The sequence below is a fragment of the Pezoporus occidentalis genome, unplaced genomic scaffold (assembly GCF_034315485.1).
Source record: "Pezoporus occidentalis ecotype Australia unplaced genomic scaffold, CSIRO_AGI_Poc_V1 ctg160, whole genome shotgun sequence".
Lineage (NCBI taxonomy): Eukaryota > Metazoa > Chordata > Aves > Psittaciformes > Psittacidae > Pezoporus > Pezoporus occidentalis.
This window is the reverse complement of record NW_026913426.1, coordinates 689,569-1,264,891: the sequence shown is the minus strand read 5'-3', so window position 1 is coordinate 1,264,891 and position 575,323 is coordinate 689,569. Positions and strand designations below refer to the sequence as shown.

The 575,323-nt window shown below is 41.5% G+C and overlaps 16 protein-coding genes, 8 long non-coding RNA genes and 1 other non-coding gene across 62 annotated transcripts; 11 read left to right on the top strand and 14 right to left on the bottom strand.

Annotated features, from left to right (window-relative positions):
- Nucleotides 1–20,807: 20,807 nt before the first annotated feature.
- LOC134160541 (uncharacterized) lies at nt 20,808–22,892 on the top strand. Its single transcript, XR_009963592.1, has 2 exons — nt 20,808–21,215; nt 21,744–22,892. It is a non-coding gene; the product is annotated as an uncharacterized LOC134160541 (long non-coding RNA).
- Nucleotides 22,893–29,027: 6,135 nt separating this feature from the next.
- On the top strand, nt 29,028–44,673 carry LOC134160540 (uncharacterized). The gene is made up of 2 exons (XR_009963591.1): nt 29,028–29,382; nt 43,024–44,673. It is a non-coding gene; the product is annotated as an uncharacterized LOC134160540 (long non-coding RNA).
- Nucleotides 32,632–61,626, bottom strand: PECAM1 (platelet and endothelial cell adhesion molecule 1). Of its 6 annotated transcripts, none has more exons than XM_062612634.1 (15): nt 61,418–61,625; nt 60,788–60,814; nt 59,098–59,391; nt 57,861–58,160; nt 57,505–57,774; nt 56,966–57,226; nt 55,710–55,991; nt 54,663–54,944; nt 54,147–54,254; nt 53,213–53,240; nt 51,805–51,875; nt 50,643–50,711; nt 45,648–45,704; nt 43,767–43,857; nt 32,632–34,157 (listed from the first exon to the last, which is right to left on the bottom strand). In XM_062612634.1, the coding sequence occupies exons 1-14, from the start codon at nt 61,509–61,511 to the stop codon at nt 43,808–43,810; spliced, it is 2,193 nt and encodes a 730-aa protein (XP_062468618.1). In that variant the 5' UTR covers nt 61,512–61,625; the 3' UTR covers nt 32,632–34,157; nt 43,767–43,807. The 6 variants fall into 6 exon arrangements, 5 of the variants coding, with proteins under 5 accessions (XP_062468618.1, XP_062468621.1, XP_062468619.1 ...); XM_062612637.1 differs by lacking the exon at nt 61,418–61,625 and adding an exon at nt 60,959–61,302; XM_062612635.1 differs by lacking the exon at nt 43,767–43,857 and having other exon boundaries at nt 61,418–61,626.
- Nucleotides 61,627–70,232: 8,606 nt separating this feature from the next.
- On the top strand, nt 70,233–77,511 carry MILR1 (mast cell immunoglobulin like receptor 1). 5 transcript variants are annotated; one of them, XM_062612640.1, is made up of 9 exons: nt 70,233–70,480; nt 70,571–70,615; nt 71,353–71,640; nt 71,962–72,243; nt 72,713–72,826; nt 73,270–73,359; nt 74,406–74,468; nt 74,780–74,836; nt 76,590–77,511. In XM_062612640.1, the coding sequence occupies exons 1-8, from the start codon at nt 70,447–70,449 to the stop codon at nt 74,827–74,829; spliced, it is 966 nt and encodes a 321-aa protein (XP_062468624.1). In that variant the 5' UTR covers nt 70,233–70,446; the 3' UTR covers nt 74,830–74,836; nt 76,590–77,511. The 5 variants fall into 5 exon arrangements, with proteins under 5 accessions (XP_062468624.1, XP_062468623.1, XP_062468627.1 ...); XM_062612639.1 differs by having other exon boundaries at nt 74,777–74,836; XM_062612643.1 differs by lacking the exon at nt 70,571–70,615 and having other exon boundaries at nt 74,777–74,836.
- On the bottom strand, nt 71,181–72,671 carry LOC134160539 (uncharacterized). Of its 2 annotated transcripts, none has more exons than XR_009963589.1 (4): nt 72,480–72,671; nt 71,996–72,169; nt 71,332–71,454; nt 71,181–71,233 (listed from the first exon to the last, which is right to left on the bottom strand). It is a non-coding gene; the product is annotated as an uncharacterized LOC134160539 (long non-coding RNA). The 2 variants fall into 2 exon arrangements; XR_009963590.1 differs by having other exon boundaries at nt 71,181–71,208.
- POLG2 (DNA polymerase gamma 2, accessory subunit) lies at nt 76,460–82,418 on the bottom strand. Its single transcript, XM_062612731.1, has 9 exons — nt 82,292–82,418; nt 80,929–81,399; nt 80,433–80,559; nt 80,177–80,282; nt 79,722–79,895; nt 79,079–79,219; nt 78,206–78,286; nt 77,511–77,611; nt 76,460–76,659 (listed from the first exon to the last, which is right to left on the bottom strand). Exons 1-9 carry the CDS (start codon nt 82,416–82,418, stop codon nt 76,494–76,496), a joined length of 1,494 nt encoding a protein of 497 aa, XP_062468715.1. The 3' UTR covers nt 76,460–76,493.
- Nucleotides 82,419–82,896: 478 nt separating this feature from the next.
- DDX5 (DEAD-box helicase 5) lies at nt 82,897–90,369 on the bottom strand. The gene is made up of 13 exons (XM_062612632.1): nt 90,212–90,369; nt 88,586–88,751; nt 88,339–88,435; nt 88,119–88,252; nt 87,930–87,995; nt 87,391–87,532; nt 87,151–87,311; nt 86,809–86,981; nt 86,512–86,622; nt 86,276–86,337; nt 86,130–86,189; nt 84,659–84,883; nt 82,897–84,102 (listed from the first exon to the last, which is right to left on the bottom strand). The coding sequence occupies exons 1-13, from the start codon at nt 90,241–90,243 to the stop codon at nt 83,720–83,722; spliced, it is 1,812 nt and encodes a 603-aa protein (XP_062468616.1). The 5' UTR covers nt 90,244–90,369; the 3' UTR covers nt 82,897–83,719.
- Nucleotides 90,370–93,101: 2,732 nt separating this feature from the next.
- Nucleotides 93,102–110,297, top strand: CEP95 (centrosomal protein 95). Its single transcript, XM_062612631.1, has 22 exons — nt 93,102–93,241; nt 95,316–95,444; nt 96,396–96,503; nt 97,233–97,343; nt 98,521–98,629; nt 99,145–99,254; nt 99,984–100,118; nt 100,882–101,096; nt 101,534–101,603; nt 102,253–102,299; nt 103,511–103,626; nt 103,938–104,070; nt 104,252–104,366; nt 104,959–105,128; nt 105,401–105,493; nt 105,987–106,137; nt 107,091–107,251; nt 107,736–107,810; nt 108,315–108,467; nt 109,555–109,701; nt 109,790–109,861; nt 109,934–110,297. Exons 1-22 carry the CDS (start codon nt 93,220–93,222, stop codon nt 110,108–110,110), a joined length of 2,619 nt encoding a protein of 872 aa, XP_062468615.1. The 5' UTR covers nt 93,102–93,219; the 3' UTR covers nt 110,111–110,297.
- Nucleotides 110,298–111,572: 1,275 nt separating this feature from the next.
- On the bottom strand, nt 111,573–171,001 carry SMURF2 (SMAD specific E3 ubiquitin protein ligase 2). The gene is made up of 19 exons (XM_062612628.1): nt 170,424–171,001; nt 143,643–143,681; nt 141,922–142,030; nt 136,281–136,414; nt 135,444–135,509; nt 131,845–131,929; nt 130,499–130,582; nt 129,147–129,349; nt 128,889–128,973; nt 126,352–126,510; nt 121,959–122,169; nt 120,418–120,521; nt 120,048–120,162; nt 119,421–119,599; nt 118,846–118,983; nt 118,511–118,631; nt 116,915–117,116; nt 115,406–115,481; nt 111,573–115,141 (listed from the first exon to the last, which is right to left on the bottom strand). Exons 1-19 carry the CDS (start codon nt 170,473–170,475, stop codon nt 115,042–115,044), a joined length of 2,262 nt encoding a protein of 753 aa, XP_062468612.1. The 5' UTR covers nt 170,476–171,001; the 3' UTR covers nt 111,573–115,041.
- A 13,420-nt stretch (nt 171,002–184,421) lies between these two features.
- KPNA2 (karyopherin subunit alpha 2) lies at nt 184,422–191,545 on the bottom strand. 3 transcript variants are annotated; one of them, XM_062612617.1, is made up of 11 exons: nt 191,275–191,545; nt 189,464–189,579; nt 189,229–189,366; nt 189,060–189,148; nt 187,984–188,252; nt 186,758–186,852; nt 186,395–186,658; nt 185,549–185,782; nt 185,280–185,462; nt 185,024–185,173; nt 184,422–184,925 (listed from the first exon to the last, which is right to left on the bottom strand). In XM_062612617.1, exons 1-11 carry the CDS (start codon nt 191,453–191,455, stop codon nt 184,833–184,835), a joined length of 1,812 nt encoding a protein of 603 aa, XP_062468601.1. In that variant the 5' UTR covers nt 191,456–191,545; the 3' UTR covers nt 184,422–184,832. The 3 variants fall into 3 exon arrangements, with proteins under 3 accessions (XP_062468601.1, XP_062468603.1, XP_062468602.1); XM_062612619.1 differs by lacking the exon at nt 191,275–191,545 and adding an exon at nt 190,330–190,400; XM_062612618.1 differs by lacking the exon at nt 191,275–191,545 and adding an exon at nt 190,324–190,395.
- A 431-nt stretch (nt 191,546–191,976) lies between these two features.
- TRNAR-CCG (transfer RNA arginine (anticodon CCG)) lies at nt 191,977–192,049 on the top strand. Its single transcript has one exon. It is a non-coding gene; the product is annotated as a tRNA-Arg (tRNA).
- Nucleotides 192,050–192,127: 78 nt separating this feature from the next.
- On the top strand, nt 192,128–199,502 carry CUNH17orf58 (chromosome unknown C17orf58 homolog). Of its 2 annotated transcripts, none has more exons than XM_062612616.1 (5): nt 192,128–192,401; nt 196,163–196,786; nt 196,893–196,973; nt 198,524–198,715; nt 199,233–199,502. In XM_062612616.1, the coding sequence occupies exons 2-5, from the start codon at nt 196,582–196,584 to the stop codon at nt 199,418–199,420; spliced, it is 666 nt and encodes a 221-aa protein (XP_062468600.1). In that variant the 5' UTR covers nt 192,128–192,401; nt 196,163–196,581; the 3' UTR covers nt 199,421–199,502. The 2 variants fall into 2 exon arrangements, with proteins under 2 accessions (XP_062468600.1, XP_062468599.1); XM_062612615.1 differs by lacking the exon at nt 192,128–192,401 and adding an exon at nt 193,994–194,215.
- A 5,890-nt stretch (nt 199,503–205,392) lies between these two features.
- BPTF (bromodomain PHD finger transcription factor) lies at nt 205,393–258,272 on the bottom strand. Of its 12 annotated transcripts, none has more exons than XM_062612604.1 (32): nt 257,394–258,272; nt 245,128–245,950; nt 238,700–238,923; nt 237,740–237,934; nt 237,014–237,202; nt 234,522–234,695; nt 234,228–234,403; nt 232,992–233,347; nt 232,571–232,702; nt 231,887–232,016; nt 231,121–231,256; nt 229,851–230,072; nt 227,181–229,551; nt 226,872–226,996; nt 226,511–226,639; nt 226,076–226,226; nt 225,165–225,288; nt 223,540–223,792; nt 222,958–223,119; nt 221,824–221,972; nt 221,363–221,486; nt 220,765–220,988; nt 219,912–220,134; nt 218,771–219,657; nt 217,975–218,057; nt 216,249–216,474; nt 215,495–215,841; nt 212,170–212,343; nt 211,127–211,319; nt 210,085–210,169; nt 208,118–208,304; nt 205,393–207,049 (listed from the first exon to the last, which is right to left on the bottom strand). In XM_062612604.1, exons 1-32 carry the CDS (start codon nt 258,031–258,033, stop codon nt 207,043–207,045), a joined length of 9,621 nt encoding a protein of 3,206 aa, XP_062468588.1. In that variant the 5' UTR covers nt 258,034–258,272; the 3' UTR covers nt 205,393–207,042. The 12 variants fall into 12 exon arrangements, with proteins under 12 accessions (XP_062468588.1, XP_062468586.1, XP_062468597.1 ...); XM_062612602.1 differs by having other exon boundaries at nt 205,393–206,305; XM_062612613.1 differs by having other exon boundaries at nt 205,393–206,305; nt 219,287–219,657.
- A 4,260-nt stretch (nt 258,273–262,532) lies between these two features.
- On the bottom strand, nt 262,533–274,950 carry NOL11 (nucleolar protein 11). 2 transcript variants are annotated; one of them, XM_062612600.1, is made up of 18 exons: nt 274,760–274,949; nt 273,422–273,535; nt 272,507–272,563; nt 271,772–271,917; nt 271,445–271,502; nt 270,768–270,906; nt 270,174–270,371; nt 269,627–269,703; nt 268,865–268,988; nt 268,081–268,184; nt 267,714–267,791; nt 266,773–266,957; nt 266,391–266,516; nt 265,250–265,471; nt 264,663–264,741; nt 263,516–263,608; nt 263,112–263,219; nt 262,533–262,825 (listed from the first exon to the last, which is right to left on the bottom strand). In XM_062612600.1, the coding sequence occupies exons 1-18, from the start codon at nt 274,937–274,939 to the stop codon at nt 262,712–262,714; spliced, it is 2,202 nt and encodes a 733-aa protein (XP_062468584.1). In that variant the 5' UTR covers nt 274,940–274,949; the 3' UTR covers nt 262,533–262,711. The 2 variants fall into 2 exon arrangements, with proteins under 2 accessions (XP_062468584.1, XP_062468585.1); XM_062612601.1 differs by lacking the exon at nt 267,714–267,791 and having other exon boundaries at nt 274,760–274,950.
- Nucleotides 274,951–278,229: 3,279 nt separating this feature from the next.
- On the top strand, nt 278,230–325,734 carry LOC134160523 (uncharacterized). Of its 4 annotated transcripts, none has more exons than XR_009963584.1 (4): nt 278,230–278,369; nt 282,270–282,344; nt 286,057–286,174; nt 325,621–325,734. It is a non-coding gene; the product is annotated as an uncharacterized LOC134160523 (long non-coding RNA). The 4 variants fall into 4 exon arrangements; XR_009963582.1 differs by lacking the exon at nt 325,621–325,734 and adding an exon at nt 290,020–290,153; XR_009963583.1 differs by lacking the exon at nt 325,621–325,734 and adding an exon at nt 287,117–289,506.
- PITPNC1 (phosphatidylinositol transfer protein cytoplasmic 1) lies at nt 280,800–360,568 on the bottom strand. Its single transcript, XM_062612597.1, has 10 exons — nt 360,496–360,568; nt 319,632–319,780; nt 315,911–315,999; nt 315,545–315,552; nt 305,944–306,015; nt 296,435–296,530; nt 287,747–287,902; nt 286,944–287,007; nt 283,774–283,892; nt 280,800–280,942 (listed from the first exon to the last, which is right to left on the bottom strand). The coding sequence occupies exons 1-10, from the start codon at nt 360,550–360,552 to the stop codon at nt 280,937–280,939; spliced, it is 816 nt and encodes a 271-aa protein (XP_062468581.1). The 5' UTR covers nt 360,553–360,568; the 3' UTR covers nt 280,800–280,936.
- A 1,796-nt stretch (nt 360,569–362,364) lies between these two features.
- Nucleotides 362,365–371,186, top strand: PSMD12 (proteasome 26S subunit, non-ATPase 12). 2 transcript variants are annotated; one of them, XM_062612629.1, is made up of 11 exons: nt 362,365–362,514; nt 364,224–364,283; nt 364,504–364,632; nt 365,996–366,103; nt 367,012–367,116; nt 367,491–367,640; nt 367,798–367,932; nt 368,241–368,353; nt 368,725–368,899; nt 369,403–369,480; nt 370,748–371,186. In XM_062612629.1, the coding sequence occupies exons 1-11, from the start codon at nt 362,407–362,409 to the stop codon at nt 370,955–370,957; spliced, it is 1,371 nt and encodes a 456-aa protein (XP_062468613.1). In that variant the 5' UTR covers nt 362,365–362,406; the 3' UTR covers nt 370,958–371,186. The 2 variants fall into 2 exon arrangements, with proteins under 2 accessions (XP_062468613.1, XP_062468614.1); XM_062612630.1 differs by lacking the exon at nt 370,748–371,186 and having other exon boundaries at nt 369,348–369,472.
- A 1,000-nt stretch (nt 371,187–372,186) lies between these two features.
- LOC134160531 (uncharacterized) lies at nt 372,187–377,146 on the top strand. The gene is made up of 2 exons (XR_009963586.1): nt 372,187–374,329; nt 376,620–377,146. It is a non-coding gene; the product is annotated as an uncharacterized LOC134160531 (long non-coding RNA).
- LOC134160530 (uncharacterized) lies at nt 375,810–378,480 on the bottom strand. The gene is made up of 3 exons (XR_009963585.1): nt 377,221–378,480; nt 376,485–376,858; nt 375,810–376,426 (listed from the first exon to the last, which is right to left on the bottom strand). It is a non-coding gene; the product is annotated as an uncharacterized LOC134160530 (long non-coding RNA).
- On the top strand, nt 378,057–465,833 carry HELZ (helicase with zinc finger). 7 transcript variants are annotated; one of them, XM_062612623.1, is made up of 31 exons: nt 378,057–378,192; nt 394,936–395,163; nt 396,930–396,966; nt 400,324–400,448; nt 402,861–402,917; nt 403,740–403,788; nt 404,211–404,286; nt 407,147–407,345; nt 408,438–408,545; nt 409,046–409,343; nt 412,635–412,902; nt 418,248–418,581; nt 423,019–423,149; nt 425,540–425,719; nt 426,232–426,333; nt 433,100–433,278; nt 434,786–434,904; nt 435,622–435,767; nt 437,275–437,422; nt 440,289–440,472; nt 441,442–441,670; nt 445,398–445,602; nt 449,800–449,851; nt 450,626–450,819; nt 452,846–453,056; nt 453,531–453,607; nt 453,753–454,320; nt 454,687–454,927; nt 456,056–456,569; nt 459,362–459,614; nt 462,939–465,833. In XM_062612623.1, the coding sequence occupies exons 2-31, from the start codon at nt 394,954–394,956 to the stop codon at nt 463,268–463,270; spliced, it is 5,826 nt and encodes a 1,941-aa protein (XP_062468607.1). In that variant the 5' UTR covers nt 378,057–378,192; nt 394,936–394,953; the 3' UTR covers nt 463,271–465,833. The 7 variants fall into 7 exon arrangements, with proteins under 7 accessions (XP_062468607.1, XP_062468604.1, XP_062468608.1 ...); XM_062612620.1 differs by having other exon boundaries at nt 426,229–426,333; XM_062612622.1 differs by lacking the exon at nt 378,057–378,192 and adding an exon at nt 382,122–382,246 and having other exon boundaries at nt 426,229–426,333.
- Nucleotides 465,834–471,198: 5,365 nt separating this feature from the next.
- Nucleotides 471,199–480,046, bottom strand: CACNG1 (calcium voltage-gated channel auxiliary subunit gamma 1). The gene is made up of 4 exons (XM_062612596.1): nt 479,557–480,046; nt 474,483–474,557; nt 472,288–472,425; nt 471,199–471,556 (listed from the first exon to the last, which is right to left on the bottom strand). The coding sequence occupies exons 1-4, from the start codon at nt 479,795–479,797 to the stop codon at nt 471,330–471,332; spliced, it is 681 nt and encodes a 226-aa protein (XP_062468580.1). The 5' UTR covers nt 479,798–480,046; the 3' UTR covers nt 471,199–471,329.
- Nucleotides 480,047–484,401: 4,355 nt separating this feature from the next.
- On the bottom strand, nt 484,402–527,220 carry CACNG4 (calcium voltage-gated channel auxiliary subunit gamma 4). The gene is made up of 4 exons (XM_062612595.1): nt 526,861–527,220; nt 494,586–494,669; nt 489,601–489,741; nt 484,402–488,767 (listed from the first exon to the last, which is right to left on the bottom strand). The coding sequence occupies exons 1-4, from the start codon at nt 527,081–527,083 to the stop codon at nt 488,229–488,231; spliced, it is 987 nt and encodes a 328-aa protein (XP_062468579.1). The 5' UTR covers nt 527,084–527,220; the 3' UTR covers nt 484,402–488,228.
- On the top strand, nt 502,233–517,500 carry LOC134160495 (uncharacterized). Its single transcript, XR_009963564.1, has 4 exons — nt 502,233–502,591; nt 507,051–507,300; nt 516,333–516,447; nt 516,729–517,500. It is a non-coding gene; the product is annotated as an uncharacterized LOC134160495 (long non-coding RNA).
- A 9,086-nt stretch (nt 527,221–536,306) lies between the features above and the next one.
- LOC134160518 (uncharacterized) lies at nt 536,307–545,402 on the bottom strand. Of its 2 annotated transcripts, none has more exons than XR_009963579.1 (3): nt 545,340–545,402; nt 539,678–542,509; nt 536,307–539,352 (listed from the first exon to the last, which is right to left on the bottom strand). It is a non-coding gene; the product is annotated as an uncharacterized LOC134160518 (long non-coding RNA). The 2 variants fall into 2 exon arrangements; XR_009963580.1 differs by having other exon boundaries at nt 536,307–539,327.
- Nucleotides 545,403–558,359: 12,957 nt separating this feature from the next.
- CACNG5 (calcium voltage-gated channel auxiliary subunit gamma 5) lies at nt 558,360–574,342 on the bottom strand. Of its 2 annotated transcripts, XM_062612593.1 has the most exons (7): nt 574,327–574,342; nt 569,354–569,580; nt 562,521–562,854; nt 561,826–561,912; nt 560,961–561,101; nt 560,392–560,537; nt 558,360–559,933 (listed from the first exon to the last, which is right to left on the bottom strand). In XM_062612593.1, the coding sequence occupies exons 3-7, from the start codon at nt 562,726–562,728 to the stop codon at nt 559,676–559,678; spliced, it is 840 nt and encodes a 279-aa protein (XP_062468577.1). In that variant the 5' UTR covers nt 562,729–562,854; nt 569,354–569,580; nt 574,327–574,342; the 3' UTR covers nt 558,360–559,675. The 2 variants fall into 2 exon arrangements, with proteins under 2 accessions (XP_062468577.1, XP_062468578.1); XM_062612594.1 differs by lacking the exon at nt 574,327–574,342 and having other exon boundaries at nt 569,354–569,616.
- Between the last annotated feature and the right edge of the window lie 981 nt (nt 574,343–575,323).

Here is a 575,323-nt window from a genome sequence, read left to right as displayed (position 1 = left end):
TACCTATATTTTAGTTAATACCCACTTCTCATCTGCTTAACTACCTCATTCTTAGTATCACTGAATGCAAGAACAGGTTCAAAGAAACCCCATCCCACCCCAGCAGACTGAAATTCTTCACTCCTAACTCTCAGCTCCTTCTACACACAATAATTAATGTTTTCTATTTCTTTTAAATAAATAAAGTCAGAAAGATGTAAGTCTTCATGTGTGGGGTCAGTACCATCTCTTGTATACATGTTTGAACTGAACTGTAGGAAGTAGACATTTAAAATGCATTTTATCATATGTGTTATAGTTTATGCTTGGACTCGATCATAAGGGGCTTTTCCAACCTAAATTATTCTATGATTCCATGTTTCTTGAACAGTTTTGCTGTAAGAATGTGTAAGGACACTTCAATAGAAGAAACTGCTCTCACTGATACAGCAACACTATGTTTGAAAATACTAATCCCTGATCAGATCAGTGCACACACACCGCTTACGCAATAGATACACTCACACACCTGCCTTCTACATCAACTACGCATTATTTCAAGCATTCTATGGGCCCATCAAAGTGGGCTTAACATATATTTACATGGAGAGAAAATACCTCATGTTTAAAGCAAGGTACCCAGGATCATACACAAAGATGGATCACGAATTACAAGATTAGCTCTGCCTTTCCGGCTGCAAGGCAGCACTCCATCTTCATTGCCAGGACAGCAAGTTTACCACTTCAGTAACTGAATTATTTTTCAGAAGCTGTTAAAATGCTGTAATCAAACTGCCAGGCTGAATTAATGAGAGGCCTTTGCTGACGTTTAAAGAGCAGTTCAGAGGAACGGTTGTGTGGTGGTGAAGAAATGTGCACTTCACAAACAGTTGTGATATCCAGCAAGCCAGTACCACCTGCTTGTCGTCGTCTCCCTACTAAAGGTTGTAGCCCTTCATACTTGCTGATAGAGCTGTTCATATAAACATTTTTTTAACTTGTCAATAAAATGATCTGGGTTAAACATTTTAAAGTAGCAGGTCTTTGCTACCCGGCTCATCAGTAGCTGGGTAAAGCTGGAACAGAAACTAGTATCTATCCACAGCTTCCTACTCACTATAGTTGTCCATTTTATGGCTCCCAAATTGTTGAGTAGTTTATTCCTCGCTTTTTCTAGCATTTGTGTGATTCCTAATCAGTCATATCTGTATATATAACTTGGTGAGAGCTATCATTGGTAAGAAACTTGGTCTCTCAATTCCCTGTTGGATTAGCACACTTGGGAAACCACCAGCATAGAGAATCTGTTTTCTCCAAACACAGCTCCATTTCACAGTTGAAACTGGAAATTTCCCTATTTTTTAGACAAATGCACCCAAATATATTTTGGAGAGGGAGAATACTACTACTAGATATGCATCCAACCCTAGTCCTGGACCATCAGCCATAACGCACCTCTACCATTTTGTGCCAGTTGTGAAACTGCAAGACTAGCACACCCAAACTTGAAAGTACAAAGAAAAACCTCCTATCTTTCAGGTCAACGAGCCTTTAAAACACTATATACACAAAGGAAGGAAAAACCCACACAAGAGCTACACTTGCACACGATGCTGCTGGCATCCGCTTGAAACATCTGACCCCTTCCCTTCTGCCTAACCAGCACTAAGGGTGTATCAATAATCCAGCAACACAAGAGGAAAACATTAACTACTCCTTCCACCCCCTAATAACATTTCCAATGTGCTATTCTCCATCTAGAAATTCATAGGCTGAGTTAGCTCTTTAGCACACTATTAGCACAAGTTAATTACCCTGTGTTTCAACACCAGTTGCCATGTTGTGCTAATGCAGTGCTAATTACCTGAAACAGAGGAACTTTACTTGCACACACTAAATGTACTGAAAAAAGATTTTACTGCTCACTGAACAAGCAACATTTGGAGTTTTTTTACATCAGGACTAAGCAGATAACACAGAAAGGAAGGAAATTCTTCATAAACCAGTATCTGCCTACCCTTAAACATACCATGAATTATGTTTTACAGAAGTGCATTCGTAATTCCACACTATCAACAGAGCAGCAGCGGAACATCAACATAATCCAGCTGCTTGCACTTGCATCCTCAGCCCATGACTTATGAGATAACTAAGAGTATCCAAAGCCCACAACATCTGGCCCAAGTGATATTTCAGTTGAGGGGACTGGTTTCCAGGAATAACTATTTTTATTGGGGCAATAACCACTTTTAGTCTTTCATCTTGCTGAAAGTTTCTAAATCAACCCTGTTTATAGGCTGGTTTTGCTACAAGGCTTCTCCCAAACATAGTTTCACAGAGCTGCATCTTGTATCAAATTTTCAAGCAACTGGTATGTAAAAAACAGAAGAAATACATGTAATGCTATTTACTTAACAGAGCATATGTGTTTCGGTCAACGGCAGATATTTCATTACAGACATTCTGAATATCAATTTGGATTACAACAATATCATGCCTTCTAGATTATTCCAAACTTTTAACAACTCTAACCCCTCTCAATACACCAGGTACCCTACTGAGAAGAATTTCTCCCTACAAACCACAGGATAGGGGATTTTTCCCTTCTCTGGGCAGGCCCATGTTTCCAATCCGTTCCTGAGAACAATTCCTCTTTTTTTGTTGCAAAGGATTTGGTTGGGGAGGTTTTTGTTTTGTTTTCAAAGTAGGTGTTGGGAAGCTTTTCCACAGTGAATACAACAATAAAATTCCAGATTCCTCCCCTGCTCCCACTACTGACAGCTCTCCCATTAGGTGTTCAGTTTTGATAAAGATATTTCTTCAGGTTCTTGAACCATACATTTCTACCCCTTAAATCATTCTAACAGATTGACTTCTTACTGATTCCCAGCTATCTTTTTCCTCATTTCCCCAACTTTTTCCTACCCCTCAACTCCTCTTCCAGATTACATCAATACGTGCAGAGATGTAGGTGTCTTTACATAGGACCCTTCTTTTGAAAGCCACATTGTCCTCACCTTCGCTGGCTGCCTGATTAGTTTGTTAGTGTTGCTGATTCTGAAGACGTGAGGTATCAGTTTTATTTATGTGGCTGGCAGGCCTGAATAATAATTAGATCTTCAGGCTTCAAATGATTCAAAACATTAACTTTTACCTGGAAGGGAAGGAGGCTGCTCAGAAAACAACTGCTTTCCCCCAAAGGTTTGAACTTTGGTTACTTCTGTAGGGCGGAATGAGAAAGCTGCCAACCAACTTCCACTTTTTATGTTAAGGCATGGCACCCCCATTACCCACATAACAGCAGTTTCTAATCCTCACCTACAGGCACTGCTTTTAAAGTGCTATAACAGGAAACAGCAAGCCAGGCAAATATTCCTTGCCCAGCCCTTCACCACTGAGCAGTGAGGAAGCACGGTCAGGAGCTGAGGATGTGCCATTATGGAGGTGACAATACACCACCATGCATTGCATGTGTATGCCATGATGCACTCGTTCATGAACAGGGACACCCAGGGAGAGACCAGGTGTTGGGCAGCACTGGGTCACGTTTGGCCACGGCACCTTCCATAAGCGTTGCTACAGGAACACGTGCTCTTACCTACACCAGGAATGACTAATGGGGAGTGTTTACAGGAACCGCCAAGCACTCCATCCTTCTGCCCAACAGCACAAACAGCCTTCTCCAGTACTGACAAACCCTCTTCCTTTTCCCTGCAGCAAACACCCCACCCTTCCTACTGAGCCCCAGAAACCACCTACTTCACAGCACTGAGAAAACACAAGGTGCACTCAAGTGCCTGGTTTAGACAATTACACTATCAACAGTATAGAGAAACCAACATTTTCACATTAACAATTTAGAAAGTGCTTCAGCCAATCGACAAAGCACCAAAGTAGGAATTAACTTAAAAGAACAGGTCAAAGTGGCATACACCCCCCTTATTTCATCCACACAGTTCAACTTAGCCACATTTGCTAATTAAATAAGGGATACTCAGTAGACCAATTCAGTGCTTTTCGTAATCAGTCAGCTGGAGGAGCAGGACAGATTGGGTAGCTAAACTGCAGCAGCCAACTACTCCAGTCATGCTGCTGTCACTTAATGCAACATCTACACAAGGGGGAAAGGGTATGCCATAAAATGCTTTCACAAGAATCAGCAGCAAGGTTCAAAACTTGTCAAGAGTAGTTTCCCTGCTCGTTGCTACTAAACACAGACCTAAACAAATGTTTTCCACAAAACAAAAACTCCTTTCCTGCGAAGTACAGAAAAAGTCTTACATGTTATTAAAAGCACTGTAATACTTTCCCCTTCACCTGCCAGTTGCATCAGAAGAACAAGCCCTAACTGCTATTCAGGAAGCCACTGATTTGATTGTTGATAATGCCACAACTTGACTTCATGAGGATTGATATCACTGTTCAAATGGAAAGATGTTTCTAACTGGTTACATTTCCGCTTTCCCCAGTGACCCTTCTGTCCTGTCACCCTTTTCAACAGGAACCTTCTGCTTTGGCAAAGCCACCACCAGGACGAGGAAAGAGGTAGTTGTACTTTCAGACTGGTGGGACACATTTTTACTATTTTGGGTTACTCAGTAGTCATTTCCAAGTCTCAGACTGAAGATAGATATATGTGTAGTACTCTAAATCTATGCCCTATTTGGTAGGAGGGAGAAGCAACATATTTGGTTTTAGACCGTCTTTGCAACGTCTACATGATGTGACAAGAGCTACAGACGATCTTACGTTACCACAGACAGGACCACCCTAACGCATTCAGCCCCTCTTTTCAGACCAGGTTAGAAGTATGCTAAATCCTTCCCACTTTGGGAAAACCTGCACAAGCCAATGTGATCTGAAACAGCTATTTGCTCTCGGAACACATAGAGTCCGCTTGATATGCTAGAGACCCAGCCAGTATCTTCCTTTCAACACCAAGAAATACAGGACTGTTGCTATTCTTGATATTTATTTAAAACAAGTAACAGAGGTCTCAGCAGACAAAACTCCTTCTGCTAAGAGCTAGAAGTCTTCATTTCAGGGCCTTCAAAACAAAGCACAGTACTAGTGATCCTTACTGGATACAGACTTTATTTAAGCAACATTTTAAATCATCAGAAATTTACATCTCCCATAATCCATTACCACTACTCTGCCACAAAAGTAGTCAAGAAAGCCAGGTCCCATTTAGCCCAGAATGACCTCACTGAAGAGAGATCACAGCTGCTGGGACATTGTCTGTCACACAAATATAATCTCATTCAGATTTATTCCGTAGAAGACAAAATAAGGATACAACCCCCAAATTTCAACATCCTTTCCCATCCCATTGAAATACCTAATTAGGACAAATTCCCCTGACATGTGCACGAGTTAATGTATTCCATGGTTAACATCCATTATTCCTTTTACATCCACTAGTCATTACTTTTAAATGAACTACATAGGAAGCATTGGTATCATCACACAATAGCCCTGTGAAAGCTTTGTGTCAGAGATCTAGTTACCCAGCCTGAAGACAATACTTTAAAACTCACTTTCCAAAAGGAGTAAGATGGAAGTTTTGCTTCACCTTTCAAGTTCACACAACTGGACTTGAGATACAGAGGAGGGAAAAAGAGGAAAAAACTGAATAAAACCTGTTTTAAATCTAAGCACAGAAATGAAATCTTCTATGTCGAGTACTATTAAGAGAATGTAGTCCAGTGTGCTCAACAGAAGTCAACACTGGGATCACAGCCAAATTAGATGATGCCACCCACTATGGACTATAAAACACACACAGATATCCAACAGCATATACCTCAAACAGAGGTCAACCAGGTTATCACAACTAAGCTGGTGAAGGGCTAAAATACCTTCACCAGGACTTTTCTGAACCTCATTAAAAATCAATAAATTATTTTTTGTTTATTTGTTTTGTTTATTATTTGTTTTGCAAATGCTTTTAAGGCAAGACCAATCCAGTTAAATAACCACTGTTCAGGGATGCTTAGGGATACTTAAATGGAAGATCCTAAGCAAGATTTCAAAGTGCTGCCAATAAGACTATACTTTTAATGAAAACTATGAACCTATCAGAGGCAAATAAGGGGGGTTGTTTAGTGAAGTCTAAGAAAGAAAGGTCAAATAAAATTGCAATGGCAAATAAGGAATCTTCAAAGTTACTGGAATTCTTTTCTTTCAAAGACAGGCGCTGCTAAGCACATCCTCAATACAAGCTTGTATTTACAGTGCTTCAAAAACAACCAAATACAAATTGTTTAACATTAGCTAAGCGAGTCTATTCTACATTAATATTTTCCCCACAGACCTAAGAAAGGTCAGCTACCACATTAGTTTCTCTGCCTTTGCTGATAAAAGATTCATTAGTATTCTTTTCTCTTTTCCTTCCACGACACATCACTTCCACCAAAAACTTCATAAAGCTACACTACAGATTGATTCTGACAACCACAAAAAGCAAAGCAAAGGATGTCCAGAAACTCAGAAAAACTTAACTTCTTCCTATTTCGTGCTGTTCTGAAGCCTGAAGTGAAGCAATATTTGTGAGAAATTGAACATTCCCCTCAGAGAAAAAAATAAAAGAAGTTAAATCAAAGCTTAAAACAAAACATGCAATAACTCATGGAAGAACAGCAAACATTGGGTAGAGAAGAGCCACTTCATTTTGCTACATACTGTGACATTTACTCCTTTAAAAACAAGAACATACACACAAACAGAAACAAGAGTCTCTGCAAAGGGAACGAATCGCAGCTGCAGGACACACTCCTCATCCCTGTGGCCTGTAACCTGAAGGCTACCTTCACGAAATGATGCATAACATTCCTCTGCTCTTTGCAGAGATTCACTAAAGAATATTTACTCCCATTTGCACAACGAAAACAGAAATTCTAGCACATTATACTTCTCTATTCTTCTCCTCCTCTGACCTATTTATTCTTGTTTATTATTCATAACTGCAAGCAGCAGGTAGCATCTTTTCCTTCCAAAACACTCAGCATTAAACACTTCAAAGGGACTGTTCACTACTTCCCCGATTCCCACAACAGAACAAAACAAAGTAAGAACAAAACAACCACCAAATCCCCCCTCTCTGCCTCCATCATGGATTTGGGAGATTTAGTAATTTCCTGTATCACATATTGCTGTCTCTTGAAAATACATTCAATACTTATTTTTCCAGGTAACTAGCTGCTGGCACCAAAATTACCCAAAAAACTAATTCGGTCATGAGTGAGAATAGAAAGCTCCAGAAAAACAAAGGTTTCCAGACCTAGATCTGAAACTCCTGCACAAAGGGATTTAGAAATAAACACATTAAAACCAGAGCATACACACAGAGAGGCAAACTGTCACAGTCTAAAGCCAGCTTTTTCCACTTTTCTAAATCTGCTGCATTACCTGGCTGAAGCACTCTCTTAGGTCATCCTGTAAGTCAAAAGAGAGTTAAAAAACCACTGGTCTTGAGCAATAAATACTTAACTGCTGCATTTGTTCTCTTCCAAAAGGGAGGAGAGACTAAATCGGAATTTGCTGGTGCTGCAAAAATCCTGCATCTTGACAAAAGTTGCTTTATTATTACAGAAATCAAAAGCTTATGCATAAAAAGTTACATCCTATTGAGAGGGTAAATGGTGAGGTAGAATATAAAACTTTGCAGCATTGGAACTCCCTCTTATCTCAGTGGAAACGAAAAAATAATCAACTTCTCATTAATCTGATGACAGATTATCTAAAACCTCTGCAGATTAGGCCATAGCTGAAAATGCTGCCCACATCACTGATTAAATTACAGGTCACTGTAAAATCTTGAGGTGAAATTTGGACTCATTCACAGAGAAGCACGTTTCCAAAATAAGTACAATAAGCTGCCTTAAATCCTGAATGAAAAATGGCTTGCTGGAATTGCGCCACAGGCTCATTTTCCCCCCACAATTCAAATGCGCAGCAAAACAACAAGCCATGTTATTTTGAGTTTCAGTATTTTGGAGGATGAGAAAAATGTTACTTTTCAGTGAGGTGAGTCAAAGCAGTGTTCACACAGCCCTTTGAGCAAGTAAGATCATCCAGAATCATTAACTTCTTAAAACAACAACAAAGAGCCAAGTTGCAGCATCTGAAGAATCATATAACCATGCGAGAAGCATGCAGAGATCATAAACTACTAACAGCAGCTTCTATGCTTTAAATTCCTTTCAATTCCTTCTAATTCATAGAAGGACCCATTGAAGGTTAACAAAACGTAAAGTCAATTCTGAAGAAGCGTGTCCTAAGGATAGCAGGAAAACAAAATGCCAAACTCTCAGCTGACAAGTACCAGACATCTCTCTCTGCTTACGGCAACATTCATCTCATTTCAGTCAGATTTTTGTTCAACTGAAATACCTAGAAACTAAAATGCAGAAGTTCAGCAGCATTGAAGCTTCCCAGCTGGAGGATGCAGCAGAGTAATGAGGACAGAAGAACATTCAAGATACTGAAATTTTACCCAAGAGTGAAATGGAACCAAGCTGGTCCCTGACAATTCTCCCCATGCTAAAGACAATGGTTTTACTTATTAAAAAGCAAACCAAACCAACGAACAAAAACCCCACCATACAAACACTGTCAAACCCCAATGAGCAAAGATATGAAGTGAGGCTCAATCAAAAACATTTTGACAGACACCCCAGCCTTTCCCAGCTTCCCAACTATCAATACATAAGGGGCCTTGGGGTTTTCTCAGCTTGTCAAAAAGCTTCTCAAGCCTCGCAACTGTCATATACAATTCAGTATAATATCTCAAAGACTAATTTTGCATTAGAGTGGTTTAAGCATTTAATGATTAAAAAATACTGGACTATGAAAAACAGCCAAAAAAAAACACAAAAAAAAAAACCATAAAATTCCCAGTCATTCTATTACTGTACATAGAAATATTTTACAAAATCCACAAAGTATTAAGGCAAAATTAGTAGAAATATGTGACAAAAAGCATCCATATGTGCGTTCTCATTTAAATATGGGGTTTCTTATTTTTTCCACGTAGTATTTATAACTCAATGTTTCAAGGTGTAAACTTATTAATTGACAGATGTTGGCAAGAATCTTCCCTGCACTCGGTTATCCAGAACATGAAAGAGGTCTACTAAAAAAATCAAAGCCACTAGCTTGATTTGCATTCCTCTCCATCCCTTGCATTAGACACGGAAGGCAGCAATAGTTAATGAATTAGTTTAATGCATTAAACCCTTCTGGTGGTTTGGGGGTTTTCTTTTGGGTTGGAGGTTTTTTTGGTGTGTAGCTTGTTCTCTTTTTCCCCTGAGAGCAATAGAGGCAACTCCTACTTCTAGCAGCTGTGATACATTTTAATTACAACATATGATAGGTCAATTACAGATTGCCTGACCTTAGCAGCTGCTTTACAGGCTTGACTCCTATTGAAACCAACTGAGTCAGAAAATGATGAGCACCTCCCACAACATATTTTTCAGTCCTAATTGCTAAGAAACTATGGCAGGTCGATACACAAAAGAAAAACAACTTTGCTGGCAATGTGAATTAGCAGAATCATTTCACATAGAAGTAGATAGAAACACCGTATTTCTCATAAGGAGAAAGAAAATCAGTATACTGTGATGACAAAGTGGGGTCCTTACACATCTTAAAGCCCTTCTATAAACAGCCCTGAGCAATGAGAGAATCCCTCTTAGTCTGTTTTTCTTTCTCACAAGGTGGGTACTGTTAACACGCTTAGAAAGGTAATCTGTCATGCGAATACGTCCAAAAACATAAGCAAGATTGGGAAGAATGCAAACAGTGCTCCCCTCTCTTTGTTTGCAGCAGCATGGATCTACCCCAACATGGTCTTTCACTGCATGAATCAGGCCACAGATGTAAAAGAAAATGTAAAGCAAAAAAGTACCTCTCAAAGGCTTAAGTTACTGAACAGTTTTCTGAACTTCTCAGCACTCCTTCAAAAGTGTCCTCACTGCCTCTGGTGAGAACTAGTTCCCAAAGATCAATAATGCACGAAGCAACACAGAGCACCAGAATTACTCATTCTCTCTGCTCAGAGAGCAATTACTTGTTCCTATATGGTATAATTTACACTCACAGCATGCAGACACAGACATACAGACCTTATCTTAGTGGAAAGTAGATCTCAGGTAGAAGAGTAAGATGGGGCAACATCTGTAAATGAAGTCATTCCTCCAGGCCTGCTTATTTCAGAGATGCACATACTAAACTCTGAGCAGCTACACATGGAGCTGTAAAACACATCTCCCTTTTGCAAATGTTGATCAATGCAGTTGTCTCCAGGAATTTCATATGACAAACTCCACAGGCCGGAAATTAAAAGGTCATAAAGTGGTGCCTTGTGGCAATACATACCCCAATTCCCCAGCTGCCTGTTGAATTCATAGCACAACAGAATCATAGAATAATTCTGGTTGGAAGGGACCCCCCCCAAAGGCCACTTAGTCCAACCCCAAATATGAAGAACTTAAATTTGTTTTCAAATTAATTAAGAACCCCAGTTCTACTTTAAATTCAAGTAGTATCCATGCAATCTCTCTACTGTCATTCTTTGCAGTTACTTCCCTGTAAAAGAGGGTTAACATCTTTTCTTTCTCATCCTGTGATATTTGCTATTCAATAACCAGGTATCATCAGGTTTATGTTTGCCCAGCAAATGCCTTCAGTGCTGTAAAAGTTTCTACTGATGTAGGCAGAAATAATATCTATAGCCTCAACTACTCGATAAAACACGCAAGAACAAATGCACTCCACTGTATGTGGGTTACATTTCGTGCACACACATGCACAGAAAGAGAAGTGTCATTAGAGTAGCTTCAAGGAAATAGATTTTAGGTCATCAATTTTCAGGTCTTGATTTGCTGGGAGATAAAAGAACAGCAAAAGCCACCAGATGGATTCAAAAGGGCAATGGGAAATAGGCATCTTTGAGCCATATCCTGCCTTGTTCAATTACAGCAGTACACAGGCGATTCTCATTTCAGGCATATGGTAATGTTCTTATACACATGCTTAATAAATCCACCACGCATTTGTTTATCAAACAATCAAGCAGCTACACAAGCCCTGAGTTACATACACTACGCTTGTGAGTACTTCCTCATCCATCACCACACATCAGGGGTGTGACTGTTTCAGCAAGGCTTTTAATTGCAGAGAGGTCAAGTCAGAGAAGCCAAGCATGGGTGGCAGCTACAGCTGTCTTCCAAGGTGACAAAACAGTGATGACTGAAGCGTGAGGAAGCTGCACACATCCCTGAGGAGCTCTCTCTGCCGTGATACCTGTAATGAAGGCTTTAGAGACAAGATTGGTTCACCTTCGGGGAAACTATAAAAAAAAAACCCTCCAGTACATGTGGAAAACTAGACATGGGATGGAAATCTCATCATCTCGCGTTCACCACCACGCTGCGAGACACATTCCTCTGTTACACCATGGAACAGCCTCTACAACCTCTCAGATTTCTCCTGAGCAACATGAAGGAGTCAGAACTCTGATCATAACAGACAAGGATTCTTAAACAGTGCGAGATCTGAACGGATCACACAGCATTTATCTGGCTTGGGGTAGTGGAGGAGGAGGCCTGAAAAGCCACTGTTCACACCATATCTATTTTGTGACTAGAAAGAAGTTTGCAGGACAGTGAAGCCATAGAATTTTCATTGCTGAATACACCATTGGGCATCTGGATGCAAGAAACAGAATTTTTAAAAGAGATCCTGAGAAAGTAAAGTACTGAAACACCACTCATGGTGCAGCACAGTGACTTGTTACCATTTTAATTGTGAAGCCTTAGCTTGGTAGAAAAAATAAATATCTAGCTAGAATCGGTAAGACCTGGCCAATAAAAACGGAATGGAAAAGTTGTCCCAGCCCATTAGAAAAGCAAGGGTTCATAAAACCTGTTCAATAATCAAAACCAGTTACCCATCCACACCTCACAGCCGCGTGACAAAAGAAGTGGAGATGCACACAACCAAATATTTATGTTCTTAAATACAACACGCCTCCAAATTCATCTTTTCAGACACTCGAGAGTTTTCTAGGGCTGTTAAGCACAGATCTTCAGCTTGCCTGTAACCTCTAGACAGTGTTAAGACATCCTGGAAAACCCAGCCTGTTATTATAAAGGGAATAATAACTGGAATTAGAAAGCAAGAGACAGTTTGCATCCACAGCTGGTCCCTTCTCTATCCACATCTCTTGTTATTCACAAGAATAACATATAAATAGAATAACAGCAATTATTTCTCCCCCAACCCCTCATAAAAATACTTTTGTAATGTTGTCACGTATTTGCTCAGAAGGTTCATTAAAGACCTGGCAAAGCCTTTATTAACTGGTACATTTCTGAGCTGACAGACATTCAGGACTATCTCTCCCTTCTCTTCTCCCAGTTCATATGTTTAATACTTCAACTCAAGTTGAAAAGGAAGACGTGTGAAAGTGATTAGACAAAAAGAACTACTACTGAGAAAGTCTTACAAAGATAAGCCTTATCAAACTTCACAGCAGCTACAAACAAGAGAATAAACATATGGATCACTTTCATTTACCACCAAAGTACATTTATTTATGTGTGCAACACTAAACATTACACAAGAGTATTTGGAACGAAAGTGAAGCCCCTCCAGGCAACAGAAATGATAGATATGTATTAAACAAGCAGAATGGAAATACCCAGCTTGGAAGGCACCCAGAGCATTGGCCACTTTGGGGCAGGGAGAGAGGAACAAGAGGTGGGAGGTGGGAATGCTCTGCAATACTCAGCTATTGTGAGATTACCATTCCTGGCCTCAGCCAGAGGATGTTCTCGGAAACCTGGCAGAGCTCCGTGCAGGCAGGTTCTCCGTGCCCCGGAGTTTCAGAGAAGGTAACGCAACACACTGCAGCTAGAAGCCAAGAGACAGACAGCTCCAAACTTAGACAACTTCCACTGTCTGCTTTCAGCATCACATGTTAAGCAGTATTTCCAATCACAAGTGCGTGAGCATGACTATCTCCCTGCCTCACAAAGAAGCCTTATTCTTTGAGCCTGTCTGAACTCATAAACCAGACATTTTTATTTCCTCAGGCTTAATCCTGACTTCCAGTGAAACAAAATTATTTCTGCAGCTCTCTATTTGATTTCAGATCAGAACTTCATTGCAGCTCATGACAGGTTTCAGTCCTGTCACCTGGTTTGACATTACCAGGATCAAAGGATATAGTGGCTTGGTTTGTGCTTACATTTTTGCAGGTCTGTTTTACAACTGAAGTTAATTTAAACAAAACACATGAAATTCAGGGTAAGATCTAGAGTCTTACAGCTCTCAGACCTCTGCATAAGCTACTAAAACCCAATATAGCAATTTTTCAGACTCAAGCAGAGCCTTTAGAAGAGCATCCCAATTCCTGAATTTTCACTCTCTTTTAAGAGATCCTTTTTTAAGCTTGACCATTCCATCTCCTCACAGCTTCAGGATAACAATTCTGTACTGATAGGGTAAGTGGTCCATGACGTGCCATATGTTCACCAGCACTAAGGGACATTCTTCTGCAATGTTCCTGTCATCCAACACCAGTAGGGTCAGAGAGCATAACAGTTTATAAACCACAGAGACATAAGATAATGACTATTAAAGCCCAGTTCATATGACAATTCATTTGCACTACCCTCCTGGCCTTTACGGGAAAACACTGCTATTTACTAGGTCTTATTGATCTTCTCTTATCTTTTGTCCATCAGTTGTCTTGTCTTTTAGAACACCAACTTAACTGCTGCACTATGTATCGATTAGGACTTTGCACAGCAGAATAACACACCTTGCTGATCATAAAGGAGCAAGTTAAACAGGAGAGAGAAAAACAATAAGGTAGGAATTTTGAAAAGCAGGAAGGAAAGACAGGCAAGATCAGAGAATAAACCCTTTTTTGCCATTATGTTCTCATGTCTCTCCAAAGACACCAACGATCAGCTTCAGAGACAAGAGCTCTGAGCACCCAGAGAATAAAGATGATTGGTAAATAACCTGACACCTCAGAACTCTGAAGAAGGAAGAAAAATACCTGTATGGATGACTGAACACTGCAGATATTTCAGCCACTCTGTTGTGAAAACTTGCTCCTCTGCTTCCTATCTCCCAGGATTTCCAATGGGTGCAGGACTGGTCTTGGCTAACACAACAGGAAGTTTTTAAGCAACTCCGATGCCTTATTCGAGTAATTACAACTTAAGGCACTCACCTTCTATTTTACAAAGATATTGTCATCAAGGACCCCATTAAATGGTGATGCAGGCAAATACTGCACTACAGAACTGGTCTGATTGGAAGTCTTACACTACTTGCCAAAGAGAGGGGATTTGCTCAAAACTCATGAAACAAAGTTAGCACGTGGCAGCCTCCAGTGCAAAATTACTCCGATAAAGGACTTGTGTGAAAGAACCTGAATATCACTTTAAAAGCCTTAAAATTTCATTTGCCAAGCAAGGTAGGTACTTTTGGACCTACAATATGCAAAGCTGGTCCCAGATCCAAGCAACTCCATTCACTTCCAGTTCTTCTGAAGAAAACCATACTAACTCTGCAGGTGGTTACACCTCAGCCCTCCCAGTGCTCCTGCCTGAAGAGACATACAGAGGCTAAGGCTGCTGGGTGAAGCTCCTAACCAACATGCAATCTTCACGTTTTGTTGGCTCAGGCTGTTAACAGGGTCTTGGGCAGTAACTATTAACCTTCTGCCTTCAAACTTCTGCGCTTGCCACGTTAACAGAAGCTTAAAAATTTAAGCTGTCTAAGAACAGATAATTCACAATTCTGACAAAAATAGCTCATAAATTTTTATAACATGGTATTCGGGATTCTGTCCCACACATCCAGAAAACAAGCTGAATTCAACCACCCGTAGTACAAAAAAAATCTCACAAACTCTTTACTTTGTGGATCTCAACCATTTCCTCTACAATAACGAGACAAGTAGTACACTTCTTGGTTTTTAAACCAGCAATCAACAACAGCTTTACACATACCATAATGATATGCACTGGAGGAATAAAGTCAGAATGGGGAATACTAACTAATAATCCTAAAGCTTTCACTATTTACCATGGTGCCTCTGGAGGTCTTAAATCTTGCTCTTACGCTAGAGTGAGATGTCTGAGGGACAGACACCACTGTATTTTGCAGTTTTGCCTTTGCTCCATAGCTGCTAAATGCTGCTCTTCCTCAAGGTACCCATGATGGTGTTACTCAGCTCAATTTAGAAAAACAGTTCCCAATCTTTCATCAGATCTTCACATTTTCTGTTTCCATTCCAGTCTGCAACAAGAAAGAGGCTTTGCAAACACAAGCCTGTCTTTGTATTCCATGTCCTTTTCCAGGAAGCCTAATGAAGATGCTGCCTTCCCTACAGACCTGCACAATAGAAACAGAGCAACAAAAGAAAACACTTAGAACTAGTGAGGCAACAATAGGAAATATTTTGACAACAGTCTCTGTGTTACAAATTTTACCAATTTCCAAATAATACAACACCCAGACAGGAAACAGCATATCTGAGACACCAAGAAACAGCAGTGAGAAGATCCCAAGCATGAAAATGCCTGGCAGACCTGCAGCTTGTGCATTGTTTCCCACCAGCTGAGTCTCAGCAGAGTTTTCCAGAGAATCTCTTTAAAAAATAATAATTACAAAAGCCTCCCGCCTACCCTAGTTAAGCAATCACATTTCTCCTCCTATCTCTCCTTCATATCCCTTCCTTCCCTCAACACTAATGCTTACGTCCACAGTATATGCAGTTCCTTGCTTACTTCTCAGCACACTGACCTAGTCTTGCACTAGGAATAAATAGTGCAAGATGTCGAAGCCTTCACATCAGGATGGCTCAAGAACTATGAACATGCACCACTCTGCTTGCTCCATCACTTTGCTGCAGTCCTTTCTCCCACCACACTGAGCAATTTATTCCCGTAAACTCCAGCACGAAAGGACTTTACACAGCATACTAACTGACAATTCTCTATCAGAAAACAAAAGGGAGATGAAGATGGAACTGAGGTAATTAAAGCACTTATCTGGTACACTGAACACGCAGCATTTTCTGTCTTCAAAGTACACTGCTAAAAATAAAATCTAAAAGCCCATATATGATATTTCTTTACAGAATACATATTCCTCTTGAAGAGCTGATTAACTGGTTTCTGCAAATCCACAGGCGGGGTGCTTGAGCAGATAACTAGAGATAACATCTATGTCAAGGTCCCACACATATGTAATGAAAGTAAATGCTACTTTACAAACAACATACTTCAACAGAATTAGTTCACATAGTACTACGTTTTTCATATGAAGACTTCTTCTGCACTACATCACATTGTGAATGTGGTAATTTACTTCTAAAACTGCAAACTGCATTTTCTTAACAAGACTGGTGAGTTACACAAAGCTATGAGCTATAGCTGGACGGCCTTGGATGATGTTCAGTGTGAGGTGTCCCTGCCCATGGCAGGGGGGTTGGAATTTGATGATCTTAAGGTCCTTTCCAATGCTAGCTATTCTATGATTCTATAGCCATAAGAGCTGCAGATGTTGCCACAGGGCAAGAAAGAAGAGACTGCTCAGTGAGAGCAAGCCTTCACATTAAATTGACTTGGTAAAATTCAGGAAGAGGTTAAAATAGCTGAAAACCACTAATAATCAAAAGGGCACTTGGAATAAAAGGTTTTTCTGGACATGAAAAGTAGTGGAGAATAAAATTAGACTGTAGGAATCTAGTCTAATAAAAATCAATAAAGCTACTAAACTGCTCTCTGTCAAATTCTCTTTTAAGTATCTCTTTTGTCACGATGCCTTAAAAAAAGCTTAATAATCATACTAGTAATGTACTGAAATCACTGCCTGCTTGTATTGTCTCACTGTTTGCTTAATTTAGTTATCTGTTGTCTCCTGAAATACAAGCACTTTAGAGAAGAGAACATATTTTCCCATCATTGTACACCACCTTGGAAAACAACAAGTGTTCCATGAATAGGGTTTCTAGATGTCACGTGCCAGTGCAGATAGGTTGTTTTTCCCAGAAACATAAGTGAAAATTTAAAATACATTAACCAATTTATTTGCTTATTATCTGGAATTTCAAAATCTGACAACTACATTGCCCTACAAGCAGCTCAGGAGTTACTGTTACGCTTGTCATTTCTCCTCTGTAACCGTTGTGGAATCACAATGTAAGTTTAGGTTGAAGGGAGACCTTTGGAGCTAGTCTGGTCCAACATCTTGCTCAACACAGGGTCAACTTCTTGCTTTATACCAAGGAGAGGACATCAGGACTAAGGTCAGATGTACGTAGTATTGCAAGTCTTGTTCTGAGCATCAGAGATCTTGGGCCATCAACACGAGGCAGCCTATCACAGCTTAGACAACTCTGTATGAAGGCTTTTCCCTGAACAGGTCTCTCATGACCCAGCAGACACAAAGCCAACACTGCCTTACTTAACTTGCTCATTTGCCCCTCAAGTGCTGCATTCTTCATCAGTCCTGACACACAGGCTAAGTTCTCTCATTATTTCACTGTTCTACCATCCTCCCCCTTGAAATTACAGCACATCCTTTCCAGTGTCCGCTTTACATCAGCTACAGTAAGAAAAGTTATTCATCTTCCCCTTTATTGGGTACATGTGGCAACCTTATGCATTTCTAGAGTTGATTTCTACTTTGAATACATTAAATCTCTTCTAATACCAAGTACACACTCACAAAGACTCACAGTACTAACACTTATCTTTATTTCTCTAATCTCTAAGCCTACACTACACTCTTATTTTCCAACATACATTGTCATCTGATTGTTTCATTTAGGGCAGCAAAGGCTTCTAGAATATGATGCCTTCATTCAAGGGTAAGTCACCTGGACACATTCCTGTGTAACATTATCTAGGTGTTCCTGCTCCGGCAGGAGGATTGGACTAGATGATCTTTTGAGGTCCCTTCCAATCTCTAGCATACTGTGATACTGTGAAGTGCTTTAGAGCACACAATTAACACTACTACTTACTATGGACATCTGATACCACAGTTTCTAGCTTACCAAAGGACAAGAATAAAAATCCAGAGGTTGGAGGGACGTTTTCAAGGTCCAAGATTGTGTTTAAGGCCAGAATTTAATTACCATGCTCTTCACTCTTTTGAAACCTACAATTTATCCTAATAAACAGCCTTAATTTCTCTTTAGCTTCTGGGCAGGTATCAGCTACACTCTGTGCGCCCAGCACCACAATCTACTCATTTTGTGGGCTATAACAAGCTGAAGCTCAGAACAGGACAGGGGAAGAACAGCACATGAAACATACCCTTACCTATGTTCACTGCCATGCTCGCAACTCGTCACCTGCACACTCACACAACATAAGGCTGGCAGCCTTTCTGACATGCTACAAGAGAAACTTTCTGATTTCATCTAATGGATTTGGTCCAGTTTGCACTGGATGAATGGCAAGGCAAGAGCAGCACAATCCCCAAATCTATCAACTAAGAAGCTGTTAGAACATACCTTCGGTACTCTAGCTACATCATTTTAAATTTCAGCTACATTAACCTTTTATTTACTAGGTAAATTTCCCTATCTCCCACTGCTTTGTTTTACACAACAAGGAAATTGCTGGCATTATACATTCTCTAGCTGTCCTGCTCCTCATCCTTTACTTTGTAAAACAGTTGTATTAGAAGTTCTTTAGTTAGAAACAACTAAGCATTTGCTATTAAGATTTCAAACTACTAAGTGTTCTTCTCATGCAAAAAGAAGTATGTGATTACCATATGTGCTTTACTGAGCCATGTGCTTCAAGTTTTTACTTTGGATTTCATTAACTTACTTTCTTTTCTGAAATAAAAGCAATGGAGGTCATTTAAGGAAGTTCCTTGCATGGATCAAAGTAAAGTTCACTAGATAAGTACTTGGCTTACCCACACAATTCACAGAGGATACCATATGCTGGGAGAGTCCAGTATAACATATCTTTGAATACAAAACTACCTTCTTGGTCTTTTGCTCAAGCACCTTTCCCTGCCCTGCCTTAGAAATGCTGCCTCAAACCTCAGCACCTACCTGGAGTCTTATTAATATGTCACCCACATCAGAGCAGCTTGCTAGATCAGCTTTGAAGTCAATCAGAACAGTAACTGCTCATATATCATAAAAAAACATGATGTCAGTCTTTAAAAGTCTATTCTAACATCAAACACATTAGCTTACTTTCTTTTGCTTAAGTTAAAGCGCTTTTACATCTAATTTAGCACATTTTCAATTAAGAGAATATTGAAACGGTGCCTAAATTCTATTCAGTTTAGGAATATGAAGTTATTTTAAAATTAAAGGAAAAAAAAAGACTACACCTTCTTGTAAACAGAATACACCCGAGACTGTGAGCCTGCCTTGTTTTCCCAGTTATGCAGGCAAGATCATCTTGAAAGAGTTGTGTGAAGACAGAGGAGTATGACAAAGCATCTTAACAGAAGATAATCTTAGAGCACTGAAGTCTTACACAGATCTATCTTGGAGTTACAACATGAAAGTTACACACACGAAAGTTACAACATGAAAGTTTAACTTAAACTCAGCTGTACACTTAACTCCTCTAAATTACGGGCAGGAGTTCCGTCAGATATCTGCTGACAAACAGAGATGATCAAGAAGCTGAGCACACACGTTTAGAAGGAAGTTTAGCACATGCTGAAGAAACAGTTAAACGCGTTTAGATATTGAACTGCAACAGAGGTAAATTACTAACGATACTGAGCATGAAGGGAAACACACGCTGAAGAGCTAAGCAGATACAGAAAGCGAATTGGAAATCCTCTCCCCGGTTCCACCGAGAATAAACGTTATCGCTGCTCCTGCTGCTTGTGTTTAAGGCATCGCTTCTACTCCAGCAGCGCTCCTGCCAGACCGCATACCCCCTCAGCCAGCCCTCCAGCTCAGTTACCCTGATGGCAGGGGGAAGTAACTCCATCCCGCCGGACCTTACACAGAGTAAGAACAACCCCGCACCCAGCCGCGCCAGCCCCGGCCCGGGCACGGCTCCGCACCGCCGGCGGCCCCGCCGTACCACAACCCGCCCGGGTCCCCGCGGCCGGACCGACAGCAGCGCCCGCCGGCCCCTCACGGCCGCCATCAGACCCTACCGGACCAGCCGCCCCCCGGGGCGCCCCGGCCGCCCTAGGCCCAGCCCGGCCCGGCCCGGCCCGCTTCCCTTCGCCGCCACACACCCGTTCCTTCTCTCCTGCCGCCAGCGCCGCGGAGCCCGCCAGGCTCCCGCGCCTCACGCCGGGCGCTGCTGCAGCAGCGCTTCCCGCCCCGCCGGGTGCGGCACGGAGCGCGGGCGCTGGCCGGAGCGGGCCAAGGCGGCGCGGCGGGGCCCGCCCTGCCTCACTTACCTTACCCGCAGCTCATGGCACTGCCCGGCGCGGCCCCGGCGTCCCCCGGCCCGCGCCACCAGCGCCGCGCCGGGCGGCGGCAGGGGGAGGAGAAGCGGCGGGGCTGCCCGGCGCCGCCAATCCGGGCCCCGCGGTGGGCCGGGCCTGCCGGAGCCGCCGCAGCGCCGGACGGAGGGGAGGGCGGGGCCCGTGGCGGGCGGGAGGTGTGAGGCGGGCGCGGCCTGGCCGGGCTGGGCAGGGGGAGCTCTGTGAGGGGGGGACTCGCCCGTTCCGTCCGGCGGCCTCTCGCTGCCGAAGTTTCAGGCAGCGGTGACACAAGGAAACGCTCCCCAAAACGCGGAGCCGCTCGAGGAAACGGTAGCGGTCCGGTACGGAGCCGTGCTGTAACACGTACAGCCCCCGAGCCTTGAGAACGGCCGCGGGTAACGAGGGCCCCGGTGGAACGGCGGCGGTGTTCAACCTCCCCATTCCCCGCGTCTGCTCTGACCGCCTTCGGGAGCAGCCGGTTCCAGGAAGCGCTGCCTTTGGCTGGGTTGGTCTCGCCAAGGCAAACGTTGACGGCTGTCATCCCTGACTACATCGTGTGGTGGAAGGAGCTGCTGCCTGCAGGTGTATGTGCGAGCACACAAAATACAGCTGTTTGGTAGCTAAACGTTATACAAATAGCCAAAAATCACCTGTTACCCAACCAGCGAGGCCATGCTCCTAGGAAACACAGTGCCAGAGGAACTCTTATTTTCTCCTCATTTCCCAATTTGCAGCAGACTGAGAAAGAAAAGAAATATCTCTGTCAAAAGGTTGTTTCCCCCAGTAATGGTCTGTGCAATAAATTACAGCCTTACCACTGCTTTTACCCTTCACTTAATTGCTCTTGCTTCCTAAGACAGTTAATAATGAGATTACAACATTTGCACTGGGTTAGATGGATGTTGGCCTTAGCTAGCCGGGTTTCTTTAGCCATCCCATGGATTAATTTGGCAATGTCACTTTGTTCCTCTTTAACAATTTCAGTTCAAATTAAAACATGACGAATTCCTCAAAACCTTTCAGACTCCCTTCATTTTGCACCAGTGTTCAGATTTATGATACTTCATGCAGTGATGAGGCAAAAAATAATTTATTTACTAGCTGACATTTAGTGGGATATGTGCACAGCATTCAAATGGCTCCAAATTAGCTAATGTTAAAAGTTAAATATAGAGCTACAGCTCAGGCAGGGGCCCTGTTACACTAAGCATTGTATGGGTGGTAGGTAGTAGGTTTTGCTGTCTAGTTCAAAAGCAGGTGCAAGTAGCACTCATCCTGCTTTTCCCTTTACGTTTCAGGGACAATTCATTGCTGTTTTATCACCCGGCATCTTGGAGTTCTTCAAGGCCCCTAGCTGGCTGGTTTTAAAACCAGGATTCCTGCATGTGGCTATAAAACCAGAGGTACTGACAGTGGCCAGCACCCACCACAACCTGCTCCAGCAAGGAGAGGTCTGAGCTCACCAAATGGAGTGCCAGAACCTTCAAGCTGTTGGATGTCCAAGCCGCAAACTTAGAAATCTTGAGTCTCTACAACCTGAAGGAACCCAACAAGAAGTTGCACTGTGTGAGCATCACTGCATCACCTTTATTTATCCTGCAATCTTTTAATTAAAAAGACAACATATTTAAAATATATGTGAAAGTGCATTCAATCATCTAGCATAGGCTTCTTTTCACAGCTGTCACTGTATATAGGCAGACCTTTGAATCATTACACAAAACTGATGTTAATGTTTCCAAAGGCTGAAGATAACGGTTGGTTTCTTAACAACAGGTTTTCCCCACAGGAACAGGGACTGTGGCTGAAACTGTGGCTGACGGTTTGGTTTTAGCTGTGTTAAACCATAAACAATTCACTAGAATTTCTGAAGCTCTTCCTGCCCTGCATTTGCACCTGACTTGGGCAACATGTGGCCTTAAAGGCTTGACCTCAAGAGGAGTATTTTTGCACCTAAATGTAGGTGTTCAGCAGAGGCTTCTTCCATAGAGGGGTATGTGCTGAGCAGGGGCTGGAGCCAGCCACTGGGAAAAACTGGGCACAAGCTGTGACTGACCAGGTTACCTGCCTCTGAGCTTTGTGGCACATATGGGAATCCTCTTCTAAAGGCATGTCCCAGTCAGATGGAAGAGGGAAAAAGGAAGAATCTCTGCATTTTTGAATCATTCAGTGCTGTATGAGTAAATCGTTTGTTGGCTAATTTATCTTCCACCCATCCTACAAAAAGAGAATAAAGTAATGCATATTTATTTTTAACATTTCAGGATCCGACGTATAAATATGCAGTCATTCTGAGGAACAACAGGCCTGCAGGTTCTAGAAATAGGTATCTGTAGTCAGGAGCTGCTTTTGAAAAAAATTACTTTAATCACTTGGAATATGTGAGGCAGACATTTAAATGCCTTTTAAAAGCACGCTGTAAAATAAAAAGAAATATTTCTCTCCCAGAGCTGCTGTGAGGCTCAGTTCATTTCTCTCTAATGCCCCCATCAGAATTTCACAGCTCAGGACAGTTTAAAGCTTGTACTTTTGTGGGTAGAGAATATTACAGAAGATTTGGGTTTCCAAATGGTTTTCACAAACCTCTCGTTGCCATCAGATCTCCTGGGGAAGACCCGAGAACTGCAGGACAGACCTGCTTGCAATTTAATGCTGAGAAGATTTAGAATGAATGAGGCAGCAGCTGTGCCTGAACACATGAATCTTGGCATACGTGGTCCTGTGTGCATGTCTGAGAACAGCTTTACAGTTGTTTGTTTGTTATCTGTACAATATTAAATGCAATGGAAGGATGCTTACCATGGAAAAAAAAACAAGTCCCCCAGGCCACTCAATGTGTGCAGCAACCCAGCAAGCACTTGCATGGCCAACGTTTCCCAGTGGGCTCCAGCTGGTTCTGACTATGGGTACCAAGGAGAGAATGAGCTTCCTGAATGCCACACTCCTTCCTGTGCTTGTGTGCCTACCTTCTGCTTATCAGATACTGAAGCAATAGCGTCCCCAGCACCTCCCAGTTCTTTCCCTGCCAATAGTTCACCGTTGCCTTTGGACCTGAGTTCAGTAAGTTGCCAATCTGTCCATCTTGGCCTCCAACCCATCATTTCTCCCCACCAGCTGATCCCAGCCGCTGATCAGCAGTGCTTCTGCCTGGCTTCTCACTGGCATAAAGGAGCACAGCCAGGTCATATTCTCCTTGGGTATGTGGGCCTAGCTTCAGCTTGACTTCTAAAAGCCCCTGGGACCTTCAGAAGCTCTGAGCATTTGTTGCTTCCTGTGCTAAAGCACATGATTCTGTGGGTTTGTTGTTGTTTTTTTTTTTTTGTATTGCTGCTTCATTTTTAAAGCTGGGCTGAAGATAGATCCTCTCCTCCTCATTTGTCCTTCTGATCTTCCTCTTTCCCTCTGTCCTTTAATTTACTAAAGGTTTCTAGATTGCCAAGTACCTGTGGAGAAACAGCTACATGCTACTCCTCACATCAAGAAATGTGTCTCAGAAAAGACATTTCTAGAGCTGGGGAGGTTCTAACTCCCACCTATCTCCCTGCAGCTGTGGGCTGAGGTGCTGGGCAGCAGCACAGCCTCTCTTGTGGCTGCCCAAGTGGCTGTCAAGTGGCTTCACAGAACAGGCTAAAGCAAGGTCAGCAGGGCATGCAGAGCTAGAGCCGTGCTGCTGAGGTGTCACCCACAGGCAGACCTGTTCCCAGGGAAGGTGCTTTGCAATGCAGCCTAGGTCAGACACTCTGAATGCTCCGAATTCACACTGGTTTCCCCAGACCTGCAAAAAACCTTCATGATGCTTCTCACACAGGCCAGTCTCCCCCCCCAGCACTGAACCCACATAGGGAAAATGGCTGGTGCATACCTACAGCAGCAATGCCATCTATCCCTGGGGAAGAGGTGAGTCTGCCCTGCAGAACAGCCACGCGCGCGCTGCCAAAGTCACATGAAGGTTGTGAGAGCTGGTATCTGTATTTCAGTGTACCTGGCAAAGGCACAAAACTCTAAAAGCCTGAAATTTGATCTGCACATGATGGAGAAGTCAATACCCCTCCCTCCACAGAGACCTCTGTGAGTCAGAATATGTGCTAGCTGAGTGCTGGAGTACTTCAGACCACAACTGTGACAAAATACAAAGCTGGGGGAAGGTACTGGGGATACACTGGCACTAGTCTACATTTTGTCTCCACAGGCGTTACACCAGAAGTCCTTGACAATAACATCAGATGCTACAGACAACTTTCTATTAATCAGGAAAAGCAAAGCACAAAATAAACAACACATCCTGACCCTTCAGCTGCGAACTCATTCACCTATTTTAAATCTACAAGTAAATTTAGTACTCCTGATACAGAACAGCTGAAGCTACGTATTTAAACCAGGCACATACACTGCAACTTTTCCACATGCACAGCTCTGCCACAGGAGCATTAACACCAGCCAGCAGTACCCATCTGCTCTTTCCTGGACAGATGCTAAGGTTCCACACTGATGTTCCTAATTTAATGGGTTAGTAAGGGGAAAAGAGCATTGACTATAGACTAGAAACAAACAGCAACCTTCAGATACAGAACTCCAACTGTCCAACATTCAGGAGGAGCTAGGTCCATAAAGTTTTTCTGGGGGGAGAAGCAGAATGTATTGTCAAGTCATCTATAATGATTTTATTTTCCCTTCACAGGGGAAGTCAGAAATATTAATCTGAATGAATGACAAGTGTGACTTGAGAGTGGTTAGTGAAGTTACACTGGAGTCCTGCATGAGTGCTGTTACTCAGAATTAAAGTGGTCTTCATTTGATTTAGCTTTCTTCAGTTTCAGGGTGAAGTACTCTAAACGCAATTAACGACACTTAATTCTGAATATGAATATCTGCATGGGGTTTAACAGGATTTAACTAATCTATTTTAAGAGATAATTCAGGTAGGGTTTCCTGAATGTCCCCCTTTGAGGAAAGACTCACATCAATAGATTTAATGGGAATTGTTCCTGGATCATGCTGGCATGAGGTCTAAACATCACTACCATAAAAATAGCAAATCTTGCTCGGGTGTCCTTGTTCTGAGAGGATTAATATTTGATCCAGAGCTGAATGTATACCTGGTAAAACAGAATCAGAAATTGCAGCATGAAGTGAGCTCTTAGTTACAAAAGAGGGATAGGACACTGAAGAGACTTTGCTTTCTCAACTGAGATGGAGAACTGGCATAGATGGATGCCTGTCAGGGCATTTCCCATGTTCTGAAGGTGCAACATGCATTGTTTTCATAAGGCTGATCCCATTTAAGCTGTTGTGCAGATATAGACAGCGTAATTTAAAATCTGAACTTTGCTAAAACCTTCATTTACATTAACTTTGCCATGGTGTCAGGAACTGCAATCTCTGTAACAGTAATCAGTAACCTTTAACTGAGCAGCAGCATCATTGTGGCCCATATGTCATAGAATAAACCCAAGTGTCTATGCCAGTCAGTCCAACATTTTGGAATAAAACAAGGGGCAATATCTTCTTTTAAACAGGGCAAGTCAGGCACTGAGCTTTGCTGAGGAGACCAGGCTTAAACAATGGGAACACAAAGGTGCAGTTACACCCCGGAACAAACAAGAGCACAACTCTGAAAGCAAACACAGGACTGACATTTTCCCCTCTGACAGAGCATTAACTGCTTGTCTATTCACACAGCACAATCACAGCCAAGATTCAACCCTGCCTTCCTCTCCCTACAACCAACCAAACACCAGTGGCAGCTCCATGCTGGCCCATTTCTGTAACAGATTTGGACCCAGCCTCCAAAGCCAAATGTTCTCAGTGCCCCCCCCAGCTGAATTTTTGTTCTGGACTTCATAATTTCCTTCCCTCCAATAAGATTAACTGTATATTGGTCTAGGATAAGGACCTCAGCTCAGAGATGTATTAAATACAATCTCACTGTGACAATCATTCAGGTGGCTAAATAAGGTATCTGTGCTCCTTAGACTACGTATTATGGGTAGTGAAAAAGACCAGGCAGCTCCAAAGGGCAGTTCCTAATGGGACTCTCAGTACTAGAGAGCAGAGTAGCCTCTTAGCTCAGACATCCAAGGCAGATGTCTAACATCAGGCACTGAGAATACTCTGCTCAGCCTCGCTTTGTGATTTTAGTGACCAGGTGCATAATTCAGTCTCCAAATCTGCCCTGACCCTTCTGCTCAGCTTCCAGAGTCATCTTACATTGCTACCTACTGCAGATAGAATCACACTGTGCAGGGCAACATCTGTCTTCATATGACCTTGGTTTCCTTCATACAGAGGAGCTGTTCCCTGTTGTTTTAAGAATGAGTCATGTCCTGTTCAGAGTATCATTAAATCTTTCAATTAAACATTGCTCAGTAATCTTTCACACCAGAATCCCCGAGTCAAAATTCCAAGGACTGATAGATAACATAATATATTTTTCACATAAATCCAGTGAGATACAGTAAGGAATCTGATAAGTACATGCACAGTCTGCTCTGGGAAAAAAAGTAAACTAAACACAGTCTTAAGGTTTTAGAACATCAAATCCAGATTCCAGACAATATTAAAACCTTCCAGATCTGAGTGCGACTCACCAGTCACTGCTGCCTTCTACTGCATTGAGACAGAGAATTCATCTGGATATTCGAAGCCTTCCAAAACTTGCATGTTTTAAAATAGCAAAATTTACTTCTTTTGAAGTATGGGCTTGCTGCAGCTATTTAGGAACCTCTTACTGAACTCAGATGGATCCTGAATCTCCCCTGAGGATGGTTTAGATGTCAGTGTTCATTCATTAAGAGACTGGAAACTATCCAGGAAAATATTGCAAGAAAACACACCACCTCCAGGATTTCTGTTTCTTCCTTTCTTAAACAGGACTTTCTGTGCAGTTCTCTACAAATAAATCCAAGGTTAAATATGATAAGTAGGGCAAGGAACACAGAGAAATTCAACCCAGTATTAGCAATGTGTACTGCTTATTGATCAACAGGGTATTTTGCAGAGTGTAAACATCCAGCCCTTGCTCCCACACCTGAGGTGCCAGGACAGAAAGCTGGTGCTGGGCATCACCTACACACAGTGAGCTCCAGAACAGTGCCACCAACATGGCAATTCACCCTTACTTTGCCACCTAAAACTCCATCTGTGAAAGCGCCCAACAGAGAGGCAGGGGCAGGCACTCTGGAATTTGGGCAGTGAGAATCTCATTGGGCCCCAATTCCATCACATATTGCTGTTCCTCACAGACAATTAGTGTGCAAAGTCTTATTTTTCATCAGCACAGGGACACATGCGGAGTATCCAACCCTAATGCCATCCAGACAGTGTTCAGACAAAAGCTTATGACCCCAACAGGTTTAATGTTGGCTTTCACTGGATATTCTTTTGTATAAGAAACAAACACGCTCTCGTGCAGAAGCAGGCAGCTGAAACAGGCAAAAGGGCAAACCTGGAGAAGCTGATGCATTCAAGGTTTCCTCCTGCTGAAAAATGTTGAGCTTTGAAGATGTGGGGGGGAGGGCAGTGCTCGGAGCAACTGTGTGCTCCTGTGGTCTGACAGGAGCAGCCTGCTCTCAAAACCAGGCAGAACCAAGTAAACTCTACAAGAATGACCTTGAGAATAAAGGCTGGTGGAGCGCTTCTGGGGAAAGTGCTGGCTGAAAGGCCTGAAATTGCACGCAAAGTGTCTCCTATTGTCTGATTCCTCCTCACTTCAAGGAAACAGAATTTTGTACTTTCTTTGTAAATAAAAGGGCTGCATCAAAGCACCTGAGTTATCAATTTGCCTGCTATTACAAACCATCTACTGGGCCTAAAACCACCTAAGTGCTTTGGTCAAAGACAGGGTATAAAAGCTCCATTCATTTCCTCATGGAAAGGGAACAAATTCATCCTTTTGCAATGGCACAGCACTTGAAAAGTCAAGGATGCATGAAGTGTGATTGCTCTGATTTAGGGTGCATGTCCACAGCACAGGGAACATGTGCTGTGGATGTGATGGCTGCTCACACCCCTTTGCCCTCAAGCTTGTCTTTCACAGACACGAGTACAAAGTAGGCATGAAGCAGCCACCAAGTAAAACCAGTGATTTTTGTGCTGGTGGAAATGGCTCCAGAAGACACAGCAATTAGGAGAATCACTTGGTGTGAGCATACAGCCCTATCCATGTTTGTATGTGATGAAGAAAACACAGATGTGACCTTTGCCAGCCACTCAGTGCACTAATTAGTGTCAGAGATAATAACCGTTAAACATTAAAATCTGACTTATATATGCTACAGATGAGGAAAAGGCAGCAATTTACTTAAGTCTCTATTACACTGCTCATGATTACAAGCTGAAAAACTAGACCATATGCAGGAAACTTGTAATTAAAAAGCATCAATCCTCATTCTCTGCTTGCAGGGGACATCAGGTCTGCTTTCCACAGTCCCATTCAGAATAGATGTGGGACAGTGTGATTCATCGTGGAGCAGTCAGGAAGAAATCAAGTCAATGGGAAAGGATCAGCTTCAGAAAAAAAAAATGGAAAAGAAAGAAAAAGAAGGGGAAAGGAAGTAAAGCTAGTTAAAGAAAACCCTTCCAGTATTCTTGTTTGACAAAGCACAGGTGTGTGTCAGGGTTGTTTTCCAGCAGGGCAGCCTTGCTTCCCTCCAGCAATGACTAAACTGGATTTAAGCAGTGTACACAATGTTCTGAGGCTCCAGGGCTGAGCCAGCTAATACTTTCAGTCATGCTGAACATACCATCCTTGTGTAGAGATCAGCTAGTCCCCAGGGTCCCTGGGAGGAACGTGAATCTCTCTTCGTAAGCCTGCACATTTCCCGTCTCTGCTCCCTTAAGGTCTCTGACTTCCAGCCAAGGAGGACAGATTGTCTAGAGGCTGTTACAGGCACAGCACCCACAGGTGGAACCAGTTTTTCAAGAGTGCCAACACATGCTGTAAGTACATTCAGATTTGTTCTTCCAGTCCTGAGGAATGCCCTGAGTCAGGCTGAGCTCTGCTCACCAAATTTGTCTGGAAATTGCAGACAGGGAGTTAGCTCATTGCTGCTCCTTTGGTCTATACACAGGCACTGCCAGGAGTCCAGGGCAGTGCAAAATGCTAAATGCTTACCTAGAGGCCACTTGGTGACAGTTACAGAAGTATCAGGCACAGCAGGTCCAGTTTGCTTGTGACAAGTAGTGGCCTAAGTAATTGAAGCAATTCAGGCTGTCTACTGCTGATCACCTGACAGTGTGACAGGGACACAACCGGTGGCTGGAAAATTTGATCTGTCATTTTGCATGCAAGGACTGCGTTTAGACACTCTTGGCTTACCTGACTTCAGCCCTGCCATGGATCACACTGCAGAATCACAGCTCATCTCCAGCCACCTCTGAGCTTTTGCCTCATCCCAGCTTTTGGCATTCCTAAATAAGAATGTCTTGCTCCCTAAAGCTCCTGTTCCTTTAATGATCACGAAGTTGAAACAAAAATATAAAATACCAACTGAAACAGTAGTAAAATCAAAACCAAGTTTTGAATTAATGGAGACTGTGACATTTGCACTATTGCCATGCTTTAAATAATTTAAAATGATTCCAAAGCAATCTATATTTCTTATTGACAATCTCATGTTAGTTTAATAACCTGGTGGCTGTAATTATCATTAACTGACTTACACTCTGACCGCATCTTAATATACTTGACAATTTTTTCTTCCATTAGCTCTCACAGCCCATCATCAAGCAAAGTTCACCCCTTCCAGTAATACCATGACTCAGCCCACTTAAGACAAAGCCTTCACCTCTGCCCCACTGATGTCAACCTCCCTGTCCCCACCACCTCTGAGGACTGACTAGCAGCTCTCATTTTCACTGCCTTGGAAGCACTTACCCCAGACAGAGCAGAGAGTTCCCTAAGGAAAAGCCAGGGCTGGGAAGTGGTGACTGCACTTGGGAGAGAACATTTCCACAAATTACTGCTGTCTGGATCCTGAACTACCACAGAAGGTCCCTCTAGGGAACAGCCTGGGTGGGTGGTGAGAGCCACAGGTTAAGTTCCACGAGGACCACAGTCAGTCAGGGCCATCAGTTTGGCTGCTCTGAACAACATGAAGTTCACAGGTGAGGCTTTTCTGCCCTTGTAGCACTGTCTCATCGATTCACAAAGTGAAAATGTGTCAGTTGCGGTAGACTTGGCTCTGCATGTAGTTAAAAAATGAATAAACAAAAAGCCAGTGCAGAGGATTTGAACCTGAGCTCTCCCTGTGTGAGTGTTGATAAGTGCTTTGTGGAAACAGGCTATTTCAGCAGCCACAGCTCCTCTGCAAACACTGAACAGGGCTTGGATTATGCCAACAGCTTAATATGATGTTTTTTTTGGGAGATGCACATTCCCAGTGTCAGTATCACAGTCTGTTAGACTAGGTGGGTATCAAACAGGCTCCTCAGTGCCTCATGACTACATGTCCCTGTGCAGGATGGATGCACTGGCAGCAGCACTTGAAATTAACTGACTGTCTTCTTGGACAGTTCAGTGCTACTGCAGACCCCAGGTCAACTGGAGCGTATTCTGAGTGCCTTCGCAGTGGCTGTTTAGACCTTTGCTGATTTGGGCTAAATCTTTCATTTCAGCTCCATGCTGCTCTTCTGTTTGCCTGTCATCAGACTTCGCAGGTGACTCCCTCCCCGAGGAAACTGTGATTTCTTTTGCTATTAAATTTAAAATTTAACTACAGTGATTATTTCCTGCAGTGGTGAGAATTCTTTCAGCCTTCCCACTCAGCAGGTCTGTGGCTGCTGAGAAAACAAATTACCTGTATAAATATAAATGCATTTAATTGAAGCCTCCCAGGCAATCCGCCTTCTCCTGATTGCTAGACTCTAAGCTTTTTTTAATGGGAGCACCTGTGATTTAAAGCGGAGATTTCAAAAGCAATAAGCCCCATTCTTTGTCATTCTTCAGACATGACAACTTGCTTATTACCTCCCAAATAACAGTAAAAGTGATGCTTTTTCTACTTTCACCAGCCTATTCAGAAAGACTTTCAAATACCAAATAACAAAATGTGCTAGCATTTTAACTCTGTGCTGATACTTTATTAATCTGTTTGATTTCTAGTTTGATTGGTGGGGGGGGGTTTCAATCAATACCTCAGTTTTTCTCAAACTATGTTTCTGTTCCCTGTAGCTGACCTCTCCCTCTCAACAGATCGGCTGTAGCCAGTCTGACAGCATTATTACCCCTGCCCCCAAAAGCTGGGGGTTTATGATGCAAGACAGCTTAGTGATGAATTGCAACATTAAGAACTTGAACTGAACCACGCTTACAAAGCAGCAGTTAGAACAAGCACATAACACCCCAGAAAAGTAAATAATCTCTAAGGTTTATTCACTGACCGATGAGCAGGATATTTACTCTGCACAGAAGTAGTCCCCCAGCATTTATAAACTATTCACTAACCTACGAGGGAAGGAAGCCAAGGTCAGTTGCCAGCAGGGGTCAGCACCGGATCAGCGCCTGGTGCTGCCGGAGCAGCGGCAGTAAGGATGGACTCCGGGCGGGGTCCCTCTCGCCTGGTGACACCAAAGCAGGAGCAGACAGACGGCCGCGCTGCTCAGTACCCTCAGGTAGTTTACAGCAGGAACCAGACAGTACATCATCATCATTGATATTTCCACGAAAGGGCACACAGAGATAAGTTAGACAAGAAAATAAGCAACTGTTAGTTTGCTGGGAATGAAAAACAAACCAAAATTAACAGTGGCAAGGAGGAAGAGTCTGCTGATTTACAGCATTTCTGTATCTCATCCCTAAAACCTCTGTTCTGCAACAGTAAAGGTAGTGTGAAGTTAAGCAAGCAAGGCTGCGGGGTGAGTAAGCTTCTTCCTGAACCTGCTTAGTGTGAGCAAGCGCTTCCCTGAGCTGTGGAAAGGTTTGTGGAAGAACTTTAGCCTTTGTAATTTAGCACACTTACATGAACACAAGCACTCCCACGCTCAGCTCTTAAACCAAGTGAGTGCATTTACCTGCTGCTAAACTGGTTCCTGACACCAGAGCTAAGTGCCTGGAATCAGTTGTTGCAGAGATGACATCTTCCATGTGTTAATTTACACAGCATATCTATACAGTTCATCACTCAAAAATTTCACAGGCACTCATTTGCAAGTGGTCACCAACACGAACATGCCACATCCAGTGCAAAGTTCAATTCAAAGTTTTCTTTATTAAAATACCTTTTCACATTCCTTATACTAATGCATTTTGTATGGACACTCATGGGATGCTGGAAAGAACATCTGTCAACAGAAGAGTCAGTCATTTGTCAAAGGCTTATGATACAAACAACATTTGCATAGGAACAATAAATTAGAGATATTAGCCAGTAACTGGAGCTTGAAAATTTAAACGTTTGAAATGAGGATATAAAACCCTTTTGTATTTCTTGCTGGTTCTGCGCCTTTGATGCAATGCTGAAAGCAGTAACTACGTAAGTATACACAAATCCACATCCTCTCTTTCACTATTTTCTAATTAAAATGAGAACCTTCTTACCTGTGGCCCAGACCTTGTGATTTAATCAGCAGTAAGAAAAGGAGAGCAATTGTAGTGTAAAAGACCAGCTGGTTAAGGGGTTGGGGACAGTACTTTTTCTGTTTTGTTCTGTATTCTTTTTGTAAACTAAAGGAACTGAGATAAACATGGCCTGCAAAGATTAGATCAGGTCCAAACTGGATCGATCCATGTTAGTGGTTTATCATACCATACAGAAAAAGGATAGGTATGGAGTTCCATACTGGACAAACTGGACACAAATGTGACTTCAAATCTCTCCTAAAATCAAAGGAATAAGGATTACACGTAACAGGATTTTCAGGTACAAACTCACTGACCTGGGTGCAGCACATCCACCCATCTGAAGACTGATATTTTGCATCATCCAAAATAACTGTGATGGGCAATCATTCCTCGAAGGCCCATCACACAAACTAACCAACAAGCATCAGAACATCTAAAGGGGAAAAGCAATTTAGTGAAGAATGAAGAATATTTGTGCCTCTACTGAGAGAAACACTTGGTAAAGTACTGAACTTCTGAAGTTATTCAAGTTTTCAAGAGAGCCCAGAGCTTGCTCTTCCATTAGGCCCTCATGGCAGTGTTACATCCAAGACTGGTCCAGCAGTCCAGCTGCTGCAGCACAGGGAGTTCAGCGCAAGCTGCAGGATCATGTCAAAGCACATACATGGTTGGGCAAGCTGTGCTGAGCTCTGTTCTGCCACAGTAGGGTGTTACTGATAACCAAGTTAGCTAGTTTAAAGCAAGTTTAAACATTTCTACATCCTACTGGCATCACAGTAGTTACTGCACTGTAAAGGTACTTCCTCAGATGTAGCTTCCCCTTTTATTTCCTCAGAGCATGATGAATTGGAGGCTAGAAAGGAAAAATCGCATTAGCAGGAGAAATTAAAGATGAGAACCTAGGTCAGTGGTTCCTAGAGCCACTTTCCTGTTAGAATTTTTATTTGTCATTTTTTCCATTAAATGCTTTAGGGACATCTCTATTGTTCCCTCTAAGGAAATCAACTCTGAAAAGAAGAGCCTGGTAAACTCATAAATAAGTGCTGCAGAGCTTTTGAAACATTCACAACATTTTCCATCTTGGCTTGTTTTCTTCTCCCAGCTGATCTTTGAGATGACAGTTCTAAGTAGCATCACGATGCCCTGGTATTCTCTGTTGGCAACAAGACCAAAAAAAGAAAGAAAAAATATGAGTATAAATGTCCCCCTGCCCTCTCCTGTCCTTTTTGATCAATACAAAAACATTAAATATAGTAACATATTCCTTAGAGCACTGTACAATGAACTAATAAATACTCTCAGTTCCCTGGGGAGATATTAGTATTATCTTCATCTGATAAAAAAGGAAATAAGACAGTGGGAGATTCAGGTTAACAATTACAGGCTACAATGCAATACTGTTAATCACCAACATCTGCAACTGGGCACTTACTGATAAAAGTTGGATTCTTAAGGGAATTGCTGGCACCCAACAAATCTGAAAGTCAGATCCCCTATTTACTAACAGATGCTCAACTTCAGTCCCACAAGAACGAAAACCTTTTCCAAAGAAGCACTTGGGTATCTCAACAGTGAGCAATGCAGTGTTCATCTTTAAGACACCATGTTTCTTCAAGAGACTGCTCCTTCGAGTAGGTTATTTTCAGTACACAGCAGGGACATAGAAAGCTGGCACTGAGAACCACAAAAGGCAGTGTGCAGACAGAGGAGTCCTCTACGCTAGCCAATGGGAAGGGCAAAGAGAGATCCCAAACTTCCTTGTCTTTCCATTATGTGACAGAAATAATTCTGTCCACTGAGGATTCACAACTGTCAAGTCTTTCCTGACATCAGTTGTCAAAGCAAGTCTTCCCTCAACAAATATCTGCTAAGGGTACACGGTGGCCTCTAACCTAATAGTTTAGACTGTCAGCACCAAGGCGCCTCATTCCTTTTGTGGACTTACCCCCAAAGGATTTGCCCCATGAGTCAGAGGCAGGAATTCCTGGTTTATAATTCAGTGTTTATTTCACCTTGTTTTTTCATATCCTGACTGCCTGAAATCCCCCCCCCCCCAATTTTAAATGGACACATCCTTCATCTTCATTTCCTGTCTGAAACTATTGTGCCATGGTGCTGTGCACAGTTAAACACATGCCAGGTCCCCCTTCAGAACTGGCTATGTTGTACTGGCAATCTGAAATAACACCACTGAGAACTTATAAAATACTTCTGAGGTCAATTGAGTAGGATGAAAAAGTAGCTGAAAAAAACCCAGAAATTTCTCCAAATAGATTTAAATTGTACAGGTTTCTGTCTCAGAGGGTGCATTCTCAGGCTGAACAAATAGACAGCTAAGAGTACGCTGTGTTCTGACTGAGGCTGCCAGCCTTCCGTGTACCCCTAAAACAGAATCAAACAAACAAACAAACACCCATCTGAGAGGTAACAGGAGAGGAGGAGATATGAAGTCAGAACATACTGCTGAGGTAAATCTGACACACCACCAATTAGTATTTGGCGAAGGGGCTATCTCATTGTTAAGATATTTCCTTCAATATGTTTTCAGAAACTGGGACCATTAAATAACTTAGAAAGATTGCCAGCTCTGATTTCAGGAAGGAAACCTCCTCCCAGTTCCTCTCTAAGCAATTCATTTCTTTTTGCAAATACTTCCTATGGATGGCATTTGAGATACAGATTTCTGAAACAGAGGAGAAAGAAGGAAGCAACCCCCAACCTCAAAACTTTAGGCTCCTTATTAAATGACCTAAAAGACATTCAGGTTCAAGGTGCCCTGGACTGCAAATCAGTCAGAACCTATACTGCTATTGGGTCTTTATACAATTCAAGTAATTCAAACTTGAACTGATTGTTTTTCTAATGCACCACCTTTCTTGACACAATACAAACACTTTCAATGCCTCTGTGTAACACAACGTTTATTGTCAGTACACAGTGTTACAAAGCCCTGAGCCCAATTTTGTAATGGTGTCTTAGTGAAGATGAAGGGAAGTTCCTAGATTTCCATGCTGGATTGTTTTTATTCTGACAGAATTTATGCAGGTGCAAATGCACAGGAGCAGTGCTAGCACTCACTAAAATTTCTTCATCTTTCTCCACAGCATAGTACTCGGTTTTGCCTGACTTCTGGAAGATCAATGCAGAATTCAGAGAGCAAAAAGGACATCAGGATCTGACGTCAAGCCTCCACCATCATTACTGAAACAGTTGTAAAGGTTGCATGTCCTCCTGTCTCTAAAAACATAGGTCTTAGCCAAACGCTCCTCTCTGCTGTGGTACCCTTTGTTCCACACTTCTGGAATACCTATTACTTCCCAGAATCAGATTCTGTGAATTTTTTGACAGGTCACTATAGCTAAGTGATCCATCTGGCATTTCATGTGATTAAGATGCCAGCTGACCAGCCTGGCTCCTGAAGGCCTTTTCCTCACAAATTAAGGGAGTAGCAGATCAAAAGCAATTTCACCTGTGAGCCAAATCTTTCATTTGGCTATAAAGAAGCAGAACAGCTGGGAGGAAGCTTAAACCTCTTGATCACTTTATAAGGAGCATTTTCCTTTCCATGAGTAGGATCAACAACTCCTTACTTGGACTAAGCCTCTGAGATACATCACAGTTAAGCACTGTGTCAAAATGAGCTGCAGAAAAAACAGTTGCAAGAAAATGATAGAAAGCACCTTAGTAGCTCCCTGTATCTTCTGAACTCATCTATGATGCCTGAAAAGAGCTGAGAGACAAATAGGGGGTATAGAAAACCTCTAAAGAACTTTATCTGTCCAGTCCAACTTTAGGTCACTTCTCTGGAACGTTCAAAAAAGGGATCTTTTTGTCACAGGCTTTATTGGGAATAGAAGGGAGGATTTAAAAAGCAGAAGATGGGCATCTGGGTTTGGTTTTTTTGCTATGTCCTTTAAAGCAGTAATAATTCTGAAAAAGGAATAGTTACTACATGAAGAACAGCATCTAACGAGGGGTCAATGTCAGGGATGTGAACTGAATAACGCTAATTCTAGGAAAACTCAAGTAAGAAGTGCAAGTGTTATAAAGGTGACTTCTCTTTGGGGTGGTTCTGCAAATGGGATTAGTTTTACAGAATAACGGTTTATTACTCTCCTACTGTTAACACTGCCCTCAGCTGACACTTTTCTCCCTTGAATCTAACAGGATTACTTCATAGATTGTCTGGTTTATAAGCTTTAATAGCCCAATTAATTACGATGAAAGTGATCCACATGGGGCAGTCAGTGTGTTTTCACTCAAGCAGCCTCATTATACTTCCATGGAGAGATTTCTTTTCTCGTTTTTGGCAACAGGAAAAGAAAACAACAAAATCTTCATAAAATTTTAGTCTTAACCAATGTCCATTATAAAGTACATAGGGTGTGGGGGAAAAAAAGGACAAAACCTTCTCCCTGAGCATACACCAGATGTCTACCACAGCCACTCTCGACCATTTTCCCCTTTGTGCTGGGCAGGGACACATTTTCTTCTCTGGGACTCCCCAAGGAATGCCTGGTGCAACCCACAAGAGGGTCCAGCTCCAATTACATTTAGAAAACTGAGAGCAAAGACTAAAAACAAACCTTTAAACTAAGAGAGACAATGACACCATAAACCTGACTGGCCTGTTAATATACGTCTGTTTATTGTAACAGAATCTGTGACCTTCAGTGCACTGCCAGTGTCTGTAAATAATACAATGGGCTGCCTTTTTATCCCATGGGGATGTGAGTGTTGATGGAGCCTTTCAAAACTCAAATGGATGCCATAAGCTGACGTAGACTGTGCTATTGTGATTCTTATTTATGAGTCTGTCTTTTTCTTTTTAAGTACAAGTTCCAAAGTCACAAAGTGGATGGCAGAAAAACACCCTGTCTGCATGGTTTGAGGTTGGGTTAGACATCTAACATTCATAGAAGTACTCCTGAATTGTAATTTCCCTGCCTCTTAGATCTCTTGAGAGAAGAGTAACAGCTCATTCAGGACATTTATTCTTTTTTTTTCTTTAAATCCATCTTTTTTTCACTGGCTTCTTAGCTCTATAAAGCTGGTCACCACCTACAGAACCCTCACAAAACTCGTCATTGTTTAGCTGAGATCCTCCACGGATGGATGGTTCTATTCTCACCTCTTGGTTACAGCAGTACAACTGACATAGCTACATACCCCAAGGTAAAAACTTCATTTCACATCTTAGGAAGGATCTCACTTCTCTGGATATTCCCATCATAGAATGTGTGTGTGTGCAAGAGAGCAGGCACATCCCAAGGAGATTCAGTGCAGACTTTACAGATGGGACTGGAACACAGCTCTGTCCCCAGTGATACATTAATCAGCTTAACAGGTTTTTCTATGCAAATCTTGACTGCCCTGGGTCCATCAGGACCTGCAGCAAGCAGCAGCCATCCCCAGCCTTGTGCGTTCCATCAGCATGATCATCTGTGGCATGTGTCCAGAGCTGTGCAGGTGTTCAACACAAATGCTTGAAGATTGTTATTTGTCATCTGCCTCCTGTACCAGCACTACCAAATACCAGTCATTCCATGGACTTTTCAAGCTGATCATTCTGTAAATGTCATACTGAAAGCCTGATCAGTAAGAACATATATGAAGGGATTGCCCAGTAGCTGTCCAGTAAAGGTACTCAACAACAAATAAACCATTAAAAGGTAGCAACAGTTGAACATTATCTCACTAGATTCACAATAACCTTGATCCAATTTCCCTATATTTGACTGCTTGCAAAATAAAATACAATGTATAAATTATGAAATGGCCCACTGCAGAGTCATCGGTTCTATGGTCCAGAAAATAAACTTTTATGTTTAACGTTTTTGATGTAAAATTGATGCCTACAACTAAGGTTCAAGCTCTGGTCCTAAGAAGTATCTAAGCACTAGCTTAATTCCAGTACATGGGTGGACCAGTGTCCTTGCAATGACCGCATAGAACAGCACATGTTCGACAGCTTTCCTGATTATGGTTTAGAGCGAAGTCTCTACAGAGAGGACAAGCTGTTACTGGACAAGAAAAGAGTCTTCCTTTTAGAGGCAAGTTCTCATGAGCATTATATTTCCCCTTCCAATTCCTTGCCAGGAAAATAACATACTGCAGAAATCCGGTATAGGATACAATTTTCAGAGCCAAGAGCCTGCAAAGACACCTGAAGTTTTATTACTAAAGAAATGCTTGTTCCCAGTGAAAGCCTGAGAGCTACTGGGCTCTTTCCACTTAGGATCAGTGAACCTTAAGATTAGATCTTAATATTTTGGGAGGGGGGGTTAAGTGATTTATCTATTCAGAAGTTTCACAGAATACTAAAACGTAACTATTTCTTTGCCCTCTGAAAGTAAGGCAATCTAGAGGCATGAGGAAAGTAACTCTGCTTTTAGAAGAGGACTTCAAGTCTTGTTTAAAGTGCTCTTTGTCCGGTCTGTTAAGATATTTCATATGTGACACAAGCAAGTGCTGATTCTTGAAGGAAGAGTATATCAAATTCAGTGCAGAGAGGCTGTGTCGAGGAAATTCATCTAATGCTCAATGCAGAGCATTTGGATTAGGACACTGGGTTAATTTGCTAGCATTTTTTCCTATAAATGTGGGATATTTTCTGAATCTCTTTTTTCTTAGTATGTGTTTTTAAACAGCAGGTAACAACATCGATCCTCCCCTAGGCACAACACCTGTGTGTGTTCAAAAGTTCTCTGAAATCATTAAGTGAAGGATATCATAAAAAGTACTTCTACCATAAATAGATGCTAATAAAGGTCTTTTATAAACCCCTTTGCCATCCAGCAGAAGTAATGAGAAGCTGGACAGAGGTGAATGTAACTTTGAAGAGGATAATGCCAAAGTCTGTTTCTCTCCTTCCACTATGATTAAAGCACCTTATACCAGTGCCTAAACTTCAGTATAAAATTGATCTCACCGTTTGGCAAAATCAGCCAGTTTGATAAGAAACAAAATAAAAAACTACATGGGAAACATGTAAAAGCTTTGTGAGTCCTGAAAGCTGACAGGAGTGAACAAAAACCCCTGCTGACCCAATGCTACATCAAAGCTTGACTTTAAGTGGGCAAAACTCTGTGTAAGGTTTATGAAGTGAGGTATTAATGAGCTGTAGTTAAGTCCTCTGTCACAATGTATTGTGCTTACAGGAAGGAGGAAATGAGGAATTCTGTATAAATTCCAAACTTCAAACAACGGGATGTTTGCTACCCCAAAGCCACTAGGTCACAATAACAGATATCCCACCTCCTTGTTATCTGTCACCCAGATCCAAACTAGTGTGGCTTTCTAGCTAAGTGTCAGAGCTCTACCAGGAGAATGTCATAATCTGTGTCCTTTGAAAGTGCTGCTGAAAGGCTGTATGACTTCTAAAAGGAACCAATCAAGTAAGCCAGCACACAAACCCCGATGAAAGCACAGTGTATGGTGCTTTTGCTCGTTCTTTGCTATGTCAATCTTTTCTCAACCTTTTTAGTTCGTTCCTGTTAAAAATATGAGGTGTTTTTTACCTGAAACACACTGGTTTTCTTGTGATGAAAGAGAACAGAGAGACTTTCATATAATACCTGGCCTTCCCTTTCAAAACCAGGTAAATGGGATATTCTGGATTCTAGTCATATGCAGAAAAATCGGTCAGGCTTTCATGGCAGGGCAACTGAGAAGCTGCAGGTTTCATGAAAGGAATTAGAGATGAAAGTTTTGTGCTGATGATTTCTAAAAGGTCCCCAAGTCTTCTAATGGTAGGTGTTTTTTTGTATCCCTGATGCATTGAAACTCTTGCTATTGCTTTTAGTTGGTGAGGGTTTAAGTTCAAGGAACATATTTTTACAAAAGACTATATTAATGGAAGGAATTTAAGACACTGTCATCCCCACCTGCTCTGCCCCTTCTTGTTGCTGGAGGTTATAGAGGAAAGAGTATGTGCCTAAAACCACTTGCAAGACATAATCCACCTCAAACCCAACTCCAGCACTGGTGAAAGGTGAGATGCTAGATCATCAGCTGAAGATGCTGAACTACAAACACATACTGCATTCTGCCAAGCCTTTGACTGGAGCCGTAACTTTTAACAGAGAATCTTGGCAGGCAGCTTGGGAACAGATCTTACACAGAGGCATGCACGCAATTCAGCTTTGAATCTGAGGTTCAGGCAAGGTCAGAGGATCCCTGCATATTTGTGTCTTACTGAAGCCATCTGGTTTTGCCTAATTTTTGGCTGAGGCTATTTTAAGCATTTTGGTCTGTAGTCAATGTCTCACAGATCCAGGCTTTGGTCGAGAATATGTCTTGAAACCTAAAGATCCAAAGAGGTTTTATTTTGGAGAAGGAACAGGTTATTGGTATGACTTCAGACTGCTTGCAATTAGCATGTGCTTATAAGCCCTGAGTTTTGAATAACGTAACGAATCCTCAGACCCTGTGAGTTTTCTTTATGCTGGAAAAGGCTTTCAGTGGGAAACTCTGGCTCAGTACAGAGGTGCTAAGCCTGAGGCTCAGCAGCAGGAAAGTATTTGAGCAGATTTCCTGATTGCTAGAGCTGATTTCTGATAGTTTGTTCCAAACCACTGAATGCAATGGGGATTTCTCATGCCTCTTTCCACTGGGATATATTTATTTTTCCATAATACATTGTTGGTTGCAATTGGATTCTTACAATTTCCTGTCTCACCACTGCAGTTGCTTGCAAGTGACCAATTAATTTTTCCAGACTTAGCAGCATAGAGGCTGGCTCTGCATTTTGCTCACTAGATTTCCATTTTCCTAATAAGAAATTAGGAGTAGCTATCTTGCAATAAGCCACTGAGTTCAATTCAGTGCACATCAAGATCAGTGCAAAGCCTGTCACTGGCTTCTGTGAGCTCTGGATCTGATACAGACCAAAGGCAGACTTCACTGAAGGAGCAAGAATGTACTAATACATTGTCCTCCACAAGGACTGCCCTGAGAAAAAGGCAGGGAAATCTGTGAATTGGAGGTGTCTCTAGTCTTCTCAGCAATATCAACAGAAATGTGGTACCCCAAGAACTCACATCAATGCTGAGGGAAGGGATGGAATTAAGATAAAGAACCAGTATGGAGATGCTTGGTCCTCCTGCCCCTACTGCCTCTTGGGAAGACGAAAGATGTGATGGAAGTAAATCATGCATCTAAAAGAGCCTCCACCCATGCAGCTGAACTTAGTATCTGACACATCCTGACCCTTCCCTCAGGAAGAGCATCAGCTGCCAGCCTGGCCTGTTGGGACTCGAGCACAGGCAAAGTAGGCAGTGGGGCCACAGACATTTTATCATTCTTGGCAGTGTGTTGATTTAGACAATTGCCTGTTTTGCTTAAGTTTTGGACTGTCTCAGTTCCTTCTGAACAAAAAGCAACAACTCTGGGACTGGCTGGATATTCCTGAACTCCAGTATACTCTGGCCTTTTCATAGAGCAACCAGAGAAAGCAGTATTTTAAGGAAACTGGTTCATCCTGGTAGGTGCGAAGGACATTTAGGTAAAGGTGTTACAGACCTTACCAGTACCAACGGAAACCATCCCCCGAATTGCCATTTGGATGTAAGGTTTGAGTTAAAGCTGAGGCTTGAAGCTTTAGGTATTTTATGTAAACTACTGAAGTACCAGCCTATTGGTCAAGAAAAGGTTTTAAATCAGTACGTGGGTGAGCTTCCCAAACACTAAACCTTTCTCTGAATTCAACTAACCTTCCAGTAACAATGCAAGGACAGCTTCATGTCCTTGATTTGCTTCCAGAGACAATGCTAGTGACCAGCATCCTCCTTAAACCTCTCATTGTATCAGAGGAAATCTAGTGTCCAAATAAAGAGGCTGATATTCTCTCTATTTTATTTGCAACCAAAATACACCTGTCTAGACTTGAATGTTGCAAATATCCTGCTTTTTCTACTGTTAACAGGTTAACTGTAGTTAACCACATGCAGGTCTTCTGGGGTTTGAAATGTGCATTTGACAGTTTGGTTTTGTCTGTCTTTACTGGAACAACTCGTTAGATCTGGTGCTCAGAATAAGGAAAGTGGCACAGCAGATAGGATGGAAAGTCTTACCACAGTGGGATGGAGAGACTGAAATGACAGTGACAGGAGATAACGTACCAGGAAAATAAGAAGAAAAGGAGTAACAGCAGATTCTCAGCACACTGCCAAAGGCCTGGAGCTTGGGAAAGGTCAGAGCATTATCTGCGCTATGGGTTCATGATTTGGGATAAGGACAAGCAATTGCTGTAGAACTCAAAATACAAGAGCAGCTGGTTACTGACATGGCATCTGCCTTCATGGGGACAGCAGTGAGACCCATCAGAAAATGAAGAGGAAAAGTATTCTAGCTCAGTCACAAAGAAGTGCATCAGATATAACAACTACTGAGAGAGAGCTTTTCAGCTTCCTCCCTAATGGACACAGCTTCTGGAATGCACAGACAAAATTGCTCATGAGGCACTCAATTCTAGTTAACAAACCCAAACCACAGCAGTTAGCCACAAATCATAATAAAATGTTACATAGGTCTTAGGTGTTAACTCTGTCAAACCGTAGCTGACATCAATTCCCAAATTCAGGCAATTACCCCAGAGGACACATTTGTCTGAACCATTAACTTCCCGAAACAGATTCTCTTGGGCATTTGCTCAAAAACCTTAAAGAATATTCAAACACAGCAAAGATCATAATGGTAAACCAGCTTCTGCACCCACTAGTAATGTTCAACATCTTTCACAACAGGCCTTTGGTATACTTACATTAATATATATGAAAGTACTGGAGAAGTTAGATCTATTTCCTAGGGATTCTCCACTGCATTTATACTTTCCCACCTTGCAATCACACAGCCTATCAAAAATCAAAGTAAATGTTACATTTAAATAGCCTGCGATGTAGCTATCCAAAGCAACTGCACAGCTATGTGATGCACTGCTTATCTAATTGAAACACTTTTCCTGTGTATCAGTCAGGAAAAACAGACGTGATTAAAACAATAAACTGTTACCATGTTTCCAAGAATAACTGAAATGGTAGAACTTTATGCATAAAAGAGCAGGTGGACTGCAAGATTAAGGGGTGTTTGCATATCATTTGGCTAATTGACCTCACTCTTTCAATCATATCTCATTTTATTGCAGCTCCCACTTTAGGCAAGTACTCTTGTAAGTGCTTTGAATTCTATCTCTGCTGTACCAACCCTGAGTTTACACTACAACTCACAAAACATGCTTCTGGTGTATAGCACTTTCCATCATGTCAAAAATAGGAGTGGTGAAAGGTGTAATAACCAGCTTCACACCCTGGCAGAAAGCAAGGGAGGGTTATACAGCTAGATTCTGCCACTTGTTGTAGGTGCAATTCACACTCACTGGGAAATGTTTCAGAACACTGGTGACCTTTGGGCTCAGCCCTAACATGAGCTGGATTTTCCTCATGATGCTGCCAGGTTACCCTGCATGAAGCGCCGTGTCCTATTCTTTACTGTAAAGGGTATTCTGCTTTTGGGTGCAAGGCTGTTACAAATGAGCCCAAGGCACAGGCTCAGCACCGAGCCAGGAGTCGGGATTCTGAATTTCTGTTCCCAGTGTTGTCACATTCTAAACACATTGCCTTAACTGAATGACCTAATCTGTTTATTCAGCTGCAAAATTGAGATAAAAACTGCTTTATAAGTCCCCACAGGGGAAAATTAAGTAATGTTTTCTGAAGTAGTTGGAGACCCTCACATGGAAGATTCCCTAGAAACTGTGTCAGAGCAGGTGGGAAATCCCTTAGAAAAGTAGCAAATTAAAACACAATGATCCTAAATTAAAAATGGCACACAATAAAGCCACTTGGTAACGTTGATGGGGACAAAACCTGAACAGTTTGCAGACCTAATATTTACAAATCTAGACTTCCTAACACAATGAGAGGAAAGGAAATCCTTTCTGATGTAGTCTCTGTCAAACTACGAAGAAATGCTTTTAACCTACTGTCTCTGAACTCATTAGTGCCAGAACATTTATAGGCAGTAATTGCCAGTAAGCTGCTAATGCCCTTAAACAAAGTCTGTGTTACAGGAGGTGGAAGGGCAGAGTAGCTGGCACATAGAGCTCAGACAATTTTTCGTGGTTCTTAAAACAAACAATCCACCCTGCTGAAGCAATCAGATTGCTTTAAAGGGTTTTAGAGTTTGTTGTGAGAGGCTTTATAGATATTTGCTGGGGTTATACCAAAACCAGTGTAATATTTTATAACTCATGGCAAATATGCTCAGCTAAGAGGGGAAGTGTTGTTCTTGAGCAGTTTGAGTAACACAGCATAGCATCCTATTCCCTAAGAGGGCATGTTCAGCTCTGGATTCAGACCAGATGTATGGCCTAACTACATGTCACATACAGTACAGATGGGGTGCTGAAGTAGATGTTACAAATATTAATCTCACTGCATTAAATATGATTGGTTTATGAGAAAGCATGAAAGTGGTGTACAATTTATCAGCACCTGTGGTTTTGTAGCTGCATTTCAGATGTTCCTGTGTGACCTGCATCTCTGTTTTATGGCACATATCTTCTAAACTAGTCAGTCACAATTTTACCCCTAATCTCTATACAAACACTTCCTTTATGTGTTTAATTTTTCACTAGCTTACTTACCATTATTAGCTTTTCTGATTTCACTATAAACTGTTTCAGTCCCCTTCTGTACAGGAGCTGGAAAATGTATTGGCACAGAATCAATTTATTTTCCTTTTTTTATCCTTTTTTAACTTTCTTTTTTTGTTTGCCTTATGAAAATCTCCTTACACAAACAGAACAAACTGGTTTACTTTCAGAGGAAGTAGTTACACAAGCAGCAACAAGCCTGTGGAGTCTGTATTAAAAAGCAACCACACCCCCTCCCCAAACCCAGCCTGTAAGGTTCTGAGAGGGAGATGTCTCTCCCTCTGCATAAAAATGATGATGAAAATTGGCTTCCTTTTCTACATTTGGCTTTAACATTCTAATAATCTTCTCAAATTGATACTACCTTAATTTTACTGAGGCATCTGCCACTAGAGAAGAGCTCCTCTGGATCACTTGGAAGACCTTTGTTTTGATCTAGGGATTTAGGGACCCTATACCTGAGGAGATCTATCATTTGAAAGACTAACTGTATACACTTTTGACAACTAGCCTGGGCACACACACACACAAAAGTCTAATTTGCTGTTCTCTGTGAAGTGTGTCAGAAGAATGTTTGCAGATTTCAGACTGCACAGCTTCTGTTTAGGTGCTATCTGGGAAAGGTCTCCTCTCAGTTCCTCAGTGTGGTGGACTATTCCTTTAGTGCACAGGGATCAAGTGGACATAGCAAGACTGAAGGCTAAGAAGGCTTTTGGAAAAACAGAAAGATAGAAAATAAGGAGAAAAAGCAGACAGGGAGGATTTGTACCTCCAAGGACACAGCTGAGATACAAATGTAATGTTAGTGCCAGACACTCCTTTTCAGTCCCTTAGGTTTACAAATAGACCCCTGTAAACCTCCGCTTTTGTATGAGACAGAAAGCCAAAAGCTCTTCCCTTTTTGCTAAGTTTTAATTTCAAACTGCAGGCACTTACCCCAGCAGGGAAGGCACAGAGCTGTTTCTAAAGGCCTGGAAATAGCAAGAACTCAGTTTATCTATGTCAGTGTAAACACAGTCTGGCTAGTATGAGATTAAAACAATTTCCTTGATTTCTTGCATGTTTCCAGATACAGAATCCCTGGGCAACCATTGCAAAGCAAAGTGCTATAGAACTCTGTGCATTTAAAATCATTTTCTCCATTTGGTATAAAGCCTGTGCAGGCAGGGTCTAGGAGCTTGCTGTTCAAGGATCTCAAAGCAGTTTAGCAATATTCACTCATTTCAGTTAAACTGAGTATCTTAGACAACCTCAGAATTCTATCAACATCACCTCCAATTTCCGTGGCTCTTCAATAAACCAAGAGGTGAGATTTTTCTAGTTAAACGTGAGAACTAGAAAAACTGCAAGAAACTGGAAAGAAAATTCACATTTCTGGAGACAGAGCCCTGTACTTTAGCTATTAAAAAAAACATTTAAACAATTCAGACAAACTGATCTGCAGCCAGTCCCAGAATCAGGACTGTTACTGCTCTGCATCTCGCTGAAGAACCCAACATTCTGATTTCCCAAAGCTAATTCCGTTTGTTTTAATTCCGTTAAGCATCCTTTAAATGCTGGGAGCTCACACATCAGAATTGAGTTGCAAACCTGTGATTAATTTCAGTGACAGCAGCAGTTACACTTCACTGAGTGCCTAATCACAGCTCCCAAACTCACAGTTTTGGCGCTTTCTTTGCAGATTAGTCTGAAGAACTTGCAGCACGTTTCATGTGCTTATGGGCTATTCCTTAAGTCATCAATTCACTTCCCAGTGAAGTAAGAAGAAATCTTCTGAGAATGTTAACAGCTCCTTTTGTTTGGAATACATTTGTTAGCAGATGACAGTCCTAAATCTGCTCCTATTGGCTCTGTGGGAAGCAGTAGGAGGCATTTCCCCTCAGCTTGCCTGTTTGTTTTTTTCCAGACCATTTCATTAAGTTGTGATAAAATGCCATTGCCCACCGTATTTTCTTTGTTAATTTTCCACAGGGTGTCTCAGCACCGAAAAAAATGTGCTTGGAGAAATTACTTGGATGATTTGACATTTTGTTTCCACTAACTTTACAGTGTTGCCACCCTGCAGATAAGTAACCAGCCATAAAAGTAAAAGAAGGAGCATGTTCTTACTCAACCCCGATTAGCAGTTTCTCCCTTCTCACTTCAGGGATATTTCCTGATCTTACTTTAGCACTGGCCTTTGGTTTTGCTTGGATTAACAATAAAGGGTCTAAATCACTTTTTGCACAGCTACGTTTTAGAAAAGATAAGCATTATGTTTTTGGCTAGCATATAATCTCCTGAAGTATTCAATTGAACCATTCTCTAGAATTGCCACTCTTCTAAATATCAAGCTAACATTCCACTATGACTACCCTAAATAAGAGTGGCCCTGGCCTGAGTGGCCCAGATCTACCTTGGATTTGTGTGGCATCTTCACCCATACTTCGAACAATAGGTATCAAGTTATTCCCAGTGAAACAGTGAAACTTTGCTTCTATCAAGCTTACCACTCACTATCAATACCACTGTAAGGAGCCCAGACAGTGAAGAAGCATAGTATATATAAAGTTCTTGATGCAATAACCTATTCACCATTACACTGTCTTAAAAAGTACTTCAGAAATGAGCAGGTAATGCAGACACGGCTGGAAAATCAGGGTGAAAACACTGTTTTCAAATGTAAGTAGTTCTTTACTGTCAAAATCAAGATGTTCACCCTTCTGCAATTATCGCAAACTTGTTTTGAGGTGACATTCAATTATTCCTGATTCCCAAAAGTGACATAAAGGCTACGGTAATAGCTTAGATACTGCAGCATTTATTGCAGGAGTCTTTCACAACACACAAAATAGGACTCCTGAGATGAACATTTGTATTAACATTGACAACAGTGGCAGGAGGAGCAAATGATTGGGAAGATAAATTAAGTTAGTCCTGAGAAATCAAAGGAATCTGGAGTTCCTCAAAAGGCAGAAGGAATCAGAATGTACGTGCAGCCTGCTAGGGGAGAGATGAATGCTTAGAGAAAAGGTAAGCATGATATAATTCGTCTTCATTCAGAAAATAAGTGCAATCTAAAGAGGTGTGAGAGGGTGACGATCTGAAAGGCCTGTTCCCTAAGAAGGGTTGGTCATAACCCACAGACAGACATGAAAGATTATGATTATTCTAAACAAAGCTTGTACAGTCACATCAATGTGGCAGCAGGACTGGTGGCAGTCCTATGGCTGAATTATTTTTCTGGGTACACACGATTATTACACAGGTATATAAAGGAACTTGGCTTTGCTTCTCTTTTCTCAAGACTAAATCTCATCCTGTTCTCATTGTGATAGGCAGGGCAGAGCTGAAAGAATTAATCTTGTAAATTGGTCTCATACAACTCCTGTCATTTAAACAGCACCCTCAAGATGCTCTGAGAGATTAACACATGCAGTTGCTATTTACATATCCAAAGCATGCATCTGCCAAGCATTCACTTGTGTCCTGGGTGCCACAAAGGAATAGATTAGGGAGCTATCATATCTCAATATACTTGAGTCTTACAGAATCAATTAATGTTCTGTGTCAGACATAGGTCTGTAACATGAGGCAGCATTCAGTTAAAATAAACTGATCTCATTTACACACTGTCTAATAAACATTATTTTGCATCTTAATGGGGCTCAATCTACATAGCATGGATACTACCTTATTAGGCTGGTATAGTGGAATGGTGTTACATATCAGCGATGGGATGAAAAGGCTATTTTTAGAGATGCTGATCTTGTATTTTATAGGGCTTTTAATTTAAATAATCATGGAGTAGCGTATCTTTACCGTTCTACACCACTGTATTGTATAGTGCCTCCTCAGAAACAGCTGGAACAATTCAGTATTAGCCCTGTTCTGAAAAAGAGTACGACAACTATAGCATCTCAGTGCAGAATTTAGCAGAGGTGGAAAAATAGCATGCTCAGAACACAAGGAAAACTCTGTGATGAATGATAGCAGCGAGTAAAAACAGAGAAAGAATAGGACTGGCAGTTTCGCAGAGCTTTGCTGCCAAGCAAGAGTGAGCGCTTCTGCCCGAACATCTCTATTACTAACTGAACAGTCACGCCTTTGGTCTCTGAAATAAGTGAGTGGTCTCCTTCCTACCAGGAAAAAGCTAATTTTTCTATTTCTTCCTCAGTCTGCTTCTCATTTGGTTAAAGCAAAAAAGCCAGAGCACAGCATAAATCCCCCTCATGGGTTTTAGTCACTCACGGCTACTTGAAACCTTTCCTAAGTTTTGGAAATATTTAACAGCTTTCAACACAAGGGCATATAACACAGGATGACTGAAGTGTGCATTTGGGTGTTGAGAATAAATGTCAGTGGACATCCCTCCATCAAGGTTGCAGAGACACATACCTTAGCCTCATGCTATGAGGTCTGGTTACTGTTACCAAAGAACTACAGGTAAGATCCAAAGTTATCTGGACATCAGTATTCTCATTTCTGTGTTTTATGTGCCACAAAATCCAGGCCTCTCCAAATGGAGGGACTAAATCTACACTGGTCTATCTTCCTTCTCTATCACAAGTGAATTACAGCTTTGACCCTTCAACCAGTTCCTTTATAAAGGAGGAAATTCCACTGCTTTCTGTTCTCTCCATTATCCTACCCCGTAGCTAACTTCAAATGGCTCCCAGTGAATTTGGGTTCTATAACATGAAGATTCACAGCAGGCTGCCTTCTGCTAGGAGTTCTAGCTGGGAGCCCTGCTCTGCACAACCTCATGTGGGTGGAAAGGGCAAGTTCACAAGAGGATCCCAGGGGAAGAAGGGCTGCAGTGAGGAATAGCTTGGTTGCCACAGCATCGTCTAGATTGAGGAGCACTACTTACATGAAACTGTCATGCACAGAAAACACAACCTGCTTTTACATTCACTGGTGCCAGTATCAGACCAGAGTCAGAGAATAACAGTATGCCCATAGTTGCTCCCAAAACATAACCATAGAGGCCAAAACGGTTATTACCTTTGTGAGGATCAAGTGTTGATACTTCAACTTCAGTGTACTCCACCTCAGCACTCTCAAGGTCAGGTCCTGCCCCAAAAATATCAAGAAGATGTTTCTTTGCAGGACTGCATACTTCATTTGAGCTGTGGGCCTGATCCTGCTGCCTCTGAAATTAATGGACAAGTCCTCATTGACTTCGATAGGTGCAGGATCAGGCCCTACTTATGGCAAATGTAAGTTACTCTGCTAAGAGTTGTAAGACCAACCCATTCCTAGGTCATTCCAATCCCAAGACCAACTCAAGCCAGATTTCTGAAACTGTGGGACATGCAAATTGTGCCTAAAACTCTTACTTTCAATTTAACACCTTCAAAAGTGGTGCAACATAAATGGAGCAGGGAATTATCTGAGATTCTCCCACAGTCCTGCTCCAGCTCCTCTCTTCTATTTTCTCTTTAAGTATAAAATTAGCTTTACTCTCATCTGTTGATTTCATGTAATTTTCACCATCTTAGTGTAACCTGAATTTAAAATAGTCAATCAAAAGTTGAGCTGACAAAACATTTACTGTAGCCAGTCAAATGAATGAGTTACACAGCTGCAATTCCTATTGTCATTATGGTTATTTATATATGAGAAATTCTACTTTTAGATTCACACCCAAGATATTCATAAACACAGGTGAGAAGAATGGGGGGTTTTAAACAATCAGCTAAAAAACACCCCAGGGTAGCTGTGTTTCTATCAGGTGCTCTGAACAACATGTCCACCCATTTTTGTGAAGTGCACTGTAATGAAAGTTGCTCAGTCATGGCAAGTTAATATCGCTGTACCGTGGCCACATCACAGGTCCATGTGGCACAACTTAGATTTCCTCTCTGAAATCATTTTCTTGCAGCTGTGTTAAAACTGTTGACAACAGAACCATGAGTTCTCCATCTGAAATACTGTGAACTGACTGCCTGCTAGAAGTGCCTGAGCAGACTTACAAACCAATCTTGTATAAGACATGCTCATAAAAAACTGAACAAAGACAAAATACAGAGGAATGCCAATAACTTTCTGCCAGGTAATCCCAAAACACTGGGTCCTATCCAAACAGCAACCATGTAAGTCCAAAACTTTAAATAAATCTTTAATTAAGCCAAATCACTCATAGTCTTACAGCAAAATATCTCACCTGAATAGTAGTCTCCATCATTGTGCTGTCTTGTCAGTTTTTCACTTGTCGAGTTAGTAGCCAAGGCAGGACTGAAAAGCAAATGAAAGTTGATGGAATTATCCAACAGCAGTCAACAAAAACACGACGCTATGCAAAGATCAGTCATTGTCTATGCTAACTACCACATAGTCTTAACTATTAAATCCAGTTAAAATTTTGCCTTTCTCTTTAAGAGAAACCCAAACAAATTTTAAGGCCAAAAATGTTCCCTCTTCCATTACTCTTAAGAGCTCTGCATTTTTAATTCCATACCTAAGTGCATTCAAATGCAAGCCTGATATTCTTCTATTTCTCTAAGCTGTTTTGGGATTTTTTTTCACCTATTTTTAGAGTATTTCCTCATCCCGTTGTTGTGTTAGCAGGTAGTACATGAAGCACAACCATCTATTGTCTGCAGGTGTGTGCCATAATAATCTATATTCATATGGCGGAAGGCCTCCAGCCCTTTAAACAGAAATATTTCATCATTACTATATAGCAAGTGGTGTGGCTTAACTAAGTACCACATAGACACTCACTCGCTTCTCCCACCTTCCCCAGGTGGGTGTGGGGAGGAGAATCAGGAAAGGGTAAAACCCATGGGTTGAAATAAGACCAGTTTAATACTTGAAGTAAAATAAAATATAATAACAACAACAGTAATGAAAAAATGAGAGAAAGGGAGAGAGAGAGATATAAAGCCCAAGCAAAACAAGTGATGCTCCATACAATTGTTCACCACCCCCTGACTGATGCCCAGCCCATCCTTGAGCAGTGATTGGCACCTCCTGGCCACCCCCCACGTTTCTATACTGGGCATGATGCTCTATGTTATGGAATGTCCCTGTGGCTAGTTCAGGTCACTGTCCTGGCTCTGCTCCCTCCTTGGCTTCTTGTGCCCCTCCTCACTGACAGACCACAAGCAACTGAAAAGTATTTGACTCAGAGTAAGCGCTACTGAGCAGCAATTAAACCAGCAGTGTGTTATCGACATGATTCTAGTACTAAATTCAAAACACAGCAGCGTACCAGCACTAGGAAGAAAACTAAGTCTATCCCAGCCAAAACCAGGGGGGTATGCACCATTTACGTGCTCAGGTTCCACACTTTCAATATATCCCAGTTAACCAGCATCACCTTTCTGGTCAGTTTCTATCCCTGTGGCCCTGACTCTGCTCCCTCCCAGCCTTTTGTACACCTCCTCACTGACAGATGACGAGCAATTGTAAAGTACTTGACTCAGAGTAAGCACTACTTAACACACTGATAGTTTAGTTGTTGCTATCAACATTATTCTCATACTAAATCCAAAACACAGCACTGTACCAGCTACTAGGAAGAAAATTAAGTCTATCCCAGCTGAAACCAGGACAGCAAGCCGTCTTACCCAGACATCTCCATGGATGGTCCTTTAGCTTGACAAGAGAAAAATAAAAGCTCCTATTAATAGACTGCACAACTAAAATAATCTAAAAGTAAAAATCAAAAGTATAGTGATTATTTACCCAAGTCAGAATCATTTCTCTTGACTATCACAGAATTAATTACCCAGTGGCTTACAACCTGTTTATCACCCCGTCCCTTAAATGTCTCTTGCAAAGAGAACCTGAGATCTCAAACCTGAGACTTTAGCCTGGCCAGTTTAAGCAGTCTGGGAGATCCAGATACCCCAAATTTTCCCCAATATTTTGCAATGTACTGTGTATCACAGGATAAACAAGATTTACTTGTTTTTTGACAAACAAGATCTGAAAGAACACCTTAATGATAAAAGACAAATCCCTATGTGAGAATGTATTACAGTTGTAAGGAGAAAAAAAAAAACAAAACAACAAGCAAACAAAACCCCAACCAAAAAATGACTCCACAACCCAATATTCTCAAATTTGGTTCCTGAGGATTAGAGAAGCACTGCAGTAACACCTGAGCTGGGACCCCAAATCAAATTGCCACAGCTCTGTAAGGGATCTAAACCCAAAAACCCCTCAGGCCCCTTCTGCTTCTACATTGCACAGGACTGAATTCCAGACCTAGAACTGCATCAGAACAATGCAATTCTGGCCTGTCTCGAATAACCTTTGCTTTACTTGTGACTTCCCAGCACCATTAGTTAGACGCTCCCATTTTGCCCAATACACTTGGAAAGCTCCAGCACGCTTGTAGCTGAACTCAGGCAACCGCACACTTTGAAACAGATTCTAAGTTAAGTGAAAATTGTATTTAGTCATCTCCAAAGCCTCACCCCACAGCCTTTGCTTCTGAAACAAATGCAAGTTTAGCTGTAATACATTTGTCACAAACAGAAGGGAACCATTCATTACCCTTTTTCTTCTTACACAAAAACCACCATAAAGCGAGAGTCACGGCTCCTGCGATGAGTATCAGGACAAACGCAACAATGACTCCTTTCTGCCAAGATGCTAAGATGACTGGAAATAAGAAAGATATGTTGAAGAGAGTATGTACAGTGACAGGTCACCATGGCCAGCTTCTGCAGTTCCTGACCTTTCATTTTCCTACAAATTGGCCTTCTTACACACTGGGGAAGAACTTTACAGAGATCTGCATGCAAAGTTCACTAGCGAGCCACTCCTTTGTGACTGAAACCTCAGTACAACGGGTTGCTTTCAGCTTGTATCTGTCTCCTTCAACTTCTGAGCTTCCTTTAAACTTTCATATGCAAGTTAGGCAACCTCTGTTTATAAACAGATCTCTCTGTTTAACTTCTGACAACCGTGGAACAAAAGTAAGGGAGTTACACTTAGTAACACACCAGACAACATAACCTCAACAGTTATGATGACATAGCATGCAGCTTACCATAAAAGTTAGCTTACCATTGATGGTTATTGGATGGCTTTTCACATCCACATTAGCTCGATTAGAAGCCATGCAGTAGTATGTCCCAGTGTCCTGCCTGCTCATCGTGCTCTTGCGCCACATGACTCTGTCAGCGTGTTCACTTTGCTCAAATACAAGAACATCACGATCAGCTTTTCTAAAAATCCTGAAGTGGATTGGCCAAGATCCTTCTTTCACAGAGCAGAGGAAAGCGGTCTCACTGCCTTCCTCCACTTCTCCATACGGAATACTGCCCAGGCTGGCATTCTTGATTGGCACTACAGAGGAAGGCACAAAGAAAACAAATATTAGCACTATTAGAAATAACTTTGATGATAAAATGAAGTATTGTAGAAATAGTTGCTTTAATGCTTGCAAGTGTTATATGCTTTAACTGTCACATGAAACCTCACTACCATCTTCTTTTTAAAGCTTCAACTACCAACTTCCCTCATAGAGGAATTTTCCCTTTCTGCTTCACACATATTTGTAGATCAGACACCTTGCTCACATATAGTAACTCCTAGCTACTAATAGGCACAGTAATAAACTGACTTTCAGAGCTACTTTGCCACTGCAGTTTCTGGTGTCAAACACATGCTCGGTGCCTCTGAAAACAGCAGCTATTAACAGAGGCATTTAGGGATTTACATCAGTTATTTCAGTGATTGAAATCATAGACTATCTCTAATATCATTAGGCATACATTTAATCCAGTCCTATGAGAATCAAACATGAGGAAAACATCTGCTCTGAAATTCTGAATCATTAATTTTACTAAAACAGCTTCTGTAAGATTTCAAGTCAGAGCTGGTTTTAACATTAACATAACCTCACTTGTAGTTAACTCGATTCAGACCCCTATCGAGGTTTTTACTCCAGCAACAAATGGTCGGAGATACCAAACTCCAACTATTTTTAATTCAAGTAAGCAAAAATTTGTAAACATTTCACATCCATTATGTTTAGTCCCTCATTTTCTGCTACAGTTTCAAAACTCAAAAAATGGCATTAGACAGAGTAAGAATTAAACAGACTTTTACCTACTACTGTGACATTTAGAATATTGCTGGTTTTCACACCACTGGAGTGATTATTTCTAGCATCACATTTGTATCCCTTTTTGTCATTTTGTCCAACATTTTCATCCAAGAACGTAGCATATGTATCATTAATGACTGTTTCTTTAATTACATTTCCTTTGTAGAATTTGAATGTTATTGGTGGTGTTCCCCTGGCTGAACGACAGATTAACTGCAGAGGCTTCCCTAATACCACTTCTGGTAAACCACTGACAACAGAAAGAGTTGGCTTGGAGACTGGAGCTAAAAGAGGAATAACAGAAAAAATGGTTGCAAATTACACTGCATAAAGCTGAAAGATACAACATTATTTTATAGAAAACATAAACACACAATATTTAGCTAGTCTGCATGCACAGTTTATATTGGGAAGCTCTTCTTCATTGCTAGAATGGAAGCAGGGGGTAACTTGACCAAAACAAGAATATAGATAATAGAACATATGTAATAGAATAAAATAGCATACGAGGAGAACATAAAGGAAGACAAAAGGATCAGTGACACAGCTATGGATCATCCAAACTCCAGAACTAGCTCTGACCCAAGGAGTAAGTCTGTAGAGCAAAAATACATGCAAGTACCAGTTCATATATTACCTGAGATGGATCCTGCAGCACCTAATCACGGACCTCTGCTTCTGCAGCACAGTAAATCACAACCCAACAGGGGAATTAAATCCCCTTTAGATCTGAGAACTAACTGTGCTTGTTCCATGAGAGGGAAGGAAACTAGGGTGTTTGTAATTAGTGTGCTGGAGAGGGGGTTGTATTGATAGCAAAACCCTTGGCTTTTCTGGAGTAGAACGCTCCAGATGACCTCTGGCTCTCATGGCTTTCTACCTGGAGGGCCAGGGGGAGGGATTCAAGGCAGACACTGACAGAGTTTCAGATCAAACTGATGAGTGAAAGATTTGCAGAACATTCCCAGCTCCTGCAAATGGTAATGAATGACAGCTTATTTGGCACCTAGCAGAATCAAGGGAAGAGAAGGAAGATCGGCCCTGGAAAAGTCTGACTTGATTAGATCATGATAGGCCAAATCCTCTACAGTTACAGATGACAAGCACATCTCACAGAAATTAATACTTCCAGAACAAATAGACACCCTGCTGGTTCGTGGATTAGAGACTGATTCTGTCAATTGATGTGCTTATAAATAAGCTTACAGTTTCGATTTCCCCCCATACCATTGGGTTCTAAACCTCTGTATCAACTCACCATAAACATTTATCCTTACAGGTTTGCTCTCCTTGACTATTCCTTTTACTTCAGCTTTACAGATGTAGGATCCAGTATCATTCACACTAACTCTCATTGTTAAGTTTCTAGAAGTTTCCAACAAGACATCTCCGTTTGAATTTCTCCGCAGCACAGAGAAGTTGGCTTTCTGAAAGCCACTAATGCTGCAGCTCAGAGTTAACTCTCTGTTTTCATCCAGCTTATTCATAGAAGCAGCCAGTGTTGGCTTGGGGAATAACTCTGCAAGACAGAAAAAAATAATTTATTCATTCAAATTGAGCCTAAAAGAATATGACTACCTACATCAAAGTATACAGAATGAAGGACATAGTGAAAGTTTACAATTAGGGAAAAAATAATCATATTATTTTAATATAATAATATTTTCAGGGAAAACATAACTTAGCAATCACTTGAAACCGCTTTTTGTATGTGTTATTTGAGAGTATTATTTCAGTTCTTGAGTTCTACTGAATTTAAACTTAAATGTTAATCCACTGAGTGAACAGAGGTGTTACCTGACACAACAACATTCACTTTGGTGGACTTAGATGCTCTCCCTTGCTCCACCTTACACAGGTATTCACCACTGTCCTCTAGAGTAGCTACTGCAGAGTACTTCAAAACTTTCTCATCTCGTACACTGTTCAGTATCGTTTTGTTTTTCTGGAGTATGATTTCAATGTCGCGCATTCGGGCTACCACAGTTGAGCATTCAAGCTGTATTCTGTCTCCTTCTGTAATATTACGTGAGGGCCTGACACTCAGAGTAGGCTTTATAAATGGTTCTGCAAGAGAATACATAGAAACTCATAACCCAACTTTTAAGTTATAGCAAGAAAAGAATTGTAAAAAGAAAAGCTCAGCAACTTACCCCTGACTGTAACAAGTGTTTTGTTGCTGTGTTCTGAGCTGTCAAATTCACGCTGTACATGTCTCTTACCAAAGCAATCAAATTGTAAAATATTATCTCCTTCTTCAACAGAAAATTCCACCTCAGAATAATTTTTGTATGCTTCAAAGACGTATTTTTCTTTAGGTGTTGAATTCATTTTTATCTTTCGGAAATAGAAGTATAAAGGAGGAACTTCTTCTGGCAGCTCACAACGTAATTTCACAACCTCACCCTCTAAAACTTCTTTTTTCTCAGCAGTGAGGATTGGCTTGGTCATTCCTTAGAAGAGAAAACAAGAAAAACGAAACAGAACATTGCATAATCCTGACATAAACACTATGTCTGACGACTCTGGTAGGGATCTATGCTAATGAAGAGGTGCAAATAATTTGTAAGAACTGAGCTTTTGAAGACAGTTCCTTTGATGTGTGTGTATATGCTAAGGCACCTTCAGAAGAATAAAATGTCCCTTCGAGAGGGCAATACAATCTCTATACAATGCATGAAGTATGAAAGTTAGTGTTTTGAAGGTAAGACCACTTCCTCAGTGTTTCCTATTGCTACTATGAAATGAGCAAGCAAAGAAACTAAATGCCATCCCAGCTCCTGTACCTAAAAGTACAGGCCTCTGAAAAAAAAGTTACAAGCCCTCCACAACCCTGTAACTAATGCTGAACGAGCTCTTTCTGTGTTGCTTTTCCAAGGGGAAAAATGTCACTTGCAGTCAAGAACACATGGCTGGAAAGAGTAGAGATGGAGCTGACCCCTGTTTTCGTAAGAGATGAAAGGACAAGACTGATATAACATTATCTACAACAGTAGTCCACAGTTGATAATAGCTTTGGCAATAGCTGTCACAAGGTGAGAATCTCAATGCATCTCAATACATTTCCAGCTTTTCCAGCAAACTACCCACCCCCCATCATGCTCATGATCTGTGGGCATAAGCTTTCACACATAACACTTTCTCTAGTTTAATAACAGGCTCGGGGAAGAGCGCACAGGTTGCATTCCTGACTATCACTGATCTGCCAGGTAGCCTTGGGATCGTTATTTCATTTCTGTGCCTTACCATGAGGATTTAGTACTAAAGTCTTGTAAAGTACTATAGATAAAAACCACTTTCCAAGATATCCTATTGAGCACTATTATTAATTTCCAGGTTCTCTTTTTGTATCTTAAGACAACTGCCATGTTTGAAGGAATACTCACTCACCTGTTACCCAGACATGTAAGGAGTTACTTGATTTTGTCTTCCCACCTGCTTCCACAGTACATTCATACTCTCCTGTATCTGAAGATCTAGCCAGAGGTACTTCATATCGAGCATCATCTTTGTCTGATACAGTCATGAACACAAGCTTGCCATCCTTAAAAATTGTAAAGTTATGCTTCAGCTGGAAATCAGCACTTTTGCTAATATCAGCATGGCAGATAATTGACATGGGAGCTCCATTCTTGACTTTGACAGACGGCTGAACATTGATTTCAACTGTGTTGAAAGTAAAAACTTGATGGAAAATAAAAAAAGAAACAAGATTTATATTTATTTTCAATTAATCCAACATAATACTGCTATCTCAAACTGCTGCATTTTAATAACGAACTGCTTAGAGCTGTATTAAACCAGAAGCCAATTCATCCCCAATTAGCAGAAATCCCTGGAATTATCTCAGTATTTTTTCCTTGAAAATATGGTTAGGGGTATGTCATGAAGCAAATTTCACTTTAAATATAGCTCACGGGCTTGGGATAATCTTAAATCTCTAGTTTAGGATAACTACAGCACAACAGAAGATATTTGGGCTCAAGTGCTGCAAAAGCAAACATGTACATGCCTAACTTGTTGTGTTGGAAGTCCAGCAATCATTCTCCCAAGAGTCCTTAGAAATACCCTGATTAATTCAAATCCAGAGTCATAGCCAGAAGGAATGCTTTCAATTAATTCAGAATTTAGACATGTTAGTCCCTGAAAAAAATATACTGAATACAGCATTCCTATTCAAAAAATAGTAACATGGATAAGCACCTTATGAAGTAAAGTTTAGAATAGCATTTATATATATATATATATAAATTTGTAGCTTCAATTTTTATAGTTATTAGAATCCTGGTATAATTAATATTTTTATTCACACAACAAGAACAACAAATATAGAGAGAGAACCCACAGCTTTTGGGTATGCCCATTTTAGTCAGGATTTGTATTGGAAATTTGCTTCTAAAACAGGAAAACTCCTGCATCTAGAGGAGTCCCTTGCCATGTACCAGCTATTTATAAACTGTCCTTGTTAGAGAGAGTTTTGGGCATAAAACCAATGCAAAAATAGTATATTTTTTTTTGCATGTGAATAGACTACATGACAACAAGAACCAGCTTTTCTCTCTAGTGATGGAAAAAGGAAGTATGCAGAATGTACATGCTGGAAGTCAGCAAGATGATAAAGTATAAAGTCAAGTCATTCCTTTCAGAACACAAGTTCTCTACTCTGCTCACACACAACCTTTTCTTTTGCAAGAAAAAGGAGCAAGAGAGAGTGCTCTTAACTTATAGTCTGTAATTTTATCCTAGCTCCTTGCCTGTGGGCATGAGAGGGGTTTTTTAAAGACCAAACCAAAATGCTAGTAATTAAATATCCTCTCCCATCTCTCCTCAGTAAAGCAAGTTACTCCAGGAAAAATTTCACAAAGCGCATTTTTAAAGTACCAGCAGTGCATCTCTCATTTAAACACTACACCAGGAACATACCCAGTTAACACCTTGTTCAGGTTTTCACATGGCCAAGTTTTGTACTGAGCTACAGTACCACAAATCCAGATCAACTCTGCTATGGATACACACCAACAACTGAACCATTAGTTAAATTACTTATTTACATTTTGTAGGAGGAAAACTCATGACCTACCTCTGTCCTGAGTGTAAAGTTCTGAACCTGGGGAAAAAAAAAAGGAGAGACATGGTATTTTCAAAGCTTACAGATAGAGAGACAGTAATGGGAAACAGTAAAAAGCCCCAAGAAACCCCCAACAAACTACAAACACAAGTACCCACCCAGATATTTCGTTATCAAACTTACACTGCAAGAAAATCACCAGAAGAGCAAGATACATCTCGTTCCTGAAGAACACACACGCTTAATTCCAAAATAAAACAATATTCATCATCAGAGGTGATGCCTCCAGGTACCAAAAACAGGTTATGGGTTTTTCTGTGGTTGTTTTATGGAAACTGATAAGATTTTGCCATTAAAATGCATAAGTTTTCCCAGATCTTCAAAAACTGGCTGGATCAAGTAATCGTTCCCATTACTGGAAACTGGAAATGGCAAACAATGAGAATCTATCTGCTGCTCACAGGCAGATTACTGTTCAGGAAGTGACTGGACTTTTCCTGAGGGCGCCACCAAATGCATTTGCTTTGTTTAATTTCTTAAGGTGTATTAAAAAAACAAGAAGTTCCAATGACATCTATCCTGCAGTTCCTGTCAATATGGGGGCTTTTAAGTCACAATTAACCATTTACAAACACAAATTACCTTTGCTATTTAACCTCAGTGGATCCTTGAGTAAATATTTCCCTTCATCCTGACACAGAGAACTCTTAGAGAACAGATGTACAGAATTACTCATTTTTCCTCTTTACCTCCGTTTCCAGGTCTCTCATTTTTGCTATGGCAAAGAACAGCTTTACTATAAGGTGCACAATAAATTCAAATTATATCAGAAACCACAGCTACTGTTGTATTAGACTAGAATATTGACGGGCAGACTTTCACGAGACCAGTATATACCAAAAACATGGAACTGCACAAGTTTACTAAACTGTTCTTATCTCAACCCGTGGGACTTGCATTCTTTTCGACTCTCCTCTCCGTCCCTCCGGGAGTAGGGGGAGGGAAAGAAGGGGGGGGAGTGAGTGAACGAGTTACCTGACTGGGTTTAAACCACGACATGTAGTTAGTTAGAACAGTGTAAAACACACACAAGAAAAGAACCAGTTGGAGTTTTATCCTTCAGCAGAAATCTGCAGCAACAGTGGCACAATCTGAAATAGAGAATACTCTGGAGCAAGAATTAAATCTGCTGGCAGGCATTGCTGAGGGATCTTCTGACCTTTTCTGTGTTAATTCTTTTGCAATGGGGCAAAATATGAGAGCCAGCCTGAAATCAGGGATGATTAATTCCACATCCAGAACACTGAAAACAGAAATTGAGCAAATGTGATCAGAGGAGGAAGAAAAGTTGCAAAACATTCTACCTCAGCATCCAGCCCTCAGTTTCCACTGAGGTTTATCAGCTCACTGTCAAATCAGACTTAAAGTCATTCCACTTAACCCCTAATACTGACTCAGTTTACACTCTTGATAGAGTGATTTGAAATCATGCCCCTTCAAAAACTGCTTCTCAAGTTGTGTGTCCAGAACTCCCTAAATAGTGACTTAGTTATTCTTGAAAATTGAGTGCTCAGCACTTAATCCCTTAGTTTCTTTCCTTTGTAGACACGCTCAATGCTTTCCTTTACTTGCAGCAGCATTTTCCAAGCTTGTTAAAACACTGCTGAAAACAATACTAAATACATTCACAGAAGCCTATAAATGAGACTTACAGTTCTCATAAGCTTCTGTGTCTCTCCCTTTTTTTTCTTCTGAGGTCAATGAAAACTGTATTTTTTTCCCCCAAAACAATAGTTTAAAGCTGCATGTGTATCTTAACACTTGTATTACACACAAGCAGGGTGTTTTGCAAAAGGAAACAGAAGGGAAACACTCATCTGTTTAACAATGTATAGGCAATATGAACAAGCATCTACGTAGCTGTAACTAATGACCAAGAAGTAAGCTGTTTAACTAGCAGTAGTATTTGTTCTGCTTAATCCAGTTTGTTTGAAATACACCCCCAACAAAAGACTGGTGGCCTGGCTGGTTTCCAGCAATGGTCTCCAGAGCCAGGTAAAGGAAAAGAGAAGGAGGACATATGGCAGGTGGAGAACAAAGGTAGACCAACTTTTGCTATTGATAACAAAAAATAGGAAGGAAGGCGATTTCCCCCTTCCCCTCTCCCCCATAAAAGAATTCAGCAGGACACACAAAGCTCAGCAAAGCCACACCAGTCTTTCCCACAGGGGACAAAGGTTCTGCTCTGAGCCACTGCAAGGGAAGGGGAAAGTGAGTGTGGGTCAGTATCCTTCAGAGCGAGCCAATACGGAACCCAGGCTTGTTTCAGACTGAGGTGGAAAGGCCAGCTTTTAGGATGAACTAGGTCAGGAGTAAGGTTTAATGGTGCCAAAAACCTGAGGCTGCTGTGAGATGTCACTCCAAGGAAAGTATGTGCCATAAGATGTCACAGGCCAATTATACTGGCATGTTCTTGATAAGCCCTCAACGTTGCCCTGGAGAAGAAAATCTAGCTAGTATCAACCAAATTTCAAGAAATAAATTCAACTGCAGGAATTTTTCTGAAATATGCAAGACCAAAGTTATTCTGATATACAGTGTATAGAAAATCCCTTCTATTTGTGGGAAAAGTAGGGTTGACTTCAAAAACACAACACACTTTCTGAAGCAGACAGAATAGTCATTATAGTGTGACACAATGCCCTTGGAGACCTATGGGAATAATTACATTTAATCAACTGCCCCTTGAGTCAGACCCTTGAACATTAAAGCTGTGCTCATCTGGGAATTCACAATCCTCTTCCTACCAGCTGTGTCCCCTGCTACTTGCTCACATATGACATTTCCTAAAACCCACCCATCTGAACAGAGCTTTGCCTACATCCAGAGGCCTATTCTTGTAATTAAGGGCAAAATGCTGAATAAGATTTTCAGCTTTTTTCCTCTGCAAATACAGTGTTTCCAGCCAGTCCCTTATGGCAGGGGAGGAAGCTGGGAGTTCACAGCATGCTTGAGCTGTTTGTTTTCATTTGCTCTCCAGCTGGCTGGCAGGACAGTAAAAAGCACAGCACAGAGGCAGTCTCTAGGACTGTCATCTTACTTCCTCACAGAGCACACGCTGATTCCAGCAAATCTAGACTTTGTCTCCTGATCTCAAATGCCCATTCCTGATGGGAGTTTCACTTTCTTCAGAAAAGATGAAGTCTCTGCATGCGTCGCCTTCAAGTTCTATCATGCTGATCTACTGACAAAACATTTAACGTGACGTTCTGGGGTGATCAAATCTTGGTCCTTAGAATAGAGACTCCACATAACTTCTTGTATAAACTCACTGATTTTAATGGCTATACAGGTGGATCTACAAATGCTTGGGATTTCCTACATTTCATTTTAAAAGTGATAAAAATTCAGAGCTCTGTGTTCATGTACACTGAACTCAACACGAGCTTCCCAGTAACTAGAGCAAGGATAGAAAAGCAGTTCTGATTTCTAATTTCCCAGTCCCCAAAATATTTTGCTTAATTATCACTTCCCGTTTCAGCATACTCATAGATAATGGAACTGCCGGAAGCACTGCTGCTTTCACAAGTCTAGCCAAATCCCTGGTGAACTAGGAATGAACTGACTTTTTACTACATACGTTTTCAGGCTATATTGTCTTCTCTGGAACGTGGGACATTTGTATCATTTGCCTGTATTTTGGAAGTGTGTCTTTATGCCTCCCCAGAGAAGAATGAAAATGAATTTTATCCCTGGATTTGAGTATTTATAAAGAACATCAAAGAAATGAACATTGAGGGGGGTTTAGAAGTCTAGAAATTCTACAATTAACAGAAGCGCTACACTGCAGAAAGTTTGCTCGTATCGGAATAAACTGCATTTCACAATGGCACCATCTACTGGGAGATGAGCGCTGGAGCAAAGCATATGTGCTTCCCGCACTTTCGTATGATTCCTGCTCCTCAACACCTCCTCTAATTGGTAATATAAACAAGGTCTGGAAAAGTAACTGCAAGAACCAAGAAGCTGATAATGAAAGATCATCACCAAGGCTTTCACACGGACATTTTTCTTTTGAATACAACAGGAGTTGATTGTTGCTATTTGGCTTTACGCTTCCTTACTGAAATGGTGCAGGATTGAGAACACCAGGAATCTGAAGTCTTGGCTTGTATTTTATGTAGCACACGTACCCGTGTGTGTTAACTCATTAACATTAACATTAACTCACAAGTCATAAATTCCTTCTTTCAGAGGTGTGAAATCTGTTTGTTGGTTTACACTAGGATCGTGGTTTCAGATACCACCTCTCAAGCTTTCTCTACTTCAATAGTGGGCATAAGTGACTGCTTCTACACACTGAGGACATTTTTAACTGCTTTCATTTCCTGGGTTAACAAGTTCCTCAAGTTAGAAACAGACATCACAGACTGTCACTATCACACAGCAATTATCTAGCAATACATCAGAATCTGCACTCATTTTGCTTAGCATCCAACATTTCTGCATGCAGCAGAAAAACAGCCTCAAGCTCTGCAACAATATTCATTGCAGAGTATGGCCTGTGCCAGAGAAAAGGTCAGAACCTTCTGGCTCGAGAGGGAATCAATTCCTGAAATGTTTTTCCTTCTCTGTACATTCCCATTGTTTTTGTACTGCTCGATGATTCTCCAAGCACTATCCCATACCAGTTTCATAAGTAAAATTCAGTTGGTAGTAACTCAACAAGCTGATCCAAATTGACAGAATATCTTTCGGCAGACTTTACACAAACCAAGAAGAATTTATCTGCTTCCTGATCTGCAGCTGGTGTCCACACACGGACATCACTGCTGTAACTTCTGCGCAGGATGCACAAAGGGGCAGATACTTCTCAGAGTACACAAACAGCAGTTTGAAAAGGGCTAAAACCCAGACATAATCCTGACAGGTGTATTTTTTAAACACTTTCCATTCAGTATCTTAAATATTCAAAATTAAAACCAGAAATATTAATTTTTATCAGAGGTTAAGAAGCATAAAAAGTGAAAATTACATCAATTTTTAAAGGCTGATTAAGAGAGTACTTTGTATTTTTCAACCTATGGTATTCTTATAGCAATTCTTGAACACATTTGTCTGGAGCACTTTTCAGACAGTGGTGTCAGAATTTGTCCCAAGAGAAATGCATCAGTAACCCCAGTCTTTGGGGTCTCACAAGATTTTTTTCTTTTTCCTTTTTTTTTTGAGGAGGGCAAGAGGAGTCAAAGGGAATACAGAACATTTAAAACATTCCATCCTTGGGGTTTAGGAGCTGCTAAATTACTCTAATTGGGTACCTAAAACCTCCTTTCACCTGCTGACATGTCCTGGCAATTTGCAGTTCATTGAAAAGCACCCATTATAATCAAATTCTCATTCAGGATCTGAGGATCATTGTCAGAAATGTAAAGATATCTTAAATGTGCCTATAGAAGAGATCCTTTCCTCTTGTACTGTTACTTATCCTCCAGAAAAAACAACCTTCTCACAAACACCAAGTAGATGAAACAAAGAGCAGACTTGCCACCACAGCCATTTTGAGTAGCAGTGTTAAGATCTGGTGTTCAGTGATGATCTAGCTATATCAGCAAAAGCTTTTTGCAGACAAAACACAAGTGCTTAATTTAATTCATCACCAGACATAACTGTCAGTATATGGTGATTTCTAGCAAACCTTCTGCAGACACTTACTATAGCAGACAGTCTTCCAGAAAGAAGGACCTCTGGGATGAGAAACAGGGACTGGGAATAACTTGTAATCCTGCTGAACCATGCAAATTTCCCTGGAAGCCTCTGGCAGGGCAGATACAGTGTGAAGCCTTCACAGCCTTCCTTCCGAATGCTATCCCACACTATTTTCATTCTCAAGTCAAAGAATTAACCTTGTGAAGGAAAGCTCAGCTTGGTTTTTATTGTCTTCCACTGCTTGCTTGAGGCAGAATATCATCAGAGCACCAAGAGATATACATCTCCCTTTCAGACTTTTTAACTTACTTGTTTGGCTGGAGGCCTTCTGTTCGTTAAATTTATTCTGTTCTTTTTCCATGTACAACCACATTAATTCTAGCAGCACATTTGTAAATCTAATCAAAAGAGAACTCCAGGCTTGCACAGTATCTTACTGATGCTACAAAACTGTAGGTATACATGGTGAACAAATCAACATCAGCTTAGTCCAAAGTCAATAGCCAGCTTTGCCAGCAAAAACAATCATCACGGAAGTAAACTTCATTTACTACTACTACTCAGGACACTCTTGAAGAGTCTAATGAACTACTCAGCATTCAAAGCTAAAGTCAGTATTCAAAACCTCACAGAAAGGTAGTGCCAAGGGCTAATGTTGCCTTTTTTCCCTGTTTCACACTGACAATATGGCCAACTGGATGCCATATGGACAATATGGATGCTGATCTCCTTGCTGAAGGGCAAAATAAGACAGTAACATTTTTTTCTCAGAGCAATACAACAGAATTTAATGACGCTCACTCTCATAATTTGGAATTACTTCCAGCACACGTAGAAATATACTGCCCTAAAGCCTATTACAAAGCTGCCATAAGGATGCTGTCCACCTTCAGATCTGTTGAATACTCATCACAATGATATCCACATAAACCAGCAGAAAGTAAAAGTGTTATTCCAAGACTAGTGCTTGAGAATAATAATGCACCATTGGCACATACAGCTCCCATGAGTACACAGAGTCCATTGGATTATGGTTTGACCAAATTCTAGTACATCATAGAATCATAGAATCATTAGGGTTGGAAAGGACCTTAAGACCATCCAGTTCCAACCCCCCTGCCATGGGCAGGGACACCTCACACTAAACCATCTCACCCAAGGCTTCGTCCAACCTGGCCTTGAACACTGCCAGGGATGGAGCATTCACAACCTCCCTGGGCAACCCATTCCCGTGCCTCACCACCCTCACAGGAAAGAATTTCTTCCTTATATCCAACCTAAACTTCCCCTGTTTTAAGTTTTAACCCGTTACCCCTTGTCCTATCACTACAGTCCCTAATGAAGAGTCCCTCCAAAGCATCCCTGCAGCCCCCCTTCAGATACTGGAAGGCTGCTATGAGGTCTCCACGCAGCCTTCTCTTCTCCAGGCTGAACAGCTCCAACTTCCTCAGCCTGTCTTCATACAGGAGGTGCTCCAGTCCACTGATCATCCTCGTGGCCCTCCTCTGGACTTGTTCCAACAGTTCCATGTCCTTCTTATGTTGAGGACACCAGAACTGCACACCATACTCCAGGTGAGGTCTCACAAGAGCAGAGTAGAGGGGCAGGATCACCTCCTTCAACCTGCTGGTCCAGCCCTTTCTTGCCATATAGGAACAAGCAGTCAATAATTTTTTCCAGAAGCTTCTTTATATCAACCTAACTGAATCATTTAAATGACGAGCGCCATCTAAGTGATGATCTAACCACCACGTTACTACTCCCCTCATGGTTATGTAGCAATTGCAGGCCAGCTTTTATGCAAACTTCATCACCCAGCTACCAAATCCTATCATAACAGTTAAAGAAAATCTTTCCACATGGGAAGTGTCTCTCTATTAATGCTCTGCAAAGCAATTGTAGAAGTGGGAAAGTAAGTAGATATGTGAGCAGATGGAAGTATGGGACAGTTGAAAGAAACACTGCTCTTCTCGGTAATCTACATGTAGAATTGAGATGGATGGAACATGTCAGAGAAAACATGTTCCCTATTGCAGACACTAAAGTCAGATTTCAGTGAAAACAAAACAAGCAAAGCAGAACCCAAACCCCTGAGGACACAGATGCACTGAACTACAGGACCTCCACCCAGGGGAAGAGACAGAGCAGGGTTGCTTAGGAGAGTCCAAAACAAGACAGCCAAGAGCCAAGAAAGGCACAAACAGTTCTGGAAAAGCTCTCTTCACTTCCCAAATAGGAACCAGTGCTCTGAACCAGCACTTTTGTTCCCTAGATACCCCTTAGGCCACATGGCCTGAGGGAAGCAAGCAAGCTCTCTGCACACAGGCCATTTAAAGCTGTAAAGGAGGGCTCCTGGTGACAACTGACCTCTTCTTTTTTACAGGGTACGTACAAATGCACAGCTCACAGCAACAATTCACCAATCCCCACACACAACATGAACCAGCTCATCGGCAACAGAAAAGCGCTCGCTTGTGGTGAGCAACATCGACCTGTCCCTCAGGGTCTCCACAGGGCAGGAGCGACAGACTGCAAGCGGTTCAATGGCTCCGTGCACTCTCCACAGCCAGTTACCCACAGCCCTGCCGCCTTCACTGCCCTAGGAGCGGGCTCCGTGTGCCGGGCTAGCCGCCCAGGCCTGCTCCCGCCTGCCCGCACAACAACCTGGGTGCTGCTGAGGCACCGGAGCCACCGGCGGCTCGGGCCCGGCCGTGGGGACCCGGCCGTGCTGCCATCACCGGCCTGCGAGGGAGGGCCAGGTCTGTGCGTTTGTTTGTTTCTCACCACAGGATGTGGCGCAAATGCTCCCGGTTCTGCTCCTCATGTGCACCTCTACACGTGCTTCCTGCCAGCTGCACAGCAGCTCTGTCCCGCTCCTGCGGTTCGTCAGCGGCGTTTCGACATCGGACACGGCTGCGAGGGGAGGGTGGAGGCTGTCTTACACTGAACAAGAATAAACTTGAGGGGGGAAAGAAAGGAGGAAAGTTGTGCGTGGAATTCTGTGAGGAAACGGCAGTGGTGTGACAGGACACGCTTTGGGAGGGATTTTGTGTGACACAGCAGCACAGACCATGTACAGCCTTGCCACGTTCATAAACTGCGAAGAAGTAAGATCAAGATCACAACACTTTCAAGCCATTCTCTGTATAGGGAGCTACTGTCTCAAGCAGAGCAGGCCCTGGAGTTCTTCAAAACACACTGGCCATGTATAGCTAAAGATTACGTTTACTTTGCCCAGAGGATGACAAGTAAAGAATATCTACTTGTACTTATGTGTCTGTGTTACTGATTAGCTCATCAAATTAGCCATCAAATTTGCTCCTGCAGGGGTGTTGACCTCAAGTTCATGATGAAATTTGTACCTTCAAGTACAAGGTCTTCCTCACAGCTTCAGTATTTGAAGTTTGGCCAAAACATGTCCTTAATGAGCTGGCTAGCTCTAAATAATTATTAGCGTCTGAAAATGTCTCCAGATTTCATACTCTCTTTTTTGGACATTTTTTCTTAATTATATTGCTGCTAAAATAAACCCAGTACCACAGACCCCCTCGGTCTCAGCCGTATGATCACTTGCATTATCTCTAGCAAACGTAGCTGTTTGATAGGAATCAGTGATCTCACTCCCTTATAGAACAGTGCTAGAAAAACAATATAGTTTTGTATAGTGCATAGCTGCACGGTTCTGTCACACATCTCTCACTCTGGAAAACTGCTCATTATGCCAGCTACAACACCACTATGCAACATTTAATTCTATCCCAAACTGCTGTTTCTCCCTCCACAGCTTTTTCTTCTACCGCTACTCTGCCTCCCATCAGCTAAACGTAAGTGGAATATGACAAGTGTTTACACAATCAGCACAAATCAGACCATTTCCGTATTGAGGACTTCCTCAACCCCTAGAGCCACTTGGCAAAGACCTCACTCCTGTAACTCCACCAGCCAGCTTGCTCAGGATCAAGAACATGGTTTTTCTCATGATTCTGCTGTTTTCCTACCGTAAGCCAAGGACATACTTCTTACATATTACAAATCTTTCTGAACAAGAACAAGCATTTCTTGACTGAAAGCTTTCTTCCCTTCTCTTAGTTCAAATGTCTCAGCAGATTCAGAAAACTATGGTAAACGGCAAAGGTAGGTTTTCTTTTTTTGGGGTTGAGATATGGGCTGAAATTAACTTAAAAAATACAGGGAGCAGGGGATTTTAAAATGTCCAAAACCTTCATGTAAAACATATTTTTCCCCTCTAGAAATGTCATAATTTATCTTATTCATGACTAGTTTATTATATTTTGTAATGAAAATACAACTTTTTATTACAAATTTATTTAATATCATAAAAGCAAACTAATTTGACAGACTGTCAAGGCTCTTGCTGCTACTATCCAAAAGTTCAATCTACTTACACAACGTTAATTCTGCCTGATACAGCCACATATAAAATACTGCTTTTACTTGTGGGTTCACATGCTACCTGTCAACTACCTCATAGGGTTACTTTCTCCTACAATTAACATCCCATAAAATTTATATTTATCTTTTATACTTGTATTACTTTAATTCCTTCTGTAGTTTGAAAGTATTTTTGTTGTTTCATCTGGATACATCTGTTGGCTTTGTATGCATATGCTCTCTCTTGCATGAAGACATGCACTTGTCATTATTTCTATTAGTCATCAAGTGTTTGAAGCTCTATATTGGTTTTGAAACATACAAAGCTGTGTTGCCTGCAATCAGAAGATGAAAAAGACCCTATAACCCCCTATTTCAACAGAAATTAGTATAGAGTGGTCTTCAACATATTTTGGGAAAAATCTGGGTTTCTTGGATGAATGGTGCAGTGAACTCACTCAGCAGTTTCTTCTTTCCAGAGATGCTGTCCAATCCCAGGCTCAAACCTCTTCAGGGGACTTTGAATGTAGAGATGAACCAGAACGTGACCCTCTCCTGCAACTCAGATTCTGGATCTCCACCTGTCAGATACACATTGTTTAAACGTAATCAGAAGGTATCCACCTTAAACAGGCCAGACCTGACCCCCAGTTTGTTTAACTTGACTATCAACTCTGCCAGTGATCTGGGTGAATACAAATGCAAAGCTGAGAATAACAACACCAGTGGCGGAAAATACAGCAACAGTCTCAGCTTCACCCTTCTAGGTATGTCTTGCTGTACTCCTTCTCAGCACATTTCATTTTAGGGGCACAGAGACATGGATGTGCAGCAGCAGGAGTCAGGGGTTTGCTTGCAACAGGTACTGTTTTAGACTGCAACGTGCGCCTGCCTTGACTGTAGAGCTGAACTTTACTGTAGATCGCTGTTACTGTCTTAGGAGTTGGCAGTGCTCTTCTCATCTGGCTCACCAAGATCCCCATCCTTCATACTCATCTAATTTGCCAATGTTGCTGCTTAACTCCAAGCCTTGCTTTGGAGCTTGTCCTATACTCAATGATGCAGCCTTTTCAGTTTTCTTTTTACAGAGCCCATTTCCAAACCAGTGCTGAGCTCACCCACCTCTCAAGCAAAGAAAGGCCAGAATGTGACCCTGTCTTGTCTCTCGGAGAATGGCTCTCTTCCTATCACGTACATATTCTTCAAAGGAACACAAAGCATCTCTTCCCAGGTGATGATGCACAAGGAAGCAGCTGAGATTGTTCTATTCATCAATTCCTCTAGTGACTTTGGAACCTATAAATGCAGAGCTGAAAATGGTTTTCGCAGAAATGCAAAATACAGCAATGGTTTCAACTTCACATTAGCAGGTAAGCCCGTGTGAAACCGTTTCCCACTGTCGGTAAACAGGGGCCACACAAAACTCAATGTTATAACACCGCAAGTTTATAGCCAGAAATTTTGTTCCTGCAATTTAGTGTTCAAAATACAGTTTTTTACATTTAAAAAGAAGTTTTTAAAGTGAATGCAAAAAGACAGAATTCCATGCAGCTGAGATAGCAGCAGAAGTTGAAGTGACCATTATGGATGACTGTAAAAGATTCACCTTTACAAGAACCTGCTGGCCTGCCCTGTGTAGAGTCCAGTTTCATTTTCTCTCTGGTCTTATGAAGAGTCCACTGGCACCAGCAAGGTCCTTTCCTTCTGCTATGGCAGTGTGCACTTGGGACTCTCCTGAGGATTAACCACAGTTAAATCCAAAAGCTGAAAGAAATGCAAAGTGTTGATTTTAATTTACAGAAAGCATAAACACCTTTTTATTTCTTTCTTTTTTGGCAGAAGAGAGAAGACTTTCTCAGCCCCTGATAATTTCTCTTGGGTTGATCGTGCTACTATTCGCAATAGGACTTGCTCTGGCAATTCCGTTTTTCATAATTCCTTCATATAAAGCAAGTGAGTTATTTAAATGTCTGTTTCATTTTCCAGAGGTGCTCGTTTATGTTGTCTATACATTTTAGTGTGTAACTATCATGTTACACGTGGAGTTAAGCTCTTGGTATTTTAAGATGTTGTCTTAACCAGCACAGGCAATGTAACAAGACACTGATAAGGCAAAACCTCTGAGCTATGTTCTAGATGGCAAGTCTGGGATGGGGGAAGCAAAACGACATCTAATTTAATACACATAAACTCATAAATTCACTGGAAGGAATTGACCTCATTGTTCTTAGTAGAAGAAGGAAATACTATTAAAATGCCCTTGGTTAAGGAGTAATTTTTATCACGAAAATAGCATTATCAGGAACCAAAAAATATCATGAGGCTGTTTATTTCCCCCCGAGAAACTCTGATATACATATATAGGCATGTGTTTGTTTTTCTTCTCCAATTTGCAGAAAAATTTAAGCCTACTAGACCCTCAACTGGCTTTACTTCAACACCAAATGTAGAAGAGCCTGAAGACGAGGTCATATACTCAGAGATCAGTAAGTTCATGTCACTCCCCAGCGGTCATGAAACTTGATTGTTGGAGTTCGGTAGAAGAATGCTGTTATGCTGTTTGTAGCTAGTATGAGCAAATTTCTTCAGATACTGCAAAAGCAGTGGAAGGAGACAACTACTACCACTTAGGGAGTGAGATAACTTTGCTGCTGACCCTGCCTGGCAGAGGCACAATTTGAAGTCACGAAGGATACGTATTGGCACTTCCTGTGTGTCAGCAATGCAGCCAAAACCACAACTGCTTAAACGAACTGAAGTTTTATATAAAAATCTACCATAAATAGAAGTAAAATGAAGAATTGCATTTGGCAACTCATGGTGAGGGTTCAAACAGCCATTACAGAGGAAAAGCAAACTAAAAGTAAGTAGGTCAGAGGTGCAGCGCCCATTTACTGAGATGACAGTGGCCTGTATGCAAGTTCTAGCAAAATAATATGTCTCCTGCATTCTGTTCAAAATTGCTCAGTGCACAATAATTCCCCATTCCATGTTTCTTAACTTTGACATGAGTCAGAGTTAGTTCAAACTGAAATGATGTAATGCCAGACAAAAAATCAACTGACTAATGTTAAGAGATTGTACTTCTTCAGTTGCAGAAAATACACAATAATGAAGACATTACATGAAAGCCACAATGGTATTAACTTACAGTTTTCTACACTTGAGTTCTATGTGAATGTCAGTATTTTCAAGGGAAAAAGAACCCCCCAAAAAACAGCAAAGGTATCATGCTTCCTGCTTCTAAGTATCAGAAAGGAAATCATTCTCACCAAAGAAATCTGCCTTCCTGTTCATGAGTAGATAGGTAGAACTCCAGCTGCTCTGCTGTGCTAGCTGAGTGCAACGCAAGACACCCATCAGCATAGCCTGCAAGGACGGTGACAGGAGCTCTGATAAGGCCCACGAACACTGCAGAAATCACGGCAGAGTTACACTCAATACAGAATCTCACTGCTTTATTTCAAGATTATTTAAAAAACCAAAGTCTGGTCAATCTCGAGTTAACTGCTGTTCATCCTCTCTAATCCAGTGCCTGTTAAACCAGAAGAAGAATACATCAACTTTCCTGTTTTAAGAAGAGAAGATGAAAAAGGTGAAAACCTCATGCTATAATACTGGTGTTTTGTTGGGGGAGGCAGGGTTTACCCAGCAGCAGTTACAATACTGGAATTGCTTACTTCTTGTGGAGAAATTAAAAGTAACCGAGATTCTTCTGAAAGGGTTAAAAAGCAAAATAAATAGCTTATCACCATTCTAATAGTAAAAATTCACCAGCCCGTTATGAAACCATGCAGGGGATGTTAGTAGTGACCAAGCTGCTGATGGCATGAATATTAATTCTTCTGCTGTGTATCTGTACCCAAAAAAAGCCATTAAGAATTCTGCTATTCTGCCTTTCAGGAGACAAGAGGGTGTGTGCCACCGTCTATTCAAAGGTGTTGAGCAGAGACTGAGTATAAGGTAAGATCTCTTTTGTGATTAACTTAATTGTGTATTTTGAAATAATCTTTCAGTCCCTGGGTGCGATAAGTATCACCAAGTCTACACAGAAAGAGATGGTATTGAGATACTAGTTTCCTGGCCTGATCATTTGGTACAGACAATATAGCTTGCTCTTTACCAACAACCCCAAAGTCATCACCTCTAAGGACTTCAACTTAAAAGAACAAGCAGAAAACAAACAGATAAAACCTGGAATTTAACAGAGACAAGTAACAACCCCATTAGACAAACAGTAGCTTATTGCCCAAATAACACCATAAACACAAACCGACTCAATGCAATCAGTCAGGTAAGATCCTACTGGACACAAGATATAGCCTGGCATTATGTGCATCTGCTGAATAACCAGAAAGGAATAAATGATATAAATTGTTCACCCAGACCCAAGTTCTGTATATTTAACAACCGTCCTGCAGTAGAAACTGAATTGTATAAAAATGTAAGATAATCAAAAGGCTCTAGTTAAGTATTTAATATATATATATATATATACATATATATCTCCAAAGTGTGCTGTCCTCTTAGGCACACACTAGAACATCCGTATGTGGCCTCTACCTGCTGTCACCTAGCAGCAAGGATGGCAATTTCTCAGTTCAACGTTACTTCAGCTCTCGGTGTAGGGAAAGGATGCTAAAATTAACTTTTGCGGATAGCTAATTCCAAAACAAATTCTGCATCCTGCAACAGGCTGTTTCATAGATGTTTCTGGGTTGTTTTCATGTTGTTCTATAGCCATTTACATTGAACTCCATGAGTTCAGTAAGGCACAGATCCATGCGATGCTAATCTTGCTTTACATCTGGCATTGTTACAAATAACCCGTTTATACTTAAATGAGCACCATGTCAATAGAAGAAACTTTTAAGGCAAAATCTTTTGTTTCATGGCATTGATGACCACCAGGGGCCACATGCATTGTTGCATACACCTTAAAGCACTTTATTAAAGTGACTTAAGCTATACACGCATTGGAAATTACTGAAGATCAGAATAGTTTCATATCTATGCAAACCTTCATATCTAACTACAACACTTCAGCATAGATAAATATGATCACAGATTAATCTTTTTCCACCATTTTCTAGGTACAGACATTTCTGTCCAAAAAAAGTGCTTGTCAAAAACTGTTTACAGTCTATTTCCTCTCTTACTCTTGATAACGTATTCTTGATTTTGATGTTTATTAAGGGCAAGATGAAGTACCTTAAATGCTGAGGAACTGATGCCATGTGATTAAAATACACCTCTACAAACAGATATTACAAAGACACTTGCTGATGTTATTGAAACATTCAGGATTTGGAGGTCTTTTTTATAAAACACCATTTTCCAGCAGAGACCATAACTGTGATGGCAACACATGAATTAAAGATTTTTAGGTTAAGACGGAGTATTTTCAATAAGATAGTAAAACTGGAGACATGACAGAGAATACAGTTAGCCCTGCTAATGAGGGACAAGTTTGTCTCTTCTCAAGGTAAGCTTGAAGACCCAGATGGTCTGGAGTCGATAGAAAAGAGATGCACTGCCAAATTTTACAGGTCCATGACACTGCAGAAGCCAGTTCAGGCACAGATGTTTAAGAAATTCCTTTTATTCAACACATATAAATTCACACATTTTTGGCTGATGTTACATACTTAGTTAAAAAGTCCGTCAGCCTAGAAATATGCATCATTTCCTTCATGGTTGTATCTCTGCTTCTCAGCTGGACCACTCCATTCTCTAGAGTGGCATCTGTTATCAAGATCATGAAGAGAACACCCATCTCGTCATACCTGCAGAGAAAAGAGCACTCCTGTTACTGCTTCTGGTGTATGAGAAATTCAGATAAGTTATGTACAAATGACCATCATCTAAGTATTTATTCCTGCAATACTGCACGAAGTCCAGGATGAAGACACCAGTCTCCTGTTGCCCTTCCTTGCTTTCCTGACTATGGTTCTTTAAATTATTTACTTTAGTACATAAAATATGTTATTTAGTGACCTACTACAAGAGTATTTTTGTAAAAGCAGAATATATCTTTCGGTCTTGCTTTGAAGACTACTGCACATGAACAAATAGTTGTATTAATTTTGTCTCAGCATAAGATATTCATCAATATGCTCAAAGTTCACTCCTGATCAACAAATCGCATATGATGCCCTGAAATGGAATAGCAGATTTATCTCCACAAATAATTCCATCACATACACTAATGGTTCCAGACTTGGAAGAATTTTTAAGCTCAAGGCTAGACACACAGTGCCATTTGAAATAGTACTTAAGAATGAAATGCAGAACCAGCCCAGATGCAAAAGTGGGGGTTGAGGGTAGGAAACTTTCTCGAGCTTGTAACTCATCTCAAGAAGTTTATTTTCAACTGGAGAGTCTCTAAAGGGCATTTCACAGTTCCAGAGAAATGACAACAACACGTGAAGGCTCAAACTTAATTTTAGAAATGAACTGACATTGCTTTCTGTAATAAAACTCATTGATTCCAGGTTCATGGTTTGGATACATGCCTTCAGCCACTTGGTTACTGCACTCAATGACTTCTTAATGAAAACAAGCTTATTTTCTCTAGTGCACAGAAAGTCATCTGTCACCTTCATAGTTTAACTTACAAAACACTGTTTCTCCTTACTTTGTATAAAGTTGTTCCAGAGATACCTGCATGGTTTCAAGGTAGCCCGGCCATACAGAAATTCTGTTTTCTGACAGTTCATTGAACAATCCTTGACAAACCTGTGTTTATTGAAAAACAGGAGTTAAAAGACAGATTTGAGGGCTTGAAGCTCTAAACAAACAAACCCATTAAAGCTCTAGTATGTGAGGTATTAGCATTCCCAGCTGGTGTTAATTCTCTGGATAAAATAACCTCAAATCAGAAAGCAGCCCAGCAAATACATCTCTGTTTCTATCTGAAAACATGCCAGTGCAAGGTCCCTCCCTTCTGTAGGGACCAGCTTAATGACTGACTGAAATAAAGACCTTTAGAAACCCCTTCTGAAGATGTGACCTGCATGTTAAGATAATCCTGAAAGATCAGGAAGCTGAGAGGGATTGTGTTATTTATTTTGCTTAATTTTTCATGGAGCAAGTATCAACTCTGTAACAGCAGTAAAAGCAACGTGTTAATGTACGGAAGGCATCTGCTACCCACTGTCTGCAGTACCCTCCAGCTACAACTCACAACCTGCTCTGTGAATGCTGTACAACCACAAACCTCCACGAACCAAAGCAGCAGCATGATTTTCCCCAGTGTAAAGAGGGTCTGAATGGTAACAGAATGTTATGTGGAGTCAGTGTTCAGAATTAAAATACTTTCTTACAACGTACCTGTCTCAGCTCTGTTGTTGGACCTTTTCCTACATCCAAGGCCACTTTAAGAGGTGCTAAACAAGGATGAAGCTTAAGTACCTAATAATATTACAAAAAGCAACAGATTACTATGTGTTTAGTGTGACATTCTGAACAGAATGAGGAAATAGTACTATTTTTTTCACTGAAATTAAGGTTCTAAACATGACTGAATTTTGTCACAGCACAAAATCCCGATTAGAAGCATGCTGTACGTTACATCTAAAATAGCACACAGGCCAGCTAGGTGAGCATGGCAGAAATTACTCCATTTTCTCTGAGCCATGGAAAAGACATAAAGCTTTCTTAGCGGAGCTCAGTCATCTTTAATGGAGGCAATGATCAGAAAGCCCAGCAGACAGTTATCATCCCACCTAACAGATCAGACTGATTTCTGGCTGTGTAAAAGCCAGAAAACCAGAGTAAAAGTGGGAAAAATGATGGTCCTCGGGGAATGCCCCACTACCACCTGGCACCCACTTTTCTGCTCTCCTCAGCAACCTTCAAATGCTGCTGGAAGAGATAAACTCCTCTCTCCGACCACAGCAGCATCATTCCAATCCCTCTTATCACCATCACATGCATGACAAGGGCCTATCTACTCATCAGAGGAAAAGAACGTGAAACAGGAAAGGTGACCTCAGAGAAAAGTTGCTTATGTGGGTGAGAAGGATGGCAGAGGTAGTCCCATGGGGCCAGCTTATTGATACCAGTGAGGAGTGTTCTGACTGTGCCTGTTTGGGAAGGGAGGATGTGATGTGGAAAAGGGAAGTATGCCCCCATCCTTGAATTTACTACACCGTCTGTGGGGTTTGTACTTAACCTTCCCTTACACTTTCTATAGAAAGTTACCTTTCTCTGTGCAATTTTCTTTTTTGTTAAAGGATTCTCAGCTAGCTGGAGCGAATCAAAGAGATATGCTAACACTCCTCGGTCCAGGTTTCCACTCATAGACAGAACATGGGGAATAACATTCTTCCTTCCATCTCGACCCTGAAGAGAAAAAACCCACAAAGCGATACCTCAAAGACTGTCCAAAAAAGCCTTTTGCTTACTTTAATGTCTAAGGAGGCACTGAGCTTGAGCACCTTTGCTACATGTAAAATACACTCAGAAGTGTTACCAGCCATCTTAAAAGCGTAACAGCAACCAGGTAAGACTGTAACACCAGGGGAAGCAGGAGATGGAGGAGGATGGGATTATGTCCTTGCCCTGCTGCCCTGATTGTAAATTTAAATCTAGGGCAAATGCACTTGAAACTGCATTTTCTTTTGCAGGTTTGTGGATTACTTCTGAGTGACCACAAGGATGTGTCCCCACATTAAGAAATCCCTATGTAACCATTTCTGCATAGAAATAGACTGCAAAACCAGGAGAGACAGGCAGAGTATCAACTGCGCTGCTGTTACATGCTAAGCAACTGGACCAGCAAAGAAACCATTTCTCTCACACAGTCATCTTTATCAGAAATAATTTTTAATAGAATAAAGCTTACAAGTAATTTTGAACTATCTCCTGGATACATCTGTAACAGTTCAGTATCTCCAAGGTTCTTCAATGTTTCTATTGTTTCTGTCCCCCAAGGAAATCTGTAATGCAAATTAAATCCTTTTCTTCCTCTTTCATCCTGAAAGTCGCTGCTGCTGAAGTTAGATGGGGCTACAGCAAACTGAGAAGACAGAAGAGGGGATCACTGCCAAATCGCTTTGCCATTTCACAGCGTCTTGATCTCAAATCATGTACAAACACAAAACATTTGCCTTTCTGCAAGTCAAGTTATAAACTACTTCACAGGTTTGTCATCAACTTAAGCAGTTTTGCAGTTTCCCAAGAAATACATGTATGTCAGACACAAAACCAGGCTAGCAACATAACGCTGAGCAGGGTGTTTATTCTCTCCCTCTTTAAGATACGGAGGAGCCAACCAAGATTCCCCCCTGCTACTGTTACCTTTCTCCACCACTGAAGCCTCTGGCGTAACCAGTAATCCAGCCACTGTCCTGTAGTTCTGGGAGAACTAAACCATGCAAGCAAAGACGTGGTCCTTTCGCCTATTCTTTAAACAATAGCAAGGTCAGCAAGTTAACTCCTTCAAAAATAACAGGGGAAAAAGCAAGAAACAGTATTCAAAAATAATTCAAGAGTGAAACAAGTACAAAATAGTTGGTTTAAAGCTGGAAAAGGATTAATCTCGTTCATACTCTACCTTACATGATTTTTGCTGTGTTGTTCGCTCTCTGGAACAGAGTGAAAGCACACTCCAGTTTGCGCAAGGCCACAAGGCAGTCTTCTGTTCACCAGCTCTAAGCAGCTAGCGTATTGTGCCAAGGCACCTGTCAAAGGACAAACCACCAAGTTTAGCAGCCGCAGGAAAAGCGTTTATTTTTTAATTCTTCTAAGAGTGAATGCAGCGCACACAACACACGCTGCTCACGTGTGCAGCCCCACTAGAGGCCGTTTCGCTGAGGCGAGCTGAGCAGTCTGCAGCCCAGTTCCTCCAAGTACCTTCACAACTGTGATTCTAACATGCCTTTTTCCCTAATTACAAGGGAAAGCACCCGATGTGCACCCCGCCATTCACACCGCTGAGCTCCTTGGAAAGAACCATGCCCAGCGCACTGACACAACTGTAAACTCCCCTTAAAAACAGCTGCATCGCTCGCTGCAAGAACCACGCGTGCGGTGACAGATAAAGCACCTACCGGGGAGCAGGCTCTCACGGAGCATCCCCGCTGCTCCCAGCACTTCTTCCAGCGACAGGCCGCCCTGCTCCTGGCTACAGCCCCTGCCCTGGAGGGCTTCGTGCAGGGTTTCAGAGCGCAGCAGCCGCAGGCCCTGCGAAGCGGCGGCGGCGGGCGGGCCGTGCAGCGGGGCATCCACCGCCAGCACCTGCTCGCGGAAGGGCAGCGCCGCTTCCCACCACTGGGACACGAGGTTTCCGCGCAGCGCCGCGCCCAGCGGCCCGAAGCCCCGGTGACAGCCGCTGAGGTAATCGCGCCATGGCAAACCCCGTGCAGAGCTCACGGGGACGGCTCGGTGGTGCTCTGGGGGGGCCGGAAGCAGCGTAGAGGGTGTCCGAGAGGAGCTCGGGTGAGCGCGGTACAGCCGTACCGCCCGCAGCAGCAGTGGAAATTTCCATGCGCGCTTCACCGCAGCGGTGCCGGGAGGTGGAGCTGCAGAGGAGCCATCCTGAGAGAGAGAGAGCTGATACAAAGCCCTGCGAGCCGGGATGATCCCAGCGGGAGCTCAGGACTGCACAACCCCGGCCCCAGCCTGGGCGGCCAGCGAGAGCTGAGACCCACGCCTTAGCAGGGCACTGGGTCAGCTGGAGGGGCTGCTGCTCCTTGGTAAGAGTTCACTGCTAAGGCAGATTCGCCATGATCTGCCAAGAGAATCCTGTCCAAGCTGTTCAGTAGAGCTTTTATCATTTTACGTGCAGATGTTGAGCACGCGCCTTACACTGAGGGAACACCTCTCTCAGGCGATGGATAGAAACACCCTTGGGCAAAAAAAAACAACGTCAAAACTTGGGCCTGTTTGAAGCTCAGGGCTGTGCCTTACTGGGTTAACAACCGGAGCAACAGCACTCCTGTCACATGCATCCCCTTCCTAGAAACAACTGTGGAGCCCAAGTTTAAACTCACTCCGGATTTTAAAGGTAACAGATCTGGCCATGTAATTACACTAAAGTGTAACAACAATCCACAACCTTGAGAAACCTCAAGAGTCACAAGATAAACCTTCTCCCCTGATCAAGCTTCTGAAGCGTTTTCAACTAGTTTTAACTCACAAGCATCTGCCTGGGTTTCACTTTAACAAACCTGGCTGCTGCTATTCCCCCTGTAAAGGGAGAAAAAGGCTATTAGGCAAGGCCATTTGCCTTTCCTTCACTATTAAAGACCTCCACCCTGTCTTAGTTCAAAAGCTAGTTTTCTACATGCACCCTTTCTATACTAAATCCCCTTTATACTCAAGGTTTTAGAACTAAGTTTTCAATGCATTTTGTTTCAGGAAACTCACCTGAAAACACTGCAGTTAACATGTCAAAGTTAAAACTTTAATTACCATCTACTTCCTCATCGTCCACACTGGGAATGCTGCAATGCAAATTAAAAATACCTTCCCCATAACCAACTGCACCTTTTGGACTCCAGAGCTGCAGGATTTCAGGCCTCCAAGGTGAAGCTCTCATAGCACTAGTGAATGCTCACCCAAGTACTGTCAGCTGATGGAACTTCAGAGAAGGCAGAAAGACCTGAGAGTAGACTGTGGTTAAGAACATCACAAGCTGAGCCTCAAAGGAAACTAAGTCACCAAAGACCTAAGCACAGAAGTCATCTGACTTAGGTTCAAAATAACCCAGACAGAATATAGCCTTGATTCTTGCAGTAAACTCTAGTTAGGCATTGTTAAACTTGAAACTGATAAACAAGTGAGAGGAAGGAACAGAGTATTCTAATACACTGTACTTGGAAGGATCATGTACTTTAACCCCAGGATCAAGTGCTGTTCCAATTATGCTCCTTGTCAAGGAAATCTGTTGCTTCACTTCAAGGTTTCAGAGCCATTTGCATGTACTCCAAGTCCTGAATAACTCCATGCAGGGTGTGTCCACGCAACAGCCCACTTCCCTCCCCCCCTTCCATAAAGAAATCACTGCTCAATACCAGTTTAAGTATAATTTGAAATTTTAATACTAAGATCTTCCCATTTCTCTGAAGCTCATAGTAAGCCTGCATGCTAACTCACAAGGCCCGACAGCTGTAGATACATCACACTCAAGCCTAGTCTGCACATATGCTCATGTGAAGGCGACAGTTACGGTGCTGCAATAGCTTCCTACGCTTGTAGCAGCTCATCAGCAACACCACAGCAAAGACTTTTAGCTATACCATTACTCCAGTGGATCTTCTCCAAAAACTGGCCCTACGCTAGCGAGATGAGGAAGAGCGCTGCTGTTTCCAAGGGATACTTAGAAGCCAGCTTTAGTTGTCTTCCCCATCAGAGCAGAGCCTGCCGTGCTAAGCAATCTAGCCCAATCAAGGCAAGGCTGGTTTTTGTATAAGCTTAAATGTTTTAATCAGACACAGTTGAGAAACCTTTCTAGAATTTCATATAAAAACATTTGACATTCCATTAATGTAAAGTTGTGCACATGTTGAGAAAATTGCCATCTGAAAGAAAATTCGGTCTTCAAATATCTTTATTGGAAGGCCATGCACTGCCTCCTGGTACTGTATTTCAAATCACTGTACATTGACTTGGAAAACACTGTCTGCATTTTCTAGTACAAAAAACTAAAAATTGTTTCAGGAATGTAGAGAAATATTCAACTTAAATAGCGAAAAAGTGCACCATAATTACTGCTGCACTGCAGTCATTTCTGCATTTCCCATTTCTTAAATAACTATCCTGGTTCTGATAACACACAATATAAAGAGCAATTATGAAAAAAAAAACAAAAAAAAATCTGAGACATTTAAATACACTAAGTTATTGAGAATAACTTGTGGGCATCGGGTAACCTATCATTGGAGCAGCACCAGTGGCGGGGTACGCGTACTGCTGCTGGTTCATGCCATTGTGCATATTTGCAATGTTACTCCCATACTGCTGCTCATAGCCATTCTGGTAAGCTCCTGCCGGGTTCCCAGCCCTGAAGCTGGCCTGCATGCCTGCAGCTGCAAAGCCATTCCCAAAAGGAGTTCCATTACTGAAACTCTGGGCGCTGTAGGCCCCATTTTGGGCTTTTGCTCCAAAGTCTCTCTTGCCTAGAGCACCATAGGTTCTCTCAAAGTTCTCCCTCTCTCTAAAACTACTAAATCCACCCCTTTTGCCCGCAGAATATCTGTCACGTCGATCACCTCGGGAACGACCTATTGAAAAAGACAAGACATAGTTATGTATCATAAAGGCTGCATTTTACCTACCACCACATGAGCTCACCTAGTAAGAGAAAATTCTTTCCCTGACCCAGCAAGGCAAACTTATTCTTCCCTGTTGCTAACTGGAGTCTTGGTTAGATGAAGAGTGTTTTCAAGTCTAACCTACAAGGAGAGTCATCTACTCTCTCCTGTAACACAAGTGGCATCAAGGCAAAGTCACCTTCATCTTGCCAAGAGGACACTTACATCCACCTTCCTCAGCTGTCAAGAGGCCACAAAACAAAGCCCTATTTTGCATTCTGTTTCAGAGCAAGAAGTGCATCACTGGCAGCATTAACCACAGGTGTGTCACAGGACATGTGGGGAGCATTCCATTGAGGGGACTGTTGGGTTTTGTTACTGGTGTTAATAAATACCTTTTCAGGTCACCATAACTGGTAGCTAAACCACCTTTCATATCCATTTTGGAGAAGCTGGATGTGGAATTTAGGCTTCCACTTTGTTCTGAGAGAAAAAGCTATGCACTTTGGTCAAGAACAGTACTTACCTGAACCTCTGTCTTCAATGAGCTGAAGCAATTTGGGGTTGATGGCTTGATTAGCCTCCCGAAGCACAGAGATGAGGTCATTTACTTGCTTAATATTGTTAGGAGTAAAGAATGTGTATGCTGTGCCTGTTTTGGTACTGCGGGCAGTTCGTCCAATTCGGTGGATATAGTCCTCTGAGGAGTTAGGGTAGTCATAATTGATGACAAATTTCACATCTTCCACATCTGTAAAGTGTTGCAGTGTGGCAAAAAGCAAGGTACGAGGTTTTGCACACCACAACAGCCAAATCGAAGATAAACATTAGACAATTGTACTTTAAAGGAAATAATGGCTGCAAAGAACAGTGTTAGAGTCATCCATTTCTGCATGAGTATTGTGGAAGAGAAAGTTATGCACACTCCGTCTGTTCCCGGCTTATCACCCACCCTGTGATCCAAAACCTTACCATAAGGAGTATGCATTTGCTTGTCATTCCCAACTCAAGAGTCCCCTTTACAAATCATCAAGTGACATCTGAATGCTTCTTGCAGTAGGGCCACTAAAGCTCACAGCAGCCTCTTCATGTGCTCATTTGAGGACCTTAGAGTAAAAACATACAAGGTCCTTCACATACACACTCATTAGAAGCTCAAAAAAAAGGGGCCACAGTGCTCGTCTTGCCAAGACCTTTGAACCGCAGCTGCAAGAAAAACATACCTGTCCCCCCAAAGTCACCAAGTTGTTTTTATGCACTGTGTCTCGTCTAGGCAAGCGCTGCCAAGAAGCCAGGGTTCACTTGAGAATGTGTCTCTCTCTGGCAGGTCTCGACATGACGACTATGTATAGGTGGAGGAACTCCAACTTTGGAAGGCATCTGAAAAGCCTTCGCTTTCCTGCCCCACTTGCTAAAGTGAGAGGTGGGCTTTTTCTCAGATTTCATGTGCCAGTACTCACCAATTTGTACAAGGCTTTAGTGCATTTTAAAGCTGCTCTCTCCATTTCATGGTTGAAAAAAAAAATTTTCATTGAAGTTTGAAATTATTTTCTTCGACATTTCAGCAAACTCACTGAAATTCAAAGACCCACAGATCACAGCAGACACTATGCACAAAACTAACAGTACTGCACCATGGCAAATCATGCAAAGCATGGAGAGAAGAGAAATACCAGGGCAAAGTGAACTGTGAATGAAACTGCTTATTTCATGAGAGAACAGTTTATGGGGTAGTACTTTAAAGGATGGTCTTTGCCTTTTGAAGATTACTGGCACACAATGCTCTCAGCTTTCACCTCTCTATTTGACTGGAAGCAGCCAGCCGATCACTTCCACTAGTCCTCCATCCCCCTCGAGTCCTCCGATTGTCATGCCTAGGCCTTGCCACAAAGACTGCACCTTTATGTGAAGAAAACTTAGAAAAATGCAGAGGTTAAAGAAAGCAATAGACTTTCTTTAAATAGCTTTGGGCAACTGGCATTACGAGTTGTACTAACCTAGACCTCTGGATGCAACATCTGTAGCAATCAGGATTGGTGCCTTTCCATGTTTGAATTCTGTAACACAAGCAACATGAGCTACTCAGTTTCTTCACGAGGTAACACAGGCCACACACCCTTCCAGTAACTGCTGAAGCACTCACCATTTAGAACCCAGTCCCGCTCCTGCTGACTTTTATCACCATGAATACCCATTGCTGGCCACCTGCAAGTGAGAACTTTATTGACACAACCCGATTCCTCTAGTGGCTTTATTAGGCAAAAGACAGGGTTACATGGTGTCACCGATTTGACAGTTCTGACACCACAGTTAAGTGGTCGCCCATGAAGAATCAAGAGCAGACCCTGGGGTGGCCCTCAAGTTCCAGCTGTTACTCACCCATCTCTCCTCATTTTCCTGGTAAGATCATCACACCGTCTTTTGGTTTCCACAAAGACAATTGTTTTGTTTTCCTTCTCGCTCATTATTTCTTCCATCAAACGAATAAGCCTGTTGTAAAGACATGCTGGTAAGAGCTGGGATTGATTTGTAGCACACCATTTTAGCAGTCCCATTTTCTACTACTTTTAGTGGTCTCAGACTGCTGTCAAAAATCCACGTAATCAAATTAATTTCATAATTCATGAACTAAACCCAGTAAAACCACCACCAAACGCTTTGCCTCCAGTGACTTACTTGTCATCTTTCTCCACATCGTGACACACATCCACAATCTGAAGAATGTTGTGGTTTGCACTAAGCTCTAATGCACCAATGTTGATGTGTACATATTCTTTCAAGAAGTCTTCAGCCAGCTGCCGCACCTCCTTTGGCCATGTGGCACTCCACATCAGAGTCTGCCTGTCAGGCTGCGGGAGGAGATTACATCAGTACAACATCAACAGATATACTCAAATGCCCAACCAAACAATACTGACCCAGGCAAGCCTGAAAGTTAATTGCACAGTCCTCACTTTGACGAGGGCTGTGGCATTTTTGTCTGCAGCAGTGAGAAATGAATGAGCCATTTATACTCACTCTTATCTGATCCACAATTTTTCTGATCTGAGGTTCAAATCCCATGTCAAGCATCCTGTCAGCTTCATCAAGGACAAGGTAAGTACACCTCCTGAGATTGGTCTTTCCAGCTTCTAAGAAGTCTATAAGTCTTCCAGGTGTTGCAATGCATATTTCCACACCTAAAAACCAAGCAATCAAGTCAGCTCAAGTAGTTTTCATTTCAGCCTCATGCAGAGATGCATCAAGGCTCATCCATACCTCTTTCCAAGTCACGAATTTGTGGTCCCTTTGGAGCACCGCCATAAATGCATGTAGACTTCAAGCGGCATGCTCTGCTGTATTCAGCAGCTACCTGCTGCACTTGCTGAGCCAGTTCACGAGTTGGTGCCAGCACAAGACACTAGAAAGAAAAATGCCCAGCTTTTATTTCAATACCTATTTGAAGCTTCTAGTCTGACACTAATTTTAAGTGCCAGAATGACTAAAACCGATTTTAAGTAACCCAAACCATCAAACTAAATTAAACTAAACCTAACACAGGCCTATGCTCTGCAGTAACGGAACCAAAAGCCACTGGCTTTCATGGTATAGCAATAATCCCAAATGGGACATCAAGCCCTGCTCTGTACAATCCAGTCAGAGCTTACGGAATGTTCTTCAAACACTACCAAAACATGAAACCACTTTACTCAGAGAGAAATACAACAGAGCCATGCACTCTTGGGAGCATGGACAATTGGACTCTAAAGCAAAACACTTTAGAAATTAAGATCCCCTTTCCTTTAAAGAATACTCACAATAGGTCCATCTCCTCGCTCCAGGAATGGCTGGTGATTTATATGCACAATGGCAGGCAGTAAGTACTGTTTGGAAGAAAGAAAAATCTTATTATAACCTCTACTCAGAAGTGCTCAGCCTGTATCAAGCCAGGCAGTTCCTTCAACTGCTAAAATGTAGCCCTATTCCAGGCGACAATTGCAACTTACAGACAGCGTTTTCCCTGATCCAGTCTGTGCCACTCCGACCATATCCAATCCACTCAATGCAACAGGCCAACCTTGTGCTTGAATGGCAGTTGGTTCAGTGAAGTTCTGCCTCTGAATTACCTCCATAACATTTGCTTGAAGAGAAAATTGAAACTTATTAACTTGGACTTTGTCTTACTCAAGACTGGGAGAAGAGCCAATATGCCAAGTCTTTACTTACCAGGGAAGTTAGCTTCATAGAAATTAATGATTGGTTTTGGACAGTTATGGCCCCTGACTGTGACTTCTTTGCTTGCTCTGTACTGTTCAACTTCTTGCTGTAAGACACAACCCCCCCATTATTAGAAATTAACTCTGATACCAAAGCCACCCTTTAAGTTACCCCATCCATGTGTGCTGGGCCCCATGACCCTCAGCATGTTTGCACTTATATATTTGCTTTCCCGGGAGTTAAACAGGGTACATACCACAGTACGTCTAACTACATCAGGATGTTCTTGATAAAAGTTCTTCTCAAATTTGGGCAATTCATCTAAATTCCATTTCTTTTTTGTGAGTTTTTCCCCAGGGTTTCCGAATTTCTTCCCAGAGAGAGGTCCACCTCTACTTCCTCCAAAACGCGGGGCTCCAAACCTAGAGAAGACGATGGTAACATAGAATCCCAAAGAAACATTTTTGTCCTCCTCTTACATAACTGAATCATTATGTTTGAGGATCCACCCTGTAACTTTACAATTCAAGTGTATAAACCCCACCTACAGGATACAGAGACTTCAAAAACCATACTCAAGTTGCAGATGCCACAATCCACCGAGCTACAGGTAGTCTGCAGAAGCTAAGCTAACATGCCTTTGGAACTGTTGGAATTTGCTCTTAGCAAATTACAACAAAGTAAGGCATTAACACCTTTGTATTGCCCCACGATCAAAATGGTTTCCCACCCAAGAGACACTCCCATTGTGTATCAGCCTACAGAAAGTGAGCAGGGGAGGTTATGAAACCTTGGGGTAACTTTCCCATAAGCCGCTTTTTTGTATCCTATAAAACAGGCTTTTCTAAATAAGGAGATTTTAGAAGGCCACGCATTTTACGTGACCGCTTTAGGTTCGGTACCTCCGTTCAGAAAAGGCTTATCTCGACAGCCTTCACGGGCCGCCCTGAGGCGCAGCTCGAAGCGCCGCCAAGCCTCGCTCCAAGGACCGCTAAACTGGATCCGGGCGCAGGGCTCCCTCCCCCGCCCCGACTGCTTCCCAGTTTTGGCCGGGCGCTGGGAGCGATCCTCCCCGTACAACACAGCGCGCCCAGAGTGGCCGCTGCTTCCTGCCAGCGCTGTTTCCTTTGTCTCTCATTTCTGTCTACGCCACATTTTCCAGCCGCTGCCATTTTAGAGCTTGAGCTGGGCGGGGGGAGGAGGAGGAGGAACAAAGGCAGCAGCAGCAGCCGGCATTTTGATTTCCCCTCAGTCACCGCATGGCGGGGCCGGCCATTAACATCCGCTTACACAACACAAAGCGGGAGCCGGCCGGCTTCTGCCAGCAGCAGCTAGAGCCGCCGACCCTTGTGAGGGGGAAGGGACGAAGAGGGAACCGCCCTACCGAGAGCTCCCCGACGCTTCGCCATCGACGAAGCACCCGGCCAACCCACTGACCCACAAACCTCCACCAGCCCGCCACTCCCAGCCCACCCCCGAAGAGGGAGAGGGGAGAACCAAGCTCTGCGGGAGCCATCCGCTCCTGAGGGTACGTTCCCGGAGGATTAGGGAACGAGTCCTTTTCTCCCCCGAAATAAAAACCCATCCGCGCCCCTCTTTAAGCGATCCAACGCAAGCGGGGGCTGCACCGAGGCGGATGGATCCAGCCCCGTCCCGCACTGCACGGGCAGTGACCGCCTCCGCCGCTGCTCAGAGTTCCTGAAGCCAGGTCCCCTCCCCCGGTTTCCCCTCACCAAGCCCCACACGGCAGGAGCTGAGGAGAAGGGCTCAAGCCCGGAGACTCGCCGCCATTTTAGGTGCTGAAAAACAACCACAACCCCACGGTCGGTCTGAAGAGTCCGGACGCTGGCGGCGCTAGCGCCAGCCGGGCCCCCGGACTCACCCTCTATCCCTGTCGCTGGAATACCCTGGCATAGCGATGGTGGCGGTGGGCGAGACGATCCCGGTCACTTAAAAAGGGGTGGCGAAAGGTAGCGCAGGCTCCGGCGCGGATGATGGGGGCCACTGACTGTGGGGCGCGCGGCCCCCCGGATGCCGGTTATATAGGGGAGCCGCGGGGGCTGCTGGGAGCCGGCCGTGACGCAAGCGCAACGCCCGCCCATCGCGTTATGTAACGGCCTGAGCCGCCCCTAGGCCCCGCCCACATGCTCGTGGGCGCGACCACGCTGAGGCACACACTGCCCTGGCATGCTGCAGGGACCGGAGGAGCTGAGCGGTGCGAACCCTCATGCTCACAGCTGTCGGACGCAGTCACAACAGACCGTTAAATGTCACCAGTGCCTTCAAACGGCTATCCAATGCTTTTTATTGGAAACAGTTGCTGCTGCTGGCTTTCCAAATTGCACCGCAGGGCCAGTTCAGCAATGCAAAGGTCACAGCAGTGCAGGGAAGGCCAGGGCTGTTCGGAAAGCACAGTTATAATAAACATCAAATACCTGCAGTGGGTACTGCGTTGCCCTGCTTTGCTGGTGTGAGAGTAACCTGAATGTGCTGCTACACAACAGGAAAGGTGAAGCTGGGAGCACAAATCCACGCAGCCATATTGCCACACCACCTGTTTCAAGCAGTGGTGAACGCAAATGAAAACAACATAAGGAAGAGGAAATGCCATAACAACACTCTCTGCTTATATCCTCCCACCTCCCAGCAATCTCAGCTTTAAGGCTTTTCTGAGACAAAAATAACTATTTGATGGCCATTTCTTCCCAATTTTGTTCTATTTATGCTCATAGCTTCTAAAATACCATAGTGATGTGTTTTGCAGTTTAATTGTATGCTACCTGAGCAACATTTCCTTTCACTTTCCACACACTGCCTGGTGAGAACAAGGGGCACAGAAAGAGCTATTAGAAATGGTAATAACCATGTTTATTTATACCCTTTTACAGACATGAGCATCTTGTAAGTCACCTCCTTTGTAAACCAAAGCTGCAGTCTGTGTCATTCTTTCTGGTTTAAAAGCAGTTCCACACTTCTGATTATCCGTTCTATTTTCTCTCTATTGACAAGAAATGCACAGTATTCCTGAGCTGGGCCCCACACAGACTCACATATGGAAGGCACAAAGCTGGTTGTGATCTGTTGTGCATTATTTCCTACTGATTCCTACCCCCTGGAATGCAGCCAGGGTTTCAAAGACTATTACTACATGTTTCTATGGTCTCTTCCTCAAAAATAATACCTCAGTCAGCATTATCTGTGTTTATGAGTCACCACAGCTGTTCCCCCCTCAGAAACTTGGAAGAGCACCTCCATCAGTCACCTTTTCTTAGTATTAATCTGTTGGTTTAGTAGCACTTCAATCTGACCACCTTTGTTAATACAGTCCCTGCAAGTTTCTGATAGAGGATCCTCTTCAGGTTTCTTAGTATGGGGTTAGTGGTTTAATACAGCTTGTTAAAGATATTTTTCTCCCAAAATACTCCTTTTAATGCTCTATATAAAGTGACCTGATCAACCTCCTGCTTCTGATGAGTCTGAGAAAGGTGTCTGCAAAGGCTGTGAAAAGAGCAAGTCGATCTTCCCTTGCTCTTGCCTGTTACACTGAGCTTAAAACAGCTTGATTTTATTGTTTGCGCATAACTTAGCACTTCCTCTTTCTGGGTTTACCATTGTTGTGAAGAACTCAAAAGACTGAACAAACCCCTCAGTCTCACCAGCACACATTTAATCTGCAAGTAACTCCTTTTATTTCCTGAGACAAGCTTCCGTGTTTTTACGTTCCACCCTTTTAAGTTAAACATCGATGTCTTCCTGTTTTCTTACTTTGAGCCAACAAATGTGAAGCAAATCTACAGAGCTTTGCAGAGCTGCGTTATCTGCAACTGAAACCCATGCTCTTTTATCAGTCTCGATAGTACTGATGTGTGCTTGCTTATACGCACAAAAACTCATTTAACGAGTATTGTGTGCGCATTTGGATTATGTATCCACAAACTGTGTCTGCAGGCTGTTAGCGCCAACATCGCGGCTGTTTACTTGCTGCCAGCATTGTTCTTACAGTAATAACCGGGATCCCAGCTGCTCCAGAGGTTCAAGGATAAGAGGCACCGTTTTTTTTTCTAGTTTTGTGTAACTTGGTATTACATGGGAATTCCAGAATTCCTGAAGACCATGAGTACTGTTTGTGGCTCTGTAAGGCAGAGGATTCACTTTCACCATCCAGTGTCTCCAGAACCCTCTTCACTAGCACCTAATCAATCAGTAAGCTTCACTAAACAAAACCTTTTAAGTCCCACTCTTAATAAAGGCTCCCGCCCTGTTACCCGCACAAAGCCATCACGTTACCCGCCAATCTGACCTACCCCGCCCTCCCGTTTAGCTCGCACCCTCCACCCCGCTGACACAAACGCCGTTTCCAGCAGACACCCCCGGGCCGGCCCGCAAGGTCAAGTGCTAGAACATTCCCGCTCCGCCCTCCCGCCGGAGGCCTGCCCTCCGCCCGCTAACCCTGCCTGAGGAACCGTGACCCGCCTCCTTCAGGTGACGAAGGCGGAACCACCCCAGCAGCACCGCCGCCATTTTTTCCGCCAGCAGCCGTGCTCCACAGCTCACACACTGCCCGGCGGAGCTCGGGATGAGGTGGGGCGGGCCCGGCCCCTCACGGCGGTACTGAGGCGATCCCTGAGGGGCCTACCCGGGAGGGGAAACCATCACATGACGGGAAGCGAGAAACACCACGTGATCCACGCTGTGGCGTGGCTTTGAGGCACAGGCTCTTTTCTCCCGCCCCCTGCCCGTTTCCATGGCGACCGGCGGCGGATGGCGGAAGCCACCTGTCCCCGGCGGGACAGCCCCGCCCGTTCCGGCGCAGGTGCCCAATCAGCGCGCAGGACGCCGCGAGGGGATGTTTAAATCTCCCGGGTCCGTTGCCGCCTGAGGCGCCGCGCCATGGGCACCGCTGAGGACAGAGGTAGGGGCGGTGTGGCGGGGGGCGAGGGCCCCTCTTCCTCCTGAGAGCGTGCCCTGCCCTTCCCGGCGCAGTGCTGGTGGGGCCGTGCGAGCCCCGGAGCAGCCGCAGCCTTCGTGCGGTGCAGGGCGGAGGAGGCGAGGTGCGGAGGGCTGCTTTTGCTCTCCCGGCCTTGTCATCCGCTTGCTGCTCTCATCGCTGACACCGTCCATCTGCTTCAGGCGTGCTTCTCCTTAGAGCTGTTCCTCGTGTTGTGGCTTTCTAAGCTCTTTATGTTAATCTCCTCCCTCTGCACACCCCCCTCCCGTGACACTTTTATGTTGATAAAGCTGGAGATAAATGCGAACTTAAGTTTTCTAAGGCATGAGTCTGAAATATAGGAGATGCTCCTTTTAGCTTCTCGTGCATGTGAAGCTATTAAAACACAGTGATTTCTAGAACGAAGTGAATAATGATGGAAAAGTAATACTGCCTCTGTAACGAAGTGTAAAACCTGCACAAATTGCTTTCTGTTGTAGCAATTATATACTCTGTTCCTTCTAAAGATGGTTAATTCGTTCTATAGAAACTTTAAGCCCTTGATAATAATTGTTAAAATGCTGCTTTGTTTGCAAAAGCAACGTGTAGGGGGGAAATCCAACCTTCAAGAGTGTAACAAAGATGAAGGCGTTTGCTTTTCCTAATTCGAAAATTGGGTAACCAGGAAGACCAGAAATAGGTGTACTTCAAAGCACTTTGAATTTGGGACTCAAAGTTTTGGGAGAATCTGGCTGTTTATAGATCCATCTCGCTGTGCTCAATGTGGAGAGAAGCTGATGGGACCAGCTGCATATTCTTGTGTTCCATAAACAGCAAATTAGTGAAAGTAGTCCTTAAATTTCACTTTCATGAAGGCTGTTCAGCCTGGAGAAGAGAAGGCTGCGTGGAGACCTCATAGCAGCCTTCCAGTATCTGAAGGGGGGCTACAGGGATGCTGGGGAGGGACCCTTCATTAGGGACTGTAGTGACAGGACAAGGGGTAAGGGGTTCAAACTTAAACAGGGGAAGTTTAGATTGGATCTAAGGATGGAAGTTATTTACTGTAAGGGCGGTGAGGCACTGGAATGGGTTGCTCAGGGAGGCTGTGAATGCTCCATCCCTGGCAGTGTTAAAGGCCAGGTTGGACGAAGCCTTGGGTGACATGGTTTAGTGTGAGGTGTCCCTGCCTATGGCAGGGGTTTGGAACTGGATGATCTTAAGGTCCTTTCCAACCCTAACTATTCTATGATTCTGTGCTTACATTAGCAGTGTTGTGATTGCGTAAGAGTGTAAGAGAAATGGGGTTTGTGAAGAGAGGAGCTCATCTTTTTAAAAAAGTATATGTCATTTCTGTTTCTTGATAGAAAGATGTATCAGAGCTTATTTTATAAGTCTATTAAAGTTTGGAATTCCTGGCTATGCAGCCAGACCAAATTTGCTTTCCATTATGTGGAAGAAAAACCAGTAATCTGCCCAGTGTGTGGTACGTTGGTATCCTTCAACTCTTATGTCCAACTCTGCAAGATGCTTGAATGTATTATTCCTCACTCTTTGTCCATGTTTCCATCTGAAAGAAAGGTTTCCTGAAAGGAGATTGCAGTGAGGTGGGGGTCAGTCTCTTTGCCCAAGTAGCAAGTGATAGGACAAGAGGAAATGGCCTCTAGGTGGGCCAGGGGAGGTTTAGATTGAATATTAGGATAAAATTTTTTCACCAAAAAGGTTTTCAAGCACTGGAAGAGCTGCCCAAGGGGGTGGTTGACTCACCACCCCTGCAGGTGTTTAAAAGCTGTGTAAATGCGGTACTTAGCGACATGGTTTAGGGGGAGTTGACAGTGCTTGGTTAAGGCAGGTCTCTTCCAACCTCAACCTAAATTCTACCTGAAGTAAACATGGCACAGAGCAGGAAGCATACAACATGTTCAGTATTTTGGACAGTTGGGAATGACCACCTGTGGTGGCATCAAAGACATTTAAACAGGTTCCATCTTTCACTATAACCGACCATGTCTTTGTTCTGTCTCTTTCAGTTCTGACATTATTATGTTTTACTTCTTAATAGATTGGGTCAGTGTTGCCAATGATCTTCTGAGGAGCTGTCAGATAAACCAGCACATAAAGCATCTCTCAGAATGTGGTGCTGATGTGTTTGTTCATCTTTATGAGTCCATCTTGAGAGAAAAAGTACCAGGTGGGACCAATAATCAGGCATTTCTAACCCTGCTTTTCTTCCCTTTTTTTTTTTTTTGTCCCTTTATATTTTACAAATCCAAGTTTGCAAAACCCTGCCACAGATGAGGCTTCTAAAGACAAATGCATAAGACTGTCATTGTGTAAGAAGGTTTAAGTACTCTAGGCTTATTTTTGTTGCTTTTTTATCTGGTAGGAATGGCAGCTGTGAGGGGAGTTCACTGGCATAGCTACAGCAATACTTTTTCTAGTGTAAATTAGGCCTTGAAAGCCATACATAGGCACAATGCCTTGGAAGGGTGGGGGTTGGCTCATTATTAACACTTCAGTGTTAACACTGAAGTCTGTGCTTATACTTAGTACTTACAGTCTGCTGAGAGCTATGACTTAACTGTGATTTAATCCAACTCCACTGCACTTCAGTGACAATGGTTAAGCAAGGGCTATACAATTATCTGTGTTTGCTTTATGGCAAACTATTTTGTTTGGGAAGTGTCAAGACTCCTACTTGCAGAAGATTTTAATAGCACTGAGGTAACTGGCAGCTACTGGAGGTAGTAGTCCTGTTAAATATAAGCTCGGAACTAAAAATAATGCTGCTCCCAATTAAGTAGAATACATTGCAGTCCAGCTAGTCTCTGACAGGGGAAGAAGTGACCTTAACACAAACTGCAGTTCAAGTGTAATGATCTGAACTGACGTGTGTGCTGGAAGTGAAGGAAGAAAAATGCTGTGGTGGTCTCTATTCTTGAATCCAGTACTTCAGCTGATAAAATCCTCACATCTCACAGGAGTGTTCTAAGTTTGTACTCGGTATTTATAAAAATTCATACAACTGCATGATATTTGGGCTTGCCACCAAGTAGACAAGGTATTGAGAAAGTAGTTTAGTAGTTAAACATCTGCAATAAGCTATCCACTTAGCCTAAAACCTATTACTTATTTTAAATAGATCTCATAGCTACTCCTAGAAGCCAAGAGGATGATGCACATAATGTGCAAGCAGTAATAGATTCCCTGGCATTGGACTATTTGCAGGTCAGCTTGTCACACATCACTGGTAAGTACATATTTTAATGTAGACAAACACCAGCTGAGTATCTCTGTGGTTTGATGTTAACAACTTATAAGAACCATGTTATAAAGCATACTTTCAGACTTACATGAAAGGTCTTTTTCCTGTAGTGAATGTCATCAAAACACTGAACCCTTGTGTTGGATATCAGGTGATAAGTTTGAACAGCAAGCAAAGAATAAATAGGACCTGTCTTGTATGAGACAGACCTGCAAGAAATGTTGAAGTTAATAATCAGTCATACTTCACTCATCTGCTAAAGTGTTACCTGAAGTCTGTTACTGACTGGCTCAGTGTTTTTCTGTGTTCAGTTAAAGTTTGGAGGCTGGGTTTGACATGAGCCTTGAGTTCTGAACTTGTTACTGCACTTTAAAAAGCTGGTGAGTTAAGACTTGACCCATGTTGTGTCTGTCCTTTGTACACAGATAAAAGCTTTCACTGAGTGTTCACAGGTACAGCCTCACATAACATAGCCCGCAAAGAATGAAAACTGCTTGCTTGATACCAAGTATCTCTTTCTAATTTGGTACCTGCGCAGCATGGCTAGTGTTTGTAATCCTGCCTGTCAGCCCATAGACTTAGTTCATGCTGTAGCTCATTTGTATAAGAAAGTACACAAGGATTTCCAAACATTCTTTTCTGGAACACTCCTGCTTTTGAGAATTTTTCTTCTGTGAAGTACTAATTATTAATGTGGCAATACCTTCTCTTAAGGTGAGAACGTTGTGAAAGGAGAAAAGGAATCTATCAGAAACCTCCTGGAAATATTTGATGGCTTGTTAGAGTATCTTACAGAAGAAGACAGTGAATCTTCTCAAGATGAAGGTGAGTAGAAGAATATCATAGTTATATTCTGCTACCCCTGTATTATGGACAGCTTACTTTTTCTGTTTGTCTGCTATCAAGTTATCTTGCTGAGAGCTTAGGTTCTCATGACCTTGATATTCATGGCTGGAAAAGAGCTCCCATAACAGGCAGAAACTGTTTCTGTGCTGTTCTCCTCCCTCGTAGTTCTAAGGAATGATATCTGTTGGAAGATGTAAGCTATGTGAAAACTTTTATTGGGATACCCAAAGTATTTCCAATGTAGCAAAGATTTAATTGGTGTGGTTGCCTTATTTGTAACCTTGACAGTGCAGAAGAGAGAGACTGAAACTGGCTGGGGCGGGGGGGTGAGGAGGGAACTTCAGTGACCAAACTGGTTATTAACATTCCTTATTTTCATAAACAATATTCATAAAATAGATAATTTATTTTCCCCAACACTTGTTAAAGGGGAACAATTGTGGAATGTAATCTTTCTGCTTCATTCTTGTGGCAGAAGCCTCCAGACATCCTCCTTAGTATGTTGCTTTTTGACTTGTCAGATGACATATAGTTAGGATTCAGGGAGGGGAATACTGACCTTAATTAGAACAATGAGCAAATGTGCCTTTTACTTACTAGGAGACAAACGGGGGGGGGGGGTGTGTGACTTAAGATTTCCTATGAAGTGGGTCTTGAGCAGATCCATAGCAGGGGCTATTTTGAGAAAATGCTAAACAGAAGAGAATTTACTCAGCCCTTCAGAGACATCATCATTAGTGCAGACTGAGTACTCCTCTTACTATCTTAAAGCTGATAAGAACTGTCATCACTGGCTATTGCACCCTGTGAGTAAAGGGGAGAGGTGGCAGAGACAATGGCCTCCTGTCCTGTTTTGCTGTGAATGGCAAAAAAATCAGTAGCAATTTTCAGTGCTTTTTTCTTCTGTTGGACTGCTGCTGCTAACCCAGTAGGTGTCAGTGGCTCCAATTTTCTAGTTAGAAGTACAGGATTTAATTATTTGGAGCAAGAAAGAGCTATTTATAATTGAAACAGAATATATGATAGTTGTAGCGCTTTGAAAACCTACCATAAAAGTTTCCCCCTCCAAGTGTTCTATTCCACTTAAACTGTTTTGATGATATTGGCAATAATACCATTAATAAGTAGAAATAATTTTCCTCTTGATTATTAACAGAAGAGGCCAATGTGCTATCCAGTCATGAAATTCAAACCGTACCTCAGGAGCGGCTGGGAAGCAACACTGGTCAACTCATACCACCTTCAATATTCTCATCAGATGAAGGGTAAGAACAATTCTGAGTGTTTACATAGACACAAAGATAGTCAATGACTGTGGCAATGTGTAGAGAAACTAACAGGTTTTTAACAGTATGCAAGTAGGAAACATACTGATTACGTGTGTCAAATGGAATGTGAGGTGACTTTCTCCTATAGTAAAGCAGCAAGAGGGCTAAAATTAGATCCAGTACTTCTTTGCTCTTGAGGAGTGCTGATGACATTTTGTTTCCCTTAAATTTACTTTGCATGTGGAATGAAACAAGCTGAAAACTGTGTCTTTGTTCTAAATGATTGTGTTTTAGTTAAATGGCATTTGATTTATCTTGGTGACTTCTACATCGGTTTTTTGGAAGCTGGTCTTTCATGCCCTATGCTGTTGTAATAGCCAGCTCTCTGAAGTAGAGTTGCCGCTCTTCTGCAGCTCCATCTTGTGGACTGAAGTGGCAAAGCGTTTTAAAGTAAATCCTAGAATGGTTCGGGTTGGAAAAGACGAGTATTTCACACTTTATGTTCCTCTTAGGTCCCAGTCAGAATGTTCTGTTCCATCTTGTGATGCAGATGGATCAGAATCTACCAGTGAATTAATTAGACTTGGAGATACAGCTTATTCGTTTTCCAAGAGAGAGGAAGGTGAGTGTTTTGGGGAGGAAGGAATTCAGACTACCCTGGAGTAACATTTCCAGGCTGGTTTTGTTGTTGTTTCTTTTTTAAAAAGAAGTTATTTCAGACAAATACTTCTAAACTTTTTTTTATAAAATAACTGATACCCCTTCCCCCCCCCCCCCCCCCCCAACGAGCAAATGTACCTGTAGCTGATCTTGCTGAGGTTCACATTTCTGAAAGTAACTATTCCAGATGTTGTTTTTCATGACTCCTGATCTCTGTCATTTGGATACAAGTTTGTTGTTTGACTTCTGATTCGGTTCTCCCTACAAAAGCATGTTATTCTGTCCAATAGAATATGAGAATTTGGGAGAGTTTAATTTATTTCACTTACTGCAGTGTAAAATGTATCATTTAAGGCTGTAAAAAGACTACTAAGGTCATTCTTACAAAAGACTTGTTAGGAGCCTGTGCCACTTAAAACCATTATGGGTAGCTCTGGAACAAGAAATGAGCAGATTACTTAAATGGAGTCCATTCTTATTTTCCTATGAAAATATTCCATCTCTCCAAGTAGAGGCATAAAGTTATGAATTACGAAATTTATGATTAAGAATTCCAGACCTATTTTGATCATAGTATGGATTGTTAATGCAAGGTTAATAATATACGAAACATGAAAATTGTCCATCTAAACAGTTCATAGCAAGATGCTTTATAAGTCTTAATTTGGTCTTTTTCAAACCCCACTTCTAGAATTCAAGTGGCCTGAATTGTTACCAGCAGGAAAGGACAAAGGGGTGGAAGCATCTAAACACTCAGAGGCTTTTACAACCTTTCCTAGGCAGTTCTCTGAAACTGAAAGGGTGACTGTAAAGGAAAAGGAAGATGGTGAGTATTAGAAGTGGAAGATGGTGATATTTAACTATCATCTGATAGTTAAAATCAGGTAGATGAGCTAAGAGGTGCAGGGTACTAAGGTAGTGTGAAGAACCTTATCACAGAAGGAAATACTTCAGCTATGTTTTCAAATGAAAAAATCCTTTTCAGAAACTTGGTGTTTCAGAGCATGCAGACCCCATTTCTGGGGTATTTCTGCTTAGCCAGGATTCAGTTTCAGCTAGGTTTTTTCCTTTTGTAGTTCAGTAAACAAAATACAAGGAATCATGTTCTCAAGAGGGTTTTCATGCTGTTCTTGTGGCCAGATTGTGTACTGGGTGAATCATTCTGACAACCGGCAGTAATCTTCAGTTGTCCCTGGCCTCTGCTGGCTGTGGCTCTGTCACTCCTTAGAATTCTTGCACATGAGCAAGCATTCCCAGCATGTGGCTAAAATGACTATGGGGAAAATAACAGCTAACTGAAAGCTATTTACTGTGTATGCACCATGCAATATATTCATATACATATATAGCATACATATATACAGCCATGAAAAATGTGGCGCTCTTAGAGAAGTAGTGAGACAGGGAGGGGCTGCAGGATGTATCTCTGTAAGCAGAGATAACATCAGGCATAAAAATGTTACAGTGGTCTTCTAAGCAAACCAACAGATGATGGCTAACAGGAGATACTTAAATATTGCCCTTTAACATATATGGACAATGTAAAAAACCAACATTACCTGCTAAGTTCTTCCTATTTGTCTCTCAAGGATCAATGGAGTCTGTTCATGCTACTGAACCTCAAACAGAGATTTTGAGTGTCAGTGCTACAAAACTTGGGGAGCCGATACAACAAGCTATTCCTCTGCTACCACCATTTCAGCCTTCAGAAGGCAGACCTCTTTATCCTGGATGGAGAGATTTTCACAGCTCAGCCAGCCAGTCAGCTGCTTTGGCTGAGAGTCAAGGAGTGACAGCTTCTACTGTAAGTAAAAACCCAACATTTGATTTATATATATGTATTTTTATATACATATGTATTTTAGTAATCAATACTGCTTTCATTTTAAAACTTTCTACTATATTTGCTGAGTGGGAGCAGCTGAACACTTGAACACAATGAACACTTCTGAGTGTGTCAGATTTTATGTTCAGTACAAAGAGTTTTGGATTGTGGATATATTCCTCACTGAATGACCAGAGAGGAAGTTAATTTGTGGCGTGTGTTTCCTTTACAGCTGTACATACACACCACCATCATCAGTGTAACAGCTACATGCACAGTTTACAATATAGTAAACAAAATACTTGTAGCAATTCTTATTTATATGTCATATATCCTATGGAGACAAACCTAATGTATGACCTTTCATGTCACCACTCTCCTGTGAATTTATAGAAAAAATCTGCTTTTTATTTCAGCTTGAAAAGTCACTTACAGAAAAAGCTGACGATGTTTCTGGTAGTCCTTCTCTGTCAAGGAAGATCCCTGGTGAGAGAGAATTTCGCTTTCTATAGGGTAACTGTTAAGTGTCAAATGTTGCATTATTTTTATTGGCACTACAAGGGCCATGGGTTTGAAACTATGGGTGCATTTTTTCGAATACGGCCACCAGTTAATATTTCTATCTGTCATATGGAGAAATAAAAAGGAGTTACTTTTGAGCTGTTCATTGTGCTGCAGAGAAATAATCTGTGTTCCCAGTTCAGCTCCTGTCTTAATCCATTTAAGATGGGCCTGTGCTTCAGAAATCTCTTTTGACAGGTAACTCCCATGGCTGAGCTTATTCTGAGCAGAGAAATGCAGACCGAACCAGCCAGCTTCATCTCTAGGAAAAAGCCATTAACTGCTTCTGTAGAAAAGGTTTACAAACCAGTTTTCAGTACTGAGTGTTCCTGTTGCCAGGGCAACCCTGCTTACCTTGCTAGTTTCCATAGCATTCCCATGGCACATTCAAACCTTGAGAAACTACCAAAATGAATGTCACAACTGTGTAACCACAGCTGCTTTGTCATTCTGTTCTCTTGGAATAATTTGGCTTCAACAGCCATGGATCACATCTTTTTTTCAATTGTTCTCCCCATTAGTAGGCATGGTGCAGTCTGTACCATCCACTAACACCTGTCATCCGCTTCTGCAGTGCCAGAAGAAGTGGTACCAAGTGGTGCTGAGGACAATGTGGCAAAGGTAGAAGTTCCCTCTTTACTTTCTCTGTGCAAGTTAAGTCAATATTTTTGGATTTCTGTTTAATTCTCCTGATGCCTTGTGGCACTTCTGGGCTTTGTTCCAAACCTGCCTTTGGCTTGCTTTGGTCAATATAAAATCAGTGATGGAATGTTAGACTGTATACAGTTTATAATTCATGCCATTTATTTCTGGAAGTGCTTACTCCAAGAAGTGTAAGTGCCAGTAGCTATGGAGTTCTGATTCATTATAACCAAGCAGTTACTAGTTACCCTGCTTTAAATCAAACCAGGATACATTTAATCAAACACAAGAGCACAGTCATGTACCTTCTCTGAAATGTATCAATATTCTAAGTTAGGAAGAATTTTGGGTTTCTGGGGTTGTTCAGACTCCAATAAAATTCAGGTTTTGCTCCTTCCTAAAGATCATGGAGCTGCTTGGCTACATTATTTGATTTTATTTCCTTTCACTGCCCTTGGCTTTTCAAAAACTGAATAATGCAAACCCCAGGAACTGATCAGCAGATGCCATTCTGCACTTGTAGAAACAAGTCTGAAGGGGAAGTTCTTCACTCTAGAAAACACTTTTTTCCCTTCTGCAACCACAAGAGGTACTCACAGGCTTCCTTTGTTCCAAGTTTCAACAGCCTTTACTTCTACGTTGTCTTTTTAAAACATTGCTTAAAGCTCATTTTCCATTGGTGTATTTGCAAGTATGTGCATGCCAACCCTGAATTATTGCTCTTTGAACAGACACATTACCAGGCAGTAGGAAAGAAACATAACTAAATGGCATAGGGACATTAGTGTTTTGTTTTTGTTTGCTGTGAATTGCAGCTTAGTCCATATTCAGTGAGGTTCAGCTTACTTGCATTACTTGGCATTAGTCCCAGGCTAATGAGGTAGTATTTATACTACTGCTATATGTAGTCATATAACTTAACCTAGATCTTGTTCTTCTGATTCTGTGGCTTAGCTGCAGACGATTCTTGCAAACTGATTATATTTTTGCTAGCTTATTTCTTTAAGCATCTAATTCTCTTAAAGCACACTATCTTCAGTCAGGGATCTGGAGCTATAACTACTTTTATATCTATATAATCATAGGGGTTTAAATTGCTCTATAAAAGCTCTTGTAGGATCTCTCTACTTACATGATTTTTGAGCTTTACTGTGAAGATCTTAAATCTTAATTTACTCTTATTTTCTTAGGGTCCTCACACATATGAGACTTCTGCATCTGTTTCCTCTTCACATCAAAAACTCTCACTATGTGCTGAACAAGTAGAGCACGCTCCTGAACCTTGGTACCTGCCTAGAAGCAAAAGGCAAGTGTGTTTTTCAGTACTGAGCTAAACAAGAACTTTTGTCTATGTGGCCACTCAGGCCCCCCATCTGCCACCCTTAAATAAGATCTCTTCTTCCTTCACTGAATGTCAGTGTAAGATTAATCTTGGCAGAGATTTCCTGTTTCTCCTGGCATGGATGCATTTTCTTAAATACAGGTATTTATACATTCAGTTTCTACTTAATCCTATAAAAATGTGCTCACACAAAAAGTGACCTGGGATTGTTTGTATGAGGTAATGCTTATCTTCAAGGCTTTTAGAATAGAAACAAAATCTGTTTTCTGTTTTAGCAGACATGAAAATTCTGCTACAGATTCCCTTGAAGAGTCTCTTTCCCACAGAACAACAAAGGCAAAGCTATCTGAGCAAGGGCTTCATGAAGCGTCAGAAAACATCTCCCACAGGCTAAATGAACTAGATCTAGTAAGTGAAAGCCATTCTTTGTTGTATCTAAGCAATTTGGCCTCAGTTATGGGAGTGGAGGGAACAAGAATATAAACGTAATATTGATGGAAAGGAAATCGCCAGCCAACACCTGACTTTACACATTTCTTAACTTTGACTGAATTATTGAAGCTGACCTCCCAAAAAACCTGTCCAACAGATGTTAAAGAGAGCTTTGGGTGGGCACACCAGGGAAGAAGAGTTCACAGATGAAGACAACCTATCTCAGCACAGTGACGGTGTCATGGATTATCGCTGGAGGAAAGCTGAGCGAGGTAATAATGATTCTTAGGCCAACTGAGTATTGGGATGAAAAAATATATATAAGAAATTCCTTCTCATGTAAAGCTGCTACACTGAACTACTCATAGTCACCAAGTTATGTCTTAGATCTAAACCTAAGCAACAGTAACAATTACAATTAAGTTCTCATTTAATACTTAAATACCCATGGTAAAACTTTGCTAAAAACACAAGGCAAACACAGCTACAGTAAACCGTACAGGAAGTGGCAGAGGGAAGAATACCAGCTCATGGGCAGGATTGTGACTCCGAAATGAGGGCTGAACACAGCATGTACGTCTAGGTGACTTACAAACATGGTGCAGCCACCATATACATACACCAGGCTATAAGGCTATCATGTAGCTTGATCTAATTCACATGCACAACATTACATTGCAAGACGAAGCTGTTTGAGGCTGTGGCATATAGAGAGTCTCTCACCTTTAGACTTTATGATTAATTGGTGCTAAACTTTTTGACTCTTATGCTGTGGAAAGATTTGACTGTTCCATGGGTGTGTTGGGGGATGTCTGGCTTTTCTTGTTTCAAGTTAGATACTCAATAAATCACCTTTCCTTACAGACACACCACACTTAAGCAGGCCACGATCGCTTTCTCCAGCCTCACCCTCATCTCAGCACCAACTCTTTTCTGATTTGGGAGGTAAACCTTCCATCAAGGGAACAAGCCCAATAAGGAAAATACGCAGCCAGCTGCAAAAGGAATGGGATGAAAGAACAAAAAATGCAAAGGTAATTTCTCAGTCAGGCATTTTGGTCATTCTTACCAACAGTTATACTGGAAACATTAAAACTGAATGCTTGCTCTTAATGGGGGTACCTGGCCTGCTTTAGTAGCTTTGTACTGTTACAGCTGTTGACTACTGAGGAAAAGACTTAAACCCCAGATTTTGCAAAGAAGAGAATTTGAAGTGCAAGAAGCTACTTTGACCCAAACAAGCAAATGAGGTGGTCATATGGACTGATTATTTTATCTGTAAAGTCCTCTTATTTCTATTTTCTAGACGGTTGCTAAAGCTTATGAAGATGAACTAAGAATTTACAAAGCCAGGGAGAGGCTCAGACTTTCCAAGCTCAGAGAAGTCACCAAGAAAATGGTATGGGATACACTCTGCTCATTGTGACGTGTCTAGATGATCTGACCCAGGTAGTTTTGGGTACAAAAACTCCTTGGGTTTGTGCAAGGATGATTCTCTAATGCTGTGAATAACACAGAGGGGTTTTTGCTACTCTCTTACATGCTACTGGATCAGGAAAGAACCTAAACTGAAAAGCTTTGTCACACCAATGTCACAACAATGTAGGCTGTACTGGCCCTTTCCAAAGCCTTTGCAGAAGCAGTCCATAGGCTGCTGCAGGAGTGTTAAGTGCTGCAAAAGAGCTGAGGTTATGCAATAGTAAGATTTAACCTTTCTTTGAACCCTGACCTGCATTGGGTGAATTCTGGCCTTCTGGAGAATCCAGTGCAATATGTCCAAATTCTCTTCCTGAAGTTTCAAAGACCTTTAACTTCTGATAGCCACGCTCTGTGATCTGCCAGTCTTTCCCTTCTCATACCTGTTCTCCATCTGTTTTACATCTGCTCCTAAGGAACAAGAATACAAAGAAAACATCTTTAAAGAACCTCCAAAAATGCCTCAGCCAGTGAAAGTTTATTCTAGAAAAACCACACCTCGAAATCCCAAATACAGCCAGTGGATTCCAAAGCGAGGGACTGTGAAGCCAAAGAAAGCAGCTCCAAGTAAGAACTGCAAAACTATACTTGGTGGAAAACTGGCATCTTTTGAAAGCATGTGTTGAACTCCAAGAATAGAGGCATCAGTCCAACATATACCAGTCAGCTGTTGCATTTTCCCCTTCTTATGACCTCTATATGTCTGGATTTTTGTTAGGGAAGATAATGCTTTAAGTAAATGTAAATCACCACTGCACAATCGAAATGTGACCCACTTGCTGCTACCTTAAAATCCCCTGGGATATTTTCAGTGCTTGTTTCCATTACTGCTACTCCTCTGTCTGCTTCAGTATAGTCTGAGCTCAGGTTCTTTGGTGGTGGTTATTTTTTCCTGAGCATGTACCAGACTTAAAATTGGGCCTTTAGTGGGAGTGGGCGGGTGGAGAGGCATGTACAGGTCATAGAGCAGAATATGTCAATGGCCTTTCAAAACCCTGCCATTAGGGTATTAACACTGACACTGGTTTTGCTGAGCAAGTGATGAGATCAGAGATGTAGAGGTAATGAGGTGGTTGCAAACCAGTTTTACACCTGTTTGTTTAGTAACAGCCTGAATGTGTCATTGCTACTGCTGTATTATCTTAAACTGCTGCAACCAGTGAGAGAGAGGTAAGAAAAGTTGCTGGTTACCGATAGTCAGAAGCATTTGAGGGAAGAAGGGGATACCCATCTTCATGGGATGTGGTGGAGGGAAGGAAATAATGCCGGGGCTATAAAAGCAATTTTCAGCAGGGGAAATAAAACCCCACCAATAAAACCATGGGATTTCTCTGCCACTGTACTGACAGAGTCATCTTGTGTCCTGCTGGGTTTAGCTTGACGTCATAGCAACGGCATGGTAGTTTTATACACTGTTCAATTGAGAATGTTTTGTAATTTAGGCTGACACTGTCTGGAAGAGTTTACCACTAAATGTATTTTCCAGGAATTTATTGCTTACATCTGCCTTTACCTTGTAGTAAAAGGAAGGGGTGATGACCTCCTACATCAGCTACTGGAAGAGTTTCCCCACCTGCATATTTCCCACCATACTATGAATAAAATGTGGCAGCAGCAGCTTGCACATACTGGACAACTTAAGGCAGCTTCTGACAGAAACAGAGCAACACTCCAAAATGAAGTGAGCATTCTTATTCTTACCTCGAAGTGTGAGCAGAACAGTTAGCAGTCATCAGTGTGTGCTGCATAATAAAACAATAATAAAATCATCCTGACTCTTTGTATGCAGCATAGATGGGGATGCATGCACATTCAAAGCACAGTATGAAAAGATGTATATCTGAGCTTAGCTAATTAAATAGGGATGTACATATCTAGAATTGCGAGCAGAACTTTTTATCAGCCACTTGAATATAAAGTTCTTTTATATACTAGATTGTCTAGTACTACCTGGGATTGCTATTGCTTTTTATGTAAGCATTCTGTAGTTTTGAGAGCTATTTCTGAACAGTCTTTTAGTTTAAAATAGTTGTAAGATACAAAACTTGATTAACTTATGCATGGTAATTAAACATAAAAACCAAATCACAGCAATGTTTAGAACTCCTACGCACAATGCCTGTCCTGCAGAGGGATGAGGCAATGAACTTTTTTTAAACCTCCAGGTTCAACAAGCCCTGAAGAAGTATGAGCTTCTTGTTGCAATTATTAAAAAAGATCAAGACCATAACAAGAGACTGGTATGTTCTTTGAAGTGTATTTGTTACACAAGAATCTCATGTTGTGCTGGGTACTGCCTATTTTCTTGTCCAAGAAAATGGCTTTTTACCTTATGACAATTTTATGCCTCTTGAGTAGCTGTGGTCTCAAAAGCCATGTAATGTGTTTGCTGTGAGGCTGCTGAGGTCATGGGAATGGAATATTATTATGATTACACTGTGCTGTCGCTTTAAAAGCGCAAACAAATCCTAAGAATGTGCAAGGAGAAACCTGAGGCTTGTGGTGTTGCTGGTGACACCACCAGCTACCATGGCAATGCTGACTCCTTAATTACATAGTGCTCTTGATACACTCTGCTAAATCAGCAGTGACTAAAGCTTTAAAACATAAATGCAGTGTAAGATTTGGGGTAGGGAGAAAGTCATTAGTAAAGGCCCCTATTTATTTATCAGTTATTAACAGCTTTGCCTGCAGCAGTATCTATTGGAAGCTTGGTGGTCTTACAGCTACTGTTCTCCATTTAGCAAGAACTTAGGCAACGTATCTGCAGACAGAAGTGGGCTCAGAATAAAGTGAGGGAGAAACGCCAGCAAGTTGCTCGAGCCAGGAAATACTATGAAGATTACCGGGTTCAGCTGCGTGCCAAGATGATGCGGGCTAGGACACGGGAAGAAAGGGTAAGTACAAGATGTCTTGCTCTGCTAGTGTAGAATTGTTTTTGTTCAACTTCCCGTGCTGAGGACCTATAGTCTTGGTAGTTCACATAATTGTATAAGTAGGTGGAGAGCCAGTGAAGTGAACCAGGATTAAACGGTTGGTCAGTTAAGGCCACAGAGGAAAAGGCTCCTTTTCTGGAAACACTGGTACAGTTTAGGGCTAACCACTGTAAAACAAGAGAGGATGCTTTAGGGGTTAAGAGAAGGAGAGAAAGGGTGAAGTATGGAAAAACAGGGCTGGTAACATGAGAAATTAGGGAAATGAGTTTTCAGAAACAGTAGGATTAAGAAGTTGTTCCTACAGTTACTATCCAAAGAAAACAACCTAAATCTTCTTTTAAGAAAACTGATCAAAAAAACCCTTTGTTATCCAGTTATGTTCTTTAAATGAAGTGAACTTTGACAGATATGATCTCTAATTAGGGTTTGACATCAGAGCTAAGGAAAGCCAGTAAAGTTATTAGACTGTGCAAGAGCAGATACACAATTCTTGCCTTTTAAAAACAGAAGGCCAGAAGTTTAGTGCATAATCCACTATTAGTGATTTGAGAACTATTTGCCTCAAGTTGCACTGTAGCTGGTAAGTGTTCTTGTGTATAAATGGAAAGCCTGAGTACAGGCTGGATTTTTTGCTGTTGGAAATCTGGATGAAGATCGTGATGTGAGATAATATAATGGAGGGTGGGCTGGAAATCACAGTGCCTGTTCAAAGATCCTGGCTTGCATTGCTGGGTTGTCTGAAATGATTTTATAAATGTAACGTACATTTGCTGTTCTATCCCCCTTCTTAGTCATATGACTATAAACTGTCATGAAAAAACTATTTTATCTATCAATTTCAGCTAAGTGAGTTATACAAATAGAGCTGAGCTGTATCTGTCTGACCATTACTAGGTATGTAACTGTACTTCATGGGCAGTGACCTATCTTCATGTAACCACCCTTCTGTCAGGAGATAAAGCAGCTATAAATGTATATAATGTATATAAATGTATACATTTACAGTTTCTGGTAAAGTCTTAGGTTTTCTTTTTTAAATTGCTGACAGATATTTAAAAACTTATTTGAAGAAGGCTTAGAAATTCAGAGGCAAAGGCTGAAGGACCTGAGAGCGTACGCTAAAGAGAAGCGTGCTGAGCAAAGGCAAGAGCATCAAAATGAATTGGAGTCTATGGAGAACTATTACAAGGATCAGGTAAAGCTTGACCTGCCTCAAAGACAGTATTTTTTACACTAAAAGTCTTTCCCTTAATTGCTTCAACTCAAACACATGTTATGTTTAGTTCTCCATGCTAGCAGAAGCTTTATCTCAAGAACGCCAAGAAATCCAAACCAGAGAGAAAGCACAAGCACAAGTAAGTATATGGAATTTTCTATAATGATCTGTTCTTTTCACATGCTGTAGCTAATGTCTGTATTTTCTTTAGATGCTACAGAAAACAAAAAGAGAACTGAGATCAAAGATGGAAAAGGAAATACAGCAGCTGCAAGCAGCAATAATGCAAAGTGATGATGACACCTTTTTTCAAGAACTAGAAGCAGACAGACTGAAATCTAGACTTCAGATGGCTTCCTTTCAGTACAGCAAAAGCCATTTCTTGTAAAACTTCTGGAAACTATCACTGCAGTTCTCTCTGGTGAAGGGGATATGAATCTGAGAGCTGCTGTAACAGGAAGATGGTGTGTTATTCTCTAAAGTACCTGCTCTGTCATTTTGGCATGTCAGAGATGTAGCTGCTGATGTCTACAGCACTTCTATGATCACAAATAAAGTTTTTTAACTACTTTCTACCTTCTTAGCAAGGCTGAACTAATGTTGGGCTCTACACAAAGGAAGTGGAATGAAGTCAGTGTGCTTTAGTGAAATTATCCTAGTGGAACAGTTGAATGCTATGTCTCCTCTAGGCTTGTGCTGGTTCTATTGTGCCGGAGTTAAAAAGCCACATTAATTCCATTAGCCACAAATTACTGAATTGGAAAGAACAAGGAGATCCTTAAAAGAACATCAGTGGTTCAAGTATCCCATGCCAGGACAATTTAGTGAATGTCTGCCATAAATCTGCTCTAAACATCAGTAATTTAAATACAGGGCCATTCAGTCTACACAAAATTATGCCTGCAGTTTTGGTGTTGCTGGCTTGTTAATGGTAAAGCACATGAGGTACTATGTGTATGCTCCACATGTATTGAAAAAGTTTGAACCAGAAAACAATGAAAATTCTTCTAAAGCGGTAAAATACAAGTGTCTGTGAGAACTGAACCCTGGGACCAACCTGTGGACAGCATTCCTAATTAGTTTCAGCAGGGATATACAAGTAGGGGTAGGCTCTGTAGGCTTTTCAATTGTTGGCTTTCACAGAGGGTTTGCAAAACTACATCAACGCATGTGTAAACAAGTGAAGTTTCGTTTCAAATGATCTCTTTCAGAATGGAGCGAAGAGTTCTTGCTTAAAATTGCAGGTGCGAGAAGTGATATAGAAAGACTGGAATTAATTGCCTCCTATATATAATATTTAAAGCTTACCATGAGATGGTGGCTCTTATGAATTAATAAGATATGTGGTGCATTAAGACTCATGCATTGGAAGAAAAAATGCTAAGCAGGAAAAAAAGCCCCCAGCAGCTGGAGGTGCTTCCTTTACAGATTAAATAAAACAGGCAGCAGTTAAAAACCACACCCTGACTTTCCTAACAACCATTTCCAGGGAGCTGCTCTAAGCTGAGTTGAAGTCTTTATCTAAGAGACAATGTTTATCAGCTAAGTTAATCAAATTTAACAAGTATTTACAAAATGTATTTACCTTTTTTCTTCCCTTAAGGAAGATGGTTTAGCTTTGCTGAGGAGACATCTATTCACCAAAGCTGAGATCAAGTCCTTGCTACTACATAAAAGCCAAAAGTAAGATCTTCTTGCTTGACTAGAATGCTCAGTACAATCCTTACTGCAGGTAGCAGCACACAGCAAGACACCAAGTTTTAAGTATTTTCTTCTGAAATAAATACCGAGTTATTTAAAAATGTGATGTTGTTACATTTTAAAGCAAATAATTAAGAAAAACTTAAAACTTTTAAAACCATTTATGCTGTGACAGTGCAAACAGCATACAATTTATTGCTCAACTTCTGCATGGGTACATACATTAAGTACTTAAAAACCATTTTATACAGATTGTTTTTTGTTAAAGCTCATGTAACAGCTGGGTGAAAATACAATGATACCAATGCTAAAACACTCTGTAATAAATACAATGGAAATGATAAACTAAGAACTGTCAGTTTGTGGAGGAGTAATTACACTTGTATAAACTAATTACAACTACAGACAAAGCTCTGAGGATGAGGCAGAGCCAGAAACCTACTATATAGTGTAAAGTACAACAAATGGCACCTGTTAACTATATGGTGCTGTTTAAAATCTGAAGCAGTCAGAGCATGCTACATTTAGCTGTATGATGCATACTTATGATATAGAAGCAAAGCTTTACTTCCATCAATGCAGCCAGTTTAAACGCACCAGAAGTTGAATACAGATGTAGTGTTGTAGAACAAGGATTTAAAAACAGGTTGTGTGCTCTGGACTTTAGTACAACACAAAAATTTGGTACAAATAAAATCAGTTCAGGGAAACTGAAACTATGTGCAAAAAAAAAAAAAAAGATTAGAATACATACTGTACAAAGCACCATTACAAAACTCTTTACACCGAGAAATTAAATCCTCTGAAACTCACCTGTGTAACTGTATATTTGAAATCTACAAAAGTCACTGTTCATAATTAAACATTCATCATGAAAAGCAACAGCATAAAACCATGATGTGACATCTCTCTAAAACAACTAAAGACTGGATAAAGTAAAACCCAGTAAGAGGGACACACTGAAATAAATATTCACATTAATCATGGGGTGAAAGTCCAAGGTTAAAATGCTGTATTAGGCTTAGCACCTTTTTGAGGGGAAAGTAGCTGACATGACCTTAAAATAAATTTTGCAAAGGATGTTCAACCCTTGAACGTTTTCAGATAAACATCTGACTAGGTGATGAGGTGCTTTAGTTAAAGCTCTCAAGTTATTATGAAGGTAGAAAGGCACTCAAAATACTTGGTATGTTCATCCTCATCTGTCAGCTATGGAAGTCAAATGTAGATTTATCTAGTTTTGCCTGTAATATATTAAATTTACAATATTTATCTGTGGCAGTTAAAAATAATTCCCTACACCAAACCAAAATGTTTGGTAGAACAGACAGATGTACTGCTAAGGCTGCTGTGAAAGTGAATGGTGTCCATCAGCTGATCTAGAGTCCATATTCTGCAGAGCTCATCTCCTCCCTCCTCACAAATGCTTTTATGATATAAGGGTGGCCATAACCAGTCATTCAATACATTTACCAGCCTAAGCAGGCTGACAGGGAGCAGATTCCTGGGAGGTGGGTAAAGATGATGGGAGCGTCTAAAGCAGTGGTCCCCAACCACCAGCAGCAGTTCCAAGTAAGGAATACGCTGCACAAGAACCTCCTTTGCTCTCCCAGGCAACCCTGAAGATGTAGTTACAGCTTCTCTGGTGACAGCGTTACCTGAAGGGACCCCAGCTGTAGATGCCAAAGTACCAGCCATTTTACATGAGTGCAGGAGTCCCTTGAAGATAAAAAGGGGTCTGATGTATTTCAAACTGGCTGTCAAAATAAGTTTCTTGGCTTTACGTCTGCATCCCTAAGTAGCCTCATCTCTGCAGCCAGCCCCAAATGGGAAGCAAGTCTCTTAGAACAAACCTTCCAGCAACAGCTGTATAAAACAAAATATAAAATAATCAAATGAACATGTGGATTTGGCTCTTACCACAATTCTACAAAAGCAGTCCATTGCCTGCTATTCCAACACACAACATCCAGTAGTAGTTTACTCACTGTGGCAGTCAGATTTGGCAGAACAAAATTAAGTTCAAGCTCCATAGAACAGACAGAAAATTAGCCAGTTCACTGTGTGACTTCCACTGCAAAAATGGAACAGCTGTTTACGTCCCATTCTTTCAGCATTTTCAATACCCTCGACTTTCTTCTCATTGGCAATGTAAAAATAGTGCAGGTCTGATGATTAATTGTAACCTAAGTTACAAAAACACAACACTGATTGGGAAAAAAAACATGCTACTTACTCCAGATATTCGCACCGCTGAGAGGAGAATGCCACCATCTCTTAAGCAGACTGATTTATCTACACACCATGAGCAGATCATACACATCTTAACTGAGAATTTCCACACTAACTTCAAAGTTCAGTTCCCTCTACTGGTAGTGCATTTTATTCCCCTTTGAAGAGATCAACCCATGTTATAATTCATATATATACTTACTTCCATCCCTACAATCAATAAATTATGTGCTTTTAAAACCTCATTTTCTGAAGCACATTACATATATTTCAGTTAAAACACCATTTTTCCTTAGTTGTAACTTAAACCCACGTGTCATGAGCAGCTGGACAAAGATTACAACATGTTTTACCTGATAAATCTTTAGCATCAACAAATATATAATGTGATTTGGCTGCATTCAAACAAACTTTGGTTGACTGGACAGGATGGGTTCTGAAGCGAACTGCTGACAGGCTTCTGCTGTCAAATACCACCTCATCAGCATGCTTTAAAGGTTGAAAAACGCAGTGTTTAAAGTCAAAAGCAACAAAAAAATCCTCAACAGACTTGTTAGAAAAATGCTGGTTTAAAAAAATCAAAACATCTACTGTTCATTAAAAAAGTCTATCCCACATGGCAACACAAGGGCTGTACCAGATCCAGCATGTGTCACTCACACTAGAAACTTTGTTTAAGGAATCTGACAACTGATATAAATAGGACTCCAAAACATCATATTTGTAATTCATGCTTGAAAAATATAAAAAAGCCCCCTGTGGCAACATTTACGTTGAATTTACATTGCAGAATATAATGGTTTTACTATAAGAAAATGCAGTTAACATGTAAGTGGCTTTAATTAAAAAGAGTAATGATTCTTTCAGCCAATTTTATGCAAAGTTAGAATAATCCAAAATAGTTTTTTTTTCTCCAAAAATAGCAGGTATAGATGCTGTTCAGTATCATACATTTAAAACAGGCTGAAACGTGACTTGTACCGACTGCTGAAGTTGTGTCTTGGTATCTGAGAATAGGAATCAGGTAGGCAAATATAATAGATTACCTTTTACAAAAATAGTAGTAGTCTTTAAGTATAGAATACTGCTTAACTGTTGAAATGTAGGAAAAGTCAGCATTCTGTATGTTCAAGATATTAGTTTTTAATAGCAGCTGAATGATCCTATGGCAGGAACCACAGAACCTATTTTCTTGAATAAAAAAAAACAACACCCAAAAATTAAAAATAGAAACAAAAATTCCAAAGTTGTCCTTTCCCTCCCAGTGTCCGAGTGTAGAAAAGGGAAAGTTTTCCTGTATTTCAAGCATTTCTTGAGTCTTGGCTGAGGGAAGGGCTTTCCGGCTGACAGGAGTATAAATAGAGTCTCAGGTAAGGCTGGGAAGGGTCATTCCACAGCGAACCCACATGTTTCTTCAATGGCAGTTAGCAGCTTCTCATACAGCTTGTCGTAGCTTTCGTAAGGAGGAATGTCTATTCGGTTAAAGCTGTGGAGAGACAGCAGGAAAGGTTCAGCTGCTGACAACTTAAAGCATCACCTAGAAAGTTCTGTTACACTGGAAGTGATGGCAAAGCAACACTTAGCAAGGCCAGCAGAGCTTCATCTAAATAAAAGCAATCTCTACTTTTCACGTCTTTACTACTCCAATGGAGAGCATTTATGTCAGAAAAGGAGGGGAGGAAAGAAATTTATGGAGACAGCAAATTGGCCTTAATCTACAGATCACAAGAGAGCCTTGAAAAAGTCTTACCAGGTGTGAGCTTTCGGCAAATTGTTAGTGCTGGCATCAATCTGGTGTATTGTGAACAGTCGTGGGCCTGCAGCACCTGAAAATCCAGAAAAGAGCTCTACTGCTACTGTGTTGCAGAATATGCAATGTCTTTGCTGCAGGGCAGCATCAAAGTAACTAAAACCACAAAAAAAAACAAAAACAAAAAGAAGCTACAAACTGAAATCATAAACAGGCAGGAAAACCCCTTAAACTCGTCATGTTTATCAGAGATTCCTCCCCTCCACCCACCCACGGTAACCATGCAGCTACTGCAACCACTGAAAGATAAACAACAACAAAGCACTGATAAGAATAAAACACCCGGTTTACTCAGTGCACTATGTAATTCTAACAGTTTTCCATTTAGCTTCTCCCACCCTTCCTTGAGAACAAAATGTATGCAGCTATATCTGTCCCCATTTTACAACAGGTCTTGAGAAGTGGCCAATTCCATTCAAATTCCATAAAGGAATCACAATACCAACTTTGACAACTTTTGTGTTCAGGCTTTGTTTGCCCACAGAAACATGTTATACTAGAAAAGCCATATCCAAACTTACAGGTCAGATGATGTTAAACTGGTATTACTTCAATTACCCTTTTCCAAAGAGCTCACATCAATAGTAGGGTTAATATTACTTGTAACTGTTCTGACAAGGGTAAACAGGTACACAGCTGGACACAAGTCCAAACAGTTATCACTTCAAGTACCATGCTTTGCTTAAAAACCTCAACATTCCTCAGCTTCCAATTCTCCTGAACATTTTAGAGCTCAGGACAGAGGAGATAGAAAATGAGGGCTTCTATCTGATAATGAAGGCATTATTAAGAGGAAACAGATTTCTAGAGCAACTGGTTTTTGTACGTTGCAGGTGTTACCATAGTATTTGTGTTCTGCTGGACTCTTCTGGGTTATGATCAATGTTTCCCCTGGCCCATTTTCTCTCATCTTGTGAAAGGGTGAAACAGGGTAACTATGGCGTTAACAGAGCAGCATGGGTTACAGACAGAGCTGCTACAACAGAGACCCAGAGGAAGTTCAGAAGCCAGGTAAGTAATTAAGGTGACTGTTATGTCTCTTACAACAAAAGCAGTCAGCATTGAAGCGCCTCTGCTGCCAGAATCACAAGAACTCTGCATGTTGGTGTGTTCTGGTCCCAGAGCTGTACAGGTGACAAGGACTTGTAAAAGACTGAAATTAAAAACCAGGCTTCTAGAAAAAACAGAAGGAGAACAGCACCAAGATCTCCAAGATCAGAATTTCCTGCCAGAGAAGGAAGTGCATAATTGAAATAAAAGAGCCATTAGCAGCTAAATGACAAGGTGACAACAAACACACAAACCCCACTATTTGTGATTGTTATTCACCAGACCATTAAAAATCGTGCTTAAAAAGCCAACCAGCCTCTTTTGCAGCTGATGTTTCTGGGATGTGTCCTACTGCTCCCTCCAAGTACAGGCATTTGCAGTTGCTTCCGGAGCAGTTACCTTGTAGAGCCTTGAAGCCTTGCAGAGGCACTCGGGATGAGCCAGTCACAAACTGGAGCAGTCGCGCTCTCCTCTCTTCATCAAAGAACTCCACAGCTTTCCAGAACCATTTCACGATGTTGCTGTCTGGGGTACAGTGTTTTAACCTGGTATTTGCCTTCCAGTCATTAACATCGATTTTCCCCAGTCCACAAATGATGAGCTGGAAGTTTAAAATATAATCAAATATTTATTTCATCATTGATCAATGTAAAACTGGGTTTGGAGTTTGCCAAATGATGCATTTTGAAACATCAACAGATTTTATACCAAAGGCAAATTATAATCTCTCACTAATCTTAAGCAATGCTGGAATATAACTTTTTTACTTTAATCTTACCTTTGTACAAAATGATTTTTCAAATGGCCTCAATTAAAATTTAACAATCAATTTCATAAGCTTTATATGAAAATGTCTTGACCTGTCAATTAAACAAGAAGCACAGATCCTACTCAGGTGTGAAAGTACATGCATAATTCCCATTTGAACTCAGTAGTTCTTTCTGGAGCATAGCTAAGGGCATAGTTTGGCTGGTCCAACCCCAAAGTAATCTTGTTCTTGTCATACCATACACTTAATACAAATCACTTCTTTCCTGATGAAGAGCTGTCAGCACTTCTAAAATGGAAATCCACAATGGATTAGTTAAAGCTCAAACAGGGATGTGATTATGAAGACATTTTCTCATGACTAAGAACACTGGACCTTCCCCTTTCTTATTCTGTGTCTGCAAAATGATTCTGGGTTAACAGTATGGCTGGTTCACTGTATTTGAATGAGAATATCAAGGATAAAAGAAGAGCAATCACCGACATTCTAGTGCAGAAGAAAGCCTGAATAATTTATTTTGTGGACATTTTATACGGCAAATGCCTCAGCCCCACAGCTAACAGACTATATGTCAGATTTCCATTTTAACAAGTTTAGGATTTGCCTTCAGAGGATATTGTTTGGATGCTTTGGATGTTGACATGGTGTAGCACATTTGTCAGTGACAGCACCAGACAGCACCTTTCCTCTTGCTGTATTTACAGGGCAAATTTAGTCTGGCATAACCCAGCTCTGCAAAAACCACAGAGCTGCCTGACAGCAGAGGCAGTGCAGTGCTGGAAGGGCTGGGAGCGAGCAGTGGGAGGTGGAAGGCACTGACAGATTATTTTCCCGGCAGCACTGAATTTAGTGTCGTGAAACTGCACTGTGAGAAACACATCCACCACCTCTGCTGGAGCAGCACTCCCGCAGGTCACTGCAGACACTTCTCTGCAGGTTCAGCTGGGTTTCCAGGGACTGGAGAGGGTCTCCTCTCCTATCACTTCTGCAGTTGCTATGAAATGTCACCTTGAGAAACACCCTCACAGCTTGCAGTGGAAGGCACACTCGGGCTCAGTGATGGCCTGACCTGGTAACCTCTTATGCTAACTGTATGTCTTGCAACAGCGCACCTGCAGCCCCCTAAAGCACTGGGGACACAACTCTGCATGTTACTCAGTCTCTGAAGAATGCCTCAGGCTTTTAGTGTTACACTTGATGACATAACGTAACATTAGTGGACTGACCTCTAACTCCTTCTCATCAAATGTCTTCAGCAGATGTTGTGGGATTACTTCATTAAATCCCTTCTGTAGAGCCAGAAACTGAGCTTCAATTCCTCGTAAAAACCGCCAGTTTACATAAAGCCTGCAAGCAAGTGCAAAGTGGTTTTGTGAGAAATGTGTTCAAATACAATAAACCCAACAATTTACCCAGCCCCCAAAAATGGCCTTGCTGACAGGAATAAACCAACCACCACCCCTGCACCACTTAGAAAACAGCCAACCAGAAACTGTCCATTACTTCAAATAAGTTAAAAATAGATAAAACATAAAAAACTTTGGGAAAGGCATGTATGTACCTGACATATTCCTTTTTGTTGTCCTCTGTCACAGGGATGCTTTTGCCATTGGGTTTCAGTTCATGCTGAATAATTTCCCCATATGCATTGTGTTCTACACAAAACGTATGGTCCAAGACTCCTGTGATATCATTCTCACTGGTGGATAGAAGTAAGTAAGTGACTCAGTGAACATATTCTGCAAACATACTACAGCCATAATTTATCTGTCAGACTTAGTTTTTTCAATAGCATTTCAAATTACTGCTTGGAAGCAAAAGGTAAATGTACATTTTCACTATGGTATATTCTTTAAAACAGTATCAAAGTTTCAAATTTGTATTTTAATAACGTTTTATGGTTAATAATAGGCAAAATTAATAAAATAAAATTTATTAACTCCCCTCTGTGCCCCCAAAAGCCTTGAGCATGTTAAGCCTTAAAGAAGCTGAATTGTGCAAGAAATACGTTTCTTAAATCTGCCTGAGCAGGAGATGACAAAACACTCAATTTCTTTTCAAGTAGATTTAGGAACATTATCACATATTAACCAAGACACAACTCTAACACTGTAGGACACAACAGATAGTACATACAGTATCCAGACTAAGCTGTTATGAAGATCAGGGTCAACCAATTCCATGTCATCCAAAGTAATTGGCTTCCCTAGCAACTGTTTATAGAAAGGCAACGTGAAGCCCCCATCAATATAGTGTCCATGAAACACAGCCATCCCCATGATCCGTCCAACAAAATGGAAATAGGATAAGTGTTCCTAGAACAGAAAGAACAGACTGAGCCATTCAGCTAAATAAGACCTCCAGGTTACAGCTGCTGAATATGAAATATAATTTCAATACAAAGACAAGACAAAAAAGAACTAAAAACCAACCAACCAAGAAAACATAGCCAGAGCTTTTTGGTTTGTCTGGTTTTATGCACCCACTGAAGATGTTGCTTCCAGTCCAGAATCAAAGAAGAAGAATCAAAATAAGCTTAATTTCTCCCAAAGGAAACATAAACTGACATCTTACAGAAAATTAATGACACATTTCAGAAGTTTCTTTGATCAGTATTAAATAGAAATTATCGTATTATTGCACAAATTCAGTCTCTAGCGATACTAATGTGAGAACTGGGTTCCTAAGCCTAGAACACTCTCCAGATGTACTGAATTTCTAGTCATAAAATGATCATTACAGAACTCATGTCACCAGTCGTACCGGGTTGACTGCAGAGTCTGGGTTGATTTGCAGCGTATAGATATCATCTCGGGAGTATTGGAAGAGACCATAGTATGGATTCAACATTTCATGTGACAATAGGTAGAGCCACTCCCTGAAGAAAATAAAACAATATATTGTTCATTTTCTGCAAAAACATTCTTACACTGAGTCTTTTCAAAACCACATGATTTTTCTAATCCTACTGTTAAACATAAACGTGGAGGAAGTTCTCTCTGAACATGCTGAGATAAGACTGAAACCTGAATTATTTTTACTTGCTCATACAAGGCTGGTTTAGGATTCAAAGCATGGGGTGCAGTTGGAGAGGTTGGGGTGCAGGGGAAGAGACAGGGGACTGACTGTTTACCTGGCAACACCTCCATAATCAAGGCCTTCCTCCCCACGAAACTTTATCATTAATCGTTTCCACAGGTCTTTTGGCCTCATCTTCATGACTTGCCTGTAGGATTCCTGTGAACACATAACACTTCATTTTATTAACTTCTATTTACAGACAAGAAACTACTGTTGTTTATTAGAAATGGAGTCTCAGACTCTGAATCTGATACTGTCAAAGAGGATACTGTTTTCCAAGACACTAACCAGTTTCTCAGATCACAGACTGCTACTTAGATTTCTACAACCGTGATAAAACTTGTCAAATAAAACTGATGAGTACATGAGCAGAAGCACCTCCTGTTAAATCTCCAGAGGTGCACAGTGATCAGAACATGCTCCTTCATTCCCACGTAACTTCCAAAAAGTTAAAATCTGAGTCAGTAAACTTTTGTTTTGCCATCAGAAAAGCCAACAGTGGAGCTTCTGTTCTGGGTATAACCCATGTGCAAACCTTCAAGAAGCATCTTTAGAACAGAGGCATTAATGCCATCCCAGTAAGTCTACAGAATTATTCCTCCATCGGTCAACTTCACCAAAACACAAAGAGAAAGCTGAAAGAGGCAAAACAAATGCTAATTTTTAAAATGGAATTAAACAAAACATGTTACTTTTCATTTATGTTTAATGTTGGTGCCCCAGTCTCTGGCTTTGTAGAACAGAAGAGGTAGGTGTGCTGGGGGCCCAATGTACTCAATTCAGTTTCCAGAACTGTGATTTTCCACACAGTGATTTTCACTGCTGTAGAGCAGCCTTTCCTCTCTTTCTTTAGCCGATTATGACTTGATTTGACTGCCTCCAAAGAGAAGACCAACACAAATCTTTCTTGGCTGGAAAAAGGGTGACAACACAGCGGGACTATCCGGTTTGTGGGTGGGGTGAAAATTCAACAGGGATGGGTGGGATGGGTGATAAAGTTCTCAGGAGGACAAACTGTTCTCCAGAAAGAGCCAATGTATTATAACTGTGTTCAATCAATTCAGCAGAATTATTCTGCTGAATAATGACACCAAATAAAATGCAGATATCCCACTGTGGACATCCCTGGCATTCAGTAGCCTAGGAAATGTGTAAAATTGGTCTGATTTGGGGGGATTAATTTAAAACAATCAAGAAGAATTGAGACAGATGCCAAGTAATCCAAACTCCAAAGATGACTGCTATTCAACAGTAATTTTACTTAAATTACAATAGATCAAAGATCATTAATAATTGTTTGGTTTTCCATTTGTAACAGCCCCTCTGTAACAGACATTAGTGTTCTTCTATTCTAGGAAGAAGTGAGACAGTATCTTCAAACACATTAAGTGCTTGAACTCATTCCTCAGTCCTGACACAGTCGCATTTCCAGCCACAGGGAAAGCTTTTCCTCTTCCCGTTCGTCACTGGTAAAACTCCAGCGTTAACTCCAGACTTCAAGATTTCATCTAACCGAATGACTTCTTTAGATGGTTATGAACAACCCCCTCCCCTTCCCTCAAAGTTAAGAAATGGGTCGAGTTCTCAAATTACCTCAAAGATCTCTTCCCTAGAGACCTCAATACGACAATGGCCAGCTTGAGGTTGCTGCTGTGACAGCTCTTGCCTCAGGATCTTGAGCTTCTGCACTAGGTCTCGCTTGTACTTCGGCACAGTCAGACACTCTGCCTCATCTGGAAGCTGACAAAGGGACACTACCTGCTGCTGCTGCTGGTGCTGCTGATCTTTAAGTTGATTCTGGCGGCTAGAAACAAACACAGCTGTTTGCAGATATTCAAGTCAAACATCCCCTATTTTCTTCAGATGTTTCTTAGAGGCTAAGTCTTTGTAACTAAACTACTTTCAATTTACTATGATTATTACTGCGATTACACTAAAAAAATCTGGGCCCACTAAAAAATAAATTTAGAGAGATTTTACCCTGACCAAAGACATACGCTTCTGTCTTTCTTGGCAACTATCAAGTTGCTTTTAGGGTTTGTTATTTCTATTAGTACTACTCTACAAAGTATGTAAAAGGTTACAGCACTGTATAATAAGGTATTATCCATACAATTTTACTACTAAGCTGCTGACTCTGAATTTCTCAGATACCATTTCCATATTTCCTTTGCGTGTTTTGCCTTCCTCCATTTTAAAATCCAGGGATCTGCCAAACACCATGCCTCTAATCTACAGTCAATACCATAGTCTGTTTGAAATGGCTTGTCTGAAAAAGAGTAAGCTTACAAAAAGATGTTTGTACTGGCAGCTTGGCAAGGACCTTGTCCCTTGTACCTGGCCTAGTCTGGACCACAGGAATGTGGGAGTTCACATGTAACTAATTGGCACAGATAAACAAGTATTTTTACTAGCAAGTCTTAGAGATTTTGTAAATCTAGCTTCTGACCAGGAAAAGTAAATGAACAGTGTTGCAGAGATGTCCTCTTGTGTTGTTGCTTGTGGATATTTTTATAGCTTTTTAGTATGGCATTTCCAAACACCGCAGGATAAAAGCTGTATTTTACCTAAACCACGAGAAGAATATCTCCCTGTGGAACACACGAGAATACCCTGAATTTACTGGATAAATAAGAAAGGTTACAATTCAGAATGTTTTCCAGTGGGATGTTAATAAATTGGTTTTTCTACAAAGACCAAAAATATGGAAGCAAATACAGTTTTAATGTATTTTAACATTTCAGGCTATTGTCTGCTTTGAAACAAGGTCTACCAGAAAGCATTCCTGGCCAAGCAAAACTCACCTCCAGCACGCTTTCCCCACAGGGGCATTCAGAATTGGCAATTAAAAGGGGTGGGGGTGTTCCCAGTTTGCCTGTGGCTCTGAACAGCTATTCCTTTATTTGCAAACCTTCTATTTAAAGCAATTTTGCACAAACCACCCTGAAAGGAAACTAAACCAGGTGACGGGGAAATCTTTATCAGTATTCTTGCAAGCTTAATATTTAGAAACCCCTGCAATGGCACACACTGTACATCACTTCAGCAACAACTCAAAGCTGAAGATTAATAATACCTCTTTACTCCTGGTCTTTAAAGAAGAAATAATGTATAGAAATCCTATTTGATTACTATGTCCTAGGATGCAGAACTTCAGAAGTTAGCTTAAACAATGTTGTTAGTTTCATAGTGTCTTATTTGCTTCTGTTACTTAAAAAATAACTAAAAGAAAGCCCAAAACAAGGACACCTTAACATTAGTTGCAAGCTGACCACATTGGTCTTACAATAAACTAGTTATTTTAAGTCATTCCTGAGAAACGAAGTCATTTTAATAATTCAGACACACACACTCGATGTGGTTCCAGAATAGGGCTCTATGTCATTTGTGCTATGTGCACGTTAATTTCTTTCCACTTGTGATTAGGTTTAAATATAAAACTCGCTTAAGTATTTACTTGATATACAAATTAAAGCAAAATTAATTGTTTTATCTTCTGAACTTTCAAATTCCACAACAACGAGCATGTGAAAATAGTCCCTGTATATGCCTACCAGGGAAGGTCAGAACTATATACTGAAGTGTGCACACGTTCATATTACCTTTAAGGGTAAAAAAGGCACAGTCCCCAAAACACAAAGCTCAGGCTTAAAGAAAGTGTAATCCCTGAAAGGAGGATGAATTTAAGATCTATGCATCAAATGAAACCAATCTAAACAGGGCAGTACTAGAAGGACAAAAAAAAATGCCTTCCTCCATATTAGACTAAAAATAGTGCAGCATTAGCAAAATTATCTGCAGTGCTTAAGAGTGATTAAATCTAATTTCTTAGTTTGTTTTCACAGCTGAATAATTCCACTCCACTCTGTACAGTACTTTAAGGAAGTAGCTAAGTACTTTTCAGGTGCCATAACCATCAAAACCTATCACAAACTCTTGGCTAATATTTTAAACAGAACTGGGTAACAATTTGACTGTTTTCATAACCTATAATGTCATCACTGGAGAAACAAACTGCTTTACCCAGCTCTATAGAAAAGCCAGTAACACCGAGAGTGAACTTTTTATTATGCCTTTGAACCTCAACCACTATCCCACCCAAACACTAAATTTATTTATCTGATAATTTATAAAATGAGGGGCCTAAATCAAACTGTTTTTCTCTGTCTGAAAGAACAAATAAAGAGGTGGGTTTAAGGGGGTGGTGGGTGAAGCTTTCACATATCCTGTTTGGTGCAGTAAAAGAATAGATACCAGAAAAGATTTATCAGGAAGCAGGCTTCGCTGATGACACTGTTGGTTGGATTTCTGAAATCCTTCCCTAATGAAAGACAGATGTACAAATCTTCAGCACACTGTACCAGTACTTTAAGGAAATGCAGGAATGGTTCTGTGATTCTGGAACTTGAAAGTCCAATTGGATTTTACAGATAACAAAGCTAGATATGGATTTGTCCCCCACAATAAATGTAGAACTAGCCACTATGACCCGACTGCCATTTAAGAAGAAACCTATCTGTGAAGGACAGTTATTCAAATATAGTCAAATTAACTCAATTTTCTACAGTTTAGGAATTGCACCGTTGTAGCTAAGAAGGTCTAAAGTTTTCCTTTGGGTAAAATATCTAAATCTGAATTAATTTAATGAACTTTCTTGTGTTTCAAACATGAACATGCTCCTCCGCTGGCAAGGTTTTTTTTCCACGATCATGTTCACTTGAAACTACCAATCTAAATGCAGCTAAAATTAGCAGTGATTTCTTTATTTAAAATTAAAAATATTATTATTATTTCTAATAATAAATAAAAGAACTAGTAGTGTCTGGACAAGGGGAGCTTACTTAAGTCCTGTAATATACACAGTTTATAACTAATGATTTATCTAAACAAAATACATATTTGTCAATATTCAGCCTCTCCTCTTGGGGTGTTAAGTTCAAATGTATATTGGGCAGACAAAGGCTAGCCAGCTTACATATTACACAAAAGATACGTCGACCTCCTGGATATTGCTTTCCATTCCACGGTTTTGTCTTTTCAGTGCTTGTTCCCATTATTTCCTTCAGCTTTTCTTCCCAATGACTCACTTCCTTAAAAGGACTATTGCTCCTACTTACTCCTTGCCCAGGGCTGCATGGCTTTCTACCTAAGCAACTCTTCATTGTTTCTCCCACTTAACACCTACTCAATACTTTACAGGTGTTTCCCAAGAGTATTAAAAGGTGTTAGTAGGAGAAACAATGGAGTCAAACTCCCAAACAGCCTGGACAAAGCGATAGCCAGGTCTAGGCAAAAAGAAATGTTTGTTTGCTTTTTGGTTTCCATTTTTAGTAGAAAATCTCCCAGTGTGAAATGAGTGCCAAGGGAATAAAAACAAGAGCCAGATTTTTTTTCAGTTTCCTCTTTTTAGAAATGCAGTATAAAAAAGTGGCATAAAAAAGCAAAGTATTTTATTCATTTTGTTAAATATCAGAGTTAAATTATTGGAGTCTTATTCTGAGAACATCTCAACTGGTCTTACTCTAAAACTGCAGGTAGGAGCTGAATTATTTCTCCTTTATTCCAGGAGAACAGTTGGGTACTTGCGCACCCTTGCCTAACTTGTCGGTATTTCATACCACTGGCTAATGAATGCAACCTCATATTGTAAAACAAGTTCCCCATAACTAAAAGTAATATGAAGTATAAAGAACAGAAAAGAAATTGCCTCTCTTGCACTTGCTGTCCCCAACTCCAGCATCACAATAGCCACATTCCTGCCTAAATGCTGCTAGAGATTTGTTCCCCCCACTTCCAAGAACAATCAAGCCTGTCTTCTTTGTTATGTAACAGAGTAAGGTGATAGTTTGTTAAAGAACACCGACACTGTACTTTAAATACTACTTATTTAAAGGCAGCATATGTCTTGATATAAAATCCAGCAGCCCTCAAGAGTCACTCTCTTTCCTCTATTACACTCAACATGCACTGGAGACTTTAAACTTACTTTAAGACTAAATGCAAGTTAGCAGATAGCCGTGGATCTGTAAACTGCGTTGTCCTGTTGTTATGGTCAACAAAATAAACTCTCCCTGTTGCTGTATTTCGGATCTCCCATCCAGGAGGCAGTGGACCAAGCTCTTCACAATTGATGTTGCTAAGATCCCTATGAAAACAAATATAAAATGAAAAATACCTCAGCATTTGGCCTCGGAGCCAAACAAGCATAAATGTAACAGAACAATTCCATGAAGTCTGAGAAAACGTATTGTTTCAGAAACTTGATCTGTTCAGCTGGAATCTCTACTCTCAAGGTGCAAGCCCACCAAAGAAAAAAAACACACAGCCCAGAACACATGCCGTGGGGGGAAAAGTTCTTATCAAAGAACCTTCCTTTTTACAGACTAACTTCAGATGTTAAATTAATACAGGCTTAAAACAAAAATAAAGGCCCTTGCCATTATTTGCCAGAATGGAATTGCAGTTCTACACCAGTTCTGACAGAAAACATTTTAAAAACAACATTAGTCATGTAAGGAACTCTGAATCACACTTTATAAACTCCTACAAAACAAAACTATACTTCTGAGGAGTTATACTTTCCATGAAGAATTACGCATGGGATATGTGTGTATGGCACAGGCGGGTTTGCCCCAAAACCCCAAGTGCTGGTGGGAAGCAAACAGCTCTCTAACAAAATATTTCAACTGAAATAGATGAAGGATGACTCAAGCTCTGCACTGAGCAATGCGGGGATAGTGGGTCTCAAGAAAATTGAGTTGATATTAGAAGATGCAGATTCATTCCAGAGGTTCACTGAAAGCAAACACTGGTCTTTAAAAATGTTCTTTTTGTGTACATGATTTTTCACATATACGATTCACACCTGAGATACTTCACTCTGTCAAGTGCAGTTCTCTTTACCAGTGTTAAGTCTCCAGATCTCACAGTATCGTTAGAGTCGAGGGGAGGAAAGAGCTGAGGGACAGAATGGCTTTAAAAGACACATCTGCAGAGACTCAAAAGGCGGAGAAGCTACTAATGGAAATACCAGGCTCTGGGACTGAACTTGTGCTGCTATTACCCATACACACACTGTTGTTGAACTGGAGGGCTTACTTTTATTAAATTACTGTGGTGTATTAGCATAAAAATACAATTTCCTTAGAAATGACATAAACTTCATCCTCATGCAAAGAGCCAGATTTTGTTCTGAGACACAGTTGTGCAAGTTTCTGCTGCCACACCTAAGAGCAGTGAGTGCTAACTTAGGTTTCATACAACACCACTACACCACAAACTTAAGGATTAGATCTTAAAGTAAATAAATGTATGTTTTAGAGAAATATAGTTTCTAGCTTTGTATAATAGAAAAGTCTTAGGCTTCCTAACACACAACGGCCAGCTGGATCACACTCTAATGTATACAGATAATGCAGCAAAGCAAAGTATATTCTTGTAACACAAAAGTGATTAAAGCAAACAAATCATTTGAAAATGCAGTGAAGTGCATAAAGCACTTTATCTTTCCTTGGAAAACCATTATCAGTTGCTGATGCTAATTCCCATGGAAAAGTTGCTACAGTTTTCATAAATGCCAATTTCAAACTCCACACACTATTTTACAATGTCATCTGCAGACTTTAGGAGGCAATCATTTTCAATAGGATTTCATGAGTTTCTTTAAAGAACAATCATAAGCTAACAATAATTTTCATTATGCTTCTATAAATACATTAGAAATAATCATGTGTACAATCACGTACAATAAGTACACATGTGCACTGCGTAAATAGAATTGTATTGTTGAATCATAGACTGGTTTGGGTTGCAAAGGATCTTAAAGCTCATCCAGTTCCAACCGCCTGCCACAGGCAGGGACACCTTCCACTAGAGCAGGCTGCTCCAAGCCCCATCCAACCTAGCCTTGAACACTTTGTTTGGTAGTCTGAACATGGGACAGTAATTCTCACAAACAAGTAAATTCAAGCTAATTCAATGATGAGGCTGTAGTTCACTACAAACAGCATGTCTACGCATACAAGGGGCATCAGCAAGATTTTCCAGGTTTCTCCTTTGTCTGCTCCTCCAAAAAAGATCACGTATGTCTAGTCTATTTGTCACCAAGTTTGTTCTTCATAAATACATGCTGCCGATTTCCCAGGTCTTGTTATCTTCCAAAGCCTGAATTAAAAACCAAAACCAATCCAGTTTTCACTGAAGCAGTTGGATAAATCTAAGTTTTTGGAAGTGTTCAGATCCTGCTTTTTCTGTTTCATTATTTTGCACAGTATTAAAAGCTGAACTTGGTTATAACTCATATGCAGGATCTTGAATCAGTTAACTATACCTGTTTTCCGTCTTTGCATTAAAATAACATCTTGAAGAACTGAGGAAGAGACTAATTTATTTTGATAACTTTTTAAAGTAATGTATTAGGGACCAAGAGTCAGCTATATAATATTAGGCAGAGAAAACTCTGAGGAAAGTACTACTTAAACTCTTTTCTTTTGACACTTTAAGGATACTTCCATTATTCCTTACCTAGGTACTCTTGGATCGTGCCACGTGCTAACACCAGTCTGAGTATGCAGAAAATAGACCTGACCTTGCTGAGTCGTCCTTTGCTCTGTGAAATCAAGATAAATTAATAAGAACAAAAAAAAAAGGCAATACAAAACCTCACAAAGACTGTTTTTCCCAAACTAAGGGATCGAAAGGATCTTACATACAAGAAGACACAACCCATTTTCCCAGTTTATTGGGAAACTCCCAACTAAAAAACTACATTCATTTGCATACCATATCCTTCAGGTAAATCGGGAGGAGTGTGCAAGTGTGTCCTGCTCATGTAGTTTCTGTGCCTCTGTGACCTGACTCTCCTCTCTGCCAGCCGGGGATCTGACGACTGCCCGCAGGTCGCACCATTCGTTCCTGTAATTGGAGTGTTCTCATCCGCAAAACAGCTCAGAGGTCTGCCCGGGCTGGAGTATTCACAAGCTGGCCTGTGGGGAAAAATGTGAACAATGTATTGCTGACTAGACATGGGGTTACATGAGAGACACTCTGTAGTAGCTTCACCTTAGGGCTCTTGGGATGTCTGTGGATGGCAGAACTGAGCAGCTGACTTGTCAAGCAGGATAACTCAACAATGGACCCAAAGCTTCTGCTTGTGTCCTGTGCTCACTGGTTCATCCCAGAGCAACTAGTAAACCCGTCATTCCTTCTAATTTTTAAGGAAGGTTATTATGCAAGATAAAAACAGTTGCTCTTGAGAGCTCCACTGCAAGAGGAAATACTGAATTATGTGGTTTCGTGTTCTCAATGCTGTTTTCAAAAGGATTTAAAAAGGGGCTAAAGGGGGACTGACAAGGACAAAGGAAACCCCTGAAACAAATTATATATTTTGTATTTGTTTCTCTACTGTAAACATGCCTAGAGCTTAGAACAGGTATTTTAACACACCACAAAACATATGGATAAAGAAGTTACAAAGCTGTTCAGTACCTTTGCTCACTTGAAAAAACGTATCAGAGCTGGCAGTGTTAATGGTACACATTAAGTCAAATACATCCTTACAGAGACTGGAATAATATTTACTGAGGATGGAAGAGACAGTCTGCAGGCACAGACAGTCTGCAGAAGACTGAAAAATATGCCATGACAGTGTCTACAATTCAGGTAATAGCAAAGCTGGTTTAAGGAACAGCTTCACAATACAGTTATTACAGTTATTAGAAAAGGTGACTGTAAAGATTTCAAAACATGCTCTGTAACAATTAGCTTTAAAAGTTCTGGATTACACAGTCATCGCATGTACGTAGACAATGCCTGTCAGCTGCTCTTGATCTCCTCATCCCTTTCAATGCCAGTACTTAGAGAGTTCTACCATAGCAGCTCAACAAGAAAACAAAGATGCTAGTATTTGGGGTGGAAAAAATTCTAATCAGAACAATTCTTTCAAGTTTAATATCAGGCAGACTGAAAGAGTAGAATGTTAAGACAAGAAAAGCATACTGCATTTGTGGAGTGACTCAGAGGAACACTGAATACCCCTGTGCTAAAGCCACGTAGAACGGCTTGTGCTCGGTGCTCCTGCTCAGCATACAAATTTATATGCACTCATATGCACAGCCTCCTAAACAATTTCTTACCGCGTTGGTCGCTCCCACTGAGTTGTTCGTGTAATATGATTTAAATACTGGATCCTTCCAGAAGCAGTCCTCCGTTCCTCCCACCTAGAATTCAGACACGGAGAGATAAGGCAGTGAGTGGTATTTCCAGGAAACCAGGGCACAAAATGTTTCCAACATAAATGCCAACTCAGGAAGACTTACACTATTATGAATCGTGTTAGCTGAACGAGGTAACAGGAAACAACTGAAAGTTAACTCGGAGCTGATTTTACACACTCTTCCCTTGGAACTACGCATATCATTAACAATATCACACCTTTGTGTTTAATACCTATTAGAATTCTAATTAAATCCCAACAGCCACATAAAGAAACTTCTTGAAAACATCATATTTAATAATGCATTTAACCTCTTTTGGCCACCAATCTAATAAGTGCTTTCAGAGCATCTTCACGCACTACTGGCTTTCATTAAAAAGTCACCAAATAACATGACTTTTTAATTATTATTACTTTTACACTCCAAATTACATCAGGCTACTCAGCTAGTTTTGCAGTTACACAAATAAGTAAGCAATATTTATACAAGGAACGTTCTGAAGTGAAAACTTAAAAGCACTGTCAAAAGTGTTTCTGACTTCTTCAGACTCCCAATTAACAGAAGAATGCTATTTAGGACTTCAGATGGTAATCTGTATTTTGAAATTCATAATCTGAAAGATCAGTTTCTCCTGTCTTTACCTGCCAAGAATCACACTCAGAAGGTCTGTGTTTGCTCTGAAAAAGTTGATGACAGCACTAGAACCTAAACCAGAACATTTTTCTGTATACACAAAACTGGTTTAGGTGTTAATGATGTCATTAACTCTCACAGGGACAAACCAAAATCCTAAACCCAGCATCTGGCAGGTAAATACAGCAAGAACTCAGGCTCCACTGCCTTTTCCAACCATGTCTGCTTCACTATAATTTGCACAGAAGAAAAAGTGGCACTGTAGAAGGCAACCAAGCTCCTACCTTGCTACAAAACTACTGCATGGAGGAAGTCAGTTTGCTGTGACTTAACACTATATTAGTTTAGCAGTTCTATAATTTGACATATCTTTTCTTAGAGAAGTATCTTTTTAATGAATTTACTCATATATGCCACCTCCCATTTTCCAAGAAGAGACAACGCAAGGGTTGTATTATTAACTACTCCTGTGTATCCCAGCTGGCTTATCTCCTGCTCCTAAATCCAAAACTGCAGAACTCTGAGTACAAGAATCAAAGTAAATTAACCTATTTGTACACTGACTTCTCACTACTGCAGCAGTCTGTTGCATGAGCTGTGTCTGTATTTACATCACAGTGATGTCAGCTTACCCATCCGGTAAATCATTGTCAAATAACCGGCTGCAATCCACCACTTGTCCTCCTGTGCCTATTCGGTCTCTGGACTGAAGACTTACTATTAAGATAATAAAAGAATTATTAATTATATGGCATATGAATGCAAATTGCAGTTATATTTGAAAGAGAAATGGTACATCTTGGAGGACAAAGCTGAGCCATGTTCTGGGTATTTTATCCTTCCCACAAATCAAAGAGTTACACAGACACGGTGTATGTTTTCATACATGTAATTCTCTACATCTTACTTCAAGAATACGAACACAAGTTAAGGCAGAAAAAGGAAGTTCTCTCTGATGCTGTCATTAACTTTTCTCTACTTGAGATAGAGTGTGACACTCATCTGGCGTGACTGGGACAGCGCTACTGCCACTGCTAACGGGAAAACTGCTAATAGAAAGAGCTAAACAAAGAAATTCCTGTCTGGTTTTGACTCCTCTTTACATATTTTCTGTGAACATGGGATTCAACACACACATGTACACACATAAAACCAGGCAAAATGTAACTGCTAGAAGCATTACACATCTGATTTATTGACTACTTTGAAACACTGGTGGTAAGAAGTCAAATGCAACTCTCACACAAAGCAGTTCTTAGCACCCTGAAAAGCCTTTACTGCCCTCAGCAAAACTGTATTACTGTTTTTTAAATTTCATTTTTATTTTTTACATGTTTCATTGGAAAGGATATTCATGCCTGAAGATGTTGTACTACAATTATGAAATAAAAGATTTTATTTTAGGCAGCTTTTGTTCCCAGTATCATAATTTGCAAGTGTCCAATCTGATAGTTTATGACACTTGTGTCCCTGTGGGCTTGTTGGGGTTTTTTTGATGTTCTGTTTTGCCTTTAACAATAAAACAATTGCTTAAAAAGCTAAATACGTGCTGTGGCACACATTTCTTGGGGTGGCATTTCTGCACCTCTGGACAACTTGTCTTCAAGTCCTATTTATGTATGCAGTGAAATAAACCTACAGACCTTAACCTAGACACAATCACAACTTTTGCCAAGATCACAGTTTAAAAGCTGTAATAGTACTGGCAGTTTTTGCCAGTGTCCAAATGTTCAACAACAACATGTTTTGAAGCTTTGGATTTTGGGTCTTCAACAGAGCAACCCAGGAAGTCCTGCAGTACCTGTGTGCCTTATTCCTTATCAGTATTAACTCCTGGTCTTCCATAAAGATTAACATTACAAAGCTATGTAAGGACCAAAATTTGTGTATGGCTTCATTCTGTAATGAGTAAGGGCTCATTCTTTTCTGCACTGCCACATCAGAAATAAAATGGTGGCACAGAAGAGAGCTCCAAGATTAAGACACTGTTCAGGTGCCCTCTGCATCTACTACTCACAAGCATCCCCTTTTCTTCCCCTCTTTGAAGAGAACCCCAGGTATTTAAGATGAAGCTCCCCTTGCTCCCTGGCCCAAGTTAAAAAGGCATGCCCACTGTGCACTTGAGCTGTAAGGTTATCATCTGCTGAAGGTATCAATTACATTTTAATATTGTTTTCCAATCTTCCACTGCCTCTTAATTTAAGCCAGTTTATCATTAGAAGGACTGAGAGTATATTTCTAACTTATTCTATCTTCTTGCTTACTTTTCATCAAGATTTCTCTGCTACGTAACTACTGCAGTAGAATTATCTAGTTTTATTCAGGCTCATTCACCCATTCAACAACACTGCACTAGTGAAGAAAGATTAAAATATAAAGAGATTAATAGCAACAATCTAAACAAAAAGAGACAGGAGTCTCCAGAATCTTACCAAGGATACACTAAATTAAATCAAGGCCATGACTGAGGAAACTGACCTTTCTAATAGTAACCCCAGAAAGCAGAACATACAGATTTGTTTTCAGCCTCTACTGTAAGATAGGTACAACACACAATCCAGCAGCTCCTGCTAATGAGGGACAGCCCCAGCAGCATGCCAACAGAGCTGACGCTGCTGTGGCTACACCACTTTTCAGGATCACATCAGGTTAAGCCAGCTGGTCAGTCTAGTTTATGCCCACACTGCTGACTAGTTATCTCTGACAACCTGAAGTGTATCTGCCATGTCCACAGAGCTCTGTATTTGCCCCAGCCTTCCTATCTGACATACCAATAGCTTGGAGACCTTTCTGCTCTGGGGTGTTTCTGGGGTTTCTTTTGCTTGTTTAATTAACACCAGCATTCTCAAGCCATGATGACAAGGATGCATGTTGCATACTCTGGAGGGCAGCATGAGAGCATGTCATGGTGTGAAGGTACAGTCCCTGCAGTGTCATGTCTGAAGGGCTGCTGTGGGCAGTGGATCTCTGCTGCTGGAGCAGACCTTAAACAAGCTCCTCTTAAAAGGGACTCCACAAACAAGATTGTACGATGAGCAGGGGACTGGTATACTGGAGAAAAACCAAAAAGCAAACCAAACCTACAACATATGCACCCTAGAAAAATTACTGTTTTATCCTTTACTCTTCTGTGCAAGCTCACATGGAAAATTTAATACTCAAGAACAGTCTGAAGTGTCAGTAATGCACTTAGGATTCCACATTTTTACCATCATTTGACTCTCATGTGCCTCCTAACATCTTAATATAACACTTGAAGATCAGATGCTAGACAGATGGTTAAAGCAACATAAAGAGGTGAAGTCCTAGGTATTATTCAACAGAACATATTGAGGACAGCAAACAAATGCACCGAAGCCCTTATTTGCTGACTTGTATTTCAACAGTTTCCCTGGCTGACAAAGCAAGAATGATGCTTGGATATTATTTGAACTAGGAACTGACTATAAAGCTGAGCATACAAATTGACTTTTCTTCCCCTCCCCAAGTCCAAATATTCTCATTAACATCTTGTCATAAAAATAAAGACCTCCTCATCCTGATCAGCTATATTTGTTTTTTCTTTTACTTCCTAAGCTGCCTTCTGAAACAACTCACAATGCACCAAAAAGAGAGTGCTTATGAAGCTGTTTGTGGATACTTGTTTTTCAATTTGCCAGCTTCTTTTAAATTCTTAAGTTATTTAAGGTTTATGAGTTTGCAGAATGACAAAGAACAGCCACTGAAGCTGGTGACAGACTTGTTAATAACCCGTGAAAACACAAAATAAATTGAGCAAGTCATCCCAGACAGCAATTCACTCCTGTTGCAGCAAGATGTTTCATCCTTTCGCAAAACCTACAGGAAGCACAGCTTTGCTGGAACTCTCCATGGCCAAGAATGTGTAGTCACTTTTTCACAAGGAGTTCAGGCTCAAACTCTCACCATTCGTTACAGTGAAACTAAAACTTTCTAAATAAATTTCACATTATCTATGGTCTTATCTGTCTCAACACTTATGATATGGGGGGGGGGGGAGTGGGTTGTTTGGTTTTTTTTAGTGGTTTGGGGTGTTTTGTTGTTTGTTTTCATTCTCTACATACACACTTCTAGCCTGAGGTCCAAACGGCCCTGGCACTAGACACTGAACTTAGAGGGGGGAAATCCAGTACACAAAATTGACATCTAGGAAGGGTATCTCTATAGCTACTAGTAAGCTGCAAGAGAACAAAAAGATAAACCCCTTACTCACCTACTATCTGTCCTCTAACAGTATCATTGTCATTTGGCCCAAGCTTGCACAGATCCAATCTCTGATCTAGGGAACAAGGACACACAGAGTAAATCACACAGCCTTTTGCTGCCTTTGAAAGGCTCACTGAAGTACCATCAGAACAAAATTCAGCCTGGTGTAAGATAGTTAAGAACCTGTTACAGAAGGTAAAAATCACAATGCTTCTCTACCAGCATGTCACTTTCTTCTGTTTTGATTATCTAGATAGCCAAGCACTACGTTTCCACCACAGTGCACCAAATCTTGTTGAGAAGTAAATGGCACCCATTCGGATAATGAGAAAACAGCATCTTGCATGTTAATTAACTTTTGAAAAGTAGATACAAAGTGCTCAAAGTATTATACACTTAATATGATAAAATTTACTAATTAATTTTGAAGGCCCATTAATTTTTAAACTACAAATGTGGCTTTAATATAAATTTGTCCTTTTGTTTATCTCTTAAGACTTGCATTTTTGAAGGTAATAAAAAAAAGATAATTTGAAGGCAATTAGAATCTGTCTTCCTTTGGAATTCCAACACACTAAGTTCAGTGTTGACAATCCACAACCAGACTGTGGCACTGACGTTACCACTGTCTATGGTAACAGGGCAAAGGCACTGAAAAGCCAGTAGTAATTTACATTCTCTATCCTACTTGTATTATCCTTGGACACAAAACACCATTACAAACTACCAAACCCATCAGAATATACAAGCTTTACAAAAAAACCAAATAAGTGTCAGTCTTCAAAAGCCTGTGCATGAAAGTCTGGGCTGAAAGGGAACAAACTCTAGTCTTCAGCTTACTTACAACCAGTGTCTTTAAGGCGGTTGATTGCGTTTGAAAGAAGTCTCACACAACCCAGAAAACCAGCTCCCTGCTTTTTATGAATTTTCTTGTGATTCCACACGCTGATTGTTATTGAGTCTGACTTCCCAATGTATCTGAAAAACGTGGAAAAACAGAACTGTGAATGGTACTTACTGAATACTTTGAAGATGCTCCAGAAATCACCTTAGGGGGAAAAAAGATAATCCACCATGACATTAAAATTTAACACACACTGTATTGGCAGAGAGAGTAAGTCATCTTCAGATACGATGTACACACTACACTTGAATGAAAGCATGTCTTATGAAGGAGTTTACTTGAATACAAGCTAATCTAAAACCCTGATTCTGGAAGAAGGCATTCACGTGAATCCAAAGTCTACTTAAATCTGTTTCAAACAGTAACACGAACAGACGGTGAGCTGGCCCAGTGACCGTATCTCTTCAAGCAGCTAAAAACATGCTTAGATTCATGCCTATGCTCAGCCTAACCACAGAGAACAGCAATGCTCATGGCAGCATGTTTGTGAGCAGCGCTAGCAGGCAGAGCAGCTCAAATGCCAGGACAGAAACTATCAGTTCAGGGTTCATGTGCAGCACTTCATCTGCTGCTGCTTTTCAGGCTACTCTTCCAACCACTAGCAATGCAAGTCAGTCTCTTTTAGAGCTATTCTGAGCACTCAGGGAAAATATAAGGCAAACCTAGTTACACATCTGCAGTTAACGAATCTTCGGGAAGTTAATTTGCTATTAAGAAAGCCTCAGAAAGGCCCTGTTTGTAACATACGTTATATATTAAGAATGTGACCCATAACAACAAGTTCATACAGTATTTTAAGTGAGATGTGCCACATTCCCCTCCGGCCCCCTGCTCACATGTGGGTTGCCTCCTTGCAGCATCACTATGGGAAGGCTTTGCAAAGCCTAGATGTGCCTTGCATGGACCTGGGGACACCTGGACACTGCAGGCTATTTTATCTTTGCTTTTTTGTTTGAAGCTCTGCTCTTCACAAACAATTACCGTGTGAGATAGTTTTTGTTTTCAACACTTCCAGAGGACAGTTTCAAAACACACAAAATAAAGGAGCTATTGTCAATACTGAATTATCAGTTATTTCAAACCGAGGAAAATTAATTTGTAACTATGGATTAGATCCCAAGAAATGCTTTTAGTTCTCCCTTCCCAGATCACAAATTTTGACATTCTGCAGTATAGTTCCAAGTGGGTTTTCTTGGTTTTTAAGGAAAAACTGATCAAACTCACTCAACCAACATCTAAAAACAACTCCCCAGCTGACTGAGACTTCATTGGCTTTAAGACATCTTAATAGTTTCATAAAGATAGAAATGATACTGTCAAGGTTGGCAAACCAAACAATTGAACTAACTCTCATGGTTTAAAATTGCAGTGTGATGAGGTGAGTTCTCAATTAACACTTCTCCCCTTTTTTTCTGTTTCAAAAAGCAGAACTTAGACAGCTTCTTTTTCCCACCTGCAGACAGGGACTGACCCAAGAAGACAGAAAAGCCTAACTGTAGGCACATACCCATGAGCGTAGTTTAAAATAACCAGTGCACATGTAAAACAAACCCAAGCAAACCACAAACATCACGCAACACCACCACCACCCCCCCCCCCCCAAGTTTTGTAATAGTAGACTGATTGCATTATATAGGTCAGATTTTTGGCCTTACAACCTTGACAATGCCAGTTTTGCATAAAGAAACAAAAGATGAAGATGGGAATTCACGTGCACAGTTGCAGTCTACAATGTTTCATGTAATTAAAATAAATTCTTATGAGAACAAGTTAGGTGCACTTAAAAATAAAGACTTATGACCTGTCTTGAATTTTCCAGTTTTCCTTGTTGCTTTAAAAAAGTCAAAGGTATATGGTTAAACACAATTTCATAACAGAACAGTCTGAATAATATGCAGAACAGCTGAATATACAACACAGTTTCCACGAATTACTGTAACATTTCAGGGTGAGGTTCTCATGGTTGAGATGCAGACAGTAAGCCATCCATACCAAACAGGTGAGGACTTCTATGTGACTGCTATAACCTGCTATGATTTTTGCACCAGAAAACCTGACTGGTTCATGCATTTAAAAGAAATAAGGAAGACAAACTGCATTTTCCAAATAAAGATGTCTTGGTGTTTTTTTTCCAAAGGAAGAAAAGAAATAGCTCAGTAACTGCTGGTTGGCTTTATAGCAACATGTTTCATCTGCATAATTTCAGGCATGAAAATACATGGTTGCATTTCAAGAGTGACGGTAGGACAAGCTGTCATTTCCAATCCATTCGCTGGAGAAGTTACATTTGTTTTACATCATCTGGCAATAAAGTTCCAACATAAAAGCCTGCACTAGGAATTGTATTTGTTATTAAAAAAGAATGTTCCAAAAAATAAAATGAGTTTAGAAAAAAGAAACCAAACAGAAACAAAAGTCACATCCCCCTCATTTTGATGGATGCTCTCTCATAATTCCTCCTCACAATTAAAGTTCTTCGAGCTTTTTCTTTTACTCAACCCTATCAGCAATGTCTATTTCACAGCTTTGTTACTTCAGAGATAACAGGAACTGGATTAATGGAATGGAAACCTGGAAATTCCATTTCCATATGTATTTTTGAACTCACATATATCCTGAATCTATAATATTCGACTTTGAATAAGAACTGTGTGTTTGGAAAGCTTAGGGAAAAATAGCACTTCTAAACAAGAACCAAGTACATGCCACACTGGAACCCCCTAAAATTTCAAGCAAAATTTAAAGCATAGAGACAACTGCTACTTTGTCTAACTAAAATTATCTTTGCCAAGGTGGTATTTCCTCCTGAGCCAATGTACCACTCAGGAAGGTTTGATATCAAGTGACTTTTCATCCCCATGGCATTATACATGCATTATAGACAAGAAAAGTGGAATGAAGAAAGTGGAAAAAAAATATTCCTGAAAAAACACACCTCTTCCTGATCCCAAGCCAGATGTACTCCCTCCAGAAAGAGAGAAAAATGCAACATCAAGAGGTATGAACTCCGGCTTGGATGCCAGGAATTCCCTATTTCTAATCCATGCTGTCACACAGACTCTCTTTACAACCTGGGCAAATTACTTCATTTGTTTCTACATATTCCCGTTTCTGAAGTTTTTCTAATATAATGGTTATGCTTTGAGAGATGAGCTCTTCAGTTTGGAGGGGAAGAGGGTGTGAAGAGACAACAAAAAATGCCACCCCAATTTTTTTCTCTTCTTTCTCCCTTCACACTGCCATTGCTCTCATCTCTGGTAGCAACTGAAGAGGGCTGGAGCCTTTGGACAGTCACAAGAGAATCAGCCAGAGGCTGTGGCTTAGACAGGAACACAGCATAGACGTGTGGCACTGACTGGCTGCTCCTTTCTCCTCTCCAGTGCTACACAGTCCAATGCTGAGCTGAGCCTACAAGACACTGTAAAACAGCTGCATCAAGCAAACGGCAAGCAAAGCAGGCTTCTACTCCAGATGTTCCTAAAAGACCCACCAAAGAAGTTCAGGATGTCTTGTATATCTGATGTGCTTGAGCTGGCATGGCCAGATCTACAAACACGACCCAGAAATGCTTTCAACCTAAACACAAAGGGCATCATCAAACTGGTCTAAACAACCATGTCAACAAGGCAAAGCTGTTGCAAAGAGCTGCCTGACAGCAATTTAAGAGTCAAATCTAGGATGGGATTGTCTAAACCAGCACTAAGCAGAGCTGTTGCCTTCTCTCCCTGAGAAAAATCCAGGATCATTAGCAAAAACTAGGCAAAGTAGAGCTGGAAGGTTAGGGGAGAAAGGTGATTCTGCCAGGGCAGCACAGGGACTTGAGAATGTGAAGGTACCAAGCAGCACTAGAACCTGCAGGGAGATTCTGGGAAGAGGAGGAGTTATAGGAGTTGTGCAAGATTACATTTGAGAGGTATAACCCAGCAGGAAATGCCAGAGCCTGGGGTGCAGATCTGAAGGGCACAGAGTCAAGACAGGACCAGGACCAGGTTTTGGTGGAGCTCATGGTACAAACATCTTTTAAAAATAAATAGACCAAATGACTTGCTATGCCTTAAAGGCAGAGGGTGCTGGGGAGGACTGGAGTAGGCTTGAGGGCACAGATAAGCCTGGGAAGGCTGAAGCAGATCTAGGATATCAGAACAAAGGGAAAGAAGAGAAAAAGGGTACCTATTAAGTTTCAGAACTGATGGTTAGGTAGTGTTTAAATGCTCTGAACATGAGCAAGTCTGTAAATGTGTTAAGTCTGGTTATTAAGAGCTTTGAGGAAAAGCCTGAACAATAGGGAAAACACAAACAAGACTGAAAATAAGGAAGGGGAATACATCCAGGGCAAGCATGGTATTCTACTGACATTAAACTGCATCCAGACGGCAACTATTTGGCAATTTCTTTCTGGAAAGCCTCCCAGATTCCCACCCCCTTCACACACCCATCTAGGCTGAAGAATCTGAGCAACTAATTCAACTGCTGCATTTCACACTACGATCTGAACTCAGAACCACGTAAGCCAAAGGTAAAACCTTTTTTTGTTGTTTGTAACTGCAGAAGTCTTTAAAAAATCTTATACAACAGAGTGTATTATGCTGAATCAAGTCAGTAAGCCACAAAATTCCTTTGGAATTAGCAACTTCATTCAGACATCATTGCATAAATACATCACAACAGATCCACCATGCTGTACCATTTGCATATGTTATCACATGATACATGAGATACTTAATTAGCAGCTGTGTTAATGTGCTGTACAAATTCCAGGCTGGGGGACATTTCAAGCAGCCCAACACAACCAAGCGGCAGTTTTACTGCACACAGGCCTGTCAGTTATTTAAAAGCTGACAGAAATCTTCATGGTAGGAAAAAACCAAGCAGGATTTTTCTTTTAATAAAATTCACATAACTGCACCTTCCTCTGGTTGCTTTCCTACGCTGTGTGGTGGCAGGAGCAGGCACACTGCCACTGAGACTCCATCTGTCATGCCTGGTGTGCAAAGCATTTCCTGTAACGGTGGAAGCGTCATAAGGAGAGACCAGAGTTCCCATGCAATGGTGTGTTGTTAGGGTAAACATTAGGAACTTTAAAACCCTAGTGTTTCCTAGGTTTGATGAGAAGAAAGACCAAGTTGTGTAATCTACAAGGTTTGCCATCAGGTGCTTATTTTATTCCTGTTCCCCCCAGAAAAGTTGATTATCTTAATATCTGGCGCAGATGAAAACCTGAGACCTGACATCAGGTATACTACAGTAAAAAGCTACCTTAAAAGGCAGGCCATGAGTTGTTGTATCAAAGAGATCTAATATTTTACTGCTGTTTTAAATAGGAACTGAAGACTAAGTGACTGATGTTTATCAATGGAAATACATTTTCACAGAGTAATGAATAACACACAAGACAATAAAAAGGGTTAAATTATTACAAAGAAAATTTTGAGAGGGAAAAGATTATTTTTAATAAATAATTTTTAATAAACTCTGGGATATTTTCCTAGCTGTAAATAGGACATTATTATGAGTATCTGACAATTTTGTGTACTTTAGAGGATTTCACTTCAAACCTTTGGTTATCACTGTTACCACCTACAGGTCATAATGCTGATTCCATTTTGGATCAAGTGTATTCTTCACAGTATCTGTAGAATGGCATTGGCCAGATCCGTCCACCACAACCTTAGCAAATGGATCAGGAAGTCCTAAGAGGAGGAAAACAAGAAAATTATCAAATGGATCAGGATGCTTTAAAGTCTCTTATCACTGCGCTACTTTAAAAAAAGTAAAATACTTTATTTGAAATTGCCTTTATTCCTAAATGAGGGCCATGTTTAATGAATGGGAATAATGTAACATATTAACACAGGAAATTACTAAATTAGCAACTTATTTTGCTGATACAGAGTAAGCTGTGCAAGTCAAGCATGAAGGAAAAAATAGTCTGAACACCTTAATCTTTGTGATTTAGGACTGAGTAAACTCTCGGCATACAAAGTATTCAGCAAAAGGCAGAGAAAACAGATTTATGCTCTTCTTGTTTCTAGGATGAATTAAGATCATGATTTTTGGTTGTTACTGGTACTACAGAAAATCACCTATAACAGGTTATTCTTGCTTTTGAGGTCCACTTTGCTTTCTACTTCTTTTCCTGCCACCTTAGTACCTTGGAAACACAGAACACAGGTTCAACAAAAATTAGTGTAGAGATGGTGACAAACTGGGCAGCTGAGGCAGGGAAAGAAGCAGGACCAGAACAGCCTACAATTAGCTTGACTGCAACTGCTATTCTAACCGACCCATTAACTGACACCAAAAGGGATGGTCCCACCACTAATGCCCCTAAGTCATGTGGTCCTATCCTTTTTTCCCCTCATACTAATTCCTCACCCGAGTGCCCAGTGAGTCAGCTGAAAGAACTAAGGTGGTGAAACATTATTCATATTTTCTGCAGCACAAGTTTTGCACCAGCTCCGCTTCCTCAGGTGACTCAGATGGAGTCAGTCAAGCAGCAGTGGCTCAAGACAAGTGTCAGACAAAGCATGTGGGGATGAAGACAAAGCATGTGGGGAAGGGGAAGAATAGGACCTTGTGATTTCTGCTTCAGCACAGAAGTGCATCACAGGTTTCAAATCTTGAGAGCGTTTTTTAGGTATTATTAAACTGTTAAACACCTGGAAACTTACACCAATACAAAAATCCAGATATAAAGCAAGTTTTAGAAGTTTCACAAACTCCAATATAAATCTGTATCATCCATCCCTTCTTCAAGTTCTTTTCCATATTCTGGTCTGATGTTTTGAATTTTGCCCAGTCCCAAGTGGGAGGCAGCAGGCAGGTGATGTGTGTGTGCATGCTTACACAGCCAATAACATTCCTTTCTGCCTCCTTCATCCACCTCTTAGCACTTCTTTCAAAACATTATTAAAATTAATTAAAACATAATGTCAGAGGAGGCAAGTATTATGACATAATAACTAAGATGTACCTCTGTCTGCTGGACAAAAAGTTCTTGTATGAAAAACATTTTAATAAATATGTGTAACTGAAAAACATGTAATTTGCCTGAGAGAGCAAATTTGTTTCCCACTCCCACCAAAACCAGAGAGAGTGTGTCAGGGTTTTAATTGTTATTATGAATCTGTGACAATTGTCACCTAAGAAAAAATTAGAAGCCCTGAAATAAAATGATGTGAAAACTTGAAAGCTCCCACCCCCTTAATGCAAATATCTTAATACAATGATCACGTGCAAACACTGATGTACAGAACCTGCAGAATATATATCCTGTATATAAAAACTTTAACAGCTACTTACTGAAAAAATCCTTTTTCACCAAGTTTTTTGCACACAGTACTGCAAGAAAAACAGAAATACAAGATAAAGTCACTGATCCCCAACTTTAAAAAATTACTTTACCTGTCCAGCATTCCAGAAAATCCTGTCCAAAATGAGTGAACATGACGAATTGTGCTCCTACATCACTTACATTGTCATGTAAAATAAATCCTAGAAGCTGAGCCAGAAGTGTCATCTTTTGGCAGTTCACCTTCAGGCAGATTACAATACAAGTGATATGGTGGTGCTATCGTCAGGCAATAGTTTCACAAGCAATTTTTTTCCCCCTCAATTCTTTTGCCAACTCTGTGTTTACACCAAGTGAGGGAACTGGACCATGTCTAACCAGCCCAGCAAACAGTGGCACAAAACATTGTGCTAGAAAAATTAATGGCATTACACAAGCAGGATATTATGTTCAGATCTACAGACCAGCAAAAAGCTCCCTTGACCATAAGAAACAGTGCATCAGGCAGTTCAGGCTTTTCTGTTCCCCTGAGTGCTAACTAAATAAACATTTTTACCTGAAAAACATTTGGGTGGAGTAGACTAACTTCCAATGCGAGAGGTTTGATGGCTCTGAAGATAATGTTTTATTTGTAGAAGCTAGTAACTATTTCAGTCTTTTTTGTTTAAAATAAAAAGGGAGGAACATTTGTATCTGTCAACTAAAAATACCAAGGGGAAAACCATCTCTATGAGAACACAGTAAGTAATAAAGAAATAAAATAAATCAATAAATAAGAGGTCAAAAGGACAACTTTGATACAAGGATGCCAAGGTACACATTGAAGACTTCTCACAAAACACACCACTGTTCGACTACATATGCTTATCTATTGTCACAGGTTTAGTAAGTAGGAAATACCAGACTCCCCTGTGAAACATTAAAATATTTACTGATAACACACAAGGATTCTTACGTATTGAGTGAAGCATGAATTCCCACAGCTAGCACAAAAAGGAAAAGAAAGGAAGGAGGAAAAGGTATCTGGTTGGGATCAATGCTGCAAAAGACTCCTCACTGTAGGATCCCTGTGGATATTTCTTCTATGAGATTGCCAGTATTAATTACTACCAGGAAATGCAAAGACAGAAAAGTGCATCCAATAACCGCATCCCACAGACACCGCCTCAAACCAGACAAAACTGCTCATGCTTTCTCCACAGAACATCCTCACAGTGATCCTGCAGTGTTGCACATTCTCCAGTTTCTTTTACAGCATCTGCCCAAATAAGAAGTAGAGCAGAGGTTGTCCGTGAGCACTCTGATGGAGATTTCCAGGATCAGGGCAGAAGGAGTCGTTCTGCATGCTAGCACAAAGCTGCATATTGTCCTAAAAATCCAGGGAATTATTTTCCCCCTTTTTACGTTCATAAAGATGTTGATTTTAGTGAAACTGCTTTCCACGGGAATGCAGCACTGTAAAACCTATTTAAAACTCTAATGAGTTTTAGTCCTCTGTAAAACAGAACGGGACACCTATTAATGACTTACAGAGAGCCAAACATCTCGGGTATTTCTGATACCTGGAGTTCAAGCATGCACAGGAAACAGACTGTCACATCACTGCCTGCTCCACAAAACATTCAAATAAGGTCCTTAGAATGGTGTAATAAAAATCCACAGCTACTGAGCACTTCCATGTGCCCAACAGTTGAAAGTCTACCCATACAATTGATACCAGCTTAGAAGACATTACAGAAACAGATAATAAGATAAACTTAGAAAAATGCTTCTGCAGTTTTTATTATACCAAGAATATGCTCAGCCTGGGCTGTCAACATGCACCACTCAGCCCAAGAACTGAAACTCATCAGCCAACTTTCATCTAGTGGTGAGAAACTTAGAGTAAAATAGATGCTTACATAGATGGCCACTGTTTTAAAGATCCCCAAAGATATAATTATTTGCACAATTTCACCCATTATAAGAAACAGGAAGTGTCAAGTGAAGCTGAAGGCTTTAAATCCAATAGTTAAGTCAAAATTCATACAGCATGTTTTGAAACTGTATCATGTCCAAAATAAAGGTTTGACTAATCTTTTGAGAGACAAATTGCAAGGTTAACTAATTATAAACACTTATTTTCAAAATAGAAAGCAAGCCTGCCAGTGGGATTTAGCCAAAGTCTCATTTTTATAAGACTGGGCACACACACAGCATACAGACTAATAACCGTTTCCCCAACAATTAGCCACGAGTGAACAAACTAGTATTTTTGGCTCAAGATTTCTTCTCTAGTAACCACATTTAAGGGAAGTCAGATGTCAACCCACTCTGGCTTTGTCAGGTTAACAAAACAGGAGAGATGCTGAAAAATCTTCCATTAACATCACCCTCTCTGCCAGGTATTTCTAGGTGAAAAAGCCTAGGTCCCAGAGGCATCAACTCTGTTCTAAGGGAAACAATCTTGCCCATGCACAGAACTCTGATCTATCTCAGGACTCTTTTTTTGGACAAAACTTTTCCCACTGGTGCAAAAAGTACCAGAGTTTATGCTCCACTTTTCTAACAGTTTCAACACTGTATTATAACCTATCCTGAATATTCTGATAACCAACTGATTAATAGTTCCTTGAGAATAAAAACTAAGGAAGTTTGGTTTCCTATGGATTTATGTTTTATGGTTGACTGAAAGCTACAGCTGAGGCTTTTCCCACTGGTAGGGCCTTTAGACAGACACTCGCCAACGCAGACACTCCAGTGCTCTTGCAACATGGGATCTCTTGCTGCAGCTTTTTCCTCCCATTTCAGGTCACTGCTAGGGGTCTCCTCTCTATCCAGGCAATGATTCTCAGAAAACTCACAGGACCTAATTATCTTTGAGGCCTCTTATCCTATGTCAAATTTGAGCTAAAGAGTCAAAAACCAGGAAGAACCATAGCAAGATTTATTTCCCTTGACAAAACCAAGTTAAAACATTAATGGTTCTGGACCCAAACCCACATCATTATCAGATCTACACAGCTGCACCATTAATAGATCTTCTAGAGGCACAAGGGCACTGACAAAAGTTATTTGTTATTTGTATGTGCTTGCTTTAAAACTTTGATTTAAATTGTTTTGAAAACAAAAACTCTTCAGCTGAATTTGCACAAAAGGTTTTCAGAAACAAGAATACAAACCAGTGCCTGCATATATCAACACTAGTTTGGAACAAAAAAGGGGTGGGGAGCATTGTACCATAAGTGCATTATCAAAAGACATCAATGGCTTCTAGTACAGATATGTAGATTAAGTATTTGTTACAAAGTATCACTGAGTCAGTGGATAGCTATGTTTTGTATTTGTTACAGACTTCCTGGGTAGTCTACACAGAAGAGAACATTAATATTCCAATATGAAAGAACAATATATACATGCCAAGACAAACACGCACATCACTTTTACATACTATACGTTCATTAAATCTCTTTGCCGTGCCTCATGATCTCATTCAAACATATGCTACTCAAGTCAGGCCACAGAAACATAATATTATAAAGCTTCCTAGTCTCCTTCCTTGACAGCTTTGCTCACATAGTTCTCAAATACTCAAAAATAGGAATGAAGTGAACCACGTTTGCCAAGTTCCTTTTTCTGATTTACTACTCCAGTGACTGACACAGAATGAAAAATAATTTGACCATTGCAAGTAAATGCAAAATATTTACTATCCTCCAACTCCTGTAATCTAATTTATGTGTTAGCTATTGAAATTTACATGCAATTAGAGAGAGGTATGAAATAATCAGTTGAATCCATAAAGTGAAGGGAATGTGATTATTGCAAATGTGAATTTTATAAGAAGATAAATATTTCTCTCATTTTCTGAACTTTTCCGACTCTCTTTGCTGGCTACTGAAGAACTCATTACAACTGCTTCTTACTTTGGAATCATTTTTTACAGAAAAATCAAACTTTTTAGGACATCAGACTGTTGTCATTGAAGGTACCCCAGGTTACACATTGCCACTATTTATGTAAGTGTTAAAGAGTATGTTTAGTTCAGACTAACAAGTATGTCTATAACACAAGGTCTGCATTCTAAAGGGAAGAACACAAAGAATGTGAAATAAAGCAGAACGTAATTGTAGGAGGCCTACGATGAAAACAAGTAAAAAGTGATAAAGATACATGAGATTTCACAGAATCACCACATCTTAAGTCTGCCTAAGAGATTTCAGTGATTCACCTTCAACTGTTGGATAACAGACCTAGAGTGAATGTTGAGGAAGGCAACTTTAAAAGAGAAAATGTTACCTCAATTTAAAGAACGTGGCCATTTAAGGGTAGTGATCTTGTATTTCCAACCTATATCAAACTGTTTATTCAATCTATATCAAACACATAACCAACACACTAAAAATTAGTAAGTGACTTAAGAAAACACCCCCCCATCTCATGTCAGACATCCATAAGCAACCAGTACTGAATCAACAGACAGCCCTGAGTTTATAGAGGGGGAAAAGAGGACCGGTCCAAAGCTAAGATTATGGTTTCTAATCTTCTAGGTTTTCATGTGTCATCACCATAGAACTAGCTCAGCTTTCTGCATCCAACCAACAGTTTGAACATTATAATTCTTGTTGTTCTTTTCTTTCCCCAAGGGGTTCTCTCCAGAAAGAGTGCTTGTTCCAGAACATATGTAGCACATGGGATAGCGAGGAGAAAAACAGGCTGCCTATCAATTTTTACCACAACAGTTCATTTTGAAGACAAGTCTTTCTTCCCCCTACAGAAACACCATCTTTTAATGAAAGCCATTAGCATTGCTTTTTGTGATCAGATCCCAGTTGTTTGCATGTAACACACAGTGCAATACAATCACTAAAATAAGTCCCAGCTGTAGAAACACAATGCTATGCTGTTGCTAATGTGTGTTGTACTGATAATGAATGGTCGTCTATGCTTTAATCTGAATAAAGCTCCCAACTGCTCTGCCTCTCCTTGCCAAAAATTCCCCTTCCTCCTCCAGACTGTGGTTGCATTCCAATTACACTGCTGATTGGAATGAGCCTGCTTGGGGGAGGGAGAGGGAGGGAGACAAATGAACCCACACACACGCCCCTCCTCGCCTTCGGATGGCTGCCCCTGGGACCCAGAAATCATTTGGGGTGTTTGAACCCAGCGCTGACATGACGTACTTTTCTCCACCTTGTATAAAACTCTTCCTGAATTTATTTATTTGGTCGAGAAAAACATTTACGACAGGCAAACAGCACACCATGCACAGGTTCCAGCAGGAGAGCTCAGTACTTTAAACCTTTCTAACAAATTCCTACTGTTTTCTTCCATTGTTGGCACGCTACAGAGAAACGTGTATTTTTCTGCTTGCATTCCCTCCTTGGACCTGCCTAATTCCCACATGGAAAGATATAAAACAGGAGGTCCTCAACTATTCATCGAACAAAAAGCCGTAAATAACACCATGCACATTTGCAGATACAGCTGTTGAGGTAATAACTTCCTCAATCAAGGGTTTGGAATAAATTTTTTTATCCCAACTACTCATGTTAAATTTTACTTTACAATTAATCTCTCTCAGGATTTTTTTTTTAAAGCTTTCATTTCCTTCCAATTTTCATTTCCTCTGAAGGTGTTTTTTCTGCACATAAACAAAGTGACAGAACATGATCATAAACTAAGAATTTACTTTCAGTTAATGAAATTTATACATTCTAGAACACTGCAATCGATTATCGTCAAGAAGGGACACACAAAGGCAGGTAAACCCAACAAACGTATGTTTTACAGGTGTGCAGGGTTTTGAGTGAGAAGGTATTGAAACATGAAATGGAGAAGAAAGCAGCAGCACCATTATACACCACGGTCACTGATCAATGTGAGCTGGAAGGTTTCATATTGCACCTAAGAATAAGAGGCCTGCAGCTGTTCCTCTCTCAAATCAGGTCTAGCAATCAGATGGATGCGAGGTAGATCAGGAAGCTCAACTGGCTTAACAGAAAATTAACCTTCTGGGGACACGGATTAGTTTGCCACTGGCTCCAAGAGCTGCACTGACTTATCCTGCAGTCACACCATCCATAGATGTAATGAAAAGTGGCAGAAGCACATGGCTGCAAAGAAGGGAGCATAAGCCAGACTCCTGTTCCGATGGCAACTTGCAGCTGCACTGGAAAAGTACACCCCACACCTGGGAGTTTTTCAGCTCTAAAAACAAAGACACCACACACCCCAGTATTTAATTTGAATGCAGAAAGGTAGTTTTCCTTCTGTTTTGTAGTTCCAGATATTTAGTTTATTAAAACTAAAAATTTTCCATATATATATATAATACATATGAAAATAAAAGCAGATTTTGCCATCAGGACACAAAAGTAACTAGCTAACACCCTTCAGGTTTTCAGAGTCTTAACCCTTAAACATTTGGATGGAGATTTTATTTCCTATTTCCCAAAGCATACTCGGAAGCACAGAATAAAAACACTGAAAAGAGAATCTCTCTTGGAAGTATACACAACTGCTTTCAGGCTGCTCTGTTACTGACAGCTGCTCTGAGTCTCACCAAGCACAAGAAATTTGGAGTAACCTACTGAGCTCTAAACTAGAGTTAGTACCAAACGCACACACACACAGAGGCTGCCATGCCCTTCTTTAAAAGGTTCAATAATTTCCCCCAGTTCTTCACTGTGAAATTCAGTGCTACCCAAAATTGAAAGTCCAAACACCATCCTCTTCCGGGACCAGTATATTTGCAGCACACACAGAGATGCAGGTGCCATATGACATACAAAAGCAAGCTTAGTTCACCCAAGGACATGGGACAAACTGATGCTGATTTCAGACATACTCTGCTCGATTAGATTAAACATAAACACTCTTCACCATCCCCTGCATCCATGGCTCTGCCACAGGAGAGAGCTGCAGCATAAGCACTGCCCTCTGGAGCGGCCAGAATTTTTTTAAGTGCTCTTGAAGTGCTGTTAAATACTAAATTCCTGTCAGGTTGGAAAAAAGAAAAACAATGTTCAGCACTAGTTCTAAGTGACATATAAAAGCATTATTGCTAAGGCTGCCATCCAAACACAAGGCCGACAGCTTTAAAATAAACTTTTTTAAAGTATTAGGATAACCTCAGCACTAGGAAAGCACTTTTAACAAGAATTTCCTTTAATAATAGTTAAAATCCTAAATTGTCCCATAAACACATTTCTCCAAGTTTAACTTCCAACACAAGCCAGATGCTAAATCCTTAATACACTGCATGTAAAATGAAACCCATTTCTAAGGGTCATGTGCACCTGCTTGTAACCATTGTCAGTTAGAAATCTGTGTCTCAACAAATCACAACTACTCCTCTGGGACTAAACAAACCAAACCACAGTAACCTGTGTTCAAACACCAAACAGCAATATGGATTACCCAGAAATGAAAAATGTTCTAATAATGCAATATACTTTAAACCACTACAAAATACGCCAGAAACTAACACAGTAACAACACATTTTTCTTTCCGACAGATTCAATGTATTAAATTCTGCCTATAAGAGGAGGTTGTGCTTTGACTGGATTTAGAATCCTAGACTCATATTATCTGTATGTAATATAACTCACAGAGATTAACATTCAAAATGAAAACATCACACATTTATCAAGGAAGAAATGTTAATGAAGATGCCCTGCATCACTGAATAGCAGTCAAGGCACTAAGTCATTCATCTCATGCAACAGTGAAATTCTGGGACAGAGCCTCCAAGGGTATTCTGAATTCCTGTAAGGGGAGGACAACACGACAGTGACTCAAGCCTCCAGCAGCCTGTGCTGGGGATGTCTGATCTGAACAACTTGCGGACACGGCCAGATGGAGTCTGCCTAGATTTGCCATGTTTAGACTCCTGTTTAACATCATGATGTCTACTTCACAGTATTGTTTTACTGTAAACAAAAGGCTTCCTTTTCCACTTCTCCTCCCTTACTCCACTCTAAGCCAAAAGTAAAACAAAACACAAAACCCTCCACACCACTGAATTCTTCCTTCAAGCAACCAATGCATTCACATTTCCTAGATTCATTCAGCAATGGGCTTACTGCCACACACGTCACCAGCTCTATTCATGTGTCCAGTTTATTTGATATGCCTGTCAAGGTAAAGGAAAGAAATTGCTCCCCAAGCATTTCACATCTTACCATGAAAGTTTACAAGTGTCTTTTAATGTAGATTCCTGTTGGAACCACTGAAGTTGAATATGTAGATGCAAAAGCTTCAGGTGTTTTTTGCTTTGCCTTTATTTTATCTATCTACCAAATATGCAAGTGAAGCCTGAATGATACAGGATGAAACCATCCCCACCAGGGCTCTGTGTAAGCTAGGGCATCACTCACAGCTCAAACAGTGTGAAAGAAGCAGAAGTAACACACGGGAAACTTTAAGAAAACAAAGGCTATTGCGAATATTTGCATTTCCTGGTTTAGTGTGGATGGAGCCTCTCAGACCAGCCAGGATGTTTCTAATGCATAACTTTCATACACTAGAAATTCCACTTCACTTCTTCACCCTACTCCAAAAAGGCCTAACCCTAACATCTTGTCCCTTTTCCAGCAACTGAAAAACCACTATTGTACCATGAAGTCATCATACATACACCACTTACAAAGACTATTGAATACTATGCTGGTCAGTTGGGGCGGGGAGAAACAACATAGCTGTAAATTAACAGCTACTAGAATGCTTAAAGGTCAGCAGTCAAAGATCAATTTCCAGGCCAATTTCAAAGTTCTCACTTCTGTTTCTCACACTTGGAGTAAGCATAAAATTGTATTTCAGTAAACAAAATCAGGGTGGGAAACGGAACTCTATTAAAGAGAAATGAACCCACCACCTTCGCTGTTATCTTTGCTGTACAATGCTATTTTTTTAATCTTCCTGCAATATTAAAAACATAATTACAATTTTAAAAGTTGACATTTAAAGTAGCATTACCAGGATTAACTAATTTCAAACCTACAGAGGTGGTTATTATATGCAAGCGTGAGGGACGTAGACTCTATTATGACCATTAACTCAATTATCTTAGAGACATTGGAATAATATAGTATTTAAGAGCTCAGGCAAAGAAAAGAGGGTGCTCTTATCTCAAACTCTGAAATCACAGCAGGTAGTCTTTAACCAAGATCCAATTTACACAGAAGTGATTAGTTCAACTTTATCAACTTGCAATATACTAAGAGAGCACAGGATTTTTCCTGTGCGGATGGGTAAATAAAACAAGGTAACATGGAAATTTACCCATGTATTTCTCAGCTTGTTTTGACAGGAACAGTGGAGAGGAAAAAAGCTAACACAAGAAATAAATTACAGCTCTGTTCTGCCTGGTGTATTTGATGCACTTCTGAAAATGCTCTGGGGGAAAACACACTAACAAGAAGCAGAGCCCTCAGACTTGTTTCACTGCAGTGAACCTCTTCACCCTTTGAATGATCCAGAGTAGGTGAAACAACAAAAGAAATTCATGATCTAATTACCAACAAAAATGCCCTGAATTTTAAAAAGGGCTCCAGACAAGAGGCACCTGCAACTAACCCAGACTCCTGCATGTCAGGAACCGTAGATACCAGCAGCTTTCCAGCCTGCAGGACCGCTGCTATCTCTGTCAGGCCACAGCCACACACTTGATTTAAACAGGAAGTCTTCAAAATTCTGTCTCCACTGCAGACATGATCCTCGGGGGACACTGCTATTGCTGGGGCTGCTCTGGGACGAGGTGGAAGGGAAAGAAACGCACACACATAAAGAGCAAAAGCATGCACATCATTTACCCTTCATGGGTGACTCTCATGCCACTCTCCAGCCAAATGCTGTAAATATTAATTTGATCATCACTGCCAAAAGGATTGTCAGGTGCTTTAAAAAAAAACAGTTCCTAAACCCCAACTGCTAAGGTGGCAACTTTTGTTGGGGGGGGGGGGGGGGGGGGGGGGGAAGTAAATCCTAGCATTTCAAATGTGTAACTGAAATATTTGAGTAATTTTACACAGAGTATTCCCTAGTTAATAAAACTTTAAGAGTTTATAAGGATCATGATTTTGATACTATCACCAGCAAAAATCACTAATTAAGCATCCTCCACCCTTAACCTAAATGCTTAGTTCAGCACGAATCTGCTTTAGTACTCCACCTGATGTACTGAAATCACATTATACGGGGGAACACGGATGAGTGATGCACCCTTTATACACTTCTGCATCATCATCGATATCTGCAACTTCAGACATGGATTCTGATCTGTCTCCCTGATAACATGTGGATCCTGCCTCTTCCTCCTTTAATGTAGTTGAAATACTTCAGCACAATGTTCCTACACTGATTTTTTGGGGGGAAATTGTTTTTTGTGGAATGCTTTCAGCTCTGGAAACTGCCTCTCTCTGGAACTTAGCAGTTGGGCTTTTGCCAAAAAAAACAGGGTCAGCAGAAAGATGTGTGGTCTCTATACACACCTTCACCTGGTTACTACGCTTATGCCTCTGATGATGCCTCTACCTGCAGAAATGCAATACCATAGAAATGGGGAAAATGCCAGCTGTTAAAGAGAGTACATACGGAAACCAAGACAACGTCACCATTTACACATTATTACATTTCTCATGTACCTCAGTCCAGTCTTTTTTCCCCCATCAGACAACCACAAAGCCTCATCTGCAGGAGGTAAGTATATCAATAGACTATACAATTTATAAACTAATTTAGTTAAATTACTGCAGTCCTTTAAGATGAACAGATTCAGTTTAGTTTCTCTGTATAAACAGATGTGCTCTACGGAACAAATCCAAACAGTTTAAGAAGCTGCTGCTGTTAAACAGAGATGAGCTAATTGCATGAGCAATCCTATTTATTTCCACAGAAGGAAAGCAAATTATATTAAAGCCTCATTTTTCTCATTCTGCTTTATTTTTACACAAGTTGCTTAAATTATTTAGTCCAATCAGTATGACTTATATACTACTGAAAGAACTAATATAAAAGAGGTTTTAAAGAAACAAAACATCAAGAGATTCCAATGAAACAGCTTGCAAATATGTGAAAATAAAAAATCTTGCCAAAAAAAAGCAGCTTACCATGCAACTTAAAATACTACATCAGAAATGCTTCGGGAAGATGAAACATTCAAGCAGTGAAAAGACAAGGTTTTTCCTACAAAGAGGAGCACATGGCAGAAGACAATAAGCAACAGAGACTGAAGACTAAGATAGATAACGGGAAGCAGGTGAGGCTGAAAGGAGGAGTATAAAGCTGATTATATTAATGTAAAAAGTATAACACTGTGAATCAACACCCCCAGCAATATAGCAGAGGAGTAAAAAAATCAGGAAGGTATTTCCAAGAACTTAAGAGGATATTTTGTTACCAGGCGCCTACAAAGGCAGAACAACTTTCAAGCATCATGAGCACGCAAGTATTTCCATTGATCTCAAATACCAAGTTATGAGCTTCAGAAAGTCTGAGTGGACACGACAGGGATTTTGAGGGGACACAGAAATGAAAAGCCCCCGTTTACACTGGTGCCTTTCACTCTGGAAACTCTCAGCCTCTTGCAATTATGCTCACAAAGCATTATACAAAATATCACTTCTCCAGATTTCTACCATTTCTTACACAGCTACACATACAAGGTAAGAGCAGACCCAGCTTTCCAGAGGAATCTTTATATTCATTTCCTATGCACACTATTCCCTGGATATCTCAAATGTTGAGTACCACCCCAGCTCCCGCCCAATACAATTATTTGCTAAACAACATACCAGCTTACCAAGTAAAATAGCATTTTCCTCTCACAACTATCCTCTTGCACCTGAGTTATTTAATATTAAACACTTTCCTATGAACTAATTCCTTTAGTTTCTCTATCATCTATGTATCCTAAAGCCAATACAACAACTTACATTAAAACTAGACCAGAGACACGCTAAAACTCTTGTCAGCTCTACAAACAGTGACAGAACAAGGACACAAGCCTTTTTCCCCCCCTTGCATTCCTTCAATGAGCTTTGTAAGCTGTATCTCTCTTTTAGGCATTGATTATTAACTAAATTTAAGAAGTTACAAATGCATTTCCCATTTATGTCTGTGCGTTACAGACTCTGAATGCCATTGTCAAGGATAAAAGTATACAAGTTTTAAAAACACTGAAAGTCAAACCATAATGATTGCCTTGGAACTGGCATGCTACATTCAACTACATCTTCAGCTGATCATGTATTTTCACTAAATACAAGAAAATGAACTACACTGAGTCAGTTCACCAGGTTCTGCCAGCATCACTCGTGTTAGGCTTGCATTCCAGGCACGTGACTGGTCTCACTAAAAGGTGATACTGCCAAAGGGCCAGAAGACAGGAGTGATTTTAGGATGCAAGCAAGCATTTTAGGACTTAGCTAAAAGTCATAAAAGTGCCTAAGCACATTTAAACTTGCAGAAGAGAAATTAGAACAAAGAAGCGAGTCTCACAGATTCTGATCCTAAATCTAGACTGCTGTTCAGGAGACAACAAAAAACACGGGATTGGAGAAGATAAAGTGTTAATCACATATTTGGTGGTTTATGAGCCAAAGCAGTCTGAGGTTTAAACTGCTTCTGCTCAGTGCTCATCCCATTCAGAGACGATGAATCATTTCCCATTTGGCAACACTTCTGCCTACAAGGCTGTCTTCTGTGAGATTTCTCCTGTATCCCTGTAATAGATTTGCTAATTTAGTACACCTGACTTTGAGCAAAAGCTATTGTTGCCAGCTGTCAGACTAGACCTCGTCCTGTTTATCAGACACATCTAAACCATCCCGTTCTGCCCCAGTCATAGAAACAGAACACTCTTCACTAATCCCAGTGCAGTAAATTACTTTCTAATATCCTTGTTTTTCTTACTCTGCCAAAATACCAACACATCACAGATTTAAAGCAACAGCAAAATCAATTTATCCACAGCAGCTGGGCTCATACCAGTTTATCCAATAACCACATTTTTTTTTTGAAGTCATATTTGCTGTTCTAGTCGTTCTGTCCATGAATTCCTGAGTTTCAGCAGTAGAGGTCTGACTATTTTAAACAAAGGTAATACAAGCTCACAGGGAGTGTATTCTAGCTTTTTCGGCAGGCCTCCACAGCTCTTTGAAAGATAAATCGGAGCAAAACAAAGTATTAAATGCCTCACACACACTAAAACATTTCCTCATTTTCCCCAGGGCTTTGTGCATGCAAAAGAAACTGCTTTACTTTCTGTTTATAAATATTTGTCTGGATAGCAGCTTAAAAGGGTAGGGGCAACAAAGAAAATATGTGGGCTTTTTTTAGTTTGGTGTAGGTTTTTGGTTAGGTTTGGGGTTTTTTTTTTACCTACTTACAGAGAATCTGGGAAACATATGGAAAAAACGATTTCTGTATGACATTTTTACTCCTAAACAAAACTACCAGAACTTAATTTCTTATATTTCAGATTACAGAAATCAGTTATATGGATGCAAAAAAGCAGACTTGCTGTTCCTTGGTTTTATACACTGTCCAGAACTCCTACTGCACTTCAAAAAGCCCACTGTATTCACAAAAGCACATACTTGCACGAGATGCTCTTTTGATAACTTTTACTCTTCCACATATTTTAAAACTCAGTATAATCAACATAAAGCACATCCACCCCGCTAACAAAAACTATGGAATACGTATATTCCTCTCTTCCTTTCTGCCATTTCTGGGGGGCTGTGGAGCTGCTTACTCACCTCTAGCATTCAAACCCGGCTTTAATTCATGCTGAGCAGTCAAGGCAGCACACCTGGGCTCTTTCACTTGAGACTGACTTGGAAGGACAGTCAGAAACTGTGATTCAACATGCAAAGACCATTCACTGTGAGCAGGCTCTACACCACCCTATGGTTATCTTCTGCTATATCTTTTGCCAAAATTGAGTTTAACTGTATCTGCCTACTTGTAGATGAGCAGAGGATTCCTGTCTTTCTTCCTGACAATATCCATATAATATTCCAAACAGGCTGATGCCTTGACTGGCTTCAGATAGGAATAAAAATTAAGTAACTGTACAATAAGTAAATCAAGAGCACAAACTCCTCATAGGAAGAAGCTGGAGATAGTTTATGCAATAGGTAGCACAGACTGCTTTGAGAATTTAGATATAGGGAGGACTGCACGAAAGGTACAAACAGCATTGCTGAACATGGTATGAATGAGAAAGTTGTAGCAAGTTCCTAAAACAAGAGGAAGTGAAACACAATAAATTTATGGGTGCAGCAAAAAGAACAACTTAAAGCAGTTGATAGTGACACAGCAAACCTCCGTGAGAACAGTGCTATGGTGTAGTTACACAGAGGCGACCAGAGCAACTCTCTGGGGCTTTGCAGAGCATCCTTTCCTCACCCCAGTAACTGCTCATCTACTGCAACCACCCTGCCCTTGCAAAGGGAGCACTGAATGTGGAGCTGCCTGCTGCAACCTCAGCTACAGAACCAGTACCTTTTCTTCCAGGTGGGACAGAGGAAAGGAACCTGGGAAATGGAACAAGATCTTGGGAAATGGAACAAGAACAAGTAAGAGAACTGAGATGCAGTATTATTTCATTGCCCTACAACAGCTACAGAGCCAGCCTACACCTTTTAGTTGTTATTGCAACTAACAGACCTATGTGTGTATATATATATATACACACACACACACACACACACACAAGGTTTTTCATTGTATCATTTGAAATGAAGAATCAGATACTTTATTTCAATTATTATTCATCTGCACAATTCAAGCTAGCCCTGAGTAATCATTAAAGACAAATATTTGCCAGGAAAAATGATTCATTCACAATCCACTTCTGAAACAATAAAATGGTTCACTATAACAAAAATAACTGTACTGTACATGCCTCAATTTAAAAGTTAAAAACCAGCCAACTATAATGAAGAATGTATGCCCTTAAAAAAAAAACAAAACAACCAACATGCCTGCATGTGCAAATAACAAAAACATCTTGCTAGGAATATGTAATTCCATGAAATACAGTTAACACCATATCTGATGGAAATTGTACTCTATTCTTTAGCTATTTAATAGTCTTAAAACAACAAACATACAGCTCACCTCCCAAACTTTGACAGCTCACTATAAAGCTGATAAACAGATCTTTATTTCAGCACAAAGCTGATGCATTTAAGTGTACATCTGAAACAGCAGCATACTGCTGGCTCCGGAAAGTTCAGGTCAGGAACATCACAGGGACTCCCTAACAACTCCCTTGGATATTGCCAGGGCTTTCACACACCTTAAATCACAAACAAGGTGATCAACTGAAAAAAAAATAAATCAGGCATTTAATAGCTTTATAATGGCCCAAAGCTCAAGAAGGTGTGAAAATGAGCAGGTTTTTTGGAAAAGTCTTCATAGAAGCAGACTTTGTTTCAGCCTTGTATCAAATATGGAGGGAAGAGAGAAGCACTGCGAAGCATCAACAAGTAACACTATACAAATATGAAAACAGTTTTAAAAGTTCAGTTTTCCTCCTGGTTAAACAATATTAAGTGTAAGCTTACTTAAAATGAAACCCTGCAGTTTCACACTGCATCAGTTTGCTTACTTTTAGTTCACAAATTAAATCGTACATCTGACAGCACTCATAACTTCTGCTCTGTCTATAGAGAGCCATTTGCTGAAGGGGACTCTAAAAGAAACTTCCAATAGAACATGATGCCTTTCTCTCGCTGGAGATACACCTGCAACCACATGTGATTTCTGATTTGTTTTTTCCCTGGTTAAACTCCTCTGCAGACTCGTGTGTGTGTGTTTAATAAGTAGAGTGAAAAATCAAAGCTTTTCACAGCACAGGCAATTCAGTATAAGCTAAGCATAGTACATCATATCACTCCACTAACCCAGTGAACTGTTCCTGCACAAATCCAGTGGTGACAAACTGTGTGAAATTAGGGACTCCCCTCTTCTATAAGGAAATCTTTACATACAATGAAAGATCAGAGCACACAAATGATGACTGCCAATGCTTTCTCTGTCCATTTCTATTTAACATATTTGTATCGATCCTACCTAAAACCAATCAAATCTTTCATGCAACTAACTCATCAGTAGCCAATAATACTTATCTGAAACAAGTATTAACTCCAAAACCTTTGTGAACAGATGGCATGTGAATTAGCCAAGGAAACATTTAAAACTATGCAATTCAATTATTACCACATATTACTTAACAGAAAGTCTTCTGACCCCTTTAAAGCAAGAAAATATTAGCATTGACGATGTCACCACAGCATCACATCATTTCTTAGAATAAAAGACTTAAAAAAAATAAAAATAATTTCAAGTTTGTTAAAAGCTGAAGAGCTCCTTTTGTTCTACATGTAAGGAGTAATCCCGATCTTATCTACAAGCTTTTCTTAGAATTCTGTTATGAATTACAGCCACTTAGAAGCCAGCCCTTAATTCCCTATTCCTTCTACTTAGGATCAAAATGGGCCAAAGGAACAGACGGGAGAAATTCTGGGGTGAGTGGTTTTTCCTGTTTGTTTTTAAACTTCTGTTCTTTATCCAACAGTAACCACTTACACTCTTTGCATTTGTTCTACATCTTATAAAACACCTCTGCTGTAGATGACGACTTCTTCCAAGTAACATACTCAACTCACAGACAGTAACGTAACACATGCAGCAACAGCATTCCCCAGTTTACAAAGCCAAGTGTTAGAAAGTTTGGAAACAGGAGAATCCGGGCTGCCTGTGTGACCCTGTGTAACGTTCATTGCTACACCACCACAGTCTGGCCACTGAAAGATCTGCAGTGCGTTGTCCTGCCAAAATTCAGCCTCCACCACCCACCAATTCGTCCTGGAGAGTTCCTTGTTCCAGGTCACTCCCTTCTTCTCCACCCTCATCCAACTGTTGAGCCCTCTGCATTCTAGTCAACGCCTCTCTTCACGCCAGGAGCGCACAGCCCAATCAGCACCTACAGGACGAGATCAACTCTTGTCCCCAGCCATTTGTTAAACCATGCACTAATTCTTACCCAGCTGATACAGAGGCACCTGCCTATTGCCATGGCCCTGCTCGCTTCTGCCCAAGAATGAAAGGATTCACAAGAACAAAGGATTTTCAATCTCCTTCTTGAAACTGGTTGAATTTTAACAGAATCTCCCCAAAATAAATTCAGCCCGATTTAGCTACTCAGCATGAAAAATTTCCGTGTTAACAGGCTGCTTAACAGCAACTGAAAAGACAGTCTTATAACGGGAAGCACTAACTATAGCTGCTTTACCAGCTCCAACTTGGTATTTCAAGTTCAACTATAAATTCCACTGACAGAGAATAAAAAGCAAAGGTGTTCAGACAGACAAAGTAATAGTGTTCAAATTACATGAAGTAGAAGCAACTGCAGGAATGAGTGCTCCTACTCACCATGCTGCTGATGTGTGAATGCAACACTTAAAAGGGTCAGGTTGACAACAGACAATACTTTTCATTTACCACTACTCCACCACAGTGATGGAGAGTGCATGCAAAACAAGTGCATTACAGACCTGGACGGCACTAGGAAGAGCTGTTTAAAACGTGGAGAGTGAAGTTTCTAAGTTTCAATAAACTTACAAAAAAAAAAAAATAAAGCTTTTGAATAGGTCCCAAGTATTACCCAGTGTAGGTTAAGTTACATTATGCTGATACACAGGAAATAGCTGACTTATTCTACAGGATGAACAATTCACCAGAGGAAAGGAACTTTCAGGAAAAATGATAAATATTGTAATGAGGAAATCCGAGGCACGTATTCACAATGCAACATTCACAGTTCACAAATGAACACTAATTTCTTCATGATCTCTTGGCCACAGAAGCGAGACACAGACAAATATATAGGACTTCCCCAGGCAGAACAACCGCTTGCTGTTAACTGGGGAACCAAAACTTTATTGTCTGCCCTTGTCCTACAAAAATCTGGACCTCCTTTTACCACCTCCTTGTAAGAAAGGTATTGAGAGAACATTACGAATTGTGGGAACTGCATAAGGAAGGGAGGGAAGACTACACAAATATTTTTACTCTATGCCAAGCGAGGCACAACACATGTACTGCTGAAAATTACTCTAAGTCACTTTTTCCTTAAAGGCTCTCTCTTCTCCTGTTGCAGAAGAAAGCAGAAACCAACAACATTTTAAATCATTCTTCAGCCCAGTTCTTAAGGAGAAATCCCAAATATGAAAGATGTTCACAAAAGGGATAAAATGTTTCAGGACATCACAATTTCAGGATACATCTTGGCCACCCCTGCATTAGTACCAGCACAAAGATTTAACTTTTCACAAAGAACACATACCCAGCTAGTTCAGGCAAACCAGAATTACTACATGGCATCTCGAATTTACAGACAGCATTTCCTTCTGGGAAGAGCACAGGGGCTGCCCCTAGGCAGCATTAATTAGCTTCAACAGAGGTCAACAGCAAGTTTTCCCCATTCCATACTTGAACAACAGTTTATTACAACAGTGTTATATAGGCATCTCAAGATTCTGCTCACCAACACCTGGTGCTTTACCAAACATCCAAAATTGATAGCTAGACGTTCTGAAATGCCACATACACAATTTATTTGAAATTATGAAAGATGGCACTTAAAATTACTGTTATTCACAGGCTTCAATCACCAAAAGCTTCCACAATCGCAGTATAAAACATTCTTGAACTTTCTCCTAGAATCCTCTAGATAAGCGTCCTAGAAAAATTCTACCTTCAGTTGCATTATACCCTTTCTTTAAAGTCTGGTCCATTAATGTGTCATATACTGTGAACCCAGGCTTAAAGAAACCAGTCATTTTTAATTTCATAATTAGTAATGCTGAGCAACTGCTCTCCAGCATACATGAGGATGAGGTCCTTCATGTCCATTTAAGAGCTTAGCAACACATATTTTATGTCTCTTAAAATATATGTACTAATATTAGCACAAGGAAGAAAAATGCTCAGTATCCTCCTATTTTCACATTGAAAATGCAATCATTACTTCTTGGCTAAGGACAGCATTGTGATCAGCAGGATGAAGTGCAGGGGATTTCTGTATCTTTCAGCCCAAATACAGGAACCCATGTTCATTTTCTGCTTCCACTATGAAGTGACACAAAACCTCATATACTCCTAGTCCCTTCACATCCCTGTGTCAGCTCTGCTCCTTGTATAGGAGACTGCATACAGTCTCCTATACAGAGCTATACACCATTATTTTAATAAATCCATCAGGGAAAACAGTGAGCAAGAGCTTCTTTTTTTTTTTTTTCCCTGAAAGTAAATATTTAACACATAAATGAATCATTTCAGAAGAATATAAGGTGAAACTTTTCTGTTAAGAGTTAAATTGCATAATTGTTTGTCATAAGGATACCTAAATCCTCAGCACAATTAATGTTATGAATTTCTATCCAGGCAGTTAAGCATGAATGTAATTTATGCATTTTATCTGGACATGTTTAGTTCCTTTGCATGGTTAAGGACTTCTATTTTTTAATCAGCCATGTTTGTAAGTACTCTAACGTAGATACATCTTTCTGCCATCACTAAGAATTAAAGAGGATTCATTTTAGTACATTTACATATTTTACATGAAAAATACCTGCATATAGTAGACTACCTTTTACTAAAATGAAACAGCAATCTTACTAAGTACAGTCCACATACTGCCCTCATGTCTTACAACATGCACAGAGCAGCAGTTTTACCATTTGCATTTTCAGAAGTTCACAGCCTGGTCTTTATTTGTATTATAAAGAAATCACCAAGTTGGCTCAAGTTGTCCGAAAATGCCTCTAGGATTACCAATGCAGATTCCCACCTTCAATTAAATAGCAGCACAACTGCATCTATAATTGAATTTATGTATGTATCTATATATAAACTCCAAATCAGGTAGTTAGGTATGCTAAAAAGGAGTACCATTACAGATATAATTAGTTATGACTCCATTTAACTCCATCGGTAATACTAAAATGTGGGTCAAGGCAGAATGAAAATGAGCGTATGTCACTTATGGTTAAAACTATTTCGTATGATCAGCCAAGATACACCCCTGCAAACACATGGCTGACTTAAGCCACCACTACAACCACTAGCACACACAGAGCCCAACCTACACCGGTCCTACTCTACACCCAGTTAAAAAGAAAAAGAGGAATGAGAGGAAGAGGTTGATTTAAACTTGGATATATTGCTCAGTCCACCCATCTGACAGCACAGGAAGGAGCAGAGGGATGCATGCATCTCAAAAAAACAGTGCTGTGGGCTGGAAAGCTTCACTATGGCAGCGTCACTCTTAAGGTTTGTGGCAAAATGGCATCACCCAGGCCAATTTAAGCATGAATGGTAGAATCTGGGTACGTATTTTTACTGTGACCTGTAAATTACATAGTCTGTACACGCTCTGCATATCTGAAACAAGTTGAATGGATTCATTACAGAAAGGACGCATTGAACCAGTTTACACTAACAATACCAAAGCCATGGTTGCAGTGACTCTCCCTTTCTGCAAGAAAACAATCCCTGAAAGTTGTGTTAAAGAAGTACCGGCCAAGAGTCATTCCACAAAATTAACAGGATACAGCCACATAAACTTACATAATGCTACTTTTCTTTCACTTTCAGAATTTTGACAATATGACTAACACTTCATGTAAGCAATACTTTTTACTCACTTTGGGCAGTATCAGTCCCCCTGATTTGCCTGAGCAACAGCAAAAAAGTATTCTGGAGTAGAAAAACTCTGATTGCCAAGAATCTGCAGGATCCTAAAATACAGCTGATAGTGCAACACAAACATGGTATATAAGAGAGAACTGAACCCAAATCACTCCATGCTGTCTCAGACGGCCCAAAACAGAACCATGTTTTCTGTGGATTTAAAATCAGGAGAAACAATGGCCATGTGCAGGAAATCAAAAGATAGTGGCTCTAAATCCCAGCTTCCCCTGGTTTATCCTTTTTATGATCTTGAGCATCTCTATTCTCTATTCTGTATCAGTCTCTCCATTTAAACTCGGATGATAAAGTTTAGCCAATTTTGTCCCGAGCTTTGTTATCTACAGATTAAGATCTCTTTAGAGTTACAAGCATTCTTATCTATGCCTTCATTTAATGCATTTAAAGTTTAAGTAGCAACACAGTAAACAGTTTGTTTCCTTGATATGCTATTAGCAAATGTCCCTCAAGATCCTGATCCTCTTTCCCAGATAGGAAGCGTGCTTTGCTAATAGCAGCCACACACAGTAGCTACTTTTATATGCATTGTCTAACATTACTGAGATTAATCCTTACCGGCCTCTCCAAAGTCACAAGAATGATCTCAGACAGTGCACGTGTTGTGAGCGTTTACCTTTTATATATTAAAACATGCATGTAATAGCCTGAGTAGCAACGCACTCATGCCACTAAACTAAGTCAGAATCAGGCCATCTCATTATTATGATGAGAGGAGGGAAGACACCCAAAGAAACCTTTTTAAACACCCGCGTGAAAGGTCTGGCCCAATGGTGAGGTGTCATTCTAAGTAAGATAGCAAAGCAAGGATACAGTTCAAAGGCCGTGAGATAAAACAGAACAAAACATTCAAAGCCGCCTTCTTTTAGGGATCAACACATTCACCTTAAGGACATTAAGACAAAATGTCTTCATCTGGGGCCTGATCAGGTTTGCAGTGTGATTAGCAAACAAAAAAGGAAAAAGAAAATAGAAAGTAATGTCACTACTAGCTGAGTTACTCAGCTAAGTTCAGCTACACGGAGAGACACTATGGAACAGCTTAAATGCTTTAAATGTAACCAAAAAGTGCAATCCTAAAAATTAATCATCATTTTTCCACCCCCAAGATTTATCTTCTATTCCCCCCCCCCAACAGCTTTATTTTTTTAAACATTAACATTAGGACTGTCAGCAGATTTCCCAGACATCTCCTACATATGTCCCATATGTTACCTACACACATAAATCCTGTACTCGATGCTTTACTGATTCTGCAACCACAGATGAATGTTGGGCCTTTTTGCTCATTTAATAGAACTGTCTTCCTACTATGATTCCCTCTTCCAAATCCTTTCTGATCTTTGTTTTCCTTACCATGATAACCCATTACATATCCTTGAACACAAACACTTAATTTTATACTCAGATGAATAAAACTTTGTCACAGAAGCTGATCTCATTAAAACAAGCTCCATACAGCTCCTCAGTTGTTTATTACCATTCTCTGGCATCTGTGCAATCCACAACTGATTTATATGTATGTAACTATATACTGTATATATAAAAAACATACATATATAGGAACACTTCATACTTTGATGGAAATATTGAGGGCCAAGCATCCATCAATCTCTGTACAATCTGATTAGACACATGCCTATTGACTTTGTTATGACTGCACCAGTTTAATCCACCTACTATGTAATTTATTGAATCTGATTTCTTAGGTACTAATTTTTGGTAGGTCATGTCTCATTAAGTCAAATACACCTTGCATGAAGGAACCCCATTGTTTTATTGTTGATGAAAGCCTATCTAACTACAGGCTGCTGCTAAAAGAGGCAGTCCTGCCTTCTTTTGGGCTTCTTGTGTGCACCCTCTCCTTCAACGCAAAACCCCGTTTTTTTCTTGGTAGGATTAACTTTCAGCTCATCACAGCTACTCAGTTGCTGTAGTCAGCATAAGGGAGGACCCAGAAAAGTGAAGCCAGGGACTACAAACAGAAAAGAGAAACAGCACTCCAATTTTAAACTGAGCTAAAATTGCACCGTGATTTAAGTCGCCTATGAAACCGTAGCCTTGCTACTTAACAATGGAGGTAGCTACTTCATCAATCAATCATTAATGCTGTTCACGCAATGAGGTTCTGCTATCCAGACATTTCAGTCCTGCTTCCAACAGCACTAATGAGAAATTAGGATTTCAGTTAACCACTGGTTTTAATTGTAATAATTTAACTGTTACGCTTACCCACTGCAAAAACCAGGTGTGAAGATTCCACATTGTTTTGCAAAACTCAAGAACATTCTCCCTTTTTCTACATAATATGTATCTTCCTTGAGAAACAGTAGCATCACAGCAAGAGTTTCTATGAACCGATTAGAAAGAGTAGCATTGTCTTCCTTCAACACTCTAACCTTATAGTACAGTACCACCTTTGTACTGTAAGGAGTGACTAGACAGTAAAATCAGCAAGAGAGTGGGCAGGACAGATGAGATGCTGTCCACCTTCTGCAATACAGGACCCAGTGCTTTCATTTCCCTGATTAGCAAACCCTGCAGTAAACCTGAAAGCCTACAGTAAGGAGGAGGAAAACCAGATCTAACAACTCCTCAGGCCTACCTCTGAATCTTTACCAACAAAACTCTTCCAGCTCATTCCAGTTTTATATTTATTACCACCTTTCACAGTACAGTGTAACTGTGCTTTGGGGCTACCAAAGTGTCTTTACTCATTAATACTCTGACACAAACACTCACTGTAACACATGCACTAAAACTGATGTGCTAACCTGTATTCAACTCCATATATTCTAGTGCTCATGTAGCTTTGCAGACTTCAAACCATTTTAAAAAGTATCTTTCTCATTGATAAAAACAGCTTTATGACTTCACTCAGATAACTGACACTGATCTCATACATGAAAGCATCAAATGTAACCATCTTAACGTTAGAAAATCCACAGATTAAGACATAAAATATTGACTGAGCAACTGAAAGCAATGGTAATTTTTTTTTTTAAGACTATAAGATCAATGCAATTCAGAATGGGGGTGTAAGAACAGCTCATTCTGTCACAGTATATAGTACATACAAATCCACAAATTCAACAAAACACTGAGGAAACTCACAGTGAGAACAGAAGGGGATGACTGCACTTACAGCCTCTGTAGAACTCAGGTGTACCCAGCATACGACTAGATGAAATAGTGGTAAAAATGTTGGAGTTGAAGGAACTTTCCTTATGTTAGAGCTTCCTTGGATAACGTTATTCCAAGCTGCTAAGATCAATTTTGAAGACTAGTGCAATTCTAGACTTTAGCAAGTTTAAAGTACACTCCCTGTATTAATCAGAGACAAGCATACTTGAAGTGAGGTATCATCAGAAGGCATAACCTCTGCATGTGAACAATTATCCAGTGGTTTTCTAATTCAATATTGTGAAAAATGCATTGACATACATATCACTAAAGATCCAAGTGATATTTACTTCAGACAACTAAACTCAGGAGCAAAAGAATAACATTTTGTAAGAAATTTATAACACAGATGCACGGTAAGCTAAATAAAAACTTATTAGAAGTATGCCACCGCTGTGGTTTTTCTCTGTTATGGAACCCAGACCTAAATAAACTGTTAAACACTTAGTGTAAAGGTATGCCAAACATTTCTCAGAACTTTCTTAAGGTCCCAACAAAGAATCAACCTTTTTTGCAAAATGAGGCCTAGGTTAAATATTTTATTTGGCTCCTCAAGATGGACTGAGAAGTTGGGCACCAGCTCCAGATCAGTTCTTGGACTCACATCAAACATTACCCTGTCATTTATCCAGTCAGTCAAAACAATGTTTTCCATCTAAACCTTTAATGTTTACGTCCTGAAAAACTGCAAACTGAATCCAGTTCTTGATATGCATTTTTAATCTATATCAGCTAATTTAGAGATAATGAACAGCAAAGATAAGCGTTATACAATGATTGCAGAATTAATCCTATAAATATTAAAGCCAAAACAGAAGACTGCTGGTTTCATACAGCCAAAGAAAATTAAGATTAAACTGCATTTGTCAGTTCGAGAATAAACTTTGAAAAACACTGGATATACAGATTCTTTTAATTCCAAACAGTTCTAGAATTCAAGAGCCCTCAAACTGCTTTTCCAATCAAAAAGGGTAATCAAAACCACGTAGAACACTTAAAACTATTCCTAGGCAAGAACTAACAATATATCAGCTGAATGAGCAAAATTCAACGTTTCTCTTTAACATACAAAGATTCCTTACAACAAATGATCTTAATGAAACAACTCACAATTAGCTAAAGCATAAAATACCTCAAGCATTTTTAACTCGAGAAATAGGACGTTGTTTCACATCAACTTCCAAGTACCAGAACCAGCAGGTACTTAGCAAGCACTGCTAATCCTGGAAGGGTCCCTAGAAAGACAACTTTGCCTGTGTCCTGTGCTCTGCATGCTCCCTTCCTAAAATATAAGGTGACAGAAAAACTTAGAAACATTCATCAAGATTGTACCTGCTTCTTTTGGTGTTTAGATCGCACAGCTAAAACTTAGTATGTAAAACTACTGCCTACTTCTTGCTCACAGTAACACTCCCCTTAGCATATTTATATTGTCAGACAGTTTCTTTATGTGCTTAATCCTCATTAAAAGTAAAATAAATATGGAACAAAATAGAACACAAAATCCAAAGGTGAGAAAGACAACTCCCTAAACAGCACTTTCCATGTTTTTACACAGGGCTAGAGACCGTTTCGGAGATAAGCATGTCTGAGCACTCACTGCTCAGGAAAAGAAGTATTAAAGTACTGCATCCATAAAACGATAACCTGAAAAGAAAGCTACAAAACACTGTGTAAAAACAAGGCAGCACTGTTCCAAGCTACACTTAGAGAGTTTTATTTCTAAGTGTAATATACAGACACAAAGCTCCATGAAAACTAGATTACAAATGTAGTCTATTTCCAAAGTAAAACATAAGTAGACACATTTCACTTTCCTTGTAAAAATAACACACTTTGAAAAAGAAATATGAAAACACCTCTCTTTACTAGCCATCATGCACTTACAGTAAACGTATCAACTCTTTCCGTATTTTTAAAACCATTTGTTTTGCAACCTGGTTAAACACACCGCATGCAGAGAAGAGTATTTACAGTGTTATCTATTTATTATTTTCTAATCTCTTACCTGCATGCACTGATACAAAATACCGTTTATCTGTGGAAGGGCTTATACCACTTTGAACCCTTTTTCTTTAGTGTCTCCCGTATTTTGTTAAGAAAGCTCTAGCAGAACTTGCAAGGTTTTTTTCTCTATTTACCTGGCTCTTATACGGAAAAGAACATACTTTTAAGTATTTAAAAGCAACTTATTTTCCTTCCCAGCATGCAGGTGAACAATTTTTACGATATTTTAAAATATTAGAGGTCAAGTGGTCTTCTGAAAGAAGGCAGCACAAGGCACTTTATCAAACCAACCGTGCACAAACCCAACTGAGGAAGTTGGTTTCAAAGAGAAAAGAAAAAGCCCAAACAAAGAGATCAAAACAAAGAGGGTGACAGTTTATTTCGAGTTGGGATGCGGCGGGGCAAGGGAAGCTGCCCAGTGCCTGAGACTCACACCGGCCCCAGCCCCGGGACTCCAGCGGCTGCGGGGCCCGGCCCGGCCGGCACCACCGCCCCGCAGCGCCGCGTTGTTCGGAGGCGCGGAGCCCGCGGCGGGGCAAGGAGCGAGAAGGAAGAGCTCTCCGTCTCCCTTCTCTCCTTGACCCCGCGCTCCTCCCGAGGCCACAGGGACTCCCCCAGCCCCAGGTTCAACCTCAAAGACACATGGAGGGAGCCCGCGCCCACCCCTCCGGCCGGGCTCCGCTCTCCCCGCTCCCGCGCCCCCCAAGACCCCGGCGCTCCTCGCTTCCGCCGTCCCTTCCCTCCCTTCCTCCTCCCTGCCCGGCCGGCTCCCGAGCAGCCCCGCCGGCGGCGGGCGGGCGGCGGCAGGCCCCGTCGGAGCCTACCCGCTCAGCCTCACCTGTCAGTCGCAGCTTGACGGGCCCGTTCCGCCGGGCCCCTTGGTTGGACATGTCCCCGGCCGCTCCGCGGGCTCGGCGCTGCCTTGCCCGGGGCTCCCCCTGCCTCTGGGTCCGGGAAGGGAGACGAGGGGGAGGGGAGGCGCTAATGGAGTCGGGCCGGGCGCTCAGGGCAGCGGCTGCCGCCGGAGGAGGAGGAGAAGCCCGGATGTGCCCAGCGTCGCCATGAGCGGGGCCGGGTCCGCGGAGGAGGAGACACGGCCGCCTTCCCCGCTTCCCTTCCCTCCGCTTCCCCGCCCCCTCGCCCGGAGCCCGGGCGGCGAGCACAACAAAGCCGGGGACGGAGCCACACGGCGGGCGGACAGACAGACAGACAGACGGCCGCCGCGCCTCCCCTCCCCTTCCCCCGGCCCGGCCTGCCCTCGGGGGGGCCCGCCCCACCTCGGGGTCCGCCCGGGGATGCTGAGGGGGAACCGCATCAGGTGGCGCCGATGCTTGGGGTCCTCCTCGGGAGAGCTGGGGCCGGGAGCGCCGGGGTGAGGGGAGGGACGCGGGGGAAGGTGACAGTGAAATTGTGGGGCAGGAGAATTAAAGGTACAAATGGGAACGAACCCAAGACTGCGCGGGTGAGAACGTGAAGGCAGGCTCAGATGTGTGTAGTCACACGGAGGAGTGCTGCTGATCCGGGGCAGTATTTTGCATGGGAAGGGTGTGACAGACGGGGTCATAGAAACTCTTAAACTTTGGACCAATTCACTCCTTATCTGCAGTTTATGGAAAACATCGGCCCAGTTCTGTGGGCTGCCATTGTCAAAATTTGAAAGAATAAAATAATAAAAGCCTTGCCTCGATGCTGTGTGGCCTAATTTAACAGCCATCCCAAAGAAAAGGTGACCCTTTCCAGAGTTTTCCCATGAGGGGAGCTCCATGAGTCAGGGCAGCTTTCTGCAGGGTCAAAGGGGCTTCTAGAGGGTGGGAGAAGCTCCCACAAAAGCTATGAAGGTTGCCACAGTAAAGTTGACTTTGGATGATCGAGCTAATAAACTGCACACCTATGCTTACTAACAACCTTACTAATATTCTGTACTCATTTGGTCATGTCACTGGCTTCTTCCTGTTGAGGCAACCTGTAAAGTGTTATCATATGGGTAGTCATAGATCAGGATCTGGCCAGTGGATTAGGATCCAAATAAGTGATGAAAAGATGACCTGTGCTTCACAGAGTTTATGATGTAGCTTCAGCACAGCCCAGGAGGTTGACTGTCTGAAGTTACACACAGAACGGAGTGATAAGTGTGTCTAGAGTTCCCATACTGGCAGAGCTCAGAGCTTGGGCCTCATTAAATTATATCTCGGGCAAGGAACTGATGTTTTCCCCACTGAAGGCCTTGGAAGTGGGATGTGGCTCTTCAAGCTTTCCTCCCTTAAAATGAGACCTCTCCCCACTGCGGGTTCGTGTGCACTCACATCTCCTTCCTCCCAAAGTGTCTCTTCTTCCAGGTGGAAATTTTCAGTGCTTCCTGCTGTGGTGGCACTGCTGTTCCAAATGTCACTTCACCTGGGAGCAGGTGAGCGGTGGGATCAAGACCTGGGATCCCATCCTCGCACAGGACTACACTGCCTGTGCAATTCCCTGTTTAACACAAAACCACCAAGGGTTAGAAATGACCCTTTCCTTACAGGATAGACAGAGCACAAGAAAAAAAAATGCTGATCCATGGCTTAGTCACTATTTCAAGCAAAGAGAATTTGAAACAAGTCTAAATTTCATTTACTACAAAACAAAGACACTATACACCTGCTGATTTTATGTCTTATAGATAGCACCAAAACAGTTAAAAAGTTACTTTATAATGGTTACATAAATTCACACGTACCTCAAAGGCATTCCATGTGTCCTGATTCCTGCATTAAAAAAAAAAAAAAGGAAGAAAAATCAGCCTTCATAAGTGAAGGTCATACTATTAAAGTTTCAAATTCACATAGGAAAGTCATTAGCCTTTTCTAAAACAAACTACATAAAGCAAATGGCTGATGCTGTGCAAATATTGCAACATTCAAGCCACTGCTGAACTGAAGAGAAAATCAAAATATGAAGCTACTTCTCACATACATAACAGATCTCTAAGTTACTTTAGATTTTTCCTGACATGATGGTGCTTTGTTTCTGGGGCCCTGCAGTGCACTCTGGACCCAGTGTTCAATAAATCTGATACAATTTAGTATTTAATGTTATGTTAAACATAGTGCTCTTGCTACACAATCTGTTTTCTAATGGGTAACAAGTGTGTCAGACATTAATTGCATTGCTAGTATTTAAAACAAAACCTATTGGGATTAAATATGGTAACTCATTGCTCAGTAGGTATATGAACATTTTCATGCCTTCATTACAAGATTCTCCTAAGATCATGAAGTGTAAGTAGTTTCATGCTGCTTTGCAGCTTTAAGGTCTGCTGAGATTTTTGGACAGGCTGCTCACCTTTCAGTGGAAATACTGCAATAGATTGCAAGTGTTAGAGCATTCACTGACAGTTTGCACATTTGGGTCACTGCATAAAATGCACTGTCTGCAGGATTGTTGCTGCTGCTGCACATTTTATTTTTAATAGGTGCAATATTTGATTTTATTTACTGTTTTTTAAATAACCTATATGGCTTACTAATACATCCAGAATGCATCTGTGACATGTAAGAAAGTCCTATATGGTAGGAATGTATTTAACAGAGTGAAAGAAGAGAGGCTTTAGCTCTCGTTATCACCTGCAGGCATGGTACGTGTCCCATTTAGGTGAGGACTATGTCCTCCCTTGACTAACATAGGTAGAAATGACCTAGATCAGGTTGCACTTGGATAGACAAATGCACCAGCTGCAAACTGCTCGCTTCTGCCTTTTTGGCTTTGTATAAGCATTATGATGACTGCACCTTGGATGTCCTACAGATGTTTCTGTCCCATCGTATCTCCCAGTTCTGTAAGGAAATCGGGAATTTTATTTATTGCTCTCCTTCACAGAGTAGAACTGCCAAGCAGAATTTAAGAAAAGCTCCTCCATGAGGGATCTGTGCAAGATCTGCAGTGAGCAGAGGTCAGGATGCCTTGCAAAGCGCCAAGAACTGCAGCGAATGCAAGACACTAAAGATACTGACAGTGCCTGATGATTGAAAGTACTATTTTGCCAACAGAAGAATTCCACACAGATGTTACGATCCAGAGTTTCTGGTGCCAGTGCTATCCCCCAAATTCTCAAAATATTCTCAGATTAATGGAACAGATAGCTCGTGGATTGTGCTTGAGGTTTGGAAGCCAACAGTTTACAGTAAATGTTTTTATGCAGTTCCACTTCAAGGGTGAGAAGAGGTTTCATGCTTTAGTGCTGATCTTGTGAGATAAGCAAGCAAATATCATCATTAACTGCTGACAAGTGATCCATGTTTCACTCTAGGCTGATATCATTAAGCAACAAATCCTTTCAAGATGAGGTAGCTAGCTCAGATCCGGAGGGAAGGGAGTGCCTTGCATCACCCCGCAGCTCACTTTTGGATGACAGCCTTGCTGCTGGACTCAGGAGGGAGTCCCATCCAGTTGTCTTCAGCCAGAAGTTTGCAGCTGAGGCAGAGTCTCAAGGGTTGGAGGAAATATATAGAGAAGGGGTAAGCTCAGCCACCTTTAGGACACTGACAGGGTTGTAGAGGAGTCCATAAGGACAAAATAATTCAATAGTTGGTATCATATTAGTGAAACTTTTGAAGAAGAATTTGTAAATACAAGAACTTCCTTTGTTGTATGGCTGCATAAAAAAGGGCTTTGATTGCTTGAATTTCCCAATGGGAAGAGAAAGAAAACTTTGCATTCAGAGACATTTCTCAAAGGATTTTGTGGGTTTTGACACTGGGAAATGTGAACAAAAGTTTTTAGCCAAATAGTATTCATTTTCAGAAGAGGACAGTTTAGTTAATTTGTTTTTGGAGGTGAGGTCCTCTCCATCTTTAGAACAGAGGAGCACACTGGAAACTCCTTCCTCAGCATGTGGTATGTGCTCAAAGCAAATCGACATTTAAAAGTTACATTCCATTTTTTTCTTTATAGAGGTTTAATCACACCATTCTTTCAGCAGTAATGAGAGCTGGCTGGTGTGATACCACATTCTTCCCCAGCTTTTGTGGTGATCTCAAGAGAGCAAGACAGTTCAGCCCCTATTATTAAGCTTTTGTGAGTAAATTAAGAGGTTAAAGCTATTTTCCTGACTTTTTTTTTTTTAATAAAGATATTTTAAATTATCTGGATTGTATTTCTTTCTACTCGTCATTTACTAAATTTCCTAGAGCCTGTCATGGTTGAATTGTAGACACCACCCACAGAGATCATGGAGTTAAAGACAGAGTTGATCAGAAGAGAATTACACATCCATTTCCTTTTTCTCTATGATGTAGTGCCATTGTATGTGCAACTGTTGAAATAAAATGCCTGTTTTTTGCCACCTAATGGTGTAGTATTGAGAATACTTTTACAGCAGTAGACACCTAGGCAATAATTACACCACTAGTGCTCCCTGCCTCTTTCTTAATTTGCCTGATAACTCATCCCCTTTCAAAGCATTCCCATTGTCACTTGGTAAAACATCACTCTAAAGAAGCCTTAGCTCTCTTGCCTGACGTGTACTTTTCATTAGACTGTACTGTCTGTCCCAAGCTGATTTCTACCATCAACAGCAAGGGGCTTCAAAGAAAGAACTTCCTCTTACCGTGTTAAAACAGCGCATTGTAACAAGTAGGCCTCACCTAAGCTGATGTCCCAACACAAAACTCAGTAAAATCTAGTCATTAGACAGGATTAGCAGCCTTGACCTGTTCCATCATCTTCCCTTGCAATGGGCATCATTCTCCTAGTCTGCCTCTTTGGCACAGGTTTTTCTTCTAATCCTTCTGTAAGCCAATCATTACTTCTTACTGTAGCAAAAGCACTTTCTAAATTCATTGCAGCTCCATCACATTTTTGTCCTGTTCCTGCATGGAATTGTGTCCTCCATGAGGCTTTCTGTTACTGTCCCTGCCACTCTTCTGTATAGAAGGATCAAACTCCACTGAAGGTACGTATAAAGTTCTGCATTTCAGGAGGAAACATTAGAAGTGAATAGTTTCATTTTATAAAAGATTCCTAATTTCCCTTTGCAGAGTATGAAAATTACCAGACCGAAGCATTGTTTGCATTGCTGTGAATGGAACAGACTACATTAAAGTATTCAGATGCACACGTTGGTTTAAAGGTGGCGGTGTTACTACTCAAAGAGTAGTAGCAATAGAAGACATACCTATCAGAGTTATATGATGAAGAAACATGTCAGTGGCTCTGGTTCTCATGAGACAACCTTTGGCATGGAGAGACAAAGTATATGCAAGAGGTCAAGATTCAATCCATTTCTCATGCTGGAGCTTGAAATGGAGCTTTTCAGGAGAAAAAAACTAGGAAGGAAATCTCCACCCATATGCTGGCTACTGAGAAGGGGGACAGAAGCCTGGAGCAGCAGACACCATAGCCCTCTGAGACAGGATGTGTCTTGGGGAAATGATGTGTCTCTGAAGGGAAATGACTGCAGCTGTGGCTACAGAAAAATGCATAAGCTCCCATATCACAGGATTTTCCAGTGGTTAGTCACTAAGATAACTTCTAAATCCATCCATCCAGAACAGATTAGTAACTGATGCACAGATATTCCATAATTCTTTAGCCACGCTGTTTCCTCATCATGTCCTGCAGGACAGCACTATCCTAATGTGACTTTAGAAGAAAAAGGGAAAAAAAGGCAGATTTTAAAGAGACAGGCATTGAACACAGATCAATAGATGCATTGCATTTTATCACTAGCTATCAGAGGCTAAAACTTACTTTCTGGAAGAGTTAAATCTGTCATGAAAAGCCATGTCCTGACACTTGGGTAAAAAATGGAGATTACACCCCTGTTCCAGCACCAGCACAGATATTTAATGTCTAGCATATTCCGTTGTCTAGCTCAAGTCAACACTGTTCCCTCTTGTTGGATGTACAGTGTCTCACAAGCCATAACCCAAGGACAGACTTTGCAGAGCGTTTTTAACAGCCCAGCACAAAGGGCAGAGCTGAGCTTTGGTCTTCAAGCATAAAGAAGTAGCTTAGGCTGCTGACTCAAAGTACAAACTAGGTCGTCAAAAGTCCTGGACCAAAAAGGTGTCTTTCTGAAAAATATTTCCTTTATTCTTCCATGATTTCTGCTTATTTATCCATAAAATATTATTGATGATACAATTTCTTTACCAGACTCTTGGAGAACTGGCTTTGTCGAGTGCTTTGAGAGCTACATACTAAGTAATCCAATTGAAATTACAAAGGTTTCCTGAAGAACTACATGTTCCCTTGTGCAACTGCTCTGCAGGACTTTCTGACGTTACTTTGTGAATGAAGAAACTCATCCTTAATTTATTTGGTTGCTATAAATAGTTTATAAAAGACCTTACAGAATCAGACAGTTAGAAACAGTCTCCTCTGAGTGACATGTTTCAGGAATTTACTGCTGTACTACAACATCTGTCTCCAGATATTGTCTGATTCGACTTGACAGAGTGTATTTGTCCCAGCGGTATTCAGCTTAGACAAATGAAGTGTTAATAGGAAGACTGTCAGCCCAAACAAGTATTTAAAAGAGTTGACGTACAGCACTAGTTTTGGCCATATCATATTATTTAGCCACTAAAGAAAAACCAAACTTTCTCTATTTTTTTTATCCCCTGTGGCCCAGCATCAGTCTCAAATAAGCATTTTGTTGTCTGCAAAAGATGAGCTGCAAAATACATATTTTAACTCTGAGTCTTAATTATGCTGATGCTGAGAGCAGGGTGCCACTGACAATGATGCTAAAAGCTGACTCAGTCCTGCTGCTATAAATTCACCCCTTAGATACTTAAACCAGCCCTCACTGGATAGTTCTGATTTTCTGTTTCTTCAAGCAGGTGGAAGTTTTTTCCATGTATCTTAAACATATCACTTCCAAAGATTGTAATTCAAGAGATGAAATTAATTCCAGGAGATTTATCAAATTCTAACAGTTATTGTGTATTTTTACAGTAATTCAGCCTGTGAGCTTCAGAGACAAAAATAGCTAAAAAGCCTTAACCCCATGAGATTATTATTTTCTGCCATGGGGAAATAATGACTGATTCAGAATGAGCTGTTGCAAGATGTGCATAGCACATACTCACAGTTTTGTGGATTACTAAAGAGAACCCTGGCTAACTGGCTTTAGAAGCTCTCTGCTGTGTCTTGCATTAATAAGCCTGTGGAGATTTATAAACATGCCCCATGAAAACTAAATCTATAAATAAGATAAATCATGACACAAAAGCATTTGTAGGTTCAATAAAAACAATAATCCTTTTTTTAATAATCCAGTTCCTAACACTTTTTGAACTGCGGAAATACCCATCCACAATCTGCACTTGCTTTTTCATGCTTTAACAGAATCACCCGCAAGTCCACTGTGAAATCAATTTGAGAGGATTTAAGAGAAAGTTATCTCTAAAATTATTTCATCCCAAAAATTCTATAGCAAGGTTGCATGCCAGACAAGAACAGCACAGATATTTAAGTAGGTTAGTGGGTCTAGTGAAATGCTGAAAGTAACCTGAAGCAAAATCTGTCACCATGTGTCTTGAATCATTCCTCTATTCCACTCTTGAAATCCTTTAAAAATAGAACCATAGGAAAGGTGATGGTTTTTCTTTCTTTTCTTTTTAGCAGTAGAATTCAGGGGCAATATAGCTAATAAAAGATGCCATCAGAGGTAATCATCCTGCAAGCAGATACATCCAGCCCCTATTTACATATGTACTGATTCAACAACTGCAAAATTATGGTTTTTTTTCAGCAAATGTCACATCTCATTTGTTCTGCAAAGTGCCTTGTGCAGTTTGGATTACACTGCTAGAGAGACATTATGTTCCAGTTTGAGTCTAATATGCAGTTGTTAGCTACGAGGAAGAAAGCTTTCCCTTTAGTTAAAATGTTCTTTGGTTTTTTTTTGTCTTGTTTATTTATTTTTTTGGAACTGGAGCACACTGGATTCTGCTGACAGCTGCAAATCCACTGTGCAATACAGTAGATCAAATGTTGTACATCACAGCAGTGTAAGATATTTGCATATACTATAGCTTATACTGAACAGAAAGTTTTTAAAGGTAGTCTGGACAAAAGCTGGTTGCAGGAGGGGATTAATCTATTTTTTCTTAAGTAATTTCTAGGATTATATGCTATTAAAATTGGTTTTATTAGATCCCCATTGTGAGTCTTCCTCAGTCACCTCTGTTTTTCCTTTCTAACCCAATTTAAATCTTGCACAGTTGTTACTATTCCTCCTCTACTTATGCTCTCCTTTGCTAATCCATGTCTGGCCACAGAATGCAGGTGTTGATCTACACTGGAGTACAGATGGGGGAATAACTTCAATTTTAGGAACTATACAAGAAGAAATAGTTCTGCTTAATCCAAGTCAAATTTTGCCAAGCAGTTATTCAGCAATGGAATGTGGATGTCCTGTCTGTCCCATCCCCCCTGCCTTTATTTTCATAGATTGGTAATGTTCTCCCTATTGTAAGCTATATGATTGCAGTAATGGGCTTTTTTTCTTTTAGCCATTAGGGGAAAGGAAATGACATATGGAGAGAATTCAAGTCCCTCCTCATTCCTAGAGAGTCTATCCAGAAAGTTAGTATGCAGAGCTCTGTCCAAGTGTCGTTTCCTGCTCACAATTGGGAAGGGGGAGCCGGGGATGGGAGGAGAAATGGATACGTAACATTAAATTGCTGCTTCTGATTAACAGCAACATTCTGCAAATGATTTCACAGCATTGCTTTGAACAGAATTGAATGTCTGCAGCCCAAGTATGTGTAGCAATCCACTGATGAAAGAGCTATTTTTACATCTGTTTCATATAGTGGGTAAAATGAAGTGATTTGGGTGGTGGAAATGTGCCTTGGAGATTATTCAAGATTTTCTGATAATTCTGTACCTCAATTCTTCCACATGCCCACAGAGCAGTATTACATACTCTTGATATTATAGCTGTTTGACTACTCTGAACCTGTATACAAAGCAATCTGCTGCAGCTGAGGCAGCTTTCCACTATTTTTCATATCAAATCACTCCTTCAGAAGATGATCCCATTGCAATGCAAATTAAATTATGAAGTAAAGTAGAATGCTTCCTCATTATACTGTCTCTTCTGTTGAGCGCATAAGTATAATCCAACCTCTTCCACAGTGAAATTGGTGCCATTGATTTCGCTTTTAATATGTCAGGCAGTTGAAACTCTCTTCCTGATGTATGTATGATTTATACATCACTTCTGGATTAGTCCTATTGTTTTATTTAGATGATTAGCACAACATTTTAATATTGTCAAGCAAGTTCTGCTTAATAAGAATTAAAAGGATTCTTTTCCACCCTGCTTTAATTTTTCTCTCCTGTCCTCATCCCTTTAAATCTCAACTCCACTTCCCTCCCACTAATGACACTCCCTAGGGCAGTGGGTGAACTGCAACCTGGAAACAGGCCATGGCTCTTCCACGAAATCTTCTGGCTTCTGCGGAAGAGCATCCATTTCCTGGAGCCAGTCTGAGACAGACAGTACTCTGCAGTCAGAAACAGGACTGGAATCCAGTGACCCTTAGTCCATATGAAATGCTACGAAACTCAGAGCAAATCAATTCTTTCTTAGCTGTCTACATGCTGAGGTCCTGCCCGACTCTTATCAGTGCCATGCTGTGGATCAATGAGGAAGTGTTTTCTGAACACAATGAACAACATTGTAGCTTGAGTGTTCTTGTGAATGCTTTTTCCCCCTGAAATTTGCAATTGCATTCGGGACACACCTCCCAGTCTCAGGAGGGGTCACCCAGTTCCCTCTTAAGACTCTTAGCACAGACGGCACACTTGCCCTGAAGACGAGTCAAGAATAAGCTTTTAACTCAGACCAAAGGGTTAATGTATTTCCTAATCAGGTTTTAAGTGAAAGTCACAACATTTTTCTCTATAGGCCAAGTATCACCAGTCAATGAACCTTCCTCAATTACTTCTGTTTTGAATAACAGTGTTTTCAACAAACTGTACATACTCCCAACATTTAGACTCGTGCTTAAATGTTATGTCATACCTTATCACAAAAGAGATTCAATAATCCTGAGATTATCCTTTCGCTGAATATATGGTTATCATGACCAGAGGTGCCATAGGCTAACTACAGGAATGGAGATCAGGATTCCCAGGCTCCAAGCTAATTGTGCCAGCTACGTTTTGAACATCTATGGATAACATTCTTGTATCCCAGTTAGCTTTGCTGTAAAATAGATTTAGAAACATAAGAGATCAGTAAAATATCATTGGCTAGAGAGTTTCTTTTCCTGTACACTTACAGCTGTTCTTTTTTGTTCATATACCACTGTAGTTGTGTGCAATTTAAATTATTCTGTATAGAGCAGCAGGAAGCAGCTTCACTTAAAAGAATATTTCAACCTAAATCACAGGGAAATAAAGAGTAGGTTTCTCTTAATCTAACCATTTCTAGCTTTTCTAAAGTTCTTTCTGTAGAAGAAAGTCAGCAGACATGCTATTGAACAGGACTGCAAAGCCTCTACTCTTTTTACAGCATATTTGGGAAGAGCAGGTGGAAGCAATCACACAGGCAGCATCTGCTAGCAGCAGAATTGCAGAGGTGGTTATGTTTGCTGAGATCTTATACTGAAATCTTGCCATCACTCTACAGATAAAATTGCATTAGCAACAACTGCATTCCAAGCCAGTTGATGTCAGCAGGGGTCTGTTATTGTTGCTCTCAGCATAGAGGAGTTGGCAGACTGACACATAGGCCACCAGACATTTATTCCAGCCCTTGTACTGAATTAGGCATTTGCCAAATAACAAAGGCTAGTTCTTAAATCAGGCTGGGAAACACACACAAAAACCTAAAACAAAACCCCAAACAACAAACCAAGAGCAACAACAATTCTCCTCTCCCTTTTTGCTTCTACCCCTTTTTTAAAGCTAGAGATGCAGCCCAATGGGTGACTGTGATCCTAACCTCAGAAATAGTTTGCATTTTCTTAGAATAAGGAGTGACTCACTCCAGTCACTTACTCATAATCGCTGTAGATTGTTGCTTGTGGAAATACGTGCTGCCAAGAACACGGCTCATTGGTGGATAGGCTGAACACATTTTTCTTGGATAAAAACAAAGTCTTAGTCCCCAGAAAGTTAATTATTAAGCCACTGAGCTGTCAGGCATCTGCAGAAGAATGTGCAGTGTTCTATTGTTAACTCTAAGGTATTAAATTCTGAAACAGCTACTTCAGAACAAAAGAAAAAAAAGGTAGAAATAACACTATTATACAAGTGTTATGCATTCTTATCCCTACAGAAAGTCAAATTAACTGCAGATATGCCAAAAAGCAATTAAAGCAAGTTTAAGGTAATAGTACCCTGGCATATCACTTTAATATATTGTCATATACCTTATATTCAGTATTTAATCAGAAATTATCACATATATGCCTTATATTGAATATTTAATCAGGAATTAGCATATAGATGTTTCCTGTAAGTATAAGAGGTGCCCCAATAGATTTTATCTCAATATTTGTTTAACAGGAAAATTAAGTACATCATACCTGAGCAGTCCAGGCTGGCTGAAACCCTGCATCAACCACCTAGAAGCAAGAGAGACCGTGAGGCTGCCTGCAGCACCCTCTATCGGAAAATACCATATTTTACAGAGTGAAGAAACGACTCAAGAATTGAGTTGTTTCACAAATCTTTCTTTACCCCTATAGACCCACAAACAAAGTATGTGGAATCAGCGGTTTCATTTGTGAAAGCTGAATTTACATATTTGCATTTGTATAGGTTAATTCTTTCAGTTCTTTACTGACACCAAAAAAATCATTATGTTAGAGCTGATGCTTTGACGTTAAAGTAAATCTAACAACAAAGCAAAGGGCACACGCAACCTCACTGCAGATGGCTAAAAGCCCTATATGGTTGTTGTTTTTTTTTTGCCCCAGAACATCAATCAAATGCTTTGGCAATGCAAGGCAGATGGTTCTTTCCACTTTGCAGAGGTAGTGCTAATATCAGAATGTGGTCCCAAGGGTGTTGAAGAGACTGTGGTGCCAGACTTGAGGTCTGCTTCTCAGTCTGGCACTGTCTACAGCTTCTTCTGCAGGTGCTGATGCCACCTGCAATCTCTCCCATTAAAACAGAGGGCAGGCATGGCTGGGAACATGCCACAGCCACAGTTCAGTCTCACCCTTCATTTGGCAGCACAGGCACAAAGACATAAGGTTAGTCTCACTGATGCCAACTTCTCAACCAGAAGATGCAGCAGAGTTACAACAGCTAATGGTCTGATTATCTTTAGACATTCCTACAGTAAAACTTATTACTTACTGCAGCTTAGTTAAAATAGTACAGTCAAAAGTATAAAGTCATCACTAATCAGTGACTGTTGCAAGACACTATCTTTAGTGGCAGGTACCACACTATTAAAAGCAACATGAGCATCTCCAAGGCCATTTTCCAACCTGGACAGAGGAACTCATACAGCTTAAGGAGCTCAGCAGAAATGTACTCGTGCTAGTGCTTTCACAAGTGATTGCTCTGCAGGAAGCATTATTGCTGCTAACCTAAAGAAGAGATCAGAATATACATGCAGACAAGTTATCTGCTACCTTTTGTGACATTACCATCACCTAGCAGCACCTAAGACCCAAGCAAGTTGCTTGCACAGAGAAGTTATGGGTGCACATGTAATTAACAACCTCCGGTGAGGGAAGGCACCATTTTTGCCAACAAGTGTAGTAGACTTACACCATGATAATGGAGGCAAGAGCAACATCTTTGACACTAGCAATAACTTCTTTAAAGAAGTCTTTGGTAACAGTACAGGAGAAGGGTGTAAATTTAAATTCTTCATTAAGAATACCTGACCTTAAAAAGGACACCAAAATCCACTTACTATATGCACTTTAAAATAGACTTGAAAGCACACAATAAGCAGATTAATGCACAACACCAGATGCCTTCATCTGATTCACTAAGCAGAATATAAGGGTGGTTTGTTTTTTTTTTCTTTTAAATTCCCCCTCTATAAAAGCAGGAACAAAGCCTGAGGGAACTCTGGGAGAATTACCTACTCCATAGGTTTATGCCCTACCTTCAATTTTATAAAGGTGACATGCTCTATTTCAAATGTCATGCTTAAAAAAAAAAAAATAAAGAATCTAGCCATGACATTGACTTCTCCTGCACCACCATAACAGCTAGAGCACCTCAACAAGCTGAGTCAATATAGCTAGACACATGGACTTTGGGGAGGTTCCAGTTAACAAGATCTCTATCCAAGGTTTCCCAAAAAGCTGGAAACAGGACTACTACAGTCCTTCCTCTCCCTGCGCTACCTTCCTCCCTCCCAAACCCCACTATGCACAACCATGTTTAAAGTCCGGGTAAGTTACTGCAATTAAAGATTTTAGAAGTAATAGGACAATAGATTCCAAGACAAAGCCTTAATTTTTGCCCCCTAGAACAGGCAACTGCTTCAAAGCATTTACTATGCTCTATGCTAAGATGATCTGAGCATACTTACAGTTGGATAACTGCTGTACTTACCTCTCCTCCACACTAGTACTTACAGTTTAGTATTACTACAGTCTTTAAAAGGCAGAAAATAGTTTAGCTCAGTTATGAACATGGTAGAACAAATCAGAGTTCTGTAAGAGATATCTGGAGAGAAGCAGCAGTTTGTTTGTTCTGCAGTAATAGATGACTGCTATATACAGAAGTGGGAGCATGGAGTGACCAAGGTTAAAACCAGTCTTGAGAGCTGAATGGTTCAGATCTGCATTTTTGCCATTCTAAATTTTTGATGAAGAATACTTACCCCGTAAGTCACCTTCTGAGAAAGCAATTGACAGTTAAATTTAACGTTTTGATATCACTTTATTGAACTTCAAATATAAACCCTCTTTAAAAGCCTACTCAGTGTATTGATTACAATAATGGGTTATGTAAAACATAACAGAAGGTTTGCAGAGTAGTGGCTTGTGCTTTGCGAGAAGCCTGTATTGCCCACTCACTTGCATTCTTCTCCCCAACAGGAACAGTAAGAGCCAAAAAGAGAACAAGTATTTACAAGTATATATCAGAAAGAATGAAGTTTACAGTTAGAAATTCACATATGTACAGTTTTGAACTGTTCAAGTATGTTTCAGTTGGACAAAGTGCTACAGGTCACAAAAAAACCACAGTAAAAAGAGGAACTATTAAGACAAAGAGGCGGCAGTCACTTGTGTGCCAAACAAGTTTGAGGTGGTTGCAACATACACAGAATCTAGAAGTTGAAATTATCTGGAGCATTGCCCTGAACTTGGAAAGTGTAGCTAGCAGCAGTAGACTCTGGTACAACATTTTGGTCTTCCTCCTCCTAGAAGGAAGGGAAAAGAGTTTTGAAATAGCAGTAGCATATTAACCTAGTAATCATTGCAACAATGGAAAAGAAAAAAAAGTCCTGCAGATACTTACCTCTGCTGAGAAATATTTCTCAATCAGGGTGGACGAGGCTTTGTACACTTGTTCATTTTCATGTGACTGGAGAGCTTCAATTTTGTCTAGACCTCCACACTCCTCAATCATAAGGCAAAGTTTTTCAGTCTCATTAATCTTCTCAGCAGCCTGCAAGACAAACATGGAATAACCTCAGGAAAGAAGTATGGCACCAGCTACTGGAGAACTATTAGCAACAGCTTGAACAGTGATTGAGTATACTGCATCCACATACCAAGAAGATGTTAGAAATGGCATCCAGGATAACCAGCACAATTTTGCTGTCTTTAGCTGAGAGGAGATTCAGTAGTGGTTCAACAACACCAGCCTGAACAAGGTACACAATCTGCTCAATTGTTCCACCACTTGTGTAGTTCGCCACAGCCCACACAGCTTCTTTTTGAGATTTGAAATCCCCCTGTGAAGATAAATGCAGGGTATTTGAACACAGATAGTAGTAGCAACAGCAAAAGCTTCAGAGTAATAAATACAGTGTTTGTTTACCTTCCTCAGAATACCAATGAGATAAGGCACAAGACCATGGTCTATAACTCGCTGAATCTGATCCTGGCGCCCAGCAGTGATGTTGGACATCGTCCATGCTGCTTCTTTCTGAATGTTGTTTTTATGATGAGAGAGGAGACTTGGGAAGACAGACAGTGCTCCCGAGTCAATAACAATCTGTGTCTGCTCATCAGTACCAGTGACAATATTTCCTATGGCTCTTAATGAAGGAGTCTGAAACAAACATGAAAACAGGAAAATTGGGATCATCAAATCTGTGTTTGAATACAGCCATACTTGATGTCCCTATGCTCAAGCCTGTCGAGTTAACAGCATGATATGTTATTACTGATGAGTTTTAACTTCCTTTAGCATACCATAGGCAGACATTAAGCATACTAGAACTGCAAACCTTCCAAGGCCAATCTACAAACTACTAATTACAGAGCTTAGGAAAATTATCTTCCAAGTATTAATGCAGCTTTATTATATGGCAATTTTAGTGTTCACAGAACCCACTTCCAAATACAGTCCCTAGAATCTGGATTTGTAACAGCAGTTTAGAGTTAAAAGCAAGCTTTAAAGGATGGCAATTGTTGTGCTGACTTGTGTGTTAAATCCAATGATTATGTAAAGAAGCTCAATAGGCATCAACATCAGTAGTTTATCTCATGCAGGGCAGTCTCCAGGAAAGATAAAAGTTCAAGTTTTACCTACACAAAGCCTAGAACCAAGCATCTGATTTATGTATAAAAAGCAGCATTCAGTTACATGAATGCTAGTCTAACTGCAGCTTTATCCATTACTCAAATCAAGCAAGAGCAATCTGCATGTCTGATAGCTTACCATTATTGGCAGTTCACTACATCCCAGGAGCTTCACAAGTTGTGGCACCAACCCAGTTTTCACTACAACTTCTATCCTGTCATTGGAACCATCTGTTAGATAGGAAAGCGCCCAGCAAGTGTCTGCTAACACCTCATGGTCATCATGGTGCAAGAGCCGAACAAGAGTTGGGAGAATCTGCTCAATAGCTTCTATGGGTGGTGCAGGGTTCTTATTACGACACAGGTTTGAGAGGGTCCAGGTAACATTGCGTAAATATCCAGACTGCCAAGGGTTGAAATAAATGGTTAGCAACTGTTCAGTTACCTGAGCTCTTTTACCCACTTATTAGTAATTGTAACTTGGATCATACTGCACACTTACAGCTAAGGAAGAGAGATCAGGAACAGCAAGTAGACTCAGCAGTGGCTCTATTGCACCAAATTTAATAACTAGATCTCTATAGGCAGAACCATCCCCTAGGAAAAATAGAAAAAGAGACAGATGAAGACCAAAATAGAGGGACACATGCACATGGTTGTGTGTTAGAGAATGAATTCTTCTACTGCTTTAAGAAGGGCTAGATAAGAAGAAATAGGAGGGAAAAATGACAATTGCCATGGTTAAGTCATATGCCAAGCATATGTTTTTCTAGCCTCAGTGGCTTGACTTTTTTCTCTGTTGGAAAAAGATGTAGTTTAGCATATGTTTTCTATACAGCTTTTCTTGGAGTTCATAACTAAGCAGGGATTTATGTGTTACTTTGAAAACATATCTAAGTCCTACCACTAGAACAGAGCTTTTCCCATAATATGGGACTTCCAATGCATGATAATCATTGGTTGCATGATTGGGGTTTATAACATAACGCACATGGAATGCCGAAGTTTGACTGAACTCTTCTATTGCAAGGTACAAAAAAGTACCTTGTAATTAAGTTTAAGAACTCTAAGGAGAAACTTTAAAGCTCCAATCAAACAGGACTCCTATGAGCTCATTTCCTCTGTGCTGAAGATTCACTATTCTCTTTAAGGCACAGATGTTGGAAAACATCATAATACAGCAAACATATTTAACTATATTATTGACTTTTTAAAAAAAAGGCTGGGATCCAACACTGGCAGATGAAGTAATCCTGAAAGGTGTATGAGAAACTTTAAGATTAATACTTTCACATCAGTAAGTAGCCGTTTCAAAGCGTGGTATATCGGCCATCATATACACAGTTATGTGTGCCATCTGCTTCCTCCCTTCCCTCTTCTAGTCAACACAGACCAGAGCTGACTGGCAAGTCACAAAGCCAACAAGATATGTGACAAAGCCCTATGCTGTAGCATGCCTACATAGCTCTATCATAACTGGACTGAAGTGTGGAAGCAGCCCACATAGTACACCCCATAGGTTGCCAGGCATTGCCTGAGACATCTTATACCAGGTCTGAAGATAAAGTACTGTCTGTAGAGCATACTCCACATTGCAGAGCATGTCTTGAACACCATTAAGGCAGTTTCTCAGACACTCAGCGTGCTGCATGACATTCAGTAGTAATGTCCTACTATTTTAAATAAGGGAACATACCTGAAATACAGTTGTGTAGCATATTGACATACCTGCAATATTTCCCAGTGCCCACACAGCCTGTTCACTGATGTGAGTATGAGGAGAGGCCAGCAGCGAGATAAAGGCTGGAATAGCCCCTCCATCTACTACTGCCTTTGTTTGTTCTGATGTGCCAGAAGCAATGTTGGTAAGCGCCCAGGCAGATTCAAACTGAATAGGAATACAGTCTGCTCTACCCAAGAAGGAGACCAACTTTGGAATCAAACCAGCCCGAATTATGCTGTCAATTGGCGGTTGCTGCTCTCTTGAGAGGAGTTTCCTAAGGAGGAAAGCAAAGCATTATTTTTGCTGCAAAGATCTGAATAACAGATTAAACAGTATAAAGATCTGTATTTTATAAAGGAAAAGGTTTAACATGGCCCTAACATTCAGGAAGGCAACACAGCATGATATGAAGAAATACAGACAAGCTGAGCGCTAGGTTCCTAAACCTGTGTTAACATTGGTTTTGGCATGTCCTCACTATACGAGAGGTTCTGCTCAGACTCTGAAATAAAGCAGACTTACAAGTCATAATACATCTGAATTGCTAGAGGTTTCACAGCAGAAAACTTAATGACTGCCAGAAGCAGCATATAAACCTGCTAAAGCAGGTTTTAGATTTGGAAAGAGAAAGAAAATTTTGCAGTCTTCAAACCTCTGTCATCATCCTGTTCACGTAATTCTAAGGTGTATCACTGCACTCAAATATCGTAGTCAGGTGTTAAGACAGTTTAAAGGTATCTTTGTTATAACAAAGGATTTCTTATTGTAACTCCTATAACTCCAAGATGGACTACTATTTATTTTGACACTTCAAAACCACTAGAAAGAATTTCTACTTCCTAGTAAAATATTCAGGCAGTTTTACCTCTCAAAAGAGCCATATGGTTTCAATAAGACTACAACTAAGGTAAGCATACCTATACATTGTATATAAGGCTGACTCAGGTATTTGTTGAATTACTGTCTGATAAGAGCAGCCATAGCTGCTACCATGTGCAGACACTACAGCTCATAAGCCAATTCTTTTATGTTGCTCAAAACTGGCTTGTGCAGCTGAATAGCTTACCTCTAAATTCCTTACCTGGCAGCTTGAGTAGCCTGTAGCTGAATCTCTGTATTATTATTATTAACTCCTTTGACTATTTCTTCAACTGACCAGTGTGCTGAAACCTGTACAATAAAAAGATACATGAATACTTTGTTGGGAGAGGCATGTGTCTTAAGCATACCTGTTCGACATACCCACTTACCTGATTGCTCCTATTTTCCTGAAGGGGAGAAGTAGCATCGTCTGGAAAAGTGCTAACATTTCTCCTTTTAAGCATCTGGTCATCTTTTTTAGCTTTCCTCAGCTCTACATTAACTTCAATACGCCGCCTTCTCATTTCCTGGAGGACATACATTCATAATAAGTTCTCAGCTTTTACAACTCATGCTTAAAGAGATAATGGCTAGCTGAAGTATTAATTGCATCAAAATACTCACTGTAGCATCCTTTCCTTTGTTCTTGAATCTGTTCAGTCGAGCTGATGGCGTATTGGCATTCTCATTAGTAGACATCTTGCTTATTAGATTTTTGAGAGAAACAAGTAAAACCAAGCCTTGAAACACAGCAAATAAACAGCAAGTTTACTTCATGAGAAGTCAATTTAAAAACCAGGATCAGTACTTGATAAGACACTTTTCCATGTTAGATACAATAGCAGCCTCTGACTTGAATCAAGATCAAGTAACATAGCAGCTGTTTCTTTAAACACCTAGATGTCACAATAAGCTCTAGCATTAACAAAAAAGCAGTAGACCTACATACATTGTTTGAAGACACAGCCACAAACACTAACAGAATCATTGTTAGAAGCAAGATTGCTGTTGCCTCCCGCAGACAGCACACGTACTTTTAAGTACTATTTTCACTGTGTCGTATATCTACAGTGTACGGGCACCCCATCCAGTCCCATCTCGAGCCTTTTTTATAGCAACTGCAAGATCTCGCACTAAGCAAGTTCCCGCCAGGAAGGGCTTGCAGCCAGCAGCATGTAGCACCAGCTACGCCGGTAACGACGTAGGTCCGTGCACCATGGGCCGGTTCCACGGTGACCCACTGCATAAAGACCTAGCTTCGCTTCAGTCACAACTTAGACGGCACACACAACCCGCTCTGAAAGGCACTACCAGGTGGCTGTCTGCGACCACGAAGACCTGAAAAAGTCCGTAGGGACCACCGGCCTGCCCTACCGGCAACAGAGCTCAGTCCCTTCCGACAGATCAGCGTACGGCCTGCACCCCCGTCGCCCCACCCGGCTTCTCGCTCCCGTCCCGTCCCGTCCCGTCCCGTCCCGTGGCACCTCCACCGCAGAGTCGGCACACAGTCCACTACCGCACAGCACCGCTCCCCGCCTGCGAGCACGCTGCACTGCCCACGACCTCGCCAGGCGGGATTTAAATTTCCCGCGCCCTCGCGCTACCATTGGCCAGTTCGAGCCATAGCAACCTCTCGATTGGCCAGTTTGAAATGAAGCTCATAACGCACGGCATGCTGGGAGTTGTAGTTACACAGGGCCCGGTGCTGAGGGAGTACCGGGGACCTACGGCCGGGAGTCCGGGGGGCACCGAGGACCGAGAACCGGGCGGGCGGGGGTGCTGCACCGCTGGATGGGTGCGAACAGGGAAGTTTTCACGCTCTTGAGGGGTTTATGGCGTTAGCGTGCCGTTTCCTCACATACAGCCCAATTTCTACCTCAGCAACCATCAGGTCACCTCAGGCTTTTCTTGAGCTCCCCCCGCCCTTGAACAAGAAAAAAGCCCTATACCCGCCTTGGGTCATGCCCAGAAAATCAGCAGATCTGGGATTGTTTCCCAATTCCAAGGGATGTAACACAAAAGAACACCCTGTCTCACAGATAAAATGCAAACCATAAAACCTGGGGGAAAACATGACTCTGTCAGGAACCGTCATTTCAACATCCGTCATGGACAATTCAGAGAAGTGTCAGAGATGCACATTGACACTGGTGTGTGGTAAAACACTACATTAAACCGTTTATGCTGATCTGCAGATGCACGCAGAGGCTGACAAAGATGTATGCAGAGGAGGAGGAATTGTCAATGTCTTTTTACATTGCTGTTTTGGGGCCTTACAGTTCTGAGTTTTGTAAAAATGAAATAAAGATCACAAAAATATTTAAGCAAGAGCAGGGAAGTCAAGAGAGGAGAAAGTACGTCAGAAGTGGAGATGTTGAAAAGGCCTAGTTTGAAAGGAAAAAGGCAGCTCAAAAGTAGAAACTGAGGTAAAACACCTGCTGTACAGAAGGATCGAAGGGCCGCTGTGAAGGAAGTCCATAAATGTCTGGAAAATCTGCGGTCCGGAGCAGCGAACCTGGGCGAAGCAGGACTCTGGGATGGGTGTTCCTGGGCAGGAAGAGAGCTGTCTCCGACCTGGAAACTCGAGGTGTCTGTGAGCCGATGTGGGGTGCACATGGTTTGGGATGGGAGGTGCCACAGCTTGAAAGGCTGTTATCAATGCAGGAAAGCGATAACAAGGCGGAGGAAATGGGTGCGAACAGCCCCACCGAGACTAAGCTGCTGCTGAGGCGAGGCGGACCCCACGCCGCTCTCCTCAGGCGAGCACGCGCGCAGGACACCGCCCTCGCGCCGCGCTGAGGCAGCCAACGGCCGCCGCGCGTGACGGGACCCGCGAGAGCGAGCGCGTGAGGCGGGGCGGGGCGGGGCTGACAGCATGAGCCGGCTGGCGCCGCTCTAACAGGCTCGTGGCGGAAGGGTAGCTCCCTGACCAATGGGCTGCAAGGAGGCGTGGCGAAAGGATCGCCCTGTCCAATGGGCTGTAAGACGGGAGGGTCTGGGGCGGGGCTTTGGTGAAAGAGTGGGTGGGCGGGGCCTCTCTGTCACGAGCAGGTGGAACATGGAAGCCCAGCGAGGGGCGGAGCCAGCGCCGGCCGGGCGGGGCTCTTACCATGCAGCGCTGGGAGCTTTTGCTGGGTGACCCAGTGGCCTAATGGATAAGGCATCAGCCTCCGGAGCTGGGGATTGTGGGTTCGAGTCCCATCTGGGTCGTGCCGTAGATGTTTTGCGGTGCTGCGGTAGATTCAGCGCAGAGGACGTGCGGGCGCGCTATGAGCGGCTCCCCTAACACTTTTACCCGAGGCCGGTGGGGAAGCCTCGGAGCGGAGCCAGGATCCCTGGCGCTGCCTCAGATTCCCTCAGCCGCGCCCTCCTGCGGCCGCCGCAACCGCCGCCCTGTCAGCGGGGCGCCTGCCCTGCCCGCCGGCACCGCTGCCGTTCCCCGGCGCCACCGAGCCTGGTGGTGCCGCCGCCGCCTTCCTCCTTCCCGCGGGGGTACTGCGGCCGTGGAGCGCGTACGCCCGGCTGCGGCGGGAGGATGAGGCGTCAGGCGATCGGAGCAGAGGTGAGGATGAGTGTCCGCGGCGGGCGGGCCTGAGGGCGGGCTGGGCCCTGTCCCGCCGCGGGCCCTCCACAGCCGTTGTGGTAAAAGCGCGGGGGAACCGGAGCCTGGAGAGCTCCGGCTGCCAGCAGAGCTGCCCACAGCCTCCTGGACACGGCCATTGTGCCGCCGGTCCCGGTTTTCCTCACGCAAGGAATCCTGTCTGCAAAACTTCCGCCTCTCCCCTGCTGCCGGCGGACCTGTAGCTTCTGGAGAAGGAGAAATACCCCAAACACCACTGCTGTCACTTTGAACAGGATCCTGTCCAAGTGCGGCCTGGAGAAACTCATTAACAGGCACAGCCATACATGAATATATTCGATTACACTACCAGCTAAGTTAAACAGAATACTCCCTGGAGCACAGGCTGTCAGGACGTTGAGGTGTCCGTCCGTCTATCCATCCTCAGCACAGCCCTCAGCAGCGAGCCTGCCACACTCCTGACAGCTCTCCCTTGCTGCAGGTACACAGGTACGCAGACTGGTTGTGCGGGAGATGAGGAACAGCAGGAACATACGAGCTCACCTCTCCCTCATCCTTACTTTAAATTCCTATTTCCATTATAGCTGTCTTGGGATACTTCTGGAATGAACATGTTCAAAATAACAGGAAATAAGGACCAATAAATGCTGCAATAGAATCATAACACACCGAGTAACAGATGTGTTAAAATTTCACTTATTTTGCACACCATTCTGGCTAATTTTCTCTATTCCCCCCCCCCCCCCCCATAGCTTGAGGAAAAGCCCTGAACTTTTAAGAATTCTATTAAACTGCTTAATTAAAGCAGCACAAAACAAACAGTGTTTAAGCAGTAGCAGGGCCACATGATGCAGGCATTAGTGAGGGGTAAGTTTTCTGTTGGTGGCTTTCAGAGCTGGGATATAGTGCTTTTACGTGGGTTTTAAATTGTTCACTGCACCTTAAAGGCATGAATGACTTCACAACTTTCATGACATCCAGTAGCAGCTAGTGAGATAAACTGTCAGAATAGACACCTTTTCCAGCAATAAGGTCACCCATTTCAACTGGGAGCACAGAAATAAGCCTACTTAGTTCAGTAATCCAAATCAGGGGTGGCTTGGAGTGTGAAAATTTGCCAAATTCTTTATGTTAGCAAATACGGATTTAAAAATAAAGCTGTACCTGGGGTCAGCAGAGCTTTCCCTTGGACTGGACAGTAACTAATACATTTTCCAGGCTGAAGGGAATCACTGAAACTGGGTCCTTAAACTAAAAGACATTACCAGCTGCATAATTGGAGGTGGCCAGAAATTCCTGAATCGGTTCCATTGTAATGAACACCTTTTGCATACACTGAAGCGCAGAGGCGATGCACATTCCAGCATCTCTTAATTCCACTTCATAATGTAGTTCTCCATATCCAATAAAACTGTATTTGTTTTGTATGATTCCCTTTACAAAATGCGAAAGAAAGCAGATAAAAATCTGCTGCTAAAAACATCCATCCATATGTTATTCCTGGAGATACAGGTGACTGCAGGCAGTATGGAGCGGTGTGTCTATGAGAAAGGGGATGTCCTAGGCAGGGGCAGTGGGAGGCTAGCGGGGAGGCAGCAGCTTGGTTTTGCTCCAGTGGGTTGTCCAGTGAGTGATTCCTGTTTCCCCTAAGGCTGCCTCTCATTAGCATGAATCGGGGGAAGGGCATAAAAGACTCCAGTTCATTTGGAGTCTGGAAAATCTTTACTTCAAAATGACAACCAAAGTGTTGTGGCTCCTCTGCTTTGCCATCAGATCATCTTCCAGCTCCGTGGCCGGTAAGTCTGTTAACATTCGAAGCAGGGCTGGGGCATATTTGCCTTTGGGATCAGGGAAGGCTGAACACATTACTACATTTCTTGCCCGAGCAGCCGTCTATAGCTGTGGTCTTTTCAGCAAGTGGTAGAAGTAATCAGGTAAGGGCTCAAGAGAGAAACACTTCAACATGTTTGTGGGGTGGGAATGTAAATTGCAATGTTTGATTTGTGTTTGAAAGAATTAAGAGCACCTGCCAAAAGCAGGCAGGCAGCCAGTTCCATGAAGCCTGCTAGCCATCAGTCAGCAGCTGGAGTTTGACTTGCTTCTGCTTCTGGGATTTTTATGTGTATTTGACTTTTCCCTTTTAAGCCTCCCTCTCCTCACCTGTAAACTCCAGGTTTCTAATTTATTTCTACATGCTCTGTGCTTATGTATGTCTGCAGCAAGCTGTCCTAAAGAGATTATTTAAGTACCTGTCCTAAAGAGATTATTTAAGTACCACATTGGCAGAATAGAAATATCCATCTATTCCAGTGGGAAAGAGCTGATTATGTTGCAGTTGTATTGCTTAGGTTGCAAGAACTAGACAGGAGTATGCTGGTGTAGGAGAATGATCCTCAACGTTCTGAGTAGATTGAGTAGAGAAAAATGAACTATTTCTTGTTACACTCTATGGCAGGAGGGTTGGAACTCAATGATCTTAAGGTCCTTTCCAACCCTAACTATTCTATGATCATACGAGAAGGCATGATAAACTGGTAGAGAAGTATACTGATAACACTAAATCCAAAACACCTGTTCAGAGATCACAGCTTCATATTGAACCATCTCCAAAACACCCTTGCCTATTGCTTTCTTTAGCTTGGACTTCTTCCACCCTGTTCTTCATGAGCATTCTTTTGACTTTATGTGTGGCCAGCCCAGATATCAGAGAATCTTTCCCATGACAGCAGCTGGTGAGAGCAAAGGGGGAGAAGTGGCAAGGTCAGCAGTTGAGTCAGTTATAGAAGATAAACCAGGACGTTGTTCATCTGTGTATGTCAAATATCTCTTTTCACATAAGGAGTTAGGATCAGCCTCCCACATGATGTTAACCACAGACAGTGAACACCCAGACAGCGGCTGTGTGTGGGTGAATGGTTTTAAAACTCTCTGGCTAACTAAAGGCATGCAGTGGAGGACTGAAGTAAAAGGAAAATGTACTGCAAGAGGGAATTTCTCTCTTCCCAGGCTAGGTGGAAGGTCATTTTCCTTTGTGAGATCCAAGTGATCAAGGTGAAGGTATAGATGAAGGCCTAGGTGACTGCCCAGCTTGTGTGAACAGTGTCATTAAGCCTTTCCATCTTTCACTAGATTCACAGACACTTCCTCTCTTTCTCAACCTTTGTCCTCTCAACTTAAGAAAAGCCTTGCAATAATGGTTACTCAGCAGCAATAGCCTAGCTACCAGTACTGCTACTGCACAGCTCCGTAGTGGAAAAGTCAGAGATACAAAACTGTGGATAAAGATCTTTTCAATAGTGTTCAAAGCTGCTGAAGAGACCAGATGACATTGTCAATAAGGCATCCCATGGATGGGAAAACCAAATAGTTCTGTTGTCATGGTCTTTTAAACAAGCATCCCAAATGGCAATGTGAACCTTGTTTCCTCAGATGCTCCCTGGAGATTCAGGCTTTTGAGAAAAGGGTTTGTTTTTAATTTGCAACAATAATAAAGTAAAAATGCAAATCTGTGTTTTGCTCATGCAGCTGCATTCTCTGTGCTGGGCCTTCCATTTCTGAGCACAGAACAACAAGGAGCTCTACTATATTTTATCTGTTGAACTATTTATCAGTTATATTGCCTTATTGTTGAAGGTCTCACTTACTGACTAGAGCCTCCAATCTGCCAGGCACTTCCCATTCAGAAGCACATGGAACAGAAAATTTGAAGTGCTAATTCTCTGTCTCCATTTTTTCATGTGTAGGATCCCTGCCCTACGCTGAGAAACAACATCAGACTCTCAGCAAAGATGCTTATAGCTCAGCAGGCACTGCACCAGGCCACGTCAAACTGCCAGCCTGGGGCAGCAGCAGCAGCACCAGAGAGAACCACACAGAACACTGGCTCCTGCCTCCCGCTGATCTGCAGCAGCCAAAACCTCCTGAAATCACCTTCCTCTCCTCAAAGAAACGCACCAAACCTGCTCTAGAGAACAGCACGGGGCTGAGGAAACACCTCCTGCAGTATGGAGGGGCCCTGCCCCTGGAGAGCACGACTGAGGGGCCTGCTCCTGCCTCCTTTGACTCCAACCACGCCAACAGAAAGCACACGGACAGGCGGCTGGCTGAGGCTGCCAACAGTGTCTCGGCTCACTTCCACCACGCAGCGTCTTCCTATCACAAGATGACATCCTTAGTGGAGGCTCATCTCCTTCCAGACTCTGGAGCACTGGAAGCAGGTGATCCTAATGCACTGGATCACTTCAACCGACCAGGCAAGATTGTCCCCTACAAACATACCGATCCCTTCCAAAAGATCACCAAACCCTCCTGGGTCACCAACCGCCAGTCATCCAGCTTGCTGTACCACCTCAGTTTGCTAAAGAAAGGTAAGAGGATAGAGTGCTTTGGCAAGGGATATTGTGAACTTTATGAAGGTTGGGGGGCATAACTTGGATGAAATACCCTGTCCCTCAGCCTGTGTGCCTATTCTAGATGGTGATAAGGAGAAGGCATGTCTGACTGAGTGCAGGAAAGAGAGAGATGAAGTGGAGGCCTACTGCACGAGTGAATTTGGTAAGTTGTGTCCACCATGAACCACACAGAACAAAACACAGGCCACCTTTGTTCATCTATTGCTGACATTTCACTTCTGCTTTTAAGACACTGTTTGACTGACTGTTAAATAATGACCAAGTACACTAAAAGGACCCATCACAGCTCTCTGCAGATGTACTAAGACAAATGCAGTTTTACATTGCCCTTTCCCCACCTTAGACTAGTATTGCTCTTTTTAGTGTTTCCTCCCTTTCCATTCCCAGGAGGAAGACGGTGCTCTTGCTGCTGGTCAACAGAACTAAAAAGATCAATTGCTTTACATACTCTAAGATTAAGCATTGTAGCCATGTTACTTACCTCTTACTATTGAGAATGTGTTTGTGATTTGGGGGAGGCTGAAGTTTCAAATGACAATAAAACGGTAAACCAAACAAAAATAAAACTGTGATCCTCTCTGTATAAAGGATCTGCCTTAAAGTTCCTTAGGATTCCATGTCTTTAGTCCTTGTGTCCAAGTTGATGTAGCTGAAGATGGTAGAAAATAGCCTGGCATTGCTGTACTGTATAAGAAACAGTGTTTTCTGACTGAAATCTTGCCTTGTGCTTCCGAAGTTGTGAAAGAGATACCAACTTTTTTCTCACAGCATTTTAAGAGATAAGCAAAATACATGCCTAGGGGTAACAGATGTTTCCATTTGTAGAATATAAACACGTTATGGGACATCTGTTTTCCCTAAATGGAGAAGTCAGGAAGTGCTTTCTACAACTGCTACATTCTGTATTTTTACCACTCTCATGCATTCCTGTCAAACGTAGGTCTGACAGTGACCTGGCCTGTGTGCATTTAGCCTTTAACACACGGCTGTCTCGTGTCTCTTAAACTGAGAAGGACAGGTAGGAAAAATACAGGTCAGCCACGATGTCCCTGGAGTGACTGGAAGGAGCTTTTCATTTCCTTACATTTACAGCGCAGATTAAAGAGTAAATATGGCTGAAGTTCCTGCTCAGAGAGGCAGGTGTAACACCAGAAGCCCTGTGTGCCTTACCTGCCTAACACGTTTATTGTTTTCTGACTCCTGTACTCAGCTCAGCACTTGTCAAAACCAGAAACTGGGCGGAGAGCGTGATGTGATTGAAGGTAGAACATGGCCTCTTGGTGTGCTGGCCTCCTGGTATGACAAGGGCCTGTTCTTTCAAAAGCTAAAGTGTTTCATTAGCAGGTTGTTGAGTTTTAAATTTGAATATTTTGCTTTGTTAGGTAAATACATCCAATTTTTGTTTGGAAAACAGCACTAAAACATCACTTCCTTTGAAACATCTTATAAACGCCACTAAGAAACATCTCAGACCTGTAAAGCACAAGGTTAGTAACTCACCAAGAACTAAGGTGATGATCTCACCAAATGTGCTGATTTGAAGCAACTCCTATTTTCAAGACTGCCCACTACTGAGCCAGAGAATTCCTGACACTTCACAGTGTTTTAAATGACAGCCTTCACATGTGCCCTGAGTTACCACCAGGATACATAACCTGATGCTTCCTTTTTTTTTCCACTTCCTCAAACCAGCAGTGAACGGGATTGTTTATAACATGGAAAAACTGGGGAACGGCATCCACCTGATCACACTTTTGGTAAACAACGATGGACTGTACAAGATGAGTCGCCTCTATACTACTCCTGATGCCTTCTTCTTTCGAGTTCACATTCTAGTTGTGGATACTTTCAACTGCAGTAAACCGTGCCTGGACTTGAAAATTGGTAAATAATTTCAGCTAAATCCATTGCACTATTCCTCCTGCATGCAGGGCAGTTTGAGCCTGCTCTAGTTTAATAGGCTTAACCTGGCTTGTTCTGAAAATTTGGGAGGAAAAAGTATTTACTCTTAAACTGGAGGTCATTTTCCCTTCTAAACTTTCAGAAGAGAAGCAGCTGTCTGAAGAAGTCAGGTTAACAGCAGAGTCCTTTCTTAGCTTTATCCAGTTGCAAAATGATTGCAAGAGATTTCAGGATTGACATTAAGTAGCCCAGTTTTCCTCCTAAATGCAAATTTACCAAATACCAGTATTTTCCCAAAAATAGCTTCTAGTTGCAGTACAAGACATCATTTCCATGCAAGCACAAACCCACAAGCCATGCTGATGTTCAGGGTGCCGCTGTCCTAAGCCACACATCCAGGGTACAACTTCACATCTGTTCCTAAACCTGCTGCCCTTAGCACCAGTCCAGTGAATGAATCCATGCTTTCTCCAGGGCACAGAAGTCTCTTGTTTTGCAGGCAGCAGGTACATTGTGATGGGTCAGATCTACCACAAGAGACGACAGATCTCTGCAGACCTGCTGCCTTTCCTGCGAGGGCGCCTGAGCCCGGGGGATGGTTTGCTTCGGAGCGGCAGCAGCTACGTCAAGAGATTCAACAGGAAGAGGAACCGCAAGGTGCTGGCGGCTCACACCAAGTGCAGATAAGGCTTCAGGAACATCCCTCTGACAGGCAGCAGCAGAATTCACCAACCAGAATACACCAGGCCGTGGTTTAGCAACAGCAGAAGGTAGTTATGTACGAAGCTGGTTGTGCTGGGACACTTGCTCTTGTGCTTTAGCAGACACTAATGGAATATCTTGACTAGGTACCCACATATTGTGAAGTTTAGCACAAAACTCCATTTAGGGAACATTCATTTGCTCCATCTGTTTTCAGAGCCACAGGTTGTTACTGCCTCCCCCACTCTAATGTACCCCTAAATAATCTGTAGTAACTGTAAAGTAAAATTCTGGAGGTATACCAGAAGTAACTGCACTTTGAAACCCTTAACCTTGAAGAAATGTTAGATGATACCACACCTTTAGCTGTAGAGGATGTCCATAGTGTTTTCACACAACTCTGCCTAAAGTATTACAAGCATTTGAGCCAGAAGAAACCAACAAAACCAAGTACCACTTGTACTGTTTTGGTATCCCTAAAGATGTCCATGCTACTTGTAAACCCCACACTAGTTCTTCAAACAGAGCTGGATTTTCACATGAAGCATACAAAATAGCTATGTAACTGTATGAATACACTAACTGAAAGCAAATCAAGTAACTGCCCAACACAAATGCCCAATTAGGCTTACAATTAACAGCGCTAGTTCACGCCAAGGAAAGCAAAATGAGCCCAACTGCACGCCTGGTTACGCTGTCAGTTCCTTAAAATCTCAGCCCTAGAGCCATGAACTGAATGTCCTTTTCCCATGAGAAGTATTGCTGAGTTTGTACTTTCATGTCAGTAAAGTTATGTTTTGAATCAAAGATACAATCTTTTAGGGCCTTTAACATGGAGGGATGTTAGAACCTGTGACACCGCTGTAAAGGGGATCGTGACGTTTGCTGTCCCAAGAGTCAGTATTCACAAATAGTGAAGTCTTTAAAAAGAAACTAATAAGATGTTCTTGGGGTTCTGGAAGATCCAAAAAGTTTATGTAATGATATTAAACAAAGGCATCTCCTCACTTTGCGAGTTGGCTGGAGATTCTGAGATATGTATTTATATATAAAAATGGGAAAACGCAGCCTAGCTAAAACAAACCCTAACCATATAGTGCTATATATGATGTGACCTGGAAGAGGAAGCATTTTCTTCTACAAGCATTTTGTTTCGAAGCAAAGTTAGCTCTAACAATTCTACCTGCTAATACACATCTGCATCTTGATTTAACATCGCTGCAAAGCTATGGAGCACTGCATGTGCGACAAGTCACACTGTGTGTTTCTATACTAGCCACATACCAAGAGCAAGCACTATAGATTTTGGGACCCAAAAAGCTGTTACTATAGGACAGAAATTTACTTGTAGCTTGTGTCTATCAAAAAAATACACTCTCACTTTTGTTACATGAAAGATTTTGCATGGTGTGCAGCGTACGTGGATGGAATTTTCCTGAGAGACTTTGAGGGGGCTCTGTTTGGCAGAACAACTGTCCCTGGCAGTGAATCAAAGCGCTGGAGTGAACTGGGAGGGTGTCGTGGTTTAAACCCAGTCAGGTAACTCGTTCACTCACTTCCCCCCCTTCTTGCCCTCCCCCTGCTCTCGGAGGGACGGAGAGGAGAATCAAAAAGAATGCAACTCCCACGGGTTGAGATAAGAACAGTTTAGTAACTAAGGTATAACACAAATCACTACTGCTACCACCAATGATAATAATGATAAAGGAAATAACAAGGGAAGAGAATACATCATCTCACCACCAGCCAACCGATAACTCGCCCCCCCAGCCTGACCAAGCTCTGACCGATACCTCCTCCAACCCTGCAGTCTCCCAGCCCTTCCGGCTAACTCCCAGTTACATCCTGGGCATGACGTGCTGTGGTATGGAATACCTCTTTGGTCAGTTTGGGTCAGGTGTCCTGTCTCTGCTTCCTCCTGGCTTCCCCTCCTCCCTGGCAGAGCATGAGGCTCACAAAGTCCTTGGCCAAACCTAAACATCACTATCAGCTCTGTTCCCAAGCTGAAAGTCAAAACACTGCACTGCACCAGCTACCAAGAAGGAGAAAAATGAGTGCTACTGCTGCACCCAGGACATTATCCACCCCTTATTCCATACCATTCACGTCATGCTCAGATCCCACATTTTCAATATACCATCACTCTTATCTCAGTGCACTCTTATCTTAGTGCATGGACCAGTCCCTATAAAGCTGCTGAGTCCATCTGGTCCATGATGTCAGGCTCCATCTCTTGTAACAGTCTTCCAGAGCAGGAGAGACTGTGTGCAGTGTTCACACTCGTGAATAACCTGGGCAATAGTGTCCATTGCTAAGTCCACCCCTCGATCATGAGTCAATCTCTGTGTTGCATCTCTGCTCTGATGGCTTGAAGTGCCATGGGCCCACCAGGCTTAAAATAATTCACTGTCCCCTTAAGCAGTTTGTGCAGCTTGTTGCTGGGGACTCCATACAGATGCCTTCCATCTCCGATGCTTCCAAAGCACTGGAGGGGCCCAGTGAACTAGATACTTGCCCATACTGTCCCACACACCCTGCCACTCATCACTGTCCAGCCTTGTAGAAAACCTTTTGGTCCCCCTATATCGTCGTCTAACCCCAGACAAGACCCAAACCTGACTCTGCTTAACTTCTGAGATCAGACAAAATGGTGGTGGGTAGCACACAGTCTGTGTGTGTGCCAACATGCTGATCCCCATCACAATCAGCAGGCAGGTACCAAGGACACCCAAAGGCCATTCAAAACCTTCAGAACTCTCAACTGATGCTGCTGTACTTGTCACTGGGGCTGGTGTAGCTGCTGTGCTTGCCGGCTCTCCCACCACCGGCTTCTCTTTTCCTGAGTCCAGCTCTTCCTCCTCTGCCTTGCTGGGAAATGCTGCGGGGTCTCCTGCATCCTCCTGGGGCTCGGCAGGCGGCTTCCGGGAAACGCTCTCGGCCGTCGCGGGGCTGGGCTCGGCCGCGGGGCTCGGCTCCTCCGCCGCCTTCTCCCGCTGCTCGGCAGCCGCCTCCTTCCTCTCCTCGACGGCCCCGACCTCCTCCACCGGCAGCCATCCCCTCGCGGCCTCCGGCCCCGCTCCCGCCGCCGCTGGGTCCCCAGGGCCGCTCTCCCGGGCCGGTTCGGCTGCCGCCGGCTCCCGGGGCCGCTCCCCCTCGGCTCCCCGCAGCCTCACGAAGATGGAGAGTAGGGTGAGGGCCAGGCCGGTGAAGAGCAGCCGGAGGGCCAGGTACAAGTCCACGGCCACGTCCGTCCCCCCCTGCTGCTGGAGCCCGCCCGTGTTACAAGCCATTGCCATAAAGCACAGTGAGACAAGAACCTTAGCCCAAGCCCCATACTTGATAAACACTATCACAGCAAATACCGGCTCTACGTAAGTTACAACATTCTGAAGCTGTGAGATCAAGCAAAACAACTCTGAGACCCAATAAATCAGCATTGTGACGAGTGACTATTAATCCAGTCAAATCTGTCGTTATCTCAACCCTTCGCGCCCCACGTTGGGCGCCAAAAAGAACTGTCGTGGTTTAAACCCAGTCAGGTAACTCGTTCACTCACTTCCCCCCCTTCTTGCCCTCCCCCTGCTCTCGGAGGGACGGAGAGGAGAATCAAAAAGAATGCAACTCCCACGGGTTGAGATAAGAACAGTTTAGTAACTAAGGTATAACACAAATCACTACTGCTACCACCAATGATAATAATGATAAAGGAAATAACAAGGGAAGAGAATACATCATCTCACCACCAGCCAACCGATAACTCGCCCCCCCAGCCTGACCAAGCTCTGACCGATACCTCCTCCAACCCTGCAGTCTCCCAGCCCTTCCGGCTAACTCCCAGTTACATCCTGGGCATGACGTGCTGTGGTATGGAATACCTCTTTGGTCAGTTTGGGTCAGGTGTCCTGTCTCTGCTTCCTCCTGGCTTCCCCTCCTCCCTGGCAGAGCATGAGGCTCACAAAGTCCTTGGCCAAACCTAAACATCACTATCAGCTCTGTTCCCAAGCTGAAAGTCAAAACACTGCACTGCACCAGCTACCAAGAAGGAGAAAAATGAGTGCTACTGCTGCACCCAGGACAGAGGGACAGGAGAAGGAAGGAGGAAGGGTTACGTGCGCATCTCAAGTTTCTCTGTTTCTGTTTTCCACTGAAGTCCAGGGACTAACCAGTGAGTCCTACACACATCCCTTTGCCCTGAAGAGCCATTAAGCACCACTCCCCACCCCTGAGACATTGTTGTAATCTAAAACAGGCAAAGCGTGGGTACAAGAATAACATCCATGGCTGTATCTCATTTTGATTGTCTCTTGGAAGAGATAAATAGGAGATCAGGGATAATGACATCCAAAGCCTCAGTAAAATGCCAGTAACTGACACACAATGTCTGCAACACTATCCAATAAGCAAAAAACCAAACTGGGATAGTTCATATTATCACAGTCTGTGTTATATATGTGACCATTTTGAAACGACTGTTGCAGTAATTCATAACAATACAAAGAGGAGCATTACAGAACAGAGATGACAAAACTTTGGAACTTACCATGCTTTTAGGGAAGTGGCTATTAATGACAAACGATGTATCTTCAGTGACACCATCACCAAAGATCATCATTAATAAATCAAGAAATGTACCTCCACACACTGGCAGTTGAAAACACTAAAACCAGGCTCTTGGCACAATTACATTGTATGCATTGATTATTTCCCTAATCAACCTGATTCACTGGAAGCTATACATCATCCGGCAAAGGCAAGACCTATATACGGTATCATTATCAAATGTTTCATTAGAAACGCCACCAAATCCATGTCAAACACATCACTTTATTTGTCTAGGATGACGTGTCCTATAAGGTACAAAAAAGTAGCCTTCAGTTTGCCACAATTTGTTAAAAACAGCCATTTAATGCCTACAGGTAGGAAAGTTTCAAATCATGTCATAGAGATTTATAGGTGAATAAATAGTACAGAAATACTGTGACGTTCTGATGAGATGCAGGGTTAATGTTCAAATGCTGTTCAAAGTGGAGAATTCCCCGTGTTGCATTAAACCCACAATGCGTACAATATGCAGCATTTCTGTTAAAACGCCAAAGGACAACAGAGCCTAAATGCAACTACTCTTCTTTAACTCCAGGAAGCATAAATGGATTCTTGTTTTCACATTGAACAGTTAGTTTTCATTTCCACACAGAGGTTAAATGACAACATTTGTATGTACAAAAACACACGGGTTTTTACTAGATAAAATTACCCAGAAGAACCTGTACACCTGAGCCTGGAAGTGTAAGAAAGTGTGGTCAGTAGCAATGTCTTTTTAAGAAAGATAACAGAAGAGGTTCTTGCATAGCAAGGTGTGAGGTTAAACCCAAAAGGAGCTTATCCATAAACGAGGCAAATCCCAGGTCACTGTAGAGCAGAAGTCAGCTGTGAATTAGTGCAAAAGCTAGTCGAATGGTCCAAGAGCCTCATACAAACCGTGGCTGGTAACGACAGACAGGTCAAACGCGCAGGTCAGCGACAGACGCAGCGTGAAAGCAATAGATGGGAAGGAAAAAGCAACATCGGTAGGAGTCTGCATCTTGTGCTGCCCTCCCTCTGCCCCTCTCGGCAGCACAGGAAGCGGTGGAGCAGCCCCGAAGGAGATACAATTACACGCGGTGCTTCACCTTCCTACAGCGCTTGGCAAAGCACCACCAGTGCAGCGGTGGGCAGTGGCATTTCACAAAGCACTTCCTACCATGTGATGTGTTACAGGAATTTCGGCACCACTAGAGGTCTGCTAGCGGGATAACAGCTGCTTTGGAATGCGACGCAGTAAACGCTCCTCTTGGAGCGGAATAAAGTCAAGATCTCCCTGGTCACCCCCACCCCTACCACTTCGCAGAGTCTACGCTTCCAAACAGATCCCCGAAGCGTTACAACCACATCAGTGCACACGCAAAGACACCTACGTCTGTGGGGAGAACAACGATCTCCATTTATTTTGTTTCATATACATCCATATTTTGAATTTTAATACAAAAGAAAAAAAAATTAGAATCTGACAAATGTTTACAAACAAGATACCTTCAAATAGATTTTATTCATTTCAGTCTGGTGCAGAGTAAATGACAAATTGTACTGTTATATTCAAGGCAACAGAGTCCGTAGTCCATGACCACTTAGCCCAACTTTTATGCAAGCTTAATTGTTTTTATCTACCATGAACGATAAACTCCTTGTTGATTCCCAGTTCTGTGTGTGTGCACATGTGTACATAGCAGCTCCTTTCATAGAAAGAAAAGACATCTAGAGGTCTTCTTGTACTTTTACCTACAGGAATCATGTTAAGATACAGAATGGATTACATGTAACCGGGGCTGGATTTTATAAGAAAAAATAATTAGCTGACAAATGAGGGCAGCAATAAAAAAGCGTCTTTTTTGCAACAATAAATAAATACAGTCAAAGTTTTCTGTGTGGACTTTAAACCAGCTTCTTCACTGAAGAACAGACGTGGCATTTCCATGGAGTTAAACGTGACCCCATTTACTGTATCTTTTTTTTCTTGCTCTCTTTCTCTCTCTCCTTCAACAAAACCAAGTTTTCCTGCTTCTGCCACAATAGTACAACAATTTGATCTTGACAAGAAAGTGGTGCTGCTGATTTTTATCTCTTTGTCCTTTGGACAAAATAAGCCGAGAATATAATCTGACTGTGGTGACCAATAAAAACGCAGTTTACATCAAGTCTCGTCAGGATAACCTGACTAAAAACATCTGGCTTCTTAATTAAAACCTTTCAGACAACCAGATTCTTGCTCGGGTGTGTTAGGTTAAACACGCTGAACTCTAAGAAGCTGTAGACTGCAGTTTGTTGTTATGGGACCTGCAGAATGCAGAAGAAAGTGAAGAATTAAGCACCCTTCGGTTTGGAGAACACAGCTACTGCAAGGTGTCACCATGGGCAAAGCACAATGAGGGAATTACCACCGTGCTGCTTCCATTTAGTTTTTTTCCCCTTCAGAAAAAAGGGAACACTGCAAATAATTCTCTCTGAATTTTAAGCACAATTTCTCCTCCAGTATACAACTATTTCAGTACTTGTAAAATGCAGCTTTGGAATACTCCAAAATGCCTGAAATCAGTTTTCCTCTCATATTTACATAACAGTAGTTCATCAAAAGGGAAAGCAAAAAGCCCATTGCTAATTGGGAATATTTATAATAATGTCTTGTTTAAATTTATTCAGGAAGTCTTTGGATTAATAGAAAGAACTGAAGAGGCCTGGTAAAAATCACATCTTTGCTAATCAGAGCTCAGCAAAACTCCTCTTGGACATTCACAGTTTTATTAGTGACTGAAAATAAACAATGAAATACATGTTTTCAAGATGAATTTTCCACTTTTCTCAATACAGTATTTGAGGAATGGGACATTAGTTTTTGTTAATACAGTTCTGCTCACCAGTATGACTGCTGGTAACAAAAACCCAACAGCATTTACTTTTTTAGACAAATGACCTGGATTTTTAGGGCAGTTTTAATGTCATTGAATTGGACAAGGAAAGAAAGTGACCCCAGCATCCAGTTCTGATTCCAGTTAAAAAGTTCAGACTAAAAGATATCACAATCTGCAAGAAAAGAAAGAACATGGATGGTATAAATGAAAAACAGTAACAAATCAGATGCAGCAATGAAGGTAGTGGATGCTGGGTAACCAGCTAAAACAAGGTGACAGAAACATGAGGTGAAAGCTACCTGATAAAACCATTAATGCAGTAATAAACAGGAAAGAACAATGGTGGAGTGACAGATTTGAACTCATTGCTTCTTAACCAACCCTGCCTTCATTGTGCAGAGCAAACCAGACAGCTTCACAACAAGGGGTGTAGAAGTGAAGCTTTCAACTTCGTTAATTACAGACGGACGTAATCCTGTATTAGTACCTTAGACTAGCACTCTGCCGTGGTTTTGACTGCTACAGCTGGATGGACAAAGTTAACTACCACATATACAGTTTCCAAGTAATGCTGAAAGGCATCCAACATTTGTGACTCAGTCACAGCTGCCTTGTGCTGGAATACAGCAGTGATCCAGGGGAAATCTGCGGATTCCGTTAGTGTTTGGAGTAAGCCGGGTTTAGGAACAGCTGTAGTAAATACCACATTAGAATTTGACTAGTGCTGTACAACTCCCATGTACGTGCCACTAGACAGAACATGCAAGCAACAGGAAAGCGTGTAGTGGAGTTGCATGTTCTTTTCCAGGCATGTCTATGTTAGGGAAAAATCTACATCCATCCTTCCATAGAAAAATGTTAAAAAAAGGAAGTTTCATTTTAAATAGCAATTTTGAACTGTGCTTTGGTTTCCATATCCTACTTTAAACCTTACTTCTTCCATCCATTTCAAGCAAGTCATTAAAAGGTGAGAGAAGTAGTAAAAACTAAAGTATTTTAATTTCTTTCATTGGATTATAAATTTCATGGAAGGATTGTCTCTTTTTAGCAATGAAAACTATTTACTGCACAGCAGAACATTATCACAACTCAGGACTGGTCCTGAGCAGAAATTATCCCCATTCAGTTTTCTGTGTGTGGAGATGCAAATCCCTGCATGAATGCAAGGTAAGCTTATAAAAGCACTGAGGAGATTGCACGGGACAACCGGACATTTGCGAATAGGAACATGTCATCTTACCTGCTTGCCTTAAATCCTTTTAGTTTCTGTACAAAGAATGATTCAAGAACTTCTGCACATTGGTAAAAAGGGGAGTCACTTGGATTGTAGTAACGACAGTTATCAAAAATTTTGGTCATATCTGCCACAAACTCCGTGACTTTCTTGTAGTAACGCTTCAGGATCCTCTCCTCCATGGTGGCAAGGTCTTGGAAGAAAGCACAGATGGTTAAAATGGCACACTGTCATCCTCAACACACGTTTACATCGTCAAGCGTGGGCGAAACAAAACCTAGCGGGGTTAGCTGCTTTTCCAGGAATGCTGCTTGTGACGTGGTGACACTATGAGGTCTCCTTCAGGATAAACTTACACACGAGTACGTTAAGTGCAGCTGAATTGAAATGCAAGTATCAAAATGACCTTGGAAAACTGGCGTCTTCTTGCTATTTCTGAAGAAATTAATGGAGGAGGGGGGGAAAGGTCAGGCAATCTGGATTCAGTCACTTGTACTTCATTGACAGCCCTCACTGAGACCAAGAGGCGTATGTGTGCATGTAAGAGCTCTCTAAACCTTCTGATCATGACTTGTTTTGAATGAATTATCAATTTTCAAGGGCATATGCACATTATCATGTCCCAGATGAAGGAGATTCAAATGCAGGATCATACAAAACGCTAGTGCTCTCATTCTTACTAACCAGACACATTAGCAGGACCAGAACGGTGAAGTAAGCAGTAATTGTCCTATTTTAATGCAAATGAGGGAGAGGAACAAGATCTGCCAGTTATAAATATAGCTGTCTAAATGTATAGTGGCACTTTTAGCTGGAAAAACAATGACCTGCCCTTGGAAAATGCCCTTAAAGTGCTTATTTTGAAACGCCAGTAATGCCATAATGCGCGAAAACAAATGTAGATGGGCCTGGACCACCAAGTGTATTTTACAGATATTTACTTGCATACTTACAAGTCTATTTTCCCTCTGGTTAAGCCAGAAAGGACTCAATGCACTTTTGTTTACTTCATTCAAACATCATATGCTTCATTACATTATTATTTGAACTTTCCTTATAAATGATGCAATAGGAGCTGTTCAGCATTTTCATAACAGCCCAACCCAAAACTTTGGAAGGGAGAAGGACACAATTTCTAAGCAAAACATTCTTTTCAGTCAACACACTCTGACTTTGCCAGGATACTAAATTTAACTTTCCTATTTCTTGGCTCAGTAAGGAGTAGGTGGGAAAGCCCAAATGATACAGCTCTCATTCAGACATATGTGAAGGTATTGGTTCTGTAAGTGTAAAGGAATAATATTTAGCAACACCATTTCTGGCAGGAGGTAGATATTCCCAAGAGGTTTCACATTTAAGTGTTTATCTAGCTTATTCCTAGCTAACTGGTAAGGCCTGGTAAGATCAGAGTTAAACACTGTAAAGCTGCATCATCTCCTCTTCCACTTTCCCCCAAATACACATAATCTGAATCAATTCTTGTTCATACAGCCTTAAAGACAAATTACATACAATATGAAATTTAACATGCTATCAAGTTAGATGAAGATAGTTTTAAACTCCATCACTTAACTGTATTTGCATCACGTCTTCCTCAAACTCCAGAGCAAATTCTCCGCAAATTATAGGAGGAACCAATGCACAAAGACAGAAGAACCCCAAGCAAAGAAAACCACAGCAAAATTGTCTTCTTGAAATAAAGTAATTTAAACCCAAGAATTCAACCCTACTGCGCCCCTCAATTTCACGTTATTATGTTAGACTGGCAGTATTTAGGGTTAAGGAGTCAGCCTAGATACAGGTATCAACCCTCATGAACTTCTAAATAAATCAGTGATAAATCACATTGTTTCATGTGCAAGAACTGTCTGTTATTCTGCAAAACATGTCTGTAAGATCCTTGGCTGGAACTGGTCAGCAGGTTACTCATTTGATATTCAAACCCCACTGTCCACTCACTCAGAAACACTTACCCATTGGTTCTTTAATAACACCATAATAATCTGGTGCATCATTGGGATCTACTGGTTCTAGGAATGGCCATGCCATCTTGTGAGCCTGTCAGCAAAACAAAATACAACTGTGTAAAATATTAAGTTAAATGAGCACTATTTAGTAGCTAAATATTTTCATTATACCTTTATCTGTTGGGATCTAGAGTTGGATTTCAGGAACTAGTGCAGCATTATATGAAAAGCTAGCTAGTGCTCATCTGATGACTGAGTAAAGTCTTAAAGCTCAATGTCAATGGGAGTAGTTGGTCTTCAGAACAGGAAACAGTGTGAAATTCAGACAGAACAGGACACTGTGCTGGCCTGGCTGCACAGAAAAGTGGGTACTGAATTTACCGAGTGTGCCTGGTGCTTCACACCTAGGAATCAGCCACTGCTGTCACTTCCAAGTGCTCTAAAATTGCTTTGTTTTCATGAATATTTGCAAAATACAAGGTAATGTAAAACACTGAGGATTTCTGTTACCACACAGCTCTTTTACCAAAATTCTTCATAGTTACAGCAGAAAAGGCATATGTGGGGGTGACAGATAAATGAGAAATGTTGTAATTGATGTAATTCTTACTATCAGGATGCCATCATTTACTTTCCATGAGAACACACCACTGCAATCTGATACCTCAGAGATTAAAGCACAGATGTGTAGATTAGAAATCATAGAAAACGAATGTGAGAACTGAACATTGCACCTTCTACATCCTGCGCAGCTGGGCTTCCACTCTGCCTCTTTTGGTATCCTAAGTAAACCCACTTCCTCTAAGAGCCTTCCACTGAAGAGACGGTTCAGTTTCATTAACTCAGGAGCAGTGCTATGTAAGATGTTGTAAATATTCCCCAGCACAATAATGCCCATCAAGTTTGCAGCTGACACAGGGACGTTTCTCACAAAAAATATCCCTTTTTACAAAGTCTCAAAGCTATGAGAAACCCAAACTGACTCCAAGGCTCACAGAGCTGTCCTGTACCCCAAAGCATTCCTCTTTGCTGCAGTCCGCATTCTCACCTGTAAGGAACGCAGTACTCTTCTTAAACCTTCATAATCTTTATCGGTTAGTGGACTGAGGACAGTCATGGCATCTTCTGTGGACTGACATTGAGGACACACATATTCATCAATGAGATCTGCCTCACTTTGTAAGATGCCAACACAGCGCCCGTGATACCAGTTCTGACATCGGTCGCAGCCAATGTAAAATCTGTGAGATCAAAACCGATGTTAGTGACTTGATCCGCTGAATTTAAAGGTTACATTTAAATACATAAACCTGCAATCCCTGCTCACAAGCAAGATACTTGGCACGATTAAACACAAGAGTGTAAAATGATCTTTCAGACAGACAAATCCTCATTACGCTATTCGAACCGCTCTTGTATTTACAAACAGGCTAAAGCACGGACCACGTCAAAATCAGTTCCTACATTTTACGCTAGGCACTTTCGAGCAATCAAGACATCAAAAGTCATTCCTCTGCTTTGGAGCTGGAAGGAACAGGGTAATGCCAGAACTCTCACCCAACCACTATCCAAACCGATTCAAGATAGGCTTTGCACAAACTGGACTATAGCAAGGGCTCGTTTCACTCTGTACAAACATTTTGCATATGGAAGCTTCAGTCTTGTAGCTGCACACAGAAGGAGTATTCTGTGCCACAGAGCCTTACAATAAAGGATACCAACCATATACCCCCATACGAAAATGATGCTTTCATCCAGATCAGATTAAAGCACAACAAAATCCACCAAATACATTTGTCTTTTAATCTTTCTAACCATCCCTTGTTAAAGAAATAAAGAAAAACCAGATCAACCCCCATTTAAAGCACTTATTTAAAACCCAACACATTGTGACCACCCTGAACACTTCCCTTTCCCTCGACATTTACTGTACACAAACATTCTGGAGAGGAAGACAGTTACTGAAAAGCAATTTGTATTACAAACGGATACAACATATGCAGAATAACTTCTGTGTTTTTTCTTTGCAAAGAACAGGTAACCACAGTTTGCTACCTAAACATTAAATAAGAGGTTCTTATCAGAACTCACTGTGACTCATCATAAGGTGTTCTGCAGATACAGTACAATTCCTCACTGCTGCCCTCTTGTGCCCGTTTACAATCATTACAGATGTACACATCCATTTTCTTAGCCTCCTTTTCTGTGATGCCAACACATTCTCCATGATACCAGTTAGTACAAAGATCACAGCCAATATAGAACCTAAAAGTATTCACAATGAAAATGACAATGTAATTGTCATTTCAAATGGCATGGCACTTTTCCCTGCATTTCCCTCTGATGCACTGTCTTTGCTGGGCTACTTTCTTCAATTGTCACAGATTTCCCTGCTTCCTAGCATTCTATCCTTACAGACTAACATCTCAGGCTGCAGCTACACTGTCAGTAAGGTCGCATGGGTCAATTTTAAATTGACAGTTCATTTAAACGCACAGCAATTTGTAACCGGATTTTTGAGCAAAACTGGGCTAAAAAGGTCTGTCTCCAATCTGCGTGTGGAAAACTGTAAAAGGCACAAAAAGACAAGGCCAAAGGAAAAGATTGACATTTTCAAAACCGCAGCTCAAAAGCCACTGCAGCGTTTCCTTAAGATTTGAAAATGTAGCTCTCAGTTAATTTAAAAAACAAAAGCAAAGCGCAAACACCAACTAGGAGTTACAAGTACGCTACAAAGAACATGCATACCAGCCATGTGTAGGATACGTATTGGTATAACATGGTATGAAAGAAAATGGGGTCAGGATATGGGCACAATTGAATTCGTTTTTGGGGATGGGGAACTTGCTGAAAAACAGATCTTAAACTGCTCACAATTGCCACAAATTGGAATGGGGACCACTCTTCAGAGAATAACGCCTACTACTCTCAGACACAGCTATGTGACGGAACCAGATGTGGTATGACACGAAGTGAAGGGAACCAGGGACACAATCATGTGAATGGGACCTTGCACAGAATGATGTGACAAAACTGTAAAATATTATGCAAGGATGTTTGTCATTTTGTGTATGGAGAGCTCAAAACACACCTGTGACTAGTGACAACCAACCAGATGGGCGAAGTTACACATCCATTCTCTCTGCCTAAGCAAAAGCAAGCTGACTCAGAACCTTCATCTTCCTGACCACCTGCCATGTGCTGCTGTAGGAATTACTGCTGTCCTAGTCCATCACTCTGCAAGCACCACCAACCAACACTGCGTCCTAGCAACAGGACTGTAGCTAGCACATACCCCACAAAACAAGCACCTTTAATTTCTTGGCCTTCCGCATACACCCCAGATACTCAGATCCTGCCTTTTCTCTTAATTTGCAGTCAGACAAATCCTTAAAAGAAAAGAAAAACAATCACAGAACCCAACCTTCCATAAAGAACAGACAGATACAGCTCCTTCTGACAGCCACCAACAGTGATTCACCCTGCCTCCTCTTCCCAAAAGGGACAGTGTCTGTTTGCTCCCAGTGACATGGAAGCACATTTATGTTTAGGTGTAGATGCTAAACCCTGCCACTAGAATGTGTGACAGCTGTCACATTATGCTTTAACTTAGATTCTAATGCATTAGTTAGAGTCTAAGTCAGATTAGTAAGAATCTAATCTAACTGACCATCCTTAAAAACCACCTGAGCAAATCCCTATAACCCTGGAGTACCGCAAATGAGAACGAAACACGTGTTACTGCACATCTCCCACAGCACAGAGCGGCTTCTGAGGATTTATTACACCCTAAAAAATCCGGAGGGTATTCATAAAATACCACCAATCAGCACATTTCTCTTTTCTGAAGTAGAAAAGAGACACCAGCACAAAGAAGATGCCTATATATGTGTGTATATACATATATATAAAAATAAGATTTAAAAAAGTCTACCAGAAAACTGTGTTAGAACTTGACTATTCCCCTTCCAAACAGTGAAAGGCCAATGGAGCTCAACAGCACACTCATCATTAGTAAGAACATAAAACCTTGGAATTCACAAAAAGCAAGCAGCAGAACTCAATCACATTGCTGAGGATGCTACTAAGTTATTAACATCCCATTTTCTTCAAGTTTTAGTCTGAGCATTTAAGCACAGTTTTCTATTCATGCTACCAAAATTCACTCTATGACCACATGTCATCAGCTAACTCAAATGCCCACTAGAGTCAACAGAACTGTCAATCAAACCCTTTTTGCTCCCAAAATTTGCTCATCTCGTCTTATGTTTGTGACAGTTCTTTCACTTAAATAACAGTGAATTAACAACCAGGGCATCAAACTCTGCTGTTTCTATAGGAGTGGTAGCAAAGGGAGCAGTCCAGTATCCCACACTGGGGTAATGCTCAGGCCTACTGAGCAATCCAGGTAAAAAAAAACCCACCAAAGACCTCAACCTCCTTAAAAACAATAAATTAACACCCAAAAAAGGCTAGAAGGAACCTCAAGAGATCCTCTAGTCCTGGCCCTAATTTTGGAATAAAGAACCATTACTGGAGTGAAAGCACTACTCCACTTCTATGGTTATCAGCACTTAAACCACCACCAAATGGCACCAGTTAATACTTTTTGCTATCACCACTTGTTAAGCAGATACATACTCACTTGGAATTGGTCTGAAGTCAAATTTGACTTACATGCACCTCTACACAGCTAACAGAAGTCAACTACTGATGTTAGTCACTTCCACCTAAAGCAATCCACCGAGTCTTCCACTCCACCACTGACTGTCTTCACTGATTTTCTACGTAGCATAAGCTTTATTCCTCTTTCACAGTCAGAATTAAAACACTCGGAGCTGCAGTTTTCACTTTGTCAAATGCTACATATTCACTTTTAAAATCAACTTTGGGATGTAAATTACAACACATGGAAACTGTTTCTTCCTGAAACATTGTCCAAAGTGAACTGCAGTAACTCGGAACCCCCTTTACTGGCTACTGACTCACAAAAAGAGGTCATTTATTAAAAGGCGGCACCAAAGGTACTTCTAAAGAACATCAGCTACTTGTCCATGAGAAACTGCTCAAACCAAATTGTCACTTGCTTCTGAGGCAGAGGCAAAACGGCAAAAGAAAGAAGAACAGAGCGGAGGAAAAAAGAAAAGAGTATGTGCATGTGAGACAGAAAGGTCATACAATGGAAACATGCAAACAAGTGGAAATATAAATCACATACATTGAGAGTATCAATCAAGTATGTTAATAGCTTTGTAACTGCTAGTGGAAACAGAGACTTGATCCTTTATACCTTAGTGATCTCTGCAATAACACCTGATACTCTATCTCCAATTCTAGAACTACCTTGCACTAACAGCTAAACGCTAAACCTACAGCTAAGAATTCAGAGTAAAAGGCTGTGGTGATTACTACTCACTTAGACTCGTCATAAGGCGTTTTGCAGATGCAGTAAAGCTTCGTGTCCTTCTTTGTTTCCTTTGAGGTAGTAGAAATCATTTTCTTTTTCTTGGACTTGGACACTGATGAATCTCTCTCCTCCTCTCGCTTTCTCTTCTGGGAGGATACTGGCATTGGGACTGTGGTGGAGGAGGAGGAGGTGACGCTGGCTGTGTGGTGGTGCGGTGGCGGTGGTGGCAGTGGTGGTGGCGGTGGTGCCGCGGCGGCGGCAGCGGCTGCAGCAGCGGCGGCGGCTGCAGCAGCAGCAGCTGCTTGGGCTCTTTCCTTTTCTCTCTTAATTTTAGATAAGTCTCTCTTTAGCTCCTCCTGAAGTGTATTAAATAGAGAGGGAGGCACTTCATATGATTATTCCAGGACAGCATCAAAATCTAGACATAAATCCCCATGTTCACCAAAAGAAAATAACTAACGGCACTTAAACACACAGATTTTTAATGTGCTTCACCTACAACTCACAGAACAGTAAGGGATGACACTCCTGGCCTAGTATGACACACTGGCTGCAATTTATCAGAAGCTCTTTCAGGAAACAAGGTAATTCCAGTCCAGGTGAAAATCAAGAAGCATAGAAAAGGACATGTACCAGTTTCACAGAGACCTGTGCATCTACAGCCACATCCTTCTTTCCGTGTTCCCTTAAACTCTCACTGAGCAGAGATAAAACACAGCAACATTCTCCCCAGCTTACAACCTTTGAGGATAACAGCCCTTACCTGCACTTCAATTTGCAGTTCTTTGTCCAGAAGTGCTCTTTTCTTCAATATTTCAGCTTTCAGCTGTTCTTTATGCTTGAAAAGCAGAGCTGAGAGCTTAGAAGCGTTCTGTTTACTACGCTTCTGTTCCACACTCTCTTCTCGCTTTCGTTTCTTAGCTGCCTGTTTTTCTTCTTTGTCTATCTTATCCAGAATATATTTCATCACTTGGTTGCACACAATCATCCTGGGGAAGAAAGAGAGAACAAGGACTTTGTGCTGAGCTGCCCATTTGTCCCCAGCTGAGAATGCAGAAACATGAAATTCTCCAGTCTGCAAGTTAAATCATTACATTTCTCAAGACGTGCAAGGTGAATTTAGTAACACACATTACTCCCACTCACATTTAGTTACTAGAACACCACTGGGAGGGATCAAGTCCCTAGTTAGGCTCAAGAGGGCCAGTCCTATTTTCATTTAACTGATCTGTGTACTGATCATTCCTTCCCTTTCCCTATAAAACTCCTAACAAAGCTGAAGCTTTAGTATGATGAGAGATATTTTCATTCAGTTCAGTTTCCACAAGTGTGTTTGAAAGAGCTGGATTTGTTTATTCCAATGGAGGATGAAAGCAAGTCAGAAGCCTATTAACTTCTGAAACATACATTTCTATGCTCCAGCGACCACTACATATCACTGAGCTTTTGTGTTTGGGCATAAGGGCTGACAAATACATTTCATTTTATAGAAATCGCTATAAACCAGTTCCAGTTTCTTCACTAATGACAACTCAGCATTTATTTTTCAGCTGTTTGTTGGACACTCAGCTACAAATCTCTTTTCCTGCTCACTTATTCTGTAATTTTCATGTATTTTACGTTTCAATTAGACAATGAATGCATTTTAGTTCTTCTGAATTTCCTTTTCTGTTCCTGTTCTATGTCAAACCCACTAGAAAACTAAATGCTTCTTGTTGCCAGAGTGACCATGGGAAAGAACTCCCATTGACAAATGAGCTGAAAGCAAACAACAAACCAGCAATGGCTGGGACAAGTAGCTGCTTCAACTCGCACTTGGACTCAGACATACTGTCTTTTGATACACATTTGTATTTTGGTGACATATGTAATACACTAGCAAGTAGCACCTAGTGTTACTGCTGTAATCAGCTGAGCTTGTACTCTGATTTGATGATCAAAATGTTATAGAAAACACTTATTTTTCCTGCTGACAACACACACACTTGTGATTATCTAATTGAAGCAACTGCATGAGTGAAAAGGAGTCAAAATAACCCCCCACACTCCAAATTTGTGTTCAGCAGCTTCAAGTGTTTGTCCAATAGCACTGTCTTCCACCTCCTACATTCCTTCTGTAGAGTGGACAAGAATGGAAATACACGGCTATGATAAAGGACAAATAAAAATCAGGCTCCTTTTTTTTTTGCATCAGAACCACTAATTCTCCACTCTGTGCTCCTTTAAGGATGGTTTTTATCTTGAATTTAAAACCGGTGGCCAGCTCCAAACACATGGAATACACTTAAAACCACATAATTAAAATTGAGAATATATAGGATTCAATTACTTAAAGAACATTGTTATGAAAGTTACTTCTGAGTGTTACTTTAACTGATTTTAAAATAGCAAACTTCCTTTAAGCTGGGTTTTACAAGCCAGTGTCTTATTATGCCACCATTTAAAGACATTATAAATGTAAAACTGTCACATCTAAAGCGCACATTCACCTCTGGTTTTCCTCCCTCTCAGCTGGAGTCAGTGTCTTCTTCTGTTTCAAGTGCTCTATGACAGCATTCTGTTTCATAACCACCTGCAGAATGATCGAGAACCCAAAACAAAACATCAAAGCTTTAGCCAGTATTTCATGTCATCGCTGGGAGAAGCAGGACATTTCTGAGGTTCAGTAAGTGCCAAAAGAAAACTGATTTTATCAGGGGGGTAGCGCTTGTTGAAAGTCAGTACTTGAAAACTAAATTGAAAGCTAACATCACCTCCCCCCGCCCCCCCCCGAGTTGGGTATTCTGTTTATGTCAAGTTTAAACCTAGGGACTAAATGTAAATTGACAGTATTCCTTCAGTGACTGGTTGTTTCATTTAAAAAATGGTAAGAACCTATTACATATGTATATTTTTAAAGCCCTGCAGCCATCCAACAGCATTACATTTCAGATACCTCTTTGAAACCTCAGTTTTCTACAGCAGGCAATGAGAGTTTTGTACATGTGTTCTGAACATCAGTTCTCCTCTCTACACCCTGTCTTTCCTGAACTGAGAATAGATTGTCCCAGCAGCTAGTGGTAGGTTGAATCCAGGTGCCAGAAGACTGCAAACATGGTATAACTGAATTGATGTGCTGAATTAAGCTAGAATATTTAATTAAGTTGCCAAAAGCAATTGTGCACCAACTTTGACAGAATCAAATTAACTGCCTATCAAATGTATTAACATGGTTAACAAGAACAGGCATTTAAAATGAGATTGGTTTTCATTCATTAAGTTTTAATTTCCTTCTGTTAACTTTACCTGTTTCTGGATAATGTCACTTTGATTAGAAGCCTGAAGGGTGTGCTCACGTTTAAATTCTATCTGTTGCTGCTTTTTCTTCTGTTGCTGCTCCCTGAGCTGCTGAACTCTCTGCAGCTGCTCCTGAACACTAGCTGCTTGAACTGTCACCACATTCTGAATCTGGTGAGCCTGCACTGGGCTAGTTTGTTGGATCTGAATAGGTAACTGAAGCTTGATCTGCTGGGGCACACTGCCTTGTTGGGCTTGTATCTGAGCCACAACATGTGACTGAAGCTGAGAGAGAACTTGGACTTGTTGCTGAAGCTGAGGCACTGTAATAAGTTTTGTTGGAGGCTGCTGAAGTTGCAGCTGAGGACGAGCTGGGGATTGCACAGGAACCTGATTTAAACTTTGAGTAGTTGCAAGGGTTGAGACTGAAGTCTGAACCTGAGGTTGTGATTGCTGCAGCTGCGCTTGAATTTGTATGGGAGCATGGGGCTGCATCTGAATCTGTTGTTGGGTTGTAGTCTGCACCTGAGCTGGTTGCTGAGGCTGGACTTGGGACTGGCCTTGTGGAAGGATTGCAGTCTGCGGCTGACTCTGGACTTGCACTGGAGACTGCCCTTGAGCCTGGGTCTGTGCTGGAGACTGAGCAGGAGATTTAGACGACTGTGCTTCAGGTGTGACTGGAGAGTCAGCGGATGCTGGAGTCTGAGCTTCAGGCTGAGGCTGGGCTTCAGGCTGGAGTGCTGGCTGAGCTGCTTGTGGCTGGGCCGGCAGCACAGGCTGAGTACTCTGATTTTGCACTTGAGGCTGGGCTTGCTGCTGACTCTGAGGCTGTGGCTGAGCTGGTGGCGGCGCCGATGTTGGCTGTGCCTGTGGAGCTTGCTTCTGCTCCCCTGCAGCTGTGATGGATAAAACCACACATTCCATTAATTTCAAATGACACATCTATGAGCCTTACTAATTTGAACCTTTCAGAACTACCATAAAGCTCTCTGCAGAAATTCAACAGATTTCTAGGATTATAACACATTTCCAGGATTATAACACATTTCCAACCAATTTACTGTACTAACAGACCATCTCCAACCGCATAAAAAACTCCCATGCAAGCAATACCGAGGCTTTTTCTATTGTGGAATAGAACAATGGTTACCTGAGGTTGAAGTAGAAACTGTTGTTGTAGTTGTGCTAGCTGTAGTAGCAGCTGCTGGTAGTGGGGTGAAAAGAAATCTCTGAATTGTACCATTTGGCATAGCTGCTTGCATAAGCTGTTGTCCTGGACCAGGTATTACAGTCACACCCTGAGGGATTAACTGTAATTGACCAGTAGTTTGACCTTGTCCCTGAATTACCACAGTTAATCCTTGACTGCCACCCTAAAAGAAGAGTTAAGATTGATGTGTTAGTGATTAATTCTTAGACAGATTTTTGCTGAAAATCAGAAGAATTAGGGTTTGAGTTTCAGAATTCAGTACTTCTACCAATGCACTGAAAACAATTCCTAACCAAGCATCAGATCTGTAACTCACAGGAGTCTGTTTTTCCCCTATGCTTGATTCTAAGCTTATTTTTGCCAACAGATCTTCAGGATCTGAACAGAAGCTGCAAGAACCTTTTCCTCTTCCAGTTCCAGATACTGTGATTTTTCCCCTGAGACTGTGGATAACATGAATGAAAACTAAATCTTCACACAAAGTCAAACAGACAAGCAACAAGCATTACGTTCTGAAGGCCATACAAAATAATTACACCCCTTACTGCTATTAATGAAAAAGACTTTTTTCCATACTGCTAAACTTCCCTGATGCAGTTACATTACTGGGGAAAACAACAGGAAGGAATATTTAAAACTTTAAATATTTAAGCTCCTTTCAGGCTGTAAATACGCTATTAGTCCATCCTAAGGCCAAACCATACAGATAGAGCGGATACACCACACTGCTGAAACCCAAAGGCTTGGTAAGTATTAGCACACTTCCATGCCTAGAGGCTGTAAAACATTTTACCTGTCCTTGTGTTAGCTGTGTGAGCTGGGCCATAGTAAGCTTCACTTGTCCCTGCTGAGGGCGAGTGGGCTGTGGTGTGGTTTGTGACTGTGTTTGTTGAGGTGGTGCTCCAGAACTTGTGATTGTTTTCTGGCCAGCACTGGAAGAAGCTGTGCTGGTGCTAGAAACTGCTGTTGAGACAGGCTGACCCCTGATTATCTGAGTCACCACTTGCTGTGTCTGACCTGTAAGGGAACGATTTGGGATAAGAAACACATTTCCAATATTGTAACCATCAGGCATTCCAATCACAGTAACGCGCAATTATCAGACATGTGAAGCAAGCACCGCAGTTAGCACACAGATGTTCTTTACAAACCATTTGTCTGTGTGGTTGACTGAAAAATGTCTGCAAAATGTTTTCTATTTTAATTTAATCCATGCACTTAATGAACAATTATTCTAATCTCTTTTTTTTGGCTTTTTTTTTAATGAATGGACTGATGGACTTAAAAGCATCAAAATGAGGGATGTTTGTATTGGGCCATATGACACAGAAAGCACGAAGAGACAAACCATGGATTTCACACTGGAAATTAAAATATTAAAGTGAACCTACTGGCTGGAAGGATACCTTGTTGCACCACCACAGGCGTTCGAATGATGGTCTTCCCAAGTGTTGACTGTTGCAGTGGTGTCCGTATCACTGTCATACCAGGGCGTAGGGGTGTCCCTTGCACTACCTGCGTGCACCAAAACGGACATGTGAGACAAGCCACTGGGATGTGTCCTCCGGTCTGGTGGTGGTTTTGTTTCTTTGATTGTTTTAATACAGTAAGAAATGACAACATGCAAGCAGATCCAACATTTTGTCATATATACCCATACCATTAACCTTACCAAGCTCTAAACTATTAGTTTTTCTAATTGGCGAGAATTGTACCTCCCTGGAATAGAGAATTGCTGAGATGAGCCAAAAACATTGAAAAGTAACAAGACAGAACTTTCAATATCTGCAAACAATTTAAAATACATGCTCTATATTTTTTTTTGCATTACATCATCAGAAAAACATCTTACTTGTGAAGTGCTTGTTGTTCCTAAGGTCCCTGTGGTATTTGGCCTAATTGTTACAGTTGCTGTCCTTGGCTGGAATGAAGTAAATGTTTGACTTGCACCTGTAGTTGATGGAATGATACCCAATACCTTTTGCTGAACTTGAACAACACCTAATTAAAGAAAAACGGAGAGTTCATTAATGATGTGATTGCAGCAAAAGAAGTAAATGCAGCTCCAGGATGGCATTTAGAAATCGGTCTCCAGGTTTCTAGAATACCTTTGAGCCTTTCAACGTTTCTTGGGAGAGCCTTTGTCATATTGCAAAAAGCAGCAGCATTATACTCTGTTGACAGTCCATCTACATTTTAAGTTAAGAAATGGGTGTTTTAGAAAAGATTAAGGAAAGAGTGAATCTTCACAAAGCTCAGTTTGATGGTAACTGCGAATAAGTCCTTGCATTGTCACGGTGCCACAAATTAATATTATACAACCATTAAGAGCTATAATCTCATTAATTTAAAATGTAGAAGACCACTTTAAACACCTGTCACCTAGAAGCTTGTGGTGCTGAAGAAACTGGGTAATGCTTTTCCTCTCACCTAAGAGGTTTCAATACAAAACTAGTAGCCTTCACGATTTGCTAAGGTGCTAAGTATAACAGAGACAGAGAATTCAGCTTTTCTGTCCAATATACATTCACAAATCTCAAAATATTAAGTCCTCTTCTTGAGGCAAGAAGAAAAACCCTGATCTTAGTTTGGAGCTAAACTCTCGTTCATCACCGAAGAGTGGATGCAGGTATTAATCACTCAGAACAGCAGCCTTTTTTTCCTTTCATGAAGAAAGTGGTTTTGCTGATGTATGTTTCAGGTTAACAAAAAAGCATGCTTCATTCCACATAATTAAAAATAAAACTCCGAATTTTGCACTATGAAATGCAGAATAATTTACAGGCAAAAAAACCCCTTGCATTTTCCCCTTACAGACACAAATATGCAACACTGGGGGAACAAGTTCTAGAAACTTGTGTATATATATATACATAGGTATTTTTTCCCCCTTCAAGTCACAGTTTACTTCACTGGGAAAATTGTGTCAATGGAGAATGAATGAGCAAGCTGGAACACATGTTTAATTCAGTTCCCTTTCCCCTACCTCCTTGAGTTGATGGCACATTGACGGCAACAATCTTGCTGTTTGCAGGGAGTGGCAGCTTAGTTATCACTTTCCCTGCCATCGTTACTGGACTGCCTGAGATCTGGAAGGTCTGCCCTGTGCTGGCAATGGTTGTGGCTGAAGTGGCAGCTGTGCTAGTGGCTATTGAGGCACACAGAACAGTCAGTTTTAGAGCAGAATAATCAAGTCAATGAAATGACTTTTTCAAGTATGAAACAGCAAACTATTTTTACAACCATTTTTGAATGCATCATACTTTCTTTGGTAAAGAGTCTTTTTTTGGATACAGTACATTACAGTATAGAATGCTTTCATTATCAATGATTACTAGTACAACGACTGTGAGTAATAAATGAGGCAGGTCAGAAATAAGACTACCTAGCAAGTCTGAACAAAGGAAAATTAGACAGGTAATATCTCAGAAGTGTCCTGCTGACTTAGCAAGAGATTAAAGAGCAAAGATAACAAGAAATGTAATAATGATACATATTCTGAAGATGTAAGCACTATATATAGGATGAACTCTGGCATGTGTTCTTTCCATGACAAATGGCTACTTACCTGTTGAAGATTGGCCTTGTTTAACCCAAGTAGCAAAAGTCTGATGGAAATTCTTGTTCTGCTGGAATGTTACTGTAGCTGGAGAACCCACTTTTGTAGTAAGTACTACTTTGGTTCCAGTGGGGACTGGGCCCGTTAAAGGGCCTACCACAACTTTCTGTGGTGTTGAGACAGTAGTCGCAGTGCTGCTGGATGTAGTGACTGCAGGGGACACGCCTACCATAGGTATCTGCTTCTGCTGTTCCAGCCGTTTCTATGGAATTCAGAAGAAAAATGAACAAAGACATAATTAGCATTTCCAGGGTTTGGAAAATTAATGCTGTCTTTCCCAGTATTGGAAAATAAAGAACTCTGGCAGGATTTCAGTTCAGGTTGTAAAGGGCTGAAGAATAAGCTGTTTGCACACACTACAGCACGAGACTCCTTGACACAGCCAGAAATTTTGCTTTATAGCATCTTTAAAATCCTCAGTTTATGTTAATTTCAGTGCGTATTTTACGTTAAACAAACCAGTAGTCTCAGATTAATCTGAAAGGTTAAAAAACTTTGACAAATATTCATCTATTTGGCTTTGACCGTGTGCACGCAGCCTGCATCTCTGCCAGTAAGCAGTACATCATTGTTAACATAGTTTATTACTAGCATTCCTAGGTTCAGAGCTGCCTGCACTGAGATCCTGCCAGTTACAGAAAGAAGATTGTATCATTCTACTTCATTATTAAGACTGATTTTAAAAATCAGTCTTTTAACTGTAAATCCACTTTGCAGCCTGCTTAAGAAAATTAGGTTCAAAATCCTTACCCACCAACCTTCTGGGCTGTAACTGTCAAGAAGGAACATGTAATACAGAGAGCCACTTTGTGAAGGGATACTATCAGTAGGCTCTTTTAAAATTCCAACACATCTAGCATTCTTCCCCATGCTACTGGAATCATCTCAGTATTCATTAAATTAAATTCCAGTGATTGATTAGCATTACATTGTGGTAATGCCCACCTATCAGAAGTACTTATTGACTAATAATATAGTCTCGTCAGGGAAGATGAAATGAAAAAGGACTAAGTTGGAAGAAAGCAAAATTCTTCATAACGTATGTGAAACACCAAAATGGTATTTGGTTTCCTAATTCCAATTTTGCATCCATTAATACATACATACACACATCTATATACAGTGATATTAAAATTATCAATAGGCTTCATTCATTCAACCAACTTAAGATAGGATAAAAATCAAAAGATTCAATTTGAAGCATGAAAAGCAAATGCAGTTGTATTCCCAAGTCAGCTATAAACCAAGGCAGCTTTCCATTACACCACAGCAACACCTTACCTGGAGATGGGTTCTTCTCAGCCTTCTTTTAAAATGAAGCAAGCTAAATCTTTTTAAGGTGTAATGAATTAGATGGGGGAAAAAAAAACCCGCAAAGGCAACCCCAAAGCAAATCTTCACCTTAACCCCATTTCAAAATAATGGATGGACACAGTGTGAGCAGCATTGTTTGATGATTTAGTTTGCACAGGAAGCAAAATCTCTTGAAAAATGGTGCAAGATAAGGGATAAACTGTGTTTGCCATATTTTAATGCATGCTGCTGACAGGTGGGACTACCAAGAGCTCCCCCACCTGCTGGGCAGCCAATCGTTGGTGTTTTAGTTGAGCCTCCAACTGGGCCTTGAATTCCTCTGCCTTCTTCTGTTCACTAACCTTAGCCTGTTGTTCAACTGCCTGTGCCTTTTCCTTCTCCACCCTGCCAAAGACACAACCGAAAGTAAGTTATACCACCACGTAAAATCCAACCCTCAAACTGGATTTCATTTTATCCAGTTTAATCGTTCCTATAAGAACAAACACCGAGATGGAAAATCACTCAAAAACTGGCCATGGCTATACAAGTATTTTGTAATAGATTAATGAAGTTGCATGCAACATCTCTTAAATATTCGGATGCTGAACTACTGTGTCACCTTATAGGAAACTATTAATCAAAACTGGAATTTGTAATTACACCTGAGATTGCAAACAATCTATGCAATACCTTTAATCTAAAACAATTCTTTCCAAGTGACTCCAAAATGTTGTTCAACTCTAAGCATGTAATACTGAAAATATTCATTTATGACTTGAATATTCTCAGGCTGAATTTACCTTTACTTTACTTGTACACATTCATTTTCTTTGTATTATAAAAGTATTTAAACACCTAGTGTTTTAAGTCATGCTAAAAGTAGCCTAAAGCCTTTCCATGCATTACCATAATAGCCTTTTAGCATATGACAGTAACTGGTTCATAACCATGCTAAATTAATATTAGTTGTAACAAATCTGTAAGATCTGCATAAAATAGCTTTGGTACCAGCAAACAGTTTAGCTTTACAGCTTTGAGGTTCACTACCATTACCAAAGGCACAGTGAAAATGCAACACAGATACGCTTCCACTGATTGTAGCTACCACGTTCGTGTTCTCCAGCAGGAACCGATTTAACATACACAAATTCAAACTGCTTTCTTTAAAAGCTCATTTGAGTTCATTTACCTTTCAGCAAATGCCCTGATCTCCCATAGTTCCAATTCCTCCTCTGCCACCCAACTTTCGATTATAACAGGGCCCGTTTGCTTGGGTGTTTCCGGCCTTTTTGGCCTTAGTGCACTTGATCGCAGTCCCTTCCTCTGGGGTGTTGGAGTTTCTTTAGAGAACAGTCAAAACACACACATTAAGCTTGACAGTAAAACAAAATGAAAGTGTAAGCCAAGATTTAGTGTCTTTTTCAGTCTCATTTTATACACAGGAAGGCTTTTCAGCTTGAGAGATATCAGTTTGTTAAATGCATCACTTGTTTCCCATAGGCGAATGAATAGTTCATGTCAAGCTGTATTTGCTTCCTTGATGGTCTGAATTAACATAAAGATCCAGTTACCTTCATTTCTGTAGGAGCTTATGGGAAGGAGAAAAATGTATAAACAAACATACCTTTTGGAGCCTCTGGTACACCAATGGGACAAATAATTTTTCTTATACAGTACTCTGACCGGATTCCATACGGACCAACATCTCTTCGCTTGATTATTTCTGTTGTCGTGATTTCAGTTTCAGATGTTTCTACAACAAATTAGTCCCAATGCATTAATAAGAGTAAACAAATAAAGCTAAATCTCCAATCAACCCAATATAATCAAGGTAAAGATACAGCAACTAGTACAAACTGTTGACTACAACATTTGGATGCTAACATCAAGACTTTACAGAAAGGCTTGCAATGTGTTTGATATTAAAAACTAACAGCAAGAGTTTCTGCATTAAGGAAGTAGTCATAAATTTGAGGAAATAATACCTGTACGTGTAGTTCCTCCCCCAGGTGGAGCTTTTGCTGCCATATCATCCCATTTGAGACATGCCCACAGCAACCGCAGCATGAGGCTCACTCCAGCCAGTGATTTCACTGTTTGAAGTCGGTACCTAACAACAGACCATGAATTGTATTTTCAAATCAAAATCTATTCAAAACATCCAACCAAACCCAAGGGACAAAGATTCTTCCATTCTACCATTACTGAACAATGTAGATAACTATTGAATAATAAATAGCAAAACTTAATTTCATCACATCCTAAACTCTTCCTCAAAAATATAAAGCATGTACCTCCAAGTAATCCCAAAAGTTGGCCTTGGGGATGGATATGGCCAGATATCCAAGGCAGGCTTTGCATTGTAATTGAAATAGGGAACTTCTCTGATCCCTCCTTTCCTGGCCAGCTTTTTCAAGTCATCATTGGGTAAAACAAAGATGCTTTTTTTACTGCTTTTGGTAACGAATTTTCTGTAAGATGGTAAGGCAGTTCCAGAACGGGTTTTTTTGGGTCTTGCAAATTTCATTAACTTCACTTTGTCTTTTGTAGAATATTCTTTGCTGACAGTCATGGAAGTCACCAATGTGCCTTCTGGGGTAGTCAGTGAGTCAGTTACTGTTGTTGTAACCACTGTTTTACTATGCTCTTGCACAGAAACGACATCAACATTGCTGTCTGTAGCTGGAGTGGTGAGCTTGGTCACAGTAGTGGTGGTAGTTACAGTGGATATGGCACAGTTTTCTGTAGATGACACTACTGTTGTTTTCTCATCATTAGAAGCTACACTCTCTGCAACTTTATACACAGTTTTGGATTCTGTAGACACAGTCGATGTTGTGGTTGTCACTTCAGTAATAACAGTTTTTGTTTTACTTTCTCCATTAATATTCTCCATTTTGTATGTCTGTACACCATTCTGACCAGCAAAGTGGCTACTCAAGCTAGATTCCTCACATGAGGTTACAGGCGACGGAGTAACTTTTTTCTCCTCAATTACATCAGTTTCCATGGATTCCGTTTCACTATTCAGGTTATTTTCTTTACAGACAGTGCCAAAAGCAGATCTCTCCGGAGAAAGACGTTTTTCTTCAGTTTTCTGCACATACTTGGGAACTTCATCTGGTGGCTGATGACTCTCCCCAGATTCCAACCCAGGTGAACTCTGCAGACGTGACTTAGCATCCACGTTGTTTTTGTCCTTTGAGTCCTCTACCGTGATGTCACCATTCATGAAGGGTTTTACTGAAGATTCCTTAAAAGTCAATGGTTTTATTTCATGTTCTTGAATGGATTTACTAATATTATTAACTTTTGGTTCAGCATCACCCCCTGCCTTTGCTTCACAAGTACCTTTAACTGAGCAGCCATCATTTGGCAATGCTTTAACATCGCTATCTTTTCCATTCATTTGAAATGCTGATTTTTCTTTTCCTGTCTCAGTTTCTTCATCTTTATTATTCTTTTTGTCAGTAACACTATTTAGATTTGTCTGATCAAGGTATTTGGTTATGGTCCTTGTCTCCATTTTCTTTTGACCATTAGCCTCAGTTAGTTTAGAGCTCAGTAAATCCTCACCAGCTTCTACCCCATCCATGTGTTCCAGCATTTGACTTTCAAGGTTTCTTTCAGAAATTAGCTCTGTTTTAAATGGTTCTTTACTAACTGATTTTTGGTGTAACGCGGTCTTTTCAGATTTACTTCCACTTTTTACTGAAGTCATTTCTTCCCCCATTTCACTTTCTTGAGAAGATGCTGGTTCAGTATGGCTTTTTAGCATACAATTGTTTTCTGGGTCTTTGCTCTGCTGCTCAGAATTTCCCTCTGAATCTCTCTTTTCAGGGGTGGCCAGAGCATCCTTTCTACATCTGCTTTCAGTTACCACTGGCTCCAAGTCTCCATGTTCACACTGAGTCACTCTGGTAATAGACAGGTTTTGTTTCAAAGGTTTTTTGCTGGTTTCTGAAATATCCCATTTAATTCTACCTTCTGCATTTGGTTGTTTCAAGCCATCCACAAAGGAACTCTCAGATTCTCTAAGAGCCTCTTGTCCTTGATGCTTATCAGCAGTCACAGGTTCAGGGTTTTCTTTACTATCATTCTGAATGGAGCTTTCACCTTCAGAGGATTGACGTGAGTCTTCATCCAGTAGCTGGCCTTCTCTTTTTGACAGCCTGTTTGTCAAAGGCAAAGACGGTTCATCCAGCTCACCAGTTTTGGAACAAGAGATGCTGCTGATTGGCAAGCAGTCCTGTTCTGCATCTTCAGTTCGGGTCTTCTCTGAAATACAGGTTTGATTTTGGGAAGACATGTTAAACTGGCTTCCTTCTTTTACTTTTCTCATTTGTAGCTCATCTGTGTTTTTCTGGGGGCTTACAGATCGAATGCCTCCAGTTTTAGCACTAGCCTCCAGTTTCATCCTTTCTAGTCGTTGTTTTTCTTCCAGTGTAAACTGTTTTATTCGCCTCTCAAGCAGTCCATCTAATTTTGATGATTTTACTTTCCTTTTGTAGCAAGTCCTTAAATGAAATCCCTCACTGACGTTGATTATATCCAGCTTACAATGACTATCCTCATCTTTTATGGGGGATTCAATTTTCACATCATCTACATCCATAGGTTCTTCCTTGATGACTTTATCGTTTTCACCATCGATTTCTTTTTCCACTGTGAAGAAGAACAAACTCTGCATCAGTAAGCTCCCTTAACAACGAATACCAACCTATACTTTTAGGTTAACAACTAAGAAATAAATGGACCTTTTAGCATATTAATAGAGTTCAAGAAAAAGGGAACAAAAGCTTCAGACATTACTACAAGGAACAATCAGCAATCATTTAACTGAAACATTTTAAATGTCTTGACAAAACATGTTACAGCTTTTCAATAGTTACTTATGAGGCCCTATGCTTTTACACACGCAGTGCTGTAATGAATAGTTTTACATAATTTCAATATAGCATTACCTTTATCTTTTGCACCATCCAGGCTTTCAGAAATCGTATCAACTTCTACTTTTTCTTGACGTGACTTCTCTTCTTTCACTTGTACCTTCCCTGACGTTTCTGAAACGTCTGCTTTGTCTCTTGCTTGCGGATCATGCGAATCCTTTGTTCTGTCTTTTTCTAGTTTTACCTTAATTGGACCTTTTCGTTTATCCAAACTGCATTTTTCCTCTTCACTCTTTGCTATTAATAAATGAATTAAATGGTGTCAATTATTCAGAATATCTTTCCTACTCTGCTACATTTTAATGTATATTATAGTTTACCTCTCAAATCATCCATCATTAGCGAAATTGAGAAATAGGTATAATGTTAAGTATACAATGGTAATACTATTAAGCTTAGTGCACTACTGAATTAAAACCCCATAAAATCTAAAAGCCCACCAGAGGTAAAACTGTGTCATTTACCTTAGTTTTTGGGGAGTCTATGCTCAGCTTTTCTTACAAAAACATACCCCAAACCCACCCATGTTTTAGGAAACTAAATACCACTTTCTGAACCCCCAGTCTACTGACAGTGTATTAATTCAGGCTCTGAAAAGTCACAATTATCATAATTTTCATTTCACAGTGAAACGAGAATGGACATTAGTATTCAAATGAATTTGTGCTTAGCACAGTAGTGGCTATTTACTGCAATACAGAAAGCAAAATAAATCCAATTTATCAATCATACAGAAAACACTAAAAACAGCAGCATCCATTTTGTGTTTGAGCCAGTCAAAAGCAACAGGGAAAGTATTACATCAATATGTGGGGAAAGAAATCATTTTAATGTGTAACACAGGGTGGGCCACCATTTTCTAAATTTTAAAAGGAAACTCATGGTTAAATTCATTATAAATAAGACTTGCACAGTTCAGGATGCATTCTAAAAGTCAACTGTATAAAACTTGCCTTTTTAAATATAAATCTGGAACAAAAAAGTGAGAAGATGCATTTTAAATTTCCTAGAGAAATTCCTTTCCCCTTAGGAAACTACTGTTGCCAGATAAAATTGCTTAACAGTTTTCTGTCAACATGGGGTGTAGATAAGTGTACATATATAATGTACACACCCCAATATTTTAGATGTTACTTTTTGCTTGTGATTATCTACATAGTTTTATCTAACTTTAATTTACACAAGGCTGTATAAAGCTGTATAAATATTACACACAACTTTGTAATTCAAACAATTTAATGTAGCTTAAAAAAGAAGAGTCTATGAAAGCAATACAGACACTTACTTGGTAGCAACCTTCTGTAGTCTGCATTAGTATTTCCAGGCAGTTTGGGCAGAAACCTGTGGACATGTGTTTTACTAATCCAGCTCCAGCCACCATACCCTGTTACTCTATATTCCTCTCCTTTTTGCTTCCAAACCTGTGAAATATTTTTAAAATAGTAGTTTTAATTTTGCTATTCGCTGCATTATTAACAACCTTCTATTGGCAGACTTTTTAAAGCAAGTTGAAGTATATTTGTGAAATACACTATCTAAAATTAAGTATCTGATAATTACATTGATTCCACCATAGTAACATCTAAAAGCATATTTATTTCCTCCGAGAGAATCTATTTACCTAAAAGCTAAAAGATTATACAAGTTTTTGAATGAACCCATCCAACAGAAGTGTCTAATATCTACTGTAGAAGAATACAAAGAGGCTACTATAGTGGCTCCCATCAGACTATATAACTTGCCAAAGTAAAGGTTGCACTGGACAAAGACAGACATACAAAGATGCCAGTAACCATCTAGAACCCCTCCACTAGAAAAGGCTGCATTTGGCAGACAAACATCTGTCAACTGAGGCGGTGTCACTAAGAGCATAATACATAACAGATTTGGTTCAGATGAAGATTATGTGCTTGAACACATGGGCTTGGTTCCTATCCTAATGGCAGGGAGTAATGCAATTATAACAAACTAAGTTTCAAATGAAAGCAGAAAGAATAAGTAATCAACAATGCCTGTATTTTGTTTGTTCCTCACACAAAAGAAAACCTCACCTGATGCTTGACAGGAAATGTGTATTTCACCCACGTAGCTTGCTGCATTGTTTCTTCTTCTTCTTGTTTTCTCTCTTTTTTTTTCACTTTCTCCTTTTCTTCTCTTTCTATTGCTGTCATTCTGCGTAATCTAATACATATAGATTGAAGTGCATTGAAGGACAGGATCTTATAAGCAAATAAAAGAAATCAAACAGCAGCATATACTACCTCTTTGAATAATTGTAAACATCTGAAGTTAAGAGGAATGCCCAGTATCAGGTTATATGTATTACTTGCACCAGAAACACTACTTTTTTTTGGCTATTCCAGTAAGGCAAACACAGCTGCCTGCAACCAAGTCTGACATCAGACATATCTTGTTTCTGCTGCTATGACACAACGAGAGACAAAAGACAGACTCCACTGAACTGGGTGTGTTGAAATTTGCTCTTGTAGGCTCCCAGAGCTTTATCACTTTGGGACTGTGGCTCAGGTAAAGAGAACAAACTTGCTTTGCAGGAGCAATGAGGCTATAAAAATCTCGTCATGTATTTTCAGTATCTGGTTGAGAAAAAAACACTTCCAAGTGCTGAATGACTGACTAAACTTAAACGTAACTCTTAGAGGCTTAGAGGAACCAGTAACTGTAAAACAAAGGCAAGTTCTCAGAGTCAAAAATACTGTGATGTTCATTTATTTTACCTAGTGTGCCCCAAGGACTCCCGCCAGATTGGCAGCATGACAACCGGTTTAATTGCACACTCCAATATAGCCAGTGCTAGTGCAAATTCTCTAGGTTTGCTGCACATCTGAACAGCCTTAATCCAGTTAGACCTAAATTGGAAACAAAGATTAAAAACCAGAAACATACACATGCACTAATACAGCATGCTCTGTTAATAAGATTTAATGGTAGGAGAAAACCTCTTGTATTGTAATACTTCACTCAAATGTGCAATCCTTTCAGCCATCCATCGCAACACACACACGTTAGCTTATGTTTTAACATACGGAAGCATGGTGCTTTGAAATCACTGATTTGATAAAGACCATTGCTCATTAATTCTGTTAGCCAAAATACAAGTAAAACAGGAGAATATATATTTTTCATTTAATAATTTACCTGTGGGAAGCCCAGTTAGGGTGAAGGAATGATGCCGGGATGTTGTTTTCTAGCTGAATGATAGTTAGCCTCAAAGTGGAAATGGTAAGAACTTTGGACCCATGTACAGACCCATTCCATTTGAACTCTCCAGCAGGAGTCAGACAGAATTTATGCGAGAGATGTCGTCTCTTGTCATGGTCCTCCCTGTGCTGGTGCTTGTTCAATGCGAATGAATTAGTGGCATATTGATTATGATACACACGATACTTCCCCTCTTGCCCTAATTTGAAGTAATTGTTGATATTTCCTTTCATCACAACTTCCTTCTTTGTGTTCACTCGTGAGATTTCACCTTGAGAGTTGACCACTATAACCTTGTGAAAGAAAGAATAATTTTAAGGGTTAAGTTTCAAGTATTTCTATTTATTTATTTATGATTTAGGCTTCAACTGTCTATATATAAAACAATAAAAGCCCCCTTGCATCAGCCTGTGGAAGCAAATAACTGTTTATCTGATATACTACATATGTGTACTTCATTGCTGATGGACAGAGTTCGGATATTCCCAGAGATCAACTTTAACATTAAAAAAGCACCATCCAGGCTCCTCAGGAAGTCAACCAGGAACTCAAGTTGTTGCCCTGAATTACGCCTATTGTGGAGGCACCTTTGGGAAAACTGCTTCACTGACTAAGGAAGCTTTCTGTGAAACCCCTCGTTGGCAAAGCACAGAATTCATACAGGCAGCTAAGCAAACAAGTGTCTTTGACTTTGAGAACATGGCATGGATAACATCACTGGTGTAATTATTCATTAACTGAGTTCCAAATTTGAGAACTCTGTGAATAAATATGCCAAGTACTAACTTACAAGGAAAACCAGCTAGCAAAAACAAAGTGAGTACACCAACTAATATGCAGAAAAACCAAGTGCAGTGAATTCCTGGCATTCAAACACTTCTTTCCTGGAGAAACTACTTAAAAAAATAAATCAAACCAAACCATCAAAACCCAAACAACCTACAGCCACACAAAAAACATTTACCACTGCACTGAGTCACTATCACACCTCTGTAGATAGTAACTAAGAACAAAGGAGGAGGAGAAATGCTTCCTATGATTAAACAATTTGCTATTATTATACATTTTTTTAAGCATCTTCATAGTCTGCCAAATTCACTTTTTTTAGTTTTAAAATATTATCAGTTTTCTACAACATTTTCATACTTCAAGTTTTCCAAGATGTGCACAAACCTCTCTGCCTTCTTTATGCAACTTATTTGCTTCGTGTGCTGCAGCAGCAACCTGCTGGCTTTTCATCTGGCTCAGCTTGCTATCTGGATTCCGTGATCTCGTGAGCATTCGCGTTGAGCCTGGTGTGCCTTTTCCTGCGCCTGGAGAATCGCTTCTTTCACCATTAGATTTCTCTCCTGCCCAAGGGAAAAAAGGTTTTTAAAAACAAAACCTGGAAGTCTTCTATTTGTGTATGGGAATTACAAAGTAAAAAGATGCATAAAAAGAAAGTTACAGATCAATTATTATTATTACCTATGTCCTCTGAAGCCTGGGATCCCCTCTCTGCATTTTCAGCATCATCAGGCGTCCTAATGGAGTCATTCTGCCCAGAGCCCAGCTCACTGCCGTTGCTGTTTTCAACATCTGACTGTAGAGGTGCAGCAGACACACTGCTGCTGTTGCTAGGGATCATCTGACCAGTTTCTTCTACAAGAGAACAACTTCATTTTTAGTTCTTCTTTTAAATTAGATCAAGGTAATCTTTTTGTGTTTTGAATTTTTTATCAAATAAAGGCCAGATGAACATGTTTTGCTGGACTGGAGGGAAACACCTATAAAATATTAATTCCCTCCAGAGCACTGTATCCATGAAAATATCTTCAAGCAGTTTCAACTTCTATGGCTCTGAAGGGCTGAAATTCATATTTACAGAAAGCATGAATATGTTTTAACTAGGAGACAATTTTTTTCCTATAGATGCACACACAGAGAACTCTCTGCTGAGACTCAGCTTTGCTTTCAGAATGCAGATTTCATGAAATATATTTTTCCTGCAGCTTTAACTTATTTTATTCTCATGCTCTTTAGCCTTCACCTTTCAGCTGACCTCCAGTTTTCCACCAGATCTTTGACTGTCTCTTCTTTAGCACAGTAATTCTGAGGAATCCTACAGATTTCAGGTCAATTGGCACTACCCTGCACCTAAACTCCTCTGCAAACTTCAAATCAGCCTCTTTCTTACAATCTGATGCATCTAAGTGTTGCTTCAAGCTCAGTAAAACAAATGGGTTCTTGGTCCTCAGTTGTCCTTGTTACTGTCTGCCTTGACAGCTATGGACACCATTGCCACATCACACTGTTGATTTTAAGAAAGGTGACAGAACAAAACTTCCCTTTTGTGAAACGCTCACTCCTAGCAGAAAGACCACACGGTAAAGTATGCTGGGGTTCTTAGAAGATCCCAAACCTGCACGCACCACTGTTCAATCCATTTCCCTTTCGACTAAGAGGAAAAGCGGAACCATTTGTGGTGCATGTTGTCTGGAAGAGAGCGGAAGCACCCAATCCAGACTTTTAGTAAAAGACTAATACCCAAACTACATTTAATAAGGTGGTGACAGACAAGTGACAAACATTCTCTTCTAGCTTTGCATTTTACTTCAGTTTTCCCCCTCTGGGGGTAGCTGCCTCACTGATACTGGTTCAGTATCCCTCCCTGCCTCTGAAACGACAGTCTCAAATGGAAATTTCATCACAGGAACAGAATTATCACTATGAATATAGCAAATTAGATATAAATAAGAACCTTCTCCACACACATACACTTTCCTACAAAACCAAAAGCCCATTCATTTTAAAATAAGCTAGAAGCTTTGGAATGAGAAAAGTACTTGTGGAAGTATAATAAAGAAATAATGATAAATATACAAGTGAAACTTTAAAACAAAATACTAACCCATAAACGTGTCTGGAACAAAGCTATAGGATATGTAACTTTTCCATTAAACCTTTACGGAGTTATTTTAACTTTAAAATAGAACAAAAACCATATGAGAACAGATATATTTGGTCAAGGATCTAAAACGCATGCTTGTTGTCCCATGTGCTAGGAATCGATTGAAAAAGTGTAGTATGAAGCTTCCAGATTGTGGATTAATCTTAATGTTCACTATCTCCTCCTTTGAACAAAGCTAATGACAAGGTTTGGATGCATTTACATTTGCAAGTTCAAGAGCTGCGATCTGTATATGAATGGAGATTTCTGTAGGAGAGAAAACCTTTACTGCTGTGTTCTGAAACATAACACACTGAACATCACTACATCACAGATATTATAGAATGATATTATTTTAGAATTATAATGTATTTGTTATAATTCTAAAATAGTACATTGCTATCTTATGCAATTAAGTCCCATTTATTTCTAAGCCAAAAGTTTGGTGTTTTTTAGAATATTACTAAATAGTGTATATTACTATTTTTGAATCACTGACATGGTAGAACAAGACACATTAAAACACAAGAGCCCCTATGCTTATGATTCTGACATCTGTTTAAAATTCCTAGCATGACAATTTCGACCTTGACATTTCTGTGTACTGCTTTATTCACTTGAATGAAAATGCTTTGTTTGTTAGTAATTCATACAGTAAATGAGAGGTTAAAATAATAAACAAGCCAGCAGCAAATTAGAATTTGAAATCAACTTGATAGGATGCTAAAAATCATTATGGATCAATATGGAAAAATAAAATCTACAGAAAACAAACATAAAAAGCTTAGCCATACTCATCTTTGGAAGGCATGGAAACAAATGCTAATGTCACAGAGGACCACAAATTTCAAGCACTAGTTGCAAGAAAATTAACTTTGAAATGTTAATGACAACGTAGCAGTAAAGGATGGCACTGCAAGCAAACAGCATGAGTGATATACGCTGTGAATGGTTTTAGTGGACAAATCAGAGAGAAAAACTTAACAGATTCCCCAAATTACAGAGGCATTGGTAACAGTGCCTTCTGTACCTGAGAGTTCCTGAGGGAGCTCTGATGCCACCTTCTTCTCTGCCACGTTGTTGCTCTCAAGGGTTTCTGACTGACACCCCATTGCGTTCTTCCCTTCAGAGCAACTAGTCTCTCCTGCAGAAGGATTTGTGTTGTTGTCATCAGTGCTTGATGTCACAGAGTTACTTTTATCCCCAACGACTGTTGCCTCTATAGTAAAATGCACAACAAAACTTTAGGGATATTCTTTAGTATGTCTTAGGATGTCATTTGGCATCATCCATAGAAAGCAACTTCAGCAGCTTGGTTTATCTGTTTGATAAAGCTGAAAAACATTGAGCTTTTTCCTTCTTTTTTTTTTCTCCCTTCTTCTATGAGACAGTATTGTCTCAAAATCAAAGAACAAGCCAGTTCTGATGAGGAAAACAATGTTAAAAATGATGTAATATTGCCTACTACAAACATGCTGATCACAACCTGCAAGTGTCACCTGTACCTCAAGCTTCCTGTATCTACAAGCTAGCAGTATCTTGAGAAGTAGGAAAACTGGTGAAATTACTTAACAAGAAAACCAATTACAATACGCAACCCAAGAGAACTGACAAACAACAATCTATTACTTACAAAGTACCTTACAGAACCATTCCCCTCGTCCCCCAGATCACATTAATACTTAAAGAAATGTGAGGGTCTCAACTAAAGATTCACTTCAATGAAGTTGTTAAAGCACAGGCAGAGTTTCTTTACCTTCTGTTTTCACTTTTTCTGCATCTTGCTCAGTGGGAGCCTCCTCATTTTTCTCTTGTTCTCCAGATTCTTCCTTGCTTCTCTCAGCATCTGTCTGGTCATTATCAACATCACTTCTGGCCTTTTCTGCTTCATCATCTGCTTTATCTTCCACTATTTCTCCTTTTCTTGCTCTGATAATGTCCAAAATTTCATCTACAATAGAAAGTATGTTGTCATCAATAAACAAAGCAACCACCACCTACAGAGCCACAAGCAGAAATAACATGACATAAATGCTGCTTCTTTTCAATGAGGCAAAAGATAACATCCATCTTCTTGCCACTTTTTTTCCCCACACTTAGAAGAAACAATTCCACAGATTTAATAATTCATTCCTCAGAGTTAATGCATTTATATAGTGATGACTTATATCCAATTTTAAACCTGAACATCTAATCTTCATGTCTTCCCTAAAAACAAAGTTCAGACCTTCGCAAATTTATATTGCTATTTATTTATTGCCTCAAGGTAGATAAATTAAGTTAGTGAAGAAGTGCAGAGGAGATATACATTCTTCCACACTTTCCATAATATTGTAGTAAATACTGGAGCTCTAACACTGTTGCTACTCCAACTCCCATAGGATTGTAAAGTATTTATGAAGAGATAATACACACACACACACACACACACACACACACACACACACACATCAGGAAACATGACAGCTAACACAGCTCCACCTCAACACCTGGAGCAATCACAGTCTGGCACACCCTAGCCATATCAAGAATCCAAATCATTCAGGACATCCTGGAATACATGATACATAATCTACAAGAAGTCAGCACTAAATAGCCATGCTGGTACACCTGCATGATCCTTCTCCATCAGTTTCTATAGGCTTCTTGTAATAAAAGAAATATGAACTACCATTTGATTCAAAGTGCAACATCTACTGCCATAAAATACTCTTACCATTTGCTGCAGAAAGGAAAGACTTGTTGTTGCCCCTTGCTTTATTCGTGAGGTCTTCCGTCACATCCATGTGCCGATGAATTTCCTCACGCATTTCTTCCAGAGTTTTGCATAGGTCAGCTTCCCAGTAATCTTTGTCCAGGCATTCAATCAACTCTGCCAGCTGGATCTTTGTGCTAAAGTACCAGATTTTCTTATCTTTCTCACTTTCTGAATCTTCCTCTCTGTAAGAGTATTGAAAAAATATGAATTTTCATATATCTAGAGAAATGACACAAATTAATATCAGCCTACTTTCAGCAGAGAACTCTTAAATGCCAGCACCCGAGTGTGAATAACAACAAACATGAGGACACTCACATGCACCCAGTTTAGTACACAAATGCCCCTTTCTCATTACCATCCCCTCAGAATTTCTCATTACAACATGCTCAGGAAAGCTTTTGAAGGGTCTCCTTAAAACTTGTTTGTCCAATCTGCAACAAAGTTTATTCTCTTTATATTTACCATTACTGTAACCAGTAATCTACTACCGAGTCTCAAACAATTTGCAACAAAGGAGGTATGGCTGCAGAATCCATAAAGGGGAGTGTTTCTGATGCACCTTCAGGAAACAGCATTCACCTGTGAAACAACTGTTGTACTTGCAACTCAATCAGAACACTACTAAAATAAAGTGGTTATGAAGTTAATAATTACAATATGACTCAAAATTCAACTACTAACTTGTCACAACCATTACTGCAAACCAGACTTTTGGTTTTTTGATGACAAAACCTGGTGTACTGCAATGAAATACAATTTCTTCCACATTTTCTTCCATAAAGGCCTTTGCTCATGAAAAGCAAGTAATTCTACCTTACCCATTTACTCCTCTAGGCTACCAGTAACTTCCCATTAGTTTTAACAGGTTAGCATGGTTAAGTTCAACAAGTTCTCTCAGAAAACAGTCATTTCAGGAAGACATCCCATATACTACACATCAAAAAGTAACAGCTCAACACTGACAACCATTGGACTCTACAGAATATTCCATGCCTGTAGAATTCCATGTTCAAGACAAATTGTTTAAACCATGTTTTCTGTAAACCAAGGAAGTTACCTACTAACAATAACAGGAACGGCAGCACCTCTATTTATGATTGTGAACAAAAGCCATTAAAAAAAATATAGGAAAATGCCTAAAGCATAAGTCAGAAGGGGAGATGAGAATGCAAGAATTCAGCTTTACACAGCAAGAGGAAAGAACAGGGTGAAACAAAATGCTTAACTAGAAAGGGCAGGGCCTACTGAATTTTTCCCTGGCAAATATCCAGTAGAAGCAGGAAGAGGAAGACACTGGCAGAGCAGTAATTGTAGAGACGCTCTACTCCTTACAAACACAACTGCACAATATGATGCTGTTGCTAAGTTTATACTGTAATATAAATATACAAGCAACTCAGGCATAGAGCCTTGTACACCTTGCTTAACTTTTGACAGTGATCATCCAAGTATGTTCTTTTGCCACATTCTCCCCCCTTTTAGCAAACCTGAAACCACTGCAGCTATGCTAATACCTCCAGGATACTTATGTATGTATGTCACCTGAAAATCCCAAGCAGCATCTCCCTTTTCCTTTCCCATCAGTTCTTTCTATTCTTGTGTTACAAGGTTCCATTGGACTGTAAAGCAACTAGCTGTTATCTTCAATTTCCCTATATAATCAAAGAAAAGCCTGCAGTACCAGGAAAGGTCTGCTGTATTACAGGCTAAGGAACCCCAGAGCCACCCTGTGAAGAATCAAAACACTAGACCGCAAAGACTGTATTCCACAGAACACACCTAGAGCTAATCTATGTGCAATTCAAGTCCTACCCATTAAAGAATTGCTCAGATAATATTCTAGAAATGGACAATGAAGCTATCCAAGAGTATTTTATTTCCTTCCTGCTTCATTTATATAGGGTTTTGAGCACAGAATTCCTCTTGAACTGAGGGCTATCACAACCTTAGTAACCAAAGTTCAGGGATTAGTGTTTTCTGTCAACAAAAGCACAGACAGAAAATGAAAAGGCAGAAGCTTGCTGTTAGCCTTACACAAAACTCATCCTTGCTCAGACTTCTCCCCAAGATTCAGTTGTGTGCCAGTGGAAGCCCTGGCATGCAATAAACTTGCTAACAGTCAAAGAGCTACAGCAGAAATCGTTCTATGCAATCCATTTGGCAAAGCTGGTTAAGATTTAAACTAATGATTAAAATATTTAGGCTAACTTCCCCTGAACACCTTCTTCCATTGGCTAAAGGGACACTACTTTCATTCTCTGAGAGGCTATCACAAAAACAAGATGGAAAGATGCAAGTTTACACAAGGACTGATTCCCAGTGTTTTTCTCTGAGGAGGCAGACTTGATGCCCGACAGGTCTACTCTGTCTCCAGGGGACAACTGAGTCACATACATCAAGCGAGGCCAAGCAAGGGAGAGAAGAATCACATCAGCATTTCCTACCTCTTTCAGCCTCCTGCACTGCCAGGAACTATTCACTGGCAGGCTTTCGAGGCAAGTTTTAAGACTGATAAAACTGACAACACAGAACATGCTAGAAACTTTCAAGTAAAGTAATAACAAAGCAGATACACCCCTTCCTGAATTCCATGCTGATACAATTAGACACAAGCATTCAGTCACCTGCTTAAAGTAACCTACGCAAGCAAAGATCCAAACCCTTTTTTAATTAACAGGTGAAAATCGAGCAGGACGCATTGAGAACAACCCTTGCAGACAAAAAGCTGAAATTGGTTCTCCTGACCATCAAGGAAGATGTATGTAACTCAGCAATAACAATTTGCGTCTTACTTCTGCTATCAAAATGAAAACCAAACAATGTTTCATCTGCTTTCATAAACATCTGACAAATGCAAAGCGTCTCAGTATGTCTAGAAAGAGAACCTGTTAGAACATTGCAGCAGTTTTACAAGGAGAATGCAAATCAAAGTCCTAAATTCCCTGACTTCACTTGCAGAAATAACCTTTACAAGCAAAACAAAGGCACAGACCCAGAGACATCATCCTAAGTTTGTTAACAGCTTGAAACTAAAAACTCAGGAATTCTTTTTCTCTTGACCACAAGATTTTCTTAAACCTCATTGCTATTTGCTCCTGGGGATGTATGGGAGGAGACCTCCTCAGTGACCACTTTTCTTTGTAAAACAGAAGAGGTGGAAAAGAGAAACAACCACAACGATGGGCTTAAACAAGGCTTACGGCCCTCAGCAGGTGATCAGTATGGAAATAAAAGTATTGGTGATCAAGAAGAGATCTACAAAACCCTTTCAAAGATGGGAAAAACAGTGGTATGAGGGATTTATAACATTTATAAGGAGAAAAGTAGTAAAAAGCCCTAAAACCCCTCTGAAAAACAGAAAAATCCAAGAATTTAGGATTTCAGTCCTCCAATCCCCCATGGCAAGGATTCAAATCAGTGTTTGTGCAGATCAGTTTTAGATCTATCAGTTTCCTCTGATATATTTGATCCCATGGTATTGGTGAATATACTCTATTTATTTTAATAAAGTTGATATGATAATATTAATTAATTAATCTCAACTTTTAGCATTTGGCAGATCTCCTTTAAATTAACCTGTTATCCAAACAGGTGTAGTTTAAACTTGTTATATATATATATATATATACACACAGATATATGTGGGAAATGGTTGGGTTTGCAATACAGCATGCTTACTGAACCTAAAGGACATTAAAACCTGAAAGTACAGAGTTTAATATCTTTGTGAATTATTAGTTATATTTCCCTGGAATTTAGTTATGCAGTAAATACTTTTGTGCCCTTATGAAGTGGCTTTGGCAAGAAGATTCAAGGCACATTATGCATAATTAAATGCATCAAAGTTCTGTGAAAAGTCCAGTAGAATTGCTTGGTTCTGTACATCCCACACTGCTGTTGAAGAGAGCTGCTGCTGCTGCTGCAGAACCACCAGCACAACTGACCATCTGTTTTCTCTTCCAATTCCATCAGGAGGATTTGAAATATTTTTAATCCAAACCACATACTTCATGAAGAACTTGTTTTGGAAGCAAGCACAGGCACATCGATACTAGAAGAAGGCATGATATCTAATGACAGCAAGGACAGGGACGAGCAGGGGAAGAGTATTCCAACCTTGATGAGCAACATAAGAATACAAAAATAAGTCAGGGAACAATGGCTGCACTGCATTTCTTGCCTTCGTAAACATCAAAATACTTTTCTATTTACATTTTGAACTATTTTGGTCACTAACAAAACCTCAGTAAAATGGAAAATCCAATAAAAATTTTCCTTTTGCTGTATTGTTTACAATTCTCATCTATTTTGATTTGAAATGGAATATTGATGTCTGTCTCTTTGAATAAATCCCAAGTGAGATATAAAACTTAAATTCATAAAACTTGCAGCAAGTATTTTGTCCACTGAATTCCTAGCAGGAATGCAAAACCACTGGAAAAAAAAAAATTCATTCAACCTCTGAAGGTATCTTTTCTAGTGCAGTTAAAATTACTACCAACATGCCAAAGAACTTTCACACATGCAGATTTCAAAGGAACAAGAAGCACCCGCATGGTTTAGTTTAGTTTAAACTATACTGAAGTACTGCCTGTATCAAAACCTCCTCAGCATCAAATATTACTCTTCATTAGGAAGAAAAACATTGTTTCCTAGATCAAGTTTGGTCAACAATAATTACCAAACTGTCTACATACTGGGGGCCTATTCATCTTAAAATAAGCTCCTGAATGACACTGGGTTTTTTAATGCTGCTTCCTAGACCTCTAATGGCAGGCAGAATATAATTGTTCGGCCAGTACAGTAGAGCAGTGAGGAAAACCCCTTCTTTAGAACAACCTTTTCCTCAAGAGTTCAAAAGAGAGAAAAATCATGCCCTGTAAGTCATTAAAACCCAGGTAACTAGAACAAAAAGGGTATCAGTTACATGTCCTTTACAGCCAAGCTTTTTGCAAAAAGCAAACTTCCAACTCATTTTCTGGAAACTGAGGTAGAAAATTAGATATGAGGGAATGGAAGAATTAGGATTTCAACAGCTTCAGGCTGACCATCACATCCTGCTGAACCATAAATGATACACCACACATTGTAGAGCATGTGATTGCATATAAAACAAAGGTAAGAGTGGAAAAGATTCCCTGCACCTTTTAAAAGACTGCTTGATACTACTGTGGCATTTATAACCCAGAGAAACTAAAAACAATCCAACACGGAGTCTTTCTTTACAAGTGTAAAAGAACACACAGGAAACAAAAAGTGGCGATAATGAATACTTCAAGCATCATTAGAGAAATTCACCATTAAAGAAAGAGCACTATATTTTAAAAGACTAAAAGGAGTCCTTAGAAGTGTCTTGTTTGTAAGATGTAATACTATCAACAGCCATCACAACCCCTTTTAAAGACATTGGTTAGTATCTTAACATTCACCATGAAACATTTTGTGTGCATTCCTGTCAAGGTACTCAGCAGTGGCTTATATTCTCCATAATGCTGAATGGAAAACTGTATTTCAAGAAATCCAGCGAAATACCTTTATCTTTCCAAAATTACAACACTACTGATTTCACTTAAATACACTTTCTCTGCCACTACAAGAACAATTACATAAGAACAGTCTTTTATATGAAAAAAAAACAGTCTTTAGCTATTTTCCTGCGACAAATGTAGAAGTATTTTTATAATTTTAGATTCAACTTTTCAGGTGAAACCAGGGCACAACACCCTCACTAACAAGGGTCTGATTATTATTAATGTTTTGAAATACATTAGTATCTCAAGGCCAACCAGTAACAGGAAAGTGTTAAACGTATAAAGGAGATGACTTAAAGACAGGCATTTCTTAATGTTTTGACTTTATCTTTACAGAAGTGTTCGCATACAATATTTGCTGCATTTCTATTTAATATGCTGAACACATTCAAGTGCTCTGAAAGTCTTACCTGCAAAGGCAGACCATCAAACCAGTACCAGTAGCTAACAGCCAAGTACTATTTAAGCAGGTGAAAGTATACAAAACTAGCATCCTATACATGTGATCACCAAGAGAGTTAGACTGCTTTTCAGTAACTTTCACAAAAAAATGGAGTGTTCTTATTAAAACTCCCTCTCTTTTCCTCACATTCATGTGTTTTAGGCATATTAATATTAAGCCAGAGACCCTGGGGTTTTTCCCCTTTTTATATACAGATTATGAGAATACTTATTTTGGAGCAAATCGATGGATTAATTACATGGTCCTTAGAAATTTCCTTGCAAAACAGCAAGCAATGGTCTTATCTAACAAAAGAACAACTTTAAGATGGCAACAGCAACTTACAGGATATACTAAAAATGCATTCAATGTGGTATTATTTAGAAAATACTGATTCCCGTTATACTTACATAATGATTCTTCTGTTCAGGAACCAATATTTTCGCCTATGCCTGTCATATCCAATAGGTTCATGTCGAATGTATGGTTTGTTTTTTTGGATTTCAGCAACACAGTCAGTTACTCCAGGCACCTTATGTGCTACGCAGACCTCACACTGCCATTCGTCTTCTGGTACCTCTTCAAGAGGTGGTTTCACGCACTCCAAATGGTACACAGCTGAACAAGTTTCACAGCAAAGCAAATCCCCAAGTTTGTGACAAACCCTACAATGATCATCATACTGAATAACACCTTCTGACATTAACTCTTCACGTGCAATGTTTGTTGTAAGAAACTGATCCACTAAGAACTGCAGAACTTTGATTTTATTCTCTACTGGTCCATAAGGATAGTCCTCTGTCTCTTGGTAAGGAAGAACATGATGGTATTCCTTGTCACTCTCACAATATACCCGCAGAACCTCTGGCCACGTCATTCCATCTATGAAATACAAAGTGGAATTAACGCTATCTTTGAGGTCAGCAGGTCCAAAGGTAGTATTTGAAGTGTCTTCTTCACGTAAAACTGCTTTTAAAAGCACTATATGCATCTCTGCCATAAGTGTGCACTGCTCTTGACTTACCAGAGCAGCACAGAAGTCCTCAAAACGAAAAGGAGAGAGGCGTAAAACAGTGCCAAAGTTCCTTAGTACCTCATAGATGGCAATAACATTCATTATATGCTCACTAGGCACCATTAAGTCCTCTGAGGATTTAGGAAACTCCAAGGGTGGGATATCTTTTTCTTCCAATATTGGAGAACGAGGACGATGCACTCTTGGTCTTCTCCTACCTGGAATAAAAAGCAACAGTAAGAATTTTGCCATTCACTGGTCAACTTGTTTAAACATCCATGAACAATGACTGCGTCAAACTTTCTAAACCACTGTCAATTAAGGATTTACATCTTCAGTTACACAACGTGATAATTCACCTAATAATCTTATACTTTAACAGTATAAAAAATAAAACACACAAGCTAGCTGAAGTTTTGCTTTAGACACTGAGAGCAGTTGCATTTCCCGTGTAATCTGATGAAGCTTTAAAATGACAACTAGAATTTTAATTGTTCAAATTACTTAAAAGAGATGTTTTCCTCAGCCAAAATATTTAGATTTTTTTCCTCATTTTTACTCAGCATGACTTGTTTATCATTCCTTCCTGGAAATTTAATTTTAAACTTAAAGCATCCAGCTTCAAACAATAGACGTTTTGCATTTAAATCCTGCAAGCTATTCTCCTGTCCAGCCATAGCACACAGAAAGATCATTTCAAGCAGATATCATAGGACATCAATTTCAACCAAATTAGAACACAAAACAGAACCTAAATCACATTCTCCACTGCCTTTTAACTGGAATATTTAGCCTGGATACTTACAAGCCAGAAACAAAAGTTAAATGTGATATTATATGAAAATGCTTCAGGAACTCCCAATCTTTCAAAACAAAACACACAAAAAACCTCCCCCCACATGCTTCAATGAGCCAGGAGATATCTCCACAGAATGAGGAGGCGGCAGATTTAGGGAAGGACAAAGCCTAACACAAAAAGCTTGTCTGAAGACCTGTTTCACTACCTAAAAGAATAGATACTGAGTATAATTAATTCAGACTCAGATGCTAATTCAGATGAGATGCTGCACCTTCTTCCATTTAATTCCACTATCCTTGATGCCAAGCAGAAGGGAAAACAAAAGAGGAAGGCCCCTGTACACAGCACTAACTACCAGAGAGATGAAATATTTCCATCTTCTATCAAAGTATCCAGCTACATGCAACAACTGTCTTGCAGCTATCAGTTGAAGTATTAATATGCACTCATTAAACCTACTTCCTTTATAAAAAAAAAAAACAACAAAATCAAGTTTAGACAATCTCATAAACTTATCATAAAACCAGCTTCTTGTTTTAAAACCAAGTTTCAAGTCATCTTGGATGTTGCCATGAACAGGAAATGGTTCTCTGTGGCATTTGTTCAACCCATCCAACTCCCTCCAATACTCCCACAGATACAGGAAATAAGTCTAATAGGGAGCAAGACCTGCTAAAGCAGGCAGATACCCAAAGACAGATCCTGCTGAATCTAAATACACCATCACTGAAACTTTAATGCACTGAAAAGGAAAGGAAAAGGATACCAAAAAGAGAAGCTACCTTTCAGAAACACCTTGACACATAACAGACAGTTTGCCAAACGATTCCATAAGATAAATAAATCAATCATTGAGTTAGATGGGCAAGATGACATCAGATACATCTCTGCCTCTCAAACTTTAAAGAATGAAATCTTCCACAACAAATTAGACACTCTAAAGCAATATAAAGATGATCTGCCAGATGTTTCCATTACAGAAGTAATGGGTCAACATCATCTGCATACAAAAATAAATTTCCAAGTTTAGTGAAGTTTGAGTTCTGCCTGTGGAAAGCGAAGGAATGTCTGTATGACTGTCTTCCAAGATGCTCTTACACAAATAAGTGGAAAATGTTTAATCATGGCAAACACACAAAACCACAGGAGTTTCACAGCCAGACACAAAGCAAGAAACATCTAGATTAAACTCAACTTTCCTATCTCCACGATCCAATGCTATCACCATGATGCATGCATAAACCAGAGCTGGTTTAATTAAAAGACCCCAAAGCAAAGCACACACTTGCACACTCTGATTAAACTATGTTAGGGGCCTGAAGCTTCCTTCAGTATTGCAGGATGGTGTAGGACCAGCCCTAGTAGGTGATCATACAATATAACTGGAGCACAAAACAGATATTCTGACACTACTGATGGTCTTCACAGAGTCCAAGTATCACAGAAAGTGGCAGGGCTACAAACTAGAATTTCCTGCAGTGTTTGCCATCGCAGCAGCAGAAAAACATGTTTGTCACACAGTAAAGCCATGAAAGAAACAGCCTTTCAAGAAAGTATGCAGCAAGAATGATAACCCTGGTTTACCTAAATTAATCAGAATTTACAAACCCCCTCAGTAAAGATAAGCTAGAATAAAGGAACACTGCTCAAAGAAGCAAAGACTCCTTATTTCTTCTCATTTGTTAAGATTTCCTACTCCAAGAACAAAATTACTATTGTCTTTTTCATTGCTTTTATCCTCCATTGAAAGAAATCCCAAACAAAAACCTGACTTACCCTACACCATCTTTGTTGATGTCTCTTTCACAAGAGAGAAACACTGGTATATTTCTTACATCAAATTAACAGGAGAAGCACATAAAGGAACCTTAAAATGGGCATTCCTAATGTTTTCTGAAAAAGTTTAAGCCCTCTAACATCTCACCTTACAGAGGAAGCATATTGGTACAGTTAGAGGTCTAGAATAAATGTGTTATTGGGACACAAAGATTGTCACACTACCACAATTCTTCATAAAGAATTGATTTTTGGTGCAAGTACAGTGCAACAGTGTGGTTGCATTATTCACACCACCCTTCATCTTCAATTTAAATCAAGTCACATATTTTCATGTTTGCTTTAGTATACAGCACAGAAATTTCTGAAGTAATTGTAAAGGTAGTTTAGACAATAAGGAAAAACATACTGCATAATAAAACGTATGCTCCTTTGCCCACTGCCTTGTGAACATGGTAAGCGACCTCATGGTACGCAGCCCAGTTACTGTATCATACCACTCAACACTGCCAACCCACTGTAAATCTGTAAATTTACAGTACTGTGTACTGTAAATCACACACCACATTTCAAGAGCTCATATAATTTCTCTTTTTGGACACTGAACTGCTTTGAACAATCCTGCACTGCATATAATCCATTTTCCAGAGCTAAACAAAGAAAGTATTCAAAGATGTAAGAAATGGTACCCAGACATATTTCCTTGAGTGGCTCTGTGGCATGGTATTGAAAATCCTTCCATGTTTATTTCAAATTTCACTTTCAATTTGTTATTGATTTTTGCTGTATCCAGCCTGAACAGAACTTGAAGCCAAGAAGGGAATCACAAAGTCTGATTCGGAAATTCACAAGTTCCAAGCCGATTTGCGCTTAAACATATCCCTGTTCAATGCATCAAGTGCAATCTCAAGAAACACTCCAACCAACTTTAAAAAACAACCCCAAAACCCCAAACCAACAAAACTAACAGTCTAATCTCCAGTGAAAAATATGAACATCCTCTGCCAAGGTGCTCATAAAATTGGAAGTACTCTAAGTGGCTGTTGAACTTAAATTACAAGTGTGGACCAATGGAATACGATATAACAATGACAAAGTCCTATGGCCTCTGTTTCGGGCTGAAATGTTTGTATTCTGCTGATTGGGTGGATAACCCTCTCCCTCACAGCTAGCCCAGACAGCTGAAGAAAGGCAGTTTGGAATTCCAAACAAGGACTCCAGGCTTCCTTGTGATTCTGATAATAACAATTTCCTCATTGCCAGTTATCTGCAGCATGCTGACAACCTGCACAGCTCACACTATTTAGAAGCAGTCTGAACTTCTGTGAAGGTTTTTGAAGCTCACAGTTCATGTTTACCCAACTGCTCTTCATACATACCCTCAAATTCTGAAAACCAGTCTTCCTACAGTAAACGTATCCAACTTTGCAAGCTTTTCACTTTCAAAGAAAATCTCCTCTCCCCAAGGCAACACATCCAGGGCTTGAATTTGGTATTCGCTGTCAGACACACCCACCCTCCAAACCAAAACCATACCCCAGTACCTTAATATGCACTTAAAATAACATACAGAATTGAAATAGCTTAACAAATGAGTGCAATGACCACACTGAGGAGGCAAGAGTACACTGCTGCTCTTTTCCTAACTTTGTATTACTACATCACCTACTGCATTAATTTCTCTTGTTATAGTTAAATAACTTTGGATAAATCATTTTTATGATGTGCCCTGGGTAATTTCCCATTTGTAGAAATCTCATAGCAGCAGGGTTTTTTTAAGTAAAAAATGAAACTTACTTCTGTACTACTTTGTCTAAACCAAAAGAACATGAAGAGGATTCCAGAGCAAGTGTTCAAACAGCAGGTACGTCACCTTTAAGCACCTGACTAGACTTCAAACTGAATCTAGATGTACCTACTGTCAATTAACGAAAGTCAATTTACACACTGAAGATTCCCCAAATGGACTCCAGCTTTATTACATGTGAATTGTATACTTCTAAGATCCTTTCTGCATATTAACCAAATCCCTGAATCAAACTCCACCTTCAGGTTTGAGCCATTACAAAGAAAGAAAAAGTCCACCTCTACACCATTCAAATTCCATAGCTTTATTTGGCAGGAGAAACTGATCTACCAAGGGCCTCCTGCTGCCATGATTGGACTATTTACAGGATCCAGATCATCTTGAGCATCTCAGCGTTATACTTCTATCTAGCATAAACTTCTTTTAATCACATTCCCTCACTAGTTGTCTCCAAAAGTGATGAAGTCTGCAATGGATGCCTGTCCCTATTTTGAATTCTCTAACGGAAGAGCTGCCTGTAATTAAGATTAAAGAGTAAACAATTTTATTCACATGGCACATTTAATTATAGATATTGATAATTACAGCCTACACTTACTATAATCTATTAAAATAATTTATATTACAAATATTTAAGAAACACACTAATGATGTTTGCAATAAAATAAAATTACTGAAGTAACAGGCCGAGCACCGAAACCCAGAATTTAGTGAAGCACTTCAAAAAAAACCAAACCCTTGCTTTTTTTCCTTTTTAATTTCCATCTATTCAACCTATTCAGTCCCTACGCTGACCCTCTCAAAATTCAGAAATAGAGTATAAAAGGACCAAAAACCTTGTCTCCGTTTTCACTGACAGACTGAAAGAAGAAAGGGGAAAGTCACATCCATTCTTTAACTCTTTAGCACAGGAGAATATGGAACTTAAAAACATTTTAACCATCTTTAATATCTTCTTGTTTATGTAGTTTTAATTTTAAAACTACACATTTACGTGGTTTAGTTTTAAAACAGAGTATCTAAACCAACTATTTACATAAGTGTCCAGAATACAGAAAAGGCTATACCATGACTAAGTATGAATTCCATGCTTTGTGCTTTAGTTGTATTCCCATTACCATACACACATAGCCAAACAGAAAGGACAAAAATCCCGTTTTGCCTTGTTTCACTTGTTACGTATCCCTTTACTCCAGATGTACAGTGCTAGTAAACACAGCCTTTCAGCCCAATATATTTCAGGTGATGGACTGGTGGATGAAGGCCTTACATAATAAATACTCTGCCAGAACCACTGTCTTGTTTAAACAGGGAGACAGTGGTAGCTGTACTGGTATGACCTGAAAAATAAGCACTGGTTCCAGTATTTCTTGATTAGAAAGCTCACAACTGGTCTCATTTCTCTGCTCTAAAAACTTTCCCTTCCTCTTGATTTCTCAGCATTTGGGCTCTAAGACTCCAGCTTAGAGTTCCTGTTCACAGCTACAATGGAGAAGATACATTTGGTAGAGTATAGGGGAGGGAAAAGACAGACGGAGGAGTTTCAGCTATTTTGGTTATCTGTCACAGGAGGGGGGAAATAATGATAGCACAAACCCCCAGCTGGCAAACTCCACAAAACTGACCCCAGCAAGTGAAAAAACTTCACATTTCCCCCCAGTAAGAGATAAGTTTTTTGGTTTCAAGTTCATCAAGTCAAATCACACTAACACTGAGGTCCACCATTAGTACAACAGAAGTGGGTTGGTTTTGTTCTCCAGATCATGAGTCACTACTAAAACTTCTCAAGGTAAAGACCAACTGGCAATTATATGACGTCCTGGAAGCATGAGTACTCCTTACAGAGGACCCTCTCCTAGGTTTTCCTTCCTCCTGGAAATCTGGCTTTTAACTACCCTCCTAAACTCACTAAGACTCTCCTTTTTTTGTGTGGTTTTAATAAACGTACAAGAATCAGACATTTGCTGTCCCAAATTGCTACACTTCACCAGGCAAGATTCAAATAGACTGTACAGCAACACACAAGGTCGTGTCAAATATCACTGATAAAACTGAAACCAGTTGATGAAAACGCATTAGAGAACTTTTTCTGTGCGTTTTTCTTTTCTTTTTCCCCTCACAGCAGAATGCATGAACTGGATATAGCTACTTGTTTGCCACAGCAATACCCAAACTGGTTCCTTAATTAAAAGCCAACCTCTCGGGAGAACATTTGTTCAGCTTATGCCAAAGAAGAAAAAGCAGTAAAATGAATCAGTTTAACATGAAATAAGAATATATTATGAAAAACAGTACCAAACCTGTAAAATTTAAATCTTTTTCTTGAGATAGGACAAAATTAAAGGGCTTGACTTATACAAAACACCTTTTTTGCCTTTTAAAAAAGCCAACATGACAATCAACATGTTTCTAATATTTACAAGTTTAAATCTCTTAGAAATTTCCTGAAATAATAAGATGCATTAGTAGCTATTTGTAAGTGCAGCTCCAAACAGAGTTTTGCTCTGCAATACCCATACCTAGCCCAAATCGATTTATTTTGCCTGGAAAAGTAAAAACCACTGTAAACCAAATAACCTGATAAAAAACTTAAAACCTAACCTGACATAAAAAATGAGACTTTCCAAGCACCAAAAAAGGTTTGGAAGTTGAAGTGAAAATGAAAAAATAACCGGTTACTAGACTAGATCCTGAGGGCACCCACACCACAGAAACTCTCAACACATGCTCCTAAGTTTAACTAGCGCTTTGCACTGTACAAAACCAGACCTTCATGCTCTTTAACCACTGTCTGAAAACCTTAAAACTTCTGGCTGTGTTTCACTTTGTACATCTACTGTACTACACTTCTAAATCAATTTTACATTAACAGTTTAATTTCTCAGCATCATGGCCATCAGTACACTCTCTGTAGGAGCCAAGAATACAAACCCCCTATATTCTAAGGCATCATTTTAACATTTGGATAACCAGTGCGAGACAAGCAGATGAGATCCCACACTGGCATTCCAAGAAGTACCTGGAGGAACAACTTTTCTGTGCCTAGAGCCCAGGAGGCAAAAAGGTAGCACTAACATAACAATCTTCAGGAACATTCTGACAGATAATTTCTTAGCTGGCACACACTCGGGATAAGTTGCAACTAATTTCAGAAGTTAGTAAGTTCTGAGAGACAGCCCCGGTCTACTAAAATCCACATCAATTCACCTTACACCAGTTCTATTCAATACAACGGTCAGCTATGGAATTTTACTGCAGCCCTACAAAGTTTGCACAATAAACGCAGCAAAATATTCTACCTTTCACAACATACAAACTTTGATAACGGCACGGTAATTGCTGCACAGAGCTTCTCAGAAAGATGACTGAAGTGACAAAAGCTCTTAGATAAACCGGAAATTCGCATGTCAATGCAACAGAATCAGCCAGCAATTTACTCCTTCTACACCATTTCTTTGCTAGGACTCTTCTGTTTTTCATGACTGGCATGATGAACTAGTGACAGTTCCTCTGGAGTAAAATCTAAATTCAGATTACTAAATGGTAAAATAAGAGCTTGACAGATTTAGAGAACAGGGTACCCTGGGTAAGATGGTTGGAAGGCTGGTAAATCTTCTCACATGACAGACAAAAGAGGCTGCGTATCTTACTGTTCTATCTCACTTAAACTATTCTTCAAGAGCATGAAAACAGGTTAAGAGATATAAAATTACTACAGACACACAAAACACAGCACCTCGTTTCCAGTTAAATACATTCACAATGAAAATGAAAGCACACTAGTGAAGTAACTGGTTAAGAGAAGTGATGGACAATCAGTGCAAATGCTCAGACTAGCAAAAGCCATCTAAAAAAATTCATATATTTAAAGACAAATATTTTGGCTCACAACTCCACTGCTGTGCGTTTGCTTGTTAGAGAGTCTGATAATTATCTCAGCCAAAATCTAGATGTACAGCTCTTCCTAAAACTAGTTTTCCTGATTTTTGACAAAGAAAATCAAGAAGCGGAAAATGAAGGACTTGTAGACATGTTGATTAAGTCCTCCTTTTAAAATGCTACAGCATATGGACAATACTTGATACACGTAATTGTGGCAAGCCTAAAGTAGAACTTGCAGTGGACAGGTAATGGCAAAAATGTTTAGTGATACAAGACATATACAATAGCTATTCTAAAAGTACATCTACCTTCTGGGGATACAAATGGATAAGAGGAGGGACATTACACACATGCAGTCCCTCTACCAAAACTCTGTCCAGCAGAAGAAAAAGCAATGATAAATGTCATATGCATTCACACAATAAGCTTTTACTGTACCATTATTAAGCATTATATCAAAGGTGTTTTACCATTCCTAGGATTTTGTTTCTTTAAATACTTTAATAATACAGTAAAAAAAGCACTCCTGGATTCCAGTTCAAGATATATCATAAACTCTCCAGCAAAGCACAAAAATTGAGCCTTTCTTGGCTACAGACATTGCACTGTGATCTTTTAATTCATTATTCAATGTAAGCTTGAAAAAGTTGTAAAAATCTGTCACTCATTTAAGTGGACGTGATTTATGTGTAAAATCTTGTTTGGTAGAAGAGTTTGATTGGAACTGCAATTTTTCAATACTCTGCTCTCAAAAAATAATCTCTTCAGCTGCACATGGTTAGGGAAGCTAAGTAGAGAATAATCATTCATCATCATCTCAAGTAGAAAAAACCTAGCGGGCACTGCATGACTCTGTTTGGGGCCAGCTTGGAGAAGGTAATCCTTCAAGCTCTCCAGTTACTCACAGGAACTTTGCCACTGTGTATTACAACTTGTCTGGTTTGATGATAAATATATGAAAGAAAAACCCCTGTATCTAAACATAGCTAAAGACTAGTTCTGGCTCAGCATGCACCTGAATCAAAGAGCAGAGCCCACAGAAAACTCTGAAGACAGATCACTGCATGCGTGCCCTACTCATAGCACTCTTCTCAGCACTGGCCACAGTAAGATAAAGACATGCTGAGGTTAGGTGAATCTTTTCCCCACCTGTTAATGCTGTTCTAATTCAAGTATCTCTTCCTGAATAAGACTAGGATTTCAATTAGTGCCACAACTGTGTAGCACCACTCACAATTTAGGTATTTGTTCAGCAGAAACAAAACAGGCTGAGCTGCTTGAATGAAAAAGTTTTGCACTTTCTTTGCAATAGGGCAACAGCATTTCTGGGAGAGAGGGAAGGAGGAGGAAGACCTTTAGGCAAATACTGAGCTAATGAGAACTGGCAGTAAATTGCCAAAATAACAACATAGATGTTTTAACTATCAAACACCCAATGTAACAACCCAAAAAAGCACATAAGGATGAAAATGCTTACTTAAGCTTTATCTCATAAAAGTTAACTGAAGTTACCCTGACCATGTAAGAAGTAAACACATAAATTATCAAAATGGTTTCTGATACACCTCAATACCACACAAAACCTGTCTATGCTTGTACAACAATGCTCACAGAAGTATCTTATTTGCCAAAACTCTTGAGTACATTTCAAAAATTGAATACACCCATACTCTGCAGAACTCATTTTAAACCTGGATGCTCATGTAAGAAGTACTTTCCGGACCAGGCCAATTAAAGTAATAAAAATATTCTTTCCCTGACAAAAGCATTCCCCAAAAAAGTACTAAAAATTGAAGTTAGTATAAGTAAGAAGAAAATAAAGAGTTAAAAGTCAAGAGAGTACTGGAAAGGTTTTTCTCCTTCTGTGAAGCCAGACCTCAATCTTTAAGGTAATAAATATTCACAAAAAAAAAATTTGATGGCAGTTCATCCCTGCAACAGGTAAACTAACACCTTCAAAATGAAATCAAACTCGTTTAGTATTGATTGTACTTGTTTTGATTCATTTAGGTTCCTGAGCATATGGATATAAATACATATATATTAGACAGATACCCAGAGGTCTTTAAGGACTATGATGAAGTCACATAATGAGCTGATACCATTAACTCACCAAAATAAAAACAAATGACACACTAACCAGTACTTCCCCCTTTTATAAAGTCAGCTAACTACTCTGAACTACACTCCTTATTTAATTAAGACGCAGTGCATTTACACCAACAACCTGTTCCTCCCTCCCTCCAAATCGGTCAAATACTTGTACAACAGCAGCGCCTCTGACCCTGTAGCCCAATTCAGAAACACTCCTGGGTTATCCCTGAGTTTAACTACTCTCCTGGTTCAAAGACTTTAAAAAGAACCAAACAAACTTAAATAATTCCTAAGCTTGTACTCCATTCTGGAATGAATTCAAATAAATCTAAAGTGTTTACGTTTAGATAAAAGAATATTTGAAGCTTGAAATGCACATGGTTAAGAACTAATTACGCACAAACAGAAGCACAGGCCTGAAAAATCCGAGCCCAAATTTGCCATTAGAGATAAAAAAAAAAAATTAAATAAAAGAATCAAAATGATGTTTAAGGAGTTTTAACACCAACATGAGTTTTAAAGGTTGCCATATTTTAAGACAAATGCAGTATTTAACACCAAGGCTTCTGACCCAACCTCCACCTTTCAATCTTTGTGTTTAACTAAAAGTAGGTTTACACCCTTGCAAGGAGGCCCTATGCACTTTTCCCCAAACTATAACAATGCAATCTCCATTTTGAACAATGCACCTCATTTCCCTCCTTGGAAAGCGAGTTTTGTCTTAATGCCAGTAAATGCTGGATCCAGTTAGACCTCTGACTTCAAGAGCCTGAAAATTTTCAGTGTTTTATGGTTTTTGGCTTTTTTTCTTTTTAAGACCACTTCAAGTTGCATGTGCTTCCTCTCCTTTTAACATCAAGTTATATTTGCAAGCACAAGCCATCCTTTCCTGTATATATTTGAAGGGACCTCTTTGCAAGGCATACATCTCCTTCCCCTTGATTCTAAATGAATCCTCCATACACTTTTGACACTGTTTGCAACACGTCCTGGTGTATCATGCATTTCTGCCGTCACCAGAATCTCCATGCATATTTGCAAAGCATCCCCTTGTTGCAGCATTCCCTTGTTACAGCATGCCCTCCCTCCTCCCAGTGCATGTGTTTGTAAGCATCTTCTAGTGCTCCCTGCATCCGTGGGGTTGCCAGTCGTTAATTTGCATACCCCTCTCCCTGTGAGTGCTTGCAGGCATCCCTTACATACACGCATGGGAGGAAGAATGCGTGCGGACTGTATTTGCAAACCTAGGGGGAGCATGTGGGGTGCCCTCGACTTGTTTTAGTTCAACCCACTGACTCTCTACCTGGGGTGCTGCTGTAGGTGCTGTGGCTCCTGAAGCTGCTCTCAGTGCAATAACTGGCATCGTCTTCATCCTCCATCTCTTCAGGGTAGTCAGAGTCGTCGTCGTCCTCTTCCTCCATTATCTCCTCCTCCTCTTCCTCCTCAGAGTCCTGGTTATCCTCGGGGTCTGCCTCCTCTTCCTCCTCGGACACCATGCTCTCCTCCTCCTCTTCGCTCTCATGATCATCGTACACCACTTTGCTGATGCTCCTCCTGGACGAGGCAGCCCTGCCTTGGCTGTTGCAGCTGCCTCCTCCGCCTCCTCCCCCTGCTCCTCCAGCCCCAGCCCTGCCCCTACCCTTACCGCTGCTGCCTCCCCCACCAGGGGTGCTGCTGCTGCCGCTGCCTCCCTTCCTCTTGCTGCCCCCCCTGGGGGAGGCGGTGGCGGGGGAAGAGGCCTGGGCAGCCGCGGCTCCCTTCTGCTTGGGCCCCGCCGTCTCCGCCTGGGCCGAGGTCGCCCACCTGCCACGGCTGCTGCCCCGCTGCCGGGACCTCAGCCCCCCGATGGGGCCCGCCGGGGCGGGCGGAGCCGGGGAGCTCGCCTGAGCGGTGGCCGCCGCCGGCTGCTGCTGCTTGGGCGGCCTGCCTCGCCGGCCCCGCATCTCTGGGCGCTGGCCGAGAGGGGGAAGGGAGGGGAAAGGAAGGCTCGGGAGGGCGCTCGGAGTCCGGACAGGCGGCTACAGGGAAGCTCCCCCCCCTGCGAGGGATCCGGGCCGGGGAGGGGGGCCGCCGAGCTGTGAGGGCCGAGGGCTCAATCCGAATTGCCGGCGTCCCGCTCCGGATCGCCACCGGCCGCCATCTTGTTTCTTCGTCTCTGCCTCGGCTCGCTCCGCTCTGACTGGGGGAAGCGGCGGCGGCGGCAGCAGGCCCCGAGCGCCTCACGTGACCGGCAGCGCCCGACAGCCGCCGCCAGGGGGAGCCGCCGCCCTCAGCCACCAGAGCCATGTTGGAGCCGGCGCTCTGAGGCGGCTCCGCTCTCCCCCGGGCCGCCCCCGCCGCTCTCCTCTCGCTGCCTTCCCTTCACCGGCGCACAGCGAGCCCCCCGCCCGCCCCACCGACACCTGGCACCAAGCGCTGCCCCGGCGCCACCGCCTCCCACGAGGCTCCCTCCAGCCCCGCCGACGGCTGGAGCTGTCCCGTGTCCCCCCTCAGGATCTCCCCACACCCGAAGAGTGACTCCCGTCACCGGTTCTCTCTCCCAGAGCTCGACCTGCGCCCTAATGGGAGCCCCCACCGGCTGCCACCCCTCGGCTTCAGCCGGCAGCGTACCCCTCAGGGGGGAGCTGAGAGCGCAGGTAGGCGCCGGGCTCTGCCCGTCCCTCCGCCCCGGGCAGCGGCTCTCACAGGAGCCCGCCAAAACCAGGTCTCCCCTCAGGAGAGGCGCCCTCCTTCCATGCGCTCAGGGCCCCCTTCACCACTGCACCTATTTCGGCTGTAAACCTTCACCCACCTGCAGAAAGTAAAACCCTCTCACAGGTCACTATTATCGATCCAGGGTCGGTATAAAGCAAGGTAAGTGAGGAGACCCACCACGTGCAGTTCTGTCCATCTTTCTCCAGCCTGCTGTGTGCTTGCAGTTCACTGGAGCACTATGAAAAAGAGATAGGCTTCATATATTTCATATTCCCTCTTGTTTTCCCATTTGCCAGAGCCCCCAAAGGGCTAAAAATCTACATAAAGCAATCGCACTGTTGGGTTTCTAATGGCACCACTTGAATTCGGGTATCGGTTGCCTGAGCAAAAGCAGTACAAATTGAAAGCCAGCCCAAGGCGCGCAAAGATCTTGCGTTTCTTACAACCAACCTTCTTTTCACTGCTAAATCTACACAGCTTTAGGATCCCAGAGCGTCTTACCATTAACAAATAAGTGTGATTGCATTTTCATTTTCTCTCAGTCTCTTGCTTATGCTTCCATGTGATGTAAACCCCAATGCTGGTCATGGCATAAGCATGCTAGCTCTATGTCCAATATGTAATTTAATTTGCATTCTTCTACAGTCATTTTTGAAGCGCCTTTTGTTCATTAACTTGTTGCTCAGGCTGAGCATCTCATTAAAGCCACAAACCTGCTGCAGTGTCAAGCATGCAACAATGTCACAATGTCACCAGGCAGCAGGGTTTACCCAATTTGCACTCATATCCAGCTTTTTATCTGCATCTCTTTTATATTCAGTTGCACCCTTTTTACATTCAGTGTTGCAGCTGCAGAGGCGCAGGGCTGCGGTCTAGACACAGCACGATACAGACACAGCATCATCAGCAGACAATATTGCCTAACCCCATTCACACCTTTATCCTCCATTTGCATTCTGAATTGTTCAAAGTTACCTTTAGATTGCTTATGTCAGGCTAATTTTTGCAACCTCTTACAAGGTTGCAAAGAACTGTGATAACTCTTTAAACACATAAATACACAGATCTGTGGTTGGAGGTAGGTTATTTCACTATCTTCCTTTGTGATGTTAGGAAAAACACTTGTAAATTCTACCATCTACATGATGAGAATCTAGCAAAAGTATCTAGTGTATCTACCGCACTAATATTCATGCAGCCTGTAGCATTATGAGAGCATTAACATCTCTAAAATATTGTGGATTTTGTATATTTTTAGTAAACCAAAGGTAGTAAGAGCAATTTGCATTTGAGTACTATGAACCAGAATACCTTGTCTCTTAATCCTATCTCTTATTTACCAGTTGATGTGAAAGTGCTTACTGGATAGGACACAAAGAATTTTAATTTTATAGGTGAAGAAACAGATGCATAGAGAGCTATATTAACTTTCAAAATCAGGACTATAAATTAACTCTTTCCACCACACAGCTCAGTACAGAGAAGTCAACTGTAACCCCTTAACCTACTTGCCTACCCCATGTCTACTCCCAAGAACAAAACCTATCTACATGAAGTTGTGAGTCTGCTCATATAGTAAATGAGCATATTTATAAGTGACTTGAATACAGCAGGAATTTTTGCTAGGAGGCCCTATACTGCCTCCATACTCAAGACAGATGGAGAGAAAGATTCCTTTCAAAGGGCATTTTGGATAAAATGAATAGCCTAGTTGTTCCAAGCTGTTGTCTGGATGGGTTCCTTTCTCCAAGGGTGAGAGAAAGAACTTAAGAGCCTAGAGCTGGATGGCATTCGTAACACGTGAACATGTGCTCGTTTAAATTACTGAGCTGCTTTTGTCCAGCTCATCCCTCCAAATTATTTCATAACATGTATTAGGCATTGAATTTAGGTATTCAGCTCTAGAATCAGTTACATGTACGTTTATAAGACACCAAGGTGTTGCTGAGTAATGTTAAGACTAGAGCTCAACTATAGACTAAATAGTCAGTCTTAGGAAGCAAGGGCTTGCATGACTTCTGCTGATGTAATTCAGTATATTACCAATTACCATTTTATTTAGTATGATGAAACCAAAAGTTTATCAACATACTGATATACTGAATTATATTAATATTCAATCACATTATTAGGAAAAATAAGTTAACAACTTATTTGCATTGTCATCAATCTATCTTCTCTGAAGGCTTGTCCCCAACCATCCATTTTATACTAGACTTCAAATACTCCAGCATTATGCTTATCTGCCTCTTTCTCCCCTATTCCATCATTTAGCTGAATATTCAGTCCCACAAACAGCTTATAACATGTCAGTTTTAAGTGAATTGGAAGTGCAATTCAATAGATACCTATATCTGTAACACCTTCAAAGAATGGTGCTTTCATACAACTTCAGATCACTACTTGTTTTTAAAGACAGTCAAATTGAATCTAAAGCTAACACATCATTTGAAATGCTAGACTTGAAGCTGTATTGAGCAAGCACTCTACAGCAGGTTAACCTGAGGTGTTCAGTGCTTGAAAAGTACTTGGAAAAAACAGTACTTCTTAAAAACAGGTGATGTAGGTAAGAATGTTCTTATTTTAAACTGGAGATTCATTTTCTTGTTCAGAAAATAAAAAGCAACTACTGCCAGTGCCAGAAGTACCCCTACATGATTCTTCAGCTGTCCATTGTAGTGGTTTAAATTTACTTCTACAAACATTTGGTACTGACCTCCAATAACTCCATATACAACTAGAACATATCAACTTCCAGAGGGTTTTCAGTTATCAGTTGCATGTCACTCTGTTAAATTTTACCTGAATATTTTTATGCTTCCTTTCCCCCAAAACTTCATTTCAAGAGATGAATATTTAAAGAGCAGAAACCATCTTGGATACAATCTTTCAACATCAGAAAGCTTCAGAAATTTCTAAAGCACAAGTCTTGAAGTACAGCTGATTATGCTGAAATCCAGGAACTTCATTCTGCAAGTCTGTGCAGGAGAGCATGCTCCAGAGGACCAGCCTCTGCTTGAGAAAACAGTTGTCTTCAGCTGATGGCAATCTTTGAGACAGAGTGTAACAAGACATCTTATTAAATAGCTGCACTTTCATTTGAGAGAGGAGTCTAGATCCTGCTGTGTACCTCTTCCTCCTCCCTAGCTGCAGGCAGCTTCTGGATGCAGGTGGTCTTATCAGACATGAGATGTGTCAAATCAGCCTTGGATTATTGTCATTCAAGACTAACAACTGACTGTCACACAACTCCCTCCATTCTGTTTTTTAAAAAGCAGCATAAGAGGAGATGGTTGACTGGAAAGGAGAGCACGGAAGAGTACACTACCACACTGTGGTACCATGACACACAGGAGAGAGAAAGCAAGGTTAGATAACAACCCTATACCTACACTTAAGCTCCCTTCCCTGTTTAAGCTAAGTCTGTAAATGTCAAAGTCATCTCTGGACAAAGTAAAAACCAACTTTAAAATAGAAAAGTCAAAGAAGCAAACTCAAGTTCATCTGTACTTCAACCCAAGTGGAGATAAGAGAACTCCAAAGAATCTAATCAGACTTAAATATTAAGTAAAAAAGAAGCATGTAAAATAAAAATGTCAATTCACTTGATGAAACATCTGTTGAAGTCTTACTGCAAATATCCTACTAATTCTTTGCCAGACGTTACGTGGTATTTTAGGATGTTCTTATCACTACGCAGAAGTATAAAAATTATACATGAAAATATAAACAAGCATCCAGCTTCTCATCCAGTTAAAAAGAGAGCTTTTAATACATGAGTTTCAAACTTAAAACTCCTACGAAGCTACAGAGTAACTGTGCTCCTCCTATGTAGAAAACAACTTTTCACATCCCCAATATGGAGTGCTAATACATCCTCATCATAAAAGGAATCAATAAAAAATGTGCTAATAATTCATTTCAAATTCAAATAAGTTCCAGCACTTCAACAGAATATGTATGAGGGTCCTTCTGGTGGTTAAGTCTTTGTAATTCTTGCAAACTTCCTTCAATCTTGTTTAGTTCAGAGTAGAACCGTACCTAAAAAGGAAGAAAAACCAGATACTTACAGTAAAAGAAATTTTCATTCTTTTCATACATCATTACACTGTGGAACTAGGTGTGGTTCTGCACAGTTTCAGATATTTCACCCTAGCAAATATAACAGCTTTTGAAATCAAAAAGAGAGAAAGGCAATTTCATGCTCAGGAAGGAATATACAGAGCAGAACAGTCATTTGATTCACTATATAATTTGTTGTTGTCTGCCCCCCTCCTTAACACCCACATTCAAAGTCTATACTAAAATGAAGCAAGATGCAACTTACTTGGGCTCTTACAAACTTATGCAGCTTTGAAAGTAACTCTTTTGCTTCTGGTAGCATCACCATAACTGAGAAGTGAGCATCAAGTAATAGGCACAGCCAATCCATAATCTGAAGACAAACCAGGAAAGGACACTTACACTTTATGATACGCAAATGACAGAGATTTTGCTTTAAAAGCTGAACTCTACAACAGTAATTTTCAATGCAAAATGCATGGTTTCATATTCTAAGACAGTATATTTATTTTTTGACAGTAAAAAGTGTGTTACATCTGACTTCATAAAGGTTACACTAATAGATAATACTTTGTAGAATGAATGTAGATCTCAGTTACATATTCACTACTCACCAAGTTACACACCACAGAAACCAAGGAAATACAAGTCTTAGAAGTAGCTTCTCACCTGATTTACAGTTGGAGGGCATGTTCCAGGAAGAGTGGTGGTAATTTTTTCACTGCATTTCACATACAGGTAGTATAAATACCTGAGAAACAGCTAAAAGTAGAAAAGCCAGAACATTCTTAAAGGACAAATAGCTAATAGGCTAGGGAGTTTAGTCCTGCACACAGTAATATTCATGAGGATTTCTTTTTAGTTTATTTTTTAAAGCAACACAGATGCCTGTATACTACACATTACAAATAAATTTTCTGGTTCTCTTACATCATCTATAGCCAGATGTCTGAAAATTCTCAGTAACAGTACATTCAGGGTTAACCACTGTTCCACTGATTGTTTCAGTGCAATTTAATTTAGACATGGACTTTTCTAGGAACTCTGCTAAAAACTGTATCAACTTTAGTAATTTTAGTCCCAGCTTCACTTTCAGTAGCCAGCAATAAATTGGTAACGGTCAGAATCAGGTCAACATCATCTTGTGCTGAGCACAAGTCAAAGATTTCTTTCTCTTTCTGAAAAGAGAAATCAAGGAGACAGGTCAGTGCTAAGATCAGCTTTCTTCTGATTGTATGGTTTTTCTGAATCCCTGGAAAACCACATATACGCTCAGGTACTATGGTACAAGCAGTTCTGGAAGTTATATTTCAGGTCCTGAGGGATCGGGGAGATGAGTTTTTTTATATTGAAACTGAACAGGTCCGAGATCATGGAGTGTGATGTGTTTTGCAACTGTTTTTTTTTTACAGAGTGTACAGTTTGTTTCTCAGATTTTCTAAACTTCTGTTTCTGATGTATCTGACTAAATTAGGATTGATCCTTTCTTAAAGAGCATCCAAATCAATAAAGGGTACTCTACTTGCTAAATATTGCTAAAACCACATTTTCCAAGTGGACTGGGTCATAAAGAGGGTTTCATTCTTACAGTTTCTAAAGTAAGCGTGGACTAAAAAGATTAGAAGTTCCACATGCATGCGGAAAAACATGACATTTATTAACATTAAATCTTATTAGCCATCTTGATTTCATTTTCATGTCTTAGTTTGTGATTCAGACTCCAGTAAGAGTGTCAAGTTTCTGATATGCAATTGAAAAACTTTCTTCCCTTTCCTCCCCCAAAATAAAGGTTCTAAAACTTTTTAAACATACTTACAACAGCTTGCTGAGCTGGAAGGTTTTTCAGATGAGGCAAAAGGAATGTCTCACTGTAAGACGAATGGAGGATAGCATTTCTGTGCAGGACTATTAAGAAAACATAATAGCAGGAAAAAAATACCACTTTCTGCAAAGCAAACTGAATTCTAACTAAAAATATTTCTCTAAGTTCCTTAAGACATGTCCTATTTGAGCCTTTTGAATCTCCCTTATTTCTATCATGAAATACATACAGCAACTGAATCATCACAGTGCAGTTAGCTTGAGCAGTTTTGTTTACTACAAGTACGTAACTGGCTGATCTGTTTCAACAAACATCAAAATCAGTGATGCTGTTTTCTCTTGAATAGATAAAAGTTTCTGAGAAGTTCTCATAAAATAAGTTCCTACTCAGTAGAAAAATTGTTTAGGCTGTAAATAGAAACAACTTGTAGAAATCACCTATACCAAGTTAAACTATTATTATTACAAAAGTGTAATAAAACTTCTAACAACAGCAGAAGATATGTCTTTCAGTAATACTAAGCCTAAACATCTGTGTCACATATAACACGCTGACTTTCCTTCATTAAACACAGAGGATACAGTAACGCTGCCTTCTGTGGTCCAACAGGGCAGGATTCGCTATCACCCGTCACATGGAGTTTCTTGGTGATTTTAGTTTCCCAGATGTCTTGTTCCAGCTCCGTACTGAAACCATTTTCTACAATTTCAGTCTTAACTTCTTTATTGTTGAGTTCAATATCAAGGTAACAGATAACAGATTCTAGATTCAGATCTATTCTTTGAAGATAGGCATCACTAATGCTGTAAAAGAAAATTCCAGATGTTTAATACTTTTAATTATGCACTTTAAAATCAGCAATGCCATCAACTCATTAGGACACACTCTCTGAAGTTTACTATAAAAGTAAAAAAAAAATACTAAAATATAGTCTTGTGGAATGAATAAAGACCATGAGAGAACAGTTAATATTTTGTAATTATTAACCCTGAACAATACATGTACTGTTCTTTTATTTCAACAATGTTAGTTACTGCATTATTAGACATTATGCCATGGGCTGATTTAAAGGTTATACATCATTTGAGACTGTTGTGTTCAGACTGCTTCAACGCATCAGTTACGATTTTCCCATTTAGTAATAAAATATTTGACAATACCAAGGTATGAAATTAACAAGACCTGATGTTTCTAATAGAAAAACAATCCTTTTTGCTCTGGAAGCCTAGAGCAACAGTTACAACAGTAACCAAAATTGCTGTAACCAAAGTCTTCTCTTTTGATTACAGTGCATGCCTAAGACTTCATCCTTTGGGGATATGAAAGCTGGTTTTGTCGCGAACTTACAACAGCTGTACCTTTTTGTGGGCTTCTTACCCCAGGTAAGTTCCCAATTAAGTCTGGTGCACAGTAAACAGATCACTCTAACAACATAGGTAAAACAATGCAAATGCCATTCAAGCCATCAGTGCCTTACCAAAAGGCATGTTCTTTTAATTACCATTTACATACTTTCTAGAATTAATATATGCAACAGGCATCTTGTAAAAAGTCTGTCAGTCTGCAAGATTCCAACATGAACTGTTCTCAGAATTATGAATTTAATGTACAGTGTTCACTGCTCATCTATAAAATCAAAGCCATTCTTGGTGACACACAGCTTTTAGTAAGGAGTTGGTTTGGTGCAGAAGGAGGAAAAAAAATAGACTGATTCCAACTTACCTTAAAAATGCTTTCAAGCAAGCATAAGTAATTTCTTCGGGAATATCTGGAAACCGTTGTAAGCAGATTTGTAAGAGATGCAGATCTTTTTTCTCCAAAGCAACAACCATTAAATCTGGACATAAGCTGTAAAAATATGAAAAGAATATGCTGCATAGTTCATACCCACTGAAAGCTTCATCAACAACTAATGCTAAAATACTAAACTTGGTTTACACAAAAATCCATCTGGGAAGTGTCAGCTTCATCAGAAAATAAGGATAAGAAACTGGGATAGTAAATTCTGGTAATTCAAAAATGCTTTATAAAGAACTGGATTTCTACTAAAAATTATTATTATTGGCTATTTCTTGCAATAAAGAAAATTGAGAATCATCATCACCTGTAAGACAAGTCTTGGTTTTCGACTATCTGTAACAAGAAATTTCGAGGGTAGTACTTTGGATTTGCTTTACATCTGTTTATAATGGCAGTTACTACACATCCAATAGTGGCTTGGAAATCTGGCATCTGTCCTTTTGACATCACTTGTCTCAATTCATTTTCAAATACAGTTGTAGAAGCATCCTGAAAACGACAAATTGAGGTTGACAAATAGGTTTGAACACTGTACTGGTATTAATTATACCAAGTAGAACCAGACTGACTCTGGGATTCAAGCTAAAAATGATTTACAAAATATCCTTAGCACTCTGTGTTTTGGTATCTCTCTCTCAAGCATGAAAGAGCCAAACAGGGTAATTTCTCACTCTGAACTCAGGCTCATGGATTATTCACCTGTTACTTCAGTAACATTACCAAGACGTCCAGCCCCAGCTGAACTATAGGTACATTCACATAGGAAAGGCTGCAACTTCAAGCATCACAACATTTGCAGCAGATTTTAGAAAGGAACATACCTGTATTTGCAGTCGAATTCCTAGCAATTCCACTTTCTAGATCCAAATTATCTTTAACAAAATTAAAGCCATAAATAAGAATCTAAAAAAAATCCCCCCCCCCCACGTTCAGGTGAAATATCCTCCCACCTTATCTACTGCAAGAAAAGACTGTCATTTCAAATGAACAAATTTGTGCAAGTTTTCAGAACTCAGTTATATCAGCCCTGTATAGTACAGTTCTCAAACATACTCCTATGACAAAACTTCAATTTCATCATGCTCAAATACTGGTTTTGCACAATATCCACCAACTCACCTGTTCAAGGCAGCTTTGCCAACCTGATATTTGCAAGAGGACATGGAAAAAGATAATAGCTTCAGAGACAACTAGAATATTCTGAGAATGTCTAAACCACTACTTTAGGATATCTGCTTTACTTACTTTCAGATTTAGTAAGAGCTGCCCAACTGATAAGGTATCTGGCTGTACTTTAGCAACAGTGTTCTTTTTTGATCTTAACTATTACAAAGAAAAAGGAAACAAAAAATGTTATTATTCAGCTCAAAAAAGTTCATATATATTTAAGGATTTCAATCAAGGTAACTAGGAACTTTGTGTATCAACTTGCTGCACAGATTATGATCAGTAACTGGGTAGTTCAATTCCAGACATAGTGTTAGAAATAATAAGTAACAAATACAAAGTGAAAATGTTTTCTGCTACAAGCCCTAAAACTAAAAGGAGCAGCACTGGGGAAGAGACAAGAGAATGAAAACAAAAACCCTGCATGCTCCTAATGCTAACTTACAGTCATTCCGGACTCAGGTTTTAGAGCTACAGACTGCTGGGACTGAAAGGAAATCACGAGCTCTTCATCTCCAAGGTTATTCCAGTCTACAAACGAAGACACATCTGTGAACACAGAACAAAACTATATGAAGGTAGCACTTAAAGCACATTTATTCAAGTTGAAATGCTACTCAACTTCTTATACTAACAAGTATTTTCTGAAGTATAATCCACGTCACTTTATGACAGGAGAGTTTCCAGGTTTATCTCAGCAGGAAGTAATTTTGTGGGCCTTTTTACATACTGTTTCTCCATTCAGCCTCCCAGAGGAAGATAAGTAAATTATTACATAATCTACTGTGAGCATTACTTGCAACAGCATTTTACCAGTGCAGTGCTAAATTAAAGACACTATGACAGTGCAATTTAAAACTAAAGTCTACAAACTATGGTTTTACGTTGCTCAATCTAATCAATTATTTTCAACTCTTTGAAAAAAATTTATAGCAGACAGCACTTCATTTTGCTTTCAGTATTCAAAGCTGGCATTCCAGCATTTTCAGTAATTCCAGTTATTTGAATGACAACCAAGGCTAAGTGAAGCCACAAGAAATTCAGACATTTGCGTACTTTGGTGCTTTCACCAACAGTAAATTTAACAGTGAGGAACACAGGGCAGTGTTACGTTACTGCAAGCTGTTTAGATTCAACAGATTTTATGGGCGTGTACTGAAATAATTTCTATACAATTCCAGAAGCTTTCCTTTTACGAGGTCTTTTCACGTAATTAGAAAGATTCTTACCAGGGGCTTGACTGTCCTTGAGCTTTCCCACAGCGGCTGCCAAGGATGATGTTTCACACTTGTATATAACCACTGTGAGCACTTTCCCATGAGTAAAAAAGAATTTTTTCTCATAACACCATATCTACAAAATAGGAAAATATATTTTTATGAGATGAGCAGAGAAGCCAACGTGTAACTCCTTACTACAGAGTTCAACTACAAGTCACTGGTAAGATGACATTGTTTTAGGTAGCTTTAACACTTGTTAGCAGACCTTCCTTAACTGCTGATTTTAAATGCACAAATAAGAAGCAGCTGCTCCAAGACATTAATTTCCTCGTGTGAAATTGTAAGATAAAAACCAGCCAACAGCTCTATTGCACTAGTAAGTTTGTTACTTAGGTGTCAGTTGACTTACCATTAACAGACAGCTGAACATCTTGAAATGCTATATAGGGAGATGCAGGCATCATTTAGACCCATCAATTACAGATTGTCTGAACAGAATAGAAACTGCTGGGTTTTCTGGTTAATTTGCTGTTTAATTCTCAACAAATAATCAAGTCCATCAGAAGTGAGAAGGTACTGAATTATCAAAGAGATTGCCACAGGGCAGCATTCTGACAAAAACAGCTCAACTGTCAGTATTAATTTTGTCTCAGAACCTGGTATTCTCTGCTCTTCCAGACAGAAGCAGAACTCTGAAAGACAGCCTCTTCATTGCTATCATGCCAAATGCACAAAGCTTACAGACCACAGATTGAAGACTTGTCCACCTACTTGTCCACTGGTTCCCAGGGGCAGCTCCTTTGAAGTTTGCAATGTCTGAAATTTTGTATTCCATATGGTTAGGCACTCTAGGGAAAGTAGGAGGTGGATGTTACAAAGCCAAAGTGCAACAAAAATGCTACATTTACCTTTGCTACTTTCAGCTACAAACACTTGAAAGAAGAATAATTGTTTCAAAATAGCTCAGTCAGTAACCACTCAACATTCTGGTTAGAGCTCAAGTCAAGTATTTAAAGTGGGTTAGTTTTCCAGGGAATAGCTTGAAACAAGAAGCTGTGGCAAAACGGGCAACAGCCACTGCGGCTTCCAGTCAGAAAGAACACTCTTATAAAATGTTCAGTGGCCTAAATTTCAGTGATCCCATGTTCCAAACGTTTAGGCATGGGACTGAAGTGTTTTGTTTCACTTACTGCAGACACTGATTCCTTAGAGGACATCAGAGCTATTTCCCTGCATAGGTCCTTTTACATATGTCCAGGCCCCTTTAACTCCCCTCCATCCATAAGTTCTCTTCCTGCATCTTCTCAACTCTTGTTACCTTTGGATTCTTCACCAGCTGTAGCTAGACTTCCTAACACTGCAATGTGGTCTTTATCAAGAACAACGAAAGAAGTTCCTTTTAGAACACTTCCAGATACCGAAAGGTTCAGGAGTAGTGACCTGGGCAAAATTTGCTCTTCCTCTTCCATGTTTTGCTGCAGAGGTATCAGAAACTTGTACACACAGTCATTGGAAGCTGCCAAAAAAAAGAAAGAAGAATCATTACTCTTTTATGATCTGTTATTGTGGAAAAACTGTTTGATACAATACGGCAAAAGGACATCCAAAGAGAACAAAATCCAGTGAATGCTGGAAGAAATAACACAGGATGTTTCTAGGATATGTTATGATGCAAAGCAACAAAACAAAAGGACAGCTAGCACGAGGTCTGCAAGATACAAGTCATAACATGTATGAACTTATGCAGCCATTAAAGCATCAGGAAGGTTGAATTACTACTTCTACCACTGTCTGTTTTAGAAAGTTTGAAGAGCTGAAAATATTAAACAATAATTCATAAGTATCAACATTTTATGTCCTTCCACACAATTCTCTGCTTTATTATCACACCCCATTAGAAAACATAACTTACACAAACACAGAAGTGTGATGATTTGATTTTTTATATATGCTGTGAAACTCAGTGCCTTAGATAATTCCTGTTGTTCAAGCTTATATTTATGTAGATTATTCATCTTAAGTTTCTGTACGTAGACAAAGGAATCTCCATTCTAAAACAAAAAAGAAAATAAAGTTTTCCTTTAATTTGCACAAAGAAGAAATAACAAATTCAGGTATTAGAACTGCTTGACTTGAGATGTTATGCAAAGTTAGGAATTTGGCTTTTCTACATACAGCCTAATTGAGAAAAGTTTGCAGACTCAAGCATGAAAATTCTAATTTTATGCAACAAATGGCCTCACAGAAAGAAGAATATGAATAAAGACAGATCCATCTGTAATTCTTTTATTAAAACAGAAATCATATTTAATAACTTATTCACAATGAGAAAGTATTTGAAGGCAACGAAGAGTAATACAATGTCTCCTATACTTAATCTTACTTGTTCTCTTAAGTTCTAAGAGCCACATTCCTCAGCCCTGAAAGCAACACAACTGCAATTTAATTGTTGTATAGGGATACTGATTAAATCAGGATAATGATTTCACTAAAAGCTCTTAAAATCCAATGAAACAGGTGACGGATGTCAGAAAAAGCACTTAAGATTTGCTGCTAGTAAAGTTATTTTAAAATAAGTATTCAACTCACTTTCTCAGTAGCGAAAATCAAGACGGGTTGTTGACGTTCCATAAAGGCTTCACTCCACCTAAAAGCAGGAACTGTATGAACATCTTCCATATTCTAGGCCTACATCTAAAGTCATATCACCCACCATTCCTTAGGCAGCCTCTAAATTTTTTGATATTTATATAAAAGAGTGCTAAGATTTTAACAAGAATGTGTTAGAAAAAACAAGCCACCCCCATGACCTGTGTCTTCAGATCTCTCCCCTATCCCTTCAAAAAAAGGGAACAACTTTCATCACCGTCCATTCCTCTGAGCAAGAAAAAAGCTTCATAAAGTTGTATCACTTACTTGATGACTTCATCTGAGATAATGTTTTCAATCTCTTGTTGAGGGGCTTCCAAAAGGACATCTAAAGTTCGAACACCCCCTCCTTTGAATAGTACCACTGGCCCTCCTTTGGGTAGTGAATGTATTCTGTACACATCAGCTGAAAGCTGCAGAGAAAATACAAAGAATTCTATGTTCTTTGGTACATTACCTTGAAGTGTTTTACCCATCCTTTTTTTTTTTTTTTAAGTTCTTTCAATAAATAACAGACAAATGATGACCCTGCAAGATGCTTGATAATATACCTAGTAGCTGAAATAGTAGTTGCAATTTGCCAAAATGCTATAAACAATGCAAATCTCCAGCCAACAAAAAGCCACGAAAAGCATCCCAAAGAGCATCACACTTCTGAATCTCATCAGAAGAACCGTAACTGAGGGTAAGGAGTTCAAACACCTGCTATACAGCAGAACAGAAAAATCTGTATCTGAACATACATATGACTCTATTTGGACATCATCTTTAAAGAAAGTCCTCTGAAACTTTGAATTTGGGATACCAATCATTTTAAGATAAACACCTGATGATCAGGTCTCTCAGCCCAAAGGGATTCCTCACAATACTCCAGAATATCATGAAGCACAAGACCATGGTCAGCTAAACTGTAATATTACCAATACTATGAAAATGAGCATCTCTTCCCTCCCCCAGGATTCAAATTGTTAACATAAAAGTAAACACATATGAGAGACTTACTGTTGCTTTAAACGCTTTGTCCAAGTTAACGTCTGTGTTCTTCCATATTCTTAAAACCTTTAAGAAAAGCATCATTTTTTAAGCACTGTAAAACAGTAATATACACACATCTCAGGATGCACAATACTAGAAATTGCATGTCCCTGAAACATAGGAGGAAAATATACAGAACGTATTCACAGTAACCTTAATGTGGAAACAGAGACCAGGAAGTTTGCACGGAAAGAAGCTGAAGCAGAAACATGAGGAATATAAACTAAGCTCATACATCCTAGATTGGAAAGGAAGGGAAGGGAAGAGTGAGGTTAAGGAAAAAAGATACAGCAGAATTCTAATAGATCAAAGTGATGGAGACAGATTAACATACATGCAACCTGATCTGGAAGAGAATCCTTCAAGAAGAACAATGAAAGGTCAGGAAAAAATATTTCATCAACAATAACAAAAAAGCCAAAAGTTCAGCATGTGCTGAGCAATTACTACACACACAAACAGGAAATGTTTAACTGTACAACATGAGACAAGGACACAGGTATGAACCATTACAACCATTTCAGTACAGTAGTCATGCAATTGTAATTGCCATCCAGTCTGCAAGAACAGAAATAACCTATCCTTGGGGAACACATGCATGAGAATCTCTTCCTGAGAATGAGGCAGTTTTCAGGAGGCCACTGCACAACCTGTGCTCAGCAGAGGTGATCTTCATGTTGCACAACACATATTGTGCAGCTGCAGAACTGCCCACCCCATCCCCTCAAAGAAAAGAGGGAACCTGAACTGCAAGAGAGTGGCAAGAGCTCCATGCATTTATGTTGAACCAAAAATGCAGCACCCCTGACTTCTCCCCATCTACATTCCCACAGAAGACTAGCCCCATCCTTTTTCCCCTTTAGAAAATAATAAGGATCTCACCTTGTCATCATGAACTGCTATATATTCATGAGTCTCAAAGTTGCATACAACTGGACAGGTGATAATCTGCCCGTGTTTAGCAGACCAACAGCCCAGTGGCTTCTGATCGGAGACCTGGCAGAGTCAGAACAAAGACACTATGATTAAAATTTATTGTGGTACACCCTGGGGATTCTCCTCACAACAGCAAGAAAATGCAAGGCAGCCACACCTGAACTGAACGAGCATATTAAAGCACAGAACTGCTATACTCAGAACACCTGCTTGAGCATCCCTGTTCTTGATTTTGATACCAAAAATCTCAGAATAACATGAAAGAACTCTACATTAATTTGAACTATTTCTTTTCACATAAGAAATCCGTTTGAGCTGTAACAGTCACATGGGTTTACGCCATGAAACACAGGTATGAGGCACAGCTTTTCAAAAGTGAAAACACTACTCTTTATCACTTAAGTCAGTTACTTTTACTCACTAATACAATCAAGCACAGAACCACACTTTTTCCTCTTCCAATTTCAATATAAGACCAAGAGCAATGAATTTCACTGTCTAAACTTACGTTAAATATGACTTACATCTTGCTGCTAGAGGGTACTCAATCCACTCTCCTCCACCTGCAGCCACACTGGGCAAGTTTACCAACTTATTTATGTTCTCAGTATGGTCTTGCCAGTGGGACTGAACAACCGATAAGGAGACTGTATCATGAAACCACTAAGATACAGTCCCTAGTGACCTGAATGTGAAAGCCAAATGTTTTGCTTAAGTGTTATTATGGTCTACTGAAATAAATGTTAAAAGACACCAGAGCATACTTCTGGTTTCAAATTGCAAACTAAAATCTTTCATCCTCCGACCAACAGGAAGGTGGCTGACAGAAATCTGACAGCCGGACAAAACGCATGTTACCCTGGCTACTGGGGAACAACGTCACGTACCCTGCTGCTTCGGGACGGGAGCATTTCTTGGAGTCGAGAGAGAGAATCGGCAAAAGGAGAAATGCACGAGCAACAGCCCAGGCTGACACCTGCTCCACTGGCGGACAGGCCGGGGAACAGCAGAGGTGAGCTGAGCAGGGCATAGCAGGGAGAGATGGACAGAAGTGGGACAGGGCCCGGCCCGGCCCCGCTCCCCGACCCCAGGGCGCAAGCTGAAGCCGCGCACCAAGTCCCCGCTGCTTCGGCTGCGGGATAGCGGGGAGCGGGCGCCCGGTGACAGGCCGGCCGGGGCAGGAGAGAAAGCGGCTCCGAGGCCCAGCCCGGAGACCCTCCAACAGGCCGGGGCTGCCCGGCAGCGGCAGCAACACCTCCCGAGCGGCCGGGGCCGGGCGGTTACCTTGAACAGCGTGGCCGTCCTGCCGCGGTCGGTGAGCAGGACGTGGTCGCGGTCGGGGCCCGGCTCCAGCGCCAGGAGACCGCCATCGAGGCCGACACCGCTGCTGGGACCCAAACCGCACAGCGTGAAGCTCTCGCATAAGGCCGCCATGTTCGCGAGCCTCCACCTCTCGCGACACATGGCATGGCGCATGCGCCGCTGCCCGAGGTGGCGAGTGGTGGCGGAAACGGGCGAGGCCGTTCGGGGGTTTCCGGATGCTGAGCCCGCGTGAGGGTCTGTTGGCGTCGGCGACGGGAGAACTTTGGGTCGCGGCTTGGTTCACTGTTGTGCGGCCGTGCTCGGCCAGATCGCGACTGAGAGTCGTGCCACTTACTCTGAGGGTGTCGGGAGGCTTTGCCAGCTGATACTTGCAAAGGACGTACAGACACAGTGCGGTCTCATTGCTTTTTTGTTAAATCATAGAGTCACAGAACGGCTTGGGTTGGAAAGGACCTTAAAGCTCATCCAGCTCCAACCCCTGCCACGGGCAGGGACACCTTCCACTAGAGCACCTTGCTCCAAGCCCCGTCCAGCCTGGCCTTGAGCACTGCCAGGGATGGGGCAGCCACAGTTTGATTAAGAGGCATTCATTTTAGAACACCCCCAACAGCAGTTTGGATTTCCCCTGTTCAGTTGTTTCCAGGGCATTTTATGCATGGCCATTTCCATTTCCCTACAGTGTAAAGGTGTCATTTATAGGCAGATTAGCATGAGGACATCAGATGCAAGGCTTCTGTAGGTTTGCATCCACACAGTAAAACACTGGTGGTTTTGAGACTAATTATGTGTATTCTTGCCCCATGAGAGGCCTCATGTATGAAAAGAATACAGGGTGGCGTTTTTCTCCCTGCAACAGTGTAACCCAACTCCACCAATTTTAACAGCAGCAGGTTCAGGTTTTTAACCAATTTGTAATGTATATTCATGCATTCATATTTCTTTGTGCTCAAATTTTAATGAAGCTGTAGCAAGAAAAGCCTGAAGTGTAAAAAACATCAAGTCAAACCAAAAGAACAACAGAACAGGTTGTGCCCCACCATTAGATGCATTACTGGGAACACCTCTTGCCAGCACTGTGACTCTGGGGTCTTGTGGAGGATTCAGCCACAGTTTTTCCTCATGGATTCAGTCACAGCCTCTCATTGGTGGCAAAGGCTTGGGCAGAGTCCAATGACAACAGGGCAGAGCCCTGCACCCTCACCTCAAAAGGGTCTCCATGCACTTAAGCCATCTGAGAAGCTGTTACTGCAGGCTCAAAGCCACAGAGGACTGAGTGGTTTCTACCTTAAAACACTTTCTGTGCCCATATTTGTTCCTTGTGCCTCGCCCTACACTGTTGTGGAGCATTTCTGTACTGAATATGCGAGTACCGTTCCTCTGGTGCAGAGAAAGCTTCGTTTCTATGGAGTAAGCCTTTAATTAACAGCTTGAAGAATCCTTGAACATGCAAAATTGCTGTTGACTAAAATTAAATGACTTGTCTACAAGTCTGAGAGGTTTTGAATGTTCTCTGTTCCAGTATGTATGGCAACACTGGGCTGCCAAATCCTGCATAGAGAAATAGATTCCCTACTGAAAAACTTCCTGGTCGGCCAAATGTTCATTTAAAAATGAATGGGTGACACCAGAGTGACAGGACACCTGGCCAGATAACATCTTTAAAAAGCTGAGGCACAACAAAACCTACTTAAAGTGGTTTAAATTTTCCTTACAAATCCAGTTCTTTGTGCTGTTTGATTTTGAGGAACTGACTTGCAGAGCTGGGGGTAGAAATGTTACTGGATATGTTCCTTGCTAGAGGAGACCTAAAGAAAGAAAATAGCCGCAACTGTAAAGAATAACTGTTGGTAGTTTATTTACAACAAAATGCAAGGAAAAAATACAATATTAAAAATAATAAATAACTTGGAAAAATCAGAAACTAAATGATATGAGTGAGAAATATGACAATCAAATTCTCCTGCTGAGCCTTGCATTATTTAACATGCAGAGCGTTTCAAAACTTGGTCCTTCTTTGATGGTGGCAATGTATTGACTAATGCAGCCACCATAGCTCTAAATAAAAGAAATTCATTACTAGACATTGAATCTCAGGTGGAATTATCACAGAAACGAAATAAACCAATGAAACCTGTTTCAGTGACAGCACAAAACTACTGGAGATTGTAAGTCAATGACCATGCTGTTCCTATAAAGAAAACATTGTTAGACTTATTTAGCAATTTCAAGTTACACATATAAACCCAAGACCAAACAATAGAAACAGAAAAGCTCCTATTGACAAGATCATGAATTCTCTCTTACTGCACTCACTAATTCATAAAAAGCATATACATTTGCCTTGTTTCAAAGGATAGCAGGTTGGTTTAAAGTTACAGTGCAGCAAGCTTCAAAGCAGTTTTAACAAAATACAGCGGTCTGGTTACAAACTGAAACTCAAGGAACAAATATTTCCATTTCAAAATCTCTACAGCAGCAATTACTGCAAACTGGCTACTAGATGGTCACAAAATCACCTTCCAGAATAATAAAAAAAGCTAAAGAATAAGGTCAAATAGTTTCTTTCCCTAGGGTTTATCCAGGCATTTACAAAATTAACCATTACATTCATAAGAAATCCTCATAAGTAGGTGCTTCAGGAATGTGCTGCTCCTCATAGCCTTCATGGATACCTCCCTTTTTTTGGATCTACCCCTCTAAAGACAGGAATGAATTGTCAGTTATTTTGTAATGATTGTTCCATATGAAATACATAAAAACAAAGCTGGGAGGAGGTTTTAACAGAAACTCAAACAAACTCATCTTGTTATTTGCTCCAAAATGCATTCTCCTGAATTCCCCTCAAGCCCTAGCAGAGCTGCATCATGTAAGTCTTCCATCACTGTGGTAGAGAACAGGAACAGGCTATTGTGCCTATTCAGCTTTGCCCTAGAGCTCCATACTCTAAGGATGGACTCACTAAATAATCACATAATTTACTTTCACAAAACAAGTGATGAACACCTGCAAAATGCTATTTTTCTCCTAATAAACATGCTTGAAAATACAACAGAAAAAATCAGTAATGAAAACCATCCCTTTGCCTGAAGATAAACACTTTAGTATTCAGACCTTTCTTTTTGCTTAGTTTTGTGTGGGTTTGAGTGTTTGCTGGGAATATTCTAGAAAAAGTTGTCCTACCTTAAGAAAGAAAGAAAGAACAACCAAACAGAAAAGGATATTTAAAGATCCTATGGACCAAACAGGTCATGACTGGCAAGGAAAGCAAAGCAGAACACAGCAGAGGGTACTTACACAGGCAGTGAAAAGCCTGGAGTGTTTCTTATCCAGGGCAACAGAACATTAGAGATCCTTTTATTTGCCTTCATTAGGAAGCCCAAAGGAGGCAAAGTGGCTGATCGTGATCCTCGTGGTGGCCAACAGTGAATTCAGGCTATTGGGTCAGTGAAGTCTCCTCAACAGCAGCGCTGCAGGAAGAAGGGCTGCAGCAGCAGCACAGAGACATAGCACTGAGCATCCTGTCGTTCTCCTACATCTGTGTCATACAGCTCTTAAGATGTGTCCTATACAGGTATGTTCAGAATTTTCATACATGCCCTATCCCCAAACCAAATTAATGTGATAATCGATATATCCACAAGGGATTGGAAATCAATCTGTTAAATATGAGTAAAGGTACGACTGCTTTTGTCTAATCATCTCTGTAAAACTCAAATGCCAAAACTTACATAGAAACATTTATCTGTAAGCACAGGGACATTATGGCTTTCTTTGACAAAGAAAAAAAATCACTGAAAACCAGACTTTCTGGCGGAGCAGACCTAAGGTATTTCTATATAGGTCAAATTCAGGAAATAAAACCCCAACCAAACAATGCTTGATGTTTTCAAAGGTCTCCTTTCTCTGCCAATGTTCCAATCTTGCTACTAAATAAATAATAATGAGATTAGACCAATTATAATCATGAATATATAATCTGTACACTCTTGAAGCTGAAATCATAAACTAATGTAGGAAAGTTTTGCTTGCATTATTACAGCAGCTTCTTTTTAAGCAAAAAAAGCATCACTCATTAGTTTACTAATCACACAGAATTAGTAGCTCTGAGAAGTGAAGCAGAACATGGACAGTAAGTGGGAGAATGCAGGTAGTCAGACCACAGCTAACCTATGAAGGGCTCTCGGATTTTGCTACCTACAGGATTTTAACTATCAAACAAATATACACTTGTCAGTGCAGGTTGGCAGTGGAATTCTGCTGCTACTAAAACTACGCTATAAATATCACACACTCAACATAACTTTGTAGATTGACAGCCATTGAGAAGTTCAGTGCATTTAAGCCAGTCAAATCACTGCCTTGTGCTGAGAAAACAGCACAAAGGTCCTGCCTGGGTAAAAGGCCATCCCCAGCCAACACTCAGTGATAGTTCAGCTCTGGAGGACTCTCTTTTTTCTAACCCATGTCCCATGTCATTGGTAGCACAAAGTATCACCCACTTTGATTGTATGATTCAGGCAATGGCTGTCATTCACTGGAATTGAACAGAGCCTTACTTAACTTCTGCTACAGCTAACCAGAATGATGGGTACTGGCAGCATTCATTAAACAGCAACTTGGATGAAAGGGACCAAAGTACCCCAAATGGGGGCCAGAAAGGAAGGTCTCTCACTGAGCCTAGGAGAAGACCATTTATTTTTCTCCTTCCACAGTCTTCTCCACTGGAAACATCTTTTCTACATTTTAATTCCTGAGACTTGAAGACCAGGAAGGGTACTTCTGTTTCCTTAATGTCACCCTACACAGAAGTGAGCAGCCCCACAATTCATTTGCTTTTCAAAGACTGATGTTCACCCCTCCCCCTGGATGATGACAAAGCCTGGGAACAGCTTTCTGTTGGCTGTTTAGGAAAGATGGGAGGCAGAAAAGAAAAAGGAGTCTCATGTTTTCTTTCCTTTACATTCAAGGTCTTAACAGCGTAACTACCACTTATCTTCCAGTGAGGAAAAGACAGAATTCATTGGGTTTGCTTCTCAACTGGCTCAATTTAGCTGCTTTTTTTGCAATCTTACACATGGAACACAACTGATGAATGCCAAGAGGGGTTTAAAAGATCACAAAAGGACAGGGGAGAGCTATTAAAATACATTATCTACAAGAAATAGGTGGTTTCTTTTACAAATTATGTGCAAGATAGAAATAGTTCAATGGCCTCAAAGTCAGTATAATTAATTACAATTGGGGCTTCAATACAGTGATATTTTAGGTTTGAAAAATTTTCTTTGTTAACTAGGCCCCAAATCCTGAGTCATATTAAGCAAAATGTGAATCTTGAGTGATTGGTGTTGGTGTTCAAGTGCAATGAGTTACAGGTCAAAGGTTTATGAATACACCAAAGCCTGAGAGCAGGAAGGATTTTAAAATCAGCTATCAAAGAAGAAAATGGGAGGGTTTTTTTTCCTGCTAACCCTGCATTCGAGTTGGCACTAATTTGCCACAGAAGTCCTTGGCAGCTTTACTAAATATCTACTCCTAATTGTAAATGCTATGACCTAGATGAGGATTTGCAGGTAGAATACTGCTACAGAAAGATTTCTTTTAGTTTACAGCGTTCCCCTCAGACTATGTCACTGTATGTCAGGACGATGCACCAGATGGCTTGAAGCACTACTTTAGGAATATATAGACTACGTTCTCGTGCATGCACTTCTCTGAAGGTTTTAAGGATCAAGTCTGAGGAAAGAAGTAATCTTTCCACACCAGAAAGATTATTTTAAGCAAAAAAAAAAGAAACAACAAACCACCATGACCTTTGTAGAAACTGAGTTACATCACTCTTGCTGTGGTAGACATGGCTTATCAGAAGGAAACATGCTAGGTGAATTTAAAGGTTCTTTTTCGCTGGGTCTGGAAGAGTGAGTGTTTCTGGAGCAGACTTTTTCCGAGGCCGCTCTCTGGAAACTGTTAGGAATTCAGGAGCATCTGTGGAGAGAGGAGTTGATGGAGCACTAGATGGAGCACTGCGGGTTGAAGAAGGCATGGAAGTGTTAGAGATAGATATTGCAGGTGGGAAAATCCCAATCTTCTTGTTGGTGGCTTCCTGAGTTGCTCGTTCAAACTCTCGGACTTCATCCATTGTCATGTCTTCAACAAGAAGGAAAGAAAAACAAAGACATATTAGAATAATCTCAAATGATTGTTTCATTAACTCAGTTAAATTACTGCCATCCAAACTGTCATCAGGGAATGACTGCTTATCATGCATATAATTACACGATTCTCCACATGAATCCTTCCTATGGTAACACATTGATCAGAGCACAATCAGTGGCAAATGTAAAGGAAACAAAGTTAAGTGCATTAATCACATACTAATGGCTCTCCTTCTACCTGGGTCTGAACTGAATAAAGATTGCTACCTCTGTAATTGCTGGAAAACTCAAGCTATTTCACAGGCAGTTAGAGAATCCATTTAGATACACAGTCAGCAAGTAGAATTTTTCAGAACTTCCAACAAAATAAAACTGATCAGGGTTTTGTTCTTTTCATTTAAATGATGAGCATGAATGGGTAAAGGGTTGTCATCGGGGTGTTCATCTGCTGTACTTCCCAAGGGAGGAAAACTTCTCTCTCCCCCCATGCGCAGGTTCCACTGACTTCCAGCTGCATGCATATAGCTGAGGCTTGTTTGCTTTTCTACTAACAAAACCTAAATAATTCCCTCACACTTGATAAAGCCAAAACATGCTTGCCAACTTTTCCATCCAGAACCTGTACTTAAACATATATGGCCAACTAACAAATCCACCGCTTAACTGCCTGCAAGATAGAGGCAAGATGAGATATGAGGTTAAAGCCACTTTGCAAGAGGAAGTCTTGTCATTGATACCGAGAAAACTCCAGGAACAAACTGTCACGCAGGTGACAAAGGTGTCACAGTGCTGTGGAAACCCACAAGAGGGCAGAGCGCTCCCAGCATGGATGGGCTCTGAGCTGAGCCCTGCAAAACTTCGGGAAAATCCCAGACGAATGACATCTGGTATAAACCTGAAACCTGCTGCTTCACGTCTACCCTGCCTGCAAGGTGTCCACTGAGCCAACTGAAATTAATTTGAGGTTTTTCACTGACCATCATATTAAATTTGTACATTTGAAGTATTTCATTAAATCATTTTAGAGATTTTTTTTTTCTTGTTTATTTTTTACCTCTGAAAGCTCCAAAACCCAGAAACAACCCCATTAGCATTTCAATCAGTTAAAAGTTCTAAGCCACAGGCCTGGCAATGGTGCTTAACATATATATGCCAAAATCCTATACTTTCCATACATCCACACTTTAATATTAGCCAGCTGCATGCATCTGTAGCCTTGGCTGCAAATGTTCTATAGAAACAGCTTTATGTTGCATTATAAGATCATACTAATCAATAAAAGCACGCATACTGCCAGTTGCCTTCTCTCTTCCCTGCAGACAACATTCCAGGGACCTTTCCAGCCTACGTTGCCAGTTATTAGGTGGGAGGATGAAGCTATTTTCAAATCTGAGGTAAGCGGTTGAAATAAACAGATGGTCTCAAGAGTATCTGTACCTACTTGTGTTGGAGATAGATTTCAACCTGTTTGCCTGATACACATTTTGTTTCACACCCTGTACCAATGTGTGTAGTGTTTCTGAACTCAAAGGGTTTTAAAGCACCCTCACATCAAAGGGAGCCCATCCATTCATTTCAGCTGTTTTCGATCCAGGACTTCTGTACAGCCTGAAATAAAAGCTGTCTTGGACAAGTGAACAAGGTAAGGAAGATTTCTCAGTCTACCTGCCATTTAAGTGAAGCCTGATTAAAGTCTTGCTAAGTGGCAGCCTGCAAGACTGTTCACTGTAAATTCAGACATGAAATACTGTCCCTTCAGCTGGCATTTGCTTTTTAGCGTATACTTGCTTTAAATTCCCTTCTGTTCTGACATCCAGTCAAGGAAAACAAGACTTTACCATGAGCTAAGAAGGCTCAGACTTTCTTTTTCTTTTCATTAACGACAAACTCTGTTCTGACCTCAATGGCACCTTTCCCACATGGGAACTAAGGATGAACGTCAGACTTCATTCAACGCCAAATTCTGAAGTGTAGAGCCAAAGGCAGAACCGATTCTCAATTTACTGCTCAGCTAAGGAGTTAACTTGATGTTCACAGAACTGCAGCATTTCAAACACAAAAATTACCTTCTGGTTTCCACTTGGACAACATTTTCTCCAGCTGGTGAGCATTTTTACTGAGCAAAAACAAAGGAAAGACTTTAAGCCCTTCAGGCCTTGCCCCACACTTGTAACATGAGTAAAACCATCACTGAGTTCTACAGCGCAGTTAGTAGAAATGAAGGAATAATAACATTTCAAAAGCAAGTATCACTCATGTCACTTATTTTTTCTATTTGTAATAGCAATAATTTCTGATTCTAGGCTGCTGCTTGAGGTGCCCAAATTATGAATTTCAATACTTAATGAATTTTCCAGAATCTGAATCAAAGAACCTACATAGAAACCGGCCCTTCTCCACAAACTGCTGTTACATACTGCTGAAAAAGATCTTAATCAATGACAACTTTAAAAGTAGTTTGACAACAGAGAAAAATTCATTAGCTTTTTTTTCCCTAGTAAAGCAAATCATTTTGTCAGTTCCATAGAAATTTTCCACTCCCCATGTTCCTGGCTTTTTGACTGAAGCAATCTGAACTCCTGCATTTTATAACTATTCAAATAGTAGAAAATAAAACTTGTCTTTAACTTCCTCTTCGTGCATCCAATGGAAATTTAAGCATTGTGTTTTCCTGGAAATCCACTTCATGGAGAAAGATTCTCTTCCTACTGAAGCAAAACCTCCCCCAGATTCCACTGACTGGTCAGCAAGATCAGACGGTTGCTCTGATCTGTGCAGGTGTATTAGCTGAGGATGGGCAATATGTTTTAAAAACGGACATACTCTTGCTTTGGCATGGCTCTCTATTTCATCCACAGTAGATGAATGTTGGTTGCAAACTTTAATGTTGGTTTTTTCATGCATGTTTTTCTCGTATTCTCGAACATCATCCATAGTCATATCTGTAAAAAGTTCAAAATTGTTGGCATTTTCCATTGATTCAGTGCAAACTTCATTTTTTTTTCTTAAGGAGAAGGTTCTAGGAATAGTCTTTGAGCAGAAGCCAAAAACGGATTAAAAAAAAAGAGCATGGAGCAACTAGCTTTATGAAAATTGACTCATAAAGGTAGTTATATCAGCCAAGGAAGGTATAAGAAGGTTAAGTCAAAGGGAGTCAGAGAACAGGAAGGAGTGGAAACTGTTTAGGAGTATCCGTGTAACACAAAGTAGGCAGAAAGTATTGATGTGCAGGCCCTGGCAAAGGCCAAGATCTTCTAAAAAGATTTTAGAAGATCCCTTGGAATAAAGGATAGGGACAGAAATATTGTAAATATTTACTTACCTTTCCAGGCACTTTCAGAAAGATTTTGTTATTTTTGCATAGTACATCTCATAACCAGCAAACATTCTTACAGTTAGAGCACATGTCAGCTTAGATTCCAGAAACTAACAATTATGCAGGTAAGTGAATGAATAGTGAATATGTGAATAGTTTTGTAGTCTCAAGCAATTGAATAAACTAAAAAAATTAGAAATATTCTACAAATCAGGCTGATTCTAGGGGTAGGATCATTTATCACTGTCTAGGCATGCCTGGCATTGTCAAAGTAGCACATAACCTGTTAGGTGCCTGCTATGTAACTCCAGGCAAGCATTACAGGTTTTAGAAGATTTATCATAAACCACACTTCCAGTAAACCAATGAAGAAACCAGTTCATTGACTTGTGACCTTACTCTGATGAGTATTCCCATGCTTTCAATAAATCTACCTGAGAGTAAGGTGTAAGTGAACATGAAGGCTGTAAGGATTTTGGTCTGTTCTTTACAACAGTTTGATAACTTCAGAGCTTCATGAAAATAGCCATCAACTTTTTACTCACAAAGCCTAACTGGCATTTTATTAGCATGAGAAACTTGCAAATGTGCTCCCCTTTTGGTAATGTACATGGTGGTTTTGTTCTTGAGGCTGTAATTTTTCTCAAGTTTATTATGTGCCACTTGGATTTGTGAATTCTTGTATCACACCACTCCTTGTTATGTGAGATGAGGCTCTTGCTGCATTTTATGAGACAGCTTTTAAGCAAAGATATAACTTCTGCTGTTACATTAGTAGTGCAATGCAGTACTTCATCAGTGAAAATGAAATGCAGTCTAGAATTGTGATCAAAAGTAAACATAGAATAACTCAAAATCCTACTCCTTTAGTCTTTCACTGTTATCTGGAATGAAAAACAAGCTCATGAGCCATGCTAAGCATGCACTTTGCCAAGCAGAGAACATGCTCTTCATTTGTAAATAATGCTGTGAAAAGAAATATTCTTAATAATAAAGCTAAGTACAGTTTAGTAAATGTAACGACATGACACATTCATACTTACAGTATCAGTAATCAGTCAGTAATATCCATAACATAACATTTTCTTTAATAACTGATTTTATGACACGATAATTCGATTCTGCTTTACTGACTATCATCATCTTCAAGTCTTTCTCAAACTTTTCTTTTAAAAGCTGATAACAGACACACTGATGACATACAGATGCTTTAAAAATTCTGTGTTTTTAAAACCTCTCCCTACGCACACAAACCACAAGAGCTGTTAAACTGAACTGGGTGGATACAACTTGGATCTCACTCATTTTGGATAATGAAATACTCACTTTCTAGTCAGCAAGTCTTACCAAGTGCTATACTTCAGAGGAATGCAGTGGCAGAAGGGCTGCACACAGCAGAGTTACTTAAACTGACTTCCTGCACTTTCTATTATAAATCTTGCTATGTTCTTAAGCCTTTATTCATATTTTTTTTAGTTAGACCAGATTTTTTAGGTTTTGCACTTAGCCTGACAATTAAGTTCCAAAAGTACACTACATTATTTAGGAAAAAGACTCACCATTACAGAAATCCGTGACATAATTGTGTATCATAACATTCCATTTGGGGAAAGAGTATTTTTGTCAGGGTGCATTCAGATTTAAGATGGGAAAATCTGTGGTTAATGGTTTTGTGGCTAAAGCTGTTCCATATGTTTAACTTCATGATTACTCACTTGTTATCATCAGCAACTCTGCTAAAGTACAGATGACTCTTTGCTTCCCATTAACATTTCTTTATATCTTGCTAGACTCTGATGCAAAACTGTGCAGATTTCTGAATACACTGGAGATGTGTGTGTTTGCACCAGCCCATGGAATGCCCACGAGGGTGTTTCCTGAAGCTTAAGGAGGGTCTGAATAAATGTTGTAAATATATTCCCCAGTTGTAAAGTATGTTACAAGAGTATCTTAGAAATGGTTCTACAAGTATCTATGGTTATGGACACATCTTACTGACAATACATGGAAAAAGTACAAACCCTTTGAGCTTATTTTCTGCAGAGTAATTGGCTCTTTGATATTCAGATTACTCTGTACTATTGGAAGGGCCTGTTCCTACAGCTGGGGCATGGACTTAACACAGTTTTTGCATGCAGCTGCTGCTGAACCAGACCCAGGAGGCTACACAATGTTTATATCCCTTTTTCAGAAAGGACTTTGAGCTCCATCTTTTCTTTACTGCAATCCACATTAACAGGTTAAAACTTTCCTAAAAAGCTGAAACTGTGTTGGATGAGAGGCCTCAGGAGCTTGCTGCATGGAAATGACTGCAGGTTAATGCAGTCTTAATAAGAAGCTTTATTCCAACCTGCATGTGATTCTCCATGTAGATGACTCTTGGTGGGGGCAGCTTCTACCTGCCTCCAACACAGGGTGATGAGCCTGATGTCTGTCTGGTGAGCGATGTAATGGTGTCCCTGTGTGCTGCCTGCCTACCATGCAGCCTACTTTTGTTAGAAAAACCTGCTGTGAATGAGCTCTCTGTGTTCCACAGAAGCTGCACATAGTTCTCTCTCTTTCACGAACAACTTATATTAGAACCTGATGATCCACGAAAGTAAACAGAAATCTTTTGTGAGCTGACATTAGCTTTGCATCAGGCCTTTTAAATGGGCTGGTTTTGGAGCATACTTACCGTACCACTCATCAACCCAGGCAAATGCCTGCCGGTGACCAATCAATAGTATATCTCTGACGACCTGTGGAACAAGGGAAAGGTTAAATACCTCTGCAGCAACTACACAGAAAAGTGTTAGAGAAGTAACACTTGTCCTTCAACATGACTGAAAGTGAAAAATATTCTGTCAGTTTTATGTCTAAGGAGACGTGTCCTAGAGAGTCAGACATACTGCCTCTGAAGGTCTTTGGCCCAACCTCCCACCTCAAGTGGATCTATTGCCCACACTGGATCACATCAGTGTGGCTGTGACCTGCATGGGAGACCATTTGGGAATGTGTTCAGCATTTATTAATCTTTGGACAATTAGACCTTCTGGGACTCTTCCTTTTTCCTTGTTAGTTTTTTAAACGAGGATAAAACACATTTATCTGTGGATAAACAGAATAGTTCTAATACTCTGACAAATACTATCATTTGGCTGTTATGCCATTCATCCATTAGTTTTTTTAGTGGATTGATTGGAAAACTTTCCCACTACCTGTTTGTAAGAAATTCTGCACATCACTGCTACATGTACTCACATGTATTCACAAATGCTTCAGCTCATACATTTACTACAGTATTGAATATATTGATAGTTTTTGTCAACGTTAGAACTCTCTGGCTCTGCTCCAGATCTTCCAGCCCCTGGAGAGAGTTCTGAGTGCAGATTCAGCTGAGCTCCCCAGCTTCTACACAGTCATAGTTACATTCCTGTGCAGGGCAGTACTCAAGTTCTGCTTATGTGAAGGATAAGAAACAGCTTGTGTTTCACTGACCTTGTGTACAAATTGCTCTACTCTGGTTTGAAGCCCCCAGACTTCAAATTTCACAGTCACAAGCTTGTAGGAACACATGATGGGCTGATGTGTCTCTCTCCAGCCTTCTTTTAACTGGCCTCTCCCAGTCTTCTGTGACTTGAAATATTTAGGATCCTGCAAAACAAAGAAAACACACTGGGAAATGCAGGAGAGGAAGTCCTGTTTGTTAATGCGTGAAAGTAAATGTTTTGATAAGACATAAGATATTACAACGTGCTAATAAACATCATGAAAAAGTAACATGAAACTGACTTAAATAAGTACCAGAATACACTAAAATCCAATCTGTCTTTTAGTCCAGCAGCCAGTGAATCGATGGCAGCATATTCTTGGAGATGCCTTAACAATCCTATCATCTAGGGCATTTTCTGCTATAGGAAAATAGATTATTGCAAGTAATTACAACACAGTGCACTCCAAATGTTATTTATGGCCTTTGGAAAAGAACCAAACCCATGGCTTCTTCAGAGCTGCTTTCCCACTGCTCCCTCAGGATGACTTACTAGTACTGTCTACCCATGTCCTTCTTGCTGAAATCATGTCCAATTGGTCACACAGACACTGATGTGACCCTCACAATGCCATTTTCAATGTTAAGTATTTTGTATATCCAGGTGGGCAGTATTAAACTCCTTCAATTCAGCCGCCCCTGGTTACAAGTGAGTTACAGACAAAACACTAAAGAATTGAACTCTGTCTCTCTTCTAAAAAATGCAAAATCAAATAAATTGGTGTGGAAATTACAAAAGCAAGACCAAAAAACCAATAATGGTATTAGTTAATCATACAGTTTTATCTGTCAAAGAGTAATTTTCCGTATTGGTATAATTCCATTTCACTTTATGTCCAATCCTGACAATTACATCTTGTAAATAGAAATAATTTACAGTTAAGCATTGATTTTCAAAGCTTAAAAATAATGTACTTCTAGTAAATTCATAGTGGAGCTTCTAAAAATCTCTCTTCAAGAGTAACCACCCATGCTTGCCTGTGCTGTCTTCCCCAAAGCTGAGATTTGGGAAGATCTTTTGAATCCATCCTTTGTTATAAAAGCAAAACATTAAACATGTATTTACACATGTGCTTAAATTATGAATTAAATGGAAAACAATCAGGAGAAAAACTAACAAAAAATTGATACAACTATTCCGATCTTAATTTTCTTTCATTCATTGTGAGCTTATATATCATTCAGCATTCCTTTTTCTAATGTTCAGCTATCTCCTGACTCAGCTTCTGATTTTATCCATAAACTGAAGCTCTGTTATTAAAGCCTCTCTACAAAGCTCTAATGAGGTGATAGTCTTGCTGCTCTGTGAAAGTCATTGCATTTATTGCTGACATACCCTTTTCTAAATAGAAACTTGAAGCTTGCAGCATAATAAGGTTCCAATGTTAAATCACAATGAGAAACAATTCAGTGTCATCATTTATCAGAGCAATATACCACCGTACATCACAGCTCATAGTCTCATGCTGTTGCCAATCTTCTCACTCAATACAACTTGACCTCAGATTGATCTAGATGTTTTTTGCTTGAATTCATCAATGTAATAAAAATAAGAAAAGCAAAAAAGAGAAGAACTAAGATGTAATATTCAGCAAGATGTAAAATTCTAGTAGATTGTTCTGTAAATAAAGAAATAACTACAGGAAATATGATTTCAAATATTCCTGCAAAATATTCCAGTGTTAAATAAGCATTTCTAGAAAGGAAACCAGTTTAATGTAAGGAAGGGTCTGCTGTTTCTGACATACACATACGGTGCTAGTGTGATGGAGCCAGTGTCTTGATGAAGCCTTTCGGATATGCACATCAGTAATACTGAGTGTTACACTTCACAGCCCTTCAGTGATAACCACATCTGTAATGGAATAACTTCAGTGCAGTCCAAAGGGATTTACTGCAATGATTTTGAATCAGTATCAACTATTCAGAAGTCACAAATAAAAATCAACTAACAAAAGCTACGCTGCATGACTGCCCAGTCCTGCATGGAACTTGTGTCTCAAACTGCCAGAACCCCCTGGATGCTGTGAAAGTGTTTTGCTTTGGTTTGGCTTTGCGATGTCCAGCCCAGTGGACAAGAGGGTTCTTAAATTGGTGTCCCACAAATAATCCACCTACTGCATACAATTTATCCACCACACCACTCCTAGCTGCAGATTCCTTTAATGGCACCCAGGGATGGCACCTTTGTTTCCCTTAATCACATCCCTTTCTCTTGGAGGACATGATGTTTAGTCACAAATTGGCTGGACAGTTCCAAGCAGAGAGCCAGGCAATGATGGACAGCATGGGCAACTTGTATCCAATAGCTTTTATGGAAATTCCTGCCTTTTTGAAAACATTAACTGATGAATGGAAGCCAGGAAACAGAAAGAATTCAGAGGAATGGATGAAGATGTTAAAGATTTTACTGAGTGCTTGATCAGGCAAGCTAAAACTCGAAGACTGTGTATAAGCTCAGTCAGATTTAGGATACAAGTAGTAGGTCATAAGATACACAGCAACATTAAACAAAGTGAATTTGAGAACCGAATCCCTGGGCCATCAATTCAAAGGGTGTCGAAGGTGAGAACTTTGGCATGAAAGCCACAACCCAGACCAATTCATGTGCCTGACTCACGACTTCAAATTGCCAGGTTCAGACTCCCAGCCTGGAGTCCTTCCTGCAATCAGTATGTAAGGTCCTTCTAAAAAATGTAATTAATTAGGAGGATAATTTTCTATTAAATACAAGTAGAAATAGCTCTGGTACACAGCACTGCTGCTCCTCCTGACTCTCATGCTGTAGCTCACTGATTAGGTCAGTCAGAACAAATTAGACTCATGGGCCACGCTCGCATCTCTGCAAGTCCCAGGAGGAAGTGCTGAGCACCTGCCTGTACCAGACCACGGCCATTCCTTGTTCCTCCTTTGAAAGGCATGGCAATTTCCCAAACAGATACCAGAGGCATGAGGCTGCAGTGAAGCAGCAAGTTCTACAGGCAGGAATTGTGGCACATGTGCTTGAAACACTTCTGTCCGTGACTAGAAACTGGGAGAGCTAATCTTTGCTCTGACCCCCTTTTTATATTGTTATTTACATCATTAATTGTGTGTGCCTTATTTTTGCTTCAGCCACCCATGCCTTCCTTTCTAGAGGAGCCATCAGCCAAAGAATACTGCCTCTATTCACTGTTCCCCCTTAATTTATCTACTGGCAGAATCCTCAATCCATTTTAAATGTAATGGCATAGCTAAAATCTTTTTGTTTAAATAACCTTCTCGTCCTTTTATCAGACACAATTTATTAGGAAAGCCCATCTGGCAAATCCTTTTGCAGAGGAGCAAAACCTACTCTGTATTTGCAATACATTATTGCCAGGTGCAGAGTGATTTAAAAATAGCTCTTCTGCTAACAAAGCAGAAACAACATGACCCGTGAGCTGGGCTTATTTGAGAGTAAAATGTAAAATTATAATGAAATAAAACAAAAGCCCTGCTGTGATGGATAGGGTTTTAAACACAGCACTCTCCCAGTGTTTCTTAGGCCATGTATGGTTGGTCCTGGCTCAACAGCTTATTATTTAGCATTTATTTACTTAACTTTCCCCATGGACCACAGACGTTACAGGCATCGGTGTGGAACTGCAACCTCCTTTCCAGGAGGGAACACCACTGTATTGACAATATAGCACTGGGCTGTTGCAATGCCTTTTCAGATTTTATTCTGAAATATTATGTTTAACTTAAAGTTAAATAATAAGATACATTTGTGGTTTACAGAAACCTGCCAAATCTGAATAGGCATCCTTTCCCTGAGCTTCACCATGGGATCAGCAGGAGTTACAAATGCCATACTCTTGTGCAGCTGTCAACACCTACTTTGTCTGTGTGCTGGAAGCCAGCGTGGAACATGTTGTTACCTTGTCACTGATCTGTCTCAAAAATTTCTTACTGTTTGTACAGCCATTATAGCATGGAAAGAGATCCCTACGGTGAATGTGCTCTCCAGAGGTGAAGGTGCAATATGCGTATGCCATGCATGCTGTTCTCTTACTGGAGGCACTCAGATCTAAAGCAGATTCTTCCTCTCTTCCTTCCTTTTAATGCATGGATTAGTTTTTTCAGCCCCTACTGCAATATGTTCCACCACTGTGCTTATGTCAATACTTACATGTGGTCTGGCCTTTCACCATCAGCTGTAGCTGCTAGGGCTTGGATTTCAGCTTAGCGAGGGCTCTGGAAAGATTTGTTGATGTAAAAATGCTACTACTATAGACATATACGTGGAGCCGTTTTTAAAAGACTTTCTTTCCCCCCCTCTTCTTGAATTTCCAATAGAATGTATTTTCTGGAAGAGACAGCTAAATACTTCAGAACTGTAAATACTGGGACAGTCCTGAGGTGTTAAGATATGATAATGCAGCCAGGCTTTACATAAGCTCACAAATGAAGTTAGTCAGAAGGAAAGGGAAATTTTAATCTCTTTTTGCCATGCCCTGTTCTGATCCTCTGTACCAACATGTTGTACACGTTCACTGGGGGGCCGAGGCAGCTGTGTTATCTCAAACATAATTCTCTGGCTCTGTAATGTGATAGAGGTTTTGTTATTCTGAAAGCACCTGGACAGTAGTAAGCTGGACCTATTACAGTGCAGCTGTGTTAAAGTAAAAGCAGCCAGAAGAAGAAAAACTGCAGCAGCTGCATGAAGTCTTTCTGTGTGGAGGTAACTTAAAAAGTTTATTCCATTTGTCCAACTCTCAACTGCTTTGTTATAAACAGGAAATGAAACACTGTTAATTTTGACAACTTGAGTATGTTGGCAAAGAACATTTTGCTCAGTAGCTCCCATCTACAGTAGATGTTTCATTTCAGTGAATGATTCACTTGAGGCCCTCACTCTTCAGCATAGCTCAGTTTTATTCTTTTCTATAACTCAGATAAATATGTATGTCTATATGGGGAATACATGATGGCTGGTGATACATATTCATTGAGGGTAAAGTCGCAAGGAAATGAATTTACAAAATGTGCAACTACTCTTACCTGTAGGCTTGCACATTCTTTATATAGATACAGAAAATTCTGTATTTGATGTAATACACACATTCAGATTTGGACACATATGTGAGTCCTTACAGAAAAACAGGCAAACTTGTTAGCCTAGATTCAAGCTTTCTCCATTTGGGAACTCACATTTTAAACTTCTGAAGTTTAAGGATTTTTAGGCCTATGCTAGTAAAAAACCCCTGCTTTATTTAGGATATGGCAGCACTGTGGGGTGTTCTGGTGGCTACTGCACAATGAAGGTTGTAGATGGTCATTAAGTCAAAATTCAGTCATCTGCTTTGGGAGGCCCAAGACTGCTGCAGTTACATCCCCTCCAGGCTTCTGCAAGGACAACTTTTTGGATACCAGAAACCCGTACACCTCCATGGAGGACAGACTTGGACTCGGTGTATGTTTGTAATAGCTACAAATTGTCTCTGATTCACTGTTTACTTGGTGATTTAAGTCCTTCTCTGCACACACTGACAGATAAGCTCTCCATTCTGAAGGGAATTCAAATCACTTGCAGGCCTCTGGACAAGAGATCACCCAGCATTATTGGCAGAGGTCCCTCCTCAGTGAAACAACAGCTCTCCTGAAGCCTCCAGCTAACTATATTTTTCCTTTTCCATTTTAGTTAATACTTAGAAGGAGAGAAAAAGCAGATATGCACAAATCTGAATTCAGTCATTTTCCCTTCAACCACCATGACATTTTCGTGGAACACTTCTCCTTTCTCATCAGCACCAGCTCAAGTCAAAATGAGCTGTGCAATTCAAATGGAGTATACATTTATGTATGATGTTTTATACATGTTGCCTTTTTATGCATGAATCATTATTACGTAAGTTACAATGGAAGGTAGAACATAGATATGTTTATAGGATTCATGTCAGGGCAAGTGAAAAGCCATGTTTTAGATCCCAGGTGCTAGGAAGAAGAGATGGGTTGCTTCACTTTGTATGGAGTTTGTTGCTGTGGGTCCCTTGGGTATCTCCTGAACCCTCCCGTGGTTGCTGCACTATTATCACCTCTATTGATGATACTGATATCGCACAATCGCATCTTCCATTTATAGAAATGAGAAAAACAACACTAAAGCTGCCCAAGCTCATTCTGGTACAATCAATGTTATTTGATACAGTAGCCCAAAGAAAGGTCACAGCCAAATTGTAGGAAGGGGCTGAAAAACTTAGGTTTTTGGCCCAAACAGCCTGTGAAGGGTAACTGAGCACTTCAAAGTTCAAAATAATGGAAATCACAAATACTAGCTTAACTGCAACTATGCAATTAGTGCTGTCTGATCATATCAGCAATCACCCATCTACAAGCAGTTGAAGTAGTGTGTGAAAGGTTTAAATTATTTAAGTTACCCCTTTAATATACAGTAATGAAACTAAATAAGGAAATTTGCTGTTAAAAATGACGTATATTTTTAATTGAAGAGGGATGCACTTTCATCAGGATATAAAAGAAATTTAAAGCTCATGTCTAGAAGCTGCCACATATGCTGACCCTGATCCAGAACTCACTTAACTGTAATCATGTAGAAGCTCCACTGAGCTGAAGAGATTACTAACATGCCTGAAGTTAAAATCATTCTCAGTGGTCTTTCCAGATGGGAGTCAGAACACTACCCTGAGGGATCTAATTCTTAAATCACTTTTAATCTTTAATCTTAGTATCACTTCAGCTAAATGAACTAAAAGCAGCCAAATTATTATTAGAACTAAAATGCCTTTCAAAAGCTTTCAGTAAATGGGTTTTAGTTATCTCTAAAACTGCTATTTGGAAAACACAGACCGTTCCTCATTTACACAAACTTACTTTTTATCCTGTTCTGATTGAAGACAGACAGAAATTACATTTACAACATTAAAAATCTTTTTATAGTCCCTAAATGATGTATGAGGCTTCATGAGAAATGGGAATTTGGCTTCACATTCATCATATGGTAGCATAAAACCCCATAGCTGGTAAATTTTGGAAGATACTTAATTCAACTATTTTTAATTCAGTGTCAGTTACAGTATGTGCACAGTTAAATGCTAAGGTGTTCTTACTATTTTGTACGAATTCTGAAACAGAATTTGGTAGGCACATACACATCATCCATCAGTACAGAAAAAAACAACAGATGCTGGGCTATTTTTGTTGTTTAAACCCATGTAAAATTCCATTTTGCTTGGAATCAGGTCTCTAGTGTCTGAAATAACAACACAAAGACTGAAATTCTTTCTTGCTTAACATGAGGTTGGTTTCCTCTATCATAAGAGTAACCATGTGGAAATTATACTTAATAGTTGGCTATTAAAAATGGGAAGGAAAGCTGAAAAGGTGTTAAACCTCCATGTTTACCATTTCTGGAAGTGCACACATTGACATGGAAAATCTGACATGATTTCTTTAAAGCCCAGTGAAATGCTGACCCATTCAATAGCAGCAGTCATTCCTAAATGGAACCAGGAGACTATGGAGTTCAGATAAGATGATGGGACCAATAAGCTGTTTCATGAGGTGTTATACAATTTTAGTACTAACCAGATGGGTTTCATTATCTAAGGGAACTAATAAAATTACTTTTCATTCTACTGTAGACCCAATTTGGTTTTATGACCCATACATAAAATTTGAAATAGGATCTATAAATGGAAGATAACAAGTACCCGACTTTTTTAGTCTGAAAATCATGTCTCCTATGGTATAGAAATAAATTCATTGGCAAGTCTTCATTTTCTGCCCTAAAAATGATTATGTAGTCTCGTTTTGTATAGTCAAACAGCTGCCATACTCATTGCCAGCTATGAATATATACTTGGCTCCAGAGGAAAATCATATCTCCAGAATTAAATGCAAGCAGAGATCTGATCTTTCCTCTCTAGCTACTTGTTGTGAACCATCATTTTTCAAGTCTGAGGTTACTGAGGCCTCATCTTCATTTGCATGATGGCTGCTGATTTCAAACCAGTGAATTGCACTGACCTAAAAGAAGGGTGCTCTTTAGAGATGTGAGCCATCAAATATACATGGAGTGATTTCCAAGGGAATTCTAAGGGAACAAATGTGTCTGCTGCCATTGATGCTTCCTGGCAGATTCACTGCAGCATGTAGTCTACTTCAGTCCCTCTTGGTCTTGTGTCATGGTCACCAATGAGTTACCTCGTGCATCAACCCTGTCCTCATCTGTCCTTTGCCTGGGCTCAGACACTTCACACGACTTGTTCATCATGGCGGGATGCAAGTAAGGATGACAGGAACATTTAATACCCCTCAGACCTGCAAACACTTAACTGAGCTTCATGATTCAAAGAAAAGTCTTTTTCTACTTTGAATGAATTCAGATGAACATCAAAGATCTGGTACAGGATATGTTCCGATAAGGGTATGAAAGCATTTCAAAAGGCTGGAGGAACCATCTGCAAAAGGAAGTGTCAGGCAATTTAGATAAGGAGGTTGCTATTGGCTTCCCCTCAAATTGAAAGCTTCTTAAATACTACTGACCAGCAAGATTTCATACAAAAAAAACCTTTGATTTGATTACTATCGAGGCTTTCCTGCAGCCTCTTACATTCCCTTCTTCACCAATTCACAACCAAGTTGTCTCTTACCTCTGATTCCTTGTAATAGCGCTCGGGAATTTCATCACTGGCAATATCAATAAAGCAGACTTCTCTCTCCAGGTCTTTAGCTTCTTTGTCAAAAATCTGCAAGAGTTAAAGAGACTCAGCACTGTTCAGAACATCACCCTTACAAAATCCACCTGGAATAACCGTTACAAGCAATTTCAATGACTTGTGCAACATAATGTATTTTTGGCTTGCATCTGAACATCTTCTGATGTAAGATACCGAAGTTTTTGCAGGGACACAGTCACGTTCTCTAGCAGATGTCAAAGGGAAGAAAATCGGTGTTCTCAAGATCATACATAAACAAGGTGTTCCTAAGCAAAATTTATGACAGTTCGAATGAATTATCCCACAGACTTTTTCAGGAACAATCCACTATGTCAGATCAACAGAGGACTGTTAGACGTTAACACATCGTGTTCAGCACTTACTGCTCACACTGCAGGTCTTCCTTGTACTTTTTGGAAGGGAGACTTTGGTCACAAATAGTAAAGTCAACATCTAGGATGGGGTTTATTGTGTTCTCTACTGTTTGAGCTGGATTCCATTACTGTGTAAAAAACTTAAGTTTCTGGACTCTGGCTGTTTCTAACCTTTTCACTCTAGGGACAAGAATGAAATGCAGGTATTTTGTGTGAACAACTCAGGCTAAGGTGCTGTTATACTGAGAATCAAAAGTCTGGTTGAACTGTCCTCAGTGGAAGCTGGAAACTTCCATCCATTTGAGCACACTCAGAGCTTATTTTCATCTCAGTCCTTTAGGAGCTGGTTTTGAACCTCAAGTCTCTTGTTTTTGCAAGGCAAACAATGGCTATATTTGAAATGCAGGTCATTTGCATCTGTGCCTGTGCCCAGAATTTAACGATTGAGGCATCTTGGTGACCCATGTGACTGATCCTATCCCTGCAATATAATTCTACTTGTGATTCTGGGACTTGGAAATAGTGGCTAGCTAAAAGGCTATCATGAACCATCAAATTCAGGGAAGCTCTGCAGACACTGTCAAGATCAGTAACAAGCCAAGGATGTGTTTTTCCCTTTGGGGCACAGTGTTCTATAGCGAATGTTTCCAGGAAGCATAAATACTGTTTTCTTTTTTTGTTGTTGTTAAATAAATGCAGTGAACGCTCTGTTAATTTCACTTCATCCTAAAGGAACAGTTAAAAAAACAAAATGCCAGCGACTATTCAGTAACAAGAATGCTACTTTAGTGGTTCTGGAAGATGCGGCTACCCATTTAAAGCATTCAAAGTGAGCAATGAACTATGATGAACCAGTTTACCAGCTGGTAAGGAGAACGTTGCTCAGGAAATATACGAAAAGCTGAAGTTTGACTCTACCATTTTAACTTGTCTTGGTCATTAACAGCACTGGAATAAAATAAGCAATGCTGAATGCTTTGTGAACTGGATATAAAATGTTAATGTGTCTGAAACTGCAGAAGAACGAAACAAAGGGAAACTCCAGTCTGCTTTTATCTGTGTACTTATTTTCCTTCTCCAGTCCTTGTTTTGCAAAACATGGTGATTATTTGAACAAATGTGAGCTGAGGGGGCCTTTCCCCATCATGCCCTTTCTTGGAATACATTTTTTAAATAGCTGTTGTGTTTGATATGTATAATACAGGTCGCTTTTTACAAGCTTCCCTGCTTGCTTTTCTCCTAAGCAAATTCAGATATACAGAGCAGTCCCTTGATGAAATCAGCTGAGCTATTTCTGGAACAAGATGCTTTCACTATAATCTCTGAGCTTTAAATAAAATAATGGAGAATTCTCTTAAATGGCCATTACCAGGTCAACTGAGGCCCTGAATCAGTCAGTGTATGGTTTAAGTACAAACCTCATGAATTTAAGCACACACAAATCTGCACATTTGCAAGGACCTAAATTGGAACTATTACCCAATATCTTATCTGAAAAAAATGTGCCCTGCTCTGTCACAGGCTTGATCCACATATTGCACCTCTAAGTAATATAGTTTTACATTCTTTTTCTCTTTCAGATGCTTTGCTAGAAGTGGGGATGACAGATGCCTTTGCCAATCTGTCAAAAACAGGAGGAATTTTTCAAGCATTTCAACTGTGCCTTATTTGCTGCTTCAGCTACCTCTGACCATTTCCTCCATTCCAGAAGTTTGCTGAATGACATTGTTGCTTCCCTTTACTGGCACAAGTTGCTGTCTAATCATTTATGCTTTTCCCCTTCTTAGATTGTCCTCACAGCATTTGCAGATAGGGATTTAATCTTCTCATTCTATCAGCAGCAGAAAGTAAGAAGTCATTAGAGAACAAGACTGATTTCTTTCCTAGCTCTAATTCTCTTATTTCCTCTCCTAACCCCATAATCTGCGATTGCCTCAAAACCTGTAGGAAGGATGGGTTTATTGTGTTTGTGATCAAAGAGACTAAAATTTAGAAGTTTTAAAGGAAGAGATTAAAGGCCACAAAAAGAAGCATAAGGCTCCCAATCTGTGCAACTGTATTCACAAATGTGCAGAAAATGAATGGTGAGAACAATCTGTATCCTTAAGAAGATGATGTAGAAAGGCAGAATATTAAATATTATTTTGGAAAGAGCTGGACAGGCTTTACAGTTGGAAGCCAAGTAATTAATTGATACTGAAATACACAATCAAATGGAAAACAAAGAGTAATATTCAGGCTGGAGAGTCCTTTCTGCATCAGAGTTTGGCTTTTCTTAGGGGTGGGGTTTGTGACAGCTTTTTTACAACAGACAAACATTTATACACTTTCCAAGAGGACTGAAACCTCATCATTATGTAGACTAACTCACCCACAGGAAAAGTGGAAAAAAGATTTCAGTTGGGTCATCATTACGATTGTCAGTAGTGTCTTTTGGGGAAAATTTTCAGACTCTGGCAGATGATTCCAGTGCCTCAGAAAAGGAAGATCACAGAGGATACTGCAGCAATCCAAGTGCTGCTGTATTTAGAATTCTTTCCTTCATTTTCCTCATGACCTACAATGACATATCCTAGCACATTGTTAGAGACTTGACTTTTCTTCGTAGCCACAGCCAGAATGGAAAGTCAGATTATGAGATGACAGTAAGTCAACAACAAATTTAGTATCTTTTTCTACAAGCTCCTTTCCCATTTTTCTTCTTTTATCTTCAGGCTAAATTGCTGGCTTCACCCTCGTTCAGATGTAGCTAATCCCAAATGTAACTTTTATGGCAAATCCCCATAGCCAGCCTGGTTTGGATAGAAATGGGTATAAAGTCAGACCCTGCTGAGTCCATTCTCCTATGCTAGTAGGACTCTGAGGGTCAGATCAGTGCTTGTTTGCCTTGGCTTTGTTTCATAATATATGAATGTATCTTGTGATATTTCTTTCCTGTCATCAAGAGCAGAATATATATGGATTCATCATTTGTAGGATGGTTTAAATCTAGATTTAATAGTATGAAAAATTTAGAGGTGTAATTGCAGTAAGGTCTGCAAGAATAGTTTTTTTTTCCCTATTAAAAAGGTACAAAACCTGCTCTCCACCTTGAAATTCTAATCCCCTTAAATTGCCTTCGTCAGAACTACTGGCTAGTCTCCAGTTTTGTATTACAGCATCCTTTAGCAGGTTGTGTCATCTGCTCCACTTTAACTCTCATTTTCCTGGAGGAAAATTTGGTCTAGAATAAAAGGCCACCTCCTCAGAAATTGAACTCTGGAGTTTTATTCAGTGTGTAACTTTTCACTAAGTCATGTTCCAACCTCCTTACCCCCAAAGTCCATTAATTTGCTTTGGAGATTTACTTGGGCAAAGATTACAGGAATTGCCCAATTTCAAACCTGTTCACTGGCTAAAACTATTCATGTGGACATACATAACGGGGAGCAGTTTGATAGAAAGAGACTGAATCCCTCCCTGGGAGCAGTAAACGTGGCTCACTGATCAGCATCCGAATATCACTGCTGCAGAGAGGAAGAGCAGCCACATCTTTATCAGCAGCCTTGTTGCCTGCTCTCTTTTTTCTCTATGTCACGACTCCTCTATTATTCTATCTCTCACAAAATATCTCGCTTAGATTTGTACTTTCTGAAGAGAGAACTGTATTTTCATGTAATTACGTCAAAGTAGCTCCAAGGCCATAACAGACTGGGAATATTAACTGGGATTAGGTTTTTTAAAGCCGCATTCATTTCAAGTGTTACAGTTACTAATTCACTTCAGTCGTTCAGTTAGAAAAATCAAATAGGAGAGGCACAACCATATTACTTGCTCACATTCTGTCAGTATGGGCCTTATCTTAGTTTTGCAGTAGCCATATGTGTTAGGGACTCACTATTTGTAATGATATTCACCAAAAGGAGAGCTCTTGGCACAGAAGGAACTTACAGCTAACCTCACCATTTATTTGTCTGTACCCTTTGAAACTTCTTAGAGGGGGAAAAGCCTCACAAAATCAAGATTTTTCATTGCAAATCATGAAGCAAACAGATACTGAACAGCATCATACAGAAAAAGTCCAGGTGCAAATAAAATCATCCCTAAAACTGAACCTTGATTTTGACATATTTGCAGTGGTGCCTGGCAGTCCTTTAGCCAATTTACACCATGATATCCTGTAGCGCGATGAGGCCAAGCCAGGGCACAGCTGACTCCATTGCAGCTGACAATAGTTTTTTTATGGCAATTTCCTTAAATAGGGAATTTACATTTAATTTACATGTTCTATATTAAGTTCATTACACCCTAGCTCTGTGTTACCAAGATAGGAGACAAAAGTAGGGGGATAAACCACCCTAAAACCAGCAGCACTAAAAATGGCTTTTCTTCTTAGCTGGCCGTATCTAAAATTGATCTCACTTTTGTCAAATATTTCCCAATCAGAATACACACTTCAGAAATACAGATTAAGGATGAAGCACGATGAGCAATCACTACTGTGTACATGGTCACTTGTGGGGCTGCAGAATGAGAACTCCCTGGCAAGAAAGGATTTTCTAACTTTAACTGATGGCATTGCAATTTACTTAGGTTGTGTATTAAATAGCATCTGCTATCAGCTTTGGTGTGCTCAAGCTATTAATGTGTCAGATGATACTGGTGTTAATTTATAACTATAGGGAATACAGAACTACCTCCTGGTTTCATTTGACAGTGGTCATTCAAGACTATATTACCTTTGAAAGGCAATAAACATGCTGATAATCTATTTTTCTCTTGATGGAGGAAGAATTAGTGCTGCAGCTCTGATGACTCTATCAGCATTACTGCGACATACTCTTACGAGAACTTGCCCAATGAGACTCGGAATTTGTCATCTTGAAATGTAACTTTGCCTCAGAATCCTTACATTGCCCTTAAGAATAATGTTATTCTTGCTAATAAATATCATGGTCCTTTAGGAAAAAGAAAGAGTAGGTTACTGTAAGGTCTTGCATGTTATTCCTTAATACTCAAGATCTAACCATTGAGTTTTCCAGAGCAAAATGTTACGCTGCAAAGAACAAGGCACTGTTTTGCACACACTGAATTTCCATTATTGACAACTACTGGATTATTTTTACAAGCTGTACTTTACTTTCCCCAGATGGTATCAGATGGCAAAAATTCACTGCCCAAATATCAGCAGAAATTAATTCTGTGACTAAAAAAACAAACAACAAAAAAACCCCCAACAAACCCCAGTCAAACATAATGATCCTTCTGCAACAAACAGCAAAACTGACACGTGTCTGAAAGCCAGGGATTTGCTTGAACCTTGACAGCATGTCTGCCTTCACCAGGCAGTAACGTTCACAGGACTAGACTGTGGCATGCAAGAACAGACACGGAGCTGCAGCACGTGAGATCACTGTGCATTGATTACAGCATCTAGAGCCATGTGGTGGATCCTCTGTAATCAACAAAGCCCAAGCTGGTGCATTCCCCATTAAAATTAAAAACAAAATGTATGTCTGTAGTTTGTCTGTGTATGCTGAAACGGTAAGAGAGATGCGAGAAAAGTGAGAGCAATACACCGTTATGATGAAATTATACATAAATACTGACCATTCAAGAAATTGTTAAATCATATCTGTCCAAATAGAATAAAAAAAGGGGGTTTTATGTGCTCATGAAAACCACAGACTAACCATTTCTTCACAACCAACCAGTAACTTACACCACTCCTGCCTGTCACTTCTAACCATTTCATTATTATACCTTAAGAACTCTTTTCTATTTAACTTACGGTTTTAACATTCAAAATACAGACTTTGTGCATCTAGATTCAAATTCCCTATTTGCTCATTTTCCTTCCGGGCAAAAAAGTGTGCACTGAGTGATTAATGGGCACTCTTCTAGCTTGTCTGTGCTCACTGCTGCTGGCTGTTGTAGGACCCACACTTCCCTCTTCCAGGAGGTTCTGCTGCCACCCTGCCTTACATAAGCAGCTGAAGATGCAGGAGGGAAGCAGCATTTTCACGTACTCCACAGATACCACCTACAGTGTCATTTACATTTTACAAATCATTCTAAGTTTTAGAAAGTCCATTCTGTAATTTAAAATAAAAGTAAAATAAAAATAAAATTTCTCTTTAAAATAAGAAGTTTACTTTTAAAAAGACCATTTAGAGGAAACCCTGAATGACCCCAACTCACTGGTCTGGTTTCTAGCACTACTAATGAAGCTATAAAGCTTCAAGGTAGCAGTGACAATATTTGATGTACTAACACGTTCACCCAACAATGACTCTGTTTGTCTAAGGAAAGACCTGCCACGTGAGCTTCTAGATATGATACAGCAACATCAGCTGTGCTGGAGCACTACAAATCACAACTGGATGGATTTATGGTGCTGCACTATCACCATCTACACAATGTTTTATCTAAATACAGGGGTTTATTTTCCGTTTTTCTTTCTGGCAAGGTTTACATTTGTGCAAATCAAATGCAAACTTGAACAGATTGGAACAACAGTGCTTTAAGCACATTTAAAATAGGTTAAAATGATGACAAAGCTGGAGACATGGAAAAATGAAGTTCCAAAGCAGGTACCATTATCTTGCACTAGTTCCTTCTATGATGACAACTGGCAAGAAAAATCAGGAGGACTTTTGCATCAAGATATATTGCAGTAATTAGGTAGAATTTTACCAGACAGTGCAACATGTTAAATAAAATAATTCTAATGGCACAGCAGCCTGCTAAATGACAACAGGAACCCAAGAGCATTTATATTGCTTTCTTCCACTAAGCAATCGAATTAGTTTTAGTATACTTAGATCTAATTATTGCTTTTCACAATCAGTATCTAATCTATTACCTAGGATGGAAATGAAGAACAGACCAAGGATTTCAAAAAAACCTGTACGATCTCAAAAATGTATCTAGAAATAGCTGAGAAATACAGAAATGTAGAAATCTCTAGGAATGAATGCTGTGATTCCTGTTGTTTTCTGACCACGAAAACACAGTGAAATTTAATCTAAACTTGTATGATACAAAGGTGAAATACTCTGCATTTTCTTAAGTGAGATTTAAGCTTACACACTGAGAAACAGAAACCAGACCAACTGAGTCCTAGGTGTTTGGTTTAATAGAAATCTCTCCACAGGCTCAATCACATCCCTCCATATTTAGCAACCTTCCAGCATTTTGGGGCTGTATCAGCCACATCACTGGATCAACAGCAAAAAATGTCTATCTTCCACTGGTTTATTGTGTTCATACTAGTGAATAGCCCAGCTCTCAGAAGGACATGGAAATCAGGGCTGGAGTGCAGCCCTCTTCTCTTTTTCCTTCTTAGTTCAAGTAAGGGTCAAATTAAATCTGTTAATCTTAGTAAATACTTGCCTAGTCTCTGTGACTCAGGTACTGCAATGTAAAGGTAATACAGTATTACCCCACTGACACTGGTAAAAATTACATTTGAAGAGCTGGATTCAAGCAGAGTAGAGATTCTTTGATTTACATCATCTGGGTATCCTACCTCTGTGTTACGTTCATTTTAAATTCACTGGCAGGGTACTTGAGTACTAATCGGGGCTTGAGTCATAATATTTTAGCCACAAAATAAGTACCCTCAGTTCTTCCTCTGTTAGGCATCAGTACAGAATGTGTCTTCTCACTGCTGGTATTATAATGTACCAGAAAACTAGTCTGTACCTCCCAAAAGCAAAGGTGTGGGCTTGCTCTAAATTAAAGTGCTGCCAAAACCCAAAAGTGAACATTAACAAGTGCACAAATTACATAATGCTCATCTAGTTGGTAATGTAATGCCCTCCTTTCCTCCCCCCCCCCCCCCCCCCCCCCTCCCCTCTGGCTTAGACTAGCAGTGACTGAAAGTTGTTGGTATCTGGTGGCTAATACCTGATCTCTGTCATGTTCCCATTGGGAAAGTAGCTGTATGCCAAAAGCATTATTCAAAATTATACCTTGTTCTTTTACATGTAATTATTCTGCCATAAGCAGTGCACAGCTGTCAGCCCCATTAGTACACCAGCCCAGGGCGGGTGGGGAAGCGCACCTCCCATACAGAGAGCAGCACACTTCCACCTCTGCAAGGCTGCTGGAGGGACACCCCTGGAAACCGAACAGCTCAGTGTTGCGCATCCCTTAAGATATGCTTTTCTGCCTTCTTCTTTCTCCAGAATGAGTTCAAAGACTCCTTCTTTAGGTCTCTGGGTTACATTTTAACCTGCATTTCATACCTGTGAGAAACTTCTTCAGTCTGCAGCAAACAACTGTTTAAAGCATACCACAATGAAACATGTAGAAATGTATTTGTGTATTAATCTGAGGGCTGAATCTCTACATGCCTGGCTTTACTGAATGTTACTCTTTTCTTGCAAGTTGTACGACTTTGCTTTGCTCCCTGTCAAAGCCACAAAGTCAGAGTGATCTCCTGCCTTCTATCCCTGCGCATCTCCCCATCAGCAGCTGCTGGCTACTCACTCCCACCCTTCCTCTAGAGAGGATTCTGCATGGTTAATTACCCTTTCCATCTCTAAGCTCTAACTCTGAGGACATCTTAACTTTTGGTAAGTGGCTGCCAAAAGCATCACTTCAGTAGTCTAGCCATTGTTCCCTTGAAGTTGTTTACTGAGGTCTCTCATCTCTATTGTTTAGCTTCCTGTTTGCTCTTCCTAACAGCCTTTGAATTCAACCCCCTTTACTCAGAGAGAATAATGTGAACAGATAATGTGAAATGCAACTGCACCCCCAAAAAGAGTAATCTTTTTTTTACTCTCCGTAAATGTTCATCAGGACTAAATCCACATACGTAAATTACATTGTGTTTAGAGAAGTAACAAGTAGAATACAGAGGCAGAAGGGAAGTCGTGTACCTGAATCTTTTATCTCCTCAGATAAAGGTGTCAGAGGACACCCAGCTGAGGAGCTGCTCATGGACAGGACACCCTGGTGGGTGCAAAGGTACAAACCTGGTGAGGCCTTTCTCCCATACTGAAAGACCTGTGGCCCCCACATACAGCCATGCTTAACTACATGGATTACATCAAATTTTGCAAAAGCCATCATCATACTTACACTGTCATTGCTTCCTTTGTTGTCCTCGTATTTTGTCTCTATGTGAATGGAGAATTTAGGCAAAAATGAACACTGCAACAAAAGAGAAAATATGTTTGACATAAAAATTGAGCTTTGTTTCAACCACTGACTGCTCAGTACATCCTGTTTGGTATCAGCTTTCTCATTTTACTCACATAACTTCAAGAAAAAGCATACTGCTTAAGTTGGCTTACCAAGACTAGAATTTCTAATATCAGGCAACATGGTTCCAGTGGAAAAAATACTTCAAATATCTTTTCTTTAGCATTTCACAGTTCTTTCAACTCAACTTTTCACATAGGCATTGTAGCTGCTTCAGACTCTGAAGGGTACTAGTTCAGCATCTTTACTGCCAGTCAGCAAGTCTTTTCTTGCATCAATCGCCAGTGAAACAGAAGTGCCAGCTCTTTGCGTGATGCATCACTAATACCCTGTGGCAAAGTATCTTTGTAAAGACCATGACTATTGAATGTGCTGTACGTACAGCTTATACAACAAGGATGTTGATGCCTCAGAGTTCACATTGCTGTTGGTACAAGTTTGGACTTGATCAAATTTGAAGAGTTTGTCTAAGGGAGGGGCTGGTGACTAAGAACAGAGGTGAATTAGAAGGCCAGCTGTGGTGCAACAGAATGGAAATGAGAAGCCATCTCCTTTGAGACAGCAGAAAACGTATTCCTATTTCCATGGATATCACCCAACAAGTCATCATTCAGTCTTCTGCTCACAGGAAATTCAGTATTCAACAAGCACATCTAGAATCAATCCCTGTTGAAAAAAGGAGTGAGTTTTCCAGCATAGGGTTCTGGTGCCACAGAAGGTGTCTGGTCAAACTGTCTTCCCATTAACATAATGAAATCCTCCCTGTGACATGTTGGTGCTGCAGATGCCCAGACCCCACAGGCTTCTCTTCAGATCTCACAAAGGTTTTGCCTTTTCTTAGACGTCTGTGGAGTAGCACATTTACGAGTTTCAGTCCAATCTCAGCTGTGACAAGCTCTCAGCTATGGAACTTGTTCACTGAGAGACTATGTGAGAGGAAAAATACAGTAAAATATCAGCAGTTACGTGGAGTGCAGGATGGGGCAAGTTCAGTGACAGATCTGCTCCTATGACCTGTCTGTTGTGGGCAGTTAAACATTTCCTATGCATGTATATCAGACAGTGCCAGCTGATAATATACAATATTTATAAGCGATCTGTCAGAACTGGGGATCTTGTAACACCAAAACCCCATCCAGATATTCTCTCAGTTCAGGTTTCATTGTGTACCCTCAGCATGTTGCTCCTATTCTGGCAGACATCACAGGCATCTGCAAACAAAAGCCTTGGCACACAACAGGCACTACAGGGAAAGAAGTTGGGGGAAAAGAATAAAGAAAACCAGCACCAAGGTTTGTCATAAGGCTCTGATTTGGGTCTCAAAAATGAACCAAAAGGTGGAATGAACATCTCTGAACTATCTTGATACTAGCTGGAAGAAGAGATGGATTAAAGAATTCTATGATCAAATGTTCCTAAAGTAAGAAAATGTGGTTACAAAAAAATGGGGAATGACCCAGGAGACACAGGGATGCAGCAGGAGCACATTTTTCAACACTTAAAACCATTTTTCTTGATCAAAATATTTGCTTTTAGGTTCCAGTTCCAGGTACAGTGGAGGATAAGAACGGAAATAAGAAAAACTTGTGTATTTAAAGCATGGCTGCAGTTTCAGAGGAAATTCGGAATAAAGCCAAATGCCAGATTTCCTTTTCACCTTGCTATTAAAAATCTCTACTATTTTCAGTCACAGTCTAGAGTTTACCAGCAATGAGTCAAGATCGTGATACTTTGAAATGCAGCCATTTCATCGATTGAACTCAAACTGCATTAGGCTGCCTGTAGCAGTTCATCAAGCCCCTGCTTGAATCTGGTTGTTGTTTCCTGTGACCCAGAAACTACACTCTAATTAAAAAAGAGATCTTCTAACCTTGTATTTAAGAGAAAAGAAACGTTAAGAAAAGACCAAGGATCTTCAGAGTATTATAGAAGAATTGTAAGTGCCATGTACTTCAAGCCACCTCATTAGAGAGCAGAGAGTAATTTTCTGCACATAGCTATCAAAAGCCAACTTCTCGTGTATTCAGTATGAAGGCCAGGACCATAACCATCTAATTTGAGATTCTAAATGGAAACATGAATTTACCCAAACTAAAATCCACCAAAAAGTATTCCATTGCAAGTATCTCTCTCAGAAACTCGACTGACTGGCAACCACTGCTCCAGCAGCTGTGGGGGGTCTCACTGGCTTTCAGGAACATGGAGCCGGGTCCAGATTTCTGAACATTTCACAGAATGTGTCTCATGATTCATCAGCTGCACTCTGACTAATTGGCAGAGGGCTCTGGCAGCACCAGAAAACTGTTTATGCATCATTCAAAAGACTTGATTATTCATCATGCAAAAAGTTGTCGGGTTTTTCCCCCCCTCCTTAAGTGCCTGTGTATTTACTTAGCTGGGGATTAGAAGTCTTATGCAAGAGCCAGAGTCAAACTTGAGAGTGAATGGCAGGTAATAAACCTTTCCTCCCAGAGCACCACTCCCTTTCTGCTCTGCCTCCTGGGGTGTGCATTCTTCCAGCCCAAGCCTGGCGGTGATCGATGCGCTGAGCACATGCACTGGGCACCATTTCCAATTTCCCATTTCAGTGTCTCTACAGCCCAAAAGGTTCCTCTTGGAGAAAACAGTGGCAAACTGAAACTTGAATGTGAAATTAGGTTTAAATTCTACATTACAGGGCAAAATCTTCAGAGTCCTCGTGCCTTCAGTAAAACACATTCCTTTGTGAGAAGCTCTAAAAGGAGGAGTCTTTTATATTGCCACTGCCAGGATTTTTAGATGTATTATAAACTCCCTAAAAATCTGTTATAATCCAGTATGTCGGTGACACTCAAAAGCAAGTAAGAGACTATCCTGGGGTTTTTGTTTGTTTGCTTTCTTAAACTTTCTATATTTGGCATCCCTTTTGGAAGAGGTTTAAGGCTCAGGAGAGTAACCAGTGAGATAACTGGAGTCTGTAATAGTAATTACCACAAGGGTATTTCCAGATCAAAATAAAGTGAAATGAAAGCAGCATACGGAAAACACAGACTGCACTTGCATTTTCAATTCACTACAGATAACCTCTTGAAAAATGAAAGGCCTATTTTTAGCATGATGATTGATTAGTGTTGCCATAGCAATAAGCAACACTTAGAAGAACCTAAGTATGCCAAAACACTTGCAAAGTCTTAAAGAGACAGTCAAACACATACAGTGTTTAAAACTGCTTTATGGAAAGGACTGTAAAATAGCCTTTGCATAGCAGCTACACCTGAGGTGGCTGCAGGAATTATTATAGATGCCAGTAAGTAAGTTGGATAAAGGGTAACTGAGGCAGGTTTCTTCACCCTCCATAACCTGCTATTTCCTCAGTACAGCTTCAGCTGCCTTCATTTTCCATTGGGCTTCTTTCTGCAGTGTTCAAAGAACTGCCAGAGACCTCATCATTGCCCTTCTCTGAATATTAATCCACAGTCTCTCTGAATATTAATCCACAATCCTTGGGAGTTATTTCTGTACAGTAAAAATTAATCCCACTTTTTCTTTAAGCAGCAGAAGCATATCCCCCTAAATCTTAACATAAATGCCAGGAGAGGCAGACATTTCATGTAACTGTGCTCTCATCTCCTGCCACTTTGCAGATTGATGATTTCTTATTTAATATGATCACATATACATTATTTTGTCAACACAGGTGGAATCAGAGCCTTTATAGAGCAATCACCATGGAGCCTAGAGGTAAAGAACACAGTAACTGCTACAATGGGCTGAGTCTGGCCAAGCAAAACTAGAGTTTTTTAATAAGGTAACTTACAGATACCACATCCTTTGAACTCAGAATTTTGGGGCACTGTTTGGGTAGCCAGTGGGACAAAACAGCAATTCTTCATTGAAGATAAAAAACCTGGGAAAGACAAATGGAGTACCTGCTTCTCCTTAATAGGCACCCCAGTCTGTGATTCAGACCTGGATGGAAGGTCCCCAGACTTACTGAGGCAGGAGAAATGCCTGGCACAGCAAGGGGCACAGGGGGAAAACAGGCAGACACATGCACAGCAGCCCCAAAGCAACAGAGGGCATTTATAAACAAGGATAGATGGAGTGGAAGGAGGGTGTAACATGGCAGATTGGCAATGCCAGTGGATGATGGTGAGGACAGAACAGAGAGCTGGATGAAAGAGAAAGAATCAAAACCACACCTGGTTATGGATAAACAAGACATCGTCTCTACAGTCTACATGCAAGAAGATACGTGAAGAGTGATGGCTCTACAGCATATTCCAAACTACAATATTTCCTTCAGCTGTTTGCAGAAAGAATAAAGACAGTTTCTTTAACTGAATATTCAAAATGTTTTGGAAACTGGTCATCATGTTATTAACTGTCTTCAGAATACTCAGGGCAGCACTGCACAGAGCTCAGAGCTGCTGTGTGATGCGGGTTACTTACTGCACAAGCTAGCATCCATCAGGATGACAAAGTCGGAAGAGAATAGACGGAAAGGGCTGGCTAGGGCAATGGCAGCATTTGGAAGGTGTGACTCAACGTGAGGGAGGAGAATTTGGAAAGCAGTATAAGCACAGGAAGGTGGTAAAGAGCAGAAAAAGTGCTCTTGGGTGGAAAGAGTCAGAACAATGTAAAAAAGGGGCTTGAAAATAAGCAAGGGAGTTAAACTCTCACAAACAAGCTCAGAAAGGAAAACACTATTTGTTTATGTTACATACAATAAGATGAAACAGTCAACTATCAACTTGCCTCCAACCACAGTGAAACTCAGCACTTATCCCTGGTTTTCCCTTCCCTTAGGGTCTCTTGCTTTCATGGGAACAGTAACTGTTTCTTGAGGAAGAAGGGAAGGGAAGCAAGAAGCAGCGTGCACAATTGGAAATGACAGTCCCATGAATCAGAGAGGGGTTTGGATTGTTTTATAGTAAGCCAGTGGTGGAAAAAGGGAGTTTTCCCAAGCAGTTTGATTTGCTGTTTCAATGGGATGAAGTGATTAAATGAGAACACACGTTTGCAGCTTTCTAAAAATACATTATTTGTTTCTTATAAATATTACAGAGGTCTTTCCTTTTGCTAGGATCTCTAAGAGAGCAAAACGTGTGTTCTACTACAGCAATGTCCCCAGTTAGCCCACTTTCCACATTGGGGAGTGAAAGAGGTGGAAGTGGTAGTAACTGTGCATTAGACTCTAATCCTGCAATACAGATTCCATTGCATTTTTGATGCAGACTCTTCATATACTCAAGCTGAAGAAAAGCTTGTGCACTGAAGACTGATAGGTCACATCCAGATTTGAAGCGCTGATAATCAGATAAAGAGAACACAGGAAAAAGCTCTACAGATTCCTCACAGTGTTTATCTGAAACAAGTTTTTGTCCTTCTCAAGTCGTCTCATCATGAAAATAACAACTACAAAAACATTCCTTCCAGATAATTTAGTTCATGGATAAACTGGCAACGAAGTGAAGTATAAAACATGCTTGTTCTCAAAAGTAATCAGGAACCAGCAGGTCAGTAACCAACATTTACCAACTACCACTCTGGGGCCTTGACACATACCAGATGAAATCATTTTATTTGCCTCAGTCATTTGCTGTAGAAGAATTACTGTCACTGGGAGACATCATTAAAGGAATCATTATCTCCTGCTTTGTGTTCCATAACTGTTTTTCATAAATATTCTGAATTTATGTCCTATTCCTAAGTTAATTGGAGACATCAGCAGGTTGAAAGAATGCTTTTCCTTCTTGCAGAGAGTAAAACACATCAGTTCTAGTGTTTATTTTGCTTTATATACTTATAATTGTGGAACTAACAATTGGCCATAAATGATCCATAACAAAACATTACCCAGCTTTTAAATTTCAACCCCAGAACTGAAATACTGTTACAACACTGAAGCTGTTTGGATCCGACAGCAAAACAATCTGAAATTATCCCTGGTAAACACCTCAACTGCACCTTCAAACTCAGCAGAGTTTGTTTCCATTCTCTTTAGATTTCTCCTAACCTCTCTGTACTCCAATTCAATAGCTGAACTTCGTTAGGCTCATCTTTGGTGTACTTGAATCATGTTTTTTTTTGTACCATAGTTTTGTCCCCATACATTTGTGATCTGATTATTTGCTTGCTCGAGGCTCCTCTCTTTTTGCCCAGAATTTTAGCTGTCACTTGAAGAGGTCAAATAGATATTTGCTCTGTGATGCTTATTGTCTAACAATAACCTGAGACAGGTAAAGAAAGTTCTATGCATCCTTTTTCTGTTTGGTTTGCAATACAACAGGTTTGCTTTCTAGTTAATTATTCCTAATCCAGCTGGACAAAGAAAGAAAAACAAGAAAGCCTCCTGAAAGTTCACTCATTCTTGTCCACATTAGCTAAGAATAGCATAAATATTATACACTAAGAAGACGTATTTGCAAATGCAGTGATATGTGGGCACATAAGGGCTGTTGAGAGCTGCTTTCCTCCATCCTCCAAGTGAGAAAGGCTTCAGCCTGTGACTAGCAGAGGAATGCTTTCCAAAAGCTAGTAGCTAGCAACTAAAAGCTAGTAGCTAGCAACACCCATTTCCCAATTGCATGTGTAGCTTGACAGGAGGCACTCACCAGCACCCACGTCCTGTAATCACTCACAGAGCAGAATCCCTAAGAATTAGGTCTATATAGACTGACTTTCAGCTGTATCTCAGATACAGTATCCCAAATTTAAGAGCTTAACATCAATCTAATCACTATATTAAATGAACTGATAAATAAAAAGAAGCAATTATTTTAGCATGATATCTTGTCAGGTTTCTGATTACAAGATCAAAACCAAAGCAACTCTTGTTAAGAGACTTGCTCACACACAGTTCTTCAGTAATGCCCCAGCCCTTAAACCAAGGGTTGGAACTTGATAGAAGTACCCTGTTCTTTAAATAATACCCCCGGATGTGGATTACTTCCTTTGGCATCAACTTTGGAAGTATTTTTTCTACTTCCTCCTCCCTTTCAATGTCAGCAGGAAGACATCACCCACGTCTCTTCCTCCTGACAGGAAGTCTTTTGTACTGCAGTTTTAATGAGGCCCTCCTCCACAACCACTGTAGCGTACACTTGAAAATGCTCTCCTGACATTACAGTATTTCACATTATTACCACAAAAGCGTCACTTGTGCAATAGTTCTCTTAAACTCATTATCTTAAGTGTGTTATTTGCTTTATAAATTAATACGGTTGCTGAGAGTTGATAGTTGACCTGCTGTTTGCTGTGTATCAAATACCATTCCTTAAAGCAGATACCATCATAACTGGACCCAGTACTAACCTCAGGACAATCTAATTTCCATCCCTGTTTTCATGCAGCTAGTCACTCTTGGCTTTTTATACAACCATTGCACGGAGCAATATTCAGGAAATTATTTTCTATGCCTGCTGAGCCTTTTTTCTTCAAAGATGTCCTAACTTCATGTCCTTAAGAAGGTCATATTTATGAAATACATAATATTTCACAGGAAAACCAGAGTGATGATATGATTATTCTGCATTGAATCTCTCCATGTTAGTGGATGTGCTTGAATGCAATTTCCCAAAAGCCTTCATATTTTATAACTGAAAAACCTGAAGACTATAAGTAAGATTCAGCCTGTTGTTCACCAACAGACACTGAAACAACACTACTGAGCCTTTAAGTCCTTGCTCTTTGCTTAGAGTGGAATTCAGGAGGTTAACTAAAGCATGAACATACTACATAGCAGTATGTACTTGATAAGATTATGCTTTATTTATCCAATTATTGGCCTCCCTTTAGAATGAGTTTTCCTTGAAATGAGGCTCAATTTAATGCTTAGAATGTCTCACAGACCCTTTGAAGGGATTTTACTGTCTTTAAGAAGAGGGTTTCCAAGCTACCTTATGTATTTTGGGCAATGCCTGTGGGTTTACTCTTTCTCCCAGAATTCTCTAATGAATACAGAAGATCAAAATTTAGCAAAATATTCCAGATAAGGATAAGGACAGGATTTATTCCCAGTGGTGTCTTTAACATTTCTGTCCTAGATTAAACAGTTTGAGGCAAAGGCACTTTCTCTATTTCCCTTTAACATAATTTCATAGTCTATCAGCTCCATTAAAATACATTTTAGCTTTCTGTCTGAAGTAGCTTCCCTAATCTCAACCCAGTGTTTCTAGTTGTGTTTCCTTGCACCATGGTGAGTAATTAGTCCCCAGCTCCCACAGGCAGTTATACTGTCAGTGACTGTTTTGCCTACCTTCTACATCTGTAGACCCATTTTTTCTTTACAAGTCTCTTCACCCCTGCAATCTCTGTAGCCGTACCCCTTGCACAGGCCTTCACCAAATCGTGTTCCAGGTGTTGTTTCCTCAGATTAAATAAAGATCACCTCCTGATTCAAATCCTATCAGTGCAGCACTGCTGTTTGCTTTTGATAATGTATTGCATGTCAAATCCAGACATTTCTGTCTGTCTGCTGCCACCCCGTTAATCATTCTGACTTGTCTCTTCCAGTTGAAGAAAAAAAATCACATCAAAATTCTGACTTTCAGTTAAAGAAAAATTATGCAACAGAGCAGAAGTAAAAGCCACCGACCCAACAGAGCACGTGTCATCTTCCCAGCCTAAGATTAAACCTGCTATCAAAGGGTAAACCCTTAATGAATGTAAACTCTGATAGGCCCTACTGAAGATATCTTCTGACAGAGAATCTGTCCCCTCATTACTACTGCCCATTATGGGTTTGACAATCAAATGAAATTTAAACAAAGCAGAATATGTAATCAGTATCTACAGTGCACATTGAAAAGCCTCCAGCTTTCAGTTCCGAGCATTTAAATCTCTATTTTTTTCTCATTCATCACATTAAAACCTTTTTCCCCCGTGCGTGCTCCACAACAGTTTGAGCATTGCAGAGTTAAGAAAAACCAAGGCAGGAGTTTCTGACAGGTCTCTTTACCTGGAACTTCCTCATCTTCCAAAAGTTGCTGCAAACCTACTGTGTATTATTGAGGCCAGCACATTTAAAACAATTTTTCTCATGATTTAATTGCTATATTTTGCTTTAGCTCTGCTAGAGGGAATAGCTGATTCTTCTGGGCACTGTGCCCAGATTATGTTTAATTTTGTCTACAGATTGTACAGTTTCCCAGATACTATACCAGAGATGAGCATTTTATAAGTTAATGAAACAATAAATAAAATAAAATCTGTTCTTATGCCTCCACGTAATAACTGGAACCTTAAAAGCCTTGCCCTGTTTTATAGAAGCTTCTCTTTAGTACAGACAGTCACTAAAAATATCTCAAATTAAAGTGATGAAACCCCTAAAGGTAAATAATCCTACAGCAACACTTCAAATTGAACCTTAAACTTCTTAAGCAAATAGCTAAAATGAAGTTGCATTATGCATTCCTTACAATAAGAAGGGATCGGCTTGGATTCTACTCTTACATTTCACTCTATTTTTAGAACAAAAAGAGGAAGAAGAACTTACTGTGTATTCTGGTTCCCAATTGTCCAGTTGTAAATAAAAGCATGATGAGGGGGAAGAAAAAAAAGAAATATGAAAACTATGATATAAACAATGATACATGATCCCTACAGTCAACAGACATTAATATTAAAAAAGCCTCTGGGGTTTTCTTTTCCAGGAAGAAACAGCACAGATACAACACTCCAGTTTTTATCTACCCATATTCTATGATCTTTATTTCCGGGTATCAGTCAATATAAAATGGAAAATTATACACACTTCAACAGGAATTATTAAAGAAACTTAATACCTGTGGCTCAATATGGAACTTGGAGCTTCTGCAGATGAGCTAAAGCACAAGTCAGTAATCACTTCTTTAGTCCTTACCTGTGATTGTATAAGGATAATAATTCCAAGCTTTCTCTGTAACATAAAATATTTTGGGAACAACGGCTCTAGCCCAGCTAGGCAGTTTGCTGAAAATAGAAAGAAAATAGAAAATTAGAGAATGTGATGAGTTATGAGTCCTGCAGCAAAGCAGATAGGTGCAAACATGCTCATGTTGGAGAGGTGTTTCACAGGACACAGCAATACTGAGACTTCTCAGGATTTTCATCTCATGACTGTGCATTCTGTGTCAGCTTTCCCCACATGCACATATGAAACTCAGTCTGTTCCCCTCTCAAAGTGAGTGACACGGTGCCAGAGCAATAATATCTGATCACATTAAACTTTACATGTGCAGATGTCAAGAATCTGTGGCTTCAGCCCTTTGGTCATGGATGAACTCAGCAGGTTTGCCCATACAAGGTGTAACTGCGTCACAGCATCCCTAACCACAGGGAGGCACTCTCTAACAAGAGGTCATGAGTAAACATGGGATTGTAATCCACTTCAATCCCGGTTCCATTATTTCTTCTTCGAGACTGTTTCTTCTTCCTCCATATTCTTTGCCGCCACACAAACCCTTACGTTCATCTCACCTAGCATGCAGTTCTTCCCACATTACCAACACCAACTCTGAGTAGGAAGCTTTTGCATCAAAATTAAGAAGTCACTCAACCCCCCCCCCCCCCTTTGAGGCTGGTAGGTTTAGTCCCATTTTGCTGATGGGAAAAGCAAATCACAAAAGTGAAGAGAATTAATGGAACTGATTTCAGAGCTCAGAGCTCAATCTGACAGGAGAACTTGCCAGTGCAGTGGTACAACAACAGTAGAATAAGAAATGAAAGACATTGATACAGCACATGCAAAGATCATTAAAGAGAATTAAATAATACCATGGAAGAGGAGGAGCATTTGCTTTACCATGGATATCTGATCTCTCATTTCCAGAACTCTGGTCACAGAGTACAAAAGAAATGATGAACATACACATGTTTTAAGAAGGCAAGTTCATGATAATTCATCTTTCAACACTTCCTAATGACACCAATTATAATCACTGAAGCTGCTAGGAAAAGAGACGCAGAAGTAGTTCCCCAGAGGAAGGCAGAGCTTTGGAGACCACAATTATCACTGTATTTCAGATTAAAACCCTGTTCGTCTGGTGATGTGTCAGCCTAAAACTGAATCTTCACTGAACTAAAGTAAATGCCTCCACACTGCGATTTTTAAGCATCAATGTTTGAAACAGTTGTTCAGATAACTGTGCACAGGAAGTACGTTAACTTTCCCTGTTAGCAAATTTCTCAGAAAATAGAGTTTGGATCGTTGAGGTTTATTTAACCATGATTTAGCTACACATAAATATTTCATTTATTCCAGAGGCAAAATGCAGACGTTAGTACATTATCTAAAGATTCAAAGTCAAGTGCATTGACTTTTGCTCTTTGACGACACTGCTCAAAACCAGATTCTTTCCTTTATATAAGCCTTTCTTGTGTAGAGTCTCCCAAGCAGCATTTTACATACTGCATAATAGACTTCACTGTATCACTTCTTTTATTTAGGTTGTCAGCCTGTCAAGTGTCTCTTTCTGACTCTGCTGCCTCCCTTGCCCCTGCTACACTTCACTCTGATGCCTCAGTAATAAATACCAGAGGATGCAGACTTTCAGCTTCTGAAAACAATGCTCCAGCAGAGAGAAGAGGCAGTAAACAATTCTAAATATAACTCCAGCTCACACTGACACTAGAAAATTTCACTGGCAATGTCTTTGTTAACATACAGCTGCTCATTTGGCATTTTCTTTGGTTATTGTTTTTACTGTATTTGCCTGTCTACCTATCTTCACCGGTACAGCACATCTCCAAAACAAATAATTTTATGAGCAAAACACACATTATACTCAGAGTTGCCAGGAAGTCACAGCCACAAGATACACACAAATTGTTCCAAGAGCTCACTCAGAGAAAGAAAATATAATACTTCTATTTTAGCAGCACCGGTATCTGTGGATCACATTATCTTTTATTATTATTATTATATCCTCCTTCCCAGATGAAATTCAGTCTTTCAGCATATAGAGAGGAAGTGTTGAACAAGAAGCCCCTCTGCAAAAATTGAAGCATTAGCAGGCAAGAAAAGATAAGTTAAAATCATGCACAAATTCTTCCAAAAACCATCACTGAAATATATAAACTCAAATTTCTCCAGAATAGATCAATTCAGGGCAAAATAAAGCGACGCAAAGCTAGCAAGTTTATTACAGCAGTGACCCCTGGAAGAAGAAGAATAAGGGAGAGAACAGTGCTGCTCTAGGGAGTCCTGCTGCTCAAGGAAGACAGGCAGAGAAGTTTTCAGCACATCTTGTATGGCAGCATGTCTTCTTGAGTGAAGTCTTCCAGAGAGATCCTGGCTTCCCAGCAAAATCCATAGTTGCCTGGAAACCTGCTGATCCTTCCTACAAAGCTTTAACAGTACTGCAATATCTGGTGGTGTCAAGGAGTATTCATAGTCATCATGAAACCCAGGGAGCCTGACTTCAAACATCCACCACAGCTTTAGGTAAACTTCCTAAGCTGTTGTAGCCACACAGATCGGTGTCAGTGTTGGTACCTGTCTTTGGGTAAGAGATCCTTTGTTCCATTGCCTGCCAGAAACTTCAGGCTTCCTCAGCACGTCCTGTACATGCAGTCTAGGACACAGTCCTCCAGTTACTGTGAATTACCTCAAAGTGTAATTCTGACCATGCTCTTCAGTGCTTAAACCCTGCTCTCTAACATGAAGGAAAGAAATATCCAGAAACATCCAAAAACTCCTACAATTTCTGTGAGCTCTACAACACGAACACATTGATTGATTTTTCCCAAGTCCTTTATCTAGCCTGTGAGAGAACAGATTAAATGTTGGCAAGATGCACATTACTGGACATGTGTGTGTGCATACAACATTAGTGGTGATTCAGTCTAGCCCGTTAGATATGTCAGGTTTGCAGTGGAGAAGTAACTTATAATACAGAAGCAATAGCTGTAGTGTTTCCCTGCTCACTATGAAATGCTGCTGAGCATAAGTTTAATAAAACAAAACAGGCCCAGAGGGAAAGAAGAACTTCAGAAAAGCAGAGATATTCAATTTGATCAGCAGTAGCACAACCAGGAACAGATTGAGCAATATATTTCATAGGACACAAATATATATATATATTTTCATATATATGTAAAAATAAAAAATCTCTGGCCTGTGAGTGTGGCATTGATCCTCAGCAGTATAACTCAGCAGTATAATTTCACCATAGGAAGAGACACATTTCACTTTAAGAAATGATGGAACTTTGGGGAAACAAAAGTGCGTTCTTCCATCATGTCTTCAACCCTATTATTTTGGTACAGAAGACCGTCATGGTACCGGCCTAATGGTCATTCATGAGCTCAAATAACTCTGCTGAGGCAAATCTCTGGTCACCAAAAAAATGGGATACTGACTTTGTGACATTACTGTAAGGATAGAAACCCTTAAACCATTTTAATGGCTGGGTTTTGTTGGTTTTTTTTTGAGGGGTAGGGTGTTCATTGGTTTTGGTTTCAGGTTTTTTCCCCCAGTTTTGGGAAACAAAATGACAGACAGTTAAGTGTAAAAGAAACAGGAAGGCTGTTGCCTGGAAGGGGTATCCCTTGCTAATTTTTATTACAGCTCATGCCAAGAGAAACAGCTTTATTGCACTTGCCTGTTGAGATAGACACGTTTTTCTGTTAGCTGACCATTGCCATGGTTTGGATCTTCATAGGGTTCATTGTGCACCACTTCCACACCTTCACCTCGGTCGCTCTGCTCATGGCTATGCTTGCTTATCATGTACAGCTGGCCAATTCTGTACTGTAAATCAAAAACAAGAACAATGTATTGGCTTTATGTAATAGACGTGTATTCAAAAGCCAATGTCATACAATGACACAGCGGTATGTGCAAATAAAAGCTCAAGGGCAAAACCCAGCATTTTGCAGCTCCATTTAGACCTATATAGGAGTTCCCCCATTGGCTTATTAAGTTCAAGATGTCACTTGGAAAAAATAACAAACCCCACGTATATACAGACGTAAAGAGTCAGGACAGTCCTTTATTTTAGACTGCATTTGTAAGTATTCATCTGCTGCTTCCACGTGCCGACATGTCAGCGGATTTTAACCAGTGGGTGAACTCTAATAGGTCTGTGGGACACGGGATTCTCCTGTCATGCCAACAGGATGCTAAATAATGAAGCCCTGTAAAAACATATGTGATAACTACTGCTAGTTCACAGAAACAGGAGTGCTAGAAAAAAACCCACATAGACTCCAGGCTGTTAGAAAAAACCCACATAGACTCCAGGCTGTTAGAAAAAACCCACATAGACTCCAGGCTGTTAGAAAAAGAAGTTGGAGATGAGTGATTTGGCAATATTATTAAGATTAATTTAAGCACTTAAATGATCCTTTTTCTATAGACTCTCCAGTTACTCAGGAAGCCAAACCCTAGGAGAGTTGACCGAATGCTGCTATCATAAGAAAATAAACTTATATGGGCAATTGATTTTTCTCTCAGTATATCTGCATCTACAGCAGGGCTTTGGCCTTCAGAGAAATATACAGAAAGTACATCCTTGAACCTTTATTAGCAAAGATTTCAGAGTAAAACTGTACCTTTCCCATACATGTTCTTTGCAGATATTTAGTGCTTAAGTCCCTTCTACATTCTTGAATGTACCACAGTTCTTACAACTGCCCTTGGACCTATCTAATCTCTCCATTTGGATCTTTCTCTCTCCCAGAGTAATTTATTTCCGCATATATGTATAGTATATGTATGCTGATCACTTCAATCACATCAATCACATCAAATACAAAGAGCAACCTGTTAATCTAGAAAATGGCTGAGCTACTGCTCAAGCTGCCAAGTACTAGCTCAGCATAAGCAAACAAAAGCATAGTAACAGTCTGACCTCAGAAAATGAGGAGATTCTTGTGGTTATTCCATGTTGTAAACAGCAATCCTATCACGTACTTTAAAAAGCCCAAAAAGCTCAAATCAAAAGAGCAATTAGCTGGGAAAAGACCCCCAAACCATACAGACCTTATTAACAACTGCCAACAAGGCAGTTTGACTAAACAAAATGATAAGGATGGGCTCCCTACCGAAGTTCTGGAATTCCACATAACTCCATTTCATTCCCCTGCTGCAGGCAGGCCACAACAAGGACCATTCTACCTGGACAGGGATTTCCCTTCTCCTAGCACTGAATGGACACCTCCTTCCTCACCAGCCACACACTGGGACAGAGAAGCAAATGATTTGCATCAAAAAAGTCTCTTTCAGCTGACAATTCCAAAGTACTAAGAATGCCTCAAGTTTATATAAAGGTTCTTTAAGGGCAAAAGGTTGCTCTAGGGGAAGGGTGATGTAGCTTGGATCTATTTTCTTTTCCTCTTATCTAATAAGGTAATTTCAGCGGGTTTCTTTGCATTATTTTTCCTCCAACATCTCCTCACAGTGAAGAACAAAACCCACTCTGAAAACTTGTTTGAACTAGTGAAAAAGAGGACTAGAGGGAAAAATGAGGAAAGATACAGTTGTCCTAAAGCTGTCAAATGTCATTCGGGTCAGGCCAATTAATTGTGTGACCCCTGTAACATTTGCAAAAGACCAGTAAATCTCTACATCTACGCACATTGGAAGTGCCTGGAAATTTCAGTGTTACTTATGCTCAGAGTGTTTCTTCCTCTGCTTTCTTCTCATGAGAGAGAATTGATTTATTTTTTTTTAATTAGAATGATCATTCTTTCTCTTTATATCCTATGTAACTTTGGAGAATCTACTCTTTCACTACCAGAAACGTTCCTAAGATATTCAGTAAAATGGTAAGTGGAATAATGCTATTTAAACCATTTGCTGCTGGCACAATCTCCTGTCTACATATTCAGCTTTCTCATCCCTGGTACCTCTTTCACACAAAATGCCCTCAGTTAAGTGATAAATCCTAAAACTCTTTTTCTTGCTAATCCAGTTATCTACCTTAGTCTCTACTGAATCCTTTACTTCTCCATCTCATCGTATTTGAGTATTTTGTCTTAGACTTCGAGGCTCTGAAGAGCACAAGTCCTCACACACACCTTTTAACTAGTTCCATGAGAATTCATCGTCTCTTTTTCCCTAACAATAAATGAATGCATTGGTACACAGGCAAAGTTTGTGGACAAAAGGTAGTGTATTTTATTTGATCAACTAGTACAGTTGAGAAAAGGATAACTTTCAGGCCCATAAAGCTGTTCTTCAGGTCTGAAATCAAAGCAACGTACTTCAAAGCTCAATGCAAGCTGAGAAAACATGCTTTGCCTTTAATTAGATATGTATCAATTAGACCTGACAGTAAAGATACTGCCTGTGGAGTGATAAGGATGTTAGAAAAGAGGAAAGGTGATAAGGTGCTTATCTGCTAATGGAAAGAAAGAAATCAGTAATTTATAGCCTGTGGAATATGAAAAAAGTAGGTGAGGAGAGGGGAGAGGAACTACAATTTGCCATAAAGCCAGTATTTCGAGATACCTATTGAGATTTTTGCTGTGCCATGAAGTTATGACTTCTAGTTGCCATGGACATCTCTGGGAATCACTTCATAACTGCACATATCACTGCATGTTTTGATTTCTTACTTCTGTGTAGTCCTTTGCAATTTTGCTCTCAGTTTTAATGGCCAAATACAGACATCTTAGTTTCTGCTGGAAATGCTGGCTCAGAAGACTCAAGATGAGTGTACGGTCACGCTGACACCTAATAAGGGGGCTTTACTAAAGCATTCATTTGCTCCAGCACTATGAATCAGAGATATCCACCTATAACAACATCATGTTTTGCTAACACAGATTGTTGTTCTTTCACGGACGCACACTACCATAAAATCACAAAGGCTGTAAATCCACCTGAGCACCTGGTTAAGAGTGGGTAGCTGCACACCCACCGCACTCCTCAGATGATGATCAGCGCTGTCAAATAGAAATTGCTTTACAGATGTTGCACAACCAGTGCTTAAAGAAAGGTTCTACTTTTGTGATGTGACTCAAAATCATACACACCTCAATTATACCTAAGATCTGACAGAAGGTACCCAAGGCAGCTTAGCATGGTGCTTCTCACTTGGAAGATGCTGGGGAAAACAGAAGGTACCACCACTAGCGCTGGACAGCTCTTCTGTAGGAATCTACTGCTGCCCACCCCTCCCTAGGCAATGACTTTCCAACGACAGATCCAACACCAGTCAAGTGGAAATACCCACCTTTCATAACCAGTGAAATGACTGCACTGTCTGCTTGAAAGCAGTTCTTTTTGCAAAAGAGACATACTTTTACATGTCCTTTAAAGCAGCTAACTCAGCTCTCTTGGGTGCTGGTCATTTGGTTTTATCTGCTTCATGAAATTTTAATCTATCTTTCAGAAAATCCTGAAATTTAAATGCCTGGGGAAAAAAGTCACAGATTTTTCTAACTTCCTATCAATAGTGTGGAAAAATAACACTTTACAGCAGTAAACACTACTCGTTATTCCTGTAAGGATGAGCTGACATGCCACTTTTACTTATGTTGCTCTATTACAATCTGAATTCCTGTGTTCTTAGCTGTAAGGTACTGTTTCAAGGAAATCAGTAAAATTTCATGCAGTGGCACCTGATCTGAATTTGGCTCTGGAGAAAAGCTCTTTGTTTAAAACCAATTTAGTATGGGGAAATGACCTTAATATCAAAGGAAGCACTTCAATAGACAACTGCACTGCATGTAGAGTTCTGAAGACATTGCTACCTAGCAGACTCGATGCTTCTCAACTCCTAATGAGTAGACATTGTCTCAGTGCTGACTTCTCTCTTCCTTCAACAGGCAGATGGTGTTTGCCTATTGGGGGTTTATTCATACAAACCCCGAGGTTTATGTTTGCAACAGCATAATGATGGACAACCTGATTTTGTTTAAAATTATAAATCGAGACCAGAGGCACTTTTTTAGTGTTCTTGACATAGGAGGGGAAAAAAAGGAAAAGAAAATAACAGGGAGTCCACCCTGCACACCCTTTATTTGTAGAACTCCCATAATCTTCAGCAGGAGCTGCACAAGAAATCTTTGTAAAAACATGTCTGAATATTTTTCAGCCTGACTGATTATTGCTGAGTTTTTAATCTAATGCTAGTCTTGGAGTACAACCTTTGCAACTTTATGTGGAATGTAACAGTAACATTCTCTCAAAGGAGAAATTACTCCAAAGCTATGCATGACCTGAAATTTTTATACCATTCCTTGATGTTCTTACCTGAATGCTCACAGAAAATGTAACAGATTTCTTGTTGGCTTCATCTTATATGTCAATTCTCACATTCAAAAGAACTGTTGCACCTTTTCATCTACATTTACTTTTCTATAACTAAACTAAACCATCAGGGATGGTGCTGCCATTTCAATTTCTGCAATTTACTCTCCTAAGTCAGTAGTGAGATCCCTCCCTGCAGTTAGAAGCTGGAGTCCAGAAGATGCCAGATGTGGTTTATACCTATTCAAGGTAATGACTGTTCAGCACACTGCATTTTGACAATGGAAAATATATCTCACACAGTGATTCATGCTTAAACATGTCAGTAGCTTCTAGTCCTGACCTCAGAAAACTGCAAAGGTAAAACAGGAAAAAAAGAAGAAAACCATCACCAGCTAAAGTGAAACAGATCTGTGCTTATGCACAAATGTGCTCCTTCACAGAGGAAGATATAAAGAGCAAAATCCTGTCTCTACTGATGGCAATAGGTGCTCTGTCACTGACCTCCATTTAGTAAAGATTTACTTCTAGCAAGAAAATCTAATGAATCGACTTCATCATCAGTTGCATCTGTCTAGCTACACTGAATCCAAGGACATTGATTACGGCAACACAGTAGCAATTTGATTAAGGAATTCTGATTTAGGGAATGCTGTCTCATTAACAGAAACAATCTTCAAACTGACTGATATGCTTCTGATTTATTTTCAAGTCATGGTCTTTGGAGGACTCTGCTAGAGAGCATTATTTTAACATCTTAAGGAAGACCTAAGCCCCACATTGCCATAAATAGAAGTTTACAGTTAGATATTGAAGACAGGCAAAGAAAGCATTAATCTTACTTTATATTTGATTAATCAAAACAGAAATAAATACCTCAACCTTAAAAAACGTGTTTGTGACAGAATTAGCCTCAATCTAGTGATTCCAGTTCAGTGCTTTTACCACAAGACACACCTGTAATGTTTTTGAAGTTCTAAACAGTAATTATACAGAAGTGGTTTTTCTTATCGCACTCACTGACTATAAATCCTTCATCCTATTATTGTTATTCTGAAATGGGGAAGCCTCACACATCCTCATGTTCATCAGGAGGTTGAGGCAGACCCCTCACCTTTGGGCACTCGCAGCATGGCTGGTAGAGCACCAGGATTGTGCCTCTGATCCCCTCACTTGGGCAAAGGATGACTCACAGCTATTAAGAGTAATGCAATAATATCTTTTCCATGACAAGCTCCAGGTTCTGACAAGGTGATCAGTTTTCCTTGTTATTAACATTCCTAGGTTGGTTTTAACTAGCATCCAGGAGTGTACAATGGGGTGGCAGCTGATGTTTCATGTATTGGTGGATTTGTATTGAATCAGGTTTTTGTCTTTCGCTTTTGTTTCAGATGGACTTGGCTTTCAGAACTATTACTTTGTAAGCAACAGAAGTGTCTCCTATTAACCACCACCTCAAGGTTCCACTGTAGGACATGGCTATGGAGGGAAATTAGTCAGACTTGTAATCACTGCAGAGTTAGAAACCTTTCTGCTATTCAAATAATCATCCTCTTTGCCTGGATAACCATGTGCAGGAGGAAAATAAACTCACTGTAAATTCAAGCTTAGGAGTCTCTCTTATGTAGCACAATTCACCAGTGGGAAGGCAGCAGTTTATATTTCTAAAACAGTGATTTTTCTGGTAAAATAACTACAATGTGGGCTAGGGTCATGTGAAAGAGTACTGCTGGGTTTGAGTGATGGGAAAATCTGCAAGGAAAGCATGAATATAAACAGAGGATGCAGAAGGGATGTTCTGCTCCAGTGTAGTGCCTTGTGGAGATACCCAACTACCACTGAAGTGCTATTAAACCTCCTTTAGCCTGCCTGACTAGCAGCATGCAGTCTACACTAACACATTGTTTGACTTCTAGTTTCCAAGCTGCTTAGAGCAAACCAGGCACCTCTGCACTGCATGCTCTTTGCCATGTAGAAACATCTGAAGTGCAAAGTAGATTTATGAACTGTTATGTTAAAACGGTTGTTCCTGAGGCACAAAATACAGCAGCTCCAGAAGCAAGGGTAGCCTTCTAAGTTATTGTCTTCCACTGCAGATCTATTTTGACACACACAAAAGATCAATCAACCTTCTGAAACAATAGAATTGACACGTTACAAGAAGGAATAACACCCAAAATCTACATGACTGACTTTATCTAATTACAGATTATTAGTGAGGTGTCACAGTTACACAGTTCCAAGTGTGATTTTACCTTTGAGTTTAAACCTCTTAAAGGTGTAGTTGCTCTTGAAAACCAGTTGTAGGAACAATCTGAATTGAGCAAGGGAACGCAGAAAACCCAGCAGTGAGAAAAACGTGCAGAGGAGAGAGAAGCCGTATGAGAAACCAAGACAGCAGGATAAATAACAGATGCAAGAGAATTAAAGTGAAGTATTTCAAAGGGTTATTTTGTCTACAGATGATTTTATGGGATTTATGCCATTACTGCTCAGGACAGTGATCTGTGTAAAACCTCCTATGCCAAATAAATAGTAAAGATTTAATTTCTGGCAAAATGCTGTCCCTGTTACAGGATTTCCATTGCTTCAGCACAGCACAAATGAGGGAGCCGACCTTGCCTGTGTAGTAATTTGCCTGCCTAGTAGGCCTTAGACTAAATTAAAGCTAGGATGGGAAAGCACAGAACGAGCTGTCAGGAAGGCAACACCACTTTCTGAGCGAGCAGACAACAAATGGTTTGACGTAATTTCATTTAAAAGCCAGCCAGATTAACAAGGTCTATAGAAAACTTAACCAGGAATACTGTAGTAGCAACTATAAACACCTAGGTCCTAAAATCTGCATGGAAGTATGATGCACTGCTGTGATTTGAGGCCCTAGGAAATCATGCAAGTCATTTAGTGGTGTAATGTCACTTTACCCTAGTAAAGAGTCTGACTAGTTAAAGTTTAGGGTTTGGCTTGAAAGTTTTCTTTTCATTAATTCCTGCCTGCACCCGTGGTTCACAATGCACTACACATCTGCTGACTTGCATCAGCAGTCCTCTTCAGCATTGCCCACACCCATGGGAACATGCTTTTGTAGCCTCACAAACAAACAGTTGCGGCAGGAACAGCTCGCATGCTGTGAAGTGCAAGTCTTCCTGCTTTCACGTTTGCTTTGCCTTTTCAAGGAAGAAATTACATCCTTCAGATACTTCATCTGCTTCAATCCCTGTGAGTGACAGCTCAGCAACAACACACTGCACGTTCAGAAAGACAGTATCCTCCTCTAGCATTTTCAGCTAAAGCAGCATGGTCTTCTCTATAAATGTACAGCTTCCTGGCACATAATGGCTTGCAACGTGCAGGAGTGATACTGAAATCAAGAGGAGCAGGTCCAGATCTGTGGCTAATAGGTGTGCAATGAAAATTAAAATAAATGAAAATTAAGTTGCACGTTTTCAGCTTTCATGCAAATGCTTTGCCAAATATAGCTCATGTCCTGCTCCAACGGCAGTAATTTCATGTTTCCACCCCAGCTGTGCTATTGAAAAAAGCCAGCTGTTTACAAGCTCATACAATTCTGAAGAATCAGTTTTTATTAACAATATTTTACAGTGAGTCAGCTGGTTACATTTTTCAACCGTTTACACTGTGTGCTTCCTACATAAATACCAGCAATATTCTATTATTCAGATTTATGAAGATACATGGATTTCCTACAAAGGATGCATATACATTTTCATGAGGCTAAAATGCCCTCTGTTCACAAAACCAGAAAGAACAGCTAAAAGGGACTTACTGTGTGGATTGACCACTTACAGTCTGTCAGTTATATATCCTGAAACACTTCTCATCTACTGTTCCCTACTTACAAGCACCTGCCTTTGGTTAAGCCACAAACACTTCATGCCTTATCTAAAGCTTACTGCTTCTCAGGCACAATTTACTTAGCCTTACAGTGCAAAACGGGACTGATATCTATCAAATACTATTGATAGTTTTCCTAAGTCAACACCAAAGCATATTTTATTTATTAGCCACTATTCATTCATGAGATTGCAGTCACGTGCACCTACTCTATACAGAGGGTGACACGTGAATCTGTTCACTTGCAGTGACATTCTCCATGGATTAGTGATGGTGATGGAGAAGCTTGTGAAAGAGCAAAAACTCTGATGTGGCTTTCTATTAAAATAAATAAGATTTTTGGGGGGAAAATCAGAGAAGAAACTAGTGCGCATATACATTAAACACATTTTTGTGGGCTAGAGAAAGGAAGTGCTGTGGAGAGCCTGACCATGTGATACATCACAGAGCTTGAGCCTCAAAGCAGAGTTTGAACATAAAGGTTAACTCCTCTCAAGTGCAGGATGCTTAAATATCTGCATGCTTAAATGATGTTTAAACTATTTCTTTTAATTCAGCTCAGTTTAAGCTGGGAGTATTCAGAGTTGCAAATATCCTCTGATCCATTCAAACAAGTGCAGAAATGGACTTGGGAGTTCGGGTTATCTCTAACCATAAACAGACCAAGCACATGTGCATCTACTCATACCTTCATAAATCATTTCTCTCTCTTTGCATGGCTTATGGCATTTGCTTAATGTTTAACTAGAACTTCTTTCCCCTCAGGCTTCTTCTCTCTAATTACTCTTCTTCAGTAATTACTCATTTTGTGACTTGGAATAATCTCTCCCATAGCAAAACCATCAGCTTTCCAGTGCAGAGAATATGATGCTTTCAGAAAAAAATTGTGCCCGTCAACTTTGAGTTTAGAAGCACCAAAGAGACTACAAAGAATTCCATAAACTTTGCCAGAATCACAGAGGGGAATAATCCCGCAATTACATTTTTTGGCAAGCAAGTTCCTTATGATGCATTTTAGGCAGTAGAACTCTGCTTATAGATATGAAAAAAAGAACTTTCTTAGGGTACACAACCTACAATGAGAAAACTTAAGTATGAGAATTTAGAACTTACTGTTTACAAGCTGAATGAGACAAACCCAACCTGCCTTCTGATACCTTAGCCAGAAGTGAAATTGTTTGCTACTTCCAGGGGAGCAAAAATATATTCACAGTCCAGAACATTTCATGTCGTTATCACAAATGCTTCATCTTACTTTCTGATCTTCTAAAATAAAACTGACCTCAATTCGATTTTACAACACGATTGCTTTATGCCTGCATCCTGAAGATAAAAATAATGTTAAACACAACCCTGTGTCTGCAAATAGCTGAGGTCACTCCTACATCTCTGCGCCTAACCTAGAGATCAGGGTGATGAAGATATTATGGTTATCCGAAGTCATCTGATGAAAAGAAGTACATGAGAGCAAGGCTTGAGTTATATAAGAAGGAAATGAAGACATACTTTCCTCCCCATCCCCAGATTTATAAAACACTCTGAAATCTCAGAGCTAATACCAAAAGAAGATATATTGTTCCCATTTTAGTTCATTAGAACAAACATTTTGAAGTTAAGAACCTACCCTCTAAGTCTGCAAGTGACAACCCCCCCCCCCCAACATGCTGAAATAAGCCACTACTGTAGCAACTTACTCCTTTTGCACTGATGCCTTTTTTTTTTTTTGCATAATATAATGCAGCAAGTACATTTAGGGTAGAAATCTGTCTGCTTGCTATTGGTTTATGGAAAAACAAAACTGCAGCCAAATAAACTCCCGGGCAAGAAACTTGAAGTTTGCTGCAGAACGCAATGCGACTGTGACATCTGTGAGCGCACATGCCAGCAAAGGGAGGATGCTCAGGACAAGATGTGCCATCTAATGTCTGTGCCTGGGCTAATCAGAGAATACAGAGCCTTCCATTTAAAACTTCTCCCCCTTGAAGGTACAAATACTTTTACAATACACAGATGAGCAGAATTCCTGCTTTCCAGCACAACAGAGAACGGAAGCTCTTACGTAAGTATAAGCACAACTTCCAGGAAGAAGCACATTCCTGACTAACTGACAGACTCCAAAGCCTCCAGATCAGACATTCTTTCAATACCACATGAAGAATAAAAGGAGGATGAAGGCAAGGAATTCCTGCCAAGGACTCTATATGCTTAATTCAAGTTTATCATAACCCAGAAACGCAAAGCTATGTGGTGTCCAGATGTTTTTGACAGATGGTGTCACAGCATTAAGCATTCTACCAGTACTTGTCTGGTTTTACTGACCAGTGTCAGATCCCAAACAAATCCTGTCAGGAAAGATGTGGACATAACGAAACACTACCAGCACCTCCTCTGGAACTGAACTTGGAAACAGTACACGGGAGATACAGAAAATTACAGCAAAGCTGCAGATTTTAACTAACGCAACAGAATTACACAGTTTCATGGTACTTACAAAGATTAGAGAAATAAAACCTTTTACAATACGTTGTGTCTTTATAGCGCATGGATTTAAAAAATCCAGCTACTGAAATCTCAAATGCAGTAATGTTCATGTCCACTTTTAACTGTTTTATCTGCAAAATGCCAGTGAAAACTTTAAAGCCGATATCAAAGCAATGCATCTTGTCTGCCAGAACACACGATACATAACACAACATCATTATTCTGAGGAATCCAGTAAATTGAAGGACTGCAAACCAACTTAACAATTTCATTAGAAACTTAAATATTTATGAGGACCCAGACACAATCCCTCAAACCTTCACACAGTCAAAAATACGTCATTCCAGCATACACACAGGGAGGTAATCACCTTTCCCTAAGAAAGTTACACATACTAACAGAGTTAAAGTGATGATGCTTGGGGGTAAATGGAACAGAATTTCTTGGGCTTATACTGCAAATAAATACCTATATTCTGCCTACAATCCTTTTGCACAGGAGCTGTAAGCCATAGCTGGCAATCTATCAATGAAGATATGCAGCCTGTAATAGAATCCAATGCTACAAATGGAGCCTTGACAATATACCAGGGAACTAAAAAACTTGTAGGATAGATATTGCTGCTCTACCTCTGCTGAATACCAGCAATTGCAGCCATTGACATTAGCAACAGCAAACAAATGAGCAGCTCCTGGTTCTGTGCTGGCCTGAGCACCCTTCTGAAGCAGCCTGTATACCACAAGTAACAGAGAAAACAGTTTCTCAGTACTTGCAAGTGGGAATACCTTTTTACTGCAAAGAATGTTCTCTGGTGTTCAAACCTTCTGCAACAGGGAAGTTTCTAAAAGGCCACTTCAGCTGGAACAGATCCTGTTGAGTTCAGTGGAAAGACTCCTGTTGACTCCAGACAGCTTTGAACGTAAGCGAACAAACAGCTTTTCTGCACTTGCTACTCCCAAGTTAACCACTTCCTCATTAGTTAGAGCCAGCTGCGTCATTTGGAACCAGTCCTTTGGGTATAAGAGTTCATGGTGTACAGTAGCACCAGGGAATAAAGCTGAAAACCATAACAACAGAATGTATAAATAGATAAAATCTCTCTATAGAGGACCTGGTTTTCTGCCCCCAGGCCTTCAAATTACAGCAGAGTGCTCTGAGATACACACGTGATTACAGTTTGGCCAAGTACTGTAAGGTTACAGCAAGGCTGTAAGCTGCTGGTATAGACACATGTTTAAAGTGGAAAACATAGAGCTCAAATGCATAAGACTTAGAAAAAGATGGTTTTGTACAAAAGATGGAGAATTAATCTGGAGCATTCTGCTGTAGACCCCAATAACAAAAAGCACCCAAAACCCCAAACCAAACCTTCCCCCTCCTACAAGAGCTAAACAAAACCAACCCCTCTCACCATAGTCTAAAAATACAGTTAAAAGATGTCATTGCTTCCTTTCCTGCTACCCCACGGCCTTCTACTACCCAAACAAACTCTCACCAAGTCATTGGTTCAGGCTCAGAGGGAGGAAGTGGTTGCCACAATGGCAACCCAATGAAAGCACTTTGTCTAATACTCTTTTTATAGCATGCAGAAAGAGCAGATAGCAAGAACACAGTGGTTGCACGCAGACATAGCTTCCCCTAGTTCATCATCTCCTCGTTTGATGAACTTCCTACTTCTCACAGAAATAAAGTATTCAGATGAGTTTATAGAACGCTTTGACATACGTTATGTGGCTGTGAATTATTCCTCGGGAAACACAGAAAGGTATAATTAAGGGAAAAGATGGAAGAAAAGATTAAAACATGAATGAATCTCACTACAAACTGGTCCCCCAGGTCAGTCAGTAATCAAATTGTAGTCTAGCATACCTTTAAATGGATGTGGTTCAGTCAAACATTCCTAACCGTATACAACAGCATTACTTCTAAGTGCAAATGTCACTTTTATACTACTTTAAGATGTTCTTTATTTCTACAGGTGTGTGACAGTGAAACATTTTTAGTAAAGCATTTTTTACCCTAAAAACTTTATGAACTACCAGTTTTCTTAAGCAGATAATGCTAAACCTGCATGTGAATACTCAGTGCTTCATTCTATAACTCAAAGGCTGCGCAAACGCATGCTGAAGCATTTCCTAACACACTTAAGTGCTCTAGTGCTCACCTTCTCAGGCTGTTTTAATGTGAATCTCTTCCCTGTTTGAAAACCTTTGCAGCAGGAAGAGGGGGAGGGGATGTCACAGCACCTAGAAAGTGTTCCCAAAACAGGGAAATATGGAATTAAGCAGGACCTGGGGTCTGGAGCCTGTCTAGGAATATTTTAGACAGGCCAGAGGATAGTTTTGATGAGAGCTCCTGGCAAATTCTTATTGCAGGATCCACTTTCCAATACTCGTTAATCTTTGTAATACCCCATTCCTCCCTCTCTCGCATTCACTGCATGGAATGAATACATACAAGGAATGTTAATGGTTAATTACCCAACTCTGAAACCTAAATTCTCTATTTCTCTTTTTCTGTTGTTGTTGTTTTGCCCTGTGCTCAGCGTGGACTGCACAATTCTCCTGAGAAGCAGATAACCATCTGGGCAGGCTGTGAATTCCTCACTGCCATGGCTGAACTGCCATCCAGCACCTCAGACAGATAAATTAAAGCTACACAGCAGAGCAGGCATATTCTTTAGTTTCATCTTTCTCATTAGGATCTGATATACGTGCTTCCCAATGCTGGATTATCAAAGCCAGTCCCTGCCACTGCAGACTACCAGGCTACCCAGGACTTCTTGAATCTTTTCCTCTATCCAGGCTGCATACAAGTAGTTAAACCCAAGGAAATTAGTGTCTAAAATTCTCCTCTTTGAAAGGATGGTAATGAGAAATTTGCTGTCTTAATTGGTCACAACTGTCACTGAGAGCCAGCTATCAGTTTGGCTCTGTGGGAAGCTTGCAGTGTTACTTCTGTTGGAGCCAAATGGTTGTCTTGCTGTGAGCACAAATGCTGACAAGTAGGGCAATATGTGGGAAGAAATCTGGCACTTCCAGTGGGATGTGTGCATGCACACAAGCAGTTATGGGTTTGTATACTGGAAGTGTATCCTCTAGTTGACTCGACTAAAACTGTCATGTGCCCATTCACTTATGATCCTGAATAGCTCAATAGCTCTACCTGATATAATCTGGATGTCCAAAGAACTCACACCAAAAAAGAAACCGAGACATACATTAAATTACTTAATAAAGAAAAAACACCCATGGTGTTACAATAAAATAGAGCAGGTAATGCACTGATCTTAAAAATCATGCTTAATGCCAAAAAGGGGGGGGAAAAATCAAACCAAACTTTTTGATTGCAACTTGTTTCTTTAAATTTCAATTGCCAAAACCAGTAAATACTATTTAAAAAAATCTAAGAAGCTTAAAGTGAGGCCTAAACACAAAAGAGGACTTACTGTTGCAAAGCAAAGTTAAGTTCACTTAAGGAAAGACGCAAGACTGCATTCAAGGCTGCTGGATGACAATATGGTGTTTTCATGTCATTTTCCCATGGCACTCAGTGATATCAAAGCTACAGAGGCCGGGAAGCGTGACTGATTATTGCTTTATTTTCTTAGTCCTTCAATAATTTCTAGCACATAAACACATAATAACCATCAACAGAAGACAAAAGCTGAGGTCTGACAACCAAATAAGCCTTCCAAAAGGGCAGAGTGTTTAATTCAATTTAATTCAGTGAAGGGTCAGAGCTGCTCTTTTACATCTCAGAGGATGCTGAGAACAAATAGATTGGTATTACAGAACTTGATCATAATATGTGGAAGGGAGGAAATGAAAGCCAGAGTCTCAGCCTTGGGTTTGTCTTTGCTAGCTTTTCCTGTATTACCTGGCTATACTGCCTTAAACACCAGAGACACAGCACACTCTTCTGCAGCCACAAGGTTTGAATTTGAGGCTTGCTGCTGATATTGTTATTCTAGTCCTTCACTCTGCAACAAAGACCTGACAACCCCAACTACCTGACAACTGACTTCCCCAGGAATGACTAAAGATTCCTTCATATGAATAAATACCTATGAAGGATCAAGTTTACTAGTTTCCTTTTTTTTTTTTTTTGGACCTGTAGGCATGAAAGGATAATTCAGTAATTTCATTACATCAGGAGCATAAAACCAGCACTGGTTTTCCACTTACTATTGAAGGTAATCAAGCCCAGCTGAAATACTGTGCTCTTCTGCCATTCCATTTTTACATTATTTTCTTCCCCTTTCTATCTATTGGTGAGATTTGTATCACAAAACCATCAGCCTTTACAAAATGGATGCTTTTATCTTTGCAGCTGAGGTGGTTGTGAAGTCAGAGTGATGAGAAACAGTTTTCTACGTTAGAGGATACTTGCCACGTGATTAACTGGAAGATGCCACTGCGGTATTTCTATTTCATCTCTGTGAAGACATGCATTGAGGGCAACAACAAAGCACAATATGCACTTTTACAAGCCTAGCAACGCAAGCAGTCCCAAAGGGAAGCTTGCAGAGACACGCTTGCCTCTCCACTCAACCGCAGATCAAATGTTTCACTGAAGCCATCTGACTGACATTTCCCTTTCCAATGACAAGGAAAAGTGACATTAAACAAATTCTCAGGTTGCCATTGGATATTGGCTTCAAAATCGTTTTCTAGTCGTCACATCAAGCTCATGGAAACTCCTAGAATTGCAATTCCCACTCAAGAATACAAAACCATGAGCAAAAGGCAGTATTTTATCCTTTCAGAAATACACTAAAACATAGAAGAAATTAATCTGAAATCTCTCAGATAACACCGTCAGCTTAAAGATCTGTAAAAATAACCAGTGAGAAGCTCAAAGAAGTGGAACAACTTTGGATTTTCTTGAAATGAAAGATGAGATGTGTTTTTAGAAGGTTATATGAGGATGATGTTTAAAGAAGATGAGATTTAAGGGGGAGCAAATAATTAATCTATGAAACAGTATTGATAATAATAAAAATACAGACATTTACTGCAGTGCAAGCTCAGCATGGGCTGATTTGTTTGGCTCACCTGCTCTGTACTACCATGGCTAGATTGCAGCCTCACACTTGCAGGTGTAGATAACTGACTGCAATACTGCACTCCCAAGTGTGCCTGCATTCTTAGCTCCTTCTTAATTTTTGGTAACTTTGACTTTTGTTGTATTAGTATTGTTTTGAATGAAGGATAAATGAGTTTGTAACTGAAGCCAGATAACTACTCTTATCTCCTACTCATCCGAATTTGACTTGAAGATGGTCACTGTATTTATGAATCTGGCCTAAAATACCGTAAGCAGCTGGCAGTTTCACTTAGTATTGCCCTGACAATGACTCCAGTGAAGCAGGTTAGTGAATGTGTTGTGTATTTACCAGCTCTACTGTTTATATTGCTATCAACGATGTTGATACTGTAGCAGGTCATTGCCAGTTAAGTAAAACACAAGTTTATGTATGTTACCATCAACTATTTATTTTACAATTGACATGGGCAGTAAACTGTGTAAATAAGTAGCAGTGTTTTCCTGTTAACAGAACTGTATTTAAAGTTTATGCCACCAGCAATGGTAATATGAAAACGAACCATTCACACTGAAGAGATTTATATCTAAAGCATAAGCACAGAAAGTAACAGATTACCTATCATTAAGCTTGCTGACAACTTCCATTAGAAGAGATTGTTCTCTTGTTGGTAACAACTCTGCTAAATTTTAGCTGCATGCATCTACTTTAGGCTGAGAAAGCCACAATCAGAATGGCTCTGGAATGTGTAAGAATAATAGTAATTATTAAATTAAACATAATATTTATTGTACTGGAAATAAGTGCTGTAATTTTTTTCCTTTGGAAAGCTCTCATGCCTTGAGTGGGCTAGAAAAAGGACTTGAAATTCAGCAGACATGTAGTCTTTGCATAAATACTTCTGCTATTCTCATGAAAATCTACTCATATTTAGCCCCTTGGCTAAATATAAACCTTCAAATTCAAGCTTTTGCAAATACAGTCCATATTCTCAACAGAAGCTCGTTAGAGCTTTCCAGGAGAATTATCAAAACACAGGTTTTTTCTTGCACACTCTCAAGCCTCTCACAGATCCTACTATATATAGGATACATATTTTCCTTGTATGTTATCACACTTTTTTTCCCTATTGCTTATTCTCTTCTATCATATGCTATTATGTACCTTTAAAATGATTATTTTATCTACTACTCCATTACCTCAAGGGCAGAAGTCTGTGCAGTGCATCTCAAGGTTCTAGTACTGATAATACAGATGGGCACTCACATTAGGCCATATGATCCCGTATCACATGGTGCCCCTGCTCCTTGCACGGGGATTGCATTAGATGACCTTTAAAGGTCCCTTCCAACCCAAACCATTCTATGTAGCTAAGCTTTTTTTTTCCTCAGAATGTTTTAAAAGCCCCTAAATAATTACAAACAAAAGCTATGCTTAAGGAAATCTTACCAACTTACGGGAACAGTGATGGATGGCTTACTGGATATTGGTGCCCTTGTGTACATAAACACCATGGCACAATTAAATAATCATGTACCACTTCTCCTTCCTCTTTGAAGTCGCTGCATACTAATGTAGATGATTTTACATAGGGCTTCTGCTTCATTTGCTGAAGAGCTGAAAAACAGACTGGGAAAGGAGAACTGTGCCAGCTCAAGGTCATATGAACTGAAGAATCCACATCAGCACGTGTCCTCTGGGCATCACCAGCACAACAGCTCCCAGTTGTGATGCATAAGGATGAGAAATGACAGAAATTAAGAAATCTAGGTAAGGCAAATTGCTTAAACCCAAATTCTTCACAAGCAATTGTTATCCCCTTGTTCCTCACCATCTAGGTACCCCATGTAACACAGATCTGGTTCAAACAAATGCTAAATATTTACCAGATAGCTAAAGTAAATGAGAACTGTGTTTTGAATGGGCTATATAATTCCACTTGAAAAATCAGTTTCCAAGTGTTAAATGTTCAAAATAAGCTAATATTTTCAACTCAAAGTCTCAATGCAGATGTTCATCATCTGTAAAATTAGAAAATCTGTTCATTTTATGAAAGTGTAATGAAAATAAATTGATTAATGTTTGGTAAAACATTCAGACACTTAAATGATAATCAGCACTCAAACCTATGAGAGAGTGATTCCAACTTCAGAGATGGGTAGTAAATCACTGAAAAAGACAATAGAATTCTATAATGAGACAATGGTGTCGACTTGAGCATTGCCCAGCCTTGCCAGGAACCAGCTTCATGGAAAATAGATCCAAAAAGCAAAACTGCATGGGTAATGTTAATTTTGGCACCTCCTATTTCTAAGTGCTTGTCCTTGAACCCTTAAATGATAATTATTAAACCAGTCTATGGTGACAAAAAATGAAATTATGATTTGATTACTGTTCTGGAATCTATGATAAAAGACACAGGCTACTGAAATCCTTGTAGACAGGTTGCCTATGAACACTGAAACAGGGTGGCAGCTTGCAGAGGTGCTTTTTCCTTCTTCCTGCTTTTGCTGCCCCTTTTTTCTCTTTTGTGGTTCAATAAAAGCATTCAGCTTTCAATTCTTATCTTTTGGATGTGTTATATTCGCGCTACAGGAAACAAACAGCAGTATTTTGGTTTCTTTCTCTAAAGAAGACATTAATTGAGAGCAGAGTAAGCAACAGCAAAACCCCCCACAAGACATCAATACAGAGTAGAGTAAGCAACAGCAAAACTTCATGTTTTAAATTGGAGAAGCAGCCAAATTAATTTTGAAAGCTTCTTCGTTGGAGGCTGAAAGGCTTTGTACAAACTTCATCCTGGAGTGATATTTTTGGCTGTAATATAGGGGTTTGTAATGGAAATGCTGACAGGCCCATAATTACGGAAGCACTAGCGGGCACCACTATAATAGTATATCAGATAGGCATAGGACTTAAATGAGATACAAGGTATCAAAAGATGTCAGTGTCTGTCCTCATTAAAGCAGCACTTAAAATTCCTTTTAACCTCCATTAACTCAAACCACGAATTTGATGTTCAGAAGGGCACAGACAATGGTACTAACACTTGCAATTAATACATCCCCTTTAGTACTTCAAACTAAATTGGAGCATCATCCTAACTGTTTAAATTCATAGAAAATGCAAAAAATGAATAATGAGAACATTTCATTCTACAGGACAAACTGAAGCCATTTAAAGCAATATAAAAATGACACATTATTTTCTGTGTTCTGTAACATCTTAAAGCTTCTTCTTATACCCAAATATGCAATGATGTATCTGTGATGTAATTACACTTCTGGATACTGGGGAGGATAGAGGGGGAGTTTTATTCTTTGTTCACTGGGTTCTTGTTTGTTATATGACCAAGTCAACTGACAGATTTATATATTAGTATGAAATTCTTGATGCCTGTGCAAATTCCATGCATGCAGAAAAAAGAAGATCAAGCCTGAGGATCCAGGAGCATTGAATAAGAAGTTTACAGCCAATATAGACTTTAATTTTACATTGTTAATCCCACCAAACCCATTCACTAAACTGGTGGCACGATCATAACCTGCACAGTAGATTCTAGTCTTGTAGTATGTAAATTCTGCAATTTCACCTGAGGGTTGTGTGCTATAATCATGTTCTTTTTTCCAACAGATGCAGAAATACTGCAGGAGGTTACCTTTGAATTATTTCCAACCACATGCTCTATTTCACGACTCCAACAAACCCACTCCTATCTCCTCCTCTGCATTAAGGTGCTTGAAAACAACAGAAAGATTGAATTTGCCTTTCCTGCATCGAGCCAGAAAATAAATTTTTGGGGAAAGTTCTCCTGAACAAGCCCTTTTTCAAGCATGAAAAATACATTAAGGAAAAAAAAAAGGAACTGCATTCTGTACAAATCCAGGTATACAGCTCTTATCAGGTAAGGGAACTAACAAATGTCACATTCCACAGAGGCTTGCCTCACTGGAAATGGGGTTGATGGTGGTTTTGATGACTAGGTAGAGAAAGAAAACATCTTGCTGAACAGAAAGTACTTTCCCATGGAAAGCTGAAATAGAACTATTTTGAGTAATGCCCTACTTAAACACAGGGACACCCTCACTCTGTCACTCACACAAACGTGATTTGCATGTTTGGTGGCTTGTAATTCAGTCTCAGACTACAGTAACACCTTATAAAAGATGATTCATAAGATTATTATATTTGCATATTTCCCCATCACTGACAGTGAAGGCTTCCATGGGCCACCAGTCTCAGGACTACAGCCACTGGAGGACAGCATGACCAGCAAACCAAAAAGGTCCCAACAATCTATTGATGTCATTCCTATCTGAATGCGGAGCACAGCAGAGCCTGCTGGGATTCCCGCCTTTGTGTCATGGGAGGCTTTCATTTTCTGATGAGGAAAACAGGTTTTCTCCTGAAAAGGACAGGTTTTAAGATTTTTATATCCACAGAAGACAATGGAATCGCCCGAGCTGAATGAAGAACAGAGGCCTACATAAAGATGTTTTTTACTATTAACTCACTTGGTAAAGAAGGTGAGGCAGCAAAGTAGTAAGTGCCAGAAAAATACATTAGTGTTTACCAAGCGAGGCTCATCTCTCCTAGAAGTCTATTGACCAGACAAAAATCTGCTTCAACCTGTGCCGTATTATATACCATTTCTCAAATCCTATGTTCCACAATCTTGATAACAGTCTCTACTGTTTGAATTTTCAAACATAACGGGGCCTCTGATAGAAGAGAGTTAAAGAACACACAAACGTGAATGTCATGAAAAATGACTTGTAGTACTCGGTGGGAGGGGAAGACAAAGAGCACTTGCTTGAATCATGAAACTAGGTGTGATTTTTTTCTGGCATTGTGTTATACAAATAGTAACAGGGAGCTCTTCGGCATTCCAGGAACTAAATATAAATATGTGCAACCTAAAAGTATATCTTCTTAATGCAAATTTAATGCGCTGTTCAAATGCTGGGCAGCTATTATGCTGCCATCACCATTTCATTATGTGCTTTTGGTTTTCCTGATCCTGCTTCCTTCTGACCATTATACCTGAGAGACACACCTCCTGTGTAAGGGTGAAAGATGCAATATGTCAGAGCATGTTCTGCAGTGACCTGTTTGGTTTTCCAAGGCCACAAGATTTTGACATGACAGTAGGTGACAGAAATACTACTTTCTTTCTATGTTAGATCTTACCTTAGAAAGTTCATTTTCAAGTCAGTACCTTCCTACTACAAACCTACCTGTCTTCATTATCGTTTTTAACATAGTTGGTATTAACTCGGTCCATTAATTATATTACAAATGTGTTTAATGTATTATTACAATCTGATGACACCACAATTGAGGTAAATCTTTAATTCAAAACTCACAAGCCTGAGGACAGATAAGTTACTGAGTGTCTCCTACTTTACCTAAAGCCAATGGAATTCTGCAGAGTGCAGTTCCGTGCAGAATTTGTCTTGTGTTTCACACACAGCTCCTCATTCAGTGAGTTCTCTCAGGATTCTATTTTTGTATTCTTAATACAAAACAAGGGAAACTCCCACTGACTTCACTGTGAGTGCAAGTGGACTTGATAAAGGGCACTAATCTCACTTATCAGCACACTATACGAATGCTGTCAATTAATTACAACCATATCAAACGCTTGGCTGCAGATAGTCTACATGGTGTGCTTTTCACTTACTGATTTACAGTCAGTGGGAGGAGGTTAGAGCAAAAGTGTAAGAGCAAATCAAAGTTAAACATGGACATGGAAATTTATCTCTGTTTTCAAGACTGCCAATTCTGTGTGCACTGGGCATGAACTAGGAGCGTGGTGATGGAACGGCAGCAGAACAGTGTTTGCTACTGGCAATAACAAAGCCTGGATAAACAAGAGAATCATGCCTCATAACACAGTACCCTATTAGTTTAAATGATATGCATCCTACAGGAGCTAGTATCTAAAATAAAGCAAATGTTAATTCCTTTCAGAGATAAAATGATCAGAAGAGTATTCAGCTCCAAATGGAAACTAAGGAACATGACATACTGCCAGCCAGCACTTGGCAAAACAACTTCTAATATAGGAAATACTGTTGTACACCACTGCCAAAAAGATTAATAAACGCCCTGAAATTCTAGTTGTTAGCATTATTGCTACCCCTGGTTCCCTCAAGAAGCAGTCCCTAAACAGTCAATGATTTCAATCAATATGTATTAAAAAGAGAATCCTCTACCAAAGTTTTGTGCTTGAATGCAGCAGATACCCATGCTAAAAAGAAGTATCAGCTGGTAATTCTAATTGGAATTCTGTCTCTTTGCACTCATAATTAATTCAATATATTGTGTTGGCATTAAGTAATAACTCTGTACTTTCACCCAGTAGGACAGGAGTTGTATTAATTTGCTTTTCATATGCTTTTTATTTGCTGTCATCAATTCAATGGATTGAACAGAAAGCTGTGAAAGAGCGGATGAGGGCGATTCCTATTACTCAAGGGGAAAAAAGAAAAGTGTGAATAGCACAGCTTGGATGTATAAATATAGAGGGAAATGTTAACACAGCTCTAGTGAAGAGAAGTCATTTCTTAATCTGTCTCTGAAGGGGCCAATGGGTAGTGCAGACACAAGAGACCTACCTGATATGGGCCAATTCGGTATCAAAAGCCCATTTTGCCAAGGTCACTCTGCAGATATTCTAAAAGAAACGTATTTGCCATGAGATAAGCAGAAAGGTCCTCAGAAGGATAAACCATTCTTTAAAAGATATAATAAAAGGTAAAATAAACAGACAGGTGACTTTTATCACTGGAGAAGAGGACACCGGTGGAGTCCCAGAGGAACGTGCACAGGTCTCCAAGTGCTCAATACACTCATTAATGGTGGCAGCACATTCATCCACAACTTACTAAAAAAAAACAAATCCCCAGTGAGCAATATATAAAAGGAACAAGTGATGACTTGAACCCAACAAGGATGGAAAGCTACATTTTTATAATTAACCTCCTACAAAAAGGATTTAAACGAGGGAGTGGGAGGCCTATTATAGAGAGTACAAAGAGAACAAAGGAGAGAACATCGAGCAGAGAGGATACAGAGTTACAGTGATCACTTGCAGCCTTCGATGCTTAGGGAGCAACTCTTGATGAGATGAAAAGATGAGTAACTTTATCTCCTTGACCCCAGTGGCAATGGACACCTGGAACACCAGCTTAACATTCTTCAGCCCTAATTCACCACAGGGTCAGGTCACCTCAGTGCATGACAGATGGAAGAATTCAGAGATGCAGATTTAGGCTTCACCATGGTTTTCAACAGACAGAGGAACCACACAGCCCACAGTTTACCACTTCTTAGTACATATCATGCAGCTATTGCTTCTACTTTAGGAAACATATAGATGTACTGCTAGGGACACAAGACTTAACAGTGTGAAATCACAGAGTAACATCTCAAAAGGGTGACCCAGAGGAAACAAGACCTCCCATTTTCCTTAGGAACACAGTACACGAGCATTCCATCTTGGGCTAGTTATTTCTCATTCTTGATAATGGCACACACCACCAGTGCCATCCCACCTTAAGGTAATGAGTAATTTGTAAAGTTGTTCAGAGCTTGCCTGAAAAAGATCCCATACTTAGTATGTTAGAACGGCTTTATGTCACCCACAAGTCTTCGCACTTGCATGACAGCAACTCCCCAACGTGAACCTCCTCAGCAAATTCATTAGACAGACTGACTGAAGCAGTGCTTCTTGTCAAGAAATGATTCACAGAACAGTCATATATTTTGGGGATTTATCAAAAAATGTTGAGGGTTTAACAGGGACAAACCTGGTAACTCTTCACCAGTTCTGAACCTTTCATCTCATCGGAAATGCAAAATACGAAGAAATATTTGATTTTTGAACCCTAAGAAAAGTAGTTTTCAGCTAGTATCAATCTGCAGGTATGGGACATGGTCAAAAAGCAAAACAGATGCTCCACACCTTTTAAATGTTGATAGCTTTTGTCTTTCCCTGCTTTCTAGAATAGCGTAAGCACATAAGTGCACTAATCTGGTATAGAAAGGACAGTAGGAAACAAACCTTCAGCTGACTTACCGAGGCTAACTTTATATGTCAACTTGCAAAGTTCACTGTGCTGCCAAACAAGTGCATGTTTAAAGCTGACATATGCAAATCCTTTGCACTCAGAAATCAGAGGGTGATAAACTGTTCTGTAGGTGAACTGGAAAGAAAGCCCTTTTCCTTTGGAACTCTTGACTGGAAGGTGTCAGAAGCGCAGAAGAAAAATAAGGGTTTGCAAAATAAGAAAGGCAAAACCGTACCCTGGCAGCTCTGAAATTATCTGCATGTCGGTGATTACGTGACAAAATATTTAAAGAATGGCAAAGCTTTCATTATTCAGTGAGTCTGCTTCTTTTCCTACATAGCTGTCTTCTTGTTCCAGTTGCAGTGAAATGGAAAATGCTTTCAACTGTCACCTGATGGAGCAAGTTAATTCTGCCTACTGCTATACATCCTTGTTGTTTATTCAGTTCCTTTTTCTGAGAAATGCCTCCTGTATACATCCTTCTTCTCTCATGTTTCACTTTCTTTCTTTTAGCTGACAAAATGGGTTAAATCTTGGTTTAGTCCAAAAGTCCTGGAGCATTTGCACTGCATTGTCTAACCTGGAGCTAAGAGGGAAGATACCAGAGATGTGAACGCTCAGGACAACAACAGGAACTACCTATCAACACTAACACAAAAATTCAGGCTACGATTTCACACACAGAATTGTGACTGTTAAGAATGAATATTAATAGATAACTGCTAAAGCAGAGCATGAAATAACCAGATATAAACTCAACAGGATGAAGCTTGGTAGAACACAATGGCAAATCTCATAAACATCGAGACAACATTCTGGTCTGTAACTGCTGAAGACTTTGCCAAAACACCAGTTTGACTCAAGCCTCCTACTCTTGTATCCATGTGGGTTATACTGGTTGGAAATGCTAGTTGTCAACAGTCTATTTTAGTTAAGACTTAGGCAGCTCCAGGGCATTACAGGTTTACACAAGGATTCTGGGCCTTTCAAACTCAGTTTCAGCACCAAAAGAAAGCAGAGATCCTACAGCTATACAGAGACATGGGCAGCAAAACACCCAAGCATAACGGCAAACTTCTATTTGGATGCATGGATCTATGGCACAATTCTCAACAGACATGAGCTTCTCATCTATATTCACCACCTTCAGAAACTCAGTTTTAAATTTGATCAAGAACATGTTGCAAACTTGGTGCCTTTTTTCTTAACTCCTTGTTCTTGTCAGAGGTTTGGACTGACTGCAAGGCTGAACCTGGATCTTTCTTCCTTGCCATTAAATATGCATGAATACTTTCAAGACTAGTCCTTTACTGCACGCTTACTGTTACATGGGAGTTTCTCAGTGGCCCTGGGGAATGTCCTCAGCTTCTCTGCAATAATAAAGCCACTCAACTGCTACCTATAAGGTAAGCCTGGAAAGCTGAAGTAGCTCACTTAATCTGCAGGTCTAACTCCCAAAACACGTGGAAAAGGTCTGCAACCAAACACGTGAAGTACAACAACCTGCGGACAGGAACACAATTGCCAGAAGCTTGTAAAAGGCCTTAAGGACCTCCTTGGAAAACTCTTTAAGACGTAAACTCTGACTCTTGCTCCTGTGTACACAGGATGTGATACTGGTTTAAATATCACAAAGACTTCAAGCCAATGCAAACCAGCTTGAAACCAAACCCTGACAAATCATACCGCCTTCTGAACCACTGTGCTGGGGTTTTCTGGCTTTGCTTTATTCATTGGGCAAAATGCAAAAGGAAAACTGAGAAACAACCTTGCACTGAGTTCAAGAGAAAAATCTCTGTAGGCACACAACATCTGCTGCTGCTGCAAATTAATTGGGTATCCTACAGCTATAAGAAAAACTGGAGGAGCCAATCAGCCTTTTGTTGATACAAAACTCAACAGAGTAAAGATGGAACTCTGGCAGCTACCTCTGAAAAGGGTACAACAATCCTCAAAAGGAGACTGCTGTGCAAAACTCATGCAAGAATCTCTGCTCTGCACTTTGCTGTTCATACAATGGCACCAATCAGGCATCTTTTGCATGGTTCTATTAAAATGTATTTTACAAATGCCTTTGCTAATAATCATACTATCCTGACTGAAGTGTTTGTACTTGGTTACCTAATACTCTTGGGCATATGACTTTGTGCAGTAAGTCAGTGTGAAACAATCCTGCTATTTTGAATTATTCACTTCACTTTCTAGAATATTTCTGAGAGAAAAATCTACAATCCTTTTTTTCCTCCCTAAATATTTGGAAGAATTCAGAATAATACCCCTGTTTCCATCCTTTTACTTTGAAGAATGGAAAAATACGTATTCATATATAAAATATATAAATTATGTGATTTAAGTATTATATATTAAAAAATGGTTTATATATGTTTATATATGTATTATGTATAACATTTAACTGGTTATATATATATATATATAAACCACATTTAACTGGTTTTATGGGAGTTGACAAAATTGAATCTAAAGCTATTCTTATGGTTGTGAGAGGGGGACGGTTTGAACAGCTCTGCCAGTAGGATGTGTGTTGCCAGCACCAGGAAGGTAGGTGTAAGCTAACGTCAAACTAAGCCACATAATATTAAGATAGGGCAGACCTCAAAACAGATGTGCAACTCCTTATGGTGGATAACTGAAGGAAACTAAGAGATGAGATGAGGTAAGAGGGTTAATATGAGGAAATCATAAGGAAACAGCAATTGCTGTTCCTCAAATGCTCTTGAGGAGCTGCAGCTTTACACAGACTATGGTCTGCAGAAGAAAGATGAGATACAGTCCTCCCCCTGCACCAGAGCATCTCCTCTTGCCCCACATAAGAACATTCTCTTTCTAAAGTCTGAAGCAGAGGATACTCATTGATGGCCACTGCCATTCCTTGGACTGTCACAAGACAAATCGCTCATGTTGTTTACTCCAGTTCTGGCCACTAAAGGCCAGTTGGCATGTCTGAAAATGTCCTAGTGAAATGGCAGGGTCAGAGGCATCCACATTTAACTTGTACCATTCTCACAGCACGATTAAATACAAACATAACCACCTGTTAGGCTTATTTCAGTGGGAGTATCTATTTTCAATTATAGCATTTACTATCCACCCTCAAGTATGGCAAGTAACACCATGGTAACATAAACACAGTGGTGGCTGCTTGAGAAAGTTAAATTATAAATAGCAATGTATAGCCCATGAGGCCCTGGAAATAAACTAACTAATCCATAGGCATTTGTAACTATGACATAACATTTCCACTAAAATGCTGTTTGCCTCATCTCAAACCCACTTGGAATAGATTTGGAAGTTGGGCATCACTTGACTGAGTTCATGTGCAGACATGAAAAGAGCAGAGATAGTGGAGAAAATCAGCTAGAGCAAACCAGTGGAAAACTAATAACAAGAAAGAAATAATCCCTGTAGTAGGGATTATTCTGCTTCCATTGAAGCTGATGGGGAAAAAAACCCTCAAACGCAACCTATCCCAAATGTATGAGTCTCCATATTACACAGAACACATTTTTATACTGAACTATCCCTGTGGTGAAAAAAAGGAAAAGAAAAACAGGGAAATAAAGACCAAACAACCCCCCTTGGGCTTAACAGAGCAGCAAACATTTGGAAATGCAAATAAACTTAGCAACCCTCTAAAACATTTGAGAGCTTTCGGAACTCGGTGCTCTCTTTCACTTCAGTCTGGGCGCAGAGATCCATGGTAACTGAGGGAATAGGGAGATTCAAGCCTGAGCTCCGCACTCAGCAGGGTCCTGAATTATCAATTGTTTCAGTGTGCTGTACAGTTCCTTATCCTCTGCAAGACTGAGGCCGAGCAGGAGCAGCAGGCTCTTGTTCAGAGCAGCAGCTTTCTGCCAGCTGGCCGGGCGCCTGCTGGGGTTGGCCAGGCTTTCTTCTTTGGGAGTATGACCAAGGACTCAAAAATGGGAGAAAGACCAGAGAATCCGAGTTTCTACAGAGTTAGGACTGAAAACCGAGCGTGAAGAGCTTACTGCCAAGTCTGAGGACAGCAACTGTACAATTCTATGTAGGCTTAAAGGCGTTAGCGTGAGTTTGACACAAACCTGGGGCTTGATCTAACCGTGTGAAAATGTCTTTTAGGTCAGGCAAGAGGGCGAACGATTGAGAGACGTCAGCTTGGTTTCTTTCTTGTTAAGAACAAGAGATTTGAAACATCTACATTTTCTTCTGGTTTACAGCCATTGGTTAAAGTCTACTTCTGATGAGACCGATAGAAATCTGGAATGGATCTACTGAGGTCAATGGAATGATTTCAGATCCGCATTGTGCGACTAAAATGGAATTTAAATTCCCAATGTTTCTCTTCTAAAAATATGCTGGGTTTTGTCATACATATTTGGTGACATCTCGGCCTCTCTGACATCAGCAGCAGAACTCATTGGTATTATTGCGGTCTAAATTCCACTGAATGACTTTCCTTTCACAGAGAGTGAAGCAAAACAAAACCCGGTCCATTGAAGTAAGATTTAAAGGCTTTAGATCAAGCCTGTGTGAGAACAGAAGCAGGCAGGTTACTGCAGAGTGAATCATGTGTAAGTCAGATGTTTCATTCAGCTTATTTCAAGTCACTGCACAAACCATTTATTAAATGAAAATACTACTTAAAGGTCAGCTAATGGGCACTTTCAAAGAAAACCTGACAACGGCAGATAAATAGCTGGATAAATCTGTCAAGCATCATTCAGAAGATAAGATAATACATACTAGGACCAGTACATTCAATGGGCCTTACAAGTGAGACCGCTTAAATAGGACCATCTGTATTTAATCAGGAGAAATACAAGCTTGGCATGTGTAAGAACTTCATGCTTCTCAACAGAATTACCTTTGTCTTCATCTGATAAATACATGGTTTTGTTTCAGAGTGGACTACGGGATTTGGTAACCTTTCACATACTTTGGTGACATGAACACAAAAGGTTATCTTGATATTTTTTAGTAACTTGTACAGAAAATGAGACCAAACTCTGCAAATACATTCCACAATTAGTTGTGTTTCTGACTGTCATCAGTGACTGATTGTTAATCAAGTAATTGAGCAACAGTATGTGTTACACTGAAGTGTCATTAGCACATAATTATTTTGCCATGCATTACAATAATATTTTTACTGAAAGAAATTCAAACATAGTCATTAATGGAGCAATACATTGAACCCAATGTGACATTCAGGGGGATGAAATGGAAAAGAAGGCACACTCAGCATTCCCACAGAGCTTAAGTATTCCTAAATCACTTAGGCAAGACTAATCTCAGAACAGACACGTAAAAACCCCTAAACAGAGACCGGGATTTTTCTGGAGAGCACATGAACGGGTTTTTAGCAAACCCAGTCTACAAACATTTCTGCACGTGACTCATAGCAATGTGCTGCTTGTGCTTTAAATTAAGCATGTGCGCAAGCGAAGCACACGCAAAGCCAGGAGCGCGCCTGTAAAACCAGCTTCAGAACTGTAAAAGTACAGAACTAATAGAATCCAAAACTGCTTCAGCCTTTGCTGAGCACAAATAGGAAAAAGAGGGAAGATACCCTTCTTTTTTTTCCAAGAAAAGCCATGAAAATATCATTCCTACAGCTGTGTGGTTTGGTTGATACGCTGGAGGGAATGAATGCCATCCAGAGGGACCTTGACATGCTTGTGAGGTGGGCTGATGCTAACCTCATGAAGTTTAACCATGACAAGTGCAAGGTCCTACACCTGGGTCGGAGCAATCCCAGGCACAGCTACAGGTTGGGCAGAGAAGAGATTCAGAGCAGCCCTGCGGAGAAGGACTTGGGGGTGTTGGTTGATGAGAAAATGAACATGAGCCGGCTTCAGAGTGCACCTGCAGCCCAGAAAGCAACCGGATCCTGGGCTGCATCAAAAGGAGCGTGACCAGCAGGTCGAAGGAGGTGATCCTGCCCCTCTACTCTGCTCTTTTGAGACCCCACCTGGAGCATTGTGTGCAGTTCTGGTGTCCTCAACATAAAAAGGACATGGAACTGTTGGAACGAGTCCAGAGGAGGCCACGAGGATGATCAGGGGACTGGAGCACCTCCTATATGAGGGCAGGCTGAGGAAGTTGGGGCTGTTCAGCCTGGAGAAGAGAAGGCTGCGTGGAGACCTCATAGCAGCCTTCCAGTATCTGAAGGGGGCCTATAGGGATGCTGGAGAGGGACTCTTCAATAGGGACTGTAGTGATCGGACAAGGAGTAACAGGTTGGATATAAGGAGGAAATTCTTTCCTGTTAGGGTGGTGAGGCACTGGAATGGGTTGCCCAGGGAGGTTGTGAATGCTCCATCCCTGGCAGTGTTTAAGACCAGGTTGGACAAGGCCTTGGGTGAGATGGTTTAGTGTGAGGTGTCCCTGCCCACGGCAGGGGGGTTGGAACTGGATGATCTTAAGGTCCTTTCCAACCCTAACGATTCTATGATTACGCTTTATAAAAATAAAAATAGCATTTTAATACATATCCAAGGATTCCAAATTGGCTGATCACTTCTAACCAAAATTCGGAAGAAACGACAAAATGAGGAGAGAAACAAGATCAAGGCAGGCTAAAAGCATCATATATAAACACAGGCCAAGTTCAAGCCTAGTTTCCCCCACCTACAGACTGTAAACCTATCTGTTAACAACTTGATATCTAAATCACCTTGTCTTCAGTCCTTTCTAAACCTAGTCACTAATCCCGGACAGCACCTATCTCCTTGCTCTCTGACAACATGCACACTGGTAATGTCACTTAAATATGCCTACAATGTGCCTACACAAAGCTCTTCAGGCTGCACTGGAGAGCTATCACTGCAAATCTGCATGAAATGTCACTATTTGTTTTATTTAGCTATTGAGCCTTACAAAATATACTTCACCATGACAGATGCTCCATGAACCAAAGGAGATAAGGATGGAATATAGAGAAAATTATAATGATTTGGGGAAAAAGAAAAAAAAATCATCATTTTAAATGACAAATCAGTTTTCCATGAGCAAGACTGCAAAGCATTATTCCTCACCCACAATAAATGAGTATCTTTTAATTGTTTGCATGTGTATATCTATCTCCTCCCTTATAGTATTTAATGGCCGCTTGTGTGTTCAGTTAGACGTTCAAAATGGAACGCCTGCTTGTATTTCAGCATCCACAAGTGACTGGGTTCTATAAGGACAGCCTGGGGAACATATTTGTCAGCTCACTAGTCACAAAGAATATTGTGAATGAATCATTGTTATACACTATGGGTGTTCCATTACCTGACTAGGCAGACTTTTGTATAAAAGAATATGATTTCTAACAGATTTTAACAATACAAATGCCTATCAACTGAATACTCATGAAGGAAAACATCATTTTTAACCTTCTATAGCTATTACATAAATATTTACCTTCCTATAAGCTAAAGGGCCTTATATATGTTAAGGATTAGAGTTGGAACTAGATGATCTTAAGGTCCTAACCATTCTATTATTCTACAAATCACCTAATATCTTTCCTTAACACGTGTAGTCAGGCAAAAAGCACATGAAAATTAGTAAAATTATATTATTCCTAACCTTACAATTAGACAGATGAAGAAATTAAACAGGTTGGACTAAGGGAAAATGTATTTGACATATCAGAGTTATCAGACTTCAAGGTGCTAACATAGACATCTGTATCCACTACCAGGTACATAAACTGTTGGCCACAGCTTCAATAGGGCTGATCATTTAGCGTTCCCATCAGCTCCTACACGACCTGCATGCTCTCAGCAACCCAAAGTTCATCCCAAAAATAAAACCCCAGAAAGCACTGTTTTATGAGCCAGTATTGACATTCTGTGCCTTCCTCTCCCTGTTCTTTTGTTTCTGAACCTACATTGTGCTTTCAAGGCAAACACACTCCACGGAGTTCTTGACAGCATTAAAGCTCTGTAGAGTGCTGTAGCTAGAAAATGCCCTGAACTACTGACAAGTTGCATTTTCTTATGTGGGAAATGCAAACCTGGGCCTTATATTTTGCCAACAAAGCCTTCAAAGCAAATGTGTAGTATTAGTTTACATAAATATACACACACCTTGGAGAAAACAAGCGTTGACATGGAGAGACAGGCCAAGAGAGATGAAGAGACATCTATGTCAGTCTGGAGTTCCTTAGATAATATCTAAGCCTTTCCACTGAGAAGTTTTTTTAATGATTTACCCCAAAACTTGAAGCACAAAGGTTGTCTTGTTTCTTTCACAGAGCTGTATTGAAATGTGTAAATGGGAGTAAAGAAGAAAATGGGGTATTTTTGGTCTTCTATTTGCAGTGGTGTGCAATGAAGAGTTGACATCTGTACTGCTTTGCTTTTATAGCTCTCTAGGTGACTACAATGAGTACAGGAAGGTCAGGCTAAAGGAAGGTACTTATTTTCTTCCTGTGGTAAAACACAGCTCTCACTTTCTTCTGTTCATTCTTACAAGTAGGTTGTGCACTGAAAGACTAAAATAGCTGTTCTTATTTGGTACTAAAACTTCACTTCTGATGCTTTCCCCCTCCTAGTTTGTCTCTTATATCATTATAATGAGTCTTCCCAATCCATAAGCTTTAAGGTCATGCTGCATGTAGCAAAGGTCTTGTGATGCCAGTAGACATGACCGCCCACAAAGACCAGATTGGATCTGTTCGCTAAGAAGAGTTACACAACGATTTCTTTTGAAGGGTAAAGGGATGCCCCTAAGTGTAAGGAGCTTTTCCAGATCAATAATTAACTCTGAGTAGTCCTCAAACAACTCTAGCAGTACCCCCCAGTATTAACTGCAAAAAGAAGGCAAGGCTGGCGAGGTTCTCATAAGGCATATCCAGAAAGAATGATTAACCAAGTAAAATGGCCTTTACTTTTCATAGCACTTTATTATCTTGTAAAGGAATAAGTGTAAAACCAAAGATGCATTATAGCTGTTGAATAGTTTCAGTTGCACAATAAGGCTCCATTTTTGCTGGACAACTTCAACCCTAAGCTACCAGAGAAACTTTTTCTGCAGAGCTCATGGCCATGGCATGGTCCAGTTAGCATTTTATTTGTAACTAATCCCATTTAATTCAATTTGAAAAGCTGACTTCCCCTTATGTTTGCTGATAGCCCTCCTGCTTACAACCAACATACTGCTTTTTCAAATGTTCCACACATTCCCATATTCCTGAAAATATGTTCTGTGATTATAGGTGGGAAATGAGAACAGCATCCATAATCAATCATTATTTAATCTATCTGTATTAACTGCAAGATGAGTAGACGCAGTTTGTCCTGCAATAGACAACTGTAGTTTAGGGGGAAAAAGGGTATTTTACGCTTTATACCCTACTAAAGGCTTTTCTGTTCTACATACATATAGTTATGTCTAAATATCACAACACCTGCTAACTTGCAGGGTATAAAAACACTTTCTCAAATGCTTTCATTGACTTTCCAATCTGCCTGAATAAAACATGTTATAACAAGTGCCCTTTGCACACAAAACAGTAGACTATGACACCTTTTAAAGAAGAAATGTACACAAGATGCGAAGAATGCAAACAGTGTTCACACATATGTTGTTGAAATCATTTAGGGACAGAATCCACCCTGGGAGAACTGATAATGTCCAAACCAAGAGCTAAACAACGGCCATTTCGATAAAGGAACAGGCACAACACCTCTAAATGCAGAAGTTGTTCGTGTTGAAAACTCATGATCCACGTTCACAGCCCTTCTGCAGGTCTCTGCTTGTTTGTATTCATGACAATACAGCTGTTCCTACACACCTCATGCAGGCAGTGCTCCCCACAGATCAAACCCAGCTTTCATCTATAGCCGAGAACAGGAGCAATCCCCCTGGCTTCAGCAGAGACACTCTCAGTTGAAATAAAGAACAAAGGAAAACCTGTTTGGACTGCAGGTCTGGCCACACACACACAGTTCAGAACTAACAGAAATAAATGCTAACGGACATCCCTGTTTCCAAGGAAAAAAAAACCTATGATGACTGCTGTACTGATATTCGGCTTTTAAATATACCCAACCTAACTTCACATCTTTATTAGCATTTTACAGCAATAGCTCCATTCTCAACAGGATCCAGCAAAACTGTCTTTCCACCCATTCCCCTACAGAATAATCACTTCCCACACAAATCAAACTTGAATGTGCTTTGCCTCTTCCAAACTACAAGTTCAGTGCCATGCTAAGCTATCAGGTTTGGTTTTCATTTTCAGATAAAAGCCCTGCAATCCTTCCTCTGGAATTACGGCTTGCAGTGAGACTCAAGGCTGAGCATTCTTTAGCTTCTCTGCTCTTTTCAATTGCTTGGTGTTCTTTTCCCTTTTTTAGGAATGTGGGTTTTAACTGATGATATTTAAACCACCACAATGCAGCCCATTGTCATGTTCTCTGATATGATGGAACAAACTATTTGTAAGAATGAATTAACACATGAAAACACAAGGGAAAAAATAACCAAGAAGCAAACTCAACTGCTGATTGCAGCTGGGATGAGGGCTGGTAACATACCCTAAGCAATGACTGCACCAGATTTTACTTGCTCTATGGAATAACTGGAAGAAATGGCTTTTGTGAGGTCTCAGTGCTAAGAAAAGGACTGCATTTGCATGCATGTTTCCCAGAAGTACCGCAAATGAGATAAAGAATGAACTTCTAACTGGGAATCGGATTGGCTTTGTCAACCAACCGCTATATTCTGACCTAATAGAGCTGTTGGTACTATTTTGTTTAGAAATGAACATGGTATTTCCTTTCTTACATAATTTTCAAGCTGAGCAGGCAGTTTGCAACAATATATATGTAACAGCCCTAAATAACTGCCAATAAAAACTCACTTTAATGAGTTTGCCTCAGCCTCGAATAAGAACCCTGGTGGGTGCCACAGCAAGCACTCTTGGAACAGCCTGTCTTCCCTGGCGCCTATGGAACGGGAACAAAGACGCACCTCTCACTGCTGTATCCTAGCTCAAAAAACACAAGAACAGCTCAGTCTGCAGCAATGAGTATATCTCAGGAAGTGTTTTATTTGCAAGAAAGCATTTGGGCTCCATGCTGACAGGTATGAAACACAGCTCCCAACAATACTGAAGTTTCTTATCTGCTAAGGGGATCAACGAAAGCATGCCTCAAGAACAGGATCTGCTGCAGCTCATGAAGACCAGCTCTGCAGAATCTCCTATCCACCACCCTGCCAGAAACCCTTCCAACCTGGAGGCAGGGCTGCTGTGACATCTATCCGCTTCTTACTCTTCTCCAGAGACAAGTTAAGGTCATAGCTGGCAACCAGCACAGTGCCAATTGCTGTACTGTGCATGTGTGTATTTACACACAGAGTCATGACTCCTTGTTACCCAACTGGCCATTACACAACATTTTGATGTACATTTGCACACATTACACGCAGAATCTGACTACAGAAGATGGGGTGCACATGCTTGGCTGGCACAGTTCACACTCCCTTTTGCCTCCTGTACCGATTACCTTCACAGGAATGGCATGGGAAGCCACTGGGGTTTCAATGACAACACACCGTTGGGTAAAGATGGAATTCTTCCTCCTTCATGCTGTGAGACTTCCACGTGTGGCTAACCAGCAAGTCAGCGCTAAACAAGGAAACTGCTCATGGAAATGCTTCTGAATGTGCGTATGAAGTGCACAAGCCGAAAGGCAGAACTTCCAAACAGTGCAAAAAGCAGAGCTGTAAAGTCAAGAGTGAGAAACGCAGCACAAAAAGAGAAGCCATGCAGCTGTGTCAGAAATAACAGCGTTTTCCACATACCCATTGAAACCTACAGCCTTGCAAACACTTCGGTGCTCAAGCCCCAGAAACATCAATGCGCATTAGGTACCCAAGTGCCGCTGTAGAGCAGAGCCCAACATCCCAATCCCGTGAAGAACTGCACATCCTCTGCAAATTGCATTTCCAACAAAGCCCTTTGAGCTACAGAGACTTAGCACCTCGTAGAAGGCAGTTTGGGCATCTTAGAACCAAAGTGCTCTTGTTTTTTAAAGGGTGAGCATTACTGCATGATGTTCTCCCAAGGGCTGCATAGAGCATCACCTTAGTCTACAGAGATGCCCAAAATACCATGCATTATTGGTAGTTAATGTGCAACTAAGGGTAAAAATCAAATAACACCACCTTCATAGACTGTAGGAGATGTCACAAAGATGAACACCAAGAGAAATACAGTGTGGGACTTTATTTAGTATGTAAATCACTATAACAAAAATAAGATACCTGCCAATTGCACATTATTGTCCTAGCTCATTTTATACTTATAATGAAATTCATGCTAAATATCAGATATGTTCTAGGTTCAAGACATCTCAGCTGCAGATCTTGGACTAAATAATGGATAATTCAACATGAGAGAACCTACAAGATGCATGAGTATCTTGGCTAATTGTGTTGCATTGTAGGGAATAAAAGACCCCATCATGCATCAAACACTCTCATTGGGGGGGAGGGTTGGCCTTTTCTGTACCTGGAAATCTTGTTTAACAACAATTTTCCAAAAGAAATCAGATCTGCTCCCTTCTGATAAGGTAACGAACCGTTGTTAACTGAGCGTGGTAGTCTGAGGGCATCAGGAACTGGCTTGGCTAAAACGTTGTCGGCATTAGGACAACACAATAAACTCATGAAATGATGCACTGAAAGAATAATGCCAGCCAGCATCACAGCATGCTATGGAACTTGGCTGGGAAACAGAATAGTTTGTGTCGGGAGGGACACCTTCCACTGGAGCAGCTTGCTCCAGGCCCCCGTGTCCAACCTGGCCTTCAACACTGCCAGGGATGGGGCAGCCACAGCTCCTCTGGGCACCCTGTGCCAGCGCCTCAGCACCCTCACAGTGTGCTGCAATTAAATAACAGAATTAACTATTCTGTTAGTTAAGTTATTTAGGAAGTTCTTAATTAAACCTACGCATTAAACCTGTGCCTGTTCACCTACACGTACACGGCGGGGCTAGGTCCTGCTCCCAGAAAAAGGGATTTCCGGAGCAGCTTCAAGTAAATATTTGGCAGTTCCAATTCGCAGGTTGAGAACACCGTTAATTTGCCAAATTTTCAGACAGGGACAAAAAGCCCATTGAGACGAGCACTCAGTCACACTGCGAGGACTCCTCCGGGCACACTGCAAAGGAACCAAACCAGAACGGTGCAGAGAACACCCGCAGGCTCTACTTAAACAAAAACCCGCTTGAATTAATGGGTGAAATCCCTGCGTTTCGTTACTGCCCGGGGGGAGACGGGTCCAGAAGGGCGCTGCGCTGCCCCGAGTAGAGCCGAACCGAACCGAACCGAGCCGAGCCGAGCCGAGGGGGCCCGGGGCTGCCCCGAGGGGAAGAGCGCCCTCTGGCGGCCGCGGGGAGTGCGCCCCCTGGCGGCCCCTCTGGCGCCCGCCGAAGAGAAACTCCGCGCAGCTCAGGCGCAAGATGCGCGGCGCGCAGCCGGCTCGCGTAGGGCGTGCGCGCAAAAGCAGCCACGTCCGGTGGCGCAGCGCAAGCGGGCTGAGCAGAGCAGCGCTACCTTCCTGCTGCCAACCTGAAATGACCAGCTCATTCACATCCGCACCTGTAAACAACCACGGTTTACACGCACCAGTAACCCCATAGCACGGGCACTGCATGCAGGTACTGCTGCCTTCGTTAAAACAAAGAGCAGGCAGGGTGTTCGCAGATAAGCAGAACCCTAACTCGGAGTTTGGAACGGTCACAAAGAGCGCTCTGACTTCCAGCTGCTTCTCTAAATGATAAAGTTTTGCTAACAAATTACCACCTCCCTACCCTACCTGTGCTGCAGTTTCAGGCCACGTTCCACTGCAAGGGTATTTTAAGCAAAGGTGAAGATATCTTTAGAATCTGGGTTTGGACGGGCGCGTTATCAGATGGGGGATTTCAGCACAAAGCGCTCCCTTGCAAACAGGAGCAAGGCTCTAAAGTCTGCCTGGAAAATCGTCATAACCAACACTTTGAGGACTTCAGTTACCTTCGCTCCTGCGGAATTCCTTTCATTTCCAACCAAAACATTCCTCTCTGCCCAGCCACCTCCGACCAAGTTCATCGCACGAAGAACGATTCAGTAAAGCAAACACAGCCTCAACTCGCCTGGAGGGAGAAGACCCTCGCTAAGTCAGAGCCGTTCCCCGAGGCAGAGCTTACCTCTTCAACTGTCAAAGGCATGCAGATCCGGTACTCCTTCATGAGCATATTCCCCCTGCCTCGGTGCGGACCAGCAAACCGGGAGAAAAGTGGTTATTTCGGCACGATGATCACGACGAAAACCAAGCACGGGGAGCGGGTCCCTTTCTCTGTGCGCGCTTGACAATGCGTCCACACGACAGTAACGCGACCATGCAGGAGGGCTGACCCCGGCGGAGGAGAGCCAACACCGCTGCTCCTGCCTTCCAGTTCCTCCTCTTCCAGAGCGCGCTCACGGCAATCCCGCACCGGCAGCCGCCGCCGAGTCCCGCGCCCCAAACGCCGCCGCTACAGCCCGAGGCATCCGTCGGAAGCGTGCGCAACCGGCCGCCTCCCGCAGCCCCGGCGCGGCATGCCTGGGGCGGCCGCGGAACCACTGATTTCCCCCCCCGGCGCCGCCGGCAGGAAGGACGGGCGCCGGTTACCGAGACAAAGGCGGCTCGAACGCCTCCTTCCCCCGCTGCTCGAACGCGGCTCCCGCTGTGCCCGGGGGGCCGGAGGTGGTGGTGATGGGGGGGGGGGCAGCGCAGCGATCCGGTGGCCGCGGGCTCGGAGCGGCTACAACGGCCCCGGGGGGGGCGGGTGACATCAGCGAGGGGCGGGTTTGAGCGGCGCGGCCGGGCCGCGGAGCTCCGGGTGTCGCCCGGCGGTGCCCCCGGGGAGGCAGCGCTGGAGCGGGGCAAGCCCCGGCTCCAGCTGATCCCAACGCGGAGCCGGCTCGATGCGGGGCGGGGAGGGGGGGGAAGGCTTGGTCCTGCGGGGGACAACGAACGGTGCAAAGCGCTCACAACGCGGGGCAGGGAGAGCCCCGTCAGGGCCCCGGGACTCCGCAGCCGCCTCTCGTTACCGGCGGCGGGGGAGCCGGGGCACAGGATGTGAAGGCCTCACCCATTTCCCTTTCGGTCAGCCCTGCGTTATCAGCCAGCGGGTTCTGCAGCGCAGGCACAACCCGTGTGCTCCTATCGCCTTGTTCCTATTTACTTTCGAACGCCACGTACAAAGTTGGGTGGAAACGCGCCGCCCCCCCCCCCCCGCTGAACAACGGAGCCGTTTCAGGAGGGCTCACCCCGACCCCGAGTAGGCAGATGCTCAGTTACACCGGGTTGCAGTGGGCGTGGGGGCCGCGGTTTCGAGAGGGATTTACCCCGTATGAAGTTGCCACTTGGTAGCACAGGAGCCCGGGTCTGGAACGAGGGGGGATCCCCCCGTTGCACAACCGCAGGTCAATGATAAAACCTTGTATTGCTGCTTGTCCCTGCTTCCCAAGCGGCTGTAAAGCGCGGATCACTGAGAAGCACTGTGCCAGTAACGGGAGAGCACAAGGCACTGCATAATGGCAAATACACACCTGCATTTAAGCAGACACCAGCTACAAAACTGGAATGATGAAAGGCCGTATTGAGGACTGCTAAAGATGAATGGAGGTCTACAGTGAAACGTGTGTTTCATAACAAGACAGAGCACAAACCCCCTCAGAATCCCATTGGTCCTGGATGTACATTTCGAAGCCATGTATATGGTTTTTAGGCCGGAGAGGACACAGTGCCATCTCCTGGAGCTAACGACAGAACTTTCCCATCCCACTGCAATAACGGCACAATATTTCACATGCTCTGCCTTTCCCATGAAGTGCAAACACCTACACAAAGACATGGAAAATCTGGGAGCTCTGGGAACAGCCTGGATTTTCAGCGGAGGTACGAACAATGTCCTTAATGACACTCATATCTCAGACCTGACAACAGCTATTACATACCAAACCTGGGGCTGTAATTCATGATGTTTGTTCTATGTGTTCCTGAAACTTCCATGCAAAATAGCCAAAACAAGGCAATAAACTGTGCTAGGCCAGGTTGGATGGAGCTTGGAGCAACCTGGTCTAGGGGAAGTTGTCCCTGCCCATGGCAGAGGGGTTGGAACTAGATGGTCCTTAAGGTCCCTTCCAACCCAAACCATTCCATGATGCTATGATATTACCTATAGATTACAGGTAATGCAAATTCAGATCTAAACCATCTGCTTCAGTTTTAAGTGATTTGCTAATGGGTTCATTCATGGAAGACAATGTATCTGGATTACTGCTGAAAAGCAGCATAAGTAAGTGGAACTTATTTGCATAAGGCCTTGATACTACTCAGCTGTAGGTAGAGACACTGATTTCAATAAAAACAGGAGAAAGACCTAAACTAGTTTATCTCCTGTTACCTGATTTCAGCATAAACTGACCATTATAGCTCTATTTAAAACATCAAAGCATGATGTCTGCAGAAAGTAGTGTCTGATCCCGGAGCTGCTTCAACCAGAAACCAAAATCACTTCCCCTACCTACAGTGAAACGCTCTTCAGTCTCCCCACACTCACCCCCAGGGGAACAGCCCATTCTAGTGCTCTCTGCACATGCACGTGGGGAATTAACCAGGGACCCCACCAATACCCTTTACAAACAGTGCTCACCAAATGCTTCCATTTCAGGTCATGCTGGCAGGGAAGACGTCTGGCTCCAGCTAGGCAGGATTTCTGCCAAGCGAGCCCACCTCAGTGTCTGTTTTCCGTGTACTGTAAGAAACAAACCTCTTACCTCTGCATCGTGTTCTCTGTGGCCACTTGTGAAAATGGGACATTCTTCACTCATCATTCATTTTGACCTGGGGGGAAAAGCCCATATTGAACCATGCTGAGCAGTAACTCCACATGGACTTGTGTCAGCAAAATGTGGCTTCTTAATGAGACAACAAAAGGCAACTATTCCTTGACGCATTTTACAGAGAGTTTTGAGTAAGAACTGAGGGGGTTTTGAGCCATTCAGGAAGTCTACATTGGAGGCAAAAGCTGCCTCCTCATGTCCCAGCACACCCATGCAGGCGAGGGAATATAACAGTTGCAGTTATGCATTCACCTCCTTACCCTTTTGCTGCCTGAACCAACATGACTGTGTATGGGAACATGCTCAATTACATTACATGTGAGGTTTTGCTTCCCTGAAAGCCATCGCTCCTTATCCATCAACTGTAAAATTACACTAATATGGAGATTTTACCATTCAAAATAAGTAGCCAAAGCTCTGTAGAAACCTGTGAATGGCCACCGTTAGGAGAGAGCTCACTCTCCACGACAGGCATGTAGTTTTGGTATTTAGGTCAATTAATAACCAAAAATCATTCCGAATGAAGGATAAATTCTGATAACTAGACTTCTTAAGTCTGAGTTCAGAGAGAAGGTGACTCAAATCCATGGTCTGTGCTGTGCTAGCTGGAAAGCAAGTACCAGACACAACTGCAAAATACAGTATTAGCTCTGAACTCCTTCAGCTGAATTACTCTGAGTTTACACCAGATGCAGTAACTCGGTCTTCATTCTGTAAGCAAAAGATGTAGCACAGTTATCTCGAATTGCCTTTGCCATGTTAACATGTTGGTACGTACACAGATTGGAGTAACACAACACAAGGTGTAATGTTATAGTAACCTGTTTCCCCCGGGAGAGAACCCCTACAGAAAAGGGCATTCATTGATCAGGATTTAGGAGTTGCTTTCTTGCAAACATACAGTCCCAGCCTGGTTTGTGTTGGAAGGGACCTTAAAGCTCATCCAGCTCCAACCCCTGCCACGGCCAGGGACCCCTTCCCCTCGAGCAGCTTGCTCCAAGCCCCTGTGTTCAACCTGGCCTTGAACACTGCCAGGGATGGGGCAGCCACAGCTTCTCTGGGCACCCTGTGCCAGCGCCTCAGCACCCTCACAGGGAAGAGCTTATGAGCGCTGAACTCCTCCAGTGATTGCAGTTCCTGTAGTGCATGGAATCCTCTGCTGGGATGGGAGATGACAACAATCTGCCGCCACGTGTATTGTACCGACATCTATCAAAGCCACGAATGGTGCAACACCGTCTGAAATCAGGATGCTTGCGCTCCCCAAAATCATGGCATCTCCTACCTTCTCCTCACCTCTCCAGCAACGCAAGTTGATTCAATGGCTCAAGGCTGGAACACGACACACACTTAAATCCTCATGGTGACAAGCTACTGCACCCCGCCTCCTCCACCGAGGTCGCACCGTGGGGCTGCCCGCCACACGAACGCGGAGTGCCCGTCCCAACATACAGAGGAACGGCGCAAGAACACCGTCCCGATGACCCCCCCGCAGCCCCATCAAGGTCTGGAGCTCCTGACACCGGCTACGAGCAACACCGTGGCTGTAGCGGCTGTGCCGAGACCCCACGGCAGTGCTGATACCGCAGGGCTCCATTGTGGACCCAGTGCCCCGGGCCTGGCGCCCCATCCCCGGGTACCGGGGAGACCCTTCCCTCCCGGGCGCGCCAAGAGCCGCGCCAGGCTCCGCCCCTTCGGCGTGTCCCCGCCCCTCACGCCCCGCCCCGCCCCGGGTCCTGAGGCGGCCGGGGGTGGCTCCGTCAGCGCCTGCCGAGCGTGTCCTGCCCGCTTCCGGTGCGCTGTGTGTGTGTGCGCCGGCGGGGGCCGCGGGGCGCAGCCGGGGCCATGGCGGAGGGCGGCGCGGAGCGGGCCGATGGCCGCATCGTGAAAATGGAGGTGGATTACAGCGCGACCGTGGACCAGCGGCTGCCCGAGTGCGAGCGGCTGGCGCAGGTGAGCGGGACGGGGCGGGGCGGATGGGCTGAGTCATGGCGCGGGGTGAGCTAGGCCGCGCTCGGGGAGGCCCGGGGTATGCGTGCGGCAGCTTCTTGACACCCGGCCCTGCCTTGGGGAAAGGGAGAAGTCGGGGCTGCTCCATTGCTTCCCTGGCAGTGCACGGGAGGGTGGGGAGGGAGGCGAGAGGAGAGCAGAGTGCAGCCGATCCTGTCAGGTTGGGCAGGCAGCGCTTTGGTGCTGACTGGGCTGTGTACGTGCCCCAAAAGGCTGGCATGAAGGGCCAGAGCCATGGCAGGCTGATGGGGTGCTTGGCATCTGCTCAGCAAACGTGTGTGCACCCAGCCACAGGCCACCTCAGGATGGCTTTTTGGTGGGTTCATAGAAGTAATCACACATAGGGTGTGTGTTAAGGACTTTTTGTAATGGTCTGCCTCATCTCAGACCTCATAACAGACAGAGGGGATTTGCTGTTAGGTTCTGTCGTGGTAGGATGTCATCTCATTCTTTCCATGCCACAAATACCCTGCCTGATCCACGTCTTGTTGTGATGGACACGTTATTCTGTAAAGCGCATGTAGGATTCTGAAGGCAGTAGCCGTAAAATGAGCAAAACACATCTTACATTATCTTAAGACTGTGTTGTATGGAGAGTAGGAACAGGCGTTCATGGGCACAGCTCTGCATGAGTATGGACACCACGACCATGGTCACTGCTGCATAACACGTATTGCTATGTGCAGTAAGAGCACATCCTTGACAAAACAGTACATCTGGTTTGAAAGGTCTCAGTGGGGTGGGTGTGTTTTAGAAATAAATCTAATTTTCTCTTTTTGTGTTATTAATTCTCTAGTTTCTAACCATTTTTTTTTGCAGCCCCACAGTTGCCCAAATTCCCCCATGATCATAGAATCCCAGACTGGTTTGGGTTGGAAGAGACCTTAAAGCTCATCCAGTTACAACCCCCTGCCGGTGGCAGGGACACCTTCCACTAGAGCAGCTTGCTCCAAGCCCTGTCCAGCTTTGCCATTTTAAATCCGGTGTAAAACATTAACTTTCTTTTTTACGAGATATTGGTAGGAATTACAATTTAGGACTAAAAGTACATTGTGGCATCTTTAGGTTCTCTAAAGATAGGCAAATACAGTTCTCAAGCCCCCAAAAGCAACAGTATTATAATTATAGAATATAGAATCATAGAATAGTTAGGGTTGGAAAGTCCCAGTTCCATGCTTAGACAGTAAAACATGTAGTTTATACTTTCTGTAATACCCTCTAATTAAGATATGATGAATGTGGATGAAAGTAATGGTAGAACAATTTCTTGGCCAAGGTATCTAATTGCATCTCTGTTCTCACTGAAAGCTTTGTTTTGGCTAGGAAGAAATGAGCCTTCTGTCTAGGTGGGTGAATGTGAGCTGATCTAACCTGCCTGATACCTGTCTGTCTTGAGGGACAGACCTAGCAACTTACGGCATGTGTTGGGCAGAAATGGAACTCGTATCTTTCCAGTTTCATCTGTGTGTAGAACCTTAAAGTTAATACTGTGTTTCTTTTGTTAAGGGGAAAACCCCTTTGTAGTACAACCCAAACTTAAATGAGCGTGCAGACTGGTCTGGTTTCTACTTACATGAGAATTGGAGCTACTCTCCATTTAAATTGAAATGTGTTCTTCACTCACTGTGATAATTCTTTCCCTATCACATTAGGAAGGAAGATTGCAAGAAGTAATTGAAAACCTTCTCTCCTTGGAAAAACAAACACGAACGGTAAGCAGCATATGGTGTCCTACACCCCTCCTGTTCCACTGCATTCAAGTCATGTGGGGAATTGCAGTCTGGTGTTTCTCTTCTGCTGTTCTTTTCTTTAAAAAGGAAATCAATGAGGCTAGGAATAACCAGTTTTTTTCCCTTCATAGAATTGGAATGCAAGGCATGGAGGTCTGCAGCTTGTTCAGTCCATCACTAATACGCTCTTTGTTTTTTGCAGGCATCTGACATGGTCTCCACATCCCGTATCTTAGTTGCTATAGTGAAAATGTGTTACGAAGCTAAGGACTGGGATGCCCTTAATGAAAACATTATTCTTCTATCAAAGAGAAGAAGTCAGTTAAAACAGGTGAATTTAATCCTTTGAAACAAACTTTACATTTCGATCATGTATTATGGATCTGATTCCCCCTAGTGTGTAGGGACTTTCCTGACTTCGTAGCGCCTGCCTCAGTGTATTCTTCTTAGCTTCTGATGTATTTTGGTAGGCATATGAAAGCCAGTAATGAAACTGATGTCTGGAGTTCGTCTGTCTTCATGTGGTGCCTCAGCACCCTGTGGTCCAGCTTGTCATTCTTGGCAACACAGCTGTGGCTTTCTGCTTTCATGCGTATCAATGCTTTTAGATGGTGATTCATCTTTACGCTCTTCTGCATAAAGCCTGAATTCCCTATTGTTAATTTTTTGGGTTTACATGAGGTGTCCATTAAACAATTACTACAGTTTGCTGTGCTCAAATAAGGTATATGATTTACATGCTTGCTTCTGAAACTCACACTCTGGAATTCAGTTTTGTTTCAGAAATCAGCCATCGGGATAGCTGAATGCACTTGCGCTTAAGAGGTTACAAAGTTTATTGCACTGTGCGTTTAGTTTGACTTAATTAGAACTCAGCAGCAGGTAATTTTAATGGCATCATTGCTTTAGGAAGAAAAAGGTCACATACTTAATGTACAGAAACGTTAGGAGTTTGTGTAAAAGTCCAGTACGGTTTAGTTCTCTAACTTGCTCAGACTGGCCGAAGACTTGAATCATTTCCGCTTCCAATTCATTGGCTGAATTTTCTTTTTGGGGAAGAAGTTTCTAGAAGTTTCATCCCGCTTTCTGGTTTTTAGAAGTATGTATTTTGATAATAATCCTAACACCTTTGTCAGCGTTGTTAACAGGAGAACATATACCAGTACCTGTGCTTGCCACTGAAGGATGCTTGCTTATTGGTGCCTCTTTGGGAATATGCAGAGATGGGAAAGCATCAATCAGAAATCATTGCCCCTCTTCCTTTCCTTCCTGAAAAATCTGCAGGTGTCCTAAAGAGAAGGGCTAGTGCACACCCTTAAAAGAAGATACACTTTCCTTCAACCATGCAGGTCTTAGGGCGAACAGATAAGTTTTGTCAGTCCATGTGAGAGCCGTGTGGATTTGGCAGGAGTGCTACTTTTAAGGCGAGAACCATGTGGGATGAACTGAGTATCACTGGAAAAACTGAGATGTAAGAAGTGACAGCACAGCATCACGTTTGACTTGTAGCATCAGTTGTTAGCAGCATTGCACACAATTTCATGAGTCAAAGCAATGATGTATCTTACATTCTTATCGAAACGAGTATCTTTAGTTTGATATGAAACTATTTAGTACTTACCTCTGAGTGTTATAGTTTGAATACCTTTGCAAAATCTAACCCCACGGTATGCTTTCTGCTGTTGTTGTTCTAGGCAGTTGCTAAAATGGTCCAGCAGTGCTGCACTTACGTTGAAGAAATCACAGACTTGCCAGTCAAACTGCGCTTAATTGACACGTTGCGTATGGTTACAGAAGGAAAAGTAAGATTTTGTTTTAAGACAGTGTCTAAAAGGTAGAATAAAAATGTTCACCTTCTTTAAAAGCGTAGCTTCTTAATGTTATTTCTTAATCTTGTACAAAGAAAAGCGAAAGTAATATTTAAGTTAACCCAAGAAACCAAGTAGTATATTCCTTTCCAAAAGACAGCAATCACAGTCAAGTAATGTGCTAAAACACTGGTTGTATTTCCAGGATGCAGATGTTTGGATGTATTATTAACAAAATAATACATTTCAGAGTGCTAAAATGGCATTTATTTTTCACTTGGAAAATGTTGTGCATTTGAATTTCTAAGAGAAATGGGCAGGTTTAGTTTAATTTCCAATGCACTCGGCAAGGTGTTACATACAGTTACGGTAACCAGAAGGTGATATCAAAACATTATACCAAGCTAATTGTGCACATAATATTCCTTTTGCTTTAAGAAAATAATTCTGGAATAAGGCAAATTTCTGTTAATGTTATGGCTTTTGTTTGTTTAAAGTCTAAATTGTTAGTAATCAGGTGTTGTTGATTTACAGCTGGTTAGGAGTGAGTAAAACAGCGCAAACGGTACTGCCCATTAACCACGGAAGTCTTAACTTTGTATCTGTTTTGGTGTATTTTAGTCAAAATATTTAATACTTTGTTCACAGAGCACATCCTTTTATCTTTACTTAAAGAATGGTATTAAGTATTCTAGATTAATTTGGCCCAAGTGCTTCTGGTGCATCAGCTATCCATCATATTTTATCTGTGTGTGTTGTAGATAGTGTCAGTCTAGAGGATAGAAACACAAGGAATTAATCGGTTGTATGACAACATCAAATAAATGTCTTAGTGGGGTTACAGACTTCGAGTTGCACACTTTAGAAAATGCCAGTGTTTAAACTATGGCTTCTGCTTTCAGATATATGTGGAAATTGAACGTGCTCGCCTGACAAAGACACTTGCAACAATAAAAGAACAGAATGGTGAAGTGAAAGAGGCTGCCTCTATTCTGCAGGAACTGCAGGTAACGTGCCTTGTCACTCAAAATCATGTCATCTCTTAGATTATCCTTTGAAAACTTCATCAGGTACATCTGCAGAAATGCCTGGAATGAGATTAACTGTTATTAGTCAAAGTGTAATTCAGTTTTAGCTGGTTTCCTTAGTCTCATAGTTGGGTTACTTAGAATATTTCCTACTTGGAAAACAGATTTCAGTTCTCCAGGTGGTGCATTGAGTTCAGTGTTAATGGATTCTTCTGATTCTTTTCTCCATTTTCACTTGCTTTTTCTGTTTTGTTCCCCTCTCTCCACCCTGACAAACTCCCACTCTCCTTGCACAATGAAGACTTCATTTGATTTGACTTTGACAGTGTTAAGTAGTTACATTTTCATTTTAGGTGGAAACCTATGGTTCAATGGAAAAGAAAGAACGTGTAGAATTTATCTTGGAGCAGATGAGACTCTGTCTAGCTGTAAAAGACTATATTCGGACTCAAATTATCAGCAAAAAAATTAACACAAAATTCTTCCAAGAAGAAAACACAGAAGTAAGTCACTGGAGGACATTTTCCTCTCCCTCTGCCCTTCCCAGTTTTAATCTGCTATGACTGTCTTCAGGTCCAAGTGTATTTGAATCCCTTTGTTTTCTGTGATCCAATATAATCCATGGAGCTGTATTAATTTTGCTGTTTGCCACTGTTTCAGAAACTAAAGCTGAAATATTACAACTTAATGATCCAGCTGGATCAACATGAAGGCTCCTACCTCTCTATCTGCAAGCACTACAGAGCCATTTATGATACTCCCTGTATCCAGGCTGAAAGCGAGAAGTGGCAGCAGGTAAAGAAGCATTACATACAAAATGTCTGTATTTTCATGTGGCAAATACCCATTTCTATACCAGATCAATTTACAGCAGTTGAAGTAGCTCATCAGTCTGTTGTTCTTGGGGTTATTTTAATGGCTGTGTTAACAAATTGATTAGTTGAAAACAGCTCTAATTGACCGCAAGATAACATCAGTTTCACCTAAACTTAATACACTGGGCTTAAGCCTTTTACATGTTAAACTCTTGAGGTCTGTGGGAAGTGTTTTCAATTCCTTTGTTTAATTATGGGAGAAAACCCACACTCTTTCCTCTTAAACAGGCACTGAAGAGCGTTGTTCTTTATGTAATTCTTTCACCCTATGACAACGAACAGTCCGATTTGGTGCACAGAATTAGTAGTGACAAAAAGCTAGAAGAAATCCCCAAGTATAAGTAAGTATTCTTTCTAACACAGTTCTTAGTTAAAACAAAGAATGTTTCTCTCAAGCTGGCTGTGCAAGTGGAAACCGTGCTGAGTCTGCTGTCAGCATCTGGGAATTTAATGCTGTATGAAAAATAATGCAATATTCATGATTGTGCAAGTTCTACATTAAAGTAAATGTCCTTTAATGAGAGAAAGATCTTTATTAGCAACACAGTCTGACTTGAGCTGCCCCCATAGCGTGAAGTATTACATTCATGAAGAACAGTAAATACTAATAGAAATAAAATGAAAGCATATTAAAGTACTGCTTTGATCTATTTAAGTATGAAATGAGGTTTATTAATACAGGATTGTAAGCCAACTTTACTAAATCATTTAGAGACCTCCTAAAACTATTTACCACCATGGAATTGATGCGATGGACTGCCCTAGTTGAAGAATATGGGAAAGAATTGAGAGAAGGATCCCTCGACAGTCCTGCAACAGATGTTTTTGGCTGCACAGAGGAAGGTGAAAAGAGATGGAAAGATTTAAAGAACAGAGTTGTGGAACATGTAAGTCTGGCAGTTTTTAAGCTCTAGCTATGTATTCAGCGCCTCAACTAAAAATGCTTTTCACTTGCCGTATTTCAGTTACAAAGAGAAACAAAAGCAGCATGTAGTAAAGCAGCAGATAGTTGCCTTGTCCATTGTGTTCCATTTTCAACATTTGCTCATCTGTCTTTATTATTGATAGGTATTTGGCACAGTTGCCAGAACACAAAGATTATACTGCACTCAAATTGTGAGATTTAGCATTCACGTTTCAATGGAGCAGAAACTTGAAAGTCTTGTTTTGTATTGAATTTGTAATTAGTTGATTAGATTACCTACTAATTTGTCACGTAGAGACTTTTCTGCCTTTTACAAACAAAGGAACTCAGGTTCATAATTACCTCATGTACCTTCTGAACCTTACACAGCTCCTAATCTGCTTTTAACATTGGCTCTTATATTTTTGCAGTCTGCTTCAGTTATTTTTTGCACATAACTCTCTGCTCTGAAAACTTTTATTCCAGAATATTAGAATAATGGCTAAATATTACACCAGAATTACAATGAAGAGAATGGCACAGCTCCTGGATCTGTCTGTTGATGTAAGTGTTACTTTCCTTATCCTTCTTTCATAAAGGGTTTGGAAGCATATGTGTACATGTGTTTGTGGCAAAAATATAGGCAAAGTCATGTTCTCTTTGAGTTCTGTTTTTTTGCTTGGAAAGCTGTGTAAGTGATGCCATGGATCATCATGGCATTGTTTTACAGACAATGCAGGAAGATGTAGCATTGTAGAAGTACAGTGCTTGGTTCACAATTCTCAGGGTTTACACTTGTGGCTATGGATATAAGTAGCTGTTACTGTATCTCTATATGCCTGTCTTTGTATTATTCTTGCAGCTCTCCTGGCTTTGTCCTCAGCCTGTCCTTCATCCCTCGTTTGTGTTACCAGTGCTTTTCAGGTCTTACAGGGAGAATGAAGTGTGCTATACTAATAGATAGGGAGCATTAACTGAACTTCAGTTCACTGGGTTCTTTTTATGAGGAGTGTAAAAGTCGGTAATAATATTAATCCAGTTATTTGTTGCTTTGCTAGTCAACCTGAAGACCTGAGTGTATTTTCATGCCTTTTGGGGAGTTAGAAAACTGATGTTTTTTTTTAATCCAGGCAGAACGTGGTTTCATGATGCACGTGCCCATACGGCAAAAGCTGCTCTTAAAAATTCACTTATATTCAACATCTCATCTAAATGCTGGACCTTTGTGTCTTGTGTTTCAGTGTTAAAAGGTTTTTGTCAATGGGTAATTAAAACTGACTGAAGATATAACAGGGTTTTGGTTTCTCACCTTTAAATGTCCCTGTTCATAGATGGTTGTACTTTGGGGACATGGGCAGGAGTAGTTTTTCTGTCATCCCCCTTTGTGTTTTCAAGAGCTTTCCAAAGGGGTTCATACATCATGGCATATTGGTATTTCAAGTGCAAGTGAAAAGCTTTGCCTTACTTCCTTCTAATTAAATCTGCTCTTTTCCACAAATAAACCTGGTTTGACAGTAGTCAGTAATTCACAGATTTTCCTATGCCCCTCTTGTCAGACGGCTTGATCTGATACCCGTGTAGCCAGGTGTTCCAAAGTGTAAAAGTCTGTTGGTGTAGGATATTAAACTTCTAATTCCATGAAAGGTAATTACCTTGCAGTGCCAACGTGTGTAGTTTTAATTGCGTGGGCTTTTAAGTACAATATTACTATAGCTGTATTTCTGTTGAGTGTAAAGAAAATCTTGTTCTCTGCTTTAATGCTGGGGAGGAATTCTGATGTTTTATAGATAAAAAAGCTTTTTTCCTGACTTAGTGTTGTTTGTCTTTACAGGAATCGGAGGAGTTCCTGTCTAACCTGGTAGTTAATAAAACCATCTTTGCTAAGGTAGACAGGCTGGCAGGAATTATCAATTTTCAGAGGCCAAAGGACCCAAACAATATACTCAATGACTGGTCTCACAAGCTCAACTCACTCATGGCCCTAGTTAACAAAACCACGCATCTCATTGCCAAAGAGGAGATGATACATAACCTGCAGTAAGGTGCTTCAGTAGTGTTTTTGAAGAAGGTATAAAATCTTCATAATAGAGACTATTATTCCAATGTGTGTATGGTTTGTTTTCTCCTTGTCAAGCCTTCCTGGTCTAAAATTTAGAACATAAATCTGAAATTCCTGTTGACAATTAAGTTCCCTTGATTATTCTTTCAGTTGTTTAATGTTTTTGCTACAATTGGTGGAAGAGCATAATAAAACTGTATTGCCTGTATAATAGCAGTCTTGTGATTTCTTTTTCATGTATACCTGTATCTCTCTAACACATAATTCTGTGGTTATTTCATTACAGGACTATTTGTGAGGCTGAGATTGAGAAGATACACTGTATATAATAAAATCCTAGGGTTTTGCAATAGCATGCATTGAGGTAACTTAAAATATTTTAATGTTATGTCAGGATACTTTTTGAGCAAAATTCTGGATGTTCATGCTTAAGAATAGTGCTATTTTTTGTGATTTGAGACTACAGATAGACTTCTGATTCTAAACTGAATGAGAAATCTACCTGAACTTTGCTTGGTGCAAGGCACTGATTTTCAGTTTCTTTGGTAAGAGTTTATTATGGATACAAAAGCAATTATGCAGTTAGCTAAGGTAGTACTTCAGAGCTGCTGCTTCTCATCATTGAATGTGTTACATTTGGAGAAGCTAATGTTCTATTATTTGCTCTAAACCTACTTGTAATGGAGAGAAGCTGTAGACTTTTCCCCTTGTGTGTGTTCTGGCTTTTTAAGGAAGTAAAATCATAGCATGAATGTATGGTAGGAATCAATGGGACTTACTGAGTTTGCTCTGGTTTGTAATGATGCTAGCTATAACTATTCATAATCAATTAGGCAGAGACTGTAATTGTAAATGATGTACTGAGGTGTTTACAAATCCTCTTTTAAAGCACACTGAACTTCATTGACACCACCACTCTTAGCACAGGTAATTACCATATGAATACATAGGAAACCAGGGAACTTCAGACAGTGATTTTGAGTGAGGAAGGTTTGTGGAGGGACAGGAAAAGATGGAAGCTTCTAAGCAGTGATTTCAATTTGAAATGTCGACACAGTTTAAGGGAAACTTGGGAATGTCTTCTGGGAGGATTGTAACCTTATCAAGCCATACCAATCCAGCTCACTGCATTTAAGTGACAAGAAAAAGCAGCTGAACTATCGGTGAGGGAAGGGAGAAAGCAGACTGTTTCCAGTGCCTAGGATGCATCTAACTTCCTAAACTGTACTATGTTCCCAACTGCATGAGCTGTGCAAAATCATGTCACAACCATGTCCAAGAAGGGGATGTACTGGTCTGTGCAAGGTTAGACTTAGCATGAGCAAAACTGGCTGTTGCTGGGGTGATGAGCACATTAACTTCAGTTTTGATCTTCTCAACTGGAAAATAATCTGGAAGCAGAGGCTAGTGGGATCAGAAAGGGGAGCAGTGGATCATCAGGGGAAGTGAGAATTTGCATCTCCCTGTTCTTATCATAAACCTTTTTCTTCTGTTGCAAGTCTGGACCAGAATCTTCAACCCCAAGTATTTAAGCTTATGGCTCTGACACTTCTGCCAGATGAGAGATACTGGACCTGTTTCCCCAGCCAACTCTCTTTTCCCTTTTTATCCTAGAGTGGAATAGTTCAGTGGTTTCCTGACCCTACTTACTGGGGTTCTTGTGGATCTGAATCTCTCTGGCCTAGCTATATCCCTTTCTGCTGCCTTTGTCTGCATTTAGAGCACAAGCTTGTAGGAGAGCGGAGATGGTTTCTCGCCTCACAAATACCTTTTGCTGTCAGGATTGGGAGGAACTGGGAAACACTCTTACCTTTCAACGGTCCAGGTATCTCCTTAAAATTCAGTTTAGAAGGATTATGAAGATTCACTTTCAGGGCCTGTATTCATACCAAAGATCCACAGTGATGAACCTTTTTGCCTTCTGATCTGAAACAGGTTTTTGTCCTCACAGAGTTCACTTGGTTTGACTTGGATGTCTTGCCTTGACAACATACTGCCCAAGGCAAACTCCCTACCTAACTGTCCTCAAGAGTGAGACAGACCTGGTGTGTACCTAGTACTTGGTGCCAGAAGCAAGAATCCCTTGGGGTTTCCCTCCCCACACATCACAAAGTTAGAAGAGGAGTTTAAAAACAGTGTAGAATGATTAAGCTGTACAGTAAGCCCAAGGGAGTTGAAAAGAATCCAGTAATTTATTTAGCATGGAGTTTGGGGGTTGGGGTTTTTTCATTGGTTTTCTTTTTCTGGCAGACTACTGTTAATGCAAGCAAAAGGAGTGTATCTTTAGTGTGGAAAAGGTTGCCACAATCAGCTTGCTAGGAAAGAAGATGAGCTGTAAACTTCTGGTGCTAGTTCATCTCAAGAATGCAGATGTATGTCAGATACAACTCCTCCAGGAGCAATTTAAAGGTCAAAGGCATGCTGGCTTCTTAAAAAAGCATTGAGACTGAAGATCTTTGATCTTGACAATGTGGGATCAAACCATTGCATTAATCTGAACTTTGTAGTTCCTATCTCCTCAATATACTCCCAATATCCCCTTGTTGCTGTTTGCGTCTCAACACTCTCCTTTTGTGGATCAAAGGAAGAATGAATTAGTTTGAATATTACTTGTTCTAGAAAATGTATGTGTTTAAAAGAGTCCACGTTGGAGAAATGTTATCCTTGGATAATTGCAAAATAAGATTAAAGCTGAGATCATTTGTTCATTAGAGGACTCTGGAGGAATTCCAGGGGAATTTTCATGTTGGAAAATCACAACTTGCTACTCTTCAGCTTAATAATCAGGCATTCATGGTTGCTTGGAAAAACAGTTTGCTTTATTGTTTAGTAAGACTAAGAATTACTGTTGCTATCTAACCTCAGGTCTGGCACTGGCTTGTTTGCAGCAGAGGGTAAGTCACATCACTTCTGTTCATTTCCCATGATTGCTGCTTCTGAAGGAGTTCAAAAACTTATAAACTCCAGTGTGCAAAGACAATAAAAACATTGCTTCTAGTACCGCAATCAGCCTGGAACTTCTGTTGAGAAAGGCCTCCTGTTGTTCTGTTTCTCAGAGGTGAAAACTGCTCGGGATGCCTGCTGGGATGTTAGGCTGCAGGGTCAGGGAGGCAATTCCCTGCTCAATGTGTTCTATTATAAGCTTACTACTTTTACATGTCAATTGTAATGTTTTTTTCTGTATTCTGAAGTTAGCTATCATGAGCGGAGCTGATTGAAAACTGAGTTTTCTGTATTGGAATTCAAGAAACACCAGTTCCCGAAACAGGAGTGAACTTTATCACAGAATGAAAAATTATGTTCTCAATTTCCTGGGAAGGCAGAAGGCTGAGGAGAAAGAAACAAAGCAGCAGTGTAAGTCTGCAGTAATAGTTTTGTTTTGAAAATGTAGAAACTAAGCTCTTGCTGTGATCCCAAGTGCGCAGCTCACGCCTGAGCCAAGACTCTAGGGCTTTTTGGCTACCAGCTCTCCATTAGCCCCGAAGCAAGTGAGGGTTTCAGAGTTCCCAACTCTTCCAGGATCTGTGCCACACCTCGCAGAGCTCTACTCAGATCTGAGCTTCGTGGCAGGGAGCCTAGCAGCCCCAAGTGGCCCCAGGTTTTCAAACTCCCGTTTTTCTGGCAAGGAGCCTACATTCTCCAAGGACCTGGGAATGGCTCCTAGCTTCACAGAATAGGGAGAAGCCCTGTGAACAGGCACTTACAGAATCCCAGCTTAGGGGTAGGGAGACTGGATGTGTTAGTGCCTTCTGTACAGGACTTCCTTGCAGTTTTGGTCACTGGGAGGTGGGGCTTTCTAAATGTTTTTTTTTCAGCAGGAAATTGCAGTTTTCAGATCTGAAAGGTTTTGAAATCCTAAAAAATGTAGAAGTGGGATTGAATTTGGTGTTGCTGCCGTCGCTGGGGTGTGTGTGTATGTGTGTGTTGGTTTTGTTGTTCTGTTTTAATCTTGCCATTATAACGAGTCCCTAGAAATATCATTGTTTGGCTATTGGGGATCTGAGTCCTGTCAAGTCTCATGATGATGAGCAGAGATTAATTGTTTTGTTCCTATCATGCTTCCCCATTATGCCTTGGGCATTTCTTATATTTGCAACATACTGTTGCTTTTCTTCTGCTCCCAGACTCCATGTGATTTGGTCTTGGTCAGAAGCCTAGTGCTGCGAGCTCTTCTTGTCATGAAATCCCATTAGTGAGGACAGCACACGGGGATTCCAGGAATTTAGAAAGCCTGAACAGTTCTGGAAGTGCAGTCAGCACATAACACATGTTTCTGTGTCTAGCCCAGTGCTGAGTGAAGGCCTAGCTTGTCATCTCAGCCTGTAGAGTTGTGAATGATGTGTCTGATTGCAGTTGGAAGCCCAAATCACAGTTTCCACCGGGTAATACAATTCAGTGAGAGAGAAAGAGACATCTCATGGAGTTCCCCCCACAGTAGCAGCTAATATTACAATCTTATTTCCTTAAATTATCCTTTAATACTATATTGAAACATGTCAATAAAAGCCACAAGGAGTCTTTTTCTTCCTATGTGGTGTATGACCCATTGCTAGCGGCATACTCTGCCCTCTGTGATGTTCTAATAGAAGGATCCCTAAAACCAAATTTTCATTGCATTACGGCTCTTTGGTTTTGGGATCTCATCGCTTAGGCCAGTTGCTGTATGATTTGAACTTTAAGCAGAATTTCCAAAGTTAATGAGTGCTTGGAGCCCAAATTTGTTTTGGACCAACATTCTTCCTCTTTCTGTCTGGTACAAAAAGACTATGAAAGAGCTTGAAGCAAACAAAGCAGTTACTCCCATCTTGCAGGCTCAGTAGCAGTACTTGAACAAAGTAGTGCTTGCCAGCCAATCCCAGCTAGAGTGGCTGGCTCTCTAGCCTCTGGCATGTCCACTTGGGGTTTATGCAATACAGTTAACCAGTCTACAAAATAAAGTAAAACCTACTTCATATGGAGGCTAAGAGGTTTAGTTTAAGTAACATCATAAAAAGCAGTGGGTGGAAGGGCAGAGACTCCATAATACTGTGTTTTATACACAGCACTTTTTTGGAGTCGGGGGATTCCCCTGCTGCTGTGGTCTTTCCCCTGCTCCTTTCTGGGCTGTTTCTGCCCTCCTTTGACAGCAGGCTTTGCCTTTCAGTACTTTCAGTCTAGGCTTTTTGACACAACAGAGACAGGCAGCAATGAAAATGGTGTCTGTCATTGAACAAATCCTTCCTTGTATAACTTGGTCACCAGCTACACCATTTTTTCCTAGTGCAGCATAAAGAAATGCTGTCAGAACAAATGGATTTAAAAGTTAATGAGAGCTCACATCAAAAATAAACCCAGCAAATTTGTGCCTCACCCCAAACAGAACTCCAGAGGATGTATGTGTATTTTTAGATACATGCACACATAAAACTCATCCTATTTTCCACTGCTTTAAAAAAGAAAATTAAGGAAAACCTTCATTTCATTTTGTAACAGAAAAATGTCACCAGTAATACAGAAGCTCACTAGGAACCAAACATCCAACCTCCAAAATCACAGAACTAATTCCACTCCAGCAACCTGGACTGAAGGAGACACACAGTTAGTTACATCCTAAACATGGTTTCACCTTTAGCTGATTCACTGTAACTTCCTGGTCCTTGCACAGTGCTCATGGAAGCAGCTCTAGATCATGTTGGATCATGTCCTTTGGGCTCCCACGGACCAGCAGGGAGGCTGATGGCTGCAGAAACGCTTCTGTCCTCCTGCAATGGAGTCTCCTGGGTTGAGACGGGGATCAACCACACTCCCATCCAGCAGGGCCTCAGGCAGGGCAGTGGAACAGTGAACTACACTCCCAACTGTATTTATAAAGTCGAATTAGAAGTGGACTGATTTAAGTCTGCGCTGCAAATGCAAAGGATTTCTTTACATTTATTTCCTTCTGCATTTACATTTTTTTTTTGCAAGGAGCTCTCTATAAATGCATTACTGATGAATATTGAAAATAATCTCGGGCACAAGTATCTTCTTGCAGTGGCAGTGCATCAGAGGTTTGGCTGGTGGTTATTCTTCAAAGAGCTGGGAGGCGTAACATGTAAATTTAAATATAAATGTATTTAGGAAAATCCAATACTAAAATGATCTGGATCTTATAATTATTTTAATTAAAGTAGAAGGAAAAGTGTTTTTAAAGACATCGCAATCCTGGTCTGTTGATAACCTTTATTAAGAGCCTGAAGTAGGCCGTTTCCCCCCAGATTCCTCACCCGCTTTGCCCTGAAGCGCGATGGCCTCTGCAGAGCGAGAGGCACCATCCCCAACAGCCTTGCCTTGGAGAAGCCAGTCTGCACAACCGTGTAGGTACGAACAATCGATTGCCAAACCCCTGGAGCGCACAGCTAACAGGGAAGATTACCCTGTGAAAATACAACTGTTATGCAAAGCAGTTTCTGGAACTCCTGCGCAGCCAGACCCACGTTACCATCAGTCCTTGGGCAGGAGCAGGTGGGTCTGCAGAACACCATGTACAACAGGCACTGCTCCATCGCCTGGCTGCAGCCTCCGCCTGTGGGCCCGGGGGGCTGCGAGTGTCTGTAAGGGCAGACACTAAGCAACCAACCAACTACCAACCAATCAATCAACCAAAACCCCGAAGACAAACTACGCCCAAACCCATCAGAACAGTACAAAACCCGCTACAAACACGCGTTTCAGCACAGCGGGACCCTGTCTCACAGCTTACCGGCGGGACTCTACGCGTGTGCGCAGCTCTGCCCCGCGCTGAGGGGCTGCTGCGTGCGTGCAGAGGCAGCGACGCGATTCCCAAGGAAGGGGAGGGGGCGAGGAAAATAAAGAGAAAGAAAACAACGAATAAAAAACCCACCCCGGTGTTGCCGGTTCCCAGCCCCCGCGGCGCGGCACGGGCTCCTCACGCCGCTGCCTGAGGGGAAGCCCCGTGGGCCGGGGTCCGCGGCTGCCCTCCTCCAGCCGCCGCCTGCCCCATCGTGCCGCGAACAGAGCCCCGGGTCCGGGTCCTGCCCCCGGTCCCGGTTCCGACCCCGGCTGTGTCCCCGGTCCCGGTCGCAGCGCCGAGCCCCGCCGCTCTCCGCCTTGCCCCGCTGGCCGCCGGGCCGGGCCGGGCCGGGCCAGGCCGGGCGCAGGGCGGGGGAGGGCTTTCCCACAATGCTTTGTGGGGACGTTGACAAGTGGATCCAAGATGGCGTAGAAAGTAATGACAGGTAAGTCAGGACTTCCCCGTTCACCCCCCGCGGGGGCCGAGACCGGCCGGGCTCGGCTGGCGGGGGGCTCCGGGGAGGCCTCAGGGGACCTTCGGTGACCCGCAGCTCGACCGAGCGGCCGAGCGAGGAGTGCCGGCCGGGCCGGGGGCTGAGCGGTGCCGGCTGGAGAGGGCCCTGTGTCTGCGGAGGGGCCTGCAGCGGCAGCCGCTCCGGGGCTGTTTACGGGCGGGCTCTACCGGAGCGCCGGGGGCTGCCGCGCTCTGCCGTGGGCCCGCGGCTGCCGGCGGGCGGGTCGGCGCGGCCCTAAGCCCGGTGCGGCGGGGGCAGGCGGAGGGGCCGGTGTGGAGAGCGGGGGATGCCTCTCAGAAGCCCGGCTTGCCCGGGCTCCGGGGGTGCTCCGTCAGGGAGGAGGGTGGCGGGAGGCAGGGGGTGGGAGTCAGCTTTGTTTTTGTGCCGGGCGGGGCGGGAGGGAACGGCTGGCGACAGCCAGGAAATCACAACCATAAAATACGAGTAGGGAAACGTTTTTAGGTAGGGTTTGTTGAAGGATGGAAAAAAAACAAATTGAGAGAATTTAACAGCTGCTGTAAAATCAACCCTCGGAGCGACTGAAGGCTTGGCAGAGGAGCTTTCATTTTTGTTTTCTGCAGGAGGCTTTGTCAGGGCCGACTGGCTACAAGTTGGGAGGTCTAACACAGAGCCCGAGAGCACCTTCCACATGATGCAACTGTCCTGAAACTGAAAATAGGGGAGTTCCCACTGCAGGTTGCCATACAGCCCTCCCAACAGGGCCTGTATACATGTATATATAGGGCAAATCTGCAAGTAGGGAAAGGATATATGTTACTCCTCCTAGGGTGGGTCATGTCCTTTTATATCAGTTTCCGAATGAGTGAAGTTGTTTGGCTTCAGTACATTGTTGGTCAAACTGTTGTTTGATTATAGTAACGTGATTAAACACATCATTGATGGAAATGAAGAGCTGACTGCAGGGAGGCAGTTGCAAGGTTGCTTTCCAGCGAATGACAAAACGAGTGAGAGGTGACAAGGCAACCAGATTTTTGCATTATCGGAGATACAGCGAGCTTGAGATGGAGTTTTAAAGTAACAGAGTATATTTCACTTTTCGTTGAAGAAATAAAGGAATTCAGTTGTAAGACACACAAATCTCCTGAGAATGAATATCCCCATTGACAAATTGAGTGCTTCATGGATTGTTTTGTTGGGATGGTTTGAATTGTTGGGGTCTTCTAATGTTGTTGTTCTTAATAAATAATATAATTGAAACAAGGGGAAGGATAGCATAGTTCCCTCCCCCTTTATTTATATTTTAAAAAGACATAATCCTTTGTAGAGATGAAAAAACCTCTGAGTTAAAAGAAGTGGTACTGGGTAAGTGCGCATTATTTTCCAAGACTGATCGGTAGAACAGACAGGTTTTAAAACAATGTGTTTTAAACTCAGTTGTTTCAGCACGTTTGGGTTATAGCAGCTTGTGAATGAAACCGCCGGTGGGTTTGTTATTTTTATGGGGCAAAGCTTGTTTGATGGGGACAGTCTGGGGACATCGGGCAGCTCGCTGGTCCTGTGCAGCCAGGAGCTGATTTTGAACATGCAGTTGAAACTGAGATGAGGGGGATGTGTACAAGTGACCGTCACATTTCCCCCACTCCTCGGGATACAAACTGAGGGGTTCACTCTTAGATGAATCAGACTTTGGTTGGCTTAGCTTTGACAGCGCAGAAATTGTGAGTGGTGAAAGCTGAGTTATGCTGGTTTTTGTGTTGAACTTTAATTAGCAGAACAATTTTTCTTTATTGGTAAGTGAAGGACCATTTTCTGTGTTATTGCTGATAGAATTGAGTTCTCTTTGCAATTTGTTATGAAAGCGGAACTTACTTTCTTTAATTTTTCCTAGCTGAAGTCACATTTCTATTATCACTCCTCATCTCTGTGAGTTCTTTTTAAGTTATGAAATGTACTGTGTGTGTATTTCCCCTCCTTTAGTTCACACACGCTGTGCCTTTTTGAGTGAGCCAGATGAATTTGTCAATGAAAGGGGCTTATTGAAGTGATAGCTCTAGGACTTGAAAGGTTGTCATAGCTGGTTATGTTGGGGGATTTTTGGTTTTGTTTTATCTGGGGAGAAGGAGGTGTGGGCTTTTTTTGCCTCTCCTCAGCAGACTAAAAATTAAGGAAAGATGTGGAAGGAAGCAATATCTTAATCTGTAATCGGTCCCAGTTCTGCTTGATCTGTCATGGAGGAGCCTTTCCCTTTGTGAAATCTCACTGGTTTCAGAGAAGTGGTTCCTGAGCTTTGGGCTCTGTATGAGTAGATCTGGTTGCAGGAGAAGGGCTGCAGTGTGGAGAGAACTTCTCATTGAAGGCTCTATTCACAGAGAAATTCCCATCTCAACAAACACAAGTGGCAGTGTGTAGAAACTTTGAAGAGGTGATATTTCCACCTGGGTAGGATTCAGGCCTAGTGCTTGAGCGATCCGGACAGCCTGATGCAAATCACTTCACCTGTTTATGCTTTCTTTTGAAGGAATTTAAAATAGGAATAGTGAATCTTACCAACCTGTCAGGAGTCTTGACGCCTGTGGATGAAAGAGGCTGTGTAGCAGCCAGGCAATATTACTAGTAATGTTTTCCAACTTTGTTAATTTAGTATTGTGATGAAATATTTTCTCCATTGTCGGCAATTATTTTTCTTACTAAAATCCCCTTTGCAATTATAGCTGGGTATTCTCTCAGTGTGGTGGTTCTTTTCTTTTTCTTCGTTGTTTACTACCACCTTACATTTGCTCCTGCACTTTATTCTAGGTGTTTTCATTTTAGCAATGACAGAAGCAATTGCTGGAGCAATTCAGATTATTAGTTCAAAGCCCTTGAATCTTTCACCTCACTGACGTTCCCTCCTGAGGTCAGTGGTATCCAATAGGTCTGGTAACAGGAGTGAAATTTAAATTAGGAAAGTGTTTTGTAGTAATTTAAATCCTGTCCCCCGTGCACAGCCTGAATAACCAGGGAAAGCTGTGGGAACTGGCAGGGAGGACAAGAGGGAAGGATGGTGTCATTCTGCTCTAGCTTAGAGATGGAGTAGGTGGACAGCTGGCGTTCCCCCTGCCTGTGGGATCAGTAGGCCAAGAGTCCTTGTGAATGCGAATCCCATCCCTGTGTTTTTCCTGGCATTGTTAAAGGCTTCTTCCTGGAAGCAGATCCCTCGTATTCGTCTTGGTTCAAGGGTGCTGGTGGCTTATCCTCAGGGAGAAACCAGCAAATTTTGTGTTCCCCATCTTCCCTCCTGCTTGTGTGTTGTAGCTGTTTAATAATTTCTCACTGCTTTTCTTGAGATGCTAAGGCAAGACCCTATGTGGTGTTTTTCCCCTTTAAATAAAAGTCTGATGGGTTAGATAATCAGAACAAAGAAGGCCTTCCTTTTTCTGATCTTGTTTGGCTTAATATTTCTTCTGTGGCCTTCGGCAGCAGTCAGCACTTGCATTTATGTATATCAATGACATATTTAGAGACATCGTGCTCTATATGTTTGATTTCTTACTCCCTTTGGTAGACTTCTGTGATGGTCACTCTTGTTTCAGCAAGGAAGAAAAGAGAATATTGATAAAGAGAGTTTGTACAAAAGTTTGAACTGAGCATTAAGGAGTAAAAGCCCTGAAGGAATGCTTGGTCTGGAGATTTTGACTGTGAAAGTAACACTTGTTTTCTCCTGGTATTTATTTGGGGGTGGGGAGGAGAGGAAGAAAATAAACTTTATAGATAGTGAAATGAGGAGTCTGCAAGGTCAGATCCCTCCACCGAAACAGCCCAGCTTCTGATGATTTTATGATGGTGGTATTGATATGTAACTCAAGTTCCTTATTCAAAGCGAGTCTTGCTTACTGAGCTTTCATCTTCTCTTCACACAGATGTTTACAACATGAGGCTGCAACCAGAAGCAGTCACTCATGTCTGAGAAAAACAGAAAAGTGAATATTACTGTAGGAAAAGAAGTGATTAGGAATTTAAGCAGGGAGATTGTAATTACCCATGGGTGAGAATTTGTTTCTCTGTTGCATTTCTATCGCACTGCTAGATGAAGTTAAGGGGTACTTAATGTGGCTATAACATAATATCCAAATATTTCTCCACAATTTTCTATGCAAATTCATTGTCATAAATTTAATAGAAGTGCACTGGTTATTTACACAGTCTTTTCTCAGAGTCCTTCAAATTATCAAATTACATTCTTATTACAGGAAAGCCAGATAAGAAATCATAGATTTCAGTCTTTTTCCTTCTTAAACGTAATTTTACTACACTGAAGGGTTCCATTTTATGATATAAAAAGTTTGAGTGGTTACTATGGCCCCAACCTGCTTCTGAATGAATGCAAGCTATCAGATTTTCTAAGTGGCACGGAGTCTTTGTCAGCTGTTAGGAGACTTGTACTTGAGCAAGAAGGTAATTGAGAATTAACAACACTGAACTGTGCTGCTTTTCCAAGAAGCAGTAGATACACAGTGCTGCTGAGTTGGTAGCAAGAGTTTTTGTAAGTGATTTTATGTGAAGAGATGTTTTGGAGATGTTACTGTAAACTGTTGTGCGATTTGTTTCTGTTAGGAAGTACCACTTGCATGAAGAATGATGTGTCTGAGGTGGATGTTTTAAATCTTTGGTGTATATGTGGTTTGGGGAAATAAATTTCATGATGTTCTCTGTAAGCAGTAGGAAGGCTGATGATTCTCAGGGCTGTAATGACTAAACATCGGAAGAAAAAGAATAGTAGACATGTTTGGTATGAAGTTTGAATTTTGAAGTGGCAGGAAGTGAAGGACAGAAATGTCAGCAGTGTGTGCATTCATCTGAGCTGGTTTTATGGTAGATAGGGTAAGTGTTATTTAGAAATGATCTCTCAGTCTGTGAATTTCACAGGGTTGGGGTTGTTTTCTCATGGTTCTGTATATCAAAACTACAGTGTTCATCAAAACACTAAAATTAACACAGCTTAAATATGCAGAGGAGATCTTACAGAGCCCTTCAGACCCCATGGCAAGAGGGAAATAGGTAGCGCCACACAAGCTGCTTCTGAGAATCTTGCTTATTGGCTAATGTGGCACGAGAGTTTAATTTGTTGGGAAATATTTAGTGGTTCAGTAAACCAAGAAAGTAGCAAATCTTTGTGGACATAATAAATGGAGAATGCCACAAATGAAAAGCATAGTGGTTTTGGCGGCATATAAAATTATTCTTCTTGTTTATATATCTTCTCACTTAATATAAGATAATCTGTATTTTTGTGAGTGAGGTTTGCGTTTTATCCTGGGATAATTTTGAGGGGTTGGGGACAGGCACTGTGCTTCTGTTCCCAAGCAATGTTCCGTCACTGCTCTGAACTCAGCTCCCTATCAGCAGGATGGGATTCCCGAATGCTGTGGACCAGCCATGGTAGCTGCCTTGTATCTGCTCCTCTGTCACTGTGGGAGCTAGAATTTGTTGTGCTTTTCTCACTGTCTGCACAGTGAGGTCGTTGGGAGAAGTGGGTTTTTAAGCATCCTTCTGAATCTGCACTAAGCTGTAGCTGAGTGCTGTAGGTATTTTATTGAAGTGATGCTTTTGATGATAGCTGTTTGTGCTAATGGTTTTGAGGTAACCGTACACTGGCTGTGTCTTAAAACAGTCACTTTTGGAATGGTGTAGGACATTTGTTGTTTGAACTGACTGATCTTGCTTGGCTGTAGTGTTGTTTCTGTTTGTTTGGCTAGGCTAGACACTGCTTTTCTTCCTCCGAAGTTCTGTCAGAATGATGCCATTAACCACACTAGGGTTGTTACTCATTCCTGCTGATGTCTGCTCTTTGAGTGGGGCTGGAAATACGTGACTGAATCTCTAATGTTCATTTCAAAAGGAATGAGTAGGGTGAACGCCACTGGGAAACTTGTGCTTTGGATACAAGTTATGGTGTTCCCCATAGGGTTTGCTGTGTGAGAAGAACTTGGGAATCCATGTTCTATTCTCAGGAGAGGTGTAAAAATTGAGCCTGTTGATAGTATCACATTCATGCGTTTGAGGAGAGGAAACAGGGATGTTATAAAAGCATTATCCAGATGCAGAAGGGTTAATGTTAAAATACAGAGTTAGAAGACAACTCCCCAAACCAAGCTTAGCTTTATTATGCTGAGCTGTTTGAAGCACAGTCATGTAAAAATGAATTTCAGAGGTTATTTACAATACAGATAGCAATTTTTAGTGGTGGAGGTTAGTTATTGCTTTGAACTTTCAAAACAGCGCACAAAAATATCATGCACAGTTACATAATAGGCATGGTTTTGGGAAAGATGTGTTTGGAGTATCTGTGGGTGGCATGATTGTGTTATTAAATCTGTTATGGTAGGACCCTTTTGTGCTAAGCACTGTATAAATGCGTAACAAAAAACTCAGTCACACTATTATTCACTACTATAATAAATTTAAGTTCATTATAATGCTGCAGTGAAGACTGAGATATTGAAAGAAAATTTTCCTGGTTTTGCAGCTTTCTGCCTTATTTCTGTGCTGTTTGTGAACTGCGCACTGTAAACTGTGTGATATAACTGATACTGAGTGTGAAAATTTTTACTTTCTTTTGCCTCTTGAATAGATTGAAAGTGAGATTCAGATTTTTGCATCTCAAAAAATGAATTTAGGGCTTCCCCCCCCCCCCCATTTCTCAAACTGTGATCCATACGTGGAGCATTTGCACTAGTGGCAAGCTGTGTTCTTCCGGTTGATTCTCTGGCTGTAGGTGTATGTTGCTTTGCAGTACTGGGCTAAGTCAAGAGTGGATTAAGTTCTTGTATGAAAGTGGAGTTTGGCATGTGAGGAAGGACTCTTTCATCATCACTACAATAGCCCTGTTGAGAAGAGAAAGCGTAGATTGAATCACTGTGCTTTGGAGGTGCTTAGCTGGTGGAGGAAGAAGAGTTTGCATGGGGTTTTCCAAAAGGGGGTATGGTGTTAGAGGGAGCAGCAAATTGAACACAAGACTGGAAGTAAGGGACTGCTAGTTTTGATTCTCTGTGGCTAGTTAAATTGATGAACTTTAGGAAATGAAATGTGGTCAAGTGCTCTCTGTATGAATGGCAAGTTCAGAGAGTGTTGTGGAAAACTTTATGACATGGTTTTCCCTTTAAACATCTGAAATACGTTTGTAAATATCCTGATGTGTTTTGCATTGAAATGACGCTTGGGAATCTTCTTTGATTCCCCTTTGTATTCCTTGGGAACACAGTTTTGTACTTGGCATTTTGAAAATGAGGTGACAGATGTTGTGTCACATATACACAGATGTACCTATATATCATACAGCAGGCACTTCTCAAAAGGGACTTTTGGCATTATCTTATGACTCAGCGGAGAGGAATATTGGTAATTGCTTGACTGTGGAAGTCCTTAAGATTAATGATGTTCGCCTTTTTTTGGTCAAAATTACTGCTAGACATTATAAGGTGAAACGTGCAGAGACACTCAGGAGCAAGGCCGTATTCTGTTAGTCAAGTGCTTAAAAGAGAGGTTCGGCCACAAGCAGGTTATAGTTTGAAGAGTTGTGGATTGGTGATGTTTAAAACAGCTCTTAGGATGTGAACACTATATTCTTGAGTTTGAGACTTGCAGGTTGGTGCTGCTCCATGGAGAGCTGCTGGTCGTGCAGTGCTGATTTTTTCCCTTTGTTTTTCTCTGGCAAATTTCATTAAGAGCAGCAAAGATTAAATTACTTTTCTAATGCATTTTTTGAAACATAAGTAATTGGTGATGTTGTTATGGGGATAAAATGGTAACCATGGGACAATATTTCGATTAAAATGCCCTCATCTTGGTTAAGTGTGGGAAACTTTACTCTCAAAAAGCAGTAAGAATGTGCAGGTAGATGGGATACAGACTGCTGCTTTTAACCGGTTATTATGAAAGACTGTTTACGTGGAGATTTTCTATGAAGGAGCCAAAAGAACTTTAGGTGGGGCAGAAGCACCACCTATTATTATGTTACCTGATGCTTACTATGACATGCTCCTCATTTCAGTCGGTTACTGCTTGCCAAATGTTAATTATTTGGGTTGAAATTTCCCATGGTAGGTGTCTATCACAGGCTGACTTTTTGGGTGCTGTGGAGGGGAGATAAGGGTTTTGCCTACATGATCCAGTCTTTTTAAAAACAGGGCAAAAAATGTGTTCTTATGTTCACAGTAAAACTGGGGGAAAAAAAAATCTACTGACCTGTAGAGCTGCTTTGTACAATGTTGAGATTGAGCTGTAGTGAGATGTTTCTGCCAAGGATATACTTGTTATCAACCCTGTGAAAATCTGCTCAGTGTCGGTCAAATTAGCATTTAGTACAAGTCTAAAAGATAATTAATCCCTGCAGTGAATATACTTCAGCTCGTGTTATGGGATTTCTGTACAGTTTACAGGCTAGGGCTTCCACACTCCTCCCTAGTATGGTTTTGGACAAAAATGAGAACACAGAGAATTCCCCTCCTGTACTGCTGACACCCAGTTCCTCTTTCCTACCAGCTCTACCTTCATTTAGCACAGAGGAAGCAGCGGCTGGATTTAAACAGAAGGTGCAAGATGGAGATTTTCACAGAATATGCAGAGTGAATGTGGAGATGGGGGTGACTGAACAAAGAGACTGAAAAACACTGGTGTTAGAAGGGAGGCTACACTGTCTGGCTACATACAATTTATTTTATAATGCTAATGGAGTTGTTTGTTGGAATACATTTTCACTATTTGCATAAATTAGAAAGTGTTTCAGAAATGGCATAGGGAATAACAAATAAAAGGCAAATCATACTTAAGCCCCGTCTTTGCTACAGTTCATTTTCTGTATTTCTAATGAACGTTCTCATGTTGTGATGTAGAGAAATGCTGAGTACTCATAAGTCACTCTACAGACTCTGGGTGTTTGCCTTTGATCATATAAAGGGTTGTATAGTACAGGGCAGAGCATAATGGGGAAAAATCACTTTCAGTTGTCTTAATCTGAATCTTAAGAAGCGTATGTGTTGTAATGTCTTAATTCTTCTTAAATGGGAATAATGTCAGAAGGATAAAGGTATTTTATTAATACTTGTAAAGTGCTCAGTCACAGTATTTGTAAGCATTATTGGAAAATTAATGAAAACATTAAAATGCAGTCTTGAGAACCAGATCTGAGTAGCATGCAGTAAATAAGGCCTTAGGCCCTGTGCTAAGTATTTAACTCGATGTCCATTAAGCAGGCAGCCTCTGTTCTGCCTGCTCATTCCGCCAGGTAGCCTTGGAATGTGACTAATAACAGTGAAAGGCAATATCATAATGCAGGCACACAGAGGGACCAACATAAGCTTGCACAGATACTTTTGTCATTACACAGCCCTTGAGGATTGACCTTTGCAATCTAGTATTTATACTCTAATTGTAATGAATGCAATATGTATATGTATTTGCTTTGTGTAGCTCTGAATCTTTAATTGGTCAGTAATGGATGGTTTTCAGACAAAGGGAGTACACACTGCATTGATGATGTGCTTTGACTTACCATCTATTTTGCTTAGTTTCATCAAGATAGGCCATGTTTTCAGACAGTGGTATGAAGAAGGGCCATCCTAAAGGCAGGTGATGAAGATATTTAGGATACTTACATGGTGCGTGTAGTGGTTACAAGTGCTGAGGTCATGAGTTCTTTCCAGACTTTGAGCCAAAGATGGCCGCTTTGTCCGTGTGTAAATGTTGCTGCCACTGGCTGTATAGATTGTCCTTTCTGCTGCTATTTCCAAAATGAAAATGAGATAAGTAAAGGTAATATAGTGTCAGTAATCATTTAATGAAGTGTCTGTACTGCAGCCGTAACTGGCATGCAATCAAATCTGACTCGTTACTGTGATGTATATTAAGTGGTGTAAAGAACACAGAGGATCCAGATGTGGAAGACATTTGCTCTTAATCTCAATTGCGGATATATTTTTTACTGTTGTTATGTGAATAGTAATAAACCACCCACAGGCACTTGTTCCTTTTTTGGTAAATGTGGATGTGTTTGTTCCATTAAGTTTACTGGATCAGACTCAAGGCTCTATTTATGTGGCCAGAGATCACTTGTCCCCTTAATTTATGGTGCTCTCTTTGATTTTTCAGTGAGGAAGGATAATCTAAGTATTTCATGGTAGGGGGGCCTCATGAACCTCTTAATTCCTTTTTCTCCCTTTCCAAAATCAAGCATATCCTTGAGCCCATGTATCAGAAGTTCTTGCTGCTGTTATGCTATATAATAAAACCTCGAAATGAGCTTTCCTCATTCTGTATGCTCCATTTGAGATTTAACATCATTTTTGGAATTTCAAGTAGGGTCATTTTGCCTGGAGTTGTACAACATTAACCAGAGTAATTCAGTTATTTCAGAAAACTGATTAGATTGTCCTCTCTCAAGGGTGGAGACTTTTGTATTTGTTCTGTAAGGTGTGCAGTATGTTTCTGAGCACTGTGTATAACTAATATTACTGACTTCAGCCAGAATTGCAATAAATAAGTGTGTAGTTTCTATGCCATGATATTTTTCTTAAAATAAAAGGCAAAAGCACCTTTTATGCCTTTTTTTTTTTTTTTTTTTCTGCACCCTGTGGATGAAAGATGCTCCATCCTTATCCTCTGTTCTGTTAAGTCTTTCACATTGGTATAGTGCACTATCATTATCTACTCTTACTTTATTAAATGGTTTCTGAGGGTGGGATTATTTGTGATGTGTATGTCATGACACTAGGAAAGTGCATTTTCTTCTGTGTGTATGTGTAAGTGGCTTCTGTATTTTGTGCAGCTGTATTTTATTCCTTCCTGGAGGCTTGAGTAAAATGCTTTTTTGTCTTAAGGCAAAGATAAGTGTATTTTATTGTTATAGGTAAGGGAAATAAATGGATAGTTAATTTTATATTACTAATCTAAGGGTTACTTGCATGGTATTTTGGAGTACTACAAAACCAATGCCTTAACACCTGGAGGTGCAAGCATGCTTTAACATGGGATCACTAGAGGTGCCAGTGCAACTGTATAATATGATTTAACAGTAGGTAGATGTATTATTTCCTGTTGTAGTGTGTGGTCTGACAAATGCAGTTTGGTTGCAGAGTCTAAATAGTTGAATTCCAGTGACCCATCATTTTTAACTCTAACATTGGCATGTTCACAGTAGCTAACATTTTTATCGTGTACTGTATGAAATGTGTTGTAATTCATCCAGATTATTAAACAAACCCAGATTTTTCTGTACCTGTGTAAATTTAAGTGTCTTGTCAGCCTTTTCCTGATGATTTTAAGTGAGAGGGAGCTGGAAGACTCATCAGTCACAGGGATTTGTGTCTGTGCCAACTTTCTGACTTCCCAAATATTACTTTTCAGCATGATGAAACAACAAATTTTTGAGGCCTTCGTGTGTGAATTAAGCTGTGAGGTGTGTACTGCTAGTGTCTGTAGCCAAAAAAGGTTGGAAACTCAGCTTTAGTGAAACCTGGAAACTACTACATGGATTATTGAGCAGTTAATGAATGCAGCTTATGTCTTTTATCGTTAATGGGCACAATAAGTAAGAATTTTCTTTTACTGGTGAATGATACCAGGGTACAGCGCTCGCTCTGTTGGCAGCATATGGCAGTAATTGATGGGGTAATGGATGTCTTGGTACCAACAAGAGGCTGAATTACAATTTACCCTTTCCTTGGTGGGCTTAAGTCTGGATCTGTTGCCTGTCTTCTTACGTGTTTCATAAAACTTGCAGCATCTTTGAGATCCTTTAGCCTTCAGTGCAATTCAGTTCCAGTTGACTTCAAAAGTTACTAAGGAAGGACAGAGCAATCAGCCTCAAAAATCTCTTTTTTGCCTCTTACAAGGAATTTCTGGGAAGGTATGATGAACCAGCTGTCTCTGCTTGATGTATTACCTGAATTTCTTATGTGTGTAAAACTTCTGTCCAGTTGGGTGGCCAGCCCTTCCCGTTTGTGAGAAGGGCTGAGAAATCACAGAGGGTTAGGAAACACGGTGTGGTCACTGCACGTGTTTCCTTAGAGAGGGACAGAATGAGTTGAATTCCTGCCCTGCTTTCTCTGAGCCTGTGCCAGCTTGACCGCACTAGGCAAAGGAAGGGCAAACCCTTCTCCTCCTCTCCTTTCCTGCAATACAGTGTGCTGTTAACAGGAGGACACAGCTGAATAGCTTTGGCAAGGAGTATTTGGGTGCTTATTTCTCACAGCAGAACTGTTTGAAGGGTTATGGAGTGTAATGGGAGGCAGCTGGAGAGGCTCTTCCCCTGCATGTTCCCCATGGCAGTAGGTCTCATTCATTTGCTTCAGTTGGTGAATCCCAGGATGTGGCTCTTGAAGTGTATTCAATTGAGAGTAAATTCCTACCAGTCTCACTGTAGGACTGCAAGTTGAACATCATTGCTTTAGCATAAATCTTTATAAGAGATGTTAATGTCTGGTTAAAATATGCAAATATTTACTGACTTGTCTACTGTTTGTCAGCTTGGCATGCAAGACCTTGGATCTGATCCTTCTGTCTTGGCAGACATTGGGAATTTTGCCAATAACATTAATAGGAACAGCATTGTGCCCTCTAATCTGTTTGTTTATGAAGTACAGTGAGAGTTATCTGGCTAGATGCTTTACAGTGAATTGAGAAAGCATCTGTTTGAAATTTTTTTTAGGAACCATCACATGCTTTAACTTATTATCTTAATGTATGGACCCTTTGATTGCATAAAATACGTCTCTAAGCTGTGAAGCATGAAAGTGCACAGTCATGAGTTAAACTGCTGTGAAACACTCAAATTTTAGTTCACGATGTTCTCTCCTCCTACATTGGTTTTTAATTTGAAGTTGGACTCATCAGACTGTGGAGTAGTTCTTCAGCAGCCTCCCGTGCACCAGGCAGGCGTAGTGTTTACTTGACAATAAATGACTGTGTAGATCACGTTGTTTATGGCTCTTCCTCCTCAAGCTGCTGTCCCTTCTGCCTTTCCCAGCCCCCTCTGCACTTCTGCAGGGGAAATGTGTGCTTTTATTTGGAGATTAGATTGTAGTTACTCCCTTTATGTTTGTTTACAAAATCCCTTTGGAAAGAAGGCAAAATACTCGTTAGGAATATTGAGCCTGAAAATCATTAGTTGTAGGGAGGAAAAAAACCCCCTCATAGTTCATTGAAAAAAACCACCAAGGCTTACGTTAAGATCTTTTAAATGATATTTTGTGGAAGCTGAGCTGAGCACAAATGTCTTTGAAGGCCGGTAAGTTTTCTTCTACTTAAAGGCAGAAGTTTTTTGGAGGTACAAACTGTAATGCCAGGGTTAGATTTGTGGATTAGCCAGTGAAGAAGAGTTGTGTAAGCTTCTGTCCATGCTCTACTCGATGTGATGCTTACTGCCCTATCGGGTGGAAATCACAGGCTCTGTGTTTAAATACTTCACTTGAGTGTGTAAATCAAGAGTTCTTCTCTAGGCAGCGGTGCTGCCGGGATTCAGAGCTTTGTATTGGCCACTGGTAGTACAGGCTCTGTTGGTACAACATTGTGCCTGCGTTTCTAAGGTAGGTCCACCTATTTTAGATGTGTAACTTCAGATGGTGCGAACGTGCCTATTTACTCTTCCTTGAAACTTTGCAGACGTACTAAACTTTGCTACTAGAATAAATTGTTACTGAAATTTGAATTTAGGAATTTATGGCATGTTGTTCTGCAGGCCATTTTGAGAAAATGAACAATCCTGGCATTTGTTCTGTTACATGCTTAGTGATTTAATCTCGATTTTACAGACAGAAAAAGTGACGTGCATAATAAGCAATTTGCTCAGTTTTGTGAAGGGATTTTCAGGAGCACAGCACAGACATTGTGACTCTTCAGCTTTCCATTCTAATCTGTAATAATTTCTACTGTTGGAATGAATGTAGAAACTCCTGGTTTGTATTTGAAATCTCTTGGAAAATAAACACAGAATTTAGATTTCCTTTGACAAGTGTATAGGCCTTCGCTGTTAAAATAGTAACTGTTCTGAAATGATTTTAAGCATGGGTAGGTCAAGTACTACAATAGCTAGATTTTAAGAAAGTGTATTTGTAATTCACATTTACCTAAACTACTCTCAGCTGCTGATTTAGGCACAGCTCAGGGGACCAGAACTAGGAGCACAGGTTTTTAAGGAGTCATCAGGAAGAGCCAACTGTGTCCAGGGAGCAGTTTAAAGCACCTGGATTGGAGCCTGAAGTAGATGGTGCAAATACACAGTAAATGTGCATGTTTGTGTCTGCATGTATGGATACAAATGCAACTGAAATTAAATCTGAGAGCTGGAGTGTATAATTTTCCGTATGTTGTCCACATACTGTTTTTCTTTGTTATGATTAGATTCTATTTAAAACAAACCAAACTAAAATTAGGCTGCAGGGACTGCTTCTCTATGACTGTGTCCCGGGCACCGTAACTTCAGTGGGTTTTGTAATTACACTAAGAAATACTAATAGTGTGACTCAGTTTAGCCAGTTACCCAAACAGCCTGGTCCTGACTTTCCTTGGCTCCGCTTAACTTAATCCACAGGTTTTTGCTTAGGATCATTTACCTCCTATGAGGTGCTTTCAAAGTCTTCAAGTTGACCACAGGCATTATGTGGTCTTTGCAGTCCTGCTGGGGGTGAAATCCAGCTTCTCCTCAGACAGACTAGTTCAATATTTATTGAAACAGCCAGCATAAGCCAATTGATAAGTAACATGGGTTTCTTTTACTTAGTGCCATGTTGGAAAAGGAGGACTGGGTAACTTCACTTTCAAATGCCTTCAGTTACGCTGGCCAGGTCAGTTAGGATGGGATCTGTGTGTAATCAGTTCCTTGGGAATAAACACAGCAGCTCTGCTCAGACTTTTGGTCAAAGGAATTTTGGTTTTATGTCAGCCAGGAAGTGAGGAAATCAAAAGTACAACAGAGTTCATGAAACCCTCTCTTTTCAGTCCCTTAGGAGGAAAACAGAATGTACATGAGAAAAACATCAATTAACTGTTGTATTGCTATTGAAGCAAATCCTAGATTTGTAAAATTCACTGTGGCCTAAAATGTTACTGAAGTGGAAATCAGGGTAATTTTTAGTTGTATCTAGAAAGCATCCTTACATAAACAGCTTTTATACCTAACATTTGTATAATTGAAAATATGTGCTTAAGTGATCCAGCTGAGTGTCTTTGATGTTAATGGAATTACTCCATGAATGAATTACTCATATGCATGGAAATGCAAAACCTACTTACCTGTTCCTATTCGAATTGAAAATGGGGGCTTATTTTTAGCAGAAAAAGAAATATCTGATGAATGAGGTAATATTTTGCAAGGCCATTATTAAGGAAGAGGCATATGTCACAGATTTGTATCAGGATAACTGCAAAATGTTCATGCTTGTCTTCCTCCATTTTTTGGGAAGAGACATTGTGGTACGTAAGAAATCTGTATAAAAGTTGTAAAAGGGAAGGTGGTTTAAATCAAAATTGTCTTGGAAAAAATCAATATGCCTTTATGTTTTCATATTGATACTGAATCAGAATTTAAGAATGCAAGGGAATACGTTCTTCCCTTCTATGTTGTTTAAAATATGTAAAGTCTCATTTATATTTCTACTGTCTGTTGGCTCTGGCATCTGTTAATGAGGAGGTGGGATTTTTCATATAAGGAAACTACATTTATTTGACCTTCAGATTAACTTCCTGACTTTCTCTTAGTCTGGTTAAAAACCTAAAAATGTCAAGTATAAGGGAACTTTTTAGCAGCGAGTTTTTGAAGTGGGCTAAAGATGGTTATTTGACACAGGCGTGATAGTTGATGTATAATCGCAAATACTGCTAGTTTGCTGCTTGCTAAAACTGAAAATGAGAACTCTACCATTTTTTCCTCTTTCAGTTATGAGAATGTAGTTTTGTGAAGTCAGCTTCAAAGTACAATGTCTTTAAGGATGTGTATTGTATATTTAAATCAATGAAGGGAGAATGGAGACAGGGATTATTGAAGTGCTTTGCTTTTCTACTGGTGGATTAGATTGTGGATAACCATTTGTCTCTGTTTATTGGTAGATAATGTCTGCCTTGAACACAGATCTTTATCACAACTTTTCAGTTTTTTTCCTGCCTAAAAATAAGTGCTTTAAGATTATTTAAGAAGTTGTGCACTAAGGTGTTTGTGTGACAGGGGTACCTAGGTCTTTCTCAGACACAAATGGAAATAAACCAGCTGAAGGAAGAGGAAAGCAATTTCCTGTTGAGATCCTGTTCTTTCTCATTCATCCTTGTCTGTCCCCATTGTGCTTCACCCAGCCAGAGAGCGTGGTTCCTTCCCCGAGTGTAGGTGAGAAGTGCTTTGGAGAGAAAGGTGTCTTGGAGTAAATGGCTGCAGGCTTGGAGAAAGAGCAGTTTGGATGAGTTGTGTAAGTTTCAAAGCAAAGATCATGTCAGCAAAGACCCAAAAGCCTCTATCGGTAGTGGGTTTAAATGCCTTCTTGAAATAGAATCAAAGCTGAAAGCTGGGAGCAATGGAGAAAAGTCTGGGAAGAGGTTAGTTAGTGAGAAAGCTTGGGATAGGAAATGTGAGTGGCATAAAAGGAAGGGGATGTGATACAGCACCTTGAGATGGGAATGGAAGTTGGTTGGCAAGTTGTCACTGCCATTATACAGCTAACCAACATTTTATCGTCCCCTCTGCCCCCACTCTAGGATTTCTGTCCCTGAGTCATGGCAGACAGAAGACCAGAGAAGTCATGTGAACAAGCATGTGAATCCCTTAAGCAGCAGGATTATGAAGTGGCAGTGAAGCATTGCACAGAGGCTCTCCTTTCCCTCAGCCAGTACCCCCCAGCTCACCTCCCGGAGGCATGCCAGGCAGAAATCGACCGCATCAAAATCGAGACTCTTCTGTATAGAATTGCTTCCTTTTTACAACTTGTGAGTGTGACTCTTTAACAGTATTTAGTGAACTGGAAATAACATCGAAAACCTTGTACCGTCAACATTTAAATAAAATTCAGAGTTTTCCTGTGATTGGCATGTTGGTTTGCCACGAACCCCTCTTGCTAAAGCATATATGAGGCCTCTGTCTTGTAGTTTTCCTTGATCTGTTTGTTTTTCAGGACTGGGACCTCTAAGTAGTTTGGGTGTGAATCACACTTCTCTAAAAGAATGAAGAAAAATACCTAAACTAAAAATATATTCCAGGAAGGCAAAATGTCTGGGTTTAGGGTATTATGTTTGCACAGTTATGCTGAATTACATACCAATGACCTTATCTTTAAAGAGCGTGAAATTAAGGTTGCAAACCTAAACACCCAAAACTGCCAGAATTCAGGTAGCCAGTTCTCGCCTAATTTAGCTCCATTTACACAGACCTGACTTTAGTACCAGCTTTCCATTGTTAGACTAGAGCATATCTTGTGAAAGATGTAACTTTTAGGCTCTGGCAGGTTTTTAATGGAAGTGTGAAAACTGGAGTCTGTAAAGGTTTGTAAATGTAAGGTAAGAGGCTTAACATTGAATTATAGGTGATCCCATTGCCAAATTCCTGTCCTTCCTTTAAAACATCAGAGACTTATGGTTTCTTAAGGGAAAGGACTTTACAGTGCTGAAGAATAAACTTACAACCTGCTTAATGAACCTACGTTTTTCCTTACCTTTGTGTTTTGGAAATATTATGGATTTACAGGAGCTTTGTCCACCCCAGATCTTCAGGTACCGGATATGAACAGTTTCATCCCAAGTGGAAAAAGTTTGGCCAAGTTGTAAGACCTTGCTGGGCAGCTCTAAAATAAATCTTGCCCATCTGATGTGAGAGTATTTTAAATACACAGCTGAATTGGACTATGCAAGAGCTGGGAAACCTCTTAAATGGAGAGGTCACCTATCTTACAACTCCCTCGGGGAAGAGATTCAGAAATAACTAAAGTTGTTTTTTTAATGGAAGTTACTACGGACTTGACTTCTCAAAATCATTTGCATAGGCCAATATGCAGATATGTGCTGAGCAGTATTTAAGACATTTCTGACCTTGATGCCTTGACAAATCCTGTGAGGCACCCATCTGAATGTTCATCATAGTGACATTATTGCAGTAAGTCTTCAGGGGCTTTAGAAAGATACTTGTAATCAAAACTTTTCTCTTAAAGACTTGGGTTTCTACAGGTACTTGAAGGCCTAAAAAATAATAATTCAGTATTTTTTCCCCTTGTTTTACTAAATGAACCAATTATTTAAAAGCACCACTGATAGGACAGTAAAATAAAAGACCTGCAGATTTCAGCAGCATCATGTTGGTGCGAGCTTAAAAGAAGAATTCCAGTGGCCAGAAAAGAAAGTTCAGTTTTCCTTTTTTTTCCTAGGTGTTGTTAACCACCTACAAACACACATACAACATGGGGGGTTGGAACTAGATGATATTAAGGTCCTTTCCAACCCTAACTATGCTATGATTCTATATACTTTGCCCGTTCGTGTTCCTCTCTTAAAATGTCCATTTGCTGAGAAACAGAAAAAGTCAGCATTCTAAGAATTAATTATATTACATTTGACATGTGACTGCTGTTCTTTACATGTTGCACCCAGGAAAAGATGAGGTAATGGATTCTAAAACGCTTTAAGACACTTGTAATTCAAGCATGTCGTTGTTTGTGCTAACTGGAATGATGCCATCTTTAAACTTCTCATGTTTTACCTTTCAGAAAAAGTATGGGCAAGCAGATGAAGACTGTAGGCATGGTATGCTTATTTCTTTTTTTTCATTACATAGTGTTATAAATTGCACTCAGTTGTCTGCATTTTGAAAACTGATGCCCAGATTTGTTAGTCTGCTAACAGTGATTTTTTCCTAGTTAAAATTATGTGTCTGCTTTATAAGACTTTTTCTACTTTTTTTTTTCTTCTCTTTTTTTTTCTTCTTTTTTAGAGAGATCTCACTATTTTCTAACTCGTATTGAAGTACCAGAACTCAAATGCATGTCTTTGGCACAGTGGTGTGTTTGGCTAATAGATAACTTAGTATACTATTTAGTAGGATGAACGGCTAGTGTTAGGATTCATGTAAAGTTAAAGACAGCTGATGGTTCTGTCTTTCTTCCTGGGTACATGGTTGATATTTTTGTTTGCATTTTGGGACTTGATTCAGAGAAAATCAATATGATGTACTTACATTGATTCGTATTTGTTAAAGCTTCTAAATGTGCATATGGCACATTGAAGTTGAGCCTTTCATATTTCACTGCTTTGTGCAGTCAGGGTGTTTTTAAAGGAGTTAACCATCCTGCCTAATGTTCTGTTGTCCATGTATAATGCAAGTGACTCAAAACTTGCTGAGAACTCTCTGCAGAGTTTGGTAAGCGTTGGAACCGAGCTTATCAGTTGGATTGGTAAAGAGAAGGTGGGTAGATCTCACCTTTCAGTTGTTAGTTCCTTAACTACTCTTGAATTTTAAAGAGTAACCTCAGCTTTGTTACACAGACTGATATACTGTTCTGCCATTCGTGTGCTAGCAGTGACGATCTTTAAATTGTTCGTTCTGGTTTTGTGTGGGTTTTGTTGTGTGGGGTTTTTTTTTCTGTGGCTTGCTTGGTTTTAAGTACATTTGTCTTCATTGATGCTCAGGTCTGGGGAATTTGTGCGGCTCTGCAGCCTGCTTGTGAAGGCCCACAAAATATAACTAAGAAAAGTAAACTTGCTTGTTGCTTTTGTAGGTATGAAATGAAAGTTCAACAGATTTAAAAAGGCTGAATGTCACTTAATCAGTATCATGCTTAAAATACTCTGGAGGTTTTTTATTTTAAGCTGCTTCTTTTAACTGTTGATCTCTGCCAAGGGTGTAATATTCTGACTAACCTCACAGTTGTCTTTCGCGATGGCAAATCAAAGTGAGACACACACATGGAAAGATGAATGAAGGTGAAAGGAGGTAGGAGGGAGAATGCTGTTTAATGAATAGGGCTCTCATTGATGAGGTCTGATGGGTTTGTCATAGGGGTAGAGTGGTGACATCCATCTGTGAAACTTTTTCTTGGCATATGTGTCAGTTATCAGGATATCAAAGAAACTGTCATGTTAACTATTTTTCTTCTCTCACTGGATGGGCATAGAAGTGGGTGGAAGAGCAGCACTGATGTCTGCTTTTTTTTCCCAATTAAGTAAAGAACTTTCAAATATAGCAGGTAACAAAGGAATATCATCCGGTTTAATGTTAATTTCTTTAATTCATGCCAGCATGTTCTGCAAATATGTTTTCCAGATCTAAACCAGAGGATATTTTTCAACTTGTTAATGTCACATTTATGTATGTGTATGAAAATGGTTTGTGTGTGTACTTTTGTATACACACGCATTGTATTTTTATGACTATATGAATGAACTAGTTGGTTGGGGTTTCCTGGGATGTGCTGTTACCAATTGTAGCCCAGCATCTGACAGTTTAGAGTATCTGCATTTGTGATCCCGGAGGGTCTTAGTTTTAGTTTTATGTTTGAAATATCCTTGGTTAAAAACTACCTTAGCATGGACTACTTAATACTCACACTTCCTTGATACTATTTTTTTTCTTAGATAGACAATTTTATTCAAGCTGCTGTTCTGTCTTTTTACAAGACTTGACATGTTGCATACCTATGACAGTGTTTTATTTTAATCTGCTTGATAAGTACATTTGAAATAACTATAGAAATAAAAGTTCTTTACAGTGTGCTGCTTGTAGCGTTACAAGAAATGATGGTACTTTGTAATCCATTAAATTATTCCACAAATCTTTACCAAAAGATACTGGTCGATGTGTTCTGTAAGTTTTTATGTGCAACTGTATGTTTTAGCTTGGTGATCCTGTGCAGTTAATGATACGAAAGATCGTAATTGGACATCCAGTCTTCGAGGTTAAAATAGCAAAGTGTCAGACATGTTAAAGCTATTTCTGGCGCGGCTCCTTCTGATTTGGGAAGTAGGCTCTATTTTTGGAAACGTGGTCAGTATCGTCAGAGTGGTGAATTCAGACTGATCTTTGAGGAACTTTAGAGACAGGGTTTAGTTACCGTTTCATTCTGAAGGGATGCTGAGTTGTTTTTATGTAACTGTTTTGCGGGACTGTTTTTTCTTGCACTTTGTGTTAATGGTGCGAGCGGCTGTTGAGTGAGGAGTTTTGATTTATTGTTCTCAAATGTAATCCTGAAGTTATGGTGAATGTAAAATTCCTGTTAGCATTGACAGGAGCTGTTTGCATCTGCATGAGTAGTGGTATGAACACAGACATTGATGTTGCCTGCAATAACAGTAATATATGTTATAATTCTGTAATTTTAAACAACTGTCCAGCCTTCTTTTCAACTCACATGCTTAGCTTACTAGCTTTTTAGTCACTCTGGCATTTCATTTTCTGGACAGGTAATATATATGATTAAGTGTTATTCCTGCTTGTCTGAAGCACGTCTATATCGTGAAATAAATCCTTTCACTGTTGCAAGTGTCAATGAAAGTGTCTGTTTGGCAGCTATCTGATCCAGTGCTAGAAAGCATGAGGAAAGTTTTCTGTTACACAGAGCCTGTAAATTTCTAGACTCAAACAATCGTTCCTATATCCTGCACTTTACAGTGTAAGTGAATAAAAGCCCTTTTAAAGTCGCAGGAATTGACCACGAGGAGGTTAGCTATATTTGGAAACGACAGGGCATGTTTTTTTGTGGGCATGAATGGATCTTCCTGAGCATGTTTGTGTTACTGAGAGGTTGTTGGTTGTGATTTATTTTTTACCCTTTCTGTGAAGAGGAGGTTCTTTGTGTGTGTGTCAGATATTTGAATTTAACCTTCCCATATTTAATTTTTGTCTATTTTAGCATGTAAACATGACAGCCTTTTTTGAGCTCATGTACAGCTTGTACAGCTTTTCTTAGATGGTGGGAGACAAGCTTCAAGTTAATATTAGACAAGAACAAGTAATACTTACTTTAATCCAAGACTTTTCTTCCCAAGAAGCCATAGGTCAACCCAAGTTTCAGACTTTATTTTCATGTTAAAGATGAAGGAAAACTGTATATAGTTTAATTAAATGTATACTGTGATGAAGCTAATAGCTGCTGATTTGTGTTGCAGTGCTGGGAGAGGGGCTGGCCAAGGGAGATGGATCTTTCCGTGCAGTGCTCTGCTGCATGCATCTTAAAGGGAAGCTGCAAATTGTGTCTAATGTTCTTTCCAAATCACTGATGGGTGAATCACTGGTAAGTGGGTTTGTTGCAATCTATATAATTTAAAATGCAGTTTTGTATTTACTTTTTTTAAACAATGTGTGTAATAATGAACTTCTGTAAGGCTGCAGCTAAAATGAATTGTATGAAAACCACAATGATTAAGTATATGGGGACACATATTTCAGCAGGATACCTCGGCTGTTGCATTAGCACTGTTTTAGAGGTGTTGATTCTTGGTTGCTGGCCTGAATCCTCAGGGAATACAAAAGAATTTTTGTATTTATGGGACTGACTAGAATAATGTAAATCTCAAACTTTTGCTTACTTTGTTAAAGTTGCACCTAACATCATATGGTTTTAAGCAGAAAAGTGATTGATAGGACTTTTAAATAACTAGCACATGATTAAGTTGTAAGAGAGCATGAAAAGCCTTTCAGAAAAAAACCCAGACCTGTGTATTTCCAGATGAAGATAAAGGTTTGAGTTCAAAGCTTCTGTCTTACCCTTCAACTGTGAAAACATGTAAGGATGCTTTTAACCCCATTCAGTTAGTAACTGTTGTGACTCATGTGACTACTCATATGGGAACAATTAAGGACAGTCTTCACAGGATAGTGTCCTTTTTATTTCTGTAATCTAGATTAAATAGCATGCAGTTTGTCACCATGAACTGCTGGTGATGCTAAATCCAGAAATGTGGTTATAGCGCAGATGAGCATTCCTCTGGTCAGACCATGAGGAATGTTTAAGTGACATCAGAAACTGTGGTAGGAGAGCCTATTACCTTGAAATTGGATCATGTCTCTTATACCTTAGTGCTTAACTTAATCAAGAGGTTGTTTCTAAGAGGCAGTTCTGTTTGTCTGGTATGTATCCTGAATTCCCTTCCCCCCCTGCCATTGGCTATTTTTACATAAAGAAAAGGGTTTTTACTTTGTTTAGCTCATGTTTTCTAATGAAAAAATGCTTCATTGAAAAATTCCTGGTGAGGTCAAAAGAAACTTGCCTGCAGGGAAAACCCAGTAAAATAGCCAGAAGCTCCCTATCACAGGAAGTGTATAGTGCCCTTGTTTAGAGCTCTTGTGCAAATAAAGTTACTTAGCCTCCAATTCCAGAGTGTTGTCCGAGAGCAGAATTTGAGAGGTTTTTACAAGCTTTAGGTTGTAAGACACAGTTGTTTTCAGTAGGAATATTAAAATCAGCAACTGATTTACTGACTCGTGCCATTGTATGAGAGAAGAAATGAAAGTCAGTTTTGGAATGAATTTATTGAAGGGTTGGAATCCATCCAGTTTCCTCCCCAGTGACTTAAGAGAGTGATTCGTGTTAACATTTTATCCTCTAATATGTTTAAGCTGAATTTGCAGCTGTCTGCTGAAGAAGTGAAAAATCAGTTTGCAAAAAGCCTAAGTGTGAGAATTGTTGAGTTTGTAAGTTTTCAGCAAAGAGTAATTTCTACTCCTCAGTAGCACAATCAAAAGTCTAACAAATGTGCTAGCACTTAATTAAGTTTCTGTAAGAGATGACTGAAATAAAAACCACAGCTCTGGCTTCCTTTAATCAAAGTTTTGGCTTACTTGTGTGTGAAGTCATTACACTTAGCTACATACTTCAGATAAATTCAGTTTTGAAGGATTTTTACTTCACATGCAATATGAATATGCAGTTACTTTTAGTTACATGGCTAATCCTTGCTTTTTAGTGAAAACTCTGAAAATCATTTAGTCTACATCAGAGCAGAAAGAGTTATGAAACTGTAGAAACTAGTAGTTTGTAAAGTGGGTCCTTAAGAAGAAAGGGATCCATCACTGCAACTACAGTGAAACTTTATTGTATTACTTTAGAGCCAAAGCATTTCAGTAACCGTAGCATACAGTTCATGTATAGTGCTTTCCAGTAGTAGCTTACAAAGTGCTCTGTGAAGACAGTATCACTGTCCCAGTTTTGCAGATTGGAAACTGGGGCATGGAGAGGTGAAGTGACCTGCCTAAGGTCACCCAGCAGGCCAGCAGCTCAAGCTGATGACAGAGCGCAGATCTCCTGAGACCTTGTCCATGGCTACTCTGCATGTAGAGTACTGCTCTGCAGGGTAGCAATCAATAAATACTGTAGCTATTAATATTTGTCTTGAGTGGCAGCTGAACTTCCTGAGAAACTTTTTATTCTCCCAAGTTGCTCTGAACACTCCGCTCTCCTGCATTGACCTGTATTGATACTTCCTGTAAGTCTAGTGCTGGTTTTGGCCATTGTAGAATCCCCTTTTTCACTCTGATGTTTGCTCAGTGTTATGTAGTAGGTCATTTATAATTGTGCTTTCCAAGTCAAACTCATTTTTCCTTCTTGCCCTTCTCGGGGAGGGGGGGGGGGAATGAACTTAGTTGCTGTGGTTTAATGCATGTTAACATTTGTTTGAAGTATTAATATTCTTTCTCCCCCCACCAGAACGGGATGGTAACTAAAGATCTGACACGACTGAAAACACTTCTTGCTGAAACGGAGGTAATAATGAGCATATTAGTGGAAAACTAATGAGCAGTACCTGAAAAAGCTGAAAGCCCCAGGAGATCCAGGCTCAGTGTGAACGTACTGGTTCAAACAGCAGTGTTTCCACTGGTCTGTTGGACTTTACCACCTACCTATCCAGGAGCCTTCATCACAATCTTGCATGATCTGTGAGAAAGTAGAGGAAGTTGCTAATATGTTGTTGACTTTCTTGAAGTAGAAAGCAGAAAGAATTCAAAGCATTTAGATCTGCATTGTTTATGTATTTATTGTATTTTTCTATGTTGGAAATGATTCTGAAATAATAAACATGACACAGTGCCCTCTCAGTCACCTTTTTTTTGTATTAGGGGTTAATCTGTCATTTCTACTGATTAAATTGCCACTTCCTCTCGCCCCAGTCCCCCAGTGCTTTGTCATTGATATGGCTTTATTTTTAGTGTAGATTTAAAGCTGAAAGACATCTTAATACAGTTCAGACTTGTGGCCTTTTAAAAGCTTCACTGCAGGCCACATTGAAATGATCACAGGGTGGAATTTAGACTTGTAAAAATCTCTCAGATTTTCATATAGCAATGACTACACTTGGTGTTTCTGTCAGAATTCCTTTTGTCAGTGGCTGCAATCCAATTAGGTTAATATGAAATTTATGTTTATGACTGAAAGTGATTTCAGACTTCTGATAATATTTCTGTATTGGTTAGAAAAACGTTTCAGAAAGAAACACGTTTTGACAGCAGAGAAGCCAGAGCGGTTCTTGTTGATGATATTTTTCTGTGTTCCTTTATAACTGTGGGGTTTTTTTTTATATAATTGTAGGCAGCTGGTAAAGTACCATCAGGATATCATGTAGAAGATTTAGAAGAAGGTATGTAACTCAGTTCTAACACTGCTTTATTTTGGAGTGAGAAGACTTGGATTCTGCTGAGTACTCAGCACTGCATAGTAATCAAAAAACAAAAAGGGGGCTTGACTATCATGATGAGCCCTTGGGGTTGAGGTAGAATTACCTCATCACTGACTGAATTTGGAGGCAGAAGTTTCTATTTACTGCTAGAAGTGCTCTATCACAGCATGCTCTATACTGCACATTGTTAGAGACTTGCCTTCATAACCTTTGGACCTTTGTCTACGTTAATTTGTTAGGATTGAAACTTAATTGTTGGTGGATGATTTTGCCTTGTGGACAAATACATTTTGGGTTGGAGTTTAGAGATAGAATTCTCTGGACAGTTACTATCTGACTCACTGGCAATTAGAGAAGTAACCAAAGTCTTGCCTCCTCTGCAGGGTCCCGGGATGGCTGGCACTTCCGCCCTCCACCCCGGGGAGTCACAAGCAGTGAAGAATATACACTATGTAAAAGGTAAAGTCATTGCTTTATATCGCCATTCTCCAAGGGACTCTAACGTTTCTTCTGTTACTTAGCTGCTGACAGAATGATTAAGAGGTCAGGAAAATGAAAGTGCTTGTTAGAACAAGAGTTGATGCGTTCACAGATGTTTTTTGAAGGATCAGTTTATCTGGAAGTGCTTCAGTTTATAAAATGGAAGAGTGTGGTTTGAGGGCCATTTTTCTAGTGACAGGTCAGCATGTGTCTTCTTCCCTTCCCTTTTCTTATTTGTGATAAAATAAGTAGGCTTTGTTGGTAGATGTGCTTTGTCTCCAGATAAAAAAAGTGTTTGTAGAACATTCCTCCAGATCTCATTAATTCCATTCTGCATAAGCTGAAATACATGGAGTTACTTCGCTCAAAATCCGGTGGCTTCTGTTGGAGTTTCTCCTCCTTGTCTTTTTCAGTTGTCAAGTCAATATTGCCTGTAGTTTGCGTTATTAATTGTCAATATTTGAATAAAACTGTATTAATATAGATGGGGAGGAGCCATCAGTATGCACTTGATTCTGCAATATATGTAACTGATGCAAATAAGTTATTTTAGAAACATCAGCAGGAGTCTGACTTGGTTTTTAAATGACACAACTGAATTGCTGAATTTGGGCTATTTTTTGGCATGATTTTCTAGAGTTGTTAAGTGTTGGCATCTCTTCCTGGCTTTTATGATATCTGGTGCATATTCAGCAATTTTGAAAAAGCAGATATTTACAGTTTCTAGTTCCTGATGATTGTCTGTTGAGTAGCATCTATACCATGTTTCTGTTGAGTAACATCCATACCAGCCCTTGCTCTGAAACATTTTTCCACTGAAGCTGTAATTAGCTTTATGCACACTGTTAACCCTTGCAGTGAGAAGGATGTGCCTTACTCAGCAAATCCATGTGGACCGTATCATTCTGACCATGAAATTTAGTTCCTTATGAGGAGGCAGTTACAGATACTGAATAAGAATTCTTGAAGCTGTGGTTTGTTTTCCTCCTGTGTGCTGTAAAGCTGTGGGAGTACAGCATATTTATTCTAGATAATGAAGCTATGGAATTGCAGGAGGTATTAAATAAGAAACTAAAAATGAGGAAAAAATAGTGCCTGTTAAAAATATGAACAATGAGAATGTGGAAAACTTGCATAATGATGACAAATGCTAAGGTAATATGCTTTCCAGTTAAATAATGAAAAGGAAAACCACTTGATTTTAAACCTCATAATAAGAACAGGTCAACAATTTTTTATGCTTGCCCTCTATTTACTTTGGGCCATGAAAATCATAATTGTACTTTAGCATACTAATGCAGGGGTGAATTGGAAAATTTACAATAAAAATACTGAAAATGAAAATATTTTAATTCAGAATAAGGAGTATAGCTTTAGAACACCTTTAGTGACATCATGATATATATCATGCTATTTTACTTGCAATTTGGGCATGCAAACCTTTAAACAGTTCTTAAAGGAAGAGTGTATGCCAAATGATAACCACTGATACAAGGGTGGCCTAGATATCCAGGTAATTTTGCTGCAAGGTTTTCACACCACAGTCAGGTGTTATTTGTTTTTTGTCAGCATAGCTCAAAGTTCACATTCTAATTGTTACATTACATAATGCATTTACTATGGAAAGGTTATTCACTCACTGGTCCCCTTCTGCTGTCTTCATCAATGATGTGGGGTCCTGACTTGCTGTATGATTCTTGGTGCATCATTTCTTTTTTGTATGGTAACTCACCACTGTAGGAAGAGATTCTTAGTGTAATTATATACATAGATATCCACATGAAATCTAAGTACAGGTGTGTCTACCAACTTTCTATAAACTTAACATCCTGACAGAGGCCATCCTGCCTGACTTTATTTGTAATAAATGTGATGCTTAAATTAATTCTGTATAGTCTCCTTATGCAAAACAAATAAATCGGATTCCTGGCCTGATGTTTATTCTGTATATCCACTGCTCTCTTAGAACTGTCAGAAGTTACCCCTCCCATTTTATTCTTCATTTTGTCATCTGTTTTTTAAGTGGTTCAGTTTTGAAGAATGCTGAAGGTGCAGCTGCTGCTGTTTTATAATTTTAATACAAAGTTTAATTAGAAAAATCGTTCCCAAGTTAGAGGCATTTGCCCAGACTTGCAATAAATCCTGAGAACTGGAATGCTTAAATGTGTATAAGTGCTTGGAATGATGCATTAGCACATGCCATTAAATTAAAAATGTAATACTTGAACAAATCCTTTACCTCTGCAAAAAATAGATCCTTTTGGTCTGATACACCCTTTGCAAAGAAGAGGATTAAACCTTTTCCTTGAGAGGTGATGTGTGTGTAGGTGTATTTAGTAGAAAGGACCATGTGATGTCACTGTTGCTCTAGGAAAATCTGCTGAATGAGTATTTATCAGCTAATAACGTAACTGTTGGAGGAACTCATGTTGTATCTTCCCTTTGCTCCTGATGAACAGTGTTTCACTCATATTAATACCGGGTGTAGTCATTTCAGGGATAGTCCATGATCTCATTGTGTTAATTGCTGTGCCCTTAATTCTTTCCTCGTTGAAGCTGGAGATCTCTTAAGAAGACATCTGTCCCCTACATTTAAAAGAAATCTGATATACTTTTCCAGGCTTCAGTGCACGAGAGGCTGCTGCCTCTCTTCCAAAATGCTGGATACATATATATATTTATATATATTTATCTCCAGATTAGTTCATGTGAACTAAACTGCCTTCAGTTCTGTGAGAGAGACTTAAAGAAGCTTGAAAAGTATAATTTTGGTAATTTTGTTTTTTTTAATTGGAGACAAGAAGTTTTAAGTCCTAATCGTGTTTCCTATTTTATGTAGATTTTTAGAGCAAGGGATCTGCAGGTACGGTGCGCAGTGTACTTCAGCACATTCCCAGGAAGAGCTAACAGAATGGCAGAAACGATATGCGTCCCGCTTGATCAGATTAAAACAGCAGAAGGAAAACAAGCAGTGTTCGGGCAGTTATATGGAAACCTTGATTGAGAAATGGATGAACTCGTTATCTCCTGAGAAAGTGGTAAGGAAAATATACTGCTTCCCTATGTGCTCATATTTAAAACTAACAGATGTGCCTGGTTTTGGCAGTTAATATCAGAGCTGGTTGAATTTCTCCTTACCAAGAAAGTGTCCAACCGATTTGCTCCCCTTTCCATCCTGCCCTGTGTCTTTTTGCAAAGATACCAGAGACTTAAGCTGATATCTGCAAGTGTACTCATTCTTTTCAGGAATTCAGTAGAGTGTGTGAATTACAGCTTGTAGGTTAATTGCAGCTCATTAATTTTGCATATTTACTCTTCCCAGTGCACGGTGGGTCAGCCAAGTCTCATGGTATTGTTCCTGTTCCTTGACTAGATGGCAGAACTTACTAAACTGGGAACAATAAATGGCAAGGCTTGGTGGAGAATACTCTTGCTTGGGCATGGCTCCTTTTCTTTGCTGCAGCTGCAGGCACTTGTATGTAGAGCAGCCAATCCCCAAAATGTTTAAAACACTTTGTATACCAGAGTGTGGGGTATGGATATGATCAAATTTAGCAGCCATTTGGAATACCAAAGGAAGTTTTTGTCACATTGGACCAGCTCTACTCACCAGTGACCCTAAGGAGTTTTCAGTCCATCTATTGTTGATTAAAATCCAGGAAGAGCAGACTTTCTGCAAAGTCCATTAATGAGTAGAATGCCTCATTCTAGTTTCCTGGTGTCTCTGGTAGTCTTATTGATGTCATGAGATTGGGGTCTTCTGGAAATTGAAGTCTTCGGGCCTTGTTTTATTAGATCCTTCTTTCCAAAACAAATCTTGTTCTGCTTTAAACGTTTACAATTAATCTGGTTTTTGAAAGTCAAGTCCTGCAGTTAATTGTCCTTAAATGGTTACATTCTTCACTTACATAGTATGACCTAGCAGATTTGGCTTGCTTGTCTCTCTGAATTAGCACTTACTTTCATTAATGTGAAAGTCACTTCACAGGACTTGCATCAGTCCTTCAAGTAGATAGGTAGGAAACCATTTTTTTTCCATTTCCTATTAAAAATTACTACCTTTCTCTGATTATTTTTATTTTGATACTACCTCTAGAAGTTTAACATTATCTTCTTTTGTTTTAATCTAGCTTAGTGAATGTGTAGAAGGAGTGAGAGTAGAACATAATCCTGAGCTATCGGTAACTGTCACAACCAAAAAGTCCCATCAGACATGGACATTTGCTCTCACTTGCAAGGTAGGACTACTTATCTTTTGAAAATGAGTCTGTAATAACTAGAATGCAACCCATAAACTTTTATGTTATTAAGATTCCAATTGCATAATTCTTCTTAAAAGAGAGAAACTTCCTAGCACCATCCCTTCTCTCTGTCTTCCCAGCAACTCTGGTGATCATGTACTGAGAGCACTGGAACAGGTTGCCCAGGGGGGTTGTGGAGTCTTCTACATTGGAGATATTCAAGGCCCGCCTGGGCAGGTTCCTGTGTGATGTACTCTAGGTTACCCTGCTCTTGCAGGGGGGTTGGACTAGATGATCTTTTGAGGTCCCTTCCAACCCTTGGGATTCTGTGATTCTGTGACTGGCCAGGTTTCTGGAAAGCAGGCAGGACTCCTGTCTGCTCTGAGAATCTGAAGTTCTTATAAGCTCTTGTTATCTGATTGCATGTGATTATAGTCCTGAAATAATTTCAGGTTTCTCGTGTGCTGTCATTTCAACCTCTGCCTTTTTCTTTATAGCCTGCAAGAATGCTGTATCGAGTGGCATTGCTTTACGATGCCCATCGCCCACATTTTAGTATCGTTGCAATATCTGCTGGAGACAGCACTACCCAGGTATCCCAGGAAGTTCCAGAAAACTGTCAGGAATGGATAGGAGGAAAGATGGTCCAGAATGGAATAGATCATTATATATACAAAGTCAGTATAGCATTTAACACAGAAATCTTTGGAACTTTTCGCCAAACTGTTGTGTTTGACTTTGGATTAGAGCCAGTCCTCATGCAACGAGTAATGATTGATGCTGCTTCAACTGAAGGTAATGTATTAAAAATTCTATTTGGAATAGAGAAACATTTCATGCTGTTGTCTTCTCTTTTGCAGTTATGGACAGAACAGCATCTGTATTAACAGCTAATGAGTATGTTTCACTGTATCTTATGTTCATCATGTGTGTGAATATAAATAGTAGACAAAAGCTTCAGAGGGTGTAAATAAGGCAGATCACTGGAGTATGACTATTATGGCTCCTAAATCTTGACAAAATGATGGGAATTTCTGGTTTGGTATATTTTATAAACCATTTTGATGTATCCCTGCCCATGGCAGGAGGGTTGGAACTAGATGATTAAGGTCCTTTCCAATCCTAACTATTATATGATTCTATGTCTGAAGGCAGCACTGGAAGTTTAAGTGTTTAAGGGTTTATAATTGTTCTTGTACTGATGAAAATGTTAAAAACATAGAAAAAGGTTGCTAAAGAGATGAAGTGTTTCTGTGTAAGAATACACCTGGTAATTCTTTCATTAGTTTAAGCAGACTATTTGAGTTGTGTGTGGGGTTTTTGTTTGGTTTATTTTCCTCCCCTTCTGATATCTGACTAGGGTTGTCAAAAGCAAGAGGGAAAGTGTAGACTTGTAACTCAGTGAGTTGCTGTTGACATAAATGTTGAAAATATAAAGGAAGTGTAACTTTATTTTTGCATGTGTTGCAAGAAAAAGAACCCTGGACTCTATGTTACTGTAAGGGTTGTATTCTGTTTATGAAACTGATGAGTGCCTCTCAGTTCAAACCTGAAATAACTCTTATCAGGAAGATGTCAGTGAATTGAAAGATGTTTGAAGAGGTGCAAAAAAGAAGGAAGTACTTTGATTTATGGCTAAAAGGTAAAGAGAGCTAAATGTAGGTCACTGTGTCACTTGGCAGCAAGCAAGGGGGTGGGATAGTGTGGTAGTTTTTAATGAGATCTTGAGAGATAAAAACACAAAAGAAGCAGAACTGTAGCACCGGGGTCTAAGCAGGAAAAAGAAGGAAAAAAGATGTAACTAAGAAAATAGTGGTTTTCTGTTCCTGGCGTCTGTTTTCAAGAACAGGCTAACATTTGCAACATTAACAAAAAGTAACTATAAATAGCAAATACCAAAGATCATGAACTGATCTTTCAGATGACCCAAGTACTTGTAGCCAAGAGCAGGAAGACCGTACAAGCTGTAATGTCTCTTGAAGCTGAGGACATTGCATTGCAAATGCGAAACTGCTTAGAAGCAAGGCTGTGGTCTTTTCGGGAACTATTATATGGTCTCCATTTAAAGATGTGGGTAACCACAGCTGACAGGCTTCCAAAGACATTGAGTTTGTGGAGAATACATGTCCTTTTATTGTAAACCTGTTTAAGATCAAGAGAACCAAGCCATAACAGTCAGAGTTACTGTCAAACCCGTCTGTGGTCTGGGTCCTTGTGGGCTTAAATTACTAACCAAAGAGATCCAAGGAATACTCAAGTCCATATGAAAGCGGTGGATGAAGTTGAAATAGCACTCTAGCATTAGATACTGATACTTCCTTTTCACATTCTGCTTGTCTGTGTGCAGAGGGATACTGAAGTCTTCAAGCAGGTTCTTACTAATATTTGTTTCAGATGGAAAGAGTGCTGGGTGCTTTACAGATAAAGGTAGGGAGAATATTCTGGGCTTCTTGCTAAGATAATCTAAGAAGTGTGTAAGCAGGCAAGTGAAAGGGATAACTGTTGGATGTGTGTCCAATTCCATTGTTTCTTTTAGTATATATGAATTGGGATCTCACGGAAGTGCTTTTCAAATAGAAAAAGAAGTCTCTATAGTTCCATGTAATTCAGGGTCCTGTCCAGTTACCTGAAAAGGAAAGAAAGGTCAATGTTAAAATATTTTAATGGAGGAGCTTCCTTTATGCATTTTGAAATCTTTATTTGCCAGGGGAAAAAAAAAAAAGAACTCGGAGAAGCTTTCTGTGCACTGAGAATGTACAAAATGCTCTTTAAGAAAGGGTCACGGTATGCACAGTCTGTGCCAGGAACTGTTTGTGTCAGGCTTCCAGTGGAAGCCTCTCAAGTACTGGAAATTAAATGGCTGTCATTCCAGCAAACAAGGACTCCATCCCAGCATAATTACTGAGCTTTTTGATCTGAGGTATGGTTAGTACGAGAAATCAGTTACGGTAAAATGATTTCAAACACAGAAGCCACACAAACATAGACTTTTTCTTGCCATACAACTAACACGGTTCAAGCTCGAGGTAGATATTTAAGCATGGCTTGTTGATGAACACATGAGATTAGTAAAATAAACTACATTCCTGTAGCTGTAGTCAAGCTGAACTAAGATTTCTTTGCCTAAAATGTTGGTTTCCTTCTACTTAGAATAAAGACGGCCAAGACGATGTTAAGTATCTAATTTGAATTTGAAAATGTCTTTTTTGCACATTTTTCAGCGTTGGTGTGATATCCTGGATACCCATCTTAAATCTTATTCAGACATAATACATTAAGATATCATAGCTTCACTATAAATGCCAAATATTTTCAGCTCTGCAATTTAACTGCAATTTTGTTAACTGATGCACTGTTGTCATAGTGTTTTTGTGGTGTTAATGGATATATTTTGGGTGGCTGTAGACAATGCTTGTTTGTCTGCTACTCATTTAAGCTATGTGGTCTCTGAAATGAGGATATACTGAAAAATTATTTTCCTTTTATTTTACTAACTTTGTATTTAACTATATATATATGTTAGGTTACATTGCCAAAGTTTTGCCTAGCAAACTCAATTCAGCTATAGAATAAAGCTGTCTGCAGCCTTTTTTTAAAGGCTTTCACACTCTCGCAAATTCAATGATCCCTGACCAGCTAGTTTTATCAGTTTGGTTTTATTACCTTCTAAATTTTATAGTATATATTGTAAGGTTCTTCACTCCTTTATATTTTTGAAGTGAGATGTTGTTGCCATTAGGCTTTGAAAGCACATTGTGATGCCAAGTCCTTCAAAGTAGCTTGTGATTATTAAAATATAAGTGCTTTCCTTCTTTGTCTGTATTAATTTAATTTCCTATCTATAGAATATTTTATGATATTGTTTGAGACCCTGCTTATTCTTTGTATATACCTGAAAAACAGGGATGGTAAGTACCAACAACGAACTTAACTAAAGCTGTTGTAGGCAGAGGAGACTTTTACCTACATTTCGTTCATTGTCTCTAACAGGATTGTTTTCAGTAGAGCTTACTTATTTTTAAATCAAACCCAAGCACAAATGGAGTTTGAACTTACTTCCTTTCCCTGTTATGTGTCTACATCTAGATCTTGAATACCTGATGCATGCACGGCAACAGCTACTAACCACAGCTAAGCGTTGGGATTCTACTTCTAAGACTATTGTAGAATTTGAGCCTAATGAAACTACTGAATTGGAGAAGAGCCTTCTTTCCAGATACCAAATCCCTCTGTCTGCTGACCAGTTATTTACACAATCTGTCCTGGACAAATCATTGACCAAGACCAACTATCAGTCACGGCTCCATGACCTCCTTTATATTGAGGAAATAGCACAGTATAAGGAAGTTAGCAAGTAAGTGATACCTTTATAACATATTTCTTCGATATTTCTTGGTGTCCTGTTGAAATGAGGATGGCAACTTTTGTCATTAAATCTACGTGCTTGGTTAAGGTACTGAGTTTTCCTGGTTCTTTGAAATGAATTGAGTCCGAGTCTGGAAATAGTAACTAATTTAAAACAAACAGTATGTATTAGTGCCTCTATGGAGGCACTAAACAGGAATGTTGTGTTAATATCTGGATAATAATTTATTTTTTTTTTAGATTTTTTTTTTTGTCTCTATACAAAAATAAATAAGAGCCATATATTTGTTCCTTGGTGAAAGTAGGCTATAGCAAAGAAATATACAAAGTCTTTGTAGAAAGGGTTGAATTGTGTGTGGATCAAGCTCTGATTTTACAATGATGTGGCAGCTGACTTCATTGTATTTATTCTCTAAATAGGCTGAAACTGAGCTTCTGAATAAAAGTTCCTAATAAAAGGCTCATAGTATACATCGTTTGTGTTGTTCTGTCTTTAGGTACTACGTACATAGTACCCAACTGGATTAGCTGCACAAACAAATACAGAGTTAGGAAAAGGATGTGTATTTCCCATGTATAGACTCTCACAGGGCTGTTTTCTGCAGTTTGATATTTGTGGTTCACAATTTTGCCTGCACTCACGTGGTACAAAAGAGTTTTAAACTGTTGCACTACTCAGAATGGACAGTCAAAGGGTGTAACTTCCCTTTAACCTAACTCAGTAGCAGATTTAATTCTATCCATGAGGTAAGTCCCAAATCAGAAATGTCTTTAAGACAAACAGTCATGGAGATACAGAGATTCAGCTGAACCACTTCTCTAGAATTTGGGAAGAAAATACTATGAGTGGTTGTATTTCTAATGCTTTGACAGCTGAAAAATGGTTCAGTTTCTTTTTTGTATCTCAGATGGAGGGCAGTGTATTTGAACTATTTTTCTTCATATCTTTCATCACTGCTGTGCTCTGCTCGTGAGCTGCAATCTAATATATGGAAGAATCATGCTTGAACACTGTTTTCAGCATACAGTAATGTTCTCCGTCATACATATTTATAATCAGGTTGACTTTTCTATGGCTTTTTAAACAGAAGTGGGTTTAAAGGAAACATTATGAAATATGGCAAAGGAGTAAACAGTATATTTACTGAGTGAATGTTCACATTGAGAATTACACTCACGCCTCATAGGAGGCAATCCCAGGCACAGCTACAGGTTGGGTAAAGAAGAGATTCAGAGCAGCCCTGCAGAGAAGGACTTGGGAGTGCTGGTGGATGAGAAAATGAACATGAGCCGGCTTCAGTGTGTGCTTGCAGCCCAGAAAGCAACCATATTCTGGGCTGCATCAAAAGGAGCGTGACCAGCAGGTCGAAGGAGGTGATCCTGCCCAAAGGATCTCTGCTCTTGTGAGACCTCACCTGGAGCATTGTGTGCAGTTCTGGTGTCCTCAACATAAGAAGGACATGGAACTGTTGGAACAAGTCCAGAGGAGCCCACGAGGACGATCAGGGGACTGGAGCACCTCCTGTATGAAGACAGGCTGAGGAAGTTGGGGCTGTTCAGCCTGGAGAAGAGAAGGCTGCGTGGAGACCTCATAGCAGCCTTCCAGTATCTGAAGGGGGCCTACAGGGATGCTGGGGAGGGACTCTTCATTAGGGACTGTAGTGATAGGACAAGGGGTAACGGGTTCAAACTGAAACAGGGGGAGTTTAGATTGGATCTAAGGAGGAAATTCTTTCCTGTTAGGGTGGTGAGGCACTGGAATGGGTTGCCCAGGGAGGTTGTGAATGCTCCATCCCTGGCAGTGTTCAGGACCAGGTTGGATGAGGCCTTGGGTGAGATGTTTTACTGTGAGGTGTCCCTGCCCATGGCAGGGGGTTGGAACTGGATGATCTTAAGGTCCTTTCCAGCCCTAACTGTTCTATGATTCTATGAAACCAGAAAGTAGCGTGCCTGTAGAAATGAGAGAAAAGCAAGTGTATCCTGCATGTAATGCTTCTCCTTTGGACAATTTGGGGCAGTGATAAGTTATTGCTCTTCTTTTACTGCCTAGCAGATTAATAGAAATAAGTTTGAATAATGTTCTTGTAATCTTCTGTTTGATGGTGGTGATGACAGAAATACTCTTTTGATCTTGTAGCTGACCCACTTTATTGCAACGAGGCTCAAACTAGCACACTCTTCTGATCCTCTGCGGCTAAGATCACACACTTGGTATTCTCTAGTGAAACGTCAGGGTTGCAAGCCTAGAAACGGGCCCAGAAATACAAACACAAGTGGGTTGTGGTACCTCTGAAGTTGTGCTACGATTGAAAATGTGGATGAGCTGCTGCTCTCTGATGGGTTTGTGTATGTGTATTGTAACAGTAGTAAGTAGGGTTGTCAGCGTGGCCTCTTAAGATGAGACTGGAATAATACGAGTGTCTGCAGTTCAGGCTGAAGTGCAGTGTTGGGTTTTAAGAATGTTGATGATTTCTCACTTTCTAGGAAAACACTGTCTCAGCCTTTATGTGGGATCATCTGAGTGGAACAACTGAAAATCGTGGGAGGAAGGTTGCAATGGCTTTAAAAGCCTTGAACTCAGTGATAAGGGAGCTCATTCCAGATAGGCTTGGAGAGCTTTACTTTAAATCATAGTTATTTTAATATTTCCAGAGGTGTTTATAAAAATTACTCCACATTAGTACATCATAAAATAGAGTAATAAGGGAGCCAGTGCTGTCTTGTTTCTGAATGCAAGCATACTCTAAAGGAAAAGCAAAACAATGTTGATCTTGATACTGGTTTGGGAAAGGGTTGCCCTACGTGATGGTTTTAAAGACCTTCCTTTCTCTCTCTCTTGCACATTCAAAAGAAAAACACATAAGTGTAGGAGTGGCTGGAACTCTGTGTGTATTTTCTCCTATGGACATTAAGGAGTGTGTGGTGTGACATACAGCTCCTTCCATGCAGAATTGTAGAGCAGATTTATCCTAAAGGCTGTGAAAACGTAAAGCACTGGCTTTGATGGAAAGTAAATTTGCTTTTGTCATTACTGTATATTACATTTATCAATACATAGGGAAGTGTCACACTGCATGCCCAGTCTTAGCTCCACATGTGTGAATGTGCGAGCAAATGTGTTAAATGCCCTTTTAAGAAAGGTGTTACATGGAGTGTTATTCAGAATGGGTTTAATTGCGTTTTTTTTTGTTGTTTGCATTGGTACTGGATGGATTTATGATTTCTGAAGTCTTTCTTTAATTTCTGTGGTTTTAAATATGAGCAACAGGCTGGTTTTTTTTTAGCTGGTTTCATTAGCACTGCAATTAGGCTGGATTTTTGTGGTGCTTAAGAGAAAACATAAGTATTTGTTTGATTTGTATAAGCCTGACTGAAAACCTCTTTTTGTATAAACCAGTAAAATAGTGGTGAGGAATGGATGAAAGAAGCAACTTCTGATTTTTTAAATCTAATTCTTAGAGGTTTTTGTAGTTTAACAATTTGCCAGAAGGTGTCAGCTTGCTCACTGGAAATTGCTTTACACTCTCTAAGCCTTAGACTCCCTTTAGCACAGCAGAGGCAGTTCAGCCATGAAGACACTAACTTGTGCCTTATCTCAGAATGGTAATACTGGTAATACTGTGTTCCAGCACGTGTTTGCAAATCTGACCTTAAGAACAAGCTGAAGCACGTTCAGCAGCAGAGGAATTCAACTTTAGGAAAGTTTTAACAAAATCAGTTCACACTTGCAAGTGATTGTATCTTAATAATAATGCCAAGCTCTTGGTTTCTGTGTTAAACATTTTATATAGTATTTTAACTGTCATCTGCATGAGGTATGAGCTGGTTTAGATGTTGCTAACTTGCTGATAACTCCTTTGGAATAGTGCAGCACTCATAGAGAAGAAAGCTTGGGTTTTTCTTTAGTTTTGGGTTTGTATTTTTTAAGCACATGTGGAGATTGGGTTGCACCTAATTCTAATGAAGTACATGCTTTTCAGTGATTGCTTTAACTGTAACCTGGGCAGTAACATCTGTGGTTAGGGATGGACCGAACAAATCCATGCTCACTAAGAAACATGTTGTGCTTTTTGAGTGGAGGAATGTGAAATTTGGATTTCATTTACTGCCCATGTTCTGCAGAGAAGCAAGTACCACGAGGGGGCAAACTTGCAGTTTTTGTGCAACACCCATGATTTGCCAGATATGAAAACAATAGCTTTGGTTTGGTAGATCTTTAATTACCAAGTGAGCTCAGATGTTGGATTTTTATTGTTACAGGCGTTTGATTGATATTAAAGGCGTTAAATGATAAATAACCAGTCTATTAGGTTAAAATAAATCTTATAAGAAGAACTGATAAAAACAGTTTGGAAATTATTGTAATAGAATTATTTTTTTCCCCATTATGTTTTACATTTCTGAAAACCTTTGGTTTTCATTCCCCCCCTCCCCCCCCCCCCCCCCCCCCGTAATTTGTTGCAAATTCAAGAAACAATTACTGAGAACACTGAATGTTGTTAGTGTGACAGAACTGTTACCTCCTTTATTCTAAACCCAGGTTGAAGCAATCTGTTTAAAACAAACCCCATCACTCTAGGAAGAGATTGCTGTGTATTGGTGAGAGGTCAATGAAGTGTGCTGATAAGTCACTCCAGTGTGCTCTGCATGTGACTTCTAAGAATGAATTTGGTACATCTGTGATTGCAGGAGGAACTTGCTGCTAGTAGGAATTCTGTGGACAGATGATTTATATGGCTGATGGGATGCTATTCCCCAATTCCAGATAAATTTTTCTTGTAATGCATACGTTCTGATTTATTTTTTCCCTAGAAATTTTAATTGGTCCCTCTGTATTATAGGTATAATAATACCATTTACCTTTTGAGATGTAAATTACCCTCTGTGGTGTGCAGCCTGGAAGAAATAAGTGAAATAAATAGGATCTTCCTCTGTTCTTAGCCTGCACATCTCTCCTTGAATACCTAACATAAGCCTACAAACTATTTAAATAGAAATTGTCTGCTTTGGGACATGCAGAACAACTCTAATTCACCCTAAACTTCTTTTGGTCTCAGATACTATCTAGTATTTTGATTCTTTCCTGTGAAGGTCTTTTTTGTAAGCTTCTAAGATGTTAATTCTTTCGAATATATGTTTTATAGGCTATAGTCAAAAGGAAAATGTGTGAACATCCAACAGCTATATACTTAGGGAGGGCCAGATTTGCTATACTTCATGTCCAGAGGTTACACATTCAGAATGCAAGGCAGTGACTGAGTCTTCAGTCTCAATATATGAAATTTCTGAATGTGAGAGGACTTTCCTTCACTGACTCGATGCTTTCTTACTTAGGTTCAACATAAAAGTGCAATTGCAGATAGTAGCAAGCTTCATGCTCACTGGTGTTTCTGGAGGTGCAAAGTACGCCCAAAACGGACAACTTTTTGGCCGCTTCAAGCTCACTGAAACGCTTTCGGAAGACACTTTGGCTGGACGGCTGGTGATGACCAAAGTCAACGCTGTTTATTTATTGCCTGTCACTAAAGAGAAGTCAGCACAGACCCAAGGAACCAAAGAGAAGGTTTATGAAGCAGCTATTGAGGAGAAAACAAAAGATTATATCTTCTTGAGGGTATCCAGGGAATGCTGCGAAGAGCTCAATCTTCGGGCAGATTGTGAAATGCAGGTAAGTCTGAGTGGAAGTGCTTTTGGTGTGGGAACTGTTTGCATTGTGTCTGGTTTGGCTCCACACAAACCAATTGCTTTAAGAGATGAAAAGGAGTTTTATTGTCAGGGGGGTTGGAACTAGATGATCTTAAGGTCCATTCCAAGCCTAACTATTCTATGATTCTATTCTATACACAGAAAGCAGAGCACGGAGGAGAATTTCAGATAGGTTAAATCTTTCTGTACATAAATATACACATACACATGTGTGGTTTGTATAGATGAGTCTTACTATTTGAAACTTAGTACTTTAGAACTGTGATGGTGTAAAAACATGTTTTAGTAAATGTAATTTCTGGCAAAAGTCTTCTGATATATTAGGCCTGCTTGTAGATTTTTGCTGGTGTATCTCATGGTTTTCAGAGTTTGGTTTGTAAGGTAACTTGGACATTGGTTTATATTTCTGGTTCAAGTACAAAGCCCTCTGTGGACTTGCAAAGGAAAGCCTTGTCTTATTTTATTTTCCTGCAGGTAGGTGTCTGTGGGTAGCTCATGGGTTTTTCTCCACCAGACCTGCCCAATCTCTCCCCTCTCATCTAAACCCACTGAATATATTGCTTACTCCTGCTGCCTGAACTTTCTCTGGCTTAGTCTCTCTGATGTGGCTTCCATCGTTATGTCTGTCATTGCTGTTTTCACCAGAGACCTCAGGAGCCTTTTCTTAATGAAGTCAAAGGAGGGAATTTTTTATTCTTGTGTTTTTTATCAACAAACAAACCAACCCTACAAAAAAAACAAACCCTAACCCAAACCCCAGCAAAACCAAACCAAAAACCTCTGCTGCTCTTGACATAGCCAGCTCGGTCTTTGATAACTTGCACCTTGGACTCTTTATTTTGTACCTTTTCAGTCTTTATGTTTGTGTCATTGTGGATTCCATTATTTGTTCCTAGGCCTGAGGTGAGATTAAATTTTAATAAGGTTTCTTGAGGTTACAGCTGGGCCTTGTGCTGCTTTCTGTACCCATATTGAAACAAGGGAATGTTGTCCTTCAGTGGAAGAGTCTTTAACTTACAGTACTTCCTTGATGGAGATAGTGAGGGTTGGTGGGTAAGAGCCACAAGGAAGGTGAATAAATAGTTTTATTATGTATATCCTGTGTTTCAGAATGATAATACTTGCCTCCATGGCTCTTGCTCCACTAACACTTCTATCCAGGACAGATATTTATCTATCTTGGAGGCATTCTGTCACAAAATGAGGATTTGTAACGCTTTTGCTAGAGAAAATGGTGTTGGCAGGAGGATCAGGCTTTTGATTACTTTGCAGTTAACATGGCATGGGTGAGGATACTTTAACTATTAAATACTGTGTGGGTTGCAAACAACGGATTAGATGTAAATGCATATAAAGGAAGACAAAGCTCTAATGAAGTTAAATACTTAAACTCCTCACCCATCCCCAATGTGTCTGCTGTGGAGCTTATGATTGATCTTGTTACCAAGCAGAAATAACCTCAAATTAAGGCCACTAAAATTGTTGGAAAGGAATGAGTTTTCACCAAAGGATTATCTCCTCCCATTCATTTTGTTTTGGAGAAACATATGCGAGCATCCTAATGTCTTAATTTAGCATGGATAATTGGTCTGGGAAGACTTAGGTTGTTCTGGGCTCTTGGTTTTGTGTTTGTTTTCTTAAAACAATAATTAAACTTACTAATTGATTCTATCAGAGACTCCTCTGGAATGCAAAATGAGCTGGGGCTTCAGAAATGGCTCATTTTGCTTTGAGTTGCTGCCTCAGGTGAAGTTTTATAAGACAATCTATTCTGCATGAAGAGTTGGGTCTTAAAGTTGCTTGTAAAATCATGTAGTACATCATACGTGGGTCAGTGAACTGGTGGTCAAATCCTTAAAGTGTTATCTATGTTTCAAGGGAATTCTAATTGTGAGAAAACATTTTCTGGTTAAGTGGTAACTGAAAAATGGGAAAGGGATCCTCAGGTTAGAACTAAGGATGTTGTAATTTGGATGTATAGCCTTTTTATGAAAGGTGTTGGGAGCTCTGCTTAGTGGAGTTAGCATATTCCCCATGGGACTCTTAGGCACTGACAGAATTGCTTTCCTTGTGGTAGGTGTTGGGTGGGTTGCTTTCTTTCCTCATGTAATAATTCATTTTTGAAACTTTCTCATCACCTGTTTTCCTGTTGTTGGCTTAACTATAACAAATACACAGTTTGGCTTTTATCAAGTGCCCCATTCATGAAGGTAGGATGGAGTGAATGGATGCTTTAAACCCCCTGGCTGCTGCTCTGCTTGGCCACCAAACTAACATGCAACAGTTTTATTTTTGGAGTGTTTGTTTTGTGTCTTCTTCTGTGAAACTGGCAATGGATTAACTTCCTTTCCCACTGTTTTCTTATTGTGGACTATATATTAAAGCAGGTTACATGCCTCTCCTTCACAGATGGCCTCATTCAGTACTCTGCAACTGCAAATGTAACTTACTTGATTCCATCAAAACTAAACAAATCAAAAGCAGATGGTGAATGCAGGTAGATAATGAGAGGTATTTAATGCGAGGCACCTTGCTTGGACTCCCAGAAGGGACTATTGAAGTGTCACTCAGATGAGCATCACAGGTTTTCTGCATTTAAATTATCATTGTTGTATTGGGTGTTCTTTTGTCAGCCTTGGGCCTGATTGAGCATAGATGTCTTTCCTGTATAGATCATACTGTGAGGTTGGGTCCGTTGCCATTCCTGGGGAGGGCTTTTCCAAACATCTGTGGGATGTGATTGAGTGGACAAACTGGCTCTGGGTAAGGTTGGGTAGGACGGAGCTTTGGAAGGAAAGGAAGCTTGAGATCCCCTTGGGCAGGATGAGCTGGTGCTGTCATTCCTGACAAGTGCTGGACCCCACTGCTCTGAAGACCACTGTATTTACTAAGGTAGTGGATATGCATATCCACATCCAAATTAGGCACATCCAAAACTACACAGTGGAACAATGAGGAGAAAGATTCTTGAACGTTCATATGTCCTATTTACAAAACTTCTAGCAGTTATAGTCACTTCAGTGAACTCCATACTTAACACTGTACAGATTTGTTACTGCCTTTTTCTCCAGCATTATGGTTATACATCTTGCTCTAAAATATGTTAGTCAAGATAAATATTTAATATCTTTGTATCTGCCAGGGACTGAAAGTTAATGGCTACGTTCTGCACTGATACAAGCAAACATTGTTTATTTATGGCAAAGCTAGTGGTGATTTTACGTGCTACATAATAATGTGATATTTAAATATACTAGAAAGTAAACGCTGAGGGCTGTGTTTTGCAAATCCTTTAGTGATAGATAACAATGATTTGACAAAAAAAAAACAGCCCCAAACCAACCAAGAACTAAAAATATGTCAGTGACTCGAAATTCTTCAGCACCTTTAGGTGGTTTTATGCTGCTTTATATTAGTGCAAATATATGCCAGATTTTGTATAAAGGCTTCTGTGTTGGTTGTTAACATGTAGATCTTGGGCATAATGCTCTGCTCAGATGCATTTGGGCTTGGATAGATTAATAAATGCAAATTTAAATATGTGTAAATGATAATTTGAACTGGTTTTATGAACTGTTTCCCCAGGAGCTGCTTTTATTCCATGTTCACATTTACAATGTATTTTTTTCTTTGCTCTTTTAGCATACGTATGTATAAACTAATTTCACTCTCCATTGTTCAGTTCTGAATTTAATCAGGGATGTTAACGTGCTCTTCATGTTGTTTCTGGCTTTGTACCAGAGTTCTGTTGGCATTATCTTATTTACTAGCATTATAAGTAATTGAGAGAACAAAAAAAAATAATGTATTGATAAGCAATGAATTGTTAGAAATTAACTTTCAGAGAGTCCTAATAATTGAACATAAATAACAAGTTATGTTATTGCAGAATGTTTGACTAGAAATAAATAGTGTTTGGGGTTTATCTCTGCTGGTCACACATCTGATTTATGTCGTCCTTTGAGCCGTGAAAATTTCTGGTCTATTGCTTTTCTGAGGTCGTTGTTACAATAAGGGATGGAAGCTTCTGTTTGCAAAACCAATGGTTTAGGACAAGAATGTTGTCTGCTGTATTTTTTATATTAAAATAAATAATTCCAAGAATGTTTTCCCTTTAATTTTTTCTGAAAGTACAGTGGAATCTAATCTTAAAAGTCAAACAACAGAATTGCATTAGAGAAAATGCTGTATTTATCTTTGCTTCACAACAACAATAAAGAGGAGAAAGTTAATTTTACCACAGATCTTTTGATTGAATGATATTTTCAGCTCTCTTCTTGAGAATCTGTAGTTTGCAGGAAGATAAAAATGTAGCATATGCAGCAAAGTCTGAAGAGTGTTTTCTAAATCACTTGGTTTTGGTTCACCTCTTCGTTTCTTCATTCCTTTTGTGCTGCAGGTTGAACTTCAGTTTCAGTTAAATCGCTTACCCCTCTGTGAAATGCATTACGCTTTGGACAGGATTAAGGACAACAGTATTTTATTTCCAGATGTCAGCATGACTCCTACCATCCCCTGGAGTCCCAACAGGTATGGGAATGCAAACACTTCAATATCAAAGATTGTATGGTGATGTGTACTGATTTCCTCATAACAGATGGCTGAAACCTGCCCGGGAACAAGAAACCTGCCTTGCTGCTCTTTAATGGTGAGGATGGTTCAGAGAAGGGAGTAAAGCTGTTCTAAAGAAAACAAGGAAAGTGATTCTCTGAGGACTAGAATCTGTTGATTGGTTTTCCCTGCGACTGAGCTGTGGTTTTATAGGCATTGCAGTTGCATTGCAGCTGTAGAAAGCAAATCTGCTATTGTTGCTTACTCTTCTGTTCTTCACTGAGAATATGTATGGTGCTTTATAGGAATGAAAATACCAGTTCCAAGGAGTTTGTTGTGCAGGATCTCAAAGAGTGGTCCATTAGGACTTCTGGAGTGTGGTGCAGTGAGCCCAAATTTGGACATATCGCTGAGGGTATGACTAAGAAAGCTGTGGGAAGGAGCATTAGAAGGACCAGCACTGCACTTGCAAGCAGTCCTGAGATTCTTTGTATACACGTCTTACAGTTTCCTTTATGAAATTGTAAACCCCTCTGTACTATAAATACTTACAAGGAAACTTAAAGCTGGTGCAGTGATGCAGTGAAAATAGTTTGTCTCGAAGAGGAAACTTAGGGAAGAGAAATGCGAGGCTGTGTTGCTCAGGGAATATGGGCAGTATTCTCGCTGCATGGGGAAGGATAAAAGAGGCATGAGGTTTCTGTACTTAGAAACCAGGGAAATGAGAGGTATGTGGAACTGATATCCTGTACAGCATGCGAGGAGTTGTATGGTGTCTTGAAGGTGAGAATTAAGAGTGATTGTATATAGTAGAGAGATATAGTACTAATCAGACGATAGCTCAAGGATTAAAAGGAAAGGGATCAGGTTAGAAACCTGAGACAGCAAGATAATGTGAGACAAAAATTACTGGAAAATTTTAGTTTGTCTTTGGAAGTGTAGGAAAAAACAAAGACAGTAAAAGGGTGGGAGCAGTGTTCTCTGTGGGGATGATTGCTGCATGCATCAAAGCTTTGACAGTATGGGCAGAAAGAAGGGAATTAAGTTTTGCCTACAGTTATTAGTACAAAGCTAGTGGTGGTCAGTGACAGTCCCCTGGCTTAGTAAAGTTTTGAGTGAATCTCAAGGGAATGGTGTTTAAGAATAGTTTGGAAGTTAGCAGTGTTTTCACTAAAAAGAGGGTAAGTCAAGAAAGTGAGAACTGTTATTTTCTTTTTAGTTAATATCATTTGTGTAATGTTTGATGTTTTTTATATGCATAAATGATAATTATAATGGTTGTAGTTCAGTTTCATTCAGTGTAATAAGCATAGTTTTTTCCATCTGGGAGCTTGGTTTGTCCTACCTGGAGAATCAGTACTTCTGACTGAAAACCGCCTTTCCCTGTTCTTCTTCTGGTTTTGTTTCATGTCCCTATTACTTTCTAGCGTTTCTTAGAGTCTTCTGCCAGCTTGTTGTTCATAGGTGTCTTAAAAATAGGGAATTTGGTCAATTCCCTCTTGATTTTACTCCTTGTTACTAACTGCTACTGAGTAGATACTTTTCCCAGTCTGTAAGAAGCACAGTTCTTGTACCAAAGCAGATCACATTACTAAAGCATGGCCATATGTGCAGCAGTGACAGGTGGTTTTTACAATGCATGTCTACTTCTAAATCTGTCAGTGGGAATATTAAAACTGTGTCTACAGATCTTTAACCTCTTACGCTCATTGGAATTTTCTGAAAGCATCTTCCTGTTAATGCTGGTATCACTAGCTGGTTACAGCAAAATCCATTCTTTTAGGCTGCTTTCCCATTAGAGGTATGTGCATTAGTGTTTTAAAAAACAAAAGGCAAAGAGAAGGTTGTGGTTATTGGTAGCTATTAAGTTTTGTAGTTGTTTTTTAATTTCATCATGGGTAAATTTTACCAAGCCCTGGGTTTTTTTAACTGTTGACTTTTAAAGTTGACAATGTAAATACTGCAGGAAAGAACTGTAACTGAAGTCACATTTTGCATATTAATAGTAGAAAATTGTATGTCTACTTGCCTTTGTTATCAGGTGATGGTGGTGCAGTACCTACTTTTTGTACTATGTGTCCTATGCAGGTTAATTGCTGTTAGGTGAGATAGTGTAAACTGAGAAATAGATTCCTTATGAAAAAAACAAAACCCCACGTTATTTATTGCAAATACCAAATCTTTGTGGTTACAGCATGTGATTGTTTCGCTGGATTTGTTGATTTGTTTCATTATGACTCAATGCCACAATCAATACAGTAGCATATAAGCTATTTATAGCTTTTAGAAATTGTACTTCATTTCATTTCTGACTGACAGTGCATTGCCATAGCTTCTCTTTTTAAACTCTGTCGTCTCCTTTTGTACAGACAATGGGATGAGCAGTTGGACCCTCGGCTAAACGCTAAGCAGAAAGAGGCTGTTCTGGCTATCACTACTCCACTTTCAATACAACTGCCTCCTGTTCTTATCATCGGTCCCTATGGGACAGGAAAAACCTTCACTCTGGCTCAGGCAGTCAAGCACATACTTCAACAACAGGATACTAGGTGAGATGGGGCACTAAACATAGGGTGATACTTGATTAGCAGAGATGTAGTTTTTTACTTAAAAGGTAGGAATGTAGAATTTCCATCCAGCTTAAAAACAAACAAACCCCAAGCCATCCGTCATTGTTTTGAATGAGAAAGTAATTTTATAGTCTTAGCCTGTAGTTTCCTTTTGGAATGAAACTAATTAAAATGGACAATATGTAGATGACTGTGATTTGCTCGACATGGAAAGTTTGGCAGTATGTTAGATAATAAGAGCTGTTCCGTGCTTAAAATCGAGTCTAGATTAATAATCACAAAATAATTACTGAAAAACTGTTTGAATTTCTCCTAACTGAAGAATTTGAGTTAAAGGGCTCAATCATGCCAACTATGTTAGGTTAGCAGCTAGTTTCATTAAGAGAAATGTGCAGGAAGATGGCCACTGTTTCCTTTTTTTTGTATTCTACTGCTTTGAATTGTTTTCTGTTTCTTCATTGCTTTTTTATTTGCACCATTTATTCCAGCAGGATTCTCATTTGCACCCATTCTAATAGTGCTGCTGATCTCTACATAAAGGATTATTTACATCCATATGTAGAAGCAGGCAATCCCCAGGCAAGACCTCTCAGGTATTTTTTTAAGGCTTATTATGTATCTATAAAATACTATTCTTAAGAAAAGGTGTCTATAAAAAAAGGTTAAAGAACTTCTAAAACATAAAAGCATATTGGCATTACCAGCAGTGCTTTTAAAAACATAGACTAAAAGGACATTGTCAACGTAATTTTGGGTCATTTGTTAAATAAAAATAAAGACATCCTTTTTTAAGCTTTTATTATTCTACTGATAAATGTGTCTTTCCTAATGAGCAAACTTTTGATATGCTCCTCTAAAAGCTACTATGATAAAATCAAATGCGCTTTAATTGTATTTTAATTCCAGAACATTTTGACTCACACTTCCAGTGATAGTTTGGAAACTGGGGGCTACCCACCTGGCTTCTTGAAGAGTAACTTTGATGTCATAGGAGCTACATATTTAGAGAATCATGTGAAAGTAGTTTGGCCTCTTCTGATAAGTCAGGTTGAAGTCATTGTGTATGTGGTTAAATGTACTTACTGTGGGGATCTTGGGGAAGTAAAGGGGAAAAAAAATGAAGAAGAGGTGGAAACTTGAGGAGCAAGGAGGGTAAACTTGCATAGAAATAGCTAAGGAGGGTTTATTTAAAGGCAGAAACCAGCTCCTGGGAATATTTTGTGCAGTAATTGCAATATATGCAGTATAATGCTAGTTTGGGATGTATCTTTTTTAAACTATAGGCATAATTTTCTGAATGCCAGTCTATGAGTTTAATATATTACTAAGGAAATGCCTCTTTATGTTTACTTCTTAGCTATTAAAAGCCATTCGGGACATACAGTTTATGCAATGTTAGTAAAGCCAATGAAGTTATGTGAAAGGGATAGATTTACAGCAGCTGTAAATTGTCTTAAATTTGGTGGATTAAGTTGCCTTATGACATTTTACAGCCACTGAGGATCTAGCCAAGGAAAAGAAGGCAGCTTATTTTGAATAGTTACTTTTGATCTGCTTGCATTTCAACACAGATTGTCTTAAGGTGATTTGTAAAGCACTTTGTGATGAAAAGCATGACGGTGTCTTAATTCTGTGGTGGGAAAAAACGTGTGTAACTGACACTTTTGGGAATACTGAATTGTGATTTAACAGAGCAAGGAGTTAATGCTTATTTTTTTTTTGTGGTTGCCAGGCTTTTGCTACTTTCTTTTATGTGCTGCATTCAACTACGTAGTCTAGTCTCAGAAATACTTATGAAAAACGTACATAAAAGTGGTATTTTCCTTATGGTTAAAATATATTTGCCAAGGAAATCACAACGTATTATTTAAAAGCCACTGAATGCTTGCATTTAAGTATGATTGTCATAGCATTTGATATGAAGCCTTCAGAAAGTGCTGCTGTGGATTTGGATGATATTGTTTGAATAGTCGTGATACCTCTATAAAATGTTCTCTGAAATGGAGGCATATCTAGATTTGTGTGTGTATGTATTCATGGATCCACAAATATGTGTGTCTTCAAATAAAAAATACTACGTCTAATTGAAAGGAAGGTGTTTGAAAGGTAAACACGTATTGAGCTGATCTGGCAGGAGTTAAAGGGTTAATTTATCTGAATTGAAAGCCAGAGCTATGAAAGACTCCTAGCATGAAATGAATTGTGGATCTGTTACCTTGCTTTTTCACTCTTAAGATATATTTTCAGATTACCATCATTAGTGTAAACAGGCTCTTGCATTATTCTAAAGGAAACATCAAGTGGAGCAGCAGCAGTTGATTATCAAAGCTGGATGTGCTACTCGCAGAGTTTGTGTTTCTAAATGGCTAAACAGTTTGCTTTAGATTTTTTCCTTACTTACTCTACAAGTGATGAGTTGGCTTCATAGTATCCTGGCTAAAAATGTTTCCGTAGCTTAGTGGGGAGCACCATAATATTTATGTTGTTTTTAAAGAAGGCAAACTGAATTATCTAACACCCACTGAGTACAGAGAACTGTGTAAATATTTCTGTATGTTTCTGTGGATAAGATGTACACTAAATAAATTACCCTGTCAATGATGGGACATAAAAGTTTGAAGCCTGGAGTTTGGGTATTTTTGTGTAAATATCATATTATAAATTCATACTTTTTTTTTCTAACAAAATAACTTTCTGTGCCCTTTAGAAAATACAAAGTCAGAATGAGCACTGAGAATTTATGTTGAGTCTAAGTTCTGCACCTAAATAAAATACCAGTGAAGCCTGAAGGCCAAATTCTCATAGTCCTGCTGCCCATAAACAAATTTGTACCCAGGAAAAAAAATGCCCTTGGGTTTGATGAGATGATTCAACTGCATTAGGGGCACACTCCAAACCCTGACTCTTGCTGGGGAAACTTGACACTGAAACGATTTTGTTCTACTTATGTAAATTAATGCAGATGTGTTTCTGAAAGAAACAAACCCCAATCATAACCTACAGTTAGGAGGAAAGAGCCTTCAGTTAAGTGCTTCTTTTAGGTGCTAAATGCTTGGTTTTCAGTGTGGAGAAGCAGGGATCTTTTAGATGGTGAGTCAGAGCCAGGGGCAGGGATACCTTCCACTAGACCAGGTTGTCCAGCCTGGCCTTGCACGCTTCCAGGGATAAGGAAGTGTGCATACATACCCTCCTAAAAACCTCAGTCAAGACCTAGGGAGCAGATAGTAGCAATTTCTCTGTATGTTCCTGGGTGTATAGTGGTTGAGGTATCTGCTGTTCATTACTGTTATTTTACTTGCGTATTTCAAATCTAGTTGCATCCATATGCTGGTTTTTGTGTGTAATACTAGGGGGAAAGGAAAGAGATTGATGCTGCTTTTATCTGTAATTTTAATACTTTAATTTCAGTTTATGCCTGACATGTCATTGCTGACTATTAATTCAGCAATGTCAGAAAATAAGTTGATTCTATTCAACATCTCCCAGCTGAAACCTCTTCATCTTAAAACCTTAAATCTTAACATACATGTGTAAGCACGGCTATAGCCTGAAACCAGGTACCTTTAGCACGTGGCTGCGAGATTCAGGAGATACCCCGACTTAAAAATTGATCAATGGGAGCAAACCAGAGTTTGAATTGAAACAAAACAAACAAAAGCCACAACCCAAACCAAAAACCCAGCAGGATTTAAAGAACCATTGCCCTCTTTTCCAAATTGGCTGGAGTTGTTCTTGTGCTGAAACTGGTGTTAATGCATCTTATCAAATGCTAGGCTGAAACGGAAAGAAATCGCTCTGCGGCCATTCGCTTGTTTTCTTGAAACTCTACCTTTTATCTTATGCCATTCTCAGAAGAGGATTGTTTTAAGGAGGTAACTGTCAGACAAGTTCTTCACATGTTTTCTGTATCCCTGGGAACATGCTTGTTTGTGAGAATGAGCCTGTCTTTGGAGGTAGAGCAAAAGAAATGGAAGAGGGAAATCAGGTGCTTTTCAAGTTTTCTTTAGACTTTTTGGGTCTACTTAGAGATTTTGGGGGGTTTTAATAGTCTTTTAACAGAGGCATAAAATCAAACTGCTGGATTCTTGCTCCTCTGAGCTTCTGTGTTCTTTTTGCTTGAGGGATTTCAGGTGAGAAATAAGTGCACAAAAATCTAAGGAGCTGGGATTGGAGTTTTTCCAAGAAGAGTTCTCTGGAGCACAGCCTGAAGGGAGAATCCTGGTATTTATATCAAGAGCTGGGAGGAATTGTGTTACCCAGTTCAGAACAGGGAAAAAAGTTTTGAAGAACTTTTAATTTAGTCCCTGTTCATTCTTGTAAGGAGACATGAGAAGCAGAAGTTGCTTTTGTAGGACAGGAGTGACATGAAACTCTTGTTTAGCCTCCGTCAGAGGTTCTGATTCTAGGTTCCTGCTTTGCTAACTTACAGAGCTGTATTTTAAGTGATTTAGGAGCAATCCCAGCCTGAAACATGAACAAGGACATGATTGTGAATCTAAATTACTGATCTAAGGTCACTACTTTTGCAAATAGTCTGTTGTACAAATTGATACTTTGATGATAGAACTTTACCAATAGGAGCAAAATAGGAAATACTGGGAAATACTCGATTTCACTAACGTTTAGTAGAAATACTAGGGCAAATTGACGTAATGGCTGGAAAGTTGGTGGACAAATAGGTTAGCTGCCAGGTTGTCCCATTCTTTGACTCATTGGCTAGAGACCCACAGAAATGAAGGCTTTTGTTGTAGATATCCAGATGCCACATTTAGAAATAAAGGTGGTATGAATTTACGTGCGAGATTCAGGTTCTGCGCGTGTTAACTGAGTATTAGGAGTACAGTAGATATATTCAGTACTTTTGTTTGCAGAGGATTGAGTCCCTAAGCTATAATCATCTTGATTTCCAATAGTAACTTCCCTGCCTGTGGTTTGGGTAAACCTTAGCCTCCAAAGTTTTATCTTCCCCAGAACTGAAGTCTTGATGTGAGGCGCGTGATGTGAGAAAGTGCACACTCACGTGAGCTATGGCTGGGTTTTGGTTTTGTAGCTGCAGTTTTTGCTTATTTGGTTAGTAACTACTAAATAAATGGTAACTGCTAATGCTGGACTGTGCTGGCATTCAGGTACTTTGCTGATGCAGGTATTAATATCAGAAGATTGGTTGCTTGTTTAATCAGAAGTTAAGGGTACGTTGCAGGGAGAAATGTTCTGGTTTGTGATAAGCTGGTAAAATCCAGTAATAGGTTCCTCTAACATCAAGAAAGAAGAAATCTTAATAATGAAATTACAGGAGACTTTGTTAGACCAAATTGCACCTGAGAAAGCAATCCCTTGTTCAGTGTGGCTTACTTATAGCCCGACATTTTCGAAGCAGTCACATCTGTCAGGTGTTTTTGTGCCGGGGTGAATAATAGCTCTGGGATACCTTTTTGATCTGACATCAAAATAAAAGAAATTAATGGGTAAGCAGCAATGCAGTTTGAAATGCTGTCAGCCAATCTGTGAGTCACACATAGTTGAATTTTGGTAATAAAAGACATTGCATGGTATAATAATGTCTAATAACCATAATATTTTGCATTTCAATAGCAGCTTTCATCCAAGAATCTCAAAGTGCTTTACAAATATAAACTCACAATAAACTCATTAATCCTCACAGTGCTCCTGTGAGAGGGTAGGTAAGTATTGCCCTCAGTTAAGACTGAGAAATGGAATCATATGAAAGCTGGTTGAAGGCTGGGATAAATAGAGCAGGGTTATTTTGCTCCTGCTACCTATTAGGCTGTGTTGTTATGTTTATGTAATAACAGTCTATCAAATAAGGCCTAGCAGTTCAGTGGCTGATAAGGAATAACCTTAGAAGGTGCTTGTTCTAGGAATGTCTCAGGAGTGTGGTGTTTGCTCCCTCACTGAGCCCAGGCTTAACTAGAGTTAGCTTTGGTCGCAAAGTGTCAATTTTGGTTGATTTTGCTGTCAAATTAAAAAGCCCTTCAGAATATGCAGGGGCCTTTGCACCTCTCTGCATTTCATTTTGTTCTTATTGTTCAGAATGCACATTGTATTTTCACAAGCCAAACTTATAATAATCCTAATAATTGTTTCTCTCGCGTTGTATGGAACTGAGCTGTAATTTGCAAACGTGGGTGGACACGTGAAATCCAAACTCCAGCCAGTGCAGTGCATTTAGGTCCATAATTACACTTTTCCAAATACTTGATTAAGAATTTGGAATTTGAAATAGTGGAGGTGAAAATAAACAATGAATAGATAAACCAAACAGCATTAAGTCCCTTATTTAGAAGTGAAATTAGTTTAAGTAATAGCATCTTAATTTGATTTAGAATTCAATAACTTTAATTCTTTGTATTAATATTTCTACAGTAGGTTCTTGTAGTTTAAACGTTCTGCTTTAGATACAGTTCCTACTAGACAGAGATTATGTTCTTGAGGAGCACCCCATAGAGAAGCCCTTTGAAATCTTTATCCAGATCCTCTGCTGGTGGGCTTTAGCATATTCCTGTATCCCTCTGTGGAGTTACTTCTACTCCATTTTCTAGGGCATAGCCTTTTTGTCTTCCTTGTTCCTCTTCCATTTATCTAGACTGGCTGTAACATTTCATCACTTTTTAAGAAGTATTCATCATTGTTCTCATGATATGGTGATTAAAATTATCTTGTGTCATGGAAAGATTAAGTCCAGTGCTTTGCTGGCAATGTCCAGATAATCTTAGACTCCAGCCATCCTTTTTGGCACTGTTTTCTCATTCTTTTATAGAGTGCATTGCAATTATGCCCCTGTGTGATGGGCCACGATGAATTTACTTGCATACAGAATGAATATACTGTTTGCTTCTTAGATCTCAGAAGACATTTACTGTGTGTAAAAGGAAGTACAGGATTTTATTAATGTCTTTTGAATTGTTTTTTTTTTAAGATCCTATGGCTGCAGTTGCTGAAATGTGGAGAGCACTGCAGCTCTGGCAGGTCCAAGACTATGGGCTGTATTTATATTTCAGCTGAGGACATACTTCTTTACAATGAGTTTATTGACAGCTTAAAATGAAATAGACGTTGATGTGAATGTTGCAGAACTTAAATGTATGAAGAATTTACAAATTTCCATATCTGAATTAATCCTTGGTAGCTCTTCATGTAAGTGGTATTGCACTGCAGCAAATAATGGAAGCTAAATCCAAGGCATTTAACATATTTTCGCATGTTATTCTGCATAGTTGTGATGTTTTCCGTCCTGAAGATTACATTTAATTACCAGAAAACAGAATATTAGCATTTGAAATATTAGGCTGTCACCATGTTCAAATTGTATAGAAAATAAGTCCCCTTTTTCTTTTCTAGGGTATATTTCAGAAATCGCTGGGTAAAGACTGTCCACCCAGTTGTGCATCAGTACTGTTTGATTTCAAGCACACATTCCACCTTTCAGATGCCACAGAAAGAAGACATTCTAAAGCAACGAGTAGTAGTCGTTACTTTAAATACATCACAGTATCTATGTCAACTGGATCTTGAACCAGGTGAGATAACTTCTAAGCAAGAAGTGTCCATGCTCGAGAATTCTATTCCTCTTACCAGTGTCAGCTTGTTACATAATGTTAAAAAATAAACAGTGATCATCTTAAAATGTTCTTTTCTTTTAATGAATAAATGTTTATTACAATGCTAAAACTCTGGCATCAAACCAGCCGTTGGCTTATTCTGGTTTTTACCTGATTTAAAAATAAAGAAGCATGATCTGTGATCTGGTGTTTCTGAGATCCAAGATGGAGAGTTCTGTTTGAGATTCTGACTTTGAATATAATGCTCAGTAAGGTCATTACTCAGTGGAGCATGTAACCATATATACACACGGAGAGCTTGTCTTCTGAATTGTTTAGCTCTGCAAAGAACTCCTGCACATACAGACCCATGTGTTATTAATGTGATTCTTCCACGGTTGTTTCCTAAACTGAAATGTATTAGACTGGTTTTTGAGGGGCAGAGGCTCTTTAGGGTTCATTGTTTTCTTGATCTCCAAATGAAATCCATCTGCTTTTTGGAGAAGGTGGGATTTCCTTATAGAAGTTGTTATGCTTGGCTTTTTATGGCTGCATTTGTTGCAATAGAGAAAACTAATAACAGAGTTTATGGTAAATATTTTCAGGTCTTTAGATGGAAGTAAGTCCTTTGTCAATAAGCTGTGTACAGTCATTCCACAGTAATGTGTGTGCAGCTGCATGAAATACATGTTTTCCAAAGAAAATTGCTATGTTTCTATGTATATAATCTTAATTGGTTGGTACACTAAGTCCTCTAATACTTAGTTTTAAACCTTAATATAGAGCAGTGTATAAAACCACGTCTCTTCTATAGCTATCCTGAATTTACATTCCATAAAATATAAGTCTACTGTGGCCCAGGTTTTTTGAGTGCATGTTACCCAGTGCATAGGTTTCCCCCCCACCCAGCAAAACCTTTGGTCCATTATTATCATAAGATTGAATGTAAATTTTCCTTTAATTTCTGTTTTCTTTTTCTCCCTTTAAAGCCCCTTAAACCAGCAAAGTGCTCAGGTGTGTGTGCAAATTTAATGGGAAATTTAGTATATAAAATAGCGAATAGGACTGAAGTATATGAGGAAATCTGTTTCATTGTCATCTTCCAAAGCTCTTCACACCTTGTAGTGATGATTTTGGAGTTGAGAAACTTACTGAGGGAGGTCTGCCAAGAAACATTTCCTTTTGGTATAAGGGGAGCTCAGATAAAACAGCGATCTAACTTCATGTGTATCAGAAGAAAGAGGCAGAACTGTGGGCTACTGCTAATGTCACTGGCAATCAGTTGACCACTGGTTATTCGATGGGTTTGAGAATTGTTTGTGTGGTTTCTAGTACTTGCTAGAATTGTATAAAACACACTGGATTTTCTTCTAATTTTGGTTACCATCAGAATACAGAACTTCAAGTCCAGTTTCTTGTATGATTATCGCTGTTTATTTTATCATATTTCAAGTTCCATTTATTTGCTGATATCTCTGGTTTGCAGGTTTTTTTACACACATTCTGTTAGACGAAGCTGCACAAGCTATGGAGTGTGAAACTATTATGCCTCTAGCATTAGCTAATAAAAACACCAGAATTGTCTTGGCTGGAGACCATATGCAGGTAAGAGCTGTAGAACTGTTGAATGCCAAGTATATATATGTATGTATTTCTATTTATATACGTAAGTTAATCTGCTCTAAATTTCTGTGGTGTGTAACATAGACTCACAGTATTTCTCCAAAGTGAGAATATGCTGTTGTCTGCATTTTACAGTAAGGGAACTGAGGCAAAAAGTGAGTGAGTTGTCCAAAGTTACATAGGAAACCTGTGATAGAACAGACCTGGGCCCATTCAACCACTGATCTGCATGCAAATAAAATTTCTTTTTAGAGAGGGAGATGCATATGTTTTACCAGACATATAATAGATGGGGAAGCCAAGGAAAATCCAAGGGATGTTACTTCCATAAAGATATGAGGATAGTTACTATTACAGTCAGGATAAGAGTTTCTCCTACTCTTTATGACTGGTATTTCCTGTTGATATTTGCAAGAATTGTAGAACATGGAGAATATGTATTATGATTTAGGCGACCTTTTTTTACTAGAAGCATCATAATCTGGTAAGGATTTGAACAAGTAAGAAATAGGAAACCGAAGCTAACCAGTGCATTTATGTTACTGCGGTGTACCTAGCCATGTTATATGTCTTCCAACTATGAATGACAGTTAAAAGTAAGCTTTCTTTTTCTTGGTGCAAAATAGGCGTGTTGGGAGCATGAAATTCCAAGTCCACATACTTAGTTACATTTTCTTTATATGTGTGTGTCTATTACAGCTCAGTCCTTTTGTCTACAGTGAATTTGCCAGGGAGAGAAACCTTCATGTCTCATTGCTTGACCGGCTCTATGAGCACTACCCTGCAGAATTTCCATGCAGGATCTTGCTGTGTGAGAACTATCGCTCCCATGAAGCTATCATCAAGTAGGTGTGAACTTTTTCACTGTATCGTGTTCCTTTGACTGTGAGTGAACAAAGCAACTCTTGAGCCCAGCAGAGCTCAATAAAGAGAGACGCATTAAATGTTTCTGTAATGTAGTCAAAGTTGTTTGAAAGTTAATTACTAGAGTAATTTTTGTAACTAGGTTGAAATTCAGTCTCCTAGAACAGATGCCAGGGGTTCAATCAGTTCTATTACAAACCCCTCATTCAGGTGGGGATGCTTTGGCTGCAAGATGTGCATGCTAACCCAAAGAACAGTTAACTTCCCCCATGTAACTGTTAAGCAGTATGTTGTATAGGGTCTGTTTATCTTTGAACTGGTCTAGAACTGTAGAATTACTGGGGTGCATTATCTTGGAATGGTAAGCTGTGTGCACTGTAAGGATGTACAGCCATGAACAGAAAAAATAGGTCAAATTTTGGGCACTTTTCTGTCCTGTTGTCTTCTTTTATTACTTCTTTTAAGACATATTAATCAGTGGGTTTGCATTTTTATGCTATGGTAAACTAATGGCTTCTGGTGTAATGAGCTCATCCATGAGCTCTGCTGGAAAGAATAAGTGCAATCATGGGGAAAAATGCTAAAGTTGAAATCCTGGCTCAAATGTATACTGAGGAATGTTGTGTTGGTATCCAGTCATGCTAATTAGGTTATGACTGTGTTCAAAGCAGAAGCATTTAAGTGCTCTAGGGAATCAGAAGTGAGAATGTAACATATTTGGTTACAGCTTGATCTGTCTTCATTTTATGGACTTTGTCATTATGGACTGAGTGGTGCTAAATATTTTACACATTTCTTGATATTGTAAGTTCAAAATGAGAGAGGATCTGAAAAGGAAGGGATTGTTTCAGCTTTTAGTTAGAGATCACTTCCATGAAGTTTACCTCATGAAAATTTGCTTCAGCAGTTGGAGTTCAGACAGCGAGTTCCTAGAAAGATCCACTGTGTGAACACTGACTGCAGAAATACCACTGGGGCTAGTCAGCTGTCTAGTGGAAGTCCAGTGTGCCTAATTCCACTTGGAAGTGTTGCTGTGTGAAGTGGAACCTGCTAAATACTCCGATGGTGGTCCATTTAGGTGATTCTCAACTCTACTTTTTAATAAAGTGGAATTTACCCTGACAAATGGGACCATGGCATGCAAGACAGAAGTAAATGTAGGAAGATGGTTCATGTTGGACTCATTAATCATACCTACCTAAATAAAGAGACCAAGAGAAATAAAGGAAAGAACAAGCCATTAGTTTAGCCTGAAGTATTTTTTCTATTGAAGAAAACTTTCCTTGTAGAAAGACTGTTTTATTGTTTCGTGAGAACTCATAACTAAGAATTAATTTGCAGAAGAAATTGTTACGCAACTCAGTCCACAGAACAGTGGTATATTCTTCAGGTATATGTGATTGTATATATTTATCAGTGAGATGTGCATCTTTTATTAGTGAGCTCATATGTAGACTCCACATTTTATTCTGTTTTGTCTTGTTGCAGTTATACATCTGAACTTTTCTATGAAGGCAAATTGATGGCAAGTGGAAAGCAGCCAGCCCATAAAGATTTCTACCCTTTGACTTTCTTCACAGCACGTGGAGAAGATGTGCAAGAAAAAAATAGCACAGCTTTTTACAACAATGCAGAGGTAACTCTTCTTTGGCTTTATTCATGATTGTTTTCTTAAAGCTCCACTCCTCCCAGATATATTGGTTTATGCTCAGTGTAGGTGGAAGACATAAATTGTCCTCTCCTAGGAGAGGGGAACATGGAGCAGGCTAAACATGAAGGAGTGAACATTGCAATTGTAGTAAATATTTCCACTAATTTATCTTCTTTTTCTTTGCAAATTGTAAGCTGCATATAGTTCTCTCAGGCTCATTCTTCATCATGTCTTTCCTCATAATTTTTTGTGACATTCTGGTGGATGTATCTTAGCAACTGAGAGTAACTGCAATTTGAAGTGAAACTTAGATTTCTTTGTTGTAGAAATGTTCCCACTCAGAGTCCTCTGGAGTAACATTTCATATTTGCTTTAATATATTTAGGATCAGTGTCTAACCGATCATGTGCAAATAGGATTTATTTTTTTAGGTGAGAACTTATTCTCAGCATGTTTGTTTCACATAAATGTCTATGTATTCTTCAAAAATTACTTACATTCTTATTCCTTCCCTTGAATTAAACCCAACAAACCCCACAAAACCCGATAAGAAACAAGCACATGCACCTCAGCTCACCCCACCCTGACTTGGTAATACTTGTTGTAGTGGAAGATGCCTTTTTCCAGTCACCTCAAGTTAGGGGAGGATTGACTCAATTCCTTTTTTCCCCCCCAAAAAAAGATGTCTTAAGAAATATCCTTGACATTTAAAGAAAACCCAAGAAATACCATTAATTTTCTTAAATTGAGGAGGAATTATTACATAATTCAGGTTGCAGTTTAGCAGCAGTGTTTGTTATGAAGCACTGCAGAGCTGTCTGTTTCCCATTGTTGAACATGGTGCAGTTCATCTGATGCACAGTCTTAAACCTTTTTGTTGTTATGCTGCACTTGTTATGCATTCTTTGATGTATGAAAATATCCACTTAAATAAGAAGCTCCAATGACTTGTGGACGCATCAGTGCAAAAAACCTGAAGGCACCTGACTACTTTGATTAATCTACTTGGATTGCTTTGCCATTTAAACAAAAGTTGGGAAAACCCTAAAAATATCTTCAGTGGCCAAGTAACTGTCTGAAAGTTGTGAGTCATTAATAGCTACAGGCTGGAATGAAGGACAACAGCTGCTTAAACACCAACATGAAAAGCTGAAATTCAGATGATGAGAGAGATTTTTTGCCGTTTGACTCTTAATGGACATTTGCATTGGGGCATCTTATGGTTCATTGGTGTCTCTATTAAGTATTAATCTGGAAAATGTGCTTTCCCTTTTTGGTCTTAATTCTGCAATTTCCCTGTATGGTGCTATTTCTGAATACATAGCCAGAAGCTGTAGGCTTACAGGGAAGCTTGCCAAAATACCTGCAAAAGATAATTATATGTGTGCTACGTTTCTTACAGATACCAAAGTTTATTCGTATATCCTTTGTCAGTAGAACTAGCTTTTAAATGCAAGAATTTGTGTTGCAAAAAGTTATAGTCGGGGCTTGCTCAAAACCAGCCACGTATTTCACTGCCCTTTGAAAATCTGAAATGGTTCAAAATAAGCTATTAGACTTCTAAAGCATTAAGAGAGCTTTCTTTGCTGTAGTAGTTTTCTCCTGATATTCTTTTAATCCCTGAGTTTTTCAATAAACTGTTCCAGTTTCCATTAATTTTTTAAGGCTATATACATGAGAACCTGTGTCATACAGTCAGATCTTGGATGCTAAGAAGTCAGCATGAAACAAGAGACTTTAAGCAGTGAAGAACTACTGTGTTTTATATTATTGTATATACCCATTGTGATTTATATCACTCTCCATGTTCCTCAAGTGTCGTAAAAGTCCCTAGAATTCCTGCTTGCTAATTTGAAGAAGAGGTAATGTAAAAGCTAAGAGCATTAAATATCCCTTTAATTCCCCCAGATAACTGGGTGACTCAGGAAGAGAAGAAAGTTAAGAATACTTAAGGTTCTTGTAGGAAAGATTCTCTGCCTTGCGTCCTTTAAAAGGCTGAGCTTGCATTTGTAATGCTATAGGAAAACTGCATTCATCAGTTCTTCTGCTTTAGATAACTGGATAAGTATTTATTGACTATATTGAGATTTTTTGAATGACACAGTAATGTTTAAAAAACACAATATCAATAAATAAATTTAAAAAGGAGCCACAACCCATCCATCAAGTTGTTCACAACTGCCATCCATAGTGCAGTATCTCTGCTTAGTGTGTTTAAACAGAAGCTGCTATGCCTGGTGCTTTTTGGCAGGAGGTTACTTTGAGCCTCTCCCCTCGCAGGAGGTGGTTTTCAGTTTTTATTACTCATTAGTCTCCCCAGGTAGCACACTTAATAGTATTTAATAGAGACAAATTAGCAGTTGATGAATAATCTGAAATTCCTGATGGTATCCTTTGGAATGGGAAGCAGTTGTGCTCTGGTGTATGTACTTGCTTTTTAGAGTTAACAAGCTCTGATATACCATATATAAAACCCAGTATAAAAATAAACTCTACTTAGGCAGTTTATTTACATCTGGAAATCAGGGGAAGTATGATAAGAAATGTCCATTTTCTTAAGAAAAACATAAGCATGAAAATGAAAATAATATAATTTCCCAGCTTGTACTTTAAAGGTGACATTTTGTGGTCAAACTCTTACTTCAAGATTAAAAAGGGGCACTATATAGTAAATACATTGTTTTAATACATGATACTTCAGAGTATCATTAAGATGCAATATTGCTGCTTGTTCAGGAAGGCTGCGTAATACTGCGTCATGTTCTAGAGCTTTAAAATTCGTATTATCTTGCCATGTCAAAGAACAATCTTCAGTGGAGCGTGCTTTTAAGAATTCTGACTTTCTTTTAAGGTGTTTGAAGTAGTGGAGCGTGTTGAAGAATTAAGAAGAAAATGGCCTGTTGCCTGGGGCAAGTTGGATGATGGCAGTATAGGTGTTGTAACGCCTTATGCTGATCAAGTGTTCAGAATTCGGGCTGAACTACGGAAAAAAAGACTGTCTGATGTCAGTGTGGAGAGAGTGCTAAACGTTCAGGGTAAGTAATAGTTGTGTGTCTCGAAGATATGCTAAGGAAGTGAGAAATGTGACTGGTGAAGCTAAGGAAGATGAACTGAAATCCTCTTTAAAACGATAAGAACAAAAGGAGAGCTGTGATATAGCCCATAAACCCCAATGTATCAAAGTGAAACTGGCAAGTGTGCTGATTAGATGTTATTCCAACACTGAATATCAAAGCAATAAACACCTGGATGTGAGAATTATCTTTCTTCAAAACTTAAGTTCGAGCTTAGGTAAAAAAAATAAATGGATTGGGTGAAATATGTGAAAGCTTTTATCCCAGTGGGAAAAACAGAGCTCCAAATAAAATTGGGAGAAGGCTTTAGCCTCAAAATGTTGTACTGATTTTTATTTTTTTTTTTCATTTGTGACTGTAAAAAGAGGTCCCACATATTTTGGTATTTGTTCCTGGAATCACATGGATAGCAAGAATTTTGTGTAGGCATAGCCTGTTGCTAGGTTGCACTTTTAGTCAGTAATAAACAAAGGAAGATAATCAAGTGACTGAGTGACAGCGAGTTGCTGTTGGGTGTTCTGTTGTTTCATGGTAGATATTTGTATGGTTGGGAAGTTCTTAAATATGAAACAAGAATGTCCAGAACTTTTTTTCAGGTAGAATAAATACGTCTAAGAGTTATAATTGTTTGACTGGCAACACTGTAAAGATAGTCAGCATTTCAGAAGGTTCTGGAATGATTAATATTAAGATGAAAAATAAGATTTTTAAAGGGAAAGCATTCTGGTAATAGAATATGCTATTTATAGTGCATCTTCTAAAATTTTTAAATCTTATTATTCTTGCATAAAGCTCTTCATGTGAAGGGTAGTTATGAGTTCTTCAGAGTATCTAGGTGTGAAGTCTGGCTGGTGAGTGCGATGCTCTGATTGTGTTACTAGCTGAAATAGCTGCTGTTATCTCAGGTATTTGTTTTTTGCTTCATTTTAGGAAAACAGTTCAGAGTCTTGTTTCTCAGTACAGTACGAACACGGCATACATGCAAACATAAGCAAACGCCAATTAAAAGGAAAGAGCAGTTACTGGAGGATTCAACAGAAGACTTGGATTATGGTTTTCTGTCCAATTACAAACTTCTCAACACTGCCATTACAAGAGCACAATCCTTAGTAGCTGTGGTGGGAGATCCTATTGCTTTATGTTCCATTGGAAGATGCAGGTACTTATACATGATCCTTAGTTCGTCGGGGATAAGGATACTGGAAAATGTGTTTGTGTTGGCTGATGGATTTAGTAAAATTATGGATGTTCTTTCAGGTGCCAAATAAGACACTCTGTATTTAAACCCTCAAAATAACTGCATTCCATCTAATATCCTCTATGGGTGGCCAAGTCTGGCTTTTTTTTGTAGGTTTTATTTTGTGCTTGTTATGTTCTGACCTTACCTTCTTATCCAGTGTCGTAGTGTCACCATGTGTAACAGCCTGCGGAGAAGAAGTGTGAGAGACCTATCACTTGCCCATTGATAAACTGCCCTTAATGTATTTGTAGTTCCTTTAATTTTTACTCGGCAGTAACAATTGAAAATGCTTCATTTTTTCTGTTTTTCAATACCTACTACAATTTTATATATAAATAAAATTAATATATAGAGTTAAAAATTAGGTGTAATGTAGTATTTTAAGATTGAATATGATGACAGTCATATGAAGGTAGGAGACTTGAAAACTGCTAATTACATTTTTATATGTCTTTATGACACCAGGAAAAACCCCATTAAGATTTGAATGAATTTGCTTTTTACAGACCTAAATGAAGAAATGTGAAAAATGTTAAGAGATGTGAACACTGATGTTAAGGATACCAAGTTCTTGTTTTTCAAAGGTTTCCTTTTCGATGGAGGAGCTGAAGTTTTGAGATGATTAGAGATAAACCCTGAGGCTTATTTCTCAAAGGGAGGAAACACTGCACTGACTACATTATTAAAATAAAGCTAAAAATACGTATTAGGCAGTTGTTACATCTATGTTGTGTTCTACTTTCCTGAGCAATGTTCTCCTACTGTATTGAAAATGGAGGTGGTTTTCAAGTATTAGAATTGAAAAACCCCAAATGAAAACCAAACCTTTGTTTACTGCATTTATGAACTCTAACCTGAATTTTAACCTCTTCTCTGTTAGAGACACATCAAGAGTATCCATACATTAATAAAGTGATCTTTAAATGACTACTGACGATTTACTGAAAGAGAAATGATGGTTGTGGTTTTATTTCCCTTTTCCCATTACCTGCTTGGGTTTTTTTAGACATACTTGTCTTATGTAACTAACTGATGAGAAAGCTCTGTGCCTCCCAAACACTTGATCCACAAATGATGAGCATCTGTTACAGTCTGCTGGTGCAGTCTCTAGTTCATTGGCTTTCTCTGCAGAGATGCATAATTTAGCTGTAGAGGCTGCCATGCTGTGCTGGCTTACTGCTTCCTCAGAAATTATTCTCAGTTGATAAATTTTGCTTCTCTTGCTGACACCGTGGTTCAGGTTGTGCAGTGTTGCCTAAGTCAGAGAGTTAGTTAATCCCTAGTTAATTCAGTTAGCACCTAGGACCGTTACTGGCTCTCCAACTATCTGTCTAAATACAGCTTTCGTTGGAGAATGTCTTGTCTCTCTAAACCCCAGTGAGGAAGATAATCTCTTGAATTTTCACATAAGCCTGAGTGTTGAGGTTTTAATTTAGATACCCAAAGGGGACCCGGTTTTCAAACGTGGGGGCTCAGCAATTTCTCCAAGTATGGCTCCTTCAAAATATCCAAAATAGGGCATGCAAAAGCGTATTAAATGAAAGTGTAGGCTATCAGCATGGTACATGTGTTACAGTGTTGGCACTTAGGGATTGAGTTTGCCTTTTGAAGGCCAGCAGCTGTTTATATATGTATAGCTGTTCCAAATTATGAAACAAAAAGATAATTAAGAAACAAGGAGGACTGGAGCTTTATTAAGATGTATCTCAAGTTTCCCTTTAATACACCATTGTCTTGTTTCACTGAATAATTGAACATTCACTCTTTGAAAATAGTGCTGGAGGGGCTCAGGCGTGCTGCTAGAAAGATGGTTCCTTTTTAGTACAACAGGAGTAGAGAAGTCTGCAAGAAGTGACATTTCGTTAGGAAAAGCAGACCTCAAAAAAAGTTTAGAGAGTACTTGAATTTTATAAATATTCTAATACCTGTCAAAATGAGTCAAGACTCTGTAATGATAGTTGTAGAGAGCTTTGTGAAGTATGCCCAGGGTAATCATTACGTTTCTGTGTGTTACAATGAGACTAGACAGGGCTGTTGTGGCAGACACTCCCTTTAAACTCCAGAGCGCACTGTAAGACAGAAGCAGCAGCGTTTTATTCTCTGTTCTTACACCCCAGTACAAGTGCTTCATGTGTAGAGAGACTGCTCAGGGCATTTTAAGCAAAAGTGGATGGGTCTCAGTGGATTTGTGGTTCTTGGCAGTAGGTTTGGTGACTGAATTGATTAATCAGAGGGAGTTCCATCATTAAAGCATCTTAGTGAAGTATTTCAGTTTGGTTTTTAATTCTCACTTAAAACCTTGCAAGATAGGTTTGCCTTACAGCACGATGCAGAAAAGAGCCATCTTGCATCCTGCGTTTTAAAACATCAATTCTTCTGTCTATACAATCGTGACAGAAGATGGGCTTTTAAGGAAAACCGTTTTGAATTCTTAACTACATCAGGAACATTATAGTATTCTTGCAAGAAAGACATTTATTACGTCCCACAAAGCCAGCTACTCAACAGGACGTGACACTGCTGTTAAAATCAGTGTGCAGCCGTCTCTTATTTTACAGGTTGTAGGAAATAACAGTGCTTGCTTATAGATCAGGCCTTATGATTGAAGGGTCACCTAGAATGAGTTATGGTCAAGCACAACTTTAAGAGAATTTTCTTTTTAATACTTTTTTTCAGTAATTTTTGTTATTGATGATTTTTGGGAAAGAAATCAGGTGTTTTTGGGGGTTTTTCTTGGTTTTCTTAAGTAACATCTTCAGACCCTATTTAAATATCTTTTAGGCTTAAGTAACTTCCCTCACAAAGTTTGAGGTTAAAAAAAATCAAAAGCATTATAAGTATAAAGTTTTTGTATAAATCCCGCTGCAGTTGTTAAAAATATAAAGACTTTTATAAGCAATAGAATGTCATGAGAAAGCAGAAGGAGGCAGGTAGGAGTGTTCTTTTATTACCTGGTTTGAAAACCACTCCACCCTCCACAAAGTTGGATACAGACGTAGAGATAACCATGTGTCTTTTGGTGGTTGAATTTCTGGCTTGAAATGTCTTCTATATGTAAAACTTGAGGATTTTGTTTGTTTTCCACCTGAGGATTTCCAAGACCCTCTGAGTACTCTTAATACATTAATCTTTACATGACTCTGAAGTGCTTTACAGCAGTAGTTTTCAGAGTATATCTCAACTTTGGTATTTGTGACATTGGAGTTGAATGACCTGCCTAAATTCAGAGAATCATTTTGGCATTTCTGGGAATGAGAATCTATATAATCCCTGTGACTCTTTGAGCCTTGATAGATTCCATAAATCACACGCTTTGCAGAATTTTAAGCATCGTGTTTTCTGCCTTTGGTTTTCTAGGAGAAAAGTCTAAGTTAGACCTGTCCGTGCTATTAATCGTATATGTGATACACACACACCCAGTGCTGCGATCTGATATGCATGTCCAGATCCAAATGTCCATTTTAAATGACTGGGGAGCTTTGCCTAATGCTGTGGGGTTCAGATGTGTGGATCAGGTTGCTTGGTGTATAAAATGAGCATACATGAGAAATAAAAATGCCACATAGTTATATTAAATCTGTTTCAATTTTAACAGCAGCCATCGAGTCTTACTCCTTTTTGTTGTTTCTAAAAATTGTTTCCATAGGAAATTTTGGGAAAGGTTTATTGCCCTGTGTCACGAGAATGAAAGTCTCCACGGTATCACATTTGAACAGATCAAAGCTCAGCTGGAAGCTTTGGAGTTAAAGAAAACTTACGTGTTGAACCCACTGGCTCCTGAGTTTATCCCGCGAGCTCTTCGGCATCAGCATTCAGCCAATACCACCAAACAGCAGCAGTCACCACCCAAGGTAAGGTTTTATTGATGATGAATTTTGTCCGAAAGTGGAAGTGAATGTGGAAATGCCTTTTGAGAAATGATAGAAAAGGTTTATGGAACAAGCTGTTTGTTTTACACTGGCATCAATACAATCACATATGAATGCCTGTCCCAGGGGGATCCATAGCATTTGCAAGTGAAAGCTCTAGGCTTGCATTTATAACATAGTATTTAGCAATATAGCTTGGGATTGTCCAAGCCTGGTTTCTTTACTGAAACGTATCCCTTGGGTCACTCTGGCATGTTCATTGCCTGTTGTAATGACCCTGACAAACTTCAGTCGTGGATCTTGGTCTCAGTGTTCAGAGAAGTCGAATGAAACCCTCTGAGCCAGAAACAATCTCTATCTCATGCGGCTTGTGCTCTGCCTGTACCCTGACAAGCAGTAGGTTGATATAGACCTCGACAAGGTGTATAAGGAAACAACAAATTGACAGCCAAAAGTGATTTGATTTAATCTAGAAAAATCACATTTAAAATTTAGGGACTTCTGTAAGATAATTATTGGATTTAATTGAATGTATGTTTTAAAAGAGTGGATTGCATAGATTAACTCACGATAATGTCCTTCAGAAGAGCAGATTTTATTAGCATCAAGAAGGCAGAGAGCTTAAATTACCTGGTTTTGTAAAAGCAGGTAAAGAAGCAATGAAAATACATAGCTTCCTTAAGATGATGAAGGACACTACATGTTGGAGCTTTTTGGGGGGTTGATATATTGGTAATTAATTCTATTTTAACGGTTCTTTGCAATTTAGTTCAAAATCATTTGAGTTACAATTCAATTAATTTTGGTTTAGAAATGCAACTAAAATGCAGGGTGTCAGCCTTGTGATGTATTCTGTTGTACAAGAAGGAAGGAACCTATGTATTTTCCATAGCTTTGCATTTTTTGTTGCAGGCTGTATCATTTAAGTGACATTTTACAACAGCATTTTGAGCTTAAACAGTACAAAAATGAAAGCTTTCCCTTTGGCAGTCTTTCCCAAAAGAGGGCTTGTAAGTGAGAACATTTGGTTTTCTTCATCAAGATGCATTTCTTTCTGAAACAAACACCAGATTTCTAAAGCATCCAGTCATGTGTCAAAACAGTAGGCTTACAGAAAATGGAAATTAAAGCATTGTCTTGAAAAAGCCAGTGCTGCACTCCCATTTTTCATGAGTGCTTCAGCTTTGAGTGCATTTTCTTTAATAATAAAGCATCAGTATTTATATTTTTTGGTTCCTAAATGAAAGAGAAGTATTTGAAAATACAGGTATAGTACATTAAAAATAAAGGGGGAAGTGAGAGGCTTGTGAATAGACTGCTCTTTATTTTTCTTCTGGTTTGTTAGTAAACTAAGAACTTGAGCAGAAGAAGTCAAAAGAGACGCTTTCAAACTGCCAGCCCTATGTTTTCAGTCTAAAATCTTAAGTACTTTAACCATCTATATAGTAATTATCGTAAAATCCCTTCCTTCTGAATACAGTTTTCAGCTAGCATGTGCAGTAACAGAAGTAAAGCAAGCAGGTAATGCTCAATATTTCATACACAGAAAATGGCTGTGATAAGAAATACATTTCCCTTTGCTCAAGTTCTAAAAGCAGATGGTTAGCTTTGCTTATTTTAGACCTCCTAAGTACAATATTTAACATTAAAAGCTGAAAAATTAAAACCTAGTGCTGGTGTATTTTCTAGTGAAAAAATGACAACAGCCCCCACCCAGTCACAGTGCTTTGTGGTGTATGGACGTCCGTGCAGTGAAAAGGATTTTGTCAAAACAGCACCTTCTTACTCATCAGAATTACTCTTGGATTTATGTAGAATCACAGAAGCACAGCCTGGTGTGGGTTGGACCAGCTGAACGGGTCTAGCTGGTTGAACCAGATGACCTTAAAGCTCCTCCAGCTCCAGCCCCTGCCACGGCCAGGGACCCCTTCCACTAGAGCAGCTTGCTCCAAGCCCCTGTGTCCAACCTGGCCTTGAGCACTGCCAGGGATGGGGCAGCCACATCTTCTCTGGGCACCCTGTGCCAGCTCCCCAGCACCCTCATAGGGAAGAGCTTCCTAATTTCTAATCTTAATCTCCCCTCTTTAATGTAAGGACATGAAAAGCCTCTTTGCTATTTATTTTTTAAATAAGAAAGAAACTTTCAATCCTGTCTCTGAGCACACAGCTGGTTTGGAGCTGGATACCTGTGGGCTGCTGTGCTTCGTGGCAGCCCTGTCTGTCAGGGCATCTGCCTTTACCTGTGTTAGTGTGGCTTGGCTGGGGGTGGAGGAAGCATGGAAGGAGAAGCAGTTGGATAGGCACAGCCTTTATTAAAGGTGATGTTGTGGAAACAAAGTTTTGTGAACTCGGAGCTTCCCGCAGGGCAGTTAGTGTGCACTGAATTAGGCTCTGAATTTTATAGCACTATCTCTGCTCCAGCTTTCTGGTCTGAATTGAGGCACTTAATCAGGATGAAGCATCATCCTGAACGTTTTATACGCGCAGTGAGGACCACAGGTCTCATTAAGTCTGGAGAATAGTCTCGTCTCTTGTTGACTAGAGAAGGGGTCCTAGGAGTCACAGGGCTGTTGACTGCCTGAAGTCACCTGAATCTTGGTCTGAGTGTGCCTTAAGTGCCTCCATGTAATGTGGATTTTTATACTCTGAAGGTGGAACAAGTTTTTAGAGGAACCTCACTGTATCTTTGTTTGGAGAGCACTCCAGTGCTCTCAGTTGCCATCAGTTAAAGTGTAGGTTTAGGTATTTTGTAGATGGGTGGAGAAATGAACCTTGGTGTGGGAATCTTTGAGAAATTATAATGGTTAAGTTAATAATAGACTGCTAGAGTCATTAAGTCATCAAAACTATGTAAGTAAAAGACAAAGCCAGCACCTTCCCCAATTTACAGATGACCCCAGTTGACTTACATTCACCAGTCTGTGATACTGTTACATGCTGAAGCTTCTGTTCAACAGGACAGCTGTTCTTAAGAATTCATGTAATTATTTGCTGTTTCAGTTCTAAAAACATGGTGTCCGTGAAATACAAGTGTGGTAGGTAGAACAGAGATTCGTTAGACACACAAGTTGATGCTAACTGACTGCAGAACAGATCAAGAAATGCCTTGTACTAACCAAAAGTGATTAAGACTTGTCGCTCCCCTACATTTTTAGACTCTTACTCTCTTCAGTGAATAAACAGGTTTCTTTTGTTTAAGTACTGCAATGAAAAGCAATTATTAGTTTAGTTTTCAATAATTCGTTTTTAAAAGGAGAGGGGAATTCAGAGACCAGATCTTTCATCTGGTTTATGCATGAGTCAACATTGTCAAACAACCTGTCTTTGTACCCTGACTAATTTGCTCAGACTGCTGGAACACTGCCTAGACTTATCTCCTGAGCAAGAAAAGTTTTGCAGCATCAAAGGGGTTTTAGATTTATTTTACATTCATGAATGTACTTAGGTCCAGATTAAAGAAGTTCTTCCTATCCTGCAAAAGACTGAAGAGCATACTGCATTTGAATATGTGCTCACGGTTTATGAATGTTAACTAATTAGTTGGTGCTGTAAACTCACGGATATATAGGAGTTATAACTCAATTTTCTAACTTCCATTTCTAAGGACTTTACTATATGTGCTTTTGAGGGAGCAGTCACTGTGGGCCTGAAGTTCAGAAGCAGATACATGAAGGGTAGGGAGGCAATCTCTGTTGAGGCTGGGTGAGCAGTTGAATAAAACTGGTGGCAGCTACTTTGTCTCCAAGGTTCTTGAACAGAAACCTGGAGAAGAAAATGGAGCATGCTTCCAGTAAGAGCTGCATGAAAGAGGAATACTGAGGGTTATATTAGTGCTGGGTGCTGCTCCTAAAATAAGTGAGACAGCAGGAAATAAAATGGTGAGATAGGAAGCTCTAAAGCAGCTTGCTGTCACTCTCTGTGCATCTGAAAACAGCCCTTGGAGAAGGACTGGTAACGACTGACCCACTGGTTAATTGAGTTAGTGGGATTTAATGTCCAACACTGGGGATTCATAGTCTGGTGATGGAAGTGCTAGAGAATCGAATGTGTAAGACTAAAATGTTGGGCTAATATCTCCAACTCTGTTTTGTATTTTAATTATAATGTTCACTTGAAATAAAAAGCTTTGGTTTATGTAAGAATGCAGTGCATTACTATTATTGTTTTTTCCCTTTAAAGGGCAAGGTCCATCATCACAACCAGAATGACCATTTCCCACCTGATGGAATTGGTAAGAATCTGCTGTTACTGAAGGAGTTCCTCTGAGCTCACACTGATTTGGCTTCAGTGAAGTTGATAGTTATGTGACATAAATTGTGTATCTAGTCTTTTCTCACTTTGAAAGCCTTTTACTACTTGAGTGCATTTGGGGAACATTGGACTGTTAACTAGACATTAGGTATTTCAGAGGCTGTCCCTTTATAGGTGTTGTGCACGCTGACTTAAGAGCCTTAACACAGCATGGTTGTTGGCCTCTTAGGAATAGCTGTGTTTGAAATTCATCATGTAAAATACCGTACCAGTGTATTTGCACTAGAGGGGTTATGAAATTATATTGCATGCATTGTTTTATGAAGTACTTTGAACTTAAAATTGTGCTGTCATATATCCAGATATTACTGATCATACTTCTGTAGTGTAGCATGCGACAGCTTAATAATCTTGTTATTAATTGGAAAAAGTATTAATTTAAAGGAGGATGGTTCTAGTTCTTGATGCGGTGTTTAACAGCTACTCTGACTGTCGGTGTGTTTAATGGGATATTCTTTCACTGATGCAGTTACCAGATACTGTTTCTCTGTATTTTCTGCCTCTTCAAGTTTTTGAAATGGGATACAGGAATTGATTAATGCTTTCTCTTGGTGTACCAGACCTGTGCTGCTAGAGAGTTGCACACATGGTTTATAAAGATAGATGCTATTAGGATGAGAGAAGAAAGAAATAGTCTTCTTCATGTTCTGTTTTTGTATGTATATATATTTGTATTTTCTTTCTTTCTTTTCAGTTCAGCCCAATCCTTCTGTTCTAATCGGAAATCCTATCCGAGCATATACTCCTCCCCCTCCTCCTCTGGGACCTCACCCCAATCTGGGGAAATCTCCAAGTCCTGTTCAAAGGATAGATCCACACACTGGGACAAGTATTCTATATGTACCTGCTGTCTATGGAGGAAATATGGTCATGTCTGTGCCTTTGCCTGTAAGAATTCAGTTCCTGTTTTTTTCCCCCTCATTTATTGTATGTATGAAAATGAATGGCAAAATCACTTGATGAACATTTTGCAGGTTTCTTCAGCCCACAAATATGTGGGCTTAGCTTGGCTTTAGGAGTGACTATGCAGAGGATGAGGACTTAAAAACATTTCGTCCAAAAACAACTCCAGGCAGCCTAAAAGCAGTTTCTTGTCCATAGAATTTGGGGTGTTTTCTCAGTTCCAGGTTTAGGCACACCGGTGGAATCTGTCTCATCTGACTTGAGATACCTGCATCTAAGCAATCATTAATTGCTTAGCTCAGTTCTTAATCATCGGAGAGACACTGGTGATTCAGATGGAACTTGTTTCTCTTTATTGGCTTCATACAGTTTAAATTACCAGCTTTGGATGTCTGCAGTGCAAGGTGTCTGAAGTGATAAGAAAAATAAGCGTAGTGGGATGTTTTCCACTTCCAGAACCTCATAGTGAAGATCCCTAATCAGGTCTTTTAGCCTGCCTTTACGTATGGAATTTTGCATTACAAATAAAACTATCCCACTAGAATTTCCACAAGTTAAAGAAGCAGCCTCTGCTTTATTTCTAACCTTCACACATATTCCAGGAGGAAAATGGGGAGGAAAGAACAAAGGCTGCAGAAGGAATATTGTGGAGTATTATGTATGTGTCGTACACAACTCCTGAAGCCTGTGGGAAGGACATGGAACCCACACATGCAGACAGTGCTAAATGTTGGCATATGGTTAATTTGTTTTATTAATAATTATGAGTCCTCTATTATAATTCAGGTTATGGATGCTGTATAGAAGGCTTGCTGTAGGTTCTCTAGTTTCAGTTGCGTGTCTCAGGTCATTGGCAGCTATATATTTTCTTTGCTAGGTCAAGGGATTTCCCTTTTTCCTAGCTTATTAGAAGTCTGCATTTGATTGTTAAATCTAAATGCAATGAGAAGGCTAGCAGCTGTACCTTTGTCATGCTTGCTCACATTTTATTAATATCAAACCAAGGTAATTTAGAAAGCTCTGTCTTATTGTTCCAAGGTTAATATATTTTTTTTAATGTATTTCTAATCAAAAGAAATATATTAAAAAGTATTTTGAGCTCACCTTCCCTGAGGATGGATTTTTAAATAATGAAGTGGCTAGACCGAGGTACTAATGAGATAGTTACTGTTGAAAAGAAGCTTCTTGGAGATGATTTGAGATTGTACAGATGCAGCAGTAGCCTAAAGCTAAAGTTCAAAGTGCACATTTCAAGGGCAAATACTAATTTTCAAAGAAGAATTGCATGGAAGTTGTTACACTTAAAACAAGTAGGAACTGAAGTGAAATGTGTTTGTTCATGTGAGATAAAATGATCTCTTTGCTTTGTTTAAGGCAGTTTCCATATCCAAGGTAAAAACCTGAGGAGGTTGTCTGCTGTCATGAGTAAAGGATGCTTTTTCAGCCTGAGTGTTGATGATTGCTTTCCTTGCACTCTCCTCTTATTCATGTGTTTTCCTCCTTTTAATAAATTCCCCACAGAGTGAGGTTGAACTAATTTGATCCAGTGCTGTCTTCTTTTGCATTCCTTTTAGGAATAGCTTTTAAATTCTAAAATATCTTGACTATTTTACATGCTTTCAGGAGGTGAATTTTACTTCAAATATTTAGGAAGGTGATCTGTAATATATGTGTCACATAGTATAGACATTTTGGAGTGGCTGTGTCATTCTTGATGCTACCAGTAGCCCTGTTAACTTCACTAAGTGTCTGTGGGTGCAGAAACAAGAATGAGTGTTGATACACAGTGTTTTGCCCAGGGTAGTCTTCGAGAATCTTTGCTTTTTGCCCTTTGCTGCTGGGACTGCCCTAAGTGCTCTCCCTTTCCACACCATCTGTACTTGTGTGATTACATTAGTGTGCCAGGTCATCTGATGTATGGAAAACTGACCTATCAGTGTGCTTGTTACTTCATTTTGTATAGCATACCTTAACAGATTGCATTATTTTTCTTGTTCTTTTAATGATGTAGGTACCATGGACGGGGTATCAGGGTAGGTTTGCAGTTGACCCTCGAATCATTACTCATCAAGCAGCTATGGCATATAATATGAACCTGTTACAGGCACATGGGCGTGGGTCTCCTATACCTTATGGCCTGGGACATCATTCACCAGTTAACATAGGACAGCAGCAACAGCTTCAGCATCAAGACAAGGAGCAACATGAACAAAATCGAAACGGTTAGTTGTTGAAATTGCATTGCAAATTGGTTTTGGTTTGGGGGAGTCTGTGCTTTAAATGGGGTATTGTGGAAAGGGCGTTTTAAATTTCTTTCAAGTGACATTGAGGGATCTACAGAGTTAGGGAACCTGTGATTTGCCATTACAAATAGAATAACTAAGATACCGTGAGATTCAGAAGAGGAAGTAATCAAATTTGGGGGGTGGTGTTGAGGGTATAATTGGTCTGTCCCTGTTCTGCAATCCAGTAGTAACTACTTCTGATGTTGTTTACAATTAAGCTGGAAGAACTACTTAGTGATGATTAATGAACAAAGCACAGAGATTAAAGCAAAAGTGTTATTTGTGTAAATTGTATTAAATGTTTATGATGCTGTACAAATAAGTCCAAATTTTCCTGTGTCTGGGGAAAAAAAAGCAACACAAAATAATCAATTTTCCATTGAAACTAATTAATTTCTTGAATGTGTGTAGGTAAAAGTGAAAACACTGCTGGACCTGAAATCACTAAAATTCGAACACCTGAGAAGAAACCTGTAGAATCCAAGCAGGTGGGTTTGTCTTATTTGGGATTGTGGGGTTGGTTTGCTTGCTTTTTAATATTCTCTATTTTTAATGAATTTCTTCATTACTGACATGTTTTTGTTTGATTTATGTTAATGTGAATTTTCAAGGGTTTTCATTCTGTTTTTCTAGGTTGACTTAGAAGCAAATTCTCAGAATAGAAGCCCCGAGTCCCGTTCCAGTGTTGGTTATCCTAATGCTAAATTTCATCGCAAAGAGAACCTTAACCCCAGGCAGCTGAACCTCCATCTCACCCCACCCCACTCACAGTACGCAGTTCCCAATCGCCACTTCCAGCACCTGGCACAGATCCCAAGGCAGCCATATCCTCTGCAGCAACAGCAAAACCTTTTAAGTCAACAACAAAATCATTTGCCTGAGCAACAAAACCAAATGCCACCCCAGCAAAGCCAGGTAGTTCAGCAGCATAATCATTTGAATCAGCAGCCTCCACAACCTTCGCAGCTTTCCCCTGCTTACCAGGCAGGCCCCAGCCAATCTTTTTTTAATAATCCCATTCCCCACCGACCACATTCTCCTGCTGTAGATGCTGTGATTTCAGAACAACACCCCCCACCTATGTTACAAGAAGTCAGTAGTCCTTTGAGGCCTATTGCCCAGCACAACCCTGTTCTGCCAACCCACTTGAACAACTTCATTGAAGAGAATCCATCAGGAATGCCCTTAGGGGACACTTTAGGTAGGTGACTTTATTTAAATTCAGAGTGTGCAATTATAACTACATTGAAGTGAAAATGAAGGAGGTATTTACCTTTTCAGGCATATTGCTCTGAATTGGGTCATTGTTGGGTTAGTTTCCATAAGTAATGTCATTGAGCATAATTTGCTGCTTGAGGCATGTTTGAATATTCAGCACTTTATTAGAAGATCCATGTTTATATGATTTTCCATACGATTTAAATAACCAGGTTATACACTGCAATGCAGTTAGTATATAATAGGCCCTGGAATATACTGTATAAAAAAGTATTCTTTTTTTTTTAACATAAAGATCTTTAAAAAGGGGCAGTAGATAAAATTTTTGTTTTTAAAACTATTTTTATAGATCGTATGCATGGAAATGTAGCTTTGGAAACAATAAGGCAGCAACAACAAGCCAGGTTACAGCAATGGAATGAACATAATGCCTATCTCAGTCAAGGCACTATTCCATATCAACACCATCACCATCCTCATCTACCACATCTTCCTCAGCAGCCAATTGGATTGCATCAACAGCAGCAAGTTAGGGCAAACTGGAAACTTGCCAGTAATACAGAAGATGAAACAGAGGCAACATATTCAAGGTATTTGTTTACTGAGTCATCAGAGCTTGTATAAAATTGAGCACTGGGCACTGCTGTAACACTGTGATAAGTGCAAGACACGTAAAAATATTGCTTTTTGCTGCTGGTATTATGAAGGTGAAAGTAGCTGACAGGCTGACTTACAACTATGCTTTTATTGTGTGTTATGTGTTGTTCTGTTAGCATATTGGGTAGTAAAGCTGTAGTGGAAAAAATACTTCTGTGGAGCTTTTCAGTGCTGAATTTATGGCATAAGGAATGGGTAGAGAGTAACAGCCTTGTGTTTGTAAGAGGTGTCTGAGTGTAGTTAAGGCCTATTAAAGTTGCCAATTCTTCAAATTGAATTAGTAGCCTCAGATTTATATGCTTGAAAAGGAACAATCCAACCCTTCCGCAGACACTGCTCCCCAGTAAAACCTGATCTTTTCTTCCTTTTCAAAAAGCCTTTGCTTTTAAAAGCAGATGTAAAAATAACGCTTATCTTTGAGATGAAGCATTAGGGGGCAAGAAAGGAAGCCGTTGAACATAAACAGAAAAATGGTTCCAGTGGTCATCAGCTTTAATCATGCATATTGTAAAGGCTGGATTTTTAAATTGCCTCTGTTTACTGTCATCTCCCACTATGCTTTATTTTCCATCTGATTTGTTATAGTAGAGCATCTAAATGCTCTCTTACCTGACTCTGTGAAGTGCTGAATTGAATATTCTTGACCTTTTGAAGAAGTTTGGAAGTCTGTTGTCCAAGTGAGGGGAATCCCTGATTGTTCTAGGTTTTGCCTTTTGAAGGGTTAAAATTTTCTGTAACTGTGTGAAGCCTTTTACTTTGTATAGTAAAGCAGGAAATCCTTAGTTGCCTCTTAAGAGATAACAAAAAATGATTCTTCTGACTGAAAAGGAAATCTCAATTATTAAAACTTTGAGATGAGGTAGGTATTTCATCCAATTAATCCTCCTGTGCCTAATTTCTGATTGCTCAGCCAAAGCCTTTGAAGTTAGGGTCAGTAAGTGCAAAAATGAGTATATTTAAATTCAGTGTTTTGTGCTTTTGAGTTGTCTCCACGTCAGAAAGAGTGGGATTTCAGCAAAACATCTGTTCTTTTTCTTGATACATTTGTTCTGTCAATACAGATTCCAGGATCTGCTCAGAGAACTGTCACACCGTGATCAAAGCGAAAGTCGGGACTTAGCTGAAATGCCACCCCCTCAGTCAAGACTGTTGCAATACAGACAAGTTCAGCCCAGAAGCCCACCAGCACTCCCTTCTCCTTCCTGCAACTCTAACCACAGTGGTCACTTCCCTAACTTCACTGAAAACAGCAGAGACATTGAAATACCCAGTAACCCAGCATTTCAGCAGCATTTACCCCAAATATACAATCCCCCTTTCTCAATGCCATCTGAACATATAACCCCGTCTCCCTTGAAATACCTGCAACCTGATGGATCGTGGACTTATGCTAACCTACAGCAGAATCACCTTATGGGGCAGGGCTTTCATTATGGTATACCTCCATTGCCCCATAGGTCGCAACAAAACCCTTTTATACAGATACAGAATCATCAGCATGCAGTCGGTCAGGAGCCATTTCATCCACTCGCATCTCGAGCGGTATCTGCTTCTTCGCTCCACAGCTTAGAAGAGGTAGGCATTTTTGTCTGTAGCTGAAGTTGGCGTGTCATTTTAATATCAAATTATATGTTCAAGTGGTCATGAATGAAAAATAGCTCGCGTATTAAAAGCTCACACTGGGAATTTCTGAGGTAAAAATTTTCTCTGTTCACCCTGTGCGTATTCGTGGTTCTCATCACTGCAGGTAAAATGTTTTCGCTACTAAACGGGAGGTCTTGGCCTTTTGACTGTTACTCAGAGTTTTCTTGCAATCACTGCTGTATTAGCTGCATGTCATTTATCTGGAGTGCAAACTAACCACATCCCACCTGGGTGAAAACTCTTGAAATGGCTCTCTGGAAAGTCAGCTTTATAAGCCAGCCAGTTGCTCGGTATTAAACTGTGTCTGAGTTACTTTTCATAAGAGCTTAAACAATACAGTTGTTTCAGCATGGCACAAAACCTGATCTAATAAATCCCACCTACCCTGAGCTAATTCTGTGCAAAGCCATCCTGTGTATCTGGGGGCTCAGAGTGTTGGAAATCAGTGCAGAGAGATGCAGATGTGCTTCATGAATCCAAGTCTAGCACAAACGCTTCCACGTCCCAGCTGGCTCTACCCGTCTCAGTCTTTTTTGTTCTGGACTTTTAAGGATGTGTATTACGGGATGCAGACTATGCAAGCACATAAAACTAGGACAGGTCATGTTCTGAACAGTTTTTAATCCCTGTTGGAATCTGGAGTGCCAAGGAGTGTATGACATGTAGACGTGGAGTATGCTGGAAGCCAGGTTGTATTCCAGGAATGTCAGAATTGATATTCTCAGATAATCTTGCACTGACTGCTTGTAATCCAATATCGGTACCTCAAGTTAAGTGGCTTGTTCTGTGATACATTTCTGTCAAGGTTCTTACAGGAGCTGTGGGGGTATCCCTGCTTATTACTATCCCACATATTTAATTGCCTTTTGACTTGTGAAAATAGAAAATACTTCATTTATGTGCCTGAGCAGAATAACTAAAACTTCATTCCAGTGCATTTTACAGATTTCTGTCGTAGATCCAGAGAAGTCACTGGAGTCCTCAGGCCCAGCCAGAGCTGTAGTAAGGTTTGGTTTTATAGAAATTCTGTGTCTCAGTCTATTAAGCCATAGCACCTTGTATAAAATCTAACACTGTGTGACAGCAGTTAATGCTGTCAGTAGAGCTGGACAAGAGAACAATGGCTTTTCAGCAGAAATAAACTAATAAATATTCCTGTAGAGTTTGTGACAGCTCCTGCTACCCGAAGGCAAATAGAGTGAGCCTTTATGTAATTAGTACAAATTTGGGTTTGGTCTTATTTCTTCTTCCTTTCAAAGCATGTGACAGAAATGCCAAGCCCAGTAAAAATGTTTCAAGACAGAGACTTGCTTGTAAAGTTTCCAGGACTGCTAGTTCAGCTGGTAGGTAGGACTGAATGCACAGCCTGAATACACAATGCTGTATTTTTAACAGAAACCCCTCCTGTAAGGCAGGTGTCAGGAGAGACGTCGTGACTTTTGGTATCTTTACTAAAGAGTTTTCTTAATCACTATTCATTAAACTTGATACTTAAAAGCTCTTGCTTGTGTTTAGTCAAACCAGATTTGACCTGCATATCAAAGGGAATACTTAAGTTACAATGTGTGGTCCTATACTTGCAAGTGTCGAGAACTTTGATAACCTCCTGACTGCTTACCAAATTGCCCCTTAAACTCAATAAGACATACACCTTCTGGGTGTGATTCAGGCAGTAACCTATGGACTTTTGCTGTTGTTGTTGGATATCCTCAAGAGAGAAGAGTGACAGGGTATCAAAGTGCTGTTCCCTTCATATATCATGATAGTGTGGCAGCTATAATGACATATTACAGTTTTCTTTCATGCACTCTTTTTTCCCCCTGCCTTATTTTTTGTGGAAGATAGAATAACAATATTGGGGCATTTCAAGTTAGTGATTTGATATTTAGTTAGCTAATTTTTTTAGGACATTTCATCAGGATGTTTACTTTTTTCCTTTACTAAGTATAGATTTACTACTATGACTTTATTATTTGTGCTCTTGTTAGTACAGTGCAGAAGGGAGCAAATACTGTGTTTCTTCCCAAAAATAAACTATAATACAACAGATTTGCTTTGAATCTTGAGCAGTTTAGAGTCCTTGAAGCCAACAGGTTGATAGATGGAGCTCTGCATGATCTACAGGGTTTATGGAAACAAGTAAGCTCTGTGGTTTCAGATAGAATTCTCTGCATTATTTCTCCTGAGGGCTCACACTTCTCCAGAGCATTTGTTTTGTGTGTACATGCACAAAACCCAGCATACAAATGTATGGTGCTTCCCCAAATCCTGGTATACAAGTCACTCATTTGTCCTTTGGAAACTAAGCTCCATCTTATTCCTCTCTACACTGTAATTGAACGTTCTCTCTTGCTCTCTCTGTGCTTCATTTGCTTCTGGGTAAATGCTGGGTACCTTCCTCCTCACACTGAGATACATCTCCCACGTAGGAGTGTGAGATGTAAAGGTTGATAGGAATTAAGGAATCTCAGTTGACACTTTTTGCACTTCCTTTAAAATTCTATGCCTCTTTTGTGCGATTAAAATACCTTATCAGTGATGGCAATATACAACATGGAACTTGGATTTTTTTTTTTCTAAATGCAAAGAAGGTGGTTTTGCTTTTTGTTTTTTTTTTTTTTTTATAAGACATTGCAGTGGAAAAACTGGATGGAAAACCAGTATTTGATACAGTTGAACAAAAGGAGCAAAAGGCCTTTTTTTTGTTGTTTTCTTGTTCGCAGTATGAACCAAGAGGACCAGGCAGGCCGTTGTACCAAAGAAGAATTTCCTCTAGTTCAGTCCAGGCTTGTTCTGAAGAATTAAGCACTCCTCAAGACAGTCTTGGTCAGTGTAAAGAGCTTCAGGACCACAGTAACCAGTCATCTTTCAACTATTCATCACCTGAGTTGTGGGTAAACTCCTCCTCATCTGCCCCATACCCAAACATTCCATGCAATGGAGCCAACAGAGCAGTTCCACCCCGGGAGTTGTTAGGTAGGTACAGACTTATCTTTGCTTTTCTGCTTCTCTCTCTGCTCTATCAAGTAGACTGTTTAGGCTGGAATAAGCAAGTGTGAATGGAAGGGTTGTTGGTTTGGTTGGGTTTTTCCCTTTTCACAAAATCTTTTCTGCCATCTCTTCAAATCCTGAGACTAACTTAAGCAAAGATTTTTTGAAGTATTCCTTGTTTTAGTAGTTAAAGGTATGCTCAGAGTAATCCTATTTTCATTTGCTGTCTTGTTTATGTTCCAGTACGTTGCTGGTGTCTAAAGAATACCATTGAGTGTTCATCTGCAATACAGATTCTTGCCTTCTTACAAAAGTTACAGTAAACCCACATGTTCTCTTACAGTGGTTTCAAGTGCAACTCAGTTGCTGCTAAATGAAGCTAAGGTAACTGGTGGGCTTCATTTGCAAGATAGATTATTTGTTTCCAGAATAAATGATGCTTCTTGTTGATATTACAGTCTGGAGGAGAAACAACATAAACTGAATTAGTAATTTCATTGTATTTTCTAGTAAATTCTGGTACTTCATCAAAGTAATGATGAATTTTGAACTCGCACCATGGAAGAATCACACAGGAACCTGGCTTCCCTGCTGGCAGTAGCAGTGCTGATTGATTTAGCAGAAGGAAACTAAATTAACTTTTCAGTGATTAAAAAAACCTGCAAGTAGGGAGTTGGAGCAGTGCAGCTATTCATCTGTTCTCTGGATTTTTGATGTTTGTGAAAAACAAAATTACCAGCATAGTGCAGTTTCTTCTCCATGATTTTGCTTTGAGGATCTCCAGTGATAATTAAAAAATAATACTAAAAACGAGCAATCTTTGGTGTGAATATTAAAAACACTTAATAATGTGTAAAAATCGTTATAAGCTGGGTTTATTGTCCCTAAAGGTCTAATTGCTTTGGGTCAAATTTTATAAACCTGAAACATCTTGTAATTTCATAGTGTAGTAATTGTGAAGTAGAAAGATGCATTGTAGAATGAATGAAAAAATGCTGTTTCTGTCAGCAACAGCACAAAGTGTTAAGTTCCTCCTGTGAATTTTCATTGCCAAAGTGTGCAAATGTTATTTTACAAAACCATATTTAGGGCAGCCTCTTCTGGGCTAAGTTCAAACTTCAAGTTCAAGGCACCTCCTTCAGTCTGTATTTTCACTGATAATCAAGTTGTTGAATGCATGATGCGTGTCATCAAGAGTGACACCCATCTGTGCAGTTGCTCTCTAGACTCTGTGGTTATCTGATAATTGCTCAGGAGCCCTAAAAAGATTATGTTGGGATCAGGTGATACCCCATCTCCTTGCTTTAGTGTAATGGTTGAGAACATGTTTGTGACTAAATTCGTCAGAGGAAATATGTGTCTGTAAAGGCACCATGTCTATCTGTTTGCTGTCAAATAGTTAATCCTAAACAAAAGGGGCAAGTTTAGATTAGTATCAGCATTTGCAGTGCAAATGTTTTGTGTTGTAGTTAAGCATGATTTCTGGTTTATAAATAAATGTATATTCAACATTGCCCTGTATCTGATGGTTTGTGCAAACAGATCTCCATTTTTATGGCTGTTGTGCTTTTCTGCTTTACAGCTCACTGGCTATGATGATCGTATTTAAAGCCCAGAAGTGTTTTATAGTGCTAAGGGTTAATGACCAGTAACTTCAGCATTTCTGGTTACTATTGATTTTTATCCACAAAATTAAAACCCATGAGAATGAGATGCTATGAACTAGTCCTGTGTTCATTGCTTGAGAGTGAGCAATCATGATGCCAGACTGTTCAAGGCCTTGTATTTCCCATACATCAAGAGATGGCTGTGGCACAAGTGCTCGGTTATCTCAACGTGGATTTACAGAGTGCAGGGGGAGCTGCTGTGAAATGCTCAGTGGTGTTGTATGCAAGCACTTTCCAAAATTGCAATTTGAGAGCTTGTTTCTTGTTGCTTTTTCTGTTGCTAGCAAGAAAATGTTTGAAGTTCTTGAACAAGGTGTTTATTTTGGATATTTTCTCCTGTTAGACACCTTTACCACACATAGCTTTCACCTCTGGCCTTGCTTGTCATTCCTTGTCTTCTCTTGAGTGCTGTGGTTGTTTTGGGGAGGTTTTTCTGCTTGTGTTCTGGGGTTTTATTCTTTGGATCATAGCAACCCTAGCAAAACTGTTTTGCTTATGTTCTTTCTATATTCATTCTTCTATAGGTTGGATACTTTTTTATTACTTCATTAAAAACAAAAGCCTGTGCATGACCCCTCCAGTGGGAAACTTAACGATATACTTCTGGTTTTTCTAGTTTTATACTCATTTGATGGTACTTTTTTGGGTTTGTGCACTTCAAAAATAACATTATACATTTAAAGACTGAAATAATCTCTGTTGCCCAGCTCCTTAGCTAGATAGAATGTAGACCTGTATTTCAATCTCTGGCTATGTAAGATAGCAGAATTCTCCAGATAAAAGTAAGATGCCACATTAGGATTCAGGAAATTCACTTGAAAGCAGTTTTATAGCTATGGTTTAAAGCACCATTTTTTTTTGATAGTTACAAGGGTAGTTAAACACAGAGCAAGAACATATCAATTAGCAGGAATGCATTCAGACTAAAATGTCAATAATTATTTGGATGGCATTCAGGAGTCAGAATTGCTGTTTGAGAATGAATTATATATGGTGCTGTAAAGTTTAATTTTAGCCTATTAAGCTCTAAAGCGAGAAGAATGAAATGCTCTTTGTGCTGTCTCAGTGGATAAAGTGTTTAAATTAGAATATATCCCTTTCTGAAGCAGCTTACCTTGGGTGCCTCTGCTAGATCCACCTGTGCAGAACTGCAGGTTCAGTGTTACAAACTCTGCGGGTACACACACCTGGACAATCTCTTTGATAACGTCTGTCGTCTTGGCATTGCTGACAAGGATAATACATGAGCCAGTAGTTGGGGATGAAGCTAGATAGCATAATAAGCAGAAATTTCCTAGGACCTAGAGTGACTGAACACAGAAAATTGGTGGTTGCAGTATCCTTCAGTACTTTGGTGTTACTGTAGAAAGATTTCGACTGAATATTAGGATAAATTTCTTCACTGAAAGGGTGGCCAGGCATTGGAACAAGGCTCCCTGGGAAGTGGTGGAGTCACCATCCCTGGAAGTGTTCAAAGAAACATGTAGATGCCCTTGGTGACATGGTTTAGTGGTGGACTTGGCAGTCCTGGGGTAAAGGTTGGACTTGATGATCCCAAAGGTCTTTTCCAACTGAGCTGATTCTGTGTTTTCCTAAGTCTGAGCTGTTCATTTAGACAAGCTGTGGTTTACTCCTTTCACAGCTCCACCGAAGACGGTCAAGCCCCCAGAGGAACACCTGAAGGCCGAGAACATCCAACTATCCAACTCCTTCAACTACAGCGTGCTGCAGCATCTCGGCCAGTTCCCACCTCTCATGCCCAACAAGCAGATCGTCGAGTCGAACAGCAACAGCCAGCAGAATGCTGGTGGGAGCAAGCCGGTCATGTCCTACGCAAGTGCTCTGCGGGCTCCACCAAAGCCCAAACCTCCTCCTGAGCAGACAAAAAAGAATAGCGACCCTTTGTCTTTGTTTCAGGAACTTAGCCTAGGTAGTTCATCAGGTAGCAATGGCTTTTACTCCTATTTTAAATAACCAGATTATTTTTTTTAGAGAGAATTTAATTTTTATTTGTGTCCGTAGATCTAAGATAGTTGGGGCTTCACCTGTAGTTGCAACTATTCCCTTTGTTTATATTAGTAACTATAGCCTCACTTAATTGCTTTGCTGCTAGACTTGCAACTAATTTGGGGGGTTGTTTTTTTTGTTGGTTTTTTAATTATATTCCATTATTTTGCATTGTTTTGGACGCGGGTTGGGGTTGGGTTTTTTTTTGGAAGCTTTTCTGTAGGAAAACACCTGTTATTTTTTAAGTTGTGTAACGTTACTGATCTGTTGCATTAAACTAGCAGCTGAGAGGTTCTTACCTGTCCAACAGAAAAAGAAAACAAAAAAAAAGAAAAAAAAAAGGCAAAAAAAGGCAAAAAGACAAAAAAAAAGTTTGTCTAAATTGTATTTAAGAAGATTGTAAGTAGCATTTACATTTATTCAATAACATTAGCATACTATGCTGGGTTTCTGTACCAGAAATGGCCAGTTAATGTAAAAATGTATGTTATTTCTGCTTAAATTCATTTAATTTTCTTTCTTTTCTTTCTTTTTTTTTTTTTTTTTTAAATAAAGGTGCAGCATCTTCTAAATCCTTTCAGTTTTATCAGCTTTTTTGTGAAGGGATGCTGCATTCTCCGACTTTTCTAGTTTTAGATTCTGTATGATGTGGTATTGTATTTTCCATCCACCATAGGGTAAAGTGAAGGCATTCTTTGCGGACACCTTTGCCATTGTTTGGAAACATTCAGATAAAAAAAGTATTGGTATACTTTAAAATAATAAAAAAAAAATAAAAAGGAAAAAAAAAAGGAAAAAAAAAGAAAAAAAAACCCTAACAAAAAAAAAAACAACAAAGAAACTCTACATTTTATTTTTGGACAAGCTGGTAATAGAAGCTTGTTTGAAAAGTTAATTTGATAGGTTTTTTAAATGAATCATGAAGCTGAAAATAAATTTTTAGGTATGTTGGTGCTTAGTAGATTTAATAACTATTTTAAAAAGGACAAAAAAAATGCGTGATTTTAGTAAAACTACTTTTTTTTCTTTTTTTTTTTGTTGGTTTGTTTCAATTTTTTTTTCCACTATGCATGTGTAAATGTTTGTAATCTGGCTTCTCCCCCCCTCCAGTGGTATAAAGAATTGTGCCGCTTGAATTCTTTTTTTCCTTTCTTATCTTTTTTTTTTTCTCTCTCCGGTAAAACTTTTGGTACATTATTTGATGTTTACATTAAAATGTGACATTATACAAGGAAATTCAGATATTTTGCTAACTGTTTTGTTTGAGGAACATCATTAAAGAAGAGATTTAATGTTTGTCAAAGCTGTATCCAAATTAATCGAAACCTTTGGGGGATGAGGACGGTTCCCAGGTTATTTTATCTATATATGAGTTCTGCCAAGTTCTCCACAAACCTGGCCCCTGAGGAGAACAAACTGAAAAGAAGAGAATTCTGATTATGGGCTATTTAAAAATTAAAGAGATAAGTGTGAATGAAAACTCGGAAGATGAAATTTGTCGCTGAAGATTTCAGGTCTTGCACACTGTTCGTACTTTAGCAGCTGGGGAGCTAGCGAGGGGGTGTAGTTTCCCCAGATCCATAGTCCTCCTTTTACACTTGAAGTAACTTTAAATCTGGGAAATGCATTACAGGGACTGAGCTGGGTGTAGCTGCAGTATTCCTCCACTTAATAACATGCAAGAATTAAAGTTGTAGAGCTGCGTGGGGGTGATTTCAGATTTCTACAGCTGTCCATGGGACACCTGACTAATGAGCAGTGGCTGCTGCTGTATTCAATCAGATTTTTGCTCTGGTTACAATCAGGGTTATTATTTCTTTTGCATTTGACTTCATGTTTTAAGGCAAGGGTCTTTATGTAATGGGGTTGATTTAAACTCAGTACACTGCAGAGGTTTGCATATAAATTTTTTATTATAAATCTTTGCTGGTTTATGATTCAGAAACTTATCTGAAAAAAACTTTTTGCTGTAAAAAGAAGAGCACGCGTAACTCCTTAATTTATTTCCTATATGTCTATACCAAACAAAAGATACTGAGGGAGGGGGAAGCCCCTCGCCAAGTTATGCACTTCAGCATATGGCATCCAATCAAGAGGACCCAAAAATGAGGAGAGGCCAAATTCCACAACCTTGAATCCATCAAAACTACAGTTCAATGGGATTTTGCCAAGCTGACGGGTGCAGAAATAGGCCCATGGGAAATTGATTTGCAAGGGCCGGGTGTGTGCTCAGTCTAAGTTAGCCTCAGTCTTTTTATTTCAGCGGAACGGTGCCAGTTCTCCTCAACGGAGTGACTGGCACTGCTCTGAGAGAAGAATCTGTGTGCCTGAGCGTTGTAGTCTGTGAAGAGTTCTTGATGAGATGTGCGAGACTATGACAGAGGAGAGGTAGGGTTCAAATGCACTTCACTTCGCCGAGTCGGCATTGTAATTTCAGGGGCTTCAAAATCACTCATTTATATGGAGCAGTCTTTTGATTCTGTTCACCATATTTGAATATTAAAACTAATAAACATCACTTGTTAATTTACTGCTATCTGTCAATTAGTTAAGGGGGAGATGGTTGCATCTCACCACGTTTTATTCATGTTTTACACGGGCATTTTTACCTGCACTGAAAATGCTATGGTTCAAGGAGCATTTTCTCTCTTGATGAAAATCCCTGCTGGTTTTGGTTCTAACTTTTCCTAAGCGCTCTCACCCAGGAATCTGAGGATGGGATTGCAGAAATCCTCAGACATATTTTCTGCTGGAAGATGTCCTCAAGTATAGTTTGTGCTGTTTTAATTCTATAGGCATTCCCGACTGAGCAGAACGTGAATGCTGCCCTTAGCTTTACAAACCCTGCGAGTACCATTCCCTACTTTGATTAATTAGTGTTTTGCTCCCAGCTTTGTCAAGTTCAGCTGTTTTGGTGCCTTTTTTTGCAGAGATCCTGCTTTATAAGCAATTCTTTTGCTATGTGTGTGATATCTCGACTGTAAGTAGCACTGAGGACACTGTGCCTGCCCACTTCGGCTCTCCTTTGGAGTGAACTCAAGCATATCAGAATCCGCACGTTTCCAGAGCCATCAGGCCAGGATGCTTCATGCTCTGCCCTTATCATCGTTCAACTCATTTCATTTGTTTTGTTAGTTTTTTAACTTCCTGGTTTTCCTGGAAACACTGCAGACAATTAACTTGTCAAGTCAGGTGGGGATGATTTATGGTGCCTATAAAATTTGCACATCATATTCCTTGACATGAAATATGGGCTGTTTGTGTTGGTATAGCAGTGCTTGCTCCAATGTCTTTTTGTGAGCTATGTCAGGAGCAAGGATTCAGTCATTCAATTCTTTTGTAGCTCTTTCATTCAAGGAAAGGAAAAAGATCTACAGCAAGTGCAATGGAAGTGTCAGGTTGGGGGGGGTGGGTGGGTTTGGTAACTTTAGCTTTGGTTGAGAAATGTTTTCATGAGAAGTTTCTATCTCATTAAGGATTAATAGATGCTTCTGATAAATGACAGAAGCTGCTCTGTGATCTGAATTCTCCTAGGCTAGTTAGATGATGTCAGTCCATTTTCCATAGTCTTGCTCACTCCTGAAGGGCAGATGTTTTCATGACCAGCACAAGCCATCACGGTGCTGCCAGTGATACTAGTAATGGTGGATGTAAAGCTGGACTCAAACTCTGGGGTGCAGCCCTACCAAAACAGGCTTGTGCTGCTCCTGCTGTTAAAATGAAATAGGCCAGAAACCCACGTTCATTCCCTTCTCTGCGTTTTCTTGTAGAAAGCAGGGAAGCTGCTCACTGCCTGTCTAGCTGCAGAGTGTGCATATGTGATGTCTGTATAGCTTCAATTTATGTTCAGTAGCTCCACTGGAGCCAGAACACCCATCAAGTATGACAAAGCAAGAACAATCTCATCCTCTACTACAGTCAAAACAAAGCCATGATGCTCTTTTCTTGCCCTTTGGTGATAATAGGGTAAATAATTTAAATGGATGCATTTAAAGCAGGTACTGTTGGTGCATGCGTGTAGTTTATGGTACAGACGAATACTCCAGTATTTAAGTTACCGAAGTAATACAAATAATTAAACTATAAAAATCATACAAAGGGGCACTGTCCCACCATGGAAAGTGGAAGCTTTTAAATGCAGTTTAAACTGAGGTTCATTCTATAAACAGTTTGTGCACATGGGACAGGTTCCTGGCATGTGAGTGTCTGACTATCACACTCTGGATGGAGCCCAAGGGCTCGGTGTTAATCCCCGGGCCCTCCTTGGGGCTGGCAGGACACAGTTCTGTGAGCAGCCATCTCTTGACATCGATGACCTCTTGTATCAGGTATGTTCCTTAAGAGCTATCAAGGCCAGGAGAGAAAGGGTCTCTGCGCAGTGGGGCCAAGGATCTCATTGCAGGGAGAGGGGGGGGCAATTCTCCTATCTCTGGGACTGTCTGGAAATCATTCCCACAACAAAAATAAGGACAAAATAAAGACAAAAAAAGAGGTGATGGCCACAAGGCAGTGAGAGTGGAAAAGGGTCAGGAGCTCCTTGTCCCGTGCCTGGCCGGGGCCAGGTTGTTGCTGCTGCGGATGCGGGCGCTGCAGATGGATGCTGTGCCGAGAGCTCAGCTAGCTGCGTGCTAACCAGGCAGTTCTGCTCGTCAGAGTTGTTAGTCTGGCACCTTTTCTGCACATTAAATTCACACCACACAGCATTTCAAAAGAAGGGAAGCAGATTCTCCCCGCGCCTTGTGCCTAACAGCAGATCCTGCTCTTACATAAACAAAACTCTCCATGCCTCCTCTCGCTCTGGGATTTAACACTTGGCCTTTGCAGTGTGGTGGGCAGGTACCAGCAAGAGAAATCTCACAGTACCGTGTCGTGTGTGGTGCCCTGGGGCACACTGGTGTGTGAGCCCTGAGGAAGGGATGGGCAGGGATGTTGGTTTATGGAGGGGCAAACAGCGTGTACCCGTTGGAACCATGACCAAAGGTGTCCATGGGTCTGGTAGTGGCAGGACCAAGGCTCAGGGTTTGATAGTGTCTGGTGGTAGTTACTTGTTCCGTGACTTTATTTGCCTCTCTCCTCTCTAATTTCTTTGTGTCCCAAGCCTGTGTGTGATCCTGTTGGTTGTGTAGCATCTGGATTCCCATCCCTGTTTCACTCTGACTCCTGCCAGCGAGGAAGTTTCTTGCACGTTTTCATGCTGCTTTCCCAACGTTTTGGTGGCCATTCCTTGCTATTAGCTCAGGGAATGACAACTGACACTGGTTGCAGCTCCCCCTCGATGTTCTAGTCTTCTTTTTCCTTTAGAAAGGCCAATTGCTTTTATTAACTCTATCCTCTCCCTGGCAGACAGATTTTGATATGGCAGAGCAAACCTGATGCAGGAGCAGTGCCTTTCCCACTGTGAATACCAATGACCAATTTAATGGACGGGTCCTTTATCAGCGTTTCTTAATACCTGGAAAAAGCAAATGAAGTCATCCACATGCTTCTCAGTCTTGCAGGGACCGTACGAAGTAGTGAGTGATGAACAAGCCTCAACTTAAAGCAGGCAGAGGATAAAACTCAGTGGGTTTAAGAGCTTTAGGAGGCACCAAGCTCTGCCGCCGGAGTTGCTGTCTGTGGGTGTAAGGTCTCACTGCTACGAGCTCTGTGTTTTCTCTGGCTTGTGAGTAGGGTGAGCCCAGAGAGGCTGTAAAACCTCCAGATCCAGGCCAAACCACGGCACCCACTTGGGATCTTTCCATTGCCCTCACTGGGGTTTGGATGAGGCGGTTCAGCACTGACCCAAGCTGGAGCATGCATGAGATGGGTGAGACCTTCTGGGGTGTGTTTATCTGAAATGTGTGTGTCTTGCTGTCGAGTATCACGAAGGAGAGTGAGCAGCTCCTTGGCTGGGCAGCGAGTTGGTCCATCAGGATAAGAAGCCACCTAGAAATTACTTCATCCCAGAAGCAGCATTGCAGGAGAGGGAGGGATGGTGTGGATGAAAAGGTGTGGATGAAAGACTTTGTGTGGGCACAGGACGTGCCATTGGTCTGCATGGGTGATAACCTTGGACCCATGTCCCCAAACCTTGCTTATCTCAACCCATTGCATGTCCACGTTGGGGCCATTTTGGTGGTGGTGGCTGAGCTGGGAATGTTTTGCTTAGATCCATCTGCATTGTGTATGTTTGGATAGATCCCAACCTGGGTTCAGCTGCGGCAGGGGTCACGCCAACACCTTTCTTTTCTGTTGTCACATGTAAAGGATCTCCCTAGAAACTAACCTCTGTTTTCCTGAACAATGGAAATGCAAATGAAGGATGTCAGCTCTGTACCCAAAAATAAGATTTCAAAACCATTTAGCATTTCACAGTGACAGCTTGAAGACTCGCACTTGTCTCTCATGATGAGAGACAGGCAGAGGTCCCCAGCTCACACTCAGATCTGAGCACTAGCGACTGATTTATCCCAAACTTTATAATATATGTGTTATTTGTAGTGCTTTTCAACTTCAAAGAGCTTGAAAACTATTAATGCAAGTGCACAAAAGGCTTCTGTTCTTGCTGCCACTCTACGGGGGGGGGGAAGATGGAGACGTGCCTGAGTCTGGTGGGGAGTTGCTTGGGCTCAGTGTGCCTGGATGGGGTCTGCCTGATGGTAGGGCCATGGGCAGCCCCTTGATACTAGTGCAGAATTGCTGTATAGCTTTTTGAACTGCTTGGACATGTCATGTTTTCAGATCTCTTCAAATTGATCAGTTTTTCTGTTCCAAATTCTGGTTTTCTTCAGAACTGTGGACAGCCGAATGCGGTGGGAAGGATGCTTCAGCCCCCTTCCCTCCTGCTTTTTAAGTTTTTGGGTGTAAAAACTACATGTAAAACATACACTTTTCCTCCTGGTGCTTGGGGCACTGTGGTGGTGCGAGCGGCTGGGTGAACACATGGGGTTTAGGGACAGCCATGGCACAGCACCACAGGGGCTCTGCAGCACAACTGGCCCTGCAGCATCCCAGCAGCGGTGCCTTGGGGGTACAGTTCTTCAGGCATACATAAAGAGCCATGCACTTCTGTAGTGTTTTCTTTGCCACTCTCCTGGGTGTTTCAGCCTAAATCCTTCTTTCTCAGTAGCTACCTTGAAGGATTTTACCTAAAATGTAGTTTTAGATATGTATGCAGTGAGCAAAGCATAGTAGTCTTAAAAAACCCATTCACAACAAGCGAATGAGAGCTCCATGCAGTAAATACCATCCCGAATTCCACTGTCATCCTGGACCGAGCAGAATTTGATGGGCCGAGTGATTCATCCATCAGTTATTTTTCCAGAAAATCATGCTTCTGGAAGATTATGCTTTTTATTAAAGGAAAATATCACTCTTAGTGTTCAGTACTTCCTGGCTTTGCTATCAAAGTTGAAGCAGAACAAAAACCGTATCTTGCAGGGGTTTTGTGCTTAATTCAAAAGAATGGAACTGCAGGGTGTAAATTGGTAGGAGAAAATTTTATCCCAATGCTAGACAAAGTTTTTGGTTTGTTTTGGGGGTTTTTAATCCTGTATTTTAACAGTTTAATAGAACAGCATAAGGATGTCCAAGTTATTCCAGAGTGGTGAGCTCACTCTTCTTGGGGCGGAAGAGGAGTACAGCATGAACAGGGAAGTGGACACCCCACAGAGCTACAATTTCCCCCTGTCTGTTTCTGACTAAGTGAGGTGTCGAAGCCCAGTATTCCCCATCATTTCCCTAAGGAATCTGTCTTCTCTGTGTCTCACAGGTTTTCTCCCAACTGCATTAGGACGGGGATCCCCAAACGGTCACTGAGCAACGCCATTCACCCACCGCTCACCACGTGCTGAATCCTTTTTCTGCTCTCTTTAAAAAAGGGGAGGGGGTGGAAAGAAGGAAACAAAGCAATAATTACATTGACCATGCCTTGGTTCAGTAACGACCTGGTGACTGGAGCCCCCATTGTACAGCGGGCCCCAGGTATGTTGGAAGATACAAATGTTTTCACAACACTTTCTGTATTTTCCTATGGGTGCTGGGAGCATCAGTGCTCCGGTTCCGCATCCATGCAGGTCTCCCAGGGGTTCTGGGGGAACCGAGGCAGCGCGATCAGGAGGAGGGCAATGCCACAGATGAAAAGCAGGACGAAGGAGGCGCAGGCACAGGCGAAGGACCAGGAGTAACTGTACTCGATCCAGAGCGTCTCCTTGCTGTCGATCATCCTCTTCACGGATTGTCTCATGACTTCAACAGAGATGATGATGCAGAGACCTGAAGGAAGACAGGAGCACCGGGGTGAACGACCAGCTGCTGGTTCTGCATCCTTAATTAACCACTTCATCTGCTTGCCTACAGGAGCTGCAGTGAGATTCACATTGACTGCAGTGTTTGAAGGAGCCAATGCTGTCAACTGCTTAGAGCTCTGCTATCACCCAGGCCATCCAAGTCAGCCGGTGACTTGTAGAGTGTGATCTTTAAGGCAGGATTGGATAGGGAAATTGGTGGGGGAGGAATAATGGCATTCCCTAGGGAGCTTGTCCAAAGGTTGGATAAGATTGTTACTGAGGGCACAATTTGCACCTCTGTCTTTCACTCATTGTGACGTGTCAGGGTGTTACTATCTCATGTAAAACTGCAGTCTTCATGCTTTTGGGAGACAGCTGTGTATTTTGGGCCTGAATAGGCTCTTTCTTTGGCATGAGTCTAAATAAATGAGGTGGAATGGTGAACATCCCTCATTTAGACTGGGGCTGGCACTGAATATGCTAGAAATACCCCTTTTAAAGGTAGCTGAACAGACACGCTGCTGGGTAATGCTTGTTGAGCAGGATGCTTTCAGAGCTCTTCAGCTGGAGCAGCACACAGGGACCTGTAGTCTGACTGTGGCTGGGAAGAAAATGCCAGTTTCAGGGTGTTTTAGAAGTGTCTCCATCCTCCCAGGATCTGAATGTCTCTGTTGTCCTATGAACTGAGTGCAAGCATGTGAGCACCAAGCCTCCTACCTGCAAAGGTGTAGAACATGGACGCTGGCTTCAGCAGATAGTCCCTCTTCTTTCTGAAGGATAAGAGGACGCAGATTGTGCCGATGATTGCAAAGCCAACGCTGAAGATGGCAATGGCTGCAGCCGAAATGCTGTACTCTGCCAAAGCAAAACAAACACCAAACAGTGCGAAGGGATGCAGGCTCTGAGCGTGCTCCCATCAGCTGTGGTGACTGAGAAATACATGTACATAGCAAGGTGACTGTGGTGAACTGAGTTTTTCCCTCAAATAAAAGCAGGGGCAAGTATTGACCATGCATCTGCTGAATGTGAAGGGTACAAAAAACAGAGCAGGAGGAGGAATCACTTTATGAACACTTACTGACGGAGCGAATGGCACCACAGTTGGGCTGAAGAAGCTCTGGGCTGGAGCTGTTTTAGCTCTGCTGCATAGATGTTATTGTTGAAGCCTTTCTGGACTCTGTGCTCTCGCTTCTTCCATCACCCCACACTCTGCTCTCAGAGTAAATAGGCAGCCTCATGCTATTTTTACTCTGTGCCTGTACAGCAGAGCCCTGACGAGGCCCCCACGCATGGTGCTGATGTTGTACGATGCAGAAGGACAGCTGTGTCCTCCATGGGGCTCAAAACCTGAGCTGGCAAAGCAGGCAGGAGGCCAGAGGTGAGGTGTTTGCATGGTACCTCTTCTATTTATCTGTATTTCTCCCTTAAGCCAATGATTTCCAGGTCTGTGGAACCCAGCTCGTTCAGAGCACAGGATTAAACCCTCCATAAAGCACCCTGGTTTTTGCTAAGCCAGCTAAGATGTGTGCTGGACACTTCCCCCAGCTGACTTCAGTGCCTGAATGGAGGGGACGAATTGCTAATTGAATAATTCAGGCCTTCATTTACATCTTGCATTTGTTTTCAGATGAATTTAATATTTAACACACGCAGCCATGCGTGAGCATCGCAGGCCTGGTGATATTTGCCTTTCAAGCCATTAAAATATAGATCTCCCAGGCAAAATCATGAAGGTTTTGCCTGTTCCTAATTAGCTCCCATCAAAACGTAGCTGCTTCTGCAGGGGGGAACAGCAAATCACTCTTTGTTCTCCCTGCTTTTCATACCACTGTTTCAGCGTGATTTCCTTCATGTTTCTCTTTCCCATGTGCTGGAAGTGCCTGAAACAGTTTATTTCCATAGGCTTTTCCTTTTGTTTCAAAGAGAAGGAGTTCTTCCTGATTCTTTCCCTGACATGACCAAGAAGGCATCGGGTGTGTTTTTAGACCAGATGGCTGGATCTGGGAATACACAGAGCAAAAGCAGGTAGTGCCCATATATGCTCTTCTATCCACTTAAGATTCCCATTCCTTCCTGTCTTAGGAAAGTGCTCCTTTAGCAAACCCATCTGCAGGGTTTTCCACCATTATAATTTCCCTGCAAGAAAAGCAGTTTGTTTAATAAGTGTCATGCAATCATCTGCTCATGTACTGCACTGTCAAACACGTTGTGTGGCGAGCTAGAGAGGGATTTGCCCTTAATGAGAGCATGAGCAAGAGAGAGAAGCGTGTTAGGCAAGTGCTCTAAATATTGGCTTTATCAGGGACTCATTAGAAATGTGGAATTCATCCAGCTTTTCCAACGCCACACTCTGAGAACACCGAATTGTGGTTTTGTAGGATTTCTGTTCCTTCCTTCCACTGATTGCTCTGTTTTTCACATGGCTTCCATATAAAATCAATCCGAAGCCTAACATTCCTGAGGGTCTTCACAGAGTCTCTGTACTTCTTTTCAGGGTCAGGATGCTGTCTGGGGTATGATTTATTCATTTAGATTTCATTAATGTTTTCTTCCTTCCATGGCAAAGGCTCATGGATCGTGATAATGGCTATGTTCTAACGTCATTTTGATGCTGCAAAGACTCTGCAGTTTTCATGGGTATTGACAGTGTTATGTGTTTGTGGGACAGCTTTCAGTAAAACCACACTTACGAGTGTGAACGTACATAAAAGCTCTTCCCATGAAGCTGGCCTTTGAACTCGTTCAGAGCATTCTCCACATTTTTCCCAGCCGATGGAATCTGATAGGAATTCCCCTACTGTTTTCAGTGGGACCAGGGCTGAGCCCTCATTTTGGGGACCCCTTTACCTTAGACCTTATGTACACCTCAGCTCATACAACGTTAGGGGAATGTTTTTCAGGCTCATTCTTACCTTTCTGAGTGGTTACTTCAAATATCTCTGAGCTCTGTCCTGGGGTGAAGTGCTTGAAGTAGGAGCAGTTGTGTTCTGGAAGAGAAAAGGAAATGTAATTTTGTATAAACCTTGGGTTAGACATAGTAAAACTGGATTTGCTTTTTACTGATGTATCAAACATGCAGTGTTTTTGAGGTTCCCTGCCCTTAGTGATACCAGGAAACTGGAGCTGCATCTGTTGTGTTCAGGAGCAGATGGGTGGCACACCAAGCCAGGCCACCAGCTCCAGCTTCAACCTCAGCATCTCAACGGGATGGAGGAGGGTCTGGTGAGGCCCCGCTGCCTCCAAGCTCTGGCAGCAGCAGGGTTAGATGGTGGAGGGTGCTCTCACTATTTATAACCCATTTAACTGCAGGGATGTGGAGCTGGGGTGCAGTTGCTCGCCAGGAGGTTGTCTGGGAGGTGCAATCGCGCTGAGCGGTGCCAGCTCTGATTGCTCTATTCTGCTGAGCGGGGATGGAGGACACAGCGCTGGCCCCAGCATCCCTCCTGCAGCCCAGGTTGGGCTTCCTCAGCCTGGTAAAGCGTGCCAAGACTGCACCAAACACAGGCACTGCCTGCAGCAAGGGCACGCGTGGTGAACATCAGCATCTTTGTCCATTGAATGGCACCGGTTTCCAGGAGATGCTTTGTGATCCTCTCCAGCATCCAGGCTGGGTCAGGCTGTTCCAGGGCAGGTTGGGGGGTAAATCTGAGCCAGGTCCTGGGTGCAGGAGCATGCAGGGTGTGCTACATTTTGCCTGTGGGCACATAGTGCATTTTGGTGGTTATCTATAGCTTTAATTTCTAGTAGCAAGAAGACGCCAGTGCACTGTGTTACCTGTTGGGTTCTGTGCTATTTTTCTGTCATGTAAATGGCAGATGTTGGAGTTACTGATTCAAAGAGGATTTATTTTCTCTCTCCCAGGAGACAGGCAATTGCAAAGCAGCATTTTTGGGCCCCTTAAGTGGAAGATTCCTTTGAGATGCTCTTATCTACTTACTTGTATAAGCTGACTTTATTTAATGTGGAGCTTCTTGCTGGAGACTAGGTTAATGTTTAGCCCTGGCATCTTCTGACCTGCTCTTTATTACCGTTGGAGGAAACTCAGTTGAACTCAGACCTCTATCACTGAAATTGCAGATTCTGAGCCCAAGAGGAAGATTGTGTGCCTCTGACAGGGACTAAGTGGTGGCTGAGGCTGAGCATCATGTCTGGTGATCCCAGTTTTGGGATCCTTTGGTTCCTGTGCTAAAGAGGAAGGAATGGGATGAAATGGGGATGCTTTGGTATTATTCGGTTTGTCTTTTGATTAATTCTCTGAAAAGCCTGAACTCAAAGGCGGCCCCACGTGTGTTGACTGTGTGGAGCCCAGGGTGACGCCATCCAGATGCAGTGTGGCTGAGGGCACAGCACGGCTTTGTGTCCATTGCAGATGAGCCGAACCAATCCCTTCTTCAGTCTGTGAGGGCTCATCACAGGGGGACACTGCCCATGGTGTCCCTGCCCATGGCAGGAGGGTTGGAACTGGATGATCTTAAGGTCCTTTCCAACCCTAACTGTTCTGTGATTCTATCACACACAAACCCTTCTTCTAGAGATGCAGGAAAACGAGCTGCCTCTGTCTTGTGACTTATAGCAAAGCTCTGCCAAGGCACAATAAATAGGGTTATCACAGAAGGGGGCTAGCTCTCGGGGAGGTGGTTTTATGTAAATTACATTTATTGTGGGAAAATACAATTAGATTGGTTTGGGTGAAATGATGCACTGTTTAAAGAGGCTTCAGTGCTCTGCTGAGCTGGGAATACCTGTTTCAATAAGGCTCCCTGTTATTCAAGAGAACTGAGGGACTTCAATGCCTCCCTGGTGCCATCATGAATAAGAGAAAAGCCCATTTGTGTCACACCACGTTTACATAATGGATAGGATTTAAAATGGGTTTTGTAACGGATGCAAACTGCGTGGCAATCTTTGCTTCTCTCCACCCCTAACTGCATTATCTCTGCCAGGAGGTCACCTCAGTGTGCTGATGGGAACAGTCAATCCGAATGGGGTTAAACCTCAGGGGTCTGCAAGAAGGAGACCTCATAGGGGAAGAAAGGGCAGAAAGGCCACGAGGTGTTGGAGCCATGCAGAGCTTCAGGTGGCTGCTGAAGGGGATGGAGCCACCTTGCACTTGAACGTGAGATGAGTTTGTCGCAGGCTGGATGGGTAAATCCATGTTAAAGACATGGATCTTAACGTGAGGTTTCTACCTGTGTTAAGTCTGGAGACAGGACCTGCTGCTGTGACTAGAAGAGGTGTTAAGGCAAGGGCTGAGTGGTGGAGAGGGCCAGACCTCAGGCTCTGACCTGGCCAACAAGCCAGGGGAAGGCCTTTGATAGGCACTGAGTTATGGAGGTGGTGTCTCCGCATACTTTAAACTCATACCAGTCTTGCAGAGTGAATCTCTTGTATGGAGGCAGCCCTGCTGAAACCCATCTGCTCAAGCACTTCTGCTCTGCAATTGCCTGAACTGAGGTTACCGTGTTTACAAGGACCTATTTAACATGCCAGCAGCGCACGCAGGCTGTAGAGCATCAAATGCACCAGAGCCCATTTGTAAGATAGCAGCTACACCAGAGTTACTGACAGTGACGGTGAACTTGGTTTACACCCAGCAGTAAATTGCCCACCGGTCACAGTTAAAAACATCCCAGTGTTGATCTGAATTTGCCTTGTTTCAGCAGCATCTCTGCAGCAGGATGCTGAACACTTCCCAGTTTGTCAACATCCTCAGAAGCACGCTGTGAAACTTTAAAGCCCTGCCTAAATCACAGCCCTGCTTTGTGGCCTGCGAGCCAGGGCACCCTCGCCGTTTCCACTCTGCTGAGCTCAAACCCTAGTAAATAACGTTAATTGTGCCATCCATTTCCCCCTCGGGGAGCCACTGGTGAATGGTTATTAATGCAGTGATAAATTCTTCTGTTTCTTTTGCAGTCCTGGCAGTAATGCCTGGTTATGCCTCATGATTTGCAGGAAGCCCAGTGCCCACATCTGCTCTTTCACTGCGTGTTCGTTCATTCACATTGCCTCGGCTGCTGCAGGTTTCACAACCCTGCTGTTTCCCTGCTGACATCTCTTCCCAGAAGTGTGAAATCATTCTAACACGAGCAGTGGGGACACAACATCGTTTAGCAGCCTGGATCCACTGTGGCTGCACTCCCTCCCCTCCCCTTGCTGTGTTCCCTGCCTGAGTAAAACAGGGTTTTATGTATATATATATATATATATAAATATATAATATATATTATACATAATATATAAATAAATATAATATATATTATATATAATATAAAAAATATAATTTATATATAGGAAAATTATATTATTATATATTATATTCATTTTTAGATATTATATTTTAAATATATGATATATTATCTATAAAATGTATAAATATATAAATATAATATAAATATATAAAAAATGTATTATATATTATATGTATAATACAAATATCTTATAATGCAAATTTCTCCCTTTGAAACCTCAGATGCCGATTACAGGATGTCACCCAAATCCCGAAATATCTTTAAAACCTGGGAAACGACCTCTGCTGTGGGATGGGTGGCTCAGCCCCTTCACTGTCCCACTGGTTATTCGCTGTGCCCAGCAGAACAGCAGCGCTGGGCCGTGATTCAATGCCTGTGCAAGCACATGCTGATGTCTGTCAAAGATAGTGGCTGCTTTCGTGCTGCCCTGCCCTGTGAATGTGGTTTTTCAGACAGCTGGCTCTTTACGAGGTTTATATTTACCCACGGTTGTGCAATTCCCCTGTTTATCCACCCATTTCTATTGTTTTTCCCCGTTTGTGGGAGCTTTCCTCCGCATGCGAGGGGAAGGCGCGCAGTGACAAATGGGTTTCCAGGCACGTTAAGTACCTTCGCGCGAGACATTAAGCATATGGATGACACGCTCCCAAGTTTGGTTAGAGGCAGATCTGCACGCTGAGGCTGAGCTCCTCTCTTCAGAGCATGCAATTTGGCCAAGGAGATAAAGAATGGCAGTGATGCAGGGAGTATGCAGCAAGCCCAGGCAGTCAGGTTTTTCACAGGCGATTCTCAACTATGCCTTAACATCTATATTTCATTTCAAGCAGCGAGTCCGACATGAAGGCAATCCTGTTATTTCTGTTCTGGAAAGCATCCAGTACCTGATCAGCCTTCTAAAACAGCAGTGGAGCTCAGGCACGGAGGCAGTGTATTAGCGCAAGCGGCGCGAACGTTGCTGACTTTGCGATCAGCAAAACCATAATGAGCTCCTTTTACCATGGAATGCAACGGGCTTCCCGGAAAGCAGCCCTGCCCGGTCCCCCGCTGCCCTCCCTGCCGATAGCACTGGAGGAACCCGTGGTGGTGTTGATGTGTGGGACCAGCCTGCCAGCGCTGAGGTGAGGAGTTTCTCTGCTGAGAAACTGCTTCGAAGCAAGTTTATGACTCTTTGTTTCTTTTGGATGCTGGCAAAGCATCCCGCAGGTCCCACTTCCTCCCTGCCCTGAGCAATAGTTGTTATTAAAATCGCTTAAAGGCACCCTAATGCCCACCAGGAACTGGCTGTTCCGCTGGAAAGTTGGATCTTTAGGATTTCCAGGTCCATATATGCATGATGGACCCATAAATCCTGTTTCTTGCCCGCTGCCATCAGCGTCCCCGGGTGCTGTGGGACCCTTGGCTCGTGTTCAGCAGAATTTCCTCCATCCCATGGGACAATTTCCCTCTGTGATTTCCACCATGTCTGATCCTCCTCCCCTTCTCCCTGCTGCGGTCATCATTGCACAGAAGGCTCAAATATGGTCACAATCGGACGTGCAAGGCAACACAACGCACACTTACAGCAAGAGTGGTGACAACAAGATGTGATTGCAGACCAACAAGAAAACAGCCCCATGCCGACTTAAGTGCTGCGGGATATGGACCCCCTTTTCCTTCTGCTGCGTCCTGCAACCTCCTAAGCAAAGCCTGGTGTGATCTAATGTGCTTTCTCCCATGCATTGGTGCGTTGGTCACGTACCTCCTGGCAGGCTGATTGGCCCGCAGGCCTTCTCTTTGGGGTCTTGATCGTGAATAAAAATCCTCTTTGTACAGAGCCTCCATAGCCCGAAATGAGCCGCTTCGCAGGTGGTGTTGAAGTTCTCCACTTTGGGGCTCAGCACTGCCCAGTGGTCCGTCACCACGGCTGCAAACAGCAGCGAGATGCCCACCAGGATCACGAAGAACGTCAGGCGGACCTTCAGGGGTTTGCTCTCATCCATCCCGCTCCGCACCGGTGCTCCCAGCGGGTGATTTCCCGAGCTCTCCCCAAACCCCAGCTCATCCGAGCGCTGGGAAGTGTCAGCAGGGAGAGCGGGATGGCCGCGGGCAGCTGCCGGGCTGTGTCAGCTGCGCAGAGAGGAGGCTATTAATGCACACAGGGAGAGCAGCGCCGGCGGAGCTCGGCTTTCTGCCCCGTCCCACCGGGATTGCTTTGGATTCCCACGAGCCGGCGGGGCGGGAGCTCGCTCCCGGTGGCTTTCAGCCGCCGCTCAAAGGCCGTAGTCTCTGGACTTGCAGCATGCCCAGAAATAGGCATTAACAGGACCATTAACTTGGGAGCGAGGTTACAAAAACATCTGTGTTTATGCGAGCGCCGGGCCCGGGTTCAGCCTCATCCTGAGCAGTTTAATAGCCCGGGAGCCCGCTCGCTGCACACCCGTGCCTTCAGCCTGGGACAGCCCCTGCAAGGAGCCCAGAGCTGGATGTCCCTCCAGAGCCCAGCACTGCAGTGTAAAGGAAAGGGCAAAATAAGCAAATAGCTTCATTTTCATCTTTAATTTGAGTACTATATTTTTATTATCACCATTATTATTATTGCATTATTTTTGTTTTTATGATTTTAGTTATTTTTATTTGTACTAGTTTTCTTATTTTTTATAATTTTTTTACTAACCTGAAGTATTCTGAGTAGTTGGGGGTTTTGTGTTTGTCTTTTTTTTTGTTTATTCTTGCCTTTATTTCCTCATGCAAAACCTCTCCAGCACTCACATTCCCGCCAGCCAGGTCTGCCTGTAATGCCTATAGTAACTCCAGCACCCACCCAGCACATTCTTTCCTTCCTTGAGAAGTGACTTCTGTCCCCCGACCCCAGCCTCTCTCCTTCCCTTTGGTATTTCAGCTGATCACAAAGCTAATTTGATGATAATACCAGTGCAGAGGCCACTGTGGAGGTGATGTTACCATTGCGATGTCAAACAGAGGAGGGTTACAGTACCTCAATGTTAAAGAAATGACAGTGGAACACTGCAAATACCATGTTATCTTGTCAAGACAATGTCAAAGCTCCTCCAGCCCTGTTTTATGAACATTCCAGTTTGATGTCAAAATTAAGGTGCAGTGGTGTTAGCTCAAATTAAAGCGGACAATCTGCGAAGCAAGGAGTTAAGCAGAAAGGGGAGTGTGGGAAAAGGGTTAAGAAATAAGGAATAAGTTGAAATAGATTGATCCAAACTAACCGTATTGAGATGTGGCATCGAGGGGCTAACATTGCTGTGTTTGATGTGTGACAGGGTTTGATGTGGACACCCCTGGGGAGCAAGGGGATGTGTCTGAACCCAGTATAGCATCTGGTGCCCCGGTCCTGCTGGGGTTGTGGAGCCGTGGGCAGGAGTGAAGGTGTGTGGTGCAAAATGGAGGGGAAAGGGACTGGGGAAGGCACTGGGGCCATGGGCATGTCCGAAAGAGAGTACTCCCAGCCTTGCGCAGGACTGTGATGTGCTGTGCTGGGGCTGGGAGAGAGATTAGGGGCTTACATTTAAACCAGAACCAAGAGTTCCCATAAAATGGAAAAGCCCAAAGCGAGCAGCCTTTACACCAGAAACGGAGCGCATTAAAAATGCAATGCCTTCTCTTTTGAAGTACTCTTGTTAAGTTTCACTAGACATCAGCCGATCTTAGGAGCTGCAGCCTGACTCCGCTTCCGTGCTGCTACGAACCGCAGGTCCTCGCAAGCTGAGCAGAGGAAAACCGGTGCGTGCTTGCCAATGCGGGCACAAAGCGAGGTTCTGGTTGCTGAGGAAGCAAGTGCTAACGATCACACATTACAGCCTGCAAGCACTGCAGGGGTGGGAGCTCACTGGTTTGTTTTGTTGGTGATGGTCTTCGTGTCTCTTCCAGTGTCGGCAAGAATCGCACTTTTTGGTCTCATTTAGGTCCTTAGACCTGGGTAAGTTCCTCGGGTTTTGTTTCGGGTTTCCTAATGAAGTCCAGGAAGCAACTGAAGTGCAATCAGAAGGGAAGAGCTCATCCTCCCCAACCCTGCAGGGGGGTGTGAATGAGCTCTGATGAGCTTCTACCTGAGCTGCAGTGGCTTCCCCCAGGCTGAAAACTCCCGTTACTGCAGTAGAGGTAAAACACTGTCCCTAGCCCAAACAAAGCGGCCTGCTGCCACCAGCCTATGGGGCAGAAAGTATTTTGTGGGGTTATTGCTCCCCATGGGCTCCGCGGGTTTGCTACACGAGCTGATGTAGCTGCATCACAGGGATGCTGCAGCCTCCTCTTCCCAGCACGGGCTCCATGTGGTTTTGGGGAATGTTGTAGGTGATCACTGCTTGTGGCCCCTGTAACTGCTGTGGTGGGAGCCAAAAGGTTCCTCTGCCCATGGGCTAAGCCTCTGTCCTCAGCCTGTGTCCCCAGCCTCTGTCCCTGTGTGGAGGTGAAGCTGCTCTCCCTGGGGCTGGTGGGCTCCGTGCCTCAGGTGGGCATCTGACAAATACAGAAGCAAACCTGATTTCTGGAGGAGCAAAGGACCAAGAGACACCCTAAAATTCGTCTGCACGTCCAGATCACGATACCTAATCCTCTAGGAATGGTTCCTGCAGCCTCCCTGTGTCAGGTGGCAAGCATTCGCATCTAAAAATCAGTATCACATGAAATATAAATAGGCTATTAATGAGGACCTGTTGGGAAGCAAGGAGGGGTGTAATTAGTTGCACTTTATCAGCAGTGAGAGACACAATAATGATGCTCTACTGGGGAAAATGTTAAAGGAGGTGTCTCAAGACCAACTCTTGTGTTATTTCTTCCCTTTTCTGTGTTTCTTCCGGACCAGCCTCAGTATTTACCACAACCAGGTTAACCAAATCCTATGGTTCCCTCCTTGCAGAATGATGTTCTGCAGAAGACCCTTCCCAGGTGAGAATAACCCAGAGCCGGTTGCTCCCGGTCTGTGCTCAGCTCAGAAGTATTTACAGCAAACAGCTTTCTTCACATGGGAGCTCCTTGGCAATGTTTGAGCCCCTGGGCCTGAATTGCTGCAGTGTGCAGAGACCACCATAACTGCAGTGGGCTCTGCATAGATGATACCTCGGAGAACCACCAACAGCACCCTCCAGAGGGAGGTGATGGATGCGTCATCCCTGGAGACATTCAAGGGTGGATGTGATTCTGAACAACCCGATCTAGTTGAAGATGTCCCTGCTCATTGCAAGGAGGTTGGAGGAGATTAACTTTGAAGTTCCCTTCCAACAACCCAAACTATTCGATGATCCTGAAAGCTCCCTAATTCTGGGACTTAAATCTTGCCACTGAAGGCAACAGCAAAATGTGTGTGTTTCAGCTGATATTGTTTTCAGTTTTCAATAGGCTCCTGTGTGCATGAAGAAGAGACAGAATCCCGCACCCCCGGGCGCAGCCTCTTGATGTGCCATCCCCACAGCCCATGGAGCACCCACCACTGCCTGCACTGTGCCTGATCCACAGTTCTCTTCCAATACGGAGCACCATGCCCGGCGTGCCGGCTCGGTAAGCGATCCCTGTCACTGCAGAGAAGCTGTAAGATGAGCTGCTTTGCAGACAGGTGCAGAACACTCCTCATTCCCTTTTATTTTCGGCACCTCCCATGTCTGTTAGTTTTCTCATTCCAAGGAAATGCCACATCCTCCTCACTGGGCTATTTTACCACTTACTGAAGCCTTACGTTTTGCATCGCCCTCAAACAACATGATGCTTTGATACATCCCCGTTCACAGCAAGGCAGCCACAGCTCTTGGGTCACTATTTACACACAGACTTGCTCAGCAATGTGGGAAAAACCTTTATTTTAGTTCAAGGGAACCAGCATTAGGCTTGAGCTTTAAATGGCTCCTGGGGTTCAGAGGCATTTGGAAAGGTGAATCCCTGCCTCCCTCCAGACATGCTGGTTGATCATATGCATGGGGAGACGCTGATATACACAGGCAACGTTCATCTGTAACAACAATCTGGAGGCTTAGGAACTTGGAAGATAAGGTTAAAAGAAGTATTTTAAGAAGAAATAGTGTCTGTGATACAGGGATGGTTTGGAATGTCTGGGAGCAGCCGGGAGTTGCTGTACTTACTGCTGGTTTTATGGTGGTGATCAGATAAAGGGTTTTGTGGAGCTTCAGCACGCAGGGTTGAGCTTTCTTCAGGCAAAAATGGGCAAGATCAGGGAGAGGAGGATGCTTGGAAGTGAATTCATATAAAAAGTGGAGGCAAATCACAGGGTTAGGGCTGGCACTTCAGAAGACACTGGCTTATTCCTCTTGGTGGTTTGCAGTGCCTCTGGCCACTATACCACTCCCAAAACAGGCACTGAAACCAGAGTGTGTCACATATGGGCCAAGCTTAAGCTGGAAACAGAAGGTTTTTCATATTTTCTAACCCAAATACTGTGAAGGCAGCTTATCTCGGTGGTGTGGGGGACCACAAGAATAGTTTTCTCTCCTTTGATATATTGGCTTCTAATAACATTCCCAGCTGCAATCGAAATAGGTAGAAATGCGGAAATAATAAACACAGAAATCTCAGCTCAGAGAGTCTGGAAGTTCAAAGTCCATATACCTTTCTCCACACAAAAAATGAATACATTTAAAATGGTTTATTTAAAAAGTAAGGATTAAGTACATTATACATGGTTGTGGTTATACCAGTAGAACTGAAACACAGTGGAAATAACACTTTAGAACTGCAGACAGAAAGGTAACCTCAAGGGACGTGGTATATTAGCCCTTGTGGATATGTGATCCATACAGAAAGAAAAGGTAATATAAAAATAGTTTAGTGTTAGATGTATGGGCACATGAAGTGGTTTCTCCTTTTACTCCTATTGCGTATGAGAAACTAGGAAGAGAGCTGATGATATACCTGAAACTTTTGTTTCCTGGAAAATAGAGGCTGATCCCATAGCATTTATTATTTAGGTCTGCTCTTACAGTATGTCACAGGATAATGCCAAAAGGCTGATTTGTGTGGTAATGATGTGATGATATCTGCAGGCCTTGTTGAGAAATGGGGGCTAATTTGTTTGATGCTGTCTGGGGAAACCAGAGAGATGTGGAAGAACAGGTGATTTTTATTCATATCTTTTAAAACTATCACTGAGTGGTTTCAAACTCCGAGCACAATCTTCCGCTCAGACAGATCAGCCACGGAGCAAGACACTGCTCATGGGCAGGAGTGATGCGACTCTTTCAGTGTTGTCAGAATCACAGTTTTCCACTGGAAAAGACTGATTTGGGGGGGATTTTTTTTAAACTGGAATTGTTCAATGAAACAACTTTCTTTTTGCTTTGATTAAATTATTATTATTAGTTAAATTATTGTGAAATATTTAATTATAATTACTGTGCTGAGATTTGACGTAGACCATGGGTTCTAAATCACAGCCCCCATTCTCCCACAGGATGAAAGCTCTGGTCCCTGTTATCTCCCTGTACCTTTGTTCCCTGTCCGTACGCTGTATCCCGTGAGCATCCCATGAATACTTGCTCGCTCCATCTCCATTTTCAAAGGTGGTTTGTGGAGAAGGACTCAGACTGAAGCAGGGCATCGCTCTCAGAGAGCTGCTGAAACCAGCCCTGCTCTGGGGAGGAGGCTCTGGCAAAGAGGAACATCCCAAAACGCTCGGTAAGACTCTTTTGTTGTCAGGGTGTAAAAACACTGCATGTGCCTCTGCAGGTCTGAGCCGGGCTGTAGGGAAGCCTTGGGCTTTGGCTGGAATCAGATGGTTGGTTTCAAACACATTCACTGGAGAATGATGATTAAAAGAACAAAACCAACGCGCGAAGCAAACCTCACACTGTCAACTCCCAGTTCAATGGACATGAGCTTAGAAAAACAGCCTATATCTAACTCCTGGGTTTAAAGGGAATGGTTTTATTCTTAATTACAGTAAACACGAATGAGGACTTATTTCTAACTATTAGTTTTATTAACACAGTGGGAAACAAATAGTTCTGGGAAATTGCACTTGAAAAATACATCGACTATAATTAGATGTAAATTAATTAGCACTTAGTATGACACACTAATGAGACAGAAGGTTGGTGTTTTGTTTTCATTGCAAACTTCTACTTCTATCATAGCTAATCAAAGTATTTGAATATTACGAAGTCTCAAAAAGTAGGAAATAATTTATTGTTTGAAAGCATAAAGATTCTTGTAAAAAAAACCTTTCATCAAGAACTTTAATAATTTTAGAATTCTTTTATGTTGTCCTAGCCGAAAAGTAGGTAAAAAAGTTTTCTTGTCTGCCTCTGAATTTTTTCTTTAAAAAGCTTGCGTAACGTCTCTCTCCATCGTGTGTTGATACAGAAAGTAGCACAACATTTTCTACTTTTCAATTGTTCCCATCCCTCCATTCACTTCAGGTCTCAGAGTTCAGAGGTTTGAAAAAGGATCCCAGCAGAGTTTTAACCTGAATGGAAACTCTTAATAAGCAGGGATGAAGGCTCCAACCCACCTCTGCCAATATAACCATGCTGCTCTGCCAGGCTGAGGGTGAGGCAGAGCTTAACAGCGACTAGGGGAAGACTTTAGCTTACAATTGAGACTTGTGTCTTGGTTCTTGCAAGGAGAGAGGCTTTAGCAGGGTTTACCTGGAGGGGAGAAAGGATTCAACTTGCTTTTTGGGTTGTTAAGGCAGCTCCTCCGGGATTTCCCTGGAGGACTTGGTTCCGCTAGCTGAAAGCCTCATATCCAAAACACCACTTAGTCACAGATGCTGTGGCCATCGCAAGATGAATTAAGACTAAAGAGGTTTTAACAGTTTGGCTGAGCTCTCCCACTATCAGTGAGCCAAATCATGACTTTTTTTTCTTGTCATTTCTCTAGTCTTCCGATAGCAAAGATTTTCTGGCCAAAAATGATGGGTATATAATCTACAGGAATTAGATGCTCCTCTCTCACTGCACCTAATTCAGCCAAGGGGAATTGGGCACCTCATTCTCATATGGCTTGGTCGAGCGGTCACTAAAATTAACATGAATACTATTAAATTAAATTACCTTTGAGTCAGGCCCTCGAGCTTTGAGATTCCAAGCCTATGTGTAAAAAAATGAAAGCAGGAATTTGAAAGAAAAAGGATATTTCAGACTTTTTTAGAAACATACAGAAGCAAAGGGTACAAATTAGTTCCCCCTTAGGTGATGCATAGAGTTGTCTGTGAGCTCTCTGCACGTCAGTAGATTCACCATTACAAAATAAATTAAATTAGACCAAACCAAACCATCATTTCCATCTAAAAGCAACTATACCTTGCACCATGCGGCACTTATTCATAATAAAAAGATTTTAATAAATATCTCATAAACGGTGATTCTTTTTGTTCTGGTTTAAAAAATACAAAGTTGTCATCCGTTCTGTTAACACTCCGTCCCCATCGCTGCAGGAAGTTTTGCTAGTCCGAACTTATTAGCTTCTCATTTTCTCACGCACATTGCTTAGGTATCTTAGTTTCCAGTAGCGTTAGTGTTGCACTTGTGAAGCAGTAAGGAAAACAGGAATGCAGTCGCAGGGAACCGGCCACCCTGGCTCAGCTCTGCTTCTCACTCTTGCTATAAGTAGTCTATAGGGGCTCCTGACAGACAGCACTCAGCACCTTGCCAGATCAGGCACTAGGGCTAGTCGAAATGAGAATTCAAGTTTTCTAAATGTTAGGCAAGAAATGATATTTGCAAATATGCTCAAGTCCCACCTACTTTAATCCTTCCCTTTTTAGGTGTTTCAGGATGCACCCACCCTCTTCTCCCCTACCTGCATTGCCCCGAGGGACGACTTACACCAGAAATGGGAGACCCCCCTTACACCCCATCAGGGAGTCTGTAATGCTCAGCATGCGGGTGCTCTGCGGCTTCAGTAGCACAGGTCAGTTTTAGAAAGTGTTGCCTTCAAAAATACTCCCTTTTTTTTCTTTTTTTTTTCTTTTTTCTTTTTTTTCTTTTTTGGAAAGAGGCAAAGCTTACGTTGCATCAAAGGGAAGTGGCTCACTTGAGGAGCAGTTCGTATTCATCCTTGGGCTTGGTTATAAATTACATTTGCAAGTTCGTACTAAGGGATCTCGACATTAGAAAAAAAGAAGAAGTACAACAATTTCTCTGTAATCCTTTAAAACACACTGGTGGCCAGTCCTTTGCAGTTTCTCCACGACTTTGTACACACTACAGAAGTGCAGGAACATGAACCGCCTTCATCTTGTGACACCAAGAACTGAAAGAAACGAACTCCAAATAGCTTCAAAAAAAGCTACGAGCGTGTGATATCATTATGTTGGTCCAGAGGATCTCCACTTGCTACCTCAACGCATGCCACAATTCAAGAGGTGAGAGGGTATTTTAACATCGCTCCTTCTCTCTCATGACCGATCCATTCTGTTTCGGTATTTCTTCAAAAAGCACGGGAAAGGAAGGTGCTTCAAACAGGCGTTGTTCTCCTGTTGACCATGTTGACATGGAGTCCTTCCTTAAACTCCTTCTGAAGGAAGTTGTGAACCTGCAGAAAACTGGCTTCTTGGTCTGCGTTGTAGCTGGCAGCGGTTGTAACCTTCAGAGGCTCTCTGGAAAGAGTGTACATGGAAATCTCATTCATGGGAATGGTGCTTGCTATCTTCATGCCAACTGGAGAAATGTCTCTAGATGGAGAAGGTTCTGTAGACCGAGAACTGGATCTGGACCTCCGCCTCCTGTACCTGTAACTTGGCATCCTGGCATAAGGAGAACTGGAAGAAGTCTTAAGGAATTCCCTCCTGGTCTTAAACCTCAGCTCTTTGTTCTTCTCAATATAAATGTTCACAGCCAGAACACCTATGGTTTCAGCCACGATGAAAGACAAGGCTCCAAAATAAAAAGACCAACCATAGTTGTAATGGTTCTTTTTGTCCTCATCTCGCTTGTCACTCGGGTCACCTGTGTTGCTTGATATGTAGACAATGATCCCTATGATATTACTTAGTCCTAGAGACAGAAAAAGATAAATCAGTGGTTATGTGCCTGGGAAGATAAAACTCAAGCCATGCTACTTTCTGGACCTGAATAGTTCAAAGAAATTTTATTGCATTTATTTACTCTTCCATTTATCTCAAGATTTTATTCGTTCTTGAAAAACAAAGAACAGATCCACATCTGGGTCACATATGCTCGCATGGATCCCAAAATGCTCATCAGGATTTGTTCCCACCTCTTCATTGCCACCGTGGGAAAGAAGCAGCATATGGGAGCTCGCTAATATTGTTAGTGGGATTCTAACATTCAGGATAATAATAAGAATACGTTTTGAGCTCAAGGCTATGGCTGTTCACCTTGATCAAGATAAGTTCTCTTCCACCTTGCTGAATTTTCATCTATATGCAGTGTGCTTAATCCCAGCTTCAGGGAAAGCTATTAACAATGTGGACGACTCTCTCCGATGTTTCTAATATGAAAAATGGGCTCACCTATCGCAGGTGAATATTTTCTGCCATCATAGGAAAGAAAAAGGCCCTGGATGCAAGAGGTGCCTGATTCATCTAATGTTTAATACATTTTTAATAGTGCAAAACCTGCTTGTTACTGAATTTAGCCTCCTTTTTGCAGGAAAATGAAAAGCTTTTCTAGAATATACTTGTTCTAGAGCTTCAAAACATGATTTCGTCTTGAGCAATTTGCCCAGTGTGATGCTGTTAGTGCCCCCAATCCAGAAAAGGGGTTTATATTTTGTATGGCAGGGAGAGAACTGCCAACAAGCTTTTCCACAATCCTTTTCAGTTTAAAAAGGTAGTACTTAAGGACTCAGTTTAAGGGGAACATACCTGCTGCAACAAAGAGAATCCCAGCACTGAGAATAATGTTGTTTTTGCTGTTGTAAATCCTTCCTGCTCCGACACAGAGACCTCCCAGCAACAGCAATATTGTGCTTAGGATGGGGAACACACTGGAGGCACGGACAATGCCTGCAGGGGAGATAGATAGGGGGAAAACCAAGACAGACAGTAATCACTCCAGATGCCTCCTCGAGTGTAAGTACAGAGCTTACAAAGTCTCAAACCCTTTTGCTTTTGCTGGAATTATCACTGATTCTGCACCTCTGGGCACATTTTTGGGAGCCAAGGCCATGCATACATGGCCAATGTGGCATGGACATTCTTCACTAAATAGCTTAAATCTCTTTCTCCTAGAACATCCAGAGGTACCACCATTATCTGAAGCCACCACGTACAGAGCATCTCTGGCAAAGCATGAGGTAAGTGACAGCATCACGCAGGGAGCAGCAGTGAAAAATTCATGAGCTGGCTACGAGCCCTACATGTGGAGATGGCTTCAGCAGACAGATCCCTTCCGTGATAGGTGCACAAGGTGAGCAAATTACAGCTCTTGAAGTCTGCAGCAGCTAATAACCCCTTTTTCTGTTGTTGAATACCGAGGCTGCTGAAACCTTTCTGATTGTTAAGGGAGAAATTTCAACAAGTGTGTCTCGGATGTTTGTGTTTAGTTTCCTGACAGCTAAGTAGAGCCATTTAAAATTCCGTGCTTCAGTCCATTCACCAGAATGGGCTATAAAACCCCTGGAAAAAAGATTTAAAACACCACTTGAGGCAGCTTTCAAAGTCGGGTCACTACAAGACCAAGCAGCGATTGAAAGGGAAGTGGCAGGGAGGGAACAAAAAGGCTGAGAGAAAAATAAACAAGTACAAGGCGAGAGATGTCTGCATTGTAAAACCAAAGGGGTGAAACCTGGTAGGCGTCCCTGAAAGGCAGAGCGAGGAAATGAGTTATATTGTTGTAGAGAGAGAGGATTTTGTTGAAGAATGGGAGATAGGGTGCTGTGGAAAACAGGATTGCCCCAGAGCTGGGGACAGGGGAGAGGCAAAGGCGCAGAGGGGAGCCCCACCAGGGTGAGCGGGTGCGTGGGCATGGGGCCAGAGGCTGCTGTCCCAGGGCTGGGTGCACGGAGAGGAGCAAACCTCCCTCGGGCTGGATCTGCTGCTGTGTGCGCTTTCCCGGGTGCCATCCGCCAGCAGTGCCCGCTTCCCAGGGAGAATGAGCCAGATGTTACAGCTGATGCTTTCCCGTTTTACTTTTGAGGGCCGTGGCGTTCCCAATTCAGTGAATCGCTTCCTAACGATTCCCCTGGTAACCGGTGGCAAAACTCCCGCTGACTGCAAAAGGGACAGGGCTGGGCATTTAAAGTGCTTTTGTGAGGGATACAAAGCCCCCCCCCGGCTGCGGTCCCAGCCCTCATTAGGATGGTGCAAACGTAAAGCCAAAAGGACAGTCCCTGCCTGGGAAGCTTATGCCTGTATCGATCTGCACCAGTGAGAAAAGTCTGTCTCCTACCAAACCCGGCAATGTCGCTGCACGTGTCCTTTACAGACAGGGCATTTTCTAACCGGATCTAAACCAAATTCAGTCGATGCATTACTATTCAGACGGTGTCTTGCAATAACTGGCAAATCCAAGCAATGAGGGTGTAAGGTTTCTAATCAAAGCCTGTTGAGTGGTGAGAGCCTGTTCTGTTGTCCTGGGTGTATTCCCACGTGTGTGGTATGAAGTAATGGTGCTTTGACCTTTGGGTCAGTTTTTAAAGTCAATTATTAGAAACAGATTCAATGTCATCTCTGTGCCGCTGGACATGAAGGCACCCCAAATCACTGTCTGTTAGTGTCCTGGCAAAGGACAGCGTGGCTTTAAAATTTACTGTGGCCCACCCTTTCTGGCTGTTGTTTCCCCTGTTTTATGGTCATGCTATTTATAATGATTTCAGTTAAATCAAAGAACTTTCCTAAAATGCTTCAGTGATATCATCAGCAGGAACTTGCCAGACATGCCAAATATAGGGAATGGGCTGTTCTACTTGTAGCAATAATCTGCAGAGATGATTTTTCTACAGTAGAGTGAATATGAAGAGAAAGAAAATCAATATGAATTAATTTTATTCACATTTATTTGTAATTAATTAATATAGAGAGAAAGAAAATGCCCAGTGTTCTCTTCTTGTAGAACTCTACTGTATATTTTTTTCTACCCTGTGTGGCTCTGGAATTTAAAAGGAAGCTCATAGGTACCGTGTAGAATTTACATATGGCTCCTGATACTGGTAATAAAACGACAACACATCAAAACCCATTAAGGCAGTCTGATTTTTGCTTTCTCCCCTGCTTTCTTTTCCCCTTGTTTACCATCCTGTCTGTTTACATCGCCTGCTCTGCACTGCTATGCCTTGTGACACCTTCTTCAGTGGAGCGCTGCAGTGTGCCTTGCTGCTCCTCCCCATGGGGCTGTGAGTCCCCGTACTCTGCTCATGCTTTTATTCTCCTCCAAAAGGCAGGAGCCAAGCAAACAGCTTTAAAAAGAGGGTCCTATAGCATGTGGGAAGGAAGTGTAGACATGCCCTGGGAATGGGGTCCCTCTCCTCACTTTTGCATCGCAGCAGAGCCTCACATATGCAGTGAGGATGAGTATGGCTGAAATCTCTTCTGCAAAGGGAGAGGTGCATGTGCTTCATGCAGTGCTGGGCTGGAGCAGCTTGCTGTCCATGGGCTGCAGAAATGCAAGAGAGGGAGGAAGCTGGAGCACATGCCTGGGGTTAAGTGATGCCGGCACCAGCATGGGCTCTCTGGGCATGGCAATGGTACCCTGCCTCTTGCTGCGGCTCTGCACAGACACGTGAAGGGGATTTTTTTAGACATCCCGATTGGTGTGTGTTGTCATAAGGAAGGCTCAACAGGAGGGGTCTTACTTGAGCTCTTTTGCAAGTGTTAGTGGTCACTATGACTGCTGCTCACTTTGCCTGAATGCCAAAGGGTAAAACCTAAACTCCTGCTCCTATCCACACCCTGGACAAAGGTCTCCTAAAATCGTTCTTTTTTTTTTTGTCACTGATTTCAATAGGCTTTTGAACCAGTGCCTGATTCTGCTGGCACCATGATGTTTACATTTATCTCAAGCCTCTATTAGAGTGGTCGCTGTGGAGCAGGGTGAGACCTCTCATGCTGCTCTTCCAGGAGCACCAGATGAACATGGCATTGGACCATTTATCTAAGCCAGACAGGAGCAATAAGGATTACCCTCACCGTGGCCCTCTGAGAAACTTGTGCCAGAAAATGGCTAAAGAACACGGCGAATGATACAGAGACAGAAACTGCAAAGGTGCTGCACAGAGGGCAAAATCGGGACGGAACATCTCACGTCTCCTTTGAAACAGGATGCAAGTATCCTCTTGTCTTAGACAATGATTCGATCCCTATTACATGTACGTATGAGCTCATCTCTTCTGGATTTAGATACATAGCCTTTCAGTAATCTCTAAATCAGGTGTATGCATTTTAAGTGGAGCTTCAGTTTTTCTCACAAGAGTTAAGCAGAGGAGCCCTGTTATCTGCGCAGACGATGTGAGGATGAGCTCACCTCTGTGGGGCTCATTTTGCAGAAGACATAAAGGGTTGGACCAACTTGTTTTTAAGATCTGTACTTAGTCACTTTGGAAAACAGCTTTTAGGAACACCCATCACAAGCACACTTACAACCAATTTACCAATCTCATGTCTTACTGCAGAGCTGTAGACTGCTTTTCCCAGCTCTCCCTTCTCTCCAAATCAAGAAGGCATAATACACTTTTATCAAGATGCTACTTAATTCCTCTTTCCTTTACAGGCCTTTTACTAATGATGTTTGTTTATGGAAGCTGACTTGGCATCCATTTAACATTAGTTCCAAGACTTTCTATGAAAGATAAATGCAGCTGTGCTCACACTGTGCTATCCTGCCTTCGCCTGAGCACTGAAATCATGTCACCCAAGTACTATGACTGATCTAAATTGACAAGAGTAAAGAGCAAAAAAATCTGGGTTTTCTGGTAAAGTGTCCTTTTTGGAGATTGATATTTTCTTCTCCTGTTAGTAACTAGAATTTGTTTCCCAGAAGGGAGCAGAAGGGCAGAGTGGTTCTCTCAGTGGTGTTTCAGGTAATTAATAGCAGTGTAATTGAGAAGCGTTTTGACTTGCGGGTGTCTCAGCCATCAGCTCATTCATTGCTCCCTGAAGCTTTCCCAGCGCCTTGTGAACTTTCTTGGTAAAGGGCACTGCTTTCAGCTTGGCTGGCCAGCCCAAAAGGAACAGTGAGGCTGGGCATCCTCTGGGGAGTGGGAAATCTGACTCAAACTCTGCAGGTTCCGAGACTTCCCATCAGCTGAGTGAGTGGTCATCTGGAGGAGCTGAAATGATCACCCTTACTTCAAACACCAGGCTGGTGTAATTCCATGCACAGAGCAGCAATGGCTGGCTGGCCATGCAGGGAAGCCACAGCCCATGCCCGTGCTGAGATTTTGCTGCTAACTGCAGAAATTTCAGCTTCCTTCCTACAATGCAGTAATTTCACTGCAGGGGGAGGTGGCTCAGCAGCTGCAAAGGATGAGGCTTGCATAAGGGTTGGGTTTAAGCATTAGGAAATGCTTAACCCACTCCTCAAACTGGTTTTGATACCCTAATCAGATAAATAGTCCCTCTGTAAAATGCCCTTACCAGCCTGGGAATGATGGCTGCAGTTTCCATTTGGAAATTTTCCATATATTTAGAGAATGGGCACTACAATTGAAAGCATTCCACCGGTTGAAGGAAACCCTTGAAATGGGGATCCCCATTGTCATGGTTGTGCCAGGGGCAGCGTGAACCGGGCATCCATCACCACTGCTCTGTAGCACCCAGTTTGCAGTGAATAAGACTTGCTTGATTCCGCTCTACACAATAGAAACCCAGGAACATCTCCCTGGCCTCTGTATTAGGTATTACTTTCCACTTACGGAGAAGGTATTCTGAGCTGTCATGGTCATAGTCATTGTCTTCAGGGAAATGGTTGATTCGGAAGCAATGTCCTTTGTAGATTCCTAAATGAAAAGAAAGCAAATGTAACACATGAGCAATAGAACCAGGTAAATGTGCTTCGCCAGCTCTGCTTTGCTCCCTTTTCCTCCCAGGTGACGTTAGTGAATTTTTCTCCTGTTGGTCACAAACCATCTCTCAGGTCATGATTTTTGGGCCTCGCTGAAGGAAGGGAGAGCCAGGATTTCTGGGCTCTTTTCTTCAGTCTGCCGCTAATATAGTTCTCTTGAGATTTGAAATCAGTCTGTGCTTTATCAGCACAGTGTTTATCTTAACAAGCACACTGAGTTTGCAAAGCTGCTTTCTGTTCCTAGAGTGACTGTCACTCTGGGTCCCTGCTCTGGGATGGTGGTCCACAGCAAAGCCAAGTGCCAGTCTAGCTCCCATCACCTCTCCTGTCTCATCTCCAGTGAAGTGGCTTCCCTTATCAGAACTGGCAATTGTTGAACTGTCTGAGGACTCTTCAGCTACTCTCTCAGCTTGGAAAACAAGTCCATAAATCTCTTCCTGCTCCAATTTAAACCCATATGTCCCCTCAACATTGGCTCAGCTTTCAATGACGTATTTGTTTAGTTAACTGGTAGCCTGTGCAGCAAGTCAGGTGTGAGAGTGCACTCCTGATACCTGAACGAACAACACCAGGGTTGGTTGGATGAACCCCTCGCTCGACAGAACAAGATAAGGTTCAGCACCTTGTCCATCTGGATAAAGCTTTACATCAGTATTTTGTATTATCTTCTATCATGGTTATCCATGGCCACATCCAGTCTTAGCTGCTGTTGGGTAGTTGCATTGCAAGCTTCATGGGGACCTCTCCCCAGAGAGCTTATTGCAGGAGCGAAGCCCCAGGGTGTGATTCTGCCTTGGTGCTTTCATTATTCATTAACCAGCACTTTCATGCCCGGGAACATACGTCACCCAGGATGAGTTATCCTCTGCACAGGGGTTTCGGTGCTTACAGCTCGAGCTGGCAGAAGGATTTAAAAACCTTCAGTTAATACCGCTTTAACAGAAGCACAGCTGCAGTCTGGGGGATATAAATGTGGATTTATTTCACTACCTATTACCAATGATTACAAAGATCTCAAAAGAATTACTAATCCGGAGGATTTAAATTGCACCCTGCGAGTGTCAACTGCAGGTTTGCTACTACAGTGCGTTTAATTCTTCCAGTAAAAGATGTGTCTACTCGAACTGCGGTAACGGCTCAGGCTTTCTCTGCACAGCACTTCAAAGGCTGTGAACAAGAAGTGAGTGGCTCATGTCACATCTGGAAGCGACACACCTGCCCCATCTGCCAGGCGGAGGAGAGTCCTTCAGCTGGGACTGCTCCTGCTAAGCCTGTTTGTCCGTGCATCCCTCTGCCATCAGCTGGTTTGTCACTCGCTATGAGTCTCCAGCAAGGCAATCCAAACCCCAGATTTTAAAGATCCCACTGCTTGTTTTTATGGCAGTTCACACAATGAAATTAAATCGCTCCCAGCTTAACAGGGCCTGTGAGGTTGGATGGTCATTTCTTGGAGCCTCTTTGGTATGGTGTGCTGGTTTAGAGGAAAGACATTCAGAGGATGATTTTTATCCTCTCATATTCATTAAGGAAAAAATAAATCTGAATCAGCTTCTCACCCTGGTTTCCTATGAAGTAGGCTTTTAATGGCTCTGTGCTTGTGTGTGTCTGGTGGGGCCATCTGTATGTACTTCTGTGTGTACTTTATAGACATACAGTCTGTGTGTACTTTATAGACATACAGTCTGTATGTACTTCTTCAATAACTTTTAAGGTAGTTGGTTGTATTTATCCACAGCTGATAAAAAAGTAGAAGTGTCACAGGTAACTGAGCTCCCACAACAGGATGATACACGAAGGAGAAAGCTCTGTCCATTGAAAGCTGCTTTGTGAACTTGCACGTTCACAGCATGGGCATGGGCGACAGCCCAAATAAATGTTCTACTTCCAGAAACTCAGTTAAGAGGCAAGAAGTCTGCAAGACTGAAATGTTCCCTAAGCCCCTTCCGTTTGCAGCACTGATGGATTGATGGAGGGTTTTGGTCTCTGTGAAATGGCCTTACATTATTAAACTTCTGGATGAAATGGGCCCCTCAGCAGAAGTTTCTCTTATGCTGAGGCCATGAAGCCATCCCTTCCTCCACAGGACTGAAATGCATCAGCAGGATAGGATGGGCTGGTATTAGCAGTGTCTGGGCTATTCCTCTCTTATGGTTGGAGACCTCCATTTCCTGGTGCTTATATAAGCCTAACAGAGGTGAACAAAGAGTTTAATTAGCCCCAAACAGAAAATTCCAGATGAGCGTGAGGTTTCTCTTCTATTTCCAGTTTTTAGGAATACTGTGGTTGGTCGTTCTGGCCAGCTTTATTCAGAAATAGCAAATTACTGTGACATTTGGACCTGTGCCAAACCTGTATCAATATCCAAAATACTCTTCCCAATATTTTTGCTATAGATCAGGCCATAGATACTGGCTCAGGGTCCTCTCTAGTGTCTGTGGTATTTGATACCTAATAACAGCAGCAGACTGGGTACATTTTTCCATAAACTTAACAGGTATCATATAACTCTGCAGCAGCTTATTAAGCTTTCAGTGAGGCTTGAAGGTGCTATCATGAACTCTGGTGATCTGCAGGGTATTGAGGGCTTTTTTAATCCATAAAGTATCAGAAACAAAGGCTTGCTGGGAAGCACAACAGTACCTTTCTTTTTTCATCCCGATGGACGATTTGAAACTTAGATTGGAGAAATATTAAAACTAGCAGGGTGGAAGCTACTGGAGCATGATCAGCTTTAAAAGCACAACAGCAGAGTCTGACTTGTGCTTAAACACAACAAATACAGCCAAACCAAAACAGATCTAGTGAAATACCTGGCTCTGTGCCCTAGCGTGTAAAGCAACAGCAAAGAATAAAAGTCAGGAAATAGAAGAGGTGGAAACACCTCAATTAAATTCAGTAGCAGCCATTCTGCAGCATCTGCGCCAGATCTGAACTCATTGAAGCTCTCCTCAAAGGCTTCACAGGGGCTGCCTCGAGGAAATGTGTAGACAGATGTGGTCGCTGGTCCGTGCTCACTCAGGCACACATGGGCCATTTCCCACACCAGAATGTGATATGAAGAGAGATGCTCTTTGCTTGAGTACAGGGATACAGTCCCTTATATCCCTTGGAGAGGGAGATGGAATATTTAACTTCTACTGCTGTACCCACTAGAGAGAGATAAATAAACTGCAATCACTGCCTAACAGATACTAAAATATTGAGCAGCACTTCTGGATGCCTCTTGAGAGTAAGATGTAATACCCCACTGAGATGCTGTAAGTATTACTCTCTTCTTTGAATGATTACCAATATGTTTTAATGATGCTTTTAGAAATACAAATATTATAATGTGGTGGTTTTTTTTCTCATAATAATAACTTTGTTCTGAATTTTGAGCTAGGAGTTCAGGATCTGAGTTAATGATAATGAAGAGGCAAATTTCCTCAAGTGGTGCTGGTGGTGTAAGAACACTTTTTTCCCACTGCTTGCAGCGTACATAGCTGGCATTTAAAACCTTAAAATTGTTTCTGACTCGGCCTTACTCTGTGTTCAAGGGCTTCTCCAGAAAGGTTAGCACTTCCCAAGCTCAGTAAGTGTTGTTCAGATAACTGTAATTAGAGTGTGATGTATTCCAATAATGTGATAAGGGAGGGAATCGTAGTGCCTAAGTGAAGATTTAGCTTTGTTTTGGGGTTTGAGATCTCAAAGTACAAAGAGTTTTCAACAGTAAATCAAAGCAGTGATCCCAAATTCTGATGACATACTGCCACCTCCTTGCTCCTTCTCAAATAATCCTTCAATAATCTTGCCTGTGCCACTGCAGATTGGCTCACTGGGGTTTTATTTCTTGACGACTCATGGTTAACGCTGTAGGATGCAAGTGCTTATTAACTTTGTTTGTGGTCATGTGTTACATGATCATGTTGTTGTTGGCCACACCATCGGCTGTGTCTTTGAAACAGCCATTTCCCATGGTTAATATTTATCAATGACAACATTCCTTGATGCCCTGGAAGTGTTTGCACAAATCAGCTCTGGAAGATAGAGCCTTTAAATGTCTGACAGTATTTGTTAAGGCAGGATGTACTTTTGTTTTCTCCCTCCCTTCTCCTCAAACCTACATACAACAAGATCTTTCCATAACATTAGTGTTGTGTTCTGTGTTTAAAATAGGTTTCCACCATGCAAGAAGCTAGCAGCTTTGCAGCAGAGGACCTTGTCTGCAGGGTACTTCTGTCAATAGCAATTTTCGTCTCCTTGCTCTGAGCACGAGCTTACAGGAGGCGATATCTGATAGCAGTGGGAGACACATGAGGATAGATGGGTCAAGCTGCTGCCTCTTTCTCCATCAACAGCTTCTACAGAGCTGTTGCTAGATTAACTATTTCATCTTCCAATCCTCTCACCTGCCCTTGGTAGTGAATCTATGCAGTAAAACATCAGGTTTAGGACTTGGTTGGGAAACCTCTCTTGTTTTCTCATGAGACATTTGCAGCCTCCTTGGATCAAACTCTCCCCTGCCAACACACCACGTTCTTGTAGTTCTTGAGCAGCTATAGATACTTAGTGAGCACACGTGCACGCTATTAATAGAGTTAAGCAGAGTTTTCTCCTGAGAGGGGTTACACTGATGGGATGAGGGCTACAAATGTCAGCTGCAGAAGTGGTTGCATGGCTACAGCAATTACCTGCAGGCAGGTAAACACACCCAATAACTGCCCAGGCTAACATCCCACTGACTGGTGCATTTCTTTCTGGCAAATGTGGGCCTTCTGGGATGGTTCAAAGATGTGGACTGAAATGATTTTCAAGATCATTTGACAGGAAGTGCTTGTAAATACAGGGAATGCAAGTTGTAAGGAGCTGACTGTATATTAAGAATAAGGCAATTAGTAACGATCCACTGGAAATTCGGGCCCAGTGGTTCTGCTGCTTGCATCTATCCTGTGATCGACTGCTGTGCTTGAGTTCCAGAGCCAACTGTTAGCCTGATTTACTGCAATACCACTTGAATAGCTGAATGCTTAAATGACAAGTTTTCTGACTTTATCAGCACAGAGAAGGCTGACTGACAGATAACATCACAGACAGCAAGAAAACCGTGATGTGCAGAGTGGGGCTGTTGTAACAGAAGTTGCCTGAACACAGTGTCCGTCCAAGCATGCCGTGTGAGACTGGGTTTCCTGAGTGGCATGGCTTTGCACTTCCCCCAGACAACAGTGGAGAACCTCTATTTATAGTGAGTGAGTGTCAGCACTGGACTCTGCCAGGGGAGGAAAGAAACAGTTATGTATTTTTTCTATAGGAAAGTTTCTTTGCTGACAAGTCCTGAAATCCTCTGCCGCGTGATTTGAGCAATAGTGAGCAGAGGAGATCAGACAGGCCAAAAAATGTTCCTCTCTGCGCAGTTCATAGCATGGAGTCTATCTGTGCACTGTGTTCATTTCTTTGATTTTCCACTGGCACAACTCCCCTGTCTCACTGCATTGACACACAACAGCGAATGCAGCTGCCCAGTTAGCTTTCTTTCCTCTTCATTCCTCTCATCATAAAATCACTCTTGAAGAGGAATAAGTGATGCACCTCCTTTTGCATTCAGAACCTACTGTTCAAGAACAGTATTGTTCAGAACCTACCGTGGTGCTGCTGCTCAAATTGTGGTCCTGAGCTCTCCATTCAGGAAACAAGGAACAGCATTAGATGTTTTTCTGTTTCTTGGCACTTTATATATTAAATTGTCCCAAGTTTGATTATTTGTCTCCCGCTGTTTGCAGAGAGTTTCACAAGCCTGTCCTTAAGTTACTCGAATGAGCACAGAGCCTGTGAGCCTCTGCCAGAGGATGCTTAATGCTGTCATTATAAAAGAAATCATGAAGTACTGATGTAGGTCGTGTGCAAAACACATCCCATGTGAATTTGCTACCCCACATTGCTGCTGTAACGCCACCTTCCTCACCATGGAGGATGGAGCCAGCAGAGAAAGAAGTCTTGGGAAGTTAAATACACATTTATTGGGTGTCTGCCTTTGAGAAAAGTTTGGCTGTTGTGAGCCTCACGAAGCTGGGAATGTTAAAGCATAGGTTTTTGAGACAGATGCTGTCTGGCACCCTGAGTCCTGCCAGGCCAGGAATTATTTGTCCATATGACAAATATATGCCCATATGATGTGTTTTTGTTTCATCCTGAAGGTGAGTTTGATGGGCACTGGAAGTACCAGGAGTTATTGTCGTGCTTTTGCCAGGGTAGGTCCTGTTTGCAGAAAATGTTTAGGATCTAAAAGAACCAGAAGTCCATTCCCACAACTGGGCTAGCACGGTACCCTAAACCAGCTGATCATCACGAACTTCCATGCGTGCCATGGCTGGGCTAAAGCAAATGCAGCTCAGCTGGGTCTTTAAAAGGGATTTATCCCGAACCTTAGCCATGTTTCTCTATGGGTGTTGAGAAAGTGGAACAATAATCTTTTATTTTTTTTTCATTAAAGTCCTTTCCTTCTTTCTGTCCTTCATCCCATAACTAAGAATCCATGTTTCTCATTGCAGGGAGCTGAACTGCCTACTTAAGGGCCAGATTCTGATTTCAGTGCACTGGGCTCAAATCTGTCTCCCCTAGTAACAGTGATAGCAGAATCCGGTCTTATTCCTTTGTTAGCTCCCCTTCTACTTCCTGGGCAAAAAGGAAATGCTTTTAAAATGTTGAAATGTGTGAAATTTGCCCCACTTTCTTCCTTAGGAGCTGTCATCTCTAACAAACCCTTTGGGTTCTTTTGATCTATTTTCAATTGTCTGGTGGGCAAAGCAAAACTCCTCCTCAAATCTCTGATTTTCTTATCTTCTGCTGTGACATGAATTTCCCCCTTTTCCAGTCCTCCCCTTCCGCTGCCTACAGACCCTCTGCTGCTCAGAGCTTCTCACCCATGCCCTTGGTGCCACGTGAATAACAACTGGTTGCTTTTGCTGTCTGCTCCATCTTGCTCCTCTTTAAGGTTTTTAAACACAAAGCACGTTCCTGGTGTGTTTCGCACCTTACAAGGGCTCAGACTGCCCTGGTAGCAGCGATGCTGGAGGAGATGGGTACCGGAGCAGCTTGCAGCTGCTTCTGCCCATGCACTTGCAAATGAGCTGGTGTTGGCAGGGGATCATCTCTGCTCTCATCCTGCCCTTTATTCTTAACACTTGCCATTCCCCTCACCCCTGGCAAAAGCACGTTTTCTCTAGGAACAGGTCTCAGTTTATCTTGTCATTTGACATGCTAGTCCCACCATTAACCTCACTACACTTCTCTTACCTTCATATAGTAGTTAATGCTCCCTCCTCTCTCCTTTCTATGAGAGAAGATACTGTCATATACCACCACTTTCAAGCATTTAGGGTATTATGATCTGCTTTCCCCAACTTGCCAGCACTGTGGCAGTGTCTGATCTGATTGCCTTCTGCTGTCTGCAGCCTCTCCTTGGTGCTCTTCTACAAAGCCCTCTCTGTTGGGAGCAGAGGCAGTTCACAGCTTCTCCTCTCACCATATCTCTGCAGAATGAAGGTTGCGTTGCTCTATTCCTTGCATAGCTTCCTTCTACAGTGGTCTCAAACTGCAGTGGAGCTCACGTGCTGCATTGCAGAGGAGCCATCTCCACTGACCTGAGTGCCAATTTCACAGCCATCAATAGTGACTGCCAAGGTTCCCACCTGGGCAGTTTGACCTTCCTGTCATGAACCACCCTATTCTCTTCTAACAGTCTTGAGTTTCCTGTGACCCAGATGTGGTGCCTTAGCTGATCTTCCCCCAGGTACCGATGGGTGCTCACCGTTACCCAAAGAAGTTAGCCACCACAGAGAAGACGTATCTCCCTTAGGTGGTGAAGAACTCTGCTGTTGGGTGGTGAGTTCTAGTTTTGGCTCGACCAATTTTACTCTGAGCAGTATTATTCTGGCGTGCTGCAATCCAGGATGTAACACCTGAATGCTGTTTTGTACAGCTTGGTAAAGCATCTTCAGCTTCTGGATCACCTACACCAGAAGGCATCCAGGGAAACGCCTACAGAGGCTCAGTCAGTTCTAATTCACGTGGGTATATACAGCCTTTACAGCAACCTTCTCTTTTCAGCTGGGCAAATATCATCAAAGATGTTGTACATTTGTATTTCTGTGTAAGAAATGAACACATGCAGAAAAGATGCTTTGCCAAAGATGAATTTAAAATTCTATGACAGCCTTTTGTTCCCATTATAAGGTTTTATATGAGACCTTGAGTGATGTTAGAAAATCCATGGCAGCGAAACTCATTTACCGAAGATTCACCTCACCTGCACATCTGGGAGCTAATAAAACACATCACAGTGTCTGGCTGCTGTCCTTTGAATTCTCTTTAGTCATTACAAAACTGCTGCCAGAAGTACTAACTGTCCTTGTGCTCCTTGTGCTACCACAGTGAATACCAATAGTAGCGGGGAAACGGACAGCAGTGAAGTAGGTAAGAGTGACTGCATGTTAAATATTGTTTTGAGCTACTTAATTTCCATTATTTTCTAAAGTTCCTCTCATAAATCAGCATTTTGACCATAGAAGTAATGACTGAGGTTTATTCAGCAATGCTACTATCACTTTCCCAACTGCCTTTCCTTAGCCAAACAGCAGATAAAGTCCAGTGCTGCATTATTCCACTGTTCAGGCATCCCCAGTAGCCCCTCTGTGTATTGCTGACAGCCTTTCTATTACCATCTGCAGTTTGCTCTTTAGTAATGACGTGCTCTTGTGCTGGTTTGGATGGCAAAATGGGGGAGATTTCAGGGGGGTTCTGTGGCTTTTTTTAGTCTTTTTTTTTGTTCTTCCTTTCCATGGAGCTTGTTGAGGGAATGACTTTGTGTTTCCTAGGAAGAAACACTCACATACTTCCAGTCATGATGTTCAGTTTGCACGGGGAGATAGGTTCAATTCCTCAAGCTGAGTACGACATGATGGAGGGGAGGGGAGCAATGATGGTGATGCTGCTTGAGGAACATTTTAAAGTCAGAGATAAGTTAGCCCTGCCATGGCAAGCATTCCCATGCCTGGCTCAGTCCCAAGAAACTGTCGACATTCCTCGTTGTCATGGGGTTGCTAACTCACTTCTCTGTGTCTGCTTTCCTACCTACCACCACGGCCCACGCTTGCTGTGTTCTGCCTTCACACCTCATCTCGTCCTGCGTCTCATGCTGCAGGCCTTTATCCCAGCAGCCCAGAAGTTTGTCTCACCACTCATTTCCATAGTTTGCTCTGCCTCTACTCTGCCAAAGCTGTTTCTGGGTGGGTGATATCATTGTTTTCATCCTTTTAAAATGAATTTGGAGCTTGGATAGAAACCTCCATTGGAGTTACGTAGTTTTCTACCTTAGCTAAAATTGGTCTAACGCTTGAGGAGCTGGTGTTGGCTTCTTCACCTATCAGAGCTTTTAACTGAAAGTCATTCTCCAATGACTTTCCAGCTCTTTCATACATTCTGCTCCAAAATGCCTTAATTTAAAGAGGTACTTCAGTACCGAGCAGTGCTTTTGGCACAATGTGTCAGAGACTAACTTTTTATTCACAACTCTGACTACACCGTGGCCATCATCACTCCAACACCCCACAGAGCAGCAGGAAATAAGCTGTGGTGGCATGTGTGCTAAGCCAGGATTCAGGTATATCTTGATTTGGACCAAAATCCACCTTTTTCTCCCCCAGTATTCTTGACCCTGACATACATTCACTGGTACAAAGACTGCTCATTCAAGCAGCTTGCTGCCAGTCCATCAATCATTATGAGAGGGCTCAAATGCCAAATTGTACCGGATGCAATTTGGAGAACAGATAGTCATTTTGTCTGATGAAGCGTTCGTACGCTGCAAAATGACAAATCATGTTTATTTTCACATTGTCAAACTGTGCTTTTTTTCCTGGGTTGGCACAATTGGAATCAAGTTTTCCTTCAGGGATAGCTTGGGATTTATCCATATGGTTTGCCTTACTTCAGTAAGTCATCAGTTCTCCCTCATTAACATCGTGATCAACCAGGGCTAGATGGTTTCACCTCTTACGATCACAGCATGTCTATAAAGCCTGTATCATGGCTCATCGCTACCTGGGAGAGGAAATTTAAGGAAATGGACATTCACATCTCTTCAAAGTCCCCATTGACTTTATAATTTGAGACAGTCATGGTCACACCTGGGGAATGAATGCTGTTCTTGAGCTAGATGGAATATATCCAGTACAACATGGGCTGCTTTGTCCCCTGTATCTTCTGCAACTTCAACTTTCATCCATGTGCAGCCTTGAGCTCGTACCTTCTCAGTCTGAATTTCTACTTTTCAACCCTCTTAAACTGCCATTTCCTGAGGTTCCTGAAGCATCATTTCACACCAGGCAAGCTTTGCCGTTGTCATACAGCAGCCTAGAATTTAAGAAACAACTCTCCAGGACGAGGACCTGGATAATCCTCAGGGATATCTGCGGTAACATGCACAGGATGGCCCTGGTGCCTTCTTTAATGCAAAAAACCCTCCAGATCAAGGCAGTAGAAAAATGGTTCATTTTATTGATACTCCTTGTGAGAGCTCTTGGTGTAGCTGAAGCTTACAAGGCATCACATAATTACCTCTCCACCTAAAATGAGTTATTGTCTGCTCTAATAGCAGGGAAGATCTCTAACCTGACATCTAAAACTGAATTCTTTCTTTACAATCCTTCTTTTGGCTCATTCACACTCCACAAAGTTTTTAGGACCTTGCTAGTTAAGTGATTAGGAACATTTGGACACTCCTGGAATCCTGTAATGATTCCGTATCTCTTTAATCCGTGGTGATTCATCTTAAGATGATGGCAGTTAGAAAAATAGTTGGATATTGAAGAAGCAATGGGGAAATTTCACTCCATAAATCATTTTAATTGAAGGGAATGCTTGCAATATGTCTATCTTTGTAATGCTGTGACCTTGAGTGGGATCTGCATTCATTTTGGAGCATGTCTTCCTCGTTTCTATGCCAGCTTGTTGAGTTATACATAGAAGCTAAACCTCTAGAGATTGATCATGCACAATCAGTGATGCGGGACTGAAACAAGGCAGATGACAATGGGGAATCTAAAGGTTAGGAGAAAGGGGTGTAACTGCCAAACCCTGCTGATGGCTGGAACTGGGAAATGCAAGGCAAAGGTTTCAAAAGTCATCTGGGTGACGTATTAGTGGAAAAGACATTTCACTAGGATAGATTACTTGAATACCCAGGGCTGAAGTCTAACCTTGGAAACACATGGCAGAGCTGCTGGTTACAAAGAATAGGTTCTAGTGTGAAAAGGAAAGGAAAGGAACAAATGCATTTTGCAGCTGAAACGTATCCTGGGAGAAAATACAACAGAAATATGAAGGCCTTTAGCTTGAATCCGAGTTATTAGAGGAGGAGAAGACGACAAGGTGGGCAGTGGGTGGCCGGAGGCAAGGAGAGGGCTTAGGAGGAGAGCAGCAGCTTGGCAGATTGGTGGTGCCTGTGGAGACAGGGACCAGATGGCGACCTGGGTCCTCCCTGAGCAGCTCTGCCTGCATCCACAGCCCTGCCCAGCCGAAGAGTCGGTGTCTGCGCTGCTGACAGAAGGCGAGGGGATGCACAGAGCCACTGCCTGATGAAAATAAAGAGCCTGAAACTCATAATTCCCAGGACTGATTTAAATGACTGCAGTTAACAAATGACCTAATACATCAAAATGGGACGCCTACCAAACAGATCTGCTTATATGAACACATGCAGAAGAGATTTCTTTTGGCTCTTGCACCTCAAACTTTCTATTTTCTAATGCAAACTAAGCAGTGACAAATAAAAATGAGACTGCGAACGCAGCATGACCTCTTTAAGCTTTAATTATCCATTAGAACTGTTTTCTTCTATGCTGAGATTCAGAGCAACACATTTAAGCATGTTCCTCTCAGGTTTATGGAAGATGTAACTTTCTTGTTATGCCATCTAATAAATACAGCTAAGCACAATGGCCCAACAATATCTGTAGAAACAGGATTTGGGAAAATGTGTTTAATGAATCAGAAGTGCCTCAGTCTAGTCAGTCTTGAAAAGCAAAGCAGATCATGCAAAATAACAATGCACTAAAGCCCAGATGCATAAATATTTTATTACAGAGTTTACTTTCAGTATTTCAGAACTGCATTTTACTATGAAACATCTCTACCTGCACGAGGAAAGGATAATGGTGGTGATGGCTTTGAGCAGTCCAACGTGAGATCTCAGAATTGGATTTAAATGTCCCAGCCCTTAGTAGCATCAGGCACCTCTGCCTTTGTAATGGTTACAAATGCTGATTGCGTTTTGTTGTCCTAGGATGACATGGAAGTGCCTGTGAAGATTTACAGCTGGGAGAAGAAAACCAATACATTTTCATTCTGCTGGGAAGACTGGACAAAAGGCAGGAGCCCCCAGGCCGTTGACTCCCTCACAGCCCTCCCTCATCAGTCCTTCACCCTTCTCCCTGCCCTTGTATAGCAGCATCTCGGGGACCATATTTCCTCCTGAGTTTTGAAAGCAGGACGGGACCTGGGTTTGTCACCACCTTGGCGAGACCTCCTGAAAGGTATGCAGCTCAGGAGACAGGCAGTGGCTCCGACCGCCTGGGAACGGTGCCATGCACAGGGGGAGATTTACGGCTCCTTTCCCCTTCAGACACTTCATCTGGGGCGATGCAGAGCTGACAGCTCCTCATTTCCAGGTACTGCAAACTCCTCTTCGTCCACAGGAGCCTGTACGGGCTGTTCGGGGTCCCCCAAGCTGAGTGCCCCCTAAGACAGCATCCCTGCAATGGTCCTGGCAGGCAGGCACCGGCAGCCGAAGGGCAGCTTTCCAAAACCCGCTTCTCCTAACAGGGCCACGCTCTGGTACTTACTCAGTCTTTACAACTCAGTGATATGCTGCCAATGTATTTTTGCCAAGGAGACAAAAATACGTCTCTTCTTCCTACTCCCTCAGCCTATGAAAAATCTCAGTTGTGCGCAAAGAGACTCTGTCTGTATACATGTGTGTATTTAGGGGAGGGGAAAAGAGAGGTTTTGTTAATTTATCTTCCAGTTGAAAGTCTGCCTTGTAGCCAGGGAAGCACTGTTTTCACCATGTATAAATTCGGACAGAAAAGCCTTACTTTGTGCTCAGCAGAAATGGCAGTGTGTGCAGTGGGAGTTGGGAGCAAATCCTTTAACTGCTCCAGGTCCCAGGTTCTCCTTTCTAGGATGCAGGCATGGTGGCTTATAAATAATTTGGGGATTTATGGGTCAAAAAGCTATATATTATCAAAGTCCCCTAATAATGCATGAAGAAGAGACACATCATCTTTCTAAGGTGGGGAGCTCTCTGCTTAAGAAGTGCTTCAATTTCCCCAAGGGCCAGAAAGACTTCAGGTATTTCACATGTTAACTTACTTAACTTTCAATTAAGCAAGACACAGCCCACACAGCCATGGTTTGGGATTCTAGCTATGCTCTCTGAATGGTTTGGGTACTTTAAAAGCACACGGCACAAAGAGGAGGGTTTGGAGGCTTTTTCTAACCTTCAAGGCAACTTTGCATGCTCCAAAAAGGTGTATTTCTTTTTCCTCTTTCCCCTCCCTTTTCCCCCAGACCTTGCATGACTTCAAGGCATCAAATGTTAATGAAAGTTTGCCAGGCTTCAGGGGCTGTGAAATGGAAGTTAAAAATCCTGCACCATAGGATGGCTCTAAAAATACTCAATCATGTCGAAGTACCAGCGGCTCCAGCAGCTCTCCTCCGCACAGCGCTGCTGATGCATCAGGGCTTTCTCTTCTAAATAAGCTCTTGAGAAAGTTTGCTTAGTGACTATAAATCACTTATGCTCTATAGCCTGGATTCACCAGGTTGTGTGCCAGCAAATACCTACTGCAAAGTGACTATCTGCCTTGTCATTTAACTCTTAATGGTGCTGCAAGGGAGGTGCCAGCATCCAAGGGGGATGCAGTGATGCGTATGTGCTCTGCTCTGCCTCCATCCAGGGACTCATAAATGTGCTGTCTGTCCCTCAGGATGAGCACAGCCTGAAACACCAGTTAGTGCCCAGCTCCTGAGTTCTGCTCTTCAGTGGCATTTCTTGTCCAGGGTGCTGGGGGTTGGTAGGCTGAGCTTCTACATTTTAGGAACGGCAATACCTAACCCCCTTTGCAGATCTCCTCCTAAGTGCTCTTAAGAAGGAGAGCTGTATCCTCATGAGACATGGATGCTTTTCTGCAGCAGCTCCACATGCCTCAGGTGATCTTAGCTGATGTGTCCTGCTAACCAGCAATACTCCATATGCCAGGTGTGCCTTCACTCCCTTCTGAGGGGCTCCAGCAGAGAGATTACATTCCCTTATGCTATTAAGGTGTTTTTTGCTGGATGTTTTTCTTTCCTAACAGCACTCTCATGAGTGGGAACCCAGGAGCTCATTTTCCCACACCACCAACCCCTTTTCTTCTCCAAGAAGCACAACATACTTTTCCCCCTATGAAGCAAATGAGGAGCTTGAACACAATGATTTGCATCGTGACTTCAAGCACAATGATGTTGAATACGGTGCCTAAGCCCTTCCCATCACAGGTGAAGCCACAGGAGGCTGTGACTCAGCTACACTCTGAGTCATGCAGCATGATGCTCCCCTACTCTCGGGGGACAGCACTTCCCCATTAGCCTCTACAGGCAACAAACTCTGGCTGTCTCTCACTGGTTCAGACCTTAGTGAGATGCTTGGACCCCGAACTCTGGCCGTTCCCTGCTGATCTGTATCAGGGGAGGGACAAAGAGCATGACCCCAAACCACAGTGTTGGGAAGTATTTATGTATTTATATATATGTATATATATGTATACCCAAGGAGGGGTATTTGGTTCAGGTGTGTGCAGGAAGTTTTGCCTTCCCAGGCATGGGCAGGCTGCCTGGCCATGCTCCAGCCCTGTGTTGAGTACATTGCAAGTCAGGCTCAAACTGCTATTTTTGAGCAAGTCACTAGAAATAATTCATGTGTGCAAGTTAAAATTCTGCTTAAAAATCACTCCCTGCCTCAGAAGCTTAAAACCTGGGAAATCTACAGCAGAGGATATTGAATTTCGTTTTACCATGTTCTTTCCAGCTGTTATGGTAAGCTTAGATCCTCATCCTGCACTTCTTCACTCCAAGGGTCTTTTCTCATGCAAATAGGTTCAACTCCAACACTGACAGGACCAGCCACACATGTAAGTGTTGTGAAGAATCTGCCCCTTTACCTGGACCAGATAAAAAGTCCTGTGCCAAACACTGAGCTGCATGATATTTCTGAAGTGAAAGTTCAGGTAATAAACCTTCTTTCAAGGATTTCAAAATCGATTTCCGAATATTGAGTCAATTTATTTAACCTGAGGTTTCTGGAAAGCTGGAAGGTGCAGGTTTGTGGGTGTGTGAACTGTGTGAGCAACAGCACAAAAGGGAAATGCTTTTTCATCCATGTGAGCTTCTGTAAATTGTCTTCTATTCTTAGGACAGTAAGCATAACATTAAAAAGAAAATCTAATAATTTAAACCTTGCAGGAAAAGCGGCAGGAGCGAAGGGAACCTCTGCAATGATAAATGTCTGAATTTATTCCACTGCTGCTGCTGGCTTTTAAATTAGTTTTCTTTTTCTTTCATTTCTTGCTGTTGACAAGTTGGGTTGCATTGCTGTGCCGTTCTAATGTTTACAGATAAGGAAGTCTTGAAGGTCAAACATTCTGTTCTTAGTTGTACAAGGTAATCTTCTTGTGTTGGTGACAGTGTGGAGTGATCTCGTGTCACCATGGGTACCTGAATCATGCCTGTCTAACACCAACATTCTTCATTCCTATCCCCTCCCATTAAGTTCTTACATAGGAAAAAAAGAGCCACCTACAAGGAAAGCGTTATGTGTGATGCAAATGATGGATTGGAGGAAACACTTTGCTTTAAGAAAGCTCACTGAGCCAGCGGTCTCTCCTACCGCACCCATGCACAGCTGAGGTGACGAATTGGTTTGTATTTGACTGTGACCCGTATGAATTTTGCCATAAATGCTCCAAAACACAGGCTGAGTGCAATTTGTTACTAGTGTTCATCATAATGCCTACATGTAAGCATCAACACTGCCATCGTTCAGATGCGTAACTGTCCCCATAGCGGATGCGCAGCAAACTAGACCCACATGAGGAAACCGGAAGATTGCTGAAATCCAGATTGCAGGGGAGAAGTCAGACCAGCATCTGCCCACAGCTGATCATAGCAGCGGCATGGCAGGGAAGCAGAGAAACGTGGTGAAATGAAGGTACATGAAAAAAGGACGACCTTAATTACGCCTTCCCATGTTCCTGCAGGTTCAGTTCAGTGCTCTAATACCTGCTGGATGCAGCTTCCCTTGACAGTTCTGCAACATCTAAAGGAAAGAGAGGAAAATGAAGAGGGAGCAAAACGCATGGGCCTTGATCGTGACAGGGCTGCAGCTCTTTGAATGTTAGCTTTCCTCCCTGCTACAGCATGAAAGTTTTTGGTCTCTGCTAAACTGCACTTTGAGTCAATGTGAATGGATCATGTACATGAAAGACCAGCAGCAAGAGTTTCTAGAGGCTGACAGCATGGCTGTAGATCAAGACTTCTGCCTTTTACTTTATTGATGGGAGGGACTAAATTTGGGTCTTTGTGCTGAATGTCTTTATGCAATCTTATTTTAAGGGGAAAAAACCCCACATAACAGGAACAAAAAAGAGCACTTTCCAGGAAGGGAAATCAGTCATTTTTCTTGGTATCAGGATTTCTGACTCCAGTAATATGCAGAAGTCAGGTAAATCAGAAACCTCAGCTGGAAGGTTTGGACCTGCAGGTTCTGGCAATGGGATAATATAGTGGAAATCAAATAAACCACCTTGTACATACCACCTTGCTGTGAATTAGGACTGTCCCTGCGTTTCAGTGTTGTACAATCAATATTCAGAATAAGATCCTTTCTTTTACGTGCTCAGGGGGCTTAATTCAACCCTGGAATAAATGGGCAGCTAACAATGGGCCAAACTCAGCTTGGATGCTGCTGCAGTTAATTAAGAAGAGTAGCATCAGGGATAAATTTGGCAAGGAGTGTTTAAGTGACTGCCTTGGGAGGCAGGGAAGAAAAACCCTTGCTTAGCTCACTGCATCCAGCTCTTCAAATGCAAATTAACCTGTCAACATCTGCATGCAGCCACACAGGACAGCTGCAAAAAGGAGCTCCCAGCACCCAGAAGAAGGGCTGGAAATGTTTAGTTCCAAACAGCTATTTTCCAAACTAATTTCTAGTAAATAAGAATACATTTAAAGCGGTAAACTGAGCATCTGCTACATGAAACGAATGGAGGACAGCATGTGAAAAGAAACATATGTCAAGCATGCACTTCAGATGCATTGACTACTTGCCTCCAAAACAGAGTGAATTTAAACATATTTGCAGCAAACACTGAGAAAAAAATTGCCTTTGCAACCCAAAGAAGAGGCTCAAATAAAAGCTCAATTTAAGCCTGACCATACCTTGCCTTTGCCGTGGAGGAAGAGAGCAATTCATTGTATTTCAGCTGCTGCCTGGCTTCTTTTAGCGAGGAATACATCAGGAATGCCAAGTTCAGGCAGCATTTGTTTGGAGAGAAAAATGTTCCTTTAACAGTACATTTAAAAACCCAATTAAACCAAGTTACTGCTGGAACCAAACCGTACCAGATTCAGTTCACTGGAGGGAAGATGCAAAAATACCCCCGTGCTTCTTACAAACGACCGTATCTGCCGGCATAAGACGGTGACATCCTTCCCGGACTGATTCAGCAATGTGTACAGCAGGAGCTGAGCTCTGCTGCTGCAAGGGGATTGCTTGTGACTCAATCTCTTTCTTCAATACACTGCAAGTCAGGGAAATTGCATTTCAGTATTTCGTTGGGCCCATTATCCTCAGACAAAATCTCTACTGACTTAGCTGAAGCCCTTACTTACAAAACAAGTACAGGATAAGGCTGCTTCAGCAAGCAGAAGAAGGTGAGGTTGGATTTCAGCCCTGAAGGATGCAACTCTTCTTTGCGAAGCAGCGTGCAGGAATATTTTGCTCTTGTTTTCAGTGTAACAGGGCACAGAACAAGCTCTGATGTCTCTTTTTCTTTGTCAGGGGAATAATCTCCCTACCAAGCCTGGGACGCGTGCTGCCGGTCAATCTGCCGAGGCTTTTGCTAACTTTTTGGTTATGCAGCTGTGATCTCATGGTGCAGCCTTCTCCCATGGTCCCCTTAGGAGAGAGGGAATCAGAATGGAAATAAGCCATGAGCAGCTTCTGCAGAAATCATTTTGCTATGACAATGTGGTACAATTAAACAAGACTCGTAAATCCCACTGTTACAAAAATCCATGGCTTGCACCAACACTTCTACTCATCTGTGAGTTTTCAGCCTGGATCAGGGCTGAGGAAATAGTAGAGATCTTTGACTCAGTTAACAGCACTGAGCTTTGCACTATTCACCTTGGCGTACTGTAGCATCGTGCTAAGTAACATGAAATGAGAAGACAGAAGAGAAAAGCCTCTGGAAGAGCCAGAAACCTGCCTGACACAACTGTGGTTCCCAGAACAGAGACATCGCATCCTGCCCCTTCACAGCACCTTCACCTCCTTGCTCAGGTTTGCTTCAGTACCTTTTTCCCCCTGATCCTGGGAACGATGATTGTGAAAAGGAAGAGCTGTCATTGTAACAGCAGTGAACTGACATGGCCCAGCAGCAGAGATAGGGTTTTAATCCCCTTGGCTTGCAGAGCAGCACAGTGTGCTATTGAGTGCGTGTCCACCATGGCAACAGCAGTGGTGCTCCAAGAATTCAATTTCCATGGTGCCCCTGGGCCTTGCCTTGACATCTTCATTGTTCCACAGCAAAATAAATAAATAAAAATCCAAGGGTACTGTAAAAGCAGGGCAAAATATGGAACACTATAGAACAGGGTTATTTAATGGTTAATTTAGAAAGGAACGTAGCATTAAAAACGTATGAAGGTGGCTACATATTGATGCTGTATACATATTTAAAGGGATGCCTCTCGTAAGGGCAGTGTTCCAAGCTACACCTAAAATAATGTGTGCAAAGGAAAATTAAAAGCATATTTCACCATTTGGACTTGTTTAATCTGCCTCTGAAAGGCTTTTTCAGCCCAGCTCCTGAACATTAGTATGGGAAAGGATATGAGAAAAAAACCCTCAGTTTTGGTGTAATTCTACCAAAGTCAGCAGAGTTAAACTGAGGATGATTTTCCTGGCCTTTTTAAATAGAGTGTAATTTTCTCCATGGGTAGTTATTAAATGTTATTGAGAGTGATTGCTGCTGCTGTTGGACAGGCTTTCCGGAGAGGTCACTCTGTCCCATCTGAATAGCCCCAGTGGAAAACCAGAAGAAGGTTTGTAGTTTTTACAACTTGAAGAGTCCCTGGGGGCTCTCACTACACCACACATCACTGCCTGACCCAAAGCTAAGAGCACATATCTACGCCGAGTTGAGATATCCTGGCTTGACATCCACTCCTACATCGCAAGAATTCTGCCTGTAGAAATTGCTTGAAATATTGGAGAGGGCATTGCAGAAGATATCCATGTGGACATTTGGTCCCATGTCTGTCAGAGAGGACGTATTCCTTAAGTACGCTTTCTGAGGCTCAACTGCTCGGTGTTGACATTTTGGGGCTGGTGAGGGTTTATATCCCTTTCACCAGCCGTCCTAAGCACTGGCTGAGAAGGGCATTCCCTATCTAAAAGAAGAAGGACTTAAAATAAGGATAAGATTAAAATAATGACTTCAAATAAAAATCAGATTGGACTCTGATTTCTGTAGCCTTATAAGCGCATGGACCAATTTGAAGGGTGCAAAAATGGTCAGCCGAGTGCCTACTGCATGTCCTCAAGACATAAGAGAGATCTTCAGGCTCAGTAAGCCCTAGACTAAAAAGTTCCAGTTCTTTTTGGCATTGGCAAGATTTGTGTGTGGGAAGGCACCGTTGCTGTCAGCAGCTCTCAAAAGGCACCTTAAGGATCTGGATTCCAAGTGGATGGCATTGCCCATCGCATGCAGAGCTAAGCCAGTACCCAAACTGCGTAGATGGGTAGGAGCCAAGGTGTAGCAGCACAGCATTGACCTTCCTGCCTGTTGACATAGACAGGTCCCCACCTAGCACACACATATCCAGATTTGCTCTTTCAAGGCATGTGGGTTTAATCCCTGCCTCCACAAGGAATGCAGCTGCCCAGCCAGGACCCTGCCCTGTCTTGCAGAAATCAGAACCTCAATTCTTAGGCAATGCAGCATCAGACTTCGCGTGGATCATGCATAAATCGAGATAAATCTTGGCTTAAATGGGGGCCAAACACAAAGAATTATTTATCCTTTTTACAAAAAGCCTAACTAAAAGGACTTTTGGGATGAAAACAGGAACACGAGACCTCATAATTCTCCCACTGGAGAAATTAAAATGCAAAATAGTATCTCTAAACAAAATTATGAAGCTCTGTCCCTTGAGATAGTTAAAAATTAAATGAGCAAAGCATATACCCAAGGATCTGTTCTTACCCTTGCAAGACTTTGGGCTAGATAGTAGGTATTTTCCCCCTCTCACGGCTACAATGCTGAGCTCCCAGAAAGGATTTGTCTGTGCAATACAGTGAAGCTCAGCAATAATTACCCATTGTGCTATGTGATGAGGCATCCTTTTGGTTCTTCAGTAACCCGTGCACCTGGACTTTAACTAAAAACCAAATAATATGCACAGAAAACATTTTTATGTAAGAGGAGGTGAACATCACTAAAAATCAGAGAGCCTTTGTATGGCATGCCAAACTGCTGAAGCGAAAAAATGTCTTCAGTGAAAGGGCTCAGATGTGAGCATGTTTCAGTGCACAGCTCCAGGAAAAACTCTGATAATAAATGTGAGCTTGTTATCGTTGCTTTTCAGTGGGAAGTAAAGCCGGAAGCAGGGTCATGCTGGCTAATTGAAGCTTACATTTTCATTCAAGCACTGCATTTTAATTATAAACTGGTGACACAAGTGTCACTTAGTTCTTACCCTGTTTTAAGTGTGCATACATATAAAGAAATATTTTCAGTTATTAATTTATTCTTGTGATCATACGCATTATCCTACATTATGTCTACCAGGCACGTGCCTAATGACATGTTTGATACGCGCTAATTCTCATGCCTCTTTTAATACAGGGCTTACACACACATTTTAGGCTGAACACCGTGCCAGCTGGCCACCAAAACAGGTACACACTCAAATGCTATAAAATGAGCATTAGGAACTGTGTACCCGTATTCTGGCCAGCTGCAACCACTTGCTCAGCCCTCCTAGGGCAAAGTGGTCATGCCAGAAAAAGGGATAACCTGCGAGAGTGGCTGCATCCAGCACTGATGCTTGGAGGTGCCAACAGTGAGGTTCTGGCTGCCTGGGTCTGGCCCTGATCCTGAACCACTTGCCCTTCACCCAGCTTGCGAGTGCTCCTCTGATGCTGCAAAGCTGAGCGTGTTGGCTCTGTGTGCGGTTGAAGCCATGGGTAAGACTTAGAATTCAGGTGGACGATTTCTGGCTTGTTTTTCTTTCCCTATAGGGTTTTGCTGCTGTGTCCAAAGGCTGTGTCCAACTAGAATGCTGCCATTTATAAACAGGAATTAAAATGAAATGAGGAAAAATGTCACTGGGAATTGGTTACTGAGAGACACAAAGTAAGTTATTAAAAATCAGACCAGGAGTACAAGCAAAAACAAGGCGAATATCCCTAGAAATCAAGTTGTGAGGGTAAACTTCTTTCAAAGCCATCAGATGGACTGGGATAGCTATATTTTTCCCCTCTTAATTTTCTACCAAACTATAAAGAGGATTCTATTTTAATAGCACTACCATAGCGGGACATTGCAAATGAATTGTTTGAATGGCTATAATTAGAAGTGATACTGTGAATACTGCCCTAGCATTATTCCTAAATACTGGCTGTTTTTTTATCCAGGTCTTGCATCTTTAAGGATCCCAAAGCATCTCCAAAACTGTCTGCATTTGCCAGTGCTAAAGGCAAGGGCAAGAGTACAGCAAAACAGGCCGAGCAAAGGAGAAATGCTTACCAACCTCTGCAGCAAACCTTCTGCCTACTGAGGACAGCCACAGGATGTTAAATCGCATGATTAGCAGATAGTCTTGGGTGAATATTTTTGGAAAACCCCTAAGTAACCTAAAAAAATGAATCCTGTTGACTCCCAATGCAATGTTGAAAGACAAAACTTCACTGGAAATACGAGTTCATAAGCCACAGCCTTTGAAACAGCCACTCGTCATCGCAGAGCATCTTTTGTCGACAGACAAAAACGTGTTTTCGCAGCAGGCAGAGCTGGGGGGGATGTGGACCAGCTCTGATCCAAATGCATGGTGGGCAGATCCAAGCAGCGTGAAGCCTGAGCCAAGAAACTCAGCCTCTTGCCAGGTTTATTGGCTGAGGTTCAGCACATGCATAAATGTAGAGGGGCTTTTCGGATGGAGGCCGTCTGCATCCTACCGGTCCATCGGGAAGAAGTTGGTCTGTCTGCAAAGAGCACACTGGTGAACCCAAAATTGCTGTAATGGAAATGATGCTCTGCTGCCTGCTGGCAGGAGGGTGAGGATAAGCACCCAACTGGTTCTGGTTAGCAACTGTCGGTTTAAGAAGCCACTTCCAAACAGTTACATACCTTCCTGATTTATTAATTGATATTTTACCATGTTGAGGATAGCTTTGCTTGATACTGATGTTTTCCAACAGTTCCTCAAATAAAACTTGGTTGAAATTGTTAACAATGTTGCTGGGATTTAATTGTACAGAATAAACTGCTGCCAGCCAGGCATATGTCAGGTGGCAGAGTGGGATCATGGGACAGTAAACTGAGGAGGAAATAGATGAAGAGTCTGGGGCTCTCCCTCTGCAGCCCACCCTGGAAACTGGGTTCCCAAAGTTTTGGCAGTTCATAATTGCCAACAAATAACCTACCCACCATCAGCAGAGGTGTATCTGCAGAGTAGCAATGCGCTCTGGACTATTTACTCCACTGGCTCAAGTAACTGAGCTCTGTTCAGTGACTCCGAGGGCTTTGACCCTGTTCAAGATCCATGTGGATAAAAATGCGATACGACATAATGCAACTTGCTGCTTCACTCGCTAAAAACAAGCACACACACAAAGAAACCAACTTCAGCCAGTTTTGCATTAAAATGTATGCAAGTATGCAAAGGAGCACTGCTATGGTTTACCCGAGTTTAGAAGAGCCACTAGACAAACATGATTACAGCCCACTATTGCCACTAGTGAGTCAGATAGAAAGGAATATTACCAGCTTTCATATCTGGCTACCTTTGAAAACTCAGCCTAAATAGTCACAAGGTATTCCAGCATTAAGAGCTTTCTATTCCATTTGCTTTCAGGCAGCTGAATGCTGGGGGCTGACCTTTAAAGAAAACAATCCAACAGCATGGCAGTTCTTACAACAAAATTATCCCGTGTCTTGCTAATAGCCATCACTGATGCTCAGTGAGCCATGAGATAGGTATGCACAGCTCTGAGATAGGTGCATGCAATAGGTTCTATTTTAGATTTGATTATATTTAGGCAACGTGGCTTCGGCAAGATCCTATTTCAAGTCATAATTGCAACATGCCATGCTTCCTTTTTAATGCCTTGCAGCAACAGCAGATAAACTATGCCTCTGGGATGCAAGTAAAACAATAACAATCCTAACGTTATTGAAAGCTATATATTTGGACAGGAGAAAATAATCAGTCATCCATATTCTACACAAAATTGCATTATTTGAAATGTATAAATGGGAGAAAATTGATATGAAACCTCCAGTAAAGAATTGGCAGTGACTTAAAAATGGTTATTAACTAAATCTGAAAAAACACCCCTGGCAGCTAAACAAGGGTGGTAATTCCTCGCTGAACTGGGTACCTCTCCCACTCAAACAGGGGATGCTCATTGCTTCTCAGTATCTTTGAAATATCTGGCATTATGAAGCTAATGGCACTGGCTAAATGAGAAGCATTCAAAGGGCATAACTAAGTGGCACAATTCCAAAACAGCAATTAAAAGGCGGAATGCTTGAAAAAGAACAATAAAAGAGGTTAATTAGTATCAGGGCCTGGCAATCTGCACAGGAAATACTGTAATTCCATAATGCACTCTCCTTTCATCTGTCTCTCTGTGTCGTGACCATGTTTATTATCTAGCATTCCTTCACATACACCATTTGTAAGAAAATTGAAGAAGAACTTACAGTGCTACTTGTAATTTAAGCCGGAGCCTGGATAAAGCCATGGGAAACAAAGTAAAACAGGTAGGGAAAAGAACCCAAACTTCATGCCTTTTGTCAAGTATTTTCATTGGCAGGATGGCACGGAGATGCTCAAGAATTAAGAAAAGAAATCAGAAATTTCTCCCTGGGGCTGTATCTACCGGTATTCTAAAGGAAGACTCTTTCATGGTCATTGAAAAGCTAATACAGAAGGCATCTTTTTAGCAGAAGGAAAGTCACAACATTTCAGCAAGGAACAGCCAAAAGAGAATGAGAGCAAAGATGTTAAGGCCACAGGATGCCACAAGAAGGAGCAGAAGGAGGGGCTGGACTATCTGCCAGGCTAAATCAAGAACTGCTTCAACACTTTTACTGCATCTGACCTGCAGCAGGCAGCAGCTGGCAAAAACGCTCCTGGATTTGAAGGGGAATCTAGCTAAAGTCTGTCTAGGCTGGGCTATGCATCCTGCAGGCAGCTTGCCCTGAGGCTTGCTATTTTGAGGTATCAGGGAGGCCGCTTGTCATTAATATGATAATAAATTCCAATACAAAGAAAGCCAGCATCTCAGATGTTGATGTGGTCCCCAGCTCCTCTCTGTACCCCTCAAAACAGCCAAAACAACCACTCTGAAAGAAAAAATATGAGCCAAAGCCCAGGAGAGAGCCACCTTCCACTGTAACATTTTGAAGGTAAAATGAGCTGATGTACTTCAGGAGTGGAGGCAAATAACTAGAGGAAACAACTATCCAGGAACAGAAGAGATAGAACAAAATATACTGTAACTTAACTGAGCAAAATGTGATGAAGTGAGAGGCTTTAGGTCAAGGCAGAAAACAGCAAGAAGCCCTGCACAGCACTGAAGACATCCTTTTGTTCTGAAGTCATAAATGTGTATCATCCTCCCAGACATATGGGCAGTTGTGTATTTATCCTGTTTATTCTACTACTCCTGTGCATCCTGCCTTGCCATCTGTTGGTAAGAATTTGGATGCTGAACTGTAAGTCTGTGACATAATAAATACCAGTAAACAGAATGAAAATGAAGATAAGCACAAAGTAATGTTTGGAAGCAGGATCAGTTTTTCAGTTTGGAAGTATGATTTATTTCCTGAGATGAGTCTTGGCTCAGAAAACAAGGACCAGCAGGAAAAGGTCCAATTGAAGGGACAGATCTACACTCCGTCCTCTTATATTGGCTTCATATTGGCATAATTCCACCGCCTTCCTAGAAAGCATTTAAATTTATGTAGGTGGAGAATCAGACCTAATCCTGTTCCTCAAGGAACACATGCTGAAACACAAAATATTGCATGTATAAAACATAAGTTGCACGCAAAATGCTTCAAACCCTGTTAATGTTCCTGCACCTTCTCTGAGCTGGGCAGCCCTATTGCTGTGTCCCAGTTTCTCTGCATCTTCTTCTCCCTTTTATTACTAGTATGAGAGGAAAGTGGGTGGGAAGGAAGCACAGTTCTCCCTCCTAGTCAGGAGCAGAAAGAGGAAGTAACTGGCCCCAAAAAAGGCAAGAAACCTAGCTAAGCCCAGACCCACAAGCCCATCCATCCTCCCACTCCCTCTCCATTTCCAGTTTGGGGATATAGAAATTACTGCTCAGCTCTTTGACACACAAACCACCCAGACACCAACTAAATATCTGGGTGCTGAGTGGTATTAATAACAGACTTCATATTACACTCAATACCTAAGTGCTCACCTTCCCAAAAGAGTAAAAACTAGATGAAAGCGCTGGCCTAATATTCTTCCTTTTCTTTGTCTGTAAAGGTACACAGGGCTACAGAATGGAGATATTGGATATATTCCCCTTCCCCTCAGCTTTTTAAGGTGATTCATGTATTTGTACCTGGCAAGACTGACCAAAGCTACAGGTCAACCACAGCACAGTCTGGGCTGAAGTGTGACACGCAGAGTGACCCAGGCAATGCGACAGGATTCACCGGGGAAATAATGACTGTGTTGAAATTCTACAGGAGCAAAAAATATACATATTTGCCTGTTTTATCAGTTCACACTGTGAGGATTAGTAGAGCTGCCAGAAAGCAGGGCAAGCCCTGATGAGGCACAACGGCCATGAGCTCCTGCCACTATCTAAGAAGAGTAATAAAGCCCATGGCAGAAGGTCAGTTAAAGGTAATGGCTGTTGGAGGAAGCCCAAAGACTACATTACATTGCACTGCAAAGGTTCCCCATGAACCCCAAAATGACTTACTATGGCTCTGACAGATATTACCACAAATGCCATCTGTCAACCACCTACAATATGCAGTATAATTATATACAGAATAAAAACATAACTATAGCACAACGCAGCCGCAGGTATCCCATTTGTACAACCCAACGTCTCCTTGACCCTTCACAAAACGTTTCTGAAACCTAGGTAGGATTATTCTCCACATTACATCTCGCACAGATGAAGAAACTTTACAGCTGGATTACACATGTGCTCTCATTGGTTTACAGCCTTCAGGGAGTATCACTAATGCACAGAAAGTCTTTGGGTTCTAAGTTTTGCACTGGGATATCTGACATGCCGAGAGCCACGGAGAAAAAACCAAAACCTTTGTGTAGTCTGATAGCTCCCTACTGGCTATATGGTAGATAGAGTTCAAGAAAGCAAATTAATTCATTAAAGCAACGTATATTCAGTCAATTAGCTTCAGATCCCTGTTTCACAGAGCATCTCAGGAAGAATGGATGTTTTGTTACATCAATACAGTCATCTGAGAACCTCGGTTACAAATGTTCAAAGAGGTGCATTTAGGAGATCGGTGCTTTTTTTATTCAAGAACAGATAAAGCCTCAACCCATCTTTTGCTGACAGTTTCTCCAGCGCAAAATTCCTCGGTATTTTAAAATATGTTATCCTATGGGCAGTATTTCAAAGGGGTTAACTCTGCATCCCTAAAAATTGCTCCAAATTCAGAAACTCCCTCTAGCAAACGGAATGCTCTTTCAAAAACTCAACCTAAAAAGGCTGTCAAAAATCACTCCATCAATTACTGGCAAAACTGCACGGCTTCAAACACTGCTTCAAAGGTGACGTTAGAGCTCTAAGAATTCCATTTAAAAACAGTGAGCAAAGCACAGGCACTTTCTCAACAGCACGTGTTTTACCAAGGAAACGGAGAAGGTATGAGTAGGATGTATGGAAAGAAAGAATGAAAACATGGGCTGAATCTCAGAAAAGTCTCTCTCTAACATATTTATATTTGTTTTGAAAGATTCGTGGATGCAAATTCACTCTTCAGGACCTATAATACATGTACAAGATACATACAGATTGTCCTAGAAATAGGCTACGGCATACACAGGGTAAGTTTTTCATCGCTTGTACACCCACTTGTGCGTTCTCCATTTGCAGCTACTTTCTTTCATAATGAAAGACTCACATGCTTAACAAAGACTGAGAAGACCAACCAACCATCTCTAAATATGCCTGTGGATATACCCTCCAAGGCAGGTCATGTCTGATACTAAAGTGATACAACATTTACTCTTTGACAAATAAAACTTTGGCAATAACACGTGAATATAAAGTCTGCATTGTGCTTAGCTCATTACGAACAGCAGTGGTGCTAGGACTTCATAGCTTTGCTCTGAGAATACCAAAGAATATTCATTCTGTTTGGAAAAGCCGTGAATTTGCAGTATTGATGGATAGCAGCCTTCCTTTATTTGCTTGCCTCAAACATTTGTATAAGCATTTTTATTTTGTTTTCCAGAGTATCCATGGAAGCAGCGCATGCGTGTGCTGCAGTTCCCACATTCGTGCGCATTCATCCAAGCTGGAAGACGCGCAAATAGTTGTGCAAATGTGCATTTGTGCAAGTTTTCAAGCCATAAATGATTTACTCGCTTCTTCCTCCCAATTATAAAGGTTCCAACCACCCACTCAGGAAGGACATGAGAATTAAATGACCAATTGCACCACTTGAAAAGTAAATGGCAAAGAGGGAATACTAAAAGCAGGAGACACAATGGCTTCAAAGAAATTCATATGCTGAAATGTTTAATAAAACACTCTTTGAATAAATTTAAATTTAAATTACAAGTACATTACTTGATTTGGTATCTTGATGTGGCGAGCAGAGCTCCCTGTTGTGAGCTGTCCTATTAACTTCAGCATGATTGTCCACCAAGATAAGCAGTTTCAGTGGATAAAGTGGTGGTTTTTAAATCTTTTCATTTCTTCTAGGCAAATATTTAGCAGCACATCCTCCTTGTAAGACTGTGCAAGGCTTTCATGGTTGTGCTGCACATTTACCACAGGAATAGGGGCTGCTGGAAAATTATGGTGGTTTAGGTTAGCTTGACCACAAAAAGATTATTCATTAAATACACAGCACCATAGCACAAGTGTGTACACAGGCCAGAACAGCAGCCGTTGAAATGGGGCTGATTCGCTTCTATTATTAGCTTGTGGATTGGGATGGAGATTTCAGGTGTGATCGGCTGCATTGCTGCATGGGACTTCATGCGAAACTTCTTACTCCAGAGACAGCTTAACTGTAGCTGTCAAAACTGCAGTTATCACAGATGCTGTGTCCCCAGAAAACCAGAAAGCAGCTTTTCCAGGGAGCCCCTGGGCCATTTTACTGCAGAGGCTCAGGCGAATCGCATCCACTTCTGCTATGCTCACATTCACACCAAGAATTATTTTAAACAGTTTCCTACTTAAGGCAATCACCTTGGATCAAAATCTTAAAACTCCATGCAGAAATGCTGCTGTTATTTAAAATCCACTCAATGAGCCTCCTACCTCCACCTCTGACAAACACACTAAAAGAACAAAATTGGGATTATATAGGCAAGAGCTTGACTGATATATCATTAATGCTACTTCTTGAGTGACTAAGCTCCATAGTAGTATCGCCTACTAGTACTGAAACATGATTTCATCCCCAAGACAACTGCAGCTCCAAACAAAGATAATAGGCTGCATCCCTAAACTATTTCTCTCCAGTTATCATTATGATGTTGATTTGTGGCAAAATGCTGTCTCAAAGAAGAAAACCAGGAAAACATGAAGGAACACCTAATAATTTGATTAGAAGATTATTCTTTTCCATTCTGTTTCAACAATTTTGTTTGAAATCTTGAAACTGGGAACAGAGGTAATTGTTCAAAACCCAGCTTAAGAGGTTGTTTTATGGATATAGTTGAGACGCATTTCAATGGAAAATTTCAATTGACCTGAATTTACTCGATGAAATGCTTTATTCATGTCAAAAGCAACTTGGGAGGCCATTTAAGGTATTTTCAGCTTTGGACATTGGTGTCTTTGATTTGTCTTTCGAGATGAGTCAGCTGGTGCTTAAGACCATTAAAATAAATTAAGTTGTATTTTATAATTATTAGTTCAAAACACAAAAAGAGTTCTAAAAATAGGTTTGAGGCCAGACTTTTTCATCACATACAAAAATCTATACCTGAAATCATCTTCTTGCTGTGCATCTCCTCAGAGTTGCAGCTGTGATGTTGATTTTATTAGAGACTCATCCACTCTGAATGAGTGATGCTCTGAAGCAGTCAAGGGGGTGTTGTTTTAAACCAGCTTCTAGTTTTATTATTTTATGGAACAAAGGAACCTTTCCACATGGAAATCAAAGTCCCACGATATGGCTTAAAACATGAATAATGTAATGCATCTATAGATTTTATCTTACAAAGGCAGAACATACCGAAAATGTAGGAGAGAATATCTGTGAACAGATGACAGCTTTCTCAAAACTGTCCATTCTTAGCACATATTTGACAACTTTAAAATTTGTAACTCTGTAATTGCATTATGAGCATTTGAATTTTGAGCAGAACAGCTCAACTGCCGGTGGATAGATGGGGCCCATGAAATGCTTTTTTCTCCCCTGAGTTGATGAGGATTCAAGGTTCACTTGCACACAACTGCTGTGTGCAATTTTCCAGCAAACACCCTTGGAAATAAAACATGCCCAGGAAGGCAGAGGCACTGCCCCATGGATGCAATGGGACCACGGACCATTACCACGCACTGGTTGCAATGCTGCCCCTTTCCCTGACATCTTTCTTTTGAATAAAGTTTTGACTTAAGCTAAAATCAAGGAAAAAAATCCAGCGGTTTCAGTCAAAGCTGCACTTCATTTCTATGAATGAGATTCCTGGAAGACCATACAGAGATCCTGACTTCAGGAAACTCGGGGATTTCTCATGGAGATGATGGGCCCAGCCCAGCAGAGCAACTCCCATAAGATGCACAAAACCTTACTTTCCATGGAAAAGGAGGACTGAAGACACTAGAACAAGCTCAGTGAAGATGACAAGATTTGGTTCAAGCAGAAGATGCTCAGCATCTCTCCAGAAAACTCAGGAGCTCTCAGATGCAAGCCCTTATTTTCCAAGTATCATGATAGCCCACACCGAGAGTTAGATTTCCCTTAGGAGTCATAAAGCCAAGCATTATTATTACCCATAAATCTTTACATTTCAATAATGCTTTTTCTCTTTATCATCTAAAAATATTTTCTTGTCCTACAGCGATTCTACGTAGGTATCCTATCACTAGGTAGCAAAGCTGGTAATTTAAGAGGAAAATTACATTACACTGTAGCCTTTAATTGTTAGGGAAAGGATAAGATAAGAACTTGCTTCTACCACACCACAGCCTTTCCCGGGGAGAGAAATCACCTCTGAACACAGCTGCTAGACTGAACTATAGCTGGGCTCATCTGGGCCGAGCTGTCAGTCAGAATAAACCACAAAACCAGGCTTACAAAGTTCATGTGCGCTAAGTTGTGCTGATGGAATTGGGCGCACTGCAGCCGCTATGCCAAGCGCATTACTGTGGGAAGAAAGACTCCGGCATACCCTCTACCCCCACGAGCCACAGAGCAGCAAAAGTCAACAGCTTTCCTCCACGCTCTCCCTTTCATCCAGCATCACTGAGGCTCTGGAAGATGTTCACACAGAGGAAGCAGACACAGTAGATGAGGGGGTTCAGAGCCCCGTGGCCCTGGTCCCACTGCCAGCGCCAGCCCCCAGTGTGTGTCTCTTTCCTTGGGACATGTCGATTTCCCATGGTCAGAGCTCTGTGCACACGGCTGACAGATGTGTTTTCCTATCTGGGCTTCCCTATTTGCTATGCCAAACCCTCGGAACACCCATGTGTTTCTTTGTCCCGGCAGTTACCCACCGCGCCTTCGCTACAACTCCATTTTCAGAGAGGAAGCCACATATTTGGCCTCTGTGGGGAGTGGGGTGTCCCGCTACCCATCTCAGCCACTAAAACACATACCCTTCTCTTTGTTAATCTTATTCAGCCTGACCCTTGCGCTGTACTAAGTAACCGCGAGTCCACACCAAAGCACTTGAACAGCAGCAACATCATCTTCAACCAGGCTCTCGGTATGTCTATCTGAGGGTACACGGGGAGGAACTTGGATTTCCACTGTCCCGCCCGAGAGCTGTGGCCAAGCCCCAGAGCCCCTGAGGCCAAAACCCTAGAGGGTCCCCGGCCCCGAAGCCTGTAGGGCTCCGATGCACTCCAAAGCCCCGGACCCGCCAGGACCCCGTCAAAGCCCTGCAGCCCCGTGGGGGCCGCGAAGCGAGGTCGCTCCCTTGGGCAGTGCTCCCTTGGGCAGTGCTCCCCCGGGCAGAGCTCCGCATCCCGCCGCCCGGTTCCCATGGCAATCTCGGAGATGCCGGTTGCCACGGTAACGCCATCCTCCTCCTCGGCCGTGTCCGAGGCAGCGGCGCGGCTCCGGCTCTGCCCGGCGGCTCCGGGCGCGCAGCCGGTCCCCCCGGGAAGTTGCTCCCCCTTTAACCCTCGGTACCTTCGAGGCAGCAGATCCTCCAGAGCCCCGAGTGCGTGAGATCGCCCCTCGCCCGCCGCGGCGGCCCCTGCGCCTCGTCCGTCGTGATGTTGGTGCCGTTGCAGATGTGAGCGCTGGAGTAGAGCCAGTAATCGGTGCCGATGGCGATGGCCATGAGGCTGAAGGCGGCGAAGGCTCCCACCGTGGTCAGCAGCATCTGGACGCCACGGTCACACCACACCATGGTGCTTCATAGTCCCCGCACGGGCGCGGGGGGCCGCACGACACCGCCCGGCAGCCGCCGCCGCCGCCCGCGGGAGGCAGCCGAGTCACGGGGCGGGGGGCGGAGGCGGCGGCGGGGGCAGAGCGGGGCGGGGGGGAACCGCTTTCCGCCGCCGCGGGGCCGGGCTCCGCCGCCAGCCGCGCCCCGCCCCGCCCCGGGAGGGTGGGAGCGAGGGAGGGGCCGCCCGGCCGCGGAGCACCGGGAGCGGGGAGATGCGCTCGACCCCGCGGTGCTGGGGCAGCCCCGAGCATCGCTTTGCTGCGCGGGCCCGGAGCGCTCCGCCGGCGGCCGGACCGCGGTGCCCCGTCTGAAGTGGGAAGTTGGAAGGGAACGAAGGTGCGAGCGGTGCCGGCTCCGCACCCCGCGCACGGCGGAGCGCGCCTGGAGATCAGGAAGGCGCTGCCCAGCCGAGGGTGCAAATCCGCTGGCTGTCGGGTCCGCACATCTGCCCCTGCCCTGGGAATCACCGCAGGGATGGTGCCGAAACCAGGGCGCAAAGTGCCGCAGTCCCAAGAAGGGTGCCGGGGTTGTGGGGAGCCACAGGCAGAGCAAACGGGGTGGGGGTGTTAGCCATGATCTCCTCCTGCAGCCCCACGCAGTGCAAGGAGGTGGTAGGCAAGTATTTGGGCTGCTGGCTTCCTCCTCTTTGGAAAGGGATGGGGGGAATTCGGCAATTTTCTATTGGAAAACCAAAGGGAGAAATATCCACACCATTTTTTATCATGTTACTCTGCTTCCTACCCCTGACTCTCATCCCTGCGAGTTGACAAGTCTGTCCTGCCTCCACCTCATCCAAGTGACAAGCCAGATGAATGGGAAGCCTTCCTGATCAGCTAATGCATTTGTGTGGAGGGAGCGTGGCAGCACACCAGCTTTATATATATGAATTAGGGAGTGGGAGGACAAGAGCTACAAACCTCGAGAAATACAGCGCTCTTCCCGAGCAGTGCGTGGATGGCTGCAGGTGCTTGTGTGACTCCGCTGCTCAGTATTCCAACGCAGAGACGCTTTTCAGCTGCTTCTCCTTGCCATAAAAACTGGGAAGGCAAAAAGCAAAATGCAGATTAAAAGCTGGTCTTTATTTCACAGAGACCTCAGCAAATTGCTCAGACGTGAAGCCTGTAAGCACGGAAGAGCTCTACATGAGGTGCTTGGTTTAAGCATGTCAATTATGCTTTTCTTTTCAGCTGTAGTTTGTAGGGCTATCAGTGCCTTTGCAAAACCACCTTCTAAATGAATAGCTCCATTAGGGATGGAAGAATGAAGTCAGGTAAACTCAAAAGCAGGGTGAAGCCTCGTTCAGAAAAACTGGATCGAGCATTTAAGTTTAATGATGTTCAACAAACTTCTCGGTTAAAATATATGTTTGTACCTCTGGGCTTTGGGGGGTTGGGCAGAGTGGGAAAATGAGATACTGAAACAGCGGGAGAGAAGCCATTTCCATAGCTTTTTAAACCCATCGAGCCTTAATTAATATTATTTATTTGTATTACTGCACTGCCTGCGAGAGCCGCTCCCGGCTCGTTCTCCATAGCGAGGACAGGGGAAAGGCCATCACGGGGCAGGACTCCAGCACGGCACGGAAATACCCTTCTCAGGGGCTCCCAGTCCAGACGTGCAGCAAGAGGCAGGATGAATGGTGTGGTGGGTTCTCAGCAGCCTCTGCCAGCAGAAAACAGACACACGGCTTCCATGGGCTCCGAGCCACCAGCCCTGCAGCAACCCTCCCACATAGCCCTACTGATCGTGCAAGGTAACAGGACATTCACAGAATTCATTACTACAAGTCTCTGCTCCTCATCCTCCCCCTGCATTTTGCAAAGGAAATGTCTGTTTCTACTGCCTTGTGAGAAGTAACTCAGGTTCCTAAAGGGTTACAGAGCAGCATCCAAGGCAGACAATCATTTTCTGCCCAAGCTGTCTTTTTCAGTTTAGAATTTTTCTCTGTTCTTTTGAAATGCATGAAGCAGATCGTGGGAGAGCTAATATTATATTCCACTACTGAAAGCTGGAGTATTTTACATTGATGTCTGGCTTTAGTGATTTTCTAAGGATTTTGAATTCATTAAATCCAGCCATTGAATAACCTCCATTTGTGGCAAAAGGAAGGCAAAAATGCTTGAACTCCTCAGCAGCAAAAAAACCATGTAGTCTTTTCTTACATGCAAAAGCTGTCTGACCTGCTATATGTAGTAGAGGTTGGCCATCATGCAACTTTTGATTTGCAGACTTTGCTTATGATACAGCCTTATAGCCCACTGCTGAATGTAGCAGTAGAGCAGCCTTGGTGGGGTGTTTTGCACTGCAGTAGCATCCTCTCTCCTCAACCAGAATTAAAGACCCAATTGTTCCAAGCTCAGACCAGAGACAAAAGCTCATGACAATGAGAAGAGGAAGCCCCACAGCTTCCCCCCCTGATTTAGACCCCAGAGGACACCATGCAAGAGCAAGTATCCAAACCAAGCAATACTTTTTACATTGGAGAAACAGAAATTTGAAGCAGAATTGTTTTGATTCCTGGATGTCAATGTTCAAAGCTTTAAATGAAATCCCATGCCTGATCATCTTATTTCTGAACTGAATAACAGTTACTTTGGAGATGAAACTTGAGCTTTAACCGAATTCAGCAAGAGCTGTCACTAATAAAATCCTGCCCCAGAGACACCACTGATAGCTGAAAAAACTCAAGATGTTACCATTTAGCACTACTGCTTCTGCTGCCAAGTGTCAAACACATTGAAACACATTGACTTTAACAGATTAGTCTTTTTTTTTTTTCTTTTTTTTTTAATCTATCATCTAGAAAAATAACACCAGAATTTCACCAAGAGAAACTTTTTGGGAGTTGCTCAAGAAAAACTCAAGAGTTCTTTCTCAGAATGAAAATAATCACTTCAATTTAATAGCCCTTTTGATATGGATGCAGCCTAACCATCAGCCAAGCCTGGAACAGATACTCCATCCTCTCTTGTCCTTTCTCAGCTTTTAGCTTTACACATGTGAGAATGAAGTTTAGCATCTAGGAATGTCCTAAAGCTATAAGAACATCTATATAATTAACTATTATCTCCTGTGGGTCTTAATATCTTTCCTATTGATTTCAATGCTAATATTAGGGAAAAAATCCTTAATAATTTCCTTCAGATTATCTACATATGAAGAATGGGAGAAAGGCCTCATACTTTTGTACAGTGTCAGATAATCTCCTTTTATACACAGGGCAATGGTGGGATTCAATTCAACTCACCAGATTAGCAACAGAGCTTCACAAGCACAAAGGTCTCCAGCCTGAACAAAGAACCTTGCAAGAATATGGGATGTGGCAGGAGGTGTCAGTTATGTCACAGGTGTATGTAAGAGGAATAATATTGAAGTTGTTCATGGAACTATATTTTCCATACACCTTGGATCAAATCTTGCAGGTCAGTGTGACACCTACTGATCTACACTAGGAGACCTTTGCAGAGATGGATCCAAATGACTTGCCAAGCTCATAAATTCTACAGCAAAACAAAGGCTGAATTAACTTCTGAGGGCTAATACAGTACCTGACCTACTGACCCACTGATCCCTTCTATTATCATTCATCATATATTGGAATGGCATGGCATCTTTCACCTCTGGGGACCCTACACCCTATGGAGGGTCTTCTTCTAGCAAGAAGAAGTCACCATCACATTTCAGAGAATTAAATCTAAAAAAGGGTGAACTTGATTTTCATTTGAGGAGTTACGAGGCTGAATTTATTCTTTAGTCCTATAAAAAGGCCATCTGAAGTCAACATAAATAGTTTCACTTTGTCCCTCAGAGCTGAAGAAACGGTGGTCTTAAAGGAAAAACATTGTCGCTCTTTTGCCACTTGGTAGACAACAGCTTGGCCTGGATTCTATTATTCCTTTTAATGTATTAAATATTCCTTGGCTTAGTCATGGGAAGCAAAGCAACACAACTGCTTTCTAATAAATAAAATGTGCTCAGAAGCAACTCTGAAGCTTTCCAGATAACCGCATTTTGAGTTTGTCAGGAAGCCAGATGCTGCTATTGGAAAAGTGGCTGCTATGGTTTGTCATCTGAGCCTAGAAATTGATACTCAAGAATGATATGATGAGACAGACTCGATGACAGCAATGCTCTTTCTATAAATAATTTGAAGAAAACTTTTTTTTTATTAAAAAAAGAAATCTCTTTTGCTAGAGACTTGCACAGCAAACCAGAAAATTAAAAAGGATAGGCCTGCTGTGTCTGAATAGGGCCATCACAAACCCACAATATACGCAATTTATAGCAGCTCCTCATATATTTTACACTACATAGGCTGCATTTTTCCCATAATACCAATAGTTATGAAGCTCATTATCTTTTTGACAAGGGAGAAATGGAATATTATTCCTTTACTTGCTTGATCATATCAAATGTCAAAGCAAATTATGAATGCTTGTCCTTCAAATACTCATCCCTCCTGGTAAGATATTAAATATCAATAGCATTCACATTCTGCTACAGGATGAACTAATATTGTACACATCTCCTAGATCTAAAGTTCATTGTGTCTGTTATCTGCTTTCATCTCTCAAGTCCTACCTCTTGTCCATGTCCTAAGACCTGGGAAATTCATTGCAGTGGTAAATACCACCTTAAAGATTATCTGGAGTATGTGTTACATCTGTGAGTGGTGGTTACTTGTGAGTTTAAAGTGTTAAAAAGGGAGTGGGAGAAAGAATGAGGGGTTAATAGGACTAAACCTTGATTTTGCATCGTGTTTCAAAGGATTTAGAGAAGTAATGTTATAGAATCATAGAATAGTTAGGGTTGGAAAGGACCTTAAGATCATCCAGTTCCAACCCCCTGCCATGGGCAGGGACACCTCACACTAAACCATCTCACCCAAGGCTTCATCCAACCTGGCCTTGAACACTGCCAGCGATGGAGCATTCACAACCTCCCTGGGCAACCCATTCCAGTGCCTCACCACCCTCACAGTAAAGAATTTCCTCCTTAGATCCAATCTAAACTTCCCCTGTTTAAGTTTTAACCCGTTACCCCTTGTCCTGTCACTACAGTCCCTGTTGTGATGAGACACTACTTCTAGCACAAAAGACCTGCTAGAAGTTCAGTGAAACTATCTTTCTCATAGTGGGGTAACAGACGTTCTGACTGAGAATTCATCCAGACAAGGCACTAGTGGAATGAGCTGTGTTTGTTCTCAGGGCAGCATCCAGAGGGAAATGCGAATTCTCCATGGGAATACAGTACAATGATGGGGGAAAAGAGGAAAAAAAATGCCTGTGGGGTTTTCCCATTCCACCCTTTATCTGTCAGTTCTAAGAAATAATTACACACCTGTAAAGAGCCCAGCAACAGGCTATTTGTGCTGTACAGACACACACAGCTACTCCACATGGACTTCAGACAGACTAAAGATGACATAGGGGGCCGGATGTCACTGTGATGGATTGCATTTGAGGGCTCTCTGAAGCACACATGTGCTTGTGTGCATCCTGCTGATCACTGCCAGGACTCCTGAGCACCAACTCCTAACTGCTCCACAAAGCAGCATTAATCTCTCTAATAGCCTTTAAAAAAATACCAAACCCCCAAACTCAATCCTTTTTCAAACAAATATTCCCTCCCAGACCTAAGGGAGAAGGTGCTGTAGCAGAGCAGCATGGTGATGCTCGCTGAGGTCACATGAAGTGTAAAATGAGGCAATCTGTAGGGAAGCTTACTGCTTCTGAAACATTGCATCAGCCACACTTCTGGAGGATGGAGAACTACCCATGGCCAGAGACATGGAAATTGCTTGCTGCACTCTGACTGCATTTTAACCTGAAAAGAAGGGTTTCAATGGGGACATCTCAGGAGGTGGATTGAGCAAAACAGGTTTTTAGGATAAGTCTTAAATACTTAATCACGATAACTTGCTGCACTGAATTTATCTCCTAAGCTGCCTAAAGTAAATTCCTCAGATCTGGCTGAACCATTTTGAGCTGATAATGCAGCATTCAAGGAGGAAGGCTGTTGCCCAGCAAAGGGATTTTTCTCATTAGAATTGCAGCTGATTATTCACCAGCAAGTTGGTCTTTTGGGAGCACACCCTGGCAGCTCCCTTGGAAAGTTTCATAAGCACTCAGTCTGCAAAGGAAGGAAATTGAAAGGTGGAATTAAAGCTAGCCTTTACTTCTGATAGGTCAGTGACAGAACAAGCAGCCAAAACAAGGTTTATCTCATCTTCCCTGGGCTCTGGTTCTGTTATTTCTACACAAGAGACCAGGAAGTCCCTTTAGATCAGCCTCCTGCGATGGCAGGGGCTGCAGTCTCTGATGCTGAACCCAAGTTACCAAAACCATGCTCTTGATCACGTTTGTAACACTTAATGGGTCTGAAGAGCTGGTTTTCCATAGAATCATGCTTGGGAGATGGATCTTGAAGCAGATAATCAAAGCTTTACTGGGAGCCTCCTAACTCCACTGAGATTATTTAAACTGAGAAGCTTAAACCTGTTTCTGTAAAGGCTTTCTCATTTCATTGCTCTTTTCCACTTTCAATGCAATTCAGACAGAGATCAGCAAGCAAGGGGAGATGGTAGGTGAGAAACAGGGAAACCCAAGGGGGAGATCTGCCAAGAGGAGCAAAACTTCAAACCTACTCCCGATTCATGAGCTGGTTTAGGTGGAATAAATGCTCAAGTGTCCATGCACCTCCTCCTTATTTAGGAAGTGCACATGGAATGACAGCAACCCCTTTTCCACAGACTATTATGTGATAGTAGCAATGATGAGGAGAGGAAGAAAAGCTGTGGTAGTAGCATCAAAGCACCCTGACACAGTGTTTTAAATGAGCTGTAAATAAGTCCAGCAGAACGTCATAAACCCTTGCCATATACAGTGCACGAGAGCTGTAATTTGTGCTCTCTCTGTTTGAAAGCTACACCAGAGTCTCGATGAAGTATTTTGTTTGGGCTGAGCAAATGGTAAGTGGTGTATTTATTGATTTTTATCTCTCTTCACACCTCAGACGCTGCCTGTCTGCTCAAGGCCAGGTCACAGCACACTTACTTATTCAGCAAACACCTACTCCATGGCTGAACCATAAGCTCTTCGGGGAAAAGACAGTATTTACTCAGCCTAAGATACCAGGGTTTCCTTTCCTCCCCTTCTTCTCCCAGAGAGACCCGCAGGTCATTTTATAAGAGGTGTTTTGCTAATGCAGTCAATCTACTGCAAATATGAACTAAATCGAAGGCAATGCAAAACCCCCTTACACTTGAAACTGTCAAAAATATAAGCCAGAACCTTTGGAAGAGTAAGATCACCAACCAATACAACCTGCCGCTCTGCTCCCATGAGACCACACTTGGAGCGCTGTGTGCCACGCTGGTGTCCTCAGTGTAAGGACATGGAGCTGTTGGGGCAAGTCCAGAGGATGCCACAAGGACGATCAGGGGCTGGAGCAGCTCCCGTATGGAGACAGGCTCAGAAAGTTGGGGCTGTTCAACATGGAGAAGAGAAGATGCGTGGAGACCCCAGAGCAGCTTCCAGTGTCTAAAATGGGCTACAAGGGTGCTGTAGAGGGACTCAGTTTGGGAAGTACTAGGATTTACCTGAGGAGCAGCAGAGTCATCCCCATGGTGGAGTGGGCAAAACCACATGCTTCCAGGCCCTGAGATCCCCATGTGGCTTCCTCTTCATGGATACACACAAGAGCAATTCCAGACTGCACCCATCACAACTCATGGCACTGTGTTGGGGCAGCACTGGCACAACACTGCTCTTAGAGAGCATTCAGGAAACAGGAGGCTCTGCCCAAGAGAGCACAAAGTCTCATCTGCTCGAAAGAAAACCAGCTTTTGGAGAAAGATGTGAAATTGCAGCAGCCAGAGTCGTGAAAAGCCTTGACAAAATATTTAGCACGGAGAAAAAGAGAGCGCTTGCCAATTGCTAAAGCCTTCCTAATTCAGGGTATTAGATGGTTACTGCCACTACTATTAAAGAGACACTGTTTTCTGAGTGATCTATGCAGAGAAGGGCTGGAACACACCTACAGCTTTCTCGTGTTCTTTTAGCTTTGCTAGTAGAGAAAAACATTTCCTCTCCTATGAGACTCAATTGAATAACTAGTCAATTTGGTTAGCAAATAGGTAATGTGTGATTTTGTGCTATAGCCTGTCAATATGTGCCTAGAAAATTCAATAGATAAATCTCTAGGTTTTAGGTTCATCACATGTATGTTGAGGCATCCAGATTTTTTTTTCAATCTATCATGGAGAAACTGTTAAAGAATGAGGATGAGGTTGCAAAAACCCCAAAAGGAATTGGCTTTCCACTGAGCTCCACAAGACAATAGTATCATCTGAGCAACTCTACTACAATTTACTTACTAGAATGAAAAATAACAACAGCTATTCTGGTTGAAATAACCTCTTTTCTCATCGCAGAGACCCATTCCAAGGTCAACATCTACTGTCAAACCTCATGATTAGGCTCATTAAAACTGTCCTATTGAATTTGCTTTCAAATGAGAGTTATTTTTGGTCATGTTCTTACATGGAACTTGCATATCCACAATATGAACATCGGATCCTTCCCCATCCTAAGCCCTCTGTGGTCTTTTTCTTTTGCATTATTTAGGTGGATGATTCTAGCAAAAAATGTTTTTGCTTTTCTACTGGAAGTTTTACATTTGTCACAGAAAAGCATTGCAATAAGATCTCTATTAATATAATGGTTTCTAGGTAGCAAGGAAAAAAAACAAACACTAAACCCACAGCTTCTCTATGGAAAAACCTGGCAGATGTTTGCTTTCTACCCATAACTGTAATGCCTCTAAAAAAAGGAGCATTCCAGTCTTACAAGCATTAACATGGAAAATAAATAGAAGTGGTGAATATGGCACACTGAAGATTACATGTGAGGGACCAGAAACTCAAATCCCTTCTCTCAAGGGACACTGCAAGGGTAATGGGAAGATGCAGAAGCTTTTCCATCTCCAGAATCAGTCCCTCATGGAATATCACCGAGGCAGACAAACCAAATGGGGCAGCATGCGTGGAAAGGATTACTTAGTGAGTATCGGCTGGTGCGAGACACCTACAGACACCCCAGCCCTCAGCCTTGCAAAGGAAGGTGCCAGAAGCCATTCCCGTTTGCGATAAACTAACTATGTATCAGGGATTTTCTTGTTTTTTACAGTTCTTTGCCTGTTTGCAGCCTTGTGGAGGTGGGAAAGGGAGCACGTTGTTCCCGGATGGCAGCCGTGATGCCATGAGATGCTGGAGAGTGCTGTGCCCACCTTATCAGAGGGTCTTAAATATAGCAAATACCAGATTCACCTCATGGGTTTTCAGTAACGAATTAGAGCAAGTGGTCCAACACCATTCTCCCAAGGTGGTATTTTAAAATGAGATGAAATACCGCGCACACACCGGGCTGGGGATGCACAGGTTTTTGCCATACTGAAAGAGCATCATAGCGCCATGTGGGGCAGCAGTTGCCACATGGCATGGGACAGGTTGTGGGGACCACAGGGACTCCCTCCCTTCGGGGATGGGCAGGAGGCTAAAGACAGAAGATGTGATTGCTAAACTTCTAAGCAAACCTGACCAATTGTTGTACAGATATCTGCCTTGCTGAGAATAAGAGACCAGCTGGGTCCAGGCTGCACACACGCACTCCTACCTTCTCCACGCTTGTAGCCTGCAGGGTACCTTTTTTCCTTCCCCTCTTTTGTAGTATAGCCAGCGCTTGTTCCCACAATCCCAGCGGAGGGCTGAAGAAGAAACAAAGTTGGAGACGAAAGGTGAAGTGGATTCTACTCAATTGCTAAAAGCTTGGAGTAATCTGCACTGCTGCAATTCCAGCAGTTGAGATAACTAGCCAGAAATATGCATTTAATATTTCATTTTTTCTGCCTTTTTTCCCCTCCAAGACATTTTTTCCTCAGTGGGGGAGAGAGCTAACAATGACTTCAATTGCAGAATGAAGTTTAAAGCCCAGATCTTTCCAATTCCGCTTATTCCTTTAAGCTATTCCAATCCCCTTTATGTTCTTTCTGCATACACACATCTGTCTTCTTCAAAGCCTTAACCATCTCTGACACACCTGACCTTTCCATCCAAGCGCAATGGTGAGAGGCAAAGAAAAAACCCTTTACCTACAGCAAGCAACTCTTTGTTTTGCCAGTCCCATGCCTGAAAATTTTGCTGCTGCAGGAAGTAAAACAGTGAGCAACCTTTCCTCTGCTTTTGAAAATGGGAACTGTCATCTCTTTGAGAGAAATAACAGCTTATCTTTAGGCTGTCAGACATGACTTAGTTATTAGAGTCGTCTTAAGCAAACGCTACGAGAAGAATTAGGACAGTTGGTGCAGAAGTGTCAAGAGTTCAGAAATTAATTTGACAAGATCTGGGAGATCTCGGATGTGAAGCTTTCTGTGACAGTTGTTTTGCAAATAGTGGAAACCACTAAAAACAAAAATCAGGTGAAACTAGTCTCCATATTCAATTAATAGATGCTACACCCCTTCAACAGCCATTACTCTGATTAGACCCATTCAATGCATGCCAATAAATATAATTTAATCTATTCATGCACATGGAGTTTACCCATTTTTAACTAAAATAGCTGATAAACTTACTCTTTTTGGCAATACTACTGTATTTTTGGCTGCAGTTTACATAAACATCCCTCTCCTCCACTTAGCGAATAAGATCATACATTGCTATATGATAGAGCACATGCAGCTCTGTTTTTGAAGGTTTTGGAATAATTTCTGTATGAAAACTTATTTCTAAAGATGAAGAGAATTTAGGCTAAGAGGAATTATGGCTAATAGATTCTGACCTCAACAGGCTATAATGCAGACTGGCTTTGCACTCAAGTAATATTTGCATCAAGCCTATGCCACATAGCTGTGCTAAACCATACCAATTCATCATTTAAAGAAGCCACTACATCCATTAGTAAATTGTTTCAATAGTTAATTATTAGCAGCATAAAAAGGATGTGATTATCCCCAGCCCAAGTCTCGAGGGGCGCTGTCAGCACATGGATTACACTACTGCAACTCCCATCCAAAGCCATCAGCTTAATGAAACATGAGAAACATTTTCGAAACCAAAGATGCTTTCTCTTGTTAGCCAACAGCTGGATATTGGAGCTGCCAGTCTAGGCTTAGGCAGAGGATAAACAGGGCTCAAATATGAAATATGGCACTGCTGCTGCACACCCAGGCAGCCCACATGGCCACCACCATGTGGTGGTGGCTGGGGAGGAGCTGGCACAAGCCCTCCCTCATTTACCTCTTGCTCCCCAGCATTACTCTGCCACAAGGTCAGTGTTCCTGGCTGAGGATGGGGAAGCTGCGCATCCCCAGGGATCAGTGCCAATTGGCGTGTGGTTGCTAAGCAAGTTCATCAATACCAATTAATCCTGGAGGTGACACCTGCACGTGAGCATGGCCAGGAGCTGCACGTTCTGCAGCTGGAGGACGTGATTAATTGCCATAGCTTCAGCAGCTGAGGTGGTTGGTGCTTCCATCAGCGCTGCAAATGGCAGTGGAAAGTCACCAAGCCAGCTCCTTTCTGCTAGAGACAGATCTGCACAGTCATCTTCAGGGGGGGAATATGAGCTAAATTTAAGGAACTGCTCAGTATAGAAAGTGGTTTTGTTTGACAGAACAAAAAAATACCATAAATCAGTTGATTCCAGTATTTGCTGCAGTTCCTCTAACTGATGATTTGTCTTAGCACTGGGGTTGGCTGGGAAGAGCAGCATTTGCCAGTAAAACTTCTGAAGAAACTCCAATAATTTAATTAAATTCCCTCCCCAAATTGTTTTCTGATGCAAACACATGAAAAATTATGAGTTGACTTTCCAGTTCATTTTGTTCTTTAATAGTTAAACAATGCTGCTTTTTTTTCAGCTGGCATTTTGTCTGCCTGCACCCTCAGTTGTTCCCACCACCATCTTCTTCATCTCTTAACCAGGTAAGCTTCATGTCTGGGCTGCTTGGCAGAAAACTGAGGGCAGTTACTCTGCAGGTCCTCTGGGGCCAGCAGTCACCTCTGCTCAGGTGGCCAAAGGGGAAATGTGCATCTCTCCAGTAGCATCCCAGCAGAGAAGTGATGCACTACAACCTCCATCACCAAAACAATCAAGGAGCCTTACCCTGCATGTTCATGCTGAGGGGGCAGGATCAATAGCTGTAACTAAGTGGAAGGCCAGTAAAATGATCTAAAAAAGAGAATGATAGAAGAAAAAAGACAATTTTTTTTTTTTTTACCTTAGTGTGACGGGTTCTTTCACAAAGGTTTTTCCCAACCATTAAAAAGGAAAACCCAAACCCCCTACCAGTGTGATTTGTTCTGGAGGCAGGGTAAGACAACATCAAATCCCACAAGCAATTTGCAGTGCTCTCTTACAAAGCACAGCCTGGCAATCTTAGCTCTCCGCCTCACTTAAAACAGCATCTCTGTTCCTGGATAACCCCCAAACCCATGGCAATTAATGAATACAAAGCCAACGGGTTGTTGTTTTACTTCCCATTCCCAACACTCACTCTGCATTAGGCTCCATCATTTCACAACTCGCTTGATGTAACACAATGTGGCAGAATGCACCCTGATCCAGGAGTGAACCCTGATGCAATGCAGAATGGATGCCTTGGACTGAAACCGCTCCTTCGTTGCCTTTCCTACCTTTGATCCTCATTTGCTGCTTGTGACAGGCTGTTAAACAAATATCAGTGACAAGGCTTGGTATGCATTTGTTTTTCTGCAGCTTGCTTCCTTTTTGTTCAGCTCTCCGAGCCGAGCGCCTTGTTGACAAATATACAAACCCCATTACCGATTAATGCTTTTAGCCTGGTGTCCTCTCCTCTCTTTACTCCCCAGTGCCAGCTCTACACATTAGCCTGGGTAACATTCAAAGATAATTGTTTTGTTTATTTGTTTGGGGGAGTAACAGCAATCAGACAGGCAAATCCCAGTCCTTACCAATTCTGCTTTCAAATGCAGCCTGCTCCGAGGGGAGCTGGAGAAGCACACACCGCGTTTGCTCAAGGTGAAGCCTCACTTTTCTTCTTTCACTCCTAATTTCTTCCTTCTTTCCACAACGGGACATGTCTGCCAGCACTCAGCGCTTCTGCAGGCTTTGCGCATCTAGAGGCGGGGGTCCTGCAGACTCTTGGTTTGTTTTGTTGCTTTTCAAAGCACACCCTTGTTGCATGCTGCAATACATTGAAAACGAGAACTCCTTCTTGGTAATATACGTCAGCCCCAGCACATGCATTTGGTCAGGATCACACGTGTTTGTGCACAGAGACCTATTTCAGTGCTTGAAGAAACATGTCATGAACATTTTCAAACGCGGTCATTGACTTCAGGTATCTTGATTTCCAGCACAGCTGAAGAAGAGCAATGGTTGAAGGTTGGGTGCTTGGGATCTTTGCAAGCAGGAGACCCATACATCCTATACCCATAGAAATAAGTTAATTCCCTGCTAGTCCTCTGTGGGAGAAACCCCACTTGATTAACACTAAGTGCAGGTGGAGGTAGCACTGCTTGAACACGTTAACATGACTGCAAAACGGAGTGAGCAATGGGTAAGCTTAATTCAGCCTCTTTTCTGCTTCCAGAGATGTAAAGTCTTGCTGAACAGCCGTGACCATGCAGCATGTTAACCGAGGAGACATAAGACACAGTTGGCAACACACATTAGCATCTTCCGCTCTGATAATTAGTTTAGTGAAAAATTATTGCATTATCTGTTCATTTTCACTAGAGACCAATTGCAGTCTTAAAGAAAAAGGAAAGCTCACATTAGGTGCTTTTAATAAGACAATAAACTCTATAGCATTTCCAAACAAGATTTAAAACCCATTCAGCATGTGAGTAATTAGCACAAGTCAGGTTGGAGGCCAAATGCATTATTTAGTAACGGAATTAAATTTGCTTTGAAAGAAAGAAGCCCATTAAAATCCACAAAAACACCTAAGTGTCAAGGCAAGGTATTTAAACCATACTGCAGCAGAAACGGTTGTAGCGTAGTAACAATGCACTGGGATACAGTTCAGGTTTTAGCAAATAGGGACCCAATCCTGTGGTCAACAACAGGGATTTTGCTCCAGCTATGCAGGGAGAAAATCCTACCAGAGCCATATTGCACAGCAGGTGTTCATCTCACAGGCGGGTTGAAATCAATTATCAGCACTGACTGCTGTGCCATTAGGCAAGAAGTTTGAGACCCTCCAAATTACCCTCAGGTTGTCCATATCTGCATCCCAAAGAGCCACTGGAGATAGTTTTCCAGGTACAGAAAGTCCTTCCCCTGCCTTTTTTTTTTCCCCAGGAACATGAGACAAAGCTGTATTTTCTTCCATGCTGTATTTTTAATTTCTTCTTGTAGCATGGGCAAATATACTAATAGTACAAAGGATTCAGAAGGAATAGACTATGCTTAGCAACCTCCAGCAAAACGAGCAGAATGCATTTGACAAAACTTGTGCTCTATAATGAAATTCCTACAAAGCATTTGGTACTTAAACTAGGACAAATTATGCTGTAAGAAGTAGAATATGTAAACGTGGCAAGAAGCTTCATTTTAAATTCTGGCTTCAGAGGGGTTACTTCCAGTTGACAGCAGTGTAAATGAGACCAGAATAAGACCCATGCCTGCCAGCAGGAAGGCAAACCAGGTTTTGTATAGGGAAATATAGAAACATCCCTTAACCAGGTCCACGTGTAGGGCATACTGAGAAAGGAGGTGGATTGTTTGCATCTCTGCCATGAGTGCATTCAGACCATCTCTTATATGACAGCTTAAGAGGCAACAATTTCTGGAGCCAGACTACCAGCTCAAACATGCTAGTGACTTGCCAGCTCATCCCTGCGGTAATTCCACAAGCCCAGCGATGCATGTACCACACATCCACAGCACTAACAGGACCATGATGATTTCCATAACAGTCAGCCAGCAGTGACTAATGGAAAACAAGACAGAGAAGCAAGAAACATGGCAGCTCCCTTGACCCAGAGACTGGTGGCTCTGGGAAGAAGAAAGGATTGCTGCTGATCTCTGGTGTAAGAGTATGAGGTTTCCAAGTCTTGGTGCAGACCCCTCAGCTCTGGGGCTTCTCCCATAGTCATACCTCTCCAGGTCCCTTCTGGAGGCTCACACTTTCACTGGAAATCAGCAGCAGAATAGGGAATTAGTAGAGATTCCTGTCTCTACCCAGTGGGGCTTACATATAAGCATTTGCTGCAGTGATTTGTGCTTCCAGGATTTGGTCATATTCCTGCCTCCCTGGGGTAGCTGTCTACTTTCAGAACCAATTTCCCTGATGGAGCAGGGATATCCACATCTTGCTTTTCTTCCCGTTGGCTTTCCATCCCTGCAGAGAGCAGGGGAAGGGACTGGGTGTTACATAGAGCAGAGTAGAGCCATACACCTTGATCCCAGTGGGATCACTACCTTTGCAAAACACACAAAATGCAGATACACAATTCAAGCAGCCCAAACAGCTCAGGCTGTCAGTGTCTTTACTCGCAGCTTCCAGTCAATCTTACTTACTTCTCCTTCAGTTGTGCCAATAGATAACCCAGCACTGCCTGGGACTCCACTCACTATAACCCTTGCCAGACCAAACCCTGGGCAGGGCTGCAGAAATAGGTTTGTGTGTCCATTGCCAGCCCAGCACAAACAGCTTTTGCTCCAAGTTCACAGCTACACCCAGACACGTGGATCTCTCATTGCAAGGTCTGAATAAAGCTTAAGCACAAAACAGCCTGGCAGTCCTGAAAAGAGTCAGCGATCTAAGGAAAATGGGTTTATAGGTGATGCAGAGCTCTCACAGTTTCTCTCTGAAGCTGCTGAGCCTCTTAACATCTTTAAAACCTAATTTCTCCTCTGGCGTGGCAGTGTTTCAAAAGGTGGCTGCTTCCTAGATGGCAGCTTTGAAAGGTTTAAGACTCCAGGAGAGCCATGACATTAGCAAAGGTCCTACACAACCACTTGTAAAATCAAGCGATTCAGCTTTTGTGAGTGCATTCATCCTCCTTTTAGCTGATCGCCCTTGTTTCTGAGCTGGCCACCGCAGGGAGGAGCCATCCCACCAGTGACACTGAACTCCATGCGCAGCTTTCATGCTCCAGGTTTTCCATCTTGACCCTTCAGGCAACTTCCCCAAAGGCAGCATCATCTCAGGGACCTTCTACTAATAATGTCAAGCTGGCAGCATCTGGACAAGGCAGTGCATGGCGAGACTGGGAGGTCAACACATCCCAGCCAGCACTCCTTTGGCACATCAAGTCAAAGCATCATCTTCCATCTCCCTTCTATTCCTGGGAAAAACTCAGAGATCCACCCAAGTTGGGGTGGCAAAGCTTCAAGCTTTGGACTAGAAGGCACTCATTATGGCCTTAAAAGCATTCCACCAGCCTGGCTTTTCTAGCAGCTAACCTTTCAACAAGGGCCTTGGAAATGTGACAAAAGCAACACGTGGCGAGTTCTTTGCATCAAGAACTCGCGCATCAAGCAAGAGCCCTTTTCCTGGCAGTTGTTGTAATGAGTTCAGCCACTGCATAGCTAATGACTGTCACACACTGAAACCCAACCAGAATACTTGGCTGGAGAGAAAATGCAACATTTCCAGCATCATCTTTATTAAAACGGAGACCTGTGAAGGATTACTTGCATATTATGGCAAACTTCAATGGAAATGGGCCATTACTTGCCTCATTAATATTTGAGGTGTGTTTGAATGCATTATGGCAAAAATATATTGCTTGGGAACAAATTCAGGTAGAAGGAAAAAAAACCCCACAAAACAAATTTCCTTCAATAATGAACACACACTACACGAAGCCATCCTGAGATTCAACCCAATAGGATCAAAGATGAAAAATCCTGGTGCTCTACTTATTTATAAGGCAAAATTATCTATTCATTTAGGAAAAAGTAATCATGCTCAGTTAGACACACCAGACAAGCATATGAAAAGAAAACTGGCTTTGAAGCTGCTCCTGATGGCAAGCCTAGACAGCTCGAGAAGAAAACTCTGCAAGCCAGGCTGTTTTATTATATTTTAAAGTATACATTAGGAAGTCTATTAAAGAAATGGTGTGAATTGCCAATTTTTTGTTGCATAACATTTTTGAATCTTTAAGAGAACATTAATGCAATACAGCTCATTTTGCTGGTACCCACGCACCTCAGTTGGAAACGATTCCCAGCTAAAGGTGTTCCTTATAAATTGGATATTAGCTGTGCTGCTCATCTCTAGATGGAGCATGGCCCACCAGTTTTCCAAAGATTCAGGGTAGGAAAGTTATCTTCCATCTGCAGGGTTTGAACTACCAGTAACTGGTCTAATGTGGGCAGGGGGCACTTGTTACTTACCTCCACAATGCAAAGTCTGAGGAGACCTTGCTGAAGCTAAGGAATTAGTTTCTTGGGACATCAATTTTTTACCACCTCTTCTCATTAAAGCTACTATTAATGGGTGATGAGAAACATCAAACCATGGCCTAATGACTGGGTGAAAACCGAAAACCCTCTCTTTAACGTAAGCTTTGCTGCAGTGGAAGATGGATAGAGGAATTAGCAGCGTGGTTTATCCCCTCAGGAGTTTACCACCTGATTACAGTAGTCTCTAGTTGAAGGCTGGAAGAACTCATTAGTATTTTTAATCAACGCATTCCTCAGCAGGACCATTATTAGTTTCACTGGACCATTTCCCTCACCCTGCTCCTGCTTAAGGGGCAAGACCTTTGATTTTCCTCCACACCTCCCATTTTTAGCCTCACATACATACATATCAGAAGAGCTTTTATTTTGTGAAGACAAGAACATTCAAAATAGCCCTCAAAGCTAACAGATAGAAGCTTTCATTTCACATAAAGCCCTTCACATCAACAAACCCTGCTCCTTCCATTGGGCCCAATACACAGTCCAGCACAGTGAGGTCCTCAGCTACCCAAACAAGCCTGGACCTTGCAGCAGCTGAGAGCACCAGACACAGGGTTTGCTACCTCAGTTTAACTTCTTATTTTCTAGGCAGGAAGCTGCTCTGTAGAGATTCAACCTGCAGCCCCAGCAGGTTCTACTGCACCGCTGGGCACAGCAAGAGAGCTCTGCTGATGCCTACCTAAGAAAACCAGGTTTCAGACTGGGATAACGCAGTTGAAACACAGCAATAATGAGTAAGCAGAGAGAACTCTTACCTGTGCTCCTCCACCCTGCAAGGCTGGGCTGCTGCAGCTCTACCTGACCAGAGCAGAAACCCTTCACAGGTGCCTCATTGATCACTGCACACCTTTTATAGCCCCATCGCCTCCCACCTCCCCAGCATGCATTAAAGGGGCCAAACCCCACCAGAGCCTGCAAACAAACTCAGCAGCCCAGGGGGACCAGAAGGGGTGAGGCCAGCTCAGAACAGGGATAAGCTCAGAGCTGGGAGGATGCAGCAGGCTGAGGCACCTGCCTGTGTGCCTTTGCTTTGCCTTTTCCTCACTAATGAGACCCACTGCTGCGGGTACCCGGGGCAGAGCCTGTGGCAACCTATGGGGACAAGGCTCTCCATATGGAAGTGATGTCTTCTCTTCTTCTGCACGGGGAAAAATTACTGTCCTGCACACATGCATTGCAAAACGCCCTAAAACCCCCCAAAGTAGTTTCCTTCTGCCTGCATTGGAATGCTGCCTCTTGCATGGACTGTGTCAGGATTAGTTCCATCACTCTGTTCTCACATGTGCATTAGGTGCTGGCTATATGAACATCTTAGGAAAAAACAGCAATCACTGAGAAAAATATCTTACATTGAAAGGGTTTACTATGTCCTATTTTCCCAGTTCTTTGCTATGCCTGTAGCTCAAACACTAAAAGCTAACAAACAGACTGTATATATATCTACATATTACAATAGAAATTTACAGTGTTTAACAAACACAGAGCTGTTTCCAAGCTTAGCAAGCACATCTATGGGTAAAGTGCAGTTTTCCCAGCAGCGCCATAACAGATCCTGTGCCAAGCACCCATAAACCCAAGAGCTCATCCCTCACTGCTGGGCTCAGGGTGGACGCATCACTGCCGTGCCTGTACCGAGAAATTAAATGCCTTTAAACTTCTGAGTAATAGCACAGCTGCTTGTGCCAGGCACTCAGAGCAACCTCGTCTGCCACCTTCTGTTCCTGAAAGGATATAACTTCCATGGAAGAACATGTTCCTATTCTCCTTTGGGCAGGCCTGGTAGGTAGGGAATCAGGCAGAGGAGTTTGTGCAATTAGGGGCTCATTTCTGGCTCCCGCACTCCCAGCACAGGAGCCTGGGGTGCAGCCTAGCATATAGATATGGAAAGCAGAAAAAGCACTTGCACTTCAAGGCTCATTTACAAACACAAGGAGACAGATAAATGATGGGTGCCAGCGCCGTGGCTTCTAGCGCAAGAGGCATTTCCCCCAGGTACCTTTGAGGGTGATAGGAATTTCCTTCCATAGAAAGCCCAGGCTGGGTTTGCATTATGGCAATGCAAAATGACAGCTGCACGTGGCTGCCCGGCTAGACACTCAGTTGCCTTTAGCCATATTGATGAATCACAATGTTTGCTTCATGATGGACTTGCTTAACCAGGCAGGAATAACCTCAGGTACCCAGGAAGGCTGTGTTATGTTTGCCATGGGGACATGAGCTGCTCCACATAGCTCCATGTGGCTTCCCAGGAAAGCAAAACCCAAAGTGGCATTTTCTCTGTCCCCAGACTTGTGACTGAAGGGATAAATGAGGAAAATCAAGAACAATGACAGCGCAACAATGGCAGCAAATTGGGTTGACACTCTCTATGCTTCTCAATTACTCTGTACAACTGCTAATTGGAATAGTTCCTTTCTGAGGCACAGTCAGCACAAATCTTAAAACCCGAGATGGTTTTTCTTTCTGTGCAAGCCATCTGTCATGCTAATGTACCTTATTGCTGAGAGTTGATGCTTGGTTTGTCTTCCTTTAGCACCATTACCAAGAGCGAGTGCTATGTCTCTCCTCCATGGATGATGGTCTCTGTACAGAAAAGAGCAGCTTTCCCCATAGCCCAAATCTGTGTGCCGCACAGGGGTTATTAATATTAAGGGAACTGGGTGCTATCCTGCGCCAGGAGCCTATACACCTCAGAGTTGCTCTGAAGATGAGTTACAAATGAGAGCCTCAACTGATGCTTCTCTTTCCTGGAGATTGATTTATCCTGATACCTATGACTGCATCTCAAAGTGCATTTAATGATTCATTCCCTTGAATAATGCAAGCAGATATTGAAGAGGTCTTCAGCTTCCTGAGATAGCCTCTTTTAATAACAAAAACCATTTTCATTTGTTTTCTCTTCAAAATAATAACAGGAAAACCCCAGGGGGATTCTTGGTCTCACACATCCTCAGCTTCTAAGGAACAGTTTGAGCACTTTCCTCTCACTGAGCCGCTGGTAGATGTGGGAGGATGCGCTCATCTGCCCTTGAACATGATGGACATTTTCTGTCCCATCTTCCCTCCTCCAACCTTTGTCAGGTAACTGAATCAGGTCATTTCCCTTTAGTCTTCCTGTCCCAGGCTGTCCATGTTTAAGCAGGAGCATCTCACCTTTAGCTGCCCAGTGTTGCAGCCTGGCTGATGCAAGGCAGCTTTTATTAGGGCAGTATTTACTGAGGGGTCAATTCTGTCCACACCGAGGCATTCAATTCTTATCAGCAAAAATCCATGTGTGATGTGTAGCTGTATCCCCGAGGTAGTTGCAGAGGCCATGAAAATCAAATCCCAGCTGTCAGAAATCACACCAAAGAGGTGTTTATTGACACATCTCTTTTGCCAGACTAAAAATTGCTCCATTACTAGGTGATAAAGTGCTTATCCTTGAGCTATGGACCTAGAGAAGGGCAGGATATTCCTCATGGCAAGCCCTTTCACCTTTGGGGCATTTGCTCCCATTCTGCTTTCCCATATCCAACAGTGCAGACATTGAGAACCCTCAATGTCTAAGCAAAGGCAGGGGTGTGCTAACTTCTTGAATATCACAAAAGCAGCATTTCTCCAGAGCAGGCAGTGCAGGTACACTGAAGCCTTCAGGAATCACATATGACAGCATCTGGCGCCTGGAGCCTGACATCAGTGTGTCAGCCTGGGTTTGCTGCCAGACTTGGTGCTCAGAGCAACCAAGGGGTGGAAAACACAGTACAAAATCCATTATTCAGCCCCAAGATGCCCTCCACAGTATGTGGGACAGAAGGGAAGATGTGCTGGTGTCGGTGAGACCACACATGCAGTGGGTTATCAGGCTTGCAGGAAAGCTTTAACCTGGGTATTTGCATGTTTTTGCTGCTACATTCCAGAAAGCTTTGATTCCTCTTTTCTGGCGCTGGTGCTGGCCCTTCCCTCCTGCTCCTCTGTGCTGGTTTAAATGGCCCCTTTGCATCTGCACTTTCTGCTTCCCTTTTCCACACTCTTGTTTGGCTTTGTCTGCTCAGAGGTTGGAAGAAACCTTAAAGCTCATCCAGTTCCAGCCCCTGCCATGGGCAGGGATACCTTCCATTAGAGCAGGTTGCTCCAAGCTGTGTCCAACCTGGCCTTGAGATCCTACAGATGGGGATCATGCTGGCATCACCAGTGATCCAACCTTCACTTGGACTTTGCATTCTCAGCTATGTTAATTCCTTTTCTGCTCTCAAACAGTATTTTCCATACATATGTTTTTAGCTGAGCCTACCCCGGCCTTTGATGATTTTTCTTAATATTAAAAACATGTTTGCTCTGTCAAAGTCCTGATAGTTTGTGGGAGCTACATCAGAACAAGGACTCTGAGCTTTGCTTTTACCCTTTGGAAAAGGAAAACACTTAGCACAGAAGAAGCACAGTTTCTAGACGACAGCATCATCGCTGCCCTCTAGATGCTTTCTAGAGGAGCATCCTCAGCAGCCTCAGCTCACAGGAGCTGACAGCGGGGCTCGGTGTCACTGAGGAGCCTTCACAGCATCGCTGGCGATGGGAAAGGCTCCCGGGATTCACAGCCAGCCTTCCCAGGCTGCTGTTCCACCAGAGGAGCAGGAGAGGGCGTGCGGAGCCAGCGCCGGGGCCGGACCCCGGGGAGCCCCTTTCTCCTCGGGAAGGGAGGACGGTCGGAACGTCTCTGTAACAGCGCTTCAGCATCCCAAGGATGAGCAGCTCAGGCTGGAAACTGCTCCACACCCTCGTTCTGCAAGATTCTTAACTCAAAACCCCCAAACCACTCCCCTTCTGCCCCAAAATAACTCACCCAACAAAAAACAAAAATCCAAAACCCAAACCAAACCACAGCCACCCCCCTCCCAAACCCAACAAGCAGATGAAAGTGTTCAGAAACCCACAGTTCAGATCCTCTGGTTTTCAGCGTTTCAATGAACTTTACAACCTGTTGTATTTTTCATGAGGGACAAACGGGTGGGGATTCTCCTGTGGCTGTTATTTAATGTATTTTGTCATTCTCAGTCCCTGCCTGGACCAAACGCAAGCGCTGGAGCTGAAAATGTTATGCACACCGGTGCCAGGCTCGCTCAGGCTGCTGCCTGGTGATGAGCCTTTCCCCTCTCATCCCAGCTCTGAGCTGGGCACTTGGCATCCAGGTACCGTGATGCAGTTTGCAAGGGAGAAAACAAATGTAATGAATTTTTGGTGCTGAAAACCAGCATAAGCTGGGCAGGGAGAACAGGGATCATGCTGAAACCCTGCTTTGTTCACAGCGTCCGGCTGCCGGCAAGCCCACAGGCAGTGAGATGCATTGAGCAGGGGCAGGCAGGAGACCGTGTGCCCTGAAGCCAGAGGAAAGGCTGGTTTTATCCCACTTTTCACTGTAGCTCTTGCACAGAACCTGTCTGGAGAAAAATCCTTTGTGATGTTAGGGGAGGGAGGCCCCAGCGGCTGTTCAGCGATGCTAGGTGCTGTCCCACAGCACCAGGATAAGCACACTACAGATGGCTCAGTGAGCACTACCCATCACCATTTGGAGCTGCTGAGCTCCTGCAGCTGCGGATGTGAGCACACACAGAACCACTGTGGAGCTGATCTCCTTGCTGTAGTTACTGGGGAACCATCCTGTCTTAAATATTTCAATCCATGCGGCTTCCCTCAGCCTTGCTATTGAAGATCCCTCACGTCCCTCCAGATGAGCACTTGAGCTGGCCTGGATCTGATGCTGGCTGTCAGGAGTGTGACCTGCTGCCGAGGGGGTCTTTGGGCTGGGGAGCTCTCTGCTTCCATTTGGATCATGAATATTTGATGCAATGAGTGCTGCAGCTGGGATGCCGCAGAAGCCACTGATCTTCCCAAGCCTGCTGCCGAGCCTCACTGTGTGCCCAGGACATGGTGAGCAGCCCAAGAGCCTCAATGCCAGCACTGCTGCAGTGCCAAAGCTGAGACCAGGAGCTTCTCTTTAACAGTTTCAAGTTTTGATTGAATCCTGTCCTGTTCCAGCCTCCTCCAGGCCTTCTGTGAGGACCCTCATGTGAAGAGTCCTCTTGTGTCCAGTGTCTTCCGTGCTGTAACCCGTGGTCTCTGGTGTTTTAAATAGGTGGTGCTTTGCTTCAATTTCATTATGAATTGTGAAAATTGTTACTTTGGGAGTATGAAATAGGAACCATACTTCCTAAGGGTGCCTTACCTTCCACCCTTCCCATGGGTTACACCACTAATGGAAAGCCATTGCCCCTAGGGTGAGATGTGAGGATGCCCTTCAACACGTATGAGGGCAATGAGCAGACAGAGAGAGGTGCCTGCTCCTTTGAAATCCTGGGGAAGAATTTGGAGATGCAGAATGAAATGGCTTTAAATGAAATAGGCTGGAAGAGCAGGTGATGGGAAAACCTCCTCAGCAAGAAGCCCCCAGTGTCACAGGTTAGAGACCAGCCAGAAGGTCATACAGGATGGTTATAGGGTTGGCTGATGGAAACATGAGTTGGATTAACGGCTTCAACTTCAGACATCCCAGTCTGAAGGTCTCTCAGCCTCACTAGGACGGTGAAAGACAAAGATGCACATCATTTACGTGCCAATCTTTTAATTGATTTGCCTAAACAGGCCCTGACCATTCCAAGTTTTAATTGTTACTCTGAGCTAAATGAAACCTGGTTTATTTTCAAGCCTCTTTCCTGACATCTTAAGAACCCAACCAAACAAAACCCAAAGACCCTCAAGCAAATAGGACAGGTTGCCAGATCTATTTTCACAGTACTTTAAACTGCATTTCAATCTTCCTAACCTCTTGTTTCCTGTGCAGCTCCAGCACAGAGCAGGAAAACAGTTGTCCCTTGCAGGCTGGAAAAGGGTGCTGTGCATGGAAAGGACAATTCTACCCCTAACACAATGAGAAATAACCAACTGAATGTCCCAGCTGAATGGCATTACCTGGAATAAGGACAGACCTGGTTAAAGAGAGGAAATAGAGTTTCTTCCCACCCATTAATGACGCACTGTTGCCTTTAGAGGAGGCATTGGTCAGATCCCATGTTTGGCGCAGCTTGGGCTGGGTTTGGTGCTGTGAAACCCTCCTTGCACACCCCTCTTCAGGAGCTTAAGCATCACCTTCCAACCTTCCTTCTTAAACAAAGGCCAGCTGGACCTACTCCCATTTTTCCCCCTTTTATTACAAATGAAGCACCAGAAAAATAGGAAAATGCAGTAGAAAACCCAATTTTTCCTAGCTCTCTTTTTTTTTCCCTTCTGTCTGTTTCAAGCTCCTCATTTTTTGGTGGTGCTGGTCCCTAAGGCAGCCCTGACATCCCTCTTAGCAGCAGTTTCTATAAGCAGCTCCAGTTTCTGTTGCAGTGGTAACACACAGCCCCGCAGCGGGGAGGGAGCATCCTGCGAAGAGGAGCTCAGTGCTCATCGCCATGCAGTGTGAACCAAACATTAAACCTCCAGAAAGCCACATTATTAATGATCTGTATGCGTACTAAAGGCAACTCGTTTCCTCCAAAGTTCCCAAAGTACCAACGTGCCAATCAAGAATACAGTTCCTCTTTTATAAATAGGGAAACTGAGACAGCCAAACTGAGATAGCCGCAGGCTGCAGTCCCACACAAGCAGTGGGTCACTGTGCAGGGTAGTACCTCTCAGCCCCAGCAGAAGCTGCTCTGATTTGCCCCCCCAAAACCAGCCTGGACCAGATGAATGCCTGGATATTGCTGATTAACCCATGGTTAGGTACACACCAGGAGAGCAGCTAATGGCTTTGCCATTGTACTTCAACACCTCCCCTTGTGCAAGTGATTCCCACCTTGCTCAAGAGCCTTTGGAGAAGGATAATTGGTAGATTCGGGTTGGGAAAACACAGATATACCAGAGCTGATGGCAGGGGGCAGGAAAGAAAAAGCCCCCAGGAGTGTGGAGGTGGCAGCGTTATAATCTCAGGCTGTCATTGGTTTAATGTTATTAAATAACTTCTTTAAATAGCAGCCATAATTATTCCTATATGGAGCTCAATCTGGAGAGCTCTAAGCATTTTCTTTCACTCGTCTCTTCCTTCACTCTGCTTTTGGGCTCTCAGGCCGGTGGTTTGGGTCTCTGTGCCCATGGCAGAGGAGCAATGGACCTGCCGGTCCACAGCCAGGCATCAGCCCTAACCCAGTTTCACCAGACTCAGCTCTGTCAACATGAACATGGTTTTTCGTTGCATTTTTAATTGTAAAAATGAATTTAGATGAATAAAACACAGCTCAGTTGGGGATATGACCTACTTTCCATGGGATGATAAACCAATAGTAGGTTTGTCTTTTGATTCCATTTATTTCAGCTGTTCTAAGTCAGACAGAGTCGCTGAAGCAGATCAATAGGAAACCCACAATGCTTTTTTCTGTAAATAATCACATTCTGATTGAAGTGATGGGGAGCTGCTCCATTTCCATGGTGAGGCCTCTAACCTTCAGATCAGCAGAACAGTTTTGGCAGTACATAATTTATACGGAAATAAATAATTTGATGGGGATTTTACGTGTACATGTTCTGCACTAGAGAGACTTTCTCTGTTTATCTAAATTATGAATAATAATGCTAAATAATATATAATCCTATTGTCCTGGACAAACATGGATCATTCCAAAGTTCGTTAAGCGCAGCAGGAAATGGGGATGCTCTCTCAAGAAACAGATCCTGTAATTCCTGCTAAAATAAACCACAGTTTGGTTTTCAAGGGTGAATAAGAGCTTTTACTCAGATGTTTGAACTTGTCTAGTACGAAGCAAGGCAGCTTTCAAAGATGTATCATTTCCATGCAAGATGTTGGCTGGGCACTGTGCAGCCTTGGTAATTGCCAGGGATGCCTCACTTATCCCCTCGCTTCAGCAGCCTTTGATGAGCTGAGTTGGAGACATTAAACCAGCATTAAGGCCCACACAGCCCTCAGTTATGCTAAATCTAAATATCATAGATTTACTTATTAAATATAGAGAAATGAGCAGGGCCTGACCTGCACTGACATGACAGCACGCTGAGACTTAAGACACCGCTGCTCCTTGTCATGTGCATGACACTGGCAGTGTCCCCTGGCTTCAGAAGCATCCCCACAGAGGTGAAATCACCTGCAGAGCAGCTGAGTGACATTTCGGCACTTACTCAAATTAGCTGTTATTAATTAAATAACACCTTTCAGTGTTCTCAGCAGCTTTCCCCCTGAAGCTGCAGCGGGAAGCTGGTGTGCGTCAAGATGCCAGGCAGATGTGAGAACCTCGGGGTTAGATTTTCATGGACATGCACCTCATTAAAGGTGTTATCACTATAGAAATGTATGCTTATGTCTCTTTACCATCTCCTCTTTTGTGCCTTCCAGCTCCTCTATCACAGAAACCCGCTACCAGGTGCTTTTAAGCATCCCCACAAAGACAGACCTGGTTCAGCAGAGCTTCACTGCCCCTTATTTTGGCTCTGTTTTGGATCCTGCTGGAGTCTACGAGATTTCAACATCTGCCTACACACTTTGTTGGCTAGAAATGGAGAGCTGAAGCTCAGGTCTGATTTGTCTACGTGCACATTTACAGGTGCTGGGTGGTAGCTGGGACTTGTGGGGACAGGGACCTTGCTCCAAAATGAGCAGTTTAAATGGAACCCCGACACGCTGGCTCTTGCGGCCAAGGGGGCAAACTGAGCTGCATCCCTGGGAATGGAGAGGGGGGGGGCTTGGGGATTTCTGAGATGGTTTGATTAAAAACACCAGACAGAGCCTGAAGAAAACCACGGTACAAAGTGCTCAGGGCCTGAAAACATCCAGGCAGAGCCAATGTGTTCCTCAAACACAGCCCTTGGGATAGGAGTCTGCAAACACAGAGGAGTGGGACTAAACTTCTGATTGAAATACTGCTTTTCTGGGTTGTAAATGGTAATAATAATAATAATAATAATAGTAAAGAAATTTTTCCCCTACAAAGTTTGTTAGAAGACTGAATTGACCAGACTCAGAGGAGAAGAGATGTGAAAACGGAAGGGATGTTGGCACAGTGATGCTATACACTTACCACAGCTGCTGCAGTAATGGGCACCAGGCTACAACACAGCAATGCTGACAGTGTCATCTCCTCTTCATCCATCTCTGTTGCCACTAGAATCATCTGTGACACAAGGCAGTGTGACTGACAGGCTACAAGCTCTCCATGCTTCACCCGCAGGTACATGAGGGCCCAGCACAGCAGTGTGTTCAGCATTGCAGTGCCCATAACCAAAATCAATGTGATGACCTGGGCACTTATTTTGCTAATCCCACACTTTGCAGCCATGTGAAAGGCCTGTTGATGGATAGTCCCACACTATCCAGAGCCACCTCTCCTTTCCTTTCAAGTGTTACATCTAGGGGCTTGGTTTGCAATTAAAGATACATGGGGTAGTCTCTGCAGCCATCACCTACTCATTATAACTGCCACAAACCAACATCTAAGGTATATAAAACCTTACATGAAGATAAAGCAAAGAGGCGGCTCTTCCCTTCCTGTAATCTTCTGTATCCATGGGAACAGCAATTTGATATCTACATAGCAATGACAGACAGAAACCCTGCAGTGCATGAAGGACAGGTCAGGCAAGGACCCTCACCATGGCAGGGCATGTGTGATGGCACACACTGGGGTGCTGTGAGCACCCTGCTCCCCAGGCAAGGGGCCACAGCTTTAATGTGTGCAGGACAGCCATGGTGCAGCCTATTTGCAGAGAAAATTTAAAGACATAACATGGTTCTTAGGGAGAAAGAGCTGACAAGACAACCTGGCCCATGCAGCAAGGGGTGCTGCAGCAGGGCGAAGGGGACCTCTAAAAAAACCCCTAAAATTGGGCAAGAAAAGTGAGGAGGGAAAATGCTGTTTTTTCTAGTTAGGTTTGACTATCGGCCTTTTGTGGTGGGGAAAAAGAACTGGAAGTAAATAAATAAATCTCATAAGGAAGGAACAAGAAGAGAATAAATATCTCTCAGCTACTTCTCATTAGTGGAAGAGTGTTTACTTGGGTGAATATTTTGCCTTCTCACACAGCATCCCCACCATGGGCATGCCAGTTCTGCTCAGCTAACAAGCTACCAGCAGGTGGGAATAAGGCTGTTTAATTTCTTCGCACACCTTGAATAGCCCATGGGGCTCACTCACATTGGGGAAAATGAATATACAGCCCTGACAAAGAGTATTACTAATGCAGCACAAGGACTTGCAAGCAGAGCACTGTGTGCTGGAAATCCCCAAACTGCACACACTGCTCCTGAGTCAGTTCTTTATACTGTGATACGTGGCTAAAACCCATCCTTACAAAATAACTTTGAGTCTTGCCTGCCCAAAGCTGATGAAAGGGCGCAGATCCTCAGTCCTGTGTCTATGAGAAGCAACAGTAAGGTTCATATGGTTCATTCCCAGCTGCAGGGATGTGCTCTCCCCCTGCCCTCCTGTGCTCCATGTCATCCTCCTGGGCAAGAGCAGAACCAGGTTGCCCCAGAACATCTGCCCAAACCTCAACTCACCACAGCAGCAGCTTCACCAGCAGCCAAAACAGCTCATCAATGCTCTTGTTCTGCATCCCTGCAGGGAATAAGATTTATATGTATATATATGTATGTGTATATATATATATGATTTATATATATATGAAGTGATACTTTTTCCCCAGTGCAAGAAAGGACTCTGGAGCCACAAGCTGCTCCAGAAGCAACTGAGAGAGAACATGACCCCGTACAGCCTTATTATTTCTAGCTACTCAATTACTGCCCAAGATTGGTCTCTAATGAATCTAATGCATCCATACCTCATGATTCAATTAAGGGTTTCAGGACAATCCTAACTAATGAGCAAATGGAGCCTATTCCCACCAGGGTCCCATCACAGCTGGGGCCATGGGAATGACAAGGTGTAAGGTGCAATAAGGAAAGCACATCCTGGGGATGGGAGGGAGATGCTGGAAGAGAGGAGCTTTCATATCCTGGGACTTACAGACCACAGGATGCTCCCCATGGCTTACAGAAAGAGAATTTGATTCTAAAAGCCCCAACCACACAATGGGGGGGAGCCTGGCTCCCGAGTGATTCCCAAGAAGGTCTCAGAACGCCGTCTTCCCAACCAGTGCGGGCTGGTGGCTCACTCACCTCCCGTGTGCAGCCTCTTCCGCTACCATCCATCTCTCCTGGTGCTGTGAAATCCATATGGCACCCGGGCTGCAGGATGGATGCTTGCGCTGGGTGGGAGGCTGATGGCAGGGACAGAAAAAGCTTCATCCTGCTGCAGTCCTGAGCAGTGAACTGTGCATGGCTCCGGCAGCGCCAGGTTTTTATTTAACCCTTAATCCCAGTGATTTGCTCTAACAGTATGGTTCAAGCAGGCACAGCCACATGCACAAAGAGCCTGGCACCAATCAGTCGTTCATGCAAAACAAGAGGATTTTGCTTTTAAGCACAAAGAACTCTCTGGGAAGTGTCTGATGAGCAATTACCTTCCTACGGGTCCGTGAGCAGCTTGACTCGGCCCGTTGGGGGAATGTAAAGACCCTCATTTAATTGCTACTTTATCCCCAAACTCTACTTTTTATTTATTGCAATCCAAGCGACAGGCTCAGAAAGAACTTAGCAGGAGGCCAGCACTGAAAGAGGGGTGCGAGACAGGCCAAAGGAGGCAACAGGGAGGTTATTCAAGGGGAGAAGGATGTGGCACAACCTGTGTGAAACCACAGCAGACGACTACGAGAGGTGTTTAAATAATGAGGAGGTGTCCTAAGGGGGTACTACATTTATTTACCGAGCATTTATTGCTGTGGAGAGCATCAGCCTCTGAGTGATGCTCAGGGAGGAAGGACCTCACAGCGTGGCTGGGCTCTGCAGCTCACCCCACTACCTCACTTACACCACATTCATGTGTCCACCCCTCAGAGGCTCTGGAGAAGTTTCTCCACAGTCAATGCAATTAGAGGCTCATAACCATCCATGCTGAGAGCTGCTGCCATGCCAGGCACTGTTAGAGGGACAGCAACATCACTGTTGCCTGTGCTTGATAAAGAACCACATTTCCCTGCCCCAATCCAGCATTTACTGAATGAACAGCAAATGCTTATTTTGACAGATTACTTTTGCCAGTCCTGTACTTATGAAGAATGCAAAGGCAATTGGTCCTGAGCCACCAGAAACCGCTAACATCAAGCCCAACAAACTATATTGGGCTCTGGGAAATGCAAGATCATCACCAATGAACTTCAGGGCTTTCTTGAAGCCCAATTCATACCAAAATTAGAGATCCTAGTGGAAAACTTATGATTAATCTGGCTGGGGCAAAAAGACGAGGATGAACAAGCTTTGCTGCTGGATGATGTGCCTGGGCTGTACTTCACTGCTTGAACCTTCCCAGCAGCGAACCTGTCTCATTCGTAAGCACTTACAAGCTGGGTTTTAAGATGAGAACACAGATGCTTGAATGTAATAGGAAAACTAAGGGTAAATACAACTGGGTCTACAAGAAGATGCCCTGTTTTTTAAACTTAGCAAATTAGGAGTCAGTGACACTACATATGCATTACTTGTTTATCTGAAGCAACTGGAGAGGAAATAATCCTGTTAAAGAGTTGGCTGGATATATGCCTGCAGTGAGGTCCCATGGGGTGGGTGTCAGAGTGGATGCAAACAGTGGTGCTGTGCCAGGGCTTGGACCCTCCTTTGGAGTAGCTTATAAATGTTAAATATGAAACATTAAATATTAACAAAGAGGTGCAGTGCTCATCACACAGTATGCTACAAATGAGGTTAAAAGTGTGTATATTCTATTTGTTTTAATTACAGTAAGACGAAACAAGCTCAAATATACCAAGAATCCCCAAAGGAGGGTTTTCTTCTTCAGAAATGCTTAAAATAACAAGAATAAAAATAAAGTTGGGACAAAGCTCTTTTTCCTGCAGGTGACAAGCTCATGGCTTGCACAGGAACACACAAGGGAGCCCAGCCTTTTCCCTGCCCTTCATTTTCAGTCAGTGATGCTCTCACTCTGCCAGCTGTCTAAGACCAAAACGCCAAGGCATCATACGAAATTTACAACTTAAAACCCCAAAATAAGGTTTATACACAGACAGAAAAAAACAATTTTGTTGCCAAAATGAAATATAAGCCAACTACTTTGCACTACTAGTGCCATTAATTTCAGCTACATCACTTGACACTGGTTTGGGATCTCTTTCATTGGAATAACTTGCACTTCTGGCTGTAATTTCTCCTAAATCCTCTGCTAATATTTCCTGTGGGAAGGTTTTAGGTAGTTCTTCACTTGATGCTGCACTGAAATTCTCCCAGTTGCTCTTCAGGCCTCCAGACTATGGGACAGTGGAAGAAATGTGGGTGCCTGAGCCACCCCCGTAGCCTGAACACCCCAGGGCTGTAGTGCCTCCAGTCTAACATGGGATATTTAAGCAACAGGTTGCAAGTGGCCATAGAGAAACAACAGCCTGCTTGTGTCTAAGCCTGCTGAGGTACAGTTGAGAAGGATGGCTATTTCCCATTACAGCCTGGTTAAAAGCGGTGTCTGCCAATGAGAGATACAATCAGTGAAGACTGAATCAATACAAAATCTGTACTTTTCTAATGATGGCTGTTTCTTGGAGATTGACACCAATCTTTGATGCCTGCTAGCACTTAGGCCACTGAATCTAGAACAAATGATACGGTGAAATGCACAAACTTCTGCAGCCTACCTAAACCAAGAAATACACTTTTTTCGCCTCCTTTCATTCTACTCTATTTCCTTTTTCTGCTTGAGTCCAGCCCTGGGTTTATCCCGCAGGCAGAACTGCTGTTTGCTCAGCAGGATGAGCTGAAGGAAAAGGACTTTGGAAAGGTTTTAGTTACACAGGGAAGAATTAAAACGAAAAGAAGAAAAGCCACAAAACCAAAGGAAAATATCCCAATTCTCTGTGTTTCACGGTTGGTTATATAACCAATCTCCCTGGTTGTATTTACACTCCTATAAATAGAGGATTGCTCTGAAAGAGTGGCCTAAAAACCAATGACAAACGGAGTCAGCGACCACCGGCGCTCGGGTGGGAGCGGGCGCAGGGCGTGAGGGGCTCAGCACGGGGATGAGGACATCTGGTCATAGTCGGGGCACTTGAGCAGAGCAGGGTAGCTACTGTTCATCTGCAGGGAGGCCTCGCTGGAGATCTCCGAAGGGCTCCGTCCCCGTGCCCATGCGTCCGGGTGCAAGAACTGCCCCGAGTAGTCGGAGCAGTTGCTCAGACGGGGACGGTAGAAGCTGGGGTGAGGTCTGTAGATGTCCTCGGCCATGTATCGCTTCATGAAGAGGTAAACGGACATCACCCCGGCGCTCTGCAGGGATAGACAGACACGGCCTGATGCTCACAGCTGCCGCCTTCACCACCAGCAAAACAGGACAAGAATACAGCTTTGCACTGCTGACAGTGCACAAGGGCTCCTAAAATCAGTCACTTCGCTGCCCTGTGCCTCAGATCCACATAACCACGTCTCCTCCTCCTCTGCATTTCATACTTGCCATCAAATAGTGATCAAATGCCCCATCAGTGCTCCAGGCTTGGAGTCTGACCCTGCTGTACATCTCCTACCTATATATCTATATAGTATTTTATATATATAATAATAGATATAATAATAATAATATTATACGTATATATAATACTACTATGTATTACCCTTCTGCCTGCACATCCTACTCTTAAACCCTGTCCTCTTTTTGCTAACAGCCTCAATGCCCCCCTGTCCTAAGAACAGGATATACTTGTTACAGGGATGTGAGGGCTGCTACATACCTCTGTGAGAAGGAATGAGATGGCAGAGAAGGCAAACGACCACCCGTATTTGTAATTGAAGAACGTGTCCGAGTCCTTGGTCCTGTTCAGCATCTCGTCATTAATGCTGGATATGTAGAGGACCAGTCCCACCACCAAGGACAGACCTGGGGAGAAACCAAGGAGAAGGACAGTGGGAAATGCTTCAGGGATGAAGCCGCTGAAGAAGCACCTTCCTTTAAGACCTGACTTGTGCGTGAAAGTGTGAAACTCATGGAGAAGTTTCAGACCTCTCCTGATGTGAGACTGTTGTGCCATGAGAGGCCTCCTCTCCCCCAGCACCTCCTTCTGCACGGGTGCTGGGTGCTTTCTCCTGCATCTCCTCACCACTGCCAAAAATGAGTTTTCAACCGAGTGATTGCCCACCCTGCAAAGCAAAGCCCAACCAGGCTGCGGGGCTGAGCCAGAAGCCCCTGTGGGTGATGACTGCAATGAGGAGCCAGTATGTTAGGAGAGGACCAGCACGTGTGACAGCAAACGTGCTCCATGCTCAAGGGTTTTCAGGGTTAAACCTGGACAGAAAAACTCACCCGAGAGGATGAAGAATATCCCCGAGACGAAGGCGAGGATGGTCCTGTGAGGCCGAATGTGACCAATGTTGCTCAGGATGAAGCCGATGAACATGAAGAAGAGGCTGACCAGAGGGAAGGGGGTGGCAGAGCGGATCATCTCTGGTGGGAGAGGAGCAGAGCAAAGGGACAATGGCTTGGCTGTGAGGTGGCTCCAGCCCTCCTGCTCTCTGACCACCCTGCATCCTTCCTTGCTCCCGGTTAATGTGAGCGCCTCTGTGCTGCTCCCTGGCCCTTGGCAGGGCTTCCCCTCTTTGCTGATGAGCTGAGTAAAGAGGTGACTCTGGCTGCTGTGGGAATGGCTGCTAATGTTGGCATTTCTGAGGGTCTGTGTGAAGTGTTACATAGGAGAAAGCCATCAGAACCTGCATTCTTCTCTAGCTTTGCTGTAAAACTGTTTGCTGAACGCTTATCTACTAAATAAGAAAAGACCACAGAATCCATTGTGAGAGCCCTGACACGCCATCCTTAATTCACCCAACTGTGTAATGTGTGAAATTGACTGCTACAGAATAAGTACAGCTGCAAATTACAGAGGAGACTTACAAAGCCAAACCCTTCCATAAACATCAGTGCTGAATAGCCAGTGACAGGAAATTGTACAGCTTAGAGCCTCTGTGAGCATCCTCCCATTAGAAAGTGATGTTCCCAAAAGCTTAGGAGCATACTGGGTGATTCATGCAGTAAAAAAAGGAGTTGCATCGTTGCATGGTAGCACTGCCAAGGAAGTTGGAGCTTCTTCAGCAAGGACACAGAGGGTTTCTTGAGGGGATCCCTAGTGACCCTTTGAGGGATGCAACAGGTAAGACCCCGCTGAACCACTTACTCAGGACATTGACTGTGGACTCAGACGTCAGCTGGATGTTCATGGGCATGATGTATTCAATAGTGAAGCACCGGCCATGCTCTTCACCTGCAGCAACGCAGACCATAACTACAGACATCTCTTAACTACCGTCTCACTTGTGCCAAAGGACTCCCCTTGTATGCAAAGACACGTCAAGGCAGAGGGTTTAAGGTCACCCCAGGGGTGTTATCAGAGCTTTTCTCTCCCCCAGCTTTTCCAAAGCAGCCATTGAAACTTCATGACATTAGGTTGGTCACTTTGAGATTCCCATCCCCTTGGATTTTGTTCAGCTCCTGCAGCCAAGTCCCTTCATCCAACTTGGCATGGATGGAGGGAACAGTCCGGCTGACCTGAATCTAAGTTTTACAGGGAAAAAGAGGAAAGTTTTGAGCTGCTGCCTGAGGCACTGTGGCATGGAGAGGGATGGCAGTGGGGTCTGGCACAGCAGCAGCAAACTCACCCAGAGCCTGTTTGCAAAGGCACATTTATCCATCTGACTATTAAAGCTGGGCACAGGGCAATGGTGCTACTTGCCACAGGTTATGCCTGAGCTTGGAAACAGAGATGGGCAAAGCCTCCAAAAATCCTGTTTTTCCCATCCCTTTCCCACAGTATGACCCTGACACACACCAGACATCACCTTACTGAGGGATGCTTTTGGGAGGAGCCCATACCTGCCAGGAAGCAGACCCTCCAGAGCCCCGAGTGCAGCGACAGTTTGATTTCGGCCGTCTGGTTTTGGGGCTGGACGATGCCCTCCTCCAGGTAGAGCCAGTAGTCGGTGCTGACGGAGATGCCCAGGAGGCCGAGGCCGCAGACAGCAAACACGCTGCTGAGCAGGGTCAGCGCCTTCCTGCTGCAGGCACTCATCCCCAACAGCATAGGGGGCCGAGGCGGCGGCTGCTGGGAGCGGGGATGCAGCCGTCGGCACGGAGCCGTCCGCAGCTCCTTGTGGGGATGGATGTGTCAAAGCTTTGCCCTCTGCCCTCTGTTCTTATATAGGTCGAGCTGAAAGAAGCCATTAAAACAATCACAGTGAGCTCTGACAGATGGAGAGCTTGAACTAAATCCCACCCGACTGCTGCCCCGTGCTGGCCCAGGGCTTGTGAATGTGCTGAATGCTGGGTGCCAGCACTGGGAGGGAGCAGTGTCAGAATAGCTGTCCAGGAGCAGCTCATCGGCTCCCATTTTGTTTGCTGCGGGTGAATTCCTGCTGCTCCGGCCAAACCTGTTGCTTGTTTCCACGAGGATGTAGCCAAACCACAGCATCTGCCATCCTCAGAGCCTTATCCATGGAGGGAGACAGCATGAGCTGTATCCCCGAGGCACAGGAGCCTGTTGGGACTCATGGACCCATTAATGGGTCAACAAAGATGCTTTGAGCTGCTGGACCAAAACCACCTCCAGTGCAGCTCCAGCCACCACCACCAGGGCCATTTTACCTCTTCCAGCGCAGATTTACCCAGTGGGGGATCAAGATCCCTATTTTGCAAAATCCATAGTACATCTATGCACGCCGAATGACACCATCAAACACCTCAGAGCAGAGCAGCATGATGCAATCTTGCCTTCTTTTGCTTTTACTGTGCTTGCGGATCAGTGCTGGTGCTGGCTGAACGCACACACTGAATTGGTCCAAACTCAGCTTGTGCTTCAGGGGGGAGGCAGGGAAACAGGGCCAGAGAGCTGCAGTCAGGCCCTGGGCAAACATTAAAGGAGGAGGCAAAAACTTCCCTCATCCCCATGACGCTTATGGATGGAATCGTATTTTATTTCCTTCTATTTTTGCTAATGTGAGGAGTTTCGCAGCTCTCACAGTGCCTTGCAGGCTGACAAAACATCACCAGAAACCAGAGTTCTTGGTGCAGCAGAGAATGGGGAGGGGGGGAAGCCACAGAAATGAAAGATTAGAGGAACAAGAGCAAGAAGGGAAATATACATGCGAGTGACGGTCTTCTGGGGAGTGGGAATGAGGCAGATAGCACTATTGACTGCTGCTATAAAAGCAGTATGAATCACAGACCAGTGCAGTGTAATGTGTGTTTTCCAAGGCACATTTTGCTGTTGCTCAGCAGTGCAAACAATATGGGACAAAATTAAAAAGAATCCAGCTAGATGACAAAATCTACCCAATTTAACACAGCAGCAGCGGGATGCATCTTCCTTGGGCTCCCTTTGAAACTGCACGAGCTCTGTTTGTGCTGCTTGAAGCACAACAGATGGGAGGGAGACGAGCAGCACAGCTGCATCCCACTGCCTGGGAAGAAGGGCAGCATCCTCCTAAACACATATGTCATTTAAAACATCTATTCCCAAAATAGTGATGGATAAGCAATAGAGCCGGGACAGGTATGTCATGTATGTCCCTAGGTGTCAGCTTTTGAACCCACACAGGAATAACTCCACCACGCCTGTATTCACAGTCGGTGCTGGCTGTAGCAGCACGTGTTGATGAACAGGCTCTTTGGAAGAGAACCTCGTTGCTGTTATCACAGCAAAGGTGGTTGGGTTTCGTGATTAAATCAGAGGTGGCTGCTTCCAGGGCTGGGAGATCACAACTTGCTGTTCTGACACGTCAGGGCAGGCGAGCAGACCAGAGGAGGGCTTTTTTCTTGCACCTCTGATATAAACTTATTAATCCTTACTTGCTTCCCGTGACTTTCAGAGATGCCAGAAGTCCCCACAGCTTGCACTTGTACACTCAGAAGCCTCCAAAGACAGTGTTCTGCCACAGTTCACTTATGATTAATAAGAGCAGACAAGGCTGATAGTTATTTCTTGCTGCTGAATGGCTGCTCTCTTGGGAGCTCCGTGCTCTTGCAGTGCCTATCCCCCAGCACATCTATAGCACAGTGAACAGCACCAAGCTCCTGACAGCCCGGTCCTGGGCTGATCCTGCCGCAAGTGTCATAGCAAGACTGATATGAGGGAAACTTGGAGCTACCATGGACTCCAAATAAGTGCATTTACTGAACAGATGCAGTACCCAAAGCCAATCTGCACCTCCAGCTTGCTGCTCCAGGCAGCAATAAGAGAGAAAAGCAGCTAATGCTGCTGGAAGAGTTGCAAACTCTTGTGTAAAGAGAAAAAGGGGGAGAGAGACTTTTAGTATCACATCCTATCCCGAGTCCAAAGCAGGCAAGTACACCTTGGTTGGAAGCAGATGTACTTGCACCCTCAAGCACTGCAGCAGCTCTGACAGTTCTCTTCCACATGAAACTGAGGATTTGGCTTTTACTACGTTCACATTGGGCCATTTCCCAGAAGGTACCGACATACAGGAAGGGGAGCACTGTCGCTTACAGGCAGCCCAAGCAAACGCTCCCAGCTCAGTACTGCAAGCTTTCCACCTTTGGCTTTGCTAACAAGCCTCATTTTTAATGTTCTCATTTAATGCTTCCCTCAGCTCAAGAAAAGCAGGATGTGTTCCCAGGAGGAACATCTCCCTGCTAGGGATGTGAGGAGTGAGATGTATAGAGGAGATGTTCAGGTTTGTTTTCCCTTAGGAATTAGGAGGCAGCAGCTAAAGAAGGAACTGGAAGCTATGGGGGAGAGAAGCACATCCTGCAAAGGTAGCCTGGCATCTTCATTGCCTGAGGACGACCTTGTCAAGGGGAGAGACTAGCACAGAGCTATAGACATTAGCACACTGCTCTGCTCCTTCACTAGATGGGAATACGCCATTTCCATCTCTTTATAGATCCCATTTGATCCAGCAATATAAGCAGGCAAAGTACAGATCATCTGGCTCACCCCTTCTTCTCCCTAACTCAGTTAGAGCTGTATTTTCTAGTTGCTGCCTCAAAATGAGCAGTGGTTACTACAGGGAGTCTCATCCTTCTTGGCATTTTGGTGCCAAATGGTAAAAGGAGCTGGAGTCTATTCTTGGCTCATGTATCATCAACAACCATCCTCCTTGCACATTTCTACTTAATGAGGAGCCAAAAAAATCAAAGTAGGGAGTATATGGAGGTCTAGATAAGGCCTTTTGGAAGGAAATAACTAAGTATTGCCTATGATTTGCTACCCATCAACACCAGACACTGGAAAATATACCCATTTAGCATCATTTATATTGGCCATTGGGGTGATGCCAGCAGCAGGGAGAGGGGTTGGGAGTCAGAGTCACACCTCTCAATTGCCTCATTTCTTTTCTCTCTCACACTTCAATTTCCATGTCATCACGACTGCATTAGAGACTGATCCCTATTACTGCCTTGCTGGCACATAAAACTGAGCTGATCTGTGGGGAACAGGGGGCAGGGATGGTGCAGAGCAGCTGCTTGGATCAAACCTTCCCCATGTCCAGTGCTTGGAGAATCAGCAGGGCTCCCAAGAGAAATAGTTTTCAAGGACACCAGCAGGAGCTGGCTTGATTTTCAGCAAGGATTTAGTCCCCAATAACCTTTACCAGCTGTGTTCTGCTTCCTACAGCTGAAAAGGTGATGCTGGTCGGCTTCCAACAGTAGCTGTATTTTAAATTAAGTGAATATAGCCCCAAAGATTTCCAAGAAATAGGACCTTATAACAGCTCCTGCTCCTTCAATCACACTGTGCCTTCTGGTAGTAGTCCAGGGAGCAATACAGGCAGTCTGCAATGTAATCTGCGGACCTTGTAATGAATTTCTTCTTGTCCTGGAGCCACAGCTTCTGATGGAAACTGCACACAGCCCATGCAGGACTAACCCCTTCAGAAAATGAAACGAAATTGGTGGTGTTCCTAAGGCAGTTCCACCCAGATGAGGAGTGAGCTGAAGTCCTTACCTATTGCTCCACAGCCACAGAAAGGAAACAGTATCCTGGTCCAGATTTCTGCGCCCACTGCTCTATGACAGAACACCAAGCACAAGCCACCACTCTGGGCTATGTGGATGAGCTGAGAAAAATAGGTATATCACTGGTCTGGACAGGGTGGGTTGTATCAATAAATCACTACTCCACATTCAGCAGAAAACAACAGTCCCTCCTGCCCCGGGTAAAGGTAGGAAGAGCGGGGCCAAGGCAGGCCAAAGAGGCAGTGATTGATTTTTATGTGGCTACAGCATCATTTCCAGTTTCCTGACATTTGTGAAGAGGGGAAGCACTACCAGGGTTACTGGAGCAGATGGGAGGGAAGGTTTTGTTTGTGGAGGGGTGCTGGTCTCCAGGACAAGCCTGGCAACCTGCGCTTGTGAAAGCCTGATCCCTGCCAAGGGCAGAGAGAAATCAGAGGTTAAGCCATGGCCCTGGAGCAGTGTGAGAAACCGAGCAGAAGATAAAGGAGAGGGAACGAAGCCTGGTGACAGAGGGGGTAGGAAACCCACTGAGTGAGCAATCGATATACCAAGAGCATCAGGGACAGGGGTAAGAGCTGGCAAATGCAGGAGAGCAAGAGCTGTGATGGAGCTGAGCTGAAAGGACCAGTCCCACTAAGCTGGAACAAGAAAACTGGGCTGGCTAAAAATAAAGGGCCTTCAAGCAGCACGATCTCGTCCTCAAGACACAGCGCAGGCCACAGCCGTGGGCATAAGTAAATAGGTCAAGGAGAGTGGCTATTGCAGAACTAAACTTCCCCGAGCTGTCCTCCAGGCAGGACCATGCTGGAGGCTGGCTGAGGCCACTGCCACGTTGTCACCCCCCTTCAGACAGCACAACATCACCCTGGCTCCCTCATGGGCAAATCCAGAAAAGCCTAATTTGGCCATTAATACCTCCAGTGGAATAGAAAGGTGGTTGTGAAAGGGCACGGTGGTTCCCACTGAGCTTACGGAGCACCCAAAGGGTGCAAATACTTTGATCCTAAACCAGCATGTGCAAGATGCAGCCTGCATCCTGCTGACTTGACCTGATGCTCTCAGTTTACAGAGAGGGTTTTATCAATGTGAGGAGCACTTAGCGAGGTGACTTTGGCCACAGCCAAGCGTATGCAGCTCAGCAGAGAGGAGGAAGAGGAGGAGATGGTGTGTGCAGTGCCTGCTGCTCCATCTGGAAACTCAGGAGAAGCAGCTCCATAAACCTGAATACTTGGTGATTGGGAAAGGGTTCTGGCATTACTGCATGGGAAGCAACAGTCCCTCTTGAAGCTTGGAAAAGGTGTACTGCATGTAGGAGAGAAGCACAAGACTGCTCTGCTTATATACACCAGCTGAAGCAGAGCAGGGATGGCTGCAGAGAAAAGCAGTATCTCCTGTGCTGGTCCACTTAAGGGGAAATGGTTGAAGGGGGTGTGGGATGCTGGTCCATAGGGTTCCCAGGAGCACTGTCCTGGGCTGCTGGCACACGCCATCTCACGTGACACATAGGAAGACAGAAATATATAAGGCAGCTTTATAGAGCTGCATTAGTGTCATAGAGAAACATCAGCTCGATTTCTGAGAGAGAAATCATGTATTGGTAAAATCAGGTACAGAAATAAGTCTTTTTGATGTGGAGGAGGTTTAGCCTGATATTAAGAAACAAAACAGTCCATCTCATGGGTGTCTGAATGGCACTAGCAACTGTGACTATGAGCCGTAAACTTCAAAAGGATCAATACTGGATTTGAAAGCTTTCCCTTGCACTGCCCTTACAGCTGGGTAGAAACAGCAGCATTGATTCGATCGAGCACACAGGGCTCACAGGCTCTCCAGAGAGGGTTTAAAACAAACCCCAGAAGGCTGGTTATGAGTTATTTACACTCAGATCGAGCCACAGCAATGATAAACCTATTGAGGTTTTGCTTGTCATCAGACATAAGGAACACCTGAAAGACAGCAGGAAGAAACTCTGTGTGACAGCTACCTGCTGAAATGCTCACCACTCATTTCATGAGTGGGATTACTTGGCAGTTTTCTCTTATAACTGACTTCCATATTTTTGCTGAGAAATTCCCCTATTCCCTAGCACTTCCCATACTTCATTTCTTGTCCAAGTTATCTTTTTATGCTTGATCAAAAGCCCTTTCATGGCAGTGCAAGAGTGAAGGAAATGTTGTATAGAAAGCACCACATTTTACTGCTGACCCCACTGCCTGCTTAGCGAGCCCTCGAGGCTGACCCTTAGCTGCTCTTCCCTCTCCTTTAACCACACACCAGCCTTCTTGCTGTGGACTGCTCAAAACCTGCCCCTTTTTGCCTAGGTCTGGGTTGCAAAGGAGGTTGTTACTGGTTAACTGAGCGCACCTTCGGCTCAGTTCAATGTCAGATGATATTCCCAAGGTCAAAGGAGCAGCAATTGAGGTTTATTTCCCCACCCCAGCCCTGGAACCAGACACTTCCCCAAATAGGCCATCTCTGCTGTGCCTGTGCCGAGGCGATGGCTCTGCTCCAGCTCGCTCACACTAATGGCTTTGAATGATGCCAGTAACATTCAGCAAATCAACTGAGCAGCCCCCTGGTCCCGGCTCACACGCTGCTGGCACAGCCCGTGTGCATAGAGCCAGTGCTCATTCACATGGGCTTTCTGCATCCACAAATATCCCTTCCCAAACCTTTTATGCAGCACATCCCACGCGCGCGTCTCCTTTCTCCTTGGTGCTGAAGGCTCTTACCTTGCTTAACCCCAGCTGAAGCAATGCTTTGGCAAGCAGAAAACCTGCAACGTTGGTTGTGAAGATGGGAAACTCAGGTTCCAAAGGGTCCTTGATGGATGCTTCAGCTGCAGGATGGCTCTGGGAGCGATGTGGCTTTAGCAGTGGGCAGGGAAGAGCTCCTGGATCATAGCAGAGGGCACAGCCTTGGCTCTCCTTCTCCAGCTGACTCACAGGAGGGCTGCACGCTGTGGGGACACGGGGACAGGGGTGCAGCAGCCAGGTCTCTGCATCCACGTGCCAGCAGCTCCTACCCTGTGGGTTTGTAGGAAAGCATTACACGAAGTGTATTACTCAAGAGGGAAATGGAAGCTAAAGCTCTGAGCTTGCAGCTTGCCCACGCACCCAGGTCCAGTTCCCTAGGTCTGAACTATATATATGTACGTTCAAGGTTTACACCAGTAACAATAGCTGAGCCCTTTCCTCTGCAGAGCCCTTCCCAACGCCCTCTCACCTTCTGCATATCAAAGCTAACGTACAATATTCCCCTCCTTGCAGTGTGTCAGAGTGCTCGCAGTCAGGGACATGACTCAAACTGCTGATTTCAATACCCTACAAAGAGCTGTAAAAGCAGAATAGAAGGGGGATATCTGGAGCTGCAAAGCAAACCAGCTGGGGACTTGGCTATAAAAGCTGCAGAAATCTCACTGCTGGGTGCTGCGGAGAGCAGTACTTGCCCATTAATCTCTGCGTGCTGTACATTACAAGCTGTATTTTACACCCTGAATATATAAACTCCAGTAACCCAACGATCCAGTGACCCTCTTCTGGCTCCTGTGCAGTGCTTCCCTCTGCTCAGCTTGGCTGGCACAGAGGAAGCCTGAGCAAACCCAGCATCAGGGAGGAGTGAAGGCAATGTAACCCTCAGCTGCAGGCATCTGCTTCCCACCAGGACCAAGACTGGGCTGGTCTAGTGGAGTATTAAATCTTTAACAGTTGGCTCTTCACTTCATCATTTAAGATGCCACGAAGTCCTGCAATGACCTTGTATGTTATAAAGAGGAGAATTAGCTTCTTCCTTGCACAACAATAACTTTTCTGTATGTCCTTCCAGCAGCAAGGCAGGTCACAGCACGACTGAAGGTCTTGGGCACCTTTTCCTTAAGACATTGATGCTGTTTGAAAACGAAGCGGGTATGAACACAACCCACAAATGCAGTGCAAGCCCGGCAGGAGCTGTGTGCTTTGAATGCCAGCGCATGAGATTTCTCTGGGCTATAAACTCCTACTGATACAGAAGGTCCAATAAAAGCCCCATTCCCAGCCCAGGTTCTGAGAGATGAGGCTGCACCACAGAGCGTGGCCAACACCCCCGTTTCCTTATTTCCCCTTACCCATCAGTGTATGGCAGCCTGAGCTAAATTAAGCATGCTGGGAGCCAAAAAATAGCATCAAGAGCTAATTAAAACTCTTCCACCTCCCCCGTGTCAGCAGTGGGGAGAAGCGAGCCGCAGGTACCCGTGCCATGGAGGCAGGGCAGCCCACCACGGCTCATCCCTGCCTGCTGCAGCTCTTCTCACAGGCGCTGGCAGCTGGAGTGCTTTTATGAGCACTTCCAGTGTGATAAATGAGGGAAAGCCGCCGGCACCTCTGAGCAATGAGGGCTGCAAAGCAGCACGGTGGGGAGGTTGCAGGTGGCTGCCGAGACCCCTGTCCCTTTGGTGTGATTAAACATGATTGCTAGCATGAAGCAGATCCCTTGTTAGACGGGAGACGTGCTTAGAAACCAGCCTCTGAGTACCAAAACAATGGCATAAATAAAGTGGAGAAGGGCTGTACCGCCCACACGTCAGGCAAACACCTTAATAACCCCAGTGCCATTCGTGGCTGTCATTAAGCCCTGTTACCAAACACAATGGCAGCTCCATCCAGCTTTGCTTGAGCAGTTCGGGACACAGCTCCTCAGATAGCAGAGGTCATCATGCAAAAGGTCTGATACCCCAGGTCTGATGCTGAGCAGCCACAGAAGTTTTGTCCCATCTTCACATAGGAAAGGTCTTTGCTTTGTGTAACTTGCTGGGTTCAGTAGGCAGGAATATTGAAGTACGTAATAAGCATTTTCACACCATTGGAGATATCAGACTTTCTATCATCACCCAGCTTTTAGCAAGGCTCATTGCTAACTCCAGGGTTTAACAGTAAATGTCTCAGCAGACAGGGCAGGGAAAGCCACACGGGACACGGAGCAGCCTGAGCCAGGCAGAGGCAGCATGACCTGGTCAGAGGAGCGCAGCTCAGCAGCACAGCCACCTCATGGGGAAGGCTGCAGGAACAGACAGGGAATAGACTGGGTCTCACCCAGTTTCTATGCTTCCCCCAGGCCAGCACCTATTACCAGGTGAAACTTGGCCTGCCTGGTGTACCTGGTCTTCACCAACACCCCCCTCCTATCCACACAGCTCCTTGGTATCGCCATGTGCTTGCGTCTGCAGCATCTCCCCAGCAGTACCTCTCCTGCCACCTTTATAATGACCTGATATTTCCTTGTCCATGTGGTCTAGAAGATATTTTACAGTAAGAACTGTAAACCAGCTGACACACATGATGCTGATGTTGCTTTCCTCTTCATACATCTTTACCTGTACATTGTACAGAAAAGGGCACCTTTTGTCCCAGTTTGCCTGTAGTCACCTTTTCCGTGTTTCAGGAGAGTTTTGCTGCTTCCCAAGCAGCAACTCAAGCATCAGCAGGATTTAACACAACTTCCCAAATCACCCAGTTTCCTAGCTTGGGTTTGCTGTGTTGCCTCTGGCCATCTGCATCTTCCAGGGTCTCCCAGCAGCATCCAGGAGAGGACCATTTTGTGTTGGATACAAGTCAGTGCAGCTCTGAGCATCCTCCCAAGAGACACGAGGGAAGCTGGGGATGGTGACAAAAGAAAGCAGAGCCCCAGCCTGGATCAGGTATTTCGGAAATGTCACAGGCAAAGCTTTCTGCTCCTGTAGAAAGCGATGACATCCACCCTCGCTCAGGTAAGAGGCATGGTGGCAGGAGATGAAGGCAGAGCAGTTGTCAGTCCCACACAGCTTCATCCAGACCCTGCCACAGCCCTGGGAAGGGCTCTTGGATAACAGGCTTCCAGCCATGAGACAAGCAGGATGTTCATGGGATTTCCCCATCTGCCTTGTGCCAGCACCTGCTGCAGGATCCCCATCAGCACCTCTCATCTGCTCCAGTGTCTGACTCGAGCACCGCCTCAGGTAAGCACTTTTCAAACAGTTCAATGTTTTTCTTCCGTGATATGTGGTATCTCAGTCCCCAAAATGCTAACCCTTACAAACAAACAGCTCAACTTCTGCTTGGGACATGGCACCCAGGGAGTCCTGACAGAGGAAGGGCTGGAAACCTTCCTATCTGCACCCATCCAAGCAGTGGCTGGAATGCTCACCTAGGCTTGGCATTATGGTACCAACCTCTGTTGCTGGATTTTTTATAACCAAATGCTTACAGAATCACTCCTCCTGCCTACACCCAACTTTCTGACTGCTGCAAATGCTGAGGTTTCTCCACACCCTGCTCACAGCTCTGCTATCCCCACTGTCCTGCAGGCTAGAGAACACTGGGGGATGGAGATGCCCATCCAGGACCCCTCTGCAATCCCACACTTGGGCCACCTCTACCAAGCACACCTCTCTGAGCAAGCAGAGCTATTCCCAGCCAGAGCTGGGCAGAGAAAAGGAACATCTACTGTAACCAAGTGTTTAATGTCTCATGGGAAGCCAGGGCCATGGGGCAGCCCATCTGTAGGGCTTTGAGGGTGAGCGAAGTCCTGCCCAGGCAGACCTGAGCCTCTGCTCCCTGCGGATGTCACCCAGCAGCACTGGATGGGCACCGAGGGGGAAAACGCAAGTTCTCTTGGGTCAGTGGATGCCATCTGCTGTGCTGCTCAAACAGCCCCCTCGGTGCAGCCCTCAGCATCGCCCTATCAAGGTTTCTCACTGATGAGCAGTGATACCTCCCTCATAATAAAGGAAAAACTGCAACTCCCATCTTCCAAAGGGACCAGTCATAAACTCCACTCAGCTGTTACAGCCCATTTCCCAAGCCTGATGATGCATCAGTGCCGTCCTGTGACAAATTCCATTCTCCTAGTAAATATTTCACTACAAATGTCAGAAGTTTGTGGCTAAAAAGAATAAACTGGTATGACTGATTCCCAATCCTCTCTCTAGAACACACCTGAAGCTCAAACTCCCTTTAATTTCAATCAGATTAAGGCTCCCAGATAACTTTTGACCTAGACTCCATCATCCAGCTATTTTCAAAATGCAATCTTAAACCCAGGGCTTTAAATCTTCCCATCTGACTTACAGAAACCTCCCGGCGCTGTACCCTCGCATAGCTCACAGCTTACAGATACTGCTGAAGCCTCCGCAGCCTTGTGCATTATTTCCCTTTTGAGTTTTATATTCTCTTCCCTCTCCATAAATGAAGCTGAAGCTGCAAAAGCTGCGGTATGGATGCTGCCAGGTGGGGATTCATTCAGCTCAATGAATATATTCAACAGCTACAGCAATCCAGCAAGGGATTGGAGCAATGAACACACAGAAGCATTTCTGTCCCCTGGATGCCACGTGGGGCAGCCGCAGGGCTGCTGAGGGGAAGGCATGATGGCAGCGGGATGGGCTGCAGAGAGCCCTTTGGCTTTTTACATGGGTTGTGGTGTGACAGAATGAAAGGGTGTCCTGAAATCCAGCAGCCGATGAGCCTCTGACAGGAGGGAGCCCAAATACACTTGTGAAACCAAAGGGCAGCGGTGCTGGAAACGCGGGAACGCTCCTCCTGCCCAGGTCACACCACCCGTCCCGCTGCAACTGCATGAAACTCAGTGGAAATGCTCTCTTTGAGCTGAAATGCTCCTTTTCAGCGTTCCTGCTGGAGCAGTGCTGTTTGCAGGGAGTGCAATGCCCTTCCTGCCCTTCCCAAAGGCTCACCTGCACCATGTGGGGCACCTACCAGCTGCAGTGGGGCCTCCTTGTTGCCGTCTCCCCTGTGTGGGTCCAGGGGGTACAAGGGACACGATGGGGATGGCAGTGCTGCAGGTCAGAGTCCTCTCTGGTCACCACCAAGGAGCCTCCTGCTGCTCTGCCTGGGAGACCCAACCTAAGAGCTGCAGAAAACATCACCTGTCAGGGGCTGATGAAGTTTTACAACATGCCAAGCAACAAATCAACAGTCGAAGGATGTGTCAGAAGCCCTCCCTGCTCACAGCCGTGGTGGTGAGGTACCACATTTCCCGCTTCACCACCTTTCATGGGATATGAATAGTGCGTGGAGAAGTGTAGACAGGCTCCACATCCCTGTTCGCCTGGTCTTATGGTAACACATGGACCAGCTGGTTTGGGTTATTTTCTTCTCTACTTTACTTCACTTAACAACCGGGTCAGGTTTTTCTCAGATGGCCTCGCTTGGATTCACACTCCCCTCTCCAAGGGGTTTGCAACAGTGAAAAGCACTGGTAGCCCCTGACTTCCAGCAGATTTAACATTCCCTGTGTTGGATGGGAGGCTTGGAGCAACCTGCTCTAGTGGAAGGTGTCCCTGCCCGTGACAGGGGGTTGGAACTGGATGAGCTTTAAGGTCTTTTCCAACCCAAATCAGTCCCTATGAAAATACACTTCCCTTCCGAGGCTCAACGTGCCAAAGCCACTGCTGAGGAGAGGGATGCTCACAGCGCCCAAGCGATGGCCTCTGCGTCCGAGCAGCCCGGGGGAGGAAAACGCCTGGGTATAGAACCCGGGATTTACCGGCTCCCGGTGCTCTGAGGTCCGCTCGGGAGGACTCGGGGCTCCGGCAAACCCCGGCTCCCAGCGCCCGGGCGGTGCCGGTGGAGCGGAGCCGGAGCAGCCGGGCAGGTACCGAAACCGCTTCCCCACGGCCACACGGGCGCCGGTACCCGGGTCCTCTTGGCACTGGGACCGGCTCCGCGCAT

What these genes read in the sequence shown, in the direction of transcription:
- MILR1 (XM_062612639.1), top strand. Translation starts at nt 70,447, where the DNA reads ATGGTTTTTCTCATGATTCTGCTGTTTTCCTACC. An exon ending in TTTCAACTTCACATTAGCAG is followed by an intron (nt 72,244 to 72,712) that starts GTAAGCCCGTGT and finishes CTTTTTTGGCAG; the next exon opens with AAGAGAGAAGACTTTCTCAG. An exon ending in AATTCCTTCATATAAAGCAA is followed by an intron (nt 72,827 to 73,269) that starts GTGAGTTATTTA and finishes TCCAATTTGCAG; the next exon opens with AAAAATTTAAGCCTACTAGA.
- NOL11 (XM_062612600.1), bottom strand. Translation starts at nt 274,939, where the DNA reads ATGTGTCGCGAGAGGTGGAGGCTCGCGAACATGGCGGCCTTATGCGAG. An exon ending in AGCTCTTACTAAATCTGAAA is followed by an intron (nt 266,958 to 267,713) that starts GTAAGTAAAGCA and finishes TGTCGTTTTCAG; the next exon opens with GATGCTTCTACAACTGTATT. An exon ending in AACCAAGACTTGTCTTACAG is followed by an intron (nt 266,517 to 266,772) that starts GTGATGATGATT and finishes ATATTTTTACAG; the next exon opens with CTTATGTCCAGATTTAATGG.
- PECAM1 (XM_062612634.1), bottom strand. Translation starts at nt 61,511, where the DNA reads ATGAGTAATTCTGTACATCTGTTCTCTAAGAGTTCTCTGTGTCAGGAT. An exon ending in AGTGAATGTTGTTGTGTCAG is followed by an intron (nt 57,227 to 57,504) that starts GTAACACCTCTG and finishes TCTGTCTTGCAG; the next exon opens with AGTTATTCCCCAAGCCAACA. An exon ending in CCATCCAATAACCATCAATG is followed by an intron (nt 54,255 to 54,662) that starts GTAAGCTAACTT and finishes TCTTATTTCCAG; the next exon opens with TCATCTTAGCATCTTGGCAG.
- PITPNC1 (XM_062612597.1), bottom strand. Translation starts at nt 360,552, where the DNA reads ATGATGAGTGAAGAATGTCCCATTTTCACAAGTGGCCACAGAGAACAC. An exon ending in GCTATTACAAGGAATCAGAG is followed by an intron (nt 287,903 to 296,434) that starts GTAAGAGACAAC and finishes TTTGTTTTGCAG; the next exon opens with GATCCTAAATATTTCAAGTC. An exon ending in CTGGGTTGATGAGTGGTACG is followed by an intron (nt 283,893 to 286,943) that starts GTAAGTATGCTC and finishes AACTTTTTACAG; the next exon opens with ATATGACTATGGATGATGTT.
- SMURF2 (XM_062612628.1), bottom strand. Translation starts at nt 170,475, where the DNA reads ATGTCCAACCAAGGGGCCCGGCGGAACGGGCCCGTCAAGCTGCGACTG. An exon ending in CACGATCCAAGAGTACCTAG is followed by an intron (nt 126,511 to 128,888) that starts GTAAGGAATAAT and finishes TTGTTTTCATAG; the next exon opens with GGATCTTAGCAACATCAATT. An exon ending in GATTATGGAGGTGTTGCCAG is followed by an intron (nt 120,163 to 120,417) that starts GTAAACAGTCAG and finishes TATTTTCTTCAG; the next exon opens with GGAGTGGCTCTACCTATTGT.
- BPTF (XM_062612602.1), bottom strand. Translation starts at nt 258,033, where the DNA reads ATGCGGGGCCGGCGAGGCAGGCCGCCCAAGCAGCAGCAGCCGGCGGCG. An exon ending in AGAAAAAGTGAAAACAGAAG is followed by an intron (nt 237,203 to 237,739) that starts GTAAAGAAACTC and finishes ATTTTACTATAG; the next exon opens with AGGCAACAGTCGTTGGGGAT. An exon ending in ACGCCTTATGACGAGTCTAA is followed by an intron (nt 212,344 to 215,494) that starts GTGAGTAGTAAT and finishes GAATACTTTTAG; the next exon opens with GTTCTATATTGGCTGTGATC.
- PSMD12 (XM_062612629.1), top strand. Translation starts at nt 362,407, where the DNA reads ATGGCGGAGGGCGGCGCGGAGCGGGCCGATGGCCGCATCGTGAAAATG. An exon ending in GTATGGTTACAGAAGGAAAA is followed by an intron (nt 366,104 to 367,011) that starts GTAAGATTTTGT and finishes TTCTGCTTTCAG; the next exon opens with ATATATGTGGAAATTGAACG. An exon ending in AGAACAGAGTTGTGGAACAT is followed by an intron (nt 368,900 to 369,402) that starts GTAAGTCTGGCA and finishes CTTTTATTCCAG; the next exon opens with AATATTAGAATAATGGCTAA.
- CEP95 (XM_062612631.1), top strand. Translation starts at nt 93,220, where the DNA reads ATGGGCACCGCTGAGGACAGAG. An exon ending in AAGACCATAACAAGAGACTG is followed by an intron (nt 107,811 to 108,314) that starts GTATGTTCTTTG and finishes TTCTCCATTTAG; the next exon opens with CAAGAACTTAGGCAACGTAT. An exon ending in CTAGGACACGGGAAGAAAGG is followed by an intron (nt 108,468 to 109,554) that starts GTAAGTACAAGA and finishes AATTGCTGACAG; the next exon opens with ATATTTAAAAACTTATTTGA.
- KPNA2 (XM_062612617.1), bottom strand. Translation starts at nt 191,455, where the DNA reads ATGTGCACCCCACATCGGCTCACAGACACCTCGAGTTTCCAGGTCGGA. An exon ending in CAGGCTACTCAAGCTGCCAG is followed by an intron (nt 188,253 to 189,059) that starts GTAAGGAATTTA and finishes TTTCCTCCTTAG; the next exon opens with GAAACTCCTCTCAAGAGAGC. An exon ending in AGAAATATTTCTCAGCAGAG is followed by an intron (nt 184,926 to 185,023) that starts GTAAGTATCTGC and finishes CCTTCCTTCTAG; the next exon opens with GAGGAGGAAGACCAAAATGT.
- POLG2 (XM_062612731.1), bottom strand. Translation starts at nt 82,418, where the DNA reads ATGAGAGCTTCACCTTGGAGGCCTGAAATCCTGCAGCTCTGGAGTCCA. An exon ending in GGACGATGAGGAAGTAGATG is followed by an intron (nt 81,400 to 82,291) that starts GTAATTAAAGTT and finishes GCTCCTCTGCAG; the next exon opens with CTCCACCTCCCGGCACCGCT. An exon ending in AGAAAATTGCACAGAGAAAG is followed by an intron (nt 78,287 to 79,078) that starts GTAACTTTCTAT and finishes TAATATTATTAG; the next exon opens with GTACTTAAGCTTCATCCTTG.
- DDX5 (XM_062612632.1), bottom strand. Translation starts at nt 90,243, where the DNA reads ATGCCAGGGTATTCCAGCGACAGGGATAGAGG. An exon ending in ATGTAGTTAGACGTACTGTG is followed by an intron (nt 88,436 to 88,585) that starts GTATGTACCCTG and finishes TGTGTCTTACAG; the next exon opens with CAAGAAGTTGAACAGTACAG. An exon ending in GATCAGGGAAAACGCTGTCT is followed by an intron (nt 87,996 to 88,118) that starts GTAAGTTGCAAT and finishes TCTTCCAAACAG; the next exon opens with TACTTACTGCCTGCCATTGT.
- CACNG1 (XM_062612596.1), bottom strand. Translation starts at nt 479,797, where the DNA reads ATGGATGAGAGCAAACCCCTGAAGGTCCGCCTGACGTTCTTCGTGATC. An exon ending in GCCAATCAGCCTGCCAGGAG is followed by an intron (nt 474,558 to 479,556) that starts GTACGTGACCAA and finishes TTTCTCTTCCAG; the next exon opens with AACACAACTGCTCCTACTTC. An exon ending in TGAAGTAACCACTCAGAAAG is followed by an intron (nt 472,426 to 474,482) that starts GTAAGAATGAGC and finishes TTGCTTTGGCAG; the next exon opens with AGTACAGCATTTCGGCTGCA.
- CACNG4 (XM_062612595.1), bottom strand. Translation starts at nt 527,083, where the DNA reads ATGGTGTGGTGTGACCGTGGCGTCCAGATGCTGCTGACCACGGTGGGA. An exon ending in GAGGATCTGCTGCCTCGAAG is followed by an intron (nt 494,670 to 526,860) that starts GTACCGAGGGTT and finishes CTTTTCATTTAG; the next exon opens with GAATCTACAAAGGACATTGC. An exon ending in GATTCTCTTTGTTGCAGCAG is followed by an intron (nt 488,768 to 489,600) that starts GTATGTTCCCCT and finishes TTCTGTCTCTAG; the next exon opens with GACTAAGTAATATCATAGGG.
- HELZ (XM_062612620.1), top strand. Translation starts at nt 394,954, where the DNA reads ATGGCAGACAGAAGACCAGAGAAGTCATGTGAACAAGCATGTGAATCC. An exon ending in AGATGAAGACTGTAGGCATG is followed by an intron (nt 396,967 to 400,323) that starts GTATGCTTATTT and finishes TTTGTGTTGCAG; the next exon opens with TGCTGGGAGAGGGGCTGGCC. An exon ending in CGCTCCACAGCTTAGAAGAG is followed by an intron (nt 456,570 to 459,361) that starts GTAGGCATTTTT and finishes TCTTGTTCGCAG; the next exon opens with TATGAACCAAGAGGACCAGG.
- CACNG5 (XM_062612593.1), bottom strand. Translation starts at nt 562,728, where the DNA reads ATGCTGTTGGGGATGAGTGCCTGCAGCAGGAAGGCGCTGACCCTGCTC. An exon ending in GAGGGTCTGCTTCCTGGCAG is followed by an intron (nt 561,913 to 562,520) that starts GTATGGGCTCCT and finishes GCGTTGCTGCAG; the next exon opens with GTGAAGAGCATGGCCGGTGC. An exon ending in GTCCACAGTCAATGTCCTGA is followed by an intron (nt 561,102 to 561,825) that starts GTAAGTGGTTCA and finishes CTCTCCCACCAG; the next exon opens with AGATGATCCGCTCTGCCACC.
- CUNH17orf58 (XM_062612615.1), top strand. Translation starts at nt 194,152, where the DNA reads ATGACAACCAAAGTGTTGTGGCTCCTCTGCTTTGCCATCAGATCATCT. An exon ending in ATCTTCCAGCTCCGTGGCCG is followed by an intron (nt 194,216 to 196,162) that starts GTAAGTCTGTTA and finishes TTTCATGTGTAG; the next exon opens with GATCCCTGCCCTACGCTGAG. An exon ending in CCTCAGTTTGCTAAAGAAAG is followed by an intron (nt 196,787 to 196,892) that starts GTAAGAGGATAG and finishes TGCCTATTCTAG; the next exon opens with ATGGTGATAAGGAGAAGGCA.